The following is a 576716-nucleotide window of genomic DNA, read 5'->3' as shown; positions in this document are numbered from 1 at the left end:
TCAGTCGATGATTGTCTCAAACCTAAGCAAGCATTCACAGTACCTAACCAAATGTTGTTGGACCCGAAGGTGGATGCCTATAAGCAGGCAGTGCTACCAAGTGCATGATGCTGAACAAACCTGCGAAACTAACCACCTATAGACCTATAGTGAAACAGTGATAAAATGCGGAGATCTACTTTTAAAACTCTTCAACAGTCAATATTCACTAAATCTAAACACTCACTATCCCCAAACAACTATCACCGTTTCATATTGAAGTGCCGGCATGCCCCCTATTTAAATTACGATCTGAATAGGACTAGCGTGATGGCTATCTTCAATGAGATTCAAAGTTTGAGAGACATTTCTTCCACAGATATCCACCAAGTGGAATTCATAAACGAGGAAGATCTAGGGGTGGTAGACTGTGGATAGTTTCAAATCTTGTGCGCAATACGATCTGGCAAGCCAGAATGGAGCTTTTTTTCGATGGGATTTCTTCTAGCAGTCGACCCAATGATTTTGAACCCTTCTGTTGGAAGCAAGTCCGTGTATCCCCAAGTTGGTATTGATACAGTAAGAGCTCTGAAAATATATCACACACAGAACGCAGGAGTGCAGTCAAGGCAACTTCAGGGCCCATTATCTGATGAGGCTAGGGCTCTTAACATTTCTTCATAACAATGCAAGATAAGTCAGCAAGATAAAATCACCCTGGCTAGTTGGAACACCTGTGGTTTTATGCATTTAACCGGCCCAATGACGACAATCTGAGCAAATTTGACATAGTTGCCCTCCAGGAAACTTGGCTGGTTGAACAGCCCGTATGGGATGGCTATATTGCCTTTGTACCAGCTAAAAGAAACCTGGGGGTCGGCCTTGATCGGGCCTGTGGTAACGATCAAATTAGATCAAGGTCTTTCTATTTATCCATGGGCTGCGCCAAACATCTTTCTACAAATGGTCAAAATAAAATATGCCACCGGTATGCTGGCCTCAATTAATATTTATCGCAACCCTTTGGCCATTACAGATAAGGTGTTTTTCCGCGAGTTGGATTTATTACTGAACATTATTTCTCAAACCCCTGATATAACTAACATCATTTTGGCAGGGGATCTGAATCTTCAATGTTTAGATCCCAAATAATCTGCTAAAAATCCAGCTTGCGAAAAGTGGTCATCACTGATGGGTGATCGAGATATCACCATGCTTAATGGAGCCATTGAGAGCGACGTTCCTGCCCGTAATACCTGGAGTACAGGTTTGAGTTTCTCGATTATCAACACATCTATACTGAGAGGACCACGTTTCACATGGTCACCCAATTAAGTATTACAGCACAACCATTTAGCGACCATGAGTTGTTGACTGTCGAGTGGAGTTATGATACTGCCCCGCTAAAAGATATACAGAGAAGATATCTCCCGCAACTCACTGTCAACAACGCAAGAACCAGTTTCCGCTGGACAGAGTCATCCCTAAAACACCTGAATGACATCTTTTTTTTTCATAAAAGTTTTTATTAGATTTTTAGCATGAGTGCACAACATCATCAACGATGCAGTATTCAATGATAGGACAATACATTTTTAGCCACAAGCTAGAGCTAGTTAGACAGAAAGGACAATGCTCCAATTTATCCATATCTATGCGTTTTTCCCACGCCTTAGGATACCCAGTGTACCCTAAGCCCTCTTCCTCTGGTCTTTGATTTAATAGTTTGCCCCGCCTTGGAGCTATCTCGTTAGAGGAGGTCTTCTAGTGAGAGCTGGAAACTTTTCTGCATAGTCCATAAATGGTGCCCATACATTTAGGACATTGTTCAGGAGGCCCGAGCGAATTGCTGTGACCTTTTCCGCAACAGCGATCTCCCAGCATTTGGACCACCATATGCGACAAAGAGGCTGTCTGCATTTTTCCAAAGTCGTGCCATCGCGATTTTCACTGCCAGCAGGGGGGTGTGTACACAGGCGAGGGATAAGGCCTGAGAGCGGGAGCCCCCTCCTCCTGCTTCGCCCAAGAGAACTATTCCAGGGTCCCAAGGGATGGACAGCCCAGTGATTGTCTAAATGTGACCCGTCACCGCGCTTCAGTATCCTCCTGCTTTCGGGCAGGACCAGACCATATGATATGGAGTACCCCGAGTGGGACACCCGCGCCAACAGTCTGCAGGAATTTCAGGGTTGGCCTTATTTAACTGGTCTGGAGTGACGTAATATCTGTAGCAGAGCTTCCCTGTTTGTGATACATTGTGTGCTTTTATGTAATCTAGTCCAGATTTTCCCCCAATATATCTATTTCCCGTACCAGGTCTTTCTCCCATTCAAGAATCTATCTTTCTTTTTTAGTGAAATCTGTTCTGTCCAGGAGTCAGTAGAGCGCTGAGATTCTTCCTCTTGTGGTTGGGGATGATAGGGATAGTTCCAATGCTGTTAAGCCTCTAGTACCTTTCTCCCTAACCCACTGGTGCGACAACCAGTGCCGGATCTGGGCATAATGGCACCTTTCCCGTTCACCCACCCCAAACTTTTCTTTGCATCTTTCGAACGTTATGGGAGATCCGCCCTCCAGAAAATCCATAACTTTCAGTAGTCCCTCTTCCTTCTATGGTTCGAAGCCAAGTGTTGGGTCCTCGGCCGAGAATTCGGGGTTGTTCCAAATCGGTGTGCGTCGGCATAATGTACCTCCGATGCCCCATTTCCGTGCTGCGGCTATCCAGCTGTGGGCGGTTATGCTAGTTGCTGCCAGGGCCCCCCCATTTGTCTGAGCTTTTATGTTCGGTAGGTGTGAGAGGTGCAGCAGGGGAGCCGGACACCAGGCCTCCTCCAGCGATTGATCCTCTGTTTGGGCCCAGGTATATGCGTGGGAGAGTTGCGCTGCGTGTGCGTACCTGGTCATGTCGGGGACTCCCCAACCCCCCTGAGCCCTCCCGTGAACCATAACTCTCCTTGCTATTTGTGACTTCTACCCCCCAACCCCCTCAAATTCTTATATTTTCCTCTGCAGGGAGACCAGGTCATTACTTGGGATGTGGACCGGGACTGCTGTGCAATGATACAGCCCCTGGGGATTAGGTTCATTTTTATAGCTATAATCCGCCCAAACCAGGACATTTCCTGGTTCTTTCAGCGCTTTAGAACTCAGCGAAATTCACTGAGTAGCTGCGGGAAGTTGCTTAGATACAGGCGTGATGGATCTTCGGTGATCTGTATCCGTAGGCACCCGATCCCTTCTTTGGCCCAGGGGATTGGCATCAGGGGACTGACGCTCGCTCTTTGCTGCATGGGGAGATTAATTGCTAGTGCTGAGGATTTGTCTAGGTTAATCCTGAACCCGGAGACCACCCCAAAATCTTCAATTTCCGCCGAAAGAGGCCCATGGGAAGCGGCCAGGTCCGTTGCCATCACAAGGACGTCGTCCGAGTGTAGAGCGATTTTGGATTCGTGGCCTCCCACGGTGAGTCCCTTTATCCTTGGATTTTGTCTGATTCTAACCGCAAAGGGCTCCATGGATAAAGCGAAAATCGGAGGCGAGAGGGGGCACCCCTGCCGAGTTCCCCTAGTTATGCTTATCGCTTCTGATCTGATGCCATTGACCCGGAGCTGCATGATGGGATTCTGATAGTTGGCCATTGCCCATTTTGTGAAGATGGGGCCAAAGCCAAAGTGCTGCAGCACACTCTGAATATACCCCCAATCCACCCAATCAAAGGCTTTGTGTACATCTAACGATATGACCGTCATTCCCACACCCCTCCTATGGGCACTTTCAATGAGGTCTATTGTGCGCCTAATGTTGTCATGAGTCCCCCTCCCTGGTATAAATCCCGTTTGGTCCCGATCTATCACGTTTGCAAGAGTTGCCCCCAGCCTGCATGCCAGAATCTTTGTGAAAATGTTCCCATCGTTGTTCATTAGGGTTACTGGCCGATAAGATGCAGCCTGCACTGGGTCTTTCCCTGTCTTATGGAGTAGTACTGTGAGTGACTCTGCCATCGATTTTGTAACCAATCCGGTGACCAGGAAGGAGTTAAACAGGGCTGACAGATGTGGGCCAATATACTCGCATAGCTTTTATAGAATTTTGCAGATAAACCGTTCGGGCCCGGTGCAGTATTCTTAAGGGATTTGATGGCTTTGACAGTTTCTTCATGTGTGATAGGTGATTCTAGGGTTACTAGTTGGTCTTTGCTTTGAGGTCGGGTAGGTTGTAGGTACACGGGCAGGCGGGCTAGAGGTGTGGGCTGCCCATTCATTATTGCTTTATGGTATCTCACCAGTTCCCCAATTTTATCCGCCTCTGTATCTCGCCATCAGCCCCTACCATCCTTAGGTTATTGTTCCTGCTATGTACCTTTTTTAGTTTATTCCCTTTGCTATAGTAAAACTGTTTTGTAAAGGCTAGCGATTTGGCTGTTCGATCAGCCCAATGCATTTCCAATGCAATTTTGGCTTTCTTCAGGGCCCTTTCGGTTTTCATAGAACTATGGGATTTCAGCTCTGCCTCACAGAACTTTGCATTTTCCTCAAGTTTGGCCGCTGCAATATTCGAGACCCGTCTCTGTTCCGCCCCTGCACTGATTAGGGACCCTCTAACCTCTGCTTTCATGGCATCCCATATGATATTTGCGGGTGAATCAGCGGTCGTATTTTCCTCGAAGTAGTTGGTTATCATTTCGCCAATCTCCCTTCTAATGCAATCGTCTAACAGTATGGAATCTTTCAGTTTCCAATGCCTCTGAGGAGGATGCTTTTGTCCAGTTATACTGAGATTTGCGGACACCGGGGCATGGTCCGAGATCATACAGGTGTGTATCTCTAGTTTATTTAGGCAAGGGTACAGGACCTCACAGACTAGTACAAGGCCTATTCTTGAATATCCTCTATGTGCGAAGGAGTAATGGGTGTAGTCCTTTGATGCCCCATTGGCCAGTCTCCATGCATCAACCGTTTCAGTTTCCCTAAACAGTTTTGCCAGAGATAACAATTGCGTAAAATCTGCGTTAGTGGTGGGCAGGGTTTTATCGACCTGGGGGTCTGGTACTTGGTTAAAATATCTGCCCATGATAAGATATTCCTCTTTAAATGCTAAAATACTCGGAATCCGGTCAGAGACGAACTTGCTCTGGGCAGAGATAGGGCCACAAATTGCGACAATGGTGATTAGTTGCTCCACGAATAGTCCCTTTAGTAAGAGGAATCGACCCCCATGGTCTTTCCTCACTGTGATCTTTGTTAGGGGGACCCCGTCGCTCAACAGGATTGCTACTCCCCGTTTCTTCTCCCCGGACGAGGCAAAGTATGCTTTTTTTATACCCATTCAATCTGACTCAGTGTTCATCTGCCTGCAGTAAGTGGGTTTCTTGAAGGAGAACAATGTCTCCTAACAATTGCCCCAATCTGTGCTCCACTGACCTGCACTTCCTTGGAGAGTTTAAGCCCTGAACATTCCAGGTAAGGACTACGACTTTGTTTATGTCGGCCATCCCCAGGATGATCAGTGGTGAATTTGGCAAGCTCTATAACTCTTGCTTTTTCCGGATCGCTTGAGTGTGGAGTATTGTTTTGGTTGCGTGGCCCTGGCATAAGCACGAATGTTGATGTGTTGTGTTGCGTAACTAATTGAGAAGTTGGAAGAGACACATCCGCTCTCTGTGATTCTAACTTCCCCCCTCCCTCCCCATAACCTAGTAGGGAAGAACCTATCCAACTGGGCCCATCATGGAAAATGAAATATGTCATAGCAACTGTGCGGTGGGTTAGCTTATGGGATAGCCTGCTCTTGCGCTTTTCCCGGAACACCTTTCATAGCCAATCCCAGAAGGTCCGTCACCTTCCATCTCCCCTGCTGTTTTTATCCCACCCCCCGCCCAGCAGCCCGCATCAGGGACTGTGCTCATAAGGATACAGGAGCTTCCGGATGGGAACCCTCAATTCATGCCTGAAAGGCAATGTTGGTGTTATTCAGCCTGGGTTGGGCTCGGATCCTGCGCCTCCTACTGACTTTAGTCCAGGATGCCCCTGTTTGATTTCTGGGGGCTACACGGGTCCTCCCGTCCGATTCTGACACTTTGCTTCCCCCGTCGATGCCCATGAACTTCTCTGATTCCTTTTAGTGAGTGGATTTGTTGTTCAGCTCCCTCCCAGGTGAATCTCACAGACGTTGGGAATCCCCAGTGGTATGGGATCTTCCTTTCGCGCAGCCATTCTGTGAATGCCCTCATGGCCTTCCGCTTTTGAAGAGTGGAGTTCACTAGATCCTGATAGGAGAAGGATCGTGGAGCCCTGAAAGGTGATTTGTTGCATCGTTCTGGCTTCTCGCATGATCTCTTCCTTAACTTGAAAGAAGTGTACTCTAGCGAGGACATCTGCAGGAGACGTGGATGCTTGCCTTGGGATCCTTCTTTGGACACGGTCAAATTCTAATGGTGAGTTGTCGGGGAGCGTCACTATAAATCTGAACAAGTCCGACACATAGCTCTTCAGGTCTGCGTCCGGGATCATGGACGGGATCCCCTGCAGGCGGATGTTATTTCGCCGGGACCTAGTTTCTGCATCCTCTTTTGCTTCTAGCAGTTCGCATCTCGCCTCAAGGGCTGTAATTCTGTCCCGTCCCTGCTCCCATTTGAATTTTTGCTCACAGAGCTCGGTCTCAATCTCGGTGGCTCGGTGCTCTACAGCCACTACTCTCGTCTGGAGGGAATTGATCTTCTTCATGACCTCCTCAGTGCCTTTTTGGATCTCCTTCATTAGTGCAACCAGTAGGTCTTGTAGGTCAGATTTTGTTGCTGAATGTGCTGCGTCAAGGTCTTCTGAACTAGGGTTGGAAGTCGTTGATTCTCTTGATAGGTCCCCCCTCCTACTTTTTTCCGTGGTCGTGCCACTCTTTAGTGCTGTGATGTCTGTTTGTCTGGGTGCCTTCCTGATTTTTGCCATTTCGCCTGGGGGTGCAACCTGTGGTTGTCTGGGGTGCAGCCCGACTCTTTGCACTCACAGTGAGACCTTCGCTGGTGCCCTTTGCCCTGAGGCAAAGGGGCCCAAAGGGCTGGGCTGAAACTTGCAGGTGCGTGCAGTGGTGCCGGCTTCCTGACCCTTGGTTCCCCACTTGCAATATCCAGCAACTGGCAGTAGCGGAGAGGGATTGCAGCCCGGCGATCACAGTGCTTCTCTAATTAGGGCTGGAGACTAGTGTATCCAGCGCTATAATCCCATTCATGGCAGGGGAATACACCCAGGGCAGAGCAGTTCGAGTCACAGGAGGTTCCCACTGGTAAGAGGATAAGAGTGCACAAAGATGCGGAGAGGTGCTCCGGCTCCTGGGAGGGTAAGTTGCTTTCACAGTCCGGAGTCTCCCAGCCACGCCACCATGATATGCTTCCTGCAGGGTCCCCTTCTCCCACGTCAAAGGGACCTCCTGTTCAACATGTGCTTCTCCAGAGGACGTTCTTTAAAGCAGCCTGGGGTGTGGGGTCTATCTCAGGGATGGCCTTGGCAACGTGAGGGCACCTGGACCCCTCTAGCCAAGGGACTGCCTCGACAGCTGCCCTCACTCCAGCTCCTAGCCAAGGGACCATCTCAACAGCTGCCCTCACTCCAGCCCCCAGCCAGTTGCGGAGAGATTAGTGTAGAGGACCTGAATGTGATTCTCCGGCTGCATATACGCTTCTGCTCTCTGCCGTAGGGGAGGGGTGGCTGCCAACCGTGCAGATGCCAGTCCTGTGTGCGGCTCATCCCCCGCACCTCCTCACCTCGGGCTGCAAGTGCTCCGATTCCTCACGTCCCACCGCAGCCCAGGGCAGGTGGTGGTATAGCTGGGCAGGGCGCGGAAGTCGAGCAGGTCCACGCTCCACCTGCCACCACTCCACTTCACCTTGCCCGGCGCTCCCAGGCGAGCGTTTCCCCGCAGGGAAGGCCAGTCCTCGAGCAGGATACACGTTGTCCACAGAGCAGGTGTTAGGGGGCAGCACGCGACTGCCGAAGCGGGATCCGGAGGGACCGAGAGCTCCTACTGCTGCTCCGGTTCTGGATGGATAGGGGGAGGCAGCCGGGACTCGAGTTTCACCGCAGTCGCATGGTTCAGTTTCACTTAGCAGCCAGAGCTCTTCTGTTGCGCCTGCACCTTCCCCTCAGAGTTGGCATTTGGAACGCTGGCTGGCAGGCTGCCATTTTCTTGCCGCATGGAGCCACGCGCCAAAGTATTCTGACTCGCATTACGGTTGTCTGGCACTACAATTAGGCCAGCTTCGGGCGAAACCTGCAGCAGCTGTTCCCACAGCACTCCTTTATTTTCTGGGTTTTATCAGGGCAGAGGGCCGGCGTTCTTCCACTCGGTTCGTAGCGCCAGTCAGGAGCTCTTATGGAGACATACCACTCACGGCTGCTCCGAGCTATGCCCTCGAATGACAACATCTTAAACAATCAGTCCTCCCTAAATTGACCAGGAAAAACGTATAATGTTGCCCTTCAGGTTTTGAAACTGACCTCGAACTCGGGTGTCTTATCAGTTGTCTGTCCGTAAACATGATTTTTAATGCCGAGAACCAAAAACGTAGGGCCTTGATGAATCGGCAGAGGAAATCTGCACAGCTCTTACCGTTGGCGGATAGAGTCACAACAGTCCAGTCAATAAAATGCTCCTATAATAACTGGATTAGATTGCAAAAGTCTGTTATATCAAGCTGATGGGGAGATGATGCTAAAGGCAATTGTGCTTAAAAACACAGCAGAAATCTGGTCTCTCCTTAATGCTGTGGGCAACGCAAAGCAATTCCCAGTCCAGATAAATGGTGTACTGGAGAATATGTGGGTGTCATTTTACACGGAATTCAATGCCCTTCCGGACTCTTGGTCAGGTAGATGCATGACTGAAAACACCAGTAACCAGTGCCTGCATATTCAGAAGGCCGAGGTGCTTGAGTATATACTTAAATCCACTAACTCAAGAGCGCATTGCCCGGATGGCCTCACTAATGTAATAATGAAATGGCACCCGCAATCCTGGGCACGGATTTTGTTTAACATCTTTTTGCACATCATAGGGACCAACATCACCCCACCTTCCTGGCAATCCTCTATAATTGTACCCATCTTTAAGAGAGGCGATCGGTCCGACCTGCCAACTACAGGCTGATCGCCCTCTTGGATATCCCTGGTAAGATCTTTGCTCGGTTTGTCTTGAGGGACTTTTCCAATTGGGTTTCATCAGCCCTCAAACAAGATCCCAATCAGACAGGTTTATCCCGGGCATGGGGACTCCAATTAACCTATTCACATTAACAGCGATTATTCAACGTCATCAACATTTGAAACAACCTTTATATTTTGTTTTTGTTGATTTAAGGGCTGCTTTTGATTCTGTATCTCAATCCCTGTTGATGGCTAAATTGACCAAAGAAAAGTGCCCTAGTTATCTAATCAGGTTAATTGAAGCATTACACAGTGACACCAAGCTTCAAGTAAGACTCGATCTGAAAGGGTCCCTGTCTGCAGTCATCAAGACCTTTCGTGAGCTACGACAGGGATGTATACGTGCCGATATACTGTTTAATTTTTTTATTTCAGATATTGGCAAGGTGTTTGAAGGTGTGGTGTCAGATGCTCCAAAACTGGCTGGAAAGGTGGTCTCTGCACTTATATATACAGATGACTTATGTTGGTTTCCAAGACCCCTTGTGGTTTGCAAAACCTTTTAGTTGCCCTTGCGATATATGTAGAAAAAAACCTTCTCATCATTAACCTTAAAAAAAAAACAAGGTAATGATGTGTAATATATATAGAGGAGTTAAAAAGGGAACTATTAAGCAGCACTTGAAATGGCATGTTAACGATACGGCTCTTGAAGTTGGGCCACAATATATATACCTAGGTGTAGTTATGTCTGGAGCAAATAATACAGACTACCTACTGAGCCTCGGTAACAAACTAAATACTATGATATCGCAGGTAGCAATCATTCAGGCAAAATACAGCAAGTTTTCCATCACGCCTGCCGTAACCTACTTTAGACAAAAGGTGACTCCTGTCCTTCTATAAGGATCTGAGACGAAATCAGTAATCTCTGAGAATATATGGGCTAGATTCGAAAGTAAATTCTGGAAACAAATTCTGTGCCGCTCTTTGTGCATTCCTATTGCCTGGATTAGGACAGAATTAGGCCTAATATCACTGCACGCTGGATATCTGTGGCAGGTTATGGCCCTTTTGGCATCGAACTTAAAAAAGCTCACTATCTAACTTTCTCTTTAAGTCTAATGATGTGTTTATATGTCAATGGTGTGGTCTGTTCATAAATGCTATGGCTGCCGCTGATTTGTCTCTGGATGAGCTTCTCGCAAACTCGAACAGAGCAAACACTAAATTATTTCAATATGATTGGTGTAATACAAGGAAGAAATGTCTCACATATTGTGATTTCCCTAAAAACCTGTTCTTGCATAAAAAGGTTAGCCCCTGTGAATTGTACTTGTTTAAATCTCCATTGCCCACTCATAGAGAACAATTCTTGCGTTTAAGATTTAACCTATGGCCAACCAAAGATCTTCAAGCTAGACGGAAACTCATACTATTGAAAGAGAATTTCTGTCGGTTTTGTGAGTTTGTGGATCAACCTGAGACCGTTCGACACATGATAACAGAATGCTCAATGTTGAGACCGAAACTTGAAGCACTTGAAAGAGGTATTCCAGAATTTTAAAAGTTTGACAACAGAAACTATGTGGTGGATGATCATGGCCAAACAGCTATAAGAATTGCAGTAATTGCTTTTCTAAATGACTTAAAGTTATATTATTAGCAAGTTTTAGCATTGTAAGTCTTGCTTATTCTGTTTTTATTTTTCTGCTGAGTTGTTTTAAAGGGTGGTTTTGCCATTTTTATGTTTATGCTTTATGGTTTTACTGTTTGTTTTATTTATTTTAAAAAAATGTTTATTAACTTTTAACAACAATCAATCAAAACATAAACCAAACTTGGCAGCATTTGTTATACAATTGACATAGCTCGTGTCATATTTTGCCATAGCTGCTACCTACCCCATACCCATCCCCCTTCCCTTGAGCCTATTCCATTCCGCGGTCCGCCGTGTCCTTTAGGGCTGTTCCCACTTCCATGTCTTGGGAGGTGTCGTCCTCACTTGAGCTTGCTCGGGTGGGTCCCGATAATGAAGCCACTCATGTCTCCAGGCTATTAATGTGTCTGCCTCTTCTTCTCCCCCTCCATTAGCTGCCTCGGCACAGACTGCCGTTTCAGTTTCAGCCCATTTCGTAAGATCGTTCCACCAGACCTATTTCTTGGGTCTCCTGCTTGATTTCCAGCCCATGGCGATTCTACGCTTAGCCAATATGTAAGCTAGGTCTTTGAGTTTACCCACATACTTCAGCTTGCATGATCTAGGGAACCCCCCCCATCATGCATGCCCACACCGACCCTACCACTAGCGTGATGCCTTTTCCTTCTAGGCTGTGGGCCACTTCGTTCCAAAATTCAGCAATTTCTGGGCATGCCCAGAACATGTGTGTCATCCCAGCATTCTCTTCTCCGCATTTGGGGCATATTTGTATTCCTGCATTCTTAAATCAGGCTATTCTCTGGGGGGTCATATTTATTTTATTTATTTGCATTTGTATAGCGCGCTTAAAGCCCAAGGGCATCCAGGCGCTGTTAGAAGACGTTTGTAGGAAAATTTGATTGGGTGGATACAGGTGACCAAAGTGGTCTCTTTAGGTATAGGTGAAATACAGGTAGGTGACTTTGAGCAAGACTGGTAAATAATTACATACATGAAAAGTGAGCCAACAATAGTATTACAGCAGAGATAACAGAACATATACGAGTAGCCGAGTAGTTTAGACAAAAAGCTTCGTTTAGATGGCTTTGCGGAATGCATGGTGGGACTTGATCATCCTTAGGTGGGATGGAAGGGCGTTCCAGTGTGATGCGGCCATCGTGAGGAAGCTTGAACTCCAAGCGCGTACTTTCAGCTTCTTGGGTGTGATGACCATGGGAGAGTACCCCTTTCTGAGAGGTCTTGTGGATATGTGTTTAACGATTCTTTGAGCAAGGTAAGGTGGAGCCAGGTCATGGAGGCATTTATGGGTCAGGGAGAGTGTCTTGAAGACGATCCTCTCTTTGACTGAGAGCCAGTGAGCCTGCCTCCTCACCTCGGAGATGTGGTCTTTCCTTGAGGTGCACGTGGCAGCCGTAAGGGTGTTGTTTTGCACCAGTTGGAGCTTGGCTAGGTTTTTACAGGAAGTCCCTACGAGGAGGGCATTGCAGTAATCAAGCCTTGAGCCAACTATTGCCCTAGCGATGGTAAGGCAATTCTGGTGGGAAAGGAAGGGTCTGGCCGCGTTAAGGACTTTTGATTAATAAGCTGAAGAGGAGGCAATGGCGTCAACCTGTTTGTCCATGGTCAGATTCGAGTCTAGGTAGACTCCCAGCGTCTTGACATTGTTGTATACCTTGATGGGAGTGTTGTCAATGGTGAAACGCTCTGTGTGTTACATACAGCTGGATTTGTTGCAACCTTGCATTCCTAGACACCCTTTTATGATACCTTTGAGCCCTTTCCCACTGCCCAAAACTCATGTTTTCACCCTCCTCCTCCTCCCATTCTCGTTTTAGCTGGGTTACTTCCTTTCCTACTCTAGTCATTAATAGGTCATAGATTCGGGAGACCTCATGCCCACCATCCGCGATGTCGTATATTGTATCTATGACTGTGTCTGGTTGGTCTTCCAGCACTCTTTCAGACCACGTTTCTTTCATCCGTCGCACCAGTCTGGTGTATGTAATGTATTGCCCTGGATGTAGGCCCGTTTCTTCTACTAGTGCGTTAAATTCTGGTACTTTCCCATCTTGCCATATATGTTACTCACCGGATGGGAAGTAAACCAATCGGTGGCCGGAAGACACAGGACTGCACTATTGATTGAAGAGCTAGGTCGGGGCCTCCAACCTAGCCTCCTCTCTGTGAGGGCACAAGACCTTTTTAACAATATGACCCTCTGCTGGGTAGGACCAGGCAGATGGACTGATCGCTCAAAAGGGCGGGGAGGACACGCCGCCAAGAACCCAGCTGTAAAGGAAAAAACAAGAGGTGAGCAATTGGAACTGTAAGAAGAATCCTTTCCCTTGATACTTCTTTCTAGTAGTACCTGAGCTATGCCCTCCCCTTGTTTAAGGCAACCGGAACCACCTATAAGTAAGAAAGGAGAATGTAACCTATACTAATGATAGTGGTCGCTTAGCTATGAGGTATGGAATCATAAATTAGAGAACCCTTACCACGGCTGTTGTTGTTGAGTCTGAGTTATCCCAAAGGAGTCCAAAAACGGAAGTGCAAAATAAGAAACGGGGTAGGTTAGTTAGGGAACTAAACCCGGGCGGAACGAGGGCCGCGCTAGAGTCGAGTGGGTGCACTCTCTGCAAGGCGTCCCTGTGCACTATTGGAGGATGTCCAACAAAAGTCTGATTGTGGAGATGATGGGAACAACAACCATAAGAGACACAATGGAATTGGAGAATTGTAGGTGATGGTTTCGGTGGCAGGCAAAGGCAGTCCGTGATGGAGAAAACAGGTCTGGTACACGGGTAAGTAGTTTTCCAAAAGCGGCAGGCAGAGGCAGTCCGTGAAGGAGAAAACAGGTCTGGTACACGGGTAAGTAGTTTTGCAAAAGCGGCAGGCAGAGGCAGTCCGTGAAAGAGAAAACAGGTCTGGTACACGGGTAAGTAGTTTTCCAAAAGCGGCAGGCAGAGGCAGTCCGTGAAAGAGAAAACAGGTCTGGTACACGGGTAAGTATAGTAGGATCGAAGACGGAACTTCTAAACACCGGGATGCAACTTTAATCAGAAGCAGCGTCTTTCCCGGTTGTGCGGTTTAAATCGGGAAGGGGAAAGGCGGAACCGGACGAAACCGAGGTTCACGCATCATCGCCCATCTGCTGAGAGCGGGAGGCGGAAGGCTGGGAATCGTAGTTCAACTTGCCGCAGGGCGCCGCGGAGTGAGCCGAGGCCACTATTTTCTAGGGCAGTTGCCAGTGGGCGTAGAATGGATTTGCAATGTGACGCATGCCCTTCCAAAGGGCTATAATCCTCCTCCGTGCCTGCCGAGGCGTAACAGCATCCACCCCCAAAGGCGGCACCACCCCCCTATGGGCATGAAAGCGGCGAAGCAGGGCCGGAGCATGTATATTAGATAAAGGCTCCCAAGACCTATCCTCAGGGCCAAAACCTTGCCAGTCAACCAGGTAAAAAGGACGACCCCTCCGAAGTCGGAAATCCAGGATATCGGCCACCTCGTACTCATCATTACCATCCACCCGCACCGGGGCCGGGCGTATTGGCAATCGCATGTTGGCCGGACAAGGCTTCAGCAAGCTGACATGAAACACAGGATGCTGTTTCCAGGACGAGGGCAATGAAAGACGTACAGCAACTGGATTCAAAACCTTAGTGACAGGAAAAGGTCCTACGAACTTGGGTAAGAGCATCCGTTTTCCAGGCATTCTCAGGTTGCTTGATGACAGCCAAACCTTCATACCTACACGGTAGTCGGGTGCCGGTGCCCGATGTTTGTCAGCGAATTTCTTAGCTTTGGCCTGAGCATGCAGCAGGTGTTGACGAACGACCTCATGAATGGACTTGAGGTCCCGTTCACACGCATGAGCCGCTGGATTGTCAATTGGAGGATCAGGATCCAGGGGTAAGGACCGTGGATGGTGTCCGTATAGTGCAAAAAAGGGTGATACACCAGAAGCGGCATGCAGAGAATTGTTATAAGCGAATTCAGCAGGTGGTAACAACGCCAACCAAGACGACTGGAAACGAAGTGTGAGGCAGCGCAGGTATTGCTCGAGAGTGGCGTTGAGCCGTTCAGTCTGCCTATCAGTTTGTGCATGGAAGGCCGTGCTGAACCTGTCATCAATGCCCAGGGATGCCGTCAGAGCCCTCCAGAAACGTGATGTAAACTGCGGTCCGCGATCTGAAACCACAATAGAGGGCAGACCAAAGAAACGAAATACGTTCCTAAGGAACAACGAGGCCAAAGTTGGAGCAGAGGGCAAACCCACACAAGGAACGAAGAGTGCCATTTTTGTGAAATAATCAATTACCACCCAGATGGTATCAAAACCGTCCACAGGTGGCAGGTCCACGATGAAATCCATAGAGACCATGTACCATGGTTTGTGAGGAACCGGGAGTGACTGTAACAAACCCATAGGTTTAGACCGGGAGACCTTACATTGAGAGCACACAGAACAGGAGCCCAGATAACGAACCACGTCCTGTGACATAGACGGCCACCAGGCCCAACGCCGAAGCAAGTCCAGAATCTTCTTTTGACCTGGATGAGCCGCTATCAAGGAGTCATGGGATAAAGCAAGGGCTTGGAGACGTGCTTTCCCCGGGGGCACAAACAGGCGGCCCTGAATATAAGGAAGTCCTCGTACCACATCAAGGTTTAGGACTACACATTCTTCTTTATGTGTATTCACCCAGTCTGAGATTAAAGAACGGAGCAAAGGGCGTGGAGTACATGCACATACGACCCTAGAAGGCAGCAGAAGAGGGCATTCGGGTTTGCTTTGCTCCGAGTGAGAGGGCAGACGAGACAAGGCGTCGGCACAAACGTTGAGACGGGCTGGCCTATATGTGATGGTGAAATTAAACTGGGAAAAGAAGACGTGCCAACGGGCCTGTCGGGCAGTGAGACACTTCATTGATTTGAATGCCAATAGACTCCGGTGGTCAGAGAAGACAGTAACCGGATGACGGGCCCCCAATAGATGATGTCGCCATTCGGCAAAAGCGTCCTTGACTGCCAGCAATTCTCTTTCCGTGATAGGATAGTTGCGCTCGTATGGTGTCAGTTTCCTCGAAAAGAACGCCACCGGATGGATCTCACCCGAATCCTGACAGGGTTGCGACAGAATAGCCCCGATGGCCATCCCAGAAGCATCAGCTTCCACAAAAAATGGCAGGAGCAGATCGGGATGTTGCAGCACTGGCGCTGAAGAAAAGGCCGCTTTTAAGGCCTCGAAGGCAGATTGCGCTTCTGGTGTCCATCGGTATGGCTTTTTTGAGCTAGTTAAAGCCGTTAAAGGAGCTGAGATGGTAGAAAATGAAAAGATAAAGCGCCTGTAAAAGTTCGCGAACCCCAGGAATGACTGTAGGGCTTTGGTTGTAGTAGGGACAGGCCATTCCAACACGGCCTTAACCTTAGACTGGCTCATCCGGATACCCCGGTTGGTAAGGTCATAACCTAGAAACTCAACCTCCGATGAATTGAAGATACACTTCTCGGCTTTGACGAAGAGATGGTTCTCTCTCAGCCTTTGTAAGACGAATCTCACATGTCGGGTGTGTTCACTCTTGGATGAGGAGTAAATCAGTATATCGTCTAGATAGACCACAACAAACCGGTCCAGACAATCGTGAAATACATCATTCATGAAGGCTTGAAAGGTGGCCGGGGCGTTGCACAACCCGAAGGGCATCACTAGGTATTCGAATAACCCATACCGGGTCTTGAAGGCGGTTTTCCACTCGTCCCCTTCTCTTATGCGGACTAGGTTGTAAGCACCCCGCAGATCAAGTTTGGTAAAGATCACGGAGGAACCCAGCTGATCCAAGAGTACTGAGATCAGGGGAAGAGGGTACTGGTTCTTGACTGTGATGGCGTTTAATGCCCTATAATCAATACAAGGGCGAAGGTCACCCTCTTTTTTAGGAACAAAAAACAGTGGAGACGCTGCCGGTGATCTCGATGGTCTGATGAACCCCGTAGCCAATGCCTTGTCAATATACTCTTTTAGTACTTTGTCTTCTGGCAGTGTGAGCGAATAAACCCTGCCGGCAGGTATTTTAGCCCCCGGTACCAGGTCGATAGGACAATCATACGGCCTATGTGGGGGCAACTGTTCTGCTCCACCTTTATCGAAGACGTCCCGAAAAGAAGCGTATTCCACAGGGATGCTAGGTTCAAGGGCATTGGTAATGGCACCAATCAAGGCCATTGAGGCCACCAGAGCTTGACAGGAAGTGCCAGAAATGCTACTAGTCTGAAAACAGCTTTCGTTATAGACAGAGGAAGGAAACTGTACCACCTTCCTGGCCCAGTCAATGTCAGGATTGTGATGTTGTAACCACGGAATGCCCAAAATTACACGAAGCTGGGGGGCCTTAATTAGGTCGAATGTGAGTGTTTCGGTATGTCCATCGTTCGTCTGCATACGGACGAGGGACGTACTTTGAGTAACCGGAGCCGTCTACCGCATGTACGGCTTCAGGTTGTGGTTTAGAAACCACAGGAACGTTATTGCTCAGGGCATAATCATAATCCATATAATTCCCAGTAGCACCGGAATCAATTATAGCCTGAGAAGAGAAAGAACAGTCAGTTGAAGTGGTAAATACCACCGGCAGACTGACAGGTACGGTAACTGCCATATTCGAGTCCAAAGATAATACCCCCGGCATAGGGACTCTTGCTATCGCCGGGTTCTGGCGTTTCCCGCCTTCTTAACGGGTCTCTTTGGACAATCCTTGAGGTGATGCTCCGACGAACCACAGTACATGCATAAATTGTTGGATCGACAGTGTTCACGTTGTGCAGGAGACAACGGACCACGTACCGCCCCAATCTGCATAGGCTCAGAAGAAGCAGAGGAAGGAGGGTTAACCGAATCAAGGGGAAGGGGAACTGGAGTCATATTTTTCCGTTCTCCCTTCCGTTCAGATCTTCTAGCATCTATTTGTAGTACTAAATCAAGTAACTCCCCGAATGTAGTAGGAATCACCGGCACAGTAGCAAGGATGTCTTTTAACTCCTCAGACAATCCTTTGTAAAATACCGCAGATTTCTTTTCTTCCGGCCAATCCGTCTCGGCTGCCAGCTGATTGAACCTAGTGAGGTATGTAAACAGGGAAGACGTACCCTGGCGTAAATTCAAGAATTCTAGATCCGTGGCTTGTGTCTTGTACCGGGTATCGAATACCCTATTCATGGCTGTAATAAGAGCATCACAGTCATACAAAACATAGCTATTGGATTCAAGCAAGGGATTAGCCCAAGCTGCCGCCGACCCTCCGAGGTGTGAAAGGATAAAGGCCGCCTTTGTGGTGGGATTGGGAAAGGCCGAGGGGCGGCAAAGAAAATGCAATTTGCATTGGTTGATAAATGTCCGGTACTGCTTTGGGTCACCCGTAAAGCGTTCCGGAGGAGCCAAGGGGAATTGGGTGGCCATCAGAACAGGGCCCTAGGAAAACCCAGAGGCGGAGGCCGAATGGGTTCCAGAACCTGAGGCAGTAGCACCGGACGGATCAATTCCCAGTGTCTGGGGTGCAGGAAAGGGCCTTATGTTGTCAATCCGTTGGTGTAAAGCATCGTGTGCGGCAGACATGTCTGCCCGTATTTCGGATACCAAATGAACTAAAGTGGCCAACGGATCTGCTTCTTCCATGGCTTCTGATTTTGTTACTCACCGGACGGGAAGTAAACCAATCGGTGGCCGGAAGACACAGGACTGCACTATTGATTGAAGAGCTAGGTCGGGGCCTCCAACCTAGCCTCCTCTCTGTGAGGGCACAAGACCTTTTTAACGATATGACCCTCTGCTGGGTAGGACCAGGCAGTTGGACTGATCGCTCAAAAGGGCGGGGAGGACACGCCGCCAAGAACCCAGCTGTAAAGGAAAAAACAAGAGGTGAGCAATTGGAACTGTAAGAAGAATCCTTTCCTTTGATACTTCTTTCTAGTAGTACCTGAGCTATGCCCTCCCCTTGTTTAAGGCAACCGGAACCACCTATGAGTAAGAAAGGAGAATGTAACCTATACTAATGATAGTGGTCGCTTAGCTATGAGGTATGGAATCATAAATTAGAGAATCCTTACCACGGCTGTTGTTGTTGAGTCTGAGTTATCCCAAAGGAGTCCAAAAACGGAAGTGCAAAATAAGAAACGGGGTAGGTTAGTTAGGGAACTAAACCCGGGCGGAACGAGGGCCGCGCTAGAGTCGAGTGGGTGCACTCTCTGCAAGGCGTCCCTGTGTACTATTGGAGGATGTCCAACAAAAGTCTGATTGTGGAGATGATGGGAACAACAACCATAAGAGACACAATGGAATTGGAGAATTGTAGGTGATGGTTTCGGTGGCAGGCAAAGGCAGTCCGTGATGGAGAAAACAGGTCTGGTACACGGGTAAGTAGTTTTCCAAAAGCGGCAGGCAGAGGCAGTCCGTGAAGGAGAAAACAGGTCTGGTACACGGGTAAGTAGTTTTCCAAAAGCGGCAGGCAGAGGCAGTCCGTGAAGGAGAAAACAGGTCTGGTACACGGGTAAGTAGTTTTCCAAAAGCGGCAGGCAGAGGCAGTCCGTGAAAGAGAAAACAGGTCTGGTACACGGGTAAGTAGTTTTCCAAAAGCGGCAGGCAGAGGCAGTCCGTGAAAGAGAAAACAGGTCTGGTACACGGGTAAGTATAGTAGGATCGAAGACGGAACTTCTAAACACCGGGATGCAACTTTAATCAGAAGCAGCGTCTTTCCCGGTTGTGCGGTTTAAATCGGGAAGGGGAAAGGCGGAACCGGACGAAACCGAGGTTCACGCATCATCGCCCATCTGCTGAGAGCGGGAGGCGGAAGGCTGGGAATCGTAGTTCAACTTGCCGCAGGGCGCCGCGGAGTGAGCCGAGGCCACTATTTTCCAGGGCAGTTGCCAGTGGGCGTAGAATGGATTTGCAATGTGACACATGCCCTTCCGAAGGGCTATAATCCTCCTCCGTGCCTGCCGAGGCGAAACAATATATCTCCCAGTGTTGCAATGCCCACCGGTTCCCAGTGCTTACGTATCATCTTCCTCAACTGTGTGTCCCCCGTGGTCAGTGCCACTAGCGGTTCGCCTGCGGTGAGCATGGGGTCGGGTTCTCCGTGGCTTGGCAGGCCTTTCGCCACATTTGCCATTGTAGTTCCAGCATTTTCGCGCACCCCTTTAGTTCTGTTTTGGACAGCCATATCCATTCTTTTAGGAAGAATGGGGCACATTCTGACCTCAACAGTCTAGACTCGGTTGTTGCGTCTTGCAATAGCCACCAGGCCACATATTGTAGCTAGCTGGCCAAGTGATAGATCTCAAAGTTGGGGAGTTTTATACCCCCTCTATCATATGTATTCTGTAGTTTCCACAGGGCTACTCTGTACCTGGTGTTATGCCAGATGAAGCCTCTGCATATCCCTTGAGGTCTAGTAAAGAACCGTTCAGGTATCCAATGTGGTATGTTCCTGAAAAGGTGTATCTGCCTCGGTAGTACTACCATTTACAGCAAAGCCGCCCTTCCCATCATAGCAAGTGGGAGCTTAGCCCAGAATTTCATGCTATTTTCAATGTCTGCTACTGCCTTTACTGTGTTATGTATGTGTTTGTTCTCAATAGCATGATAGATGTCTATCCCCAGATATCTAAAGGTTTTGGTCTCCCAGGGTATTTGTAAAGTGGGTAGGTGCGCCTGCGGGATCCCTTTTTATCTCCCCAGGGGGGATATGCACACTTTTTTAGGGTTGACTGCAATGCCTGAAAGCGACGCAAATCACTCCATAACTTCCAGGTTGTATTGTAGGTTTTCTTCCGGGTATCTCAGATATAGCAACATATCGTCTGCATACAGTGATATTAGATGTGGCCCTCCTTTGGTAAAAATCCCCACCACTTCATACTGTTGTCTTAGATATACAGCTAGGGGTTCTAGTGCAAGAATATATAGCATTGGGTCCAGGGGCACCCCTGTCTGGTACCTCTGCGAATGTTCCATCTGTCTGAGATGACAGCTCCCGTATTGACTCTGGCCAAAGGTGAGCTATACAATAGTTTCACCCATTTCAGGTATTCAGGCCCTATTCCATATTCCTGTAAGGCTGCAATCAGCCACGGCCATCTAACCGAGTGGAAGGCCTTCACTGTGTCTAAGGAGACGATTGCAACTTCCTGTCCCCCGCCCTCTGTTCCACAACGCGGCGCGGCGCATGGACATAGGCTTTTTCCCTAACTAAATTCACTGCACACCTCCCAACTATCTCCCCCCACCCTTCCCGTTCCCAACTGTTGCCCAGCTCCATCCCTGGATCTCAGGCTATCCCGCATTTGGTCCTTTCTCAGTGGTGCCGATATTAGGAACCCAGCAGAGAGTTACTGATCTACCAATAACCTAACTAAACTGCCTACAGGGGTTTGAGAGGGAGGCCATCAAGTCTCCCGCAATTTTGCACTATTGTACCATGCCCGTTCACATCTAGGTATTGAACCCAGCGCATGTCTATCCCAGCTTATATTCAAGTCCCAGTGTAGGGTTCTACAGCACCTCCATTACTGCAGTCGCTGTCTTACTTATCTGATCCATCTTCTTTCTGGTTGTCTGTTTCCATCGGGCAGTTCTGGGCATCCAACCACTCTGTCGCATCCTCAGGGGTATCAAAGAACAGGGCTCTGTTTTTGTGGTACACCTTCAGTTTCGCCGGATACATCAGCATATATTTGTAACCCGCCTCTCGGAATCTTTTCTTCACTGACCCATAGTTCATTCGTCATCTCTGCAGCAAGAGTGTGTAGTCCGGGTACACTGTAATGTTCGCAGATGCCCTTTGTATCGTGCCGCCTTTCCAGAAGTGTTCCAGGATCTTCTCCCTATCTTGATAATTCAGGATTTTGGCAATTATTGGTCTTGGGGGGGAGGGGGCTCCTGGCAGTGGCTTCTTTGTTGAGGCTCTATGCGCACTTTCCACTGAAAATCCTTGGGTGAGCACCCCTCCCCCCATTTCTTGCAGCAACATCGTCTCGACATAGTCCGTTGGGTTTCATCCCTCTTCACCTTCCGGTAGTTCCACAATATGTATGTTATTTCTCCGGGCGCGTTCTTCCGCTCTATTTTCCAGGTTGCTTACATGTTGTTTCAGGATGTGGATCTCCGATGTATGGGACGCACATGCGGCTGTGCTTGGGGTCACTTCTTTTTTCCAGTTCACCTGTGCGTTCTGCTAACGCTCTGACATCTTGTGACAAATACGCATTTTGTGTTGTGGTTGTCTAGTATCTGGTGGTTGACACAATAACTGAGACAGCCCTGCCCGAAACTGGTATGAATGCAGTGTGGAGTGTTGAATGGCTGGGTACTTGTCCCAATACACATAACTTGTTGTGAGTGTCTGGAGAGGAGTGAATGCCGGAATGCACTATGCACCTGATTGGAGGCCTGCCTGCATGAATGCCCTTCTGACCGATTGGTTGTCCGAGTGTGACCCAGCAGAATGAATTGGATCAACTAGTATATCTGGGGCCTCTCACTGCTAGAATTCGTGTTCAGAAGCTGAAGTCCACTACGACAAGTAACTGGAGTAACTGAAGCTTGACCTTGAAGCCCTGCTGGACGAGAAGAATTGCTGTTGCTTTCCTTCACAATCTGAAAGCTGCTGTCTCTCCAAGGACTGACCCAGAGAGGACCTGGTAAGGTGCCCTTTTCCCAAGCTACAAGGGACCATCGTGCACCAGCTGATCTTTGCCAAAGCTCCCTGGTAGACAGACCTACGTCAGGCGGCCGACCGGAGACTGGGACTGCCACAGAATCCCAAAGAGAAGCGCCCGGACCGTTGTCCGCCACTGTCAATGACCGCCATCGGCGACCGGAGCCGCCCTGCTCCAGTTTGCCTAAGAACTTCATTTGATCCAAGGACGCTCTCGTCTGCATCGCTGCTCGCTTTATCCCGCTGGAGAAGGCCTGACCGTCGACGCTCCGAGGCGCATCTGCCGGTAGGTTTCCCGCCACCTAAAGACCACAGATACGCCGACGACTCGATGCCCTTGCTGGGCCACAGCTCTTCATCATCTCTTTGCGGTCCAGAACTATCGTCCCCAAGGTGCCCCGCACGCCTCTTCCTTGCAGGACGCCAATGCTCCGTCGTCGACGAGCACCGCTAGGAACAAAGCTGCCACTTCACTGCGGTTGTTCTCCGTCAGATGTTCGACGACCCGTGACTCCTGCCTTAAAGGGAGGGCACTCAAGAAGGGCCGTCGATTTCCCATCGACGAACGCTACAATTCCAGGTACATTGGGGCAGTAAAACTATTGTAGAAGGAAATAAGACTCATAGAACAATATATGGACTGAGATTGTGCAGTATCTTTATCTTACAGGTTGCCCAGGTTGGGGGGGGGGTCCTCTAGTGGTGTCTAGTGGTACGGGGCCAGCATTCTGCCAATTGTTCAACCATCTTGCTTTCCTTCCTCTCTCTACTGCTGGTTTCCTCTTTATTGATCTGTGTGACATTTTGACAGTATAGTTGATGCACTTTAATGAGATCTGATAATATTTGTGGTACAACTGTAGAACTGTATATATTTACCATTGTTGATTTTCTGAGCACAAAGTGAGTTATTGTGATAGTGTACATAACCTTGAATATTAATTATATAAAGACTGTGTTTTAACCAATACAGTGTGTGGACATTCCTTTGTGGGGGCTTGGGGACTACACTGTACTTAAGAACCAGCCTGTATCACCTCCTGAGAAGCTAGGCCTTGATTGTTCCACCATAGCTACTGAATATAGAATCTTGGCTGGAGTCCTCTGTGCCTCTCCTCTACCATATAGAGAGCAGAAGTACAGACACCCCCCTCCAGTCTTTACATGTTGCATGCCTCAATTCAGGCTATCGAGAGTGTAGCCTCCGGCACTTCAAGTCTGTTGTATAGTTAGCAGTGGTTCTTGAGGGAGGCTTTGGTTTAAGTCTACATGTGCTATTTATATTGTCCGGCGAGTGGGTTGTGCTCTCCCACGTCTCCTGGCTGCTGCCAATCCTATTGCGTCCTCTGCAGTGAGTTTTCTTGTATCTGGGTGTTTATATTGGGACTGATCTCAGTAGGGGCGCAAGCTGCTCTCTGTACTTATTCCTGTATCTTCGTGGTCCATATGCTAGATCTTTCAGCTCACGTTGGCTTCTTGCGCCTGAGCGGACCACATTGGAAGCTGAGCGTTGCTTATAAGGTGGTATAGCCGTCTTTTACTTCTCGCACCTATTTTCTTTTTTTTCTCATGAAAGAAACCACCCAGACAAGGGGCCCTCTGTGCAGTTTCTGGTTCCCTTGCATGCCATTCATTTTCCGCAGGCTGTCTACAGAGTGACCAGGCAAACCCTCTTCCATTCATTTTAGGCCGCTCTACTTGTATTCCTTGCGCTGCCCGGATCACTGTGCAAGCCGAGCCCGCATTGACTGAATATTCCTGAGGTGTGTCGGGCACAGTTAGATCTGCTTTCAGCTTGTCAAGTCTTGTCCTGCCTTACAGTTATGCCATAGTTCGTAGTTTGCTCCATGCAAAACTACATCTTCATAAGGAGGCTACCCATTGTTATACGGTGCTTAGCGTTCCGCTCCTTGTTGTTATCTTTTTCCTCTTGGTTGGCACACTTTACAGGTTGCAGCCATTGTTTGCATTCATGGCGTGATATGTCTGATTCGCCGCTGCGCTTCTCTTCAGTCTAACACAGGGTGGACCTTGGAGAGAACCGGCATCTTTGCAGTTGTTTCCTACTGCCGTTCCGATGCTTGCAACAATATCGCTGGAAAACTGTGTCGGTTTTAGGGGGCGGGCTGCACTGGAACCTGATTCGCAGCTTGTACGTGCACAGCTGCGTAGCCTGTTTTTTTGTCCATGTCTGTTTATTTATTTCGACTTTGTTGTGGGCGGACTCTGGGGGGAACCGGTTCAACTTCTTTTCATGCAGATTCCGTGCCTGCAGTATTACAGCGATCGTCTTTACAGACAGAGGCCCTCGTCGGCGGGCGGATCCTGAGTGGTCTCGCTCGGTTCCTCTGCGCTATTATGATATTCCCGCTCCTCGCCTGCACCGCTGCAGTGTTCCGGTGCCACTCACCTTCCCTGTCCTGGCCAAATCACTCTCGGGGATAGGCTGCGCTCTGCAGGTCACGGTAAGGGGGCTGTTATTTCTCTGTTGGCGCTCCGCTATTATTGTTGTTGTTCGTTGCGGTTTGTTACGGCCGCCATTTTGCTTACGCTTCTGCAGCGGGGGTACAGGGACTTCGCCGACTGTGCACACATTTGTTCCAGTTTGCTTCCGACATCCAATTTTGTATATTTCGTGGGCCTTTGCCAGCTGGGTCTGTGATTTCAGGCCAGGATATTTTAGGATCAGCAGGAGCTCTTTGTGGAGACGTCCTCACAGCATGGCTACCAAGCCACACCCCACATGGTTTTACTGTTATTGAATTTTAAAGTGTCTGTTTTTTTCTTCTTGTAACTCTTAAGACTTGTTAGCATAAATTGTATCTATATCTGTCTTATTTCGAATAATAGGTAATAATAATACAGGACGCCTGGCTAGGTCCTGATATGCCCAGGGGGATGAACGTATATTCAAACAAAAAATCAGGATGGGAGACCCACACTTTTGAGATTCAGGATAATTTTAGTTTAATCTCTAAATTTTGGTGATGATACATATAATATATCAATTGTTAGCATAATAACAGACAGACGGACAGTTGTACATTTGATATGTAGGGGTACCACCCTCAAGAGTGTGGAGAGTGCAAGCCTTCTGATGGTGCAAGATCTCTTGGATACACATCCAACAAGGGTTTACAACACAAGAGTGGATGCAGCCCAGGACCTCAGTTGGTCCATGGGTATTGTCATAGGGAAAAAAACACAGCAGGTGTGTACAAGTATGCAAGGGGTGGAGTTGTGTCATGGAACGACACTATAGTATTTCGGCCACAGGGTACGAAGACTGGACGTAGGTGACTGGGATGGCCATGGTCTACACATGGCGGTAGCGTCACTCAATGGCTCCAGCAATTGGTTACTGGAGCAGAAGCGTCTAGCTGTAGTGTCGCGGCCCTGGTTCCAGATACAGTTCTTTGGACTAATTCCATCAGCAACAGTGGCCATTGGGCCACCGCCTTCACCTGACTTCCCGCATGGTTGAAGACTCTCAGAAGCCCTTACCGCCGCACCGCTTGTCGGTTCATGATACCCCACGGACAGTGTTTCATCCCTTCACCTCCATCCTGAAGAAGGCCATCCCAGTCACCTACGTCCAGTCTTCGTACCCTTTGGCCGAAACACTACAGTGTCGATCCATGACACAACTCCACCCCATGCATACTTGTACACACCTGTTGTTGTGTTTTTTCCCCTATGACAATACCCATGGATCAACTGAGGTCCTGGGCTGCATTCACTCTTGTGTTGTAAACCCTTGTTAACTGTGTATCCAAGAGATCTTGCACCATCAGAAGGCTTGCACCCTCCACACTCTTGAGGGTGGTACATAGTGGTACACCTACATATCAAATGTACAACTGTCCGTCTGTCTGTTATTATGCTAACAATTGATATATTATATGTAGCATCACCAAAATTCAGAGATTAAACAAAAATTATCCTGAATCTCAAAAGTGTGGGTCTCCCATCCTGATTTTTTGTTTGAATATTATTTCGAATAATTATATTTTTTTATAATCCTTTTGAAAATATTGTAAAGCTGATTTAGTTCAGTTGTATAAATACAATAAATAATAAAGACCCTGCATTAGCTCAATTAGGGATAGACCCATACCCCAATTAATACTGATTGTAAGATATTTGCCAAAATTCTAGCCAATAGACTTATCCCCTTTCTTCCAAATTTGATTAAGAATGACCAGGTGGGTTATATCAAAGGTAGATTGTCCTCAGCCAATATTAGATTATTTACAAATATTCTTAGCATCATTCAAAATTCTCCTAATCCTTATGCCGCAATAGCACTAGATGCCGAAAAAGCCTTTGATAGGGTTGAATGGAACTTTGTTTGAAGCTCTTACTTGGCATGGAATCCCCAATCCATTTATATCCATGGTTAAAGTACTGTATTCCAACCCCACAAAATCAGTCTTTATAAATAATCAAATGTCCCCCTTATTTCTTCTTCATAGAGGTGCTCAACAGGGCTGTCCTTTCTCCCCTCTTCTGTTTATCCTGGCATTGGAACCCTTTCTAGAAGCAATAAGACAGGATGACAATGTAATTGGTATTCAGTATAAAGATATTAAGATTAAAATGGCTGCTTCTGCAGATGATGTATTACTTTTATTGAATGTAACAGGTACTTGTTTACACCATCTAACTCGCATCATCACACAATTCTCCCTTGCATCAGGGTACAGACTTAACACGGATAATTCTGAATTTTTACCACTTAACATACATTGCACAAACCACCACTTTTCAATCTCTGGAATGAGATGGTGCCCAACAGGTATTCAGTATCTAGGTATTCAGATTACATCCTCGATTAAGAATATTATTAGTCAAAACACAACAAATATCATAGCCAGAGTAAAAGAACTAACAAATACTTGGTCACCCCTTTTTCTATCTTGGTGCGGTAGACTTGAAGCTGTTAAAATGATGATTTCGCCTATTATACTTTATTTTCTATACATGCTCCCTATTGCCATTACTGCCACTTTCGTCAAATCATTAGACTCCTGTATCCTTACATTTCTTTGGGGTAGGAAGAAAAGGAGAATTTCATTATGTAAACTCAAGAAACTCCGATATGAAGGTGGAGTGGGTTTCCCAGACTATAAAAAATATCATACAGCCTTTGTTCTAAAACTAGGTCAGTTATGGTTAATTCCTAATAATCCTAATGTGCCCAGCTGATTTCTCATTGAGAAAGCAATGGCCTCCCCCCATGTCCTCTTGGACTGTCCCCACATCAAAAATGATAGATGCTTCACTAGTACTAGGATTAATTATTCTATTATGTACCTTTGTCATATTTATTCTCGCCTTGTACAAAAGATCCCAGTTTATATCACAGTATGTTTGGATGAACCCCCTGATAGAAAATTAACAAGAAAACTATTTGTTGGAGACCATGGCCATCTCTTAGAATTAAGTATAGGACAGATGTTCATTTAAAGTATTCCTCTTACTTTTGAGGAATTCATGACCGCAGTTCATGCATCAAGGTCTTTTCTGCATTCATATGTAAGTCTAATAAATGCTATTATGGGAAATTATGATCTGTTCATTTTTAATACAAATAGCTATCGCCCCCAAAGACTACTTCATCTATCGAACCCTAATTGTACAGCGTCCATGGTTTATAAAGTATGTTCTTCCATGTCAACTGATAGAGTCCTGCTCAAATGTCATGAAGCTTGAAACCAAGATTGCTCCCTCAATGCCCCACCAACTTGGATGCCCTTCTATATGGACTAATATATCTAAAGTAATTGTCTCAGCTAGTTTACTTCAAACATTGTATTTCTTTCACCATAGGGCCTTCATTACTCCACTTATGCTTTTTAAGGGTGGAGTAGAGTATCTCAAAATGACAAATGTTGTAGTTGTCTATGTTCTCAAGGATCGTTTAAGCATATGGTTTTTGAATGTATTCATATTAAACCATTCTGGGGAAGAAGCTGGAAAACTCTTGAACGCATTTTTCAAGTATAACTGATTTTCTCCTTTGCTGTTTTGTTTCAGGGTAAGAAGATGATCCAACCTGCTATTGATACAATGTAATGTTATTTGTTTCCAGGCTATTACTTCCAATTGGAAAAATCTCAAAGGTGTCCTTTTTAAATGATGGTGGAATTCAGCATGTAACCTTCATAGAATGGAAAAATGCAATGTTGTGTTCCCACCCTTGTTGCACAACCATAAATTAAAATGGCAGTCATTTCTAGACTTTTTGGATAATGTAATGCCTGGTCATTTTTAAAGACCATTTTGTTTTATTATTATTACATATCCTGATACATAATGCCCCTTCTTATCCTTGTGTTCATGTTAATCCTGTTTGTCTTGTCTGTTCTTAATGTCTATTATAAATATGTTTATATAACTATTAGCTTACTTTGAAACTGCATTTCATGCATTAGAGTAGAGCTTTTATATATACTATATGAGGTTCCTATATTGCCTTTATCCATTGTAAATGAACTTCTTACTCTAGCCGTATGTGGCATTTACGTTTCCTTATCTGCTGTTCCGCATGTTGTATGAACCTTATATACTTACTGATCTCAATAAAATATTTAAACACAAACAAGGATTGATTGTTTGACTGTCTTCTTCAATCTTCTGTTATGCTCACCTTAGCTGTGTGGGAGCATTTGGACCCTCTTCACCACTGCTGGACGTATCTGGACCCTTGGTTGGTTCTGGATGCTGTGAGTGCGTGGTTGCTCCTAAGAGAATGGGATAATGGAACAAGTGTTATAGATCTGATGGCCCAGAACTCTATGTAGCCCTACCTCCCCCCCGTGGCTGCTCTGTACCCCCAGAAATACCTGGTCACCATATATTAATGGATGGTTGGCTCGCTGTGCTGCCGTATCTTGAGCAGGGGCGCATGTCCTTAAGTGGCTGAATCCAGTTACGTCACTGACTCAGCGTTTCAAAGCCCAGTCCTGCTATGGCTTTGGTTGTTTGATTGCTCTATATGAGTTAGAGCGCGCAGGTTGCGCTGATATTTCAGCACCTCTTGCGGTCTTTGCACTCGTGTTTTTGGTTTCGTATTGCACAAATGTCTCTAGTCCTGTGCACTTCCTCGCTAGATTGTTTATGCACAAATGTCTCTAGCCCTGTGCACTTCCTTGCTTTGTTGTTTATGCACAAATGTCTCTAGTCCTATGCACTTCCTCGCTTTATGCTCGCCTCTTATTTCTGGTTTTTCTGCCTCTAGGCGCTTTACTACTTCTTATGTCTTTAGCGCTCTTATATTCTTTCTGGTATTTCTTCCATGAGTGCATGCTGGTTGATGCTTACTGTTTGTTTCTTTTTCTTGCAGATGCAGAGCCATGTTGCAGTTACAGAAGATCAGCTGGCGCCTCAGAGCGCGGTGATGAATGGAGCCGAAGATTGGAAAACCGCAATGACAGGAGATGAGGATCCAGCTGGAGCTGCGTCATCGATGAAACAGGAGCCGCATTGGAGCCGGAATGCTGTGAAGCTGGAGCGGGTCAGGACGCATAACAGTGAGCGTTACGCTGCTTGGGCAGTGTAACGCGAAGCGAGGCTGCATGCTTGGGTGTGGCCTTTTATAGCTTGCCCCACCTACCCACGCCCAGTGACAGGCATGCAACAAGAAATACTTGTAGTGGGGCTGATCTCCCTCCATATTGAAAGTACTGATAGGGAGTTCTTGCAAAGAGTTCTAATGGGCACGTGTCAAATACCAGGTGCAGCAGGCTGCAGTCCAGCTGGGCACTTTCTTAGTTGTGTTTAGCATGAGTGGAGTAGGTGATAGGGAATGATTGGGGTGTCCTAACCCAGTGGTTGTGACACTTCTTCGACCCTTCCCTCCGATTCTTTATCTGTTGGTAAATAAAAGAAACACTAGCAGTCATAGTTGCCCAATCATGCATCTCATCCCCTAATGTTTTTGCTACACTATGGGCATCAATTTCTATTTGAGTGGGAAGAGCAGGGGTACTCTCATGTGGCGTCCAGTCACCAACTCATGAGGAGTCAAATGGTGATCTGAGCCAGTCTGGTTTCTCAATGCGTATAGAGCAAAATGTAGGCAATGTAGCAATTCCTTCTTAAGAGTCATCTTAATTTTGGTTATCCTTGCTTTGAGCCTGTTAAATGCTCACAAATACCATTTTCCTGTGGATGTAAAGCCAATCAAAACATATGCTTTATGCCTAATAGAAGGGTGATCTGTTCAAACATCTAATCTTCAAAATGCGACCCATTATCAGACCGCAGGACTTGAAACACCTTACTTACCAGAAATTTGGCAGCACATGTGGCAACGGGGGTGCGTGTATTGACCTGCCTCAATCCATCGGGCAAAAAGGACACACTACTACTAGTAACATATCTGTTGCCATTGCATGTTTGCAACATATCCCTATAATCTATATGTAGAAAAGGACCATTAGGCCCGGGTATTGCTCCTCTCACTGTTCGCAAGGTATGCCCTGCTGTTAATTCTTGGCAGACAATGCAGTTCACAATAAACTGCAACATATTCTAATACATTTGGGGAAAACCAGTCTTCTGCGATTGTGGAACCAAGATTCTCTGTTGTAACTCGCTCTAAGTCTCTGGCGCCCAGTTACCTCAGGGTTTGGTGCGCGGTATAAATAAAGAAACGAAACTAAACTAAACTCTCTCTGGTTGTATGTGCAGGATAGTGAAGCTGATCCAATGGTAGAGGCATAACTAGCTTTCCAGTACTATTGTGTCTCCATATAGCTTCTGTGGGGGATACAGAACACCCCTGTCTCTTCCATAAAATTCCTGCGGGGTTCGATCTTGCAGTTCAATTAACTGTACAATGGATAACATATTAAAGCCTTCTTTCATCATCATGCAACGTTCTGACATTTGATTAACACTTTCTACTTCAAAATTGGAAATTTTTGGAAAATACACTGCTCTTTTTGCTTCAACATCTGCGGCTTTGTTACCGCGTGAAATCACGTCTGTCCTCTTATTATGGACTGCGCGTATCACCACAGCGTTGGCCAGTGGGAGCTTTAGTACTTTAATAAGCTTGTCCAATAGTGGTGTCTGTTGCACTGGTGTGCCATCTGCCCAGAGGAAGCCCCTCTTTTGCCAACCCTGCGTGAACGGTTGACATCACATAGGGGGAGTCAGAGTACGCTGTCACTTCCTCATCCTCATATCTATGAAGTGCGGTGATGAGCACCACTAATTCTGCAGCCTGTGCTGAACAATGAGAAGACAATCTTGCACTTGTCACTACTTCAATTCCCTATTCTTTTTTAACTTCATTACTGCCAATCCTGAATGCCTTGCTCCTGTCGTCTGGTCAATTTTTGAAGAGCCATCAAGGAATAGAATTTCCCCCCAGAGCGTTTTCTTTAGCATGGGGAATATCATCCTTAAACTCAGTATACATTGTACAAGCATGTAAATAATCCTTTTCCTACTGGTTCTGCTATGAATATCGCTGGATTCTGTGAGAAATCTGAAGGTGTCTCACCCGCTAGTCCCTGGGGATCTCTCATCTAGGTGGCCAGGACAAGCCCATCGCTTTTGGATCCAGTTCCTGAGGATGGACCAGTGCGGGAGGATCACCTGGGTGAGGGTTTCTCGGGGAGTGGAAGTGGGACACTGGATGGTGAGACGTGGTATGCCCTTCCCTGTAATACCTTTACCTCATCCTACTAGGTAGGATGCTTAGGAACTCACCCCCCTTTCCAACACAAGCACTTTCTTACAGACAGCTCACTGAGAGAAAACAGACTTACACCCAAGCCGTATACCTGACATGTATTTGTATTTTATTGATTTTATATAGCCCTTTAATCCAAAGTGCTTTACATGAGAACACGCAAAATACAACAAGCACAAGATGGCAATTGAATCATAACTTGAAACAGTGTAAAGAACAACTTACAATATTGCAGAGGTGAGGAGGGAGTAGGGAGGGGCAGAGGTGAGTGAGGCAAAGGTAGGTGTTAGTGGAGGTAAGAGCAGGAGTAAGAGGGAATTTATGAGTATGAGAGGAAGAGAAGAGGAAAGAGTAGGACTAGATGAGAGCAGGGGGTGGGGGGAAGGAGGTAGGGAGGGATAGGAAGAGTAGTGGTAGGAGGTGAGGAATGAGGGGGAGGGAGAAGAGCGAGAGGAAACGAAGGGTGCTAGGGAGGTGAGTGAAAAAGATGAGATTTGAGAGAAGAGCGAAAGGAAGGGAAGGAGCGGGAAGAGCGGATGTGAAGGGGGAGGAGGTTCCAGTGGAAGGGAGCAAGGAGTTGGAAAGATCGGGAGGGGGCGCAGGGAGGTAGAGGAGGAGAGAGTAGGAAAAGATTAGAAGAGCGGAGAGAGCGAGAAGGGGTATAGAAAGTGAGAAGGGAGGAGAGGTAGGGGGGGGTAAGACCATAGAGGGATTTGAAAACAAGACAGCCTAAAGAGGTGAGAAAAGAGGAGATAGAATCAAGAGGTGAGAGAAGGCAGAGGGAGCGGATGGCAGAGTGGTAGATGGATTTGAGTGGGGCGAGATGAGAGGAGGGCAGTCCAAAGAGAAGGGAGGAACAGTAGAAGAGTCTGGAGAAGATGAGGGAGGTAATTAAATGTTTAGTAGCGTGAAAAGGTAAGGAGGGGTCGAATTTTACATATGTTGTAGAGGTGAAAGCGACGACTTAGCAGTAAGAGAAATGTGGTGAGATAGAGAGAGAGAGTCAATATGGAGACCAAGATTACGGGCATGTGGAGAGAAGGAGAGCTGGGAGGGGGGAAAGAGAATGAAGGCGGGAAGGGAGGGTGGAGGAAGAGTGGGGAGAAGAAGGGGAGTTCAGTTTTTTCAGTGTTAAGAGTAAGGAAGTGAGAGGACATCCAGGATTTGATAGCGGAAAGGCAGGAAGATAGTTTATCATGAATGTCGGGAGAGAAAGAGGAGAAGGAGAGGAAAAGCTGGGTATCATCCGCATAGAAATGGTGCGAGATGCCAAAGGAGGAGATGATGGGAGCTAAGAAGGAGGTGTAGAGAGAGAAAAGAAAGGGGCCAAGGACAGAACCTTGGGGAACTCCGTGGTTAAGAGGATATGTGGGGGAGGAGGAGCCAACCCAGGAGACAGAAAAAGAGCGGTTAGAGAGATAAGGGGAGAGCCAGTTAAGAAAAGAGTCCTGGAAGCCAAATGAGGAGAGGGAATTGAGAAGAAGAGGATGGTTGACAGTATCAAAAGTGGCGGAAAGATCAAGGAGAATAAGAATGGATGTGTCATGAATCGTCGGACGTGTCCCTTTTGGACTTCCTGGTCCCTGGCGCATCGGGGCTTGCACTCTGCGCTACTACCAACATGGCCGACAAACAAAGAACATTGCTTACCAGCTTCTGCGCCGGACGTAGCACGTTCTATAAGTTAGCCACGCCCCTGCAGCCTCGCACGTCTCAACGCTACCGCTTGCAGTGGCTAGACGTGTGCTGTCATAGTTTGCTCTCGCTGACTACTCGATTCCCGGTTCCTGGTCCTATTATCCCTTCCTCCTTCATTCCCTTCTGTTCACCTTCCTCCTATTTCCCGGACTTCCGTGTACCCGTTTCCGAGTACACTTCTTCAACTCCTGGATTTCCCGGACATACTGAAAGTTCCTGGCATTGGAACGCCGAACGCACACTGGACTCCGAAGACGTCCACGCAGGACTATACAAGACCCGGACTGTGCGCAAGAAGGCTCCTTCCAAGAGCTCCAGCAAACCACATCAACAGGTGAGAAGGGGGTAAACCTGTGACAGGAGGAGTGTTTTGAGTAACGTGCAGAGAGGAGAGAGTTGAGAACAGAGGTGAGTGCAGTTTCAGTGGAGTGCTGTCGGCGGAAGCTGGATTGGGAATCGGGAAGGAGGGAGTGGTTAGAGATGAAGGAAGAAAGTTGAGAATAGACAATGCGTTCGAGAAGTTTGGAGAGGAAGGATAGGAGAGAGATGGGGCAACAGTTGGAAGCAAATTGGGGATTAGCAGAGGGTTTTTTGAGAATAGGGATGATAGTCGCGTGCTTGAAAGGGGTAGGACAAGTGGAAGTTGAGAGGCAGATGTTGAAGAAGGAGTTAAGGTTAGGTATAAGGTGGGGGTAGATTTTTGGGATGAGGGGGGTAGGAATGGGGTCAGCGGGAGAAGCAGTAGGATGAGTGTTGGTAAGGAGGAGGGTATCATCAGAATGAGTGACGGGAGAGGAGGAGGACTTAGAAAAGGTAGGGGAAGAGAAGGAGGAGCAGGAGAGTAGGAGGGGGAGGAGAGAATAGTTTGACGAAGGTTGAGGACTTTGCTAGAAAAGGAGGCAAGATCAGTAGCAGAGAGGGAAGAGGCAATGAGGGATCAGGAGTAGATGGAGAGAGAAGGCGGGTTAAAGTTTGAAAAATGCGGCGAGGGTGGGAGGATTGAGACTTGAGAAGATCAGAGAAGTAGGTGCATTTAGCATAGTTGAGGCATGAGTCGTAGAGGGTGTGATAGGAGAAATATGCAGATTGGTTAGAGGGGGCTGGGTGTTTGAGCCATTGACGTTCACGGCGCCTGAGGAGGCGGCGCATGGAGGAGAGATGAGAAGAAAGCCAAGGTTGAGCAGGACGGTGAGAGGGGTAAAATGAGGAGAGGGAGTAAAGAAGATCGAGAGAAGAAGAGAGAGAATAAGTTAAGATGGAGGAGGCATCAGATGCGGAGAGAGAGGAGAAATGGGAGATGGGGGAGAGAAGAGGAGAGGGATGTAAGAAACAGAGAGGGGTTAACGACACGCAGGTCGTGCCGGAAGAACGAGGTGGAGTAAGGAGGGGGAGGAGGGGAAGGGGAGGGAGGGGAGAGGGGAAAAAGAAAGTAGAGAGTGATCAGACAAGTAGGTGGGAAGGGAGGATACAGGGGAGGCAATGAGAGAGGAAGTAAAGATGAGGTCAATGGTAGAGCCAGATTGGTGAGTAGGAGGGGAGGTGAGGGGAGAGAGGAGGTAGGAGTCAAGAATGGAGAAGAGAGGAGAGTAAGGAGAGTTCGAAGAGAGATGGAGATTAAAGTCACCAAGTACAAGTAAAGAAGTGGGACTGGGGGAAATGAGGCTGAGGAGATGGTCAATGTTCTCGTAAAAGGAGCAGAGTGGGCCAGAGGGGTGGTAGATGATAAGGAATGAGATAGCATGAGGAGAACTAAAGATTTTGAACATGAATTCAAAGGGAGGGAAGGAAGGTAGAGAAGTAGGGGAGGGAGAGAAGTGTGGCCGAATGAGATGGCCAAGACCACCTCCGCGGCCAGAAGAACGGGGCACATGTTCAAAGGAGGAAGAGGAAGAGGTGAGGGAGGCATGTACAGAGGTGTTGTGAGGTGGGATCCAGGTTCAGTAATGCAGAGAAATTGGAGGTTGAGGCGTAGGAAAAGGTCAAGGACAGCAGTGGTTTTATTACAGATTGACCTGGTGTTCCAGAGGGTGACGTCAAAGGCATTGGTGGTGTTAGTGAGAGGAGGATAGATGAGGTTATGGCGTTGGGGAGAGTCGTTGGGTGGGTGTGGGAAGAGAGGGGAAGATTGAGAGAGGAGATCGCCATTAGGAGAAAGAAGAGTAATTTGAGGGGGAAAGAGGTAGGGAAGGGGGGAGGGAAGGGGGATGGGGTGGTATTGAGAAAGGAACGAAAGCATAACAGGGAGAATGAAAAGAATTGGACAATGGGTCAAGAACAGCTAAAGGGAGAATGTTTGGGTGGGAGAGGAGATGGGGCGCAGGGAGGAGGGGTAGGTAGGGGACAAGTACTGCAAGCAAAAACTATGGGCTGGTGGCAGGGACACTCTGATGTGGTCCGATGGAGGGAGGGCTTAGCCTGTAGCAGGAGGGATCAGGGAAGGGAACTAGAAGGGTCAGATCTGTAGCAAATGGCAGTAATTAGAAGCAGCTGGTGAGTCAGATCAGTGAGGTAGAGTGAGGCACAGGAGCTGTAGTAGAGCTGGTCCGAAGGAGATGGCAGCGGAGGGGGGGCGAAGTAGCGGGCAGTTGAGGTAGTGTCAGAAATAGCTGCAGCTTGAAACATATGGGGTGGACCAAAAGGTCGGGAGAGCCACAGCGACAGTGGGGGAAGTGGAGGAGGGTACAGGAGGCAGTTACAGAAGAGGGCAGGGAAACAGCAGGGGGTCAGGGCGACCAGGGGGGGAGGTTGATGGCAGCCGTCAGAAGGAGAAATGGGCCCAGGAGTAAAAGGCTGGGGGAGCAGCAGCAGTTCAGTGGGACCTGCGGGCGTAGTAGTCAGGGAGGAGGAGCGGGCATATGAGTAGTAGGGACCACACTTTGCAGCGGCTGGGGGGTAAAGCAGCTTGAAGATTGTGAGCCGCAGAAGATTGTGAGCCGCAGCGGTGGAGGGCAAGGCAGCCAGCAGGTTCTGAGGGTGGTGGGGGGTTTAAGTAAACTGGAACAGATGGAGAGGCCAGAAGGCAGTGGTCCTCGACAGCCAGTGGTCGGAGTGCAGCCGTCAGGGGGAGAAGTGGGTCCAGGAGTAGATGGCAGGAGGAGCAGCAGCATTCCAGAGGGTTCTGAGGTGTAGTAGTCCGTGAGGAGGAGCAGGCAGAGGAGCTGTAGGGTCCACACTAGGCAGTGGCGGGGGAAAAGCAGTCCGAAGAATATGAGGCACAGCAGATGGAGAGGCTGATGGAGAATGGCTGCAGCAGCAGTCCACCGCAGAAGGAGAAGGCCAGAGAGCAGCTAGAGTAGGGTACAGAGGCAGAGGTGCCGCAGTCCTTAATAGGTGAAGCTGGCCAATTCGGAGGAGGAGAGCACAGCAGTCCGCAGCAGATGGAGCAGGCCAGGAAGCAGAGGGGCAGCAGACTGTAGAAGGAGGAGCAGGCCGCCGGGAGCTGTTGTCTGAGGGGCAAGGAGAATCAGGGCACGGAAGTCAACACTTTGCATGTCCCAATACAATGGTCAGGCAGGGTGAGGTAATTACTGATCATTACACACACCTGACTTCCATCACACTTCCCCACACGGATAAAAGGCAGAGCACAAAAGCACACTCTGAGCAAGGCAAACACACACAAGGAAGCAGCAGTTCCAAGGTGGCAGTTTAATACAAAGTGAAAGACGGCAAGACAGAAGAGGATTGCAAGGAGGGAAGTGGCCTTGGCCTTTTCAGCGAAAGAATGTGACTTTCATCAATCTTCAAGAATAAGCAACCTAAGACCTAGAATCAAAGCTGAAGAATCCTGCATTGTGTGTCGGAGGTACCTGGGGTTGTTCTGCGCTGATAGTGAAGGTGGGGAGTATCGTTTGCCACCGTGGTACTGTCCTTGGCTCCTACAACAAAGCAACACCAGTGAAGTCAGCACAGACGGTAAGGTGGGGAGACAGATAGCAGGCCGGTCTGTGTTGAAGCCAAGGTTGCAAGTGGCAACATTGCATAGTTGTAACTGACGAGAACAGTGTATGAAGCATATGTGGCAAGTGATGCAAATATAATTAAACAGCAGATGAGTGATTGAACTTTGAAGCCAAGATACGATACCGTAGACAGTGGTCCAGCACCGCGTGGGTGCTCATTTGAAAGTCTCTGTTAGGTATCCAACTGAAAGGTAGTAAATGTTACAAGGAAAGGAATTGTGAAATCGAAGTGGCCCTGACACGGGTGAAGCAAAACCTCGGGCACATTTGAAAGTCTTAGATAGTAAGAATATAAAGAAAGTAGAGGAAGTTGGTCCAAGCCCAGTGGAGGAAGATCAGCTAAGAACCTTTTGTTAAAACAAGTTTGTGTTAAGAATTTTCATGTGAAATTGATCCGAACCTGTTACGCTCACCTGGTATCCACGGGGGCGCCACACGATACGGGATGGAGGTCTAAGCGCTATCCCGGACCCCTCTCTGCTTGGTTATGTGCCAGACGTTGGGTAGCACCTACAACAGGAGAATGGAGGGTTAAGATACTGGTTCTGTGATGCGTGGACTCCCACCTCCCTCTGGTCCAAATCCCCTCCCTTGGGGTTATTGCTCACCTTAGGTTTTTGTGCGTTGAACTCTCTGTCCTGCGTATCTGTGCAGGGGCGCGTGGTTGGTGCAGGTGTTCGGTGGACCTAGTTGCTTCACTGGTCCATGTGCCCTTATGTCGAGTCCAGACCGGCTGTGACTCTGACTCTGCTTGCTGTCTTCTAGGTGAGTTATAATGTCTTTATTCTGTCTTTCTTTCCCTCCGTTTTCTCTGTCTTCTCGGCGTCTTGCTCCTCTACGCTGTTCCCTAACAATGTCTCTTTTTGTTTTCACAGGGATGGTTGCAATCTCAGAGTTTCCGCGCCGATGGCGAAGACCACGGTGAGTTATTGATGCGCGGAGCGCTGCTCTGTTTATTGGTGTTAATTGCTAACCTGTGTTCTCTTCTCTTTGTACAGGTTGCGGTGATGTTTCAGAGTGATGAGTGATCGAAGCGCTGCTTGCCCAGGTAAGTGCTTTCTTAATGCTGATCTTGTTCCTTCTCCCTTGCAGGTTGCGGTGAAACTCAGAGATGGGCGAGGTAAGAGAAGCGCAGGGTGCTGCCAGGACTCGCTGCTTGCCCAGGTAAGAATTGTTATTAATGCTGTACTTGTTTCTTTACCTTTTCAGGTTGCAGAGAACTCCGAAGGTGGGTGAGGTAAGTGAAGCGCAGGATGGATTCAAGACTAGTTACTTCACAGGTAAGTGTTCTTACTCACTAATGCTGTTCTTGTTCTTCCAGGTTATTAATGGAATCCGGATATAGGGCTTCAGGATCGGGCCACCGGAGAAGCAGATGAGCAGGAGCTAGACACGGTGAGCGTTAAGCTGCAGGAGTGCAGAATAACGTGAAGCGTGTTCTGCTGTTTGGGTGTGGTTTAAATAGCCCAGGTAAAGTAGTTCCAGGCCCAGCCAGACCCAAAACACTAGACTGCATTGCTTGGTTCTAAAGAACTGAGCTGTGTAATAGGCCTCCATGTTGGATTAAGGTCCAAAACTGGTATCGCTTTTTTCCTGATAATAAGCCTGGCGCCAAAGGTGCCAGGACTGACTCCATGTATGTTTCTGATGGAGTTTTAAGGCCCTTGGGGCCAGTGTGAAGGGCTTTAGCCCCACTGCTGGGAGGAGGCTGTTATATCTGAGGGGATCAGGGGCCTGGATCGTGACAGAACCTGGCTGAGGGAGACTAATTGTGTTAAAGGGATTTGAGACCGGTAGAGGGGGATCCGGTTTGAACCGTGAGTCACCCGAGAAAGAATTTCATATGAACATTGTATTAAGAGGATCTGAGCCTGGATGAATGGGATCCAAGGTGAAGAAGATTGTGTTAAAATGATCTGAGCCTGACTGAGGGGGATCCGGGGTGAAATTGAATAATTGTGAATGTTTGAAAGAGGAAAATATCCTTTCATTTATTTTGTCGCATCAGACCCTCCGAATGAAGAAACTGTGAAATACAAAGAGACTTTGGCACAGAAGGCCCAGATGCTAATGATTGAACTGTTTCCTTGTGCTAGAGAAGCCAGTGACTGTGCTAAGCTCAAGTGAACCGCTTTATCCCATGCTGAAAACGTTGGGAAGGGAGGCCAATGGCCTGAACATCCTGACATATCATTTTGTGAACACTTCTTTCTTTTTCGTAACATTGTTTCCCACACTATTTGTATTTAGAGGTAAGGATTGGCAATATGTTTTTTAGTTTAGGCCCTTTTATTTTGACAAGACACCACTAGGACTGCGTTATTATTTGATGGCGTAGCTTGCTCCCATGTATAGATTTAAGATTAGATAGGCATTTTTCAAATCCTTTTTAAAGTTCAATAAACACCCTTGAACTGTGGTCACTTGTGTCTGTCTTACTGTTGATACCATGCCTTCCTTACATTTCACTACTCTACATCTAACAATTTTGATCGCTGGGTGTGAAATAATTTCAAAACAATCACCTCACAACCTGACGCTCTTTCCGTAGTCGATGTGCTTTTAGGTTTTTCCAAAATGGCAAATCAGGAATGGTCGACCTATAACGTCATTGAACACCCCATTGTAATACTTGCAACTGTTTCAATTGCAAATGCAGCAGCAGCTAATGCTTGAGAAGCTAATGCTTGTTCTCGAGCATAATGCCCTCTCGTTACAGGGTCTCGAATCCCACTATAATAAGCCAATTGGTTAACTCTGTGTCCTAATGTTGTCTTCTGTGTGATGACTGTTGTCATTACCACTCCATTTCAATGCCATTATAAATAAAACTCCTCGTTATCATTTGGAATCCCTAACACGGGCTGTACAAATCGCCTTTTTCATCTCTTCACACCCTTCTGTCATCTCGAATGTCATATTATGTCACTGTTACTTATTTGTGCTTCTTGAAGTCCTTTCAGAAGTGGTCTAATATATATGCTGTAATCAAAAGCCCAGGCCCTACAATAATTATATAGCCCTAAAAATTGCTGTATTTCCTCACTGTCTTAGGTCTTAGAGTTTTCATGATTGCCTCTGCTCTCTCGGGTGTCACTTTTCTCCCGTCTTGAGAAATTAACAGTCCTACGTACAGGACTTCTTCCTGACAGTTCTGTAATTTCTCTTTGGCCACTTTCTATCATTTTTCTTTCAATACTGTCATTAGCTGGACTGAATCTTTTCTGCATTTTTGTTCTGTCTCGCTGCACACTAATATGTCATCTACATACAGAATTATTGTACTCTCAAGTTGTTCAATACCTAGGTCCATCTGAAGAACCCTTGTTTGATTAAATAGTCTTTAGGTCTTTGGTATCAAGTCACGGGTTAAATCCCAGCCTCCATTACTTGGTCTCTTGTAGAAGTGTCCTCATACGGGAATACCGTCGAAACACGTTTTATCACAAAGGGCACTGTCAAATGCGCAATACTTTTGAAGAAATCAAAAAAAGAAAAAAGAAACCAAAAAATCACATTAGAACACGGAGAAAGGGGTCATTGGTCTTCTTTCTCGGTAAAACGTGGGCGCATGGGTCACATGTCAGTGTAACCGCATGAACTTCTCTTTCAATTAAATGGAGTGAAGGAACCAGATACTTCGTTGTTACCCTCCCATGTGACCCTGAAAAGGCGATTACTAAATACACACTATGGCGCTGAGGTCCAACTACAGGAAAACCCCCCTTAAAAGGTTCCTCAAGTTTGCATCAATTCTTCAAATCTACTACTGTAAAATATTTAGCTGTAACTGGTATATTGCATAATATCGTTGCTGGATTCAAAACCCTGAGGAAACTCTGCTTCGACAAAATTGTTTAGGGGGTGTAGATCCTGAATAAATCTCTACAACTCCCCCTTACCCTGTTGATTTGTTTACTGGGTTCACAGCCGTGTTATATATGGAGTATGATATTCCCTGCTGTACTAAAGTGGAAACAGTTTTGAATATACCTTCATGTTCTTCTCTGGACATGGGGTACTGTTTTGCTCATGGTAAAATTGCTCCTGGCTTAAGCTTGATTTTAACTGCTCCACTCAATAGACTCACGTCATATGGACTGGTGGTTCATAAAATGCTTGGCACCTTTTCTAAATCTTCTTGGAAAAATGATGGTTTCATTTTTACCAATGCCATTCTCTGTGGTATTTCCCTATTCTCAACTTTTATCCAATAGTTAAGGATTATGGAAAATATTAGTTCATCATCTCCATACTCATCTATGAACAACTCTTGATCTGTCAAGTCTGTTAGTCTATACCCTTCATCAAGAGCTTCTATTGTTCTCCATGCTCTTCTTTCATTATCCGTCCCATGAACAACCGCCCTTTCTTCTCTTACTATTGCTGCCTCTAGTTCTATGGGAATAACCTGCCCTTCCTCATTCATAGTTATGTGTGGTCTAAACAAAAATTAGTCGGGTATCCTCCACAATTTACCGATCAATCCAGGAAGCCATGTCAATGAAATATTTACTCCATAGAAAAATATGTGTGGGTCTAAAGAGACACCTTTAATGCTTTTTGGCCTGCAAATGCTAATTGAAACTCTCTTACATTCTTATAATTTTTCCCTAGAGTGGAACATATCCCTTTAGCAGTAAATTGGTTTTGTCATCAAGTCACGTCCTAATATGTTAACTGGTGTCTGTTGTGAGAAACCTGAAGGTATCTCCCTAGCTAGTCCCCAGGGACCTGACATCCAGGTTGCCAGGACACAGCCATCGCTATTGGATCCAGTTCCTGGGGGTGGACCAGTGAGAGAGGATCACCTTGATGGGGTGTCCTTGGGGAGTGGGAGACCGACTGGTAAGGCACGGTATCTCCCTTCTTCCAATACCTTTTCCCCATCCTACCACATAGGACATTCGAAAACACTGCCCCCCCCCCCCTTTTTTACACACAAACACTTTCGCACAACATGAGATGGACTAACACCAGAGCCGTTTACCTGACATGTCCCAATACAAGGGTCAGGCAAAGTCAGGCAATTGGCCCTAATCACACACACTTGACAGCCCTTTCGCTTCCCCACAGTGATAAAAGGTGGAGCATGAAAGAACACGAGTAAGGCAGACAGCGTGAGGAGACCACTATCCAGACTCGGCAGTTTAAGAGAAGGAGAAAAGCGGCCGTAACCGAGAGGGTGAGGAGGAGTGACACGACCTTGCCCTTTGTCTCAGACCTGCAAAGCCTTCATAAAAGGAAACATAAGGCTGCAAACAAGAGCCCAAATGTGCTGCCACAGATGTCGGCAGTACCCGAAGTGTGCCTCCGGCGATAAGCCGGAGTGAGGGTGGGTGACTCCTGCTACTGTGGTACCGGCCTTTACTCCAGAGACAAGGAAAGCCAATTGGTTCATCACATCCGGCGAGTCAAAGGGGAAACCGATAAGAAACTGTTGATTGAAACCCGCAAAGTGGCAGAAGGGGACTGTCACCAAGTGGGTGTTGACTTGAGAAACTCTAGTTGGTCCCGTGTTGAAGAACTACTGATACCAGAAGGCCGTAGGAGAGCCACCAAGACAGGTCAAAGTGGTCACACAGGAGGTATAGCAAAATCCCTGTACAGTCGAAAATATTTGACCGGCAAAGTGTTAAGAAAGCAAGGGAAGTGAATCCCGCATCAAAAGAGAAAACCTTTGAGAACGTAAAGGAGAGTGAATCCTACTGAAGTGAAAGTGGCAAGAGTGAACCAACGGGAGGGATGCTGATAAAGAGGGGTGAAGTCTAATGTCCCAAGAAACAGTGTGTTGACAAAGGTCAACCCGGCAGAGGGATTTCCATGTGAATTGTTAAAAAAGACATTAAGATACGGTGGGCTAAAATGGTGGAGCCGTTCTCACAGGGTGGCATCTCCACCCCTGATTCTGAACTATACTTCCTAACAGCTCAGGCGCAGTTTGGGAAACACTGGTTGGACCCGGAGGACACAGCCACCCACATAACCCTGGAAAAATATGCTGCTCATCCCAATGATATACGATCCGTTATTTTCAACTCTAAATATAAAGATACCTGTGCATTTGACCCAGTAAACACCACCTTACATGCCTGCTCCAAGATATATGAGGATCGGCCTAGAAACCCCATCCGACCCAGAGAGCCCCTTGTGGAATTTCCCCAATATCGCCCCTACATTTGACAGGGCACTCCAGGAATCGTGGGATCCAAACAAACTTTTTAAAACGTGCGATATGTTCCCTGACGGCACATACTGTGAGCTTGCAGACTTTGTTGGTGCAGTGGGCGAAGGCCAGCTTAAACGCTTTCAGTTCCACCGAATGAGAGCTGCGTTTCCTGCTATGTTGCCACCATTCCCCCTGGAACCTTCAACACATGAATGTATAAGAGCTGTGTGGTCTGCGGAAGGCCATGGCAAGGGGGTCTCGATGTTAAACTCTTTGGTACGAGCACACTCCACCTCACGCAACACTATTAAAGAGATCTGGGAATGTGACATGGGTACCGAGATAGATGACACCAAATGGACCTGCTGCTGCCAACTCACCAAAACGGTCTCTATGAACTCAGGGCTGCGACTGATATTTAAAATATTAAATCAATTACACTACTCTCCAGCCAGATTAGCCAAATTGGTAGAAGGCTGTACAGGGTCCTGCCCGAAATGCGGGTCACCAGACGAAGGTGTTTATCACATGTACTGGGCATGCCCTCTAATTGTGGAATTCTGGCGGGAGGTAGCGGAGCTCCTGGAGGAAATCACGTCGATCCCAGGGTCCCCATACCCCCAAATATACTTATTTGGAGATATTGGAAGGTGGCGGAAACCACAAGGCGACTGTTCAACATTGCATGTATCATCGCAAAGGGATGCATTTTGAAGTGCTGGAAGTCCTCAGTGAGACCTAATCGAGCTGACTTCCTGAAAAACTTATCTATGGTAAACGACAATGAGGAACTCTTCGTACTATCTGTCCCATCAGCCTGTCGCCCCAAAGATAAATGAACACTTTTGCAGCTTTATTTATGTAATTTGCTACCCGAGACTGATACAACACCTCCAATTTCCCCATGGTTGGGCATATCTATCACCATGTATGTAAATGTATGAGGTAATTGTGTCTGATGCTCATTGAAATGTCTATGTAACGGCTCCGCTATGAAGCAGCTCTCTCTAATAAATAAAAGTTTTTAAAAAAAGACATTAAGATTTTTGTGAAATAGAGGAAATTATATGGTATGATAGTTTATTTATATACCGCCTATACACAATGTGTTTCAAAGCGCTTTAAGGCAAGGGAGGGAACAAGGGAAAATACAATGACATATTTACAGGCCATGAACAGTAAGGATGTGAAATTAACTATCATACTTGGCCTGACGACATTTCAGATAGTGCAAGAGCTAAGACACAGATAAGGAAGGAAGGAGGAGAGTGGAAAGGAAATGGAAACAAACAGGCAACTACTGTACTAGGTCTGACAACATTTCTGGTAGAGCCGGAGAAAACAACAGGTGAGGGAGAGGGGTGCAGAAAGTGAGGGGAGGAACAAAACAAATAACTATCGTACTAGGCCTGATGACATTTCAGATAGTGCTGGAGGGGTGGGGGGGTATGGGGTGGGAGGAAGAGACAGACGAGGTTGCTATCATACTAGGTCCAGGGACAATTCTGACAGAGTGAGTGCATAGAAGAAAGTAAGGGGTTGAGGGTAGGCGATAGGAAAAGGGAGAGGAGGAGAACACAGAGTAAGCAGCCAAAAAGAGTGGAGAAGCAAGAGGGGAGAGCTAATAAAATTGCAAAAGTCAGTAGTAACACATAGTTTTGCACGCCTGGATACAAGATGAAGATGGGAACAGCATGATTCATGACCACCATAGAGAAAGGGTGACGTACCGTGAATCAATGAAGTCCATAAAAGTAAAATCCAGCTTTGGCCACAAGACAGTGATGGTGAAACCAGAATGTATCAAGACAGAAGTAGGCTGGAGGGGAGGGTGGGAGGCGGAGAGCGGGGTAGAAGAATCACTAAACACCGGTAACACCTGTATGCGAGAAGAGGGGTGCACAAGGGAATATCACGGGGGGACCAGATGGGTGGGGATGGCCTGTGGGGACAGTAGGAGTAAACCCATGTTGGTGCATACTTACCTGCTGTCTGAGCAGGGGTTTGGGCCCTGGATCCTCCTGGTCCGAACAGGTCCAACTAGAAATTGCCCTTTTCTTCGACTTCCCTTTGCTTTGGACACAGAGGCAAGAGACACACTTGATCTAAGAGTTAAGAGCAGGAAGGAAGAGGCAGGGCTAAGAAGGCAGTGAAGTCATTGTGAACCTGGCAGAGGGAGGCTGTGATTTGAGAAAGGTCTGCACCCGGAAAAGGGGGACTCAGGGGTGAAGCCATCATCCAATGTATATGTGGAACAGAACTTTTTGTTTGTTTGTTGAGTACATCGGGCCCTCGAAGTGAAGAGACTTGGCCATCGAAGAACCCAATAGCTGATACCGAGCTGTCGGCTCGTGCTAAGGAAAGCTCAAGCATGTGCTGTGCTGAGGAACTCCACCTTGCCCCGTGCTCAAAACGTGGGGAAGGGAGACCCCTGGCAATCACATCCTGACATATTATTTGTGAACACTTCTTTCTTTTGAAAACCCTATCCCATACTCTTTAATTAGTTGTACGTATTTGGCAATAGTCTTTTTTAGTATAGGCCTTTTATTTGACACACGGCCACTAGGACTGCCTTATTTTTCATTTGATGGTCGACGCATGCTCCCATCTTAGATTTAGGTTAGGTGTTTTTCTACCTGCATTAATTGTTCAATAAACACCCTTTATCTGTGATCACTTGTGTCTGTCTTTACTGTTGCCACCATGAGTTCCTTTCACTGTCGCAAATGCAATAGTGACATAGATACATCATGTTCTCCTATTGAAATAGGTAATTCACCAGTAAAAGGAACTAAACTCCTAGCCCCAGAAAATCCCTGCACATTCATGCAATGCTAGACATTGGGTACTTGACCTCTCGATCACAGGAATGAATTGCTCCTGTGTCTACAAGAAATGAAAATGTCTTGCCTCCTATCATTACCCTGACCCTTGGTACCTCTTGTGGAGAGTGGGGTCTGGTGTCACTGATACTACTGAACACATCAGGTCGCTCTGTGGGCTTTCCTATTGTGGATATAAGTTCATCCCTGTACCCATAAAAGGATTTCCTCCCACCACTGTCAAACCCCCTATAGTGGGTGTAGGTGTTTGTGGGGCTCCTTTATTCGCATTCCATTGTGGCATCATCGCCTGTTGTGTCGGAGTGTACTGCTGGGCCTGTACGTTTTGTGTTTGCATATGCGCTTGCTGTGATTTCCCTTGTGGTGACTGTGATTGCAGCTGTACTTGCTGCGCTTTCTGTATTTGCGGCACATGTCTGATACTGCATTTGATCTTGGGCATAATACTCTGGTGGTTCTGTATTATACTGTGGAGAATAACTCATCCCCCACTTAGAACTTGCCAGTTCTGCTGCATGCCCCCTCTACTTCTCGTGTGAGCCATATGTCCCACTCACCCACAATTCCAACATTGCTGCTGCTGTCCACCATTAAATCTTCCTCCCCCTTGAGGGTTTTGAAATCTGCCTCCTCGTCCTCTAGGTCCATTACCTCTACCACATGGACAACAATTTCACTTGCCCTGGTCTACTGGGTACACTACATTGATTGGTTGTGTAGAATGTAACTCTTGTGTAACCATTCCTTCAACGCTCGTCAATACTGCCCCTACTATGGCAAATTTCGCCAATTTATCTGAATTAATTTTGCTTCCTCAAGCTTTCTATTCTCAGCTTTTTCTTATAACAAACAACGCATGATAGACCATTGTATTTCTGGCCATGGTTTCGCTTCCATCCCTACTTGTTATTTCATCTGCCTTTGCACTGGCTCTGACATTCCTAAACATAAAATATGATAAAATAATGCTACTGTTTTTCCCAAGGTTCCCTCTTCTCAAACGCCAACGTTCTTGAATCTCCTGAATATAAGCCACAGGATCTCATACTCTCCCGTTTTCCTTGTCATAATCACACCCATGACGTATCATGATACTGTACTGAGTGCCCTCCATACGTCTGCTCTGCAATTATTAAATGCTGCTCCAACGTGTAGTGTTTTGCCCTGTTACACTTGCATATCCCGCTCGTCTCCAAATGTCATCAGCTCTCTCCCCTAGGATAGCTGCTAGTATGCCTTTTATGTCATCCACTGCCAATGTCAGTCCCCCTGTCATTTTTCTCCCTCATAAATCCATTAACCGTTCCAGTGGTCAAACTAGGTCATTTGCATTTTAAAGGATCTTCCTCCATATGTGGCCATGGTATATATCGCAGCCTTCCTCCCCCTTTTTCTAATAGCGGGAATTGTGTGAATCCTCTTCTACAGTTGTATCCACCTACGCTATGTAGGGGCTAGTTTCACCCGCCTATCTTGGTCCTGGCAATGACCTTAATCTATTGCCACAAGGCAGGGCCATTTCCCCTACACTATGCAATCATCTGTGTGGTAATTCGGGATAAGATATAGGTTCTGGTGTTTTTATTTCTGGTTCCTCTAAATCTGATCACTTCACCCCTTTTCCTACATCTGGATCTGTTGAAGAGCCACATGCGCCCTCTCCTCGCACTCTCTCATTTTCTTCCCTTTCTTCGTCTGACATCATTATACTCCATCTGGTGTGTCTGTTATCCCTTTCCTCGTCATCAAGATCTAGGGCCTCATTACAACCTGTCAGATTTGGACTGCAGTGATTCCGTGACGGCGGTAAGGTTGCAGAAAGACCGTCCGATTGCGTGCTGTCGGTCGCGCGCACCACACGGATGCGGAAACGTTGTTACCGCCATCACGGAAAAAGCCACGGCAATGGACATAGCGCTGCCACAAGCAGCGCGAAACCCGTGTCCGCCTCCGTCGCCATGGACACGGAACCGGAAATACCATGATCGCCAAAACAGGAAACAGAGAGACGGCCATCATATAAAGCACAATCCATTGCCATCCAGAGTCAGCACAAGCAGAATCCACACTGTGAGAAGGCAAAAGGGACCACCAGCATGTCTTCCAGCATTCCAGCTCAGAGGCAGCGCAAACAGCGCTTTAGTGAGGCGGAGCTAACTGTTCTGGTGGAGCATATAGTGGAGCATGCAGAGATGCTGTTCAGTACCAATCAACGGCGTGCCACACAGCAGCGGAGGAAGGAAGTGTGGCCGGAAGCAGCATGCAAGTGCTCCGCTGTGGGCGTGACTGTGAGGAGCGTCAAGGACTGCCACAAGCGGTGGGACGACCTCAGGCTGAGGATTCGGAACCTGATCTCCACCCACCGCCAACGCAGCAGTGGGACAGGTGGAGGACCCCCTTTCCCACTGAGGCTGCAAGCATGGGAGGAGCGTTGCAGCAGTGTCCTCCACCTTGAGGGCATCCATGGGATCGGGGAGGCTGAGGCAGGAGTGAGCCCACCTGCAGATGCTGGTAAGTGGTGAAATATTAATGCCACATGAAAATATGTTGATGGCATGACTGGGCCAAAGGACCCATTAACAACCCCCCCCCCAAGCAGTGCATGACTGGGCCAAAGGACCCATTAACAACCCCCCCCCACAAGCAGTGCATGACTGGGCCAAAGGACCCAATAATTCCCCCCCCCAAGCAGTGCATGACTGGGCCAAAGGACCCATTAACAAACCCCCCAAGCAGTGCATGACTGGGCCAAACGACCCATTAACAACCCCCCCTCCCCCCAAGCAGTGCATGACTGGGCCAAAGGACCCATTAACACCCCCCCAAGCAGTGCATGACTGGGCCAAAGAACCCATTAACAACCCCCCACCCCCTCCCAAGCAGTGCATGACTGGGCCAAAGGACCCATCATGATCCGTATGGCAACCAATATCACAACAATGCATACCCCCAACAATCATATGCATGTAACTAACACTATTGAATGATCAACCTGTATGATGCATGTGATGCACCCATCAGCCACCACCACAACACTAATTGCATGTCCTCTGTGTCCCCACAGCCGTATCAAGTGACAGTGATACTGCACAACAGGCCAGGAAATCTGCACCGGCACATGTCCAAGCCACCGCCCCTGCACAAGAGGATGCTGCCAGCAGTTCGGCATCTCTGCCTCCAGTACCAACTGCAACAAATGTTTCGGCCACCACCACCGACAGGCAACACAGGTGCCACAGGAACTCATCACGCCCACCTAAACCAACACAGAAGGCAGCTGCACTACAGAGGAGGTGGCCTGTAGTGACAACAGTGCCCCGGCAGAGCACTCTGATAGTGGGCCACAGGTGGAGATGCCCACATTTGATGACCTGGGATCCTTCCATCAGCTGGAGTTTAGCCCCACATCACTCCGAAGTCCCATGAGGTCACCCACCCCATCTATGGCAGAGCTTAATTCCTGCATGCAGCGGATGGAGGAGCAGCAGGCTACCCTCACCCAGCTGGTGGAGAGGCAGCTCGAGGAATCTAGGCTGCAGAGGGAGTGCTACAGCACGTCGCCTATCAAGGTCCATTGGACGCTTTGCCAGCACTATTGTCACCCTGGCACGCCATGTGCGGGAGGGTAATGACAACACCTCCAGGCTCATAGAGTCCATGCTGATTGGGCAACAGGCAAATATTGCACGTATGCCATCTATACCTGATTCTGTGCCATCCAATACCACCACCCCATCCAGCTCCACTACTGCCAGTCCAAGGAGGCGCTCGAGTCGACTAACGGGGCTCTCAGGCAAGGATGCACAGGCACAGAAGCGCACACGGAAGTGATGGCATGTGTGTGGGGTACTGCAGGACACACGTGGACTTGAAGGGTGTGAGGGGTGGGTACGTTTGGGTGGGGGGGGGGTTGTTTTGGGTGTTTGAACATTGGGGCCTGGCTGGGGGTGGGTACATTTGGGTGGTGGGGGAGGTTGTTTTGGGTGTTTGAACATTGGGGCCTGGGTGGGGGTGGGTACGTTTGGGTGGTGGGTGGGCACGGATGTACAGCTTCCTAACCATTGCACCTCCTTCCCTGTTGTTAATTCATCAATATATCATCATTTGAAATCAAAACTTACATGTGAGGACATCTATCATTTCATTTGCAGTACAACAAATCATTTATTGTCATCACCATGTCCATGCATTGCTGTGAATGTGCTGTGTCTCAAAAGTAAATGCGGATCAGTTCATACCGTGCTCTTTGGCCATCAAGTGGACCCCCAGGGGGAGGTGGTGCCATCCCATCCCCATCCCCATCCCCATCTCCATCCCCATCTCCATCTTCTTCATCTGCGTCTGGGGGCATTGGGATGTTCCTGCGCAGGCAGAGATTATGCATCATGGCACATACGAGCGTGATTTTACCCGTCTTCACTGGGCTGTACAGCAGTGATCCGCCAGATCTGCTCAAACAGCGGAACCGGGCCTTCAGCAGTCCGAATGTCCTCTCAATCATTCCACGTGTGCGGACATGTGCCCTATTGTACGCCTCTTCATGCCTGTTCCCTGGTCTCCGTACAGGTGTCATCATCCATGGCGTAAGTGCATATCCAGCATCACCTACATGGGATGTAGATGGGGGGACATGTCAGTGTTTGTTGTATCATGTCTTCATCTGATGCTGTGCTATCTTGTATCATTGTTCATTCATGCATGTGTGCCATGCAGTGGTTGGAAGTGTTTATTGGCCATCACAGTGGATGTAGCCAAATGGATATTGACCTACACATTTACGTGCATGTGTACTCTGCCCTGCGGGCGACATTTGATTGCGAGTATGGCATAGTGCAGTGATGTGCACACATGGCAGAGTCTCTCCACTGTAATGAAGTAGTTAATGCAGGACGTCTCATTTACAGGCATCTTGTGCATTGGGAGGGCAGTGTTCCATTTGTGGGTGGGTGTTTACAGTGGCACAAGGTGTATGGGACAGTGACAGTATCGGCTGTGTGTGTCATGTGGCAGGGTGTGTACAGGCACACTGTGTTGACCTGTCATGTCTTCCTTTGTAATGTTTGGGATCCGCTGTCTATTTGGTTGATGGCAGGGGGGGGGTGATGCATGTGCGGTCACAGCGGCACACTCGCATTGCTCATTGGCCTGGAGAGACACACACCACTTCAACAGGGTCGGAGCATTGTCAGCTGTACTCACCTAATAGCCATGTGGTTTGTCCAGCATAGCGTTCCATGTACCGTGGCAACGTGGAATTCCGCAGTACCTTTGAGTCATGGGTTGAGCCTGGGAAACGTGCGTGGCAGTGTGTAATCAGTAGCGTGGAATCGCATACCATCTGTACATTCAACAAGTGATACTGTTTCCTATTGCGGAACACCATCTCAATTGCACGTGGTACTGTCAGCTCAATGTGGGTGCAGTCAACTGCACCTATGCAATTTGGCATGCCTGCTATGGCATGGAAGGCCAACTTGGTGGCAATGACCTCGGGGAGGGTACGGGGTAGGGCTATGTGTTCCGACACATGGCGCAACAGGGCATCCAGTACCTGTACCAGGATTTTTGAAAAACAGGGTTGTGATATACCGTGCAGCTCACCGACCGTGTGTTGAAAGGTGCCAGTGCCAAGGAAATGCAGAACAGACACAACCTTCAGGAGGGGTAGGGGATGACGGTGGGGGTGTCTATGTGGCTGCTGATGTTGTCCTCAATCATGGCAGTGATGTACAGGATTGTTGGACGGTCCAGCCGGTATAGTGTGTGGATCTGTCCTGGGGTAAGGTTCCAGGGTGAGGCCCTGATGTGTGGTATTGCAGGCTGCCTGCGGGGTTGTGCCGGCTGGACAATGGGGATTGCCATAGGTGCAGGGTTGGCTATTTGGCGCCTGCGCCTCCTACGCCTCCGCCTCCTCCTCTGCACCATTACTGCCATCATGTGCAGTGCTGCCTGTTGGTTGAGTAGGCCCAGTCCAAGTGTTACTAGAGCTGCTGCCTGCATGGTTCTGTGTTGTGTTGGGCTGGGTGTTGCGCTTTTGTAGGCTCCCAGTGTGCTTCTGGGTCCAGCTGGGCTGATTTGGTGCACCTGTGCCCTGATTCAGTTCAGCAGGCACTGTTTAACGTCATGTTCGTGGTGGCGGCGGTACCGCCACCATGATCACGGTTTTAACGCCATTTTTCTGGTGGTGTTTCTGTGTCCGCGCTAGTTGTGATGCTCGCTGTGTTTCGTATTGCCGGTAACGGATGGGTTTCCGTGCAGGTGGACTTTACGAGACCCTTAACTCCGCGGTGGTGGTTGGGGGAGGTGCTGTTTCCGGGGCCACAGGTCATGATTGGGCAGACGTGGAAACGGTGCCGGTATGGTTTTACCGCCGGCATTAACTCCGGACCGGTGTACTTGTAATGAGGCCCCTAGTCTGCTTAGGGGACAGAATTCTGTGCTTGTGCATAATTACATCATCAGATCTATCTCTTGTTTCTCTCGGTGGAGATCCTTCAATACTCCCTTGGTCTCATAACCATCTTTTTCCCTCATCTGTCTATATAATTCCCAGATCCTTTTCCCTATGCCTTCTACCTCATGCTAATCAGCCCATGTCGGTGCTCTAGGTATGTCGTGCAGCTCCCTGCAGGGCTGTTGTGACCTCCTACCTTCTTCCAATCTTTCTCATTCTCCAACTGGTATTACACATCTGTTATCGATTTGATGTATTTTGTCTTCCCTTTGTCCTATACTTCTTCTCATTTCCTTTTAATTGTCCTCTTCCCGTCTTCTCTTCTCCCTCTTCTCTTCCTCTCACCTTCTTTGCAACCTTCTTTATTTCAATCTGTTTCTATTTCCTTGTGTTTCTTTTTCTCTACATCTTTTCTCAATTTCTCTTTTTTCTGCTCTTCATACCTTCTTCGTTCTTCCTTTTGCTTGCTCTTTTTCCTTCTCATCTTTCTATGCCATACCTCGTTCCTTTTCCTTTCCCATTCTTCTTTCTTCTCTTTCTTTAACTTCGTTGATAGCCTTTCCGTCTTACTTGAGTCATATTTTTCCTCCCATCCACTCATTCTCTACAAATGTCACTTCACTGGCTTTGTCTTTCTCTCCTTTTTGTCTCTTGGTCTCTTCTATTTCTATCAATGTATCCCTTCTCTCGTTGCGCTCCTCACTTTTACTAGGTCTGGAAACACATTTTTGCACTCTTTAGTCTTGCTTTCTTCTGTGCTATCCTCACTGCTATAAGTGGGGGTGTGTCATAATGCCTAAGAAACAGACTGTGACTGGCACCTCATAGGGGACCTATTCATCCAGCAGATGCCATCTTTGTCTCTCTTGCAGGCATATCAGGTGGGGGAAGATGGCATCTGCTGGACCAAAGGGACAGAAAAGCCAGAAGAGCGTATTGCAGCCCCAGGACCACAAGCCCCATCATCCCCCCCTCAGAAAACGCCCAGGACAATGCCCAAACTTACGCGCATGCGTGAGCCGGGGTCACGCATGCGCAGACACCAAGCACCTGTTCCCGCTCAGCCTTCCTCACAGGCAGACGCATCTAAGAGAGCTCCGAGCCGGCAAAAACTCAGTGCGGGGCCATACTTCGCCAAAAGCAGACCCTGCGGTCATCAAGATAAGTACTCTTTCTTATTTTATGAATCGAGCATGCCAAATCCTTACTAACCGCTTAGCAAATCGGGGTTGAGACACGGGAGGGACCCGATCACAGAAGCAGCCCCGGAGCGCACCGGAGCACAAGGCGCAGGGGAGCATCCACAGAACTAAAACCACTAAACTGCCCGCATGCATCTAAATCGCATGATGAGAACAAGTGTGCAACTTGCTGAGACAACGCATGTTACTCTCTAGAACGTGTACTAATTGTTTCTCGTTTAGCAGATGTAGCGCACAGCCTTCGAGACACCGCTGATGCCAGGGACAAGCCCAGACCTCAGGCAAATCACCTAAGCTAAGTGCTAGTTGTTTTCTCTTTTGACAGTTGAAAACTGTGATGTAAAACAAGTGACATGAGTAACTGGTGCTGGAACCAGTACAAAGCCAGAAGCTATGCGCATGTAGTGCCACTAGTATATTGCATATCTAGTTATTGTTGGTAATGTAGGCACTGGAGTATGTGCCCTTTTAGTTGCCTCACATTGGGGCTCAGGTACAGACAATTCTATGTCAAGACGGAGGCGAGCATTAAGCTTTCTCTTCTTTTAATTCACTCTCCAGCAGTTTCAACAAACAAACATATTTTGTGAAAACATTACAATATATATATATATTTTTTTTTTTTTAGAAAACTTCATATCCCATCATTCTCTGTAGTCCTGGCCTCTAGCCTCTGTGCCTTAGTCCTTCCTGTTCCTGTGTTCCTCCTCTTCTTTTCCTGCTCTCCAGATAAGTAACATCGTTTCAGTAGAGCTCCGTAAAGTTTGTGTGTGTATATGCAAGTGGCGTGAACTAATGCTAGATGTAGTAGAGTTCAGTATTAAGGTTTCATTTGCTCTATTTGTATAACCAAAGCGCAGCAAGAACGTTGTAGTTTAGAGGTGGAAGGACTCGGCGGCCCCGTGCCGCATTACTCGGCTCGTTAGGGGCCTGCCGAGCCTTGTCAGTCAGCCCGCAGCGCTCGCTAGCGCGATCGGGGCTCGCGGCCCCCACCTTTGGAGGGGAGGGGCCAACAACGCGAGCGGGAAGTTTCCCTTCTCGCTCGCGCTAAGAAATTATCAAAGCCCCCACCCTTGCGGGGGCGGAGCGCGAGCACACGGAAGCTCGCGCTTAAGAGGGAGGTGAGTCCTCCCCCCTTCTGCGAGATCACACGATCACATGCGCTCACAGACACATAAGAGCGTAGCGCTCGGCTCTTCGGGGCCCCCACCCTTGGGGGGGAGGAGCTAAACACACGGAGCATCGGACGGAGTCCGAATTTGAAAGGATTTTCACCGAGTTCGTGCCACGGAGCAGAGATAAGCTCCGGAAACTAATGTGAACTGCACAATTACCTTCAAAATTCAGGCAGAAAGCCTTATTGAGAGACACTGCACAGCAGTACAAAAGCAGTCAGGTGCAGCCTCACAGAGCAGAGCAGTGGACGTGCACCTACACCTGACAAGGTATTGAGAGGCACCTATACAGCACAACAATGTCTAACTTCGAATGGAGTGACGAAGAAGAGGCTACCTACCCAGAGGATTTAGCCTACAGCTTTAAGGAAGTGCTGGGAGACTCGCTCACAGAGGCAGTAGCACAGAGGGTGAGACCCCTACAAGACAGGCTACACACTATCGAGCTATATCTGAGTACTCAAAATAAATGCACCGAAGACAGCACGTCCACCAGGGTCACTGTAAAGGATCCCAAGGGGTGTAGCAAGGCCCGGAAGAGCAAAGACTCTTCTGACCCCCCGGGCCAATAAGAGGGGGCAATTACTGAGGCCCCGGAGGCTGTAGACGCTTTTAGTAAGCTCAGAGAAGCGTTCATAAAAAGAACACAGGTGCCAAGCCTCGAGACCCCCGACCCAGGGGATGATAATATGGGCAACATGGAAGGAGGTTTTCCCGAAGAGGAGACCCCAGGATCCCCTACCTCCTCGCAAGAAGAGGCGGATAATGAAGGGGACGAGAGCAGCCAACCTCCGCCGAGGAAGAGGCTCAGGAAGCTCAATAACCTAGAGGAGGATTAGACATCCGATATGTTTAACCCTGAGGAGATCAGAAACCCGAGATCATCCGAATGGGTGCCATCACCAAGAGTGACAAAATATATGTCACAGAGACTGCGTAAAGCCCTAGAAAAAGAAGTCAGGCAAAGAATGAGGGCAGAATGCCCGAAGCCAGATTTACCAGGCAAGGTAGCAGAGGCTCCGGAGCTGGACCCGAAAATGTTGTCTTTCGTCTCGAAAGCGAACAAAGACCCGAGAAAAGGTATTGACCGCTCTTGGAAAAGCTGCCAGGAGAAGCTTCTGGACATAGCGGGACCATTGGCAAAAATCATGGACCTGGCCGAATGTGCTAAGGACACAGGAGAGGAGGTGGACCCAGGAGTTCTGGCAAACTGGGCCCAAAGAGCGGTATGCCTGTTAGGCAATGCAAACTGCGCAATTTCTTCTGCATGCAGGAAAGGGCTCCTGTTAAAGATTGATCAGAAATTAGGGGATCTGTCATCCTACGAAGCGGGCGAAGCAGCACAAGGCTTGCTATTTGGGGAAACCTTCGGAAAAGAAATGGGAAGGTTCGTGGGAACATACACGTCCCTAGATAAGGCACAGGCGTCCATGAAAAAGATCTTCCCGACGCGAATTTTTGGAGGGACCGGTCGCTCTAGAGGCCGATCGGCCAGTCGCTACCAATCACTCAGGAGGCCTCAAGGAAACAGGAATAACTACTGGGAAAGCAGACAACCAGACACTTTCTTCCCTCCGAGGGGTCGCTTCCCGAGAGGAAGATGTAGCAGAGGACAGGGGAGAGGCCACAACTTCCCCGCAGGTGAGAGTCACAGACTATCCTCCAGTGGGGGGGGAGGACAGCTATTTTCTGGGAAAACTGGCAAGCGCTTTCCAGCGATGCATGGGTGCTGCAGACAGTAAAAGGCATGCTCATAGATTTCATAGAATTTCCCACTCAGAAGCAGACACCTCGCCCCCTAGCGAAATCTCAAAGAGAGATAGATCTCCTGCATACAGAACTGCTGCAGTTAGCGAGAAAACAGGCGATAGAGCCTTGCAGGGGCCCGCCCAAGTTTGTGAGCAACATGTTTTTGGTCCACCGGAAGGACAAGGTGCGACCCGTGATAAACCTAAAAGACATGAACAGATGGGTGTCTTACAACCATTTCAAAATGGAAGGAACTCATAACCTCAGAGACACACTTCGGCAAGACGACTGGTCAGTGAGGATAGACCTCAAGGACGCCTATCTAACGATACCCATCCGAGCAGACTTCCGTCCATTCCTAGCGTTTTATTGGGACGAGCGATTATGGCAGTTTGCCACCATGCCATTCGGCCTAGCATCAGCACCTTGGGCCTTCACAAAAATTATGAAACCAGTAGCGGCAGCGAACAGGGAGAAGGGGATTCGCATGATTATCTATCTGGACGATATCCTTCTGATGGCCAATTGCAGGGAAACTCTCCACTATCAGACCGACTGGGTAGTGAATCTCCTGACATCACTGGGGTTCCTAGTGAATCGAGAAAAATCCAAAACGAAGCCAGTCAGGAGAATAGAATTTCTAGGTTTCGTAGTAGATACCAGATCAGCAACACTAGAACTTCCCAACAAGAAAATACGAGACATAAAAAGAGAGATAAAGACATGTCTCAGCAGTACGGTTATATCGCTGCGTGCCCTAGCGCGAGTAGTAGGGCTCCTAGCGGCCTCCATACAAGCCATATTTCCGGGTCCCCTACACTATCGGGCCCTGCAGAGACTAAAGATAAGGCACCTTCAGCAGGGCCTACAATATCATCAGCTAGTGCACATCGACCAGGAAGCCAGAACAGAACTGGAGTGGTGGTTAGCGAATATGGAAGCGTGGAACGGGAGAGCCATTTTTGGCGACCGGCCGGACCTGATAATAGAGTCAGACGCCAGCAGAGCAGGCTGAGGAGCCCGCTGCGGAAAACTGCAGACAGGGGGGAAGTGGAGTTTGGAAGAACTCAAGCTTCACATCAATTGTCTAGAATTACTAGCAGGGTCATTTGCGATCAAGGCGTTTACGAAAGAAAAAGTGAACTCCTGTATTCTGTTGAAAATGGACAACATTTCAGCAGTGAAATATATCAATCATTTAGGAGGAACGAGATCCAAGCTCCTAGCGGAGATAGCCAAAGATTTTTGGCACTCCTGCCTGGAATCTGGGATTTCGGTAGTGGCAGAATATCTGCCAGGAGCGCAAAATGTGATAGCGGACTGGAACTCCAGATACCTCTCGGACTCCAGCGACTGGAAGTTGGACATAGTAGTATTCCGACAGCTGGAGGAGCGCTGGGGGCCGATTTATACAGATCTGTTTGCGTCCAGACTGAACGCACAGACGAAGAGGTTCTTCAGCTGGAGATTAGACCCAGCAGCAGCAGGAGTAGACGCCTTCCTGCAAGACTGGAGGGAATAGATCCTTTATGCTTTCACTCCATTCTTAATGTTGAGCAGAGTGCTAGCGAAAGCGCGCAGGGAAGCGGCGAATCTGATACTGATAGCCCCTATATGGAAATCACAAGTCTGGTTTCCGGCACTCATGGAAATGCTAATAGACTATCCGAGAATGTTACCGCGAAGAGTGGACCTGCTCACGGACCCAGTTGGGTCATTTCACCCTCTGAGAGTGAGGGGGACGCTGCCATCGATGGCGTGCAGGATAGCAGGAGACGCTGGAACCTCCCAGGTATTTCGGCGCAAGCTGCAAGTCTCATCGCCGAATCTTGGGCTCCCTCGACCAGAAGGAGCTACGACGCAGCGTGGAATAAGTGGTCGGCATGGTGCAGAAGGAGAGATCTTCATCCCGTTTCTGCACCTTTAGTCGAGATACTGAATTTTCTGGCAGAACTTCTGCAAGATGGCAAAGCGTATAGGACCATTGGAGTCTACAGATCGGCAATTTCGGCAGGGCATGCACCGCTAGACGGCACACCAGTAGGGGAAAATACAGCGGTGATTAGACTCTTGAAAGGAATAAGATTTAGACAACCGCCGCAACCTAAGTACAAAGTGCTTTGGGACGTATCAGTGGTGCTAAAACTGCTATCAGACTGGCCCGGCGACAGATATCTATCTTTAGAACAATTGTCAGGGAAACTGGCCATGTTACTGTGTATGGTGTCGTGCAGGAGAGTAGCAGACGTGAGGGCGCTAGAATTAGATAGGAAAACATATGGCCCGAAGGAGTAACCTTTTATCTGGCAGAAAGAACTAAGACAGACTCAGCTACAATCTCATACCCATACATGCAGGACTATCCGAAATGGTGCGTGGCATCATGCATTAAGGAGTATGAGAATAGGACAGCAGAAATGAGACCGGTAGGAACTACACAGCTACTTATAGCGCGCAGGAAGCCGCACAAAGGCGTGGCAGCAGCCACGATAGCTAGATGGGTCAGAGGTATCATGAGTCTAGCAGGCATTGATGTGTCAGCATTCGGGGCACACTCAGTTAGAGGAGCGATGGCGTCTAAAGCACTAGGGCAAGGCGCCACCCTACAAGATATCATGAAGGCAGCAGATTGGGCTAATGATAAGACCTTTAGGACTTTTTATTTTAGACCAATCAGCACGGTAGCAAGTGCAGTGGCAAGAAGCTTTGAACAAGCTTAATGCTCGCCTCCGTCTTGACATAGAATGAAGATTCCCCCTGCTAATAGCGCAGGGAGCTCTTGATTCTATTAAAGACAAGGAGGCGAGCATTAAATTCCCGACCCAAATACACTGAAAACGGGAAGAATATTGTAATGAAAGATATATGAATTGTGCATAATCATGATGTCCGTTTTCTCCTGAAAATAGGGTGTGTATTCCCAGCCCTAACATATTTCTATTGTTTCATTTCTGACACTAGGAGATGACCAAAAGAACGGGTGAAAGCTAGTGCAGTAAGGAATTGTTCCGATCGGATTGCAAGTTCCGAAGCAAGAGGTCGAAGTCTGCAGGAAGCAGGGAAAGTGAACTGGTTGAGCCCGTTGGCTAGTTAAGGTTACAAAAGTTTACAGTTAAGCAGTCAAAGAAGAGGAGGAACACAGGAACAGGAAGGACTAAGGCACAGAGGCTAGAGGCCAGGACTACAGAGAATGATGGAATATGAAGTTTTCTAAAAAAAAAAATATATATATATATATATTGTAATGTTTTCACAAAATATGATGTTTGTTGAAACTGCTGGAGAGTGAATTAAAAGAAGAGAAAGCTTAATGCTCGCCTCCTTGTCTTTAATAGAATCAAGAGCTCCCTGCGCTATTAGCAGGGGGAATCTTCATTGTCATACCCAATAGAGAAAATACTTCAAAAAAGGTAGCAGGCGCTCCTCTCCATGTCACCCTGAGTTACCTGGGGGCAACCAGAAGTGGACTCTCTGCTCACTGTGCTCAGAGAGGCATAGCTTCACTTCACTGATGAGGCCCAACAAGGCTGAAACACGTGTATGGGGTTGCTGTTGGTACTCTTGTTCAGAGAGGAATTGCCATAGCATTTTGGTGCTGGACTGCCCATGTGGGCAGGACAAAGACTGATATGCAAATGGATATTTCCCATCTGTGAAAGGTACAGTGAGCAAAAAGCATGTGCTGCAAACTCTCATCTCAGAACAGGTTATCATGCCATGTTCTTTCTGGAGAGGAGCACCTGCTACCTTTTTTGAAATATTTGCAAGGAACTTGGGGTTGGTCATCCTAAGTTACCTGGGGGCAACCAGACGTGGACTCCCTGCTCACTGTGCTCAGAGTGGCACAGCTTCACCTCACTGATGAGGCCCAACAAGGCTGAAACACGTGTATGGGTTGCTGTTGGTACTCTTGTTCAGAGAGGAATTGCCATAGCATTTCGGTGCTGGACTGCCCATGTGGGCGGGACAAAGACTGATATGCAAATGGATATTTCCCATCTGTGAAAGGTACAGTGAGCAAAAAGCATATGCTGCAAACTCTCATCTCAGAACAGGTTATCATGCCATGTTCTTTCTGGAGAGGAGCGGCTGCTACCTTTTTTGAAATACCCAACAGAGACACTGCAGAAGAAAAAAGGGGTCTTGAGGGCTGTTGCCTCACGTTGGGGCATAGAAACAGGTGCTGGCTTCTGAATCTGTGTCAAGGGGCCAAGCACAGCTGCTCTAATTCAAGTTACATGTCTTGAGGGAATAACTCAGTGCAGCATAACTGAGTGGCGAGACCTCAAGTGTAGATTTGCTTGTATGCATGAATGTGGGTGTTGTATGAGAGATAAGGTGCACAAAGGGTTCACACTCCGTGCATCTCAGCAGCAATGGGACAAGGGCCAAAGAGCATGTTTACCCCAACTACCTCTACCCATCCATAACTGCTTCCTAACCCTCTATCTGGTGTTCCTACTACTCGTACCCATCCAATCTGTGAACACTAACCCTCTTTCCCCGTGGTGGTCGCGGTGCCCTGTGTGCATTAAGTCCCAAGCGCCAAGACCGTCAGGGGGAGGTAGGAGTTTGTGCTGCTTATGCGCTGTACCAAGGCTTTTACGACAGGTTGTAAGGAATGCATGGAAACAAAGCAAGACAGACACAAGTGATCACAGTTCAAGGGTGTTTATTAAACTGTAAAATGAGCAAGATAAACACCTTATGTAACCCTAAATCTAAGATGGGAGCAAGCTACGACCATCAAATAATAATAATACAGTCCTAGTAGAGTCTAGTCAAATAAAAATGGCTTATAGTAAACAATCTATTGCCAATCCTTACTGCTATGCTACAAAACAGTGTGGGGTAATGTTTCACGTGAAAAGAAAGAAGTATTCACCAAATGATAAGTCAGGATGTTATGGCCGGGGTCTACCTTCCCCACGTTTTTAGCATGGGACAAGGTGAGACTCTTGAGCACAGCACACTCCTGGGTTTCTCCGGCACAAGCTTACAGTACCTTTTCTCTATATCAGGGCCTTCTGCGTTCAAGTCTTTTCTCATGCAAAGTCTTTTGCTTTAGCAGGCCTGATATACCAAAACAACAAAACAAACAGTTCCTTCTGATAACCTTCACATCGGGTGATTATTCTTCACCCTAGGATCCCTTCCAGCTTCAATCTTTCTTGCCAGTGTTAGCCTCTCGAAGTACTTGCCAATTTAAACAGAGGCTTCCGAAGGGTGATAACGTCTCGCTGGGTCACTCTGTTATTCTATGGCAAGTGCGTGCTTCACAATATCAGAGTTCGTATGCTGTTCCCCTCAGCCGGGTGCCAACACCAGTTTCACAATTCCCTCAGTGGGGTTCACACTTTCCACAGTTAACAATTTCTACGACGTGTGAAGGACTTTCGATTGTATAAGGGGTTTGGCTTAACCCCTGTATGACCGCCATGACACCCCATGCCGACCTTCTGTATGGCCTCTAGGTACTTGAAGTTTCACAATCTTTAATTTCAATACTTTTCTCGTTCAGGAGAGGGGTACTAGCTAGAGTATTTCGAATGGGCGTCCATGTGGCGCCGGACCACTCTATCTCTGGTATCAAGTTTGTTCACAAAAGACCTTTGTTTCTTAATCTTCTTACTGCTGCCACTACAACCTTGAGCCTAACACAGTCCTACCCACTATCAGGCTTTTTGACTCGCCGGCTGTGCTAAACTCGTTTGCATTTCTTTTGCCGCTGGAATCAAGGAAGGTACCACAATGGCAACCACTTCTCCCCGCCCCGGCCTGGCTATCATTGCAGGAGGGTAACATGTACCACTGACATCCATCACACCATTCGCCAGCTGCGATTCCCGGTCTTATGTTTCTTTTGTTAGAGGCTAAGCAGGTCTGGGTTGAAAAGGGCAACTCTGTCATTGATGTCCTTTCAGGTCTTGCCACCTTACTCTTACGTCCCGTCCCCTTTCCTCCATAATGCATGGGTGTCCCTTCCTAGGGTCTGTAGACAGAACCTTTTTGACCAGAAAAAACCTTCTTCCCCCTTAAATTGAGAGGCGCGCGTGTGTGTGCCCTGGGCGCATGTGCTGCCCTGTCTCCGTCCTCTGGCGACACACCACAGTCCCATTTTTTCCGTGTCGACCGGAACGGGCTGAATTCACCAGTGCTCCGGGGTTTGGCTTCAGCCATGTAATTCCATGTGCGAATACTTCTTCTCTTTGGTCTTTTTGTCTTTTTATCATTCAGGTGCTCGGACCCCGGGTATCACGCTCCTCCCCGGCGCATATCACCTTCTACAGAGGTTCAGCAGGTGTCCATCCTGTGACGGGCTCTTTCCAACTTTAGACCCCCAAGCCCTCTGCCCACTTTGCCTTGGCACAGACCACGGCTGGCAAGCCTGTACCGCGTGCAACGCGCTTTCCTCGAGGTCTCTGAAGAACAGACTAGCCAGGTGAAGGGAGCTCTTCCAGATATCGCCTCCAGAGGACCTGAATGACTGTCAATCATCAATCCAGGCCCAAGGTAGCTCCAAACTTTTCCAGCACACCCCGCAAGGGAGGTTCCTTTCCAGGGACTCACCCGCGTGGGAGGAACCGCTCAGGTTCTCATACCAGCACAAGTACCGAGGCTAGGTAAGCTACCGGCCGGCAGGCCGAGGGGTCAGTGGATCCTCCTGTTGACAGTGCTGCTGTAGCGGAAGGTTCTTTTAACGGGTCTTCACCTTAGGGGACACACCCTAGTACCAGCAACATGTCCGAGGGGCGCCTATACGCAGCTCTACCGGCAGATATACTGAGGGCAAAACACCTTCCAGGTCTCGGCCTGAGGAGCAGGATAGGCCTCATGATCCACACTCAAGAGTCCTGGATAAGGCTGGGCACAGTGAGCAAAGCAACACAATGCAGGCACGTGGAAGCAGCTCGACAAGATGGCAGCCGTGCCAGACATTCCAGACACCCGCCCGATACTGCATCAAGGAAGGGAGCAGGTGGAGGAACGAGTGTCAAGGTGGGACTCGTGTCAACCAGGTATGTGGCCTAAAGCCTATCCTTCCTTTGCGTAGCGCAGGTTCCTGCTGCTTCTGTATGGGCAGGGCACGCAACGGCTCCAGCAGCCACCCGCTACCCCGTCAATATCACCTACCACCCCTCCGGCCTGTGGGGACAGATTTTTTTTTAAAGGTTCCTCAGGCTTATGAAATCTCCTCAGATGGGGGTCATCCTCAGGGACGCCATCGGGGACCTGCTCCCACCAATGGCTCTGGCGCCGCCCGCTCTGGCCCCCCAACCGATAGTGCAGGCGGTTCCGTACCAGCCTCCGCTGCAGCCTCTGGCTCCGGTCTCCACACCTCAGCCATCGGCCCCCAGCACCTCCCCACCGGTAACAGACCATCTGGACACAGATGAGGAAGAGGACCCCAACACACAGTCGTCAGCCAAGGCCTTCCACAAATGTCTTTTAGGGCTGGCAGAGTACTTGGGCCTTCCTCAACCCGAGGTCAAGCAACCATCAGAGGGGGTCCTCGCCGAAGTCCTCACACTGCGTCCCGTAGCGAGAACGGGGATCCCAATGCAGAAGGACGTCGCCTTGGCCAAAAAGGGCTGGCTCAAGCCACATTTGGTCCAGCCGGTCAATCGACGCCTGGATGCCAAGTACAGGCAGATGGAGGGGGATACACCCTTGCTATCGGCCCACCCTTAGCCGCACTCCTCGTGATCACTGCGGCATCACTATACTCCAAGCCTCAGTCCTCCTCGGCCTCCTTTCCCGCAGCGCTGATAGGCAAGGAGGAGAAGATCTTGGAGGCATACGGGAAGAAGCTGTATTCCAACGTGTCCCTGCATCTTCATCAAGCCAACGTGGATGCTGGCAGCCGTTAACCAGAGGCTTTGGCGAGAAATTGAAGATTTCCTCCCAGAGCTTCCGGCGCAGAGCCAATCACGATTCAAGGCGGGACTGGATGAGGCCAAAATGGTGGCATCATGGAATCCATTGTGGCCCACATTGACACCTCTTGCTGGGCCATCTGCATTGCCACGGACATGAGGAGAACGGCCTAGCTCTGTGCTACAAAATTCAACACGGATGTCCACGAATGCATCTTAGACCTTCCGTTCGAAGGGGGTGACCTTTTCCACTCCACTACGGACGAGGAGCTGGATAAAAAAACAGCTCACAAACGGCAAAGTCTTTATCCATCCTTACAAAGACCACGCCCAAGACGTACACCCAGTCACAGCAGCGCTCGGACAAGAGGCGTACATACGAAGGGTTCCGCGGCTTCCAAGAGCGTTTTCCAGTCCCCCTCCTCTGCAACAGCCTCAGAGGGAAAGAAGGCATGTCACGCCCCTCCAGGTCCACGTGTCTCCAGTGAGGGGCAGGCTTGCTCTCCATGCACACTTCTGGTGCCAGAATTTCCCGGACCCCTGGATCCTCTCCGCAGTATCCACGGGGTACTGCCTACCCATTCCATCCACTCCTCCCTCTTCCCCTCCCACAGAGTGGGACAGCAACTCTCTTGGCGGAGGTCCGGTCACTCGTCAAGAGCCGGGCAGTGGAGGAAGTCCCACCATCCCAGCGAGGCTTGTGCTTCTACTGCAGGATTTTTGCCATTCAGAAAAAGAACCAGGCGGGCCTGAGAGTTGTGCTGGACCTTTCCACCCTCAACCTCTCCCTACCTCTACAAAAATTCAAGATGGTTCCGTCCAGCCTTAATAGCGGAGACATTGTGCAAGGGAGACTGGATGTGCTCCCTGGATCTGAAGGACACATACTTACACCTTCCGATTTGGCAGCCTCGTCGTTCTTTTCTACAATTCAGGATCATGGGCTGCCATTTCCTATACAAGGTGCTTCCCTTCGGCCTCAACTCGGCCCCCAGGGTCTTTACCAGGCTCATGAATACAGTGGCGGCCCTCCTCAGAGCTCAGGGCCACCACATATACCCGTACCTTGACGACTGGCTCTTCACGGCTTCATCTCTGGGAAGCGGTGCACCGCACCTCCCATGCTCTTATGAATACACTGCATGATCTGGGCTTTTCGCTCATTCTCAAGAAATCGCAGCTACAGCCCATGCAGAGTGTGACCATCTTGGGGCTCATCTGGGACACATGCTCCAAGAGAGTTTTTCCTTCAGTGGACAAGATCACAGCCATCAAGAGGGCTACTGCGCACTTACTCAGCAGAGAAGTGACATCGGCCGGGTGGTACCAACACCTACTACATCCCATGGCAGCGGTCCTACTGGCCGTCCCCCACATGCGTCTCAGGATGAGCAGCTGCATTTCGCAACATCTTGGAACCCGGAGCGGGTCTCTCAGGCGGAGGTGACCAACGTCCCTCCTTCTCTTCACTCGGACCTCACATGGTGGTCCAGGGGCTGCAACCTGCGGATGGGAAAACCTTTCCGGTAATGTACCCCGCAGGTCACCATCACTACGGACTCCTCTCTCGAGGGATGGGGGCCCACCATGGAAACCACTGCGTCCATGATCTTGGACCAGGCAGGAGCAGGAGTACCACATCAATTGGCTGGAACTGAATGCCAACTGGCTAGCTCTCAGAGCCTTCCTTCCAGTTATCAAGGGCAAGGTTGTTCTCGTTCAGACAGATAATGCAACCAACATGTTGTATGTCAACAAGCAGGGAGGTACCAGGTACCCTCCGGTGTGCAGGCTGGCGGTCAGCATGTGGGAATGGGCCCTGGAGGGAATGGGCCCTCACGGCCATCCACCTTCCAGGGGAATCCAACCTGGCGGCGCACAGGCTCAGCAGACTGGGAGCAGACAATTACAAGTGGCAATTAAATGACCTTGTGCTGTAGGAGATCTTCAGCAGATCGGGACAAACCCAGGTGGACTCTTTGCCACCCGGGACATCAGGAAGTGCCAACAGTGCGCTTCCTGGCAGGGACAGGGCCCCAGATCCTTAGGCGACGCATTTATGATTCTGTGGAATGGCATGACAGCATACACCTTCTCTCCCACACCGCTGATACACAGGGTGATATGCAAGATCAAGGAGTCTCGCCACCTCAGCGCCATTCTAATAGCTCCATGGTGGTCAGCCAGGCCATGGGTTTCGGAGTAGCTCAGCCTCTCGGAGAGACCACCCATTCACCTTGCGATGGGCTCAGTACATCTTCTGGCGCAGCAAGAGGGCAGGGACCTCCACCCTGCACCTCAGAAACTAACCCTCACAGCGTGGTTCCTGAGCACATCACGCTAGGGCACCTCAGCCTTTCGCAGTCTAATCTAGAGATCATACAGGGGGCTAGGAGCAAAGCTACCAGAACCCAGTATAAGAGAAAATGGACCAGGTTCTGCCACTGGGCAGACTCTAAGGATATCAACCCCCTTGCATGTCCATTGGACGACTTGCTCTCCTTCTCGGCATACCACACCCACTCGGGCGTACATGTAGACACTTGCTGCACATATTTCGCAACCATCAAGCCCTACAGAAACTCAGAGGAAGAGGTGTTCTCCTCTTCCAACCTGATTGTCAAGAAGCATTTGACGGGACTAGCCAGACTCTACTTGGCCATCAAGAGGCCACACCCTGTGTGGAACCTTAACATAGTTTTGGGGCCCTGGCGCACAAACCATTTGAGCTAATGGCATCTGCGGATATCAGGCTGGTCACCATTAAGACGGCCTTGCTAGTCGGCCTCACCTCGGGCTCGCAGAGTCAGCGAAATCAAGGCGTTGGTCGCCTCAGAGCCCTATACTACGTTTCACAAGGACAAGGTAGTCCTGCAGACGCTGCCAGCATTCCTACCCAACGTGCCTTCCGCATTCCATCTGAATGAGGAAATAGTGCTGCATACGTTTTTTGCTGAGCCTAAGGACGAGGCACAGAGAGTTCTGCACTGCCTCGATGTCAGGCGGGCCCTGAAATTCTACTTGGATTAGGACCAAGGGCTTCCGCAAGTTGGACGCACTGTTCGTCACCTTCGGCGGATCAAGACCGGGGTATTGGGCCTCCAAGACCTCCATAGCCCAGTGGATGGTCTCGGCCATCAAAGAAGTTTACGAGGGACAGCATAAGCCACTGCTGTCCAACATGCATGCCCATGCGGTCAGAACCAAGGCCATGGCTATCGCATTCCAGCGGCATGTCCCCTGGCAAGTCATAAGCAGACCGGCCACATGGGCCACCCCTTTGGCTTGCTGCAAGCACTACTGTTTGGATGCCGACTCAACATCAGATGCGGCTTTCAGATAGGCGGTTCTTAGAAACCTATTTTCTTAAGGAGGGTCTCCTCTGCACCCTGGGACTACACTTAGTTGTAATCGCCCATGCAGTATGGAGGAAATGGGACAGGGGAGGTAAGAGTAATTATAAGTTACTCACCGTAGTGACTAACGTACTCTTAGTCCTTAGTCCCCTTTCCTCCATACATCCCATCATCCTCCCCCCTGATAAAACTAGTGTCATTAGGCAATGGTAATCTATTGTCGATGCGTCTATGGGGTCTGAGGTGTGGCGCCGGAGGGCGGAGTCAGGGCAGCGCATGCTCCCAGGGCCACACCCCCGCACGCCTCTAAATTTAAGGGGGAAGAAGGTTTTTTCTGGTTAAAAAGGTTCTGTCTCCCGTCCCTAGGAAGGGACGCCCATGCAATATGTGGAGTCCTTAGTCACTACAGTGAGTAATTTATAATTTCTCCTCTGTTTGAACTGCATCCCGGAATAGCTGCTTCCTCGTGTGTTCGGCCTTGCTCTGAATGTGCTCTTGTGCTCTGCCTTTTATCCCATTGGAGAAGGGAAAGGACAGTCGGGTGTGTGTAGTTGTCAATTGCTTGACCCTTGTGTTGGGACATGTCAGGTAAACGGCTCTGGTTTTTGTCCGTTGTCACTCATGGTATGAGAAAGTGTTCGAGTTGGAAAAGGGGGCAGGGGTAGAGTTTCTAAGTATCCTAATGGGCAGGATGGGGAAAAGGGGTCATAAGGAAGGGGATATCGCGTCTCACCCTTCGGTGTCCCACTTCCACTCCCTGAAGACCCCGCCTCCCATCCAATTGATCCTCCCGCACTGGTCCACCCCAGGAATTGGATCCAATAGCGATGACAGATCCCCATGGACTAGCCAGTGAGACACCTTCAGGTTTCTCACAGGGGAGCATATATCAGATTAATATATCATGCTGCTGCTTTTAACTCCTTTAGAGGATAAGAATCCCTGTTTCTCAGGGTCTGTACTCTTATCTTCAGAATGAGAAAGAGGAGCCGAGGGTGCTTTGTCCTCTACCTCATGCTGATTAAGCATCCACTCCCTCTCAGATGGGGCTTCTCTCTTGCTCTGAAACATTTCCCATAGCTTTAGGATAGCTAACCTTTTTTGTAGCTTCTTTCCTGTGTACACATGTAATTATGTTGTCATGTGTTGTGTGAGAAACCTGAAGGTGTCTCACCAGCTAGTTCATCCAGGTGGCCAGGACACGGCCTTTGCTATTGGATACAGTTCCTAGGGTGGATCAGTGCGGGAGGATCATCTGGATGGGAGGGTCCTCGGGGGAGTGAAAGTGGAACACAAACTGTTGAGATGTGGTACCCCCTTCCCTATAACGCCTTTTCCCTGTCCTATCCTGTAGGATATTCAGAAGTTCTACCCCCCTTTACCAACACAAACACTTTCCTACACTGTGATAGACAATGGACTAACATCCGAGCCATTTACCTGACATGTCCCAAAACAAGGGTCAGGCAGAGTCAGGAAATTGACAAGAACTAGGCACACCTGACAGCCCTTTCCCTTCCCCACAGAGATAAAAGGCGGAGTACGAAAGCACACTTCGAGCGAGGCCGAATACACGAGGAAGCAGCTATTCCGGACCGGCAGATCAAACTGAGGAGAAAGGCAGAGAGACCGGGAGAGAGGACAAGGAGGGAATTGCCCTTGCCCTTTTCAACTCAGGCTTGCAAAGCCTCCGAAGGGGAAACCATAAAACCAGGAGGTCCAGCTGGCCTGTGTTGTGACAGGTGTCAACTGCACACGAGGCCCTCCTGCACTGATAACCCAAAGCGAGAGAAGAGTCCAGATCCCTGACTATGCACTACCGAAGATTTTACTTATTAATGTTTACGACCCTCCAAGAGGTCTGTTTACAGAGGGAAGTGTTGAAAATTGGCAAATCACTAATCGTACAATGAACAGAGTACAGCCCCACTAGTGAGGTCATAATTGTAGGTGAAATGTTAAAAATTTGCATATAGTCAACCAACACTGTGATATGCCCCCGTGCACAAAAATGGTTACAATTGTTAAATGCATTTTATCTGAAATGTCTTAGTTATAAGGAAAATGACCTCCCCACTAGAAGCGGTACATGGTTGAACGGTATTAGCTACTTATTATATGGGATACATTACTCACCGTAATCGTATTTCTGATGCTTGTATCTGCTTAGATTCACATGCTGTGCATAGGCCGACATCTAGTGGAAGCTGCGGAGTATTACAGTTTGTTTTTCGAAAGTCGAAAATGGGCGTCGACACAGGCGTGCCAGTAATACTATCCCTAGTGTGACGTCCACTGTACCCAAGATCCCTCACGCGTGTAGGATCCTCAGATTGTATTTTTTCTGACATGAGGAAGCATGAGGAGTAGCGTGAGTACAGATAATCCAAGCAGATAAACAGAAAGGTAAGACTACAAGCAATCATGCGCCTTCTCTCGGAGGGGAGGAAGGGTGGGTCGCATGTGAATCTAAGCAGATACAAGCATCAGAAATACGATTACGGTGAGTAATGTATCCCTTCTGAGGCTTGTGGAATCTGCTTAGATCACATGCTGTGCATAGATTAGCGAGCAGTACCAGAAGAAGGAGGTGGGATGTGAGAAGGGTCATGAGCAAACAGGTGTCTTAGAACCGCTTGTCCCACTTGTGTATCTGTCTTGGAATGAGTGTCAATGCAGTAATGCTGAGTAAAAGTGTGAATAGAGCTCCAAGTAGCCGCTTTGCAAATGGTGTCGAGGGGAACATTTGCAATGAAAGCCAGAGTGGCACCAATGCCTCTAGTAGAGTGGGCCCTTGGCGTAAAAGGCAGAGTCTTTTCAGAAAGAGAGTAACACAGCTGTATACAGTTGATAATCCACTTCGAGATAGCGCCTTTAGAGACGCGATCCCCCTCTCTGCCTGTAGCTACGGAGACAAACAGTTGATCTGTTTTCCTTAGCGGTCTGGTCTTATTTACATAGTATAGGACCGCCCTACGCACATCTAGGGTGTGTAGTTTTACCTCAGCCGAGCTTTGTGGGTTTTTGAAGAAAGCCGGAAGCTCGATGGACTGGTTTACATGGAACTTGGATATGAATTTAGGTGAGAACCTAGGGTGTGTGCGTAAAACCAGTTTGTCCTTGTGGATAGTAAAGAAAGGATCTTGCACTGACAGAGCCTGAATCTCACTGACCCTTCTTATGGAGGTAATGGCTACTAAGAAGGCCGTTTTATAAGTCAGGTGTTTGAGACTACTTTTATGCATGGGTTCGAATGGGGGTCCCATGAGCTTAGCTAGCACCACGTTGAGGTCCCATCCTGGCGGTGGGTTCGAAATAGGAGGGTGAAGTCTCTTTACTCCTTCCATGAAGGCTTTAACCACTGGCACTTTCCACCACGAGACCTTGTTATGGGATGTGGTGTAAGCCGAGAGGGCTGCCAGGTGTACTTTCAGTGAGTTAAAAACCAACCCTGCATCCAGCAGGTGGAGCATGTATGTCACAACGTTGGAAGGAGTGCAATCAACCGGGTTGATTTGTTTATTCTGGCACCAGATAACGAATCTTTTCCACTTATCAAAGTAACAGTGCCTTGTATTTGGTTTCCTGGACTCCTTTAGAATGTCCATACACCTCTGTGGTAATTTGAGATGTCCAAACTCTATGACTTCAGGAGCCATGCTGCTAGGTTCATAGAGTTGGGTTCCTGATGCACTGTTTGACCCTGTTGCTGGGACAGTAGGTTGTACCAAGCTGGGAGTCTGATGGGTTCGCACACCGCCATCCTGCGTAGGTGTGGAAACCATGGTTGTCTCGCCCACATGGGAGCAACTAGGATGAGCGTCATCGATTCCTTGTTCATCTTGTACACCACCTTCCTGATGAGAGGAGTTGGTGGAAAAGCGTACGCAAACATCCCTGACCAGTTCATCCACAGGGCATTCCCTTGGGAGTCCGGTTGGGGGAACCTGGATGCAAATCCTGGGCATTGTTTGTTTTCGCTTGTGGCGAATAGGTCTATAGTGGGGAAACCCCACTGAGAGAAGAGATCTTTTACCACGTCTCTGTGAAGGACCCATTCGTGTTCTTCTGGGAGGGAGTCTCTGCTTAGAGCATCCGCTAGGGAATTGAGCTCCCCTGGAACATGTTGCGATGACAGGAAGATGTTCCGTCTGAGTGCCCATATCCAGATTTTCTGGGCAAGCTTGGACAGATTTGGTGAACGAGTCCCCCCTTGCTTGTTCAGATAGAACATGGCTGTCGTGCTGTCCGTCCTGATCTGCACCGACAAGTTCAGTAGATGGGGCTCGAACGCCTTTAGCGCTCGGAATACTGCCAGAAGCTCTAGCAGATTGATGTGGTTCTTGGCTACTGAGTGAGACCAGAGACCCTGAGCTGTGTGGTGGAGATGGTGAGCTCCCCACCCAGTCAGGCATGCATCTGTAGTTACCACGGCTTGTACTTCGGGATTGTAAAAGGGTTTCCCCTTTGCGAGATTCTCTCTTGTCCACCAGTGTAGGCTCTGTACGAGTGTTGGCGAAACGACCACTAGATCGTCCCAATGACCACTTGCCTGAGACCACTGTTTCGCCAACCATTCCTGCATGGGACGCATGCGCAGACGCGCGTGGGGGACCAGGTAAATGCATGACGCCATCATGCCCAGTAACCGCATAGCTTTGCGTACTGTTATCTGTTGACCTGACTGATAATGCGGAATTTGCAGAAGTATATTCCGAATTCTCTCTTCCGAAGGGAAGGTCAATCCTTTCTGAGTATCTAGGATAGCTCCTAGAAATTGTTTTGAGGTGCTTGGCACCAGACTTGACTTTTTCTCGTTGATAGAGAAGCCTAATTCGTGGAGGAGGTCGATAGTCCTCTGAATGTTTGACCTGCAAATTCCTGGGGTCTCCCCCGTTATGAGCCAGTCGTCCAGATAAGGGTACACCGGGATTGCTTCCCTGCGTAGGTGTGCAGCCGCCACCGCCAGTACCTTGGTGAATACCCTTGGTGCAGAAGCTATCCCGAAGGGCAGTACCTTGAATTGGTAGTGGCGACTGTCTACCTTGAAGCGTAAGTACTTTCTGTGCGCTGGGAGCATGGAAATATGAAAATAAGCATCTTTCATATCCAAGGTTGCCATGTAATCCCCCTTTTTTAGGAGGGGGATTACCTCTTGTAGCGTGGTCATACGGAATTTTTGGGGCTTGACATACTTGTTGGCAGGCCGCAAGTCTAATACTGGGCGCATTGTCAAATCTTTCTTTGGCACAAGGAAGTAAGTTGAATAGATACCCTTGTTTACCTGGTGTCCTGGGACGAGTTCTATCGCGTCCTTTTCTAGCAGAATGGCGATCTCCTCGAGAAGGATCCTTTGATGCTCTAGGGAGTGCACTCTTTGTCGTGGAGGATGGTTCCGGGGACGCTGCAGTAGTTCTATACAATATCCTGCGGATACTGTTGACAGCACCCATCTGTCTGAGGTGATCCCTTCCCAAGCCTGGGTGAAGGTGGAAATGCGTCCCCCTACTGGGGTTGCGTGGCAAGGGACCCTGAACTGAGCGTCACTGTTTTGGTGGAGGCGTGCCACCTCCCTTGTTGGGGCTGCCTCTGCCTCTTCCACGACCTCTCTTGTTACCCCTGCCGTAACTCTGGGTAGACTGCTGGTTGTTATTCCATTGTGTACCCTGTCCCTGGGCATAGTTGCCTCTTTGTGAATTTTGTCCGCGTGGGCGACGAAAATTACTGTTCCCCCTCTGGTTAGGGGGTTTGTTGGTAAGCTGGCCAAGGGATTTGAGAGTCTCATATTCATCTTTGGCATTTTTAAGTGCGTCTTCGACCGCTTTCCCAAACAATAGGTCGGGTTCCACTGGCTTGTCTATTAAAGAAGCCTGGGTTTCTGTCTTGAATCCCGACTGCCGTAACCACGCATGTCTTTTGATAACAGTACCTTCTGCTATCAATCTCCCTGCGTTGTCAGCGGCGTCGAAAGTTGCTTTTAAAATGCAACCAGACACGGCTCTCCCTTCTGCCGAGATCCGAGCCAGCTGGCCCTTTAATGGTTCTGGAGCAGAGGCAATGAGCGCCGCGACCTCTTCCCATTGATGGCAATTGTAACTAGCCAACAGGGTGGTGGAATTCGCAATCCTTGCTTGGTAGGCGGACGTTGAGGCTACCTTCCTGCCAAACCCGTAAAGTTTTTTGCTCTCCTTGTCGGGAGGAGCTTCTGATGAAGATAAGGGCGTGCCAGCCCTTTTTCTAGTGTTGGTAACCACTAGGGAATCTGGTTTAAGATGTCCCCTTATATACAGAGGGTCAGACTGGGCTGCCCGGAAAATCTTTTCAATTCTGGGGTTGACAGCTCTGGTGAGGTTCGGATTCACCAGGGAAGGATCTATTCTTCGTTGGATGGATTTGAGGATAGGGATGGTCTGAGCGACTGGTCTTCTCTCTCCTACAAACTCCTCCGCGAAGTCCCTTTCCTCCTGTACACCGTGGGTGTCGATGTGGAAGTGTTCCGCTGCTCGGGCGAGAACCTCGTTAAGGAGGGGCTGGTTATCAACTGGAGAGTCAGTAACTGGGGCTTCGCTTTGTACTGGGGAATCTACTCTGTAAATTTCCTGCTCATCTTCTCCCTCCTCCAAGTCCTCATCCTCCGCATAGTAATCTGTCCCGGTTTGTTCTTCCATCATGTCCAACTCCTGGTCCTCTCTAGGGAAAACTTGTCCCTGGTAACTGGGGAGTGGAGTAGAATATGAAGTGGAGTAAGGCTGAACCTCGAAGGGTTCAGGTCTTTCGACCCGGGGCTTTTTACTTAGCGGGATGGGATCGGAGGAGCCTGAGGGTGTGGCCCCTTGAGGGTTATATGAAAGAAAGTGTTCTGGGTTCTTATCATAAAAATCAGCTAAGGAAGACATCCTAGACATAACCCTGTCTATGTCTTCACTGGACCATTCCCTGGAACAGGGTATTACTTTAGCAGGTGATTTATTTTCAAGGGTAGACTTGTGTTTGCTTGTCTGCTTAGGCTTTACAGGGGTGGAAGGCTGTGCTTTCCGCTGTTTCCCCCCTTCTCCGTGCGTGGAAAAATGTTTTCCCTGTCCCTTGGGGGCCCCAGAGACTTTCGACGCCTGGCGTCGAGGGTCTGGAAAGGTATCTGTGTGCTTCGGGCGTGGGGCCTCACTGGTGTTAACCGCGGTCTCGGTATCTTGGAGCGCGGCCTGGGGGTGGAAGTCGTCTTCGTCTCCCGACGATCGAACTTCCGTTAGTGTGTGTAGCGAGGCACTCTTGGCAAGAGTGGATGATTGCCTTGCGTCGTGAGGCGATCTCGATCGAGAGCGCCCAGAGGACACCGAGTCGGACCGTTCTTTTTGTGCCTCTTTCCGGGAAGTCGACGTCGTCGAGGTCCGGTTGGTCTTAGTGTGTTTAGTGTGTGTTAGGTGTGTAGCGCTTGCGTCGCCGGGGGTCTTCCCCATAGCCGCCTTGCCGGACGACCTTCCGAGGTCGGGGACCTGCGCTCGTCGGCTGTCTTTCGACGCCGTAATGCCCTCGCCGTCCGAAAGTACGGCGTCGCTGCCATCGCTGAAGGCGCCCTCCGCTGCCATGGCCTCCTGCCTGGCGTGGTGGGCCCAACGCTTTGTCGAACGGTCCTTAAGTGTCTTAGGTTTAAACCTACTACACGCTCTGCAGTTCGCTTCGGGGTGATCCCTCGGCAAGCAGAGATTGCACGTGGCGTGCCTGTCGACCCAAGGGTATTTGCGATTGCACTTGGGGCAGAATTGAAAAGGGGTACCCTCCATACGCACCTTAAGGCAGCGGGCTGCTAAGTGTAGGAATATATATAAATGTAACTATATATCAAGAGTGAAGAGTATGTACCACCCCCCACTCTCCCTACTTGTAAGGGCCGAGGCCAGCGGCCTACTAGGCCCGGGCCGAGGCCAGCGGCCTACCGAGGCCCAGATCCGTCGTGCAGCAGTCGACGGTCGATGACTTCTCCAGCCGTCGTCGAGGTTGAGGGTCGACGTTGGGGTGGGGAAGGGAATGAATAAGAATTAAAATTATAATAACAGCAAAAGTATGGCTAAGGCCAGGGAACTCCGCAAGATGCTTCCGACCAGTATGGCGGAAAAAAACAATCTGAGGATCCTACACGCGTGAGGGATCTTGGGTACAGTGGACGTCACACTAGGGATAGTATTACTGGCACGCCTGTGTCGACGCCCATTTTCGACTTTCGAAAAACAAACTGTAATACTCCGCAGCTTCCACTAGATGTCGGCCTATGCACAGCATGTGATCTAGATTGTTATTATTAATCTAGAAAAGTGTTATTATTAATCTAGAAAAGCTTAAACATTATCAGCTAATTGTCTTGTTGGAAAATGAAGTGAGTGATCACAAGGCCCTATCCTGGCAGATTTACATCCCCATGTTAGCCAGACCAAAGTCCTTTAGAGGCACAATTTGTGTGACTAATCAAGGTAATCGCTTGCGGTGGTCAGGCGCAAGAATTAAAGAAATAAACGATGGTCTAGCACGAAACCTCAGAAAAGCTATCATCAAAACCAACTGCAACCACAACCTGGGAATAAATTCCCACAAACCAAACCACCAAGAAGGGAGAGTAGAAGCACAGAGCCATCTAGTGTCATAATGCCTACCCCCGGAGCACCAGGCCAGGCCCAGCACCCCCGGGAGCAAGCATCACGCCCCCAGGTAAAAGCCCAGCGGCCCTTTATAGGGGCTCTTTGGAGTCTGTCCTGGAGTCTGTCCTGGCGCCGTTGGCCATCAGTCCTGGCGCCATAGGCGCGAGGCTCATAAAGGGAAGTGTTTGGTGCACTTACCTGAAGCAGACCATGCTGCACACTCACCAGATGCAGACCTTGCTGCATGAAGAACCAAGCCAAATGAGGCTTAGGAGGGACTATTTTTCTGAAGGAATTATTTTGTTACTTGGGTGGGGCTGTGGAATAATACTCACCTGGAACTTCTTCCAAGGCTATTTAAGCCACACCCGGACAGCCACACGTGCTTCGCGTTGTTCTGCATCCCAGCAGCTGAACGCTCACCGTTTCTGCTCCTGCACCTGGACTCCAGCCACGCCCGCCTCGAACCTGGAACACCTGGGAATAAGAGAAGAGAAAGGTGAAAACCAAGAACTATTTCAACCTTCTTACCGGCATCCGGAATCTTCACGCCAGCATTCCTGAAGGAAGACTTCCATTTAAAAGCACTGCGTTGCTCGCTGCAGCGCCGCGCTTCACTCACCTGTTCCCGAGACGCCGCCCGGCTCCATCGCGGCTCTCAGTGCCGGTCGCCACATCTCTGCACCGCACCTAAGGGAGAGAAGAAGAGACAAAAGGTGAGCCAGGGAACACAAGAGGAAAGCCGGATTTTCAGCCATATTACTTACCGGCTATTCTTGGTGAGCCATTCCACATCTCGGGTCGGTGCCAGATCTCTGGCAGGTACCGCACCCCGGCCCCTATGGGGAAAGGACAAAAGACATTACTGGGGAATTATAAAGACATTTAGAGGGGTCGCCCTCATCACTGACTCACCTGATTTTACCCCGGCAATTTAACCCCTCAACGCATCGCCTTTGTTCTGCACCTGAAATAAAGGACAGAAAAAGACAACATAAAAGGAGACTCACACTTGAACTTTTGCATCTTCATACTTACGGCATATCGCTCAGTAAAGTCAAGTGGATTTGCCAGCGCCATTCTGAAAACCAGTGAAGTAACTGGACGAACGCGCGCCCCTGCCTCAGAAGCAGGATGGAGAGTTCATCCTTCCAAACCATAAGGTGAGCTTAAACCGGGGGTTTTGGAGGAAGTCAGAGGAGAACGAAGGAGGAAAGGGGGGAGCAAGCACATTATTCCGCAGACAGTTAATCCCCTTTCTCATCTGCAGAAGGATATTCCTACGGGCCAGACAAGCAAGATTTGGGGGTCCTGTTCAATTGGTGGTCCGAATTCTGCGCATCACGCTTGAAGAGGTCACAGCAACCCAGACCAGACCAGCGCCTCCGTGGGAGCCAGGTGAGCGTTACATCTAGTGACGCTTCAACTGAAGACAGAGAATTGGCCTCAGCAATACCATCTGTGTCAGGGATAATCACAGCAGAAATAAGTTCCCAAAATTCTTTAGACAATAGAGAAGATACAACTAAAGTCCCTTTTTTAGACAGTGGAGGGTCCGAAGAGGGAATAAGAGACCTTCGCAGCAAACAGAAAACTCAAACTTTATCATCAACATATCAAGCAAGACCTTCTCTAAACAACAACTAGACTTACTCAGTCTAAGATTATCCTTTATACCGACTAACAACACAAATCTATTTAACGAAGAAGTAGATTTGGCAAACCTTATCAGGAAAATGAACGAAAGGTATTCTTTGACACTATACCTCCACAACAGGAGAGATATACCATATTTGATACACTGGAAAAGAAAAATAAAAGTAATTTCACCCCGATTGTCAAGAACTCAGCCTTAGATCTTTTTTCGAAATCAAAATGCGCAGAGACTATGAAATTTACAGACACAAGACGCCAAAATCTACGCAAACCAACGGAAATTACTGAAACAACTATCTGAAGACAGATCAATTGAGATCAAACCAGCGGATAAAGGTGGTGCAACTGTAATAATGGATGCGAATAAATACAAGGAAAGTTGCCTAACTTTGTTACAGGATCAAAACACTTACCTCTGGAGGAGAAGCTAACTAAAGCAACACAATCAATGATCAAAGAAGTAATCAACCAAGTGGAATCAGAAGGTTGGATTACTGAAAAAAACAAGGATTTCCTGATCAATACATTTCCATTGTACCAGTATTTTACGGCTTACCCAAAATACACAAAAATCTCAATAACCCACCATTCAGACCAATTGTTGCAGTCACGGAAAGTTTGTTTGACCCACTCTCCAAATAATGGACAAACTATTACAACCCATTATTCAAAATACATCTATGTATCTCAGAGATACAACCCATTTTTTGAATACAAGAACAGTATTGAAGAAATAGAACAACATTGGACCGTATTCACCTTGGATGTACAATCACTATACACCTCAATACCCCATGAAGAAGATTTGGAAGCATTGGAATGGCTACTACTCACACAAGAATACTTTCCATCAAACAAGATATTTGCAATTGAATTGGCAAAAATGACATTATAGAATAACTTTAGGAAAGTATTATTTACAAACCTCTGGTACATCCATGGGTTCAGTGATGGCACTAGCATACGCCAACATATTCATGTTCTACTTTGAAACAACACATATCTTGGACAATCCCTCATGGTCATCCAAACTAGCCATGTGGAGAGGATATATAGATGATATCTTTGGGATTTGGAAAGGACCATCATCAGAAATTGAAACATTCCTAACGTACCTGAACAATTGCAACCCAAAGATTAAATTCACCCTCGAAATAGGTACACCAGAGGTACATTTTCTTGATGTTAAGATCATTCCAAAAAATAATCAACTACACACCACCATCTTCAGGAAAACAACAGATGTTAATAACAGTCTATACTATACAAGTCACCATCCTGAACATCTTAAAAGTAACCTCCCACTAAGTCAACTGCTGAGAATCAGAAGGATTGAGTCTGAAGAAGATTCCTACAGAAGAGCGGAGGAGGACCAGATCAAACGATTTCAGGAAAGAGGCTTCCCAGAACAGACCTTAACGCGAGCAGTAATGAAATGCATAGAAAAAACAAGGTTAGAGTTATTACAACCAGGAAACCGTAGAAAGAGAATTTTCCCCTGATATATTTTTCCCAATTTTCAGAACAAAGTTCACAAATCAAATGAATGATGTCAAAACATTGGAAAATTACAAGATTAGATCCACAATTAAGCATGTTATTCCCAAATTAACCATTGATGGCATATACAATAGGTCGCAACCTGAGAGATGCGTTGGTGAAGGAAGAAAGAACAGAGAAACCAAAACAACGGTTCCTCTCTAAATCCAAGAAAGACACATTTCCGTGCCTAAACTGTTGCCATTGCAACAATGTCCAGAAGGGCAAACTCATCAGACAACCACACACGGGTCAGAAAATTGAACTCCATGACTATGCAACATGTGACAGTAAGTGGGCAATTTATGCACTTATCTGCCCATGTGGACAATACTACGTGGGGCAAACCACGAGGAGGGTCCAAGACAGTATTTCAGAACATAAATCCAACATTCAAACTAAAAATGAAAAATCACCGGTGTCAAAGCACTGTATGAATAAACATCATACAATTTCACAATTGAGGTTTATAATCCTTGAACTAGTAACCAGACCACCAAGAGGTGGAAACATGTAACAGATACTGTCTCGAAGAGAAATGTTTTGGATACATAAGCTTGAATCCCTCGAACCCCGAGGAATGAATGAAGAATTTACATTGAATGCCTTTTTTGTACATTGGAGCACATTAATTGCATGTTCCCTATGGCTTTATCACTGTTTCACATTTAAACAATTGAGGACAAATATGCACAATGTTGAAAGATTCATTGACTATTACTGTGAATGTTGCACTTACCCACAATGGAATATGTTTTCTTACATTCTTTCCCCTTGAAATGGGGTTATTCTTTAAAATTACTCACTCAAATCAATGTATTCAATGAATTGAGATAATTTTGTTGCTGCCAATATTTGCGGACTTGTTAACAAGTAATCTTTACTATTTTGAAATCTCATGTGGAATTATGGTCACCACAGAATACAATTTTGTATTTCTAAAATTAGTAGATCACTGCGATTATCATCACTATTACCTCCGTATTGCCACACACAATAATCCATGGCTAGTTTCCATCACTTATTCTATTCACTGTACAGCACTGACTTTTTATGTATTACAACTCATGAATAATGCTCATGAGCATCAAATTAAACATGATGCCAAAAGAGTAGGGACACTTAGGAACCTCCCATACTGCAATGCCCATAAATCTTTGCAGGAAACGTATGTACGTTCCTGCTACGAGCACGGCATACATAAAGCGGCGGTTACTTAGCAATGGGCACTCTGACTTGCAGAACTGCGACTGACATGAAACGCTTTACCGTTGTGCTCATGAATCCAAGCATAAGCATTCTTTTTATTTTTTCGCTCAATGGCGGAGATTACATCTATCTAACACAGAGGTTGCAGGAACACATTTGAGCACTAAGACAATATTATTCTTAACAGATTACGAGGGAAACAGATCACAACCGCATTAGACCACTATCTTCTGCACAGCTCGAGAAAGTAACTCCATTCTGCAGATCAGCCGACATGCCGACATAAAAAGGTGAGCAACATGTATAACGGTTAATAGAGAGTTGCACAATAGGATTTGTACCACAGTACACATGGACTTCAATCTCTCTAATGCAGGGATATGCAAAATAGAGAATACGTGCTGACAGCCGTTTACCTGCATTTCAGGTCACAGACTGTTCTCTGTAAGTTGAAACTATTCCAGACTATACTTCGATGATTACCCCATTGAAGCACCATCATATATGCATTGGAAACAACATTAATGTGGCACAGGTAAACAGAGATAATATAGTATTTCGATTTGCAAAGTGAATAAATCAAATTATTATCTAACATTACGAATAATTCGATATTATCTACATTAATTGCAGGGCATTATTTGTGGCCAGGAAATTATCTCAGTAACCATCATTCCACATGGTAACACAAGTATCACGTGGCATTGAAGCACATGAATGGACTACCAGTTGAGATTGTACCACAGATGAAATTATATTATTTTATGGATTGAGAGACTAACATATTGCTCCTGAAGAAGAGAGATTCACTCTCGAAACACGTTGAGCTACTTTTTTGTTTCTGAACCTTGACTTTTGAATTTTTGAGTTAAAGCACTTTGTACGTTTATCAAATTGTTTGTTAAGGCCGTAAAGGTTTACACTTAATGACATATAATACATGTATGAGTTGAATACATTGAATACGAAATGAAAGCCTAAGAGTTTTTTTGAAATGGTGATGTGAATGAAATTACGGTAACTCATGAGATTATCAAATATCGATTGTACCTATTTAATTGTTACACTAAATCCTGACTGGACGTGATTGCCAGTACTAATAGGTGTGCAGGGGATGGGAGGACTCATAATTGTATGAGTTATTCATTTTCCTCCAGGAAAGCAGAGCCTCAGATGAATAATGAATGGCTGTTAGATACAATGCTGCAGAAAATGAAAGCTGGCACAGGATTGGAAAACAACCATTCTACAGAGGCTCTCATTAACTTTCACAAAAATCCCTTTGTCGTATTTGTACATCAGGAAAAGGTTAAATATTGAAGGTCTAGGGCCGGCCTGTGTGGAGATGCTACACTGTCAGATAATCAAAAAGTGGCAACATTGGTTAAACTTAGGACCGGATATAAGAACTGGTTACGGCAGCATAGACATTCGCAAACATTTTTTAAATGGCTACTATTTCTTGTGTCACTCAAAACGCAGGATAAGCAGACATTTTGGCATCAGTTCAATTTGAGCAAAAGCTCAACTAATTCAATGGAAATTAATCCAATTAGTGACTCACTGTGGAATAGATAGATAGGGGAACTGTATTATAGCAGAGACGAGGAAGCATTACTGCACGCCCCGTGGTTAACACAGAGTAGGAAATGGGCTATGATGTTGAAGAGGTGCCCAGATGGGATACCCAATACTTTATATAAGGGAGACCCCGGCTCTGGTCAGAGATCCTCTTCTCAGTCTTCAGATCAATTGAAACCACAGGAACCATCCCTTAATCTTGGCGAGAGTCTATTCTCATTCACATACACAAAAAAGGTTCTAAATTGAACACAGCTAATTACCGCCTTTTGGCAATGAAACACTCGAGCCAAAAGATATTTACCTCTATAATTATTAAAGAGGTTAACAAAATGGGTTAACAAGAAAGGCCTGTTACAGCCATTTCAAACGGGCTTTCAAATAAATTAGAGCACTTTGAATAATATTCTAGCGGTACAATGTCTTCTGGCGAAGCCGAAATTGGCTATGGAGAAGAGAAATCTCTATTGCTGTTATATAGATTACAGTCATGCTTTTTACTGTGTCTCACGCCCATTGCTCTGGGAGAAACTCTCTAAATGGGGCATTGATACCTGATTATTGTATTTATCCAGGGTTTATACTCATGTACAGCGGTTACTATACGATTAGGACAGAATGGGGAGCTGCAGAGCCAAGTGAGACAAATTCACGGTTAAAACAGGGCTATGGATTAGCTCTGATTTTATACAACTTATATCTGGCTGACCTCCCAGGCCCTCAGCTCAGTGTGGAACTTTCCCCCTAAAATTAATGATGCCCCCATAAATTGGTTGGGATGTGCAGATGATGCCATACTATTCTATCTAACACCTATAGGCCTGCAGCGATCTATTACTGAGCTAGCTCGGCACGCTAAAAGAAACCATATATCCCTGAATGCAGCCAAGACCAATTCCTGAGTGGTAGCAACTCAGGAAAAAATAAGTTCACTTGGAGGTTGGACAATGAGATCCTTGAGGTAGTGCAGAGTTATTGCTATCTAGGCTTCCACATAAAATAAAATCCCAATTTTAATTATTATGCAGAGATGTGTGTACCCCGCATATAGAGCAAATGGTCAGCGGCCAAGCATTATGTGATAAAAAATGGAGGGCTTAACATTCTTGCCCTATTAGAGATTTGTAGGGTTAGCATAGTGCCTAGCATTTTATATGGTATAGCGGTTCTACCCAGAACGCACATTAGATGGCTAAAGCAAATTGAAGGGAGAATAGTGAGAAATATTAATATACTAGTTGCATCTCCAGTTGAGGCCCTCAGGCTGGAGTATGGCATAGCTTCCCTTCATACAAGCTGGGCAATACAAAGTCAATGTTGTATTTGAAAAAGTTATCTAATACACTTCATTGCAATGAGCTACTTTGTATATTGAATCTGCAGAAGGTGTAAGAAGCGATAATGGGTATCTAATGGAACTAACAGCATTTACAATTGAGTCACTGGGGAGATGGGAAATTACCCTAGGTCAAGCCCTCCAAAATCTGGGCATTGAGATAATGGTAAAAAAAGAAAGCAAATAGGGAGGACAAAATTCCTAATATGGAGAGACTGGCTGAAATGGGTAGGTATGCAGAGTATGCTGGACAAAGTTGAACGGCAGATATGTCCTTTATCTGACAAAACCATGCTTGATGAAATGAAAGCGTTTTATACAGATGATTTGCCTGAATCTGCTACAGACTTTGGACTATGAAGGAATTTGGCTGGGTCTTGTGATAGAGGTGCGAGCATGCCGCCTATGTAATGATTCCTTGGAAACTAGCAGAGACATACTAACAGTATGCGATAGAATGAGCAGTCATTATGAAAAAGGCTATAGAAATAATTGTATGGTTACAAGGACGTGTGAATCTGACCAGTTCTGGAACACTTTATTTAGGGCAGACTCTGTGGTTATAACGTCAGCAGCCTACTGTATATAGAAGGAATTCCAGAAATTGATAGAATGACTACGACTATGAAATGTGTAAACTGAAACATTTTTTATTTTTGAAAAAGTATGAATTACTGAGAAGTCATCTCATTCACCTATCTGTTCGTTTATTGATTTATTGTGCTCTATGTATAATTGAAGATAGAACGAGAAATTTTGTTTTAAGAATGTTCTTAATGGTAAAAATTAGTTTAAGGCTTGTATAGTAGCCATATTACACAAAGTAAAAAAAAAGTAATTGCCTGATTGTGTAAATTAGCCATATCTCACATTCAGCCTGATTGTGTAAGTTAGCCATATCTCACAATTTAGCCTGATTGTGTAAACTAGCCATATCTCACATTTAGCTTCATTGTGTAAATTAGCCATATCTCACATTTAGCCGGATTGTGTAAATTATCCTGATTGTGTAAATTAGCCATATCTCACATTTAGCCTGATTGTCTGTTAGCCATATCTCACATTTAGCCTGATTGTGTAAGTTAGCCATATCTCACATTTATTGTATTGTATTTAGTATGTATAGAGCGCATATACACATAGGAAACAGGCAACAATTTGCATCTGGGCACAGATAGAGTAACGGGAAGGACCAAAAATACAGAATTATCTACACATTTAATTGAAAAGATAATTTTTTAGTTTTTTCCTAAATTCTAAAAAAGACTCAATTTTCCAGAGGTCATAGGGTAGAGCATTCCAAGCTCTTGGCCCTGCACAGGAAAAACGTCTGTCACCCCATGTCACAAAACTTGATGAGGGAACCACCAGTAACTGTTGTTGTGATGATCGAAGAGAGCGTTCCGGGTGAGAAACATTTTGAGACCAGATATCTCACGGCAGTCCTGTGGAGGCACTTAAAAATCTAACAGAGGGTCTTAAACTACATCCTCTATTATTTAGGCAATCAGTGAAGGTTCCACTGGAACTGGGAGACGTGTGAGTGGCGTTCTACTGAAAAAATCAGCCTGACGGCTGAATTATGCGCAACCTGCAAGCACTGAATTTTTTTCTTTGGGATTCCCATTAGAAGGGTGTTACAATAATCTAGCCTAGAATTAACTAGGGCACCGACAATCAAAGAGCGATCTTTAGTTGAAATCAACGGTAGCAAGGGTTTTACCAGTCTAAATTGGTAATATATAGATTTTATCACATCGTTAACCTGCAAATTGCAGCTTAGGTTTGCCTGCCAAATACACCAGAGGTTCTTTACCTTTGTGGCAAATGATGTAGAAACCTAAAATAGTTCTGGGCAGAGCAGATATGTTAAAGTTTTAGCCAGTTTTTTCTTAGGTCCAAAAAAATGATTTCTGTTTTATTTGGATTTAGCTAGAGCTTGTTGGCTACCATCCATCTCTTTATCTTACTGGCACATTCTAACACTCTTTGTGTATCTTCCATAGGTTAATTTAGCCACACATAAATCTGCGCGTAATCGGCATAGGAATGATGGAGCAATCCAAATTCTGAGAAGATATCCAACAAGGGTCGAATGTAAATGTTGAACAACAACTGCGACAATGACGAACCCTGGGGCACTCCATATTTGACTTATAGAGAATTGGAGATAAAGGTCCCCAATTTAACTTGCTGAGATTGGTTGTTTAGGAAGGAGGTGAACCATTGCAGTGACTCATTGGAAACCTCGGCCACTGCAGAAAGTCTTGAGTTAAGAATCTCAAAATCTACTGTATCAAAGGCAGTGAGAGGTCCAGCATGACTAGTATGCTGATTTCACACTCGTTGGCCGCCTTCAGGATGTCGTCCCAAACGGACAAAAATGCTGTCTCGGTCCCGTGATCTGGTCTAAAACCAGAGTGATATAGATCCAAAATCACCCAGTCTTCCAAAAAATCTTGTAGTTGTACAGTGACAATTTTCTCCAAGATTTTAGATAACCAAGATAGACCTGCAATAGGGTGGAAATTAGCAAGTACCTTGTGATCCAGTGTATTTTTCTTTAATAGGGGTGTAAGATAGGACTTTTTGAATTCTGTTGGAAAGCACCCCTGTGTTAGGGACGCATTTACAACGGCTAACACGGGTACGCTTAAAACTGCCACATGTATTCTGACCAAATTAGCAGGAATCAGATCGTAGTTGTGGTTAGTAGGTTTTAGCTTGAACATGAGCTTAGAAATTGTCTCCAGGTCCACAGGTTTGAGCATAAACTTTGGACATGTATGGTCTTCCTCGACCTTTGTCCTAGTATTCAGTTCTATACTTAATCCTAATGGAAGCTCTAGATCTATGGTGTTCCTGATTTGGTCAATTTTGTCTGTTTTTTTACAGTTGCATATATGGCTTTTTGTCTGTTATGAGCAAGATCAATTTGTTTTTGAAGGCATTCAGCTTTTGCTACAACAATGCCCTCCTTGTATTTTTGCCCTCCTTGTATTTTTGTAATGCTGCTTTTGCTTCTAGAAAATCTGCATCGGATCTGGTCTTTAACCATAGCTTTTCCTTGCGATATTCCTTTTTCTTTGTCCTCAGTGAATCATTAAACCACTGATTGTTCCTGCTGTTAGGTTTATTAGTGCTGATGATGGAAGCAAACTTATCACAATTATTTTGACGACAAGTCATAAGATTCGCATATAGTCCAAAACAACTTAAATCAGCCGAACAGGCAGTAAAACCTTTCAATAGGTCAGTTCTCGTGATAATATCCATTTTCTTTTTACTGCGTGTCAGCTGAATGCTGCAGTCTGTAGTTTTCCTGTGTTGCTTTAAGCCCATCAGGATGGCAAACTTTACCACCAAACGATCCGACCATGTAACCGGCATATTCGCATGGTGGTGCACTGTCTCCCCTCTAAACATTACTATGTCTAGACAGTGGCCACCAGCATGGGATACCAATTCAGTCAGTAGACAGAGATCGTGAGAGAACATAATATCTTTGAGCTGTAAATATTCCTGATTATCAGATATATTACACCATCTATTAAAGTCGCCCAGTATGATTAGCCTGATTGTGTAAGTTAGCCATATCTCACATTTTTCCTGATTGTGTAAGCCAGCCATATTACACACTTAGTCTCATTGTGTAAGTTAGCCATATCCCACAATTTAGCCTCATTGCGTAAACTAGCCATATATCACATTTAGCCTCATTGTGTAAGTTAGCCATAGCTCCAATTTATCCGGATTGTATAAGCGTATAAGCTAGCCATATCCCACACTTAGCCTCATTGTTTAATTTAGCCAAATCTCACAATTTAGCCTTATTGTGTTAACTAGCCATATCTCACATTTAGCCTGATTGCGTGAGTTAGCCTTATTTTTTACGACGGCCATATCGCACACTTAGCCTCATTGTGCAAGTAAGCAATATCTCACAATGTATCCTCATTGTGGATTCTAGCCATATCTCACATTTAGCCTGATTGTGCAAGTTAGCCTGATTGTGTAAATTAGCCATATCTGACATTGAGCCGGATTGTGCAAGTTAGGCAAATCGCACACTTAGCCTCATTGAATAAATTAGCCATATATGACATTTAGCCTGATTTTGTTAATTAGCCATGTCTCACATTTAGTTTGATTGTGTAAAAGTAGCCATATCTTGCATTTAGCCTTACTGTGTAAGTCAATCCTGTCTCATATTTAGCCTGATTGTGTAAATTAGCCATAGCTCGCATTTAGCCAGATTGTGTAAATTAACCATTCCTCACATTTAGCCTGATTGTGTAAGTTAGCCTGACTGTGTAAAACAAGAGGGGGCGAGGCGCGTACTCCAGTTCCCAGCCAATATACTACCTGAAACAAAAATTACTGGGTTAAATCCCAAAAGTGTCTAGTACATTCACAGGGTTAAATCCCAACTGCTGCCAAAATGTTCATAGGGTTGAATCCCTTCAGCTGCATTTGTAATGCTGTTCTCCATGTTCACAGGGTTGAATCCCTTAGGCTATATTTTCACTGCTCGTCTCCTCCTGGCGTTTTCGTGTCTCCAGCATTCATCAGTTAGCCATATCTCACATTTAACCGGATTGTACAAGCTAGCCAGATCCGACACTTAGCCTCAGTGTGTAAGTTAGCTATATCACACACTTAGCCTCATTGTGTAAGTTAGCCATATCTCACAATGTATTCTCATTGTGGATACTAGCCATATCTCACATTTAGCCTGATTGTGAAAGTTAGCCTGATTATGTAAGTTAGCCATATCTGATATTGAGCCGGAATGTGCAAGTTAGGCATATTGCACACTTAGCCTCATTGTTTAAGTTAGCCATATCTCACATTTAGCCTGATGGCGTAAGTTAGCCTGATTTTGTACGTTGGCCATATCGCACACTTAGCCTCATTGTGTAAATTAGCCATATCTCACATTTAGCCTGATTTTGTTAATTAGCCATATCTCGCATTTAGCCTGATTGTGTAAAGTAGCCATATCTCGCATTTAGCCAGATTGTGTAAATGTACCATTCCTCACATTTAGCCTGATTTTGCAAGTTATCCTGACTGTGTAAGTTAACAATTCCTCACATTTAGCCTGATTTTGTTAATTAGCCATATCTTGCATTTAGCCTGATTGTGTAAAGTGGCCATATCTCGCATTTAGCCTGATTGTGTAAAGTAGCCATTTCTCACATTTAGCCTGATGTGTAAGTTAGCATGACTGTGTTTTTTTTAAATTTATTTTTATTATTTTAAACAAACAAAACCAACAAACAATACAGCTTTTCGGGACGTACATAATCAATATCAAACCGTCACATTATACAGTGTTATTCTCATTCCTCTCCCCACCCACCCCATGAACTTGAGCCGGCTCTTCCGTGCCATCTACGGGAGCGTTTTCGGGAATCACAGTGCTTGTAGACTCGTCTGAGTCTTCTATTTCATGGTTAACCTGGTGGGGGTTTACCATAGAGGTCACTTATTGTCGCCAGGCTATTAGGGGGCCCACTTCCTCCTCACCCCCCCTGGTAACGGCTTCAAACCATACTACTGATTCTGCTTCCGCCCATCTCAGGAGGTCCGCCCACCATGTCTCCACCCTGGGTCTGTGGGCCGCCTTCCAGCCCATTGCGATCCTGCGCTTGGCCAGGATGTAAGCCAGGTCCTTCATCTTGCTTATGTTCTTTAGATTGCGTGGCCTGGTAAAAAGCCCGAGCATGCATGCCCAAGCCAACCCCACATCCAGCACCACTCTCCCACTGGCCATCTTAGTCTTTATTTCATCCCAGAATCTGTGCACCTCGGGACAGGCCCAGAACATGTGTAGCAACCCCACCTCCACCTCCCCACACCTGGGGCATTTCTGTGTGGCCGAGCCTCCAAACCTGGCTATTTTCCCAGGGGTCACATAAGCCCTATGGGTGACATACAACTGGATCTGTTAGAGTCTCGCATTTCGGGACACCTTTTTATGGTAATTTTGAGCTCTCTCCCATTGCCCCTCTGTCATGGGTCCCCCTACCTCCTCCTCCCAGTCCTGCCTCAGTTGAAGCAGTTCCTGCCCAGCCTTAGCTCTCAGGAGCTCGTATACCCTGGATATCTCGTGCCCACCCTCCGAAACATCGTACATCGTTTCCAGGGTGGCATCAGGTTCTTCCGCCAACACCGTCTCAGGCCACCTCTCCCTCACCCGTTTTGTCAGTCTGGTGTAAGTTATATATTGGCCTCTATGCACCCCTGTCTCCTCCTGCAAATTCTGGAATTCCAATACCTCCCCCTCCTGCCATATATCCCCGAGGATGGCCAAACCCACCGGTTCCCAGTATCTACGGACTACTTCAAGCAATTGGGAGTCATTTCCACACAGCGCCACCAGCGGAACCTGCTGGGAGAGCGGATCCGGATCACCCACCATTCTCCACGTCCGGCGCCAGACATCCCAGCCCAGCTCCAATAGTCTCCCTCTTCCCACCAGTTTACTCTTTTGTAGCCACACCGTCTCTCTCAGAAAGTATGGAGCCATGTTGCCCTGCAAGAGTCTAGCTTCTGCCGAGTCCTCTGATGACAACCACCTGGCCACAAACAACAGCTGCCCCGCCAGATAATAAAGCTCAAAGTTTGGCAAGTTTATGCCCCCCTGTCACACGCGTTCTGTAGTTTCCACAGGGCCACTCTGTTCCTGGAGTTGCCCCATATGAAGCTCCTGCACATACCATGAAGTCTCTTGAAAAAACTTCTGGGAATCAGATACGGGACATTTACAAAAAATGTAAGAGTCTGGCCAAAACCACCATTTTGAGCAGAGCTGCTCTCCCCATCATAGATAGGGGTAATCTAGACCAGAACACCATACTATTCTTAACTCCCTCGATCGCTTTCTCTGTATTATGTTCGTGCTCTGTTTCCGTCCTGTGGTAAATGTTTACTCCCAGATACCTAAATGTCTCAGGTTGCCAGGGTATTTGCAGGATAGACAGCCTCACCAACGGGACACTCTTGTACCTTCCCAAGGGGAACAAGCTAGACTTCCCGGGGTTCACCAATATGCCCGAGAGAGTGGCATAACGATCCATCACCTCCAGCACATATTGCAGGTTTTCCCCCGGGTAGCGCAAATAGAGGAGCATATCATCTGCATTCAGCGATATCGGGTGCATGCCACTTGTTGTACGAATCCCCACCTCCCTGTATTGTTGTCGCAGGCATATTGCCAGCGGCTCTAGTGCCAGTATGTATAATATGGGTGACCAGGGGCATCCCTGTCTGGTCCCTCTGCTGGGTTGCCATTTGTCTGAAATTGTGGATCCCATTTTAACTCTTGCTTCCGGGGTGCTACATAACATCTGGTCCCACCTGATGTATCCAGGGCCCATCCCGTAACCTTTCAGGGTCGCTTTCAACCATGGCCACCGCATTGAGTCAAAGGCTTTAACCGCGTCTAGCGACACGATAGCCAACTCACCCGTGTCTTCCCCGGTGTAATCAATGATATGGTGCAGCCTCCTGTGGTTGTCTGTGATATTCCTACCAGGGACATAGCCCGTCTGTTCTGGGTGTATCAACTTACCAATCACCCTCTTTAGCCTATTGGCTAATACTGCCGTGAGTATTTTATTGTCCTGATTGAGCATGGACAAGGGTCTATAGGACCCGCACTCCATGGCTGGCTTGCCTGGTTTCAGAAGTGGGATGATCACTGCCTTGCGGAGGGACGGTGGCAATTCCCCCTGCTCGTGGGCTTCATTAAACATGGCAAGCATCGACTGGAGTAGCTCCTGCTTGTATGTCTTATAAAACTCGCTAGGCAACCCATCTGACCCAGGCGCCTTACATGTGGGCAGATGTTGGATCACCACTTCCAACTCGTCCGAGGTAACAGGGGAATCCAGATCCGCACGTTCTAGGTCATCCAGGGTGGGCAGCCCTATATGCTCTATTGTTCCCAGTATGTCTTGGTTCATATCCTCCCCTGTGTCCTCATATAGTTGTCTATAATACTTGAGGAACTCCTTGTTTACCCCCCTGGGTGTTACGGGTTTGGTCTTCCGCATCCCTGATCTCTCTAATCACTGAGCTGGGGGTCTCGCTCCTATACAGCCAGGCCAGCAATCTACCGGGCTTATCCCGCCTGCATGTAGTCTCTCTGTGTATTTCTTGTAATTTAATTTGCATAATCTATCCCAGAGTCCACTGCAGGTTAACTGTAAGTCTTTTTTCTTGGCACTGTTCTCCCGGGTTGTCTCCTCATTTTGCATGAGACCCTCCAGCTCTCTTTCTGATTCCTGAAGTTCCCGTTCAATGCCCCCTTGGAGCCCTTCAGATTTCGATATAACGACCCCCCGCACCACCTCAAAACGCCTCCCATACTGTACCCACAGAGCGTACACCACCCGTGTTAGTTTCAAAATATTCCTCAATGGCCTCCCTCAGGTCCTCTCGAAACCCCGCGTCCATGTCAGGATGCGCGCCCTGGGGGGTTGATATCGGCACTCTACGACCAGAGGCGAGTGATCGGATAACACCCGGGCCTTATATTCTGCTCCCATCATTTCTCCCAATATCTCAAACGCTGCAAACACATAGTCTAGCCTCGTGTGCAAGTCATGTGGTGCTGCGTAGGGCGAGTATTGTCTATCCAATGGATGCAGCTTCCTCCAGACATCCACTAGGCCTAGGTCTTCCAACATTGTCCCCAGCGCTTTAGCCGCTGGCGCTGGCTTCCCTGATTTGTCAACTGACCTGTCTATTCTAGGATACAGGGTACAATTAAAGTCCCCTCCCCACACTATCCCGCCACCCGTCAGGGCTAATCTTACTGTATAGGGACCTAAAGTAAGCCGCCGTATCATGGTTAGGGGTGTACAAATTGATGATGTGCACCTCTCTGTTCTCCAGGAGTCCCGTTACCACCACCATTCTGCCCTCTGGGTCTATTGTTGAACTGAGCATCTGGAACGGTACGTGCAGTGCCACCCATGTGACCACCCCTCTTGCATATGTCGAATACTTGGCCCCCATAACACTACCCCTCCATTTTCTCCTGACCACCTCCAGCTTCTCCTTAGTGAGGTGGGTCTCTTGTAGCAAGGCTATATCAATACGCATCCTTTTTAGATACAGCATCACTTTGTTGCGTTTTAAGTAGCTGTTTAGGCCCCGCACATTCCAGGTCACCACTCTAAGATTACCCGACGCCATCTAATCAGTGTGCTCCCAGTCCACTCCTCCCTCCGATGCTTCCCGTGATGGCCCATTTACTGGCGCTTACCCTTCCCAACCTCAACAATTCCCCCCCCCCACCCCAACTCCACCCCAATGTACACAACCCAACCCCTCCCCTCACCCTACCCTATCCCAACAAATGCCCAGCTCCATCTCTGGATCTCAGGCCCACCCGCGTCTGGTCCTATCTGGCGTCCGAGGACTAGGACCCCGCAGGGCGTCACCGATCTAACAGTGACCTAACTAGGTATACTACTAACAAGGGATGCCTCCTAGGCACTCCCACTTATCTGTTAAGGGTTGTTGCGCCCAGCGGATCCCGCCAGCTTATCTTGCTGCGCACTCCCCACAAGCTTAATTGAACTCTATATTCAAGTTCCAATGTCCTAGCCATGTCCCCAAGGAGGACACAGCTGCGTGCTACTTATCTCCTGCAGCCCCGATCTGGATATCCGGTTCCTGAGGGCGGCCTTGCATATCCAGCCATTCCATCGCATCCTTCGCCGTCTCAAAGAACAGGGATTTGTTCTTGCAGAACACTTTCAACTTGGCTGGGTAAAGCAACATATAACGATGGCCTGCTTCTTTTAATCTTCTTTTCACCGACCCAAAGTTCATCCTGCTTCGCTGTACGTGCAGCGTATAGTCCAGATATGCTGTGATTTTTGCCGACCCCCTTTCGATCGTTCCTCCCTTCCGAAAAACTTTCAACCGCGAACCCCTGGGTCAGCGCCCCACCAGTTATCTCCTGCAGGAGCATGGTTTCCACAAATTCTGTTGGGTTGGGCCCCCCATTCCTTCTGGCAAACCGACAATTCGTATGTTGTTACGTCTGGCCTGCCCTTCCGCCTCCTCCGCTCTGTCCTCCAGGTTGCCCACCCGGGCATTTAGCTCCGATCCATGTGCGGCGCACGCCACAGTATTCGGGGCCATCTCCTTCTCCAGGTTCCCGGTGCGCTCTGCAATCGTCCGCACGTCCAGTCTCAGCAGGTTCACTTCCTCTTGGACCGCACCGATCTTGAGGTCCAGGCCCGCCTTCAGTTCGTCCATTGCCTGGCCCAGTTTAGTCTCCCGGGCCACTTTCAAGTCTGCAATTACTGCTAGCACTTTCTGGATCGTGCCCGGTGCCTCCGCCTCTGTCGTGGGGGTCTCTTTGCCTCCCTCCGCACCTGGGGGCGTCTTGGTGTAGCCCTCTATCGTGGGCTGTTTGGTCCTGGGTCTGACAACTTTATTAGACATCCTGCCGTATTGTCCGGGCGTAAGACAGCTGCCCCTCCCCGTGCACAAAGGTCTGCGTGGCACCAGGCCACCCACGTACTTGCGCACTCTCGGTGTCGTGACTCCGGTCTCTGCTTTTCTTCGGGGGCGCCTTCCAAGTTCAGTCTGTCTTCAATGCGGGCCCAGCATCAACTGCAAGTTTGCAGCGGGTCTCGTCAGTTACCATCTATGCGCATTCGGGCACAGGGCGCACGCCTCTTCGGGCGACTTGCTGTCTCCATCTTGTCTCTCGGCTCACAGTCTACCTTCTCTCCTCCGCTTCTCCACACCAGGGCCCCTTCGGGTCTATTGCTTAAAACAGGATCCTGAAATCCATTACTGGTACCGTCTGATCCTTCCATCAGCTATCGCTGCAGAGCGCCATGACCCTCGATGATCCCTTTGTTCCCGCGGCCATTTTGTTTCCATTTTTCGAGTCGGGGCCCGCAGTTATACAAATGGGTATAACTTTGTGTCTGTGCATCCCATGTGCACCAAAAGTTCAGCGAGTACGGCCTCCACCTTCATAGTCACGGATGTTAATTCACAGCGCTGGCAGGCATCCGTGCGCGCACTTTATCCCCAGGATCAATACAGGATCGAAGGAGCTCCTCCGAAGCACGTCCCTTTACATGGCTGTCCTAGCCACGCCCATGACTGTGTAAGTTAGCCCTATCTCACATTTAACCTGATAGTGTAAGGTAGACTGATTGTGCAAGTTAGCCATATCTCACATTTAGCCTGATTGTGTAAATTAGCCATATCGCACACTTACCCTCATTGTGTAAGTTAGCCATATTTCACATTTACCCTGATTGTGGAAGCTAGCCATATCACATCATAAATGATAGCCTTATTGTGTAAGTTAGCCATATCTCATATTTATGATATGATATGATTGGTTATTTATAACACACTTAATACCATGAGGTTTCTATGCACAGACCGGGGGATCGAACCTATGTTGCTCCGTGTCATCTTGATTCCAAGGCGAGCACGTTGCCCCCGAGGTATCCTCCCATTTAGACAGACGTTTTTTAGCCGGATTATGTAAGTTAGACTGATTCTGGAAGCTAGCCATATACCACACACGGGCTCATTTTGTAAATTAGCCATATCTCACAATTTAGCCTCATGGTTTAAATTAGCCATATCTCACATTTAGCCTGATTATGTTATGTTAGGGTAACTTGCCCGAAGGTATCTTGGAGCTAGAGAAGGCAGAGACTGAGAAATAGATCAAGCAAAAAAGCAAGTGCTAGAACAAGATGGTTTTGATTGCTTTCCTGAACTGTGAATGGTTAGACAGGGTTTTGACTGTCCTAGGGAGATCATCACACATCTTGGCGGCAGGGACCGAAAATGCACAACCTCCAATACGAGATCTGTGGAACTTGGGAATGACTAAAAGGCCAGCCTTGGCAGAGCGGAGGTGTCGGACAGGGAAAGAGCAGGTGAATTTGGCTTGAAGGTATTCAGCCCCCTGCCTGTGTAATGCTCCATGCACAAAGCCTTGAACCTTATTGGCTGCATACTGGGGAGCCAATGAAGCGTGCTAAGCACAGGGGAGATGTGAGCCCCAAACGGGGTCCCCGTGGCCATCCTAGCAGCTAGGTTCTAAAGACGCTGCAATTGCTGGATGGTGCCTTTGGGCTGAGCCAGATAAAGAGCATTGCAGTAGTCAAGTCTGCCCAACAACAAGGAAGCCACCACTGGTGGATGGAGCGTTGCAGGGATCAGAGAAACGACCTTTCTGAGAATTTTCAGATGAGTGACCCGGGAGAGTATGAGAGGATGACTCCAAGATTCCTCACCTTGGACACTGGGATAGGAAGGACACCAAGTGAAGAAGGCCAGAAAGAGGATACCCAGAGAGTAGGATCAGGAGGGGCGCCCACCACCAGCACCTCAGTCTTGTCCCCATTCAGTTTCAGCCAATTATGACTCATCGACTCACCAACAGCCATCAGGCACTTATGAAGGCACGCAGATACCTCAGTTTGATCAAGATCTAGACGTATCAGGATCTGTGTGTCATTGGCGTACGAATAGCACCTGACGCCGAGGGAGCGGATGGGACAGATTAGTGGCCATATGTAAATGTTGAAAAGAATGGGGGACAAGGCGGATTCCCGTGGAACACCGCAAGATAAGTGGCGTGGACTCAAAAGGAAGGATTGTGTAAGATACCCTGATTTTGTAAGTTAGCCATATCTCACAATTAGCCTGATTGTGTAGGTTAGCCGGATTGTGTAAGCTAGCCATATTGCACCCTTAGCCTCATTGTGTAAGTTAGCTATATCTCACAATTTAGCCTGGGCATGCAAGTTAGCCTGACCGTGTACGTCAGCCACATCTCTGCATTTACACAGACTGTTAGCCAGGCATTTGCCACATGAAGACAGATTGTGGTAGCCAGCCACATCTCCCATTTAGACAGACGGTTTTTGGTAGCACGTAATCTCAAAAGTATTATCCCAATGTCTGCTCTGACCCCATATTAGGCCTTTCTCCCTCTAGCCAGGTGCCCCAGGTCTAAGGTGGCTACATTTACTGGTGTGGTCCCATACCCAGGTGTCCCAAATCAAAGTGTTATTGCATTGTGCTATTAGTTGCTTGATTCACTGTTGTGCCCCTATCCAAATCAAAAAGTTACTGCAATGATTGTTGTCCCCCTGACCTAGGCCTTTCTCCCTCGATCCAGGTGTCCCAGGCCTAATGTTGCTGCATTTACTGCCGTGGCCCTCTACCCAGGTGTCCCAAATGGAAGTGTCATTGCATTGTGCTATTGGTTGCTGCACCCACTGTTGTGCCCCTATCCAAATCAAAGAGTTATCAGACTGTTGTACCCTCTCTAGGCCTTTCTCCCTCTACCCCGGTGTTCCTATGCGAAGGTCTAAGTTTGCTGCATTTACTGCAGTGGCCCGCTACCCAAGTGTCCCAACCCAAAGTGCCACTGCATTGACTGTTGTGCCCCATTTAGCTCTTTCTCCTTCTAGCCAGATGTTCCAGACCAAAGTGCTGTTGCATTAACTGTTGTGCCCTCTCCGTACTTTCTCCCTCTGTCCAGGTGTCCTTCTAGGTGTGACTGCTTTGACTGTTGCACCCCCTATTTAGGCACTCTCCCACTGCCCAGATGTCCCAATTCTATGTGTGACTGCATTCACTGTTGGGCCCCTTTGTAAACCCCCTCCCTATAGGCAGGCCTCACAAGTCTTAAGCACTCTGCATTGACTGTTCTACCTCTCTCTAGGCCCTCTCCCCTTGTGCAGGCACCCAAGCGAGGTGTGACTACATGGTCTGTTCTCCCCCTTTAAGCCCCACACCCTCTATCCATGTGCCCTGAGTCTAAATGTTACTGCACTGACTGCTGGACCCCACACAGTCCCTGGTAGCTAAGGTACAGGTGCCCTTTGAGCAATCGCTGTGTCTCCAGCCAGACATTCCCACCCACTGCGGGTTCGTACACCGGAGCCAGAAAGGAAAGCTCACAGGGATAGAACTAAAATGAAATAACTGAGGATTTACTACCCCTGGTTCAACAGCCATAACCAAAGGACCCCCAAGATAAATATAACAACCACCAAAGGACCACCAACTACGAGCAACAACTAACCACAAACAGCAAAGACAGCCCCAAGGACCAGGAAAAACACCAATCCAAAGAAGACACTCCCGCAAAGGAATGCAACCCACAACCTAAACATCATGCCTCGCCGCAAGAAAGACAGAGAAGCCAGAACAGACAACAGAAACAATAAGGAAACACAAAGCGCTTGGGAAGGTACCGACCTTCATAATCCCACTACTCTGAAAAACTGGACAAGAAACAGCCTAGGCGGCCAGATGAGATGTACAAAGAAGAGGGCAAAGACAGACTGCATCGCTCGGTACCTTTGTTGTCCAGTTTTTACGAGGCAAGAAAAAAAAAATCGGCCCAGCAACAACAAACTGACAGCCAACAAACATTACAAATACAGACCCCACCAGGACACCAAACGCAACACAACTAATAAACCACAACCCGGTCTACACCATAGACAACATCCCAACAAAACCAGAATCAGGGACAAGTTGGAATCCATCACCCTCCACACACCCTACATCACCAACAATGGATGGGTACCTACGCAATCTACCACCCGAATGAACCAAAACCAACCAACTCCACCATAAACCTGATCAGTCTACTCGACGAAGAGACTGATCACCAAAGAACCACACTGCCCAACAGGTTCAGCCAGGAAAAACCCACCAGCAACAGAAACCCAACCGACAACACACTGAGCCCAACAAATAATACAAACAACCCGAAAGGAAAATCAAACATACTTCACTGCAGCCTTCTCAACGTTAGATCCATGACAAAACACTCAACAGAAATACATGACCTTCCAAGTGAAGGAGGGGCAAACATACTCTTTTTCACCAAAACCTGGTTACCAGACACATATAAAGCCTTTACGAACGAAGAAATACCGGACAAATATACATTAATACACGTCAACAAAGAAAACCGAAGAGGAGGCGGAATCGCAGTCATGCACAAACAACATATCCAAGCATCTCAGCTCATTGCAACCAAAGCAGAAGACTATGAATTCCTCCTCATAAATATAGAACTCAACGACCAAACCAACATAGTATTCCTTCTGATCTACAGACCACTGTCTTACAACCCCAACTTTGCAACAAAACTAGCGGCCACGGCCGCTATGCTCCCAACCCACCACGACAACCTAGTCGTATTGGTAGACTTCAACATATGGTTCGAAAAAGAAAACAAGTCCACAGACAACTCACTCTGCGCACTCTTAGAAACATTGCATGTCAAGCAAATAGTAAATGGATCCACCCACAACGCCAGACACATCTTGAGTGCAATTTTCTGCAGGTAAACACTATGCATATCCGCGCCACTTACACCAATGATATAGAGCGACCACTACTTTATATCATTCGACATCCAATCCCAAACCTGCCTAATAGCCGGAAAGGAAATACTCCATAACAGCAAGAAAGGAAACTGGAACAACCCAGACCCAGAGGTCCTAACTAACCTCCTAGACCCAACCCTCCCAAGCGAAACAGAACCCACCAAAACCCCCATAGAGACGCCAGAAAACGCACTCATTGGATCACCAAGCCCTTGACCAACTGACACCAGCTAAAACATTCAAAGCCACACCAAAGAAACTGGCAGCATAATGGTTCACAAAAGAGCTGAAAGCACTCAAAAAAGCCAACCACAAAATGGAAAGAAAATGGAGAGAACAATATACCCGACAAGCCAAAATAAAATACTAAAGACAACTTAAACTATACAAATCAACAGTCCTCGAAGCAAAAATGTTCTGCTACGCCACAAGAATAGAATCGGCAAATAATCTACAGAAAGAACTCTTCAAAATCATCAGAGATAAAAAAAGAATTCTTCCAGCAAGAACTCCATCACCCCGACACAAGCACTTTGTGACAACAGTACCAAACACCCGAGAGCAAAAATAGACACAATGCAGGAGGCCATCAGCCTAGCCTGGGCAGACACAACCACGACTGCTGGACCCAGACACCATTAGGATTCAGATATAGGATTTAATTCAGTTGTGTGATTGATAATTGCGAGGATCGGTTGAGCATATTGGCGTTAACTACTACATAGTCAATGTAGGACTTGGAGTGACTGTTAGTCCAAGTATAGACTTAATTAGGGTGTTCAGGGTTGGCACTAGGTAAACAAGTGAGGTCAAAACTATACAAAAAGGTGGACAGCCACGGCGATCACACCGGTAATATGAGAAAGAACTGTGGCCACGCGGATTCCATGTAAGCCAAGATAGAGTAGATGTACGCTCCTGCCATTGGGCACCTTTAGGGATGATGCCCTCACAGAGCCACTGAACAGTGGGTTTCTTAGATGCCGGGTTGTTAGGAGCATAGAAACAGGAGGCCAACAACAGAGATTGTTCCGACTGATGGGTAAATGCTAGAATTAGTGTTGTGTTCCTCTGTGAAGCTGCAGATGGCGGTAAATAGGAGATCTCACCTTGCTTAAGCATATGCTGCTTCCTGCAGTCAATCAGAAACGCAAGAGTTCCAGTTCTTCTGCACCAGATTTTAATAAAGCCACCATCAAAGGAGATGTACATTCAAGGCTTACTCAATTTGAGAGGCTACCCAACTTAGGTAACTCTAATTATGTGATGTCGAACATAGAGGTTTAAAGCTGGCAATCTGCGAGAACATTTCCAAAAGAATTCTCCTTTTTTTTTAAACTGACTGTTATTTGTTGGATACAGTTCTTCAATCTTGGCCCATTTGCCAAGAGATCCAACAGTGTCATATCTTCAACATCTGTGCAAGTCCCTCCTGCGGTATCAAGATAAAATATGCAAGTATAGCATGAAATGAACCTGCCACACAGAGGGCAAGTTGGCAAAGCCATGGCCCAAAGATGGAGGTTTTTCCAAATGTGTGCAGCAACTAATAACCACTTATTTGCAGGCAGCTTACAAGGGGAGTAAACTAAGCAAACGATTGGCCATAGTAGAGTTATGGAAAAGGTTTCAGGATATGAAAGGGGACTCAATTTGGTGGCATTGGATGCTGAGCCAACGGGGCACAGGGGATGCACAGCCCTCGGGTCCCCCTCCCCTCCTCAAACAGCAGACACAGCAACAGATTTTACCCTACGAAGGAATTATAAGCAACAGCAGGATACACGAATCCCACTTTCGCACCTCCAGTGTATAGCAGCGAAGGCGCACTTGATGGTGTCTCGGGAGGGTAGCGCAGGGGCAACGTGCTCGCTTTGGAAGCAAGATGGTACGGAGCAACACAGGTTCAATCCCCGGGTCCACGCTTAGAAACCTCTGGGTATTAAGCACGTTATAAATAACCAATCGTATTATATCATATCAAGCAAGTAAAGCAGCGTGAGAAATTAGCACTGAACATAAGGAACGCAGCGTGATGCAAGCAAAGCTAATGGAGGATGACTGGGGGTGTTAGGGGAGAAGGGGATAACAGGGCTTAGTGAAGGCCAAGAATCGATGGCACTGAACAAATGGATAAGCGGATAGATATTGTTCAAACTGGATGGAAAACAGCAAGTTAGACAGGGCATGTAGGAAAGGAATTATAGAGTAAGAAAGACACGAAGGAGGAAGCTAAAGAATGGCCAGAGATAATGGAGGCAGTGCATAGAAGGGAAAGGGGAGAAAAGCAGGAAAGTGAAAGATTGCGACAAGAAAGGGAGCAAGCAGAAGCACGAGAAAGAGAAGAAAAAACGTAGAGAGCTAGAAGACATAGCGAGGAGGAAAGCAGAAGAAGAGCGGGAAAGGAAATTGCAGATAAAGAAAGAAAAAAGGTTAGAAGTCTAGCGTCTCGTTAAAGAACGTCGACGGAGAGAAAGAGAGGAGCACAGAAGCGATAGAGATGAGAGGAGAGGAGAGAAAAGCGCTTGTCGCAAGCTGTAGAAATTAAGATGGACTTGCCACGTTTAGATGATGAGGATGGGGAAGGTATACGAAGAAGGATAGGGAACTCTGTAGGAGCAGGAGAAGCAGCACGGCTGCCCCAAGGGCAGACAGGAGTGCTGAACCCTCAATGAGAGAGGAATGCACAGTTGCAGACAGAGCAAGACGAATGTAGCGGGAACCCACAGCATTAAGGAGATCGGGTCCTGCAGATGGATCTGGGCAACATACAGATAGCGAGCACGATTATACAATACATGGACAACATTCAATTTGTAGCAAGTCAGAGGAACAGTGTCGAAATGATTCCAGTGTTGGCAGGTAAAGATTACAAGGTGGACAAGGCAAAATTACAATATTGCCAAAAGGAAGTGCTATATATAGGGCAGCTGATATCACAAGAAGGGCGAAAAGTGACTCCTGAAAGGGCTGAGGCAATCCATAGAACACTGATGCCCAAGACAGTGAGAGAAATGCAGCAGTTTTTGAGCCTTTGCAATTATTGCAGAGTCTGTGTGTTTGACTATAGCACATACATGAGACCCTTGTTGGGTGGGTTTAGGGAGGCACAGAGAGGGAATGGTAAGTTAGTATGTACGCACAAAATTACTGAAGTCATTGTGGAGCTGAAGAAAGCAATATGCACAGCTCCAGAGTTTGGGATCCCAGACTATGCCGACACATTTTATTTGTTCTTGCAATCCAATGGAGTAGTGATGACTGTGGTACTGACAGATAAGACTACCCTAGGGCACAAGCCATTGACTTATTATAGTGGATGTTTAGACCCAGTAATGAGTGGACATTACCCTTGTGAGCAAGCTCTGGCTGCTGCCGCAATTGCGGTAGAGAAGTTAGCGAGTATTACCATGGGTGTAGTACCTTACGTGGAGCACGCCCTCTTTGCAATTCTCGAAAGATCCGAGAGTACGTTGACCACACAGTGAGCTTCTGGATACTAGGTAATTATCTCGAATCCAGCAATCAAGGTTGTGAGGTGCAGGACTGTAAACCCAGCAATGTCTCTAGCTGAACCACTAGAAGAGGGAGACTATGTACACGACTGTACTAGATACATGGAACAGTATGACAACCTTTGCAAGGTGGGGTAAAGCCTACTTGAGGGGGGAGAAGTGCTCTATATTAATGGATCATTGACAATAGACCAGACAATAGGGGAAAGACATATGGGAACGGCAGTGGTGGGACTAAAAGCAGACAGTACAGCAGAAGTAATAGCAAGCGTGAGATTGCCTTCACATTTGTCAGCTCAAGCAGCAGAATTAGTGGCTCTGATAATGGCATTAGGAGCGCACAGGAACCAGGAAGTCATAGTGTATTCAGATTTGGCCCATGTGACATCTACAGTACACTCTGGGCTGTCACAATGGCAGAGGAGGGGCTTCCAACGTTCTGATGGCACACCGGTGCAGTACGTGCCTCTATCGGGCAGGCTCATAAACGCGCTTCAACTCCCAGCACCATTAGCGGCAGTAAAGTGCCAGGCCCACACGAGGGGGGAGAAGGCAGCCTCCTGGGCCAACAAAACAGCAGACGTGGAAGCAACCCATGCAGTATATTTTTCAGGAATAACAGACTTCGATACCCCATCAAACACATGTATCCATGTGCGCAAAATGTTTCTAAGAGAAGGCTATAATAAGCTACCGGCCACGCAGATAACAGAGTTTCACTGAAGGGCTGCGATGGAGGAGAAGGTATTATGGGTGAGAAGGGGTGTTCAATATCCCATACAGATGCTTTGTGGCAACAGGACAGCATGGGAAAGCCAATACTACCAACAGCATTATTGCAGATTGCACTTATGCAACTGTATTATCATACTCATATGGGTAAAGAGAGGTACTTGCTGCTCACATTGGGGAAGATTGGTTCTGTCATAATATGGCAGAGCATTTAGCAGCGTTTATGGAAAACCGTTACGTGTAAAATGTTCACTGCATGACATACTTTACGTGTAGTGAGAGGAGCCATGCCCCACCCAATATGGCCTTTCAAACATCAAATGTCGATATGATCCAGGTGTGCCAGGGCTACCGCTACATGATAATTGTTGTATGCCCTTCTTCAGATGGATCGAAGCTGGTCCCTGTTAACACCCTGATGCCCTCAAGGCTGCGAAATTCCTTGTTAGAGAGGTATTCCCACGATGGGGGGGGGGGGTGAGATATTGCAGTCAGACAATGGGCCTCATTTCGTGAATGAGACTTTTGGGCACATCACAACCCTACTGGGGATACAGCACAAATACTCCTGTGCCCATCACCCGCAAGTAAACGGGGTGTGTGGGCACCTCATCAGGCTGCTCAAAAAAAGATTGCAAAAAGAAAAGCCACTTTAAAAAAGGCATGGCTTCACTGTTTGCCCTTAGCACTGTTTAAATTGTGCAATCAGCCCAGGTTTGACCACCACTTAACACCCCCATGAGGTGGTAACAGGACGGCGCATGTGACTACGCCTGGCTCCTCCTACTAGGGCATTGACAGATGCAAATGCAACCTCTGATGTCTTTGGAAATGAAATGTACAAATATGTGACTTCTTTGATGGCTAGTGCATCTCTTATTTCTCATCAACTGCAGGCACAGGGGGAGAGGTTGAAGAACAATGAGGAAGATATCCCAGTTGCAAGTGAAAGACTCCTCAAGAAACCACTACTTTATCCGGGGGACACAGTCCTACTCTGGAATTTTGTATGGCCCGGATTTAAATCCAGATTCGAGGGCCCCTAAATTGTAGCGCAAGTCAGAGACCATGCAGTGGGAAAAAAGCATGGAACTACATTGAAGGCATAAAGCTCTGCTGAGGCGAGACCGCTTCCTGTCTAAAAGAAGACAATTTGATGCAAGAAGAACACAACCCATGGATAACACAGTCTAGAGCAAGAGAGTTAGGGGAGGACAATACACACACCTAGACAGGCACACGTTATTTTTCTTACAATATTTTATAGGTATTGATCGAGAAAGTAAGAGCTGTCCGAGCTATATGATTTTCAATAGACGTAACTCATTTCAGGAATGCTTTACATGCTTTGTGATACAGACAGAAACTAAACAAATGATTCTTCCACAACTTTTTTTTTATGCCTTTCTGCTTTATGTAGCTCAGAAAATACCCCCAATTGACCTGTGGAAATCCGTCTACCATCACTCTGCTTGGTGATTTGAGATTCTGTATAGTGCAGGAGCAATTGCTGTTCGCAGCACTCACCCAATACTATAGGTGTAGAGCTTACCCTAATACATGCTAACATAACGCATTTCTCAGGCTTTTGAGGTAGGTGAGTTGCACACACCCGTTGGACCAACACAAAGAAACACTCAAGGATAACAACATGGGAAATTTTATTTGTAATATTGTGATCATGTTTTGTGCCTTCTGCTGTCTCTACCTCTTTACACTCCTTGTTCTACGAAGGTTGATTTTTTCCCAAGCACAAGCTTTGACCTTACTAACATAACCCCCATCCATGCTGTTACTGAAGCCATATCTGGGCAGGAAATAAGAACTGTTAAAAAAGTAAAAAGAGTTAGGCACAGTGCAGGATTAGATTTCAACCAGATAAAATTCTTGTATAGCTGATTCGGCCCGCATATCAAACATGTGGTATAGCACATGGCCAAAGTGTGGAAACAAACAATAAAAGCGAGCTGTTAGGTCTGCTCTCTCATTCCCTATGCCATGAGTGCATCCAGAACGCTTGAGGCAACAGAAATTCCAGCGGCAAGAGCGCAATTCCTCATGCATTTATCGCTATGCAGCCCAAGAGGGTGATTTCAAGGGATGCACGCCACACTAAGGTGAATGTCCAAGAAGACTTTCCCGTACGAAGATAACTACATAAAGACTCAGGAAATGTTGGACTATTACTGGAATACAGATAAAAGTATAGAATATATTACAGAGGGGCCATGTAAGGGCGAAGTACAGACAGTGACACAGAATGAGTTACAGCCCCAAAGACAGGACCCAGGAAAATAGGAGGAATGCCAGGATACTGGGAAAGACCGCAGATGCTGGTGTATGGACAAGTATACACAACAGACAGATGGAAAGAAGGAGTGGTTGGGAGCCAAGCACATGCTCTCCTTACTGATCCAGTGGAAGTAGTACAGCAAGAAAATTATAAGTGCCTCAAGGAATGTGAAGTGCCAAACTGCTCAAATTGATAGAAAATGAAGCAGGGCCTCCATGCCTGTCATACCGCGCAAGGAAGCAGCTTTATGTTTCCAGAATGATGGGAAGTAGAGGTTGAGGAAAATCAAGGATGCAAGCAGATTGACAGTCCCAGGCATGAAGGTCAGCACAGTGGACCACTATTGGGCCTGCAGGTCGAAGCACTTGTACATTTGAAGACCACAGCATTAATAGTGCCTCAGAAGAACATACAAATTGAAGGGTTCCCTAAAATGGATACCAGCAAAAGAAAGAAGAGATTTGTACGGTTGACCAGAGTGAAAAGAGGGAACTATGCCTCATCGGATATGTAAAAGCCATTGGATGCAATACCATCAGGGCACAGGCTGTTCAACAGAACTGAGAGGTTCTTTGTTTACATTATTCCAGCAGTACAAACAAGCATAAATGCTAACTGGCTCCAGATTATGCGTTGGGACCTGATGCAGATAAACCGTCAAGGGGTGCAATGCCATCAAGGAAGAGCTGAGAGCAGTTAGGCTAATGGCCCTCCAGAATAGATATGTTCTAGATCTCCTCACAGCTATGGAGGGGGGTGTTTGCGCCAAGATCGGGTCTGCTTGCTGTACATTCGTTCCTGCCAATGACAAAGGCAACGAGACACTGACAGAGGCCATCACCCGGCTCTATGAACTGCACATGAAGATGGAGTGGAGGCAGAAACTAAAAAAAAGTAGGAAAAGACAAAGGGCCTCATTACAACTTTTCTGGTCCGGACCACGGTGATTCCGCGGTGGCGGTAACAAACTTTCCGCGTCCATCCAATTACGTGATGTCTGTCGCACGCACCACATGGACACGGAAACGTTGGAACCGCCATCACGGAAACACCCACGGAAATGGACATAGCGGCGCCACAAGTTGCGCAAAACCCGTGTCCGCCACCATCGCCACGGACACAGAACCGAAATTACCATGATCGCCGAAACTGGAAACAGAGAGGCGGCCATCATATAAAGCACAATTCATTGCCATCCAGATTCAGCACAAGCAGAATCCACACTGTGAGAAGCCAAAAGGGACCACCAGCAGGTCTGCCAGGATTCCAGCCCAGAGGCAGCGCAAACAGCGCTTTAATGAGGCAGAGCTAACTGTTCTGGTCGAGCACATAGTGGAGCATGCCTAGATGCTGTTCAGTGCCGATCAACGGCGTGCCACAAAGCAGCGGAGGAAGGAAGTGTGGGCGGAAGCAGCACACAAGTGCACCGCTGTGGGCGTAACTGTGAAGAGTGTTAAGGACTGCCACAAGCGGTGGGACCACCTCAGGCTGAGGGTGAAGAACCTGATCTCCACACAACGCCAACGCAGCAGTGGGACAGGTGGAGGACCCCCTTCTCCACTGAGGCTGCAAACATGGGAGGAGCGTTGCAGCAGTGTCCTCCACCTTGAGGGCATCCATGGGATCGGGAAGGCTGAGGCAGGAGTGAGCCCACCTGCAGATGCTGGTAAGTGTGCAAACATGAATGCCATATGAGTATATGTTGAGGGCATGACTAGGCCAAAGGACCCATTAAACCCCCCCCCCCGGCAGTGCATGACTGGGCCAAAGGGCCCATTAACAACCCCCCCCAGGCAGTGCATGACTGGGCCAAAGGACCCATTAATAAGTGCCCCCCCCCCCCAGGAAGTGCATGACTCGGCCAAAGGACCCATTAGCAACCTCCCCACCCCCAGGCAGTGCATGACTGGGCCAAAGGACCCATCATGAGCCATATGGTGACCAATATCACTACAATGCATTTCCGCCAACAAGCAGATGCATGTAAATGCCACTATTAAATGATCACCCATCAGGCACCACCACATAACTAATTGCATGCCCTCTGTGTTCCCACAGCTGTATCAAGTGACAGTGATACTGCACAACAGCTCAGGCAATCAGCTCTGGCACAGGTCCAAGCCAGCACCCCTGCACAGGAGGATGCTGCCAGCAGTTCGGCATCTCTGCCCCCAGTGGCAACTGCAACACATGTGCCGGCCACCATCACCAACATCCCCACGCTGCCTGATGCAACACAGGTGCCACAGGAACCCATCATGCCCACCCAACCCACCAGAGAAAGCAGCTGCACTGCAGAGGAGGCAGCATGTAGTGACAACAGTGCCCCGGCAGTGCAGTCTGATACAGGGCCACAGGGGGAGATGCCCACATTGGATGACTTGGAATCCTTCCATCAGCTGGAGTTCAGCCCCACATCACTCCGAAGTCACATGAGGTCACCTACCCCCTCAATGGCAGAGCTAAATTCCTGCAAGCAGCGGATGGAGGAGCAGCAGGCTACCCTCACCCAGCTGGTGGAGAGGCAGCTTGAGGAATCTAGGCTGCAGAGGGAGTGCTACAGCACATCAGTACGTCGCCTCTCAAGGTCCATTGGACGCTTTGCCAGCACTATAGCCACCTTGGCACGCCATGTGTGGGAGGGCAATGACAACACCTCCAGGCTCATTGAGTCCATGTTGATTGGCCAACAGGCAACTCTTGCACATATGCCACCTATTCCTGATTCTGTGCCATCCAATACCACCACCCCATCCAGCTCCACCACTGCCAGTCCACGGAGGCGCTCGAGTCGGCTAACAGGGCTCTCGGGCAAGGATGCACAAGCACAGAAGCGCACACGTTAGTGATGGCATGTGTGTCGGGCACTGCAGGACACATGTGGACTTGAAGGGTGTGAGGGGTGGGTACGTTTGGGTGGTGGGGGAGGTCAATTAGGGGGTTTGAATATTGGGGCCTGGTTGGGGGTGGTTACGTTTGGGTGGTGGGTGGGCAGCTTCCCTAACCATTGCACCTCATTCCCTGTTAATTCATCAATATATCATCATTTCAAAAAAACATACATGAGTGGACATCCATCATTTCATTTTCAGTACAACAATTCATTTATTGGCATCACCATATCCATGCAATGCTGTGAATGTGCTGTCTCTCAAAAGTAAATCGAATCAGTTCCTGCCGTGCTCGTTGTCCATCTAGTGGACCCCCAGGAGGAGGTTGTGCCATCCCATCCCCATCTCCATACCCATCTTCATCATCTGCGTCTGGGGGCATTGGAATGTTCCTGCGCAGGAACAGATTGTGCAGCGTGGCACAAACGAGCGTGATTTTACCCGTCTTCACTGGGCTGTACAGCAGTGATCTGCCAGATCTGCTTAAACAGCGGAACCGGGCCTTCAGTAGTCCGAATGTCCTCTCAATCATGCCACGTGTGCGGACATGTGCCCTACTGTACGCCTCTTCATGCCTGTTCCTTGGCCTCCGTACAGGCGTCATCATCCATGGCGTGAGTGCATATCTAGCATCACCTACATGGGATGTAGATGGGGGGGGGGGCATGTCCGTATTTGTGGTATCATGTCTTCATCAGATGCAGTGCAATCTTGTGTCATTGTTCATTCATGTATATGTGGCATGCGGTGGTTGGATCGATGGGTGGTTATGCTCTTTGGCCATCGTAGAGGACCTTGGCAACTGGACATTGACCAACGCATTGGTGTGAATGTGTACTCTGCCCTGTGGGTGACATTGGCTTGTGAGTATGGCATTGTGCAGTGATATGCACACATGGCAGAGTAACTCCACCGTGATGAAGTAGTTGATGCAGGACGTCTCATGTACAGGCATCATGTGCATTGGGAGGGCAGTGTTGCATATTGTGGGTGGGTGTTTACAGTGGCTCCAGGTGTACGGGACAGTGATAGTATCGGCTGTGTGTGTCATGTGGCAGGGTGTGTACGGGTACACTGTGGTAACCTATGATGTGTTGCTTTGTGATGTTTAGGTTCCGCTGTCTATTCAGTTGATGGCCGGGGGGGTGAAGCATGTGCAGTCACAGCAGCACACTCACATTGCTCATTGCCCTGGACACACACACACCACTTCCACAGGGTCGGTGCATTGGCAGCTGTACTCACCCAATAGCCATGTGCTTTGTCCAGCATAGCGTTCCATGTACCGTGGCAATGTGGAATTCCGCAGTACCATTGAGTCATGGGTTGAGCCTGGGAAACGTGCGCAGCAATGTGTTATCAGTTGCGTGGCATCACATACCATCTGTACATTCAGTGAGTTGTACTGTTTCCTATTGCGGACCACTGTCTCAATTGCATGTGGTACTGTCAACTCAATGTGGGTGCAGTCGACTGCACCTATGCAATTTGGCATGCCTGCTATGGCATGGAAGGCCAACTTGGTGGCAATGACCTCGGGGAGGGTACGGGGTAGGGCTATCTGTTCCGACACATGGCACCACAGGGCATCCAGTACCTGTACCAGGATTTTGGAGAAACAGGGTTGTGATAGGCCATGCAGCTCACCAACTGTGTGTTGATAGGTACCGGTGCCAAGGAAATGCAGAACAGACACAACCTTCAGGAGGGGGGGGGGGGGGTGGCGGTGTCTATGTGGCTGCTGATGTCCTCTATCATGGCGGTGATGTACAGGATTGTTGGACGGTCCAGCCGGTATAGTGTGTGGATCTGTCCTGGGGTAAGGTTCCAGGGTGAGGCCCTGGTATTGTAGGCTGCCTGCGGGGTGGTGCTGGCTGGATAATGGGGTTTGCCATAGGTACAGGGTTAGCTGGTTGCCGCCTGCGCCTCCTACGCCTCCTCCTCTGCACCATTACTGCCATCATGTGCAGTGCTGCCTGTTGGTTGAGTAGGCCCAGTCCCAATGCTACTGGAGCTGCTGCCTGCATGGTTCTGTTTTGTGTTGGGCTGGGTGTGGCCCATTTGTAGGCTCCCAGTGGCCTTCTGGGTCCAGCTCGGCTGATTTGGTGCACCTATGCCCTGATTCAGATCAGCAGGCACTGTTTAACGTCATGTTCGCGGTGACGGCGGTACCGCCACCGTGATCATGGTTTTAACGCCATTTTTCAAGCGGTGTTTCCATGTCTGTGCTAGTTGTGATGAGTTTACGGGAGCCTAAAATCCACGGTGGTGGTGCTATTTCCAGGTCCACAGGTCATGATTGGGCGAACGCGGAAAAGGTGCCGGTATGGTTATACCGGCAGCATTAAGTCCGGACCGATGTACTTGTAATGAGGCCCAAAGTTTGGCTGTCATATATAGTGTCATGGATACCAACATGGATGTGCAATGGACCGAAAGTACTGGCATCAGCTTTGATATTAGTGTTTCATGACAGTTTATGTCATCAGGACAATCAACACACAGTGTAGAAAAACAACTAAGAAGACTTCAGGGATGAAAGTGCTGATAGACGTAGAGACTGAAGTCGATGAGAAAACAAAAACACGATATGCACTGAAATCACAATTGACGCAGTGTCCTCTGTTGCTGACAGGAACAGTGTTCCAGTATCCCTAAACACCTACAATTATTGGGGAGAATGGGTTTGGTGCAACCCTGATGGGGACATGGAGCCTGGATGATAATGCAAAATACTATGGGCATCTTGGAGGGATAACAAAGGTTTGGCTCCTGAAATTGCAGATAAACCAAGAGAGTCATGTAAGTAGTGTGGTCGACCAGAGGTGGGATTGTAGATGGGGGGTCAATTCTGACCCTCATGCCCCCCACACGACCCTCAACATGAAAGCAGAGAAATGACAGATGTTCCTCACTCTTAGGCCCATCACCACAATCATTGATGTGGCAGGTATGAAAAGCCTTATTCTCTCAGACAGCCGTTTAGACCATTTACAATCGATGATTTGGACGATATGGAAATGACATTGATCAAGCAAGTTGACTGACTGCAAAGCCAGAAATCAATGACATCATCACTGAACATCACAACCTAGCTGCATTATACATGAAGAACATACTCATCCATCCATTCATGAAGATTACACAAACATGCACTAGTTTATTGCATATAGGCATGAAGCACAAGCTTATGACTCACATAGGTAAAGGATGGACACACATACATATCTCTTCATATTCACTTCCTTCGCCAAAGTTGATACTAACATGGAGAAGCCATAAAGAAAGATATGGAAACTATGGGTCTCCCAAATGAATGGCAAAGGAGAGACAGTCTTCGAGTACATGGATATGCTGATATGATCATCTCAGCCTGATGCGTGCAGAGACCAGGCACCCAGCCAAGGACAAGTGGAGACAGCAAGTTCTAGTTACCAAGACAATGACCCACCTGCATAAAATCAGGCTAAAATACTCATAATTACAAGCAGGACAGCATCATTTCGTGGTCTCAACACACATGACCCAGCAGAACAGGACAATGCCCATTCAATTGAGGCAGACGAAGAGGACTGTTCACGTCAAACTAGCAGGGAAAGATTTACAAGTGTTGCCCACGAACTGCTCACTGAATGCACTCTCCCAGGCTTAGGTGATCAGAAATAGCAACATTAGGAAACACTTCGCACCTCCATATCAATTCCCATTGCCTTGAAAAGGCACACTCATTCTGGTAACCGTCCAGGGTCCCAGGGATGGGAGGACACATTCTACCCAATCCAGGTTCATCTTTCACATGGGGGATATAACTTTTAGCAAGGGCCAATGGTCTCTCTGTGACTCTGCAACATTGTAGATTGATGCTAGTGGAGGTGGTCCTTGGAGGAGCCACTAGAGATGGCTATCCAACTGTAGAACTAACTGGTATATATCTTATATGTAGCTCACCCAAACTGACCAATGTAAATGTGTGATAGGTTTCTGTGATGGAACCTGCACTTGTGACATCATACCAGGATAAAACCGGGTGACACGAGTTCCGGAAGATACTTGTTTTTCTGGTGTGATCCCTGTCTTTTTTTTTGCTAATAAAAGGCAGTAACTTAGACCTATGGCGCAGTCTTCCGTTCTTGTGGCGGGGAGTCTTTGATGGCTCAAGTGTTCTCTGCTGATAATTGGGGAGTGCCCCTGCCACACCTATACATGGGTCTCCAAGCTCCTGACTTTTTCTTGACCAGAAAGTATCTGAAGTATACTCCGGTGCCCTGCAGGTGCACTGCAACAACTTTGATTGCCCCGCCCTTTTTTTTTTACTAGGGACTGCACCTCTTGTAGTAGCAGGGATAGGTGGTTTTCTGCCTTTGGGTTGGGACAAAATGGAGGGCAAGGGCCTAATGGACTCCAGAGTATGGCGCTGCTGAATGATGGATATCACCTATTTGTCGGTGGTGATGTACTTCCACTGTTGACAAAGATGGCAAGCCACCCCCCCCTAATGGTGTATTGGAGTGGTGGGTCGGGACCTGGTCACTTTTTTGGGCATCTGGCCTCTGGAGGAAACACCTCCCAGTCGCTGGTTCCCTCTATAAGAAAACTGTGATCTTCCTTTGTAATCCTCTTGGGAGGGGCTGGTGTGGGATGTCTGTGGATGGTAGAAGGATCTATAATCCCTCGAAGTCTTGAAAACCTTGATTTTCCTGATCGAAATGACTGGCAGCACTGTCGCAGATTTCCAAACGAGCGAGCTGTCTCTGTGTAGGCCTTGATGAATTGTAGGGCTTCATCCCAATTCTTCCCAGATAGATCAATGCCGTCAACTGGGATATCGACAATATTACAACCTTGGATTATACCTCTGGCCGGAAGTGCCAACATTGATGTCATAATGCTGCCCCATTACCCATCTGGTGAAATACTGTATCCGCAATGTTGACAGCAATAGAGATGGCACGATCTGATGCTGTTTCTCCCCCACGCAGCAGTGTAAGTGCCTCATCGCATTTGTCATCCATAAGAAATTCCAGGATTGGCCCCAGCTTGAACCATAGCTCCCAATCGAAGCGAGAAAGGATTGCCAATGAATTAACTGCATTTAATTGTGGCAGCAGCTGTAGAGATGACCCTCTTGCCAACAGCGTCCAGCTGTTTGCTTATCTTGCCTGGGTGTACCATATCAGGGGACAAAGGATTGGCCAAGCGCTTACAGGTGGCTGATGAGACGACTGAGTCCGGGCAGGGTTACGTGCATAGGCATTTAGCAGCACAATCTGGGACCTTGTACTTCTTTTCAGAACTATCTTTCTTGGGTGTCACTGAGAATGGATTCCTCATTACAAAAAGGCCATCCTCTCAGATATCTTCAAGCACTGGAATGGCTACCATTGACTTTCTGGCAATTTCCCACCTTTGATAAAGGAATCCCTCCTTTTTCTGCTCCGCAGGGAGGGGATCAAAGAGCTTTGCAGCTCATGACATGAGAGCATTAAAGGAGCCAATCTCATCTGGAGACTAATCTCTTGGAGGTAGATCTGCTGGCTCACCATCACCTGGTACCAGAAGTTCAAACTCGTCTGTAGAGTGAGTTTGTGGAGAGCCATCTGTCGGATAGTCGTCGGTGTCTGTATCTGTGAGGGCGACTGGTGGCAAAAGTGGAGTCTGCAGGGTAGTGGGGGACCTAAACCTTCCCTTTCAGGGAACACACAGGGCTGTGCTGGAGAAGGCAAGGGTGAAGCTGGCAACCGTTGCTGGAGACCCAAAACCAGTTCCTGTAGTGTGAACAGGATGTCCATAGACATGTCCCTTGATACTTTTGCTGGAGAACAAAAGTTACAGGTAAGTAACTTGTTCCTTCTCCAGCATGGGGTTTTACATAGATTCCCATGCTATAAATACGATTACACAGAGGTACATACACACAACCACGGGAGTTGGCAAGGCTCAACAGAAGTAATAAGACTTACCCCTGGAACACACTCACCTCAATAAAGTAGGTTGCGAAGCACCGCTTGTCCGACACAATACTCCTCCCTGGAATCTGTCGACACAGTAGAACTTTGTGAAGATGTGAGTAGACCGTCAGGTAGCAGCCCTGTAGATATCCAGCAGGGGGATACCAGAGAGGAACGCCGCCGTAGATGTGATTGGTCTGGTGGAATGGGCCCTTGGTCTGCCTGGCAACGGCTTATTGGCCAGCTGATGGCAATGCATGATGCAGCTGAAGAGCCATCTGGAGATGGACTCTTTAGATAGGGTCTTCTCATGACCCACTGGTCCAAAGTTTACAAAAATCTGAGAAGTCTTTCGAAAGTCCTTTGTGCGTGAAAAATAGAATTTCAAAGTATGCGCCATGTCCAGTGAATGCAAAGACCTTTCAACGAGCATAGAAAGGTTTGCCAAGAAAACTGGCAGTACCAAAGGTTTGTTTAAATGAAAGCCTTACTGGAGCATGGGCATAACCACTTTTGCTGGGCAGAACAAGAGCCTGTATTTCACCAACCCTCCTGGCTGAGGTGAAAGCCATGAGGAAAGCAGTTTTCTAAGAAATAAACTTCAAAGGGGCCCAATGCATAGGTTCAAAAGACAGCCCCATGAACTTGAAGAGTACCACATTAAGCTACCACGCAGGAGCAGTAGCCTTAATGGATGGAAAGTCCAGAAGAGGCCCTTGAGGAACTCTGACAAGTCTATGCAACCACAGGGAGAGCTTGCCCGGAGTCCGGGTGTCCCGGGAGATGGTGGCCAGGTGTACCTTGATTGAAGTATGTGAAAGGCCAGCCTTGGCCAGCGAGAGCAAGTAAGGAAGAAGCTGTGGAGAGATCTTCTTTGATCGGAACCATACTGTAAAATGTGTCCATTTGTGCTTGTAACAGGCAAGTGTAGATGGAGCCCTGGCCTTAGCCAGAATGTTCCTGCATTCCAAGGGCAGCGATAAGTGTCCATACTGTAGGACAGCAGAAGCCAGGCCACTAGGCTCAGAGATGCTGGATCGTGGTGCAGGATGGATCTTCCTTCCCTGGAGAGCAGGTTTGGGAAAGGAGGCAGTCTGAGTGCTGGCACCATCGAAAGGTGGAAGAGATCCGGGTTCCAGATCTACCTGGGCCACAACAATGCAATGAGGATCCTCTCGCAGCGGAATAGTTTGAGTGTATTGGCGGGAATGCATACAGGAACTGACTTTCCGATGGGATCGCAAAAGCGTTGCCTGAGGGAACCTGCTGGCACTTGGTGTTGGTCGCTGTAGTGATCAGGACAATCTGAGGCTGGCCCCATTTGTGGTCTGAGACACCGGAGTCTGCTGGAGCTCCCAGTCAAGGCAGGACCGTAGCTCCCTGCTGAGAGAGTCTGCAAAGGTGTTTTGAACACCTGCCAAGTGGAACGAGACTAGAAACATCTGCTGAGCAATGGCCCAGGACAGCGACAGGCTCTGTGCCTCACGGGAGAGGACGGGAGATCTTGTCTCACCCTGCTTCTTGATGCAATACATGGTAGTCATGTTGTCTGTGAAGATCCTGACCACCTTTCCCAAAAACTGCAGCTTGAAAGCCTTGAGAGCCCAAAAACTGCCTGCAGTTCCAGGACGTTGATATGCAATGCCTTCTCTTCTGGGCACCATAGTTCGCTGGAATACAGTTGGCCCGTGTGGGAGCCCCGACCCTCCAGAGAGGCATCTGTAGTGAACACTTCCAGATGCGCTTGTGTCCTGAAGGAAGACCCTCTCGAGATGTGAAGGCGAATGGACCACCACCACTATCTTGTTGTTCCATGAGCCGGAGGTCTGCTTCCACCTGGCATTCAGGATCTCTTGAAGAGGTCTTGCGTGCAACCTGTAACGAGGGACCAGATGGATGGAGGAAGACATTATCCCTAATAAGGATTTGATGGACCGGACTGTCACCATTCCGACGAGGAAAGCCTTTGGACCTTTCCTACGATCGCACAATTCCTGTCTACCAATGGGGCCGCCAGGCACAGGCCTGTGTTGAGTCAGGCCCCATGCAGGATTTAGGAGTTTATGGAGAATCCCAGAAAGGTTAGAGTCTGGACGAGTTTGCTGTATGCTGTGCTGCCTGGGCATGAGTACGAGACCAGACCAGTCAATCGTCCAGGTAAGGGTAGACAGACACTCCCTTTGCGACGAAGGAACACTGCCACTGGGGCTAGGCGCTTGGTGAACACCCTCGGGCTGATTTGGGCGAAAGGTTAACACCTTGAATTGGTAATGTCTTCCTTGGATGAGGAACCTTAGAACTGCAGATGTTTTGGGTGAATGGGGATGTGGAAATAGGCATCCTCCAGATCTAGCGTCGCCAGGAAATCTCCCTCTTCCAGTTGGCTGAGCATGTGCTGTAACGTGAATATCCTGAACTTTGGGACGTTTAAGAATTTGTCGAGATGACGTAAATCCAGGATGGGACTCCACCCACCTGACTTCTTACAAACCAGAAAGTATTTGGAGTATACTCCAGAACCCCAGAGGTGCAGAGGGAAAGGTTCCATTGCCTCTTTTAGAAGCATAGCCTGAACGTCCTTGACAAGTTGAGCACTGTACCATTCTTGTCTTATCATGGGAGGTATGCAGGGGCACTTGTCTTGGAGCTCCGGAGAGTGGCCCTGCTCAATGACATTGAGCACTGATAAGACTGTGGGGATGTTGCGCCACATAAACTAAGATAGCCGGCCTCCCATTTGGGTGCTGAAGTGGGGACTCGGGGACTGGGCCTGGTTAGGCTTTCTTCGGCGTTTGTGTCCTGGTGGCTTGCAGACAATGACACTGGGTGCCTCCCCTATAAGCCTGGGAATGGCCTCAATACACCTCCCGGGTGGTGGAGCGAGAGGGCTGGTTGTAGGACGTGCCGAGCACCTTGGAAGTTTGGGAAACACCTCACTTTTGCCTCCTTTGTTGCAGCATGCCCAGAGTGCATGCTGTCTCTGTGTCAGTCTTGATGGTAAGAAGGGACTCGTCCACTGCCTTGCCGAAAAGGTTATCCCTGTCGAAAGGCATGTCGACCACCTTGGCTTGGACGTCCTGCTTGAAGTTTGTGGCCCCAACCCAACCTTGACGGCATAGGCCATCCGTGTTGCCCATCTGCCAGAACCAGAGTTGGCAATAGGATTGCATGGTCAGATGACACTTCGCCCTCCTGAAAGATGGCCATGGCCTCCGCTTTCTTGTTGTCTGGCAGGAAATTTGAGGATGGGTCCCAACTTGTACCGGAGTTCTGTTATAGCTTGCATGGATGGCTAGTGCGTTGGCACCTTGACTGTAGACGCCGCAGTGGTGGTTATGCGCTTTCCAGCCACATCGAGCTTCCTTCGCGCCAGGTCAGGAGGAACTGAGCAAGAGGACGATGGATTAGATGACCTCTACCTCGCAGAAGCTGAGACTACCGAGTCTAGCATCAGATGTCCTCTGAGGCATTTAGGAGCCATATCCAGGGCCCTATATTTCTTCTCTAGCCCCCAGCCCGTCTTCCCAGACGTCATACAGAGGCGGGAATGAGATCAGTCTTTCTGGAGGATTCACTGAAGGATCCACCCTCCTTGTCCTCCGGAAGCAGGTTGAAAAGCATGGCCGCCCAGGAAATCTTCACCTGGAAAGATCCCACTTCATCTCGGGGAGAGTCCCTAGATGGAAGGTCTAAATCTGGTGACTCACCGTTTGCAGGGACATATCCTGGTTGGTGTCCGTATTAGTGCCCGTTCCTGGCAGAACCAACATGCACGGATGGCTAGTGCGTTGGCACCTTGACTGTAGATGCCGCATTGGTGTTTATGCGTTTTCCAGCCACATCGATCTTCCTTCCCTCCACGTCCCTACAATAGAGGGCCTTGAAACAGGAGGTGTAGGTTGTAGTCATGGCTGGATATTTGAGACCAGAGTGTGGAGAGTTGAAAACATTTCCAAAATAACATCTCTTGAAAATTGATCTCTCAGAGCTTGAGGCATCAAGATTGGTGCATGAGGCCAGGGGCTCGTAGGGGATGCCGGCTGAAGCAGTTGCGCATGTTGCAGAGCCAGCTGTGGAAACGGGCCAACACCAGCCTCCATAGGGTGGGGGTCTTCAAGGACTGCTCCCTCCTCTAACAGGATGAAGGAGCAGAGACAGAGGCTGGAGACATGACCCTGGGAGGCCTCACAGGGGGATGGGCCAGGCAGCTGAGGTGCCCGCGTGGGCTTTGGCAGAAAACAGATCTGGTGGTGCTGCCCTTTCTCTGCTGGATGGTTCCCAGCAAAGGTACACTTGGAGAAGGCAGTCCGGATGGAACAGATCCAGCCAGGACTGAAGGAGGCCTTCGAGGCAAAGCCACCCTTGAGATAGCCGTTGTGATCGTAGAGAAGGTGCCTGCAGTCGCTGGCGAGCCTGTAGACATAACATGAACTGGGATCTCCGGCCTGGTGTATGATGTCATCGATGGAGTTTTCGTCAACCATGATGATGCTTTAGACAATGGTCTTTGGGTCATTGACGAGGACGTCTTTGGGGTCGTCCATGATGACACTGCCGACGCTGATGACTGCTGCTTTGTTGGTTGGCGGTGATGGAGTGGATGATGTTCGGCCTTCCAAAGACGAGGTTCCCTTTGTGCCAATTGCCGAACCAGACAACTGAGACGATGCAGTGCCCATTGATGAGGAAGTCGGAGAATGCAACAACTTCACCTTTTTAGGTTCCTTCCCCATGAAAGCATCCTCAAAGGATCTCATCCTCTTGCCAGTGGGAGTACACGCCTGGGGCCGGCTAGCCCTGGCAGAGGTATGACTGTGCAGAGACGCTTAGTCAGAGGCCTTACCTTTCTCCAGGCATGACAGCATACACTGATGGAGATACTTCCTCGTCTTAGTGGAGAAAATCTAGCAGATGGGGCTTTCTTCCACATCGTAGTCTGGTCGCAGCCAATAAATACACTTACTCTGCAGCCTCACAAGACATAGCGGTCTGACGGAAGGTGGGATTGAGACCGGCAACGGATCCCCGCTGCCGACACAACAGTGACAGATTGAAAAAAAATGAAAAGCAAAAACTACCCAAAATAGGCAAAATACTTGAGAAAGCAGAGGAGCGAAACTCTAGGACTCCCAACACGAAAACATGCGTAAAATCTGAAGATGACCACCAGGGATGGAGCTAAGGAGGACTAATGTCATTGGTTGGGGCATAATGACCCAAAGAAACAATAATAGGGCTATACAACAGATGATGCAGTTTTTAGCTTGAAACTAAAATGCTTTATTTTTTACTGAGGATTCCCAGCCTGACGGCGGACATTCATAGCATGTGAATCCATGTAATACCGGGTCCGGGTTCTCGGAATGGGTACTTACCGGGTCATTCCAACCTTGGAGGACCTGGTAAGTCCCCATTCTGAGAACCATTCCCCATTCCCATTTGAGCCCGATGGGGAAGGAACTAATAACGGGCCCGCTAAGAGCGGGCTCGTTATTAGCTCCCTGGTCGCTTAGCGGGACCCGCTAAGGGACCTCGTAATGCGGCAGTAAGGGGTTAACAGCAACAGCACCCTTACCATTGCCGTTAACCCCTTACCGTCGACCTCGTAATGAGGCCCAAGGTCTTGTCTACAGTGCAGCGTGTATGTATACTCACATGCTGTATCCAGAAGCCCTGTAACAGGGACTGCTTTTGTCCACAGTGCAAAGTGTCTAAGTGCTCACATGCCATGTCCAGAAGCCCTGTACCAGAGACTGCTCTGGAGTACTTTGTGCACCTGGTGTTCACACTATCAGTAAGGCCTGTAATAGAAACAGAATGTGCACGGGCTGGGGTAGGGGGCTTCATTATGGTCTCCCGTCACTGTACCTCCAACTCCTCCTCTTTGCAAAGTATGACAAGGCTAACACAGGAGCTTTTGAGAGGGCATGGAATTATAAGTCTGGCATCAGTACCATCTCTGTGCCCATAGCTAATGCGCAAGCACTAAACACAACCAAAGTTTACCCTGCCCGGTATTTGAATAACGAAGCAAGAGTAATTTCCTCGCTGCTCTTCAATATTTAACCTAAAAGACAAAATGCTATTCCACAGTAAGAAACGATGTCTACACTAGCTGCAACAATGTAGGCCAGTATGACCATCTAAGGACACACAACAGGTTGGTTTTACTCTTGATGCCAGTGAAAAATGCCATGCCACAATAAGTAAGCTTTCTTACATGGCCATAATAGCCTACGTGCGTGCATGACATTTTTAAAACATCTCCAAACTGGCTGCACTAATGTAGGCCAGTATGGCAACATAAGAACACACATCATGCTGGCTTTACCCTTGATGGCAGTAACAAGTGCTGATGCGCCAATACAGCAACCCCCCTCGCCCTCCTCAGAGGACTACGAATGCAAATACACAGATTCTTACAGCACTCTCTCAACCAAACAACATACATTATTTCATTTACACACAGACTTACACACACAATCACACGTACATACATAGATTTTGTTTTCTTACCTGCAGCCCCATCCTGACTCCAAACGCCATCACATTTCACCTGCCATAATGGCCTGCCAGCTCATGTTCAGCACACAACAGAATGCAGAGAGAGCTCCTTAGTTCCTGCACATGCGCGGTGGCTCCAGGGCGTCTTCATCTCACCTCTGCATGTGAGAGGAAGCACAGAAGCACCCCCTGTGCACATTCTGCCCTGCAATACCCCACCATGTATCCACAATGGGTCATGCACTGCTGGGGAAGCAACACACCCTACCATTGCATAGCCCATTGGGCATGAACTCTGAGGTACGGAACTGTCAAAAGAAGCCTCTTGCTGCAGCCGAGGGAGTGCTCCGAGTTTTCCTTGGGCTGGCTTGACTCCTCCATAATGGGTGGTGGATCGGCACCTCTTCACCCATTATGAAGGAGCCCTCCTCTGCGCCAGAGAACGATTATAAGGCTTAAGGCAAACTGACGTAACATTTGACAATATACCATTTAAACACTGAGAACATATTTTCTAGTAGTCACCTTGTGATTGCATCCAGTAAATCTAAGAAGCTGTACTGAAATCACTACACTTTCGTGACGCTACATAAAGGCTCCAGAACACATCTTTAGACTCTGGCGTAAATGTAAAACACACCCCGCCTTCCAATAGTGTGTGTTTTAAATCTTGCACGTCAACAGAATTCAAAATGAGCAGGAAAAACGTTTCAAACTTACTGGGGGCCACCTGAAGGCTGCTTGTTCCTAATTTTGAGAACATAGACTGTTCTTAAGTTACGTGTCCATGAGGTATGCTTTCTTATAATGCATTGCTCAGCACTGCTAGAAATTTGAATTGCCATCAATCAATATTGCTGTCAGATGCATGATCCATTCTTTGTAAACGATTCCTCCAGCCAATGAAGTTTAAACAGAAAATTATCTTTTTCTCTTTATATGAAAGAACTCACCTGCCTTTGTTTCTTTGCTACTCATTTCAAACTGCACCGTCTGATTAAGTATATGGTACTTTTAGAGCTAATGAGTTGATTGATTGATTTAACATTTGTAACGTGCAAATCCTTCCGGAACCAAGCAGGAATCCTGCATCTAGACTCAGATGTTATTATGCTTGCTAAATTTTAAGGTTGTAATCACTGGGTTTTCCCCAATTCATTTGAACAGGAAAGTTTTCAGGTTAGAGCGAAAGACTGCAATGGAAGGAATATTCCGTAGCTGGGCTGGGAGTGAGTTTCAGAGGCGAGGACCTTTGATGGAAAAAGAGCGATTCCCTCCAGGTGGCACAGTGAGGAAGGGGGACGGCTAAGAGATTTTGGCTGGATGAACGTAATGCTCGAGAAGGCTGATGAGCTGAATCTCGGATATCAAATATTTAGGTGCCGTTCACTGAATAGATCAAGCAAAGTGTTCTAAATTCGAACTTTTTTTTTTTGACCTGCAAGCAGTGCAATCTCCTCCGATATGTGGAGATAGAAACCCTTTTCGGAAGATTATAAATTAATCGAACGGCAGCGTTCTGGGCTACATATGGGCGATGTAGTTGACTTTCTGGGGCACCCACAGAGAAGAAGACTCCCACAGTTATCAAGCCTTTAATTTACCATAGTTCCCACAAGCACTGCTCGATCCAGTTCTGGGATGAATGGTAACATGGGTTTCAATAACCTAAGCTGGTAAAAAAAGAAATGGCCTTAACTGTCTCTGAAACCTGAGCATTATAGTCCACTGATGCTTGCCAAAAGCACCCAAGATGTGCTAGTTTACTGTAGAAGGTGATGTCTGTGTAAAAAAGGATGGCCAGGCATAGTTGGCATGATAGTCCTTGAGAAGATGTTTTGGGCCAAACACTATCACCTCAGCTTCATTAGGATTAAGCTGAAGCTTGCTTTCAGTCATCCAGTTTTTTATGGCGCTAGCACAAGCTACGACGTGGTCTATTGATTCTGGCACAGATTTCAATACGATGTAAATTTGCGGACCATCCGCATAGGAACGATACTCCAAACTGAACCTGGAAAGAAATGGCCATCGACGACCGAAGATGGACATCAAACAGTATAGGGGAGAGTGATGCCCCTTGTGGAACTCTGCAAAGGACTGTCAAGTCATCAGAGTAAAAGACTCACAGTTTTAGAACTTGGGTCCTGTGTTCCAGAAAAGAGGAGAACCATTTCAATGTGTCCTCCGAAACCCAGGCAACCGTCGAAAGTCTCTTCAGTAGTAGACCAAAGTTGTACCATCTCTGCCTAATATTTTCCTGTTAGCCCAATTAAAGGCATCAAAACGAGCATTTTGTTTGAGATAGACTCTCAAAAATGCTGTTACTGACATCCTTTGCCATGCACAACCATTACACGCCAGGATAAAGGCTACCTCTCTAACATTAACCAGGCAAGAGGACCAGGGGAGGATGGGGTCTTTGCATGGAGACCTTTCTCTCACAGCACACGGCCTGTCCAAACAGTACTTCCCATGATGTTTTAAGTAAGAGCCAAAATAGTGGAGGCACAATGTCTCTGAAAGAATCTGCTTATCGTGTGATGAAGTGAAGTGCCTTTCAAGGAATCCTCGTGTGTGACCAGATGGAGATAAGGCGCCCCTTTAATGAATCTGCGTGCCTTGTGACCAAGTGGAAGTGAAGTGCCTCAATGAATCTATGCTCCCTGCGACCAGATGGCAAAAAGGTTGCTCTCACTCTGTGTGCCCTGTGGCCAGGTGGAAATGAGGAGGCTCTCAATGAACCTGCACTCTATGTGACCAGAAGACCATTAGATGCTGCTCAATGAATCTGTGCTCCATATGACCAGGTGGAGATAAGGTGCCCCTCAATGAACCTGTGTGCCATGTAACCAAGTCGAAGTGAGGTGCCTCTCAATTAATCTGCACTCTCTGTGACAAGGCGGAGATTGCATTATTTTTTATTTAATGAAAATTACAGGGAAAACCAATGCATTTTTGGCACAAACATCCTCACAAAACCTTTTAACATTAAGTTATAGAGCGGAGGACCTGTGTCCTTAACAATGGGTGAGAGGATGTGCATATAAGACAGAATGATGCAGGGGAGGTAGCACTTCTTCCACTATCCCATTCCTAGATCATGCTCTACTGTCCTTGTCCCTGGTTCATTTTTCTAAGTTTTAGGTTGAAGGTGTGAGCGATACGTGCCGTGGGGTTGTCGTAGAGCGGGAGTGGAGAACAGGGAGGATGTGGTGGCGTAGAATGTTTTGCAAGTTGTTATTCAGAAAGAAGGAGAGCTAGGCGGTTGTATTTAAATAGAGATCGAGTGATAATAGTGCGGATAGGGACAGGAAGAGCATTCCAGAGTAAGGGAGCGAGGAGAGGAAGAGAGCTGAAACGAGGGGGGATGCAAGTGGCACGAGATGTGGCAATAATGTGACCCGATGATGAGCGAAGGGAGCAAAGAGGGCAGAGTAGGGAGATAGATGGGCTGATAGGTAGGGTGGGGCAAGTCTGTGTATAGTTTGAAGATGAGAATGAGTTTATACTTTGCCCTCTATCTTATAGCATAGCTAACCAGCCTAACTGATGACGGGCTGGGGCGGTGTTAGTGAAGAGCTTCATGGATGAACAGTGTATGGCAGGAAAGTTGAGGCCTTTCTTGAGAGGTGAAAAGGCACAGTTGGGAAGGCCATAAAGTAGACTGCCACAGTAGTCAGATCGAGGGAGTTGGGTGCTTAGCAATGTTGAAGGGAAGATGTCTTATTTTTCTGATGTTGAGATTAAGCCTTGCTTCAGTGGCAGGTTTGGAGAGGAAAAGCGAGAAGTTGTGAGATGGGTCGAAGATGACACCAAAAGCAGACTAGGGAAGGTAGGAAGGAGAGAAGAATAGAAGAGAGGGAGAGGAAGAGAAGCTGTTTAGATGGGAAGTAGAGAACAACAGTCTAAGTGGAGTTGAGCGTGAGATGCCAACCATTATTTGATGGCGGAGAGACAGTTAGAAATATTTGACTGTAGCTTGTCAGATGAGGAATGAAAGAAAAAGATCTGAGTCGCATCAGTGAAGAGTTGATAGGAGAAGCCACAGGAGGAGCTCAAGGTGCCAAGAGCAGATGTATGGAGAGTAAAGACAAGTCGGCCCAGGATTGACTGTTGGGGGACACCAACAACAAGGTGGGTGAGTAGGGAGGTAAGGTGCCTCTCAATGAATCTGCGGCACTGTGGCCAAGTGGAAGTGAGATGCCTTTCAATAAATTTGCACTCCATGTGACCCAGTGGAGATAAGGTGCCTCTGTATGAATCTGCGGGTCCTGTGACCAGGTGGAGAATAAGGTGCCTCTGAATGAATCTGCGGGTCCTGTGACCAGGTGGAGAATAAGGTGTCTCTCAATGTTGTATCTGTGCACCCTCTGAACAGTCTCTCCTGTCTATTGCACAGAGCGGGTACTGCTGATGAAGCATGGCCTTTTGTTGGGAGGGAGCTAGACCCCTAGTCTGCCCTGCATTACTCTAGCTGGAAGGTGGCCGGGCAGAGACACAGACTGAGGTTCCCCACCCTGTACCCATGCTGCCTTGGCTTCCGCTCGGAGGAAGAAGCCTCCGGGGAGCACAGCAGCAGTGCATGTTCCAATTGGGAACAGGCCGCTGCAGAAGATTGAGATACCACCCATGTCCCCCTGCAAATAGGAGGCATGCAATGAGGCATGTGCTGAAACAAAGGGCGGGAGCACACCTACTTCCCGACAGGCATGCTACCAGTCATCTCTCAATGCCCTCATCTGCAACCCTCGAGCACACTGTGCCAAGCTCCGACATCCCACACCCATCACTGTGGAACCAGTCACCCACCCAGGACAGAATCATGCCTTGCCATCCATGGCCGGGCTGCTGCTGGTCTCTGCATCAGTGCTATTCAAATTATTTGACTTTAAAAACAAAATTTTATAAAATTGTGGATACCCCCTGTAAAAGCTGTATTGCTTTCTAAACAGTTTTTTAAAATTATTTATTTTTTGTACAAAAACCCCCACAATACTCTGAAAATCGTTAGCTTTACACCAATACAATAACATTCCGATAATCCCCGACCGTGCCAATAGGAAGGGAGCAGCCACAGCAGCGCCTGCATGCGGACAAAGAAAGGAAACAACCACCTGATCAGCATTCTTTTTTTTAATTATTTCTTCTAAAACCTTTTTCTGCAAACATCTGTGATTTTAAATTTATTTAAAAAATATAATACCCAAATGGATAGTACCTGCAAATACTGCATTTTACAATCCCATCAAATGAAAACTCCTCAGAAAAATAGGAGAGCCAGGAACACGAAGTTTGAACAGTTTCAGATCTAAAAAAAATACAATTTCTTTCTTTGCCCAAGTCAGCAAGAAACATTCTTTTCCATAAAAAACAATCATAAATAACGTATTTTTTAACCAGTCTGTGCAAACCCCTTTTACACTTATGACAATGTATGTTGAAAAAGCAAGAGTAATGAACAATTTGCATTAAAGCTAAAGTTGGTGGTTACTGGGGTTAGCCCCATTTGTTCAATATTTACAACCGCGCCAACCTTACACTGCGTGCACGCACGCGCACACACACTCCCCCTTAGGACGTGAGTCGGAAGCGCCTGCTAAGGGGCCCAGACACAATCCCTTTAGTGCATAAAAACTCTACCACTGGTGGAATGCTTAGATTTGAGTGCAGTGTTCGGTATTCCGTAGCAGTGGAGAAATGTATAACTAGACTTCAAATTGCAGATATTCGGAATTTCACAAAATTCGGATCCACTAATTGTTAATTCGCCTTTCTATTACTGAAACCCATTACATTCTGATTTTAAATTCCAACACAAAACGTATGTCTTCAAAAGGTAAGCATAAGCACTTTACACTTTAAAACGTGACTAGATATATTTTCCATTTGGGATTTCGAAATGGACAATTCAAATATATGAAACGAATAATGTTTTTTTTTCTCAATCTAAACATTTTCCAAATGAAACAGTTGATATTTTTAAAATGAAATCTGAATGAAGCATTTGTATTGCCAATTGAAGTATGATTTTAAGTAGTGTGATCTTAAAATGTATTGCTGTTAGGTATATGTGATCTTGATCTTTGTATTTAAAAATGTATTTGAAATTTGTTTGGTTTTATCAATTTGAGTGTAGAAAAGTATATGTGTGTTATTACTGCATGTGATGATTTTTTTTTTATACAACCATTATTACAATAAAATTTTAAAAAAGCCAACTCAATGTGCCAACCCTTACGTTGCTTCGAACAGTGTGTGCACTTCGAAGTGGGCGAGCAAGCAGACTTTGTAATTGATGTCCCTAGGGAAATTCCAAAAGCTCCAAATTTACAGCTGAGAAATTGGATGCAAAAATGTTTGTCAAAGATCACAGTATCCAATGAGGGAGCCAGTACATAAACTGCACCTTCTTGCGGGTTCCAACTTGCACATTTCAACACATTAGAGGTTCTTTCCAACTCTTATTTTTCTTGGGCCCTCAAAGCAGCCACCCCACACCCCGGCAAACGGCCATGACCAATGGAGACAGTTACTTTAATGCTTGAGGTTCAGCTATCTTTATTGTGAAAATGGTGGCGTGTGTTGTCCTGCCAGGCAGGGAGTGAATTATGTACATTGTGTGCCGCAAAACCGTTTTTGGATTCGATTTTGGTACTCCATCTTGCTTGGACCATGGTCTTGTGCTATTGTGCTACACCATTTGTGCAGGTTTTTTGCAATTCAACACACTTGCTGTGTTTTTACAATACACTTTTGTTCCGTGGGGATGACATCCACGAAATATGGAAGAAAGGGTGTGGGAGTACTTAATACTACTATCTGTGTCAACTGTACTTCTCAAATAAGGCGTATGCTGAGAGTCTTCCACACATGTGCAAGGCAGAACAGACTTTCTTTAAATGTGACGATGCTGTAAAGTGCATTAAATTTGCAGATAAGGACAGTTGTGCTCTCCGATCACACTCCATTCTTTGCACAGTTTCAGCTCTGGCCTAGGCAGAGGCTCTCCAAGCACAATTTGGGTAGCCTACTGTGACCCTAAAATTGTAAATTATTTGGCATTGTGCACACTGTGAAAAGAACCATGGAGGCGCGCCAAGGCTGGCTCTTCCAAAAATCCTAGAATTAAATGAAAATTGTTATGTAAATACATTAAGTGCATGACTCTTTGGAGTCAGTAACCAAAACAGATGTGGGAAGAAATGGTAACGTTGCATATCTAATTATGGGCGCTTTTCTGGTGGATAATCCAGACTATTAACTGCCATAAATCTATACACTTGAAAAGTCTACATGTTATACCAGATACGTGTCATGGTGGAGTTCCTCTTCATTCTGATAAACTGTGTTTACAATGTTTTTCTTTAATCCCAATACTCATTGGGTCTAGTAAATATGACTATATATTTCAAGTCAAATATGTAAGAAATAACCCAGCCCAAGTGCTTGATATATTTGTACACACGTACACACACACACACGTACACACACACACACACACACACACACACACACGCACGTGTGTGTATGGAACAAGTTACTTACCTGTAACTGTTGTTTTCCAGCATGGGTCTGGCATGGATTCACATGCTCATGAATATTCCCCGTCGTCAGGCTGGGAATCCTCGGTAAAGAAAAAACCAGTATCAGTTTCGTTTCTGATCTGCCTTTCGTAATAGTAACCAATCACTGATCTCTGCGTCATACTGACCACAGCCAATGACTGCCCTCTACCCAAGCCCCGCCTCTGGCAGCCATCTTCAGATTTGGTAGCACGTGAAGTGGCAGTATGACCACGTGAAGAGCCGCAGAGGGGTAGGCGGGAGGGTTCGCATGTGAATCCATGCCAGACCCATGCTGGAGAACAACAGTTACAGGTAAGTAACTTGTTCCTTCTCCAGCATGGGGTCTGGCATGGATTCACATGCTCATGAATAAAGAATACATAGCAGTACACACATGCACAACCACGGGAGGTGGCAAAGGCTCAACATTAAGCATTACATCAAACTCAACATTAAGCAAATCTTACCTCCTCACCAGGCTCACCTTAGGCAAACAGGTTGCGCAGCACTGCTTGGCCGACCCTGGACTCCTCCCTGGAATCCCGATCGACGCAGTAGAATTTCGTGAAGGTGTGCGTCGACCTCCACTTAGCAGCCCTGCAGATGTCCAGCAAGGGCACACCAGATAGGAACGCCGTGGTAGCTGCGATCGCTCTGGTGGAATGGGCTCTCGGACGGCCAGGCAGCAGTCGGTTTGCCAACCGATGACAGTACATGATACAGCCGGAGAGCCATCTGGAAATGGTAGCCTTCGAGAGAGCCTTCCCCTGATTGACAGGTCCAAAGTTCACAAAGAGTTGTGACGTCTTCCGAAAACACTTTGTGCGGTCCACGTAGAACTTCAGCGCTCTAGCCACATCCAGCGAGTGCAAAGTGCTTTCAGCCGGCGACGAAGGCGACGGGAAGAAAACAGGCAACACCAAGGGTTCGTTGAGGTGGAAGTCCGACGGCACTTTGGGCATGAAGGAGGGGTGCGTCCTGAGCACTACCCTCGTGTCGTGAAAAGTCAAGTACGGGGCCTTGCAGGAAAGGGCCTGGATCTCTCCCACCCGTCGTGCGGAGGTGATGGCCACAAGAAATGCTGTTTTCCACGACAAGAACTTCAACGGAGCCGAGTGCAGAGGCTCGAACAGAGGTCCCATGAGCTTGGTCAGCACCACGTTGAGCTCCCACGCCGGGGCCGGAGCCTTCACCGGCGGGAACGATCTGAACAGTCCCTTCATGAACTCTTTCACTAGACGATGAGACCACAAAGACGTCCGCCCCGTGGTTCTGGTGTATCGGGAGATCGCAGCAAGATGAATCTTGATGGACGCGTGTGCCAGTCCAGCCTTGGCCAGCGTCAGTAGGTACGGCAGTACTTGGGGAGCCGTAATCTGTAGAGGGTTAATCTTCTGTGCTTCCATTTGTGTCCGTAGCATTTAAGAGTTGAGGACGCCCTGGCCTTTGCAAGAACCTCTCTGCAGTCGGCCGGTATGTTGTATCCTCCAAACTCTAACGCTGCAGGAGCCAGGCCTGCAAGTTCAGCGACTTCGGGTCGTGATGGAGGATGGCGCCTCCTTCCTGGAGAGAAGATCTGCGTCCACTGGCAGCTTGATTGACGGGGACGCTGACAGTCCAGAAGGTCCGGGAACCATATCTGCCTCGGCCACGCAGGTGCGACGAGGATCATCCTGCACCGTGACCTCTTGAGCTGGTTGATGAGCCGGATCAGCAATGGCAATGGAGGGAACGCGTATAGAAACAGGCCCTCCCAGGGTAACGAGAAAGCATCGCCCATGCTCCTCGGCTGGGGAAACCTGCTGGCGAACCTCCGGCACTTGGAGTTCGTCGCCGTCGCGAACAGATCGATCTGGGGTGTGCCCCACCGTCGGAAGAGGCAGTCCACTAGATCCTGTCGTAGTCCCCACTCGTGGCACGAACGCAGCTCCCTGCTGAGTGAGTCAGCGATGGTGTTTTTTATCCCTGCCAGATGAAACGGCACCAGAAACATCCCTTGGGCGACGGCCCAATGCCACAGATCCTGCGCCTCCCTGGACAGGGCTGGGGACCTGGTTCCGCCCTGTTTCCTGATGTAGAACATGGCGGTGGTGTTGTCGGTGAAGATCCTCACCACCTTGCCCTTGAGGGACGGAAGGAAGGACCTGAGGGCCCAAAACACTGCACGGAGCTCCAGGACGTTGATATGGAGGGACTTCTCCGTCAGGAGCCAAAGACCTCTCGCGTGCAGATTTTCGGTGTGCGCTCCCCACCCTTCCAGGGAGGCATCAGTGGTCACTGTCTCCTGGTGGCCGGGGGTCTGGAAGTCCATGCCCGCCGTCAGATGCGCGCGGGTGCCCCACCACCGGATTGCTCGTCGGAAACTCTCGTCGAGTGTGATCCTCTCCTCGAAGCTGCCCGTCGTCTGGATCCAGCGCGCGTCCAGGAACTCCTGCAACGGGCGCATCCGGAGCCTGCACAGGGGGATGAGGTAAATGCAAGAAGACATCATTCCGAGGAGGGACTTGATGGACCTCACTCTGGCCGTGTCCGCAACCAGCATCCGCTGCACCTTGCCCAAAATGGCCCTCGTCCTTTCCTCCGACGGATAGGCCAGAAGCAACACTGTGTCGAGCCTCGCTCCCAGAAACAGTGCGTCTTGCGCGGGCACCGGGTGGGACTTGGCGTAGTTTATGGAGAATCCCAGGTCCGTGAGAAGTTGGACGGTCCTTGCCGTGTGCTCCACGGCAAGCTCCTTCGTCTTCGCTCGGATGTTCCAGTCGTCCAGGTAGGGGTAGACGTGGATCCCCTCTCGGCGCAGCTGCGCCGCCACCGGTGCGAGGCACTTGGTGAACACCCTGGGTGCCGACCTCAGTCCAAAGGTAAGGGCTCTGAACTGATAGTGACGCCCTTGGACCACGAACCTGAGAAACTTTCGGTGTCCCTTTAGAATGGGAATATGGAAGTAGGCATCCTCCAAATCCAACGACGACAGGAAATCGCCCTCCTCCAGCTGACCCAGGACGTGTTGGAGGGTGACCATCCGGAACTTCTGTGCCTTGATGAATTTGTTCAGTCGTCGTAGGTCCAGGATGGGACGCCATCCTCCCGACTTCTTCACGAGGAAGTATCTTGAGTAAATTCTGGAGCCCCGAAGCCTCTTTGGGACGAGCTCGATGGTGCCCTTCCTGAGCATCGCCTTTACCTCCAAGAGAAGTTGAGGGACGTGATGTTCTTTCCTGGCCACAGGGGGGACGCGCGGGCACCTCTTAAAAAACTCGAGCGCGTGACCCTGGGCTAGGGCATCCAGCACCCAACGGTCGGTGGAGATGGACTCCCACACGCTGACGAAGCTCGCCAGCCGGCCTCCCACCGGGGTGCTTCGGTGGGGGCCCGACCCCACGGCCGGTTCAGTCCTGCTTCGACGAGGCTTTGCCGCCTTGACCTCCTTGGCGACGACGGCGGGGTCCGTCTGACTTGCCTCGTCCCCTGTAAGCTTCCTGCGACGACGAACGGGCCGCTTGACGGTAGGTGGAAAATCCGCCGCCGGAACCTTTGGAGGCACCCTGTTTGCCTCCGCCGCTCCGAAAGGGCGGCCGCCGTTGCTGGAGAACCCCAAGAGCCCGGGCCATCTCCGTGTCTGCCTTGATGGCTTGAAGGGAATCGTCCACTGTTTTCCCAAACAGGTTGTTTCCGTCGAACGGCATGTCCAAGACTCTGGTCTGCACGTCCTGACGGAAGTCAGTAGCCTTGAGCCATCCACGCCGCCTAAGGCACACGCCGTTGCCCAACTGGCGAAATCCAGTGTCAGCGATGTCCGTCGCAATCGTAATGGCGTGGTCCGACGCCACCTCTCCTTCCTGCAAGATCTCTAGGGCATCCGCCCTCTTGTCGTCCGGTAGGAAGTCCAGCAGGGGGGCCAGTTTGTACCACAACTCCGTGTCGTAGCGGGCTACGATGGCCAAGGCGTTGGCCGCCTTAATCGTCGTCGCTGCAGACGAGATGACCCTGCGTCCCATCGTATCCAATTTCTTTCCCTCGCCGTCCGGCGGGGAGGTCGACATAGAGGCCGCGCCCCCCCGCTTTCTTCCTGGCCGCCGCGGAGACGACCGAGTCCGGGGTCGGCTGTGCCCGAAGGCACAAGGGGGCCGCGTCCGGGACCCGGTACTTCTTCTCGTACCGATCCCTTCTAGCCAGCGTCGTGTATGGGTTCTTGAGGAGGGCGAGGCCCTCATCCCAAATATCGTCCAGTAGAGGTACGGAGAGGACCGTCTTCCTCTTGGCCTCGCGCCGTTGATAAAGGAAACCTTCCTTCTTCTTCTCTTCCGGGCAGAGCTGGAAAAGCTCGGATGCCCTGGCGATCATGGAGTGAAACGATCCAATCTCGTTGGGCGGGGAAGCCCGGGTGGGAGGTGACGACGGCAGATCCTCGTCGTAAACCTCGTCGCGGCCGTGTCAGTCCCCGTATCATCCCCACGAGTCATGGACGGGGAGGAGGGCTGAACAGGGCGCGATGGCTGAAAAGGAGGTGGAGGATGAATCCTTCCTCTCTTAGGGGGAGGGCTCCCAGAAGGGCCTGGCTCCAGGTCCCCCGTTGGGAGCGGTTCCTCCGCTGGTGGTAACGGCAGTCTCGTCCTTATCTCCGAGCATAAGGACTGTATAGCCAACAAAATGGCTGCCGAGTTGTCTTGCGGCACTGGTTGAGGGGATTCCGACGGGCGGTCAGGGGCCCCGTCGGCACCCTCGACATTATCGTCGTCTCCCACGTCGGGGTCCCTCCTGACGGGCTGGTCTTCTTCCACGCCAACGCCGTGGCTTAAGACTTCGATCAGCTCTTCCTCAGAGGTTGAGGCCGAATCCACGACGACCTCCTTCCCCCCCTTTTTCTTCTCCGTCGGAGGTTTCACAGGGGTCCTGTCGATGGGCATAAAAGAGGACTCCCTCCGCGGTGGCAGGGAGACTCTGAGCCCCGAGGTCGCCACCACTGGTGTAGCCTCCACAGGCTGAGCCAGGGCCGCCGCGACTGTCTCGATAGAGGGCTTGGCCGGATGGATTAAGGCTTTCACCACCTTAGGTGCGCTCACCGCCTTCTCCTTGGGGGGAGGGTCACTGCCCCGCTCTCCCTCCGATGGGGCCTTCGAGCTCGACCGGGGCCTCTCCAGGAGCTTCGCCGGGTGCTCGGCCTTCCTCTTACCCGAACCAGAGCGTTGGCTCGTGGTTGATGGTGCCGGGGAGGATGCGCCCTGCCTGATGCCCGTAGAGCCCGACCGTTCGGCGCTCCCGGTGCCAGCGGACTGGCGGTGCTTGGCCTTGTGTTGGACCCCCGTCGCCGGGGCGTCCTCAAAGGTCTTAGAAGACCGCTCGGATTTCTTCTTCTTCTTCTCGCCTGACGGGCTCTTCCCTTCCAACCAGTTGGCGAGACGTTGATGGCGGTCCTTCATGGTCCGCTCCGACATATTGCCGCAAAACGCACAGTCCCTCTCCACGTGCGTCTTGTCCTCATGTAGGCAGTACAGACAAAAGGAGTGTTCGTCCTCCTTAAAGACATTCTGAAGCTGGCATCCAGGGCAGACCCTGATCAGCTCTCCGGGCGTCGAGCTTCCCTTCTCCTGGGCCATGTCCGAGATGGGCCTGAGAAACTTCTGGAGTCCTCCAAAAGCGTGGCTCGACGAAATCTTCACCCTTGAGGGGCGTAGACGAATCCTACACGGGTCCCCGTTGATCGGATGAAGAAACGGTGGAGCTTGAGGCTCTTTTGACGGAAAAATCGAAGTTTTTGAGAAAAAAAACGTGAAAAAATAGCACTAACGCTCGAGAGCAATAGCACGAGGATCCCAACACTTGAACGTGCGGTAAAAATCTGAAGATGGCTGCCAGAGGCGGGGCTTGGGTAGAGGGCAGTCATTGGCTGTGGTCAGTATGACGCAGAGATCAGTGATTGGTTACTACTACGAAAGACAGATCAGAAACGAAACTGATACTGGTTTTTTCTTTACCGAGGATTCCCAGCCTGACGACGGGGAATATTCATGAGCATGTGAATCCATGCCAGACCCCATGCTGGAGAACAAATATTACATGCCCAGTAATAGGCTTTTGGGATCTTGTATCTGTTTAGAATCACATGATATGCATATTCTGCCATCTAGCAGTAGGTGTGTGGTATTACAAGTTGTGTTTCGCAAAGTAACAGTATGCATGAACTGGGGCATTCCTTTCACACTATCCCTTTGCTATGCGTGCAGGGATCCACAATGCCTATCAGTGCCTACACCCTTAGACACACACACACACACACACACACACACACACACACACACACACACACTTACTGGTAAAGTACAAAGTTCACCCTATGTTATCTTCGAGATATACATAAAGCACTTTTGGTGTGTTATTGCTTACATAAATATGTTTCTATACACACACAAACACATAATATGCAGTGATTGAAACCCCTCTGTTAAATGGGCAAGAATTATGAAATTATCAACACTTCATTCCACATAATGGCTGCAAATATTCCTCCTCACATCTGTATTTGTAAGTGCCACTGAGGATTGAGAGACAACATGGATTTGATGCCTATGATGAGCGATGCAACAGCTCTGTATTAGTCGCTCTTTTCTACATAAGCCCACGCATTAGTCCCACATATAGAGTACGATGATGCGCACAGTGAGCATACAAAGCAAGCTTCTTCAGACATGTGGAAGCATGACTGTCGGGGCTTGTCAGGGAGCTGTGAAACTTCAACATCACCCATTGGCTAATACAAATAAGAACATTCATGAACGCAAAGAACGGATTGGTTTCCAGTTTGCTGACCAATTTCAGCTATGTACTTTAACAAATAGTTCTAGAAAGTTTGGGCACTGCTTACCAATATGGAGGGCCTGCTTTTCCATTTCGTGGTTGGTGCAGACCTAAAACCGTATAGAAAACAAAGGAGACCAGTGTTGTTTTGCAAAGAATCCTGCTGCGCTTCCTTTGCTTTCGGCACACAGTCATCTGCAGTCAGTGGTTGGTCTAAATTCCCTGGCTCCTCTAAAGCAGTGTGCTGTGTTTGGGCCTCAGACAGATAGGTTCTGGCCAATGTGGCCAATGGGGCTGCCCCCTCATGCAGAGGGCCAGAGAGTTAGTGGAACGCGAGTTGTGCTGAGGAAGGCATCCTGGATGCATGGAGTCTCTGCTGCAGGTGGTGGCAGGTCACTTTCAGCCAGAGGCCACGGTACTGCCGCAGCTGCCGAGCTTCATGATCATCTGCTGGCAATCGTGAAGGCTGCGCTTATCTCCCAGCTTCTCCAGAGTACGGGCAGCTTCGGCAAGCATGCTCACCCTCTGGCCCGGTGCGGAGAGGAAGGACGGCGGTAAGTAGCGGCATGCCAGCAGCAGGGCCTCTGCATGCTCCCGCAGAGTCGGGTGCATTTCTGTCTCCCCTGCTGTGAAGTAAAGAAGCCAACACTGTCAGCACCTTCCTCAGACTTGCATGTAGCGTTTGCATGTATATCCTGCGCAGAGAGAACTGTATGAGCTGGCCAAAGTCCTTCCCAACATAATCACAATGAGCACAGAACCTATTGGTGGCCTCATGAGCAAGCTTCTATCATCTCAAAATTAAAGGCAGCAAGGATGGTAGCAGTGCAAGCTTCCCCACACTGCCTCGTCACCCCCCACCCCCTCGAAAGGTGGTCTGAGCTCATTGTCTCAGTTTGGGCACACAAATGCCACTTGCTTAATCCAGCGATACGGCCTAAAAAGGCTCTTTTCCCAGATCCTTGGTCAACCTATTCCTTTGGCTTTTTGTTTTAACCACAAGGTACATTGACTGGACAGCTGCAGTGTAAGCTTCTCCTTCAGCCTGTGGACGCTGCTCTCCAGAGTGATAGCTCGCTGCCATACCCATGCGCAACGTGCCTTCTCCTTGGAGTCTTTTAATAAGAGGTTCAACAGTGATGATTTTAGCCCAAGAGATGCCAGTCTGTCGGAAAATATGAAATCAGATCTTCCCACAGGCCTTACTGGGCCATTAGCAAACGTAGATTGGAATCAACTAGTCACCAATCAATGGCGCATTCTCTCCCCTTAAACCACTCGAAACTCCTGCATTTTATGCACATGCAATCAAATGGACCTCACAGCATATAGGATGTAGATGCAGGTTTGACTTTTAAACCACCCTGCAAGTGCGCCTTCATTCTTTTTGAGCCACAATAGTGTTAAAATTGGAAAAACAAAAGGCAGTTTCTTTTTAGAAAAATGTATGTGTGTATGTCATTCCATCAACGCGCATTCCTGAAAATCACAAAAGAGATGTGTACCGACATAACACAGGGTAACTGTGCAAGGAAAAGAGGCGTGTATCCTGGTGTGCCTGGGCAGAGAAGAGCGAGTTGAAACATCTGAACCCAAAGCAATATTATAAGGCAAAGATGTCATAATCCAATCCTAAGACAATTCAACAGGAGATATATCAGACAATGGAAACTAAAGGCAGTGCTGTTAAGAGAGATATGCTGTACTCACACTAGGGGTAGATCTTAAGAAGAAGAAATGTAGGGTCCGGCCACAGCATAGACCTGTAGGCGAGAGAGACGAGAAAACTGGGCCCAAAGTGGTTCTACAGGAGAGTGATGTGGCTTCCAAACAAGAATCCATCCACAGAAGAGGCGCGAGACATCAAAGGGTGGAGAAGGCCATACATTTCCCTGGCCCGAGGAGGGATGCACCACAAAACAAGCTATCTAGATTCCCAGGAGATCATGGGCGAAATTACTAACATAGGTTTTGTTGTCCTATTCCGTCATCAAATTCCACCATGTTTGACACTCTTGGGGCCTTCTCAGACACCATACAGCTATATTCAGTTAATCGATTTCCCCAGCATTGGCTAGGCTCTTAGTCTTCCTTACTGTCTCAATTTATTCAATGAGTACACTTTTTTTTTAAATCGACACTCCTGCTGGTTTTTGTACCACATTATTTACAATTTCGGTGTAATTATTTTCTCCAATTCGTCATTGGAGATTCCTCCTAGACTCAGCCCCAACTCCACCAATCTTCCAAAGGTTGCAGCTTTTGTGATGGTTGCCAATTTGCATAGAGGTACTGCCCAGCCCTAAATCGGAGAATCCAGGTGTCCCTTTGTAACAGTCCGTCACCCTGCTCATGTGTGCATCCTTACAACCCTCTGAACTAGTGTGAGATTGTTACTGTTTAAGAAAGTTTTAGATAGAAAACCTAAAACTACCGTACAAAACAAAGGAGAAGACAAAGTAACCACTAGTATGAAGTTCAATCTCTTTTCTTTAAAAAAGATGTGCTGCCATCTTACTAGGGCTCAGAGGTCAGAATATGGGGTTGCATGAAAAGTAGGTCCCATGTCAGGGGAAACCGCAGCCTGGAGATGTACTAAGAGAAAGGCAATAGATGGACAGCAGAACCGCATGCAGGATGCTGTCCTCCCAGTTTTTTTTTACCTTATTCACAGGTTTATATGCAATGGTCCCAGAGGAGCTGGTGGAATACCGCCTTTTCCCTGCCATAATCCATTAGAATGTGCCCTCCTCACCTGGCCAACAAATAGTGCATTAGATTGTAGTGACAGTACCTTCTCTGTACAAAACTATGTAACTGTGTATCGTGTAACATCTTTCCAATGAAAATAGTCGTGTCTGCTGCCAGCAATCAATCATGCTCCAAGAGCCCATTTTCTCTGCTATTTTTGCCTCTGTGGTGCAGGAATAAAAAAACAGAATACAGGCCTTTTCTGTCTACGCCCCAAGACTCTGGAACAACCTCCTCCCCATCAACATCCAACTCATCCTCTACCGTCTAGAGTTCAGGAAGGAGCTCAAGACCTTCCTCGTCAAGCAATGGCTCCTCCTTAACACATAGGTCCATTCACAGCTTCCCACCATACCTTAGACTCAGTGATCTGATCCCTACGGTATCCTACCCTGGTTACTTGTAGATCCATTGCTGACAACTGCCATCCCCGCCCCACCGTGGTTAGATCCCCACTCCCTTGTTTCTCTGCTCCCTCACCTTGTTCTTCCCTTAATGATTGCAAAGCGCTCCGTTGCTTCCCAAACCTAGCTCAGCGCTCAATAAATAACCTAATAATAATATGATTTGGAAGCCCTGCCTGGACCTATTGTTGTAGATAGACTAGCAACCAAGTCCTCAGTTGCAATGATTGTTCTCCATTATAGGCCTTTTATTTATGCTGGAGAATTATTGGTTCAACAATTCCCCCTACTCATTTCCACCTTCTTTCACTGGCCTTGTAACTCTACACTTTCAGGTTCTGTTTTCATTAACCTCCCCCAAAAACAAAAAAAACATTGCTTCCTCGTTTCATGTATTTGGCAATTTTATCCTATGTTTGTTCTCCCGACCATCTTCCCCGCTTCTCTGTTTGTCCTAGAGAATTCTTCACTGGCCAGTCATAACTGTAATGCGCTGTGACTTAGGAAAGCTTCCTTCCTAACACTTCGCCCGGATGTCTGAATTTGGCTGCCACAATAGCCCTATGTTTTGCTTTTACTCTGCTGCGTAACAGAATAAGTTAAAGCTTCTAAAATGGCGATCTTCCCTATCAGCAATGTCTCTTCCAGGCTTTTGAGACCCCGCTTTCCTCCGGGTCTAAAGTCCAGGAACCGTGTTTTTGCATTTGCTGATTCTAATATTAGTCTTAATTTGATTCAAGTGGCTAAGTTGTAACTAGGTCCAGGGCTTTCCCTACTTAATATCTGTAGCGTTATGTCCGTTTGTAGAAAACAGGCCTCAACGTAACATCCAACACAAGGGCAGATTCACAAGAAGAAAGAAGGAAGTGCCAAATTAAAAATCCCACCTTCAACTATTCTCCCAGATCAGAGGCTAGAGAGACCTAATGAAGTGCAGTTGAACAGGATAAGAGCGCAGTAAAAAAACTATAGTGTTGAATGAGTGGGTTAATAACCATCAACAAAAAAGCAAATGCACGACTGTCAAGCTGGGACCACAAACACAAATCATCCTACTTCTGAGTCAGGGTACATGACCTAAAACATTGCCTAACTAGACTACTGAAAATTCACTGTACCTGGGCTGCCCCAAAATCACATCCAGACAATAACTTGTAGAAGATGTTACTGTACGAACACAATGTGGGTTGCGACCCATTCACCACATGACCTAAGCCTTTCAGCTCTTACACTGGTTACCGGCACAACCAAGGATTCCAATTAAATTCCTCAATATGGCCTATGAGATGGGCCACTCTTTCCTCTGACAACTTTTCCAGCAAAATGAACAACCACACTCCACGATCCAACACTGCATTTCCTCTGGCTGAAAAAACAGAGTTGGTGGGACATGGCAACTCAGGGAACATGCATCTGAATACCGTACATGAAAAGCATGCAACACTGCCAACCCGAAATTCTCAAAATCTTAGATTAAACAGAGACATATCTCTGTGTATTAAAATCAAACAACATGCTTGTCACTCATCCCGGATAGACACAATCTGATCAGAAGGTAACCCTGACACTGTGCTAGCATGCCATACAGCCTGAGACCCATTATGTTAACCAATCAGACAGGGATCTATGGTGTGCGCTAGGGCGAGACATATGAAACGCAGTCCACCTACATTCGGAGCAATAACAGACAGGCCCTATTACATGCAAAGGCACACGTGCGGGTGAGAATGGAGTTGGTGGGGGCAAAGTGATGGGGAAGATACAAATTCATCAAAACCCACACACAACAGTCTTAGCAAACAACTATATATTTGCAGCATAGTTAGGAAATTCAGGACAAACAATTTGCACTGCGTTTTTTCCACACATACCAGTTACTCTATTCCCTACGAATGGAGCATGACACGCAGAAAGAATGTGGAAATGAAGAGGCTGTTTTGTAAAATTATTCCACCAAGGGCCATGGTGAAGCAGAGAATTAATCATGTATGAACTATCTCCTGGCATCCTGATCAGAGCATCCATGCCATTCGCAGGCAAGACACTTTCTAGGTTTGACCGACAAAATGGCACCTGATGATCTCCTTCGGTAGTGTGAAAGGTGACCTAGGAAATTACCCTACTATTTCCGTACCAATATGTTGTTAAGCGCAGGGTGGTGGGGAGATAGGAGCGGTCCGCAACATTCAGGCTTTCTGGACATTAGGAAGCAAAGTCCTGTCTGAAGAAATCCCCCAATTTGCATGTGATCCAGATTACCTATGAAATGAACTGTTCCCCACTGGCGCATAATCTCGCCCAACACCACATGGCAGCCACCAACCGAAAAACACACCTACGCTCAGTGACCGGTGCATTCGAACTGAAGCTGCCAACAGCACATCACAGCTCTCTTGCTCTTTTTCCAGCTCAATCCTACTAACATACCCGCCGCCTTCCTTGTATTACAGATCCGCCATAGACCACGCAGATGACAATAGTGCGCGGTATAAAAACCTTTAACATAACTTAACATTTGGACCTGCAGCCCTTTGGATCAGCACAAAGGCTTCAGCTCTATCTATGATTTTTCTGGACTGTAGAGAAGTAGACCAGCTGCAGCAGGCAGACATGCCAACTCCTCCACACACTGGCAACTTTCACCACAGTGGCCGAAACGTTCACAAATAGACCAGCCCACTCGCATACCACAAAATGACTGCTGTGCAGCTCACAATGCAAAAGAGATTCCATTTGCTATCATGTAATTGGCAACAGCTTCCCATTTGCCTTCGTTGCAATGAGATCTCTTTGAAAATGAATGTGGGAGATGCAATCTTTGTACAATGTATAGGCCTATTGAAGCATAGACAAAATGCGCAGAGAACTTGGAAAAACTACGTACATAGAACTGTTTAACGTACAGGCCACATTACATTTTAATACCAGGCTGCAGTGGATGTTGCCCAATTAATATAAAATGTCCACTGATGGTAAGAGCGGTGAACCATTAAAGCAAACTCCAAATATCCTTAGAGGAGTTAAAGCGAATCCTTGCCAAGACTACTCTCTTCTTGTTCATGGAAGTTGGGATTTATTTCCCTCTTGACTTGGGCCGATTGTGGGTGTCCCTAAAACCACCACGTTCTTCACGTCTATTTTGGTAGTCTCTCGTGGGAGTGTGTGTGTGGCGGCAAAGAGGAGGAGCAGCCAGCGAGGAAGGTGGAACACCCTTGCTTGTTTCACCTGTGAAAAGAGTGTCTTGCCCATCCAAGGGCAGTGTTCACTGGCAGGGAAGAGTGGGGAAGCTTACGCTGCAGCTGACCAATCGCATCAGATCATCTGTGGATGAACAAAAACAGAACTTGAGTTGAAGGCACTTTCGTTAAGGCCCTGCACCTGCGTGGAAAATTATACACAAGCAAAAGGTTCAAAGAGTACTAGTTCAGATATTCGTCGTCTGCCAAGGCCACCATTGCACGCATGGTTGCTTGGCCTCAAACGATAAGCATGTGTAGATCTCCAGCATTGGCGTCTTTTATAGATGCTCATAATTTGGAATATTCGCACATTACAGGCATGACCTTTCCATAAACCCCACAAGTTAGAAACCCCACAGAAGACCTTAAACAGGCTACAGATCCTTTAGGATTTGATACTCTGCATCCAACCTTCTTTTGGCAATGGGTGAGGCATACCAGTGTTCCAAAAAGACATCCTTACCTCTACAGTCTTGATGCACGCCACAGAGCGCAAAATCATAAAACTAGCCACTTTGCAGAGGCAGGTGGGCTGGTGTAAATCAATCCATAGAAGACAGCAATACTGGAGAACAACACTTTTTAAACCTATTTCTTTTTTTTTTTAACATTCTACAGTCTTAGAAATTCACATTCTTTTGGAACCAGAGTACCCACTAGTACAAGAATACATTTTGTTTTAAATCCACATTTATAAATATAATAAAACAATTTCATATCAATTATTGCTTTCATGCCTGGGACGTAGGTAGGAGGCAGATTATCAAAATAGGTTCCTCAGCTGCCTGGCGAGCCTGTACGTCTTTGCACGCTGTGTAATCCAAACATGAATGCCTGCTGAATGCGTGTACAGACCTCCATGTAGCAGCCTTGCATACGTCCTGTGATATATTGGCACACAAGGCGCATGTTGGCCTTGGGTCTAGCGGAAATTATAAATTACTCACCGTAGTGGCTAACATACTCTTAGTCCATAGTCCCCTTTCCTCCATCCTGTATGGGCGTCCCTCCTAGGGATGGGAGACAGAACCCTTTTCACAAGAAAAAATCTCTTCCCCTTTAAATTTAGAGGCGCGCGGGGGTGCAGCCCTGGGAGCATGCGCTCCCCTGACTCACCCCACTGACACCACTCCTCAGTCCCAATAGACGCATCGACAATATTAACATTGCCTAATGGGACTAGTTTTGTTAGGGGGGAGAATGGTGGGACATATGGAGGAAAGGGAACTATGGACTAAGAGTATGTTAGTCACTACGGTAAATAACTTAAAATTACTCTTACATCCCGCCCCCTTTCCTACATACTGTATAGGCGATTACAAGTGAATGTAGCCCCAGGGTGGAGAGGTGACCCTCCTTAAGAAAACAAGTTCCTTAATACTGCTTGCCAGAATGCCGCGTCTGACCTAGAACTGACATCCAAACAGTAGTGCTTACAAAAAGCAGAGGGAGTGGCCCACGTGGCTGCCCTGCTGATGACCTGCCACGGAGCATGTCTCTGGAATGCGACCACCATGGCCTTGGCTCTGATACCGTGGGAATGCATGTTTGCCAGAAGCGGCTTGTGCTGCCCCTCATGGGCCTCCTTAATGGCTGCCACCATCCATCTTGCTATGGAGGCATTGGAAGCCTGATATCCGGGCCTTGACACGCCGAAGGTGATAAATAGAGCTTCAGATTTGCAGAAGCTCTTGGTCCTGTCCAGATAGAACTTTAGGACTCTCCTAACATCTAAACAGTGCAGAACCCTCTGAGCATCGTCCTTGGGGTCTGCAAAGAAAGTTGGGAGTACCATCTCATTGAGGTGGAACTTCGAAACTACCTTAGGAAGGAACGTGGGATGCGTTCTGGAGGACCACCTTGTCCCTGTGAAAGATAGTGTATGGTTCAGAAGCCACTAGAGCTTGAATCTCGCTGACACGATGTGCAGACGTAAAACCCACCAAAAGGACTGTCTTCATGGTGACCAGCCTGATGTCCGCAGATGTCATAGGCTCAAAAGGTTTATGCACCAAGGCGCCCAACACTAAATTGGGGTCCCACACGGGTTGTAGCTTCTTGATGGGCTGGTAGAGCCTAGTGAGTCCCGTCAAATGTCTTTTAACCACCGGATTGGCAGACAAAAAAACCTCCTCCTCCGAATTCCGGTAGGCTCCGACGGCTGCCAGATAGGTGCAGCATGTGTCTATCTGCACCCCAGAGTGTGCTAGGTGTGCAGAGAAGGATAGCACATTGTCCAATGAGCAGGTGAGAGGATCTACCTCCTTGGACTCAGCACAGTGGCAAAACCTAGACCACTTGCTTTTGTACTGGCTCCTAGTGGCATCGTTCCTTGCACCCAGAATGATGTCTAGATTAGCCTGCGAGAGGCGCAGATGTTTCAGTGTGACTTGTTCAGGAACCACGCGGCAAGGGCTAACTTCTGTGGGGTGTATGACCGTGCCCCCCTGCTGTGACAGTGGATGAGCTGGGCCCTGTGGAGGGTGCACCAGAGGTTGGTCCGACAGGCTGAGTAGCTCAGAGAAGCATGGCCTCGTCGGCAATCACAGAACTATCAAAATCACTTTGCCGCTAATGAGCGGTAGGAAGGCCTTGAGAGCCAGCCAGATGTCCTTCAGCTCTAGCCAATTGATATGTGCTTCCTGTTCATGCTGGAACCAAACTCTGTGGACGCGGTGGCTGTTCAGGGTAGTTCCCCATCCCTCCAAGGACGAATCGGTGGGGATGGTAACCTACGGTGCTGGTTGACGGAAGGGCCTGCCTATCCTCTGATTGCAGTCCGTGCTCCACCAGACTAGGTCCTGGTGTAGGAGGGAAGGAATGCTGACAAGTTCCCCCTGTGAACCCACTCCTGATTCCATGAGGCTACGAAGTGCAGCTGTAATTTCCTCATCTTGAGTCTTGTGTAAGGTACTGCCAAAAGACAAGCCACCATGATACTCAGGACGTGCTGGTACCACCATGTTGAAGTCACCGCTCTGCTGCGAAAGTCCTCTTGATGGCTGCAATCTTGTCCTCCGAGGGAAAAGCTCTCTCGGATCTTGTATCCCAGATGAGGCTGAGGAACGTTAGCGTCTGCGTCGTAACGGCCTGAGCAGTGGGGGGCAGGGGAGTCGGAATCGAAGGACCCGGCGTGGGCAGCTGGAGCTTCGCAGGGGCCTGAGGCACTGGAGCCATAGGAGAAATGAATGTGGGTGCTGGCGGTGGGACTGGAGGTAGCATGTCCCTGATAACATCCCGAAGGATGCAGCTCATCTGAGGGGACCTCATCAACTTGAGGAACTTCTAAAAAAAAAAAAAACTGTCCTTGCAGGCTGGTGGGGTGGCAGGTGGTATTGACGGAGTAGCAGCTGCTGCGGGGGCCTGTGCATACTCTGCCTTGCTGGTTGCAGGTGGTATCTGCCCTGCGATGAAGGATAGGCTGTAGGCCACGTACCTGGTTGACACCAGTGCCACCTGGACACTATCTCCTACCTGCTCCCCAAAAGGGGTCAGTGTCTGACGAGCGGCCATCTTGTCCGGCGCAGCAGCCATCTTGTCGAGCTGCATGCTACGTGGCTGCGTCCTGGTGCCTGGCTCGCTGGGACCGGCCTCCTCCTGGCCTCTTAGCTTGAGGCCTACCCTGCAACTCAGGACCAGACCTGGGAGGCATAGAGCCCTCGTCTGTATCGCCGGTAGTGATGCGTACAGGTGCCCCCCTCAGACATTTGTCCGGTACTAGGGCATAGCCCCTCGGGTGGACACCTGATAAAAGAACCTTGTGGTCCCTCAGAGCTGTCTCCGGCAGGATCTAGAGACCCCTCGGCCTTGCGGCCGGTAGCTGGATGAGCCTCGGCACCAGCACTTGTGTGAGGACATGAACGGTCCCTCCTGCTTGGACATTTCCTAGGGAAGGAATCTCCCTTGCAGGGTGCGATGGAAAAGAGAGGTCCTGCCTTGGACCTTGATCTGTGCTTGACAAAGTTCTTCAAGTCCTCTGGAAGTGACTTCTCGAGGAGCTCCCTCTACCTTGCTAACCTGTTCTTCAGAGTTCGAGGTGTGAGCGCGTTGCACGCTGTACAACCCTCTCAGCCGTGGTCAGGGCCAAGGCAGCAGAGGCACAGAGCGTGGGGGTCGGACGTAGGGAAGAGCCCTTCGCAGGCTGGACACCTGCTGAAGCCCAAGGACGTCGACGTACGCCAGGGAGGAGCGTGGCGCCAGAGGACCGAGTACCTGGTTAAAGAATAGAAGAAAAGACAAAAAAGACAGAATCCGGGGAAGAGCGCATGGAATTATAGGGCCGAAGACAAACCCAGGACTATTTGTAAAGCAGTCCGCTCCCGTCGACGCGGAAAAGAGGACTGAGGAGTGGCGCCGGAGGGCAGAGTTAGGGGAACGCATGCTCCCAGGCTGCACCCCCGCATGCCTCTAAATTTAAAGGGGGAGGGGGAGATTTTTTCTGGTGAAAAAGGTTCCGTCTCCAGTCCCTAGGAGGAACGCCCATACAGTATGGAGGAAAGGGGACGGGACATAAAAGTATGAGCCGTTACACGTCATGGCCATCATCTATTCACTTTTTTGTAGCTCCACTTTATGCAGTCGGCAATCCAGGTACCTGTTCCTTTTTTTTTCTTCTTCAGAATAACATGCCCCATCGCCTGATTTGCATAGAACACTAGCACTCATCTGTGTGAACTCTTTGGTCCTCTTAGCATGTGGTCTGTGAAGGGCTCTTTCGCACTCACTAGGCTTTGGACTAACACTGGCAGAGAGATGCTCTTATACAGATGAAAGCAGAATACTCATTACCTTTGGTATAACAAGTGTTACGTTCTCATTACCACTTTGTCTAAAATAATTCAAAAATAATTCTTGAACTGACCACGCCTGTGCTTACGGTAAGTCTGAGCATGTGCTTGCTGACAGTCGGTCAAAACAAATGTCACTTTACAGGGTAAAAATCTAAAACCTCAAATCACAAGAGTGCGTTGGGTAAAATTAATCTATCACTAAACTGGACAGACAAGGTTATCCTCCTAAAATGCTGTATGTCTGCCAACTTATGAAAAATTGCAGAACACAACCCCAAGAGACTCCTTTATAACTGGAACTTTAAACAATTCAAGCCCATGCCCCCTCCTATATCTGGTAACTGCCGAGAGATGCACTCTCACTGATGGACGCTGCAATCCCAGTGTTTGTAATCCAAATATACAACATGCTGCAACTGGTAAACATTTCAAGAAATAAAACCGAATTTGATGAGGTTTACAATGGGGCGGGTGTAAATTTGAGTTAGCACACCATATGCACAATCGTCCAGCCTTCTGGGCAGAAGTCGTTCTCGGAGACTGGCACTGTCTGCCCCAATACATCCGTGCAATCCTGCTGCATATTCCTAAAACCGCAGGACCACACACTGCCAGGCTAGAAGACGTTGGATTGCGTTGAAGCGCGTTCCCTTGCTGTGTGTGAATGAGATTGTGATGACTTGCAATAGCAAAAGGGACTCCATCAATAAACCTATGCAACAATGGCTGTCCTCACCCACACCCACGCTACCAATATGATCTTGCAAGGCACACTCCTCATATGCAATGCCATCTCTTTACCCACCTAAAGACCCTGCAGTTGCTTCGGATACAGCCGGCAATCTTGGCCATCGATGCACATGGTATTATTGTAACCCGATGCAACTGCTCTAGAAGCGGCATTCCTATTTTCGGATTCACTTCAGAGCTCCATCAGGTGAAAGTTTTTTTTTAAAATAACGCGACCCTTCAGACTTGGTTTACTCCATCTGCGTCTGATTGGTGCTACTCTAAGTCCAGATGGTCCTGTCTGCAGAACTGAATTGACAGAATGCAGTAGGACATCCTTCGTCATTTCTCACGTACACTTTGTTTTCTTGTCTCAGGAACACCACTGGCGGCAGATACATGACCCTTGTATCCATCGGTCTAACCTGCTTCATTTCTGTGTTCAGCGAAGTCCCAGAATGTTATCGTATTGTTATTAATAAATCGCATATCCAACCCATGAAGGAACCTTGGGGTTAATCTGCATCTGCAGATGAATCTTGGCAGACTCAAGGAAAGAATATTATTGAACAAGAAAAGTTTTTAGCTTTGAATGGCAATACCACCAGACAATGACCGTATCTTAAACATTTCTGGCATCCTTGTCAGGCATCTATGTCTCCTCATCCCAGGTTGAATTGTTCCCCTCATTTGGGGTGGGGTGGGGGGGGTTGAGGGGGATAGAGAACCCAAACAACCAGTAGGTGTTCATACCAACCAATACCAATATTGCCCAACTCTATTTTCTTCTTGCTGCTGTTGCCGCAATGGAATCTTGAGCTGATTCCTAAAGAACACAGGTGCCACCTCAATCAAGCACCTAATACTTTTTTAGAAGGCTTGCTCACCCCTTGATGTGTGGAGGTGTAGGTACGTAGCACCCGCTGGCCCATTTTCCACATTTTAAGCAGAGCAAGCATTAGCAATATCGACTTTCAGTCCACATCTTGAGGGCCATGCACAGCCAGTTTCAAATGTATAAAGGCCTTTTAATCAACCAGTAGAGGCATGACTGCTGGCACAAAAACCATAATACGATTAGACGTAGTCTACCATTTCTGCGATACTTCATCTTTATGGCTAGATCCCTCCTCCAATAAAAAACAGCAGCATATTTTCAGGCTTAGTAATCTCCTCCAGTGCTAGGCTGTCTAGGCTCACAAAATAGTCTCACCATGCCACAGATCTTCCAGAGTAGGATACGTGGCAAGATGGCCCTCTCTTCTTGGCTAGGCTACCCTGTACACAGTAGAAGTCTCTCGTCTGAAAATCTCCTTGGTGAGCACAAGGACCAATGACAGTGGCTTCCTGATGTAGGCCTTTGTTTTTAACAAGGACATGGCTGACATCTGAACCTAGACTTGCAAGATCCTGACTCCCACAACAATGCGAGGGCCTTGATAACGTGCTCCTCCAATGGCGGTGCACCCTCATTATCAACAGTGTCCATGGTGTTAGCAGTGTCAATAGGAAGTCCTACACCATGCCTGGTATTCTACCTCGATCCCTCATCTGTAAACTGAACATCGAAGAGGAATCCAGCGATCCTAACCCTGGTGTAACCTTTTTTTTTTTACTGAGCATTTGCTCAACGATAGCAGCAGTGTTGCTGGTTTCTCGCCCCTCCCGCCATCTCCCCCCAACAACCCCTCCTTCAATGATATTTTAATGGTTATTATTTTCACAAATGCCAATGAAGATGCAAACAATATATGCAGAAACAGTGAAGGAACCCGTGACCCATGTTTTTCCAAATATTTTCACCGCTACCTAGACATCTCGGCAGTACAAAAATGATTCAGTGTTCAGTTCCTGTACTAGACATGGCTGCTGCCCAGGGCATGCCTTATTCACAGATGGAGCGAGCACAGCCTTCTCTGGTAGAAAAGGATCTGCTCATGTTCCAACCCAGAAAAAAAGATTTCTTTCCATGTGAAGTCTATCAAGAGCATACAATATTTTAACATTTAAAACACATCTCCATGATTTACTGAAGCACTTTGTTTTGATGGTATATTTGACCATTTGTTATCAGTAAACAAAAAGAACGAAAAGCGTAGTCCAAACCAAAAATCGCACCCCCGCACAAATGCTATTCCTGCCGTGGAATATACCCACTGGTCCCCAGGGGGAAATCTATCTGAGCCAAGGCTCCCCAAGCTCACCAGGGGTCAGAGCCACCACCAGCACCAAGCGGATCACTCCCTCACCTTCTTTGCTGCTCTGTCCAACCCTCCGCCGCAGGCTGCGGTCCAAGAGTTGGTGGGTCCTGGTGGGGCTTGCTCCAGCCATCAACCTGGCAGTGGCTTCATGCAGGAACACCTAGAAGAGACACATATTAGCAGGGACTTTAGGGGCTCAGTGTTTGCTTTAGCAGACGGAGATGTGGAGGGTGCACGTCAGAGGAAGCAGGGAGCAATTCTGGGATGGAGCAGAGCAGAGCCCACTTAGGGGAGTGGGAACGACAGGTGCAAAAGCCAAGGGGCAGGGAGAACATCCTGACCTGGAGAGGAAGAGTGTGTTTCCCCAGAAGCCGGAATGGGGCTGAGTGATCTCCCACTTTAGAGCGAGAGTTGCAGGCTATACACAGTAGAAGAGCGAATAGAGAAAAGAGCACGGTACCCTTGTGGGAGAGAGAATGGCGCTGTGCAGTTTATTAAAATGAGAGTGTACTTAGCGAAGTGGGAGAGCCAGTGCTCACAAATGAAAAAGAGATTTTCAGAATTCACTAACAGGAGTGAGAGGAGCAGGATACCCTCATGAGAGCAACAGATACATAGTAAAGGCTGAGGGCGGGTAGTGAGCAGAATGGATGAAGAGGGGCATGTGGACTTCGAGAGAAATAGGGCCGGGGCAAAGTGTCTATCATAGGGGGATATAAGCCATACAATGAACATAAGGGACAGAGTTCATAGTATCCAAGAGATGAGAGAATGTGAGAAACGGTGGCAGAAAGGGGGCTTAAGACATATGAGAGATGTATTCCCTTCAAGTGCTGCTTGCTTTCTTTGTTGGCCGCAGGGAGGGCTTTCAGCAATCCTTACCAAACAATAGACCGTATCGGACTCACCCTGCGCATTGCCGGGCGGAGGTGTTGCGCTAGCCTGCGAAGGCTGCTTAGGTCCTGTTGGAAGCCTCTCAACTCAAGGGGTGAGGCCTGGCATGCACCGCTCATCTGCTGCCCCGCCGTGCCCATCTGCTGCTGCCAGATGTTTGTCCTTGTCACCAATAGCAGGTCACAGAACAGGAGCTGGACTGCCTGAAGAGATGGAACCGAAAAGGGAGCTGTAGACAGATCCATAAGTGGCACCCGCTTTAAGAAACCCTTTTTAATGAGGATACCCCTAAATCTTTGTCGCTATTGACAGAGGAACTGTGGTAAGGATGTTTACTTTTTAAAGCTTCGCCAAGTGTGTTCTTTTGGGCTTCTGTTATTGCCACACATGATACTTCAACCATTTGTACCTTGCCACCAGGAAAAGTTTCCTCTTGCATTGTGGAGGATCATTTTGGCCAGAGGCCCCAACTTTGGTACATTTACAAAAAAGAGCAAGCAATTGGTAGCCGAAGCAGAGCTGCACCGAAGCTACTAGAACCTGCCGACATCCGCCACATAATGTTCCTCAAACAAACTCCTGCAGAGGTGGCCTTACTGTATATGGGCCTATAGAAATAATTGGAACGATATACGTTAAAAAACCTTACACATAAGACAACAAAATATTTCATTTCAAGAGAGCAATATGTTTCTAAAAATCGTTCGTTAAGGTTAGACCATTTACTTAGGAAATTATTTAGGTTGTGGTATAAATAATGCTTCATTTAAAGTTTAGACTTTCTTGCTTTCCACAGATGGATTCCCAGAGGAAATCTGGCGGAATGTCCGCCAGTGGCTCTTCTGCCGGTGGTCAGTCCACCCGCTTTCTCCGAGAATCGATGAGTGGCAAGGCAAAACGTCTAAACTTTAAATTGGGTCTTCTTTCACCAGAGGAAACAGGGAGGATTTGATTTACATTACATTCTAAATCCGCCCCTCTATGCCTTGCATCCCCTTCACTGCTTTCGCCTCGTATTCACAAGCTCGGATACTTGAGACCATTGGATCTGAACTCATTATCCAGATGGCCACAAGGCCTCCCCGGTTAATTCGTAATTCCTCATTCAACACTGCTACCAATAAAAAGGTCATCAAACTGGGTACTTATTGCTCAAGAAACTGTACGTGGTGTGAAATACTTGCCAATATTAAGAGTGGTGGAAACAGCATGGGAGAGAAGGAAACAAAAAAAAACACACACAACATTTTATGGTCACATGTTAAAACAGCAAGTTGTGCAGTATTTTGAGTAACATCATAAACGGATACTATAAAACCTTGTGGAAGTCTTACAGAAAACTCTCTGCGTTTGACAGATGGGAAAAGGGGAAAGCCATGGATAAAACATTCCAGCCTTGCAGTGCAAGAAATCTGGACCATCCATCCCACAAATCGTTCCCTTTCTGTCTCCCCGTAAATATGGACAGGGGCAGCTTACGCTATATTCAATCTTGAGGAGCGTGAGGGGGGGGCCTGCTGGGACGGGGGAGAATCTTCTATTGATTCCTGATGAAGACCTACACATGAACAGTTCTGAAATAGGTCAATGCACTCTCCATGTTTTACTTTCTGGAAACCAGTATTGATGGCAATTACCAGAAGACGGATTGTGACGCGCAGTGCGCAGCAGGTGAACACCAATATAATATTAGTGCCATGTGTTTAGTGACCTATTCATGACTCATTGCAGTTGAATTGACACGTGCCTTTTACACTGATTCAAGATTTTTCGCAGACACACAGTGGGGACTATGTAGATGGCAAAAGAGATCACAAAAATCTTTCTATTTGATGAACACTATTCAACATACAATCTTTTTGGATACCCGCAGGGAGAAATTGCCATGTCTATAATGATGGTAGTAGTAGGGAATCCAGAACATGGACCTGTTGATACTGTGATTATTTTAATTTGTTAAAATGATCTAAAGACCTCCCCACCCCGGACTCCAGGAAACAGATGCAAAGATGACAGGAGGACAGAAGCTGACATCAAAAGAGGGATGACTATTGTAAAATTGGCAATTCATCTTTCCAGAAGGTGGACAACACTGTCCTTTCTTGTATGGTCGCTTGCCGGTCACTCACTGCCGATGCCATGGACACTGCCTCTGTATTGCACTGCAGACGCATTGGACACCTCAGTAGAACCATGCAATGCAACTACAATGCACAACAGCTGCAGCCAATGAAGTGCTACCAGGAAGACGTCATTGTAGAGAGGGATCCACTGGGCTTCACTAGGAGTAGAGTCTGAAGAACCATGCCTGAGTAACCACAAGATCCTGCAGGGTAAACCAAGTGTAGCGTCTGAAGAGTCATGCCTCAACAACCACATGCGCCTGAGCTCTTCAACCACCACCAACAGTCACGCCACCCTCACCCCCACATGCCAGACAAATCCGGACACCCGGAATGATGAATAGTTGCACATGAAGTTATGGCCCAGCACAATCTTATGGAGACTGTGTCCCTAAACCCCAATAGAACAGCGTGTGACGTACGTGCGCCAACAACCATATACTATTGTAAAACACTGAACCCTTTTTGGTGCAGCCTTAAGTGTCATACCCCTCCAACCATGCATCTGTGTAGACACAACTTCACCAGGCATGGAGACAGTAGGTATGCCCCGCCAGACAAAACCATAGAACAGTACTATGACCACAAGAGGGGTCCAAGAGCGATACCCCTCCAACCAGGTACTTGAGAAGAGTCATAACCACGAAACACCTGCAGGCAGAAGCTTGTGCAAATATTGAGGAGTCATCCTCCACCCATGGAATCCACAAGTCCTGGGAGATGGTGGAGAGCTTGGGTGGAGCGGGGCTTACCTTATCAATGTTACTGCAGGCCGAGGAAGTCATGTTGAGGCTGTCACGCAGGTACCCGCTTGCTTTATCGCACTGCGTCAGGCTGACCTGGCTGCTGTCTTGCTTCCCCAGCAAGGCACGCAAAGCCTTGAATGTGTACAGTGCTGCCTTGGGTAGAGGGTTCCTGTGCAGAAGGAGTCACACAGCAAATGTCAGTGATGCCACGGAAAATCTCCTCGAAAACCCATTTTGTCTGGTTCCAAGGCAGCATACATCAACGTATGGGTTTATGTAGCGGCAGGAAGGCTCTATACACAAATGTGGAAGTATTTCTGAAGGGCTTGCGATCACGCATGCTGTCCTAGTCCTCAATGTGAGGTCTTAGCAATTCAGTTATGGAGCGATGAACACTCTACGAATAAATACAATTAAGCATAAACATTCTTCCAGAAGAATGGTTTGTTCACCCAATATGTTTTTTTTACAGTATGGTATAATTTGCCTCCATATTCTAGGTTCATTGACCATGTTCTTTGGTTTATTCCTTCCGCCCTAATGTTTCGGACCACCTGTTTTTTTACTTCTGTATCCTAGGGGTACGTTTCAGTCCCCAAGCCTCACCCTCACTACCACCAGTTTTCTCCCTGCCTCTTGTGATTGTGACCAAATAATACTCCTTTCAATGCCCCCTGTGCCCCTTATGCTCATGTTCGACCATCGCTGCCATTCCTATAACCTTCAGTCCAGGGCCTAGAGCGCCAAACGGTCCCTGTTACTCACTCAGTGCCATAGAGCGTCTTCGGCATGTACTCCACCAGAGGATACAGTCTTTCCGCTGCCTCGTCGTCTCCCTGGAGCCAGTTAATTGCCACAATTATGATGGAAGCCCACCACTTGGCAACAGGATCCGTCCCTGCAGGACAGAGGACGAATATCGATTGGCTATAGTGGTAGGAGCGAGAGTACTCCAAAGATGCAGAAAGATATGCAGAAAGAGAAAACAAAATGGAGCTAGGTTTGTATGAGCCCGTACTTTGCCGGCAGGGAGCTGTCACCTTAACACTTCAACGTAAACGGCTCCCCAGTGCTACATTTTGATCATTTGCACAGCGGAGGGCAAAAAGGCAGCTGACACGCTTGTACACTGCCGTTTGCCCTCCCCCTTGCACTCAGCTGTGAAATAAGAGTAAATGGAGCCTACCATGTAATCATGGCAGGTAGCATTTTACAATGGACATATGTGCTGGCATGAAAATGCATGCCGGCACAAATGCTGGAGGATTTGTAAGTTGGAGAGGAAGGGAGCAGCAGAAACATACGCTACCTTCTGCCCTGCCACTCCGCCATACAAATTAATGAAAATGAGCCGTGACATTAATGGAAGGCGTAAAAGCCTTGCACAAGGTTTTTACGCCTTCCATTAATGTTACGGTTCATCCGAAATGAGCTCCAAAGAGTCTTAAAGGTGGAAAAATCAAAAAAGAGCTCAGTAATATGTAGCCGGTGCCCAATGTGACATCACTACCTCCTGAATTCTCTACGCCCTGTCTCCTTGCTTTCCTCCACCATCATGCTAAAATGTGTCCTTACTGCACTGGTGCCAACAATGACAGCATAAAGACCGACAAACAAAAATATCTGCGAATACAAAATGAGGCCCTGCTGGTGTGAACAGCTTTTGAATTCTTGACTTTCCTATGAAGCAGGATAACAACAAAAGTGACACTCAAACTCGGCTAAGGCTTAGAGAAGGTGCTTGGACTAAAAAACAAGAAACGTCAAACGACAGATATGTCTCTTGGCCTGCTGCATCTTGAGATATAATCACGTAAAGCGTCAGACTTCTATATGGTAAGTAATGTTTGCTCTACAAGCTCTTGTCAACTGTAGTGTAGGAAAAAGAAAACAATGATATAAAAATACGACTCATATTTATAAAAGAATTGCTTAGGATGTTAAGTAAGAATGCATGTCACATCCTAAACTAGGTGTGCCTGGAACTAGTCGGTCTCAGGAGAGGGGACACTGCAAACTGACCATCGAGACAAGAGATCGTGGCTCTCCCAGCACGGTGCACAATCCCCTAGGTCTAGCTGAAAAGCTTTATGCTGTGGATGAGCGCTAGGAAGTTCTAAGGATTTCATGACTTTCTTTCTTGAGGGCATGCCCTGGGGTGTGACGCCCACTGCACTACCTATTGCCCTGTGGACCAATCCAGGGTTATCCTCGGGCCAAATTTCCATTCGAGTCTCAGGTTACCCAAGGACTTAAACTCTCTTCTGCCTTTTCTTTGCCCACCCCTAATCAAAAGCATTTCAACTAAACCAGGCCCATTATCCATTGGACTCCGCCACGGGCAACGCAGATCCTTACATGAATAGGGATCACACCAACTGAGGAAATCGGATCCAGAGCAAGGCTTGGAAACCAAGCTGAGGAAAGAGGAGCGTATCACTTGGCAATACACACGTAACAACCTTTTTTCCCTAAACATTAAAAATCCTCAAAATAGTCTATTGACTTTAAAGCACAGGTTGGATCCTCAAAGCCTTCCTTACATCAGTGATTGTTTTCACCTATGCCACAAGCCCCAGACAAAAGCAGAGGTCAGGCCCGGTAGGGCTTCAGTCCCTTGGATAATGTTCTCACCCGTGACACATGCCATGCTAGAACTGATGGAGAAGCTGTGGCTCGTTGTGGCGGCGGCGTCCGAGCATCCGTTCAGCAACTGCAGGTATTCCAAGGCATCAGAGAACTCCCTGCTTGGAGTAAGCAGAAAGAACTCACATTAAAGGCAGGGCACCACTTCTCAGGAGCACTCCCCACTGCACGCAGGCAATGAAGTGGGAGGGGAAAACACAGGCAACACTCGGGCATTGATCTCAGGGGGCAGGCGCCTGAAGAAGGCATTTACTTAAGTCACTCCTCCCATAACACATGCTCACTATCTGCAATAGTCCCCCATTCCCCAGGAAGATTTTTGATAGTTTTTGCCACGCCGGGAGGTCTGGGTTGCTGACATGAATTTTCTGGGCAATATGCAGTGGAACTATTTACATTTTACCAAGAGTCAAGGTCAAATGGAGAAAAAAAAACAGACTCATCGGGTTCTTTCCTGGTATCCCTCCAGTAATTCAGATGGGAACCGGGAAAATGAAAGTTACTCACTGTAATGACTGGAGTACTCATAGTCCTTAGCCCCTTTTCCTCCATCATTGTGGGCGTCCCCCAACATGGGGACGGTACCGGAACCTTAAAGCATTGAACAATTGAGCTTTCCCTTTAAATTTAGTACAGCGCGCTGCCCTGGGTGTGGAAATGCCCTCTAGACTCCGCCCTCCGGCGCCTCACCTCAGTCCCCTTTTAACACATCAGACGCTTTAATACCTGGCTATGCTGAATTTTTTAGCCCCTGGCATACAAGCGGGGGAAGGTGGGTGGGACGTATGGAGGAAAGGGGACTAAGGACCAGGAGTACTCTAGTCACTCCAGTGAGTAACTTTAATTACTCATAGGTCCCGTCCCCTTTCCTCCATCCTTGTGGGTGATTCCACCGAACAAGACGATTGGGTGGAGCTGTGACAACCTACCTCATACTTAAGACAAAGCAAAAAGGTTCTTCAGAACCGCCTGACCGAACTCTGAATCCTGCCTGGAGCTGGTTTCCAAGGATTAGTGCTTACAGAATGCAGACTGAGTGGCCCAAGTAGCCCCCCTGCTGATGCCATCACAAGAAACATGTCTCTGAAAAAGCTCAGACTGCATGGGCATGGATCCACACACAAACCGGCTTGCCCATGGCCGTATAAGCCTCCGAAATAGCCTGGACCATCCATCGGGCAATACAAGGTTTGGAAGATTGGGTGCTGGGCGACGTGTCCCAAAAGGTGATGAACAACTCCACAGACTTCTTGAAGGATTTCGTCTGAGAGAGATAGAACTTGAGTTCTCTCTTGAGATCCAAGGAATGCAAAGCCCTTTCGACCTCCGAATGTGGGTTCGGAAAGAACACTGGCAGGCAGATTTCCTGATTCAAATTTAATGGAGCGACCAACTTGGGCAAGATGTTTGGATGAGTGCCCAAGATGAGCTTGTCATTATGGAAAGTGGTGAAGTGCTTGCACGACGATAGAGTCTGCAGCACGCTGACCTTGCACACCGATAGCATTGCCTTCAGTGTCACCAGCCAGATGTCCACCGAGGCCCTTGGCTGGTATCAGGTAATATTATCCCCATATATATGGTTGCCGTAAATAATATCGCCGGGAAAAGGTTGTGGCGATATTATATGGGTGACCATATATATGGGGACAGGGGCAACAAAAAAAATAAATTTGGGGGTTGCAGGGGTGTCCCCCGAATGTTCTATGCAATAATGTCGCCACAAAAAATGGCAATTTTTCGGCGATATTTTTGCATGGCTAGATTTTTGTGGCGACATTATTACATGGAACCCCTCGGCTTGAAGGGCTTGCGCTGTAAGGCCACAAGAACCACATTAAGGTCCCAGACCGGGTGCAGCCTATGGACCGGAGTAAAGACCCTGGACAACCCCTTGGGGTAAGCCTTAACCACCAGGTTGGCTGCTGAAAAAACATGCTTTGGGGAATTCTTGTAGGCCTCAATGGCTGCCAGATATGTGTGGCAGGTATCGACCTGAACGCCGGAACGAGCCAGATGTGCGGAAAAGGCCAGCATGTCGTTCAGGGAGCAGGTCCAGTGGCAGAATCTAGTCCGCTTGCTCTTGTATTGAGAGTGCGTAGATGGCCTCCTGTATGATGTCCCAGTTGTAGACCGAGAACCGAGCGTGGTGCAGTCTCAGTTGGTCAGGAACCAGGTCACTAGGGCCAGCCTGGCTGAGTCCGGGTGCTTCAGTGCTCCTTTCTGCTGCGTCAGGAAGTCCCTGCTGGGGATCGGGAGATGGACAGACCCCTGGGAGCACAACTGCAGCACATCCGAGAACCAAGCCATCAACGTCCAGTGGGGGGCAATCAGAATGAGGCTGCAAGCCACCAAAGCCCAGAACTTGCAGAGGAACTTTGGCCGTGCTCGCAGAGCTGGAGCGCGTCCCCCAGAGACCTGCATGCACAGGAGGGGGGGGGACGTGTGCCACCTTGCTTGTTCAAGTAGAACTTTGCCATGAAGCAAACCAAAGGCACTTGGAATTCAGTGGAGATGCGAATAAATCCAGATCTGGAAACCCCCATCTCTGGACCAGGGGCAACAAACAGTTGATGTGTAACTCCCATTCATAGGTGTTGAATCCCAAGCGGCTGAGTTGGTTCGCTTCCGCATTGCTGTCCCCCAGGAGATGGACCGAGGGAATCCATATCCTCTCAGATAGAGCCCATTCCCAAATTGACACTGCCCCATGATGAGTGGCAGAAAGGCCCAGAGAGCCAGACCAAATGCCCTGAGCTTGAGCAGATTGATATGCGGCAGGGCCTCCGCAATGGACCATGAATCGAGTAGACCTCCAGAGCAGCCCCCCAGCCCGAAAGGGAGTAATCCGTTGTCACCACCAAAGTGGGCTCCGGCAGGGTGAAGAGGGATCCCACTGCCACATTGCAGTCCATCAGCGAAGATCTGGGAGGAGGAACATGGGAATTGGAATCCTGTCCAACTGCGACCGCGTTTCCTGGTTCCAGTTGGCTGCCAGGTAGAGCTGGAGGCATATTCATCTTGAGAAGGGGGTGCTGAACTGTGAGCATGCAAGACGCCATCAGGCCCAGAAGGTGCTGGAACCACCATGCTGAGGTGGTTGAATTAGCCAGAAAGTGCCCTATCGCCTTGCGGAGGGACAGGAGCCTCTCGGGCGTGGGCAACACCCACTGCATGGCTCTGTCCCAGCACACCCCAAGGAACACCAGGTCCTGGGTGGGAGTACGCTGCGACCTGCGCCGGCTGAGGGAGAACCCCCAGCTGGTGAAGAACGTCCACCAGTCATTGGCAGGAAAGCACCACCCCCTCGGGTGAGCTGGCCCTCACCAGCCATTCATCCAAATAGGGGTATAAATGATGGCCCTCCAGGTGGAGACCAGCCACCGCAATCATTAGCTTTGTGAACACACAAGGGGCCAAATTGAGGCCGAAAGGCAGCCCCTTGTACTGGAAGTGGTACGTAATTGCGAACCACAGACATTTCCAATGCAGCTGGTAGATGGGGACATGAAGGTATACATCCTTGAGGTTTAGGGAACACATCCAGTTCTCTGCACATAGAGACTCGGCTATGTGAGCTGGAGTAATCATCTTGAAGCATTTGAGCTGTAAAGATAGGTTGAGGAATGACAGGTCCAGGACTACCCTCAGGCCAGCCTGATTGTTCTTGGGTACTACATAAATCCTGGAGTAGAAGTCAGAGCACCTGTCTGACTGAGGAACCGGCTCCACCGCCTGCATATCCAAAAGGGAGGATCTCCTGTAACAGGGCCGGGGACTCTATCTGAAGCAGGGGTGGAGAATAAGGTAGAAAAAAAATGAAGAGGAAGACTGAAGCCCGTGGAGACAATAGAAAGAATCCAAGGACTCTTGCAACAAGGCTTACAGCTGTCCTTGAAGAGAGCCAGCCGGCCCCCGACAGGCGAGCTGTGTTCCCTGATCGTTGTCATTTCTTTTTGGCATCTCAGACGGGAGCGGAGAAAAACATGCAATGTCCTCTGCTGCTTCCTCTTGTGGTCACTGGGGGACCTGTCTGGTCGCCTCGCACTGCGGTCCCGAAACCCCTTGAAGCCACTGACGGAACAGGGTTTGAAGTTGGTCCTGCCCTGGGTGTGAGGGAAGGACTTCTGCCCTGGTTTGGTCAGGATGGCCAAGGACTTAGCATTCTGTGTAGAGGTCTTCTTTTTCAACAGCTCGTCATCCGTGGATGAATGAAAATGGTGCGTCCCCGTCAAAAGGAAGATCCAGGATCCTCTCCTGCACATCCGAGGAGAATTTAGTGGCATGCATTGACGTCGTCAGCCTCATCTCGACCCCCAGGCACAGGACTCTGCTGGCTGTGTCGATGTGGGAGACCAAAGACTCCAGGAGGCCCTGCGCAACTACACAGGCCTCTGCCAGATCTGCTTTGAAAGAGGCTGTCCCTCCAGAGGGAGGTCAGGCAGGAACACCCAATCTCTCACCACAGCTTATGGTTTGCCGCAGCTAGGACGACTTTGCCCTGATGCAAGTTCAATCCGGCGTTGAGATAACGCTTGCCAAAAGACTCCTTTAAAAGACAACTGGAGGGGGCCCCTGCCGAGGACGATGGTTTGGAATAAAAGGACGCTGCAGCCACACCTGAAGAGTGGGGCTGAGGGTGGAAGGCCAGGAGGACTGGTTCTCCATCTTCTGGTTCATCTGGGCATTGGCGTTGGCCCTGGGCCTTTTCTAGCCACAGACAGGACATCTTTCAGACGGGGAATACCCAAACGGATCGTGGGCTGCCGGGCCAGAACCTCTGCCAACACCTCTGAATCCTGAGGGGCCTGCCCTGGCTGGGGTACTTTCAAGAACTCTGCAAGACCCTGAAGACAGTCATGAAAAACCTTCACTGGCGCTGAAGGTTCTTCGTCCTGCGTGCCTTCATCACCTGTACCATAGGGCCCGCTGCCACTTCCTGAGGGAAGGGGACTGGAACCTTCTTGCAGGGCCCACTCTATAGGCGAGGGATCCGGGAGGTGTCCTGAGTCCAGATCCAAGATGGCCACCAGCCTCATAGGCTCCGACACCGGCTTGTCTGCCATCTTTGGGGCCTGGTGCCACACCCTGGGAGCGAGGGCGCGCCACATGCTGGATCAGACATGGAAGGGCACTCCTGGGCCATAGAACCTGACGCACGAGAATCAACCTCACAGATGGCTCCGGTAGGCTGGGCACCCTCAACTACTGAGCTGGTAGCCGTTTTGGATCATGCTTCGAACTGACTCCTGGAAGCAGAACCTGACGATCCTTTGCACCCTGGTGCAGAAGAGAAGGACGAGCTGGATCGTCCCTCCATGGACTGCCTGAAAGAGACCTTGGGCACCTCCGGCCTCGGGTCTGTTGACAGGACGCCCAGAAAAGCCCCTCAGCTTGGGAGCCGGTAGCCTTAACAGCCTCGGGCCTACCAGAAACAAAATCCAAGGTCCACTTACCAGTGGAAACCCTCGGGAAGGAGTCTCCGTGCTGAGGGGCCTTGCTAAACAAAGGACCTACTTTGTCTTGACGTGGGGTCCTGGCGATGAACTCTCTAAGATGACTAGGAGGAGAAGAATGGAAGATCTCCCTCCAGCGGGCAAGTCAAGGTTCGGTGACCGAGAGCGCTACAGGCCGTACACGTGACCCAGTGCAGTTGACATGCGCTGGGGAAGGCAAGGCACCGAAGGCAGGTGAAGAAGTTCAAAAAACAAAGAATGGGGAGCACGTGGAAAGCTGAAAGGTTTTCTTTGCTTGGCTGCCAGGCCCGACACTGTCGCAACAGAGGGCAGGGTCTCTGGGGCATTTCCACGCACCTGGGGCCGCGCCCCTGCCTTCTGTACTAAATTTAAAGGGAAGGCTCAATTTTTCACTGCCAAAGGTTCCGGTACCGCCCCATATTGCGGGACGCCCACAAGGATGGAGGAAAGGGGACAGGATGTACGAGTAGCTGCATTACTGTGTCTGCCATCCCATATTACCAGGATTTAGGGGTGGCGAAGTCCCATAGGATGGGAACTACTGAAGCACCAGCAGCGTTGTTAACAGTGCTTCAGTGATTTCTCTGCCCGTAAGGCCTGAACTCATGGCAGGTTGGGCCTGTCGGTAGTTCACTGCCTCTACCGGAAAATCTGGAGTAAGCCGTTCTGGGAAAAATGCTGCAGTCGGTAGTACCGGCTGTTTTACCAGCATTTTTCCCCAGACTGGCTTACTCGTAATGACCCCCATTACGGGAGCTTTTGCTGGTTTATCACTACTACTATTAACACATACACACCCCAGCACGCCCCTCCACATGTTTATCACAACATATTATATCCCATTCTTGGATCCATGCAACAAAGACAAGAGATGCATGGATGCGTCTGCCTCGGTGTCCGGTCAAAGGTTCAAATCCAAAAGGATCGAATGCCATAGGGTCGAGTCAATAGGACCTAAAACAAAAAGGGTCCAATTTTCTTTTTTTTAAATATATATTTTTTTGGGGTTTCTGTTTAGGAAAAAAAAGTGGTTTTTACCACAAAAAAGGGGGTTTGCGGGCAACCCTTTTCTTTTCGGTCCTTTTAATTCGAACCTTTGACCTATAACCGTCTGCCTCCCATTGTTGGGAGTGTAGGGGTACACAAGGAAGACATGCATGAGCATGCAGGACCTTTGAGTGGTGTAAGAGATCACAAGTGCTGTACTAGGACAACACACTTTTACGAGACACCAGAAAACTGAATTAAAGATAAACAAAGGTTGCTGCAGAGTGGCTTCCAGTGGGATCACTCCCAATAAAGATGGTGCACCTAAGGTCTAATGGGTTGACCAGATCAGCAAGGCTACATTTAGTCCAAAAGACTTGACTGAGAAAGAGCCCAGACTACTGCTCAGAGCTAACAAAACAGTATATTGACAGCGCTTGCCCTTCTATTTAGGGATCTAGGCCAAACGCTGTCAGTACAAACAAGAAAGCCAGGAGCGAGCCAATCAAGTTAACTCCGGCCACGCAGCACCAGAAAATACCACTGATTGACTTCCCTCTGCCTCAGTTGACTTACAGTGAGCTTACTCTTGTAAAAGCAGCATTTTTGTTTCATCAATGTCTGTATGCTTCAGCGGCTAGAGCCTCACCATGCCCTGGACAGCCAGACCTCTGTCTTTCTGCCAGAGGGCGGCACATTGTTTTGTGATTAATAACATGACACGGAGCAACAAAGGTTCGATCCCCGAGTCCGCGCTTAGAAACCTCTGGGTATTAAGCATGTGATAAATGATCAATCATACAATCATCTTCCCATACTAGTCTCTCATTCAACTATTAAACACACTCTGATTTGACAACTTCGGGGGTCTGCAACCTTAGGCTATCCAGGTGTTTTGGACTACTATTGCCTTCAGTCCAAGTCAGCATATTTATTGGTGATGGATCATGGGAGTAATAGTTCAAAACATCTGGAGAGCCACAAGTTGCAGAGCCCTGGACTAGCTATTATGTAATCCAAATCCTAAAACCAGCTCCAAAAGCTCTATTGCAAATAGTTCAACTTACTCTGTCCTCCACAGCTATGGGTTCAGAGAGGGTATAAACCAGAACGCATATTAAGCGCTGATCGTAGGGGCATTTTAAAATATACGGCGTATGCAGGCCTTGTGCAGTGTACAAAAAGGCATCTACAGCCAGACCTGAGGCACACATTAAAAATGAGGCATCTACAGCCCTGACCAGAGGCAAACATTAGAATAAGAATGTACACCTTAACAAGAATGCACGTACAAACCTGACCACAAGAACCCCTTAAAGCAATGACAAAGGCCAGTGCTTTAAATCACCTCTCCTCAAATATCCTACTTCTCCTGAGATCAATTAAGGGGCCATTCATCTCCTGAGCTGATGTGGACCTGGTTTGACAAAGGTGGTAGTTATTCTTGCAACATGGGCTCTTACACCAGACAACCGGGATGTCCCAGGAAAACTAAAACTTCCACTTACCCTTCTCCCTCAGCGAGCGGTTTGGCCTGCTCAGGCTTTGCCATGCAATACAAGGATTTCTCCAGAAGGTGCTCCCGAAACGCCTGGGTGACCTGGGCCAGGGGATCCACTGCAGAAGAAAAAGAATCGAGAAGTGAATGCATGCCATATTCTTATGCAGAGCGGAAAGAATACAAGGGGTGTGTAGGGTGGGAGTGGTAATTATCTCACCAGTGCAGTTTCACCCTGAAGATCAGTGTGCCACCAGTGCTTACGACAGACCTCAAGGTGAGCAGGCTCAACCTTTCCGGTCACTCTTCTTCCCCCAAATTAGAAATGGCCTTCATCTTTTTTGAATTGGGCGATTACAATAAACCCTTCCAATGGTTAATCCACACACCATACTGTAAGTACACTGGTCATCCCCACCAAGACTCAAATCCGACATACAAACCTGTATTGAGAGATCCCCACCAAAACTCGGAGCAACACACATGCAACCCTGCACTGAGACATAACCACCTAAACCAAGGCCAACCTGCAAAGCTGCACCGAGACATCCCCACCAAAACTCGAAGCAGCCCACATGCAAGCCTGTACACTGAGACACCCCCACCAGATTGAAGGCCCAAAGCAAACCTGTACTGAGACATACCCACCAATACCAAAGTTCACATGCAAACCTGTACGAAGACATCTCCACCAAAACTCGAAGCAGCCCTCAAGGCCGACATGCAAACCTGTACCGAGACATCCCCATCAATACTCAAGGCCAACATGCAAACCTGTACTGAGACACCCCCAAGAAGATTGAAGGCCCAAAGCAAACCAATACTGAGGCACCCCCACCAAGACTCGAAGCAGCCCACATCCAAACCTGTTCTGAGACATCCCCACCAGGACTGAAGGCCCACATGCAAACTTGAACTGTGACACCCACACCAAAATTCAATGCCCACCTGCACACCTGCAAACCTGTATTGTAACATTCCCCATAAGGACTCAATGCGCACATGAAAACCTGTACTGAGCAGCAACTACTTTTTCTGCTGTAAGAGTTCCGGCAATAGTTACTTATAATGTCATGACCGACGGCAGTGGCACTGTAAATGTGACATACCCAAATACTATTGGTTTAACACCAGGTTTTATGACGATCCGAGGACTGTGCGATTAGTGGAAAGTGTAATCGTAGGAAATGTGCATTTTATAATGAAATTGCAGTGGACGTCTGCTCATCATATTACAGATACATATCACCTTGTCATGTTTATAATCGTCCAATGATAAGACATGTTAGGAATCTGGTTGCTTTAAATCACTTTAAGGTCCCTTTGGAATGCTGAGAAACCAGTCTTACAACCGATATCCCCAGTTGCCATGGTTTGCATGGGTATGAGGCGAGGGTGGTAATGTCAGCTTATGCTGCTTGTGGTAGAGTGTCCCTTGATCTTTGTCAGGGAAGAGTCCTCTATGAGCCACATTCATTGGACTTTGTCACGGCACAGAGTTGTCAGGGAGCGAGCCAGTCCCCTACATGAAGGTAGAGAGGTCCCAGTGTTGGGAAGTGCATAACGTGCCTGGTCTTTATAAGGTAGTTCTTTTGGGCTGCAGTCTAGTGCATTCCAGAGCAAGGACTACTGGGCTCTGGGGGGGGGGGGGGGGTTAACCACATATTTAATTCTTCTCTACGTGCATTGACAAAGGCTGGCCCTGTGATTGCTGGCTGATATAGGGTGAGAGCCCAGATTTTGCATGTTTTTTTACCCCTTTCCCCTTCCTCGCCATATGCCAAATAGGCTTTACACATCTGGTTCTGGATATTAAACACTATCCTATACTTCACTAGGAGCCAATGGAGCCGCTTTGGGGCTTGTTATGTTACAAAGCTTTAGTACTGCACCCAATCAGCACCGTAGTGGTCTCAAACCACAAAGGCTTGCCTGGAAGTTGGAGCATTGTGCCCCCCCCAATTCCCCCGTCCAGGGTATCCAGACATAATTCAATACAGGAAACAGAAGAGGTTACTGGTTAAATTAAGGCAGAAGCCAAGCGAGTGTGATGACCTACTGATTACATAAAGCCAAGGATTCCAGCTATCAGTTCCCTTGTGAGGCTGTTATGAACCATAGTCTCTATGGAGATGGTTAGACGCGCAGAGTAAAATTACCCGAGTAAAACAATAATGGCTAAGCTGGCTAGAGAGTAGTGAGCAATAACTTGTACGATTACTAAAAAAAGATCATAAGGCTGCATATCCTAGTGAGCTGGAGTGAGACTATAGGTACAGACCTGCAATCGTGCTAAGGGCGTAGCAACTGGAGGCCCTGCCCTTGCCAGATAAAGTGTCTCAACTGATTTGCTCAAATGCAAAAGCGAGCCTGCTTGGCACCTATACTCTTACGTTAAACATCATCTGGGTTATTCCCTCAAGTGTAGTACACACATTTAGCATATGCCCAACCTGACAGTAGATTCGCTTGTTTGTCAATTAAAATGTACAGATTTGGAGCCTTTGACAGAGTCCAGAATACGATTGTATTGCAGCGGGACAAGAACCAACACAAATTAAGGATCAATATTCGTAGGAGGGGTCATAAACTCAGAGCAATCAAATGGTGATTTGTCTTCAGTACAGTAAGTGGCAAGCGGCAATGCATTACGCAAAACAAGAAAATTGCAATGCAGTTGTGAATTTCTGTTTTTATCTCACATGATAGCTAAGCATTGTTAAGGAACCAAATTTTGGGAGTACCAAGAACATGCCTGTGATTAGAAAATGGTTACCCCAGAATCCCTGTTGATTTTCTCCCCTTTCAATTCATTCTGTATTGCAAATTATCAGCCCTTTCTAAGAGCGGCCATCTTAGAACTCCTCCCACAGTAATGTCCAGATCTATTACATGTGATTGCCATATCCTGAATTGGTGCTCTTTGTGAGATAGGATCACGCTGCCCACTTGTCAAGTCTGATGCCTCTAAGGATATTCCACACAGGACAAATTCAGCCAGTTTGACATGTTTGACCCTCTTTGTTGTCATACCCAAAGCTGCAGACACTGTTATTTGCTGTCAATCTGCAGCACAGATACTTGGCCAGAAGGGGAGCGGGTGTCAGGCAGCCATTACTGGTCATCTCAGGTGATGTTCCACAGTTTGACAAAGGCAAACTGGTTGAGGGGCAAAATCACTCCTACCCTGGCGCAATGGGCTGCAGCTAGCAGCGCTATAAGGAGAATACTTTTAAAGTTAAGTGTGGATTTTCAGGTCAGCAGGTCGTCCGATGAACTGCTTCTCAACCAATAGAACTTGTCTATTCGGAAAGCAAATGTCCTGTCAAAGTTTACATTTAAATAACACCACAACCCCAAAATATACTGCAACTTTGGGGACACATCCGCCGAGTACGCCAAACCACTGATGCTCAATTACGTGTCAGAGGCCGATACAGCGGTTCATTATCAAGTACCCTGTAAGGATAGGATATGGCATTTATAACGCGCCTATACACAAGTGTTTCAAGGCGCAACGAGGCAAGGGAGGGGAACAAAGGGAGGACGGACAATGATCCTACTAGGCCAGGTATCATTCAGATCGCACAAGTGCGAGGGAAGGGACAGTGCAGTACATTGCAACAGATGATAACACTAAGTAAGTAGAGGCCAGCAAGTGGCAAGTGCATGGGTAAGTGCAGACATCAGGTGTCAAGGGCTGGGAGGGGGACTGTAGGGATACAGAAACAGTCCCCAAGTGCGGGGTTTGCTAGGTGGGCAGTGCAGGCGTGAGAAGCAGGCGAGGGAGGGCCCTGGTCTCGAGCTCAGAGAGTGTCCAGGTAGCCGGTGCCAGTGCAATTTCAGTTACAGCTAGGAGGTCAGCAGAGGAGAGGAGGAGAAAAAGCAGAAGCAAAGAGAAAGGTTTTGAGGTGCTTCCGGAATCGCAGATGGTTCTCCTCACGTTTAAGGGAGGCAGGGAGGCTGTTTCAGAGAGAGGCACCAGCCGAGGAAAGAGATCTACCGCCAACTCGTTGCTTGGAGAAGCGACTGACCTTGAGGGAGTTGGAGGTGGATGAGCGAAGAGCTTGAGAAGGAAGATATTTAGGAAGAGATAGTTGAAGTTATTGAGGCCCCAGGCCCCATAAGGCCTTGTGCATGATGTAAACCACACAGTCACACATGCTTAAATGTCCCCACCACTGTTTCTTTCAGTGAGTCAGTATATTTCTCCTTTTTATTTTATTAAGCATTTGTTAGGCGCTTTAAACAACTGAATAGTGTTTCAAAGCGCCACAAGGCTACATGGGGAGGGGGGGAACAGAGGATAAAATGACAATGGCAAAAAACAGTAAAATACAGTCATGGTCCTACTAGTCCTTGTGGCATTCGGTTAGGTCCACACACTTACGCATGCACCAATGGCTGCCTACCTGGGTTCCCAGCAGAACTGTAGATGCTGTCCTTAGGAGTACTCTTCACAGCCCAGTCCCCATCAACGAAGAATCGATGCCCCAGAGGGTGACATAGCCACTGCATGGCTGGCGGGATGGTGCCACTCTGGGATAGGCAGACCTGGCGGGCACTGCACAAGAAGAAGCGCTAAAAGGGGAGAGGAGGAAAAGGTCACCCTCTGTTAAATGCACTAAACACATTGAAACTCATGTTGGTCAAAACTGTAATTTGGTGGCGGGGAGCCGTTACATGTTGACATGAACATTGCCGGCTCATAAGCGTCAAATGATCGTTATTTGCACGGCTCAGTGCAAAAGTCCAGGGCAAAAGGCAGCGTACACATGTGTATGCCGCCTTTTGCCCTTCCCATTTGCACTCAGCGTGCAAAGTGAATTAACGCTGTCTGGCATGCTCGGATGCCCGGCAGTGTTTACTTTTAATTGTGAGCACCGCTTGCCATGCTTGCATGGCAAGAAGCACTTACAATTACAGCATGTCATGGCAGCGTTTAAGCAGTGTTCATAATTACAAATAAACGCTGTCCAGCAGTGTGTACAATGAATCCCTATAGGGCCTGCCTGCTTTATGCTTTTGCATAAAGCAGGCAGACCCTATAGGGATCTCCAGCATTTGCACCAGCATGAATATCCATGCCGGTGCAAATATTGGAGCATCTGTATGTCAGACAGGAAGGAAGGCGGCGGAAACGCAAGCCGTGTTCCGCCCTTCTTCTCCACCATACAAATTAATGAAAATGGTGGGTAACGTTAACTCAAGGCGTAAAAGCCAAGGCTTACAGCTTCCATTAATGTTACGCCCCCATAGAACATGAGCCTAGAGAAAAATGAGCTCCATTGGGTCTTCAAGGGTTGGGAAACAGTGGGAATCTGACAGTTACACGGGAGGCACAAACAATGTAAGTTTATTCTTAATTCAAGGGCAGTGGGACAGAGGTTATCTATCAAGCATTTTCAATGGAGGAATCATTGTTCCAGCCATGGGAATGCCCAGAGGAGTGGAGTAGCTGTCACAAGTCAAGCAAACAAGACCAACAACCCATTCACCCCAGAATCACCATGGTGGACTAGAGGAGATCCTGCAACACCAAAGAGTGATGAATGAAAGCCTTTGATTTAATCATGACCGCGGGCACTTGTTCTGCCTTCCATGCCATCATTTTTCATCCTGCTGCACCATTTCATAAGAGCCAAAGGCAAATCAAGCTGGGAGTTGGATCAACTGCAAAAGGAGCAGCCCAGACAAAACTGCTAGAGCGCATCACTTCTCCACAAGACCACAAGCAATCTCCAGTCTCAAGCGAGCACACCCCAGGATTTAAAGGGCGATCATACAGATGTTTTGGATGAGATTGCATTTGAGGCCTGTAAATGTCTGCGTAGTGGAACAAAATCACTACAATGTGGGTATTAAAAACGGACTCAAAGTGGCACTTGAAAGACTATTTTTAGTTGTGATGCATGGTTGCTTGGTTAGGTACGCAAAACAACCCAACACCCCATTCCTTTACGAAAATCCTTACAGTAACCATGAAAATTCTACTAGTATGTAGGATTGCGAACAAGCTGGTATTAGATGTGCATGGATTGTTAAGTAGAGCTAACATATGTATTTTTCTTATCTATCTAAAAAATTATTAAAGAAGGGAGTAGTTTCTTATCTGTAACTCCATTTCTCCAACGTTGGTATCTTTCATGGATTCACATGCTGTGAATATTCTCCGTCAGGCTGGGAAAACCCCAGTAACTTTCGTATAGTAGTTTTCCTAAGAAAAAAACTTACCATACCTTGAGTGTCCCATCGACGTTGTTATGGGTGCTTTAGGCAGCACCATGGGACATCAAGGGTATAGCTCCGCCCCTGTGGCTTCCCTTCAGATTTTAACCTCTCCAAAAAGAGGATGTCCTTAGAAGTTGTTTGCCTGAAGGGGAAGGCTGGTGGGCACATGACAGTTCTCTGGACTTAAAACAGAGATGTACATTTTTGATACACCAATCATAATTGAATCTGGTACATCACTATTTGTTTCATTGTACCAATTATATGTATATGTTTTGTGAAGTTGTTTTATAGCCTGTTACGTATTCCTTGTTTTATATTGGATGTTAAGTACTGTATTGTGGACCATTGAATTTAATTATATGTTTTAACTTTCTGGATTTATTATTAAAAATGATGTTAACCTTTTAATAGTAACTGGTCCCCCTTTCCTAGTTCAAGTTCTACTCTAGCACCTATACCAGCTTTGTCTTCCATTTTTTACATGTTTTACATTAACTACAGGGCACATGCAAATCCATGAAAGATACCAATGCTGGAGAAATAGTTACAGGTAAGAAACCACTCCCTTCTCCAGCATTGGATCTTTCATGGATTCACATGCTGTGAATAGATTGTGTAGCATTAAGAGTGCCCGGAGGAGCATATCAGGCACACAGAATGTAGCCAATAGGCAATATGAGCAAAAAGAGAAGGACATAACTTTAAGTCAACAAAACAGGAGCAGAGTCTGGAATATGCAGTGCTTACCTTACTGGAACAGGCGTTGGAGCACCGCTCGTCCCACCTGTACGTCCTCCGCATGCTGTTGATACAGACAGTAGTGCCTGTTGAACTTGTGGGGCACTGTCCACGTTGCTGCCTGGCAGATGTCTGAGTGGTATGCCCGCCCATAGAGCCACTGAGGCCGCTGTGGACCTTGTAGAGTGAGCTCTGGCAGACAAATGTAATGGCTTGTTGGCTTAAGCATGACAGAAAGATATAGTCGCCGCCACCCAGTGCGAGATGCCTTGTTTAGAAATTGCCCTCCCTTTAATGGAGGGGCGGAAAGCCACAAAATAGTTTCTTGGATGCTCTGAAAGACTTAATGCAAACTTTAAAGCTCTATTGACGTCCAGGGAATGCAAGGCACTTTCAGCCTGAGTAGAAGCATCAGGGAAAAAGGTTGGCAAGGTGATTGTAGCGTTCTTATGAAAGTCCGATGGAAACTTCGCAATGAAGTGTGTGTTTATAGAGAGAAGAACCCTGTAGAAGAAGTGCGGATATGGAGGGTCAATGACCAGAGCCTGAGGCTCTGCTACTCGTCTGGAGGACGTAATGGCCACTAGAAAAATTACCTTCCAAGTGAGACATTTTATGGCAGCCGTTGACATAGGCTGAAACAGTGGTTTCATGAGTGGTGTGAGCACAAGGTTGAGGCCCCAAACAGGGGAAAACGTTTTCTTCTGGGGAAAGGTCCTGAAAAGACCCTTAAGTAAATGTTTAATTAATATGTCGCTTAATAGAGGTGTAGAATTCCTTTTCCACGTGAACCTCGATATTGCTGATAGACGATATTGAGACCATCTTTTGCTAACAGCAAAAGGTAAGGAAGGAGTTGTTGAGGTGCAACGCCCAATGGCTTTAGGTTAGGCTGTTGAGAGCCCCAGATACAAAACCTTTTCCATTTACGGGTGTATGATGCGTTGGTAGACAGAGCACTCGCCGTAGCCAAAATACAGCGACAATCTTGAGGTATATCTAGTTTTCCGAATTCGGATTGGTAAGGAGCCATGCCGCTAGGTTGAGGGAGCCCAAGTTGTAACGCCACACCATTCCCTTGTTCTGAGAGAGGAGATTCCGCTGGGAATCCAGGTGAAGAGGATCGTCTTTCGCTAGGTGAAGAAGGTCAGAGAACCAGGTCTGCCTGGGCCAGAACAGGGCCACCAGGATGATCTTGCAAATCATCTGAACCGTTTTCCTTATCAGGGGAAAAGGAGGAAATGCATAGGCGAACATCCCCGTCCACGGAAAAGAGAATGCGTCCCCCATGGAGCTGGAAGAGGAACTCTGCTGGCAAAGTGATGCCACTGCTTGTTCTCGGGGCTGACGAACAGGTCCAAAGGGGGAGTATCCCACTTCTCGAAGATCCTGCTCACCTGGGAGTCGTGCAGTTGCCATTCGTGCGTCTGAGAAGAGTCCCTGCTGAGGGAATCTGCTTCTATGTTCCGAATCCCTGGCAGGTGGAAAGCAAGGATCTGAATCTTGTGTTGTATGGCACTGTGCCAGATGGTTTGGGCTTCCTGGGAAAGGAGTCGTGAGTGAGGCCCCCCCCCCCGCCTCCCGCCCTGATAGAACATTGCCATCATGCTGTCGGTGAGAATCCTTACTACCGAGTCCTGGATGAGGGGGAGAAAAGATTTGGGCGTCCAGTGTACCGCTCTCAGCTCTACAACGTTGATATGTAGAGAGACCTCCGCGGAAGACCACATGTCTTTGACTTGGAAATGGTCCAGATGAGCACCCCATCCGGTCTGCGAGGCGTCGGTCACGATAGTGTATCGAAGATCTGGCTCTACCAGGGGCATGACCCGTTCCATGTTGATGGCCTGAGTCCACCACTGTAGGGCATGTGCCAGAAGTCGGAAGACGACCACCTTGTCCGACCAGAAACCCTATATCTGGGACCATCTGGAAATTCCTGTATTGGGAGCATAAAGAGACGACATTTCGGATTGAGTGAGATGCAGGGCGACATGGTGCCGGGGAGAGACATGTATGAGCGGACTGTGACAGAAGTTCCCGGTGTTAATGAGCCTGTTAGGGACAAGAGCTTCTCTATCATCTCCTTTGATGGCTTGACCTAATCAGTGATCTGGAACTGTGCTGCCAGAAAGACCAAAGTCTTTGAGGGCATCAGAAAGGATTTGTTGAAGTTGACGGTGAAGCCGAGACGTTGTAGAAGGAGCATTGTGGCGTTGAGAGACTCCAACGTCTGCTGGGAAGTTGCCCCCCTGACCAACCAGTCTTCAAGTTACGGATAAACGTGGTGGCCGTTTCTCCAGAGGTAAGCTGCTACAGGAGCCAGACACTTGGTGAAAGTCCTGGGAGCTGATTTTAGGCCAGAGGGGAGAACCCGAAACTGGTAATGCTGTTGCCGACCGTGATCCTGCGAAATTTCCGAAGATTTGGGTGCATAGGTATGTGAAAGTAAGTGTCCTCGAGATCTAGAGACGGCAAAAACTCTTTGGGTTGAAATGCACTTATAAAGTCTTGCAATGTTAGCATCCTGAACTTTTGCATGTTCTTGCTGAGCAGCCGCAGGTCTAGAATGGGGCACCATTTTCCGTTTGGCTTCTTGACCACAAAACAACCTGGAATAGGTACCCTTTCCTTTTGCGGATGGGGGAACCCTCGCAATTGCCCCTTTTTGCAGCATGAGGCAAGCCTCTTTACGCAAGACTTGAAGGTGAGCCTGGGATTTTTTATCAGAGGTATAGGGAGTTGTGGACCCCTGAACTCTAACGAGTGGCCGTATTGGACAGCTTCCAGCACCCATCTGTCTGTTATTGAATGCCACTCGTTGAGGTGCAATGCCACCCTTCCCCCTAGTTGACTGCACACGTGGCAGTCATTGGTGCAGCTTGCTTTGGCGGCCTCTTTGTGAAGAGGAGGATCTCCTTTTCCTATCGCCTCGGTACACCTTGTTGCGTTGGGCAGCTTGGAAGTAACGCCTGTAGCGCTGGGAGTAGTAGGTGGACCTACCGTACCCCTTGTCTCGAGAACTTGAAAACTGTGCATTGCCAAAGGGGCCAAGTAAAAGGGGGGAAAAGACTTTCTGCCCTACAGAGCAGTAAGGGACCTTGCCATATCAGAGTCTGCCTCATTATCGGGAGGAGTGGCGCACTTGTGCTGGGTGCAAGCTTTTCTACTAGCCCCTGCAGAAACCACCGACTCTGGTGTAGGCTGCGATGTCACACACCTCGGAGTGGATTCAGGAGCCTTGAATTTCTTTCCAAGTGGCCCTTGACAGCTGGCTCAGTGTTAGGGAGAATTCTGAAAAATGTGCTAATTCCTCTCTACCTTAGAGACCCCCAGCTCTTGAACTTTGGGACTTTGTAATTTCAAATCTGTGTTTTCTTTTTTTTTCATTTTGGTTATGGAGTCTAACCAACTCCATAGGAATCATCATTTTCATTTGTGTCACACGGCACCCTCAGTGCAGTGGCACAGGGAAACCTTTTCAGGCTTTCCCATGGTTTAAATACCTTCTCTGGGATAAACTACTGTTTCCCAGAGTAAGTAAAGTGAAATTGACTTTACTGGTCTTTCAAATTCCTAGACCCAGTTACTTAGTATCCCCTATGTCTAGATACTCATGTAGCAGTCAACTGTTACCCTTTCCTCTCAGAATGGCTGGTGACAGTGGTTTTACAGCAAACTACCATGATTTTTCCCGACGGAGAACACCGGTAGCGTTAAATAGCGGGAGCCATGTTTTTCAAGATGGCGTCTTAGCCCCCTCTGTAAAAACAGGTCCTGGTCATCTTTTTTTGCCAATTCTTTGTGGAAAGGACCTTCTAGATTTTTGCTCTGGGTGTCAAACCAGGTTTGGTCTCTTTGTTCATTCGCCTTTGGTGGGCTTCAGGAGTGAAGACCGCCTCTGGCGCCTGAGTGTCTGGGGTGGGCAGGAAGTGAGGGAGGTGCCCGAAACTCTCTTTCCTTAGTCTCCTAAGAGACCCAAATGCGCTCTGCGGTGATTGGCTGGCTGGCTGACTGACTGTCCAGCAAGGACAGCCACCCTGTTGAGTGAGTGACAGCTAGGCTGGAATGAATCGGAGAAAACTGAATAAAAGGCGAGTTTCTTGGCTTGGAAGGCAGAGTCGACCACTGTAACGAAAGAACCGGAGACGAGCTTGAAGAGGACGACTGCTGCAACTCAAGGACCGTTGGTTTGCCCGGTGAAGCCCTGCTGCAGGTCCTAATCGCCAAGTTAAACTCGACAGAGAAGCCCCTGAAAGGACGACTTCTCCCTTTGAGTTGGTGGGGCCAATCAACTTGCCAGTAAGCCACCTGGATACCGATCTCGGAGATGGTTGCATTTTCCCCAGAGTGCTGCAGGAATCCGTATAACCAGGGAGAGGGACACCAGTTTGTTTGCTTTACCCACAGCCACCGGAATTGAAGATTTGCCAAGTGCCAGCTTTTTGACCAGTCCCCTGACCTCCTCCCTCTTGTCCCAGGAACAGAAGTCACCAGCTGCATTGTTTTCTTCATTGCAAGGTACTGTGGAAATAAGACAGAGTACTTAACTCTCGCAGTGAAAGGGCTTGAAACTTTTGCAACTCGCAGGCCTAATCAGCTTGTGACCCAACAAATGATTCTTCTTGCTACAAACTATTCCTAAGAACTTTTGCAGAGACTTTTCCGTTTATCTACCAGAACTGCTTTATCCTATCCAAGACTTTAGTCCATTGACTTTGGCCTATCCTATTGAATTGAATTGACTCTTCTGGTGAACTTTAAATATTTGCACTGTCTAAGAATAACTGTATAACTGTAACCTTTCATGTTCTAATAATCTCTGCCTTTTACTCCTCTTGAAAAGTATTCTGAAATAGTATTGAAGTATATTTGTATGTGATTATATTGCCTCCTTCTTATGATTTTTTTTATAACTGAAAGATAAATACATTAATAAGTATTATTCAAAGAAACCTTGAGTGTAAGAGTTTACTTGGACACTTGTGATTGTAGACTTCTGTGTAACATCATTACTGCTCACATTCCCCTCTTGAGATAAGCCTGGCTGCTCAGCTCCGCTACCAAAAACTTTGAAGTACAGACTTATACCAAAGGTTGGTTTTGCTTACACCTGTAGTCCTAGTTGCGTGTAGTGGTCCCAAAGGGTACTGCATACAAACTTTGTCTAACACTCCGTAAACGGGTGCTTCATTGTACGGAGACCCTCCTGCCATACGTGATCCAATATAGGGATTGAGAAAACCGCCTTTCTCCTCTTCCCATGTGGTCGAACAAGCAGCAGTCCTTTTCCTCTTCCGGGATGAGACCAAATTCGTGGCAGGCGTTAGCCATCATGGCATGGAAGGCCTCTATATCATCAGGCGGAGATGGTTGGGCCAGACTACCTGGAGAATCCAGGTCCGGGTCTGTATCCCAGGTATCTGCCCTTGGAGAAGAAGAGACAGTAGATAGGGTGTCCTGTGGGGCAATGTCTAGCTCTGAATCATCCAGCCCCCCTTCCTCCCGATCACTTCTAGTCGGACTAAAGGCCCTAGGGGAAGGTGGAGGAGGAGGCCTAGCTGGGGATGATATCCTTGGGAGAAGCCCCTGTTTGCGCAAGGCATCAGAGGTAGCCTTCTGGCGAGGGACGGCACGCAGGTTTTGCTGCAACAGGACCGATGGAGACTGAGGTACTGGGAGCCTTTGCGTAGAATTGCCCCAGCAGTCTGCAGAGTAGTGAGCACTTGCATAGAGAGCAATGAGTGCGGGTTGATGTGAGGAGGAACAGGCTCCAAACCCGTAAATGTGGATGGGAGGGAAGTCAAAGGCGCTGTGCGCTGAAGGACCAAAACCGATGGATCCAGGAAAAGTTGTTAGGAATCCTCTTCCTCTGGATCTGATTCAAAAGCTGCGTGCTCTTCATAGACAGCTGCCTCAAAGTCAGAGGTGATCTCATGTTGGAGTATGTCCTCCAGCAGTATGGTCGGAGACCTCTCTGGAAGATGTTGCTGAGTGGACACAGCTGCATGTTTTGATGTTTCCCTAGTAGACGGGTCTCCGGTCACCAATTTGGGCCAAGCTGGTTTTGCGGAGGAAGTATGCGTCGCCAGCAACTTATTCCTTTTCATTGTTGACGAGGTCGTTGTCGACGGAGCCTTCGTCGACGGGATAGTGGATGACAGGAAGGTTGTCGATGAACCAGTCATCGGAGGGGTCGTCAATGAGGAACGAGCCGTAGACGCTGTTTTAGTCACTGGTACCACCGAAGATGGAGAAGGTGGGCGCCTGGAAGATGACTTTTGGACTTGTGCTTAATCGACTCGTGGCCGGAAGAGGACCTATGGGATGTCGATGAAGTGCGATGTTTGTCCTTGGACGAAGACCTCTTCGTCGATGAGGAGGAGGGGTGAGACCTAGATTTCTCCTTATCCGACAACAATGCCTTGCGGGCTGGGTCCACAGATTTTGCAAATGTGAGCCTGTCCCCTTCGATGTCGAAGTGTCCTGAGAGGGGGGAATTTGCAACCCCTCAAAACTCGCAGGAGGCCATCTAGCCAAAGACATCTTGCTTTTTCCAAAGCGGATGAAGGCCTGGGCTCACCTGAGTGCTGTTTTTTAGGCAGCAGTTTTTCGGACCTGGCCCGCTGGTGCGGCGGCGACCTCTTGCCTGCGGGAGTGGAAGACCTGCCCCCACGTGAAGATCCGACCTCTGAAGCCAGATAGGCACCCTCCTCAGCCAGCAAATCAAGTGCCTGTTTCGGTCCTTGAGGGTCTTCTGGGAGAACCCCCGACAGATGTCACAGTTTTCGGCCGAATGATTGGGGTCTAAGCAGTAGAGGCACTCCGCATGGTCATCCCCCTCGTACACATTCTTGAGGAAACAGGTCTCACATGCCCTGAATAAATATTTCTTTGAACCCGAAGATGCCATAACGGGACCAGGCAATACATTTTCCTTTTGGGAAAAAGACTAGCACAGTGAAAATTGAAGCAAAGAATTTGAAATGTTCACACAAAAAGACAAATTCTCTGGGAGATAACGTGAGGTAATCCCATCGGTTTGGAAGACTATTGAAATCTTAGGGGAAGCCGCGGGGTGGAGCTATATCCTCGACATCCCATTGGTGCTGCATAAAGCACCCATAACGACGTTGATGGGACACTCAAGGTGTCTAGGTTTTTTCCATAGGAAAATGACTATACTAAAGTTACTTGGGTTTCTGCAGCCTGACAACGGGGAATATTCACAGCATGTGAATCCATGAAAGATCCAATGATGGAGAAATAGAAAACAGTCTCTGGATATTTCAGTGTTGTCTGCACTATTCATGCACCTTTCCTAAAATACACATAGCCAAAATAGCTGAGTCTGTAGTCGCATGAAGTCTTCTACAAATACGGTGGCGTGGGCACGTCAACTCCCTGAAACACAAACATGTAGATGTTTTTTCCACCCGGAAGGGTGAAAGCCCTTGCACAGTCACATTTAATTCCCAAGGCCTCTACTTGCAAGCCCTCTCTATTCAGCCACACAATCAATCACCACGTATCGTCAAGCACTGAACCACCGTGCTTTGCGCTCACCGCCAAGAAATGGAGACTTCGGTGCAGGCTGGTTTTGATCCGCAGTGCTGCTGCCACATAGATTTCCGCAAGGGTGGCCACGGAGACCGTGTCCCCGGCACATTCAGCCAAATTCACTGCACCCAGGGCCATGTTGATGGCAGAGAGATCGCCTCCAACATGCTTTCCTAGAAAAGAACAGGGAGAAAGGAAATATAATACCCAAATAAATCCACTAAATCCACACAGATAGAATATAGATAACTCACAAGGGAGAAGATTGCCCACCCTCCTCAGCCTCAGCACATGCAGTCACGTGGGAAAGGAGACCCCAAAATCCAGAAACCCCAACAACTGTGGACACAGATGCCCCACTCTCCAAATAATCAAAATCCACAGCTCTGAATGTAGGCATTTCTTTGCAGTTTACATATTGGTATTTCTTTATAAAAACTTTGGCATAAACCTTGCAAATTAAAGCTACTATAATGCAGCATTAAGATTCTGAGGTAACTTTGGCGTTAAGGTCTGCGTGCCGGTGATCTGCTTGGCACCGGATATTAAAATCTAGGATATCAATAATACCATAGCAATAGTGTAGAAATAATTTGAGAATGGGCTCAAATGTCTTCAACTATGTCTTGACGCTTTTTATTTAAACATGCCAAACAATACCACGAACATGTTGTGGATTTAATGCTTCCATAATTCTGTAAAGTGACAAATGTAAATCATGATCACAAAGAGGGCATTTTACACATGTATACTGTAATACAGACATCAGTAAAGGTTTCATGCATAGAATCTGGACACCTTGGGCCTCATTAGGACTCTGGCACTAAACCATGGTGCTACTAGCACCATGGCGGAATGGGGAATTACCACCCCATTCCGAGGTTGGTGGGGCGGTAATTCCCCATGCCGCATGGCCCTTCCCCATTCCCATTTTTGCCCCATAGTTCTCAATGGGAATGGGGAAGGCGCTAATTACGGTACTGCAAATTGCGGTACCGTAATTAGCACCAAGGTCCCTTTGCGGGTCGCTACTTTAACGGCTGGTAAAACCAGCCGTTAAGGTCGGGTCCCGCAAAGGGACCTCGTAATTAGGCGCCGTTAAACACTTAGCGCCTGGGTCATAATGAGGCCCCTTGTCCTCAATAGATTGCTACTACTCAACTTATTCAACTATCCCAGTGACCAGGCAAGTTACTTCCGCTTTCAATTTAAAATAACGTCAACTGTGCACAAGAGCAAACATTAAATGTGACTGCCTGTTCCATGGGGTGAAGGTTGGGGCGGCAGGTGGCTACTTGCGCTGTGATGCTGAGCCCGGGAGCAAAGCGGGGAGGATCCCCTGAGCAACACTATTCATGCACCTTTCCTAAAGAACACATAGCCAAAATAATTTAGGTAAGGATATGTACAGAGGAGTCTGCAGTCGCGTGAATTCTTCTACGAATACGAAGGTGTGGGCACGTCACCTCGCTGAAATGCAAACATGTAGATGTTTTTTCCACCGGAAGGGTGACTGCCCCTGCACAGTCATATTTCATTCCCATGGCCTCTACTTGTAAGCACTCTGGCCTCTACTTGCAAGCACTCTCTGTGCAGCCACACCACAATCAACCAACATGCATCTCCAAGCACTGAACTACAATGCTTTGCCTTCACCACCAAGAAGAACTAGTTACTTACCCTATTTGGTAACCTTCTTTCGATGGGATGTTCCTCCGACGTATTCCACATCTATGACAGGTAATGACCACAGCTGTGCTGCTTCGCAAAATCTTTCGGCGTGGGCGTTCTGCGTCAATGACGTCGATACGTTGTCCCTGGAGGGCCTCTGTCGAGGGTCGACGACACTGGATGTTATATATAGGACGCACAGCGCTCGTAGCCTCAGTTGTAGTTTTTTCCCAGAACGTGTGGCACCAATCTCCTGCCAGTATGACTGCAAAAAGCCTTGCAGAAACGTAAGCTGCAATCGCATAAGAAATTTTGTAGCGGGGCAGGCTGGGAGAGTTCGATGTGGAATACGTCAAAGGAACATCCCATCGAAATAATGTTACCAGATAGGGTAAGTAACTAGTTCTTCGAGGGGGTTGTGTCCTCCGATGTATTCCACATCTATGACAGACTCCCAAAGCTTTACCAACGTATGGAGGTGGGAATAGAATTTACAAATTTAGAATTTTAGAATGCCCAATCAAATTGCCTTACCAAAGGCCAAATCCTGCCCGGGAATGGAGTCCAAGGAATAATGTCTCACAAAAGTATGGACAGAGGCCCATGTGGCTGCTTCGCAAATATTGCAAATCGGAACACCCCTTTGTAGGGCAGTGGAGGCAGCCACACCCCTAGTAGAGTGAGCCCATAAGACTACTGGAGGGTCCTTTCCTGCCAAACGGTAACACTCAGAGATCGTCAAAATTATCCATCTGGACAAGGTTTGCTTGGAAACAGCCTGACCTAAACGCCTTCCAGCATAACCAACAAAGAGCTGATCGTCCACTCTGACCTAGGACATCCGTGAGAGATAGAAACTCAAAGCTCTCCTAGGATCCAACCTATGGACCCTCTCCTCTTCCTTGTCAGGATGTGGAGGAGGATAAAACGTCAGAAGAATTACCTTCTGGCTCAAATGGAATTCAGACACAACCTTCGGAAGAACAGAAGGTCGCACCCTAAGGACAACCCTATCCTTATGGAACACAGTGAAGGATGGTTTGCCGGAAAGTGCCTGCAACTAACTCACTCTGAAGTAACCGCAACTAAAAATACAGTTTTAAAAGGACAACAGTCACAATGGACAAGAATGTAAGGGCTCAAACTGAGCTCCCATTAGGAACTTTAAAACCAAATTCAAATCCCATCCCGGCACCTGGAAAGGTGACGGTGGAAACACATTAGTTAGTCCTTTTAGAAACTGAGAGATCAAAGGGATCTTAAAATAAGAACATTCCTCAGACGAGCGCTTAAGTATGGACAGCGCCGCCAGGTAACCGTTAATGGTACCTACTTACAGGCCCTTGTGGGCTAAAGAAAGCAAGAAAGACAAAACCAAAGGAATGGAACATTGGAAATGATCCACATTCTGTACCCTGCACCAGTCGCAAAACTTTCTCCCAACGGTACAGGGATTTCGTTGCAGGCATTCTGGCCGAAAGCAACACCTCATCATGACTTCAGGGAGGTCCCAATCCTTATACCTCAACCAATCAGATACCAAGCATGAAGGCTGAGAGACTTGACCTCTGGATGGAGAACCCAACACCCCTCCCGTGAGAGCAGATCGTCCCGGTAGGGAAGACAGCGTGGAGGGCAGATGGACCTGTCTAGAAGGTCCGGGTACCACACTCTCCTGGCCCATGCCGGAGCAATGAGGATCATCCCGGAACCGAACCTCCGCAACACCTGCAGAATGACGGGGACTGAAGGAAACGTGTACAGCAGTGGGAAGGACCACTCCACTACGAACGCGTCCCCTAAGGCTCCTCTTGGAGGAAATTCCCACGAGCAGAATCTTTCGCACTTCCAGTTGACACTGGTGGCAAAGAGATCCACTTGTGGGGTTCCCCAAAGAGTGAAGAGCTCCAAAAGAACTTCCTGAGCCAGCTCCCACTCATGAGAGACCATGCTCTGCCTGCTCAGAGCGTTCACCGCCACGTTTTCGTCTCCGGCTAGATGAACTACCGAGATCGAAATTTCCTGCTGAATGGCCCAGAACCAGAGCTGCATCGCCTCCCTGCACAACGGGAGGGACTGTGTCCCCCCATTTTTGTTGAGGTAGTGCATGGCCACTGTATTGCCCGTCATAATCAGGACATTCTTCCCCCGCACAGATGGCAGAAAAGCCTTCAGGGCTAGCCTGACGGCCCTCAGCTCTAACAGATTGATGTAGAGTCTGGACTCAGACGGAAACCAAAGGCCGCTGGCTGTCAACTGGTTGGCATGAGCTCCCCAAACCGTGAGGGATGCGTCTGTCACGATCGTTACCTCCGGCCACTGTTACCAAAATGGAGCTCCCTTCATCTGATTGCCTTCGACGGCCAACCACAGCAGATCCTGGGCGACCGAGTGTGGAATCTGAACGGGATCCGACATCCTGACGGAGAACTGCAACCACTGCATCTTGAGAGCCCACTGCAGAGACCTCATCCGCAGCCTGGCCTCTGGCACCAGGAAAATGCAGGATGCCATGAGGCCGAGCAATCTCAAGAACTCGAACGCCGGGAGACTCTGGGCATGTTGATATTTGTCCACCATCTGCAGAATGTGATGAGCCCTCACCTGGGTAGGGCAACACAACCCCAGGGAAGCGTTGAGCACTGCTCTGATGTATTGGAGCCACTGGGTGGGTGTCAAATGGGACTTCTTTAAATTGAGGGAGAAGCCCAGCCTGTGAAGGGAGTGGCAGGTGACGGGCAGATGATCCAGAGCTTGCTCGGGAGAACGTGACCTGATTAACCAATCATCCAGGTAATGGTAGACGTGAATCCCCCCTCTCCTGAGATACGAAACCACCACCACCATTAGCTTGGTGAAGACCTTCAGGGCACAGGTCAATCCGAACGGCAGGACCCGAAACTGAAAATGCGAGTTGCCAACCGCGAACCTCAGGTACTTCCTGTGCTTTGGATGAATCAGCACATGAAAGTAAGCATCCTTGAGGTCGAGGGACACCAACCAATCCTGAAGTTGAAGGGCCTGGAGGACTTGAGAAAGGGTTATCATCTTGAACTTGTCCTTCCTGAGGAGCTTGTTCAGCCAATGCAAGTCCATGATGGGTCTCAATCCCCCGTCTTTTTTCAGGATAAAAAAATAAGGGGTAAACCATCCCTTGTTCCTCTCCGCTACAGGCACCAGTTCTGTGGCGCCTTTCTCCAGCAGGATAGAATTTCCTGTACAAGGAACGGATCCGGACGCTTCAAAGAGAGCTTCCCCGGTGGATTGTCATGAGGCCTCTGCCGAAAGGGAAGACAGTAGCCATGGGTTATGATCTCCAGAACCCACACATCTGAAGTAATGGCGCGCCATTCTCCAAGATGCTGCGCAAGTCTGGCCCCAACCGGCGAATGACTGAGCGGACGCGGCTGCGGCAGTGCCTGAGGGCAAAGAGGCAACTGCCCGAGCGGCTTTGGCACCTCGAGTACCTGGTTTTCCACCTCTGGTACTCCTGCGGTGGCCCCTTTGACTGGCAGCTCCTCTCTATCTACCAAAGGAAGTGTAGTACCGAAAGGAACCTCCCCTCCATTGCTATCCCCTAGGATGAAAAGGTGGAGGTTGACGTACTGCAGCGCCCAAAGACTTTGCTGCAGCTTTGGAGATCTGCACCCTCTCAAGGCTCTCGTCAGGCTTGCTGCCAAACAGATGGACACCATCAAAGGGCATATTGAGAAGCCGGAATTGCACATCAGGAGCAAACCCCGACTTCCGCAACCACGCAAATCTGCGTATCACGGCTCGCAGCCATGGACCGACTGACACAGTCTGCCGTGTCCATACCTAACTGAACGGCTTCACAAATGGCATCCTTGCCGTCCTGAAGAAGGGCTAGAAAACCATTGCGTTCCTCCCTTTCGGGAGTATGCTCAGCCACCAAAGATGCACAATTCCACAGAGTGTGAGTGAATCTTGCCAAGGCACAAACGCAGTTGGTTGCCTTCAAAGCCATACCCCCAGATGAAAATACCTTCTTCGCCCAACCATCAAAACGCATATCGTCCCTATCAGGAGGGATGGTAGGGTACGCAGGCTGTTTTGAGGGGGCTGTTGCCACCTGCACCACCAAACTCTCATCGACAAGTAGCAGGGGTCACCACTGGCTGGACGTTATTTTTTTCGGAAGTGACTTATTCACTGCCGGGAGACTCTCCGGAGCAGTCCAAGCCGCCGCCACCCTTCTTTGCAAAGCCATATGAAATGGCAACACCGGGTCAGCGGGTGGACCTTGGTCCAGGATATCCGCCAGATCATCCTGAAGAAAATCAACAGGTGGAGCAGACCACCCCAAGTAGTCAGTCACCCTCGACATTAGACGCCTATATGAGGATTTGGCATGTGTACCAGGCTCAGGTCTGCCAAACTCCACCTCTGGAGAGGTGTCAAGACCACTAGTGTCACGCAAGGACTGACGGAGTTCTTCCATCTGACTGTGACCAGACAACAGGTCATCAGGGACATCAGGAGGCACAACCATCTCCTCATCAAACCCTTCTTCCACCTCCGAAATATAATCCAAAGGTTGGAATGAATCCAATCTGGGTGGAGGAACAGAGAAGGGCTCAAAAACAGGCCTCACGGATTTACTGAGAGACTTCCTTAGAATTTCCACAGCCCTCCTGGTCACCTCCGGCTAATCCTCCACAAACGGCATTCAGGGCACCGATGGAATCGGCGTCGACTGAGGTGCCGATGACTTCGACAACTTCTTCGAAGCCGGAGCCTCGAGAGAGATTCCCTCGACGGACACAGCGCAGATGGCGTCAACGCCTTCTTGGAAGGCTTCAGAGGCTCCGACGGTCTCAATGGCGTCAAGGACCGGGACCTGGATCTGGCACGGCTATGGCGATCAACCTTGTCCGATCGGGAACTCGACAGCTCCCGATGATTGCGCCGACCACCCGAGCCCGAAGGCATGCGAGTGGTGGCCCTAACCCGTTCCTTGCTGGCTTCTCTCGAAGGCGCGGACCAAACAGTACCTAACGATTCAAAAATCAGAATGCCTCCCATTCGGCCGGTGACGAAGACTTGGTGGGACAAGTCAACCGCCTTCTGGCAGAGTCCTCCGACGAGGACGGGTAAGGCGACCGGTGACGGCGCTTCTGCGAATGCCTAGAAGAGGCAGAGGAATGGCGGGAACCACTCAGAGAGCGAGACCCCCTGGACTTACGCCGACGCGGAGAGTCGCCCCTCGAGTCGTCGGTCGAAAGCCCAGCAGATTTCGATTTATGGGGCTTAGACACCCTACCTACCGTTCATTTTTTCTTCTGTTACTGCAAGGCCTTCGATGTCCGGGACTGGCAGTCATCGCAGTCGTCAGTGGCGTGGCTTTCCCCGAGGCACCAGAGGCAGATGCCGTGCATCCTATATATAACATCCGGTGACATCGACCCTCGACGGAGGCCCTCGAGGGACAACGAATCGACGTCATCGACATAGGACGCCTACGACGAAAAGATTTTCCTAAGCAGCACAGCTGTGGTCCTTACCTGTCATAGATGTGTAATACGTCGGAGGACACAATCCCTTCGAAATAGAGACTTTGATGCAGGCTGGTTTTGATCTGCTGCCACATCGATATCCACAAGGATAGCCACGGGGACTCTGCCCCCAGCACATTTGGCCACATTCACCGCATTAAGGGCCGTGTTGATGGCAGAGAGATTGCCCCCAACACAGGGCCTCATCACGAGTTTGGCGGTAACCCTTAAATCCGGCGGTCGCTCTATTACCGCTGGATTTAAGGGTCCGCCAAATCAGGGCTTCGGCGGATTTCTCCCCAGCTTTGAGCTGGGGGGAAATCTGCCAAAAATGTACGCTATTACCGCCGGCGGATTTCCCACCGGCGGTAAGAGCGTGAAAATTCCCCATTGAGCCCAATGGGGAATGGGGAATTCCCAAATGGGCTCAGTGGGGAATGGGGAATTCCATTACCGCCAAACCCGTGATCCGGTGCTAATAACGCCGGGGGTTTGGCGGTAGGGCTAATACCGCCGGCGGTAATACCGCCGGCGTTAGCGCCCAACTCGTGATGAGGCCCATAGTGTAGAGATAATTTGAGAATGGACTCAAATGTCTCCAAATATGTCTTGACGCTTTTTATTTAATCAACATGGCAAACCATACATACAATGAACATGTCATTCTTTTTTATTTGGGGGAAACTGTACTTGAACCTCCCTGTACCCACAGCCCTCAGGTGGCGGTCGCACCCTGGGCTCCCAGGGCTATCCGCGCTCCGGATGTGAACTCACCCCTTTCCCCTGGACTGGCCAGACCTCTCCTGGACGTATCGGTGCCCACGGCTGACCTGTTAACTGACTTGCTAACTCTGGGGGAGGGGGGGATTTGACAATGTGGCCACTGCTGCTTTCCTGGATACCTTGGCCACTGGCTGCGAAAAAGATATCAAGGGGCATTGTGAACCTGACTGGTGGATGTACTCCCTCAGTCCATTCCTTGGTGCCCGTCCATGTCCTCCCCCCTATTGCCCCAAACTCTGACTCTTCAGTCCCACAGCAGTCATTGGTAGTCCCAGAAGTTAGAAGTTCGCCCCCCCCCTTTTTTTCCTGTGAATAAGGCTCCTGACTCAGGGGACCAGGGTTGTGAGGGAGTGGGTGAAGGTAAACTGGCTAGTTCCACCCTAAATTCCTGGAGTGAGCTCACGTCAGATGCTCCCCAGGGGGCCAGCTCTTTCCTACGCCTCAGCCCTCTCTGGGTTCCCAAATCCCACACAAAGGGAGCTCACCGCCTTCCTGCCCTATCCTTCACTGTACCCGCCAACGTGCCATCTTGCTTCTGTCAAGATTTGGGTTCTGAGTTGGCGGTGATTAAAAATCTGCTACTGACTTTGATTAAGGGGGTGATGGGGGCTAGAGGTATGGTATGAGGGGGCTCTTCAGAGGCTGGATCTGTAAGGCCGCATTCACCCAGTGCCACAGGGCCAAATCCTTCCTGCCCTTGTCCCCCTTCTGCAACCCAAGAAGAGTCGCACATCGGTGGTCCAACATCCAGTGTTACCCTCATCGAGGGAGCCTATAGGGAGCTCTCCTATGGGGGGTGAGCCACCACCATTGCAGAATCTTGCTGTAATGGCCAAGGGTAAGGCGCACTCAGTGGGGCGGGCGTCTAATACATTAAACCCTGGTCAGAGTAGGTCTGTGTTTAGGCATCCTCTAGCGAAGGGCGTGGCAGTAATATGGTGTTCCTCCATTGGGTTCCCAAACTCTCCCGTGCCTCAAGAGAACCAAGTGATGCCCTCTTGAACAAGTGTCTCCACTGGATGCGGGGGACTGTGGGTTTGTGTCCAGGGGTTCCTTGTTAGAATGCACCAGACTTTCCTCATGCCTTGCCAAATCGGATACTGTCAAACTGGTCCTAAGTGACCCCCACATGGTCAGGAACGTTTATGGAAAAATGTAATCGCCATGGGTGGATGAGACAAAGCAGGATCACAGTCAGTTTGTCCCTTGACTCTGGACATGTGGTCCCTTTCAGGGACACCTTTAGCAATGTTATGTTGTGTTACTTGGCATTTATATAGCCCCTTATGTATCATTGGTATGACCTCAAAGCGCTGGTAGGTTGAACGCCCTCAGGAACCGCAGTTCAAGTCAGTAGAGAGAGTGAGAGTTGTATGGTGTGTGGGCGCACCGGGTATGTGTGCAGCTGGTGTGGTTGTTGCATGATAGCTGCTTCTTAGCAGTAGGAGTGGTGCTGAGGAGTCAGCTGGATGTGTTCAGTCTGGAGGGTGGACACCCAGACTGAGTTCTGGCTGCGTAAGGCCTGAGGAGGCGCCTAAGCTAGCCGGTATGTGCTCAGCTAGCTGTGTTTTATTAGTATGATGAGGTGTTCATGGGGTCATGTTAGTATGAGAACAGCTAGGCCGAATGTGACATAGCATAGCTGTGTTCTAGTTGAATGGTGGTGTATAGGAGAGAGTAAGCGTAGTAGTGTGATATGGTTGTTATAAGTAAATCGGCTGTGACCAAGCACGAGAGCAGGACGGGGTGCGTACATAGCGGCATACGTATATAAAGCGACAGGATGGATAGGGTAAACATATGACACAGATAACATGGGGATACAGGTAACATGGGGATACAGGTACATAGCATATACATAGCATAAACAGGAGATACAGAGATATACAGGGCTACATCCACTCCATCCATTCTGTTCACTCTATCCTTTCCATCCACTCCATCTTCCTTTTCCATCTGTTCCATTCACTCATTTTTCCCATTCACTCTTAACCACTCCATCCGTTCTGTCCGTTCCGTCCACTCCTTCTGTTCTATCCATTCCGTCCGTTCTATCCACTCTATCCAGCCACTCCATCATTTCCATCCTTTCCATCCGTTCTATCCCCTCATTCGTTCCAATGCACTTCATCCGTTCCAGCGGTTATATCCCCTCATTCGTTCCATCCGTTCCGTCCACTTCATCCGTTCCATATACTTTGTCCCTTCCATCCACTTTGTCCGTTCCATCCACTTCGTCCGCTCCACCCACTTCATCTAATCCATCCACTCCATCCGTTCAATTCACTTAATCTGTTCCGTCCATTCTATCCGTTCCATCTACTCTATCCTTTCCATCCACTTTATGCGATTCATCCACTTTATCCGTACCATTCTCTTCATCTATTCCATCTACTCCTTCCGTTCCATTCACTTCATTGGTTCTATCTCCTCATCCGTTTAAACCCTCATCCGTTCCATTAGCTCCATCCGCTCCATCCACTCCATCCGTACCATCCACTCCATCCGTTTCCTCCACTCCATCCGTTCCATCCACTCCATCCGTTCCAACTCCTCCATCTGTTCCATCCACTCCATCCGTTCCAACTCCTCCATCTGTTCCATCCACTCCATTTGTTTCATCCACTCCATCCGTTACATTTACTCTAACTGTTTCATCTACTCGATCCATTCCATCTACTCGATCTGTTACATCTATTCGATCCATTTTACTTACTCTATCCGTTTCACTTAGCCTATCCGTTTTGGTTACACTATCGGTTTTAGTCTTTCTATCCGTTCCATTGACTCCCATTGCTCTTATTTTTTGTGTTCAACAGTCTTGGATTTCTGTTTGTTGTGGCTAATCATTCCATTTGTTCTAAGCGTCGATTCTTTAAGGGAAGAGCCATGTCTTCAGTAATTTGCGGAATGAAAGGTAGTCTTTGGTGTGTTGAATGTGGGCTGAAAGCGAGTTCCATGGAGTGGAGGCCAAGGCTGAGAAAGATGATCCTCCTAACCTGACTGAGTTGGTGTTTGGTACCACTAAAAGAAGGGCAGAGCTTGATCTTAGAGTGCGTGGTGGGTGGTAGGGTTTTAGCTTATCCTGTAGGTAGAGGGCCGGTTTTATTCACTGCTCGGTGGGAGATGAATACGGTTTTGAAAGTCACCCTTCGTCCAAACGGGAGCCAGTGGAGAGTTCTGAGAGCTGGAGAGGTGTGATCTCTTGGGCCAAGTGCTAGAAGCAATTTGGCTGCAGCGTTTTGTGCTCTTTGTAGTTTAATGAGGTGGTATGTTTGCACCCCGAGGTAGAGGGAGTTGGCATAGTCCAGTCTCGACATTACAATAGATTGGACAGCGGCGAGTCTGTTGGGAAAGGAAAGGTATGGGGAAATGCGTCTACGAATTTTGAGGTGGTCCGAGTCGAGGGTGCATCCAAGGTTTTTTAATGTGGTCGAGGTGGTGGGTGGATTGCCCATGGATGATGGCCATGGTAGAGGATGGGGGAGAAGCTCAGTGTTGCCGCAGATCAACTGCTCACAGGGGCAAATCTTATTCCATTGGGCCTAAGGCGCACTGGGTGCTATAAGAGATATGGGGGAGGTGGTTGTTGATCTCTGATCAAATGTTTTGTCTGCGGGCACTTTCTCTGGTTTGATGGCTATGTTGTAATTTCTTTGGCAAAATAATTATATTTTTAGGATGTAATCTGATGGCCTTTCAAGCCGAATAAAGTTGTTGTAATGATTTTTTAGCAGATGACCCATGTGACTGCCTGTTCCTTGGGGTGAAGTTTGGGATGCCCAAAGGGGAGGTGGGTGGGAGGCTTGAGGGGACGAATAGGTGGCTACTCGCGCTGTGATACTGAGCCTGGGAGCAAAGCAGGGAGGATCCCCTGACCAACACTGCCATCCCGGAATGGGAGTGGGATTTACCACAAGGACTCAGGTGTGGCCACGACAGAAGTGCACATATAGGTCACCCAGAGAGTACTAGCTCTCCTTCCTAATGTCAGTACCCTCTGCAACTCATCTCTATTATCAGGGTCTGCCACATTAAGAGCCAAACAATGCGGGAGTGTGAAGTATGCAGAAAATGCCAAAGGACAAGTTCCTACGGGATGTGCAGTCTTCCCAGAGTCAGTCCAAGCAAAACCGTTTAGAACGGAGCTCCAGTCCTCCAGCCTCCCTGTGCATGCGTGCAGTAAACAAAACAAAGATGGAGTGCTGATCCTTTATCAGCTTGCAGCATAGAGACAAATGGGGAAGGGATGAGGCTTAGAATGAGTTCAGCCATCCAATCAGAGTCCAGATAGCACAAAGTATTACAACTGAAACCTGTTATACTGGAGGAGGCCAGAGAGGTAGGGTCAAGATGTTTTGAGAAGGTCTTTACTCAGAAGAGAAAGATGAAGGGAGTGCATGAGGAGAGGTACAACCTCAAGAATTGGAGATAGGAGGAGCGTGAGAGGAGAGAAAGGGGTAAGAAGGCACGAGAGAAGGAGGCTGACATCACTGAGCACTGGACAGAAGGAGATGCAGGTTAAGCATGTGAGCAAAGAGGAGTGAAGGGTGTTAAGGAAATGTCACATAGGTATGAGCATGTGCAGAGAAAGAGAGAGAGAGAGAGAGAGAGAGAGGAAGAGAGGGGGAGTGAGGGGGAGGCGGAGAGGGAGAGGGAGAGAGAGCACTAGCACTCTTAGAGGAGGGTGGTAGGATGCCTAGGGAGAAGTCAGTGGAAACTATAATGTGGGCCGCTGTCTGTTTAGTGCGCTGGGCCTTATTGAGTCAGAGTTGATCTGTGGGGTTTCTACTGGTCACTCAGGATCTATAGGTGAAGTATTTCTCTCTTTAACTTCCCGATTCCTTGGCTGGGATCTTTGGTTATCTTGAATACATTGGGAAGACTACCCTGCGGGGGTCCAGAAAGCTAGTCGCCAGCAGGAGTCTGTGCTAAAAGTTGAAATTGTGAGAGACATTCTAGTTCATGTTCTTGGTTTCCATTTGGCCAACCTTTAAATAACCCCACCAACTCTTGCAAAACATCATTTCTGGTGTTGTGCTGTTTTTTGGAACCACTTGGCTTTGTGACGACCATCACTTGGACCTTTGGATTTGGCTGAATATTCTGCAAGCTTCTGTGAATACGATATAGCTTCAAAGCTTAATTTTGTCCTGAAGAAGTCCATGGGTAACCAATTATAAAAATGACAGGTTGAAACATTTAGACCTTTGTATAATTTTAGGCCTTCTATAATTATAACAGACTGGGAAATTCAGGCGTTATTGCCCAATAAGGTATACAGTTTTATTAAATCCACAAGCCACTTCCCTTTAAATCATTTAATAGTGTTGAACTATGCATTTGTACAAAGAGCATCTATTAATATGATCTATGTCGTTTACATTCTTGTTTGTTACCAAATACGTATTATTTTAATCCAAATTACTTTTTGACATACTGTGAAAATTATTCATTAATACCTTTAATTGATCTCCTTAACACAAATGACATGTCTCTCACTAAGATAAAAGCGCCCTCCTCCTCCTAAGGCAATTGTCTCTTTATTTAATGTATTGTTCAATAATTGTACCCATTCCACTTGTTCAAGTGTTTTGTATATTACCACTGAAAACTCTTGCCTAGAATTCAGCTCTTGCCTAGAATTCTATATACTATCACAAGGTGGGAGAGGTTTGAGGAGGGGGGGGGCAGAACACCCTTGAACAAGAGTAAGTTTTTCACGTAGTTTAGTGATAGAAGCATACAAAGGGAAATAATGAAACTAGGAGGCCCTCATAGGCGTGAAGGTTGTAAAACACAAATGAAGGCCTCCCTTCAACCTACGATCCTGCCTGCGGGTTTGATATGCCAGCGGCCTGCTGGCCCAGATAGCCAGACAGTAAGGAACACCTCTGAGGTATTGAAACTCCTCGCTCCTGCAGGCTCTTACACTGGATCCCAAGTTCTGGTAAAGTTGCGGCCTTGTGATTTCTGCCCTTTTCCTGGGTCTCTGGCATGAGTTCGGTTAATTCCTGTGGGACCTAGGGTTTTGTTTACACAAAAGAAGATGGGAAGTTTGTACAAACAGTCAGCATGAGTAAAACAATACAGTAGATTCCCTCCTGTAGAAGGATATAATGTGTAAGGGCCAAATGTCCAGGCCCTTGTCTGTAAAGCAGGGTTCTTGAGTGATCATAGCCAGGATGATGTACAATAAAGTCAGTGTCTCAGGGAGGTAGTGCCCCCAGCACACTTTTTCTTTGGTAGGGTCCAGTCGTTCTGGGTACTTGGTTGATGTTCACGGTCTGTGCCTTGGCTATGTCAACCATGGTAAACAGCTCTCTGGTGATGCATGAGCTCCTTGTGTCCTCAGAGATCTGGTGGCCTCTGCAGTGGGCAGGAATGCCATTTCTCCTACTGCCATAGTGATCTAATGCTGGGTAAACCTGTCGGGACAACTTAGGTAAGCATTACCCCACTATGTGGGTGCTCCCACTTAGGATTCACCCCACCTCTTATCTGGGTGCTAGCTCTAGGGTTCTTGGTGTCATACTGATGGCACTCTCAACGCCATCCTGGGTCCTGTCTCCAAGACGAGCAGGATCAACACGTGTCAGACACGAACGTTTAGAATTAAACAAGAGTTTATTAGGGGTAGTTATATGTTTGGGTATAAATAAGAAAAGGGAAACAAAGCACCAGTAACAACAGGATGGCGTGTGCTCTAGTTCAACAGTTTGAGTCTTTAGTTTGTAGATCACATTCCGAGTTCCTCTCGGGGAAGTTGATCAATTCACAGTCACTTAAAGATCTAGGGGTTTTAAGTGCCACACACACACACTTCTTTCTTGTCCCTGTATTTGTAAATTCTGGTTATCTGCTTCGCATCCTCAACAAAGAGAAAGACCCTTTCCATAGGTCTACAGGTTCAATGTGTGCCTGTACGCTAGGCCTACTCACAAGCAGAGGCTGGGGCAATGTAATGGTCGGCAACCTCCTAGATCTTCCACATGGTGGCTGGTATGGTTAAATTGGTCTTCAGGATTCTCACTGCCGCCCATCTAAGAGTCCTGGCCGGGTTCCAGCAAACATAGGTCTCCCTTTCTTCCTCCACACATCGCAATGGTCCCGTACCTAAGGGCATCTTTTCTGCACCCATTTGTCTCTCTTCTACACCCTGTCTCTCCTTCTGCACCTCCTTGATGCTTTACCAAGTGCTCATACCTCCATAATACCTAGACTCACCTTCAGCATGCCTGTTCCTTCTAACGTTTCCCTCTTTGTGGGTGCTTTCTCTACTTTACCTCAAACATCCTTCTCATCTCACCTCTTGAATATAATCTCCTCCTTCTCTGTCTCTTCTGCAACTGCCTCCTAAAGATAACATCCAACCCCTACATTGATGTTTCACCCAAACTTCTCCTTGATGCTCTCGTTCTCACTTTCCTTGGAGTTCTCCCCACCCCGCAACACCCCTCCTATCAGTCTCCTACCTTTCATGTCCCTCCCAGGAGCCTGTATGATGGCATTTCCTCCTTCCCCTTTGTTTTGCTGGCAATCATTCTCCTCACTCCTGCCACCTACTCTCTCTGGTCCACTCCTTTTTTATTTTCCAGTGTCCTCTGTGATTTGCTTGCGGACTGCTAACACACATCATCATGAAAACCAGCCAACTGTTCAATTGGGCTATGGCCCTTCCCCATCGGCCTTCCCAACTCTAAGTGGGTACAGCAGTGTGGTATTATTTTGGACGTAACAGGAATGGAGGAAGGCGTCTTGTTCATCACCTTCACTTGCGTGTAATGCATTACTGCTGCAGAGTGTGGCAAAGCAGAACAAGGAGATTTTAGGCTCAACCATCATCTTGGATTACAGCCGCGTCGTCTGCACGTTTTGGAGCAGACTCCCCTCATACATTCTCTCTCCCGAACAGAGAGCAATCGCTCATGCTCCATACGCAAGCCTACCGGTGCACCACAACCCTCAACTCAAGAAAGACCCTCCCTTGTTCATTCCACCTGTGGGTCATCCTTAATGGAGAACAGAGAATGAGATCTTACTACAGTTTTTGGGGCTTCTGTCACAGCACCAAGAGATGTAGCAGTATGGGGCAAGTGACAGTCCTCTAACATGGATCTGGGATGCCAACTTTTGAGGATATAGCACCTCTAACTCACTTTAGCAACCTTGAGGAGCATAGTGCTCCAGACTAATTTTACCACATTTTCCATTAGTCTCTGCCTTGCCTTTCTCAGCTTTTCTGGCTAGGTCTTCCACAGGCCTCCTGCTCTTGCCTGGAGTTTCCTGCAAACGCCAGCCTCCCCGTCTTCCTCCACGCATCGCAATGGTCCAGACCTAAGGGGATCTCTTCTGCACTAACTTTTGTGTCTTCTACTTTTGGTCTCTCCTCTTGTACCTCCTTCACGATTTGCAAAGTGCTCATACCTCTATGACTCGTAAGCTCACCCCAGTCAGGCTTTGGCATGTTTGTTCCTTCTACTGTTTCCCACAAACACTTGTGTATGAGCGCGATACAAATAAAATATCATATCATATATTAGTTCTTTACCTCCAACCTCCTTCTCGTCTCACCTCCTGAATATAACCTCCAACATCCTTCTCAGGCTATCCTCTATCTGCCTCCTAAATATAACCCCCACACCCAATAACTTTCTCCTTGATCTTCTCTTTCCCTCTCTCCTTAGTGTTCTTGCCCACTTCCCATCAGTCTCCTAGCTCTTATGTCCCTCCCAAGCTAATGTATGATGGTCTCTCCTCCATCCTCTCTCTTTGTTTGGCCACATTTCCCTTCCTCACGCCATCAAAATAATCTCTCTGATCCACCTTCTTTTTTCATTTCCAAAGGGACACTGACTTAGAGATATGGGGCAAATGACAATCCGCTGCTACAGACTTGGGAAGCCCACGTTAGAGGATATAGCACCTCTCACTCGCTTCAGAAGCCTTGTTGAGCATAGTGCCCCAGACTCTGCCAGCTTTTGGGCCAGGTCTTCCACAGCCTTGTGATCTTGCCTGGAGTTCCCACTTGATCCCTTCCACACTCACTGTGGTTGCTGGAACTAGCCACCTCCTATTCACTGGCCCTCCTCCAAGGTGACCCACTATCTCTAATCCATACAGTTCTTGCACTGCTCCTTCTCCTTGCTGTTTCAATCTCTCCTCACTGGAATGCCATCCTCACCCCAGCCCTGCTTTGGGAGTTCTGCCTCCACCCCTTTTTTAAATTGTAGATAAGAAGATGTTTGATGAATTAAGGGTTCAGAATTGCTTGCTCACTCCTTCCTAGGTTACACTTTAACTGATTGACACTGGACACATGAACGTCTCTCATCCTCTTGTGGGTGAACCCTACCCCTTATTTACTCCAGGTGAAGGAAGATTCCGACCCCTGCCCGGGTCCACAATACTAATATCAGACAGGGGAATCATGGTGTAGCCTATGCTGGTAATCTACCTGTCTGATTTGTGCTGAATTGCCTCGCCCTGCTCTAGTCCCAAGTAGGGGACTGACAGTAGGGGTCTGCGTTTGTATCCGAGTGTGACTGCCTGCTTCCTAACTCTGTCCTGGTTGCCGTAGGTTTCACTTTGACAACCTATCCGCGATCCATGACAGGCTGTGTGCCTTGTATGCGCGTGGTCTACCACTCAAAGTATGGGCCTGCTGGAGGCGCTGTGGCGCAGAGCATGGAGTAGATCTCCTCCAAGTTGCTCTGCCCCGAAACCATGCTAAAGAGAGAGACATAATAATCACTAAATCAATGGACCCCAGACCTCTGTTTTGATAATAAAGCCATGGGAAGGTGAAGGGCACAGCTGGTAGAAGTTTGGAAAGGCTGTGCAGCTTTGGAGATGTAAACATTCAGAAATGGTGAAACTGACGAGGTCCCATGTGTTCACAAAGGCGACTCATCGGGTGAGGCGGAGCGCACCACGGGCGGCTTAAGAAAACACACGTGGCACCACAGAGGACTGGGACCTGCACAGGCAGGCACTTCAAGGAGCTACAACCCTATGAGTGACCTAATCCGGGTCGGATGGGCAGACAGCGCAGTAAACTGTTCCTGTGAGGACTCGCGCTCTCCTCCGCTTGGAGAGTAGCTCTCCCGGCGCTAAGAGCGGAGGAGCAGGAGCGGCGAGGCTGTGGGAGCCTGTGGTCCGCCTGCTTAAGGAGGTGTGCAGCCTGGAGGGGCTGAGAGGTGATGGGGCCCCCAGCGGTGGAGGTGTGAGCAGGCGGAGCACTGGAGAATGCTCTGGGGCTGCGGTGAGATTAGCAGCCCTCGGGGGTGGGGGGTGGGGGGGGTGGGAGAGAGAGAGAGAATATATATATATATATATATATATGATACATTACTTGCCGTAATCGTATTTCTGATGCTTGCATCTGCTTAGATTCACATGCTGTGCATAGGCCAACATCTAGTGGAAGCTGCAGAGTATTAGTTTGTTTTTCGAAACTCAAAAAGGGGCAAACGGGGCCTGCCAGTAATACTATCCCTAGTGTGACGTCCCCTGTACCCATGATCCCTCACGCGTGTAGGACCCTCAGATTGTATTTTTTCTGACATGAGGTAGCATGATGAGTAGCACGAGTACAGAGCATCCAAGCAGATCGATAAGACTATAAGCATCCATGCGCCTTCTCTCAGAGGGGAGGAAGGGCGGGCGCATGTGAATCTAAGCAGATACAAGCATCAGAAATACGATTACGGTGAGTAATGTATCCTTTCTGATGTATGTGAAATCTGCTTAGATCACATGCTGTGCATAGATTAGCGAGCAGTGTTAGAAGAAGGAGGTGGGATGTGAGAAGGGACATGAGCGAACTCATTTCTTAGAACCGCTTGTCCCACTTGTGTATCTGTCTTGGAATGAGTGTCAATGCAGTAGTGCTGAGTAAAGTTGTGAATAGAGCTCCTTGTAGCTGCTTTGCAAATACCATCTAATGGGACATTTGCAATGAAAGCCAGAGTGGCTCCAGTACCTCTTGTAGAGTGGGCCCTTGGCGTGAAAGGCAGTGTTTTGTCTGAAAGGGAATAGCACAGTTGGATACATCTGCCTATCCAGCTAGAGATGGCATTTTTAGAGACGCAATCTCCTCCTCTGCCTGGCACTATGAAGACGAACAGTTGATCTGTTTTCCTTGGCGGTCTGGTCTTGTCTATGTAGTAGAGGACCGCCCTCCTCACATCTAGTATGTGGAGTTTCACTTCAGCAGAGCTTTTGGGTTCCTCGAAGAAAGATGGTAGCTCAATAGACTGGTTAACATGGAATTTGGAAATGAATTTAGGTAAAACCAGTTTGTCCTTATGTATAGTAAAGAAAGGATCCTGAACTGACAAAGCTTGGATTTCACTGACCCTTCTTATAGAAGTAATGGCTACTAAGAAGGCTGTTTTGTAAGTGAGGTGTTTGAGACTAGACTTGTGCATGGGCTCAAAGGGTGGTCCCATGAGCTTAGCAAGTACCACATCAAGGTCCCAATCTGGAGGGGGGTTAGAAATTGGAGAATGGAGTCTTTTTACCCCTTCCATAAATGCTTTAACAACTGGCCCCTTCCACCATAACACCTTGTTATGGGAAGTGGTGTAGGCTGATGAGGCCACCAGGTGTACTTTTAGTGAGTTAAACACTTACCCTGCATCCAGTAAGTGGAGCATATAGGTTACAACATTAGAAAGAGTACAATCAACAGGGCTGATTTGTTTATTCTGGAACCAAATTACGAATCGTTTCCATTTGTCATAGGAACAGTGCCTCATGTTCGGTTTTCTTGACTCTTTCAAGATATCCATACATCTTTGCAGTAAATGAAGTTGTCCAATCTCTATGACTTCAGGAGCCATGCTGTATTTATTGAGTTGGGCTGAGGATGCACTGTTAACCCCTCGTGCTGGAAGAGTAGGTTGTACCGGCACAGGAGTTTGATGGGGTCGCACACCACCAGTTTGCGCAGGTGTGGATACCATGGTTGTCTCGCCCACATAGGAGCAACCAGGATGAGCGTCATCGGTTCCCTGTGGATCTTGTTCGCCATTTTCCTCATCAGAGGGGTTGGTGGAAAAGCGTAGGCAAATATTCCTGACCAGTTCATCCATAGGGCGTTCCCCTTGGAGCCTGGCTGGGGGAACCTGGATGCAAAGTTTGGGCATTGTCTGTTTTCACTTGTGGCAAATAGGTCTATTGTGGGGAAACCCCACTGACTGAGAGAAGAGGTCTTCTATGACCTCTTCGTGTTGTCGACACTCGTGTTCCTCTGGGAGGGGATCTCTGCTCAGAGCATCTGCTAGCGAGTTGAGTTCCCCCGGAACATGTTGGGATGACATGTAAATCTTCCGTTTGAGTGCCCATTTCCAAATTTTCTGGGCAAGCTTGGACAGATTTTGAGAACGAGTGCCCCCTTGTTTGTTTAAGTAAAACATTGCAGTCATGCTGTCTGTTCGGATCTGCACCGACTGGATGGATAGGAGGGGTTTGTATGCCTGAAGCACTCTGAAGACTGCCAGAAGTTCTAGCAGATTGATGTGGTTCTGAGCTACTGTGTGAGACCAGAGACCCTGAGCTGTGTGGTGAAGGTAGTGAGCTCCCCACCCTGCCAGGGAGGTGTCTGTTGTGACGACCGCCTGTATCTCTGGATCGTAGAAGGGTTTCCCTTTAGTAAGATTTTCTCTTGTCCACCTGCGAAGACTCTGAACCAGTGTTGGCGAAATGATCACTAGATCGTACGCTGACCATTTGCCTGAGACCACTGTTTCGCAAACAACTCCTGCAAGGGCCGCATGCGCAGGCGCGTGTGGGGAACCAGCTAATTGCAAGATGTCATCATGCCTAGCAAACGCATAGTTTTGCGCACCCAGATAATGCCAGATAATGGCGACCGGTCTGATATTGAGGATATGCAGCAACACATTTTGAATTCTTTCCTCTGATGGAAAGGCCAACCCCTCTTGGGTATTTAGGACAGCTCCTAGGAACTGTTTTGAGGTCCTTGGCACCAGCCTTGACTTTTTGGAAGAGGAGGTCAATAGTTCTTTGGATGTTTCTTCTGCAAATTAGTGGGGAACTCCCCTGTGATGAGCCAGTGGTCCAGGTAAGGGTACACTAGGATTGCCTCCCTGCCTAGGTGCGCCGCCACCACCGCCAGTACCTTGGTGAATACCCTTGGAGCCGAGGCTATACCGAAGGGCAGCATCTTGAATTGGTAGTGCTGGTTGTGTATCTTGAAACGCAAGAATCTTCTGTGCGCTGGGAACATGGAAATATGAAAATGGGCATCTTTCATGTCCAATGTTGCCATGTAATCCCTCTTTTTTAGGAGGGGGATTACCTCTTGGAGAGTAGTCATGCGAAACTTTTGGGGATTGACATACATGTTTGCAGGGCGTAAGTCTAATACTGGGCGCATTGTCAAATCTTTTTTGGGCACAAGGAAGTAAGTTGAATAAATACCCTTGTTTACCTGGTTGCCCGGGATGAGTTTTATCGCGTCCTTTGCTAGAAGATTGACGATCTCCTCGAGGAGGATCTTTTGGTGGTCCAAGGAATGTATCTTTTGACGTGCAGGGTGGTTTCGGGGACGCTCGAGCAGTTCTATGCAGTATCCTGCGGACACTGTGGACAGCACCCATCTGGCTGATGTGATCCCTTCCCAAGCTTGGGTGAAGTTGGAAATGCATCCCCCTACTGGGGATGCGCGAGAAGGGACCCTGAGCCCCGTCACTGTTTTGCGGGAGGCGTATTGCCTCTGCTGGGGTTGCCTCTACCCTTACAACGGCCCCTCTTGTTTCCTCTGCTGTAACTTTGGGTAGACGGCTGGTTGTTACCCCATGTAGTACCCTGTCCCTGTGAATAATTGGAGCCTCATTGTGAATTGTGGGCACATGGGTGGCGAAAATTACTATTGCCTCTTCATTAGGGGGCTTGTTGGTCAACTGTCCCAGGGATTTCAGAGTATCATACTCGTCTTTGGCAGTTTTTAATGCGTCCTCTACCGTTTTGTCAAACAGTAGATTAGGTTCCATCGGCATGTCCATTAAGGATGCTTGTGTCTTGGGTTTAAACCCTGACTGTCTTAACCAAGCATGCCTCTTAATGACAGTGCTCTCTGCTGTTAGCCTGCCCGCGTTATCTGCTGCATCAAAAGGTTGTTTTAAGGATGCAACCGGACACGGCTCTCCCCTCCGACGCGACCTGGGCCAACTGGCCCTCTTCCGGGTATTAGTACCTACCAGGGAGACAGGCTTCAGTTGACCCCTTATGTAAAGTGGGTCTGATTGGGCTGCCCTGAACAATTTCTCGATTCTGGGGTTTACTGCCCTTGTGAGGTTAGGATTTAGAAGGGAAGGATCAATTCTCCGTTGGATGGACTTGAGAATTGGAATGGCTTGGGCAATGGGTTTCTTTTCTCCCACTAGTTCCTCAGCAAAGTCCCTCTCCTCCTGTGCTCCCTGAGTGTCTTTGCGGAAGTGTTCTGCTGCTTTAGTTAAGACCTCATTTAGGAGAGGCTGGTTGTCGACTGGAGAGTCGGTAACTTGAGGTTCTTTGCCTACAGGGGAGTCTATTCTGTAGACTTCTGGGTCGTCTTCCTCCTCCTCTTGGTCCTCGTCATCCCCATAATAGCCCACCCCAGTTTGGTCATCCAACGTTACCAAGTCTGGATCCTCATCCTGTAGTGGATCCTCACTATACTGGGTGTAAGGTTGGATGTAAAAAGGCTCTGAAGACAGACCTTGCGTTGGGGTCTCAAACCGAGGTTTCTTACCAGGGGGCTGTGGGTCACTAGATCCTGAGGGAGTAGCACCGTCAGGGGTATAGGTGAGGAAGTGTTCTGGGTTCTTGGAGTAGAAGTCTGCTAGGGAGGACATTCTAGTCATAACCCTGTCTATATCTTCACTGGTCCATTTCTTGGAACTGGGAATGACCCTTTCTTGAGAGGGTTCCCCTTCTATGACTTGACTGGACATATGGGCCTGTGCAGCGGTCTTGGCTAGATGCTTATCAGAAGACTTAGAGCTGTCTTTATGTAATTGTGGTGCAGAAGAAGGGTGAGATGGTTTCTTCTGCTGTTTTCCCTCTTCCCCATGAGTGGAAGAGTGTTTCCCTGGTGTTTTCACCCTCTCAGTGCTTTTGATGCCTGGCGTCGCGATTCGGGGGTAGTGTCCCTTTCCTTAGAGTAAGGACTTCAGGATTGGAAAGCAGCCGCCGAACGGTCTGTTGTAGCAGACTCCTGGTGAGCGGCCTGGGGCTGGCGGTCGGCTTCGTCTTCTGACGAGCGTACCTCCATGACTTTGGTGAGTGAGGCACTTTTGGCAACTGTGGAAGGTTGCCTGGTGTTGTGAGGCGATCTTGACCAAGAACACCCAGAGGACACCGATTCGGTGGACCGCTCTGTGTGCCTCTTTCCGAGAACTCGACATGCGCGTCGAGTCTCTGTTGGACTTCGAGTGTTTAGGTGTGGAAGTGGTGTGGGTAGCGCTTGTGTCGCCGGGTGTGTTCCGCATAACTGCCCTGCCAGACAGTCTTCCGAGGCCGGGGACTTGCACTTGGGCGTCTTTCGACGCCTCTTTGCCCTCGCCGTCCGAAAGTACGGCGTTGCTGCCGTCACTGAAGGTGTCCCCTGTTCCATGGCCTTGCGTTGCCTGGCGTGGTGGGCCCAACGTTTGGTTGAGCGGTCCTTTAGTGTCTTAGCCTTGAACCGGCTACACGCTCTAAAGTTCGCCTTGGGGTGGCCCCTCGGCAAGCAGAGGTTACAGGTGGCATGTTTGTCAACCCAAGGATACTTGTGGTTGCACTTGGGGCAGAATTTGAAAGGGGTACCCTCCATACGCACCCTGTGGCAGCGGGCTTGTGTGTGTAGGAAAATATATATGAGTGTAGACTATGTTTCCACCCCCCACTCTCCCTACTTGCAGGGCAGAGGCCTTCCGAGGCCCAAAGTCCGTCGTGCAGCTCTCGATGGTTGTTTCTTCTCCGGGCAGGCGTCGAACCTCGAACTTCGATGACTCGACGTGGGAGTGGAAGAAACAGGGAAATATTATGATATTTAGCAAAATATGACTGAAAGCCAGGGAACTCCGCGGAATGCTTCCGTCAAGTATGGTGGAAAAAAACAATCTGAGGGTCCTACACGCGTGAGGGATCATGGGTACAGTGGACGTCACACTAGGGATAGTATTATTGGCACGCCCTGTGTCGACGTCCATTTTCGAGCTTCGAAAAACTAACTGTAATACTCCGCAGCTTCCACTAGGCCTATGCACAGCATGTGATCTAAGCAGATTCCACAAGCCTCAGAAGTATATATATATATATGATACATTACTCACCATAATCGTATTTCTGATGCTTGTATCTGCTCAGATTCACATGCTGTGCATAGGCCGACATCTAGTGGAAGCTGCGGAGTATTACAGTTGTTGTCTTCGAAACTCAAAAAGGGACTTTGATAGGGCGTGCCAATAATACTATCCCTAGTGTGATGTCCACTGTACCCATGTATCCTTCATGCATCGAGGTCCCTCAGATTGTTATTTTTAAGACATGAGGTAGCATGAAGTGTAGCATGAGTACAGTTTTATCCAAGCAGATATGTATCAGACAAGCTCATAAGCATCCATGTTCCTTCTCTCTGAGGGGAGGAAGAGTGGGCACATGTGAATCTAAGCAGATACAAGCATCAGAAATACGATTACGGTGAGTAATGTATCCCTTCTGAGGCTTGTGAAATCTGTTTAGATCACATACTGTGCATAGACTAGCAAGCAGTGTTTGGAGAAGGTGGTGGGTGTCATGATGCCTACCTCTAAGGAGCCAGGCCGGGCCCAGCAACCCCAGAGGCAGACATCATTTTCCCCAGGGAAGTCTCAGCGGGCCCAAGTCGGGGCCCTTTGGACTCAGTCCTGGCGCCTTAGGCGCCAGGCTCATAGCGGACCCCAGTCCTGGCACCTTAGGCGCCAGGCTCATAGAAGAGGATATGTGTTTAAGTGCTTGGGTGCACACTTACCTGATGCAGACCTTGCTGCTTCATCCAGGCCCTCTTGAGGCCTGAATGGGACTGCTTAACCTGTAGGACTACTTCACCACCCGGGTGTGGTCGGGGAAGGATACATACCTGATTGGTGGAAGGATACATACCAGGAACTTCTTCCAAGGCTATTTAAACCCCACCCGAACAGCCACACATGCTTCGCGTTGTTCTGCACCTAGCAGCTGGACGCTCACCGTGTCAGCTCCTGCATCCTGACTTCAGCCACGCCTGCCAGCACCCTGGAACACCTGCAAGGGGAGAAAGGAAGAGAATAGGAGAAGAAAAGCCCTTACCTGCTAAATCTGCATCCCGGAGTCATTTCTCCAACGGCCCTGAAAAGGAAGACATCATTTTAAAGGCATTTCGTTTCGATCGCTGCAGCGCTGCATTTTACTCACCTTTGCAAGGCGCTTCCATCTTCAGCAGCGATCTTCCGGATTCAGCTACGCCCCGGCGCCTAGAGGAAAAAAGACAAGAACAAAGGTGAGAGGGAGAAAAGGAATAAGGAAAGCTCAGTTTCCTTTTAAGTCTTACCTGTTGGATTATTCCCACTGCATTTCGGGTCCTGCCGCTTCCTGGCATCTCCGGACCCTGGCCCCTATGGGGAAAAAAGACAAAGACATTGAATGAGCGAATGCAAAGACATTACCTGAGCGCTCATCCAGAACTGTTTCACTTCGGGTCGGCGCCATATCTCCGGCACTCCGAACCCCGGCCCCTAAGGGGAAAAAGACATAAGCATTAGCGCTTGCTGCAATTAGACAACGAACATTATTATTAAGCTTGAACTTTTGAACAGAACTTTTACAGCGCCTTACCTGAACAGTCAAGCTTACCTGAACTCCCATCAATCCTCAATCCAGTGAAGTAACTGGGTTTCAACGCGCCCCTGCATCAGAAGCAGGATGGAGAGCTCATCCTTCCAAACCCTAAGGAGGGTATCCAACGAGCCAGGGAAGCCAGAATAGAGGGGCCCTTCCTGTCCATCTTCAGAGTTCTGCGCCTTGGACGCCGCGCCTCCGTGGGAACCAGGTGAGCGTTACAGAACGCGAAGCCTTACCACAATTTCCCACCTGGGCGCTATGGAGACTTCCGAGACAGATCAGCTGGCCCATCTTTTAGGGGAATTACGGGCAGAAGTGCACTCAGCCCGCCAGGAGACTAATGCTCTCAGAAGGGAACTAATCCTATCCAAGGAAAGAACTGATGATCTGGCCAAAAGGTTATTGCAGGGCCAGGCAGAGCACACTCCTTTACCTGTTTCCGGAGATATTTCTACAACAATGGGTTCGAATAACCCGGTACAAATCAATCTACCTGGACACATGCCTTTGGCCCCGCCGGAACGTTTTGCCGGGGATCCCAAGAAATATGCCGTTTTTATGAACCAATGCCGTTTACACTTTTTATGCAGGCCCGGGGCCTTCCCCAACGACCAGACCAAAGTAGCCTTTGTACTATCTTACCTCAGTGGCTGTGCTGCCGATTGGTCTATTCCATTGGTAAATCAGGATGATCCCATTCTCCGGGATTTCCAGGGCTTCCAGGCCAGCATGGAAAGATTGTTCGCTCGACACTCGCAGGGACAGGCCCTTGACAACGAACTGCTATCCTTACGACAAGGTAATCAGGATCTTTTGTCCTATATCGCCACCTTTAATAGACTAGTTGTGGAAACCGGATGGCCTGAAAATAAAAGGATCACATTGTTTCATCGAGGCCTGCGCGGAGAGCTTAAAGATGTTATAGCTCAGATAGTAGATCCACCCCAGGCCTGCGCAGACTACATAGACTTAGTGGTTCAACTTGATCACAGACTTCAAAATAGAAAAGCAGATCGGCTCAAGTATGAAACCAGAGTGCCTATCAAGACCCACGTTAACTCCAAGAGTACTGACGTTTCCGAACCTATGCAAATTAGCAGTGTTAAAGGACCATTAACGCAGAAGGAACGAGAGAAGGCGACAAATGCAGCTTTGTCTGTATTGCGGAACTTCCGGTCACTTTCTTCAAAGTTGTCCAGTTAAACCACCCAAGAAGGTGGTTGGAGCCACTGATAACGAGTTATTGACACCTGGTTCGGGAAACGACCTAGCCCGACAAGCGTAGGGGTCCGCTTGCCGAGCTTGAAAACAAACGCTTTGACCTCGCATTTTGTCATGCCAATGGTGCTTGTGAACCCAAAACAGCCTCAGCATTTGCATGCTATAAAAGCATACATAGACAGTGGAGCTATTGGAAATTACATAGACCGTGAATTGGCTTCCAGGATTAAGCTTCCTCTCCGCCCGAAAGTAGCCCAAGATGTAATTACTACAGTTGATGGAACCGAAATAGCCTCAGGGCCTGTAACGCATTCCACAGTTGAAATCACTCTGGTGGGTCAGGACGGACATCGGGAAGCAATCGTGTTTGATGTGATCAAGGCCCCACAATTTCAAGTACTTCTTGGAATCCCTTGGTTAGAAACACATAATCCGAGAATAGACTGGCGAGCAAAGAAGATACCTTTTCCTGATTGTGAACCAACCTGTTACCCAAGGAATCCAGCTATGGGTCTAGCCTCTAACTTCCACCCCTGTACAGCTACCATCTGAATACCAAGAATTCCAAGACGTTTTTCAGAAAGAGCAGGCTAACACCTTACCTCCCCATCGATCTTACGATTGCCAAATCGACTTGGTACCCAATGCACAACTACCTTGTAGTAGGATTTATGCTCTTACTGAACCTGAGAACCTGCATTTGCGCCAGTATTTGGATCAATACCTGGCCAATGGTTTCATTCGCCCATCAAAGTCACCAGTCTCTTCCGCTTTGTTCTTCGTACCTAAAAAGGAAGGAGACCTTAGGGCCTGTATTGACTACCGTGCACTAAATCAGATAACGATTAAGAATCGTTACCCTTTGCCCCTGATACCTGGGCTTATCGACCAAGTAAAAGATGCTCGTGTGTACACCAAGCTAGATCTCCGAGGAGCTTACCACCTGGTACGTATAAAAGAGGGCGACGAGTGGAAGACTGCATTCCGCACCAAATTTGGGCTCTTCGAATATCAAGTAATGCCCTTCGGTTTGTGCAACGCACCTGCCGCCTTTCAGTACTTCATGAATGATGTTCTTCGGGAACTTATCGATGTTTGTGTCATCGTTTATATTGACAACATCCTGGTGTATTCCTCCTCAGAATCTGATCACAGAAACCATGTTAGGGCAGTTCTTGAGAAATTGCGCCAGCACAAATTATTTGCCAAGCTCGAAAAATGCATTTTTCATACCACAGAAGTGGAGTTTCTCGGATTCATCCTGACACCTCATGGAATCCGAATGGACTCGCGGAAAGTGGACGCCATTCTCAAATGGCCATCTCCTAGCTCTGTGAAGGGAGTGCAAAGCATGCTTGGCTTTGCCAATTTCTATCAAAGGTTCATCCCGGAATTTTCTCGAACTGTTCAACCCATCACAGCTCTCCTAAAGAAAAACAAACGCTTTGAATGGACTCTTGAGGCTGAACAAGCCTTTCAGGACCTGAAAACCAAATTCACCTCTGCACCTGTATTGAAGCACCCGCGCCCAGATCTCCCTTACATCGTGGAAACCGATGCATCCAGTTCGGCCATGGGAGCTGTCCTGTCGCAAAGAGACCCAGAAACTAACCAACTACACCCTGTAGCCTTTTGGTCCAGAAAATTCTCTCCACCTGAACTCAATTACGCAATTACCGACAAAGAACTACTGGCTATTAAATCAGCTTTCAAGGCTTGGCGTCACTATCTTCTCGGTGCAAGAGACACCATCACCGTAATTACGGACCACAGAAATTTGCAGTATTTAAAGACGGCCAAAGCTCAATCTTCGCGACAACTCCGATGGGCTTTATTCTTTGCGGAATTTGATTTTGTAATTACCTATCGCCCTGGCTGCAAGAATGGTAAGGCAGATGCCTTATCCCGGATAGGCATGGAAGAACCCAATTCGAGTTTAGAACCTGTGCCAATCATACCGGAACAAAGAATTCTGGGCTTGACTTCATTGCAAACCATTGAGGACATCCAAGCTCAAGTAAAACAGCTTTTTGACTCTTCTGCCTTACTGGAATGGAGTCAAAAGGGTCCTCACTACACCGTTAAGGATGATTTACCCTACTTCCAAGAGCGGTTATTTCTGCCAAGTAAAGAATTGCAGGAACTTGTCATTACCCGTCATCATGAATCATTAATGGAAGGACACCCCGATATCGCGAAAACAGAAGAAAAGATCAAACGCCACTTCTGGTGGCCTTCTTGGAGAAAAGACAAAGTCATTTGTGTTGTCTTGCGGAATCTGTGCCCAAAATAAGAGTCAAAAGAAAAGGCCAGCCGGCCTACTTCAACCTTTGGACATTCCACCAGCACCTTGGCACACCTTGTCAATGGACTTTATAACTGACCTGCCTCCTTGTGGTGGTTACAACACGATTCTCGTAATAGTGGATCTATTCTCCAAAATGGCCCATTTTATCCCTTTAAAAGGATTGCCGTCAGCTTCCACCTTGGCCAAGCAATTTATGGAAAATATAGTGCGGTTACATGGTTTCCCTTCCATATTAGTCTCAGACCGTGGAAGTCAATTTATCTCCCACTTTTGGAAGAAATGTTGCCAACTAGCACAAATAGACGTGCGGTTATCCACCAGCCACCACCCCCAGACCGACGGACAAACCGAGAGAACCAATCAGACTCTCGAGCAATATCTGCGGTGCATGTTACACCAATCCGAGTTGAATTGGAAGGCCATCCTTTGGATTGCAGAATATGCATACAACAATTCAGTGCATTCTGGAACCGGACAGACTCCTTTTTATACCCTGTATGGTCACCATCCTCGGACCTCTGACCTAGATCCACCTCTGACCCTGGAGATGCCTGCAGTAAATCACCTACATTCCACAATAACCCAAGCCTTCAAAGAAGCTACAACCCACTTACAGCAAGCCAAGAAAAAGTATAAAGAAAACGCTGATTTGCACCGAAGTAAAACTCCTCCTTACCAAGTAGGAGATCAGGTATGGCTAGCAACTAAACATCTACCCCTCAAAGGTCAGCAAGCTTTTAATCCCAGATTCATTGGGCCTTACCCCATCAAAGCTATTATCAACCCAGTGGCCTTTAAACTCAATTTACCATCCAACATGCGGATTCATCCCGTTTTTCACGCATCTCTTCTAAAACCAGTACAACCTGGAACCAGACTGTCTGAGCCCCCAGGCCCTGTCCAAATTGATGGAGAATTAGAATTCGAAGTGAAAGACATTTTAGATTCCAAGATAGTTAAGTCGAAACTCTTCTATCTTGTTGATTGGAAAGGATATGGACCTCAGGAAAGATCTTGGGAACCCAGTAACTATGTTCACGCACCACGATTAATTCAAAGATTCCATCGAAGATTCCCGCACAAACCAAAACCCCCGGAGGAAAAGACCTTGGGAGGGGCCTTGAGGGTGGGTACTGTCATGATGCCTACCTCTAAGGAGCCAGGCCGGGCCCAGCAACCCCAGAGGCAGACATCATTTTCCCCAGGGAAGTCTCAGCGGGGCCAAGTCGGGGCCCTTTGGACTCAGTCCTGGCGCCTTAGGCGCCAGGCTCATAGCGGACCCCAGTCCTGGCGCCTTAGGCGCCAGGCTCATAGAAGAGGATATGTGTTTAAGTGCTTGGGTGCACACTTACCTGATGCAGACCTTGCTGCTTCATCCAGGCCCTCTTGAGGCCTGAATGGGACTACTTAACCTTTAGGACTACTTCACCACCCGGGTGTGGTCGGGGAAGGATACATACCTGATTGGTGGAAGGATACATACCAGGAACTTCTTCCAAGGCTATTTAATCCCCACCCGAACAGCCACACATGCTTCGCGTTGTTCTGCACCTAGCAGCTGGACGCTCACCGTGTCAGCTCCTGCATCCTGACTTCAGCCACGCCTGCCAGCACCCTGGAACCCCTGCAAGGGGAGAAAGGAAGAGAATAGGAGAAGAAAAGCCCTTACCTGCTAAATCTGCATCCCGGAGTCATTTCTCCAACGGCCCTGAAAAGGAAGACATCATTTTAAAGGCATTTCGTTTCGATCGCTGCAGCGCTGCATTTTACTCACCTTTGCAAGGCGCTTCCATCTTCAGCAGCGATCTTCCGGATTCAGCTACGCCCCGGCGCCTAGAGGAAAAAAGACAAGAACAAAGGTGAGAGGGAGAAAAGGAATAAGGAAAGCTCAGTTTCCTTTTAAGTCTTACCTGTTGGATTATTTCCACTGCATTTCGGGTCCTGCTGCTTCCTGGCATCTCCGGACCCCGGCCCCTATGGGGAAAAAAGACAAAGACATTGAATGAGCGAATGCAAAGACATTACCTGAGCGCGCATCCAGAACTGTTTCACTTCGGGTCGGCGCCATATCTCCGGCACTCCGAACCCCGGCCCCTAAGGGGAAAAAGACAAAAGCATTAGCGCTTGCTGCAATTAGACAACGAACATTACTATTAAGCTTGAACTTTTGAACAGAACTTTTACAGCGCCTTACCTGAACAGTCAAGCTTACCTGAACTCCCATCAATCCTCAATCCAGTGAAGTAACTGGGTTTCAACGCGCCCCTGCATCAGAAGCAGGATGGAGAGCTCATCCTTCCAAACCCTAAGGAGGGTATCCAACGAGCCAGGGAAGCCAGAATAGAGGGGCCCTTCCTGTCCATCTTCAGAGTTCTGCGCCTTCGACGCCGCGCCTCCGTGGGAACCAGGTGAGCGTTACAGTGGGATGTGAGAAGATTCATGGGCGAACAGAGGTCTTAGAACCGCTTGTCCCACCTGTTTATCTGTCTTGGAATGAGTGCCAATGCAGTAATGCTGAGTGAAAGTGTGTATTGAGCTCCATGTAGCTGCTTTACAAATGCTGTCTAGAGGGACATTTGCAATGAAAGCCAGAGTGACCACTTGTGGAGTGAGCTCTAGGCGTGAAAGGCAGTGTTTTGTCTGATAATGAATAGCACAACTGTATACATCTGACTATCCATCTGGAGATGGCATTTTTGGAATTGCGGTCTCCTTCTCTGCCTGTACCTATGGAGACAAACATTTGGTCTGTTTTCCTTAGCTGTCTGGTCTTGTTAACATAGTAAAGGACTGCCCTCTTCACATCCAGTGTGTGGAGTTTTACCTCAGCTGAGCTGGTGGGGTTCTGAAAGAAAGCTGGTAGCTCAATAGACTGGTTTACATGAAATTTAGAGATGAACTTAGGGGAGAACCTAGGCTGTGTACGTAAAACCAGTTTATCCTTATGTACAACAAAGACGGGATCCTGCACAGACAATGCTTGTATTTCACTCACTCTTATTATGGAATAGCCACTAAGAAGTCAGTTTTGTAAGTTAGGTGTTTAAGGCTACACTTCTACATCGGCTCGAAAGGAGGTCCCATGAGCTTAGCGAGTACAACATTGAGATCCCATCCTGGAGGCGGATTAGAAATTGGAGGGTGAAGTCTCTTTACCCCTTCCATGAATGCTTTGATGACGGGCAACTTCCACCATAAGACTTTATTGTGGGACGTGGAGTAGGCTGACAAGGCTGCCAGGTGGACCTTTAAGGAGTTGAATACTAACCCCGAATCTAGCAGGTGGAGCATATAAATTAGAATTTGGGATGGAGTACATTCTATGGGATTAATTTGTTTAGACTGGCACCAAACTACAAATCTTCTCCACTTGTCGAAGTAATAGTGCCTAGTGTTAGGTTTTCTTGCTTCCTTCAAGATATACACACACCTTTGTGGTAGGTTAGGATGTCCGAACTCTATGACTTCAGGAGCCATGCTGCCAACTTCATTGAGTGAGGCTGAGGGTGCACTGTTAGCCCCCCGAGCTGAGTGAGTAGATTGGTCAGGCACAGGAGCTTGATGGGAATCGCACATCACCAGTTTGCACAGATGTGGATACCAAGGGTGTCCTGCCCACATAGGAGCAACTACGATGAGCATCATCTATTCCTTGTGTATCTTGTTGACTACCTTCTTCATGAGAGGTGTTGGGGGAAAAGCGTAAGCAAATCTCCCTGACCAGTTAATCCATAGGGCATTCCCGTGGGAGCCTAGCTGTGGGAACCTGGATGCGAAGTCTGGGCATTGACTGTTTTCGCTTGTAGCGAACAAGTCTTTTGTGGGGTAACCCCATTGAGAGAAGAGGTGCTCTACGACCCCTGCGTGTAGTTGCCATTCGTGTTCCTCTGGTAGGGGATTCTCTGCTCAGTGAGTCTGCCAGAGAGTTGAGCTCCCCTGGAACGTGCTGTGACGATAGGATTATCTTCCATTTGAGTGCCCATTTAAAAATTTGTAGCACAAGCCTGGACAGATTTGGAGAACGTGTTCCCCTTGTTTGTTGATGTAGAACATCGCTGTAGTGCTGTCTGTCAGGACTTGCACAGATTGGTTCGCTAGGTGAAACTCGAATGCCTGAAGGGCATTTGAATACTACCAGTAGTTCCAGGAGATTGATGTGGTTTTGAGCAGCTGCCTGAGACCACAGACACCTAGCTGTGTGATGAAGATAATGAGTCCCCAACCCAGTGAGTGAGGCGTCTGTCGTGACAATCGCTTGTACTTTCGGATCGTGGAAGGGTTTCATCTTCAGCATATTTTCTCTTGTCCACCAGCGAAGATTTTGTACTAGAGTTGGCGAAAAGACCACTAGATCGTCCCACTGACCTCTTGCCTGAGACCATTGTTTCGCCAACCACTCCTGCATGGGTCGCATGCGCAGGCGCGCATGTGCTACCAGGTAAATGCAAGATGCCATCATGCCTAGCAAACGTAAAGCTTTGCGCACTCCTATCTGACGGCCGGCCTGATAATGTGGTTTTTGCAGTAACATGTTTTGGACTCTTTCCTCTGACCGGAAGACCAACCCTTCTTCTGTGTTTAAGACAGCTCCTAGGAACTGTTTGGTTGTGCTTGGCACTAGGCTTGGTTTTTGCTCGTTGATGGAGAAGCCCAATTGAAAAAGAAGGTTGATAGTTCTTTGAATGTTTTGCCTGCAAATCAGGGGTGACTCCCCTGTAATCAGCCAGTCGTCCAGGTAAGGGTACACTAGGATTGCCTGCCTGCGCAGGTGTGCTGCTGCCAGTACCTTTGTGAATACCCTTGGAGCAGATACTATTCCGAAGGGCAGCACTTTGAATTGGCAGTGCTGGTTCGCTATATTGAAACGCAACAATCTTCTGTGCGCTGAGAACATTGAAATATGAAAATAGGCATCATTCGTATCCAGTGTTACAAGGTAATCCCCTTTTCTAATATAGAGGGATTACCTCTTGTAGCGTAGTCATGTAGAACTTTTGTGGCTTGACATATTTGTTTGCAGGGTGCAAATCAAATAATGGGCGCATCGTTAGATCTTTCTTTGGCACAAGGTAGTAAGTTGAATAAATACCCTTGTTTACCTGGTTGGCCGGGATGATTTTGATGGCGTCCTTTAGTAGAAGCGTGGCGATTTCTTCGAGGAGGATGCGCTGGTCTTCTTTGGAGTGGGTTTTTCGCGTGGGGGGTGATTTTGGGGTAGCTCGAGGAGGTCTATACAATATCTGCCCGCTAGAGTGGACAGCACCCATCTGTCTGAGGTGATTCCCTCCCATGCTTGGATGAAGTTGAAAATGCGCCCTCCTACTGGAGAGGCATGGGAGGGCACCTGAAGCGGGATATCACTGTTTCTGAAGTGGAGTACCACCTCTAGAGGAGGGACCCCTTCCCCGACTGCGTGATCTGCGCAGTCCTCTCTGGTAATTCGGAGAGGCTTGGCCTTGATTATTCTCCCACGCTGTTCCCTGACTTTGGTTATAGCTGGAATCCCTCTGGGAAAACTGTCTGCGTGAGCAACAAAAATGGCTGTTTCCCCTTCCTGGCCAGGAGGTTTATTGGTCTATTGTCCCAATGACTTCAGTGTGTCATTCTTCCTTGGCTGTCTTCAAGGCATCCTCGATGGCCTTGCCAAAGAGAACACTGGGCTCGATGGGCATGTTAATGAGAGTAGCCTGCGTCTCTGGTTTAAACCCGGATTGGCGTAACCATGCGTGATGCTTAATAATGGTACCCTCAGCTATGTTTCTGCCAGCGTTGTCTGCGGCATCAAGACTGTTCTTCAGCAAGCAGCTGGAAACTGCCCTTCCTTCCGAAGTCACCAGTGCTCATTGAGACTTCAGGGGTTCCGAGGCTGAGGAGAGAAATGCAGAGATTTAGTCCCAATTATGGAAATTGAATCTGGCTAATAGAATAGATTTATTAGCTATTCTGGTCTGGAAAGCAGCGGAAGAGGCAACCTTTCTGCCCATTGTGTGTAGCCTCTTACTTTCCTTGTGTGGAGGAGCCTCAGAGGAGGCTAGGTGAGTACCTGCCCTCTATCTTATCGTAGTAACGACGAGCAAGTCAGGTTTTAGTTGACCCCTGATGTACAGCGTGTCAGATGGGGCACATCTGAAAAGTTTTTCTATGCAGGGGTTCACCGCTGACGTCTGATTTGGTGTTTCGAGTGAAGGCTGTACCTTTCGCTGGACAGATTTTAGTAGGGGAATAAATTGAGACACTGCCTTTTTATCTCAGAAGACCTTGTCAATGAAATCCTTGTCCTGCAGATCTTCTTGAATAGATATTTGGAAGTTGTTGGCCACCTTAATGAGTACTTTGTTTAAAATAGGCTGATTATCTACGGGGGAGTACCCAAAAGGGGGGTTATTATCCACTGGCGAGTCGATGTTGTCATGAAAGTATCTGGATCACTCATGATCAGAGTCCTGGTCATATAGTTCAATAATGGTGGGATCTTGCACTGGCTCACTGGGGCGAGACCTTTTTGTAGGGGGTTGAATAGGATCCTGTGACCCAGAGGCTGCTGCTGTAGGGGCTGCTGTAGGGGAGGGTGGAGTGGAAGCTTGTAAAGTAATCTGGATTCTTTTCATAAAAGTCAACCATGAGAGTCATCCTCCTCATGACCCTATCTACATCAGAATATGACCATTCTGCAGAACTAGGGATGACCCTTGGTTGAGGTGTGATGCCTAAATCTTCTAGAGTGGATGGGAGTACAGTAGATGGCGTACCTCTCGTCTTTGAAGATAGGGAATCCTGCACCTGAGGTTCCTTACTCTTGTGAGGGGCCTTCTGTGATCTCTATGAGGGGTCTTAGAAGAACTTTTCTTTGACTTCTTTAATGTAGTAAGGCCTGCTGGGACGTGTTTTTCTATTAGATGGGCTAGTACCACCTGTATGGGCCTTTCTATCGATTTCGACGTAGGCCGTTGAATCTCGGCTACGGGCCGTTCCGAAGTTTCATCATCAGATTCACGATCTTTGGAATCTCTTTATCCACAAAGTCTGATCTGTCTTTCGACAGACGGGATTTGTCATGTGGCAATCTCAATCTGGAGTGCCCAGAGGACAAAGAATCAACTGACCTTTCCCTAGACGTTGTGCGTTGCCGTTTGCCCGACACGTGTGTTGAGTATCGGCAGTGGGTTATGTGTTTGGTGTGGTGGGTAGTGGAAGCGCTTACGCCGCTGGGTGTTGTCCCAGTAACAGAGCCACCGGCCAGTCTGTTGGGGTCGGGGACCTGTGCCTGGGAAACCGGAGTAACCCTGTCGCATTTGCCGTCAGATACCATGGTGTTGCTGCCGTCGCTGAAGGCACCATCCCCACTTCCATGGCCTCGAGCTGCTGGCGTGGTTGGCCCAGCGTTTAGTTGCTCGGTCCTTCAAAGGTTTGAAAAGTCTACATGCTCGACAAGAACCCTCACCGTGGTCCCGTGGGAGACACAGGTTACATACAAGGTGTTTATCTACCCACGGGAACTTCTTGTTGCACTTAGGGCACAATTTAAAGGGGGTCCTTTCCATAACAGAATGACACAGCAGATAGGAGAATGTAGTGTACGAAAAGGGGTATATACATTCTAAAATGACCTCCCTCCTCTCTCCGTACTGTGTGGGCCGGAGCCGGTTGCGGCCTGCCAAGGCCAGAACGGGTCAGTCGACGGGAGTCTCAACGGTCGTTTCCTGTTCTTCACCAGCGTCGGATTGTATCGATAGTCGGTAAATATAAAAGGATAGCAAGAAGAACTATTGTTAATTTGATAATAAATGCAGATAAGCCGTAAGTGGAACTCCACTATAAGCGTCCGTCTATGATGGCAGAAAAAAACAATCTGAGGGACCTGATGCGTGAAGTACCATGGGTACAGTGGACGGCACACTAGGGATAGTATTACTGGCATGCCCTGTCAACATCTTTTTTCGATTTTCGAAAACAATAACTGTAATGCTCGGCAGCTTCCACTAGATGTCGGCCTGTGCACAGCATGTGATCTAAGCAGATTCCACAAGCCTCAGAAATATATATATATATAAAGCACCATTGTCCCCGCTGCAAAGGGGCCCACTTGACCCGCCTATGTGAAGGAGCATTCCCGCCAGGGCAAGGAAGTGGTACTCACCACATGGACGCTGCAGGCCATTGGAAAGTAGTAACAGTGCACCAACACATTGTGCATTAGCAAAGGGCGCTGTGCCCAGACACCACTTGGCTGTGAGAGGAAATGTCAGGCATAGCCTTGGTTGCTGGGAGGGCTGGGAGTGGAAAAAAAAGAAGAAAAAAAAAATAGGCCCATGGTAGAGGAGCCCCACCCACCGAAACCAGGAAGGAGAGCACAAGGAGGCCCCGCCTCTCATCTCATCTCGTACTTCCACATCTGGCAGAAGGCACCTCATCTGGCTAGCAGGACCCACCACTGAGGGGAGAGTGTGGACCATAGTAAGCGCCTTGAGCCACTGGGGCACAGCACCACAAAAACAAACAGAGGGGTGAGAACCACCCGCCGAGATGATGGATACAGTGTGGAAGCCGGGCAGCTGAACCAGGATGGACGCGTATAGCACTGGGGGTGCAGTGGGGTGAGCTGCATCAGAGATCCCAGGGGAGGAGGCTGGAAGGGAAGATGAGGGGTCGAGCGCAACACAGGATATCTTGAATGCGATACGAGAGGCAAGGATGCAGCTAGAACATAGAGTAGATGTGGGACTCCTGCAGGAGGACCTGCGGAACACGGCTTCCAGAGTCCAGGAAGCTGAGGGCCGCATCACAAAGGTTGAGGACGCAGTCGCAGCACTGCAGCAGGACACCCACATAATCATGGGCGTAAGTTTAGGGGGGACAGGGGTGTTTGTCCACCCCAACTTTCATGGCACACCATTTTGACCCCATTAATTTGGCTGGGGAACCTTTTCTTCAGACGTCATGTCCCCCCCAACATTTTCAGCAAAGTTACTCCACTGCAAGCAATGTAGAAAAGGATGACGATCCTGGAAAACCGGATGGACGACGCTGAGGGGCGATCCCACCGGAGTAACATACAGCTAAACAGCCTACTGGAGCAGGTGGAAGGCCCCGCCCTGGAATTGTTCTTGGAGCAGTGGATCCAGGATTGGATGGGGCCGCAGGGTCTATCGCGATTCTTTTCCATCGAGCGTGCCCAGAGGGTCCCAAGGAGGCAGCCACCCCTGGGTTCCCCGCCCAGACAAGTGATTGCAAAACTGTTGAACTACTGCAATAGGGATGCCATCTTCCAAGGGGCGCGAAAGGCAGGCCCACTCAGCTACAATGGAGCGGTGGTGGCGATATTACATGCATTACTTACCGTAAAAGCATTTCTGATGGTTGTATCTGCTTGGATTCACATGCTGTGCATATGGTCGAACATCCAGTGATAACAGCAGAGTATTGCATCTTGTTGCCTTCAGGTTGCCGCTTTGCAAATAGATTCTAGGGGAACATTTGCAATGAATTCTATGGAAGCCCCAGTGCCTCGAGTGGAATGTGCTCTAGGCTTGAAGGGCAGCTCTCTCTTAGTTAGCAAGGGTGTAGCACAGTGTGATACATTTAACAATCCACCTAGAGATGGTGGATTTGGAGATCACGTCTCCTCTTCCTGCTGCCACCGAAATGAAAAACTGATTAGTCTAAGTGGTCGAGTTCTTTCCATGTAGTACATGGCCTCTCTGCGTACATCCAGTGTGAGCATGGTTCTTTCTCCCATACTTGAAGGATTCTGAAAGAACGTTGGTAGTTCTATTGACTGGTTCACATGGAACTTGGAAATTAATTTAGGCGCAAATCTAGGGTGAGTGTGCAGAACCACCTTATTTTTGTGAACTGTTACAAAGGGATCTAGGATCGAGAGCGCCTGTAGTTCACTTACCCTCCTGATGAAGGTAATAGCTATCAAAAAAGTAGTCTTAAGGGTGAGGTCTTTAAGACTTGCCTTGCGCATGGGCTCGAAAGGAGCCCCCATAAGCCTAGTCAACACCACGTTTAGGTCGCATCCGGGAGCCGGGTTAGAAACGGGAGGGTGAATTCTCTTCACTCCCTCCATGAAAGCCTTAATAACTGGTATCTTCCACCATGACACTTTCTGTTGTGATGTCGTGTGGCCGAAAGTGCAGCTTGGTGCACCTTTATGGAGTTGAAAACCAGGCCTGAATCAAGTAAATGAGTTAGGTATAAAACCATGTGTGTGGGAGATCAGTTAATCGGGTTAATGCTCTTTGAGTTGCACCAGATGACAAACCGTTTCCATTTACTGGAATAGCAGTATCTAGTGTTCTGTTTTCTTGCTTCCACAAGAATGTCCATACATCTCTGAGGGAGTTGCAGGTGTCCAAACTCTATGACCTCAGGAGCGAGGCCGCTAAATTCAATGTCTGCGGGCATGGGGGAAGCATCTTCCCTCTGTCTTGCGACAACATGTTGTACGGGCTAGGCAGTTTAACTGGGGGAGATAGGGACATCTGCATCAGATGAGCGAACCAGGGTTGGCGGGCCCACATGGGTGCCACCAGTATCATCGTGACTGGTTCCTGGTGCATCTTGTGCACGATATTGTTGAGAAGGGGAGTTGGGGGGAAAATCGTAGACAAATTTCCCTGACCATGTTATCCAGAGTCCGTTCCCCTTGGAACGGTTCTGGGGGTACCTGGAGGTGTAACCTTGGCATTGCGCGTTCTCCAGTGTTGCGAACAAATCGATCTCTGGGAAGCCCCATTCTACAAAAACGTTGGAGACAATATCTCTGTGTAATCCCCATTCGTACTCCTTGGGCAACGGAAAGTCTCTGCTGAGTACGTCTGCCAGAAGATTGAGTTCACCTGGAACATGTTGTGATAACAGGAACATGTTGCGTTTGAGAGTCCACTTCCAAATGTTCTTAGTCAGTTTGGACAGCCCTGGAGAATGAGTGCCCCCTTGTTTGTTCAGATAGTACATGGCCGTGGTGCTGTCTGTGAGGATGAGGATTGCCTTCCTTTGCAGTTGTGGCTGGAAAGCCTTCAGTGCTTTGAACACTGCCAATAGTTCCAACAGGTCTATGTGGCTGGATGCTACATCTGATGACCAAACTCTGTGCGCTGTTTGTTGAAGCAGGTGAGCGCCCCACCCTGTAAGAGATGCTTCTGTGGTTAGAGTGGCTTCCACTGCGGGGGTGGTAAAGGATTTCCCTTTCAAGAGGTTGTCCCTCGACCACCACTGCAGCGAGAGACCGAGAGCCAGCGAGACGACCACTAGATCATCCCACTGTCCGCTGGCCTGACACCACTGGCTGTTGAGACACTCTTGCATCAGGCGCGCATGAGGAACCAGGTAGATACATGACGGCATCAGTCCTAGCAGTCGGATAGCCTTGCGTACAGTCACCTCTCGACTGGCTACATGCTGAGGGATCTAAAACAACATGTTTTGGACCCTCTCGTTGGAGCGGAAGATGAGGCCGTCCTTTGTTCGAATTAGAGCCCCTAGGAATTGTTTGACCTGACTGGGGTCTAGGCTGGATTTTTTCTCGTTGATCGGGAATCCTAGACTGAATAAAAAGATCTATCGTCTTTTGGGTATTTGACAGACATGTTTCGTAAGAGTCCCCTGCTATGAGCCAGTCGTCGATGTAAGGGTAGACCGGGATGGATTGCCTGCGCAGATGTCCTGCTGCCACCGCTAGTACTTTTGTCAATACCCTTGGTGCAGATGCTATGCGCAAGGGTAGTACTTTGAACTGATAATGTCTGTCTTGTACCATAAATCTGAGGTATTTTCTTTGCGCTGGTAATATTGAAATATGAAAGTATGCATCTTTCATGTCCAGTGTTGCCATCTAATCTCCCTGTGATAGCAGTGGGATTACTTCCTGCAGTGTGACCATGCAGAACTTTTGTGGCTTTACAAATTTGTTTGCTGGGCGCAGATCTAAAACAGGGTGCATGGTTAGATCCTTTTTGGGTACAAGGAAGCACACTGAATTAATACCTTCTTTTACCTATAACAGAGGTATGATTTCTACGGCTCCTTTTTCCTGTAGTGTAGTGTCTCAACTTCCTGCAGAAGAATGCGAAGATAGTCTGGTGCCAGTCATGATGGAGGTCTGAATGTTGGGGATACAGTACCCATGGGCCACAGTCTTTAGCACCCACTGGTCTGTAGTTATTCCCTCCCATGCCCGAAGAAACCATGTTAGCCGTCCCCCGACCAGGGAGGCATGGGAGGGAACCCAAATCTTTGGGTCATTTCGAACCTGAGGCCGGGGAGCCTCTGGGTGTAGAGTTCCGGCATCTTCCTTTGCCACGTCGCTGACCGCTCTGGGGATACGGGGTGGTGTATCCTCTATTTCCCTGTGTAGAATTCCAATTGTTTCCCAATTCATATTTTTTGTTGAGGGAAGCATTGGCCACGAAAAAGCCGTTTGGACCCAGATCCTCTTCTTGTAAAGGGTCTTAGTGCAATCTGGTCCAGTGTTTTTAAGGTGTCATGCTCTTTTTTTGCGGTCTCGATGGCCTCATCGACCGCCTTCCCAAACAAATTGGATTCTTCCAATGGTTTGTTTATCAGTGACGCGAGGGACCGACTACATAGGGTGGTCAGGGCCAAAACAGCCACATGTCTTATGTGTGGGGAGCTGGAAGGTACATTTTACCATTATTATGTTATGGGACTGTAGGTTGGTTTTGGTTCGATGGGATGCGGTCCTCAGCAAAATGGAAAGGGTGCTGGGGAGAGCAGTCCCTAAAGACCCCAAAGCATTACTCTTACACATTAGTGAGACTGAATAGGTGGGAAAGTGCGTTATGGCAATTAAAAGAAATTTAGCGGTCGGATGGGGCTCTAGAGACATGCCAACAGTGGCGACATGGGAGATGGGAATGGAGAACTGCCATAGCATGGACAGGATAACATACCAAAGTAGAGGGATGCAGGGCAAGTATACTAAAATATGGAGGAAATGGGAGGACTATGTGTGAGGAGTGGGCGCTACTATCTCGAAGGCATCAAGGACTAGTGAGGACTAAATAGAGACTGGAATGGTGGGGTGAAATGGGGTGAAGGAGGAAGCGGGGACACAGGGCAACCACTTTGTGCAATGTTTTGTTGCTTGATACTACAGTTACCTTTGTTTTTGAAAATGCAAATAAAAAGGAGTTGATAAAAAAAAAAGTATGGGCCTGCAGACCCAATCCAAATCATGCGGCAAGTGTTCATTTCTCTCATCACCGGCCTTTGAACAGGGAGGTGTGTGTATCTGTACGATTTCTAAGCCAGCTATGGGGTCCCTGCTAGAGATCTTTAGGAGACACATGCTGCTATATCTCCATTACCAAGGGTTAGGAAGACTGGGTGAGCTACAGGGCATCCCCTATTTATTACCTCCAGATCATGGAGAGGGGTGACTCACAGAGTTCCCCATTCTCCATTTGCTGGCTCTGCCAAAGTGACCTTATCACACTAGCCAATCCTCGAGAAGGGATCCCTGTGTTATTTTTTTTTGTTTTAATTTATTTTCATTGCAGAAGCATAATACAACATATAATACAAGAACATATGAATATAATTTATATACAAAGCCTTAGAAACCCACCCACCCCTTGTTCACATCTCACCACCCACAAAATCAAAGTCAATATATCTCCACAAATTTCCCCCAAAACTTTGTAAACAAACTTCCTTGCCCTGCTTCCTATACAAACGTTCCTCCATGGCTGCCAAATCTCGCATCTCACTCAGCCACATTTGTTTATTTATCGTAGCAACAGATTTCCAATTTCGAAGGATAATTTTCTTACCCATTGCAGACCCTCTAAATAACCATTTCTTTTGGCATTGAGAGATATCATCCAAGAGGGAATCATTCCCCAGAATTATTGTCTCAAAATTAAAATCAATTGTCACATCAAGTATTTCATCACAAACTTCACCAACATCACTCCAAAACCCTCGGACCTTCACACAATCTCACATCATATGTTCCATCGTACCATCCTCCTGAACACACGCCCAGCATTCCGGACCATCCTTCAAACCTCTCCTCCACAATTTTTCTGGGGTCCAATAGACCCTATTTAGGATCTTAATTTGTCTTGTCCGTTCTGTCAAACCCAAGGAACACAATTTGACATTCTCCCACATCCTAGTCCAACTCTCAACAGTAATGTCCGCCCCAATTCTCCTACCCCATTCAATCCTCAGCAAATCATTGCCTTTATATTCAAGTAAAACCTACCTATAAATCCGGCTCGCCAAGCCACCCTCATTCACTAATGAATTCCTCGTCAGAAATTCCAAATTCAGACTATTCTGAAAATCAATCTCACCAACAGCCTGCTTCAGTTTCCTGTAAGCCGAGACTCTAAAACCTTCTATGCAAAATTCCCTTTGCAAATCTCTAGCGCTCTTCCATTCACCCTCAGCGAAAAGATCACCAATCCAGCTGAAAACGATTTGCCACTCAATTTAATAGATGGATTCATCCATATCGATTCATTCGGATCCCTGCACGCATCCACACCCAACAAGACATTCACATTCTTCCAGGAATTTCTCAATGAAGTAGTCAACACATTTTTCACACCTTTCGAGACTGTGGTCAATAACGCCCTAGGCGACAGAGGACCGTCAGCACCAGCCTCGGCCACAGCCCATACACTCGGAATTGTTTCCACGAAATCTACCATGAAAGCACAACTGAAGGCTAAATGATAGGCCCTGAAATTCGGTACACCTAACCCGCCCTTCTCCAAAGGTAGCTTCCACAAACTCAATCTCGCCGGTTTTCCGTCCCACAAGAAACCTTGTACAAGCCTGTCCAATTCTTTCCAATAAGAAGCCTCGATATTCAATGGGATCATACTTAAAACATAGTTGATCCTAAGGGCCGACATCATTTTTAACACATTGACCTTCCCCCAAAGCGACAAATTCAGCAATCCCCACCGTGCCAGATCATTTTTAAGAGCCACAGTTAGCACATTCATGTTCACTCTCACCAAATCACAAATCCTCGGAGTGATCCAAATCCCCAAATACAACATCTTGTCTGGACACCACTGAAAACCGAGATCAGAAACATATTTTTTGTTACACCCAGAAGCCAGCGGCATCACCTCAGATTTACTCCAATTCACTCTATAACCAGATAACTCCTGGAATGAAATTAATACATCCATTAATGTTGGTAAAGACAAATGCAGGTCCCGCAGGACCAAAAGTATGTCATCTGCAAACAACCAAATTTTCTGTTGCAAACCCCAACAAGAGACTCCATTATATCCAATTTGTTCCTTATGACTGCCGCCAGAGGTTCAATCGCCAGAACAAATAACAAAGGCGAAAGAGGGCAACCCTTTCGCGTTCCCCTCTCCAGACTAAAAGGACTAGAGCGGATTCCATTGGTATTAACATCTGCAGTCGGACCTGAATATAACCTGTGCTATCATTTTTGTATTAAATCGAAATAATTTCATCAAATTTGCCAGGCGGCTAGATACACAACACTACTTCTAGCACAGAAAACACTACTTCTAGCACAGAATCCGTAGACCGAAACGCCAACCCTCATGGGAAGGTCTTGGGTCGGACATACCCAACCTGCTTTAGAACCTAGTTGTTTGGCGGTGTTTGAAGGCTGGGGAGCGCAAGGTGCACTTCTATGCATCCATCAATGCATGCTATTAGATCACTTCCTAGCATGTAGCTTTCTGTGTGCTTTTCTCAATGCTTACAGGGTTAAGCAACTGCAAGGTTTCATTCCTATTTTAATAAGTAGACTTAAACTACATTTTCAATGTGTATTACCTGCCAGCTTTCTGTTTTGCTGCAACCTCTCTCATTGGGAGGGTGTGGGAACTGTGACGAATCCCAGGATATCATCCCTTCTTCCCTCGGGGCGCCCCTTCTCGAGGCCAGGGAGGTGAGGCTGCTACCTGATAGTCCAGCTGGGGGTGGTACTCAGTGGGTGGATCTCATGGGGAGGGACTACTATCCAGAGAAAACGCAGTATTGCCAGACTATCAATCCCTCCCTGTACTTCTTGTCATACACAAAACTCTATCAATACCCCACACGTCAATATGTGTAGCTGAGGTAGAAAGTTCTACAGCCTACTTGCAAAGTACTGAGACGAGGGAGAAACGCGGAACGTGAAGATCACTATAAGAAACAACTATGGTGAGTGGTCTAGTGGCTCAGAGAAAGCCAGCAAAGGTCACATCTTAAAAAGAAGTGACTGGCAATCCAATGGAGAAGCCTGCCATGGAGGAACCGGGACGCTCGAAGGCGAGATAAGAAGAAAGGCCAGGAGAGCACAAACCGAGGCACTTACACGCAGCCAGAGGCGTCCTGGGAAAGTACCACACGGATGGACCAGCAGACAAAGAGGGCCCAGGCAACCAGCCGGTCGAGGATGCTGGTACGTGCGGTCATCAGGAGACGTGCAGCGCGAGAGCAGGGGAATGCTGCAGAGCCGCTTCAGCCCCTGGAGAAGTCAAACGAAGCCCGAGCGAGAAGTCGGAGAGACCCACGTACAACCAGAGAACGCTGGCAAGCACCCTGTGGAGCTCTGGGTGACAGGAACGGTTGGTAGGATCCCAAAGGGCGGAAGCCTCAACAAATAAGGGTCTAGGACCCCCAACACATGAGTAACCTCCTACGCCGTCTTCCTCGTGGCGGTACTTGGGAGAGAAGGATCACAAATACTACGAGACAAAGAAATAAAGAAATAAGGATCTGTGACTCACACCAGAAAAGTGAACTGTGAAGTAGATAGAAAGTACCTGGTGGGTTAGTCAACCAGGTCTGTCTGAGAAGCCTGAGAAAGGCCACAGGAAGGGAGACATTTGCCCATCACTTGTTGAACTGTCTGAGAAGCCTGAGAAAGGCCTGGGGAAGGGAGATATGCCCCCATCACTTGTTGAACTGTCTGAGAAGCCTGAGAAAGGCCAGGGGAAGGGGGCTGGGGGAAGGGAGACATTCACACACCATGGGTTAACCTAGCAAAACCTGAGACAGGTTAGGGGGAGGGAGACATTCCCTAAAATCATGAACGCAAGCAGAGAGGAGGAAGTCATCCCCCCTGGTTAATATATTAAGGAAAGCAGTACACAAATGACCAGGGAAAGGAGGCCCTTAACCCTAAAGGCTAACCAGGAAAAACTCAACAGTGAAGACAACTGTGGGTAATAAAGAATGCTGATGTTTCATTGAACTCTGCTTTGAGAACTTTTAAACCCGGAACTTTGTGTTTTCCTCTAAACGAGATTGCAGTGTGGGGAAGGGAGGCATTCCCTCAGGATACAGTCTAACTGTGGAACTCTTGGAGATTCACCCCTTCTTTTAATGTAAGGGAAGGAAATAGGTTTTTGACATAGAACTGTGGACATTTTATTTTGGACATCCTGACAGACTCTGTAGTACGTTTAGTTGAGGCAGAGAAACCCCTCTTAGTAATAGGGCCAGGTAGGGTGTTCCTTTATTTTCTGATAAAATAAAAGTCTGTAATAACAATCATGCGACCCGTTTGTCAGTCTCCTCCTTCCACAGCCTTACAGAACTTTATGGAACTAGGTCATATCCTAGTAAGGCTCTGCATCACCACGCAAGACCTTGATTTCTTTGCCATTACGGAGACCTGGCTACATGCTGCATCAGGACCAGCTCTCTCGCTAGCCATCCCCAATTATTATTCCATCACCAGATGTCATAGAACTTCCAACCAATCTAAAGGCGGGGGTGTCATTTCCAAAACCGCATTAGGCCTCAGACCCAAACCGACCAGTCTGTGCTACTCAAACCCTCTCCTTGCACCTGATCTACAGGCCTCTGGGGCTAATATCCACATTAGAAGAAGATATTACTACCCTCCTCTCTACCAACACTAAGCCTAGCTCACAAATCATTTTATTGGGAGACCTCAACCTCGGCGTACAGTACAAGACAACAATGACCCCAAATCGCTAGACACTGCCAATACCCTAACTGAACAAGGCTTCACTTAGCGCATCCAAGAACCTACCCACATCAAGGGTGGAACCCTTCATTGGATTTCAGACCTCAACCGTAGCATAAACATCCTGTCCAACACCCCTTGTGCCTGGTCAGACCACCACATTATCACATTTACCATCAAATCCGACAACCAACATCCCAAGGAGAACATAGCACCGTCCATGCGTACCACAAATTAAAGGGACATAACCAGTGAGAAATGTCTTCCACTGATTCTACCCATACTAAACATTGCCGCTGAGTCACACACTGACCCCACGGTGCTAGTCGATATCTATAAACAAACTATCCTCAAGGCTATCAACACCATTGCTCCACTTAAATTAAGAAAGCCCAAGCCACGAACGCAAGGAAAAAAGAAATGCAGAGGCCCCCTGGAAGAGCCTACCGACTGCAACTAATAAGATTAACCTCACTCTAGCATCCCTCAGCTATAAAGAGGCAATCCTCCAAGCCAAAAGAGACACCTATAACAACCAAATTACCCAAGCCAAATCAAGTACGAAAGAACACTAAGATACTGAAAGAATGTGAATCAACAATAGCACCCTCTGACTCCTGCACTAAAGATATTACCTGGTGCTCCAACATCCAGAAAGCACTTCTAGATAAAATCAGCATGCTCCAAAATAAAATGGAGTCCAAAAAAAGCAACCTATCATTCGACCCATAACAAAGCCCATTAGTCAGCTCACTTAGCTCCCCTCTACATGCACACAAGCTATTCAATCAATCAATCTCAACCAAAGATGTAGAAAACATAATCCTCAAACTCAAACCATCTTATTGTCAGGGGGATGCCTGCCCAGCCCCCATAATCAAGGAGGGAACCAAAGAACTAGCACCATTCATCACAACCTTAATAAACACTTGATAGTACCTAATAACCTTAAAGATGCTTGGGTTTTACCTTTACTCAAGAAGCCATCACTAGACCCGAGCATCCCCACCAACTATAGGCCCATCACTACAGTCCCCTTTCTGCTGACAATCCTGGATAGAGCAGCTTACCTGCAGATCCAGGATCACCTACAATGTAATAACCTCCTTGGCCTCAGACAAACAGGTTTGAGACTGAGGCACAGGACTGAGGCGGCCTTGATCGATCTTAAAACCCAAATCGAAGTTTTAAGAGACAATGGCAAGCTGGCTCTGCTCCTCTTACTTGACCTATCGGCCGCATTCGATTTGGTCAATCACCAAGAGAGAGATGTTTCAGCTCTGAGATCAGTAGGGAGAGTATTCCATAGTTTAGGGGCGAGGAGGGGGAAGCCTATTCCCCTGCCTTGGCCTTGTTGACGCGAGGTACCGTTAGTTGATTGGTGTATCGTAATCTAGTCGGTCTGGTAGATTGTGATCTAGATATTGTGTCAGATAGGTATGAGGGTGCTGAGAGTTGATGCATTTGTGTGTGGTTGTGAGAATTTTGAAGGAAATGCGGTCCTTGACTGGGAGCCAGTGGGAAGTCTTTCTTGCTTTTGTAATATGGTCTCGTTTAGGTATGCTGAGGGCCGCTCTAAGAGCATTGTTTTGGGTTGTTTGGAGTCTGGTTAGATTTTTTTTGGAGGTGCCAGCTAAGAGCGTGTTGCAGTAATCGAGCTTGGTTCCTATAGTTGCTCTAGCGATGGAGAGGCAGTTATCCTTAGTTAGGAGTGGTTTTATAGCATTGATAAGTTTAGTACTCAGTGCAGAGGCCGACACTATGGCGCTGACTTGTTTATCCACGGATAGGGTTGCGTCAATGTGGACACCAAGAGTTTTAACCGAGGATAATACTGGGATGACGCAGTTATCTATGCTGAAATTGAGGTACAGCGGGTTAAGGTTGGATAATGTGGATTTCTGGCCAAGAATGATGATTTCGGTCTTGTCCCCGTTCAGACAAAGGCCGTTGGTAGCCATCCATGCTTGTATGGTGGAGTAGATTTGCTGTAGTGTTGTAGCGTCTTGATGATAGTGCCCCGTCAGGGGAAGGAGCAGCTGGGTGTCATCAGCATAGTTTGTGTATGTGATCCCAAGTGCATCCAATTTATGAAAGAGAGGCTCGGTAAAAAGATTATATAAGGTGGGGGCAGTACAGGATCCTTGTGGGACACCGCAGTGGATGATGGAGGGAGCTGCATGAGCTGTGTTAGAGAACACTTTCATAGCTCTGCCCTCTAGGAAGGAGGTTACCTATGTCGCTGCATCCTTGGAGAAATGCGCAGCATGCGTAAAATGCCTGGTGAGTGTGTTGTGATCTACCAGATTGAACGCTGCTGAGAGGTCAAGGTGGAGGAGGAGTGAAGGCTTGCCTTTGTCAAGGATATTTGTGATTTCGTTTTTTAAGTCTAGAAGGGCGGTATCAGTTCCGTCCCCTTGCCGAACACTGATTGTCTCTTTCCTAGGATCGAGTTCGATTCACGGTATAGTTGAATCTGTCTGTGGGCGGCCTTGTCTAGTATTTTCAGAAGGAATGGAACTGTTGTTATGGGTCGGTAGTTATTGGGTTTAGAGGGATCTAGCGTAGTTTTTTTAAAAAGAGGGCGCACCCAAGCCTCCTTAAGGCTATCCGGGACTCTGCCCGTTTTGAATGAGGCACTGATGAAAGCTGTAAGGAGAGGCGCAAGTGGTTTTGCACATTCCTTAATGATTTTAGGGTGACACACATCGCCCTTACATTGTGAGGGTTTGAGGTGTCTAAGGATGTCAATGACATGTGCTTCAGTGATTTCCGTAAATGAAAATTTGGGCAGGTTGCTTTTTTTGGCGTTGGGCTGTGCCTGTGCACGAGGGCTCTGCTTGCGTAGGGCTTTGTAATGGTGAGATATTTTGTTTTGGAGGAGGTTTATTTTTTCAAGCATGGCGGATTGTATGCCTGTGCACCATGCTTCGGTTTTGACGATCTCATCAGTGCAGATGGGTGGTACAGTTAGTTCTTTAAAGATACTAAAGAGTTCTTTCGTTTTGGAGTTAGCAGCGGTGATACGGTGGTTGTAGGCTTCAGATTTAGCATTGAAAATGGAGTCTTTGTATTTCTTAGCCATGGATAGGAAGTTATCTTTGGTGGTGTCACAAGGATTGCTCTGCCAGTTTTTGAGTACCTGGCATTTGCTTTTGCACAGATTCTGGAGTTCCTCTGTGAACCAGGAGTTGGAGTGGAAGGATTTTCTCTCTTTTTTATTTTCCAGTGGGACAACGGTGTTGATGGCCCTAGTGATGGTGTCTTTGAATATCTCTGCAAGGATGTTGGGGTCAGAGGAGAAAGGTGGTGCTAGGCATGGCAGGTTAAGACATGCACTGACATTGTCCGCACTGAGTTTTTTTAGCACTTCTAGCTAAGGTGGCCGGTGCTGTGGTAGGCGCTTTAGTGCATGGGGTTACTGGAATGGCGAATTGTAGATAGTTGTGGTCTGTCCATGGGAGGCTAGTATTAGAGGCGATGACTGTGTTGCAGTTGTGGTCTATTACCCAGTCTAGGATGCACCCTTTAGTGTGAGTAGGCGATGTGATCTTTTGTGAGAAGCCTAGATCGAGGAGGTCCTTTGCGAGAGAGATAGCAGTTTTGTTATTGGGGTCGTTGAATCCTAGGTTTAGGTCTCCTATGCGTAAAGTTTTGGTGGTTCCTTTAATATTGTCCCCTAGAAGGTGGGTGATTTGACCTATGGAGTTGGTGGTAGGGCCAGGTGGACGGTACATGACATGGATATTTATAGTGCTATTTGGAGAGAGCGCTAGTTTGACTGATAGGATGTCTACATTTACTTCCCCTTGGTGAGGTACAGTTCTCATAGATAAGGTTTCTTTGTAGATAAGAGCTAATCCCCCCCCTCCTGTTTTGATAGTCCCCTCTTGTCTAAGGATGGCATATCCTTGCGGTAGGGCTATCGTGATGGCTGGGCTGGAGGCTTCATGAAGCCAGGTCTCCGTGATGGCTAGTATGTCTAGGTCTTGGGTGGTGATTAGATCATTAACTTCTAGAGCATGGGCGCTGAGAGAGCGTATATTAATTAAAGCGCACTTGTATTGTAAGGGACACAGGTTCTTTTTAGGTATAAGTGGCGTGTCTGTCTTAATTGATGCGGTACGTTGATTGTAGGAGTTGCGGTTGGGTGCGGCATGGGTCAGTTTTAGTTTTGTGTTGTTGTATTTATGGGCATTTGAGCAGTGGTGGTTTGTGTTCACTCTGATGGTGCGTGAGCCTAGTCGGCGATTTCTGAGTGGCGCAAGTGTAGGAGTCGCATGGAAGTTAATGGGGAGGGTGCAAGATCTAAGTCTGTGCGGTCTATAGTTGAGGTTAGGCACGTGTGTGTCTGCGTGTGAGGTGTTGTGTGGAGTGTGTGGGCTTAGGCAGGATGTCCATCGTGAGAGGACTGCTATTGCTGTAGTAGTCATGGTAGCTGGGCTCTAGGCTAGGATGGTTAGGTGAAGTCTTTTCAATGAGTAGGGTGCTTAACAGGCATACGTAGAGAGGCAGGGTGTACATGCTGTAGATGAGTTTGCCGTACATTTGATAGGTAGGCACGATAGTTGCTACTCTGTCAAAGACTAAGGTCTGTAGTAGGCTGGGAGTGGGTACCACAATTAGGGCTGAGTGTTCGTATCACAGAATAGGCTGGATGCAAGTATCACAGAATAGGCTGGATGCAAGTATCACAGAATAGGCTAGATGCAAGTATCACAGGATAGGCTAGATGCAAGTATCACAGAATCTTGCTACCCACGAACACCATACCAATTTCAACAAACGACTCACACACCAGGGACAGCACAGTCTGCAGCTTCAGGGGTGATCCCAATAGCATATCTAAAATCCAAAATGGCGATCCAATTAGATATACACTGAGGCTCCCACCAGCCCCAGCCGTGCTTTGGGAAAGCAGCCAATCAAAGCCTTTGTTCAATCAATGTTCACAGATGCAAGCCCTCAGAATAAGGTCCACCCTGTGGGGAGGCAGAGAACCTCTGTAAAAGGTAGTCAGCTTCAGTCGCACTATGGGGGTTGTTGGATAAGGCTGTGGCTGGGGAATTTAGAAAGTGTTACACATACTGTGGAGGAGAGGGGATTGGAGGCAAGAGAGACAAAATTAGCCAGGAGGAGTTGAAACATTGTGAGGAAGTAGGGAGAGATTGTAGGAGGTGGAAGAAGCAGGTTGTACGAGATAAGAAGCATAGTGAAATCAGGAGGAAGTGTTAGTATTAAGAGGAGCTGGTGGAGGATGTGGTTGTATTAGAAGGTAGCTGTACTAGGAGGAGGTGGCGATCATCTAAAAAAGTTGGTTGTGCTAGGAGGAGGTGAGGAGATCCTGGAGGAGGTATTAAGGTAAGGAAAAGGTGGTGAAGGTTTGAAAATGCTAGCAACGTTAAGGGCTGAACACTTGGGGTAGGTGGTAACATCAGGACAGAATGATGGAAGACCCAAGGAGGAAGATGTAACAACTGTAGAAGGTAGATAGAAAATAAGAACAGGAATTTTCCAGCGGTACATGTCAGCCCTAGGCAGGACCAGATGGTGAAAGGAAGAACAAGACAAGGATGTGAAGATTACTATCAGCCGAGAGGAGTGGAAAGAAAAGAAACACAAGGGCGCAACCCTGAACTTGGAGAAGGGGCCTGGGAGCCAGAGAAGGTTAGGGGGAACTCCTGCTTCCAACTCTAAAACAAGCAACATTTATGGGTACTAGACGCATTGGAGCAAGAAATCAGATAGGATGACAAAAATAAGGTTCCCTCCTGAACCAAGGGAAGAGACTTGGCGCAAGATAGCTATCAGCACGCTACCAGGGGAAACCTGCATCTACTTAGTCTACAAGGATTTATCCCACCCTAGGACACAAGGACTTGCCATTTCCCAGGGCGACAGACTTGTTTTGTTTCTAAATGTCATTGAAATTTTGCATGAAGCCATTTTTCCTGCAAAATAATTACTGCAAATCTGACAGAACAAGCCCAGAAGTGTGTGCACCCCTGGAGGGCCTCTGTGACAGAGTACCACTACATGTTGTCCTTTTACGATTTGAATACACAGAAAAAAACCAGACAAAGCTGTTTTGCTCTGTTTTTTTCCATATGTTTATTTAAAATACTGAAGGTGTGAACCTTTTCCTTAAAAGCGACAAAACTCTTGAGCGCCATTTAATTATTCAAACTTTGATATAGTGGATTTCATTCCTTTGTACAACTTGTAAATTATTTAAATCCTTCTAGGTATTTGCTTACTTGCCTACATTTTATTCATTTTCATTTATTATTTATCGAGTGTGGCAATCGGGCAGTTATTTCACCGAGCACAAACTTACATTTCTTATTTTCCCCTCCCCTAAAAAAAATACACAAAAGATCGACACTCGCTTTTAAGGCACACATTTCTGATAACGTCAAACTAGGCTAACTTAAATGTGATGGAATTTAAATGGTGCTAGATTCTATGCACTGGCTTTTGATAGCCTACCAAATTAAGTGCCTTCTGAAGATGAAGACAATCTGATAGGCTTCCAATTAAGAAAACCCCACTGTTTCAATCCAAGAATTTCATATAAATAATAAATGCATTTCACTTAAATGAACAATCTGGACTGAAGTACCAGAATGCAACCGCTTATGAGAGGAACGTGCACAACTGGATTTTTTAAAATCCAAATGGCAGAAAAGAACATGGATAATTTGTATCCAACCTCATCCATACCGGTCATGTGCAGCTGGTGTAGTTTGTGGTACACCAAGGCGGCATCCCGGGAGCTCTTGCGCACGTCATCCTTCAGCTTCTGGTCCCTGCGGAAACCTCCAGCCCGGGAAGCCATCCAACGTCCCACCCACAGTCGCTGCAGAACATGGCGAATTAGATTCCACATCAGACTGCAGCTCAGGTCGAAATTTGAAGTCGGGAGCGGCCGGCCCAGTGCTCGCAGTGCTGTCCACAGGTTCTGGGAGGCCTGAGCAAAGTCACCCTGAAGAGGGGTAATAGTAAAAAGTTCAAATCAACCCAGGAATCCCAGATCATACAGGCAAAAGCATATAGTCCAATGACCACTTGGAAAAATTGTTTCAACGCCCCACTCCTGTTGGGAGATGGCTCAATGTGTAATATGGTCTGGTACACCCCATGTCTGTTACAAGGTGTTATTGGTACAAGCGCTCCTTGTTAGTAAGCATGCTCTGGTACACACTCCTTCATTCTGGAGGTAGGTTCTGATAAACCAGCCTCATGTTGGGGGTATTCTCTGGAACACCATCCTCAACTGAGCGGATATTGTTTTTTTTTTCTTCCCTACACACTCTTCTTGTTGGGCTGCTTTGATTCACCCTCTTCTTGTTGAGAGAAAGGATCAAGTATGCTTTGTTCATGTTGGAAGGTACATGATGTTACAACCCCTTCATGTTGGAAGGTACATGATGTTACACGCTCCTCCTGCTAGGAGGTATTTTCTGGCAAATCCTCCTTAGTCTGATAATTATACTCTGGCACACCACTTCTGCTGTTAGGGTTATGACACAGCATGCCCCATTCCTTTCCCTACTTTCGGAAGATATGATGCATTTGTTTCCTCTTGTAATACAGAAGAAGCCCAGCCCCTCCTTTCCCACACAATCCGTTTATACCATCCCCCCTCCCCTTCCAAAAACAGATCTTACCCTGGCCAGATCAAAATCTGCCTGCTTGCGATGCCTCCAGAATAGTACAGAGGGTTCTGAGTGTAACCTGGTAACAGGCTCGCCATAGACAAACAGCCGGCAGAAGACACCCAGAATCACCACAATATTGATCATCCAGAGCAACATGGAGGACATAAGCCACTCGGACCATCCGGAAGCTTCCACTGAAAGAACACAGATTCCAGAATCAGCATTGACTCATTTAAAACACTGCAGTTTGAGTTATAAGTATCACCGGGTAAAAGAGTGCATGCAAATATCAATGTAGTCCTAGTCATTTCCAGGCATTATCAGGGTCCAGCTGAGTACCTTAGGTTTCATAGAGATAGACACAAAATGATTTTCTGGCTACTGAAATTCCAACATATTGATTCCAGGTCTATCGTTTTAGACACACTTCTATGAATAATACAGTGTGACTAGTCCTCTTTTGCTCACTTTATAAAGGCATTGGAAAGTCTTGGTCTAATTGTAGTAAATAGGGAGATGCCAGGGGAAAACCTGCACAGAACTTCTAAATAAAGGAATGGCTAAGTAGAGGTATACCTAGTTCAGATATCCCATACATAGGGCATATCCAGAGAACAGGGGCTAGAATAAACCTGCTCTTGGTTTTACAAAGCCAGTTTGCTTTGGACTGATCTGTTTTGGTCAGAGACAACACCAACCCCATTGTAACATTAGTTGTGTTTGGATTTTGTTAAATCTTTCCACTCTACTCTCAAAGCATAAAATTGTCTCTTGAGTAAAGTTTACAGTTTCTCTAATTTCAGAAATGTAAAGATATATCACATCAAATAACTAGACTATAGAAGGCAAGTCTGCTTCAGTTCCTCTGAACATAAAATTAACCTAGAGCACAGCGACAGCACAAAGGAGAGATCTAGAGGACCGTGCAGAGCTGGTCCCGCTCTCTAACACAAAGGACAACATGGCATGCCAAGTCCAGATCTTCTGCACAGAGAACATATTTACACCAATGTTTCTGGAACCCACACTGGAGGGGGTGGGGGGGAGGCATACAGAGAGTCACAACGTTTTGAATCTTGACGCGTAGTAAAGGAAAATCGAGTGTCGTCAATGAAAAGCTCAAGAAACCCTGACTGACAGGGCTATTTCACCTCTCCAGGACAAAGGATAGCGGCAGAGGAAAGTGGGTCAGCCTTGACCAGCATTTCAATACAGAAGTTTCGTATGACAAACGAGGTTACCTATAATTATGTTTGTGAAGCTTGTATCTGTTTGACCGAACTCATGAGGGGAAAAACACATTTAGACGATGACATCGTCTAGAAGGAACACTGAGTAGCCTGTGCATGTAGTACAGGCAAAATGATACAGGATTGTCCTAGTCAACACCTAATTTTCAGTTTAGTAAAACACAAGTTGTAGTACCACTACGTGGTGGACTATGCATAACATGTGAATCTAAACAGATTCACAAGCTCCAAAATTATTTATATTGTCATGAAGTTGAGCAGAATCAATGTGAATCGGACACAGAAAGTGGGTTTATTTAAACAGATGCAGGGTTATTAGGTGTAAATACATTATATGGGGCCAACTTATTAAAGTTTAAAAAAAAGAAAAACGATGGCTTCTCCTCAAGGCTCCAACTATCAAGAGTCTCTGGCCTCAATTATACTCTTATCAGACTACCCATCCCCGTTTTTACCGTTAATACTCAGTAACTCACTGTCCATTTGAGTGTCCCTGCACTTGTTTCTTGACTTCTGGTTCCAATGGTTTAAGTCCTTTCCTTGTACCTTGGACTCCTGGAAGACTAGTCTGCATGGATCTAAGGCCCTTACTGCACCTGCTTGTTACCCTGGGTAGCTGTAGAAGGCAAGACAATCTGGCTCTCAGAGCTTCCACTTGCCTTGCCTCGCGCTCACCGACATGCCTGCTACTCACCTGGTTGGAAGGTCTACCACTGTTGGAGGCTGCTGGCCCGGCTCACGCAGCGGTCCCACGGGTGGCCCGGAGATAATCAGACGGCAGCAGGGGAGCCAGCACGGCAACAAGACAAACACCACCTGACAAACATTGGGCACAGACATCCTGCCCCCACTGCATAGGCACAGGGGTCCAGCACCAAGTTGTGCGCGAGGGCGCTCTGGCAAGCGTCTTGTATTGCCATAGCAACCCTCCCAGGAGGCCCTGGCCTTGCTTACATGACGCAATGGGTATTTAAAACCTGAGCAACTGTTAAGAGACGTGTCATAATGCAGTCCGTTTAGCGGGTTGCCTTGCTCTGGTCTTGCTCGAACTTTCGTTGCCTGCCCTGCAGTTCTGCACTTTCCCACTTCTCCCTTACCTATTCTGCTTGGCTACCTACCTCCCTGCCTACCCGCTCCCCTTAGCTACCTCGTTCCTGCCTGCCTTTTGCCTTGGCTATTTTTCCTTCCTGCCTGCCACTTGCCAAGACTTCTTTCCCTCTTGCAAGTCTGCTTCCCTTGGCTGCCTTCCTCTGCCTTGCTGGCCTGTCTCCAGCCTCCCTTCCTGGAGACACTATGTGGTCATTAGAAACCTGGAGGTAGCCATGCCGCACACCCATTCCGGGTACAGGGTCCGGGTTCCTGGAATGGGGGGAATACCGGCCGATTCCGACCTTGGAGGGCCGGTATTTCCCCATTCCAGGAACCCATCCCCATTACCATTCGAACCCTCAAGGGCTCAATGGGAATGGGGAGCATGCTAACAACGGGCGCATTAATGACAGGCCCGTTGTTAGCATGCTGGACCGCTCACGGGACCCGCTAAGGACGTCTGGTTTTACCAGGCATCCTTAGCGGGTCCCGCGAGCAGACCTCGTAATGAGGCGGTAAGGGGTTAACGGGGCCGGCAGCTCTACAGGCCCCGTTAACTCCTTACCGCCAGGGTTGTAATGACCCCCTGTGTCTTGTGTCCCGATATCCTGGAGTTCCTTCTGCTGCTCTTGCTCGACCCAAACTCCTGGATCCACCATCATCTGCAGCAGTCCAGCTCCCCTGTCCAGCATCCATTGTTGTCCCTGCATCACATTAATCCAAGAAGTCATCTCCTCATGCAGGGAGCAGGTACCAGAGTCTCTGTCAGAGTTTATTCAATGGGGTACTCAAAAGCGAGTTCCTTCTCCTCCGACTCTCATCCCTATACACGTCGGAGGTTTGGCTCACATCACCCGGCCACGTCAACGTATTCAGGTACCAAACAACGTTGTGAGAGAGTCCTTGACACCACCAGGGGAATGACCACTTATGCTACTCTACTGGCCGACCCCAGTTATCTCCCCCTCCTTCATTGCTTGAGAGCCTGATTCTAATCCCCAGCACACTGTCCCGATTTGCCTCCTCAGTGGATCCCAATGGTCTTGTGTCAAATGGGACCTATGTTACTCCTCCTCTGCACTATACAATCCGTTCTTAACTTTCTCTAACGTGCCTGCTCCTTCTCCTTAACTCTTCTATCCTTTTTCTTCCACCTACCCATTCAGACTATCCACATCCCATCCATTGGTGTCATGATCCTCTCCCTCAAAGTACACTCTTTCCTCTCTCATTGCTGTTGCCTCCAACCTCCTTCCTTTTTCTGCCTTCCCCTCCCATCCTGTTGCTGTCTTCTCAACTACCTCACTCACTTGGATGTTATTCTTCTGTGCAAGCCTCATCTCCTATTTACTCTCCAACACCTACTTCTCCGCCTTACTCTCAATGCTCTTCGCCATCTCCTTTTTATTAATCTCATTTCTCCAGCCTCTTTCCTTCTGGCCCCACTGTGCCACCTGCTGATCTCATCAACAACCTGCTCCAACACCTCTCTAGGCGTCGAAATTGAACTTCATGGAGCAGGAGCTGGAAGTAGCTCCTGGGTATCTGGATTTTCATCTGATCAAGAGTTAGTCATCATGATCCAGGATCTATTAAATTTCATCCTGGAGTGCCTGAAATATGGCAGAACTTGCTTTTTTCCCATATAGTGGTACTTACCTAAAAATGCACATTCCTTGAGCTTCTCTTTCTATTGCGTTATAAATAACCTATCATATCATATCATATTGCTTTGTTGCTATGTTTTGTACTCTATTGCCATGTCTGTTGAATCCCGTCACGTTACTTTGGTCTCCTGACAACACAAACATTGGCTAATCAGTCAATCATCGTGGCCAAGCAACAAACAATCTTACTTCTTTTTTTACAATATCAGACTGGAAGGCATCCAATCATGAGTGACTACAAGGTGACAAAACAAATCCATGAAAAGATACCAGTCTAAAGCTATTCTTTTGCCAGAGGTGGTCATGGTTCATACCCACCTAGACATTTTGGATGGAAATGAGAGCGGGGAGAGAGTTCATCTTGGACCTGTTCCTTTTGTAATATGATATTGCAGGAAGAGGATGTAGGAGGATCAAGGAGATGCAGAGGACATGGTCCAGTTGTACTATATCCTCTAGTACCTCAGAGACAACTGAGGTAGTAATCCTTGTAGTTCAGTTTGAGTAACAGATTATCATCCCGTCTGGTTTAGTTCTCCTGCAGGCCTTTATCGATGGGCTACAAGGTGATAGGGACGAATTTGATTTATTTACTCTATTCTCCTGTATGGAGGAGGTAGTGCAGGGAGGGATCTGTTCAGGCCACATCTCTTACATTAAATATAATGCAGCAACAGGAAATCTGTCTGGGCGGGCCTGGTCAAGTTGTTTTAGATTAAGAGAGCTGGGGATAGGCCTCAATCTCTGCATTATGTTAGATTGTTGATACCCTGGTTACCTGTGGTCTCCATTCCCAGCATGCTCCTGCTGGTGCCATGATAGCCTGCACTGTCCGCCGAGCCCCAGTTGGTGGCGCTGCCGATGAGGAAGGTCAGGGGGTTGAAGGAAAGACACAAAAATACAAAGGCACATAGAGCCATACGGGAGCGGTCCAACATCCCCAAGCTGGTGGGAGAGTGCAGCTCTTGCTTCACCTTTAAAAAGAGTTAAGAGACAGTTAAGAGACAGAGTTAATACTAAAGGTGTGTGGAGCGAAAAGAGGACAGCAATTGTTCCTGAAGTACAGAAAACAGGGAAAAGATTCCTTCAATGACACTACTAACTATAGAGTGCTGACGCACCTCACAAGTCTGATTTACTATATTATAATCCATCATCACCCATTCAGATTCCTGCCCCTAAGTGTTGTACAGCTGCATGGGCGAGTGTCAGCAAAAAGAACTTCCAGGGTGGTTCTTGTCCTGCAGTGATGCATCAGTGAAACCTTTCTGCAGTCCCTTCCCTTCTCAATTTTAAGAACGGGCAGTGGAGCCCCAGATGCCACTAGGAGGAATGCTGGGAATCTCGAGCGAGGAAAGGACACTTCCATCAGACCAACAATGTTCACTGTTTGTAAACATTCTGGGTCGGGCGGGTGAATCAATACAAGTTAAACAAAGAGAATGAATAGTGTGACCCGCTCCCGTAAATAGAGGAGACATTTAGGATACAGAGATGGGTCTGGGGCAAGCGACCCGACCACGGAAGACTTGAAGAGATGGCAATTTACAAGCACAGAGGACTTATCAAGAGGGTATTGCCTAGAGAGTCCATGTTCTACTCTACACTTGACACAAATAGGTCTAGTCCAGGTCAATTTCGCAGAGAACAGATATACAGAACAGATGGAGGGTTGGTCTGGCTTTCCCATATAAAGAACATTTACTAGAATAGACACAGCTTTCTTGTACATGGGTTGACCCCCACACCCAGGGGATGGATCAAGAGGACAGAGACAATGCTGACCCCGCTCTCTCTGAGAAGACCTGGGCAGGGTTGGTCCAATTCTCCTCTGGGTGAGCAGAGTTGGTTCAAATACAATTTGGACAGGGGAATGTCAGGCAGGTAGACATGCGTCAGTCTTCTAACCTGAAGGACTCTATTCAGCTCTTTTGGCCTTTGAGAGGTAACAGCCTTTCGACCAAATCAAATTCTCTATTGCCCCCTTCACTTGTGGTTTTGGACACTTTGAAGTTTGAACATGCATCCAGGTCTCTCCTTCTCACCACATTGTTATACAGTGTTACAAGGAAGTATAAAAAGAGCAAAGGTGGAATGAGAGAGGCACCTGGTGTGAATGACTGCGCCCAATATGAACTTTGTCATTATTGTTCGATTCATATGGAATGGCCAATTTCCAAAACTCCAGCCCAGTAGCTCTATGTCAGGCATGAACAGCTCATCCATTCCCGGATTTTCCTTTGCATTCCATTACTTCTGTGTTTCACGGTTATATGTGTAAGAGTACAAGCTATAGAATGTAAAGAAAATACGGGACTGGATGAGCTATGCAAAGCTAATATGGGGGAACATGAGTGTACTGCTGTTTTTACTGGAAGGACAGGGACAGAACTGCTGAAGGAGCCTGTGGCGGACAATGACCTTGGAATCCTCGAAGAAGGGACTTTCCGGTTCAGAGTCACTGCTGCTGCACTGTGAGACTGGGCTACCGTTGGAAGGGGAGCCCACGTCAGAGGGTGGTGGGGTCAGCACATCCATTATCTCAGGTTTAATGCCCTCCGTCAGGTCCACGGTGACACCGCTGGAAGCGACCAGATCTTTCAGCGATTCTGCAATAATAAAAAAAGAAAATGCAGAAACACAATGTTACAGCATAACAATCAGCATAGTAGAGAGTGTAGCAGGACTGGTAAGAACATGGTTCAATGGATGGGCCTTAATCATAGGCAGACTGAGATTTTCTGATGGGCAGGTACCCCCGGAAAGGATGGCAGCATCACATGTCAGGTTTTCCTGCATTATGACGAGACTTTGGGGCAGACAAACCCAGACCTTCCCAAAGGTACCAACCAATCAGGAAAAGTGTTGGTTTCTTGAAAGATTATTACACCTCTCACTTCAAGCAGCAGCCAGCTGGAACGCTCCGAGTGTGTTGAAATCTGGTAACATTGCGGTTTGAAATTGACGTTTGGAGTTGCAGTACCCTAAAGCTAAGTGAAAAGTTGCAGTCTGTGCTGCTGGTGTGTGGCACTGAAACACGGCTCGGCTGTGGTAAGGTGAAGGAAGAGAATCATGCAGTCATTGTATTTGGGCACTATGTGAAAGGAATTGGGGGAGGGAGGTTTCTTTTCTCCACTCTGTAGAAATTGTATTAGCTCATAACTACCCAAGTGGAGTTGTTTGCAAGCATGTGCAATGTATTTTCAGGAGAATGGGTTCTTCTCTTTAGCAACAAGGAACTAACATACATGAAAATAGTGTGAAGAATTAGCCAGAAGTCCCAGTATTGTAGTTTTGTAGGCAGATTGGTGTTAAAACTTGAGGAGTAGAGAATAAAATAGTTAAGCTACATGCAGTCATAAATGCGGGTAAGGACAATTTATCACTCCCAGTATGGCCAGTTCACTGCCTGCTAGATGCCCAACTAGGCACTGAAAAATACTGAGCTCAGGGAATTTTTGAGAGTAGTACAGACTTGTCAATTCTCTGTGTTTACATGCCAGGAGTAAAGACCTTCACTCTATGAGTGTGAGTGACTTTTGGCAGCTCCGAAGCATGTGCCTCGGGGTCTCCATCGTACGGAGACGTAGCTCTCTCTGTCCATGGAAGAGTTGCACTGAATGGTGGAATAGCACCATCATGCCATACGTTAAACAGCAATGATTGAAGATTATACAAAAATGGCTGTGATGTTGTTTATTTACCGCCTGAAGCTGGAGTGACTGCATGTCAAGGAAAAGAGCTGTTCACGTGATGCTCCGTAGCGGACGATGGCACACACTTTAGAAATGACGACACACTCACTCAGAATAATGCCACTCCAAAGCTATGCTTCACCATGATTATCAGCTCAGGCTGAGACCCACTGCTTCTGCTAAAATCATCCATTACTTACTGTTCTTCTGAGCAGCCATCTTTAGTGCCATGTTCTCCTGCTTCAGCTTCTGATTGGTCTGCTGGAGGTAGCGTATGTAGTCAATAGCTTTCTTCAGGATGGAGGACTTGTTTAGCTGTTGATATAATTCAGTAAATTGATTAATTCAAATCCTTGCCCCTGGTGTTAGCGTCTATGAAGATGCCTCATATACTTACTCGCCTTGGTATACCTCTGCATTAGTGCCCATTTTTTATTAAATAGGTTCATGCCCTGACAATAGCCATGATCCTTTTATTTGATGCCACTTTACCTCCTATAGCTATCCTAAGCTTGCTGCCCCTATATCCCTATAGGTCCTGTAAATGTCATCCACAGCACTGCACTTTCCACCTAATATGTACCACATTCTGTCCAGCAGGTTTTGTCTCCAACTAGATCCTCTCATAACCTCTGTCCCTCTACTTCTCATCTCGTACCCCCTTCTGCCCAGGCCCTGCTGGTTCTTTGCTCATTTGCTAATTCCATCTGATTCTGAGCCATCTCTGCCACCTGCCCCCACCCCAAAAAACATCCCACATTACTTTATCCCCCAACGTGTTGGTCATCACCACCCTCCACTTTCTCTTGTGCAATCTATCTGCCCGTGCACTGATGGTTCTGTGCCACCTTCTAATGCCAGCTCCACTCTCATCCTGCCCTATTGGTTCTCTACCTTGGCCTCTGTGCCCACAACAAGGTCTTTGAGCTCCACAATTTTGTCATTGATGGATGACCGGTAGCGCTTCTCGATGGCGTTGTGAGCAGTCCGCTTCTCGCCCTTGCCGTGAAACAGGGCTGGCTTTCCGCTCCCCGCGATCCGGTTGATGGGCAGTTTATCGGTGTCCATGACCATGGGCATGGTGGTCAGTATTGTGCCTCCACTCATGATAGCCTGAAAAAACAACCCACGGCTGTGTTATCACAGCACCAACAAATATGTGAACACAGACACTCACATCTCAGAAAGGCTAGCACAAATATGAAACAAACACTGGTGCCTAGACATTAAACATACAATCACATGTACATTTCATTCAAATTTCCCTTCTTAATACACCAAAAAGCTTCTTCCCCCCGAAGTCCTTTACTCGTGTTGTACTGAATTAATTCTTCCTCCCCTGAAGTCCTTTACCCATGTTGTACTATTCCTTACAATATATCTACAGTCTGATCAGATCTGTGTTTCAGGGCACAAAACTGCACCAACTGAAAAGGTTACACATTGAAAATTGCTCTGCGGCACTTTACCATTTAAAAACCTTAAGCAACACAACATTTGTAGGCAGGTATTCACAGCTTTGGACTATGACACTATCAACATTACTTTTAAATGGGCCCCCACATATCTTCCACTAGCCCTGCACTTTGCAACTGGTCAGATGGAAATTTCACCAGTCATGCTTTTTGGCATTTTAGCACTGCAGATAGGTGGAACAATTGCATCTTTGATGATGGAACCATGAGTTTTGGCACACTTTTAGACCACACCCTAATGTACATGTTTGGCTCTGAGGCCATCTCGTATTTTTCCTGTAACAAAGTTGACTACCCTTTTTAAAATATGGCGACTAGTCATTTAGTTCTCTTAATGTTTGTAGACATTCATTGTTCAATCATTTACCTGTGGTCATGTGATGCCTATTGTACACTTTAGAAGTATAAATGAAGCCTAATAGTAATTAATGACGTTTTTCCCCCATATTTAATGGCAGAATATGCACATTGATTTAGTCAAGGGAAGGAAAACAAAACCATTAACAATTATTGATTGATGGTTACGTAATGCAAATACAGTGTCTTATATTACTGATTCTTATGTTATTGTTCATTATTGAATGAATATTGATACTACAGATTATTGGTAATAAACACCCTTATTTCAGTCAGTACAAAGAGCGCCACAAGTGCAAAGAGCAGTACACAGTAGAGCAGCCTTCCTAGACTTGCACTGTAGTATGCAGCCTTTCTTGCAGCCGCATCATAAGAGTTCCCTGCAAGCCTGCGTAGCCTTCCATAGGGTTGTCGAGGATATTTCCCATCGACCTTCATCCTTCTTGCACACCCAATCACTTGGCGATGAAAACATTGATATTGCGACTATCGTTTGGGCCCAGCAGTAACCAGCCTGGTAGATAGCTCCTTTTGTTTGCTCATTGAGCCCATCTTGCATGGGAGGTAGATTGTCAACTGTTCTACCTTTCTGAGTAAATAGGTGTTTTCTTGCCTTATTAAGATGTTCATCACTGCTAGTACGGTCATATAGCAAAACTAAAAATCTCTCAAATGGCTTCAGCATTTCTTCTACTGCCTGCTGACTAGGCCTGTCAGCCAAACCACAGATGCTGTTTTTATCCTCTCTAAAGCAATTATCTTATGGACGCACCAGTGGCTTCAAACTTCCCGCGATGGGGATATATTTAAAGCACCCATTTTGTGCATCACATGCAGGCATTAAGGAGTGCAGCAGTGAGCATCAGACGCTGCAGACGTGTAGCAGCAGAGGCAATGCCACGTTGTTAGGCAGCAAGACTGGATATCGCTGACAGTTCTAGGCAATTGTAAACCTGGTGTTTTGGCAGCTTTGGGCGGCGAGTGATATTTATTCAGAATATTATGGAAAGTCTAGATACCTGAATATACATTCGGCGTATATGTGTCGCTCACATATTTAGATTCCTTTTTTGCCAGCACCTGTGTCCTTTTAAAGGTGAAGACTTTTGATGGTGTGTTGATTTCCATGGATAACCAAAGGAGTAAAGAGAGAGCAACCCTGGCATGTAATATTGGCTCTGATTTAGTACAACAATTGGAGATTTGGGAGGGCCCTCCCTCCCATTACCGGCCTCGCCAGGGGAGATTATCCCTGCTATAAGCAGGGGCAACCTGAGAACAATGGACTTAAATAGTAAAATGCTGATCCCAGTGTTTTTTTAGCCTATTGTTAAAAGGACAGCAGATGAAATAGAACCGTAGGAATCAAAAGGCAACACTGATTTACTCGACCTAAATGCAAGCCATATTTCAGGCCATGCAAGTTATCAATACATTGACACTCCTCCTATATTTAAGGAGCGGGTCATGGAGGACAGAGATAGTGACAGTGATAGCTCCTCTACGTACTCCCCTGCTCAGCTACAACGGAGGGGCCTCTTCCATTTTACAAACCTCACAAAATGTGTGCGACATTGTGGCACGTAATGGGGTTCTGACGGAATTTGTAATCCTCTATGAAAAGACTTACGAGAAAGTTTCAGTTCATTTAAAATGCTGCAAGATCTTGTAGAACGTATTAAGGGTTGGACTGAGGACAAGTATAGGAGTAAAGAGCCTTCAACCTGGGCACTTCTTGGGTTAACGTGGTGCCAGAGAGGTCTGTGGCCAGTCCCACCCTTACGGATCTGATTAGTTATCCTCAATCTTCAGTTGAAGTTGAGGTAGAGTTGGCTCAAATGGGCGCACACGTGGCTTCAGCTCCTCTGTTGAAAGAGGGGATAAATATTGCAAAGGAGCCATGCATTCCACCCCATTTTAGATATTATTTATATCACGGTTACACAGAAGAACCCCACAGAACCGGTCGCTTCCATAGATTATGTGCCCATAGTAGTGGGGAAGCAATTTAGGAAGTCACCTGAAGTTGAAGAAAGAAAATAGTAACTCCTCTAGCAAATTCCTTAGGGATCTGAGTCTGCCCAGGCATAGTAGGGCGGAGGATAAGGATGTCTTTGTGAAAGATACAGGGGAGAGATCAGTTGCATGTTTGAGTGCTGAGATCACTGACCCGGCCCAGGGGAGCAACATGGGTGCCATGATCCATTAGACGGGGGAAAAGCTACATGTCGAGCTGGCTCTAATCGTGCAGAACCAGCATAACAAACATAAAGTCCTCATAGAGGTGTCTATGAGGACAGCAGGTATTGCTAAGGTGTAAATGAGGTTGCTAATGTGGGGCAGGTGGGGGCTGATGTGGTCAACACCTTAGATTTGGGGGCGGGTGCAAGTAGAGTCAGTGGGACGATGACAGGGTGAGAGGGGTGGCGCAGGTTTAACCCAGAGTTTGGGTGAAATGGTTGTTTGCGACAATGCAAACCAATGTCCATCGTGGGTAGCACAAAGCTGTAAGGGGGTGGGTCCCGCTAGCACAATGCTGTAAGGGGGTGGGACCCACCCTCCGCCCTTATGGTAAAGGAAATGGCTAATCCACCAAGTATATTCATGGGGTGCCCTGTCTAAGGATGTGATAACCCAGCCTGTAGGATTTGGCCCTTTGGCCAAGGGCAATCTCGTTGGCCTAAAAGGGGTGAAAAAAAAAACGGATAACTCGTTCCTTTGGTTGGGGGCCAATATACTGCTATTGAGTTTGTGGGGAAGGGTGGGGCTCTTTCCCACTCAAAGGAATATTTTGGCTTTATTTGCAGAAATACCAAGGCTGAAACCAATAACCTCCAGGTACCTGGAGAGGGTTGAGTTTGTTAACGACAAGAGAATTGACTTAGTGGTGCAGTGTCAGGGATGGTCAATGATTGAATCCTAAGTGAGTTAGACATCCTCAATCTGGAATCTCAGTCTCTACTTATCCGCTAAGAGGGAATAGATCAGATGATCATGGGAATGGTAAGCAGGAGTGGCGAAGTAGAGATGTTGTGATTACCTTGAATAGGTTGAATGAGTCCAGTCATAAGATCTCCCAGGCCTATACTATTGTATTAGGTCATATGGAAGAAATAGACTGTCATGGATAGGGTCCTCTCTGAATAATAGGGTTGATGCTGCCTCTCTTTGACATCCCTAGATTACATGAAAAATTGAATGTGATCTCATGGTACTCCCAGTACAATCGTCGCTTATTTATTAACCCAGATTTGGGTGGTTATCTAAAGGATTTTAGCATCATCCTCAAACAAGAAACATTGCTTCTGAGTTGTCTGATATTGGATGGATGTAAGGTTTTCTCCCAAAATGCTGTCAATCGGTAGGTGGGGGGGGGGCAGGTTTTCATCCCTCAGTGAACCTCCTGATTGCTATCAAGTCCTGTCTTCTGGACTTGGGTTCTAGAAAGTTTTCAATTCAGTCCGGGGCCATGGGGTTTGTTATCCTGCTATCAGTAGAGGGAAAGCCCTTGTTCTGTTCAATTGTGAACATTTACTGGCATGAGGGGATTTTCCCCCAGAAGGATTTTTTAGTTAAGCTAGATAGCTGAGTTTTGGAATGGTTAGACCCAAAAGGGAATAACTTCATAATTATGGCAGGTGATTAAAACTAGCCTATCTAGATCCCATGTTTCAAGAGGAAGAGGATGATATGTTTCCTATGAGGACCCGTCTAAGAAAGTGATGCAGGGGTTGGGGTGGAATCAACTGGTCACTGCGGAGTATTGCATTTTGTTTTTCGTAGTCGAAAAGGGACGTCGACAAGGCGTGTCTGAAATACTATCCCTATAGTGACGTGCATTGTACCCACAATCCCTCACGCGTCGAGGTCCCTCTGTTTGTATTTTTCTTCCCTGAGGGAGCCTTCTAGACGTGAGTGAGTACAGAAAAGAGAGATATAAAAAGAAGTCTATGTTCCTTCCATCCGAGCGGGGAGGAAGGGTGGGCGCATGTGAATCTAAACAGATACAACCATCAGAAATGCTTTTACGGTAAGTAATGCATTGTCTTCTGATGTTTGTTAATCTGCTTAGAATCACATGCTGTGCATAGACTAGCGAGCAGTACCCGGAGTTGGCGGTGGGTTATGAGAAGGAACAGTAGAGAAAAGATGTCTTAATACTGCCTGTCCCACCTGGGAGTCAGATCTCGAGTGTGCATCTAGACAGTAGTGTTTTGTAAAGGTGTGCACAGAACTCCAGGTAGCCGCTTTGCAGATGGACTCAAGGGGAACATTTGCAATGAATGCTATGGACGCCCCGTGCCTCGAGTAGAGTGTGCTCTTGGCTTAAAGGGCTGTTCTCTCTAAGCAAGAGTATAGCAGAGAGTGATGCATTGAACAATCCATCTAGAAATAGTGGACTTTGAAACTGCATCCCCTTCTCTTCCTGCTGCCACCGAGACGAAGAACTGATTAGTCTTCCTCAGTGGTCTGGTTCTTTCCATGTAGAACATGACCGCTCTGCGCACATCTAGTGTGTGTAGAGTTTTTTCTCCCAAGTTGTAAGGATTTTGAAAGAACGTTGGCAGTTCTATAGACTGGTTTACGTGGAATTTCGAGATGAATTTCGGAGCAAACCTTGGGTGCGTGCGTAGAACCACCTTATCTCTGAACTGTAATGAAGGGGTCTAGAACATAAAGAGCCTGTAGTTCACTTACTCTCCTGATGGAGGTGATAGCTATTAAAAAAGCAGTCTTAAGAGTGAGGGCTTTAGGAGATGCTTTGTGCATGGGTTCGAATGGTGAGCCCATGAGTCTGGCAAGTACCACGTTAAGGTCCCATCCGGGAGCTTGGTCAGCTATCGGGGGGTGTATTCTCTTTACTCCCTCCATGAAGGCCTTTATAACAGGGATCTTCCACCACGACACCTTGAGTTGGGAAGTGGTGTATGCAGAAAGTGCCGCTAGGTGGACTTTAATGGAATTGAACACTAGACCTGAATCCAATAAGTGGGTCAGGTATAGAACAATATGTGTGGGAGAGCAGTAAATCGGGTTGATGCTTTTTCCTCTGCACCAGATGACAAATCTCTTCCTCTTGCTAGAATAGCAGTGGCGAGTGTTAGGTTTTCTGGCTTCCCTGAGGATGTCCATGCATCTCTGCGGGAGCTGTAGATGTCCGAATTCTATGATCTCAGGAGCCAAGCTGCTGAGTTCATGTTCTGGGGGCATGGATGCAGAGTCCTGCCCTTGTCTTGTGACAGCATGTTGTACGGGCAGGGGAGTTTCACTGGGGGAGATATAGACATCTCCATCAAGTGAGCGAACCATGGCTGTCGGGCCCACATTGGGGCCACCAGTATCATGGTCACTTGTTCCTGGTGCATTTTGTGCACCACCTTGTTGAGAAGGGGAGTCGGGGGAAAAGCGTAAACAAATTTCCCTGACCATTGCATCGACAGACCGTTCCCCTTGGATTGGTCCTGGGGGTATCTGGAGGCGTAATTTAGGCATTGTGAGTTCTCCAGGGTTGCGAATAGGTCTATTTCTGGGAATCCCCATTGTGTGAAGACGTTGAAGACGATGTCTTCGTGCAGTCGCCATTCGTACTCTTCGGGCAGGGGGAAATCTCTGCTGAGTTTGTCTGCCAGCAGATTGAGTTCCCCCAGTACATGTTGTGACAGTAGGAACATGTTTTGTTTGAGAGCCCACTTCCATATATTCTGGGCCAGTTTGGACAGTCCTGGAGAGTGGGTGCCCCCCTGCTTGTTGATGTAGTACATGGCTGTGGTGCTGTCTGTAAGGACCAACACAGTCTTGCCTTGTAGGTGTTCCTGGAAGGCTTTTAGCGCCTTGAACACAGCTAGTAGCTCCAGTAGATTTATGTGCTTGGATGCTACGTTCGGAGTCCACACTCCATGAGCAGTCTGATGGGATAGGTGAGCCCCCCATCCTGTGAGGGATGCGTGTGTGGTTAGAGTGGCTTCCGCCGCGGGTGTGGCAAAGGGTTTCCCTCTTACCAAGTTTTCCTTTATCCACCACCGTAGCGAGAGAACCAAGGCCTGCTAGACCACCACTAGATCGTCCCATAGTCCGCTGGCCTGACACCACTGGCTGTTGAGCCACTCTTGCATAGGGCGCATGCGCAGGCGCGCGTGAGGTAACAAATAAATACACAACGCCATCATGCCTAGCAAACGCATTGCTTTGCGTACCGTCACCTCTCGACCGGTCACATATTGAGGGATCTGAAACAGCATGTTTTGGACACTCTCGTTGGAGGGGAAGACAAGGCCGTCCTTTGTTTGAATTAGAGCCCCTAGGAATTGTTTGACTTGGCTGGAGTCTAGGCTGGACTTCTTTTCGTTGATAGAGAAGCCCAACTGGAACAAAAGGTCTACAGTCTTTTGGGTATTGGAGAAGCATGTTTCGTAAGAATCCCCTGTTATGAGCCAGTCGTCGAGGTAAGGGTAAACTGGGATGGACAACCTGCGCAGGTGGGCCGCTGCCACTGCCAGTACCTTCGTGAATACCCTTGGTGCTGATGCTATGCCGAAGGGTAGCACTCTGAACTGGTAGTGTTTGCTCTCTATCATGAACCTGAGGTATCTTCTGCGCGCTGGCAACATTAAAATATGAAAGTATGCATCTTTCATGTCCAATGTTGTCATGTAATCTCCCTGTGATAGCAGTGGGATCACTTCCTGTAAGGTCACCATACGAAACTTCTGGGGTTTGATAAACTTGTTCGCTGGGCGCAGATCTAATACAGGGCGCATGGTTAGATCCTTTTTGGGTACAAGGAAGTACACTGAATAAATACCTTCCGTTACCTGAGATAGAGGCACAACCTCTATGGCTCCTTTCTCCAGCAGTTGTTGTACTTCTTGGAGAAGGATGGCAAGGTGTTCCGGTGTCATGCGTCGTCCCCTCGGCGGTCTGTATGTTGGGGAACTGTTGAATTCGATGCAGTATCCGTGGGCTACGGTGGAAAGTACCCAGAGGTCTGACGTTATTCCCTCCCATGCTGGAAGAAATGATGTTATCCGGCCCCCGACCGGTGTTGCATGGGAGGGGACGCGAATCTTCGCATCACTTGGTGTTGTTGGGGGCTTGGGAGCCTCTGGGGGTGGACCCCCGACCTCTCCCTTTGCCCCGGCGCTGGCCTCTTTGGCTGTACTGTCCACTATTGGTCTGGTAATTGGTGGCAGGGTACTGTTGCTGCTGATTCTGCTGTTGGCGTTGGCCACGAAAAAAGCGTTTGTTGCCATAGCCGCATCTGGTAGTGGGCTTAGAGATCTGGTCAAGACTTTTGATAGTATCAAACTCTTTTTTAGCCATCTCCAGGGCCTCATCCACCGCTTTCCCGAAGAGGTTTGAGTCTTCAACAGGTTTATTTATTAACAACGCCTGTGTCTCCGGTTTGAACCCTGAGTTGCGCAACCATACATGGCGTTTTAGGAGTATTCCCTGAACCAGGGAACGTCCCGCTGTCTCTGCAGCATCCAGAGAGTTCTTTACAATACTCTGGTTGACCTGGGTTCCTTCGCCAATAGTTGATAGCAGGCGTGTACGTAGTGGTTCCGGCGCTTCTTCGGCTTCTTTGCGCAGTTTGGCCCACTGCGCGTCTGTGTAGCTAGCTAGCAAAGAATTGTTGTTCGCAATTCTTGCCGAAAAGGCAGCCGAGGATGTGACTCTCTTTGCAAGGGCATAGAACCTCTTGCCCTCCTTGTCAGGTGGTGCCTCGCTGGTGGACAGCGGCACCCCTGACCTCTTCCTTGTATTAGTTACTACAAGGGAATCCGGAATGGAATGTCCCCTGATGTACAGCGGGTCTGAGGGTGAAGGAGTGAAAAGTTTTTCAATTCTTGGATTAACTCCCCTTATTAGTGCGGGTGTGGATAGCGAAGGGATGATTCTTCTCTTCACTGAAGCGAGGAGGGGAATGGTCTGGCTGACCGGGGGCTTCTCCTTAATTACTCTTTCCACAAAGTCTATTTCAGGAGAAATCTCCCCAGTGTCCAGTTCGAAATGTGCTGCTGCTCTGCGCAACAGGGCATTGAATGTGGGCTGATCGTCAATGGGAGACGTGTTTCTAACAGGTGAATTGTCAGGAGGATTTAGGTTCAGGACATCAGTGTCCGGATATACTGATGGGGATTGCCAGGGATGAGAAGGTCCTTCTGGATTTTCTCCGAAGCCTTCTCCTACCATGTCTGGGCTGTCTTCCAGACCTTCCTCCTGGTTCTGTCCCTCTTCATCGTCCACAAATTCATCCTCCTCCTCCAAGTTTTGTTCCTCACCAGTGAGGTCATACACATTATGGAAATCTGAGGCTGTGTCCTGCTGGGGATTGAATAGTCTCGGATATTTGGCCCTGGGGTCCTCCTGAGGCCCTTCTCTTGTTCTCTTGGGAGTAGGAGGGTTCTGGGTCTTCATAAACCTCTCCATGCAGAGATGGAACCTTTCGATGGTTTCATGGGGTACCCCTGAGCGGTCTAGCGGGGGAAAATTAGTGTCATCTAGCTGAAAACGACTCAACCTCTCCCATAACGTCGAGGAAAGTGTACCGTTGCCTTCCGAAAAGCCTTCCTGTGTACTGGGGGTCCCCCCGACTGGAGGGTGTAGTCCCCGTCTTTCTTCGTGCTTTTTCGGCGTGTCTTTCAACCTTTCCGTAGCGCTCGACGTGTCCTTCGGCGTACGCTTCTGGGCGTCGGCTACAACGATCCTCGCCAAGCTCTCTGCGACTCGTTTGTCAGCGGAGGGCTGTGGTTTCGACATTACGGGTGTCGATCGTTCTACGGCGGCGTGCGCTCTCTGCTGGTGCGCTCCGGCCGATGGTTTGGGGGCGGCGCCCTTATTTGCCGAAAGCCCAGTCGCTGGTCGCGGCTGCGAGAGGGGCTTCGAACCTGAACGGTCCGAGGAGGTCGCCGGTGGAACCTGCGTCTCCTTGGGCGCTGATGCTTTCTTCGTCTTTGACGAAGAAGAGCCATGGGTTGTGTGCTTATGTGTGGTATCATGTGCGTCAGTGTCGCCGGGGTGTTCATCCCCATAAGCAGGGCGTGAGCCGAGCCCGTCGGGGCCGGGGACAGACGACGAAGAGCGCGAGCGCTCTTTAGAGGGGTCTACGGCTTCCGTAGTGGAGGTCGTGTTATCACGTTCCTCGTCACTGTCGGTGGTAGCAGCAGCGGGTGAAGAATCGGCCTTCGACATAGCCTAGGCCGCCCACCTCTTGACCCTACGGTCTTTTAGAGTCTTTGGCTTAAGGAGCCGACAAGCCATGCAACCCTCCTCTTTGTGATCGAGGGGCAAGCAGCGGTTACACCGTGAATGCTTGTCCTTCCAAGTAAACTTACCCTTGCAAAGTGGGCAAAACCTAAAGGGTGTCCTCTCCATAGCCGAGGCAATAAATCGTGATAACGACCCCAAGGGAAAGGAAGGGGAAAAGGAAAGGCATTCTCAGAAAAGAACCAGAGATGTCCCACGACCCCACTCTCCCTACTGTATTTGGCCTGCAAGGCCAGGCCACGTGTTCGGCAACGCCGAAGGATCTCCTCCGCTCGTCCCCTCCGTCGAAGATCTTGCTCGGTGGAGACAGCTTCACAACTGCGTCGAGGGAGGGATCGATATGTTATATATTAAATAGGAAAACGACCAAAGGTCGAGGGGATGGAATCTGCAATGTCTCTCGAGGAGCTCCGCGTAAAGGCGACCAGTTGCTGGGCGGAAAAAAACAATCTGAGGGACCTCGACGCGTGAGGGATTGTGGGTACAACGCACGTCACTATAGGGATAGTATTTCAGACACGCCTTGTTGACGTCCCTTTTCGACTACGAAAAACAAAATGCAATACTCCGCAGTGATCACTGGATGTCGGACCTATGCACAGCATGTGATTCTAAGCAGATTAACAAACATCAGAAACTCAATTATAGATTATGGGGGTCATTATGAGGTTGGCGGTAGGGGTTTAACAGGGCCGGTAGAGCTGCGGGCCCCGTTAAACCCCTACCGCCGCATTACGAGGTTTGCTCACGCGACCCACAAAGGGCACCTGGTAAAATCAGGTGCCCTTAGAGGGTCCCGCTAGCAGACCAGGGAGCTAACAACGGGCCCGTTGTTAACTGGCCTGTTAGCTCCCTCCCCATTCCCATTGAGCCCTATGGGGGCTCGAATGGGAATGGGGAAGTACCGGGTACGGGTTCCTCGAATGAGGAATTACCGTGTCCTCCAATGTTGGAATGGCCCGGTAATTCCTCATTTAAGGAACCCGGACCCGGTACCCGGTAAGGGGGTAACCATACCGCAAATTGCGGCATGGTTACCTCCAACCTTGTAATGACCCCCTATGTGTTTGTAGACCATGTTTTATTTGATCATTGTAAGGTTTGTAAAGTTGCGAGAACAGTTTTGAGTGACCATAACATGTTTTGTGACTGATTTTACTGTCCCCACTAAGCGAAGAGAAAAGCTATCACTAGGTCCTGAGGGTTAATATGGGAAGAAAAAGGGTGTATATGTTAAATCATGTGATGGACACTTTTAATGGCAATCTTCTACAACACTGGCATATAAGTTCCTATGAATCAAAAATATCCACTTTTAATGAGGATCTCTTCCATGTCTATTTGAAAGAGACTTTGGATAATGTATTGGGCAGAAATAAGCCCCCTTCACAGAAGAAGAATCCAATTGTGAGATATGCCCACCAATTTGATCCAGTGATTGTAGAACGTTAAAAAGGTTTTAAGACACTGTATTTGGTCCATACAGAAAAGTGGGGCAAGTTTAATAGTTAAGTTAGCAGAGATAAAAGGTGCGGAACAAGGTTATAAAGGATGGCTGTTTAGCCATCGGTCTATAATGTTGCAAAATTATGGCGGTGATAGAGCTGGTAAATCAGTGGAATTCCTCAGGTTTCTGGCAGTTAGTGAATGGTCTGGAGAACTTTCAAGCCATGATTCAATTGAATCCAATTGCAGAGACAAAATGGGTTGATTATTTTGAGTCCATCTATAAAAAGGAAATTGCGGTCTTGTACGTGCCTGTAGGCAGCGAGGATACAAAACGGTGTTGAGGCAATTTTAAAAGGCGAGTTCCTCTCGGTCTGTGGCGCCAAACGGGTTGAATAACCATTTGTTTAAGGCAGCCCCGGATTTATGGGCAAATAAACTGGCTATAATTTTTCACAGCTAGTTGAATCTTGTTGTATACCCAACTCTTGGCACACATCGCATGTGCTTCCTATTTCTAAAAAAGGCGATCAGAATAACCCATCGAATTTTAGACCCATCATGATTATGGATGCGGATCAAAAGATATTTGCATCCGTCCTCTTACAGCATTTAGAGACTTGGCCTGCAAAGGTTGGCAGATAATAAAAACACAGGTGGGCTTCCACAAACACCAAGGGACTTCCATGAATGGATTTGTTATTAGATTGCTACAAGATTTGGCATGGGCAAAGAATTACAATCATATATTCGTGGCTTGCTAGGATCTCTCGCCCGCATTCGATTTGGTTAATAGAATCCTGCTTTGGCAAAGGTTAGCGAGCTGGAGGATCCCAGAGGGGCTCCTGAGATTGATTGTTCTACATAATAAGACCAACATTCAGATGAGGTTAAACGAGAGACACCTTTCTAAGAAGATTGAGACGGATACAGGTTTAAGGCAGTTGTGTACATTGGCTCCCTGCCTCTAATCTCTACCTGTCGGACCTGGAGGATGCCTTTGACTCCCTCTAGAATCGCAGTGTTTTTTTTTTTAAAATGGGATATGCAGATAATATTATGTTGTTTGACTGTCCTCAATTGGGCCTTCAGAAATGAATCTCTGCATTTGCCCACTATTCTAAGAATTGTTTTTGCCATCAAACAAAGATTATGGATTTTAGCAGTTTTAGTAAACTTTTAAATTATTCCTGGTTTTGAGATAAACAAAAGTTGCAAGTGTCAGACAGTTTTAGCTATTTAGGGTTCCCGATTTCTAATAAACCTTCTAAGGTGAAGACAACAAAATACTTAACAAATAAGGCAGAGCGTCTTGACTCTCAGAAGCGGCTGATAAATAGAAAATATGGAAAATGTTTAAAGAATTGTTTTTTATGTCAGTAAATTGGTGCCAAGAATACTGTATGGTATGGAGGTGATGCAGCAGCGGGTAGCCGAGAAATTGGATTCCCTGGAAGCAATGGTTTTGAGGAAAGCTCTTAGTGTTCCGAACTGTGTGCCGATATCATTTATCAGATATGAATTGGGCTTAATTTCTCTGCTGTCAAGGCTTAAGTGGAAATACTTGATTTGAATGTGGAAATTTTCTGATCCAATGGAAAATTCGCTCTACAAGGATATGGGGCACCTAATAGAAAAGGGGTTGAATCGAAATGATATGCAATTTGTGGATCTGTGCACGGAAATTATAGAAAAATTGGGCTATTCTTTAGAAGATACCATCAAAATGAATGCTGACTAGAAAAGCCCTGTATGTTGCTGACTGGAGTGAATGAAACAATAGAGAAATTCCATAATTATAGCTCCATGGAACACCACAACGAAACAAACCGCACATAGCCTCACCCAACACCATATTGCAGCTATCAACCGAAAAACACACCTACGCTCAGTGAACGTTGTCACCCAACTAAAGCTGCCAACAGCACATCATAGCTCTCTTGCTCTTTTTTCCTCTGCTTGCTTTACAGAGCAGCAGGAGCGCCAAAAGAGACCATGCAGGTGACAACAGTGCACGGTATAAGAATCTTTAACAAAACATAAGATCTTTGAATAAGCATGAGAAGGTAAGCAAGCTTCCAACATATTCATGTTTATTTCCAAATAACATATTTATTGACTTGTTTTGAGGTTTCTTTAAATATTCTCTTGGCACATGAAGTTTTCGTCAGATGTAGTATCTTACCCAAGGAATTGATAAAAATGTAGATTTTGTAATGAAGTCAACAGTGTTGAAACACTAAACCTTGTTGTAATACGTCCGATGTTGCATTTTAAACTAATTCTATATTTTAGACATTTTATATGCAGTCCTGATTTTATAGATTGGGAGGTTTTATGGTCCTGTTTATTGTGTGGCCACTCAAATCAAGTAATTTTCTCGCTTCAGCATTTTTTTAATGCTATAAAATTGAGTAGGGATGGTCTATGAGGTTTGCACACGTTATGCTTTTCTTAAATATGTATTTTTAAAGGAGGATAATCTTTTATTCCATATCTTTTAATGTTTCTTTTTCAAATGGTAAACATATTTTTGTTCATTATGTACTGTAAACAATACAAAATATAAAATCCACAAAAAGCTGAAATTGTATTTTTGTATGCATTCCATGTGTCCCATGCCCCAAAAAGGACACAGTGTCACACCCAGTTATTGAGTGAAACATCGGTAAGGCAATACAACGATTAGGACCCAAAGCTCTTGTTATCTCATGAGCGGCAAAGAACCAGAAGTTCTTCCCAACTCCAAATGCAACCCATAGTTCCTGAATGTTCAGACGATTTGCAGATGTAATGGCGGGAACTACAATGTCGGTGTCTAAGTATTTTAGCTTTTGTTTATCCTTGCTGCACCGCCTACATAAATTGAGTAGGATGCGGGTGCCTACTTCTTCGTGTGAGCATGGAGCCAGTCCCAAGATATCTTCACATTAATAGATAGAACATTGGCACTATTTGTGGTAAATACCTACTTGTTGGTGTCAATAGCTGTCAGTCTTATTTTTTATCAACCCAGAGAAAATCCTGTCATTTTTTAGGAAGTGTGTTTCTTGGTTCAACATGTTTCGGACACGTTATCCCCTTTTCCTGCGTGTGTCACTCTTCAAGTTATCAGGTCTGTACATAAACTAGATGATATCTAGCCTTGAAACATATTGAAACTGGGATTTGATGTCGGGTATGAAGACAGTACTGGCATAAAAATCAAATATTTTTGCAAATCCTGGTCGCAGCATGTTGACAATTGCAGCGCCATCAAGGATGGTCATTTGGACTGTTGGTTTGAAAGTAGTGTTTTTTCCGGGTGTGAGTTCTTACAGGAAAATAAATAAATATGACTTTGTTCTGGTTCTTTGACTCCCTAACTTCGACAGAGCTGAAGGATAGGCTTGGTGTTTGTGTGTAAAGAAATCATCCACATCTCCATTACGTATTTGCGATGTAATGTAGAGTCTAGACAATAGTGAGCAGTCATTCCCCAGCGATCGTCAGTTGTAACTGTTTACATGACTTTTCACAAACTGGAAGACGGCTGAAGAGGTGGAGGTTATTCTGCTTAATATGATCTGCAAGATGTTTAGTTTGATTAATAAGCTTGTCGCTGACATATAATTCTGTTAGGCAAAGTTTGTATGCAGTACCCTCTGTGACCACTAAACACAACTCCGGCTACAGGTATAGGCAACCCAACCTTTGGTATAAGCTTGGTAGCGTGATGAGCAGCCAGGCTTATCTCGAGAGGGGAAATTTGAGCTGTACTGGAGTTACATAAAGATTCCCAGTTGCAGGTATTCAAATAAACTCTTACACTCAAGGTTTCTTGCATAAACAATTATTAATTTACTTATCAGTGAGTTATAAAGCCTTCTTCAGAAGGGAGCAATAAAATAGTAACCCACAAATACACTTCAATACTGTACACTCCGAGTTCCTGAATCAGAAGAGACCCTTTTGGGATGGCCCACAGACACAACCTAGACCCACAGGTGACTTCAATAACTAGGGTGCTGGTGACATTAATATCTTACTGTTGGCATTCAGAACACTCTTAAAAGTTGGTAAAAGGCAAAGGTTATTAGAACACAAGAGACCACAAATATTCTTAAGCAGACAAATACTTTTGGATCCTCCAAGAAGAGTCATACAATTCAATAGGCTAAGCCAAAGTCAATGGGCAAAAGTCTTGTATTGGATGAAGCACTTTTTGTAAGTAAATGGAAAAGTCTTTGCACAAGTTCTTAGGAGTCTTTGATGAAAAGAAGAATCAAATGTAGGGCCACAAGCTGATTAGACTTGTGACTTGTAGAAGTTTCAAGCAACTCTCCAGTAAGAGGTAAGTTCTCTTAGACTTGTTTTACAGTACTTTAGAAATGAAGAAAAGATGCAGCTGATGATGTCTGTTCCTGTGCAGCTCTGCAGATCTCACTGTTCCTGGGCCTCAGTCGTGGGGACAAGAGAGAGGACGTCGGCGGACCCCTGCAATGCACTGGGACGGTCAAAACTCGCAACTAGCAAACTTCACTTGCAGTGGCTGTTCAGTGTTTCAACTCTTCCCTTCTATTGCAAATAGAAACACTGCGGTCCCTGGCTATCGAAATGGACTTCCCTTGCTTCTGGGGTCCTGCACTCCGTTGAAGGGGCTCAGGCTTGGTCAGTCCTGCTTCTTGGGAGGATCTTCCAAAAGCTCTAGGCCAGCTTAAAAGCAACACACACAATCTGGTGTTCCTCTCCCTGGCTATACGGTTTCCAGCAGCAACTCTGTAAAATTTCAACCAGCTCCGAGATGGATGTCCAGGTGGCTTACTTTGGAGTTGATTGGTCCCACCAACTCAAGGGGATAAGTCGTCCTTACAGGGGCTCCTCTGTCAATGCGAACTTGGCGTTTCGGCACCGCAGTAGGGCTTCACCGGGCAAACCAACGGTCCGGGAGTTGCAGCAGGCATCCTCTTCAAGTTCTTCTTCGGTTCCTTCGTCCAGTGGCAGCCTCTGCCTTCCAAGCCAAAAGACCCACCTTTTATTCAGTTCTCTCCCATTCATTCCAGCCTAGCTGTCAATCACCCAGCAGGGTGGCTGTCCTTGCTGGACAGTCGACCAGCCAATCACCACAGATTGTATTTGGGTCTCCTATGAGACTAAGCACGGGCACCTCCCTCACTCCCTGCCTACCCCAGACACTCTAGTGCCATAGGCGGGTTTCACTCATGAACCCCGCCAAAGGTTAAATGAACAAAGAGACCAAACCTGGTTTGGCGCGCAGAGCAAATCTGAAGAAGGACCTTTCTACAAAGATATGGCGAGCGAAAAAAGAAAACCGGGCACCATTTTGACAAAGATGGCTCCCGTGTATGCTTTACTGTAGCTGCGAACGCAGCCCGCGATAAAGGCATGGTAGTTCAAACAAAACCACTGCCACCAGCCATTCAATGAGAAAAGGGTAACATAAAAAATGTTACATGAGAAACTAGACGAAGGGGATACTAGGTAACCCCACCAGTACTCTATTGTAAGATAGTGTGTGCTGAGTCTAGAAAACTTACAATGGTAAGTAAAGTCAATTTCACTTTACTGCTCTGGGAAACAGTAGTTTATCCCATAGAAGGTATTTAAACCTTTGGGACATCTGGAAGACGTCCCTGTGTCACTGGTGCTGTGTGACACAATGTAAAAGATGATGCCTATGGAGTTTGTCAGACTCCACAACCAAAAGGAACACAGAGGTAAAATGCACATTAAAATACATGAGAGAGTGGGAAAAAAGGGTCGCACTCTCTCCAGGTTAAAAAAAATCAAGTCCTCAAAATCCAGCAAAGTTGCTGGGGTCTCTAAGGTGGAGGGAATTCGCACATTTCTGAGAATTCTCCCTAACAAATTCATACTGGTCAACTCCAATTTTATCAATATTTAGCAATGTGTCTGCAACTGCTGGATGTACTATATTTCTGCTGACAAGTACCATTAGATCACAGCTGATTGCACTAAATGAGTTTCCCATACCTTGTATTGCGTAAGAGACTTGATATATTTTACAGAAGCAGCTTTGAATGCTTGTTGGTCCTGTGCTGACGCTCATCTTTTTTCCATCTCTTCGTCTTTGTAGAAGTAAATTATTCAACTAAGCATGCCATCTCAGGACCAGAGACCATGCAACGATGCAGAGCCGTTAGGTTTTCTGTCAGGCCTACAGCCCCTCGATCACCTTTGATGGTGTGTTAGATTGTTCAAAGGCCTGACCAATGGCAATAGCAGAGAACGCAAGCTTTGACTTTTCGGTGACAAACTTTCTTTTATGAATTCTGCATAGATGTCAGGGTAATGCTTTTTAAGTGAATCCATATCACGTAAGTGGACAGGAATCCATCATGCATAGTGAGTGTAGTCCAAGGAAAACAACCAGGGAACAATCTTGGATAGTGCCTCTAAATAGAGCACAAACTCTCCTTCTTGTAACACTCTTACACAAGTCATCAAAAGGAGTTCTAGTTTTAGAATGATGTACCAGAATCTAAATTGGGTACAGACATCATTCCTTTCTTTATACCAGTCTTCAAGGACATACCTTGACTACAATCTTCTATGTCTTGGCTGTAGTCATTATAGGCCTGCTGCAGAAGTAAACAGAGACTACGGGCTGTGATTTAATGAGCCCTATGGGTACGAGTCACATGGGAAAAGTTTATAAACCAATCTGCTTTTCAAGTTCAGTTAATATCAGCCAGAACAAGTGCTCCAGTCCATCCACTTTCATCCAAGAGATTTCTAAGAACCTTGAGAACTGCCATCTCAATATGCAGCCCACCAAATATTAAAATTAATTGATCTTCGCCATGAGTTGTAGGCCAGTTCCACTGGATTTGTTTTGCGAATGCATAGAGTGGCTGGTCAAACATAACGATTGGAATCTGCCCAGGATTAAGGCCTTTAACTACTGTTTCTACAATATCCAGTGAATGCTGAATCACGGCCACTGACATAGCAGGGTCTGGAAATGGAGGACGCAGGGGTGGAAGTGTTACTTCACAATCTTTTGGAACGTCTTCTTGTTGACTTGAGTGTCATGCTGCCCAGGTTATTATTTCATCCCTTGCAGGTTGTCACAGGCCAGAACCTGTTTTTCATGCTTCAGACAAGTGTATTCTTTCACCATAGCTTGAAGCGTAACCTGGTAGTCAACTAAGTTCTCTTCTGCCGTTGGCAGAGGACAATCATTTCTCATAGGAGGCACAGGGGGCACGCTAGCGTAGCACTCAGGATGATGTTTCGTCACTTTCTTAGCACAAGGATTTTTAGTCATAGTCTGATCAGTCGCCGTAGAATTATCATCTAAATATTCAAATATTGTATTCCTGTACCATGAAAAAGAGTCATGAGCTGTGGTAGTGCTTGGATTGTGATCTATGTTGTTATCTGCACTAGTCGTGAAGAACCCTCCTATTAGATGAAGACAAATGACAGCATTTTCCGTGTGATAGTGATGACATACTTCATTGCCAAGTTCTGATGAGAAGTGTAGCACACAGTCGTATGATATGCTTTATGATATGCTTAACCCGAGCTTGTGCAGGGTTTCAACAAGTTCACGCTTGCAAGTTCTTGCATGAATTAAAATACCTAAGAATTGTGGATGTGTAAAAGAAGGAGACTGACAAGGAGGGCTCATTTTCTGGCTACAAACAACTTTTATTGTGCGTCTTTAAGAACCTCTTTCTCCCTACTTCTAAGGGGCTTGCCCAGCCTCAACCAAGGAAAACTTTAGTGAGCTGCCAGAATGTCCCTCCAAATTAGATGTTCTCCATCCTCCGTCAGAAACCAACTAATCTAACCCTAACACTATAAACATAAGTCTTTAACTAAAGTAAAAGTTTATGTTTCTTTTTCACCAGGAGAATTACACCCTTCCCCTGGGTGTCTGCTTCAGTAGTAGTGACTCTTTCAATGTCCCTTCAAAAAGGGCCAGGAGAAGGACTCTCTTCTCCTGGTTCTTCTATGAAAGTTCTTCACAGTGGCCTTTAAGCACTCTTGCAGAAAACTTTGATTAGTCTCTTTAACTCTGCCCAGGAAGTAGAAAAACTCATAGCCTTATTTGGCTTCCATTTAGCACTCTGGTGATAAATATATTTTCCAGGCTTCTCTGCATCATTCTATTTTAAGTCTTTTTCAAGTCTGCTTGAGCAGTGGTATTAGGTGGAGCACTGCAATGATAGAGATGGCTCCCGACACAGTCTACTTTGCCAGTGGTATTAGATGAACCACTGTTACGAGGGAGAGGACTCCCGATGGACTCTGCTTGAGCAGCGGTCTTGGCTTGGCCACTGCAACGCGGGAGAAGACTCCTAATGCACTCTGCTTGAGCAGTGGTATTGAAGTGGCCACTGCAACAAGGGTGATGACTCCCAATGCACTCTGCTTGAGTTGGGCCTCTTCCTGGACCCCACCCAGTCTTCCCACCATTCCCATTACCTTTGGGACACGGTTATGGTTTTTTCCGGGGTCGTGGTGGCCTCCCCTCATTCCTCAATTCCTGAGCGGCTCTGCGGCAGGCTGGTGATCTTGGTGTTGTGTCTGGACCAGACAGTCCACCTTCCAGCGGTCATGCCATCACCAAGTGAGTGGGCTCACTGATGGGTCTCAGGAAGCTTCAGTAACGTCCTGTTCTTCCTGTGTCCCTCTCGAAGAGACGAGACTGCTCCGGCTGCAGCTTTCCAGCTTCAAACTTCCCAGGCTTCGTTTGCATACTCCTGGCTTCCACAATGAGAGCTCCTTAGTCAGTTCTTGCTTTCTTCTTTATTCTGTTGACTCCAGCCTAGGGTATTGTCAACACCATCTTGGAAACTCTCTTTGGCACTCTTCATGCCTCCAGTGAGCCACCTTGTTACAGTACTTGGCTGGGTTTGCATATGGTTACTCCATATGCCCCATGTTTTTCTTCGTCCCAGTAAGTTTTACACTTTTTCACAGTCATGGGATTTCCAATCTGACAACAGGGAATATTCATGAGCATGTGAATCCACGCAAGACCCCATGTTGAAGAATTACCATAACACATGACTCCACTATATATGGTGGGGGAAAAGGGTGACCATTATGGTAGAGGGTTGTGTGATAGGTTTTTATGGAAGCATTTCCCCATGAGGATATCCTTGTCCCCAGAAGGGGAGTCCTTCCCTAGGAGGTCCTCCCGCATATTACTACCCCTAGGTGGGCTACTGGGTAGCAGCATCACCTCCCTAGCCTCATAGGAATGGGCTCCTCCTGGTACAGATGAGATTTGGTGAATCGTCACAGTAGATAGGCAAAGAAGTTTCCCATTCTCTGTTGTGCATGAAGGCTCTTTCAGATTCATCCTCCCAACGTCTCACCAAACTGTTGTACACTATTAACTGTGCAACAGTGGGGATTGGTTGTGGCATGTTGAAGAACTTGACTGTGCTTTGATGTTTGGGCCATTCGTAACCATAGCAACCAGTGCTAACAGAAATGCTGACACACAGTCTTCCTGACACTCGTTTCCAAACGATCTGTTGAAGTGATTTTTAATTCTAAAGATGTCTCCTGTCACTGTATTTGCAGCTTTAGCAAGATGAACAGCATCACTTTCTGCATCGTATTCACATGCTTTCCTCGGTGCATATACAAGCATCACATGATGGCCTTGCTTATATGTGCTTTGTGGAGCGTCCGAAGAAGGAGACAGACTAGAATGTTCCATTTGGAACTGGTTTCACTTTAATTAATATGAAAACTGCCCCACTTTCCCTAAACTATTGGTTCCTTTACCTAATTTAACTGGAATGCTCATCAGTCAGTTTTGAAATCCAAAGTAATAGTCCGTCCTCTGTTCAAATCATACCTAATCTGACCCCACCACTAATACAAAACAACTTAAGTCCACAAGACTGACTCCCTTCTCCTGGGGTTGCTTTCTCAGCAGGTTTCTATCAATATGGAATCCTTAGATAGTTCTTGGCTATCACTTAATAATAATAATAATAATAATAATAATAATAATTATTATAATAATAATAATTCAGCATTTACATAGCGCTACGAACCCTCAGGTATCTGAGCACTGCTTATTATTACCCACAGTGTGTGGTGCTCATTTATCGACCTCAGAAGGATGCAAGGCTTAGTTTGGTTCTGCCGGGATTCGAACCTGCGTCAGCAGGCTCTGCACAGATGTCGAAGCAAGCACTCTACTCGTTGTGCTATCGGACATCGAACTTATATCAGTTTGTTTAACTCTCTCAATTCTCTTGATCGCTCTTCTCTTGGCTCTTCAAGTTCCTCTTTAAAGGGGTTCCATTTCTTTGGGATTCGTTCACTCTGGCTTTATCACATAAACTTAAGAGTCTCTTTATCCAACATCGACTTGTATCCTGAATAGCATAAGCAACCCTCTTATTAATCAGAATTCATAATTCTCTTATCACTTTGCTTTTCAATGAGACCAGGATGATGACCACAGTGATGATCCTCTTCCTTTTACTACTCTATGTTTCACTGGGACGAGTAAGGTCAACACAGCATTGATTCTCACTCTTCTGGTTACTTTGCTTCTTACTGGGATGAACATGATGGACCATGTAATGCTGATCACTCTTCTGGGTACTTTGATCCTCACTGGGACGAGTAGGAGTATAGTATTTGTTATACTCGTTATCCTCCTTGGCTCTCCGCTCTTCCTGTTACCTTTGTGGTGTTGGGACTGCATCACCAGGTTGGTTGTTCACCTCTTGGGTTCTTCCCTGTGGGTCAGAACAGCAACTCTAATTGTCTCTTCCTCCCTCATCGACATGCTCTGCGTTTTTGCTTCATGCGTAGCTGCATGAGCTGGGAACCGCTTCCCAGTATTCTCGCCTCGCTTGTCAGGAATGGACGTCTCTTCCCAGAGACCTGCAATCGCTCGCTCGGCTCTCCTGTGCTTTGATTTTTCCTCTCGGGCACCACTGTAGACAGGATTCTTCGTGTAGGAAGCCGGGTCTTCTTCTCGTCCTTTCTCACTTCGCTGCCACATCAGCTTTGAACTTCCCAGGTTTCTAGCTTGCCGGAGTCTCCTCCTCCGGTTCATATGACGCTGCGCTGAGGCTTTCGCCTGCGTAAAGTTGTAGTCCTTCTTTTGTGTTGCACTATTAGTCGTTATTGTTCCATTGGTTTTCTTCGTCGCAGAACCAGGCAGGTATTTCTTCTCAGGTGGAATATCACAGTAACAAACGTATAATGATTTGTCCTGCTCTCTTTCAACAGGTTTCCTTAACTTTAATTGTTCAGTGATTGGGCAGGGAGTTCCTCATCAGAAAAAGTCCTTGTGCCCACTGGGGGAAGTCTCTCCCAGTGCGGTCCAGCCTGCCTCTACCCCTAGGGAAGGTATCGCATAGTGGGCTCACCTCAGTAGCCTTACATGGAAAGGCTCCCCCCTGGGAAGAAGTGACCAAATCTTGTGATTTGTCACAGCTTCCATATCAGGTTTGAGAAACCTGAAGTTGTCTCACCCGCTAGTCCCTGGAGAACTGTCGTCCAGGTGGCGAGGACACAGCCATCGCTATTGGATACAGTTCCTGACGGTGGACCAGTGGGGGAGGATCACCTGGGTGAGGGGTCTTCGGGGAGTGGAAGTGGGAGACCGGCGGGCGAGACACAGTACCTCATTCCCTGTAATACCTTTTCCCCATCCTACCCTGTAGGATATTTAGAAGCTCTGCCCCCCCCCCACCTTTCCTACACAGACACTCTTACACTGTAACAGACAACGGACTAACACCAGAGCCTTTTACCTGCCATGTCCCGACACACGGGTCAGGCAGAGTCAGGCAATTGGCAATACACGCACACCTGACAGCCCTTTACCTTCTCCACAGGGATAAAAGGTGGAGCACGAAAACCCACTTCGAGCAAGGCCAAATGCACAAGGAAACAGCTACACCGAATTGACAGTTCAGAACGAAGGAGAAAGGCGGCGAGACCTGGAAGGACGACGAAGGGGGAACTACCCTTGCCCTTTTTACCTCAGACCCGCAAAACCTGAGAGGGAAATCATAAGACCGGGAGTTACAGCTGGCGTGTGGAGGAGCAGATGTCAACGGTGCACCGGGGCCTCCTGCATTGATAGCACAGGCGGCGAGGCATGCTGGCTACCGTGGTATCGTCCTTGACTCCAGAGGCAAGACCAGCCAACAGGTTCAACAAAGCCGGTGAGTCGGAGGAAGCCGATAGCAAAACCGAAGTGTATTGAGCCCAAGGTTGCAAGTGGCAACATTTGATGAACGTAGGAACCTGAAACAAAGGACTTGTGTATATTCGAACGTTTGTGAAAGCCCAGAGAAGGGTCAGCTGCAGAGTGGCCAGGTGCTGTGGGAGTGCTCAGTCGAAGGACTCTCGCTGGTCCCTTTTGTGTTGAGAACTGCAAGTAGCAGAAGGCCCTAGGTAAGGGCAACGTGAGATGTCAGAGTGGTCCTACAAAGGTCATGTCAAATCCTTTGTACAATCGAAGGTCTCGGACTACTGCTTGAGAGAGAAAGCTAGGGGAAGGGAACCCCGCTTTCAGAGAACATTGTGAGCTGTAAAATAAGGCAAGTGTAAACCCGACCGGGGGATGCCGCAAGAAAGCTAGGAGAAGGAAAACCCAGGTTTCTGATGAAAATGAGCAAAACGTGAACTGTGTTTCAAATACATGAACTGTGTTAAAGAAAGGCTGTAGTGAACCCAACTGAGGGAGGCCCAGTTCCAAGGAGGATCCTACCCCGGCAGAGGGGGATCGTAGGGCCGAAAAGCAATCACCCAAAGTGCAAGACTGCCGAAATAATCTGTGTTTGTTTATTGTTTTGGTACAGCAAGCCTTCTAAGTCAAGAGACTTTGAGGAAAGAGACTTTGCCCTTGAAGGTGCTAGTATCATTGAACTGGAATTGTGAGTCGCATGCTGCAGAGGCCCAGCAGTGTGCTGTGCTCAGGAGTTCTGCCTTGTCCCGTGCTTGAAACGTGGGGAAGGGCTACCCAGCCCTACCATCCTGGCTTATCATTTTGATAACACTTCTTTTCTGGTGAACATTTTCCAACACTCTTTTTGTAACTCAGTGGTAAGGATTGGCAATGGGTCTTTTTAGTATAGGCCCTTTTGATTTGACAAGACTCTACTAGGACTGCCTTATTATTATTTGATGGCCGTAGCTTGCTCTCATCTTAGCTTTATGTTTAGATTAGGCATTTTTCTCACCCTAGCATACAGTTTAATAAACACCCTTGAACTGTGATCCCTTCTGTCTGTCTTTACTGTTGCCACCATGAGTTCCTTACACAGGAAAGTAAGCAAGTGTCCCGTTTTTCATTTTCATTGAATGTATGCATCCTGAAAGATCACTGCCATGTTGCTTCATCTTCATGCTGTAAAGATTGGATAGATCAACAAGTTTAAATAGGAGTGCAATTTCATTGTTGATTCAAGCATCTTCGATGCATGAGGTCCATCTCAGTTTTTTATGTTGTTTTTGGTCTCTTGCTGTATTATATAATATGAGGCAATGAATATGGTACATGTCATCTTGTGCAATAAGGTCTGCACTCAGTGTAGCAAGAAGCGGTTTGTCTTCTAGTTTAAGGGTACAGGGACGAACAGTATCAAGCCCAAATGTACAATGATCGTCCAGCTGAAGCAGCCATGTCACAAAAAAAGCATATTGGTTTGGCATTCGCATAACTTTTTTCTTGAACACTCTGACGGGTTAAGTTCATAGAACTATAAGCATTATCCCCTAGTGATAGCTTCCTTTCTATGCTCTTTGCAGTTTTGTTTATTGAAGTGCAATCTACGTGATTCAAGAAACCGAGCTTGTCATACCAATGTAGCTTTGATACCTCCACCTTCATCCAGATACGACAAATTAATTGTCTCTGGTAAACAGTCAACACTACGAAACCCCACAAGCAAATTGGATATTGGGCCTCATTACGAGACTGGCGGTAGCCGTGCTGGTAAAACCGGCAGGCTGCTGCCGGACTCGTGATGGATTACCGCCGCCTGACTTGCTGGAATAACCGAGGCATTACAGCCCCGGCGGTCCAGTAAGTCAGGCGGCGGCAACTGTAACTCCCTATTCCCATTGAGTCCCATATGACTCAATTAGGAGGACGGAAGCACCGGCACTGTGCGCAACAGTGCTTCTGTCAAAGTCTGTGTGTGGGTGCTGCCCCGCCCGCCAGGTCTGACCTGGCGGGCGGGATGGCACCTGCCTGCAGAACTCGTAGTTTGCCGGTCCGGAAATAACGGTGCTGGTAAACTTGAAATGAGGCCCATTATTTTATAAACTGGGCATCACGGAACAGGCCCTGGAGTGGTTGACCTCTTTCCTCTTGGACCAACCCACCCAGGTCCAAATTGGGTCCTTTCTCTCCACCACCTCTCTCGCCCATGTGGTGTTCCCCAGGGTGCTAACCTCTCACCCTGGCTCTTCAATGTCTACTTGGTGCCTTTGGCCCACCTGATCTCTACCTTCTCCTTTAACTTTGTGTTATGCGGATGACGCTCAGCTCTCTTTCAGGCTCCCCTCAGTCTCCTCTCTCGCTCATTCCTGACTGTATCTGCAATTCAGGATTGGTGCGCCTCCAACAATCTCTGCCTAAGTGCCAGTTAGACTGAGATTCTTCTCATTGGGACCCCTGCTCCCACTTTCCTGTTTTCACTCTGGCCGCCCTACCTGGGCCCTCTTCCTTCATCTGTGAGGCAAAAAACCTTGTTGTCATCTTCGACTCCACTCTCTCCTTCTCTCGTCACATCACAGACCTTGCCAAGAAGGCCTACTACCAGCTGCAACTCCTCAGAGGTATCCTTCCTTTTCTCACTTTCCCCCAGCAGCTCAGTGTCTCCAGAGCCCTGGTTCTCTCTAGGCTGAACTAGTGCAACAGCCTTCTCAATCTGCCTTCCTCTACTCTCCGCCCTCTGCAACTAATCCAGAACAGGACTGCAAGACTTACCCTTGGCCTCAAGCCCTGGCACTGCAACTCTCCAGCCCTGAAAACCCTCCACTGGCTCACGATGACTACAAAGATCAAGTTCAAGACCCTCTGCATCAGCCACAAGGCTTTCTAGGTGCCGGGGCCCACACTTCATCCAACTCTCTTCCAAACCACCTTCCTTCTCGAGCCTTTCGCTCAGCCACCTCCAACTCTCTGACAGTCAGGCGCCTCTCCAGGCAGAGAGTGGGGGGCAGGTATATCTGCTCTACAGGTGCCACCCTCTGGAATGGCCTCCCTGCCCCTCTCAAACTTGAGCCAGACCACCTGAAGTTCCGGAAGCAATTTGAGGCCTTCCTTTCCGCCTCTGCTTTCTCTCTCTCTCACCCCTGCTGACACTGACCTTCCTATCTGCTGAGCTGACTGGTTGCCTGGCTACCCTCAGAGTCTCACTGGGTACCAGGCTCCTCCATGACCAGTCTCCTCTGCACTGCCTCCGGGCCTACTGTGCACTTAGGGGCTGTAACTGTAACCCTACAGTCCCCTGCCTCCTTGCACTTACCCAGAGCCACGTTTTCCTGGCTGCTCGATCTCAGAGAATTGCTGCCCTGATTGCACTTTCACCTTCCCTCTCCCTAGCACCTCCCCCTTCTTCCTCCACTTTGTGTTGTTGCACCTGCACGATCTGAATGACACAAGGCCTAGTACGATTGTTTGTTTTGTCCTCCTTATGTCTTCTCTCCCTTGACTTATCATATCATATCATAGAATAACCATCTCCCTTTGTATCACGTTTATTCTCTGCTGGACAGCGAATAACCTCTGAATTGTCTTGTATGCAGATGAAACACTCGTTCCACTCAGTTTCTGTGATTTGTCTAGTAGTATCAGGCTTGAACGGATTCATCAGCTTATGCACTTTATATTTTTCTTCTTCTTAAATTGTCATACAAACTCCTTAATCTGTGGACAAAAATATATATTACACTACTCTTTTTCGCACATGTTTTGCACACATATTTATAACATGAATTCATGTTAAATCACATTTAATATGTAACAGCATCACATAGTATACGAAAGAGCAGATTAACAATTTTCCGATGTGGCCATTTTGAATGTCCGCCATTACTGTTAGAGGGAAAATCTGGGATGGACTCTGAGCCAAAATAAAACCTCTCAATATGTAGTATACGTGCCCCAAGTGTCATGCTTTTATCATCAATAGCACAATTCTTCCAAATATTTCACCTATCTGCTGTACTATTTGTGACAACTCGTAAAAACCCCTTCTCCCATCTGCCCGCCTATTTTCCCCATCAATCATCCAGACTCTGGAGCATGCAGTCACACTGCCACTTACCGGCATCTGCAGTGGTGTGGTCTGGATTGTCGTGGTTGCAATGCCGGAGGTCTTCGCCCCGGAGACTGCCGGTCCAACCTCGGTCTTCACTGCGGTTAGGAGCAAAGAGTCGGCTTTAATGAAATGAGGCTGCAGAAGAACCTTTAAAAAATGAAAGATTCATTAAAAGAAATACGTGACAGGCAGTAAAAAGCAAAGACAGTGAGGAAGAATGAGAATAGAAAGAGCGACAGCAAGAGGAAGAGAGCAAGAGACGTAGGGAGAAAGTGAAAATGAAGCTGCAACAGAAAAAGAATGAACAAAGCAAAATTACAAGCAAACGCAAGGTCACAGGAAACGAGTGAGCAATGATGAGTAGGATTTAGGTTTGCCCTTGAGGTGCTCTTTTTGCCACCTATGACTTTCATATAGGGTATGCAAACTAACTGAATTTTTGCTCCATATGAGGTAATGATCCTTGTCGTGTAGGCCGCTGATATTTTATACACAGCTTTATCAGCTCAATATCGACAGGCAGTGCAAGAATCAACAGCCACATATCCATTTCAACCTAACTGGAGATCAGTAGTGGAGTGGATTTAACATCAGGGTTGTGCTGATAAAGCTATGTTTAAATTGCTGCCCTGGCAAACCAGGGCCTCTCCCAATAGGTCTAGAAACCTCAATTTTGGGCATCCGTAAGAGAGGCAGGACCTGGAGTGGAGCGTCTATTCATGGTATTGTCCCCTCTCGCTTCTCAGCGTGATGCAAAAATATAATGTACTGCAAATCTTACGCATAAAATGCAAACTATAAACTTTATCCATTATATATGCCTCATGCTTCAAATTTTCTCCAGCTGTGTCCCAATGCTTTGTTAGACCCATTCCCAAAACCACAATGGCATGTCACATAAGTAGGTTTGTATGGTACCAGCTGGCCTGTGGAGCCAAAAGCAGGTCCTAGTAACAGTGGGTGTCAATCTAACCAGGCTCTTATAGGCTGCAAACAGGAGCTACCTTGGGGGAACACAGAATAAGCACATACAATGTCACAAACCTAACTTCCACGTAAGGTGGAAATTACTGCCAATTACACATTATAACCTAATACGATGTAAATGTTTTCTAGGTGTGTCATAATTCTCCTTTATACACCTTACCAAACAACCTGGAGCAAATTGTATGTGACCCGCAGTCAAATTTACATCATTTGTATGACAGAGTGCAAAAGGTGAGGGTGAAAGGCGGTGTACAAGCGTGTTGAGTAAACGCTTGGCAGGCAGTGTTGATAATGGATACCTCGGAGTCTGCCTGCTTTTTGGTGGTGCAAAAAAGCTGCCAGACTCCAGAGGGATTCCCAGCATTTGCACTTGCTGGAAAATTTAAGCGAGCGCAAATGCTGGTGTATTTGTATTGCAGAGAGTAAGGGAGCAGTGGAAATGCAAGTTGCGTTCCACCCCTTCTATCCGCCATACAAATTGATGAAAAATTAATAGTTACTCACTGTAGTGACTTACGTACTCTACTCTTAGTCCCTGGTCCCCTTTACTCCATACTGCATGGGCGTCCCTCACTAGGGAAGGGAGACAGAACCTTTTTTACCAGAAAAAACCTTCTTCCCCTTTAGATTTAGAGGCGCACGGGGGCACGGCCCTCGGAGCAGGCGCTCCCATGACTACACCCACCAGTGCCACTCCTCATTCCCCATTGACGTGTTGACAATATTAAACATTGCCTAATGACACCAGTATTAGGGGGGAGGATGGTGGGACGTATGGAAGAAAAGGGGACTAAGAGTACGTTAGTCACTACGTTGAGTAACTATTAATTACTCTTACGTGCCTTCCCCCTTTCCTCCATACTGCATGGAAGATTACAACTGAATGTAGCCCCATGGTGGAGAGGAGACCCTCTTTAAGAAAACAGATTCCTTAGAACAGCCTGTCCGAAAGCCGCGTCTGACTTAGGGCCGGCTTCCAAACAGTACTGCTTACAGAAGGCCGAAAGAGTGGCCCAGGTGGCCGCCCTGCTGATGACCTGCCATGGCACCTGTTGCTGGAATGCGATGGCTGTGGCATTGGCTCTGACAGCTTGGGAGTGCATGTTAGCTGGAAGTGGTTTGTGCTGCCCCTCATAGGCCTCCATGATGGCCGAAACCAGGCACCTTGCAATAGAGGCCTTGGATGCCTGGTAACCCAGCCTTGACCCCTCGAAGGTGACAGAGCGTCCGACTTGCGGAAGCCCTTGGTCCTGTCGGATAGAATTTCACAGCGCGTCTGACATTCAGACAGTGCAAGACCCTCTGAGCATCATCCTTAGGGTCGGCAAAAGCATAGGTAAGACTATCTCCTCGTTCAGATGGAAAGCGGAGGCTACCTTAGGTAGGAACGCGGGGTGTGTTCTCAGGACCACCTTTTCCTTGTGAAAAGAATTATAGGGATCTGAAGCCACCAGTGCCTGGATCTCGCTGACTCTACTGCGAGCAGAGGTGAGGCCCACCAACAGAGCTGTTTTAATGGTGACTAGCCTGATGTTCACGGACGCCATTGGCTTGACGGTTTGTGCGCCAAGGCGTCCAACACTATATTGAAGTCCCACACGGGGTGTGGTTTCTTGATGGGAGGGAAGAGCCCGGAGGCTCGCTTGATCACCGGAATGGAAGAGGAGAAGACCTCACCTCCGAATTTCTGTAGGCCCCTATGGCTGCAAAATAAGAGCGGCATGTTCCACCTGCACACACCGAGTGAGCAAGGTGTGCAGAGGAGAGCACGTCATCCAACGTGCACTTAAGGGGGATCGATCTCCTTAGAGTCAGCCCAGTGACAGAACCTAGACCATTTACTGTTGTACTGGCTCCTAGAAACCTTGCTCCTACCGCCCTCAATGATTTCTAGGTTAGCCTGTGATAGACCCAGGTGTTTCAGCGTGACCTGCTCAGGAACCACGCTGCAAGGGCTAACTTCTGTGGAGCGGGCTGGATGACCCTGCCCCCCTGCTGCACAAGGAGATGAGCTGGGCCTAGCGGCAGATGAATGGGAGGCCTGTCCGAGAGGCTGAGAAGCTCAGAGAACCACGGTCTCGGCAGCCACCACAGAGCTATCAGAATGATGCTGAGGTGATACGATTCCTTTAGCTTGTGGATCACCCTGTGGATCAGGGGTGTGGGTGGGAAGGCATACGCTGTCATGCTGTTCCACTGAATCGGGAATGCGTCGCCCAGGGAGCCGGTGCCCTGTCCTTGCCAGGATGCAAACTGTTGGCACTTCTTGTTGTCCCAGCAGGTAAATAGATCCACCTGAGGATGCCCCCATCTGCTGAAGATCTCCACCTGATCGTTCAATTGCCACTCATAATTGTTCGCTCCCAGTCTCCTCCGGAAGGTGGGTGGCCATCAGGCAGATATTGTTCTCCAGGGCCCATACCCACATGCTGATTGCTAGATTGCACAGTGGAGGGGACCTGGTACCACCCTGCTTGTTGATATAGTACATGCTGGTGGAGTTGTCCGTCAGGATGAGAATGACCTTGCCCCCGAAGAGCGGAAGGAAAGCTTTAAGAGCTAGCCAGATGGCTTGAGCTCCAGCCAGTTTATATGAGATTCCTGCAGGGTCCAGACTCTATAGACAGTGTGGTTGTCCAAAGTGCCGCCGCTAGCCTTCCAGGGAAGAATCCGTAGTAATGGTGACCTGCGGGGTCGGCTGCCGGAACGGCTTGCCTGTACGCAGGTTGCAGTCCCTGGGCCACCATGTGAGGTCCGGGTGGAAGAGAAGGAGGAATGCTGACAAGTTCCGCTTGGGAGCCCCGCTCCCGATTCCATGAGGCTGCGAAATGCAGCTGCAATCTCCTCATCTTGAGTCTCGTAGGGTACTGCCAGTAGGACCGCTGCCATGATCCCTAATAAGTGTTGATTCCACCAGGCCGAGGTCACTTCTCGGGTGAGGAAGTAGTTGCACAGTGCTGAATAATGAATCTGCAATTACAGAAGGGAGGATTTGTGATAACTGTCTCTAATGGGTGAAACTCCCACCTCCCTCTGACAGATTCCCTTCCCACTGGGTTCTTTTTTCACCTTAGTTATTTGTACGTTGAGCTATCTGTCCTGCGTTTCATGTGCAGGGGCACTTGACATTTGTTGGCGAGCTGCCCGAGTTGCTTCACTGGTGCAGTATGCCTTCCTTGGGCCCATGCCTGCTTTGACCCCGAATCTGCTGGTAGGAAGGTTTTTTTGTTACTTGTAAGTCTTTGTTCTGTTTATGGTGGGAATTCGTTAATGTCTTTATCTCCTTCTTTTCAGGTGCGAAGGTCTTGATGCTGGCGTGCCGGATGAAGAGGTACGTTTCTAGGTAAGAGAAAGCGCGAAACGCAGCGCCTTTATTCTCTTTTAAAGCTAACCTATGTTTTCTTCTTCTACTCCTCACAGGCCGCTGTGGTGCTGCGAGTGGATGAGAGCACGATGAAAAACAGGCCCCCGGAATCCGTTAAGGTAAGTACAGCGCGGTACGGTTGTTTAATATTGAAAGCGAACCTGAATATGTCTCTTTTTCCTTTGCAGATGTTGCCGTGGTGCTCCGGATGGAAGCGCACGCGTTCTAATATTGTTTTTCCTTTTCCTGTTATTGCAGGTCGCGATGTTCCAGCAGCAGCTTTGGTAGCGGTTCGCCAGAAGTCCTTAAGCTGGTACTCACAGGTGAGTGATGTTTCTTCTTCTCTTGGTTTCCACAGATTGCAGTCCGGTTGAGATGCTGAGTGCTGGATGGTGTTTTCTCAGGTAAGAGTGAATAATCTTGTTCTTGCAGGACTACAGGAAGAGGCTGAAGACCAGGAGCTGGACACAGTGAGCATCACGCTGTAGTACCAGGGAAAGTAGTCCACACCCAAAACACTAGACCGCATGGCTTGGTTCTTAGAACTAGACTGTGTGGGTGCTTCCATGTTGGATTTACAGGCCCATGTACATAAATGGGACCTAGTTTGAACAGCCCTTCCTTCCTACATGTGAGCCTGGTGCCAAAGGCGCCAGGACTGGTTCTAGGAGCCCTTTTTCAGTGTTTTTAAGGCCCTCAGGGTTCTGGTGGGAGCCTGCTTGTGGCACAACTTGTGCCCCCTCACAGTGGTCATGACAGAAGGCCGTGGCTGACGATGGTGCGTTGAGGTCTTCTTCCTCATCTGTGTCCACCAGGGAGTCCGGCTGGTCCGGAGCGGATGGAGGAGTGCTGGTCGCCGAGGGATGAGGTGTGGCAACCGGAGCTGGGAGGCAGGAGAGCCGAAATCGAAGGAGCCGGGGTGGGCAGCAGAGGCTGCGCCGGGGGGCCTGCAGCGCTGGAGTCACAGGAGGAATTACTATAGACACAGGTGGAGGGGCTGAAGGGAGTATGTACCTGAACACATCCCTAAGGATGGACCCCATCTGAGGAGATCTCATAAGCGTGAGGAACTTTTCAAAGAATCTGTCCTCGCAGGCCGGTGGGGTGGCAGGTGATGTTAACGGGGTAGCGGGAGGCTGCTGGGGCCTGGTGCGTTCTCTGTCTAGCTGGTTGCGGTGTAAATCTGCCCTGCGATGCTGATGGATAAACTGCAGGCCAAGTACCTGGTTGACAACAGTCCCACCTTGTAACTCGTTCTGCCACCTGCTTCGTTCCTTGGGGCGGTATCGGACGAGCGGCCATCTTGTCTGGTGCCGCGGCCATCTTGTCGCGCTGCACCCCACATGACGAAATCGTGGTGCTTGACTCACTGGGCCCGGCCTCCTCCAGGACTCTTGGCGATGGAGCATGAGACCTACCCTGCACCTCAGGCAGAGGCTTGGTAGGCGATGCTGATGGATAAACTGCAGGCCAAGTACCTGGTTGACAACAGTCCCACCTTGTAACTCGTTCTGCCACCTGCTTCGTTCCTTGGGGCGGTATCGGACGAGCGGCCATCTTGTCTGGTGCCGCGGCCATCTTGTCGCGCTGCACCCCACATGACGAAATCGTGGTGCTTGACTCACTGGGCCCGGCCTCCTCCAGGACTCTTGGCGATGGAGCATGAGACCTACCCTGCACCTCAGGCAGAGGCTTGGTAGGCGTGTCGCCCTCAGCAGAGTTGCTGGTAGTGCTGCGTGCAGGCGACCCCTTGGCCATGTTGCCAGTACAAGGGTGTAGCCCCTCGGGTGTACACCCGGTAAAAAAACCTTGCGGTCCCTCAGCACTCTCTCCGGAAGAATATACAGACTGCTTGGCCTGGTGGTCAGTAGCTGAATTAGCCTTGGTACCCGTGCTGATGCGAGAACCTGATAGGTTCTTCTCGTCTGGGCGTTTCCTTGGGAAGGAGTAGCCCCCCTTACGGGGTGCACTGGAAAAGAGCAGCCTTCCCTTGGGCCTTGACCTATGTCTGACGAAGTTCTTCAAGTCCTCTGGAGGCGACTTCTCGAAGAGCTTCCTCCACCTACCAACCCTCCATTCCGTGGTCAGGCCAAGGCAGCGGAGGCAAAGAGCATGCAAGGCAGCGGAGGCAAAGAGCATGGGGATCTGATGTAGGAACAGCCCCTCGCAGGATGGACACCTGCTGAAGTCTACTGAAGTCGACATGCGACGGGATGGAGCATGGCGCCAGAGGACCGAGTACCTGAATGATAAAAGACAAAAAAAGACAGAAGAAGATATCCTGGGAAGAGTGTGTGGTATTATATGGCCAAAGCCAAACCCAGGAGCGCTGGTGAAATCGGCCCGTTACCGTCGACGCAGAAAAGGGGACTGAGGAATGGCGCTAGTGGGCAAAGTCAGGGGAGTGCATTCCTCCAGCGCTGTGCCCCCGCGAGCCTCTAAATGTGAAGGGGAAGAAGGTTTTTTTCTGGTGAAAAAGGTTCCATCTCCCGTCCCTAGCGAGGGACGTCCATGCAGTATGGAGGAAAGGGGATGGGACGTAAGAGTATGGGGAGTAACGTTAACGAATAACCAGGTTACTCACCGTAGTGTCCACCTTACTCCTAGTCCATAGTCCCCTTTCCTCCATACTTATGGGACATTCCTCCGTCCTGTGGGATGGGACCGTAGCACTTGTAAAAGCATCAAAACTTTTGCAAAATGTTTATCCTTCCTCTTTTTACACGGGGTACCGCACGCAGCCGTAACCCTGCCCACCTTAGCTCCACCCAGCACATCGCCATCAGTCCGTTTCTATCGTCAGGTCAGATACCATTAAGCAATAATAGAGGAACCTTATTAGAGGAGACGGCGGGAGGGCGTATGGAGGAAAGGGGACTATGGACTAGGAGTAAGGCGGTCACTACGGTGAGTAACCTGGGTATACTCCTACGTCCCGTCCCTTTTCCTCCATACTTCTGGGAGATGCCCAAGCACTCCTAACAGGAACTACGGGTGGATGGAAACCCCCTATTGAAAAAGGTTCTTCAGCACAGCCTGGCCAAACTGAGCATCAGATCTGGAGCTCAGGTCCAAACAGTAGTGTTTACAAAAAGCTGATGGGGAGGCCCAAGTAGCCGCTTTCGCGATGGTCTCCTAGGGGACTTATTTCTGAAAGGCCATCGCAGCTGCCTTGACCCGCACCAGGTGTGCATGAATCCCTTTAGGAGGCTGGAGACCCTGAACAGTGTAGGACTCCGTAATACAGGCAGCAATCCATCTGAGATAGTCGCTTTAGAGGTCTGTTTCCCGTGTGGATTACCAAAAGTCACCAATAGTTGAGAAGAACTCCTAAATTCAGATGTCCAGTCCAGATAGAACTTAAGAGCTCTTCCAACATCCAAACAATGCAAAACCCTCTCTGCTCTGCTCTGCTTCTGAGGCTGGGTTTGGAAAGAAGACAGGCAGGGAGATTGACTGATTCTGGTGGAAATCAGAAACCACCTTCGGTAAGAAAGCAGGATTTGTCCTTAGGACTACCTTATCTTTGTGGAAAACCAAAAAGGGATGCTCCACCGACAGAGCTTGGAGCTCACTCACCCGCCTAGCTTAAGTAACAGCAACCAAAAAAGACACCTTCCACAAAAGGTGCTTAAGATCTACCGTGGCCATTGGTTCAAACGGCTTATGACAAGGCCGTGAGGACCAAATTAAGATCCCACGTCGGGTGCGAGTTGCGAACCGGAGGGTAGAGACGCGTTAGACCCCGCTAAGTGTCTCTTAATCACTGGATTTGACAGTGAATACTAGCACTGGTCCGTGGATAGATAGGCGGCAACAGCCGAAAGTTAAGTTCTGCATGGCAGAACATGAATGCCCGACTTGCTAGGTGAGAAACGAAGGAAAGCACAGTGTCAATCGTAGCCACCCTGGGATCCAGCTGTTTGGCTGAACACCAATGACAGAACCAAAGCCATTTGCTTCTGTACTGGGACCTTGTCGAGGGCTTCTTGGCGGCCTGGATAATGCGCATGTTGTCAGCCGACAGATTGAGATGCTCTAAAGATCTGAACTCAGGCACCATGCCGCAAAGCTGAACAACTGTGGGGAGGGGTGGCACAGCTGCCGATCCCTCTCGAGAAGCAGATCGGGAGCCAACGGAAGCCTGATCGGTGCACACACCTACAGGTGTTGAAGCTCTGAAAACTAGAACCTGGCCGGCCACCACAGAGCTATGAGCAGAAGAGAACAGTTCACCGTGTTCCTCAGTTGCAAATCGTCCGATGAATCAGAGGCAGAGGCGGGAAAGCATAGGCCCTCATGTTGTGCCAAGGGATCTCGAGCGCATCCCCCAGAGAGGAGGCTCCCAGCCCATTTCTGGAGGCATACAGAGGAAGTTTCTTGTTTGCCAATGTTGTGAAGAGGTCCACATCCGGAGTGCCCCAACACAGGAATACCTGTGAGAGGACCTCTGCCTTCAATTCCCACTCGTAGCTGACCATTGTCCGTCGACTGAGGGCATCCGCCGTGACATTCAGCTGGCCCAGGATGTGTACTGCCACCAGCCAGGCGCCATGATGAATCGCCCATTCCCCAATCTGAATGGCCAGATCCACAAGAGGAGGGGACTTGGTGCCCCGGTGCTTTTTGATGTAAAACATTGACACGACATTGTCTGTGCGGACACGAACCACTTTGTTGGTAATGACCGGCCTGAACGCCTTGAGTGCCAGGAAAATCGCCAGAAGCTCCAGGTGGTTTATGTGAAGGAACTTGTCTTGGTGCGACCAGAGGTCAGAGACCTGAAGAAGATCCAACTTCGCACCCCACCCCAGAAGGGAGGAGTCCGTTGTGATCGTCACCAACAGAGCAGGGTCTTGAAAACCCGCACCCACTGACAGGTTTCTGAGAGACGACCACCACGCCAGGTCCACTCTCATGAAAGCCAGATTCAATATCATCTTGGAGTCCGGATCCACAGCCTGGCGCCAAGAACTTCGAAGCACCATTTGTGTCCGCCTCATCTTGAGCCGAGCAAGAGGAAGAGCCAAGCAGCAGGAGACCATGAGACCCAGAAGCCTCTGGAACCACCAGACCGACACGCTCTCTGACTGTGCAAACATCTGACACGTGGCCAACAGATCTGCCATTCTGTCCCCGGTCAGGTAGACTCTGCAGTCGATCGTGTTCCAACGAAAACCCAGGAAAGTCAAGTCCTGAGAGACCGTCATGGAAGATTTCCGCCAGTTCACCGACAGCCCAAGGTGGAACAGGAGCAGGAGGAGAGAATGAAGATTGTTGGAGGCTTTCAGCGGGCAAGGACTGCGCAACAGCCAATCATCCAAATACGGGTACACATGGATCCCTTGAAGCCGAAGATAAGCTGCGATAACCGACATCATCTTCGTAAAGACACACGGTGCCAAGCTGAGGCCAAAAGGGAGCACTCGGAACTGGAAGTGCTCCTCCCCCACAGAAAACCGTAGGTATCTCCGGTGTGGATTCCAGATCAGGATATGCATATACACGTCCTGAAGGTCCACCACGCTGAGCCAATTGCCCTTCTGTAAAGAGGACTTTATCTGACCAGGCGTGATCATCTTGAATTTCTCTTGGGGTAGAAAAAGATTGAACTGGGAAAGGTCTAGGATGGTGAGCAGGCCAGCCTGGTTGGATTTGGGCACTGTAAACAGCCGGGAGAAGCCCTTCCCTCGCTGCCCAAGGGGAACGGGTTACACCGCTCTGAGGTCCAGTAACTTCTGAATCTCGGCTCTGAGGGAGGGCGACCCAGACTTCTGGAAGGGAGGATGGATTGGTGGGGTAGGGGGAATGGGGAAGCGGAAGCCCGCCCAAGCGACTGACAAGACCCACTGGTCCTCGGTGATGGTCTACTATGCCTCCCAATGAGACGCAATGCGTCCTCCCACCGGGGTCTCGTGCGAGCGTAGAAAACCCTCATAAAGTTGGTTTCTCTGCGGCGGCACCACCTGAAACTGAGGAGGAGGCTGAGGAGCGGGAGAAAACCCGACTCTGTTGCTGCCTTCTGCGGGAATTTCCCGAAGGGGTGTCAACCCTGCAGGATTTTCGATCTAGAAACCCCCTGAAACCCAACCCGAGGAGGGCCGAGGCTGCGACAATGATCTCTGTGTCCTAAAAGGTGGTTTTACCAGGACAGACAAACTTGGCGGTCTGCGTGCTGTCCTTCGTTTTGTTCAGCTCCACGTCTGTTGCGTCAAAGGGCAGGTCCAAAACCTTATCCTGCACCTCCTTAGAGAACTTGGTGGCGTGCAGCCAAGCCTGGCAAGAGGTATCCACGTCAAGCATAAGGCCCCGGGCCAAAGTGTTGACATGATGCGACACAGCCTCCAGATGATCCTATGCCAGGACCCTGGCATCCAACAATCCCGCCTTGAAATCCTCAAGCTTTTCAGCAGGAATAAATTCCTCAAACTCCGACAGACCTTTCCACATTTTCATATTCGCCCCCACTAACACCAGTTCTGCATTGGCTTGACACAATTGCAGGGCTGAGTTAGCTAAAATCTTCCAAGGGAGTCAAGAAGTTTATCCTCTTTGCCCAGAACCTGTGTAATCAACGTAGAAGAGAATGACGCAGGCCTGGATTGCAAAGTGGCCGCAGCCACTACGGTGGAGGAGGGGGGCGGACATGATGCTAAGGCCACCTCTTCCGAAGAATGAAGCCTGTAGCGCCCGTCAATTTTCTTGTTGACAAACAGTCCAGAGTGTGGTTTCTCCCAGACTCTACGGACCTCGGTCAAAACGACCTTCTGCAACAACAAGCCAGTACGCTCCGAAGGAGACAAGGTGAATGCCCCCGAAAGCACGCCCTCCTGCGGAGCGGGTGCCTCGGGCACTGGAACATCCAACAGACATATAATGTCTAGCACCCGGTCGTGAAAGGCTCTGATAGAGCAGGGCTGGTCTTCGCTGTCCTGATCGCCCTATGCGTCGTCCGACAGGTTTGGATCAGGCTGAGTCACATCGGGCACCGCAATGGCCTTGTCCACTGGGGACAACAGAGGCAGGGGTGGAAGAGTGGGAGGAGGCCCGGCAGGCAAAGGCGGCTTCGGCGGAACCACAGAAACCGTAGCTGGAACCAACGGCGCAGGCAGGCATATGTCCCTAAACAAACCTCAAAAGTACTCCTTCATGGGGTCGGAATGCATACGTTTTTGAAACTTGCCGAAAAAGGCGTCCTCCGCCGACGATTTAGGCGCGACCGGAGGAGGCCTCTCATGAGGGGAGTAATTCCAGGGATGTAAGGGAGAGAACTGGCAAGAGGGCCCTTCCCCAGTGGTGTCCACATAAATCAAGGGCGTTGATGCCCCAGGCAGCGAGACATTGTGCAGTAGGGGCATCCGAGTGTTCCAGTCATAAACTGGACGAAACGGATGTGCACATGGAAACCGATGTTCACCCACTGAACCACCCCCTACACGTAGGGCCGATGGCGTAGTCGTAAGGGATGTATCCAAAATGGCTGCTGTGGTCTTGGCGGGAACGGCGCCATTTTGTCAGCACCTGAGGCTAACTGCGACACATGTGGAAGTGAGGCAGGGGTCCCCACAAGCGGGTCAGGGGGTCTTAATTTTAGTCTTAACACAAAGAATCTCGGCCGAGCCGGTACTGTGTGGCCTAGGATGTTTCTGTGACATGCTAATAGCCAAAAAAGCCTTCGCAGGAAGGACCTCAGCACTGCCGGTAAAGGAGGAATTATAGTTCAAAACCTCGCACCTTGCCCCCTCAACAGATCTGGAGTCACTGCAAGAGCGGGAACAATGAGGAACACACCTCACCGGCAAGACCTTAACAGGCCTCTCAGAACTGTTGGTCACCTTAGCCTCTAAACGGGGGACCTCGGACTATAGTCCGGTAAAAGCCTCTTCACGTCAGGCCTGGAACTTCCGTTCGGTATCAACAACCTCAATCAAGGCCTTGGACGTACCCCGGTGTTTGTAGGGGAAGCACCAATCAAGGAGGCCTTGGAGCAAGCTCCGGTATCCAATGCCTCAGTAGAACTGGGCCCACAAGCAGCCCCCACAGAAGGGGCCTCAGAATGTAATCCGGTGTCAAAAGGCCCCTTACGGAGAGCCTCAGAGAAAACTTCGGTACACTTTTTAGGCCTAGACGGCACCTCAGGGCAAGCCCCGGTAACAGAGCTTTTGACGCTCCTCCCAGACCGGGAAGACCCCGGAAAGGAGTCCCCTTGCCGGGGTGCCCTAAAAAGTAAAGAACTCACCGACCGTTTCTTCTTTTCGTCAATGAAGGATTGAAAATTTGTAGGGGGAGTGCACTGAAACACCTCCTCCCACCGCTCTAAACGACATTGAAGCATCGGGACCGAAAGGGAAGCGCAATAAAAGCACGAGTCCCACTGGTGGTCAGGACCCAAGGACTCTAAACAAAGAGGATGGGGATCCGCCCTAGCGAAACGTCGCTGACAGGATGAACAATTTGGAAAGTCTAGCTGAAAAGTCATAGACGGACTACCACGCGATCACTAAGCAAGAGCCAGAGAGGAGGAAACTGGAAGAAAAAGTCTTCCACAGATGCAAGTGTGTCCAGTCTCGAACGAGCGGAGAAAAGGACTGATGGGCGATGTGCTGGGCGGAGCTAAGGTGGGCGGGGTTACGGCCGCATGTGGTACCCTGTGTAAAAAGAGAGGAAGGACAAACATGTTGCAAAATTTTTGATGCTTTTACCAAGTGCTCGGGTCCCGTCCCACAGGGCGGAGGAATGTCCCATAAGTATGGAGGAAAGGGGACGGGATGTAGGAGTAAGGCATAAAAGCAGGGCCAGAAATTAGCCCCTCCCACGAATTTATGTTGCATAAGCCTTGACCTATGGCAGCCGCAGCATGGGGAGTCAACTATAGCTCCTAGTAGCAGTTGGTGTCAAGCTAACCAGGTTTTTCAAGGCTACCAGCAGGAGATGCAAAAAAAACAAATATTTAGAGCTCTGGCTATTGATATGCATTATGCTGAATGCTTCCCTGAATAGAAGCATACTTCTAGGTTGCAAAAGAATGAGCAAGCTACAGAAACATTGAGCCAATCGTTTTTCCTTGAATTCCCAATAAAATAAGCCTCCCTTTCTCTGCAGTTTCTAATTATTTTTCCGAACCAGAAGTGTTTCAGTGTTATGATGATAATTAGCAGATGGATTTTGGCACAAATGCTGCATTACTTCCTATTCAGCTCCCTTGTGACATTAGTCTGCACCACACAGATGGCCGCCGGTAGACAGAGCTCCAGAGCACAGTTTATTCACTACACGGTCTGTGCAAGACACAAAGGGGTTTAAATCCTACATTTAAACCGCCATGATGTTTAGGACATGATGTTTAGGACTAGCACCTAGTGTTTGATGGTAAGAATTTGCTGGCAAGGGGGCACACACCTAACAGCGATGGAAAGGAATAGGTGCCATTTGCCTCCTGCTTGTAGCTGAGAATAGCCTAATTAGCTTAACACAGACTGCTACACTGGGCTACTTACACAGACTGCCACCTGAGGCTACTTCTGAGTCCAAGGCCACTGGTGCCATACAAATACATGCATGTGACAAGCAGTTTGGGATTGCCATTAAAATGCAGCTTAATCCCATTTCTGGCTGTGACATATTTATTATGCAATATGAGTAACAAGTCCCACGAGCTTCATTTAGGAACTTTTGAGTGCCTCAATGTCATGTCGTGGTGTTAGGTATATCACTGAGCAGAGGCTCATTCATTCACTTCGCTTTTTCAGTGCATGATTTAAAGAACTGGATTAGAACGTTTCCCTGACTTTCTTGCATCACTACATTTAGAAACCAATACACTGCACCTGAAAACTTAATGTCAGTAACTTTATTATATTTCTTGCAAAATGTAAAACGTGACATTGCTTGAATCTCACACTGAAGTGGCATTTGCTGCACCGTGTATATCACAGTGTTCCGTAAAAACATGAACATTGGATGCCATTGGTAATGTCTGTGGTTTCTGGATTTACATTTGTCCAATCTCTGCTGAAGTGCTAAAATTCTGGGAATCGAGGAGTGGAGAAAAGGAGAGTGGACAGGTTGTAAATCCAGAGGAAGGGGAACTAAAAGAGTGAGTACGGAAACCCAGTAAAGAGTGTTAATAGAAAGATGGCACGGTGCTCTATAAGAAAATGTAGGCAAATAATGTATTTTATCGGCAGTGCGCCTTTCGTCCCTCTTAACCGCAGTCCACCCAAACTATAACCCACTGCTAGCATTAGCACCTATTACTACACAGGGGGCACAAGCCAGCCAGCCAATCTGATAGCCTAGAAAGAGGGTGGAATGAATCAGTGTCTGCCCGTGTTCTCTCAGACATCTGCCTGCCTCCCCAGGTGTCTGACATCTTGATTTTCATCCCTATGCCCCGACCCTTTCACAAGGCTCCATGGAAATCCCGCGGCATCCCTGCACCACGCCCTACTACTCCTAACTTATCTGTTCTTCCGGCTCAGGTAGCTTTCCTCCCCAATGGCCATTATGGAAATAGAAGGGGGACGTTGACCGTTTTCCATCATGCCCACCTTTGCTTCTAGATGTGTTTAAGGCAAATTGGGCACACGGAATACGCAGCCCATTCCCCTTAAAAAAAATGTGATCATCACCCTGAAGGGATCCCCATGGTGCTAAATAGCAAAACCCACTGTTATGTTGATTGGACAGGCTCTTTAACACCCCTGAGCCTTAAGGCGGGCAGGCTGTTGGCTACCATGTCCATCCTACATAGCCGAGTTTATTACTGTGAAACACTGGAGTTTTCACTCTCGAGTATGCGGACTCCCATTATTGTTTGGTGAGCTATTTTCAGTCTTGTTGCCTTTGCCCTGTATTTGGCCTGCCTTGGACCTCCCCGATTCCCGTGTTCATTTCTCCATCTTTCCGATGGAGCGCCTGGGGACCAATTCCGTTGGTGACAGTGCGTGGTACAAATACCTTTAACATTTAACAGCCTCCATTTTATGGTACACGTTCCTGAATTGCTTTCCTTGAGCGCATACATTTTTACTTGGATTTCCACACGTTTTTAGAGCAGGGCCACTACTAGAATGTATTGAATTAAAACAGCCCCCACAACCCCCCCCCCCCCACACTTCAACACTCTAGTGCATGCCATTTTCCTATGGTATCCATCTCCTTTCAAACCTGCTAAAAGCAGGCGCATTCGATAGGAATCCATTGAAAATGCCACCTGAAACGCAGAATTTGCAGGCAGCATTTACAACTGTCATAAAACGGGGTAAAATGGAAAAGTAAAGGCGGGTTTGCCTGTTTTGAGTCTGTTTTCCATTCCATTTTGTGAATGTGGAAAATGTTATGCAGGGACCCACCAGCACCAAAGTTGGGGGTAACTTGCATGCAATTACCACTTTTTGTCAAATAAGCCTCAAGCTTCTGCGCTTCCTGCCCTGAGCTCGGGTGCTTCTGCTTGAATTCACCCAGTTCCGGTCTTGAACTTCTGCCCTTCCTCCCTCCTGGCTTGAACCCTTCCCGCTTTGTGCGCCCACACTTACTTGTTGGATCTGTGGAGAGCCTGCTTGGCCCGAACTCATAGTTGTGGCCGTCAGAAGTTGCTGCGGGGAGATGTTCTGGAGCTGGGCGTGGATGGTGACCGGCTGCATCTGTTGGGAGGACGTTGCTAGGCTTTGCAGCTGTTGGACTGGCACTGCCTGCTGAACAGCTACATGGAAGCAGCGGAAGGGGGGAGGAACAAGGGAAGAAAAGAGGTGGAGAACATTGGATTAGCAACCCGCGGGGCAAAGAACTCAAAGGGGACAAACAGGCGGTCTTTATTTCTTCCCCTGCATATGTCACTCCAACTTACAACACAGTTATACTGCACAGCGTCATAGACACACAGACATGCAGCAGAGGAAAACGGCAAATATGCAGAAAAAAAGGGGATCAACATCACTCGAAAGCGACAGGGTAAAATCAACAAGTGAATAGAAAAATATCACCTTTCGAGATAAATAATCATCCATTCTTCAATATGTTGGTTCTGTTAAGCACAAACTGGCGATCAACGGAGCGCTACACAGTTAGCACTATCACCCACAGGGGTAGCCATTCATTATAAACCATGCTAACTATGAAACCTTTAAAATAGAGCTCAAAGACAACACATTTGCTCCGAAACAAATCAAGTTTGCAATTGGCACTTTATAAATCACTCAAAGAGACATATATCATGCCAGTAGAACACTGCGAACTAGTCTCCATGTTGTGCTTGCATGCCAGCTTGGGTGTCATGTTTACTAATCTGGAAAAGAGGGGTCACCCAGGAACTTCACAATGAACTATGAGTGCAACCGAAAAGCATGCAGCCATCTTGGAAAGTAAATACTTTGTACTCATTTCACCTAAGCACCACTTGTTCACTAACTTAAAGGTTCATATGTCTTGAAAACCACCTTTCTCAAAAGGCATGCAATGTTAGGCTGTTAGTACTGGCCTCACATTTGTTTGAAAAGTAGAGCCCAAAAATGTTTCAGCATGACCAAAAAGGCCTCCCCCTCCCCTCCTCTTGTTTAATTTTCCGGCACTACGGTGTCAGGCATAGCAATGTTACCGCCTGTTTTCTCTAATTCCAGCCAACCCCCCACCCCCCGCCGCCTCCCTTATTTGGTCCTTGCACTTGGACTATCTGAAATGTCTCCAGGCTGATTAAAATAGTTATTTTTCACATTCTGATTTGTTTCAAGGACCTGTAAGAATGTAACTGTAATTTCTCCCACGTTCCCTCCCTCCTTGAAGAGCTTTGAAACACATTGGGCCTCATTACGAGTATGGAGGTAGCCATGCCGCTTTTAGCTGCATGGCTACCCCCATACCGGGTACCGGGTCCGGGTTCCAGGAATGAGGAATTACCGGGCCATTCCGACCTTGGAGGGCCCGGTAATTCCCTTTCCCGGGACCCAGACCCGGTACATCCCCATTCCCATAGGGCTCAATGGGAATGGGGAGGATGCTAACAACGGGCCCGTTAATGACAGGCCCGTTGTTAGCATCCTGGTCTGCTAGCGGGTCCCGCTAAGGACGCCTGGTTTTACCAGACGTCCTTAGCGGGACCCGCGAGCAGACCTCGTAATGAGGCGGTAGAGGGTTAATGGCGCCGGCAGCTCTACCGGCGCCGTTAACCCTCTACCGCCTGGGTCGTCATGAGGCCCATTGTGTATAGGCGCTATACAAATAAACAATCAATTCAATATTATAACTGCTGTCCTTTTTAGGGACAATGAAATATAGTTCTGCTATGGTAACTGGCAATGTCCCCAACAATCGTGTACGAGTTTGGACGTTGAAGGTCAATGGTTTGATCATAAAACCTGGATATGATGTCAGTACTTGGGCTTTTAATGCCAATAACTGGTATATGATCAAAATACCCACCATTTAATGCAAGTACCAGAGCAAAGCATGAAAATACCTAATAGGGTTAGTCCATTGGCATAGGTGTGCGCCTTATGCCAATGCCCAAAAAATGTCCACATGTTAGCTAAAAACATATCTGTTGTTCGAGAACTAAAGTTTATTCATAGTCAGGCTTTGCAAATTCTTTTAAAATCCCACTAGATTTGCAGGCGGGATTCCTTAGTTTAAATACTGGACCTAAGAGAAATGCATAAGCCACATGGTTAAAGCACACTTCATATTTGGTGCAATGGTGGCACCTTAAGGCCTGTCATGCACAGTGAAACTTTTATTTTCCATTCACAGCCAGGTTTGTCTGCACAAAATGTCAAATAAAACTTTCAAACATCCCCATACTCTCCAGCAAGGTCGAGCACCATGCAAATGGCACTGGGCCTTCATAAAATCTCCTCGCCAATGTGAGTGGGCTAGCAGATAGAGCGACAGTGATAAACATATACACAACTCATCCATTTCCTGACTGCTATTCTTAAATATGTCAAAACATTGTGCAGTTTTAGAATTCGTTTTTCCCTGTTGGGGTTCGACCAGTAATGGTCTGTCTTTTTAATGATTATTCAAAGAGGGACTTCACTGCTGCTGAGAAGCTTTACATTCGCCACCTTGATACCATTATACTAGGCTCTGAGCAACTGTAGGCACCCAGCTGCAGATGCAGCTGCAGGACAGAACACAAAAAAATTATGGCAGGTTCTTATATGGCGTATCATTTCGGATTCCTACAGTTTCCAAGCACTGCAACAATAGCTGTTATTCTCCAAATTAATGGTGCTCAATGAATCGACCTCAGAAACACGCAAGGGAGCGAGCTGGCCTTGCCAGGGATCCGAACTTGCAAAGAGCACGCTGAGCCCAATGTCGGAAGAAAACACTGAACCGTGAGTTATGCATGCAGGTTGCTTCAAGGTCTTTCCATTTCTGCTTTGGTGCAATATTTAAGCTGGGCGACAAGTGTTCTTGGGGGACGATTATTCCGACGAACGGGAACATAAAAATGTTTATCTGTGTAACATAATTCTTTCCGAGTGAGCCACAGGAATTTGTGTCCCTTAAATGACAATGCTGAGGCGCAGGGATGGCGGCCCTTCAGGTACTGGCTGACACACAGAGGCTCCGAGAGGAATTTGTCAATTCTTAAAACCTTACATTTTTATTCAACAATATCATTTGTGACAGTGCTTTCAAATGCCCCATTTGTTCATAGAAGAATATTGGTGATGCTCCCACTGTAAAGAGGGTGTCAGTCTCAGTGTTCCTAAAACAGGGGTGTCCCAGATTTGGTTTTCACTGACATGGCAGCCTTACCTAGACAGCAGAGCCACTGCTCAGGTTACGGAAATCCTACAGGCTGAAATAGTCAAGATATCCTTAAGGTAACACTGACCTTGCAAGCTCAAGCCACACAACGAAGAGAAATGTAGTAATACTACCAGAAAAAGCTTCCAAAATACATTATGAAATGAATGCTGGCACAGCAGCTATTTGATGCCCATGTAGCAAGCATTGCCTCTCTAGCACCAAGGACACGACACCACAACATCAGCACCGAGTACCCATAAGGCAGTCCTCATTGTCACTCAAACTTCATCTTGAAACATTATCCAAATGCACTATTTGTACCCCAAACGTTTTCTTTTCAGCAAAAACACACATTGACCTCAAATGGAAGCAGAATTAATCCCCAAGGGCATACATTAGTTTTCAAAAACTGATTAGCAGAGTTTGCTAATTAAAATGTTATTGATTAGAAAACACACTGACTTGATTAGCAATTTTCTACTCATATGTTTAATGCCACCAGAAGTTATTTGTACCCAAGACATAAAATGAGCAACACTACAGCATTTTTGTGTATCTCTGAAGTACCACACTAGGGAGGTGTAAAGTTTAGCTGTATGAATGGACACCTATAAATAGATATGATCAAATCAGTGTTGCACCGGCCAGTATCCCATATACTGTATGCTTGCTCCATCATTTGCTGTATAGGGAGAATTTCAGAAGTTTTATGAATCAAACACTTCACACTGTTAAAGGAAAATCACAGCATAGGATAGTGTTGCAGCAGGCAGGGTTATTCCTAACTTCAGGTTCACAAGATGGCCCTTGCCTTTCAATGATATCAACTGTTTTCAATATAGCATTAAATACCACTTTTGGAGGCGGGCAGGGCCTGTGACTGACCTGAAACCCGAGCCAGGTAGGCCCAAGTGAGGGATTCTAGCCACCCATGCCCACAAAAGTTGCATTTATCTGTTAGCACGCTGAGCCGCCATCTGGAGTGCGGATACTTTTATTTTTGTTTTTAAGGAAACCAAGCTTTGCACAATTCATGCTTCCCCTAAAAGGAAATTAGACATGTCCATGATTGGAAATAACTTGGTCCAGGAAGTGCACTGGTAAGTGAGCAGAGGAGCTGGTTATGGGACTCTGGTGGGGTAAAGCGGTCAATTTGAGCCACTCCAGTGGAGACTCAGCCTGGGGCACTCCTCCAAGAACAAGGTGATGGCTGGGCAGAGGCACTGTTTCTGCTTGCATTCCCGGCCTCCTAATAGGCCAGCTCTCTCCCCCAGGCACTAATATATACTGCAATCAACACCGTTGAGCAAAAAAACCTCTGGGGGCAAAACTACAGTTTATGGTATTGTAGTAGGTTACTGGAAGTACATGCTGGATGGAACTATTGATCATTACTTTGCGAGAACGTCTAGTTAGCTTTGTTTGTTTCATTAAGAGGAAAGAAAGCAGGAGACCAAGAGTGGACATCGTAGCAGGCAGAGACTGGACAAACTTTGTGGAAAAATTAGGGTATCTGGCATAATTCTGATCACCCCCTCCTTCTTCAGACTCTCTTCTCCTTTGGCTTCAAAGGCTCTGTTCTCAACTGGTTATCCTCTTACCTCTCATCCCGCTCCTTTACTGTCTCCTGGGGTGGTCGGTCCTCTCCTATCTATCCTCTTGAGTATGGCGTACCCCAAGGCTCGGTACTTGGCCCTTTCCTCTTCTCTCATTACACCTCCCTCATTGCTCCTGTCATCTCCTCGTTTGGCATGTCCCACCACTTCTATGCCGACGACACTCAACTCTTCCTTTCTTTCGCCTCCTTCTCATCTGACCTTCACCTACAACTCTCTTCTTGCCTCACTGCCATTAAGAACTGGATGTCTTCCCGTTTTCTCTCTCAACACCGACAAGACAGAAGTCGTATTCTTTCCCTCTAACTCTCTTCCCCCTTCCTCTCCTCCCCCTTTCATTCACTTTCCTCCCTCCAACCTTCCTATCTCTCTTCAAGCTTGTAATTTAGGTTTTCTCTTTGACTCCCTCTCTCTCCTTCTCCCAACACATCTCCCTCACTTCTCGCAACTGTCGCTTCCACCTCTCTTCAATATTCGCAAAATTCGTCCCTCTCTCACTTTCCACGCTACCAAACTCTTAATCTCCTCCCTCATCTTCTCCTGCCTCTTCTACTGCTCTTCCTTACTCTTTGGACTTCCTGCTTCTCACCTTGCCCCTCTTAAATCTATCTACCACTCTGCTGTTCGCATCCTCTGTCTCCTTACCTCCCGTGACTCTATCTCTACCTCTCTCTCCTACCTTGGCTGGCTTCCTTTTCACTCTCAACTTAAATTTCAATGTCTCTACCTTGTCTTCAAATCTCACCATGGTCTTGCACCCCCTTATCTCTCCTCCCTTCTCTCCTTCTACTCCCCCTCTCGTTCACTGCGGTCTGCCGACCACTTCCTTCTCACCGCACCCCCAACCCCCTGTGCCTCCTCCCGTTTTCGCTCCTTCCAACTCCTCGCACCTCTACACTGGAACTCCCTTCCTCTTACTATCCGTTCTTCCCCCACCCTCACTTCATTCCCCACTTCCCTTAAATCTCTCCTTCTCCATTCTCCTCCCTGAAACCCCTTCCCCTTCTGCTTTCCCCCTCCTCACTCTTTTCCCCTGACTTTCTTCCCCCTCCCCCTCCCGCTTCCCCCATCCACCCATCCCTTTCCCCCTCCTTCTCCTCTCCTCCACTCCCCCCCTAAAGCACTTTATAAATAAATAAATACAAATAAAGTAACAGGGTGAGAAGATAGAATGTAAAAGAGTTTGGGATCGGCTCACAGGTTGAGCACCAGATGCACAGCTGAATGCAACCAACAGGTCACAGACCTAGGTTTTCCATCAAAAGCAGTTTCCATGTGACGATGTACATTTTCAAAAGTGTTCACAACAGGGTGTTTCAGCTCTACAGTCCAACAGGGATGACAAATCTGACCCTCAATTGGTTTGAGAGTTTTCTCTCTGACGGAGAACAAATAGTCAACATTAGTCCATATACATCAGAACCCATTATGTTAGGTTGTGGTGTTCCTCAGGGTTCCCCTTTGACACCTTTACTGTTCAATCTGTATTTGCAACCTTTGTTGATCTTGCAAAGGTTCCAGTTAAAATATCACTCATATGCAGATGATACGCAGATTTATTTCTAGGTTTCTGGCCCCTCTGACACATTCCCGCCTTGGTAGAAGGTTTAGCCATGGTTGATGAGTGGGTGACTAGTAATGATGGCCTACAGCTCAACCCGAGCAAAACAGAGGTCTTATTGCTTGGCCCAGGATTGTTGCTATATAATCCTTTCTGCATTCCTAGCTCCCCTCTACTCTTTGTGCTCCCTGCCTCTTATGCATCAAGGATGAGAAGTCTGGGGATTATGTTGACCAGGATTTATCCTTTTCATCACAGATTAATGGATTCTGTCAAGCTGTCTTCTTTCGCCTTCGGTAACTGAAAAGAGCTCTGCCCTTCATTCCCAAAGAACATTTGCCACTGGTTACCGATACCTTAATCAACTCTTACCTTGATTACAGTAACGCTTTCTAGGCTGGTCTTTAAGAACTATCCATTATTAAGGCTTCAAAAGATAAAAAATGCAGCAGAGCACCTCATTTTCCAGCTACCCAAAGTTATACCCATCACACTGTTTCGGCGAGAAATGCATTGGCTTCCGTTCCAGCTGAAGATACAGTTTATAATCGCCTGCTGGGTCTTTAAGTGCAAGATTGGCCAGGTCCTGCCTTACCTGATCGCATCAGCCAGTAAGGTTCTAAAGGTCGATGCACAGCTACCTTCTGGTAATTCCTCGCACACTCGTCTTTCCAGGGGCGATAGACGCTTTGCAGTAATTGGCCCCACATTGTGGAATAAGGTTTCCCTGGAGCTATGCAAGGTTGAGGCATTATTGACATTTCAGAAAAAGAAAAAAAAAACCTTTCTCTTCTGCGGATTACACCATGGTTGCGTAGTCTGGTTCTCGTATTCTGAAATGTTTTGTACAAAAAAACGGAAAAAATGGAGAATGCGCATTTGGCATGTGTTAAGAAAACGAAGCCCAAAACTTCTAACAAGAGGAGTGGGGGTTTTGGGGGTGTCCCCGGCTCCACTTGTTTGGCATTGGGGGTTGCAGGGGTGTCGCCCACTTCCATGACATTGGAAGCGGGGGACAATAAAACATGTTTTAAAAAAACAGAAAATGGGGCCCTGTGGCGCCAGCTCCGACCCACCTTCGTGAGGGAACTGACGCTGCAGGAATAGAGACGCGTCGGCTGCACACTTCTGTGTGTGCTGCCAAAAAATGTAAGTGGGGGGGAGGGGTAGGGGGATACAGGATGCCGGGAAAGTGGTCTATGTGATCACTGCGTAGCGCGATTTTGGAATTCGATATTTTCCGATTCGCAATTTCGTGCTACGTAGTAATCACGTAGATCCATTCTGAAATGTGTACCCAGATACAGGGTCTCCTGACGCTTCCCTAACGAAAAGGGTGTGATCAATCTACAAATATACAGTCATCAATATGATGCACCTTCCATCCAAAACAAAATAGTTGAAACTAATAGATGTATATGCACTAACCTAAACTGCACTGAAAACAATGAAGAAAATACAGAGTTTTACAGTACAAATACTGTAATTATGTATTATGTAACAACTTAAATGTTTAGGATTGAACTTGTAGTGAAAAGGGAGAAGAGGGGTGAGCCCCGAGTGGAACAGAGGAATACGTGGGTGAGCTGCGTTTTCATTGAACACAGTAATTTGAAGTGCCAGTTGTGCTACACAAGTGTCAATTTAATTAACAAACCTACAGAATTACATAGCAATTTGATATGCAACACTGCTTATTTTATGCCTTATATCCCAAATGAACAACTTGTCACTTTCGGAAAATACACCAATGTTGTCCCCAAAAATAATTCTATCAGTTTCGGTATAAGCCTGGATCGCATCTCCCCCAACCCGTACAGGGTGCCACATTAGCATCCCTACCACTGGGGACACTGTTATGAGCGGTGGTGTGGCCAGTAAGCAGCCAGGTAGGTAGCAAGCAGGCTGTTCCTTTGACCCGACGCTGCCTCAGCCAGCATAGGTAAGGTACATCCACACATGGTCAGCCATAGCAATATCATGCCCCGGTAGCCCCTAATTTGCCAATGTACAGCTGCAAGCTCCACAGCGCAGCCACCATGAATCCACAACCATCAGATGCCCAGTTCCTGCCTAGCATTCTCATATACGGCCTCACGACCAGGTTTTAATATAGATTTACCATTGCATCCCTGGAGAATTCCTCAACCTGCAACATATTGCAGAAATAGGGCCAGGTCTCTTGTACAACATGGCTGTTTATCGGGTAGGCGTTTACCTTTATGTGTGTAATGCTATGTTTCTTTGTGATGGGAGTACCTACGCAATACCATGCCTGTTATCACTGCAGTGATTTATTAGCACAATTGCTTGCCCAAGTGATATTATGTATTGTGCCCATGATAGTACCTGCATGTGCTTGCTCTAAGGCTCCTGCTAATTGTCAGATATTGACATCATGCGTACTGCCAGTAGAAGGATTTGTATTATATGCCAGGTAATCCCAGTGGCAATGCCTGTGCTTACAATGGCAATATGTGAAATGGGAGGGAAGACTCCCATGCATTCCAGACACTGGTTTAGTTAACCGCTTTTTGGAGATTTTAACACCAGGAAAAAGCAAAAACCTTCCAAAACAAGGATTTGTAGAGCCAACAGCTTTGCCCTTCGTGCAAGCATAGGATTGGCATTTTACAGGTTTTGCCATACTGGTACTACCTAGCCCTAAAATTGTAAGAGCTGGAAAATGATGGCAGTACCTGTCAAATGTCTATCCAATACCTATAAAAACGGTTCGCTTTCCAAATGTTAGTTTTTGACAAGAATTGAGTGCAAGGAACAGATGCAAGGACACACATTGCTTATAAACTAAGTGGCTGAAACAGGACTTGGTTAATATATTATTATTACACCAGGAGCTGGTTTGCAGCTGCATTTAAGCTATTACCTTTCAGAAGCCTGCATAGAAATCACATTATTGGCATCCACTTAAAAGCACAGACCGCCACCTGAAGCCAAGGAGTGCGAATGGAAGAAGGCCAAGCACCCGTGATATAACCAGGGAATGGTTTAATGAGCAAGGCTCACCCTCAAGGCCACAGAAGCCAAAATGCCCATCATGCCAAAACTCACCTGCTTATAGAGCAGTTCTTGCTGACAAGGGGGGATATTTGCTTCTTTAATGTACACAAAAAGAATTACACTTTTTTTGTGCAGCTCAACGTGTTATACACAGTATGGATAACAACAAGCTGTATGCTTGTGTCAAGCAATGACTGCGAGCATGTGACTTTTTTTGTGCATGCTCTTCAGGGCTTCAAAGATGGCTTCTTTTCGTCATGCAAATGTACCAACAATTGCTTGCAAAAATCCGGGCAACTTATTGCCCTTTGAACAACCACTAAAAACAAGCCACATAAAAACCCAACTGTGTCCAGCAGTGTTTGCATGAGCTTACACCCCGGCATAACCTCCATACACACCAACAGTCAAAGACAGGGTCCCAACCCAGCATTTCTCTTCTGGGGAGTGTCAAAGTCTTGAAAGGAGTGCACTGTATTGGGTTGATTCGCATGTTGTCCGATGGCAGTTTGGAAATGTTCAAACCGTCTGACATTCAGGGCTCCTATCGAATTGCATTCTCATACTTACAGAGCCCTATTTATACATTGTACAAGTACAAGAATGCAACATGGTGTGCCCTAAAAGCCAGTCCTTAAAGAACATGACCCGAGAGCTCTGCTCAGCATATATTCATGAAACAAGAGGGCGAATTAAGTCCTTGGGTGAGTAAAGGGGGCAGTGGTTTCTATGCATTACTAGCATTAGAACGTTCACACTCCGTCGCCATTCTGCACACGGATTACTGTTGTGCTGCAGAAGAGGCGACATTTACCAATAGTAGAATGCAAACCTAGCTTGCAAGCAACCGAGCTGTACATAAAAGGGGAAGAGTGGGAGAACGACGGCGAGAACCATCGCATCAGCGTCACATGTACGAGGATCACATGGGAGCTTTGTGACACCTGCACACGTGTGGAATTATGCAGGGCACACTCCTGTCATTCTCACGCAGGCAATAGAATTAGCACAATTTAGTTGTACGACAGTAATGTCTACTTCAAAGAAGATAGCCTATAAAAGAGGAGTCATCGCCTGGTCGCGGAGTAGCCCAAAATTAAATAAATACAAAAAACTCTGCTTAACTAAATATAGTAATCTTAATTTAGGAGGAGGCATGCTTGCGCGTACGTGTGTACGCTGCACGCCCGCCCCATCCCAGAGGAGACATTCTGGCTACACCTTCACTGCGAGTCTCGTCCGCCCCACCTTTGACACTGGAAGTCTATGAACTCGGCCTTCCTTCCGTGTCATGCTAGCTTTGACCCAAAGCAAACACCATTCTGTTTGCCTCAGCTCCTCCACAGCGGACCCTGCGGCCTCCATCTCCACACGGTATCAGGGAAAGGGAATACTTGACGTTGCCCACTACAATCGGATTTGGCGGGAGAGTAACCGGCCCAGGAACACAGACATCCAAGCGAGACCTACATGAGCAGATGCAGTTAACATCCGAGTAAGATGTTAAGGAGCTCACCGGGCTATGGAAGTAACTGAACTGGCAATCGGATACCACAGCGTCCCGTTCTCTCAAGAGCGGAAACGGAAGTGAGAAGGGCTCACCGGTTCTGAATGGGACTGTATAACACGGGATGGGCAGAGCCACCCTGGAAAGGATGTTTTTGGGCCAGGCATACTTGTGGCCTGAGCAGGGCTAGGAACGCCCGTTTGGATGACTCTAAGAAAGCGACCTTGTGTTTTCCTGCCCACAAATACTCTGGCTTTTAAGCCAAGAACATGTTGCACACTGTAAGGGTGATAAAGTGTTGTTGGGTGCAGTATAAAACATTGAGGCTCATTATGAGTTTGCTGGTATTCCGGCGGGAATTCCGCTGGAATACGACAAACGGAATTACCGATGCTGCCACTTGGTCAGGCAGTATTACCACTGGTAATACCCCCAGATTACAAGTGGTGGTTAGGCCGTGTAAATCCACATTTTATGCCGGTATTACCTTCACAGGTACAACAAGATGGTAATACCGTCGACTTTTGGAGGTAAAAGTGGAGGAGTTAACTCATCTTGAAGCCCCTCCACTTTTAACAAAAAGAAATCAGCAGTATTACCATCCAGTAACACCGGCAAACCTGTAGTTTGGCGGTGGAGGAAGAATGGAGGTAAACAGAATTATCTCCACTTTTTTCCTGCACCACCAAACTCGTAATGAGCCCCAATAACGTAACATAACACAGGCACTTAAGGACACACACAATGGAGACAAGCATATCCGAATGCCCAGTTATTCTAAGTGATGTTAACTCAAAAGCCAGAGCAAGCTGAAAGTGTAGTTTCCATCGATCCTTTCCTTGGGCATCAAGCACTATAGAAATTCTATAAAATACAAATACAAGCAGGACACTTGTCCAACAACAAACCCAAGCCCATTCCGTCTAAACCTGCAGGCTCAACTCACAGGAACATCGGTGCCCGCAAAAAACCTCTAGGAACTCATTTTGCTCCCTGGCTAATGCGAATGAAAGGCGTAAAAGGCGTGCGTACGTTTTTTTCCACCTTTCATTCGCGCAATGCCACATTGTCATTCATTTATATGGCAGAGAGGAGGGGCAGTATGCAACTTGCGTTTCCAGCGCTCTCTTACTCTCAGCCATACAAATGCTCCAGCACTAGCACAAGGTATTCATTTTCATGCAGGCGCAAATGCCAGGCAGCGTTTACTTCATTTGCACGGCAGAGTGCAAAAGTGCAGGGCAAAAGGCAGAGTACAATATATAATATGATATGGCATTTATAATGCGCCTATACACAGGTGTTTACAAGCGTGTATGCCGTCTTTTACCCATCTCTTTTGCACTACACCATGCAAATGAAGAACATTTGGAAGGGGAAGCTGTTTACGTTTAGGTGTTAACGTAACGGCTTCCCGTCGCCAAATTACCAGCTCGAGGAAAATTAGCTCCCTTTGTTGCTCCATGTTATTTGGCAGCAGGGACCTGATACGTTTGCACCTCAGCATAGCCAGGTCCCTGCTGCCATATTTTCTTCATTTGCACAGCAGAGTGCAAAAGGGGAGGTCAAAGGTGGTTTACAAGCGTTTGCACTCTGCTGTGCAAATAGAACATTGCCTGCCATGTACGCTGGTAGGCAGCGTTTACAATGGATCCCTATGGACTCTGCCTGCTTTTTGCTGATGTAAAAAGTCTGCGACTCCATAGGCATCCCCAGCATTTGTGCTGGCATGAAAGTCCATGCCGTGCATATGTATGATGAAGTGGAAGGGTACAGTGGAAACGCACGTTACGCTCCACCCCTCCTTACTGCCATACAAATTGTGAAAATGGAGCGTAATGCTTTTCGAACTATCGCAGGTTGCGCGGCTCCCTCCTGGTCTGTCTCTCCAAAGCGTGATTACACCAGGGGACTTACCCGTACTCTCCTTTTGTGATCCACTTGCCCCAGTAATATACAGATCTCTTCTTAAAGAATATTCTTTATGGAAGGCAGGCCAATATTTGCAGATACACAGTAAGTGGTCTAGGGAGTTGCTGGTGGGAATGAGAGTCCTTGTCCCCTAAACCGGAGGAGTCACTCCCAGTGAAGTACCACTTGCCCAGACCCCTACAGAGGGTCTTGCAGAGCGGGTTCACCTCTCTAGCCTCAAAGGGGGTGGCTCCCCCAGGAAGAAGGGATGAATACCTTTGATTTGTCACACTTCGCATCACATGGCAACAGCTGGCAAATGGTGTTTGTACCTGAGCATATGATGGCGGTGGCTGGCAAATGCTTACACAAGGGTCAAAACTGTTCAGTGCAAGGAAAGGATGCAAAGAAAACATATTACTTATAAATTGCCCCTCACCTTTGCAATTACTACACCATATAAAATAATAAAAAAAACTTTCCCTCACCTCCTTGACAAAACCGGGGACCTAGATGAGGAATAATGGACAGATGCTATAAACTCACAAAGAGAGTCGACTATCTGTAGCAGGCAATGATTGGTACAGTACAACATTATACACACAGTACCATATTCAAGGGCAAGCTTACACTATATGGGACGGGCCTCAGACCCAATTGAAATAAAATGTAGGACCCAATGGCAGACCTCCTTCCATGTAATATGCCATTGTCCCAAAATATAACCCATCTGGACTAGGGTTTTCACAACATTAAGTAGGGTTATAGAGCATCACAAAAAGCCTTCCCTAAACTAGCCCTTTTACATACCTGCGGGGAAAAATGATCTCACGAGCTGGGGCAAAAAAATCATCTTGACTGCATTGGCGGTAGCTCAAAGGGAGACAGAAGAGGCCCCTGCACTCCTCAAGGTGGAAGAAAGTCCGGGATTGGTGCTGTTCACTAGAAGAGGGAATATAGAGAGCCGGAGAATCTTTAGGTACACATCAGAAAATCTACGGGAAAGGGTTGGCACTTCATTGAAATTAGACCTCTATAACTGTGCTTCTATTGGGAACAGGGTTTTCAAACAAATGTATACGCTGAATTCATTTGTTCAATCCGGACTATCATTTTCGCAATTAGAAGGATGTTTTTTCAGGGAGAGGAGGGAGGAGAGCCAGAGGGGACCTGTACGTTTCATGTTATTTTCGTTTTGTATGTTATCTATTGATATTATATATTAAAAACAATAAAATAGGTATATTTTAAAAAGTCTTTACCTTTCAGAAGACCGCTTAGAACGAACACTGGCATCCTCTTAAAAGCACATAGCTAGCTTAAAGAGATGTCTGGGGTGGTGGGAAAGAAAGTGTTTTGGGCAAGGATGAGGGAGGTAGTAGGTGGGAATGGCTGTCACGCCGCCTGTCCTGGGGTCTCCTTACCCGCTACGGCGCTCCCTGGAGGTTGTATCCCCGCTTTCGGCTTCGGGGTCCGGGGCTGTCCTGGGTCTTGGGCGCTTCCGGGTCTCCTATGCGCACTGCTTTGCGCATGCGCGGGCGTCCGCTCTCCGATCTCCGCGCATGCGCGGTGCGCAGGATGCTCGATTCGGGGAGATCTGCGGCTCAAGCCTCGTTGTGGGTTATCCAATGCCTGGGAGGCGGCACGGCTTGCGTTGCAAGCCTCCCAGGTGCTGGTGGGCCTATTTAAGGAGCCCTGATCCTTTTCCAAACCGCGTCTCAACGCGGTTTGTACGGATCGTGTTTTCGCTGCCCTTGTGTTGCCTTCCCGTTTTCCTGTTGTCTTCCTCCTGCCCTTGTTCTGCCTGGGGCACCCCTGCCTCCTTACCAGTTCTGCCTCGCTCCCTTCTTCCTGCTTCCATTCTGATTCTGAGTTCCCGCTTGCCCTCCTTGGTTCTGGTCCCTGTCATTCCTTTCCTGCCTACCTGGCTCAGTCCTTCCTGATTCCATCCGGTTCAGAGTTCCCATTGCTCCTTCTGGTTCTCCTGGCTCTCCTCTTGCTGCCTAGTCGTCGCTCCCGGAGGAACTGTTCTGCTTCTGGTCTCCCGATCTTCATCAGCATCTGTCGGGATCACACTGCCTCCTGTGGACCTTGAACCTTCTACCCGGAGGCTCCCCCTGTCAGTGCTTGCACTGTCCTGACGCCACGCAAATCAGGGGTGAGCCAACCCGTGGCGTTGGGAGCCAGTTCACCTCCAATCCGGTTCCATTCGGGCTGGTGTTGGGCTGGTTCCCCGCGCCATCAGTCACGTCTCCACGGATCATCTGACAGCCTGGCCTCATCACCAAGGAACCCAACCGGACGAACAGGTACGCAGCGTTCTCGTGACGCTATTTACAACAGATTGAGACGCTTGTCTTCAGACACCTCGGACTCTGCGATGGAAGAGGATCCGGGTCTTCGTAATGAGCTTCAAGCGTTTCGTGCTGAGATGGCGGCACTCCGTCAGGAGAATGTAACATTACGCCAAATGGTGACACAGAACGTTGGTGCCATTCCACAGCCCGAAAGTCCCATGGCTCACACTGCTCCCATCAAGTTCGATGGAGATCCCCGCCGTGTGGGTGAATTCTGCAACCATTGCCGCATACACTTTCTCTTCCGTTCAACTCACTTTACCAATGACAAGGCCAAGATCGGATACATATTGGGCAACTTGTCTGGAAACGCGCTTGCCTGGGCAACTCCTTTGGTCGTTACCAATAACCTAATCCTGAATGATTTTGTAGCCTTTGAGAAGGCATTCTTGGATGTGTTTCAATCCCCCAATCTGGCTTCAGCAGCACAGAACCAATTGATGGACCTACAACAAGCCAATACTGACATCATCTCTTACATCAGCCGTTTCCGTCAATTAGCAACTGACTCCTTATGGCCAGAGGTAACGCAAAAGACCTTGTTTCACCGGGGATTAAGAGAGGAATACAAGGATGAATTGTTACACATTTCTGAACCTGACGATCTGCAGAAACTTATTGATCAAGTTTTGAGGATAGACCAGAGGTTGGCCGAGAGAAAAGGAGAGAGACGACGGTTTGAGAAGGGAAACCTCAGACCACCGACTAGCTACTGGGATGTCAGCACCTTCGGATTCTGCCCAGGAACCAATGCAACTGGAAGCTGTAAGGGGCCCTTTATCGGAAGAGGAGAAGAAGCGCAGGAGAAGTCAGCGACTGTGTTTGTACTGCGGAGGTGCTGGTCATTTTCTGGGTACCTGCCCTCTGCGTCCTATCAAGAAAGGGGGAAACTAGAAGACCTGTTGTCTAAGGGAAAGGCTACGACAGGTCCTTTCTTGCTTTCAGACCTTTCCAGCCCTGGGTTACAACTGCCCCCCATGCAGCCCGCCGTCTTGATGATTCTAGAGATCACTTTGAAGTGGCTTGATAAAACGGTTGATGTCCATAGTCTATTAGATTGCGGGGCCTCCGGAAACTACATAGACGAGGCATTCGCCATCAACATTGGTATGCCTTTACTTACCAGAAGAACTGCTATACCGGTAGAGGTCATCGATGGTACACCTTTGGCTTCCGGTCCCATCCGGTTGCATACAGTCGGCATGCTATTGCAAATCAAGGGGCATGAAGAAAGGATAGCCCTCGACGTCATCAAGTCACCTTCGTATCCAGTGGTTTTGGGACTGCCTTGGCTTTTGCGACACAATCCTACAACCAATTGGGAGTCCCGCACTTTGAAGTTTGTTTCTGCCTTTTGCCTCCATGAATGTTGCCGCCACAACACATCCTTGTAGTCTACACCCTCGATCCCTCTAGTCCCGGGAGGGGACTCATCTGCTTTATGTTCCTTGTCCCAGATTCCGAATGTTTATGCTGACCTTTGTACGGTGTTTTCTGAGCCCGGAGAAATACCTCTTCCTCCTCACAGGACATTTGACTGTCCCATAGATCTGATTCCTGGTGCCGTGATTCCTCATGGGAAGTTGTACTCTCTAACTCAGTCTGAAAAACAGGTACTCCGGGATTATCTGGATGATTGTTCTAAGAAGGGTTACATCGTACCTTCCAAATCCTCTGCCGGTTTACCGCTGTTCTTTGTCAAAAAGAAAGAGGGGACCCTGCGGCCCTGTATCGATTACCGCCAATTGAATGACATAACACTCAAGGACAGGTACCCATTACCTTTGATTCGGAACATCATGGAGTCCTTACGTTCTGCCAATGTCTTCACTAAGTTGGATCTCCGGGGAGCCTATCACCTGGTTAGTATCAAAGAGGGCGATGAGTGGAAGACGGCATTCAAGACACCCTTTGGGCACTATGAATACAGGGTAATGCCCTTCGGGTTGTGTAATGCCCCAGCCGTCTTCCAACGGTTTATGGACAACGTCTTTGGCGACTTGGTTGGCATCTCGGTCTGGGTTTACCTGGACGACATCCTGATCTTCTCGGACAATCTGAAGGAACATGTCTCGCATGTCCGTGAAGTACTCCTGCGACTGTCACGTAATCACATGTACGCCAAAGCCGAAAAGTGTTCGTTTCATCGGAATAGCATGGAGTTCCTGGGATACGTAATCAGCAATGCAGGTATACACATGGATTCGGGCAAAGTGAAGGCTATCCAGAACTGGAAACAACCACATGATTTGAAGTCCTTTCAGCGGTTCTTGGGGTTCGCCAACTTTTATCGGCGTTTTATTCCACAGTTTTCACAGGTCACGGCCCCATTGACGCGTCTGACCAGTGTTAAGATACCTTTCCTTTGGGATCAAGAGGCATCAACAGCTTTTGATTGCTTAAAGACAGCGTTCAGTACAGCTCCTGTTTTGCGTCATCCTAACGATGAGATTCCCTATGTCATCGAAGCGGAAGCCTCCAACTTCGCTGTTGGAGCGGTCCTCTTGCAAAAGCATCCTACGTCCAGCGACGAACACCCTGTGGCCTATTACTCACGGAAACTCACCTCCAGTGAGCTGAACTACGCAGTCATTGAAAAAGAACTTTTGGCCATCAAGAAGGCATTCGAAGAGTGGAGGCATCATTTGCTTGGTGGTCGTTTCCCTGCAGAAGTCCGTACTGACCATCGCAACTTGCAGTTCCTACGATCATTGCAGTGTCGCACCGCTCGCCAAGCCCGATGGGCCTTCTTCTTCCCTCACTATGACTTTAATATCACATACATTCCTAGCTCCCAGAACCAGAAGGCTGATGCCTTATCCCGATCCTTGGAGAAGGAAGAAGTGGGAGTCGGTTTGAACACGCCTATGATATCTCCCAAACACTTTCTACTGACCTTAACTCCGCATCTCCAGAGGATCATTCAAGAGACCTTGAGGGATCCGGAACGTGTCAATCTGCTGAAGAAACCCCAGATCTGCGAACGTGACGGTTTTCTGTTCTTTCTGAACCGGTTATACATACCGTCGACTGCCCTTCGCTTGGACATTCTACATGGTTTTCACGATTCTCAAGTAGCTGGTCATCGTGGTATCAAGGCTACCCAGGAGTTGATCTCCAGACAATTCTGGTGGCCTGGATGGGCCAAAGAAGTAAAATCGTATGTGGAAAGTTGTCCAATCTGTGCTCAGACGAAGACGCCCAGAAGAAAGCCTTTGGGGCTACTTAAGCCTACCGAAACACCACCCTACCCTTGGCATACTATCGCCACGGACTTCATTGTTGAGCTTCCGCCCTCTGAGGATCACACTTGTGTCATGGTGGTCGTGGATTGCTTCACTAAATACGCACACTTCATTCCTTTCATGAAGATCCCAACTTCCTCCCAGATGGCTTTGGCATTTCTACACAACATTTATCGGTTACATGGACTCCCAGAGAAGATCATCTCTGATTGTGGTTCACAATTTCTTTCTTCTTTCTGGCATCAGTTGTGTAATCATCTAGGGATCCACAGAGCCTTGGTATCCGCACACCAATGGTCAGACCGAAAGGACGAATCTAACCCTGGAGCAATACTTACGTTGCTATGCCAATGCCACTCAGTCAAACTGGCTAAGGTACCTGGATCTGGCGGAAGTTTCCTATAATAATGCAGCCCATGCTGCCACCGGCATCAGTCCCTTTTTTTGTTCAGCCGGACAACATCCCAAGCTGGTTCCCTTCTCACCTGTGGTGCCCAGCACTGTTCCGTCTGCGGATCAATTGGTCTTCAATATTCAGAAACAGCATGACCTGGCCCGGAGTACCCTTACGGAGACACGAGAGCGCATGAAGGAGCAGGCTGATAGGGGCCGAACCACAGAGCCTGATTTCCAGGTGGGCGATCTGGTTTGGTTGTCTTCCAAGAACCTGCCTGTTCGCAATTTACCCACTAAGTTGGCACCCCGGTTCTATGGGCCTTTCAGAATTGCCAAACGTTTGTCTTCAGTGGCTTTTCGATTAGTGCTGCCCCTCACTTGGAGAATACACCCTGTATTTCATGTCTCCCTTTTGAAGCCCTATGTGAAGGATGTCTTTAGGCGCTCTGGTCCACGACCCTCCTCTGTTCTGGTACAGGGGGTTCCTGAGTTTGAGGTTCAGGAGATCTGTGATTCACAGATTCGTCGGGGTGTACTCCAATTCTTAATCGATTGGAAGGGTTATCCTGCTTGTGATCGCACTTGGGAGCCGCGCTGTAATGTGCACGCTCCCCGGCTTATCCGTGAATTTTTTCTTCGTTTTCCCTGGAAACCTGGAGCCCGGGTCTTTCTGGGAGGGGGCATAGTGTCACGCCGCCTGTCCTGGGGTCTCCTTACCCGCTACGGCGCTCCCCGTCCTGGAGTTGGATCCCCGCTTTCGGCTTCGGGGTCCGGGGCTGTCCTGGGTCTCGAGCGCTTCCGGGTCTCCTGTGCGCACTGCTTTGCGCATGCGCGGGCATCCGCTCTCCGCGCATGCGCGGTGCGCAGGATGCCCGATTCGGGGAGATCTGCGGCTCAAGCCTCGTTGTGGGTTATCCAATGCCTGGGAGGCGGCCTGGCTTGCGTTGCAAGCCTCCCAGGTGCTGGTGGGCCTATTTAAGGAGCCCTGATCCTTTTCCAAACCGCGTCTCAACGCGGTTTGTACGGATCGTGTTTTCGCTGCCCTTGTGTTGCCTTCACGTTTTCCTGTTGTCTTCCTCCTGCCCTTGTTCTGCCTGGGGCACCCCTGCCTCCTTACCAGTTCTGCCTCGCTCCCTTCTTCCTGCTTCCATTCTGATTCTGAGTTCCCGCTGGCCCTCCTTGGTTCTGGTCCCTGTCATTCCTTTCCTGCCTGCCTGGCTCAGTCCTTCCTGATTCCATCCGGTTCAGAGTTCCCATTGCTCCTTCTGGTTCTCGTGGCTCTCCTCTTGCTGCCTAGTCGTCGCTCCTGGAGGAACTGTTCTGCTTCTGGTCTCCCGATCTTCATCAGCATCCGTCGGGATCACACTGCCTCCTGTGGACCTTGAACCTTCTACCCAGAGGCTCCCCCTGTCAGTGCTTGCACTGTCCTGACGCCACGCAAATCAGGGGTGAGCCAACCCGTGGCGTTGGGAGCCGGTTCACCTCCAATCCGGTTCCATTCGGGCTGGTGTTGGGCTGGTTCCCCGCGCCATCAGTCACGTCTCCACGGATCATCTGACAGCCTGGCCTCATCACCAAGGAACCCAACCGGACGAACAGGTACGCAGCGTTCTCGTGACGCTATTTACAACAATGGCCATAGGGAACAGCATGGGCAGTCAATGGGTGGATAAAAAAAAAAAGGAAGAAACTGCCAAACACCCATTGCCTTTGAGTCCCTCCTCTCATCCCATCTCTCTCCGGTTTTCACTTCCCATACCAATAGCTTGGCGGGCAGCATATACAGCACCACCTAATAGCCACAATCAAAAAGCCTATTTATCAAAAGGAGGCTTCTGCTGTCTCCCTGGTCCATTGTCAATATGTCTCTGGTCTACAACTTCCACCCCCCCCTTCAGCCACAGGTTATGCAAGGCTTTTTCCTTTCATTGCACTCGGTAAGGTAGCTGGTACCAGGACTCCATGGTCTACTGTATTCATAATATGTAAGCGTTTCTGTTTAAAGCACATTGGACCTCATAAATATGGTGGTAATTCGGCAGTTAAGCCACCGAATTACTGCCAAACTCGTTTATCATTACCACCACTTGGTCCTGTGGGTTAACCACAGGATTACTAGTCATGGCAGGACGGTGTTAATCCCCATTTTCGGACTCCATGCGGATGTCAGCATAATGACTTCCAGCTGTATTTCCGCCGATATTTAGGCTTAAAGTGGCAGATTTTTCTCCACCATTCAGCTGGAAGAAAATCCTCCACGTTAAGGTCAAACTTGTAGTTAGGTGGCGCGGTAAACACAGCTGTAATTCTGTTACCCCACAAAAAAGTGTCAGTAATGGAATTACCACCATTTTCTCCCGGCACCGCTGAACTTGTAATGAGGCCCATTGTCCTTCTTAATAATAAAATACCAATACAGAAATAGAAAAATAATAGTTTGCATTGCTCTGCAGCATCCACCAGAGGGCCTCAGTGCACCAGACTTCAACAGAGAATGGCTAAGAAGGAGTCAGTGGCCCTCATGCCTTTGCTGATGCAGTAACAACGTGCTGGTATTAATGCATATCGGCACGTCCCTGCACCGGCAAAGTATACGTTTGCCGGTGGGGCACCTGATTTAGCTACTACAGCTAAGCGCTGGAGGTAAATCAGGTGTCCATACCAGCAAAGCCCCCATGGAGTCTAATGGTACTCCATGGAATGGGGATGTACAACCGTTGCCAGTACTCTTAATCCAGCGATAAGACCGCCGGACCGAATGCCGGTAACAGTATTTCCATTTGCCGGTATCCTGGCGGATTTACTGCCACGATGTACAAGTACAAACAAAAGGCTAGGATAGGTTACCTTGAGGTTTTAGCCAGATCACGATGTGATGAATCATTATTTTAGTCTTGCAGTTAGGAAACACATGTAGCTCAATGCATTTATTTTAATTATTTATAATGTGGAAAGCAGACACTAGAGTATTGGAGTGCAGAACAAATGGAAGCTAAAGAATCAACCAAAAAAAGAACATAAAAAGGCAGTGCACAAGGAAAAAGTTCAGTGAGAAAACAGGTGCGTCTTTAACTTTTTCATAAAGATCAGGAGTGAGGGGGCTAAACATAAATAGGGAGGAAGGGAGTTTCCAAAAACAAGAAATCGCAACAGAACATGCTTGGTTGGCAGTTTTGGCCTTTCGTGCTCTAGTGATATTGAATTGTAGGATCTCCTTGCCTAAGACACCGAATGTCTGAATCTTATCGGCCAGGCAAGGCGGCTGGTGGAGGGTAATGTCCTTGAAGGCCTAGCAGCCAGAGGAAGCCAATGAAACTCGGACAGCATATGGTCAATATGGTAACATGTTCTTTTTCCAACCACAAGCCGAGCAGCTGCCTCAAAGGAGGATTTTAAAGAACGAAGATTACATTGAGACGCCAGAAAGCACAGCATTACCACCATCCATACTCGAAAGAACCAAGGCTCAAATCACGGTAAGAAACAGATTAGAGGATTTGAATTCACTTTCAAGAAGCAATTGAAAGTTCATGTTATAAAATGTCTCGATTACAATATCATTAATGGTAAACTTATCGTCAATATAAAAGCCAAAGAACTTGACCACAGGTCTAGGGGCTGGATTGAGGCAGCAACCATGAGTAGTTAGGGTGGCTAGCCAAGGGTGGATAATATGCGATTTACTGGGGGTAGCAAACAGCATGAATTCAGTTTTAGCTGAACTCGATTTCAAATTTGCTAGCGGCATCCAGCCTTTCATAACTTCTAGTCAATTCATGAGGTTATGGATATCGTCGGGAGAAGGGATTTTCAAATATAGAGGAGTATCATCAGGATGTTGATGGATATTAACTTTATGTAGCTAAACGATATCGCCAAGTGGTTTGGCTTAAAGCTTAAAAAGAATCTGGGACAAAATGGAGCCCTGGGGAACACCAGAGGGCTGGTAAAGGCATAGACTGGACAGCTCCAAACTGAAAGGGTTGAAGCCTGCACCACAAATAGGAGCCAAACCATTTTAACAGGTGACCCGCTGAGCCAGGATTGACAAAATAAAGATTGCGGGACACCGTATCAGAGAGCGCTGCTCAGTCAAGTAAAACCAACAAGCATGCCTTCCCAGTATCGAAGGTATGGAGGCTGTCATCCTAAACCTGAAGGGTCACAAACTAGGTACCGTAGTGACATAGAAAACCGTACTGATATTTCCACAACAGCCCACGATGCTGTATGTGATCCAGTAGTACGACCACAACTTTTTCAAGAACCGATTGGAAATGGGTCGGTAGTTATTCCAAACCAAGCACAAGACGAGTCCTTTTTGAAGGGATGATGGAAAGCTAGAAAGGGCTACAGTGGCATTTAGGATGGAACAGAGACAAAGGTGCAGGAGAAGGCCGAAGTTACCAGAGTTTAGCCAGAACAATATCAACAGCATAAAAGGTAGGTTTTGTAGAGGCCAAAAGAAAGGCAAGTGGATCACTAGATATAAAAATAAAAAGGCGCACCATCGAGGAAATAAACGACAAAGAAGGCAGACGGGAAGTCAAACAACAACAAATTTAGCCTGCAATTCGGTTTGAATTGTAGCTATCTTAGTGATAAAAACAAGTGTCCATAGAATACAGCGTTCCCACCTCAGGAGGATAATTAAGAAAGGTTTCACAGTGTGAAAAAGACATTTAGGTAAATCCGCTGGGATACCGCCCAATGCAAATAGCGTTACTGCAATTTGGTTTGGCGCTATTAGCGATGGATCCAACATTGCGGCGGTGCAATAAATCCACATTTTTCTCGAGTCCATAGGACTCAATGGGCATTTTTGGTAATTGCACCGAAAATGGGCAGAAAGTCGGCGGATTTACCCCCAGCTCAGAGCTGGGGGTGAATCCTCGTAGTCCCCCCAAACTTGGAATTGGGCGGAGCGGTAATATGGCAGTAATAGCGTTACTGTTGCATTTTTACCACTCCGCCCAACCTGTGATGAAGCCCTTAGTCAAAGCAGTTGAAAGTTGCTACATATAAAGAAACTGATTTACCTTTGAAAATTAATTTTTCCATGAATGGTGCATTTGGCACATATTTTAAGAATGGTTTCATATTTCAAAAGGCTCTCCACAGGCCGACTCCATTGATTATTAGTATTTAAAATGCCAGAATGTTTCTTCATTTGCTGCAGAGCAAACCTATCTACCACGGATTGAACAGACGATTGGAAAATAGAGATAAAGTCATGCATATTAGAATTTGCGCAAGTCAAAATGGGCAACGAGCCAAGTGTAGCTTTGACATCAGAGGCAGGGGTAGTACTAAAATTATGTTTAAAAAGACTTAGATGCCGCCTGATGTCCAATACGTGAAAGCTGTTGGGATGAAACAGTAAAAGGAATTAGGAAATGATCAGACCAGCCACAAATAATAGTCATGTAAGGGATGATTAAGTTACTAGGGGCAACTATAAAGTCTAAAGTATTTCCCTTTGAATGGTTAGGGACTGGTATTAGTTGCTGGAGCTCAAAAAGTATAAGTATCTCAGAAAATGTAGACAAGGTAGAAGTAGAACCTTCGGATTTGGAAATATTAACATTGCCCAGAAAAACAGTAGCCGGCCAATTCATAATCGTTTGAGAAGGGTAATCAGACAAATTCTCCAAAAATTGGGTAGCAGCACCAGAAGCAGGGTACATTAGATGAAAAGTGATTGAGTGTTGATCTGAGGCTTGGAGAGCCCAGGAAATATGTTCAAAAGAAGCGTATTCAAGGGGCTGCAGATATTGTATTGTATTGTATTTGGTTATTTATTTAGTGCTCTTTCCCCACTTGTGTGGCCTCAATGCGCTTTCTCCTTGGTTGAAACGCCCTCCGTGACCGTAGTCGATGTGGTTGGAAATTCTAGGGAGTTTAGTTTAGGAGAAGCATGTGTAGATGTTGCCATTCTAAGACCTGGATGGCTAGCAAGGCTCGACTAGAAGCCCAGGAGAGGTCAGACACATGGGTGGGTGCTGTTGAGGGTTGGAGATAGATGGCGTTTCAGTCTGGATGGCTATGTGTGAATCTAGGCTGAATACACTCCTGCTGGCAATGCAGCCACACCACCCTCTTTCTCCCCCTAGTCTATCCATAAGCAAAAAGGAAAAAACATTGGGGATACATTTCATGCAGTATCCAAACAGCTCAAACAGCTCAAAGCTTCAAGGGCTCGCTGATGGGTTGGCACACCTCTTGCTGGCAGGCACTCGGACTCCAAGCAGGTGTTCAGGAAAGCAAGCAAGGCAAGGTACCATAGGACAAGGCAAGGCCATGCTCTCCCTGTACTGCAGGGTGGTAGGGAGCTGGGCAATCGTCCAGATTCCCAAATGGAAACGGCGCTTCTCTGTCTATCAGTCTGTGAGGGCAAAGTAGCCCCGAGATGCTCCAACATCTATGGTCTCTCCAGCATGATATTATGTAGGTAAATGGGGTTTCTTCATTTGTTAACTTTCAAGCCCCCCACGTCCCACCACACAATCCACACCAAATCACCAATCTTCTATTAGGTCACAGTTCAAGTCCTGGGAGTTAGCTGGAGGTTCCCAACCCAACAGGCCCCACTTACTCCCAAAATTAAGACAGTTGAAAATTAACTTCCTGTGGTCGGATAGCTCTCTCCCCTGACAATTAAAGCAAGAGTCGTTTCAGTCTAAGGCAGGCAAGACGTGGCATGACTTCTTACGGAGCAAAAGGCATAGTTATGTTTCAGGTCCCTTAAAAAAGAATGCTAAGTGCTACAGAGAAGGTTCACACCTACCCCAATAAAACCATCTCTTGGAATTCTGGGGAAGTGAAACTAAGCCTTTAAGCCTCTGGTTATCGGCATTCCTACATATACAACAATATGGCAATTCTCTAAAAACCCTTTTATAATCAAAACTATGAAAAACACCCAAAGCAAACGCAGACAATTGCGGCAAATTTCAGGTATACTGAAAAAATGCTGGCATCAAAAAGACCCAGAGCCAAGGGTTCTATAACCTTGTATCACAAGCCACTTTTCCAGCATACCCGTTTGCTCATTCCCCTTTGCCACTGCGTGCCATGCCTTCCACCTCCCCTATATGTCCATTGGCAAAGCAGGCCACCTGTTGCCCTTCTCGCCGCCATTGTGTGAAGCCCTGTAGTGCAAGGGACGCCCACACAGTGCCTCACCCCGCCCCCTGCCCGCCTTTTCAATCTCCCTCAGAGTGCGTGCGAGACCCTGCGTCCGCCTACCATCCAGCAGTTGTGCTTCCATTTTAGCCTCTTCCCTCGCAAAGCCACCAGCGTCCTTTTCTCTGCCCACTCCCCACCACAATTAGCCCAATTGTTGTTCCATGAGTTTTCACAAGATGAGTTTCCCCACATGATGTATGATGTACATCTTAACAAAACAAGATAAAGATAGACCAAACAAAAAGCATCACTTCCGCTATTGGCATATGGACTTGCCGGGAGATTTCAGTTTCTTTCGCCATAATGAGAAATGACACTACTCACCCTAAGTAATTGTACTCTTGGCAGGAAGGTGAGTAGTCTATGGAGCCTAACTGGGAGATGAAGCTGTGTTGTCTGGAGAGCTATTTTCGCGTTTCTATGTGTTATTACTGCATTTTAAAAACCGAACACAAAAAATACCGATTTTTTCTGGCTGTTTTTGTAGCGACTTTAAAAGGCATAACTATGACTCTCTGCACCCCCACAGCTCGCAAGGAGATCCCCACCCTCTCCCACAGGTCATATTCTTAATCGGGTGGGAGGTGTGGGGAGGGGGATATCCCACCCAAATCCCCCCTTTTCCCCACCCACCACCCACATACATACACACATACAGACACACAGACTGACATACACTTAACATACACTCCTGCAACAACTCTTCCGGGTCTCGATTTGCCCATCATCCCCTGCGCGCTCTCATGGAAGTCGCAGCGGCTGACAGTCTGATTTAGAAAGACTGCTCTGTGCGGTCACAGAACGATCTTTCTAAATCACTTTTTTGTCGGTATATTGAAAACTATATTTTCACTTAATGCCATTTTTGCACCATAATGGAACCAGATTACAGTGTGAAGAGAGCAAAGCTGCTCCCCATCGTGAGTGGGAACTATCGCAGCCACAGCCATTCTCACCACTTTGAATCCTGACTGTGAGCATTTTCATCTGCTCGTGGCTGTACAAGGGTAAGGTGATTATATGGACAACTTCAATGCCTGTTAGCTCTCTGATGCAGAGGATGAAATTCATGCTCCGATGGATCCAAGGCGGTGATTTCACCAAATTACATATGTCTCTTGTTAGGCCAGAATTCATCCGTGCAGCTAGACCTTACCTCTCTAGTGCCAGCTGTATTACTTTAGCTAACGCTCTTATCATGTCTAGGTTAGACTACTGTAATGCCCTGTACTCTGGAACCTACAAATATATCACCGATAAACTTCAAAGACTACAGAACAATGCCTTAAGAGCAGCACTAAATATCCCCTACAGAGTGCACATCACTAACTCCAGGAAAGAGGTTAACTGGTTAAAAATAACAGACAGAATCCTACTCATAACAGCATCCCTCACATCTAAATGTCTAAACAACCTTGCCCCCCCCGTATCTTATGGAAAAAATCAACAGGAAAATATCCACGCGACCTACGAGATCTGCCAACACCTCCAAACTAGAGATTCCTAGGTTTAAACGATCCACCGCGGGAGGATCCAGCTTTCCTGTCAAAGCCACTCACTGCTGGAACAAACTACCACTTGAACTCAGAACGGAACAACCGTACCCGAAATTCAGGCACAAGATAATCAACTGGCTGCGTGCCAATAACACATAACTTTGACCTAGCCTCCTACTCAGCCACGGCCCACCCTTTGCCTGGACACCCAAAGACATGCCCCGCCTCTGGGTACATGCTTGTATATATTCTTGTACATATCTGCTTTTTGCTGCTGTGTTTTATATGCATATGATTGTATATAGTCTCATATATATCTGCGCTCTTTTTGCCACTGTGTTGTACATATTTATGCCAAACACTGTAACAAGCTTAAGTTTTCATGTAAACTGTTGCACCCGGCTACCTTTGGGTTTGGCGCGCATTAACAAATAAACTAACAAATAAACAAACAAACAAACAATTCCACATCAAAAGATTCTGCAAATGCCCAGAGACATCTGTCACTCTTGTGTGCCTTTCTATATGCAGGCAAAGGTAGAAAACCTGTTAGAGAAGGAAGGTTCCATCGAGACAGCCAGAGGGCCAATGCCCTGACTTTCTCCCATTGTGATCGCCAAGAAACCCAATCAGCTAGGCATCTGTGTGGATATGTACCTGCTCACCAGGCAATTCATAGGGACAGATGCATCAACCTAGCAGTCAACGGCTTCATTGCTGTTCTAATGGGTACAACCTTTTCCTCTAACCTGGGCCAGCAAGTAGGATCCTCATTTGAGGTTTTACCAATAATCCACAGCGACTACCTTATTTGCCATACATGTCGGCCTCCCAAGATACTGTTATCACGTTTGGGGGCAGTAACCGCAAGTGGTCGCTATGGCGAATCTGGAAGCTCCGACAGGGATAGCAGTTGGCGTCACTCTCGGTCGACATAGCCAAATTCCAGTCCCGGTATTGCTGAAGTGCCCTGCTTCATATGCGGCAAGGAAATGGCAGATCACTGCATCACAATGCATGGGTAATGTGGCCTGTTCTGTGCTGCCTTGTGCCTCATCTATTCCGCTTGTGACTTTCCTGTTCATTGCCTTTTTTGATCTGCTACTCGTTCAGACTTCAGCCCTCCCCTACTGTTTCTCATAAAGCCTTCTTCCCCGGCTGCCACTGTTCCAGTCACTCTTTGACCAACTTCTGGAACTGCTATGAGGTCCACTCCTGACTCCACCTGCCCTGCAGTACCCACAGTGTAGGTAGGGTGACATCCCGAGCGATTCGCATCTACCTGCGAGTGCTCTGGCTGTGTCAAACACATCTAGCTGCTGAGCATCCTTGACTTTGCCAGAGACACCAAGGAAGCTAAGCTGCTTAACAGGTACAAGGTTCTTAATTTTTACATTTCCTCAGCTGCCAAGGTTTACCAGAACCCAATTCATAGCACCTTACTTGGCCTGGAGGGAGACATAAATATGAGCAATGTCCTCCCACTTAATGCACAAATGATGAGCACACCTGCCAAGACTCGGAGCAGGTCAACACTACGGAGCTCATTCTGAAAGAAAACTTAATTTGACAGCGGAGACCTGGTACGCTTGCACTCAGGGGTAGCCAGGTAACCCACCTCCAACTTTTTGTCATTTACACTGCAAATGTAAAGGGAAAAAGACAGCATACAAGCATGTACACCGCCCATTGCCCTTCACATTTGCACTCTGCAGTGCAATGTGAGTAAACGCTGACTGGCATGCCAGCATGCTAGGCTGTGTTTACTTTTCGATGTGAGCTCCGCTTGGCATACACGCATACTAACAGGGTTCCCAATTGAAATGAAACCCTCCAGACGTCCGAGCTGGGCTGCTCGCCACTGGAAGAAGTCGGTTTTCTCATGACCGTAATCATCTTTCTTCTGTTCACTTTTCCTGTGACACCTCATTACTGTCACCAAAAGGGCAATATTATGCTGGTTTCTTGCTGACTTATGGTCTTCACCCTTGTCATCTACCAAAAGCGCTTAAATTATATTTTGTCCCCTCCTTCTCCCGATTCTTCTCTGTCTGCCTGACTGTACCAATTATTTCAACTCTAAATTTGCACTTCTTTGTTCTTCTATCACCTCTATTCAACCATCTGACTTCTGTCTCTTCCTTTGTGCAACATTTCATTGCCCACAGCCAGCACTCCTACTAAATACAAACATGTTTCTATTCTAAAAAGAAACTTGACTCGTACCTTCCTTCCCTTGAAAGTTTCGTCTCATCTCCCTTCTTAGTTTAGTTTAGTTTCTTTATTTATACCGCGCGCCGAACCCTGAGGTAACTGGGCGCCAGAGACTTAGAGCAGATTACAACAGATTATAGACATACAAGATAATAACAGTAAGTGCAAATGACCAGGTTACATAGTGGTCGAGGGGCAGACACCGGGAAAAATACAGTGGTGTGATAATGGTTAGTGTGTCAGACAGTACACAGTGGGAGAGTTCATGTTGGCGAGCCAGGAATTCATTTTTGCTCTGAAGGTTCAAAAGGAAGGTTCTGCTGTAAGGTTCACAGGTATAGTGTTCCATTGTTTGGCAGCTAGGACCAGGAAACTGGAGCCGCCTGCTATTTTTAAGGAAAATTTGGGGATGGATAGAGAGTAAGAATAGAACGCTCTGGTTGGTCTGGCTGATAAGTGTTTGTTGAACATGTCTGCCAGGTACATGGGGGCGTAATTAGAGAATCATTTGTGGACTATGACAAGGGATCTGAGGATAATTCTGTCTCGTACAGGGAGCCAATGGGCATCTTGTCTAAAGCTGGAGATGTGAGAGTGCCGCGGGATACTCAGAGCCGCTCTGAAGGCATTATTCTGCATCACCTGCAATTTGTTCAAATTACGCTCTGAAGTGCTGAGGAAGAGAGTATTGCAGTAGTTGATTTTTGAGAGCACTAGCCCTCTGGCTAGGGTAATGCAGCTAGAAGGCGAGAGGAAGGCTTTGCAGGCATTGATGAGCTTATTTGTATAAGCCGTGGAGGAGGCTGTGGCATTTACTTGTTTTTTGAGCGAGAGTGTGGAATCCAAATAAACCCCTATGGTTTCCATTTCTTCGGCCACTGTGATTAGGTTACCATCTATGTTGATAGAAGTGTAACAGGGGTCCAGCTTGTTTAGCCGTTGTTGGGAGCCGACAAGAAGGAGCTCAGTTTTCTCTTCGTTGAGGCATAAGCCGTTTTCTGCCATTCAGGCTTGGATCTCCAGGTAGAGGTTGTTCATCCGTGTGGAGTCCTCTTCATAGCAACCTGATAGGGTGATGAGAACCCGGGTATCGTCAGCATAGTTTGTGTATGTGACACCCAGGTTATCTAGGCGATCTTCCCTTTATTTCAAAACTTCTTGAGTGTATGGTTTATTGCCAAGTTTCTATTCAACTAAATTGTTTCGCACTCCTGTCCCTACATCCATGTGGCTTTTGTCCCCTTCGCTCTAATGAAACGACTTTACTCACACTGTGACTTTCTTCTTTTTGCCCCAGATTTGTCTTCTGTTTTGACTCTTTCGCCTTGGCTTCCAGGGGTCTGTTCTCTCTTGGTTTAATTTTTATCTCATCGGCCATACTTATTCCGTCACTTGGGCTGGTAATATCTCCCAGCCTATCCCATTACGCTAGGGGGTTGGTCAGGGGTCTGTGCTTGGCACTCTTTTTACCCCCATTATTTATTTGTCTTTATTCTTTATTACCAGTTCCACACCAATGACTCAAATATTGCTCTCTTTTTTCCCCTTTACTGATTTTTTTTTCATTCTGCTCATTCGCCCTTTGTCGTGTTCGGAACCTTGACTCACCTGTTGCAGTCTTGGTGATCTTCTTTCCAGAGTTTCTGGTTTCTCTCTTTTCTTGGAAGAGCGAGTCTCATGGAGGTAGGGGCATAATTCCCCCAGACGCCACCCTGCTGAGAAGTCAGACGGGGCTTCAGCCCCGGGTGAGTACAGTTAATCCTGGAAGTTAGCTCCAAATCCCAGGCGGGGCCCAGGAAACAGAGAGACTGAGAATGCCAGCGAGGAAGCCGGAAGCCCGCTGAACAAGCCAGGAGCGGTCCAAAGGCAACCGCAGTAAAAGGGAAAAGGCGCGGCAAGAGCCACAGACTCCAGGAAGGGCGGAGAAGAAAGGGGAGAGGGTTCAGAAGAATACGGTATCGGGAATGAATCAACCAGGAATGGAGAGGAGTAGTAGATTCAGAGATGTACAGAGCATAGAAACTACTGAGCGTTGAGAGGCGCCGAGCTGTGGGGGCGTGGCGCTTATCAATGAAACAAAAGGAAAGTCCCGGGAACTAGACCGCAGTTCCCACACAGCACCCGCCATGTTCGGGGGTCCGGTTGGTTGCCGTGATACGGCGCCGGAGTGACCAAGACGCCCACAGGGGACTGTATCGGAGTTTCATGACAGTATGCCCCCTTCTAGGCCACAATTCCCCTGGTTTGCCTGGATGGATCCGGTGGAATCGCTGCAGCAACCGGGGGGAATTCCCATGTACGGTCACTGGGTGGATAACCCTTCCATTCCACCAAATATTGTAGCCGTCCTCTTCTGTAACTAGAATCGCAAATCCTGGAAACCTCATATTCGATCTGGCCTTTGACGAGAAGTGGAGGAGGTCGAGGAGCATTCATAGTGGTCTGATGGTATGGGTTCAACAAGGATGTATGAAAGACAGGATGTATCCTGTTCCATGTGACAGGAAGATGGAGTTGGAAGGCGACAGGGTTGATCACCCTGGACACAGTGAAGGGTTCCTAGTATCGGGGTGCCAGTTTTTTAGGCCTCAGGTGTCTAGGCAAATATCGGGAGGATAGCCAGACCATGTCTCCTGCGGCATATAAAGGGGTAGGACGTCGTTTGGTGACCACATATTTCTTCACGTCTTCCCTGGCTATGGTCAGATGGTTCTTGACGTCTTGATGTGCAGCTACTAACTGTGCTGTCCAGGAGTCAACAGACAGGACTGGACTTGAAGGAGGTAAGACCGTGGGAAGAATAGATGGGTGAAAACCCTGGTTGCAAAAGAAGGGGCTGGTCTTAATCGCTGCATGATCGGAATTGTTGTAGGCAAATTCAGCTACTGGAATCACAATAGACCAATCGTCTTGTACCCTGGAGGCGAAGCACTGCAAATACTGTTCAAGGGTTTGGTTGATCCTTTCGCTAATGCCATTGGTCTGGGGATGATATCCGGAGGATAGAGCCGTTGGATTCATAATGATTTACACAGATGCTTCCAAAACCTTTAGATGTATTGAGGTTCACGGACTGAGATAATTTTGGTGGGAAGACCATGTAGTCAGAAGATATGGGTCACAAAAAAGCCACCCATCTCAGGCGCCGAAGGTAACTTGGCCATAGAATAAAGTGGGCCATGTGCGAGAAGAGGTCGATGGTCACCATTATGAGAGTATGTCCCCTGGAGGGAGGTAGGTCCACTATGAAGTCTGTGGCTATGGTTTCCCAGGGTCGGGACGATAGATCCGGTTGGAGGAGAAGACCTGCCGGTTTCCTGTTGTCAATCTTATTCTGGTTACAGATGGCACAAACCTGGATGTATGCCTGTACGTCCTTGATCATCCTTGGCCACCAGAAGTTTCTCTGAATGGATAGAAGGGTGCACTTGATTCCGCGATGCCCGGAATGGTAGGTGTCATGGCACAGGTGTATCATCTTGTTTCTCAAAGATTGTGTCGGAATGACTAACTGCATGCCTCTAAAGAGGTACCCATCCCTGGCGGATAGAGCCCATGGGTTGGTTTCCTGGTAGTCCTTCCAGGAGGTCAGAGGTTTCTGACTTCATTATAACCAAAAGAGTTTTAGCCCGGGCTACGAATACGGTGTTAGAAAACATCCTGGGAAGAGCATGAGCTTCTTCTGGTGGGTAATCCGGTCACCTAGATAGGGCATCTGCAACAACGTTGGCTGTTCCAGGAATATGTTGAATACGGAACTGGTATTGGGCAAAGAAGAAGGCCCAACGTGCCCGACAGCTATTTCTGCACTCCATGGATTGTATGACCTGCAGGTTCCGATGGTCGGTTCGCACCAGCACTGGGTGTCTTGCACCGAGAAGTAGGTGGCGCCATTCCTTAAAGGCTTGATGGATGGCAAGCAGTACCTTTTCCCACTCATCATCCATAAATACACCCATAGCTCCGCAATCCACCAGAGCCAGGACCAAATGTGATTCGTTTTTGGTGTAAGTTAGGGTCACTTGAAGAACCACCAAGGCACATCTTGGAGAGGGATCCAGGGAAAGAGGGGTGCAGAGGGTTCCTGCCTCCCGAAACTGGGATCTGTTCAGGATCGGGAGCTGGCGTTTCCCGAACGCCTAGGCAGAGCTATGGGACAATTTCTCACCAGGTGCTTGTCTGACGCACAATACATGCACAGACCGCTGTCGAATTTGCAAGTCCTTTCCTCAGAAGTCAGGGGTCCTCGCAAGGGTGTTCAATGTGGATCCCTGGGAAGGGGATAAACAGGTTCCGATTTCTGTTGGGAGCTCCGTGTCTTCTTCCTTTCTCTACTGGATTAGGAAATCAATCTGTAATGACAAATCCAAAAGGGCCTGGAAGGACCCTGGATGGGGCTACCCTGGCCAGTTCATCCTTGACCTCTTTGTTCAAGCCGCGATGGAATAGGGTAAAACATGCTTCAGGGAATAGGGTAAAACATGCTTCAGGAGTCCAGTCAGCTTCCTTGGCGAGCTGTTTAAATCGAGTGACATAGGATAACATATCTTGGGTGCCTTGCTGGAACTTCAGCAGCTTCTCTTGAGCTGAGTACACCTGGTCTAGGTGGTCGAACATAGTCTTGAATGCCGCAATGAAACCATCATAGTTGTCCAACAACGGGTCCCCTGCGGAAACCAGAGGAGTAGCCCAGGCTAGGGAATTTCCAGAGAGATGGGATATCACAAAGCCCACCTTGGCCCTATGAGTGGAAAAATAGTATGGCTTAAACGTGAAGTGGACCAAGCAAGAGTCCAGGAAGGAGCAGAGTGTCTTTGGAGCGCCGTCATACTTGTCCACGATGCCACCCACTGAGGCGCTTTCCTGGTAAGCCGAGTCTCGAGATAGTAGGAGCTGCTTCAAGGCTGCATTTTCTGCTTTTAGTTTCCGGACCTTCGGTTGATAGCTCCTGCATACCTCGCAAGAGGTCCTGGAGAGAGCGGGATCCATCTTTTGTGAGGGGTTATGATGCGGGTCTCTCAAACTGTCGTATTCGGAACCTTGACTCACCTGTTGCAGTCCTGGTGATCTCCTTTTCAGAGTTTCTGGTTTCTCTCTTTTCTTGGAAGAGCGGGTCTCATGGAGGTAGGGGCGTGATTCCCCAGAGGCCTCCCTGCTGAGAAGTCAGACAGGGCTTCAGCCCCGGGTGAGTACAGTTAATCCAGGAAGTTAGCTCCAAATCCCACAAGGGGCCCAGGAAACAGAGACTGAGAATACCAGCGAGGAAGCCGGAAGCCAGGGGAACAAGTAATCGACCAGTAAGGGAGAGGAGTAGTAGATTCAGAGATGCACAGAGCACGGAAACTACCAAGTGTTGAGACGCGCGGAGCCGCGGGGGCGTGGCGCTTATCAAGGAAACGAAGGAAAGTCTCAGGAACTAGACCGCAGTTCCCACACAGCACCCACCATGTTGGGGGGTCCGGATGGTTGCCGTGATACGGCGCCGGAGTGACCAATGCGCCCATAGGTGACTGTATCAGAGTTTCATGACACCCTACTTCCTTGCTGTTCAGTCTTGGATGTTGACTAATTTTCTTCAGCTGAACCCTTCTAAAAATCGAGGTCTTATCCTTCCCTGTTTCAACTATTCCCCCTCCATTGCCGCCTGCTTCTATCTCTTCACCACTCACTTCTCTCAATATCGTCCTCCGCTTGTAATCCGAGTATGATCCAAGATGCCTCGCTTTTATGATCCCTGCACGTTTCTGCTGTTGCTCGATCTTGTTTCTTCCATTTGCTTAACATTCAGTCAGAGCGCCCCTTCCTTTCTTTTTGTGCTGCCAAACCTCTGATTTCTGCCCTGGTCTTCTCTCGAATTGAACACTGGTCTCCCTACGAATCATCTGTCTCTTATTCGCTCTATTTACCTCTCTGCTATCTTGCTCGATCTCTATACTCTTTGTATCCTGCATTATTTTCTTTACATTGGTTACTTTTGAATCTAGTCTACAATTTCACTTTCTCTGTATGGTCTTTAAATGTCTTCACAGCATGGCTCCTCCCGGATAAATCCCTTCACTTCTTCTGCAGTTAGTTTGCCATACAAACGCTTTGTCACCTTTACCACTTATTACCCTTACTTCTTCCGTCTTTCACTTCATTGAACATTCACTTAGTTATTACAGCAGGAGCCCCCCTGTAACTCCCCTTCGTTTCAATCCAATAGTCTTCCTGCTACACCCCCTTGGCTCTAACCCTAACCTTAGAGCTAACCTTGCCATATTGATTGACACCATGACAATGATACAGACGAACTAAAGATAAGAAGTAAATATATGATACAGGAAATGCATGAAGGCATTAAAAAGTAAATGTCTTACAACGTGAAAGTAGAAGAGGTTAAGTGTAGAAGTCGTTTTCTGGGTGAAGTAAATGGGGATACCCTCCTCGTTATCTTTCTGCTTTGATTTCCTTTGATTCTCCTGCCCGTACTCTCGGATCACGTTCCCAGTTCCTCATCCCAGTGTGCTCAATCCAGTTTCCGCTTTTTCTCCATTGTGGCTCTCAAACACTAGTACAAACATCCTCTTGCAACTAGATCTCTGTCTGTTTCTCTTTTTTGTTCTCACTTGAAAAATCATTTTTTGTGCTATCTCTTTTCTTTAATTTTGGTCATATACATGGCATATCCTCAATATTATACTGTGTATGTCTGTTCAGCGCTTTAGAGAAAGCACTTAAAACATACAAATAAATATACATAGAAATCTGACTGGCAATAGCGGGGTCCTAACAATTAAAGATTATGTAGCACAGCCAACAGTAGCATATACTACCTCATTAAATGTAGTGCAGCCAGGCTTGGAACAGCAAAGGTCTATACAATAAACGTCATGTGCACCTGCCTTCTACTGGCAAAAGCAGCTACTGCCAGATTAAAAGCAACACACTGAGGTTATCAATAGCAAGTACCGGTCCATTAAAGTTGCGTAGGCTTGCAAAAGCAAGCACGGTACCATTGAACATAATACAGACAGGCCGAAACAAGAAAGTGTCTACCCATTAAAAGCAATGTAGTACAGAGCGAATGAAAGGTGGGCTGCTATTAAAAGTAATGTACTCTTGCAAAAAAAGCAAGCACTGCCCCAATAACAATAGTGCACACCGGCATACAAAAATAACAAAGTTACTCACCTAAGTGACCGAAATGGAGCAAAGGGGATTAGGGACTAGGAGTAAGGTAGTCACTACAGTGAGTAATTTTGTGTTACTCCTACGTCCCGTTCCCTTTCGTCCATACTTTTGGGAGATTTCCAAGTACTAACCAGAGAAACGGGAGAATGGAAATTTCCCTTAAAGGAACAGGGTTTTGAGAACAGTCTGGCCAAACTGGGCATCAGCACTTGAGCTCAGGTCAAGACAATAGTGTCTACAAAAAGCCAAGGGAGAAGCCCACATAGCCTTGGCTATGGACTTCCAAGGGACATATTTCTGGAGGGTAACAGCAACTGCTTTGCCTCGCACCAAATGTGCATGAACGCCCTTTGGGGCGTGATGGCCTTAAGCTGTATGAGCTTCTGAAATACACAAAGCGATACATTGGGTTCCCTAAAAGTAACAAAGCGTTGTGGGGAGCTCTTCTGACATTTAGATTATGGAGTACCCTTTCTTCATCCGAGACTGGGTCCGGAAAGAAAACCGGGAGGGAGATTGACTGGTTTATGTGGAACTCCAAGACAATCTTTGGAAGGATAGAAGGAGGAGTGCAAAGCACAACCTTATCCTTGTGAAAGGTCAAGAACAGTGTTCGACAGAGAGAGCTTGCAGCTCGCATATTCTTCTAGCTGTTGTAACGGTAATTAAGAAGGCCACTTTCCAGAAGAGAAACTTAAGCTCCGTAGTGGCCAGTGGTTCGAATGTCTTGTGACACAGAGCGGTAAGGACCGCGTTTAGCTCCCATTTTGGATGAGGAGGCCTGACTGGCGGAAAATGGTGAAAAAGACCTTCAAAATGCCTCCTGATTGCTAGGTTTGCTATAGCAATAATCTGTAGAAAGATAAACTGCAATGGTTGACAGATTAGATAAGACGTGGATGCCAGAGGCCGCAAGGTCCGATATGAATGACAGGAGACAGTCAATAGAAGCATGCCGAGGATCAAGCTGTTTAGCAAGATACCAATGACAAAAACAAAGTCATGTACTGTTGTACTGCGCTCTTGTAGAGGCTTATGTGCCGCCTGGATTATGCACATATCCTCTGAAAGGTAAAATTGCGCTAAGGACTTGAACTCAGGCACCAGACCGCCAAGTTGAAGGATTGTGGGAGGGGTGCCACACCTGGTGATTGCTCTGGTCCTGGAGACTGGGGATCTGTGGTAACCTGATTGGGTTGCATATTGATAGGTGCTGAAGCTCTGAGAACCAGAACCTGGCTAGTCACCAAGGAGCTATGAACAGGAGAGTGCAGATGGAGGCCCTCCTGAGCTTCCAGAGCGACCAATGAATCAATGGCAGAGGAGGGAATACAAAAGCTTTCATGTTGTCTATCAGAATCTCGAGCACATCCCCCAAGGAAGATGCTTCCGAGACCGTCCCAGGAGGCATAGAGTGGCAGTTTCCTGTTGGTTGCAGTTGCAAAGAGGTCCACCGTTGGAGTGCCCCATAGTTGGAAATGTTTGTCAAGAACCTTACTGTTAATTTCCCACTAGTGATCCACCATAGACTGGCGGCTCAGGCAATCTGCCGCAACATTGTTCCATCCCGGAATGTGCACGTCCTGTAGTCAGACATTGTGTTGGACTTCCTAATTCCCAATCTGGACGGCTAGATCCACCAGAGAAGGAGCCCTGGTGTCCCCGTTTGTTGACCTAGAACATAGCCACAGAATTGTCTGTGCGCCTTTCGCACTACCTTGTTGATGATGGAAGGCCAGAAAGCTTTCAATGCTAGGAAAACTGGAAAGAGTTCCAGGTAGTTGATATGAGTCATCCTGTCTTGCGGTGTCCACAGATCGTAGACTTCGAGATGACCCAGCGTAGCTCCCCACCCCAAAAGGGAGGAGTCGGTTGTGATTGTGATGTGCGGTGAAGGCTCCCGGAAGAAGGTTCCCATTGAGAGGTTGTTGGAGGTTGTCCACCACTGAAGATCCAACGTCATGGAAGATGGGATCGGTATCATTTTGGAGTATGGGTACAAAGCTTGGGACCAACATCTCCAAAGTGCTAGCTGTGTGCGCCTCATTTTGAGTCTTGCAAGAGGCAGAGCTAGGACCCATTGAGGCCATGAGGCCAGGGAGTCTTTGGAACCACAATGCTGACCTTTGGGAGGAGCGTAGAAATAGATGGGATGTGGTTGATGAATCCGCAATTCTGTCCTCCATTAGGAAAATCCTGGCACTGATAGTATCCCAACTGATACCTAGAAATATGAGGTCCTGAGCCACCGTCATAAATAATTTCTGCCAGTTTACAGACAGCCCCAGTTGGTGCAGGAGCTAGAGAAGAAACTGAAGATTGACTGCTGCAGTCTGGGGACAAGGGCTTTTCAGAAGCCAATCGTCTAAATATGGATAGATGCAATGGCTGCCATCATCTCCGTAAAGACACGCTGGGCCGAGCTGAGACAAAACGGTAGCACTCAATATTGGAAATGCTCCGTTCCCATGGAAAACCAATGTATTTCCGATGTGAGGCCCAAATTAGGATGTGCATATAAGCGTCCTGGCGATCTACCACACTGAGCCCATCGCCCTTCCGGAGAGAGGACCTTATTTGGCTGGGTGTGATCATCTTGAATTTCTCTTTGCGAAGGAAAAGGTTGAAGCTGAAGAGGTGTAGGCTAGTACGCAGGCCAGCCTGGTTGGGTTTGGGCACTGTAAACAGATAGGAGTAATAGCCCTAGGAATGCAATCTGGATTTAGACGCATGAAAGATATGGTATCAGAGTTAGCTGCCTTTGGACACATGGATACTGCTGAGGGGGGGGCAAGCAGGTATATTAGTCAAGAGCTGGAGGATAATATAGACATGGAGTACAGCAATGTGCTAGAGATAATTAAGGTGGATTAGGCTGGATATGGGAGGAGGGAGTTGGGGGAATGGGGGAACACGCAGACACAAGTGGATATAAATTGTCATGTGAATTGATATGTAAGTCTGTAAGTTACTTTGTTGTTGAAAATTAATAAAATTGTTTACAACAACAAAAAGTGTAATAGCCCTCCCCTCGCTCCCTAAAGGGAACAGGATCCACGGCTCTGAGGTTCAAGAGTTTTTGTACCTCGACTCTGAGGGAGGAAGACCCAGTCTGCTGAAGAGGAGGGTGAGATGGTGGGGTATGAGGAAGGGGGAGGCAGAAGCCCGCTCGGGCGATGGACAAAACCCATTGGTCTTCTGTTATGGTCTACCCCGCCTCCAGTTGAGACGATATACGTCCTCCCACCGGAGTCTCGTGTGACTGATGGAAAACATAATTTGGATGATTTATCAGGGGCAAGAACTCTCGTAGCAGCAGAGGAGGCTGAGGACCGCGAGAAGAACCGGCCAATCTGTCTCTGCTGCTTGCATCGAGGCACACCAGAGGAGCCTTCTGCTCGGCGCGCTCAACGCTGCTGGAAACCTCTAAAATCTGAAAAGGATCTTGTTTGGGGCCCTGACCTTTGTGTATAGGCTGCTTTAGCTGGAGGTTGCTTTGTTAGGACTGACAAAGTTTTAGCCATCAATGTGCTTGCTTTTGTCTTGTTGAGTTCTTTATCGTTCTAGAGTTCCTTGTCAGTGGAGGAGTGCAAAAGCTCTTTCCCTTCATAGGGGAGTTTGAGTACTTTGTCTTGAACCTCCTTCGAGAACTTTGTAGCATGAAGCCACGCATGGCGGGAAATATATCGATTCCGACCATAAGGCCCAGAGTGGACGTGTCCACATGATGGGCTGTGGCCTCCAGCAGGACCTGAGCCAGAACCCTGGCGTCAGATAGGCTCTCTTTAAAAACATCTAGCATGTCCTGTGGGATACAATCTTGGAACTCCAAACGCTCTCTCCACAGCTTAAGGTTGGCAGCTGCTAGAATGACATCAGTATTCACCTGACGCAGCTGAAGACCTGCATTGGAAAAATCTTTTTTTTATGCCATCCAGAATTTTGTCCTCCTTGGATAAGACCTGTGAGGGAGCCGTGGGAGACGTTGAAGAAGGTTTAGCTTGGAGTGGAGCTGCTGCTACTACCGTTGATGAAGGAAGCGGGCAGGCAGCTGAGGGTACGTCCTCCGATGCTTCGAGTTTATAGCGGGCATCAATCTTTTTATTTATATGCTGCCCGGAATTAGGTTTTCCCAGACCTTACAGGCTTCAGCCAGCACATCTTTTTGAAGAAAAAGACCTGTGCGCTCCTGTGATGTAAGGGTTAGCGCTCCTGGGAGAACTCCATCTTTTGGTGCCAGAGGCTCGGGACTGGAATTTCTAGCAACGCCATCATATACAAAACCCGGTCATGAAAAGCTCTGATGGAGTGGGGCAGGTCTTCACTATCCTGGTCTGCGTGCTCCTTGTCAGTTTTGGTGGGAACAGAAAGCTGATCTGTGACACGTGGCACTTCAGACACCTTGGCCATAGCCATTTGCACCATTGGCGTCGCAAGAACAAGTGAGCGCGGAGGCAATGGTGTCAGTGTAGGAAGAGGCTCCACTGGAAGCGGAGGAGGCACTACCGGAACCTGAAGAGGAGGAGAACGAGGCGCAGGCAGTGGCTCAAGGCTTAAGATACACATCTTTGAACATATATTCTTAAAGTAAGCCTTCTTCGGGTATGAGTGTACGAGGGCCTGGAATCTGCCAAAGAACGCGTCCTCAGAGGAAGGTCTAGGCAGAGGAGTGGGTATAGGCTGCTCTGGAGGGACATGAGCTTAGAGCCCTTTGGGTAAGGTGCATGCAATGGATGGGATGCAGAATAACTCCCACAACATATAATCGAACCAACTCAGGAAGATGGCAAAGTTTGCTGTTTTATTATCAATTGTCTAAAACAGGGAATTACAACAGACATCAAAGGACGTTCACACAAGCTCTCGGATCATTTCACATAAAAACACATTTATATACTAAAGGTTTGTCATAAGTGATGTCATACTATGTGGCAAATGAGAAAACCCTACAAAAAGCTATGATAGGCTCAAGGAGAACATATAAGTATACTTTCTATAAAGGGTGGGATTGTGATAGGCTATCTACTGTCAGGTGGACAACTTATGCATACCTCTAAAACAGGCAATCTTCAACACTATTAAGTGCATGTTATATCATTGGCTGTCAAACTATAAGGTTCTTCGTTATATGGCCCTCTGTAATTGGTTGGCACGTTCGTGCCATGTCTGAAACATTCGGTTCACATAGCAGCACGTAAACTCATACCCAGGTGCCAGGAGGTGGACTTGACTTTACCTACCCACCCAATTAGCCCAATGTCTCTCATCACCCCTGCCTTCGGCCATGAAGATTGTCTTTGAACTTGGCCTTGCAAAGTATTCTTGTCTGTGAGAATCTAAGGGAGTGCAAGCACGCACTATCGCGTGTTCTAGTACGCCAAGCATAACTCTATTTCCATCCTTGGCTCACGTGACAGGAGACCATGATTTGGACCATTTTGCAGCATTTAAATGTCTTAAATGAATAAAACTTGCCACTCTTGGTGTTCTTTCTTTGTACCTTAACAAGGGATGATTCAGCGTCTCACATTCACTGCCTTCAAGAATAGATAACCGGCCTTAGCTGATTTGATTTTGATACCAAACCAAAGAGTTTCGCCATTCATATCCACAATCTCAGCTAATTCTTGCTGCAACACAGTTCTCAGCTTTTCTTCTCCATGGGTCCGGGCTTACTAAATTCATGACACCGATGTCCAGCTTCTATACAATGGCGGCTCAACCTGCAGTCTATTCACTACATATAGCCAGCTTCTAAGATTACTTTGTCTACTTGCGTTGCTGCATCTGTACAATTATTGAACAGCTTGCATTTTCTGCAGTGCGTCACACACGTGCAATCTTCTTCTCGCATATGAAAGTTTACTCGATTGTTTACTTCGTCATCAGTTTCTATAAGGTCCATGCATCCTCTTCAGCCAGTCTTCAAAGGCCGTCACGTTCGTCTCTCGTGACGTCACCAGCTCCTCTTTCTCTCGTTTTTCATATTCCTTCAGGGAGTTCCTCCCTCAGATTGTCGTCTCTTCGGGGATACATTTGGTAAGGTTTTTTCAGTGGGTACCTTCTTTCAAATATTCGCAGTGGTATGGTCACAACTGCTGGTGTCAAGCATGGTACAATCTCAGGCTTCCAACATACAGGAGGTAGGGGGTCGGGGATTCCTGCAGAGGCATGCAGTTGCTCCTCTACATGCATATCCCCAAGATTGCATTGGGGCAGGTTGCAAAGATGGCCCCCCTCAAGCTGGATACACAAACTAGAGGAGCGGACGCAGGAGGAAGTGAGACTGTGTGTGGCAGCGTAAACCTTGCACGCCAGTCAGTTTGCGGGCAAAGGGGTTTCTATTATCCATGTTTTGTGGAAAAGGCTGCTCAGCCCCAAATGGAGGCCCTGCTGTCCCAGCCGTTGAAAAGGTTGGTTTGGAGGAGATCGTCAAAATGGCTGCCTCTGGCCACGTGGCTTGGACCGCCATTTTGTCACTGCCTGAAGTGATCTGCGTCACAGGTTTTTGTGAAGCCATTGTCACCACAGGAATTGTAGGAGCTTTGGAGTCAATTTTAGTCCTCGACAGGGAACCTCAGCAGAGCCGGTACTGAAAGACCTGCAGTGGTTTTTCAGCCCTTTTAGCCTGACAAAAAGTGTTAGCCCTCTGTGAGGGAGCCTCAGCAGGATCGGTGCTTAAAGACTTAGGGCCTTTGCTCTCCTTCTCCCCCTCAGCAGGACCGGTACAACCAGAAGATTTCTTGTGGGAAGGCTTAGGTTGACACCCGGTAGCCAGAGTTCTAGAATGGGACCCCTCGATTCTGCTGGTTTTGATTATAGCCCCTATTTGAGGATCCTCAGGAGTGATCCCAGTATTTTTAGACACTTTACAGGAAACCTCGAGACTATCCTCAGTATGTTTATTCCCGGACTGGGAAACCTTGGGAATACCCCCAGTTGAAGTCGCCCCAGAAATTTTGGGCTTCATTTTTGTTCCCAGAAGGGAAACTTCAGAGGAAACTCCGACAGTTTTAGCCCCTTGGCGAGGAACCTCAGTGGAAACTCCGGTATCCAGGTTAGATCCCTTTCGGGATACCTCAGGGAGAACCCTGGTACAAGATCCACATTGACCCCTTCTGGACCCAGAATACCCCGGGAAGGAATCCCCTGGCCGGGGTGCCCTAAAAAGGAAGGAACTTACCAGACGCTTTGTTTTTTTAATTGATGAACTGCTGTAAATGAGGAGGAGGTAGCCATTGGAATACTTCCTCCCACCTGACGAGTCTATGCTGGATTGCCCGGACTGAGAGTGAGTCGCAGTAGAGACCAGAGTCCCACTGATGTTCCGGGCCCAAGCACCCCAGACAGAGAGAATGGGGATCCGCCATAGCGAAGCAACATTCGCACGACGAACAGGACACGAATCTGTGACGCTATGGCATGAAAAGAGGTGGAAACGGAGCAGGAAGGTGAAGGACAAGTGGGAAAAAGATGAAAAAGATGAAAAATTCCCCACGATGCAAGTGCGTCTGACCCCGACCGTGCAAAGAAAAGGACTGGAGGGCGATGTGCAGGGCAAAGCTCAGGAAAGGCGGGGTTACAGCCAAGTGCGGTGGCCCCGCGTAAAAATAAAAGGATAAGTTGTTTTTTGATGCTTCAAAGTGCTCCGGTCCCGTCCCGAAGAACAAAATGTCCCAAAAGTATAGAGGAAAGGGGACGGGGAGTAGGATATAGGGATAAACACAATAAAAGGAAGGAACCATAGCCCCTCCAGCACTATCTGAAATGTCGTCAGGCCCAATATGACAGTCGCTTGTTTTGTTCCTCCCCTACCTTTCTGCACCCCTCTCCCTCACCTCTTGATTTTTTTCCGGCTCTACCAGAAATGTCGTCAGGCCTAGTACGGTAGTCGCCTGTCTGTTTCCATTTCCTTCCCACTCTCCCCCTCCCTTTCGTATCTATGTTTTAGCTCTTGCACTATCTGAAATGTTGTCAGGCCGAGTACGATAATTAATTTCACATCCTTACTGTTCATGGCCTGTAAGAAGGGAATAGTTTCTTACCTGTAACTCCATTTCTCCAGCATTGGTATCTTTCATGGATTCACATGCTTTGAATATTCCCCGTCGTCAGGCTGGGAATCCCCGGTACATTATATAGACCCTTTCCCGTAGGAAAACTTTTTCGACGCTTATGCGTCCTATCCGCCTCGTTTTGTATCATGCGTGCCCGTGCCGTCAGGACGTCATGATATAAATACAGGCCCCGCACCCGCGCTCCCTCAGATTTCGGCCCCCAAAGTAGTGGGGGAACCGGTTTGCATGATCAGGGGAGGCAGGTGGGCGCATGTGAATCCATGAAAGATACCAATGCTGGAGAAATGGAGTTACAGGTAAGAAACTATTCCCTTCTCCAGCATTGGATCTTTCATGGATTCACATGCTTTGAATAGATTACATAGCAGTACTACCCCCAAGAGGAGGTGTGCATGCAAACCCATATACTTTCTTCGCAAAAGGCCGTTCCCTATGATCATGTATACATCAGTAATAGTTTACATAGGAAAAACAAAACGGACCACATACAGTCATAAAATTCCACAGGATGCAACCCCGCAGCCGGGGCTTACCTTACTGGAATAGGTGTCGAAGCACTGCCTGTCCCATCCGGGTGTCTTCGGCATGTTGCTGCGACAGGCAGTAATGGCGGGTAAAGGTGTGTGTAGACGCCCAGGTAGCCGCCATGCAGATGTCCCCTAGAGGGACTCCGGCCCACAGTGCCGTCGACGATGCCGCTGCTCTAGTTGAATGAGCTCTTGGCCGTCGTAGAAGAGGCTTCCCTGCCCTGGAATGGCAGTACAAAATGGTAGATGACACCCATCTTGATAGTCCTTGCTTTGAAATGGCTTTTCCTCTAGCACCCAACCCATAGGCCACAAACAGCTGTCTCGTTTCTCTGAACGGTTGCGTACGATGAAGATAAAACTTGAGAGCCCTTTTTACATCCAATGTGTGTAGCATGCGCTCCGCTCCCGAGCATGGCTCCGGAAAAAACGTAGGCAACACGATAGAAGAGTGTTTATGAAACACCGAAGGAGCTTTTGGTATGAACTGTGGGTTAGTGGCTAGGACTACCTTGGTCTTGAAAAATCTTAAGTATGGTGGGTCCACCATTAGAGCTTGAACCTCTGAAATACGTCGGGCTGAAGTGATGGCCACCAGGAAGGCCAATTTCCACGACAGAAACTTTAGAGACGATGATGACATTGGCTCAAAAGGAGGTTTCATAAGAGACGTTAAGACCAGATTGAGGCTCCACTCCGGTGGAAATTTCTTCTCTGGAGGGAAACTCCGAAAGAGGCCTTTAAGGAAATGCTTAATCAGGCGGTCGCTGAACAATGGAGCCGAGTGCCGTCGACGAGTAAACCTGGAAATGGCTGCTAGGTGTACTTTTATTGACGACACCGACAGGCCCTTTTGAGCTAATAACAGCAAGTATGGAAGGAGCTGTTCCGGCCTAATCGATTGCGGGGCCAAACCTGGTTGATCCTCACACCATTGACAGAACCTTTTCCATTTGTACGCGTATGAGGCGTTTGTGGAAGGTGCTCTTGCCGCTTGCAGGATACGTCGACAGTCCTCCGGAATCGTTAGCCGACCAAATTCGGCGAAGTCAGGAGCCAGGCCGTCAATTTGAGGCTGTCCGGGTCGTGATGCCAAACGACACCCTCCTGTCGAGACAGAAGGTCGGGGGTCTTCTGGAATCTCATCGGTTCCGCCGTCGCTAAGTGTAGTAGGTCTGAAAACCACACCTGTCTGGCCCAGTATGGGGCCACCAGAATTACCCGACATGGGTACCTGAGGATCCATTGCAACGTCCTCCGGACAAGGGGAAAAGGAGGAAAAGCGTACAGGAATTTGTTCGTCCATGGGAATGAGAACGCATCCCCCAGTGAGTCCTGCTGAGGCCATCTTCTTGCGTACTGATGGCATTTCTCGTTGTTCTTCGTTGCAAACAGGTCTATGGAAGGGTGTCCCCATTCCTTGAATACTTGTTGAAGTTGTTGGTCGTTCAGCACCCATTCGTGAACTTCGTTCATTTCTCTGCTGAGAGCATCGGCTTCCACGTTTTTCACTCCTGGTAGGTGAAACGCTAAGATTTGCATGTTGTGTTGCAGGGCCCAGTGCCAGATTTTCTGTGCCTCCGTCGATAGGGACCTGGAACGTGTCCCTCCTTGTTTCCTCAAGTAGAACATCGTAGTGGTGTTGTCCGTCATGACACGCACCACCGAGTCCCTCAGTTGCGGAAGAAAAGACTTCAGAGCCCATCGCACTGCTCTCAGTTCTAGCAGGTTGATATGCAGAGAGGACTCCTGCAAAGACCACTGGCCTTGTACCTGTAACGTATCCAGATGAGCTCCCCATCCGCTCAGCGATGCATCCGTCACCACCGTCTTTTGGAACTCTGGTTCCAGTAGAGGCATCCCTTTCGTTAGATGAGTAGACACTTTCCACCAGCCGAGTGCTTGAACTAGTTGTTCGTCGACGACCAGTCTGTCGGACCAGCGACCTCTGCTCTGCGCCCAACGGTCCGCTAGAAATTCCTGGCAAGGCCTCATAAACAGACGGCAGTTGTTTATTAACGGAATGCAGGACGACATGGTCCCTAGCAGGGACATGTACTTGCGCACAGAGACCTTGGTACCGCCTCTCCATTCCGACGCCTTGTTTTGAAGTTTCTGAATTCTTTCGCTGGATGGTTTCACCAGGCTTGTGTGTGTATGAAACTCCGCTCCTAGAAAGACCAAGGTCCTCGAAGGCTCTACTGAGGACTTGTTGAAGTTTATTGCGAAGCCCAGTTCCTGTAATATGGACATTGTGGCTCGTAGACTGTCTCGTGTTTGTTCCCTGGATGACCCTCTGACTAGCCAGTCGTCTAGATATGGATAGACATGATGACCATCCTTCCTTAAATGGGCCGCTATAGGGGCCAAGCACTTGGTGAACGTCCTGGGGGAGGACTTGAGTCCGAACGGGAGGACCTTGAACTGAAAATGCTTTTTCCCGACGACGAATCTTAAATATCTCCTGTGTCGTGGGCGTATTGGGATGTGAAAGTAAGCATCCTGAAGGTCTAGTGATGATAGATAGTACATGGGTTGCACCGATCTGATAACCTCTTGGAGTTTTAGCATTTTGAATTTTTGGCTCTTTAGCCACTTGTTGAGTACCCTTAGGTCCAGAATGGGCCTCCATTTGCCGTTTGGCTTTTTGACAACAAAGAACCTGGAATAGACTCCTTGGCCTTCCTGTACCACAGGAACTCTCTCTACCGCCCCTTTTCGCAACATAAGCGCCACCTCTTGTCGTAGGATTTGGAGGTGGGGCTGTGTCGAGAATAAAGGAGGAAGACGCGGAGGCTTGTCTTTGAATTGTAGCGCATGACCCATGCGAATCGTGTCTAGGACCCATCGATCTCTGGTTATGCATTTCCATCGGTCGAAGTGATGAGAGACTCGACCCCCCAGGACGTTCCGAAGGCCGTCATTGGTTGCTGGTTTGCTTGTTCTTCGTTGACGACGGACCTGAGCCTCGCCGCCTGGAGGATTGATAGTCCCTGCTTCCACGTGCCGACTGGGACGCTCGTCTGAACCCTTGTGAAGAGTACGAGGGCCTGTTGAATCCACGGTCCCTCGAGGCACCAAAGCGGGAGTTTCCAGAAGCACCTCTGAAGGGGCGAAAAGAGCGAAAATTTCTACCCGTTTGAAGGGCGCCGAGGGACCTAGCAGTATCCGTGTCTTCTTTCATCCCTTTTAGCGCTTCATCAACCTTTTCGCCAAACAGGTGCTCCCCTTCGCATGGCATGTCCAGGACTTTGTACTGTACTTCAGGACGGAAAGTAGTACATTTGAGCCACGCTTGTCGACGAAGCACTACTCCATGGTTGATTTGTTTGAAACCAGACTCTGCTAGGTCAACTGCGATATTAATAGCGTGGTTCGAGGCCTCTTCGCCGTCCCGCACCAGTAACATAGCTGCTTTCCGGTGTTCATCTGGCAGGTGTTCTAGGATAGGGGCTAATTTGTGCCACATTTCCCTATCATATCGTGACACGATCGCTAAGGAATTGGCTGCTCTTACCGTCGTCGCACCGACCGAGAGCACCTTCTTTCCAAATGCGTCCTGCCTCCTAGCCTCGCTTTCCGGTGGCGTTCAACATTTTTGCTGGACCCTGGCCTTCCTAGCCGCTGCCGCCGACACCACCGAGTCAGACAGAGGCTGTGATGTTAGACATTTTGGAGTGGACTCCGAAGCTTTAAACTTTTTCTCGATCCGTCCCTTTATGGCTGGTTCCGAGAACGGATGGCGCATCGTCTTGAGACCTTCTTGCCACACGTGGTCAAGGATTGGAATGGCAAATACCGATTTTCTCCTTTGACCCATATGGTCAAAAAGGAAACAGTCTTTCCTCTGCTCCTCAGGAATCAAGCCGAATTCCGAACACGCTTTCCCCATCATTGCATGGAAGGCTCCCACATCATCAGGGGGAGATGGCTGTGTCTGGCTCCTCGTAGACTCCAATTCTACATCCGAATTCCATGTCGGGTCCCTCGACGGTGACAGGGAGATGTCTGACCCCGAATCATCACGTATAGAGTCGGACTCCGACAACTCACCCTCCTCCTGAGCTCGAGGACGATCTTTCGCCGCCTGGGGAGCCGATGGGTGTTTCGTCGACGGGCGAGCAGTACAAGTTTGCTCGTCGACGGAAGGTACAGACAAAAGTGACGATGACGTCCCAGGTTGAGGGAACTGCGTATCCATCCGTTGTAGTAGCTTCTGAAGAGTATTAAGCACATCCAGAGACAAAACCGTTTGGGGGGTCAGTAACGTGGATGATATAGGTACCATACCCCCGCTCGCACTCGTCGCCGTCGTCGTCGACGTGGAAGGCCTTAAGCCTAAATCCGATGGCTGCAGAACCATGTCACCTTCCCCTTCCGCCAAGCAGGCCGTGTCTGGCTGCAGTAAGACCTCAGGGGGGATCGGGTCATAGACCTCAGGCAGCCAAGCCATAGACTGAGCCTCCGTCGACGAAGGAATCCCAACTGCTGCTTGAACAGTAATAGGCATCGTCAATGACACTGAGGTCGACGAGCAAGTCGTCGTCGTCAAGCCCTTAGACTTCGTCGTCGATTTCGATGCCGACTTCCCGGCTGAAGCTTCCCGACTCATGGAAGACCTGGGACGGTCCCCTGAGGAGGATTTTGACAGCGCTAGCCTCTCCGTCTTAGATGATGAGGAGGAGGAGGGCTTTTTATGTGATGAGGAGGATCCAGCCTGTTTCCCCTTATGCTTGTCCTCAGCGCGAATTTCTGCTGGCCGCACCTTCTTCGATGGAGGCTCCGACTTGCTCCTGGAGGCCGTGGAGCCAACTTCCGAGGCCGGGTAGGCACCCGCTCCGTCATTAAGCCAGTCGACCAGCCTTCTTTTTCGGTCCTTAAGGGTTTTTTGGGAGAAACCCTGGCATATCTCACATGTATCCGCCGTGTGGTGCGGGTGGAGACAGTAGATACAGTCCATGTGGCCGTCTCCTTCATAAACCTTTTTGAGGCCACAAGTTGCACATGGGCGAAATAACGCCTTTCCAGACATAATTCTTCAGAATTTGAACTTCGCTTACGCGAAACAGATAAAAAAATAATAAACAACCTAGTTTTCACTAGTAGTAAACACGAGGATCCCACTACTTTGGAAGACGGTTGAAATCTGAGGGAGCGCGGGGGCGGGGCCTGTATTTATATCATGACGTCCTGACGGCACGGGCACGCATGATACAAAACGAGGCGGATAGGACGCATAAGCGTCGAAAAAGTTTTCCTACGGGAAAGGGTCTATATAATGTACCGGGGATTCCCAGCCTGACGACGGGGAATATTCAAAGCATGTGAATCCATGAAAGATCCAATGCTGGAGAATGTCATTGTTTTTTCCCCTTGTTCCCTCCCTTGCCTTGAAGCGCTTTGAAACACATTGTGTATAGGCGCTATATAAATAAACTATCATATCATATCATAACCATAGGCCCGCCCATTCACCTCCTAAAAGGTTACGCAGTCCTCCAGAGAAGTCAAGGTACTCTAGCGCAAGTAATGGCAGGCTTTCCCCCTGAGCAGTTCTGCCTTAGACAGGCCGGAATAGTGGGTCCAACGAGGAGTCCCAAACCTAACACCAAACAACTGCCATGTTTTGTCACTAAAAAATGTATTTTTTTACCAAATCATGTGCCGCTAGTGCAACCATTTCCCCTAGTGACATATTTGCAATATGTAAATGAAACATGTTCTTCAAAAGTGTTGATAGAGTCTCTTATTACCTGCCCAATTAAAGCCGTAACAGGGTCTTGAATCTGTTATCAATATACAAATGCAGAACTATTCCAGGCACATGCAAGTCAGTGACACTGCCATGAACATTCCCCGTGTTTGGATCCATGAACCCTCCCCCAACGCTAAACACTACATGCCAGTCCTTACCGGTGAATCCATTCTGGCTCTGGTAGCTGAGCACAGGCTGAGCTGTGAACTGTGCATGCGACGTTGGTATGAAACTGTGGCTCATTACCACCCCTTGCTGCTGCTGCTGTTGCTGTTGTGGCAGCTGCTGTTGCTGTTGCTGTTGTGGCAGCTGCTGTTGCTGCAGTGGTGGCTGTTGCTGCAACTGTTTCATCTGCTCTTGCTGTTGCAGTGGTTTCTGTTGCTGATGTTGGAGCGGCTTCTGTGGCTGCTGCAGGTGCGCTTGTTGCATAGGCGGCGAGTGCAGTCGTGGTGGAGGCTGGGGTGCCGCAGAGGTCTGCATGGGCTCATCTTTCAATTGCATAGAAGGCGGCCTCGCCGTCTGCAGGCCCAACAGCTGTGGCGGCGGGGTGGGCTGCTGCTGCGGTGGCGTCTGAAAACTTGCTACTGGTGACTGGTACAGCTTTATAGGAACTGGGGTCGAAGGCGTGGTTCCCCCAACATAGCTGTCAAGGGATGGGTCCAGCAAGCCAGGCACTTGGAGACCCAGCAGTGAGTTGGCCTCCTGGTGCATGGGTGTACAGCCAGGCAGGAAGGGGGCATCAAACAGCCCAGGGAAATCATTGTCCTGATTGTTGATCAGCTGCAGCATATCTGAAAGGAGAAGGGACAGGCATGAGGTTCCATCATTAGTCTTATTTTATATAATGTCACGTTTTCAATGTTTGCCGTCACCATACCACTCATCATAAACATGTTAGAAATACATGTCACCAAGCTGTTCATTGTGAAAGGTTACAAATACACCTTACAAGGTAAACAGCAAGCTAGTGCACTCTCTGGGATGCGCCGCAAGGAAGGGCTTATGCTCGCCATGGCAGTGCATGCTTGTCCCACTTTGTGTCCATGTGCTCCTAGGCTACTCAGGTGGGTGAAACGAAGCAACAGAGATCCTTCGTTCAGGGGGCTAAAAGCCATGTCATCCCGCCAAATCAGGAGTATAGAAAGTCATTTTACGTGCCCCCAACTATCACACGCCACGCGCTGCTCACACACAAAACCCAAATTCTCTTGAAGTAGGATGAAGGAGGATGAAGAGCATCCATACCAGAAGTAAGAAGTATTGGTCTCATATAAGCAATTTTCTTTTTCAAAATCAAAATACACTTCCTGCAGGAAACACAGTAGTAACACCTTCTGCACCCTGTGGACAAAAACATGCCTCTGCCCTTTCATGACGTCAATATAAGGGTCCGCTCTGCACTGTAAAGGTAAAATGGCTAGAATCAGGACAGCAATTCGCCTGTTCTGTTTAAAAAGCATAGGTTTGATATTAAAATGTATGTACAGTTTCCCAACATCTATCCATTTATGTCGTTATTTACATAAAAGGCTTAGGATGCCTCTGTGAAATAATTGCAAGCGCCCACTTGAAATGGTTGCAAGCACAACTTTTCACCACTAGATGGCAGCACAGGGCAATAGATGGCAGTCTGGTTGAAAGTAGAAACTTTAACAGATGGTGGCATATTTGGAAGTACTCAAGGCTGAAATCCTTTAGGTATTTGTGATCTTTGCCTATATTGGTCTTATGTATGGTCAACAGTGTTAGGAAGCCGACCCTACACCCTGAACCCACGGTTGGGAGAATCCTTTCTATAGCTAGGCAAAGAGCTTCCTTTAAGCTTTTTTTCGCTCACCTAGTGGTAGCAAAGGTCGAGCAGTTCATTGTACCTTGTGAGGGTGGAGCAGCAAGGTAGACAAGTATGCAGGTGTCACATGCCGAAGGGTCAACAGATGACTAAGCCAGCTGACAAGTACAACGATTATTTATTAAAGCAAACAAAACCTTACAGATTAGGTTGGACTGATGTCATACTGGAGCAAAACAAACAAATAAAATGTCCTTGCAGGACCGTAGTCCTTAATTCTTCCCTCTCTCCCTTAGGCTCTGCCATCCTGGCTACAGGATCTGGGATTTTAAGGGCCCCACACTTCTTGGCAGTCGTGTCCTTCTTGTCAGGATGTTGCTAGTCTACTTCGCATACGTTCACACTACTAACACCAGTCTTTGCATCATCAGAACAGGGCCAGTAATCCGACACTTTATGATCATGGGTAAATACACATTGGGCAAATGGTTGTTGGGTTCAACCCTTATCGGGTTGCTAGATACAGCTTTGGTTTATGTGAAGGTATCATGAAGCAAGACACAGACAACAGATTGAAAGTCACAAATAAAATGGCTTATTAACTCAAATGTCAGGATGGTTGAAGGCCTATGCTAAGGTGAGATTTCCCTACCTGAATGAAACTAGGGGAAGTATGAATCAGAAAATGCACTTAAAAGTCTGCCTGTGTCCAAAACCTATCCTTGCCCTCACAACTAAAGCTAAACAGTGTGTAGGGATATCAACAATAAAAGAAATGGTGATCAAACAAAGTTCTGAGATCCTAGCTTCCTTTTCAGTTCCAGAAAGTGATTACCTTTCTCAAGTTCAAAACAGTTCCACAAACCCTTGGGGTTTCCTTCGCCAAGTTCAGTTCCAAAGAAAAGGGTCCCGTCCTCAAGACAGCATAAAGGTTGATCAAGTCTCAGGGTTTCCTTCCCCAAGACTTCAATGCATCAACTTATACTTGATTTCAGTCTTTCACTATTCAGCACAACTCCAGGTCAATTTGACAATCCTAGTGCTCTTTTCTGGTTTGTTTCGCAATGTCTTTGGCTTTCAGAATTGAGGGTTCCCTGATCTAATCGCAGCTGTTAGACCACACAGTCCACCCATCACAAGTCGTGCAACCAGGAACCCTAGGCTCTTCAGCCCACACAGGTTCTTCTGTATTTGCCCCTGTGTAAAGAGTCACACTCACTTAGCTTCTCTTTGTCAGCCTTTGGCTTTATGTGCAGTTTCACACTCAATTGGCTTCTCCTGGTTAGCCTCTTGGCTTTGTCACAATGTGTCACATATCCACTGCCCGTCTTTGGCCTTGCCGCACTGTATTCGGTATTGTAGGATCGCACTGAAAAAAAAAAAAGGTCAGACCGTACAATACGACCAAAAAATGCTACGACCAAAGGTTCGAACACCAAAAGTTCGAACCTTTGGTGGTAGCAATGTAGGTAAGTAAAACATTTTTTAAAAATGCGGGGTCTGCAGGGGTGTCCCCCTCGACCACCCGCTCACTATACTGTAAAGTATACCCCTGCAACCCCCGTAGTATGCAAGTGTGTTTGCATGAGAACGGTGCAAACTTTTGGTAGTTCTCGGCAAAATCAGCCGCGACCGGATCACTTAGAATCCTGTATTCATGCATAGAATTTACGACGTGGTGGTTTTACTTCTTCCCCCATCTTTCTTTCATGCTCTCTTGCAAACTTCCACACTTGCTCTCTTATTTCCTATGGAGTTTTGCGAGTGGGTACCTTCACATTTATCTTTCATCAGACCGTAGCTCTGCATTAGTTTTCATTCAGTTCGTTATTCAATATTTGCCTAACATCTCATTCTCCAGAGTTCATTATTTGCTTGGCTTTAAATTGTATTTCCAAAAGGTGATCGTCAGACCGTTCAATAAATTCGGTATTCAAAATGAACGGTGCCGGTGCATCCGAGCTCCCCATTCCCATTCAGCCCTATGGGGGCAAATGGGGAGTCTCTTATTGCCGGCACCCGCGAATGGGCAATTACCGGTCTGCCGACCTCGGCATGACCCGGTAATTGCCCATTCGCGGGTGCCGGTAAAATAACGGGTCTGGCGGCAGCCGTGCCTTTCTTACAGGCACGGCTTCCACCAGACCCTTAATGAGGCCCATATGTCCTATTACTTTCAGATCACTTGGCATTCACAGATTCCTTGTTTCAGTTCGTTTGGCATTTTCAGATACATGTCAGTATTAGCGAGGCGCCCTTGACGGAGTGTACTCTGGATTGCACTCAACGGTTCTGTACAACTGCTCTCTACTGCTTTGCCGGTTCTCTGTTCAATCCTCCTGGGTCCACAAGCTTTGCCTCTCTCGCAGCTGCCACCAAGTGCTTCCCTCTCCCTCCCGCTTGCCACGGAAGCTGTGGGCTTGAGGTGGAGCATAGTTTCCAGTTGTAGCTATGGGCAAGCGGAGCTCAGGTGGATAGTTAGACCCTCTCGTGGACCGCACTCGGCCTGGATGTCTCTCTCCTTCTCGGAACTCACGCGGCTCCCAATTCTGGTTTCTCCGACATACTTCTCTCCAGCCTGTTCCATTCCCTGCTGTCCGACATGCTGTGCAGCCCCACCTCTTATACTCCCTAGTAGTGTTAAAGGCCCACAGGTGTGGGTCATTATGTTTAATTGCCTGACCTCTACTATGCAGCCTATTTGTTGGACATGACTGACTTCCCCACTGGTACTTTCTCATACTTTTATTCTTCGTCTCAGTAGTACAGTGGGGAATACACCTACCAGTGTTCACTACTCCTAGTTGCCTCTTCCTTGTCCCAGTACCATAGTAGGTTGAAGGGGGAACATTGCAGGGAGCTAGTTCACAGTAGCCCATAAAGGCCAGGCGAGGGTTAGGTTGGTTCTCAGAAGGAAAAGGGGGATACCATGTCTCGCCTGTGGGTACCCTTTTCCCAATCCCCAAGGACCCTCCACCCAGGTGATCCTCCCTCGCTTCTCCATCCCCAGGGTCAGGATCCAAAAGAGATGGCCTTTCCCTGGCATCTGAGAAGAGGATCCAGGAGGAATAGGAGTGATGATACCTGCAGGTTTCTCACACTTAGCAACTTCCAGCAAGAGAAGAGACTCTTCAGAAACCCAGCCCCAGACCAAACATCTCTCCTGTCTCCTTCTCTGTAATCTCTCCTCCTTTTCTCCTCTGTACTGAAGATCTCTCTTCTTCCCTCTGTCCGATTGTTTCTCCTCCTTCCCTCCTCGATGTTCCTCAACAATCAAGTCTGACTTCCCTGCTCACTACTCTTCCACTTCATCCTTCTCTTTTCTATTTCCCATCTCTTGCTTGATGGTCTTCTGTATGCTAATAATCCTTTTATATGCTTGTTCCTGTCTATCACTATCCTCACCACCCTCCATAGCCACTCTGTCACCTCCTCCTCTCACGGATGTTCTCTGTGCCTTCTCTCCCATTTCAACTTGGCCTCTGTGCTCCTGTCACTTCCTCCCTACCAATGATGTTCTTCCGACATACTCTCCTTCTCCCCTCCTCTGTACCCCTATGCCACAACCTGCTCTCAATTATATTCCATCTAGTTCCGCTCTCTGCATCCCGTCACCTCCTCCTCCCAGTGATCTTCTTCCAACCTACTCTCCTCCTCCCCTCCTCTCCTCTCTGCTCCTACGCCACCTCCTCCTCTCGTCCTCTCAATGTTGTTCTATACACTTCCGCTCCCCAATCCTGCCACCGTCCCTTGTCGTCCCAAGGATCCTCTTCCAACCTACTCTCCTCCTACCCTGCTCTCTGCTCCTATGCCACCTCCTCTTCTCGTCCTCTCAGTGATATTCTATACACTTTTGCTCCCGCCTCCTGTCACCCCGTATTTTGCCTCCTCTTCTCCCCTCTTGCTAATTTCTTTTTCTATCCTCCTCGCCACTGGCACTTGCTATCCCGCTCTGTTCACCTCCCAGCTCTTAATTTTAACACTGTTACAGAAAGTTTGCCCCCTTTTATAATCGAGAGGGCCAGCCCACTGACTTGATGATTGCATTAGTAACTTCAGCTAAGGGTTTGTAATGAGCAGGCTGATTGGCCTGCTTGCAAAGTAACTACTAAACCCTCAGCTGCACTTGTGTGGAATGCACAAGGCCTTAACAAGGATAGCTGCCACATTGAATTCATTTCCTTGCAGTCGTTGTTCGGGTTGCTCGGTGGTGGCTGGGGCTCCGATGGAAAGGATGTTCCCAACTGCTGATGGTTCACCAACTCCTACTCCGTAGAGTCACAAACCACTGTGCACAAGAGTGGGTTTTGTAAGGAATGTCCATACTCAAACCAGGCTGTGCTGTTTTCATTAGTCAAGTCATGGAGTCCCTAGTGGTTGACTCTAGGGGTGACTTATATAGAGGTTAATGCTGTCCATCAAATACAGTTCCCTTTATATACATCTCAGTCTTCTTTTATCCCAGTCTTTGCTGAATGTTTATTGCTAGCATAATACAGGATGGGGAACTCTACCTTTAATACCAGGGTCCCCCTCCCTCACCACATCTAACAGGACTTCCTTGTCCATGGGTAGAGGGCCATTAGCAAGTTGGCAAAAGGGACTAGGGCACTTAAGGTACTGATATTTTGAAGACTAGGGGCTGGGCTCTGGAGGATTTACATCTTCCGGGGCCTATCTCATGTAGCGGATGGTGGTCTCCCCCTCTCTCCAAGGCCTCCCCAGTTCCATCCTCTAGCCGGAGACATGGGACTTTGTCACAGAGGATAAAATAATGAATTTGAATAAAAGGTATGTCGGAACAGTTTTATTGTGAAAATATTCGTACGTCACAAGAGTAGGTAAATGTGTTGGTGTAGGCCACAGATAAGTAAGGCGCTGATGATTAATGCAGTTGAAGCCTCCTGGACCGTTTTTAGGGCTTCACCCAACCAGGTACAAACTTTGATTGTTCGTATCCAAGGGGTACCATAGGGCTTGTGTAAGATCAACAACAAGCCAGTCGTTCAGAGTAACCAAAAGTAGAGATGGACCAGCGCCTGATTGGCTGGGGCGATAGTGGTCTTGTTGCGGAGGGGTACACTATGTTAAGATAGGGTCCAATATTACAGATATTCTTCTTTGTGTAGACTTCTTCATCCGGGACCTATCCCCAGGTGTGACAATGAAAGGAATCAGACTATCACGACTGAGAGGTAACTTAGAACTCAATGACACATTCAACTTTCATGGCCTTTTCCAAGGACTATTCAGACTTTCAATTCCAGACACCATACACAAACAGATCACATCCGGTTCTGGCAAAGGCTGCCCTTGCTATCCAAGCCAGTCAGTAGCCATGATCACATATCACAACAGGTGTCCCACTCCCTCACTTGTAAAAATAAAATAAAAAGTGTCTAGCTGTTGAACTATTTACTGGATGTATACAGGGGTTGCCGGTAGGAAGGCTCTGCAGTACAGCAATCACTGGAGCCCTCACAGCTTGCCGTGTGAGAAGAATCGCTCAGGGAGCAGTAGGCCTTTGGATCACCCTAATCCCGAGAGGATTTGGGTCTCTCAAGGGCACATGCAGGATTCAATCCCAGTTTGATTGAACTATCGTCTGATATGTTCTCCCCGACTTTTAAATCCCGAGCAGGAAGAAGCTGGTGCATGGCACTAGAGGCACGCGGGCTTCATCCACTGAACGGGAAGGACCTTGGCAAAGCAATCAATATTCAAACATGGTTTAAAGGGGTTAGCTCATCGACTCTAGACTATATTTTTGTTGATGATCACTTGTCGAATTGTTGCACCTCTTTTACTGTGCTCAGGAATGAATGGGGTGATCATGGCATTTTAAAAGCTGAATTCAATATTGTACTAATCACCAGGGAACAAATAAATGTGTTGCACTTACGAACTACTGCTAAAAGCAATGCAATTCGCTGGTCCGACACTGATATTGCGATTCTGAACCAAGAACTCCACTCGATTATGTTAACAACTTCGTTAGAGTGGAAAATGGAGGTTGAAACTTACTAGAACCACCCATACCTATAACGAAAAGTTGGCCATAGCTAAATCTCTTATGAGAAAAGAGATTAGAAAACGTAAGGTCTCATCCCAGGATCTTGTGATAAAACTGAATTCTATTAACAATATAAAGCAAAAATACAAGAATTTCTGTAAGTTTAAGAGGGCGCTAATGATGTAGTGCAATGCTGAAACCATGCTCCAAGTTCTGATTAACTCCAATGTAGGGTCATTTTGGTCCCTAATTAATAATCAAGATCCTATTGCCACGATTTTGAAATTAAACGTAGTTCCGAATATCAGTGGATCTGGTTTTTCCAGTACCTATTTGGAAATCTCGCTGCGAATAATGGTAATGACTTGTGAATATGTATTGCTAAATCTGACTATGTTTGGCTGCCAGAATTTGACATAGAAATTATTCACAACTTATTAAAGAAATGCAAGAAGTCACAAGCCACAGGTCCAAATGGCCTTCCTAATAATACCTTTAAGGTTGACCATGTCAACTGGGCTAATGTGCTATTGTTACAATTCAGGAGTATTCTCAACACTGGAGTGATGCCAGATTCTTGAGGCACAGCTCACGTTGTACCAATCTTTAAACACGGTAGCAGGTCTGAGCCCAAAAACTACTGACCAATCGCGTTAATTGATGCTGATTGTAAGATCTTTTCTTCTCTACTATTAATTCATTTGGAGAAATGGGCTACTTCTATCCATGAATATGTTTTTCGCAAAGGTCACTCAACAAATACTAATGGTCCAACTTTGAAAACCATCCAAGAATCGGCTTGGGCTGCCCCTGCCGGCAGCACTTACATGATCTCAAAAGATCTTTCCTCTGCTTTTGACCGCGTCGACCGGAATAGATTGTGGATTAAACTAGCAGGCTGGGGCATGCCGAATTGCCTTTTGCGCCTTGTGATGGGTGTCTATGACAATTCTGGCACCCAGATCCAGTTAAACAAAAAAGGTGACTGATTGAGCAGAATACGCTCTTATGTGGGACTAAAGCAGGGTTGTGTTTTGGCCCCATGGCTATATAACCAATACTTTCTGAAGTGGGCTTAATTACACCTAAGGTGGGCCCATGTAAAATATCATGGATGGCCTACGCCGATGATTTTCTGTTATTTGATAAATCTAAGGTTGGTCTTCAAAGACTCCTGAACACCTTTTTCTAAACATGCCACAATCAAACAGGCTTTTAATAAATCCCAGTAAAACCAGGATTCTGGCCTTCACAAAGGGAAAGATAAAAAAATGTAATCCATCCTGGTCTGTGGAAAATATAGTGATTACGACTAGTCCCAGTCTTATTTATTTGGGTTTCTACTTTGGTGCACATTCAGGCTTAACACATATTTATGAGATTATGTTACAAAAAGCATCTCTGTTTCAGAACCAAATAATCAAGATTGATCGAAAATTCCGAAGATTCTCCCTAAAGCCTGCACTAATATTTTATGAAGGCAAAATCGTTCCGAAACTTATATATGGCCTCGAATTATATGGCAAGCTGATTTTTAAAACACTGGATCTGATTGAGGCAAAGTTATGGCGTAAGATGTTGGGGGTCCCTAATGCGATCCCTATAGTGGCTATTACATTTGAGTTACAAATTATTTCCCTAAGAGCTTGTGTTGAATGGCGCTTGGTACTCCTATTCTCAAAACTGAATTCCCCTACTCCTGACTTTATTCACAAGGGTTTGGCTGCCGCTTTTTAGAATTCTAATGGCTCCCTAAGTTTCTTGCTCAGTTTGGCTAGAAATGCAAAGAAATTCTATCAAGAAACTCATTTGATATAGACACATTAATTGCGAACCCGACCAGAATTAAAAGGACTCTGTTTGATTTGAACTGGGTCATTACGACCGATCTTTTCCACTCCTATCCATCATTGAGACATTTAGCCCATGAGCACAAAAGACAGGGGACTCTCTCCACTCTGTTCTCAAAGTTCCCAAATCGGTATTACAGGGCTATTCTTTGCTTCCAACGAAGGATATCCTACTCAGGAGAAATGTTATTACTGAAATCAATAGTGGCTGCAGATTCTGTAACTACTCTTTTGAAACTATTAAACATTTGCTGCTAAATTGTGAGGCCACTCTTTGCAGGATGAAGTTTATGGGCCCCCTTCGGGTGTACCATTTTAGGTTGACAGATGAACTCTTATGGATGAGATATTTGAATCCCCAGAATGTTCGGGAAGGCCTCGCGTTTTCTGCTTTTATTAAAAGTATGAATTTGATGTGATTTTGTCAGAATTTGATTCAATCACCGCTTTTATTTACTAATTGTGTTTAATTTAAATTTTACCATTTGTTTAACTCACCTTTATTACTATGACATTTTATGTATCAATTTGATGTTTCTGATTTTATGAGTTTTCTCTTCATCTTGTTTTGTAAAGGTTTGTTCTAAACCAAATACAATTTAAAAAAATCCAAAATAGATAAGACCTTTGAAGAGGGCTCATCAAGGAAAGGTAAAGTAAAAAAAAATGGCGGAAATCGAAAATACTCTGGGTCTCGTGTCTAAGTGCTACGATGGAACTTTCCGTTTAAAAGCTGGGCCTTGAATTTGACTCATTTGAACAGGGAGCCGTTGCTGGAACTTCAAAGCGGCGTCCACGTGGTCGGTTTCTCTCAGATACAAACAGTGTCGTTGCTTGATTCAGAGTCCGTTGAAATTCCAGTAATTATTTTATGGCCGCATCTGTGCCCACAACATTACAGTAATTCAAGCGGGAAAGCACCAGAACTCTCGTAAGTGGCGCCTTGTGACTAGATTCAGGGAAACGAAAGACCTTCGTGAGCATTACAAGTCGAAAGTTCGTGTATGACGTGTGCAGTTTTCTGTGCCATGAAGGAACGGAACTAACTCAAAGGAATGACCTGTTAGCCTCACATTCACGTACCTGGTCAGGACGTAATCTCTGAAAAAAACAATAAAGGTTTTATTTTATTGGGTTTTATTATCGTCCAGCGTCGGCCATTTTCGTGGCCTCAAAGTGCTTTGGGTGGTGCAAGATAAATTGGTTAGTGGGAGCAGAGCAGCTTGCTATTCGATTGGCTGTGCAGGGTAAGTCAGGAGTTACTGTTGGCTGTGTGCAGGTATGAGGTATGCATGTGCTCTAGGTTTGTGTGCGTTCAGAATTTTATGGGCGTTGATGATCAGCAAGCCAGAAGGCACCGCCTGCATTTGGGTGATGATAAGTTCCGATTGTGATTTGTCACCCATTCCCAGTGAAAAGATCTGCTGGGGACCAAGGGGTGCGGGGTGCTGCTGAATCTGTCCCAGGAGGAACGCCGTCACCGGAGTGCCAGGCCACACCGCCTACCACCACTGTGTCTTTAAAACTGCAATCATGACCCGCCAGGGCCAAATCCCATGGGGGACCTAAGGGGGCAGGCAGGGTGTTCCGAGTAAGCAGGGTGTGTGACAGAAAGTTTGAGCCCAACTATTGGATTACTGCACTGCAAGGAAAGGTCTACCATTGAAAAGCCTGGACCGAGTTGGAAGTCAGGTGAGAGCAAGCAACAGCTGCGGTGGGGGGTTGCTGAGGTTGTTATGGTGGGTGCCAGGGTCCCCAGAACTCTACTACACAGTATCATTGGAATACCACAATGGAGGTGCTGGAACCCACCTCCTCGCCCTCCCCATCTTCCCCTTACCCCCACTTCTCTTTTGCAAACAGCCCGCCCCTCAGCCTTTCACGCAAGATCACCCTGAACTCAAGTCTGAGCGCAAGATTCTGGTCGTGAGAAGAAAAAGGGGGGCTAGCCATGGCAGGGAATGTGCCCCTGATACGGATTCTGATTTTTGGGGAAAAAAAAAACAACAGTACTTTCAACCTTAGGGGGGGGGAGGTTTACTCCCTGCCCAAAGAGAATCATTATTTCCTGGGGCCCAGCCAAGATGCCCTGCGAGGATCAAACAACCACTGTTGGTGGCTACCGTTGGGGGGCAAGAGGGGACCGTCCAGTAACCAGTGTAAGCTGCCTGCCCCGCGTTCTAAATTAAGCCCTGTTGTTAAACAAACAGGAAGCAGTCACAGAAGAATGTCTGCCCACTGCCGCTGGAAGATTTGCTTGCACAGATACTGCCAAAGCCAATGCTCCCGTCTGTGGAAATGGTCTCCTGCTCCTAACTCCAGCTGGCATGGAGAAATTACTGCCATCAGTGGCGGAAGACACTATAGACCCTCCCCCCTCACCCCCAGACGGTTGTTCCCTTCTTAGATATGGGGGAGGCATTTTTGCAGTTTTAAGTCCCCTTTGTGACCACCTGATCATGCCCGGCTCAACCCCAGACTCTGCACTGCTTATACTCACTCGGAACTCTCTTGGATCTGACGGACATAGATGTTGTGCTGCCTGAAGACAAGCCCTCCCCCAGTCTCGCCAATAGCAGTAGTAACATCGGTAGTGAACATGCAGCCTATGTGCTCAGGATCCAGTTCTTTCCTCTGATAGACCCTGTTCAGGGCTTTTCAAATCAATCAACCGGGGCACTCGACCCATTTCTGACTCATCCCCCAAGGAAGATCATATTGCCCCGGGATGTAACTGAATGGGTACTTGTCGAACTGGCAGTCATAAAAAAAGAAACTGTTACTGGTTCGGATAGAGGTCCAGGGGAGGGGTGGAGGAGGAGGCTTCCAGTCACCCTGTGCTTCATCTGCCGCCACAGAGTCCCAAAATCCATCATTGGAATGTTAGCTACTCTTGGCCCACTGACATCTGAAGAGAAGCTACCCATCCCCAAGTTAAGCCACAGCACAAGGTGTTACTGCAGCACAACATGGTTAGTAAGTTCCCCACTTCCTCTGGAAAGTATGATGATCGGAAGGCTTGTGAGCAAAGGATATTGGGAACCCGATGCCTCAGAGCGAAGAGCCCTAGAAAGCGGAGCCACTGCCCTAGGGTGAGCACAATTAAGTTTGGGGGCCAAGAAGAGCCACGGTATTCCTCCATGGGTTTCCCAAACTGTCTGTAAACAAGCGAGAACCAAGGGACGCTCTCGCTAACAAATGCTTACATTGGCTTCGCACTGTTAGGGGTAGTTCTTTTGTATCCAGCAAAGTCTTGGAGGGATGCTATAGAATACCCAATGAAGATAACAACACCTATGGCACTGTACAACTGCTATTCAGGGACCAGAGAGTGGCCAGTGGTGTTCTGGGAAGCTCTGGGTGCTATGGTCAGATTGCTAAGAGTGCAATTACAATTAGCCCAAACCCCTCTCCAATAGCTAGGGGTCTACTTGGTAGGTCTACAACAAATCACACTTTATCCGGTGCAAATCTTACCCCCTTGGGGACAAGGCGAACTGTGAACTAACTGGAATTTGGGCGTGTTGAGTTCCATACTGCGTACTGTGATTACCTGTAGATAATGGATTATCCCGTTTCTTTTGATGTATTGTCCCTAGTGTGCCTATGGTTAATTCCGGTGTCTAGTCAAAGGATCGACACCAAAGGGTCGACAGGTCAAAGGATCGAATATCTTTTTAATTATATATTGTTTTGGTTTTCGTTTAGGGAATAAAAGTGTTTTTTGCAAAAAAAGGGGGTTGGGAGGGGGACCCCCCCACCCAAAAAAAAATATATGGAAAAAAAAAAATTGATCCTTTGACCTGTCGACCCTTTGGTGTCGATCCTTTGACCTGTCGACCCTTTAGATTCGATCCTTTGACTGGCAACCGTTAATTCCTTCTTCCCTCATCTGATGTATTGATCTGATGTATTCGGGAAATTTAGAGATGTGTTGTACTAGGATGGCCTGATGGCCGAATAAAGTTATTTTTGAAAGAACTTTTCACCTGTCACTCCCCTGCTGCACATAAGTGCAATGGGTGAGTTCATTATTTGTGCGATACATTTTGTGTGAAAGATGAGGCAGATGATGGGTGCTAGTGTAGAGTTGGGGAGTCGATTAGGGCAGGAGGTTAAGAGTAAAACGTTAATCAAATAATAAAGTTGCATACTCTGTGTGAAATTAGGATGGAGATCTAATACTGCACAGAGCAGCAGTCATGAGATACTGATAATATCCAAACAACCATGCTTACTGCTCCAGAAGTGGCATTTATAAAGCTCAACTGATGCCAGAATGCCGGTTTGTCTGTGGGGAAGGTGGCACACCATTTTGGGTCTTGTGACCAACCCCAACATCAACGATTACCAGTTATATTACAAGGCATTTGTAAAGTGCAACATTCGCCATTTTAATGGCCTCTTAGCATGAATGGGTATCTCAGTGGGTAGGATTTCCTACCCAGAGTAGGTTACCGTAGGGCAAGATATCAACATGATGGAGCTGCAGTGATGCCACTTCCCCAGCACTCTTGAGGGGACGCTCAGTGCGGCTTGATGGCTCAGGATGGTCAAGCTTTACGGTATCTCAAAGCAAATAGGTGTCAACCTGAGCTTGTTCATCACTGTGGTAGGTCAGGATGGTCGTGCTGGAAGGCCTTGGTGATGTCATAGGACACTGGCCCAGGGTTGACAATAGATCCAGATAACATCCCCAGAGGGGGAAGGCTAGATCCATAACAAGGTCCCTGAAGGGCATGGTAGATAAGTGTCAAGGGCTCTTTGAGTCATGAACTGGGTGAGAGTTAGAGCTTTCAATGATATTAAAACACAAGGACCAGTTTATCCTTTCTTGGTATGCATAAGGGCAGGGTAAGAGCAGTCTTAGGTCTTCCACTAACTCACACAGATGTTAAGCCTGTGACCTCCTGTGTAATCTGAAATGAGGCCAAAATCCCTGGTCACCTGACCCAGAAATCTGTCTCAGGGACTGTAAAAGCTGGCAGATGCAAGTTCTGGGTCCCCAAATGCTTACATTTAAATGTTCATTTGGATATGGTGCTGCAAGACCACGCAAGAAAGTGGCCCAATGCAGAAGACTTTGAGAAGCTGCAATAATGAAGAGAGCTAAGGAGCTCCACTCAAGTAATGCTTTTTGTTGAATACACAGTGGATCGGATCCTGGTCTGAAGTCTACAGCCTGATCGAGGACATTGGATATACTCCAATTCGTACCCATTCAACACTCCTATTAATTTCTTCTGACACGAAGACAATTCCCTCGCCCATAGGCCAGACAGACATCAAGCATTGTCAGGATACTTGGCTGGTCCTTGTCAAGTTAAACGAAACAGACATCTTCGATATTGGCTTATCCATTCTCAGTACCCATGGTGCCTAGTTCACGACTGACAATCATTGAAGAGATAGAGCTCTTCCACAAAGTGTGTGCACTGCCTCTTACCCTCCCACTCCAAGATATTGGATGAGTACCAGAGATTTAAGATAGGCGATTTGAGGGTAGCTTGTTTGGGTGAGCCATGTGTTTCTTTAGAACAGCAGTATGCAACCCGTGGCTCTCCAGATGTTTCAGACTGATACAAGGAACTGGCCAACACTACATGCACAAAGCTTCCTTTGAGTCTTGAACCAATTGTCACTTGCTGTAGTGCACCATGCTTCCTTCCATTTGAACCAGCTTGATCGCCTCAATGTTGACTCAGCCCAGCAGAAAGCCCCGGATGCCAGACTCAATACTGTCGAGCCTAGAGAAAAGAGCCTACAGAAAACAATAAACGGTATAGCACAATGCTTTTGTCCGCAGGCCTGGATTTAAGGGTCCCAGTGGCAAGTAACACCCCAATCCATACCTTTTAAAAACACATATACTTAAACTTGGTCAGTGCTGCAAAGACAATTGCCTGAATACCCTTCTGTTCATACCGGGATTGCTTCTTTCAACCAAAAGTCTGCATATTCTGCCTTTTTTCATTAGTGAGGTTGGTTTTTAGAGCTTTTTATTAGTTTGTTCTTTTAGTTAGATTAAAATCGTCTCTTTTTTAGAGAACAATGATGGGGCATTTCTTTTATTTTGGTACCTACAGTGCTATTGTTTTGGAGGGTTTCTTGCTGACCCACAACTCTTTTGAAGCCTGCTCTCGGCCCATGCTACCTTAAAGAAGCAAAAGAGGTACACCATGCTTCATATTATGCCTATTCCACCTTTATAACTGAGACCACTGCTCATTCAGAGGTAGTGCAGGGCTAAGAAGGATTTTAGAAACCTCTTCTCATCCCTATACTCCTGCAGAGTAGTAGTAATTTCATCACAGGAGGGAAAAGAGAGGCGGCAAGCAGAAGACTGATACAAGGAAAGGTGAAGTTTTTGGGGGAAGAGGAATTACAAACAAGGAAGTGGGACCATGACCAAAAACTAGACGGAGAGTGATTGTTCCGTAAATGGCAGTGAGGGGACAGTGGGGGTGCAGCCTGAAGTTAACATTATCATGTAGGACTGACTGCCTCTGGCAGGCACATCTCCCAAGAGTCGGCATTGAAATGTGTACTTATGAGACAACGCAAAATAAAAGCAAGAACTGAAGTATCCAGAACAAGAGTAAAGCAGAACATACCTAAGAGTGAAAGGTTGGTGGCCCACAGAGAAAGGAGTATGGACAGAGCAGAAAAACAGAAGGGGGTATAGCGTACGGTAGGACACGGAAGGAAGATAAGCAAGGAAAAGACAGAAGTAAGGACTCAAATAGTAGTTGTGAGGCAACGGGAGAAAGCAGCAGTGAAGAGGATGAAAAATAGGTTGTGAGATGTGGATGCGACACTGAAAATGAAATTTAAAGGATTGTTTGTCCAATTGACTCAAGTGGCAAAGACAGCGAAGGAAGGACCAAAGTAACACAGGTCAAGGCAAGAGAATAAAAAGGTGAGCGCGCGGCTTTTTTAATTTGATTTATTTATTGGGAATTTCTAATGCGCTTATACAGCAAGTGGTGTTGCAAGGCGCAAGGGCGTGTCACCACAGCCACGTATCCTGGGACAGGCAGCAGTATGGGATTTTGAAAGCCTTACACTTCAAGATGCCAACCCCTGTGGACGGATCCGGCAAAAGTCTTGAGTTAATCATGAAGTACACGTGTCAAGTGGGTTAAGGAATAAGGTGCTGGGTTTAAAATATGTCTCCTTGCTTTCCCTGCTATGAGAAATGGGCGAAGAAAATATTCGCAGTCGTTAGATGCATGGGCTGATCCTCAGAGAAAGCCCCCAGGCGGCGTGGGCCGAGCACCTTAAAGTATAGTCATAAAGGATTGGGCATCATTAATAAGACACTGGAAGAAGTGACTTATTTAACAGAGGGCATCTACTAGTACCAAGTCCTGATTCAGAATTTACACGACAGGCATAAGGGGAGGGGAGTAGTGTTTCAACGACAAGTACCTTCCATAGGCATAAAGAAAAGAAACCTTGTACTAGCTGGGGAAGGTTGACCAATGGCTACATCCTGGAAGCGAGGGGCAGGCCAGCCTACCAGCAAAAGTCACCTACCCACCATGTTATGATAGCGTGCCAATGCAACAGATAGCACCTCGGAGGAAGGGCAAAGAAAGAAGGGTGGTAAGAGGGGGCAGGGAGGAAGCGGTTTTGCTGGCGATATAAATGGGACGAGCGCGCATTGCAAAACAGTAAATATGTCCACTAATGCGGGTAGTTTGGGGGGAAATGATCCCAAATCAAAATGCAGGATATGGCTCGAGGAGAGGAGACCAGGGTCTTAACAAGAAGACTTAGCGTCAGAGTGTTGCCCCGGCAGTCGCCCCAAAGACAGAAAAGGGACCATAAACTGGGCATTAGTGGGAAAACTGTGAAATAAACTAGTGGGGATGGAGTGGCTGGCCCTGCCAACACCCATAAAACTCAGATATCTGTTGCACTGCCACACTACCATAACATGGTGGGTAGTTGACTTTTGCTGGATTGGTCCACATATGACATTGCGATTCCTTCTAGGGGACTCTCAAGCCAAGAATATACAGTCATCAGGAACAGATACGCAAGGAGTGGCAGGACCATTAAGCCCCCCATTAAGGAATATGAAGGTGTCACTGCTAGGAGTAGTCCCACACAAAGAAGAATGATAAATCACCTATCATTGCCAGAAGACTACCCAATCAACATTTAGACAGGGAGGAATATTTGGTATCTTACCCGTATTTTGATGCAGCAGTTTGCAAGGTGAAAGAGAAAGGCGTTGGGGCCTTACTGGTGAAAGCAGAACTTACATCAGCATTTAGGCTGCTAGCAGTTTATCCAGTTGCTCGCTGCTCGGCGCTTCATGTGGCACGGCACAGCTATGTGCCCTATTTGCCGGTGGGTTTCTTGTGCAGTGTTTCAGCATTTTATTGCCTTTCTGGAAGGTTGCTGTGAGCAAGAGACTGGACTCAAAGGGGTCCAACATTATCTACATAACTTCCTGTTTGAGGGGGGAGCGTGGTGAACACGTGTTCCGTGCTAGTTGATCGCTTATGATCAGTGAGCTTGGAGTCCTGTTGGTGCATGATAAATGCCAAGGACCTACACTTGCATTGGTTCCATGTAATAATGTCGCCACAAAAATATCGCCATGCAAAAATATCGCCGAAAAATTGTCGTTTTTTGTGGCGACATTATTGCATTTTTTTTGCCCCTGTTGCCATATATATGGTCACCCAAATAATATTGCCACGACATTTTCCCGGCAATATTATTTACGGCGACCATATATGTGGCGATATTATTACCTGATACCCTTGCATTTCATTCCTGGGAATTGAGTCCTACGCAGTAGCACAGATTAAAAAAAGTGACTCCAAAGCAGTAGCAGTCACTCATAGGGCAGCTCAACTTCAGAGTAATGCCAGAAGGCCATTTTTGCATCTGCATGCTAGGGCCACCGTGGAGTTAAGATACAAGCATCACTTCACCAGACTGAGGAAAGGGGTGAAAGATAGCCTGGGAGTATGAGATGAGTTCCTATTTAATTTCTGACGGGTCTCCCTGTAGAGGGGTGCCAGTAGGGACAGTGTTTGACAGTACCTTTGCACTGAGGTGTAAGGGAGCATTGGCGGTGGCACAATTCTGGGGAAGCAATGGTGTGCATGGGATGGATTAAGAGTTGGGGGCGTAGCGAGCTGACTACCAACATGACTTTTCTTGAGCTTTTCCCCATGCGAGCAGTGGTCACCGTTATGGGGGGGCCAGTTCAACAACAAAGACAGTGGGCCTCATTACACGGTAGGCGGTAAGGGTTAACGGTCACGGGTAAGGGTACCGGTGACCGTTAACCCTTACCGCCTTATTACAAGGTCCCTTTGCAGGTTGGTACTTTAACGCCTGCTTTTAGCAGGCGTTAAAAAACGAACCCACAAAGGGACCAGGGTGCTAATTACGGTACCGCAATTTACTGTACCGTAATTAGCACCTTCCCCATTTCCATTATGCCCTATGGGGCAAAAATGGGAATGGGGAAGGGCAATGAAGGAAGGGGGAATTACCGCCCTGCCAACCTTGGAATAGGGCGGTAATTCCCCTTTCCTCCATGGCGGTACCAGTAATTTACCGGCATGGACCAAGGTGCTATTAGCACCTTGGTTTACCGCCTTCCGTGTAATGAGGCCCAGTGTTTTGGTCTATCGTACAAGTGCTGAATAAGAAGACATAAAGGGGCCCACATATACTGCGGCTGCTAAGGGCTTTGGTTTTACTCTGTTTATAGAAGAGTATCCACTCCACGGTGAGATCTGTGAAAGGAAGCAAGCATCATACTGACGCCAATACTAATGCTTTGACTAGTTTTCAGTGGGAAAGGTTTCAGGGATGGGCACCAGAAGCTCACAGTGCGATGACACGGTTCCCACCTGACCTTTGGACTATTGGGCCCGCATTTAAATGGCCTGGCTGCAAATAAAGTGTCAAAAGCCCCAAATCCCAGGCAGGACTCTGGTATCTCTGATTTTAGGTGAGAGTACAGTTTGGAGTATCTAATGCTGCATGGTCTCCTGATGGAGTCTGTGGACCTCCACGAAGCTGATTCAGGGGGCGATACAGGGAGGAACCCTCTCATCACCTTACCATGGTCCCCAACATGAGGCAGAGGATGCTAACATGCCGCTTCACAGGCCACTCTCAGGGGTCCCATCTTGTCCCACTTGATGGTAGGGGTGTCACGGTATTAGTTTTATGACGGTACGATAACCTTCTTGCCAAATGACGGTATATCATGGTTATCGCGGTATAGCAGGTGGAGTTAACTTATCTTATTCACTTCTTTCTCTCCCTTTAAGGGAAGCCCTTTCCACATCCACGAAGGTGCTACTGCTGCTGGTTTAACCAGAACTTCAAAGAAACCTGCTTTGCAAGTTGGCAGACCCTGCAATGAGTACCACTGATCCACAGATACACTGTTTACAGTCCGAAACTTCCCAGTCGGGGAGAGACGAATGTAGGAAGCAGCATTAAATATCATGTGTTCCCTGTAAACCAAATTGCATGCTGGGGAAGCAAGGTGGTCATGCGCCTACGCGCACAATACTGCCAATGAATACGAAGAGTGAAAAAATGTATCCAGCATGTTCCCAGTCTACACCACAGCTTGTCCTTCAGCCACGGTGGGTATTGGCCATTTTGAATACCTAAAAATGGGCAGATACTTCAAAGAAATACAAATAGGGAGTAACAATACTCCCAACAAAAAATAGTAAACAGACACCCAAACACCTCCATGGATACATTTGGACCAGTAGTGCATGAAGTACAAGAGGACAAAATTACTATTATTACTGCCTGATCGTCAACACCCGATCCGGTGGGTCGAATCGGGTGTTATCGGCCTGGGCCCGAGTTAAAGGCCCACACGACGGGATCAGGTGTTAAGGCCATTAGCACTGTGGGTTACCAAAGCAGCAAACCGGGGTGCTAACAAAAAAAAACATTTTCGCTCGTTCAATGGGACGCTGCGCGTTTCCTGTTGAATGAAGGAAAATCCTTTCCCAAGATGCTGCCTTGGAAAGGGAAGGCAGGGCTCCGAACGCCCAGTGCCACCGCCACCGCCAAAAGGTAAGTGGTGTGAGGAGGGGGGCTTTGGGGTATTTTTTTTTTTTAAAGACAAAGCGGCAGCCCCCGTCGGGGAGGCAGCCTGCAGGTTCTGTAAAATGTGGGCTGAGAGCAGAGATTTCAGCCTGCGTTCTGCGGAATCTGACTGGCTGCACCCCCTTCCCCTGGGTGCTAATGTACATGAATAACTAGGTGCAAATAAATAATTATTACAAAAACATTTGTTTTCCTTTTACAACATATTTACTCACTTTTAGAATACTCAGTTTGGGAAATGGGCTTACATTTTTACTCTGAAGAAAACCATTTTTCTCCCAACCATCAAAAATAGGGAGTAAAATACTCTGACTTTAAAATCTTATCTGGGGCGCTGACTACAGCCCTCAGTCCAATACAGATAGCATCGGCAGGGTGGGGGGGTCAGAGGATCAAATGCACCAATAAGCTTGCCACCTGGTGGCGTGAGGCAGGAAGCAAGGGGAGCTTTTGGAGGTGGATGCCTGAGGTGTGCGTGTATGTGAAGGAGCCAGGGGTACAACAAAACCTACATTTCGGGGTGGGTTGGGCTAAGTGGTGATGGGAGGGGCCACTTCAGAAAATAGGCGGGGCAAACCTGGAGGCTCCACCCCCACTGTTCCACCCCCCCCCATACTATCAAATAGTATATCTTAAAGCGCAATATGCAGAGAGGCGATGGAAGTCTTTCTTGAAAGTAGCAGCTTTAAAGTTTTACTGTGTTTGTTCAAGTACATTTTTATGAACAAACACAGTAAAACCTTCACACTGCCAGTTTCGGGGAAAGGCTTCCCTCACCTCTCTGGCTAACAAAATGCAAGTGCACACATCCAGGGTGCACCTAGGCTAAAATTTAGGTGGGGGCTGACCCTTCAAATGTTGGGGGAGGCGCTAACTTCAAGAGACGGTGGAGGAGTGATAAACATACTTGTGTAGGGGCATCTAACTTCATTACTCATTGTAATGAGCATTCTAGTGCAGCTTCAATGTTACAATCAGTTAACTCCTTTAAGTCGGAAAACACCCACTTCTTGCAGATCCTGAAGGTCCTAGAATGTGTAAAAATGGTAGATGGTGTGCAATGAAAGACTCAATGTCATAGCATAACAGGACATTGCAGAGTGTCGGGCACCTCTCTGGACGGCCCAAGCAACTTCAGTGGCAAGGCGCAACAGGGGAGAAAATAGGTGGTTGGTTCAACCACAGTTGGTCCGCTATACTAGAATGTGTCAAGACCTACCATAATACTGTCCTATAGAGTTTTCGCTTGCAAAATACACAAAGTGCATAGTAAAGCATCATGACAACATGTAAATCCTTATAGGCGCATGTTGGGCCAAAATAATATCAGTGTACCTTTATTTTCCACATCCTGAATGGGGAAGAACATAAGATGCAAAAGGCAAAATATCTATTTACCCACTTTATTTTCAGCGCTTTAAGGCACACAATAAAATACATTCTGTAATAAACTTACTTAATTTTGGAGATTCGTCACAAACCGTCAGCGTGTTATGTATGGTTTTAAGAAAATTCAACTAAGGACATCAAAGCAAACTTTACTCTTTAGCATAACTATTAGACGTTATGGGTATTAATATATTTTCAAAGGGTGCTTTACTGTGTTGCTCGCTTTAGCTGTCACAGATTTGCAAGGTGACTGGTGGTCTTTCCGTTGTAAATTTGCCATCATACATAAGAAAGGCTATGCTGCGGACATCAGAAACGTGTTGTCAGTTCATTATGTCACTGGCTGCAGAGCCAGGGACCCAGCCAATGTGTCTCAGGGGGGCTCTGACTGGGAAATGGGCAGTGCTTGACCATCCGAGCAGAGCAGATAGTAGATTTGCCTCGGAAGAAACAAAATGCGTCCAGAAGCATGTTCCTGATCCTTTGAACTGTTAGAGGGCATGGAAGCCCTGCCCCTCAGCTAAGATTTGGGGCAGGGGGGTGCTTCAGCACGGTCAGCTCAATGACGTTGCACGCCTGGGAGGAGCATATATGTTATATGACTCCATAGGGTATGGGGTGTAATGACACTTGTCTGGGTAGTTGGTGGGGGTGCCACCCAGCCAGGGAGGGAGGGAGGGTTGAATGGATTGGCAACGGGTACCACCAGTTGAGGCACCTGGAGATACCAACTGCTCTGGGGCCAGTGGGCTCTTATTTCCCCCTATAATTATCACTGTGGCATGGGGGGGGGTCTTCAAGAAGAAGAAACAATTAGCAAGTGGTTGACAAATTGGCCCAAAGAGCCTAGAAATGTCTTTAATTCAAGTGGGAAGAAGTGTAAACATGTAGAAAAACTGCGACCTAAATCTGAACACAGATAATAGAACGTTTTGAGGATGTCATCACTATTCAGGAAAAATGCACAACATATATATAGACAGCTAATAACAGTAACAGTTGAATTAGGCAAAACAACAGTGGTCCATACAACAAAACGTACTACAAACAAAGCTGTAAGGTATTGCATCTAAAGTACAGCATGGCACCTGTTACGGGTATTCTTGGCAGTGAATAGCACCTTTTCATCTTCAGCATTCGAGCACTAGGATGCAAAGGGAGAAAAAACAGGGCTGTGCTGGTCTTCGGATAAAGGGAGTACTTATCAATTTGACTACGGAAAATCAGGCTGTTACTAAAAATAAAATAGGCAGGGACAGTATGCTATAGCCTGTTCCATTGATGTGCTCAGATGAGGAAGCATTCCTACATCGCCCCACAAACTGGAGGCTCTGCGAATCCGTTTCTGATCACACAGATCATAAACGATTATATGCCATGTATTCATTCTCAGAAACTAGGCAATTCAATGTAGCATGCATCCCTAAAACAATATTTGTTAATGCATTTTTTTTTTTAATTTACTGAAATTACTCCTTTCGGGACAGGAAACTTTCCTCACTAAAATTCAATTTTACTTCCCATGCCGCAAAATATCATCTGTAGTCCTTGGACTGCTTGACCTACTCACACATTGTAACAAAGTAACTTCCTTAGGGCCGCAGGTAAGTTCCAGTTACTTTACTGCAGAATACTCAGGTTACATTAAGTTAGCTTAGTATGAACAGGCACTAAAAACAGACACTGGCTCCTATCACCCAGGCAGGGGCTCTCTAATTCATTGCCTAGGCTGAGAAGCCTCATCACAAGCATTCCCGCACTCCCACCATAACATTCCATCTTACATCACATGCCTCTACATTCACCTCCAAGCACAGTACAACACATCATCTCCCTTACGACCAGATATCATCACATACAAACAAAGCACATCATAACACACATCCCCCTTCTTCACTTACCACATACACTCGTCACATACTTACATGTTCACAGGGTATCACATCCTACCAACACACACGCACAATCACACAGTGCGCCTTGTTTAGTGAGGAGCGCAACTCTGTAAGAAACACGGGCGGCGTCCACCCTTTTAACTCTGAATCCGTAACACGGAAGGTGTCCGCCCTTTCTACTCTTGCTGACATTACATAACAGCAACTCTTACATGTCGGAGGATGTAACCCCTTTCTACTATTGCTGGGTTGAACCACGCCGCTGACACACACTTTTCGCGGAATGCCAATACACCCCTATCTACCCAGGTGGGTGCAACCATGCACAACCACTCAGTTTGTATGGACTCCCCCATCTACTCTTTCTGACGCACAGAATTGTCAACTTTTTGCGGAAGGCTTAACTCCCCCACCCCCATATGACCCTGCTTGTGAAACTACTCACACCCACTCACATGGCGGAATGCTTAACCCCCTATCTATCCTGGTTGTGAAACTACTCACAAACACTCTCACAGTGTGGCAGGCTTAACCCCCCTATCTACCTTGGTTGTAACACAACACAATTCACAACCACTCTCACACAGCAGAAGGCACACATCCCCCTATCTATACAGCCTCATTTTACAGTTTATCATGTCAGTACTAGACACGGAAATGCATCTAACAATTTTCCATCCATGTTATTTATTAACCTCTACACGTCATGGCACTTGCAATTAAATGTTAATTGCTAAAAGTCCATAGTTGTAAAACAACTTCTATAGCTGCAATACCGCAAATCGTTATGTTTAGTACCATACACAACAAAGTCTCACATACCAACTTACATGACTTTGATATAGTCAACTTAAGGCCTAAAAGTCCATAGCTCAAATAGCTCTATCCTGAAATTCCTCAAGGTGGTTATTCTAAACTCATCAACACACATTTCAAACCACTGCTTCAGCAACATACTAACTGCACCTTTCCCCCCCATCTAAAGGATGGTCACACACCACACAACACCCAACTGTGTCCATTAACCCTCCTCGTCAGCATGCAACATTACTTGCTTCTCTTAAACTTTTCCATAAACAGCTAGCAAAATTGCAATAGGTGCTTGCATCTCCTTAACATTTTGACATGCTGTTGCCACTCATCAAAACACTAGAAAATTATATACTTGGACAAATCTTCTCCTCTTATCCTTCTTCCTCTTCTATGCCTTGCCTGCATGGAACCTTGCAATCGGGTCACCCTTCTGCCGGTGCCTTGCAGCTAGCAACGCGATTTCATTACACAGTACCTTATTCTGCTTGCCACTGCTCCTGATGCGCCGCGCCAGAAGATGCTCCTCCAAACTTTCCAGCGGTTTCCGGCGCCTCCGGAGCTCCAAATGTCCGAGCGTAGCTCTTCGTGGACCGCCAACACTGCTCACTTCATTGAATATCAGACCGATATCCTCTCTCCGCATTACGTTCAGCACCTTGCCTCTACATGTTTCCACATTTCACATGCCATCTTGAGAACAGTTTATATTCCGGCAAGGTAAAAGCCGGCACAGCTTTCAGATCTGTTCCATAAAAACAAGCCAGCGTTGCTTCCTGGTTTGTCACTACGCTGAAGGCACATACCAGAGGCCTTTCCTCTAACCCGCAGAAGCAGCGCCCTGCTGTTCTTACTCCGTCACTAACAAACTCGAGCGGACCCAATCATGGTAGGCACCAGAGCTCTTCAGGAGCATCCGCTGTGCCGGACAGTGGGAGTGCTCCTACTGGCCATGCCCGTTCCCCTTTGCAACTGTCCTCACTGCTGCAATGTCACAGGAAAGTGGTGTGTCAGTTCACCTCTTTATCTCCCTGGCATGCCAGTATCACCCTCTCCTTGTAGCTCTTTTATGCATTTTGGTCCCACAAGCCGGGCCATAGTTCCTCGCTGCGTTCACATGGGCCACCAATAACACATATTCATGGACATTTTGCACTTCTTCGTGTTTCTCTCCCTTTTCCTGTTGGCCACTCCCTGACACTGGGATGGGCTCCCCTCACTTTCTCTTCTCTCTGTGCCTGTTAAAGGGTTCACCTTCGCTGGCTCCAAGCAATGCCCCTGTACCCTGGGACTTGTTTCCCAGTGCCAGCTTCACCTTTTTTAGCCCTGGCTGATGGGACTTACTTGTGTGGGGGCAGTGATTCCTCTCCTTCTCTGCACCCCCCTGCAGTAGACTGATCAGTTTTAACAAAAAAAAACCAACTCGTCGCCAGTGAAACAAAGTGACTTCGTTAGGACTGCAGATAAGTTCCAGTTACTTTATTGCAGAATACTCGGGTTACATTAAGTTAGCTTAGCATGAACAGATACTAGAAACAGACACTGGCTCCCATCACCCAGGCAGGGGCTCTCCAATTCATTGCCTAGACTTAGAAGCCTCGTCACAAGCATGCCCGCACTCCCACCATAAGATTCCATCTCACATCACATGCCTCTACATTCACCTCCAAGCACAGTACAACACACCATCTCCCTTACAACCAGATATCATCACATACAAACAAAGCACATCATAACACACATGGGGCCTGATTCATGGAAGTGTTTTATAATGGCACCATCCCATAGGAAAACGCTCCACGAATCAGGCCCATGATGTAACTCAACCTGAGGTAGTTGTGCGCAATACACAAAGCAGTAACACGATATGCAAACAATGGTCACAATAAAGCCTCAACTGCTGCCTACACAAATGATCGCCTGGTGACTGGTGTGGTGGGTAGGAGGGCGGTAAAATGAGTAAACAGCTGCCCCTGGGACGTTCTATCTGGAACTTGACAGAAAAGGTGATGACTCTGGACACGAGTTTGAAATTACATTCGCGTGAATGTAGCTGGAGTGCATCGAGGGGTGCGTTTTGCACTTGTAGTGTAGATATCTGGGCCGTCTCCGGGAACCCTGGTCTACTGCAGCTGTGCCGCTCTGTAAATAACCGATGTTACTAGTACCGTACACAATGGCACTATTTTTCGCCACCTTAAAAGGAGGAATTGCTGAGTCCAGCATGACAGCCTTCGAACTGCACGTTGTACACGGATCTCATCAAGCACTGAACTCACAAAACGATGTCACGCAACAGAACTCGTCAGCTTACACTACGCGCACACATTATGGTAACAGGTGCCCCAGTCCTTGCATGAAGACCCCCAACCCCCCCCCCCTAGGAGGGAGGGAGTGAATATTGCAGCCGGACATGTTCTTTTTATGTGTTTTGCCGCCTGTTCAGCCATGTTTCGCTTCCATGAATAGAAATCCAGGCCTGCTGAGACAGAATCATGTGAAGGCGGAAAAATGCAGGCTCGCATGGAGAAACGTTGGAGCTCTGCCTGCTTCCGCAGTACACACTGTACTTAACAGAAACAAAGGTGCAATCCATGGCCAGGCCTTTCCCAGGCCCCAGTGGGCCCTACACACGGGAGAGTCACTGCAGCGTGCACCGGGGATATGCTGCACCTATGCTGGTTATAAAGTGCTTGATTATTTCCTGTGTGCCTCTGCTCCCTCCTCCCTGCCGTCGCCCTCCCCCTCGGCGCGCTCCCTCCCTGAAGACGTCGAGGGCGGAATACTGAATCACAGCTTTGGGATGAGGTGATCGCTCTGGGCCAATCGGGGCCCGGCCTGCCTGCCTGCCTATATCTGGGGCGGCCCCCACCCCTGCTGCTACACCCAGGGCCTTCGCCTGGCAGCAGGCGCAGCTTGAGAGGTGCACGGCTGAGGTTACTGCAAGGCATTGCTCCGTTGACCATTTCGTTGCCAGTGAGGTTACTCTGGGCCATTCTCGTGCACGCGGCAATGTTAAAAGCAACCTGCTACCAAGGCTTGCCTATCCGTACATGACCTGGACAATGCCAAATACAGCCTTTCGCGCCCGTACAATACATGTGGGTGTGCAGTCAAACCTATTAAGTTGTCCCATGGCAGGCGAGTGCAGCTCACCCAGCCCTGTTTTTTTTCTTTAAAATGTTGTTTTTTCTACTATTACAAATGTACGACTCACGCCCCACAACGCAAAGTAAGAACCAGGCTGCCAGCATAAGCTAACCTGCAAGCGGGGCGTGCGACCTGCCCATCTGATATGGTGGGTGGGTGAAGGTTGTGTGGTTAGTGTCCAGTTTAAAAAAAAATCTCTTTGTAAAGGTGGCAACTGTCACCAGAAAGGAACGGGGTGAAACTGCTCAGTGGCCCTAAGTCTAGGGGGTCAGCTCTGTGAGCTGCTGGGGGCTAGTGCACATGGCACCAGACATGCAGATGTGCAGGCAATGCAACGTACAGATGTTGATCTTGTTGAGTCCACTCGGCCTTAAGTACTGCCAAGGATGAGTGATTAAGCACCACCGGGTTAGGATCATTGCACCCCCATGCATCCGCAAAGCGCTAAAACACCAGCTCGTTTTACTTTCATGCGAGCTCAGCTGAGAAAGCCCTGCTCAACATAAACACCAGAGTAATGCTTTCTAATATTTAGCACTAAAGGTCACCACGCCCCTTTTCACTCAGCAGAGTAGTATGGATGCAGGATACCTGACAGCACATGGGCGAGCCAACCCGCTTCCTATGGCCATGGGTATGACCTTTCAAAACATTTAGGGCCTAATTCAATGAAGCGTTTTATAATGTCAAAATCCCATTGGAAAACGCTCTGTGAATAAGGGCCCAAGTTAGTTTCGAACGCCTACACTCAAAAATAGCCGCTCGAATTTGCACTGTTTCACTATCCTTTTTTAAAAGTTTAATATTTAAAACAGCTCTAGAACGTTCTTTGAAACATCCAATCGTATATAGGTCAAGTGGACAGGCAGGGCGAGCGGACCTGGTAAAATTGGGAAGAACTAACTGGCAACAACATCCGCTGAGACAGGCTATAGTTGAAGAACAAGTGTGGTCTCTGAAAAGGAAAATAATGGCATCAGAGGAATCTAGAGACTGGTCTTGGTTGCTACAGCCTCACTTGACTTAGACCTACATTGGTTGCCCTTCGGACAGTCAGCCCGCGCCTGGACCTCAACCAATCATGCAAGGCTGTTCTCAGTTGCCTGTCTTAATACGAGAGGCCATGCTCACCTTTATAACAACTGGGAGTTGGCAACCTGCATGAAACAATACACAATGATTAACTTGCAAGAGACCTGGCTAAAGAAGGCCCCAGTGTTTGGTGGCTACACGGTCTTACATCAAGCACCACATCAGGGGGTGAACGGGCGTCCTTTTGGGGGTCTGGTTAATCTCATAAAATCCTCTCCCTTTTGTGAAATTATTTCCTCACGTGATCTCTTATTTGGAATATTGGTCACTCACATTAGATTCACCTCTTGTAACATCTTGATGCTAAATATTTACTGGCATAGTGGTATGGTTCAGTTAGTGACCTGCTTCGACCTTCTATCAGGGTGTTTGGTGGCTTGGCTTAGTGTTACATCAGATGGCCAGGTTATGGTGGTAGGGGACCTAAACTCAGATTGTATGGGGGCCTTGAAACATAGTAATTCTTGGCGGAGTAAGAAGGGGATGAAAATGAAAAATGGGAGAGCATGGTTGGCCTGTTTCATGAACTTGGGTCTTGCACCTCTTCATGGTGCCTTTAGTGGAGATATTCCAAACTCATCCACATGGATGAATGGAAAGAGCTCCTCTACAATTAATTTTGTTTTTATGGATTGGGAGGGGATGAAAAGATGCATGGATTTTGATGTATTGGCTATGAATATCAGCGACCACTCACTTCTTGTTGCCCACTTTTCTTTGGAAGATCTGCAGGTGTCAATCATGAAGGCAGAGCAACTGGCTCCAGGTAGAGGTATGGTTGCATCTAACCAGCAAGGGAATAGACTCTTCTGGTCTCCCTCACAAATTAATAGAGCAAATAAGGGCCTAGTGGGTAGATTGACAGAGATGTTGAGTAATGAAAAGGCGGCAGTTTTTTGCGGTGGATAACTTTGAACCCTTTATCTCTAATGCAATGAGCCCTTTATCTCTAATGCAATGGGGAACTCGTCACAAAGGGATGGGGGGAAACGATCATGCAGGCAATTGCACCCTCATGTTTATGATCTGGACCTGGTTAAAAAAAGAAGGGAAGTGAGCAAATTTATATGACGCACTAAGAAGGATGCCCTCTTCAATTCTCGCTTAAAGCAGTAAAGAATTATAAAGATTCAACAGGCCCAGAAGAACCAGGTCTGAAATACGGGGGAGCAGTCGAGAGGATGCTGAATCTATGTTGGCAGTGCTTGCTCAAAAAAACAGATGCAAGAAATGTACCGGTTGGAACCCTGGTGAATGCGGTACGGGAAGCGAAGTGGGTGGAGCATTTTGAGGGCCTGTATGCATCTCCAATTCTGGGAGGGACAAGTATAGAGAGTCATATGGCGGGAAAAGAGAAGGTACCTTCTCTGGACCTGTCGGTCGGAAATTTGTTAAGTACCTTCTCTGGACCTGTGGGTCAGAAAATTGTTAACTGTAATAAGCAGATGTAGTAATTCCAATGCACCAGGCCCAAATGGTCTTTCAAATCGTCTGCTGAAAACAAGCCCTGCTCTTTGGGCAGAGATACAACACTACTTATTTATTTACAGACATAGCTGGCACTCTACAATTTCCACCCTCTTGGGATACTGCTCACATTATCCCGATATATAAGCGGGTGGAGAGAGACAACCCACAAAACTACAGGCCCATCGCTATCCTCGATGCAGATTCTAAAATCTTTCTGTACTACTTCTAGGTAGGTGGGTTGGACCGAAAGTAATTGCCTACTGCCAAAATGGCAGACAGGCTTTAGGAAAGGAATCAGGACGCTCCTAAATGGCATGCTGGTGAAATGTTTACAAGGGCTGACATGGGATCAGGGGGCACGACCAGTATACCTGGCTTCAATAGATCTGGCTGCGGCCTTTGACTCGGTAGAGCGAGCACTTTTGTGGAACAAGCTACAGAGATGGGGAATTTTGCCAGGGTTACTAAGACTTCTGATAGGGCTACACAAGGAATCAGCTATACAAGTTTGCCTAAATCAACAAGGCAACCTATCTCGCTCAATTAAACCCTTTAGAGGAGTGAGACAGGGGTGTATCCTGGCCTAGTTCCTGTACAATCTATACATGGCAGATTTGGGACTCCATCTACAAGCTGCCACGCTGGCTTCTCTCAAGATAGCTCAAAACAAGGTGGTGTGGACAGGGTACGCCTATGATTTTCTTATTTTTGATATGACTCCTGTGGGCCTGCAGCGGGTACTCCATGCCTTTACCAAATATGTATGTGAGAATGCCTTGAAGGTGAATCCAGTCAAAACCAAAGTTATGGAAATCTCAAATAGGCGGAGGCCAGCCTCCCATAGATGGAACACGCAAGCTATTCCAGTTGTGAGAATAGAGTCTTTCATCTATCTAGGTTTCTTCATCTTAGCCAACTCCTCCTTGATTCCGATTCAGGAATGGCTTCACTCAAGGGCAGTAAAGCTTGCTGGGCAAATGCAACAGGTGGATGCGAGGTTCGGCAAGTTTTCCTTGTTACCCTGTATTCAATTCTATATGGGTAAGATTATTCCTAAATTAATCTATGGAATTTATATTTATAATCCTAGATTGATTGAAAACCTGCCGACTCTGTAAGCACTCATCTGGTGCAAAGTGTTGCCTCTCCCTTCTTCCGTCCCTAATTCTAGCATCAGATAAGAACTAGGACTGGTTGCTCTTAAAGCCAGGGCACTGTGGCAATATATTTCTTTTTATAGGAAGTCACTTATTCCTGCATAAAACTCTCTCTGGGAGATGTTTGGGGAGGCGGCGGAGGGAAGGGGCACAAGTGCACTGGTGGAAATAAAAGATCTTGCCTATGTGGCACTACAGGAGGTGGGTTGTTCAGGAAAAGATAGGATTGAGAATCCTGAAGGGGTGAAAACACTTTTCTTTAAGGCCGACTGGGCGCATACAGTTGCAGACTTCCATGCACACCCGGTTGCATCCCAGCTTTTATCGGATCACAAAAAGCAGGGATACCTGGCCCCCTATTTATCGATATATGCTAGCAAACGGGCCTGTTCTACCTTTCTAAGATTTAGGCTAAATCTCTTAAGAACAAGAGAGATCATATTAAGATATGGGTTGAGCAATGAGTCCTCCTGTAGGTTTTGTAAAAGTGCGATGACTAAAGAAACAAACTCAGCATTTGTTGTTGGGTTGACCTGCTTTGGTACGAGCTCGGACTACATTTGTACAAACTTATAGGAGAAAGTACCGAGGGAGAGGATTCAATTTGGCACAGCTGTTTGTCCAGGAGCTTACATCAATGGTAAATGCAGTGGTGGCATTTCTGGTCTTTGAAACTTGAAGAGGGTCAGCTTTAAAATAGTTGCCTCCTCAGCAGTTGTTCTGATGTCTACGATATATCTGAAATTACTCTTGAGAATATGGAAAACTAAGTGTTATATTTACAATTCGTTTTCTGTAACATTTTGTTATATTTTAATCTGTTCTTTTCTTTGTGTTTTGTTTTTATTGAATTTTCCTGCTTTTAATCTGATCTGGCTGATTGTACCTAATTTTTTGAAAATGTTAAAGGTTGACTTGCTTAACCAATAAAATATAAAAATAAAAAATATAGGATGATACATTCATCATAGAACACTAGAGCAGAGCAAGCGGGAGAACACTAGGGTTACACATAGCCCACGTTAGGTTCTAACAGAACAGGTCCTTACAATCGATAGACTTCATCTATATATTTCAAGATCTTCAAGCATTGTTACAAATAGAGCCAGTTTGGAGTACATCTGAACCAAATTGGTAAGACCTTTAAGCTGAGCGTGGTCAAGTCTTGGTTTTGCATTGTTTGCTGCATAAATATGAAGAGGGAAAGAGGGGGGAGAAGAAACTTGAGGCGTTAGGAGAGAAAAGATAGAAAAAGAAAGAACGTAGAAAGGGATTGTGTGGGGGTGGAGGGAGCACAGTAGAGAAAGAGGGGAGGGTGTTGATAAGATCTTCTGCGGTTTTCTCCAGGGGTGGGGGGGTATCGCACTGATTCTAATGTTCCTTGCCCAGATCTAGATTAATAATACAGATTGGGGGAACATAAAATAAGGATATGCAAGCTCCAAATTGGGCACCAACATAGCAGTTTATAATTTGTTATAATTTAGTAGATGTAGGGGACCTGATGGAGGAAGATAGCCACATTTCTTATGCAATGTATGTTCGTAAAAGATGTATTATATATTGCGACGTACAAGTGCTTCTGTAGTTTTGAGTCGGTCAGATGCTACGTACTGGTAACAGTCAAGAAGAGACTCCAGAGGGCACAACAATAGATTAAATTTAGCCCAGGATAAAAGGTTTAGGATTAGCCTTGATTTAATGGTTTTAACAATCACCACAACCCAGAGGGTGAGCGCTACCATTCAAAGGGGGCTCAACTGTGAAGAAGAAATGTGTGTGAATAACACAGCTAGTGTTAATGCTTAAGAAAAACAGAGAAATCACTAAGCAGTTTGAGGACTTTCAGTCAGCTACTTTGAGTAAGAAAACTAAAAACATGAGTTGAAGGTAGAGTCTGTATACCCGTATCTGGCAGAGAAGTTTTTGGAACTACGTAACACAGAAAGGACACAATTTACATCATGCAACATACCTCAGGGCAAGAGAAGGTGGGTAACTTTCCCAGACACAAGCAGTGACTCCCCGACAGAGGACTGTTACAAGTACAGTACTTAGGAACAAGCACATAGTAGAGGCTCAAGGCCTTTTCTAGGACGAGGAGACCCAAGGCGCAGAACATGGGGCCCCCATAGCAAGCCTTTCATAACAGAGGGGGAGGAGACGCCAACACTACCGCAGGAGAACCTTCTTCTGACGAATGAACATGTAATCATGCCTATTTTTAAAAACTCAGGTGTCGAGCATCACCAGCACAGTATTCAGGATTATCCAAAGGACTCACATTTGCTCCATCCCACACCACAGACTGGTTTAATACAGAAAGGGAAATAAAGAGATTTTTTTAGAAATGTGAGTCTTCAAACTTTTTTTAAAGATCGGAATGATCCACCCAGGGAGAATGATTCTGGTCTCTATCTGGCCACCACCTTCACCGCGCTAGATAACCAGATACACAGGGATCCTTACATTTGAAAAGTGCATTTTGAAGGATTTATCCTCTTTAAGGGGTAAGAAAAAACCCATTCGACACAATATCACAGTTGATGAAAAAAACAGCACCAAAAGCCCTATCCTCTAAAACAAATGTAGTAGTCAAACCAGCAGTCAAGGGTGGCAGCATAGTCGTTCTCCATACTACGTAATACAAAAAGATGTTGTTGGATCTGCTTAATGATGCAAATAACTACATCACCTTGAGAAAGTACCCCACACAAAATTCCCACCAGATCATTTCTGAAACCACTCTACATGGATATCAACGGGAATGGATACCTGAAAACGAATTTGAATTTTTTGAATAACTTTCAGGGATGCACCCCTTCCTTCCATATGCTCCCAAAGATTCAAAAAGGCCAGATTAATTACTGCGACGCCCCATAGTCTCTGGCCGTGGATCTACATTGGAACCCATTTGTACATTTGGGGATGTGTTCCTCAAACCCATGAGCCAATTTACGCCTACTTATTTGAGGGATACACTGCATGCTATCAAACTTTTGTGGATATGGACTTTAATCCTATGTCTGAGTTTCTTGTAACTATGGATATCAAATCCCTTTATAAAAGCATACTCCAAGAGTGGGCTATTGAATGTATGAGGGAACACCTCACCTCGTACAATTTACAAGAAAGACTTCCTAATCATTTCATTATTGAGTTAATGGCGGTTGCACTACGTAAGAACCTCTTCGTCTTCAAAAACCAGTTCTATCTCCAAATACGGGGTATGGACTATGGGAGAAGCCTTTGCTCCCAACCTAGCCATCTTGGTTATGGGGTTATGGCATCATTGAGGATGAATTTATTTCATCTGAGGGAATCCATTCCAGGCCAATATTTTGACCTGGAAACATTATATTGACGACATAGTCTTGGTGTGGCATGGAACTGAGGAAATCCTTTTACAATTTTCCAGGTGGATCAACACGTGAACCTGGCTAAGATGGCCACCTCAAGACGAACTCCCGACAAGGAGGGAAGGCCGGCCTAAGTTACAGCCGCTTCTGCCCATCAGATGACTAACCTGTAAGGTCCCTGTGTGGCTTAGGTGCTCAAGCTGTAGCGGTGCCGATTGTGGGGCAATCCTCTCCTCTGTGACCGAGATATCCAGTCTAATGGGGAGTTTGGAGCAGCCATAGGACAATACACCCAGTGGTGCAGAGGTGGGACAGTCTGTGCATGCCTGATGAGTCGGGACCACCCGGAGGCCTGACAAACAGAGGGGGGGGGGGGGAGAGAGAGAGAGAGAGAGAGAAAGAGAGAGAGAGAGAAAGAGAGAGAGAGACTCGCTCGTGAGCGGGAAGCCCCCCAAACAGAGGAACATATGTTGCTGCAGCGCAGAGGGTGATCCACTACTTCGCCAGTACAGGTGCTCAGCTCACAAAAGGCTGAAGACCTGCCGGAAGTGAGGGTATGGTCCCCGGCCTGCCATCAGCCCGTTTGTCCCATCTGAAGTGCCGGACACAATCATTCAAATATCTAGAAACAGCCTAAAGGCAATTAAGTTCATTAGAGGCCAATCAAAGTAAAGTAGGAAGGCAGCAACAAACGTACGGCTTTCGTGCAGACACCGAGCAGGGCTGGGACAAGTGAGTGAAAGAGATGTGGTATGCTGGCAGCCCGGGAGGTATCACGGACGACTATGTCTGAGAGACAAAGAGATGGCGGATGGCCCTGCGCTGCCTATGGAGTGCTGAGGGTTGAGATACTACAACTCCTGTCTGCGGCAGGGCGAGGCACCATGAGCAGTATTCAGTCAACTGGGCTTGTGGCAGTGAGAAACCCTGATCTTGCTGGAGCTAGGGAAAAACAGTGGGAACTTAACAGGTGGCTGGTCCCTGATGTACACATGGCGCAGAACGCTCCTGGGAGGGTCACGTTTGGATAACAGGTGGCGGTGGAAGCCTTGGGGGATGCAGCATAGTGGTGAAGACGAGGAGGTTGAATTTAGGCCTGAGTAGACCCTAGGTGATTGTCTCCCCTTACAACTGGAAGTGACAACCAGATAAAGTCAACAGTGCTCGTGATACTACTGAACTCAAAAGGGCCACATTGGTTTCCATAGTGACAGTTAATAGTGTCTGCAGGGACATAAGAGTGCGGGATCTCTAGATTCTGGGACTTCTCTGGCTTGGAGAGTTCCAGGTTGATTTCTCGGAGCGAGGAGTATCCACGATGGCATGGGGGAAAGGCAAGAAAAAGAAGCAGCAACCGAATGGGGACTTCTTCACACCACAAAGTGCGGCAAGCAAGCGGACCACCTCAGAACATTCATCCAGAGTTTCATTGCCAAACCATGAAAGCCTCATGTTGGTACTGGGCCGCATCGACAAAACGGTGTCAAGGCTAGAGAGGAAATTTGACTGACTGCGCGAGAAGGTGGCTCAGCTGGAAACCAGAACATCAACCTTGGGGCAAAAACCTGTGACAAAGAAAGTCAATGTTCCGAGACGGTCCTAGCAGTGAAGCAGCAAGGTAAGGAATTGGAGGCAGTGTATGTAGTCAGTACATATTGCAAATTCAAAAACTCCCACAGATTCTGGCCCCTTATCTAACCGCCTGATGAACACCTGACAAGCGACATTGCCCTGACTGGCGTTACCCCGAGGGTCCAAGTTGGCCACTAACTATGGCACCTGAGCAGGTTAGAACAAGTTATGAGGTGGCACTCAGACTAGCAGGCTACAAGTTGAAAGGGGTATCTCAAAAAGCTGTTTCTCTGAACCAAACTTTCTTGCCTCCCATAACCATTACCACCTAGCTTAAGGCACGGCATAACATAAGAAGTGTCGCATGGCAATTTGCAAAGCAATTCTGTAGGTTTGATAATTAAACAGACACTTGTGTATCACAGCTAGCTATTTAAATTACCCTATTCAAGCAGAGCTTGCCCAGCATTCCTTTTCTCTTTCTCTGTTCACTGCAAGTTCAGAGAGGTGAATGGGGCGAGAGTGCAGCAGTAATCATCTCCTTCACTCTCAAAAGTGCCAAAAGCCTGATTAGGAGTGCTAGACAAGAACAGTTATTTCTTTTTTTTAAATGCAGACAAGACGTAATTGGGATGATACTTTGATTAAGCTAATTATAAATCCTGGCTGGCAAAGGCGTATGTGTTAACAGTTGATATCAATGACAACCAAGGGCCATCTTGTTCAACCAAAAGTTGACAATTACCCCGACTGCTGCATGTAGTATGTCCCAGGCTATGACTTTCCTTTAACATTGTGAACTTTTGGATTTATGAAACATCTGCATTTCTCCTTAAGAAGCAAATGATGGCTGAAGCATTCAATATACAAGGCACTGCTCTGTGCAACACTGACTCCACCTGAAAACGGTTTTCAGAGCCTTTTTAATATCTATTTATATGTGTGCGTTCATGCAGCTAACCTTTACATTTAACAGATACTCATCTCACTAATGTGTTCAGCGGTACACAAAAATGCTGCATTGTTGCTAATTTTATGTCTTGGGAACAAGTAACGTCTGGTGACATTAAAATGATTAGTAAAATATTGCTAATCAAATAAGTTTGTTTGCTAATTAAGAACATTTTAATTGGCAAACTTTGCTAATCAATTTTTGAAAATTAATTCAAGCCTTACAAGGTAATGAGTGGGGTAGCCAAACTGCCCTCTTCCTGAATATGCCAATTCACAGATCCTTGTGGCACATGGTGTAAAATGTATTTATTTGAGAGAGAAAGAGAGACAGAGACACACAGAAAGGGTTTGACAGTGGCAATATAATAAAGTGAAATGGGACCGGTCTACAAAAGGCTAGTGGTAGGAGCATGGGGAGGACAACAGATGGTAAGGCCTTTTCTAGGTGCGCCTATGACCTGTAATGCTGTACATACCTTTTTGTGTGCCTTTATATGCCACGTTATGATCTGATATATGTGTTTTCGGGTTTGTCTGCCCATCAAGGTCTCCGATTACTCTTTGCACTAATCCACTCACATTTTTGCACAAAATGTACATATCAACTAAGCCACCTCGCACACAACTGAACACTCCACACATAAGACACCAAACACCAGAACACTACACATCTACAACCAATTTACATACCACAACCTTAGCCAAAGCATCCTAGCACCACAGGCATGCAAGGCTCTTCTGAAACAAATGTCTCTATGCTCTTCACACAGTATGTAGTAGGTGATCCTCCACACAGAGCTCAGGGTACTTCCGGTCTTCATGCAAGCTATTTTGCACCCACCCGCCGCTAAGCTCATCTGCCCCCTCTCTCAGGGACCGACCCTGTGCTATCAGTATGGACGATTTCAGGAGATTGACAGTTTTACGATTTTTCAAAAAAAGGATGTTATGACACAATAAAACATACACAAGGTTATAGCAGACCCCCACGTACATACCGGAGCAACGCTGGGTGGTACCTCTAGTAACAACATATTTACACTACCATGTATCGACTCCCAACCTTCGCTATATGATTTCTCTCTGAGTGACTGTTTAGCTTACACAGTGGCATCTTACAAAAAGCACTATTAAAGATATATGGAATGTAGAATGAAGTCAATATTGGGACCTGTCCAGATGTGATCAGATCAACCGGTGGCGCCATGGACACCCAGTCAATCTGTATGCAATGATTATAAACAAACAGGAAATGTAGACTTTTTTTCTGCTGTCCAACACTGAAGTGACTGTCCAGTCTAAAAAACGAGACTGTGTTGAAGACTAGGGTTTAAAGTGGATTGACCTGGAAAAGGGGCGGACATGTTTCTTAACAAAACCATTACTTAACACTGAACTTGGTTATAGTGTCATGTTTATGTCTATGTATTTTTCTTCCATGTTCATGTTTGGAAAATATGTTAATCATTTGTGGGATCTGTTTTTTTCAACCTTAACAAGTGTGTATTTCTGAAACAGTGAGGCGATAATGCTGGGATGGCCCTGCTGGTAACCCACGCGAAGTGAGGGTCCATTAACGGAGGTGGTGGTGGTGGATTGCCAGCAGGCTTGTCCGGCCATCCCCTGTACTATCGACAGTATCACCCGCAAACACCAGACAGAGGTGCCATGGGCCATCTTCAAATTTACATTTTAAAATAAATAAAATGTACCCGATACATCTTCGACGTTGCTCTACTTTAATGAAGTCGGTTAGCCGCTCGAGACCGATCAGGTACATTCAAAGAGTGACCTTATCACGTGCTTCAGTTCTAATACAACGACACAGAGGCAAGGCTGGCGTGGCATGGAGGGGCGAGCGGCGCGCAGCTCTCGGTGCACAGCACGCGTGTTGTACTAGTGAATAGAGCCAGCATTCCGAGCAACCCGACTCGATGCGTGCATCGCTCCCAGGGTGCTAAGGTCTGTTACCCGACAATTTGCAATTATGTGTTAATCGAGATAAGGGCCCTCTACCCTGTACTGTGACATAACATCTTTTCGGAGTAGATCATTATTTGTTTAGATAGAAAAGTATGTGTTGTAACATTTAATTATTTTTAGTTTCTGTAATACATTTTTGAAGTGTATCACTATCATTAAGTATGTGTCTGAAACATTGATGCAAAATGGTAGTGTGATATTATGATGACTGTTAGGTTCCACCTAAGGGAAACCATCAATTGTTAATAAGATAATAATGAACTGTCTCCCGGCTAAAAGGTTTGGCTGTAGGCTGATTCACTCTGGCCGATTTACGATTTCTGAAGCTTACACAAACAAGTTAATTAGTTGCGTAACTTGTATATTGTTTTTGCAGTCCAGGCATTGTCACTGGATCATATACAGCAGATTGGATGATCGGTATGTGCGATGAGGTTTTATTCCTTAATTTCTGTAGTAGAACTTTGGTTTTATGTGAAAATCTATTTTTGAATAGTGTCTTTCTGAATAATGCCAACTGTAGCATTATTCCTGAATTGACAAATATAGGAAATGTTCTTGACAAATATTTTAGAAGTTTGGTACTGTTGAATGATAATCCACCACAAATTGGATCCTGACACATTTGCTTCTTCTATTGATGCTCCAAATAAGTATTTCACGGGGTAAATCAAATTAGTGTACCACTTTCCTCTGTCCGCAAATGGTCTAATCCACGGGCTATACAAACTGGTATAGTTTGCAGATCAGCCAAGCATCATTGCCACATTGAGCCATAGGCCGAATGCTCAGCGCGGCTCTCCTACTCTTAAAGGGAGCACTGCATTGACTGCAGCCCCACCACCCAGGGCACCGACTTCAGGTTTTCCCAGGTTGTGCCGTTGCCCGAAATAGAAAAAGGTCCCATTTAAAGTATAGGGACTTTCCCGGGGGAGGAGTGGGGGGTGCCCCTGCCACAACCTTGCTCCTCTTGTCCTGCAGGCCACACCCGACACACATCCTGGGTACTTGAAAAGCCCAACACCCGGCCCCCACTCTCCTAACCTTTGGGTATTGGCCCGCCCCAAGCTGCTTCAATGTTCGCTGGGCTGCACCTTGCAGACCGGGCACAGCCACCTTTCCTCGTCGCTCCCAGACCGCTGCTCCATTACTTTATGTATTTTATTTATTTATTGGATATTTGTAAGGCGCCTATACAACAAGTGGTGTTTCAAGGCACCAGGACTCACCCAGCAGACGTGACCCGGCTATTTTGGAGGCCCCACCTCCTCATCCTCCCTCAGTATGTACATGCTCCTTAGCATGGAACCCCTGCATATTTTACCAAAACACCACAAACAGCAATGAGGGCCTACAAAAATAAAAGGAATGTGTTCATCCGCTGATCAATAGCTTGGAAACCCTCAGTTAGATCTTTAATATCTTTTTAGATCTACCTGAACACATTTTTGAAAAGTGAAATTATTGAATAATGAAGACCGCACCTAATAGGCTGAAAATAAATCTGCCTTCAACATTCGAAAATATCACATGAAACCATAACTCCTGCTACTGTCCTTGCGCTAGATCTATAAGGCTTGATTAGCTTTGGAAATGTCATTCTGTGCTCTGATTGGACAATCTGCAAGCTATATGAACCGATTTTGCTGGTTGACGGTTCAGCATGTCGCATTGCATGTGCTAGGCCCCATTGCACCACCATTCCTCCAGGCCCCCTCATACCTTTCTGTATGCAGCTCAGATTTTCCAATGCCACAAGCCTCTCCCAGCTCGCCTCTCTCATAGCCCATGCTCTACCATCCGTCTTCTAACGCCGCTGGCTGCCAGGCTCATGCTGGCGTTGTGCTCACTGGCCCTGCCTCATGCTTGCGTCATGCGCACTAGCCGTGCCTCTTTTTGTTGTCCTGCAGCTTTCTGTATTGGTGTTAGGAAAGATCTCTCTTTTAGGCAACTTTCGCTCCATATTCTATGGAGCTCCAAACGTTTTGCTTTTGTTTTGTTTTACACCTTGTCCTGACTTTTTACAGAGAAGTGAAGCGTAGCCTTCAGCTTCACTTCACTGTCATTTTTGCTCATTTGTTATGGGGAAGCTGACTAGTCCGTCAGCCTGTCAGTACTGTGAAACAAAGTTTCCCTTTTGGGTATTTTTTTCATGTAGCACACATCTTTTCAATGCAGTGTAATGGGGATACTTTTGTAACCACCGTAGTATTACACCGAAGAGATTTTTGGTTACTTTTATTAAATGTGCTTAAAGACAAGCTAGTGGCAGCAGATACATTTTTACAATTTTTGCTATATTTTTTGTTAGCACATTCGCGTTTACCGCGGTTGGCTACTAACAGTGGCTAGTGGCCAAAGATGGCCGTGCCACGAGATGTTTTGCTTGTTATTTGGCCATTTTGTTCTTTGGCCTCGTTTCTGCTGTCTAAGGTCCGGAATTCCCTTTTATGTTATGCATTCACCGGGGAAAGCTGCTGTTTTCGTGGGCTAGTGCATTCCATGTGCATATAGGCCCAGGAAGAAGGATAGGCCTGTCTGGTCCCAATCCACAAACTAGTGCCAGTGAGTCCAATGTACATGCAAGAGTCAGCCCCACAGTGGTCCCTGATTGGACCTCTGCTGGGGTGCATGAGTGGTGCAGATCCTTTCTATTGGAGGGCTGTGTTTGATCACGCACCTGAATTTAGAATAAGAAGAGGAGCACTGCAGCCATTCCAGCAGATCAGAAGAGGAGCCAAGTATCCTGTGTAGCTGTACAGACAACAGAAGACCCGAGGACGAACCCTGAAGAGCCCTGGTAACAATTCTTGCTGTTGTCCGGGTTAAGCCCTGCTGGACTACCTGATCTCAGAAGACCCTTGCTGGCACTTTGACCCTTTGGACCGGTGGGACCAACCAGTCTCGACGTCTCCTCATGATCCTGCAGCCATCGGAAGCTTTACTGGACCACCCGATAGACTGACCAGCTCAGTTTTGGGCTTCCATGCAAGCGTGGCAGTTCCGCGTTTCCCCAAGAACTTCAGTAGTTGCCAGCTAGTCCTAAAAGTCGCCTTCCTGCCAAGTTTCAGCTTCCCAGTATCCAGGGATCCTGTTCTGGAAGCCTTCCTTTGTTGGCGACTGGAGAGACGCCTGGTGTCGCCCATGTGTGGTGACTGCTGCTGGAACCGGCCATCTGTCTGGTAGAGTTTTCTGAAGAGTCCTGCATCAGTGCCTACATTTCTTCACTGGAAAGGGTTGCACTCAGCTCCTGAAATTTAACAGAAACATCCTTACACTCACAGCTCCTGGACATCTTCTATTGGATCCAACAGCTGGAAAACCTACCTCCAGCGACCTCCCATTCGACCTGCCAAGTCCTTTGGGAAAATCGGAGTAAGAGCAGAGCGCAATACTTACTGGTGCCCCTTTCTCCTCCATCATAAAGTTTGTGAAGAATTTTGATTTATGTTCCATTCCATTTCTTTTTTAAATAAGTTGTCGAAAAAGCTGCTACGGAAGCTAGGAAAAGTACTTTACTTATTCCTTTGAAAGACTTCTGGAACAATCCTCACACCCACAGGAACATTTATTAACTTTGTCCCAACTTCTAAAAGGTATTTTGTGAACTTTTGGGAACAAGGCCCCATTCAACTTAGGGTTGGGCTCAAAGTTAGGGCTTCTATTGCTGTGGACTGGTTATACAATTGCTTAATTACTCCACTCCGCTCTCCTGAGACTTAGCCTTGACCACTCTTCCACGCTTGCCTTGATTGGCTTGGCTAAACTCCCGGAGTTCCCCTGTTCTCTATCACTAGGGTGGCCTCCTGAAATCTGTCCATCAGGCCAGATTTTAGAAATCCATCTTAACAATTCGTACCCCCTGGCCATGGTGGCACATGCAACCAGACCTGGTAGTAACAAAATGTATAGCCCTGCGTCCGTGGACTACACCTTGTGGTAATGTCTTCGAACCGGCAAAACCATTTTGCTTTGCTCAGCGGTTAACCTGGACTTCTGGGACATTACCACCCAGTGAAGCCCCTGGAGTCCGTCTTTAAAGCTTTAGATGGATGTATCTGCTGCTGTATAAAATAGAGGAAAGATATGTACTGGAAGAGTTGGTGAGCTTCGGAACACGTATTTTGCAAATGTCTTCATTGATGTAGAGCAGACACATCTTGGTCGGAGCACTTGACTGTCAATGGTACTGAGTTTCGTATGATAATGGATTGCAGGACATAGAGGTTAGATACCGAGGAGCCTCCATTAGTGCACTGTGAAAATCTGTTCATGAATGCAGAGTTGAGCGTACACAAAGGACCGCTAGGTATTTTTAAAGATGTTTCTGGTGCTGAACCCATTGGTAGGGTGGACACAATCGATTGCTTTACTCCCTAGAGTCCAAACTATAACGAGGTCATCAATGCACCTGAGCCATAGAAATGGATTACGTTGTAGAAATGGAAAGTATTTAATGTTTTATTTTGCCCATGTATTTATTTATTGTTCACTTGTTAGGTGCTTATACAGGAAGCAAATACTGTCTCAGAGCGCCCACAGGGAAACGGGGAGGGGACAGGGATGATAGAAAATGTAATTATAAAAATAATAATAAACACATTAATTAATTAAACCATTGAAGATAGTGGGGAGGGGAGGACGAACCTACTATGCCTTGTGAGTGTTCAGAACGTGCAAGTGCAGAGGGGAGAGCGGTATGGGATAGGTGCTGTGGTGCTCATTGTGAGCAGCAGGTGAAGTGCTATGAAGAAGGGTGCAACCTCCAAGGGGAGGGTGAGACGAAACAAGTTCAGAGGATGGACAGCAGCTGCAATGATAAAAAGTGGGAGGTCAGTGCCCCGAGGATGCATGAGGGCCTGGCACTTCAGTCAAGCTACTGTGCAATTAGCAAGGGAGAGAGGGAGTGAAGGAAGAGGAGAAGAGGAAGGTCTTGAGGCTATTCCGAAACTTAAGGCGGTCCTGCTCAAGACAAAGAGGAAGGGGGAGGCTATTTCAAAGAAGGGAGCCCACCGAGGAAAGGGAGCGATCAGCTGCTGTTTAGCAAACCGCTTCACGTGCAAGGAATTGGTGCGAGAGGAACGCAGGTGTCTAGAGGGAGAGTATTTGGTCAGAAAGAGTTGCGGGCAGAGTGGTCCCCTGCCCCAGACAGCCTTGTGGATTATGTAGAGCAGAGGTCTTCAAACTGTGGTGTGCTCCTCCCCAAAGGGGCGCGGCCGCATCCCATGGGGGGCGTGAGAGCCCTGTATGAAATGTAAAAAAAAAAAAATATGTATATCTTTTTTTTTTTTTTAGATTGGAGGAAATGGGCAGGGGCAGCTCACATGGTCAGACTGGACCATAAAACGGCCTTAGGCACCAATGAAAAAGTGGCCAGCAGTTGCAAATGGATATTCAGTTCTTTAGTCAAAGACTGTTTGAATAGTACCCAAGGGGTTGTTTTTTGTTCAAATGTAAACAAATTGTGATATTTAAAGAATATTTATTCAGCAACAATGGTCAGAACTACTAGCTGCATAGTGAACTAACTCCTCAAATTGGCCCACATTGGCCAAAAAAAATGGCCCATTTTGACTGGCCTACACTAGCATTTTGCATTTTTGGTACGGTCATCACCTTATTACCCTATAGGCCAGTCCAAGGCTGGCGGCTCATCCATAATGGGTGAGGGGGCGTCCACCCACTGGCCCCCTCATCCATTATGGAGCAGCCAAGGAGCCAGCCCAGTGAAACACTGAGCACTCCCTCTGCTGCTTTTTCCAGCTGATGGAGTGCTCCTGGGCTGGCTGAACTGTCAAAGGAAAACACTGTTTGCCTTTGACAGTTCAGTTCCCCAGCTGCACATGATCACTGAGCCATGCAACGCTGGAGGGTTTTGCTTCGCCAGCCTTGCATAACTCTTTGGAAATGCTGGCTGGGGCACTGCATGTATGTATGTGTGAGGGGGTGCTCCTGCGCCTCCTCGCACATACGGGCAGAGCAACCTGGAGCGGGGCATTTTAGCAACCACGCACTGGCCCCTTCAGAAGGTACGTTTATGGTGATTTATTTTTTATTTAAATATGTGTATGGATGCGTGTATGAGTGTGTTCTGGGACTGTGGTGGGAGCAGAATGGGCGGGAGCACTGGGATAGTGGTGGGAGCAGGGAGGGGAGAGCCCAGGGTCTGTACTGGGAGTAGGGTGCGGTGACGGCATGCAAAATTTCATCTGGCACATTTGGGGGGGCCGGGCCTGCCCATATTTTGCTCAGGTGGGGCCCAGGCCAAAAAAGTTTGAAGACCACTGATGTAGAGGGATTTGAATTTAATTTGCGCTGGGATCGGGAGCCAGTTAATACTTACTTTATAGGGCAGGAGAGATGCAGTTCCTGGGCTTGAGGCCAAGGATAAGTCTCACTGCACATGAAGATGTTAGCCAAGCAAAATGCAATGAGAGTGTCTGTAGCTGTGCACCCTGCACCCCCAAATCTCTACATTCTATGTATCATTTAACGCAAAAGTATCTACATATAAGGACGAGCATGTCAAGTTGGCGAGAACCTTTGTAGATTTCTTTTTTTTTTAATGGATCTTTGTTGAGAGCTTCAGTAAATGCCTACAGATCATCATCACAAGGAATTTGAGTGTGCAGTTATGTTACATGAAACATAGCTACCGGTGAATGCTTGGGTACATTTTGTTAACTATTTGAAGGAAATGATTGGTATACTTTATTAATATAAATGGACAATAGGCTAGTGGCACAGATTAGCACAAATATTCTGTCTGACGTTGTGTCACTGCCACAGTTTATGGCTCTGCCACGGTTGTTTATTTTGTGAATAATTAGAAGCAGATCAAACCTTCTAGGTCGTGTTCTAGAATTAAGAAGTATTTCTAATGTTGTTTCATCAACGAGGTGCAGGCTTCCGAATTTCCTCAATTGCATTGTTGATGACCTTTTTTCAGTCTTCTGTCTGATGTGTTTCCAGCTGTTTGTAAGCACTAGCATCCATTCGTTGTCTCTCCCTCTTCCACTCAGTCTGCAATTTTCCTAGCAACTCCATGTCTGCTGGTTTACTGATAACATCCGTTATTTGTTGATGGTTGTGGAGAGCTTTTGTCTCTTCTTCAGTGATGTCATGATAAGTCCCTTTCGATGTGGATTCTTTGATGAGCCTGGTCATGGAGAGGAAGCACATATCCAGCACAGAATTCCTGCCATATGCTGGGGTCGAGGTTTTGGGAAGGTGGTAATTATTAAATTAATCTAGAGTGTAAATTAGATTATCACCATTTGTTTTACTGTAGAAGTCATCTGTAATCCTGCATCCTCTTTCTGTTTTTATGGATTTTATTATGCTGACAATATTATGTTCTCTGGGTTGAGAACAGAAATTGAGGACCCCTTCAGACTCAACAGTTTCATTTTAGCGGGTGAATGTGTTCTGTTTTGAGCAAAAACTATGTTCTGCATTTAAAATGGGTTGTATGTTACATGTTGTGAGAAACACCAGGGTATTGTCACTCATATTCCCCATGGGTCCTTTGCGCAGGTGCCAGGGAATAGCCATTGCTCTTGGATCCTGACCCTGAGGGGTGTACAAACGAGTGAGGATCACCTGAGGGGAGGGTCTGTGGGGACTGGGATGGCCTTGGGAGACATGTTATCGCCCTTTTTCTACTAATGACAAACTCAACCCTTCCCCCACCTTCATGGGGTATTATGAGTCAACTCCCCTGACTTCCTCATATATAACTATTAACAGTACTGGGACGTGGAAGAGGCAACCAGGAGTAATGAAGACTAGGTGCTTTTACCACTTTGGTATTGGGAAAAGGAAGAGGCCTGCTGAGAGTAGTAGAAGTCAGGCATGTCCCCTTAATGATGGCCAGGCAGGGCTAATTGTACATTGGGACCTGCAGCCTGTCAAAGGGCTGCAGGTGCATAAAAGGCCCAACCCGAGAGAAGCAGAGAGAGAAACTGTGGCGTTAATGGAAGAGCAGCAGCAGAGAGACCAACAGAAGCAGCGAGGAGCTGTAGGTGTGTGGCACGCCCGTAGTTCAAAGGTGTGCACCCCGGAGCTGGGGCTCTGTGGAAGCCGTGCCTGGAGGCTGCCCTTTTTCGTGGAGTTCACAGAGCTCATTCTCCTGGGAACAGAAGCTGACACAGGAGTGCCTGAGAGGGGCAGAAGGTGGTGCCCAGAGGCAGAGAATCATAGGCCGAGAGATCTGCACTGCAAAAATGCCAAAAGACGCAACCAGTGAGTTTCTATGTGAAAGGAAAGCAATTGTTACGAACGTTTCTCAGTGCTGGTCATGCTATTAAAGACATTCTACAACAATATATAACAAAGAGGGAAACTGAGCGAAGTTCTAAAACACTTATTGAATTCCGAACCAAATGAAAAGCGTATTATATATATTTACATACTTATTAAAAACTGTACTGAAAACTGCTATGAAGATCATACATTCAGCCAATGTCAAGTTCAAAAGTGAATACAACTTAAATTACAAGTCAAGTGTATATATGTTGAATCTGCAAGTAAACAAAACTTTGAACCAAAGAAATCAATATATACTACAGCAATACAAGCAAGCCAAATATATAATGGACTGAAGAGTAAATGGAACTTTGAAGATGAACTTTAACAAGGTAATACATTGCAAAAACATTCTTGTGCAAATACCTACCATGTCCAGAGGCCACACGTGTGGCACAGACCTTTAAGAGAGCTGGCAAATATCATTTTACATTGAAAGTGAATCTTGGGGAAGGGGACCCTGAGGTTTAATCTGCTCATTGACTTGAGGACGAAATCTCAAGATATTTTGTGTTTGGAACTATGTTTTGATTCACATGGGAAGGGAACTGAGAGTGTTGGTTAACTCTATATCATTTTGAACTTAAGGGAATCTTAAGACTTTTACTGGAACTGCTTTATCCTTGGGGAAGGGAGCTGAAAGAAAACTGAGCTGAACAGAGCTCCGAACTTTATGTGGAACACTGTTTTGTTGGTTGCCGACATCCCTACATATGTATAAGATTAGTTGTGAGGGCAAGTATAGGTTGTGGACCAGTGGAGTAACTTTGCTGAAAATGTTGGGGGGGACATGACACCTGAAGAACAGGTTCTCCAGCCAAATGAATGGGGACAAAATGGTGTGCCCTGAAAGTTGGGGGGGACAAACACCCCTCTCCTCCCCCCCCCTAAAATTACGCCCATGTTGTGGAAACAGACAGATTCTTAAGTTGAACTCTTGGACTTTGACTTTGCTTCGTTTTGGTTTTGTAGGGAAATCCCACCATACTATAGAGCAAGACAGGTGTTTTTAAATCCTGACTTTTAAGTTAATAAAGCTTTATTGTTAATTCAGAATCTGTTGTCTGTGTCTTACTCAAAGATGCCTTCACAATGTGCACTCCTGTGTGGCATTTTCAAAACCTTTTTGTCAATCTGCAACAGCTGCATGAATAACTGACTCTAAAGATAACAAGCACATTAAGCGGTGAAGTGGAAGACAAGGGACATACAACGTAAACATGTCTCTGCTAGTTTTTCAGATTTCATTTGCAACATTTTCCTGGTTGTCTCCTGTTAGAAATATCACATCTCCCACAGGGAATGGGAGATGTAAGAGGAATGTGTAGTGTTTATTTGCGGTTTCAGCCTTTTTTGTGGTTTGGCTTTTGCAGTTAGATTGTTTTATTTAAGTTTTAATCGCTACCCACAATATGGGCGTGTGTGATGCTATCGCGCTGGTGCATGCATAGTTAAGCTTAGAAAATAACATAGGGAATACACTATATATTTTTTTTAATCGGCCCAAATATCTCAAAAATTGTCTGCTTCATTTTCTAAGATTTTTGGCATGCACCTACCTACATTTTATCAGGATTTAGTGCAAAGAAAAATAAAACGTGAAAATCAAGCCAGCCAATTACAATTGTTCTGAAATATTAAAGTTTTAAGATGTATCTGTATATCCTGCTTGTGCATCTTCTATACAAACTGTGCACATACGTGTAGATGTACTTCTGTGTTAATACATTGTTTGCTGATTGCCAGAGTAACGGGAAAACGCTTGACAATTTACAAGTCTTCCCTCATTCCTGCAGCCACTCGCCTTCTTTCTTGATCTCCCTTCTAACCCACTCAGTGTAAATACTCCCTGACCCTCACCTACGATCCCCTTTCACTTGACGGTTCCTGTGGCACACCACCCTATTCATATGGTTCTCTTTCCCCCTCTTCCCCAATGTGAAACCACCCCTTTCCACCTTCCAAATCTCGTTTTATGGACTCTTCGTTTTGGCTTTCTTCATTTACGTAGTAATCACTTGCATCGAGCAAAAGAAGAAAATGGAGGCCTTGCATTTCTGAACAGCGTCAGTGGCGCAATGAATCACTGGAGATATATAAAACTGTTTTTTGGACTGGCGGCGCCCCCTTGACAATCGAATTACACAAAACCAAAAAAAAGGAAATGCCTGTGACACTCTGTACCTTGTTTTCTTATTTTGTGCAAATCTGTCCAGTGGTTTCCACGCAACACGTGTTCAACCTTTTTCTCTATGTCAGTGGATGTAGACCAAGAACTGCTTTTAGTTTTCTTAATAACCAGTAGTTGAAGTGTACTAAAAGAAGTGGTGGAAGTATGTTCCCTGTTGGCGTGCCCACGCTCCCAGAAACCCCATCGCCACACCCTTCCCATGTGCAATCCAAACCCCCAAACAAACGCACCTGCTGTTTAAAGGAACGTTCGTGCAGTGCACGAAGTGCAGGTTTAAACTTCTTCCTACACTTTTATTTTAAACCTAAGCCATTCCTGAACGGTTCCTTTTTTAAAATAAAAGTATAGGAATCTGAGCATTTTATTAAACTCACCATTCTTTCACAGAAGATAAATTTCCACTGCATATCAGTCTTTGTCCTGCTCAAGGGCAGTACATCACCGAAATGCCAGGCAATTCTCTTCTGAAGAGTACCACCAGCCCAACAGCAACACCAGACACATGTTTCGGGCTGCCTGGCATTTCGGTGCTGGACTGCCCTAGGGCAGGACAAAGACTAATATGAAGTGGACGTTTCTCTTCTGTGAAAGGATAGTGAACTAAAGACTCTGGTTGAGAGTCCAACCCGGGATATTGGCCGGTAGAGAGACACTCACAGGACCGCCTTTGTTTGTGCATATTAAGTAGCATTAGGTTTTCACCCCAAGTTAATAGTGTAATCCAGATGTGGAACCCTTGCTCACTGCTCTTAGAGAGGCGCAGCTCCACCTCACTGACGAGGACCAACCAGGCCGAAACACGTGCCTGGTGTTGCTGTTGGTACAGTTGTTCAGAAGAGAATTGCCCGGCATTTCATTGCTAGACTGTCCCTGGGCAGGACAAAGACTGATATGTAGTGGACATTTCCCTTCTGTGAAAGGCTAGTGAACTAAAGACTCTGGTTGAGACTCTAACCCGGGATATAGGCTGGTAGAGAGACACTCCCAGGACTCCCCTTGTTTGTGCATATAAAGGTTATACCATACATCCCTGTACTTTATCAAACCACTCCCCAATGCAGTTGTCACTGCTATTTGAGGATATCCCGAGATCTCGCCCTCTCTGCAGAATGGCCCCGGCTATGTTGCTGCATGCTAAAATTGTTGAAACATTACACACTGATAATGCTGCATATGTTTGCCCTCAATGAGGGCTCTGTCTAATGGCACTCCACGTTATGGGAGTCATTCAAGGTGTGGGTGAAGTCTACATCCTTTGGGTCACTTAGGGCCATTCGGCTTGAGTTGAATGAGGTTGAGGGTGTTGGAAAGCGAACGTGGGGGTACGACATCAGGATCCACGTTAGGGCAGATCCAGGTATTGTTGACGAGATTTCATACCCTAGCGGATCGTGAGTTATTGCAAACGGCTGCGCCCATGAGGGTTAAGAGGTATGGGGCGGGTGATAAATCCGGACGGTGGTTGTCCAGGCTGGCAAGGAGAGAGTTTCAATCATCCCATAGCGAGTATACAGGGGAGGGATGGGCAGATGCGAGAGTGCGAAATTGACATTAACGCCGTTATCTCTGACTTTTACGCTGTCCTATACGATAATTGTGACACTGTGTCGGAGTGTGAGATTGTTCAGTTCCTGGACGGTATTCGTTTGTCAATACTGTCGGGTGAGGCAGCCTTGATGTTAGAGCAGCCCATAACAGCAGAGGAAATAGTTGAGGCAGTGAGGGCTCTGTCCCTTCCTCTAGGAAAGTTCCAGGCTCTGATGGCTTAGGGATAGAACTGTGTAAAACCTTTCACTAGAATTGGTCCCTATGTTGTTGCAGGTATGGGAGGAGTCCCTAAGGAGAAGTGAGCTTCCCCTGGTCCATGCGGGAGGTGATTATTTCCGTTCTGTTGATGCCCCACAGACCCCCTCATATAGGCTTTTATTGTTAATTAATGCTAATACCAAAATGTTCACTAAAGTATCGGCAATGTGCCTACTTACGGCGACTTGTTTGTGTCTTAACCCAAATAAATTCTCAGGCCAAGGCGGTAGCGACGTTATTAAACTCGGAGAAAGCCTTTGATTCCTTTTCCTGGAGTTACCTCTTTCAGGTTCTCTGCTGTTTTGGGGCATGCCCTTATTTCTTGCAGTGCGTTCAGTTGTTATACTCCAGCCCACTGGCTAGGGTCCGCTCCAACAATACCCTTTTGGCCCCCTTCCATCTGAAACGTGGCATCAGGCAGGTTTGCCCGCTCTCTCCCCTGTTATTTGCACGCACAATTGAGCCATTGGCGGTGCTGGTGAGGGAGGTACATGGGCATAGAGGGTTAAGAATATCGGAACCCCCCCAGATCATTTCGCTATATGCGGACGACTCGCTTCTTTTTGTATGTAATCCAGATCGCAATCTAGATCCCATTATTCGGGATGTACATCGGTTCACGCAATTCTCTGGATAAAAGATCAATGACACTAAGTAAGAACTATTTCCCTTGACACCGGCCACTGAGTGCGACATTGGGTGGTTCCGCTGGGCCCCTTCAAAATATAGGTATTTAGGGTGACGGTCTCGAGGGACCATCAGTTGCTATATGGGGAAATCACAAATAAGATTTGTAATTGGCCACGAAGCTGACGCTGTAGGCTGGTCTCCCGATCTCTCCATATGGGTGTGCCCCCTTACTGAAGTTGGTGGTCCTCCCTAAATTGCTCTATTACTTTTGTAATTTACCTTTGTGGCCGCTGAGGGCTTTCTTTACTAAAGTTAAGATGCTTGGATTTGTTTGGGGGGAGGCTTTGCCAGGATAAACTGGGAGGCCTTGCGGCTCCTGACTTTGAAATTTATTATCTGGCATCCCAGGGTCATTTTAGTAAGTACTGGTACACCACGGTTACAGAAGTGGTACATCTACCATTAGAACGATACGGTTCGTCCCCCCCTAAACTCCAGTGATTGCTGTTTTGCTACAGGTATATAGACTCTTGCACTTATGACCCAATTAGAACTACGGTCAATGCTTGGTCAGGATTCTTGGGAAATTGCAGATCCAGACTCCTTACCACAAGGCGGTACAACTTTGGAACTTTACGGGCTTAGCACCCACTTTTGACAGGGAACTTAAAAGGGCTTGCGACCCCAATGGGCAATTGACCCTTCGGGATATGTTCCTAGAGGGGAGATTTGTGTCTTTAGAGGATTTCTCTAGTCGACTGGGGGGTGGCCCACTGCGAATGCTCCAAAAAACAATAGAAAGAGACCCCAAGGTTCAATGCAAGTGGCTACCCGTGGTGTAAATATCACTTTTAACGCACAACCCACATGCATTTAGAGCGCTACAAAGTTAAAATCCAAATCTTTGAATTACAGGTCAAAAAATACAATGGTGTATCCAAAATGTAATGGAATATCAATTCATTCAATAACTATGAATGCTGCAATACTACTGCATGCAGGGGGCGTTTCGAAGGAGATGGCCACCTTCCCAGCAGAGCCAGAGAGACACTAATGTATTGGTTCAATAGAAGCAGTAGATGCGACACGACATGTGGTGTCTTCATTGTATGGCATACTACAATTGCACATGAGGTCGAATAATGGCATGTGGGCAGTATGGGAAAGGGACGTTGGTATTGAAATAGGTGATAACCAATGGCAGAGATTCTGTCAATTGAATAGGAATGTCTCATTGTGTGCTGGCCGCCGGCTGATACAATGTAAAATGTTACATCATCTACGTTATACGCCAGTTAAACTTGTTATGTTTCCCCCCAAACCCCCGAGGCCATCGCCAGTTGTGTTAAATGTGGGAATGCGCAAGCGAATTCCTATCACATGTACTGGGACTGTCCCCCTGTTATGGAGTTCTGGAAAGAGGTAGAAGCGATAATCGATTCTATGTTGCATATTCCACCATCCCTTTCACCGATAAATTACCCTTTTGGGGGACATAGGGCAATTGCCTGAAACTTCTCGATGTCTGTTCAATGTGGCTCTGCAGAATTGCTAAAAGATGCATACTGAAGTACTGGAAGTCGAGACATTCCCCAAGTAGGGCTGAATGCCTATGTTCATTGATTTGCGTTAATGAGCGTAAGAGAACTATGCAAGGACAGTGCCGTCTGGAAGCCGCCCTAAAGACATTTGGGAACCGCTCTGGCTATATTTAGCATTAACCGATCCTGATAATTCGATGGAGAGTGATGACAGTGATATTTGTGCCCCGGTTGCTGTTTTACCCTGTAATTGTTGCATGCTTTAATGCTCTGTTTTCTGTCGTTCATTGAGGCGATTGCTCTTTGGATTCAAGTTACTGTTTTCATGATATGATATGATATGATATGATATGGCCTTTGTAACGCGCCTTTACACAAGTGTTTCAAGGCGCAACGAGGCAGGGAGGGGGGAGCAAGGGGAAGACAGACAACGATCCTACTAGGCCAGGTGTCATTTAGATCGCGCAAGTGCAGGGGTAAGGGGAAGGGAAAAAGGGCAAGGGGAGGGGGGAAGTGCAGTACAAGGCAAGTAGAATAAAATAAATAAAATAGGGCAAGCTGGTGGCAAGTGAAAGGTAAGTACAGACAAGTGCTGGGAGGGGGGGCTGTAGGGATACAGAGACAGACCCGCAGTGCAGGGGATGCCAGGGAGGCAGTGCAAGTGGAGAGTGGCTGGGCCCAGTACCGGGGTCGGTGAGAGTGGCCCAGTTGCAGATTCAGTGCAGTTTCAGTGAAGAATTTAGCAGGGGAGAGGGAGAGAAAGCAGAAGCAAAGAGGAAGGTTTTGAGGTGCTTCCGGAACCAGAGATGGTTCTCCTCAAGTTTCAGGGAGGCAGGAAGACTGTTCCAGAGGGAGGCCCCTCCTGCGGAGAGAGATCTCCCCCCAACTCGTTGCTTGGAGAAGCGGCTGACCTTGAGGGAGTTGGAGACGGATGAGCGAAGGGCTCGGGAAGGAAGATATTTAGGAAGAGAGAGTTGAAGGTATTCAGGCCCCAGGCCCCAGCAGACCTTGTGGACAATGCAGAGGGTTTTGAACTTAATCCTCGCAGCCACTGGGAGCCAGTGTAGAGATTTCAGTCCTGGAGGGATACGGTCCCTGGGCTTGAGGCCAAGGACAAGTCTCGCAGTCCTGTTCTGGATGAGTTTCAGAGGGCGGAGAGTGGATGCAGGCAGATCATGGTATTCCATGTGTGTATTGGGCCCTGGGCCGTACCGACCTTACGACTGTCTTATAAATTAAGTTTCCTTTTTTTTTTAAAGTCATTAATACAAGTATTAGTAAATCAAAACATCTTTAAATCACACACACACATTAAATCACACACACAGGCACAGATGTAAATCCAATTAATTTTGTGTATACTTCCTTGATCACAGCAAATATCTGCAAATGATTATAAAACTGATGATAATAATAATAATAATATTATATACACGAGTAGTTCATTGACGTCATATAATGACATTGACCAGAAAACAAATTAATAAATCCTACTTGCCTAAACTGTCTCTTTTCTAAAAGAAACTCAGAACATATACAAAATGGAAAAAAGTGAAAGCGCTTCACTCTATAGCATAGCAAAAACAACTTAACGTCCAATAGTTCAAAATTCCAAGAATCCAAAAGAATCATTAAAAAAAAGAAAACAAAATAACTGAAATTCTTTGTGCTAGATACTTTGGTAGCGAATGAAGCATCCCATCACTTATTGGTACAAGGTAATCTGTAAACAATTTTAAATGAAATATATGAACAATCAATTTTAGAAATATGTTTATAAGTATGCACTACGAGGGCTTGGCAAGAAACTACATCTGCCTCTATTTTCATGAACTTATTGGGATGTAACGCTCAATACTGGCTCTAACTGAGCACTGAAACAACTGTCTCGTGGCAAATGGGCAACAATGCAGCAAACAGGCAACCAAGCGTCCGGCTGCCTACAAATATTAAAATGGCGCCGCACGAAGAGACTTGCATGGAAGCCGACGTCATCAATGTGATGATAACAGTGGTCCAAAAATGGGGAGGAAAAAGTAGCAACTAATTATAGACAACCCTACCGGGGAGAATACTCCAGAAACTATTTTCCAAAAAAACTAAAATCGCTAATACCGAAGATGCATAAAGTAACCCACACCACCTTTCATTCGGATACCTTTTGACATCTTCAATTGCATCCTGAATAACAAAAACTTTTACCAGAATCTAATTATAACAACAATTTACAAAGCAGGTCCTAGTTATGCAAGTATGTTAACTAATCAACTAAAAAATAAAAGTAGTACAAAATGAGTAGATATCCAAATAACAATTACAAATGTCATCTCACCGTCGCAAGGAACCCAAAGTTTCTTCACGAGTACACATTATATTGGGCAGAAGCAAAAATCGAGTTCGCAATAGTCAAAGTTCTTAAAAATAAAAGTTCAGAGTAGTACGCTATTCTTTCATTCCACCTGGTTGTATCAAGTCCAGTCTGTGTATACAGAATACCTATCTTTGATCTAGTAAAGACGAGATGTTGGTGTCAGGTAGAAAAATCTGCATTACTTCCAAAATTTGGAATTTCATCTGACATTCTTGAGGGCTTGTTCATTAAAATGGTGTACCACTGATGGCTTCAGGTTACGTGCTTGTAGCTTTGAGTGATATGCATTCCATCGAGTCTTTATCTTCCTTGATGACTGTCCAACATAAAATGTACAAGTGAAACATATACTACACAGGATGTTAGATATTTCACATCTGGCAAAGTCACGCAGCAAGTCTTTTCCACAGTAATTGGGTGATACATACTGTAGCCTTTAGTGTCATTTCAGCAATGTGTGCACTGGAGACATGGATCAGTACCAGTCCTCTTGTGAAAAATCTTAGATTTAGAAACATCGACATTTACCAAGAGGTCTTTCAAATTTGTACTCTTAGTGTATGCAAAGACAGGAAAAGTGTCAAACAAAGTGCTTATTATTATGTGAAAAGATTGTTCACTGTTTCCCTATTATATTCTTCAACTTCTGACTCTGTATGGAAAGTCTAGACACAAATACCAAAGCTGGTTGTTCTCTCCTTTTTGCTGTGTGTAGAACCACTTTTTATGATCAACTCTTTTTCTAACTGATGTTAATTCTTCTTCACAATAACCCTGCATCAAAAAATCTACGTGACAATGTCATCTATTTGTTTCCAATATTCTTCCTCATCATCTACAATCCTTTTCAGACTCAGAAATTGGCCCCAAGGTAGACTTTTCAATGTACATGTACCAAAGTAGGTGATTTGGTATGTGTTCCCGACACCTGTCGATTGGTTCCTATATCCAAAATATTCATTTTGGGCAATGAATTCCAAAAGGGCCATGGTAAACTATTTCAATGCCAATTGTTTCTTCCTGTAGGATTAACCATTTGACTGCTTCTTGTCCTAGGTTACGTAGAAAGGACGTATAGAAGCTGTTTAGATCAATGGTGAACAAAATATCAGTAGATTCTACTTTGATCTCATCTAACATGCAAAAATGATGTGAAGTATCCCCAATGTACATATGTGTTCTCTGAATCAGGGGCTGTGAGAAAAAAATCAATATATGTCCCTAAGGGTTGCAATATATTAATCATGGCTGATACCATCAGCCTTCCTTGTGGCTTGGTGGCATGTCTGTGTATCTTCAGTACCAAATAAAAGATTGAATGTATGGTAAAGGATCAGAGTTAATAAGAGGGGTGTATACATTCCACTGGAATATATATCATTCCACTGGAGTTGGAACTTATAATCTGTAGCTTTTATTATTATTAATATTATTATTAGGGTATTTATTGAGCGGGACATATCTTCAGGAAGCAACTGAGCGCTTTTCAGTCATAGGGGGGAGAATAAGGCTAGGGAGCATAGAAACAAGGGAGTGGTGCTCCAACAACTGGGAGGGAGGCAGGCAGGGAGGGCAATGATCAGCAATGGATCTACAAGTAACCAGGGGTGAAAACAGTGGGGATCAGATCACCCAATCTCAGATAAGGTGGGGAGTGGACAGTGTATGGACCTAGGTTTTAGGGAGGAGCCATTTCTTGAAGAGGAGGGTCATGAGCTCCTTCCTGAACTGCAGAAGCAAGGGGGTGAGTCGGATGTTGATAGGAAGTAGGTTTCAGTGTCTTGGGGCATAGACAAAGAAGGCATGTCTTCTGTTTTTTTACTTCCTGCACAGGCGGAAGTCAAGTCTGCACATGTCTTTGCACATGCATTAAGCAGAACCAAGACCCCTCCCTTGTCTGCTGGTCTTAAAGTTAAACCCTCATCTGTGTAAAGGGACCTCACCTGAGTCTGTGGGACTTTAAAAGCGAATGATTTGTTCATCTGCATAACACTTCCAGTTACTCCAATAAAAGGTATCATAGCTTGCATTTTAGTGGCACGAATACAAAAGTACAGAGCCAGACAGCAGGCTATTTATCTTCTGTTGGTTGTCTGCAAAAGAATCACTGTGCAATCAGTGCACTTCCACAGGAAACTCAATCCATGCAATAAAAATGGGAGCGTTGGGGGAAGGTAAAAAGGTTATCAGAAAGCTAATACAAATATATAGACACTGGCTGCAGATAAGGGCCGTCTGCCAAGCACATCTGCTCTGCAAATTCCCTTGCTTTGTGCACAACTATAAGCTTGCTCTATATAATATAATATCTAGTATAAGAAAACTTTTTACAAAATAGTTAAGATTTCTCTAACAAAAAGTAAAGTCTACAAACAAGGGAAATAAAGTTATGGTACAAACACTTTGTACATACCACTTCAATTGCAACCATTAAACTATAAACATAAACACCCACTCCATACCACTACAAATTACCACATACCACAATAAATTAAATCAGAAAACTACAGCTATACACTCCCACCTATACCTACAAATCGAACCTGAACAGTCACTTTCATTATAAGCAGACCTCGGGAGGATAGCTCAGGTGCAACATGCTCGCTTTGGAAGCAAGACGACACGGAGCAACACAGGTTCGATCCCCGGGTCCACAATTAGAAACCTCTGGGTATTAACTGCATTATAAATAAAATAATATATAAATGAGTGTTAAAGTTGAATCAGTATGGAGTAAGGGCCTCATTAGGACCCAGGCGGTAAGGGGTTTACGGCGGCGTAAACAGCGCCGACCCTTACCGCCTGATTCCGAGGTCCCTTAGCGCCATGGCGGATTTAACACCTGCTTTTAGCAGGTGTTAAAATCCATGGCGCTAAGGGACCATGTTGTTAATTACGCCACCGTAATTTACGGTGGCGTAATTAACGCCTTCCCCACTCCCATTATGCCCTATGGGGCAAGAATGGGGAAGGGTAAATGGGGATTGGGGATTTACCGCCCCGCCGACCTCGGGATGGGGCGGTAAGTCCGCCAACCACCATGGCGTAAACATAGGTTTACGCCATGGTGGTAAAGGTACGACCCAGGCGGTAACTTACCGGCTGGATCGTAATGAGGCCTTAAGTGTTTACAGTTTTAGTACCTACCACTACAAATGCATCCATAAACTAAGTGAATGTATGTTAACTTTGTTATGTACCATTGTTTGTAGACTTTTTTTAGTTAACCTTAACTGTTTTGTAATTTAATTGTATTCGATACTCCTTTTTAGGGAGTATAACAGTGTAGTGTATCTACATGGCATACAAGTGTATTTCAGAATACTGCAACAGTGAAGGGCATATCAATGTGAGGTGTAAGATTGTAATGCGTGATGTGCATGTACTTGTTAATTTTCTACATTGACAAGTAGAAGTACACTTCGTAGATGAGATATACACGGATTGTGCATATGTAGCATATGGCTGTCAGTTTTATGTATATTGCATGAGTGTTCTTTGGTAACAGCACGTGGGGTAAGACTGTGGCATACCAGTGTGTTGGTAAAGTACATGTAGAGTTTGTATATGAGATATGCATGTGTTTTGGTGTATGGGACTTTTGCAGATCGTAAGTGTATGGTTTGTACATGTTGGTGGGCATGCCTGCATTTGTGTGTGTGTGTGTGTTTACGTATATGTAATTACAGAAACCTATACATGTAAGAGTGAAACATATAAGATGTTTGGTGTTTTTAGGGGTAGTATGGTGTATAGCATATGGCTGTTTATTGTATGTATATGGCGTACATGTGTATTACTGTACAAGGTAACTGTGTCATAACAGCATGTGGCTAAAACCATGAGACCTTACCGTGTATTGCGGGATGTATGTGTACGTGTTTATTTTGTACATTGACACATAAATACACGCTGTATTGTGCATATAGTTTAGGACTGTCCGTAATATGCATATGCCATATGAGTGTGTTATGGTATGAAGTAGCAGTGTGTGGCATATGACCACTGTAAGGAATAACAGTTTTGTGTACGGTACATGTACATTCACATGTCCATTTTGTAGGTGGGGGGGAGAGAGAGAGAAAGCGAGAGAGAGACTGTTTACGTATTTGTACAAGATTTTAAAGACATAAGCGTGATTTGTATAACTTTCATGCATGTACATGTCCCATACAAAGGGGAACAAATTAAAGTAGCAAGTAGTCCTGCAGTCAGTTTGTTGTCCATTGCTGTCTACTGTGGGTAGACCCACATAACACCTCTTCTTTCTGCGGAGCGGAACGCGGAGTTGGCCGCAGAGTTAATGCAGACCTGCAGTCCTCGGCAGTCGGAGATGTCGGATTTGTGGAGCTGCACGCCGGGCACAGCCCAGACTTTGCTCTCTGAGACTGAGACCGGTAAACGCTGCCTCCGGAGTGATTTGACTCAATTAAAAAAAAAATCCCCTGTGAAGCGAGGTAAGACTTTTTCCACCTCGCGAGGTGTTCCTCCAGCCCCCCCGCCTCGCCTGCACCTGTCCGAACCTTCCTTATCAACCCGCCCCGGCGGGGTCTGAAGTCTTTACAAGCCTGGGCGCTTGCGGAAATCCCAAAAACCTCTCGAAATCAGATTCGGACTTACCTGGCTCAACACCTCGATCTGCTAGCATTGGGGCTGCCGGGTGTGGCGAGGCTGGAGTAACTGCACCTGCGGCTGGGTGGGAAGCACTTGTTCCTGTCGTACCGCTTTCGCAGGTACAGCCAGTTGGCATCTATCCGGCTCTCCCTCCTGCTTGACAGCTCACCGCTTCGGCGAGAGGTGCTCTAGCCGAGACCGTCAGAGAACAGTCTGGGTTGGACCTTAACCTGGCGGAGTGGAGGAGTGCCAGGGACGACGCTCCGACCGATACTCAAAATAAAGACAAGCACCAAAAGACCAAGCCGCAGCTGAACGAAATCTGTACAGACCCAGTGCATAGCGGGGTTCGGCAGACGGAGGGTCGACAACAGCAAAGGCGCTTCCTCAACGAGACCGCATTAAAGACATAGACCAACTTACAAATCTGCCTACTGCAACCAGTAATTCACTTGTAATGGAGACGGCCCAAATACACGTGGGGGCAAAGCTAGACGTCTCCATCACCATGACCCCCCAAAACTGTGATCCAAGTTCCAACAACCAAAATATACCTACAAAACAGCTCAGTGCAGCGACCAACGTCCCACATTCTAAGGCTGTCGTCGATCAGGGCGAACAGAATTAATTGAGAACATCAATGGAGATCAGCAACGATCAACCACACACTGACCTGTCGAGATCCACCTTTGAGGCATATACGCCCAAAAAAACATCGCCTCTTACTACAAAAAGAATTCTATACAAAAAAAGAGGAAAGGGAAAAGCACAAGGGGCTTTGAACTCTGAAAGACCTGAAAATAGAGGCGAAATGAAAACGGATTTTTTTTTTAAAAACGCTATGCCGCAATTTCTGAAGAAAACTCAACTTGGCACAAACAAGAAAGCCGACTCCGCCAAGAGACCTCTACCTAACGCATTGATCTTGAGTGCCCTTCTTCAAAAAGCAATGTAAGCGCAAGCTGGATTCAGAAATTGAGCTGTCTGACACAGAAATCCTGGAGGCGCTAGATGAAACACAACCAGTACCTAAGCTCAGAAAAACTGATGATCTTCTTAGAAACCATCACAACCCTCTTACATCATCACCTTCTCAAAACACAACTTTAAATCCCTCGCCAAGCGGTTCTCAATCGGCGAGGCAATATATGAGTGACAACGTACGGCCTCTTAACAATCAACAAGATATGGGGCAAAAAGATCAAAGACAGTCAGGTGGGCAAAATGGAAAAGAGACAATTGTGGCAGACCCACCCCCGGCTGCCAACCATGTAGGTGAAGAGGTCACTGTCCCAGCCCGCCGGTTCTCTCAACAGGAAGGGCCCATAAGGGGCCAGAAGAGCCACCAACGTGGGCAAAAGTCCACTTCCAGTGACCCAAATTGGTTAGCACACTGACGGGCACGTCCCGTGACCTGACAGCCCCGAATCCAAACAATGGAGGATCACTGACATCGTCCCCAATTCAAATTCCAGCCGCAGAGGAGATTCACTTGACCGAAAAGTCAACGTTTTCTCCTCTATTCAGACCCTCCAGGATTTTGTGGCATAAAATGGCAAATTTTGCGGCACAAACCTTTATTTATGGCAGCATTTTTGCAGCACAATTTTTATTGACTGGAGGGTGCAATATTGGTACATTGCCGGAAAGAGGCTGTGTGCAAGGCTATAAGAGAGCCAGGGTGTCAATATATGTATCTTTTGTATCAAATAGGAAGAGTCTAGATGTCTCTGGCTTGGCAGAACAGGGTTTATTTTGGCTACGTTTTTTGGTTTAATGTGCATTCATTTTTAATATTATTAACGTTATTAATCATTATCAGTTGTAATGCTGAAAATGTTCCCCTTCTATGTTCCCCAATCCCACAAATACCCACACAACTCTCACCCAACACACCTCACACGTCTCACCAATTCCCCATCACAACTTGTATTTTTGAACCTCGCGCTGTCATACACATGCTCCGTCACACTGCCAAGTCACAATTTGCGCTCTCTAGTCCCTGCCATGCTCCAAATCATACTCCCAACTCACACCGTACACTCCCCAATTCCTCCCGCAGTATACAGTCCTTCATTCTTGCATGATACTTCTGCACCTTTTATCCTTTCTCCCATTCTATCACACTCTTCCCTCATCCTTTCTCCCAATCTGCAGCTTACTGCCCCTTTCCAGCCAACCCCTCTCTGCTTTTGGCCCACTACTACCCCTGAGCTCATGTTCCTTGGACTTTTTGTGCCTCTACTTCCTCGCTCTCATTAATGGCCCACTGCACCACTGCATCCACTCTGCTCTCTTGCCCACCACTTCCCCCTGTGACCCACTGCTTGCCCTCTTGATCTCCCTTAGCTTTCTTGCCTACCACACCTCACCCCTCATTTCTTTCTCTCACATATTGTGATCATTTTTACATTTTTGAAGAAAACTGTAGATTTTGGCCTAAAAAAAATGGGGCATCTAAAAATAGAGCAGGTGACCTGCACATTTCCACGGGGCTAAACTGTAGCGCAAATGATGCGCTGGCCAGTCACCTTGAATATGTTTGTGTTGGAAGCACTCTCCCGACAATGGCCTACAAGCTCCTAGTGCATTTCACCGTGACTGCCCCTTAATGGTCCTGCCACTGTAAAATGCGACCCAAAAAAAAAAAAAAAAAAAAACACATTTCTATCCCATTTGGGGAACAGAAATGTAAGTGAGAGAGCAGCTGTCACAGTTAAAAATTTTAAGTATTGCATGAGTCAGCAAAGACCCTGTAAAGCAGTGGCATCACTTGTGCACATATTTAAAGTGGGCGCATAGGGTGGCCTACAATTTATGCACATTTAAAAGCGTATCTTGCTTGTCAATTTGGGATGCACTTTTAAATGCGCAGAAACGCCCCCTGATTTGTGCTAAAGGGTGAAAAAGGGCATCTGAATGGGCGCATATGAGAAGCGTCCATTCAGATGTCCTTTGTGGATAGGAATGCTCTTTATTTTTGCTCAAGTGATGAGATGTGTTTGCAGAAACGGCTATTTTTGTGCTTTTTTGCAAAAACTGCCGTTTTTCGCTGCATTTTGCGGGGTCGCAAAATCGCTATAAGCTGGAGGATCTGTCTATTGGATCATCGTGCAGAGACCTCTCGGACACCGCTCAAAAACAGAAGATTAAGCGAACTACCTACAGAATCACAAAAAGACTTGCCAAATAAGAAATTGGATTTGACGGCAGTAATGTCAGCAATAACAATCGCCTTGGTCCCATTTGGGAAACTTTATGAAGCAATCAAAGATTCAACCAAAGACAATACAACAATGTTGGCGACGATGCGCTCAAATCTCATATTTCTCGAGGGCTATATAACGGCCATAGAGTCGAAAAACACTGAACAAAAGGCCGCTTGGGAATCCAAACTGGCATGTCTTAAAGCCAAACTGAACGAAAAACAGCCATCCACCCGGACGTGGTAGTAGGCACTGAAAAAGCTAAGCAGATGCCGCCTGACAATATTTCTCTGGGAATTGCCCCGATTTTTAATAATACAGTCACGAAAGCAACAAGAGCAACAAGCCCATTATCCAACTCGGGCTTACCTTCCCCGCAACTAATACTGAAGCACGACTCTACCACAAAACAGAAAGTGGCTCTGCGACTGGTGGGAACCGATCAGCGAGCTTCTGCAAAAGTTAACAACCAGGCAGTCCAATCGCCACCCAAAGACTATTCTATCAATCTCGACTTCACCAGCTGCCCAAAAAACACACACTCGAGACACCCTAGTGACCCTAGACCTTACCAAATCGCCTAGATCGGCTGCTGAGTTCTTAGCTTTGAGTGCCTTAATGGACCTAACGCAGCATTGGGAGATGGATGCCAAAGCAGTAGAAACACTGGAGCGCAGTCGCTCGAATGCTATATCCTCAGCTGGTCTCATCGTCTCAGCGACCACCTCAACGGCCAACATCCGGCTACCTTCTGACACCTCCCCTCAGACTAAATCCACGCTTCGCCACTCTGACGCTCGAGATGTACCAATATCTGGTGCGCAACCAACAGACCCCCATCCTTCAAGTTCTGAGGTTAGCAACTCGTCAGACCTCTTACAAGCACAAAACCCTTGGCAACCCAAAGCCCCCACAGCTAACCGGACATATTTTCCACGGTGAAAGCGTGACAAGAATTCTACAAGGGGGACAATAAGCATCATGTAAAGATAGCTACATGGTCCTAAATAGAAAATCGGTGCTCAGAATACTAGGTAAAATAGACACGCTGCGGTCACTGGGAACAAAAGACTTCACGTTAACCGAGCCATATCATAGAGACCAAAAAGCATACCTTAATATTAAAGCCTCTGCACTTCAAGACGTCCCGTACAACGTGTACAACGACCTCAAGCATGCCAGCTATATCCTCTCAGAAATATCAAGGTCACACAAGGAGTCCCGTGAAATAAAGCACAGTGATACTCGGACAAAAAGGTATCAATACATCAAAAACTGAAGAACTGTACAACTCTCAGAGATACGAGACAAACCGGACTTCCCGGGATAACAATCATCAAAGACCCTAGAGGCATCACCTCGAAAGGTGGACATCTTCCAACGGCAAGGCCCGCAATGAGAGTGAAACAAAAAGAAACAATAGACAAAGACCTGACAAGTCCTATGAACGTGAACAACTTACTAGTTTTCAAGAAACTCTGTAACACTGAGACACCCTGGAGTCAACAAAAAGACCTTTGCGACCTGACAACAAGATTGACTAATCTAGAAGCACATTGTCGGTTCAAAGTGAGAAGAGAATTCCGAGGGGCCCATGGAAATGGCTACAAGCAGCCCTAAACACAAACTCCGGCAGACAGCAATTACAATCTAAAGACCCGTTGGAGTTGGTGTCATCGCAGCTAGAATTGGAAGACTCTCCCAAAAAAGCTTTAAATATGGGCTCATTGAACACCAGAGGACATGCCCACTTAACCAACCCAGAAAATCAAGACTTGGGGGCCTTCGACATCCTGTGCCTCCAAGAAACGTGGTTGTTGGAGAAGCTGTCTTTAGACGGCTTCACAATTGAGGTATCACCTGCATAAAAAGACCTGCATGGCCGTACTTCTTCAGGTCTTCTGCTGGCGGTTCGTTTGGGATCAGGATCATCAAAAAGCTAGTAGAATCATATGGAATCCTTGCAGTCTTAACATCATGGAGACATCAAGACCCAAGCTCCAAACACTGGGTTACGACACAGTCAGCTATCGTGAACTTATACTGTAACCCCCAGAAAACATCTACAATAAAATTCTGCAACTCGGTAGCGGATGTCATCGACACCATCTGCGTTGATCAGAACACCACACACAATCATATGTGGAGATTTAATGCTAAATGTTCAAATCCCACAAGTCACGTCAACAACTTTTCTTCACATTCCTCGTCAGAAGAAAGAGGAACATCATGGCTCAACTTAATGAACTCGAGGAACTTCCACAATGGAGCGTGGCTGAAAGCATGGCAACCTACGCTCCTGACGTGTGAACGAGACAACTCAAAAGCAACCCTTACTTACTTCTTCATCTCCCACGGTTTGCTCTCATATATAGAGTCGTTCGAAGTTGTAAGAACAAAAAACAGCAACCACAATTTACTATCAATGTCTTGGGCCTCTGTCTGTCCTCCGAACAAAATGTACAAAGCGACTGTTGAGGCAAACACCCAAGAAACACGGCTGCATCTGACTGCTGCAAATATCAAAGACCTCACGGAAAAATATAGAAGAGAAGTACCAAACAAACCTCTTCTGCAAAATCAGAAAGACCGAGCTACCTGCCTCTCCTGCTGAAGTACAGGGTGGCGATAAAAGGATGTAACAAAGCCACCATTAAGACTAACCATGTGTATGACAAAATCGTGGTTGAAAAAAGAAGCTACCTGAGGAAATTGAAAAGAGGTGCCATAAGTCATAACACAAAAAAGGCTTGGTCGAACTGGCAACAAGAAACAAAGATCTACAAATCGTGGCTAAAACGCTACAAATACAATCTCTACCAAAACGACGCTGAGGCTATGCTAAGGACACTCAGTACCAAAAGATCTGGCGACTTCTGGTTACTAATCAACAAAAAAAAAATCAGACTCCTCTCTTGCCAACTTTCCAACTCAGTTCCGGAAGCCAAGTGGGTAAAATTCTTCTCAGATTTGTTTGCTGCCCCTTCGACCCAAAGCGCGACCCCTGCGTCAGACACAGAAGTTCTTTGGATTGATCGTACAAGCAAAGATGATATAAGAGTAGCATTAAGGAAACTTAAAACATCAAGAGTCCCGGGCCAGATGGCTTAACGAACATCGATTTAAAACAACACATTGAGGAATGGACCAATTTCATCAACATAATTTTCACTCACTGCAGAAGAGCAAAGCAAATCCCGAGCTCATGGACGCAAGCGGTCATGGTTTCCATTTTCAAGTGGGGCAACAGAGCGAATCCAGCTAACTATCGCCCGATCGCTCTCCTAGACATTATCGGAAAGATTTTTGCCACTCTGCTACTTAAACATTTTCAAAACTAGCCTAGAACATTGCCGAGCTCAGTCCCCTTCCAAACGGGATTTTAAAAAAACGGAAGTACGGCAGTGAATATCCTACTGCTCAACATAATAAAATCAAACACCAAACAAGGCACTCCAGCAGTCTTCCTGGCCATTGTAGACTTGTCTCAGGCATTCGACAAGGTGGACAGAGGCATTCTGTGGAGCAAACTGAAAGCGTGGAATTGTCCCTCTGAAATTCTAGAGCCGGTGATTGCTCTCCACTCACACACCAAACTACGGGTACGCCTGAATCGCCACGGTCTCCTGTCAAACGAAATACCCTTGGAACGTGGGGTAAAGCAGGGATGCCCGCTTGCACCAGCCCTCTTTATTGCCTTTTTGGGCGACTACAAGGACTCAGAAACAACGATAAGAACTTTTCCACCCAGAATAGTCAACGTATTTGTATCGCGCATCTTATACGCAGATGACCTGATCTTACTAGGTCAGACACACATTGGCCTCCAGCGTCAGCTAACAAATCTTGCACACTACATGAAAGCAAACAACCTAGAAATCAACAAAGCCAAGACAAAGATTATGATTCTGGGAAAACATCTTGCTAAGAACAAAAAACATCCTAAATTGGTTCCTGGACAGTACAAAAATTGAAGTGGTGCCCTACTATAAATACCTTGGAGTGTTAACCGACGGCTCCGCAAAAGAGCAAACAATGTAGCAGGTACTATGGGAGAAAATGAGAAACCTGGCAGCTCAAATAAGAGCCATTTATAAGAAATATGGCAGATTTTCTCTATTCCCCGTCATCCAATTCTACAAGGGGAAAGTGGTGCTGACCTTAACATAAGGGATCAACGCTACTTTAAACATGCCGCCCTCCCTATGGTCCAAATTAGAAGCACATCTGTGGAAATCGGTGCTCGGCCTGCCCAAATCGGTCTCAATGGCGTCTCTAAGGTGGGAACTCTGTCTCTTGTCCCTGGCTGCAACCGTAGAGCAGAGCTCTATACAACTATACAGGAAAACTCTATTGCCGGACAGTTTACCTATATACAAGATCATTGCTGAAGAAATCAAAAACCATCACTGCAAAATACTAGAGATATGGGCAGAGGACCAAAAGGTCAAGTTGAATGACTTAGCTTGTAATGAAGACTATCTGAAAGCACTGCAAAGAGTCAAATTCAAAATGGAATGCCGAGACTGGATCACAACAACTGAAAAAGCAGTAGCCAACAAACTCTTAAAACATCTCCCACCAAACTTCAACAAACTAAGAACTCCTCCGACCTACTGCTCTAGATTTCCAGATAAACGGCTAATTACGCGAGACACCAAAACAGGCAGAAACTCTTCTGATGTATTGTCCCGAGATGAGACAAGATAGAGCAGCATACCTGACCCTGTTATGCGCTGACCTGGCCATGGCAGAAGAGGAAGTATGGTGGAATCGTCTGATCACCGGGGAAAATACAAAATGGACTACTGCCACGGCGAAGCTATTTGAAATTGCTTTCAAAAAGATTAATCTACGTTCACACTCTTCAGACTAAGACTGTGCCTCAGAGACTCTCAAAAGTCTGGGCGATCCTATGATGGCGTTTCTCACGCTCTACCTACTATCTGCTCGTTTTTCTTTTGTTCAACATCAATCATGATTTCCCCCATCTATCTTCGCCGTCTGTCTGTTTTAGTTTTGTTCTTTCACGACTCTTGTAAAAATCGAAATTTGATTATATACAAGCAAAAAAAAAAAACAAAGAAGAAAAGTAGCAAGCTACAAGCCAGACATAAAGTCGCTTACCACCTCAATTATATGCATAGACACAGCACACCATTTCTTACTCACCAAGAGTCAATTATCACTAGCCGATGGCCAGGGACGAGTGCATATTTGAACCCTGCCATACATACTGAAAGTGAGTTGTACGTAAACGAGACGTATAAGTGCTTCACAGTACGTAAATGTAAGGTTTGCAAAAGTATGTGTAAACAAAACTGTACACTATTTTGCACATGCATGATATACAGAGAAATCTTAAAATGTCAATATCTAAAAATCGGCCAGCTTGATTTTCTAAAAAAAATTCTGTGCATGAATATGTTTTAAGAGCTAGGTAAATGACAAAAATCTTGGAAATCGAAGTGGCCAATTTTGAGATATTTGAGCCGAACATGTTTTCAATTTTTTTATGGGAAGACCAAGGTCAATAGCCGATCAAAACGCAATTAAAATAATGTGTTTTATTAAATATAAACCAGTCCACAAACAATTCTGAAATGCTACATGGAGGGGTGGCTGCCTCGGAATTTTACCATGTGAATTTTTCACAATGTTTCATGGAAGGGTTCAGAAGTTGAGTAATGTTTGGGTTGAATTGAACTGTCAGAATTATGTATGTGTTGGAGTGTGTTTGATGTATGTAGATATGGGTATGGTTGACTGTATTAAATATTGTTCATTACGGTTGTAAGAAAAACATGTTTTTTCTATTTTCCTGCTTTAATTTAATTATGTTGGCCTTATCCTTGATTTAATCAATATTTTGTATCAATTAATACATGTTTGCTACCTTTGCAATTAATCCCTCTGGATTACTCCTTTTCCGCTGTTCAATTTTGTGTTTCCTCAATCCGGAGAGTGGGGGTCCCTGCTTTTCAGTTATCTCCCAAGTGCCCAAGCACGTACTGCGACTTTATGTACAGCACCGACTACCGGGCCCTAAGTAAATACGAAAGGACAATAGATAAAGGATGTGACACAACACGCACGCCTCCCCCTGCTCCACACAGGCGCGCGGGATGACATGGCCGCCTGCCGGTCTATGAACTCTGCAAGAGCAGCGCGCGACCAGCAATGAACGCTAGTAACCCGGAGCAACGTCACGGGCTCGTGGGCGGGGCCAGCGACAACACAGCTCAGCACTTGGCTGGGGCCAAAAAGGCTCATTTCAGGCTTCAGAATTTGGTTATGCTTATCCCCGTGCTAATTTATGTTAACAAGGTACGAATAATACAACAAAAAACAGGTTTAAATATACTGCTACATGATCCAGATTTAAAGATCATGCAACTTCACATAGCTGTTCTATATGTATTTGCAGGGCACATTCGAAAGAGGAGGTTTCTAGGTTTGGAGAGCAGTGACTGTGCTCGCTCCCTCCTGATGCTCCACTGTAGAAATCTGCTTCATAAGGGGAAATTATCCTGTGCAGCCATACTACGTCCCCGAACTGGGCATGTCTGGAAGCTGGGGTGGGCATCACACACGGCATCCAGAGAAATGCATGCAAAGATATGCAGTGGCTCGAGGGGGGTGTACATTAAGCCATTAAGGAGTGAAACCACCGAGACAGGTGGCGGGGTGAGATCTAGAACCAGCTGGGTGGGAGTTGATGATGCTGTTATCAAATCTGGGGAAAGGCAGAGCGCAGGTAGAAGGCAGGGGCATAGTCGTGGGGAAAAGACAGGGTTGTATAATAATACCCCATAGGCAGTGCATGGGGAGTGAATGGTGTATAATACAAAGGCACATAGATGTGGGGTGGGGGGGGAGAATGGGGTTTGACGCTACAATAGGATAAAGGGCGCCCTTTCCAGCAGGATGAGTAATGGGCCACATACATGTGAGTGAAAAGAATGCTGCATGGTGGTCACTGTACTTCTAGCTCACAAGCAGACCCCATTCCTCTACCCACCCCGTGGCACCAGTGTGCAAGCCAGGGACGTCCACGCTGTAAATACAGATATTTAACATTGGTTCGTGGGGGAGGGGATCCGAAGAGAGGCGAATTCGGTTGCCCGTGCCCGAGTGGCTATGCCCTGCAGTAAGAAAAAGGATGCCCCTCCCTCTCAACCAACTGTGGGTATTGTACATGCGCCCAGAAGCAGCAACCTTCAGTCGCAAACTGCGAAGAGAAAGAAAGTAAAGGCACCCAAAACGGAAACCACGTTAAATAGACATAACACCAATACACTCAAAATATATAGAGCCCCCTGAGAACCGGCTTACAATGAGGAAAACGCACACCTATAGAACAGATATAGGGGTCAGGTACTTACCGTCTATGTCACTGAGCAGGGCGGTGTCAATGTCACTGGCCTCGTTGAGGGTGAGGGAGGGGTGCAGGCCCTCCAGGGATCCCTCCTCAAACACCATGCTGTCCATCCTGAGCGCTGCCGGGGCTCTATCACTCATTAACGTAAAGTCCCCCATGGAGCCTGGTCCCCATAGGGGGGGGGGGCAATTGCAGGGGGTGGGGGCCTGGACGGCAACCGGACTCCGACGGTCAGAAGTCCAGGCAAAGTGTCGAGTTCTTCGTTACTGATTTTCTAAGGGAGTGGGTTAACGAGAGGCGAGGGTCTGGCACCCACCTTGCAGGTCTACCTCGAGTAAAAGTTGCTCTGTGCACTGGACGCTCAAACCTGCTGCTGGGAGGGGGAGAAAAGGGGCGTCTCCCGAGGACGAGAAGGCGTCGAGTTTCCCTCCCCCGGGCCCTCAATGGCAGAGTCGTTAGTGTCCCCTCCTCCCCGAACCAGCCTTGCAAAATGACAGAGTAGCAACGGCTGCCGAAGCCACCGCGCACCGTGTAGGCTAGAGGCAGCGGCCGTAGATAGCGTTGCTAGCTTTCCAGTGACTCGCGGAAGCATGGGTGCCAGGCAGCGTGCTGCGTCACACCAAACCCGTTCCTCGTTTTTTCGGACTCTAGCCCCCATGTTCTAATCTACCCTGTCATGTTTAACCCTGCTTTTTAGCTCTCTGGTGAGGGGGCAATGAGCATGCTTCGGGAATAACAAACTTCAAGGTGTGGCTCACGTTATGCACCCTCAAAGATAAAGCGCAGAGAAATCACCCATCGGAGTTCCCACCACCGTTTATTACACTTTGTCACATGGGCCTGGCGCTGCATCGGGAGAGTGTGGTGGCAATCGGGAGCATCCTTACCTCCCCACCGTCCTCCGTATGCCCTGAAATCACCCATGAGAGCACGTGTGAGAAAGGGGAGAAGGACAAATAGCACCAATGTAAGCTACTTGGTACTTTGTATAGAATCCAAAATCATTTGGGGAACAAAAGAACAAGCACTGATTTGTATAGGACATATCTGTGACAGTGATTGAAGCCTGATACCCCTTTGAGCCCATAATGCACACAGGCCTTTCTGATTATTACATGTCTGTAACACCCTGCCAGCAGAGGGAAAGCAAACTAAGCGCCATATATACTCATTTGCAGTCAGGTGCTGACTCTCCTGCTTTAACAGGCAGCCGGCTTCCCTGCACTTAACAGCCCTACTGTGAATGACCTGTGCATGTTCACAGGCTCCTGACATTAAAATCTTGGCATTGGGGACTGAAGAAACTCCAGGTCAGGTACAGTTTTTTGGAGATTTTTCCCGGGGCTCGGCTCCTGGCCCACTTAAAGCCCTGTTAGTAAGAGTGGTGTGGTAGTCCCTATGCTCAGCATGCGTGCTGCGATAGAGAACACACAGTTCCCAGTTCTTGTTTGTGGCTGAGTGGGAGACCTTTCATCTAAACTTGCTGCTGCAGGCAAGGGTTCCTGGTTCTTGTCTGAGGGCAGGCAATACACTTTTCATATAGTAGATGCTGCAGTTGTCAAGTCTGGTACCTGTTTTTTGTCTGAGGATACAGCAGGCTTTTTTTTTTAACCTTTTATTGTACTTTTAGCTTTAAAAAAACAAAACTTTATACAAATTCATTAAGACATTATTTCACAGTAACACCACAGCTACAATCAAAATCTCCAATACATAGGTGCATAATAAAACAGTGCCATTTTAACCATCTTTACAAAAGAGAAAAGTGAGAAACGTGCTCCTTAAAAGGGCCATAACTCTTATGCTCAGCCTATCCGTATTATTCGGATTTATATTTTAGCTGTTTGTTACTGCTGAGAGCCTTTTCAAAGCCACTGTTTGCATATTAGACGTGCTCCCAGCTATCTGCTGCTCAACAGAAAAGCAGCATGGAATCAATTTTAAGTGGGCCGTAGTTTTTCAGTTTTTCATAATAAAGCTGTAAGGGTAAGATTTCAGAGTTTGACGTTCTGCTAAAGAAATGCACTATGACAAAGCAAATAACTTTAAAAATATTTCAAAAAAGGTAGCAGGCGCTCCTCTCCAGAAAGAACATGGCACGATAACCTGTTCTGAGATGAGAGTTTGCAGCACACGCTTTTTGCTCACTGTACCTTTCACAGATGGGAAATATCCATTTGCATATCAGTCTTTGTCCAGCCCACATTTAAAAATATGTTTGCAAATGATGACCACCAGCGCAAGATTTCTATCTATAGCCTTTTATTTCAGAGTATTGCTGGCAGTTATTTTAATGTAGTTTCTATTTGAAAGCTCAATAAAAATAGAAATAAACGATTCATGCTTCTGGAAAAAAAACGTGCTCCTTCACTTAAAATCACAAATTAAATATACTAAAATCACTATTAAATCATTTTTTGAAATGTAGTTTTTTGTTCTGTTTTTTTGATTAGCTATTCCTACCATTCTTTCTGTGCAGTCAATCCAGTTAAAACAACAAATTGAAACAACCATTTACTTAAGTGTTAGGAAATTCTAGACCAGCACATGTTCCAAACTCTCAGGCCAGTATTGCTTCCATAACAATCTATGTATTTCTTAAAACATATTAAGCATTGGGCTTTACGCGCTTAGCATTGCAGGAGTAGGTGCTGAGATGTTTCATTTGGAGTTGTGCAGAATCTACAACAATTTTTACTCTCCTCTTTTTCCATTTTGCCCCGTTTGCCCTTGTCGGGAGGATGTCAAATCTAAACCTCATTAGCATGCAGCCATCCTTCCATGAAGGGAATTGGCATAGGTATTGAGCAAAAGTTCCCCATTTGTTTTGGACTCGGTTATTGTTCTGGTGAGATTTATATTTTCCTATTGAGTCACACAAGTTCTGCACCAGTCTGCATGCCACAGCCTATGTGTATATGCTGTAAGGGGCTCATTTATTGAAGTTCTTTCTAGTGCCCATTCTGTGTGTTTTGCCCAGAGGAGGAGGAGACTGTTTTTTAATTTTCCCTTTTCCTCTTTAAATTCTGCATACAAAGTATGTACTGGGGCAGAAAAATACTAAGGAGAAGTCTCTTCCACACTATATGGCCCTCTGAAGATAGTAGGCCCAGTTCATGCCTAATTAGACTAATCGGAATAGACTGAGGACGTTTTAGGGCCTTCTTCTAAATCAGGCCCTCATAGGCAATTTTCAGTAGTAGTTCAGGGTAGTCCAAAACATGTGGAGAGGCACAGGTTGCAGACCCCTGCTAGGTAATCAGCCCATTACTTCCTCATCCTTCCTCCTTGTCACAATCCTTATTTACATGAATATCTACCATGCAGTTCTCAAAGTAAGAATAGAAGACAAGGACACCAAATAACTGTAAACAATCGCACGCCATCATGGCATACCAAAGTGCTCCAAATAGAAATTCAGTGAGGAGGGTACAGTAGCTCCAAAATCTGCAGGAACAGCTTTCCACCATCAGTTTATTATGCTGAATAAAGGTAATGGGCATCACCTAAGAAGCAGACGTAAAAATATCCTGCAGTTTCGCTCCCTCACACTCAGCCTATATTGCTGCGATCGTCCTAGTTGACAGACTGTGACAAAATGACTATTGGTCTACATGAGCACAAGGATGAGTAGTGACTAATTCGCCTACTCAGCCTCCCACTACTATTAAACCTGCAGTGATCCCAATCAAAAAGGGGAAACAAGGCACATTGTGCACGGTTTACTTCCTTCTCCTCTTAGAGTAGCGCAGATCACACTTGTCAGAAGGGATCTGAGTTAGCAAAAAATCATGCAAAACTACCTTGGTGCCAAAATAAAAGAAATGTCCAATCAAGGTTCCATAAAAATACGCATTTTTAATTGAAATACAAATACACACAACTAATGAAACACTTTTAACACACCCCTGTAAATGATAACACAGAGAAGACAGACTTTGTAATAAAGGGTTACTCTGGGTTGAAGACAGAGGGGAGACAGGAACACGTTCAGTAGCAATAGTTCACCGAGATTGTCTTTAAAAGGGTACACGGTGGGGTCTTAAATGTCACTAGGGCCCTTTGAGACATGTCGGTGGGACAGGACTGCTTCAAATACATTTAGTTCTTGTTCTGGGGGCTCAACAGCATTGGCCAGGTTTGTAGGAGGTTCCTGAGTCAGTGATTCAGCGTCAGGTTGGTGAGCTGGTCGAATGGTTCCAAATTGCAGTGCGGTCCAAGCAGCAACGGCATATGGCACAAAGATGAATCCTGTTACGGGTGGTGGGCTGACCCCTTCAAATTGGCCACCTGCCACAGCTGATTGGTTCCCTTTTAGCCTTTTTTGTAAGGGCTCCAATCATGGCTGCCTTGTGTAGAGTTTTTTGCCTGGTAAGGTCATACCCGGAGTGCCCCCTTTCCGGCCAGCAGTGGGGGTGAGGTGGGGGAGGGGGACAAAGGAAATGTGATTGCCTGAGAAATACAAAGATAGTGGAACCCTTTTCTTTCTGGTCAGTTCTCTCCTGAAAACTGCCCCTTCCCCTGTCTAACTCTACCCCTTCCCCTGTCTAACTCTGCCCCTTCCCCTGTCTAACTCTACCCCTTCCTCTGTCTGTCTTCAAAGGAACGCCAGTCATTCCCACCCTGGTGTAAACACACTTTGAAGCTCTTGCTCCACCCCTATCGCTTGGGATATTTCTCATCGCCTGGAAAAGGTGCCAAACCTTTCCCAGGGAGGACAAAAGGGACTTCCCAAATGATTTGCTTTAATGCGATATTCGAACCTAGACAATGGATATACAAAAAGGCCCTGACAGTGTGGGATCACTGAAACCAAATTGATAAGGAAAGTAAATCACAATTCATTTGGCCGTATAATTGTATAAGCCCAAGAGCTACCATGTCAAACCAGACATGGCTTGTATGTTTTATTATCACCTGACACCAAACTCTTGTGTTCATACAATTTTTTTTCATTTTAAAACTGCTTGTTCACTTTCAGAGGTATTCCCGTTTTTATTGCCAAAAAAGCCAATGCGAAAATTAGAATAACTTGAGTTGCATAGATGACATCTACAAATCGTTGTGATGGAATCTTAATGAGATGCCCCCCATGTTCCACCACCTCTGCAGCAGATTTGTCAACCAAAATCTTGTTTAGACTTTTATAAATATAATCGGCTTGGCACTTTCTAAAAGGGAAGCTCCATTGCAGCTACATATTCTACTAGCATGCCAATTACACTTGCCCAGCAGCAGTGATACAGGGGGTGTCTCATAATTGGATGTTGGGAAGTTCAATAATGCACCTAATGGCCGGCTGACCATCAGGGTACAAACCCACCAGCCCTATTTTGTAAAACGCATAGTGCTGTCTGAAAAGGAGACTGTTTAGCAGAATCCTTTACTAGAGCTCTTTGTTAGGCGATCCTCTGCACACCAGTCCACTACACACCAGTCCACTACACACCAGAACACTGCTCACATTTCCCCAACATCTCCTCCCACGGTTCGAGGCTCAGGTGATTCGGTGAACCCAAAGGACCGAAAACTCCGTACCAGCTATGGTGTACGGGCTCGATTGCAACCCTTTCTGCATTGGCAATTGCCTTGGAGAACCTATAGCAGAAGGGGCGGTGTTACGTCTCCACGTCGATCACGTGATTCAGAGTGGCGTTCCTCACGTGACCTTGGTGGACGTCACGTGGCCCAGAGACGTCACATGACCCAGAGGCGCACAGTATAAAGGTCTGAGAGACAGAACACTCATTACTTCTCAGCTGTCTTCAGACTCTGTTTGGCGTTACGTATTGCTCCACAGTTACCTTTGATCACGGAACTCTACCTCGGACTCCTTCGGATACCCCTTTGTACCTTTGCTTGGAACTGTTTTCCTGTTGCCGGATTTTGGACTATACCCTGACTTGTCTTTGGATCATCCCTTGGTACCTCACTGAACTCCTACGCCATTTCCCTTCTGGAGATTCAAGTCACGTCTTCACTCCTACAGGTGGCTGATCCTACATCCACGCTAACATACGGTTCTACTATTCCAGGGACCGCCGCATCATCTGAGTCTCAAACCTCTACTAGGTTTCCTGGGTTTTCCTAACACCCGAGAGGTAAGACCTTTTAGATCCTTTGGTTTTCTTAATTGTATTGTGATTGCCTGGTACTTAACCTCGTTCCTTTTGACAGCAGCATCGGTGTTCCAGAGGTTCCGTGGATCTGGGAAGTCATCGCCCACCTGTGGCCTCAAAGGTCGCACAGCGGGTTTCTTTTAGTTCCCCTGTGCGTCACTTGGGGACGGAGGTCTCATCGGTCTACACGACACTCAAGTCAGAACAGACTGAGAAGCCGTATAGTCGTGTTAGACCATGCAGGGATCCACGGAAGAGCCCATAGCTGCTTTAGTCCAGGCGATTACAATATTAAGGGTAGATATGGCCGCCGCGAATACGGTGATCCACCAAAGGTTAGACTCCATACAGAGTGTCCAGCATTCCCTTCCTGCGGACCCTGAGTTCGGAGATGCTAGCTCCTCAACCACACCTCCTCCCTTGGCTAATACTACAGTCCCAACTCCGGTGATCCTCCCAACCCCTTCCCCCCTGGCCGCTCCTGAACGTTATCAAGGTGACCCCAAGAAATTCAGGACCTTCATTAACCAGTGCAAATTACATTTCTTGTGCAGACCTTTGGCCTTTCCTACTTCCACTGCTAAAGCCACCTTTGTCCTTTCCCATTTAGCTGGGACAGCTGCCGCTTGGGCTAATCCTCTGTTGGAGAATAATAACCCAGTCCTTTATGACTTTGATCTGTTGGATCTAGAAATGTCTTGAGTATTTGATACCCAACACAAGGCACAGTCTAGGGATTTGGAGTTGTTAGAACTAACTCAGGGCAGAAGGACTTTGATAGAATACATCACCCGGTTCAATCAATTAATTGCTGAAACATCATGGCCAGAAAGCAAGCGGGCAGTTGTCTTTTATAGAGGGTTGAGTAACATAATGAAAGATGCTTTAGCAGTGATCCCTTCTATGCCCACTCAGTATCATGAACTAGTTGATCTTGCCCTGCAAGTAGATGCACGGCGATCAGAGCGTAGAGCCGAGTTGGGGGTTTCTTCCCATCCTACACTTGCCAGTACTCCTGCTCCCAGTACGGAAGAACCTATGCAAGTGGGAGGTTTACATAGCCCTATTACAACATCTGAGAGGGAACGTAGAAGGGTGGATAATGCATGCTTTTATTGTGGAACCACGGGACATTATGTGAAGGAATGTCCTCGACGTCCCAAGAAGAGCCAGGTTTTTCGGACAGCTCGACCTTAGATCCGGAGAGCAGGTCGAGTGCTCAGTCTCCATCTCCGGGTATCCCTCTTGCCTTTGCCCGTGTTCAGCCAGTCTCTGTAAACGCTACTCTATGTCCCTCTACAGGCCTTCTTCATGCAGTCACAATCATCATTGATTCAGGTGCTACTGGAAATTACATAGACATTGCTTTAGCCCATTCCCTCAATCTACCTTTAGTGGTAAAAGCCCGACCTGAACCTGTTCAAGCCGTAGATGGCTCTGCGTTAGTTTCTGGGCCTGTTAGACACCAAATTGCACCTCTCTTGTTGACCATACAAGATATTCACACAGAGACCTTAAGTTTTGACTTAATCACCACACCTCAATTCGGTATCATATTAGGGATACCATGGTTACGGGAACACAACCCGCTGATTAATTAGCAGTCAGGCACTGTGCTCTTCGAATCCGAGATCTGTCAGAATTATTGTCTCCCGACCCATCAAACAATGGATACCCCTTCTCGGGCCTTGGGAGCCTTAGCTCAACTCACGCTGAGTGCTGATAGATCTGAGCTTGTGAATCCTCATACCGTTGGGGGGTTGGTGTCTGGGATTCCATCTGAGTACAAGGCATTCAAATCAGTTTTTGATCGTGGCTCTTCCGAGGTACTTCCTCCATATAGACCATATGACTGTCCAATCGAATTAATCCCTGATTCCACTATTCCTTTGGGCAGGATTTATTCTTTATCTCCTTCGGAGGAACAAGCGTTGAAAGAGTATGTACAGAACGCCCTTCGTTTAGGACATATCCGCCCCTCTACTTCACCAGCTGCAAGCCCTATCTTTTTTTGTACCTAAGAAAGAGGGGGATTTACATCCTTGTGTGGATTATCGGCGTCTTAATGCCATCACAAAAAAGGATAGATATCCAATTCCGTTAATCACACCCCTTCTGGACCACTTATCACATGCTTCTATTTTCACCAAGCTTGATCTGCGCGGCGCATACAATCTAGTGCGCGTTCGCGAGGGTGATGAGTGGAAAACAGCTTTTTGTACTCGTTACGGCTTGTATGAATACCTAGTCATGCCCTTCGGTATGTGTAATGCCCCGGCCACGTTCCAACGCTTTATGAATGACATTTTCAGGGATATTTTGGATGTATACATGGTAGTGTACTTGGACGACATCTTGATCTTTTCTCGTAATCTTAATGACCATGTAAAACATGTCCGAGAAGTACTATCCCGTCTCAGAGAACATTCCTTATTTGCCAAACCTGAGAAATGTCAGTTTCATAAAACGTCTGGTGAGTTTCTGGGATTTCACATTACTCCGGGAGCGTTATCCATGAACGATTCCAAGGTCAAAGCAGTCTTAGAGTGGCCAGTACCTCAAACACTCAAGTCCTTGCAGGCCTTTTTGGGATTCGCCAACTTTTATAGGCGGTTCATTTCCTCCTTTTCCACAATCGTTGCCCCGCTCACGGCCCTGACCAGCCCTCAGGTACCCTATCGTTGGCAAAGGGAACATCAGGAGGCTTTTGTCAGAATCGGAAACTACCACCCCCGAAGACTCCTCACCTGACTCCTTAGAGGAATACTCCTTAGTAGATGTCTTTGGTCTTCTTCTCTCCTCCTTCTTGATCTCCTGCGGGTCTTCGTCTGTCTTGGTGCTCTTCCTTCCCTTCTTGTCCTTCTTGCGCTCGTAGAGATAGGGACGAGCTCCGCTTGAGGCCACCCTGACAGTGGTAGGAACAAGCTGCCAGGTGGACCCAGGGGAGCCAGTCCCGTAACGTCAGGGAAAAAGCCAGTGACGGCAGAAAAAACCCTGTTAGATGGTGAGTCCTTGCTGGCAGGGAGTGTTTCGGAAGTGGAGGGCTGATGTCGAAAAGGATTGGAAGAGAGTCCACTGCAATCCAAGGAAGGCTAAGCGGTGGCTGTACACGAGTAGTCAGGAGGAATGGTAAGGCTATAATGCTGGTAAGAGTGAGAGAGAGAGAGAGAGAGAGAGAGAGAGAGAGAGAGAGAGCAAGCGGGAGCGAATGCGTATGCACAAGAGTCAGGTATCTAGCGAAAGCGAGAGAAAGAGAGCAAGCGGGAGCGAAAGCGTGTGCACAAGAGTCAGGTATCTAGCGAAAGCGAGAGAGAGAGCAAGCGGGAGCGAAAGCGTATGCACAAGAGTCAGGTATCTGGCGAAAGCGAGAGAGAGAGCAAGCGGGAGCGAAAGCGTATGCACAAGAGTCAGGTATCTAGCGAAAGCGAGAGAGAGAGCAGCAAAGGGGCAAAAAGGATGGCTTTACAGTACGGAACCTGAACAAAGGGAAAGAGCTGAGAAAACAGGGAAGCCAAGGCGGGCTGAGTACTAGGTAGATAAAGTATCAAGGGACGAGGCTCAAAGAGCGGCACTACAGGCGATGTTAGCGAAAGGCTGACAATGCGAGTTGCAACGCACAGCGTTGTGGGCGTGGCTACCTTCTAAAGGAAAAAGGACCAAAAAGACTAGAACGGTAAGGTCCGCAAGGTGCCTAAGTAAGCCTCCATCTTTTCCACAGTGTCCAGGGTCGCGTTGTGACAGTATGCCCCCTTCTCATCTGGGGTTCCCCGGGCTTATCCGGATGAAGGCGGTGAAAAAGATGTACCAAGCGAGGGGCATGGATGTGGCTTCTAGGTTCCCAGGTACGCTCTGCAGTGGAGTACCCCTTCCAATGTACCAGGTACTGAACTGTACCATGTCTGTAGCGAGAGTCCACCAGCCTCTCCACCTCGTATTCCTCAGGTTCTGGATTATCGGGAATAGATGAGCGTGGCACTGTCCGACCATGCGGATCTGATAGATATTCCTTGAGAAGGGACGAGTGGAACACAGGATGGATGCGCTTCATACTGTGAGGAAGCTTCAGGCGAAAGGCCACCGGATTGATCTGTGCGGAAATGGGGAAAGGCCCAATGAATCTGGCAGAAAACTTCCCTGGGTGTAGCCAGCGTGGTAAGAATTTAGTGGACAACCAAACCTTTGTGCCAACAGTCCATGTGGGGTTTTGAGATCTCTTCCTGTCAGCGTACCTCTTGTGGAGCTCCCTGCTGGTCTCCAAGTTCTTCTTAGCCTCCCCTTGTATACGTCTTAGTTCACTAAGCCTTTGGTCAACCGCAGGGACAGCAGTCGATGGTATCCCGACCAAGGGGATATGCATGGGATGAAAGCCATAGGAGAAGAAGAATGGACTGATTCCTAGGGAAGAGTGTGCTGTATTATTATAGGCGAATTCCGCCGTGGAGAGAAAAGATGTCCAACTCTCCTGTTCTTGACCACAGAAACAACAAAGGTACTGTTCTAAGGTGGAGTTTAGACGCTCAGTTTGTCCGTTGCTTTGGGGGTGATAACCAGAAGAGAGAGCTCTACTGATTCCCAGAGTCTTGCACAGTGTAGACCAGAAACGAGAAGTGAATTGAGAGCCTCTGTCGGAAACAATAGTTTGGGGTAGACCGTGACGCCTAACCACATCTCTCAGAAAAACCTCAGCTACTTCTGGAGCCGATGGTAGGCCAGGTAGAGGAGAAAAGTGTGCCATCTTACTCAGGGAATCTACTGTAACCATGATGGCGGTAGAACCCATAGAGAGAGGAAGATCCACAATAAAATCAGTAGAAATGTGTTCCCAAGGACGTGCTGGTAAGGGTCCTTGTTGCAGAAGACCCAAAGGGCGATGCGTAGAGGGCTTACTGGAGGCGCAAACAGGACATGCGGCTACATAAGCCTACACGTCCTTGGCTAAAGTGGGCCACCAGAAATACCTTGATACCAAATTGGTCGTGGCTCCTTGCCCCTTGTGGCCAGCAGAGGGTAGATCGTGACACCAAGACATAGCTTGACTTTGAATCTCTTTAGACGGAAGGAACAGGGTGTCCTTGTAGAAATACACTGTCCCTCTTTTCTCCAAAGAAGACAGACGGTCGTTGGGTATCTGAGTAGAACTAGTAGTACGTTCAACCTCTTGTAGAAATGAATTGACCGCCCCTAATATCCTCTTCCCCGAAAGAATCTCTTCAGGTTTGTGTCCTTCTACTGGACATTCTTCTCCTAGGCTCCGGGATAAGGCATCAGCCAACACGTTCTCCTTCCCCGGAAGATACGTGATGTCAAAGTCAAATTGGGAGAAGAAATATGCCCACCGGGCATGTCTGGAATTGCGACACTCCATTTGTTGGAGTACCTTGAGGTTCCTATGATCCGTTCTCACCAGAAATGGATGGGCCGCCCCCTGTAACAGATGTCTCCACTCGACACAAGCCTGGCGGATGGCCAACAATTCCCGTTCCAATACCGAGTAGTTTCTTTCACTCGGGGTGAGTGTCCGGGAATAGTACGCCACCGGGTGTTCGATACCATCCTTATCAGACTGTAATAAGGCTGCTCCTATGGCACCTCCAGAGGCGTCCGTTTCAACCACAAAAGGAAGGGACTTATTGGGTTGAATGAGGATGGGCACAGTGGTGAAAGCTTCTTTGAATACCTGGAAAGCTTGTTCAGCCTTCGAGTCCCATGAAAATTCTTGACCTTTCTTTAGTAGGTTAGTAATGGGTAGCACGATCTCCGAAAAATTTGGGATAAAGCGTCTGTAAAAGTTTGAGAGACCCAAGAACCTTTGTATATCCTTAGGGCTGCTGGGAGTGGGCCATAGAAGTACCGCCTTCACCTTCTCGGGATCCATCTGTACTCCTTCTTTGGAGAGAATAAAGCCAAGGTAGGGAACAGACGAGGATTCGAAGATGCACTTTTCTGGCTTTAACAATAAATGATTCTCTTGTAGTCTTCTTAACACCTGCTCAACGTGTCTGTGATGTTCGGCCGGAGAAGAAGAGAAGACAAGAATGTCGTCAAGATAGACTACTACAAAAGAGTATAGCAGATCTGAGAATATCTTGTCCACAAACCGTTGGAAAACCGCCGGGGCGTTTACCAGTCCGAAGGGCATCACTCGATATTCAAAGTGTCCCAGAGGAGTTCTGAAGGCGGTCTTCCACTCATCTCCCTCCTTGATTCTCAACAAATGATAGGCACCTCGAAGGTCTAGTTTGGTGAAAATGTTAGCCCCTTCAACTGCTTCCAGTACTTCCTTTATAAGCGGCATGGGATATCTGTCTCTTATAGTCATACGGTTCAAACCACGATAATCAATACACGGTCTCAATTCGGAGGTCCCTTTCTTGGGTACAAAGAACATAGAAGCTCCGGCAGAGGAGCGTGACTCTCTGATGAGACCGTTCTGAAGGTTTGCTTCCAGGTATTCCTTAAGGGACCTTCTTTCTGGGATAGACATGGGATACATTCGGCCAAAAGGAACTGAAGCACCTGGTTTTAATTCAATGGAGCAGTCTTCAGGCCGATGAGGAGGTAAAGAGCGTGGTATTTCATCTTGAAAAAGTTCGGCGTATTGTTGGTAGCAGAGCGGCACCATCTGCACCACTGAGGCGGACATAGGAGTAGGGATTCCCTTACCGGGAACCGGATTAGTCTGGAGAAGGCAGGAAGATGTACAGAAAGAAGACGAAAAGCATATAGTGTTGGCTGACCAGTCAATAGTAGGATTATGCCTACGTAGCCATGGTATACCCAGTATTATTGGGAAGTGTGCGGCTCTTATCACATCGAAAACAATCTGTTCCTGGTGTTGAAAAAGAAGCATAGTAGCAGGTAAGGTTTCTTGTACAATGGGCCCGGAGGAGAGTGGAGTTCCATCCACTCCTTCTACGGGTAAGGAACGACTCTTTTGTAGAAAAGGCACCCCCTGATCTTGAGCCCACTGGACATCGATGAAATTACCCGCAGCACCACAGTCCAACATAGCCAAGACCTCAACAGTGGGATTGGGCTCGAAAGTGAGATGAATGGTGAACACCAACAATCTGTTATCATCTTCTATAGCCTTCTGACAAGTAAGGTTGCAGGGATTGATCATCTCTGCCTGGTTCTTATCCCTGCTCAAGACCGAGGAGAAGCGTTTCCCGAACGTCTTGGAGGTACTTCGGGGCAGTTCCGGAGCAAATGCTTAGAAGATCCACAGTTCATGCAGAGACCTAGATCTCTACGTCTCTTTCTCTCCTCTGGAGTCAGGGGACCTCTAGTAGTTCCGATCTGCATTGGTTCTTCAGTCTGGCTCCGATTAGGAAGAGAAAATGGAGTAGTACTGGCAGAAGGAAGGTTTCGGAACCTCCTCCTTTCTTGTCTTCGCTCTTGAAGTCGGTATTCCAGCTGAAGAGTCAAAGTCACTAGTTCTTGGAAGGAGGTCGGACGAGCCACTCTGGCTAGCTCGTCTTTGAGATCGTCATGGAGTCCCCGGCGAGAGAGGGTTTGTTGAGCAGAGTCAGGCCATCCTGCATCCTTTGCCAGTCTGATAAAAGCAGAAGCAAAAGTTTGAACATCTTGATTCCCTTGACGAATGTCCAAGAGGGCTTCATAAGAGGAAAACTGTACCTCAGGTCTGTCGAATCTGGCTCTCATCTGTTGGGTAAATAGGGAATAATCGTTGATAGCTGGATCGGATTGGGATATCAACGGGGTGGCCCAAGCCAAGGCGTTTCCGACGAGATTAGCAACAAGGAAACCAACCTTGGACCTGTCCAATTCGTGGGCCTTCGGTCTAAAAGTGAAATAGACCATGCAAGCATCCAGGAATTCCTTCAAATGTTTTGGATTGGCGTCATACTTTCCAAAAGAGAATGACTGTGGAGGCAAGTCGCCACGAGTGTCATCTCGTACTGCGATCTGTTGTCGTAGACTGACATTTTCGGTTCGGAGATTCTGTACTTCAGTCTGAAGGCCTTGGATAGCAGCTACCATCTCCTGAAACTGCTCTAGGGAGGCCATGTTGACTTGTGGGCGTTGCAAACTGTCAGAATCAGAAACTACCACCCCCGAAGACTCCTCACCTGACTCCTTAGAGGAATACTCCTTAGTAGATGTCTTTGGTCTTCTTCTCTCCTCCTTCTTGATCTCCTGCGGGTCTTCGTCTGTCTTGGTGCTCTTCCTTCCCTTCTTGTCCTTCTTGCGCTCATAGAGATAGGGACGAGCTCCGCTTGAGGCCACCCTGACAGTGGTAGGAACAAGCTGCCAGGTGGACCCAGGGGAGCCAGTCCTGTAACGTCAGGGAAAAAGCCAGTGACGGCAGAAAAAACTCTGTTAGATGGTGAGTCCTTGCTGGCAGGGAGTGTTTCGGAAGTGGAGGGCTGATGTCGAAAAGGATTGGAAGAGAGTCCACTGCAATCCAAGGAAGGCTAAGCGGTGGCTGTACACGAGTAGTCAGGAGGAATGGTAAGGCTATAATGCTGGTAAGAGTGAGAGAGAGAGAGAGAGAGAGAGAGAGAGAGAGAGAGAGAGAGGGAGAGAGAGAGAGAGAGAGAGAGCAAGCGGGAGCGAATGCGTATGCACAAGAGTCAGGTATCTAGCGAAAGCAAGAGATAGAGAGCAAGCGGGAGCGAAAGCGTGTGCACAAGAGTCAGGTATCTAGCGAAAGCGAGAGAGAGAGCAAGCGGGAGCGAAAGCGTTTGCACAAGAGTCAGGTATCTGGCGAAAGCGAGAGAGAGAGCAAGCGGGAGCGAAAGCGTATGCACAAGAGTCAGGTATCTAGCGAAAGCGAGAGAGAGAGCAGCAAAGGGGCAAAAAGGATGGCTTTACAGTACGGAACCTGAACAAAGGGAAAGAGCTGAGAAAACAGGGAAGCCAAGGCGGGCTGAGTACTAGGTAGATAAAGTATCAAGGGACCGAGCTCAAAGAGCGGCACTGCAGGCGATGTTAGCGAAAGGCTGACAATGCGAGTTGCAACGCACAGCGTTGTGGGCGTGGCTACCTTTTAAAGGAAAAAGGACCAAAAAGACTAGAACGGTAAGGTCCGCAAGGTGCCTAAGTAAGCCTCCATCTTTTCCACAGTGTCCAGGGTCGCGTTGTGACAGTATGCCCCCTTCTCATCTGGGGTTCCCCGGGCTTATCCGGATGAAGGCGGTGAAAAAGATGTACCAAGCGAGGGGCATGGATGTGGCTTCTAGGTTCCCAGGTACGCTCTGCAGTGGAGTACCCCTTCCAATGTACCAGGTACTGAACTGTACCATGTCTGTAGCGAGAGTCCACCAGCCTCTCCACCTCGTATTCCTCAGGTTCTGGATTATCGGGAATAGATGAGCGTGGCACTGTCCGACCATGCGGATCTGATAGATATTCCTTGAGAAGGGACGAGTGGAACACAGGATGGATGCGCTTCATACTGTGAGGAAGCTTCAGGCGAAAGGCCACCGGATTGATCTGTGCGGAAATGGGGAAAGGCCCAATGAATCTGGCAGAAAACTTCCCTGGGTGTAGCCAGCGTGGTAAGAATTTAGTGGACAACCAAACCTTTGTGCCAACAGTCCATGTGGGGTTTTGAGATCTCTTCCTGTCAGCGTACCTCTTGTGGAGCTCCCTGCTGGTCTCCAAGTTCTTCTTAGCCTCCCCTTGTATACGTCTTAGTTCACTAAGCCTTTGGTCAACCGCAGGGACAGCAGTCGATGGTATCCCGACCAAGGGGATATGCATGGAATGAAAGCCATAGGAGAAGAAGAATGGACTGATTCCTAGGGAAGAGTGTACTGTATTATTATAGGCGAATTCCGCCGTGGAGAGAAAAGATGTCCAACTCTCCTGTTCTTGACCACAGAAACAACGAAGGTACTGTTCTAAGGTGGAGTTTAGACGCTCAGTTTGTCCGTTGCTTTGGGGGTGATAACCAGAAGAGAGAGCTCTACTGATTCCCAGAGTCTTGCACAGTGTAGACCAGAAACGAGAAGTGAATTGAGAGCCTCTGTCGGAAACAATAGTTTGGGGTAGACCGTGAAGCCTAACCACATCTCTCAGAAAAACCTCAGCTACTTCTGGAGCCGATGGTAGGCCAGGTAGAGGAGAAAAGTGTGCCATCTTACTCAGGGAATCTACTGTAACCATGATGGCGGTAGAACCCATAGAGAGAGGAAGATCCACAATAAAATCAGTAGAAATGTGTTCCCAAGGACGTGCTGGTAAGGGTCCTTGTTGGAGAAGACCCAAAGGGCGATGCGTAGAGGGCTTACTGGAGGCGCAAACAGGACATGCGGCTACATAAGCCTTCACGTCCTTGGCTAAAGTGGGCCACCAGAAATACCTTGATACCAAATTGGTCGTGGCTCCTTGCCCCTTGTGGCCAGCAGAGGGTAGATCGTGACACCAAGACATAGCTTGACTTTGAATCTCTTTAGACGGAAGGAACAGGGTGTCCTTGTAGAAATACACTGTCCCTCTTTTCTCCAAAGAAGACAGACGGTCGTTGGGTATCTGAGTAGAACTAGTAGTACGTTCAACCTCTTGTAGAAATGAATTGACCGCCCCTAATATCCTCTTCCCCGAAAGAATCTCTTCAGGTTTGTGTCCTTCTACTGGACATTCTTCTCCTAGGCTCCGGGATAAGGCATCAGCCAACACGTTCTCCTTCCCCGGAAGATACGTGATGTCAAAGTCAAATTGGGAGAAGAAATATGCCCACCGGGCATGTCTGGAATTGCGACACTCCATTTGTTGGAGTACCTTGAGGTTCCTATGATCCGTTCTCACCAGAAATGGATGGGCCGCCCCCTGTAACAGATGTCTCCACTCGATACAAGCCTGGCGGATGGCCAACAATTCCCGTTCCAATACCGAGTAGTTTCTTTCACTCGGGATGAGTGTCCGGGAATAGTACGCCACCGGGTGTTCGATACCATCCTTACCAGACTGTAATAAGGCTGCTCCTATGGCAACTCCAGAGGCGTCCGTTTCAACCACAAAAGGAAGGGACTGATTGGGTTGAATGAGGATGGGCGCAGTGGTGAAAGCTTCTTTGAATACCTGGAAAGCTTGTTCAGCCTTCGAGTCCCATGAAAATTCTTGACCTTTCTTTAGTAGGTTAGTAATGGGTAGCACGATCTCCGAAAAATTTGGGATAAAGCGTCTGTAAAAGTTTGAGAGACCCAAGAACCTTTGTATATCCTTAGGGCTGCTGGGAGTGGGCCATAGAAGTACCGCCTTCACCTTCTCGGGATCCATCTGTACTCCTTCTTTGGAGAGAATAAAGCCAAGGTAGGGAACAGACGAGGATTCGAAGATGCACTTTTCTGGCTTTAACAATAAATGATTCTCTTGTAGTCTTCTTAACACCTGCTCAACGTGTCTGTGATGTTCGGCCGGAGAAGAAGAGAAGACAAGAATGTCGTCAAGATAGACTACTACAAAAGAGTATAGCAGATCTGAGAATATCTTGTCCACAAACCGTTGGAAAACCGCCGGGGCGTTTACCAGTCCGAAGGGCATCACTCGATATTCAAAGTGTCCCAGAGGAGTTCTGAAGGCGGTCTTCCACTCATCTCCCTCCTTGATTCTCAACAAATGATAGGCACCTCGAAGGTCTAGTTTGGTGAAAATGTTAGCCCCTTCAACTGCTTCCAGTACTTCCTTTATAAGCGGCATGGGATATCTGTCTCTTATAGTCATACGGTTCAAACCACGATAATCAATACACGGTCTCAATTCGGAGGTCCCTTTCTTGGGTACAAAGAACATAGAAGCTCCGGCAGAGGAGCGTGACTCTCTGATGAGACCGTTCTGAAGGTTTGCTTCCAGGTATTCCTTAAGGGACCTTCTTTCTGGGAGAGACATGGGATACATTCGGCCAAAAGGAACTGAAGCACCTGGTTTTAATTCAATGGAGCAGTCTTCAGGCCGATGAGGAGGTAAAGAGCGTGGTATTTCATCTTGAAAAAGTTCGGCGTATTGTTGGTAGCAGAGCGGCACCATCTGCACCACTGAGGCGGACTTAGGAGTAGGGATTCCCTTACCGGGAACCGGATTAGTCTGGAGAAGGCAGGAAGATGTACAGAAAGAAGACGAAAAGCATATAGTGTTGGCTGACCAGTCAATAGTAGGATTATGCCTACGTAGCCATGGTATACCCAGTATTATTGGGAAGTGTGCGGCTCTTATCACATCGAAAACAATCTGTTCCTGGTGTTGAAAAAGAAGCATAGTAGCAGGTAAGGTTTCTTGTACAATGGGCCCGGAGGAGAGTGGAGTTCCATCCACTCCTTCTACGGGTAAGGAACAACTCTTTTGTAGAAAAGGCACCCCCTGATCTTGAGCCCACTGGACATCGATGAAATTACCCGCAGCACCACAGTCCAACATAGCCAAGACCTCAACAGTGGGATTGGGCTCGAAAGTGAGATGAATGGTGAACACCAACAATCTGTTATCATCTTCTATAGACTTCTGACAAGTAAGGTTGCAGGGATTGATCATCTCTGCCCGGTTCTTATCCCTGCTCAAGACCGAGGAGAAGCGTTTCCCGAACGTCTTGGAGGTACTTCGGGGCAGTTCCGGAGCAAATGCTTAGAAGATCCACAGTTCATGCAGAGACCTAGATCTCTACGTCTCTTTCTCTCCTCTGGAGTCAGGGGACCTCTAGTAGTTCCGATCTGCATTGGTTCTTCAGTCTGGCTCCGATTAGGAAGAGAAAATGGAGTAGTACTGGCAGAAGGAAGGTTTCGGAACCCCCTCCTTTCTTGTCTTCGCTCTTGAAGTCGGTATTCCAGCTGAAGAGTCAAAGTCACTAGTTCTTGGAAGGAGGTCGGACGAGCCACTCTGGCTAGCTCGTCTTTGAGATCGTCATGGAGTCCCCGGCGAAAGAGGGTTTGTTGAGCAGAGTCAGGCCATCCTGCATCCTTTGCCAGTCTGATAAAAGCAGAAGCAAAAGTTTGAACATCTTGATTCCCTTGACGAATGTCCAAGAGGGCTTCATAAGAGGAAAACTGTACCTCAGGTCTGTCGAATCTGGCTCTCATCTGTTGGGTAAATAGGGAATAATTGTTGATAGCTGGATCGGATTGGGATATCAACGGGGTGGCCCAAGCCAAGGCGTTTCCGACGAGATTAGCAACAAGGAAACCAACCTTGGACCTGTCCAATTCGTAGGCCTTCGGTCTAAAAGTGAAATAGACCATGCAAGCATCCAGGAATTCCTTCAAATGTTTTGGATTGGCGTCATACTTTCCAAAAGAGAATGACTGTGGAGGCAAGTCGCCACGAGTGTCATCTCGTACTGCGATCTGTTGTCGTAGACTGACATTTTCGGTTCGGAGATTCTGTACTTCAGTCTGAAGGTCTTGGATAGCAGCTACCATCTCCTGAAACTGCTCTAGGGAGGCCATGTTGACTTGTGGGCGTTGCAAACTGTCAGAATCGGAAACTACCACCCCCGAAGACTCCTCACCTGACTCCTTAGAGGAATACTCCTTAGTAAATGTCTTTGGTCTTCTTCTCTCCTCCTTCTTGATCTCCTGCGGGTCTTCGTCTGTCTTGGTGCTCTTCCTTCCCTTCTTGTCCTTCTTGCGCTCATAGAGATAGGGACGAGCTCCGCTTGAGGCCACCCTGACAGTGGTAGGAACAAGCTGCCAGGTGGACCCAGGGGAGCCAGTCCTGTAACGTCAGGGAAAAAGCCAGTGACGGCAGAAAAAACTCTGTTAGATGGTGAGTCCTTGCTGGCAGGGAGTGTTTCGGAAGTGGAGGGCTGATGTCGAAAAGGATTGGAAGAGAGTCCACTGCAATCCAAGGAAGGCTAAGCGGTGGCTGTACACGAGTAGTCAGGAGGAATGGTAAGGCTATAATGCTGGTAAGAGTGAGAGAGAGAGAGAGAGAGAGAGAGAGAGGGAGAGAGAGAGAGAGAGGGAGAGGGAGAGAGAGAGAGAGAGAGAGAGAGAGAGAGCAAGCGGGAGCAAATGCGTATGCACAAGAGTCAGGTATCTAGCGAAAGCGAGAGAGAGAGAGCAAGCGGGAGCGAAAGCGTGTGCACAAGAGTCAGGTATCTAGCGAAAGCGAGAGAGAGAGCAAGCGGGAGCCAAAGCGTATGCACAAGAGTCAGGTATCTGGCGAAAGCGAGAGAGAGAGCAAGCGGGAGCGAAAACGTATGCACAAGAGTCAGGTATCTAGCGAAAGCGAGAGAGAGAGCAGCAAAGGGGCAAAAAGGATGGCTTTACAGTACGGAACCTGAACAAAGGGAAAGAGCTGAGAAAACAGGGAAGCCAAGGCGGGTTGAGTACTAGGTAGATAAAGTATCAAGGGACCGAGCTCAAAGAGCGGCACTGCAGGCGATGTTAGCGAAAGGCTGACAATGCGAGTTGCAACGCACAGCGTTGTGGGCGTGGCTACCTTTTAAAGGAAAAAGGACCAAAAAGACTAGAACGGTAAGGTCCGCAAGGTGCCTAAGTAAGCCTCCATCTTTTCCACAGTGTCCAGGGTCGTGTTGTGACAGCTTTTGAGGCTTTGAAAACCGCTTTCACTACTGCACCAGTGCTCCAGCACCCTAATCCTGATCTTCCGTTCATAGTTGAGGCGGATGCCTCTTCTTTTGCTCTCGGTGCGGTATTGTCTCAATCATGTCCTACAACAGGCAAATTACACCCAGTGGCATACCATTCCCGTAAGTTCTCCAGTACTGAGACTCACTACACCGTTACGGAGAAGGAACTCCTGGCTGTCATGGACGCCTTTCGTGTTTGGCGCCATCATCTTCTGGGGGCTAAACATCCAATCACGGTATACTCAGATCATCGAAATTTACAGGATCTAGCTTCATTGAAGTGCATTAATAGCAGACAGGTTCGGTGGCATCTTTTCTTTTCCTCTTTTGATTTTCATATTATGCATCTTCCTGGAACTTCACATGGTAAAGCAGACGCCTTGTCACGTTCCCCGGGTGGGGTCGAGTTGCCAACCTTCCCTGACACTGTTCTCGGAAAGAGTCATGTAATCTGTGTCTGTACACCCTCATTGTCATTATTAGACTCGGTCCGATCCTGGATTAGCGTTCATTCCGAACAGTTGCGAGAATGGGACCCCGTGTATTCTGATGGTTGCCGTTCGTGCATGAACGCCTGTTTCTTCCCACACCTGACACTCGTAATCTGGCCCTTGAGTGGTCTCATGACGCTCCTTTCAATGCCCATCCCGGTCAGGAGCGCACTTTAGATCTTCTCAAGCGCTGGTGTTGGTGGCCTTCTATGAAGCGCGATGTGGACTGTTATGTCAATTCGTGCGCAGTGTGTGCTCAGGCTAAACATCGGAGAGGCCGACCGGTTGGGTTACTACTTCCGCTTCCGGTACCTCCCAGACCTTGGCATACACTGACTATGGATTTCGTTACCGATCTCCCCAAGTCACAAGGTTTTGACTCCATCTGGGTAGTGGTGGACACGTTCACAAAAATGGCTCGTTTTGTCCCTTGTAAAGGTATTCCTTCGGCTCCGGTCTTGGCGGACTTGTTTTTTGAACACGTGTTCATGTTATTCAGACTCCCTTCGGTCATTATATCCGATCGAGGATCACAGTTCACCTCTCATTTTTGGAGGGCGTTGACTAAATTGTTGGGCATTGATACCAGGTATTCTTCGGCCTATCATCCTGAGACTGATGGGCAGACTGAAAGGACGAATCAATCCATGGAGCAATATCTTCGCTGCCTTATATTGCAACACCAGACCTCCTGGTTGGCCGTTTTGCGGCTTGCTGAGTTCGCATACAATAACGCGGCTCATTCAGCTACAGGTTTTTCTCCTTTCTACGCCCTCTACGGCCAACATCCCAAGGTCTTGCCGGTCCCTGATGCTTCTCTTTCTTCGAATCCTGCGGCCACGACATGTTTTAGGGATCTGTCTGCTGTACATGCTAGTACTGTGGTCCATCTCACTGAAGCAAAGGCTTCCATGAAGGCCCGTGTGGATGGCAAACGTCTAGCTGCTCCTCCTTTGGTGGTGGGTTCTAGAGTCTGGTTGTCTTCACGTCATCTTCGCCTGGTGGGTTGCCGGAAATTGTTGCCTCGCTTTGTCGGCCCGTATGTGATCTCTCAGGTTGTTAACCCGGTAGCTTTTCGTCTGGTACTTCCTAGTTCTTGGCGTGTCCATCCTGTCTTCCATGTCTCCCTCCTCAAGCCTTGTCCCGATTCTGTCCGTCTCCGAGCCCCTGTTGCACCGGTGTCCTGGCCTCTCCTGATGTCTTTGAAGTGTCGGCCATTTTGGGTTCCCGATGGTTTAGGGGTAGGCTCCAGTATCTAGTGGACTGGAAGGGTTACGGCCCGGAGGAGCGTTCTTGGGTTTCCGCTTTGGATCTAGACGCCCCTCGGTTGGTAGCCCGCTTCCATAAGGATCATCCGTCCTGCCCACCGGGTCGTGGGCCGTTGGGGGGGGGGCTATGTTAGGCGATCCTCTGCACACCAGTCCACTACACACCAGTCCACTACACACCAGAACACTGCTCACATTTCCCCAACATCTCCTCCCACGGTTCGAGGCTCAGGTGATTCGATGAACCCAAAGGACCGAAAACTCCGTACCAGCTATGGTGTACGGGCTCGATTGCAACCCTTTCTGCATTGGCAATTGCCTTGGAGAACCTATAGCAGAAGGGGCGGTGTTACGTCTCCACGTCGATCACGTGATTCAGAGTGGCGTTCCTCACGTGACCTTGGTGGACGTCACGTGGCCCAGAGACGTCACATGACCCAGAGGCGCACAGTATAAAGGTCTGAGAGACAGAACACTCATTGCGTCTCAGCTGTCTTCAGACTCTGTTTGGCGTTACGTATTGCTCCACAGTTACCTTTGATCACGGAACTCTACCTCGGACTCCTTCGGATACCCCTTTGTACCTTTGCTTGGAACTGTTTTCCTGTTGCCGGATTTTGGACTATACCCTGACTTGTCTTTGGATCATCCCTTGGTACCTCACTGAATTCCTACGCCATTTCCCTTCTGGGGATTCAAGTCACGTCTTCACTCCTACAGGTGGCTGATCCTACATCCACGCTAACATACGGTTCTACTATTCCAGGGACCGCTGCATCATCTGAGTCTCGAACCTCTACTAGGTTTCCTGGGTTTTCCTAACACCCGATAGGTAAGACCTTTTAGATCCTTTGGTTTGCTTAATTGTATTGTGATTGCCTGGTACTTAACCTCGTTCCTTTTGACAGCAGTATCGGTGTTCCAGAGGTTCCGTGGATCTGGGAAGTCATCTCCCACCTGTGGCCTCAAAGGTCGCACAGCGGGATTCTTTTAGTTCCCCTGTGCGTCACTTGGGGACGGAGGTCTCATCGGTCTACACGACACTCAAGTCAGAACACTCTTACAATTTAAAACAATCTGGGAGATTTCCCCCAGCAGATGGAAATCCAGCACACGGACCTTTCACACAAGGCAAAAGAGGGTGTCAGAAGAGTTGCAAACTAAAAAATTGCAAACTTCAATGCGCCAGCCATGAGTAAATGGAGTAGCTTTCAAGGTATTACCCAAAGTGGTAGTTTCCAATTGACCATATGCCGAATTCGTCCAGTACCATTTGATCATTTGGAAATTACCAATTTGGGTAATCACTACCAAACATGCAGAGCAGGGTTTGTGGCCTTTGGGGGCAGAAGTGGTGTCCCCCGCTTCCGGAGATCTGAAGGCAGACAAAAAAAAGAAAAGAAATGCCGGTCCGGCGGCGTCAGATCCAACCCGCGTAAGAGGGACGGTTCCAACGCTGCAGGGTAAGTGAGAAAACTGCTGTGAATAAGGTAAGTAGGGGGCAGATGGGGGGGAGTGTTTTGGGGTGGGTGGGGGCTTTTAGTTTTTGCAGATTTGGCCACAGCAAAATTGGCTTCGCAGTCGAATTGACCACAGTCAATTCGGCTGCAACCAATCGTGCCTCAACCAAAACATATACAACCGGTTTCAAGACCCTCTTCAATGTTTCAAATGTGGCAAACAGCTATTGGGACTCCCAACAAGGCAGCTGTAAGCTGTAAATACTATTTTACGGCATTGGCTAACCAAGATGGTGTATTTGCTCAAAATCAGAGGAATCTGGAATATCTGATAAAACTAGCTAAATCATTTCCTGGTTTAATTGAAAAGCTGACAACGCCTTCAGGCGAAAAGAGGGAAACGGGAGCTGTGAAACAAAAAGTAGGAGCAAGGCATCAGTCTTAGAGGAACATCAGACAGAGCTGGGGAAAAATATCTGGATGCAGGGTATAATGGACAGAGAGAGGAAAGGAGCAACTCAGCCAGTCTACTAGCTCATCATTCGTCTGCAGGACACACATTGCTGAGAGCATGGGCAGCGCCAGGTATGGGCTTGGGAGGGCTCCTACTTTGAGGCAATAGGCATCACTCTGAAGTTATATCATCCCCTGGCTCTGATGGCAATAGCACATTTCTCATCTCGGTGTATGAAAACCATTATTAACATGACGGTATGGCAGAGACAAACACGTTGGCAGAGAACAACGGCCTGCTGAGGACCTGAGGCAATATCAGAAGACCACCAGTGGTCTTCAAACTGTGGCTCCCACTCCCCTGAGGAGGGGCGTGACACCCCAAGAGTGAAACACCCTCAAAATTGTTTAACCGTTGTCTGCATTTCAACTGAGCCCGAGGCTCAGTGCAGTGAATGGGCACATAAATGGAAATAAGCATAGCCTGGAAGAAAGTTTCAGGCTGTGTTTATTTCTCGGTTACTGAAATTGGCAGCAGAGTCCTCTGAAAGAGGGGCACACTGCGAAAACTGTGGCTGTTACACAGGGGAGAAAACTGAGAGGAGAGAAAACGCATTGGAAAGGGACTGAGAGTAGGTGAAAGAGAAGAGCAGGATAAAAGTTAAGAGACCAAGGCATTCTATATGACTCAGTAGCACAAGCAGAGGTGAAGGTAGAAACAATACGTAAACAGTGACGCGTGACAGCCACAGACATAAAAGAGGCGAAGGACAGGGGGGAGGGATGGGGGAGGGAGAGACAGGAAGAGAGAGAGAAAGAGGGAGAGAGAGAGGGGGCAGAGAGACAGATGAAACTGAACACGTGGGAAATTAAGAATGATAGAGGTGATCCAATAATGAGTAGGAACGAGCACAAGGCAATAGAATGTGAGTGTGATAGAAGCAAGAGATTGAATGAGTGGAGGAGGAGATTAAGGGCAAGGGAAAGAAAGGTGGGTAGAAATATGGGTAGATAGGGAGGGAGCGAGAGACCAGCACACCAGAGAGATGCATATCTATTGGGTTTGCACATGTGGTATATAACTGGGTCATCCAGTCCAGGCTTTATTCTTTGCATACCGGGACCATTAATCTTGCTGGGAAGGAAATACCAGGACTGTATGGCCTACTCATAGATGGCATGCGGGTACTTCAGTGCTCTGGAGAAGAGGAATAAGAGAGAAAATACAAAACATGAGGAGAGAGGAGAGACATACTGGCTTGGGAGAGAAGAGAGGGAACGAAAGGGAGTGAAAGAGAAAGAACCTAGGAGATGATAAGAAATAATGTGACAAAGAATGATCCAAGCGACTGAAAGAATGAGTGAGTGAAGAGGCATAACAGAAGTCAGGGACACTGCATGAGAGGGATGTGCTAATGGGCCTTTAATCGCCTCAACCCAATCAGGCCACCACTTAAGAAGCGAGTCCATGGTTGTACATAAAGCAAGTTTATTGTACCAAGCTACGGGGAGCGATTAGATGGTGTTGCAGAACCAAACTAACCCAAGTCTCAACAATATCACATCAGTTCACATCTTTTATAGAGTTTTGCAACAGTTAAAACACTCCCAAATACTTTAAAACAGTCCACCACCAAACATGATTGGACAAAAACCTCTTCAAAGAAATCCCATCTTTTCCCAATTCTTCCGTTTTCATTGGCCAGCCTTATCTTTGATAGTCATCTTCGCATCATATTCAGAACACACCTCTTCTTAGGATTCGTCCGTAGTAGGCCATGACGTCAGTACATGGTTGAACATTGGTATTGAAACATAATTTATTACTAGCAATAACTGGCCTAGGGCCTTTAACTTTAAGTGTGATTGCACATGGTCCACTTACATATTTGAACAAGTATGAGAAAGGCCTGAAATAAAAAGGATCTTCTTTGAACTGCTGATTGCGATCTAAACTACCCCAGACTCCTGGTGCTTCTGAAGACATACTCATTTATGCGACCACTACTCCAGAACATACAGCCTCTGGTTTCGAACTGTAAAAACAATTAACTGCTGACCACCCTGGCCTCAGGCACCATTTTTATCACTAGCCCAAACAAATGATCAACCCCCTCTATGAGACTTCAATGCAATGCGTGAGATAACATCTGTTTTCTTGCGGAACTGTTAAATCATAAACCTTCGTCCTGTTAGCAAGCTGACCTTCTTACTAGATGACTCATTCTTCTTTCCGTCAACAAATGTCCCTGCTTCTTAAAGGGATGGTTCGCCCAACATTTTTTATTTCAAAAATAGATAGGCAATATTAAAAAAAATCCCCATGTAAAATTTTGAGCAAATCAAGCTCAAAGAAAGCACATGGGGGCATCCATTTTGTGAAATGGATGCCCGCCGCTGTGCTCGCTTTGGCTTTTGCAGCACTAATGAAGGAAAAGCCAGCCAGCTGTAGTAAACAAAAGCTACCACTGAGTGGCTTTTCCTTCATTGGTGCTGTACGCGGAGGACGGGGACCGGAGACTAGAGGCAGAAAAGCTGCAGCTGCAACTCGGTAAGTGCTATTTTTTTAATAAAAATAAACACTAGCTGCATTTTTTTTCTAAGTTTTCCGGGCTGGAGGAGCCCGGAAAACTTAGAAATAAAACCGCAGCTTTAAAAACATTGTATTTATGTTTGCGGTAGCTTTTGAAGCGACCGCAAACAGAAATACAACTTAATTGTGTTTGAAAACGCTGCGGTTTTTCTTTCTAAGTTTCTCAGGCTCCTCCGGCTCGGAGGAGCCTGAGACACAACCGCGGAGACCCAAAGTGATAGCCACGGCAGGCAGAAACACAACCATGTTTCTGCCTGCCGTGGCCATCACTTTGGGTCTCCGGTGCTCCCCAAGGAGAGCACTGGAGACCCAAAGTGAAAGCCAAGGCAGGCAGAAACACAACACGGTTGTGTTTACATGCCGCAGTGTTTCTGCCTACAGCTGATTTCCCATTTGGGGCTCTCAGGCTCCACACGGGGGGCCCGAGAGCCCCAAATGGGAAATGCTAAATGCTGCAGTGTTTCTGCCTGAATCTGCTTTCCCATTTGGGGCTCTAGGGCTTGGGGAGCCCTAGAGCCCCAAATGGGAAAGCAGATTTAGGCAGAAACACAACGCGGTTGTGTTTGAAAACGCTGCGGTTTTTCTTTCTGAGTTTCTCAGGCTACAAAAACGTTGTATTTATGTTTGCGGTCGATTCAAAAGCTACCGCAAACATAAATACAACGTTTTTAAAGCTGCGATTTTATTTCTAAGTTTTCCGGGCTCCTCCAGCCCGGAAAACTTAGAAAAAAAACGCAGCTAGTGCTTATTTTAAAAAATAAATAAATAGCACTTACCGAGATGCAGCTACAGCTTTTCTGCCTGTAGTCTCCGGTCCGTGTCCTCCGAGTCCCGGCACCAATGAAGGAAAAGCCACCCAGTGGCTTCATTAGTGCTGCAAAAGCAAAAGCCAGCACAGGCGGGCATCCATTTCACAAAATGGATGCGCCCATGTGCTTGCTTTTGCAAATTTTGAGCTTGAATTGCTCAAAATTTTACATAGGGACTTGAAAAAAACATTTTTTTAATATTGCCTATCTATTTTTTAAATAAAATATTTTGGGCGAACCATCCCTTTAAAATTCATTTGCAGCAGCTAACCGTAAAGGTTAAAGTTACTGATTTTCTGCCGTCTGAAAACCTGAGAAAGTCAGTTTAAAAGTCAAAATGTATTTTGCAAGAGAGCCCCAACTACCATCTATCTATATATATTTAAAACACTTAGGTATGGTCCCGTAATCAGCTGATGCAAGTTATCAGTGTTAGGTTGCCCTCTGCTGTCCAAATGGCAAAGTGCACCCACTTCAACAACAGCTACCATTTCAACAAACAGAATGAGCACAGTTCTACGCGGTCACCTTCACCTTCCACTATCCACTATCGCAAACATTTAGAAGTTACTACTTTCCAGCCCCACTTCTCTACACACAGGACACAGCAGTTCCAGTGTCAATGAACAGTCAATTACTGGTCCAATGTTTGTCTCTAAAGAGCGAAACGCTTTAGGACGAATGCCTCCTCATAAGCTAAAACTGAAAGTAGGTTCTGTAATTATGCTACTATGCAATCTTATACCATCGCAGGGACTTTGCAATGGAACAAGGTTGACAATTACGTGTCTACAATGACACATCATGGAGGCCTGTGTGATCGATTGAACTTAAACACTGTTCTTATACCGCGCATACCTCTCATTCCATAGCATACATTTAGCCTTTTTAATGACCATTAATAAGTCACAGGGACCTACGCCCCTTTGCTGGAAGTGATCAGTGCTTATTCAGATATTTAAGAAGGGGAACAGAAGTGACCCTATGAATTATCACCCGATATTGACCGTTAAGATATGCCAGAATGGCATATGTTACGCCGGGTACAGCTAATGTTTTTTGCAAAGCACCCAGTGTGTAGATTTTGTTTATGTTGCATTTGCAGTTTTAATATTGTATCTTTCTATGTGCATGAAGATATAATATGTATAAATTCTAAACAACAGTAAGACTAAAAGTAACATATCCCATCCATAATTAATGTACTCGAAACATATGAATTTGCAACATTACGCCCAGTTTGCTACCTTCCCCCGTTATCAATACGGGGCATGCAACATGAATCCCTCGCGATCATGCGAACCCTTCCTGATCACCCCAACAGGGACAGCCGTGAGAATGGTAGGAGTAAAGGGAAGAAACTAATCTAAACAAAATGTAATGTCAAGTTCGGAGGAAAGGAGTGATGGAAAAGAAACAGGAAGGCGCGACGAAGACAGAGTACACTAAATAGGAAGGGAATGAAGGCAAAAAATTATTAAGAATTCAAGAGGATGACAGGCACCCCCCCATCTGCACCATTTATAATCTCTTACTAGGTAAAGTGACGAAGCCTGAGCTCAAAATAAAAAGTGTACTGGGAGCGGGATATAGGGTTGCCCTTCGAGGACAAGCAATGGGAGGCAATATGCTCCTACACCTATGCAGTGTCTCACAATACACGACGAAACCTAGTATAATATAACCTATCAGCAGGAGAGGGAACCAACAGGAATTGAGGGCAATTAATAGCTTTGCAAACACCCACGCTGGATACTCTCTTGCAGCTCTTTGGATAGTGTACCTAATGAAGATCCTGACAAAGTTGACATATAGGGGTTTGGTGTGGGAATGGAACAAAGAGCATGCTATAAAGAAAATTGAAAACTACTGTTTGAGAACTATGCTCCATATGTCACAAATGACCCCCTCGGAATGTATTCAGTGGGAGCTTAATTTAGTGTCTGTCAAGAATGTCATACTGGGGGCGCTGTTGAGCAGCCGACGGATGTGGTCATTAGAACCTGTAGCTCCACTGGGGCTGCCTGAGATCCTTGTCAATATCCAGTTTTTTGGACTTGGGTTCGAATCCTGGTGATACCGGAGGTGGGGGAGCGCCCAACCGTCAACCCCACGAAGTCTGCACTAAGATAGGGGCTGCCTGCACGAAACCGGAGCCGTTTTACCTCCGGCTTTGCTCCTGCGCCTGTGGCGCCCTGGCCCATGGGGAGCTCGTGCATAGCGGAGAGAGGAGGCGCGTTCTCATACGGCTGAACTGAAACGGACGAAGGGGACCTGGGGGACAGTGGAACCTGTTGCCCAGGCGGACCGTCGCTGCATGTCCGGGGCTGGAACTGCCAGCAGGGAAAGGCACAAGTGGAACCCCCCAAGGCCCGGCGGGCTGGAGCGCGGTGTGCGAGACAGCGGACAATTGTGAAAGGGCACTGCACACAGACACTGGGCAGGCCGTGCTGGAGACACAGCAGCAGCCGAGCCCGACAGCCAGCTGCAGGACGGCGTGGGCGAACGGGGGGGCCGAACACCTCTGGAGACAACCATCATCTGCAGGCCTTGATGTCTCGGCCCCACCCCAGCTGAGTCAGTAAGAAGTCCATGCAATGAAGGAGGTGAAGCGGAGCCCGTCAGGCCCCCTCCCCCTGCAAGCCTCATGAGCAAGGGAAGAGATCACCCTGCGATCAGCGTGAAGGATCTGCACCCTACAACAGGCGGCCTTGGTACATACGGAGCCGATCAAGTAAGGGAGCCGCCACTATGCCAGCCGCCCACTATAACAGAGCAGCAACCCACTGGAACTGTCAGCACGTGTGTAAGGGCTGGGGGACAGGAGAGCCCTCCTGGAACACACGGAGGCCTGACAAGCTGTGGGCCGCCATTATAGTAGCCTCCCACAGACACTCTTGGCAAATATTGGCATGTAAGAAGGGGCTGGATGACAGAGGAACCCACACCTATAGAGTGCAGACAGGCCCAGCAGGGCCACAGTTGGAACGGGGCATCTAGGTCTGGATTAGACATCTCAGCCACCATACCTCAAAGGGCACCTGCCCCCCCGTCGGCATGACCTAAACGGCGCCGGAAGTCTGAGGCGCAGCCACACAGATCACCTATACCCTGCAGCTCTTCCTCCGCCCTCCTCCCACATAGGGTGCCCTCTGCAAACCCCGTCCACCAAGACTGGCAATGCGGAGAGAGGCAGACCGGGTTTGGGGTCACAAGAATACAACGCAAAAGCGGCTGTGGACACAATAACATCAGCAACGGGTACTGCAGGAGACCCAAGCAACTGGGAATTCTGACGGTGGCGCACACAGGAATAGCGCCCTGATAGTGGGCGATGGACTGGTGGCCATCCTCTCCGGCCCCCCTGCTCCCTTCCCACCCCTCCACGGGACTCGAACGGCTCGACGTAGTGGGTGGCTGCGGACGGACTACACATCTTGCAGTACATGGGGCTCCCAGACACTACATTGCACCAATTCGGATAACTCCCTCAGAGTGCTTCTCCACATCTGAGAGATGGGGAAGGATTTGCCCCGCAGAGGAGTAACACAAAGCAGAATCGATAAATACACCATGAGTGTCCCGGCAAGGACCACCAGACCGAAAGATGACGTGGGGGGAGCAGGCCCGATCCCATCGCTTACAAATATTATGGCAGCCATCAGGGAGTCCAGGGCATCAGTGGAGACCAAAATTGATGCCCGTGCATCCGATGTCTCCTTTTTGTGACAGGATCTAAGAAACTTGACATCCCGCATTGGAGAAACTGAGCAGCGGACATCCAACACCGAAGACAACGTCAAGAAGATGGAGGATCGCCTGGAACAATTGGAGCGGAAACTCCACCATTTTAGAAAAAAGAGCAGAAGACAGCAGCAAAGGGAGGTCACGCTGCAACAATCTCCACATACTTGGCCTGCCGGAGCAAGAAGGGGGACCCTCTATGGAGCATTTCCTAGAAAGCTGACTTTCAGACCTGATGGCCCCCAAAAAGCTCTCAAACTTCTTTTCCATTGAAAGGGTGCACAGGATTCCTGCTGGTAGACCGGTCCCCAGGCCCCCCCGCGCACAGTGATCGCCAGACTCATGAATTATAGAGACTGCGATACACTCCTACATATGGCGAGAGCAACTGGTCCGATCACGTGCAATGGCAACCGGATAGGGTTCTTCCCCGACTACACGAGACAAGTCGAGAAATCACGGCAGTCTTACGATTCAGTGAAGAAAAAACTCTTGTTGTTGGGCAAAAAATATGCGCTCTTTTTCCCAGCCACGCTGAAATTGTACTATAATGCCACAGTCCGCGTGTTTCACAACCCCCGCGAGACCTGGGAATGGCTGGAGACACAGGTCCTTTCTGCCCCGAGCCCGGACCGACCAAAAGACTGCACTCCTCGAAAAGCTGGTGCTTCAGTATATTAACCGATATTCTCCTGATATCGCCTTCATTACAGAAACTCACTTGGTGGGCACTAATTGCGGGTTTTTTAGGATGTCTAATTACCCACATGCATATCAGGCTGGGTTCTCTAGGTGCTCCAGGGGCACTATGATTCTTCTTCACAAACAAGTACCATTCCAGGCTAGGAAAGTGAGAGTGGATCCTCGGGGCAGGTTCTTGGTGGTTCTTGGAGACATCTGGGGAGAGGCCTGGGGTCTCATTGCAGCCCACGCACCTCCCACACTAACAGCAGAATTCCTTAGCGAACTGCAAACAATAATGCTGGAGGAACGGGCGGAGTCTTGGGTGGTGGCCGGGGACTTTATTGAGGTCATGGAGGTTGCTTGGGACAGAACGCACAAGGGTTACAGGGCTGGAGATGTCCCGACCAAATTATATACTTTTGTGGAAGCAATGGGGCTATTCAGCACATGGAGGGCACTACACACCACGGACACATGGTTCTCATTTTACTTCCATTCACATAAGTCATTCTCCAGACTTCACTATGTCCTTACTCCCCAAAATATGGGCCATAGGTTGACGTCTGCAGAATTCCTTGCGAGATGGATATCCAATCATTCCCCCCTGCTAATAAAAGGGTACACAGCATAAAAGAGAAGCTAATTGGCGCCTGAACAGTTAGCATATAAGGATACCCGAAATCTTGGATGGACTTTCTAGCAAGACCTCAGAGTACTTTGAACTTAATGAGGGGTCGGTGGACTGCCCAATTATGAGATGGGAAGCATATAAAATGGTCCTTCGGGGGGAAGCGATCTCCTTGGTGGCCGCCCCCAACGTAAGCGACACACCCAGGAGATCGTTGAGGTGGAGAAACAGGTGGTCCGACGGTAGGAACAACTCCTAGAAGAAGGGACTCCCGCAGCACGTGAGGCCCTGATAACAGCCCAGGGGGCCTTGAGGAACACTGCCCTGGATAATGCGCGGGCGGCCTATTGGTGACCCAGTGCCAAATTTACAGGAAAGGGGACAAAGCAGGCAAGACCCTAGCCTGACTAGATAGACGGGAGTTAAGTAAAGGGCAAGTACGGGCCATCCAAGTGGAGGGGGGCGAGACGGTGACAGGGGACTCTGATATTGCAGAGGCCTTTGCCGACTACTATGCACAGCTGCACTTCCCCTACCGGTGGCGGAGTCTATAATGGGTACCTCGAACTTCCTTGATTCGATTCTAATTCCGCGGCTCTCTAGACAATGGGCGGAGCAACTCGACTCTGAAGTCACCGTAGAAGAGGTGGGGGAAGCACTGGCGCAGCAGCAGTCCGGGAAGGCTCCAGACCGAATACTTTTCCTGTGGAGACGTGGAAACGGTTGGGAGGCACGCTGACAGGCCACATGCACCACATGTTCCTCCTTAGTAGGGAGCTGGGCATACTCCCCCTTGATCCCTGGAAGACGTGTATCATGGTAATTCCCAAATCCGGGAAACCCCCGGACTGCTGTGCCTCGTATAGGCCCATATCATTAATAAATGGGGAAGCAAAAATTCTGGCCCGAATACTGGCTAATTTAGGCTAATAGACTGCTTGGGGTGATCAAAACCCTAGTTCACCCAGATCAGTGCGGCTTTATGCCAGGCAAATCCACTCAAATGAAACTGCGCAGAGTGCAACTAGCCCTAGACCGAGTCTCTGAAATCCTGGGACCGCTGGCCCTCCTTGCGGTAGATTTTGAAAAGGCCTTTGATTAAGTGGGGTGGGATGCTCTGTGAGAGGTCATGGGGCGCATGGGATTTGGACAAGGCTTCATGTCATGGGTCAAGCTCCTCTATACACTCGCCGAAGCGTTTGTGAGGGTAAATGGGATATCGTCTAGGTCGTTCCAGTTGGGTCGAGGGACCAGACATGCTGTCCCTTCTCGCCTCTACTGTTCCTCCTTGCAATCAAACCTCTGGCGATCAGACTGAGAACAGACCTGAACTGGTCCGGGTTCATCTGGCCAGGGGGGAGGAGGACTGAGTCTTGCTATACGTGGACGACCTCATCATATACAACCCGCTGGTCTCCTGTCCGATCATGTCCCAGACTCTCTCAGAATACCAAAACTTCATGGGACTACGTGTGAATAAACAAAATACAACATACTTCCCTGTCCAAGGGCGGGGATGCAGCTATCCCCGAACCTTGTCCATACTCCGTCTCTGTGCTGGGCTTCACCTATCTGGGCATACACATTACCCCAATGCTAGATGAGTTCCTTAGGCTTAATCTACAGCCGGTGGTGGATAGGTTCATGGGCGACGTTTCACGCTGGCAATCCCTTCCACTGTCACTGTTGGGAAAGGCAACGCTGTTTAAAATGATGACACTCCCGAGGCTCCTCTATGTCCTGCAGAGCGTCCCATTCCCCATCCCCACTGAAACATTTGTAGCCATTGAAAGGACCCTCCGTGAGCTGCTTTGCGGAGAGAGACAACCCTGCATCACGCTTAAGACCCTCCAGCATTTGGTGTGGGAAGGTGGTGTAGGGTTACCGAATATTTGAGTCTACTACTGGGCTGCACAGATTGGGGTGGTAAATGACTAGCTCCATAGCGACCAGATTCTCCCACACATCCGGGTAGAGATGGGCGCTGCTGGTTCTTTCTCCCCCTCTGGCTACTGTACGATGACAACAAGAGCCTGAAAGGGATACCAAGAATGTCACTCCATGCCTGCTGAGTGTGGGAGGAGGCGCACAGGCACATAGGATGGGAGGACAGGCCAACACTTATCCAACCCTTCTGGCACAATACACACCTCCCCGAAATACAGAGAATGGGTTACTTTAGTTCCTGGGAGAAATGTGTTGTGTGCACGATGGAAAATATTATCCAAGAGAGGAGACTTCTAGGTTTTGAGACTCTGAAGGGGAAGCATGGGTTGCAACCCATGGACCGCTTTAGACATACACATCTCAAACACGCCATTAATGCCCGATTCCCGAGCCTTGCTGACATATTCCCCCCTCGAGACAAACATTCTCCCTGACGGTATCTCTTCTAAGGTCACCTCCACTCTTTACCAAGCAATTAACTCCTTTGGCACTCGAGAACGGAAAAAGCTGAATGAGAAATGGGAAAATGACCGGGGCACGCTAGAGGGGGAGGAATGGGTGGAGGCGCTGATGTTTCCCCGGGAGATAGGTATTGACGCCAAACTGAGACTAGTACAGCTCAGGATACTACACAGATCATACTATGCTAGAAAAACGATGGCTAAATGGGGTAGATTCCATGGTGGGGAGTGTCTCCGGTGTAAAAGCACAGAAGGTACTTTTTTTCACATGATCTGGGAGTGTTGTATATTAAAAGAGTTCTGGGTGAAATGCATCACTAAACTCTCTGAGACAATGGGATCCCCTGTGCCAAGCGACCCGAAGCTGATTCTACTGGGGGTGTGGGGTGAAACGGACTTCACCAAGTACGAAAAAGTATTCCTTGTGGTGGCGCTAGGAGTAGGGAAGAGATTAACTGCTGCTACCTGGGGATCGTCAGACCCAATATGCATAGACCGATGGTATAACGAAATAAGCAGATATGCCTCCTTGGAACGGCGCATCTACACCGCAAGGGGGTGCCCCCGGAAATTTACGAAGATATGGGGGAACTAGGGGAAATAAGTCCTGCATCCTAACTGCTGACAATTACCCAAAAGGAAGTAGGTGCCCTCGCCTACTGGAAGCCTCCCTAAGCCCCCTCCACCCCCAGCAAGCAGCGAACTTCTGAGCTCCATATATGCCTACATCGATTGCTGTGTATACTGTTTTTCCCGTGACCCCTCTGCTATGCTGCTAATGTACATTCATATTGTTTTCTTCTTTTATAAAATGAATAAACAGAGTTATAAAAAAATAAATAAATAAATAAATAAAGAATGTCATACTGAAACAACAGGGGTGTTATTATAAAAAGATCATGCTGGACCAAAATTAGGTATAGAAAGTCGCTCTAGTGGAAACCTGTAAGACGTTGGTGGCAATGAATGCATAATGCACCTCCGTAAAAATGTGGAAAACTGGAGTAAGGCTTGAAGGTCCTTTAGTAAGGTGTCATCTTGAGCTGACTTTAACGAATTACAAACGACCGCTGAATACACACATACAAAAACCTGACAGAGAACAGACCTGGATGGATTTGGCAATAAAAAGTGCCAGTAAGGAGCATGTTAATGCACAACGTCTGGGACCACCCATGGGAACATATGTCCATGAGTTCACAGGCATGCCCAAAGAAGAAAGGACGTGTCGATATGGTCGAATTGTCAGTACTGAAATAGCAAAGCATTGACTCTGCGTCTGTCCGAAATGTGCTGTTGACCGAAGGCGGGTACGGTTGGCACTGGCAAGATATCTACAAGAAGGTGCACATTTTCTTTGCCAGATTTATCCTGAGGGTAATGATATCCCCCTGATATATTGCTTGACTGGATTATGATGGATTATTAATACTGAATTGGAGAAATGTAATGGATATTAGCGAGGGCACAGGGAACATGGTGAGACTGGATATATATGGAGATTGCACAGTGTATTTGTTTTGTAAAAAGCCAAATAATTGACTCTGTTTTAATAAAAGAAAAAAATAAAAGAATATAACACATTACAGAGGACATCCCTCGCCCCAATACGGCTTCATAAAATAACCCCAACAGGCCAACAGAAGCTGAATAGAATGGTTGACTTAGCTACATGCCTCTTTGCCAGGTGGAAGCCTGTGTCATGTTATAGTGCACTGGGACGCAAGATCGCTGACTGGAAGGGAGACTAACTAAAATGGGCCAGAGCGGAGTCATCAGTGTTGATACAACTAGAAATGACAAATGGCAAGTAGAATGGAATGGGCAACACTGATGGTTGGCTTGCTGTACCCTTCCGATGACAGGCCCCCTTGAATTCACAAATGGTTGATTACTCATATATGTCCTTGGTTGATCGAGGTAACTTAGATGGATAGCCGGAATAACTTTATAGTAGGTTGTGTAGGCCTGACAGGGGTTGTTTGCATGAATATATAAGATGTGTAGTTGGGGGGAGGACGGGAAGTTATTGTATTGACATTCCCATATATTTGGCACTTCCTGTGATTTATTCATGAATACATGTCTTGTGATTGTATGGAAATGATGTATACTCATGATAAATGCCATTAAAATACATTTTTTTGTAAAGAATGCAAGCGGGAACATGGGAGCACAAAAGATAGTGTGCAAGAGTGAGTAAGAGAACAGACCAGAAATCCGAAGGAGGGAGAGACAGAAGGGTGACAGGACAGGGGAGGGACAGAAAGAACAGAGGAGGGAGTGTGAAGAATTTAAAGATAGTGGAGAGAGTGAGCAGGGAAAGTCGAGCGATTAGGGAGACTAGAAGGCAGTGTAAATTTAGAATCCAAAAAAAAGACATATGTTCTGAGCTAGTCGGCTCCCTGCTGTGTAAATTTCATCCTCAGTGATCAGACTTTGGATCTTTTTAATTGGAAACATATGCTCCCTCCCATCCACCTTCAAGGAAACCATCTGAGACAATTGGTTTGATGAGCTGGCTTCAACCCCTATTCAATCCTCCTGCCTCAGAAGTACACTATTTGATTCTTGTGGGGTTCTCAGTGGTATGCATGTTCACCCTCCTAGCAAACCAAATGTTTTCTGGACTTCAATAGGATACACCTCAAAAACATCCAAGCTTGTCCTCCCCTTCATGGCTAAACAGATTTACTGGTATGCATTAGAGTGGGTGAAGGTGGCATCTTGGTATGCCGTCACTCACAGCGAACCCCTTAGTAAGGTACCAGCTAACCCCATGACTAGGGATAGGTGAAAATGTTTCTTCAAGGGAGTAATGGCATAACCAAGTTCTAAGACCACTGCCCTATGATGAAGATAAAGGCTTAACTGTTGGGCTCAACTTTGAGATGGCCCAAGCCTCCCATGATTAGCATCTTTGTTAAACTAAATATCCTCTGGATAGGCTGAAAGATACATCTAATGGGCCAAAGGAAGTTGAAATAGCTATCGGGCTTCTGGGGCTCAGAGGAAAGGTGGGGGGGGGAGTACACATTGTAATGGCTGTCAGGGAAAGGAGATTAGTTCGAATCAAATCCATTGACTGCCAGTTCCGACCGGGCCAAACACCTGGTGCAACTTTGGCATTTCACGTAAGTGATTTAGCACCCGATTGTCCATTCTAACACCATCTGATTTTGTAGATGAGGGGCAAATGCCAGGATAGTCTCTCTCCGAGCCCTTTTCCCATAATATTATTTTGCGCTCTGTCAATCTTTCTTCATCCTACGCAATTGAAAATACTATGTTCCTATAATCTATAAACAAAACAAAACAGAATATTTTTCGACACAACATGGCATATGACGAAAGGGAGGCTTAGGATAGGCTGTTGCAGGAGGATGAGATCATTATGAAACAAGCAGACGTGATCCGTAACAGATCAGATGTTATCAAAATGGTGAATGTGCGTCTCAACACCCTGGAATGCTATAGGAAAACACCACCGACCCCGCATAGTCAGTAACCTAGAATGCAGAAAGGTTAGCCTATCCTACTGTAAGAGATAAATTAGGACTATTTAGGAATCCCAAAGGATAAGAGAAACTAATAAGCATTACAATTTGATTTTTTTAACTATGTGTTTCATGATCATGAATGCAATTAGACTATAGGAACATTATATTTTGAATTACGTATACCGATGAAAGATTGACAGAGCACAGAGTAATATTCTAGGATAAAGTTTTAAAAAGCGACTAATAAGTAGGGCTACATGGTGGAATGCCTGGAACTCTGTGCAGCACTGTCATATAGACTACAGTAGTAAAATGTACCTCACTGAGAGCATAGTACACATCATCCAATTGTCTTTGATTTAAGCCTGCTAATTCCAGGCTTGCTTTCCATATGACTTCCAGTTCACGCCCATTTGAAGGAACAAGCAGTTTCTGGACAGACCATATTCCTGGAAATGAAGGATCCAACAAGTTTGCTCCCAAACGTGGAAGACGTGCGTCAATGCTAAGCACCCAGGGAGGCAAAGGAGCTAAATAAACTCTGTGAGATAAATGGACTGGGGAGAGCCACTCCTTCTGAGGTAGAAATACAGGGCAATCAATGTGATGTACTGTTGAGAATGCATAGACCAATGTCTGAGACGATGACAAAATATTGGTTATTGGCGGGGATTAGCTGTAGTGAGTGCCACCCCCTAGTTAAGGCCGCCATTTCCCCTGAACCACTGGAGCACCTCCCCCATTGTCAGCAATGCTGTTAGCCTATGTCAGTATTTGACCTTGTCCTCTAGGCGAAAGACTCTTAGGTCCAATGTCACAAAATGAGCCCAGAGAAAGGCCATCTGCTGAGAGGGATAAAGATAGCATTTGTCCCAGTTCAAGAGGGAGCCATGCGCCTGAACAAAGCTGCACAACTGCCTGATGTTCCGCTCGGCCTTAAAAAAAAGGCAACAATCCGCAAGTCATTCAGATATGGGGACTACCCTCTAGATGAGAGCATAGCACCTACCAGATGAGCCGTGAGCTTTGTGAAAAACTAGGGTGGAATGGCCAGACCAAATGGGAGTATGATAAACTGGAAGTGCTGATTTCTGTTAGCAGAGCCTCAGGAAGTCAAAAATATCAAAACTGATCTGGTGAACTGGTAGAATCGGAACATGATTAAAGACAACTAAAATGTACTGTGAATCAAAGTAAGGGTCTGTTATCAGAAGTGTGAAATCCTGGAAAAACACATGGACACAATCATTTCTGCATTGCTTTCTAAAGAGCAGAAAAATGGTGGAGAATTTGCTTTATGACTTGCTACTTTTGAGAGCTTTTGTGGGGGGGACACTGCGCTTGCTCCCTCACAGCACAGGCGGTCGCATTTAGTAAACCTAAATCCTGATTAAAATTCCACTAAAACCTTTTGAACCGGTATCTTTTTTGGTATCACTACTCGGTCATGTTACTCGGTCGCCATAGTCCGCTACTTTTATTCTGGTTCCTGATCTTGCTTTGACGGAAGCCCTGTCTGACGCCCTGCCTATTTATTCTTGGATCTTTGATTTGATGCTGCAGGAATCCACAGAGTGCCTGGGCCTTGCTGTGTGGTGCTGGGTGCCTGTGCTTGTTGCCTCAGAGTTTTTGATCTTTCACATCCACAAGAAAATCCCTTCCAAGTATTCACTGGTCAAAGACTCTTTCTTGGCTCGAAGCTCTTTCAGAGACTGACATGGCGGATTATCCCTACATTCTAATTTTAAGTCCTTAGTTCGTGTGTGTTCATCAGGGGCTCCTTTCCCGCCTATGCTTTCCCTGCGATGAACCAATGCACAAATACACTAGCACTCATCTCTGATTTCGGGGTCTGACAATATACATAATATTGTACCCCATTGTACAGTTCTACAATGCTTCATAGGTAGTTTTGCGCTATGTAAAACCCAACTCACACATACATACAGAGACATCCTTGAGATCGAGTGATGCCAGAAAGTTGTTTAACTGGGTTATCAGAATTATGGGCCGCAAGTTCACCATTTAGAATGCATGATGTGATATGAATTTTTGGACCCTGTTTAAGTCCAGTAGAGGGCTGTAATCAGCTGAAAAACTGTGTGGTCATCAAGTTCCTGTCTGAGGACCTGGAACAATTATCGATTTCTTTGGTGAAAAGAGGTTAGATGCCTTTGTTCGTAGCCATCCAAATGAAGATGCCTAAATCAACGTCACAGAATTTATACCCCCCTCCACCCCCGACACTCTCCCTAAGGCTCAGTGCCCTTGGCCCAGAACAGACATGGCCTGGGTAGTAAACAGGGGGTTCTAGGTAATCTAGGTACTTGAGATTTATCCCCAGATGCCCTGTCACGTCCACCAGGGTGCACACTGATGCAAGGAACAACCCGCAGTCACTCGCAACCCAACAGAAACCCAAATACTCACATGCTCACACACGATTCCACAGGCAAAGGCAACGGTACCCTACCAGTACATTTGGTAGTTCAGGCATTTACCGACCCTCCCTCCTCTGGCAACTGAAATGGAGGTACCCTTTCCTCTGGCGCCGCTATCGGCGTAATCGTCATGGCAAGACGGACTAGTTGTCACGTGACCAGCAGCCAGTATCACGTGACTCTCCTGCATGTCGACCGTGGCTTCGTGGGTCTGTCATGTGACTGCTGCTGTTTTGCTTAAAGCCCGCTGAGAACTCGGAAACGGTGCTTCTCAGCTGCGTATTCAAGTAATGCGTGGCACTTTGACTTCTACTGGATTTTCGGAACCTACGACTACGGACCTCTTTTGGAATTGTTTCTGGACTCTGCCCCCTGAACTGTTACGTCGCCTTGGACTTTTCGATTGCCTTCCTCCTACTGACCTCGGACTTTGCTTTATGGTTTTCCCTATGGATTTTGCTTCACCGGATACCACGTGGATTGACTCCCGTTGATCCTGGTGTGTGTGCTTCCATGGTTCGTCACTTTATTGGCTCCTACCAGACTGCAACATAACACCTGTCCGCTGGTTGTCATTTAAGACCCCCTTTCATATTTCCTACCTGGTGCCAAGCCCCCTCTACTCCTTCATTGCCAGTTCATACGCATCCTTAGGTAAGCAGTGTTTGTCACCTGTATATTCAGTTTGCCATTTTTGCACTGCTTGATTACTTGCCTATTGCCTTTCAGCGTTCAAGGGGTCTCTTCGGCAGTTCCTGGTTCCACCTTGACGACCTACCACTCACCTCTGGCCGCAAAGATGTAAGGCTCACCTGATTCCCGCAGAGGCGCCGGTCTTGACTGGGTGAATGCTGTATCTTCAAAGGTGATGTGTAACACACGGTTGGCTCTTTGGGCTGGACCTCTGTGCACTGTATGTCTGACTCGAAGAGTAAGATGTCTGCAGGTAGAAAATATGGGATTAATGAACTGGGGTTATTGGGTGCCTCTCTCCTCTTCCCTTTCTCTTCTCCTGTAGAACCCCAAAGGTTAACGCCCTCACCTTAGGTAAGTGAACGCCGAGCTCTCCATCTGCCTCGGGGCAGGGTGCCGTAACCAGTTTCTTCACTGGATAAGGGTGCAGGCCTCTTGACCTCAGAGGACTGCTGTCCGTCGTTAACTGCACGAACGGTAAGTTCTGGGCACTTCAAATGTCTTAAAAGTCTTTTGTAATGATATCTCTTGTTTTGCAGGGTTCCGGCGATGGTGGATGGCGGGCTGATGAGAGTTGAGGATCGAACCCGCGTGAGGAATAGAAGCGCCTGGAAGCACGTAGGTAAGCGCTTGTAGCCTGCTTCACGATGCGCACTAACTGTCCCTTTTATCTTGCAGGTACAAGTTCGGAGCTTTAGAGAAGCTGAAGGGTGCTGGAATACCCACTGGATTCGGCGTGGGAAGGAGTAATGGCACGTGAGTAATAAAGTTGCCCAATGTCTTTAAACGCACCTTCTTTTGTCTTTCAGATGCGGGATGCAGCGCCGAAGGCCTCCGGAGCGTGCGAAGAGCTGGTAAGCTTTTGTCTTTCAGATGCCGGAATGCAGTGCGAAGACCTCCGTAGCATGCGAAGAGTAGGTAAGCCTTTGTCTTTCAGATGCCGGAATGCAGCGCGAGGCGTTGGTGACAGCCGATGGACCAGGTAAGAGATGCGCTGCCACTGAAGACCGTAGTGCTAACCTGTTCTTTCTTTGTCTTTACAGGTGCTGCTGAAGACTGGATTCCAGGATGGTAAGCCTTTGTTCCCTTAGGCCCAGGATCAGAAGCAGAAGACACGATGAGCGTTCTGCTGCAGAGAATGCAGAATAACGCAAAGCAAGATTCATCCATCGGGTGTGGTTTAAATAGCCTCCTGTAGTGCTTAGATGTCTCCTTCCACAGCCTCGCCTAGGTGAGAAAAGAGTTCCTGCTTTCCAGAAGAGTTCCAGTGTTCTGAATCTAGGGAGTGGCTCCTGCCCCACCCAACAGGAAAAGTAGTCCCAAACAGAAGAGGATCAGGGGCTCAACTGGCAGGTAAGTAAGCAGCATGGTCTGCTGCAGGTAAGTCCACCCAAGCATTATGAGCCCGGCGCTTCCAGCGCTGGGACTGGGCATCTTTATGAGCCTGGTGCCACTGGCGCCAGGACAGGGTCCAAAAGGTCCCAATTGGGACTGGCTGGCACTCGGAACCGGGGTTATGGGTCTGCTTCCAAGGGAGTCGGGCAAGTCCTGATCTTTTGGAAGCAGAGATCATGACAAAAGACTTCACAGGCAGTGATTACATTCTGCCTGTGAGGTACTTGGGGACGGAGGTATCACATAATCTGCACGACCATCAAGGTTTCAGAACATGCCCATGAAGTAGGGGAAATCCACCTTCTTGGTTTTATTGAATCTAGGATCTTTATAAATCACTTCAAGGAATGTGTCATGCTGGCCTTGAAAATGATTTTAAATTATTTTAAGCAAGAGGGATTCCTATCTCTGAGATGGGATCCACCAAACTTTGTTGGCACTGTGACTAGGATGCGGGGAGTGGAGCACTGTCCCCAGCATCTCTCTTCTTCAAGTAGTCACATCTGCTTGTGGAACCCCATTCCATCACAGACAGAAGCACTGTGTCCAACTGGTCTCTACCAGCTATGCGTTAGAGGTGTACATGTTGTAAAGCAATCTCCTTCTATTCATGGATTACACCAGAGGCACTAATAAGCATTGTCTCTTCATACCAAGTGTGTGCAATGCACTTTCCCTGATCCTCAATAGACTTCTGCCAGAACCAATAGCTTTCAGCAGATGCTGATTGTAAACATAGAAACAATGATTGCTTTACCTTGCAAAGCATTTCTTCTGCTCAACAGATTATTCTAAACCATCTCCTGAATGCTTAGCAATACGACCACTGGCACAGATGGCTTCGGGAGCACACTCTCCAAGACAGTTCAAGGGTTTTTATCAAATAAATTGCAAAGGGGCTTGCTAGGGGCCATCTTTCTCTCTCTCACAGAGTGCGAGCAGTTCCCACCCTAGCTCAGATGCCCCTGGACTGTGGGGTGGTCTTTAGAGATGGGTAACCCATGCTGCCTGAAATTCTGTCCGGTAGTTTCTGAAGGCCTAAAGGCAAACACCTTTTCTATCTGTCTCCCTCTGGTAACCATCTAGGTGCCACAATACAAGGAATAGAAGAATAGGTGCCTTCCAGACACTCTGATCCTCACCTCGATGTTCCACCCTTCCTCTCCCGTCCTTCTACTCGCCTTATCTTTTTTCTCCCACTCCTCTTTGTCTCTCCCTCTCTCGCTCCTCCTTTGTGTACCTCTAACATTTGCTTTCTACTTCTACTCTCCTCTGCTCTCTACCACTATGTGCCCTTCTTCGTACTGCTTCTGTTCTCCACTCTCCACACTTTTACTACTCTACCCACTCCGCACAACCAGTACTCTCTCATCTTCACACTACTACTACACTCCACCCTCACCTTCTCCCCCAGTCACCCACTTTCACTCACCTTCCAATCACTGTCACCCTCTACTCTCCCTCTATTAGCCTCACTTACAAATCTTGAATGCACACTTACACCCAAGTACCACTTTCTCCCACCAATACCTCACCTTGCATACTCCTTTAGCAATTCTTCTCGACACTCCTTTGCACTGTAAATTCTCCTCCCTTGATCTCATCTGAACAATCCTCCCCTTCTTGTTTCCTGTTACCCCTTTTATCCTCCCTCTTCTTTCTCCATTGGCTCACTCCCTCAGCTTTTGCCTCAGGCCAGCCGCTGCCTTTGTTCTCCCCAGGTGTGCGATTACAGGTGAGTAGAGAGATATAATGGTCTTCAAGCCCAACCCCCTTTTCGTACACGGAACCGCTGTTATTTGGGAATGGCGGACCACTCCCAACACAATGAATGTCCCAGTTTGTATTGCATAGGCTGCCTGCTGGATATGCAGACCAGTCTGCAGCCCTGTTGGAGGTAAAACTGAGTGTCCCAGTCTGTAGTGCAGAGCGCTGTAATTGGTACCTTGTTCTGATCTGTGGCCTGATTAAAGGTAAACTGCATGTCTATGTCCGGTACATTGATGGGAGGAATGCTCCGCAGGTTCACAGTTTCTCACTGTCCCTCCCCAGGAGTTGTATTGCTCGCTCTCTCTTCCACCACCAGGCTTTCTGGGGAATGCAGTCCTAGGGGATAGACAGAAAGAGATGGGCCAGCATTGTGCAATCAAGGTATGCGACAAGAAAAGGTGGAACTCATTTCAGTAGTGCAAGGCATGTAGAAGGAACGTGCAGAAACTGTGGCCCCCCAACTCCCATACCCCACCTCTGGGGCAGGACTAGCTCTGATGAAAACACTACTAGCCCTCTCAACACAGGCTAAGAGCGGTCCCCATTCCTTCTTAACAGGTTCTAATCCCTGACCCTGTCATACCACAGTTGCATTCTTCTAGGTCTCTGTGTTCTGATTGCATGCTCCCGTGTGCAACAACACACCCACTTGTAACCTTGCTACCGCAATCCAAGGTCTATTCCACACCATATTGCCACAAGCAGGTTTAAGTGGGCTACACCTTTCAACATCCTGTACACCGCCCCAGTCAAGTATTCCCAGCAGAAAGCCACCAGACAAACCTTCAGGTCCTTCAAGAACTTTCCAGTGGAAGCCTCCACAGAAGGCCTTGCCTCCCTCCACCTCACATGGACTGAACACCCCCATCCGAACTGTGACTCTCTACTGGAAGCACTCAACACCACCCTCAGCCTCCATCAAGTCACACGCGCTTTTGAAACAACGCACCTGCAAACCGACACCGGCAGCAACCTGGCACACGCAAAAACCCAACCTCAGCAAAACAGTCATTAGGAAACAAGAGAAAACCTGGCACTGCTCCAAGACTGCATCCGACCTGGCACTCCTCACAGAACCCTGAGCAATGCGCCGACAACTAATCAACACATCCAAGACCTCCTACTATCAGAATACCATAACAAAAGCTGACAACAAAAGCAGAGCCCTCTTCAAAGCAGTCAAGCAGTGCATCAACCCGCTTCCCAGCTCTGCCATACCACACTCCATCGAAAAATCCACCGCCATCAACACCTTCTTCATCAACAAAATCATCAAGATTCGGCAGCACATAGATGCCAGCTCTGCATCCACAGACCCACCTCACGTCCTTCCTTGTGAAATCTCCACACCCTGAACAACATTTAAGACACTCATGACAGAGGAACTGGTAGAAAGCCTGGCTGCCCTCAAAGCCACATCGTATACAGATGACATCTTCCCAGCATCCATCCTCAAGACAATCATTACAGAAGCTCTCCTTTTGTACCTGAAGCTCTTCAACAGCTCCTTTCCTCGAGGAACCTTCCCTATCAACCCCAAAAACAGGACAAATCCTCCCTCTACTAAAGAAACCCACCCTGGATCCCAACAACCTAGTTAACTATCGCTCCATTACCCACCTTCCCTTCCTAGGTAAGATCATCGAGAAAGCGGTAACCACACAACTGCAGCAACACATCGACACCAACAATCTTTTACAAACCTACCAATCTGGATTCAGACCCAGCTGCAGCACAGAGACAGCAATCATACAGGTGGTCGACAAGGCCCTCAACATTATTGACGACGGCCACCCCTGCCTCCTGGTTCTACTCAACCTCTCTCCCGCTTTCGACAGAGTAGACCACCAGGCACTTACGGACACATGACAATGGCGCAAGGGGTTCAGCAACCTTGTCCTACGCTGGTTCAAGTCCTACCTTGCCAACTGCAGATCTAGATCACCAATGCTACCTGTCACCTGTGGAGTCCTGCAGGGTTCCATCCTCTCCACATTGATCTTCAAGCTATACAAGGAGCCGGTCAGGAGCCCTCCTAGACACACACACAACATCCACATCCACCAATATGCTGATGATGCACAGCTATACCTCAAGATAAACTCCATCAAGGACATCCATAGGCTCAAAACTGCCTCTTGCTGATATATGGGGTCATTACGAGTTGGGCCGTAAGGGTTAACGGTCACCAGTAATGATGCCGGTGCCTGTAAACCCTTACTGCCCTATTCCGAGGTCCCTTAGCGGGTCCCAGCACGAACGGCTGGTCTGACCAGCCGTTCTCTGCGGGTCCAGTCAAGGGACCTTGGAGCTAATAACGGGCTCGCAATTTGCGGGCCCGTTATTAGCGCCTTCCCCATTCCCATTGAGCCCTATAGGGGCTCAAATGGGAATGGGGAATGGTTAACTGAATGGGGGCTTACCGGGTCCGCATAGATCGGAATGTCCCAGTAAGTCCCCATTCAGCCAGACCGGACCCGGACCCGGGTTTGGAGGCAGCCATGGTGCTAATAGCGCCATGGCTACCTCCAAACTCATAATGACCCCCACAGTCTTGGATATCCAGTGCATACATGAAGCTGAACCCCACCAAGACCGAATTCCTACTCCTCACCTATTACACGAAAGCCGGACATACAGACCTGGCTATCAACCTTGAACTCTGAGGGCTTAACACCCTAGCTCACCCTTCTGAGCCAAGTCCCTTGGGTTCCACATCAACAAACACCTCTCCTTCAAGGCACGCATAGCTAAGAAAACCCAGACAGCTTGGTATCAGCTCTCCCTCCAGCAAAAAGTCAAACCCTTCCTCCCTCCCAACAGCTTTAGATCTACTGTTCAAGCACTGGCCCTATCCCATCTGGATGGGGGCAATGCACTCCTCGAAGGTCTCCCGTTATCCTCCTTTGTGCCTCTGAGAAGTGTCCTACACGCGGCCACACTCATCAAGGATCTACGCAGATACGACCACATCACCCTGGCCCTCATCGACCTTCACTGGCTCCCACTGCACGCACAAATCATCTTCAAGTCTTGCTGCATCATCTATAAGGCAGTCGCCCTCAAGTCACCCAGTTACCTCGCAGAGAAACTCTGCCTCTCCGGTGGACAGTGCACCACCAGAAGCCAGGACACGTGCAGACTTGAAATCCGCCGCAGCAAAAAGAAAAGGACCAGAAAACAAGCTTCCTCTGCCGATGCCCCAAGACTATGGAACCTCCTCCCTGTCGGCATCAGACTTTCCCCCACAATTCAGAAAAGAACTCAAGACCCACCTCTTCAAGGAGTCTCTCCTCCTCAACACCTAGGCCATCACATTGTCGCTCATGCCACCTGACTTGTTCTACTCCCGTCACCGGGTACAGCCGTACCGCTCCTCTTTCCCTCTCTGTATCCTACTCCCTCCGGTGTACATCTGTACTATTGTTACCACAGAAAAGCGCTCCATTATGCACCTGTAATGTTGTACACCTCTGTAGAGTGCTCCATTATGTATCTGCATTCGTGTATACCTCCGTAAAGCGCTGCGTTGCTTCACGAAGCTAGGTCTGCGGTCAATAAATGCAATAATAACCTAAGGTGCCTATAGAAGTGGCTTAAACGGGATGTACTCATACTAAGATGCTGTCTCTGGGCCTATTCAAGTGTAGGTCATTTTGTTCAGCTTCCTCTGTCCTGACAACCAGGGCCTGGCTAGACCATCTGCATGCTGTAGTCAACATTCCCTTCATGGTACGATTGCCATTATAAATACCACTCGCTCTGTGGTGGTGGGAGTTGCAGGTCTATCAGGGGCAAACAGCTTCCAGAGTTTACCCACCCCACCAATGTTTCGTTCTAAGCGCTACTTTCTTTCTAATGACTTAGGTAATAATGAGACCATGAAAAAGCAAAACAGTCTAAACTCTTTTGGACCTGAAACTCTGTGGTCCCTGAAGCCTAACCGGGCTCGATGGTAATGATCTGTGTGTACTGTTAACCGTAGCTGTAGCATTGGCAATGCCAACAGTTTTGGCTTTTGTGTAAGCATGGGCCATAGTGGTAAAAACTGATGGTATGGTAGCAGCAGCAAAAATGGTGCGAGTACCAGGGCATATAATAGCAGTGCCTGCCAATTGCCTAATATTATACACAAGCTAAAACTATTGGCTTTGCCAAAGCTTGTTTAAACAGGATTTCAGTGAAGGACACGCATAGTGCTTATAAATCGAGTGGCTAAAGGCAGACCCGCTGAAGGCATTATTATTATTATACCAGGAGTGCATTTGCAGCTCCAATGAAGTCATTGGCCTCATCATGAGTTGGGTGGTATTAGCGTCAGGTTACCGCCCGTGCTAATAGCGTTACCGCCAACCGGTCCGGCGCTATTAGCGCTGGATCAAGGGTTGGGAGGTAACTGTAATTCCCCAGTCCCCATTGGGTCCATTGGATCCAATGGGAATTTTCAGCGCAATTAGCGCGTGCTAATAGCGCGGCGCTAATTGCGCCCGAAAATGGGAATTTTTCCACCGTGTTTACCCCCAGCTCTGAGCTGGGGGTAAACACGCCAGAACCATGTTTGGGCAGACCCTTAAATGCGGCGGTAATAGCTTTACCGCCGCATTTAAGGGCTATCGCCCAACTCGTGATGAGGCCCAAATTAACACCCAGAAGAGTGCTTTAAAAACACTGGCAGGTACTTCCAACTCAATGTTTGATCGTAAGGTCTGATAAACCTAGCTCAAATAGATCCAAGGAGAATGTGTCTGGGGCTGGCAGGGGCATGAAGTGGGCGGGAATGGCCATGGGGCAGTCAATCATTGGGTAAATAGCCAAACAACACATACAAGCTTTGCATCCCTCCCCACATACCATTTCTCCCTATCTGTACTCCTCCAATGCAATCGTTTCGGCGTATAGGGGGCATTAAAGCACCACCTAATAGCCAAAACTAAAAAGGGGGTAAATCTGATGTTGGGAGAACCCCCCCAATGATTACAAATATCATATTTAATTGTCATGTGATGTAACCCTTTAAGAATACGCAGTTCCAGAAATCAAGACCAAACATTTTTTTCTTTGGAAACGTAAACCGCCCTTTACAGTTTGCCACTATGCATAGTGCTTTGGCCAGAAGCCCGGAAAATAGCCGAGCTGTGTGCCTAATCGATTCAGCTAATGTTTACACTATTTCCGGAACATTCTGAAGGGCTTCCCCTGGACATTGTAGGAAAACAGTGCAGGCGCATCACGCACGCTGTTAACACATTTCAGGGTTATTTTCCTCCGTGAGTGAGTTGCAGCGAGCAGGCGGGGTTAAACTGGGTTACTGCCTGATCAGGTCATTTGCCGTCCCTTCACACTTTGGTCATGTGGACAGAATTCGGCCACTACACCCTCTATGACAAAAGTCGGCAATCTTTGGCTCCTCTGGTGTGTTGGAGTACTAATCCGATTAGCCCAAACCAGGATAGTCAATGGGGAGTGAGTGGTCATGGGAGTCGTAGTCGCCAACCAGTGGAGAATCAGTGTTTGATGCCCCTTGCTCTATGACCAGCACCTCAAATCCAATGTGCATTTCTCACTTGAAAAAGAAAGAAAACTGGGTGGGCATTAAAAGGTGCATCTCTCATGCCCGCAAACGATTTGGCTTTCCAAAAGACAATGAAAGGCATTGTACTCTAGGTCCACAATGCAGGGACAGGAAACCTGCCGGGGAGATTTCCTCTAAATTATTAACAGAATATTTTGTAGTGAGTCACTATAAAAGCAAGCGTTTGCAAAGCCAACAGTTTTGACTTTTGTGAAGCATGGTGTAGGCATTAGCCAAGAACTGGCCATATGATGTAACACCTAAACAATGGTGTGAGCACCTGGGCAAATGATGCCAGTGCCTGGCAAACGCTAACACCAATACAAAAGTCAAAAGGGTTGGCTTTGGCAATGCTTGATTTTAAAAGGACCTCAATGAAAGGGACAGGTACAAGGACACAAACTGCTTAACTCTTATAAATGAAGTGGCTGATGGCACACTTGATGAAGCCATTTGTATTGCACCAGAAGCTCATTTACAGCTGCAATGAAACCGTGGACTATCGGAAAACTGCTTGGAAACAAGCATAGGCAAGCCCTGCACAGAACCCAGTTTGATGTTACTGGTTGATAGAGGTATCTCAAAGCGATTCTAGCAAGGTGGGTGTTCAATGGGGGCTTTGACAAGGGCCGCCTAACTGTAATGTCCTACCTCTATGGCCGTTACGGTTCAGAGGAATAGTCCTCTTTCTATGAAGGTGGAAAGTGGGCCGTGTCCCACGTGGTATGAGGGGAGGGGTTACCGCCTGGGAAGGCAGTCGATATTAAATAAAGAAAGGTAGCAGACGTACTCTCGCCTCGGCCTATTATTTCATTGCATACGCCTGGCTGCCTTGATGTATTGTTAAACTCTGCATGCGGTCCTGTAAGTTAGATGTCAACAATGGCGACGAGGATTAATCCGATGCCGGAGCACGCTTAAAAGCCCTGACAGCCGGCGGTTTGAGAATCCAGGTACTCGGCTGCCTACTCTGCTGATCCGGAGCTACTCACGAAGCACGCGAGACTCCGCCGCAACCAAGTAAGAGTCCCCGACCGCGCCACAGCCATATATGCCGGCAAGGAGCTGCCGACCCACGTGTCACGCGAGCCGCGTATTACACGCGGTGCTCAGCGGAAAGAGCACGCGTATGCCGGTCGACCTACATTTCGGCCCTGCACGCGTGCGAATTCATCGCGTACTACACGCGGTGCTCAGCGGACAGAGCACGCATATGCCGTTTGACCACATTTCGGCCCTGCACGCGTGCGAAATCATCGCGTACTACCGTCCTGCCTCAGGCTCAGCGCGAGAAGCGCATCAAAGGCCTACCACATGTGCAACCATTCCAGAGCACGAGGGGGGGCTGAAAACTACACGGCAAGCTGCTAAGAAGCGAGAAGTACATCAAAGGCCTACCAAGTGCACAATCATTCCAGAGCACGCAAAAGGGGAGCTGAAAGTCACACGGCTAGTCGCTAAGACACTTATTCGGGCACAGACAGGAAACAAATATGTCTGCAGACAACCCAGACAGTGGCAGTTTGAGCCCCTCTTCCAGTTCCACGCCCCGTCAAGCCACCCACAAAGACGACTGTGGCTCAGAATCAATACAACTACTAGCCGTGCCGCCGTTCGACATGTCAGACACAAGTAGCCTTGCCCCCAGATGGGCCAGATGGCTCAAAGAACTGCATGTTTACATAGATGCATCAGGGGTAAGGGAGGAGCGCCGACTGAGAGGAATCCTACTCCACTCACTAGGACCAGTGGTACGAGACATCGTTTTTGAAATGCCTGAGTCCACCACAGACACCTTCCAAGGTATCATCGACGCCCTGAATGCCTATTTCGCACCATTGCGAAATGTTGACTACGAACGTCATATTTTCCACACCTCCACACAGGACAGCAGTGAAAACATGGACAGTTTTGTAATGCGTCTTAGAAAAAGAGCGAAATATTGTGATTTTGATAGATATTCAACGGAAGAAGCAATAAAATCCCAAACCATCGCCGGCTGTGCCTCTCAAGAATTTAGGAAGAAATTACTACAAAAGAGCAGGACATTAGAAGAGATACTGCAACTCGCGCGAGCGGACGCCGCCCTCACGCAACAGACGGAATCACTGGACAACATCAAAATCACTCAGTCTGCCTCCACGGCTTCAATATGCCCCATCAGAACGTCCAAAGAAGCACCACGTCCCACTGAACAAAAAAAATGCTATAGGTGCGGTTTTAAATATCCTCACGTTGGTCCATGTCCAGCCATAGGACACAACTGCGACAAGTGCGGAGGTGAAAACCATTTCCAATCGGTATGCAGAAACATCAAGTTCTTTCCATCCACTGAAGTGCACCGGGACACGAGGAGGTCAGACCGATTTGCAACAAAAGAAAGCCCGAGGTCTCGCAGGAGGCAGTCACCCACAGGATCCAGACGTCAATCTCAAAGCTCATCCCGTGATACGCCACGAGAGGGGAGAAGGCGGGAAGAAAGAAGAGAATATGCGAGCAGGAGACAATCCAGACAAAAGATTAGACACCTAGAAAGTTCGCCTCTCAGAAGGCGAGACTCTCTTTCATCCTCATCCAGTGGGGACAGGAAAAGGGGATACGTGCATGCAATTGGAAACAGCATAGCCACAGAATACAGTCCCACGCTGCTACTACAATTAAACGGACAAAACAGAGAATTCCTGATTGACACAGGGGCAACAGTAAATGTCATAAATGATGAGACCTACACAAGACTCAACCACAAGAAGTCACTAAAAGAATCAGACACATTAATATACTCTTATGGTTCAAACACACCTCTCAACTGCCAAGGGATGTTCATGGCACACTGTCAATACAAAGATAAGAGTCAGATGATCAAAATATACGTCATAAAAGGAGACGTACCAGGCGGCAGCATCTTGAGTTTCAAATCTGCGATTCAAATGGGACTCATCCAAATCATGTATCAAATAATGTCGGCCTACACTACCAGCCACAAAGACCTGATAAAACAAATGTTTCCCTCTCTGTTCAAAGGTTTGGGCAAGCTAAAGGACAAGCAAATAAAGCTACATATCAACCCCCAAATAACCCCGACAGCACAGCACTACAGAGGCATACCTCTAAACATACAAAGGCATGTGGAGAACGAGATCCAATCCTTATTGCAGCAGGACATCATAGAACCAGCATCGGGACCAACCCCCTGGGTATCTCCCATTGTACCTGTACCGAAGAAAGACAACAAAGACAGCATTCGCATCTACGTGGACATGAGGGCCCCCAACGTAGCCATAGAGCGGGAACGACACCTGGCCCCAAGAATGACTGATATGATGCATTTACTGCATGGATCCAAAGTGTTCTCTAAGCTAGACCTGAACAAGGGATACCATCAGTTAGAACTACATCCGACCTTGAGGTACATCACCACCTTCTCAACGCACATAGGTCTGTTCAGATACAAAAGACTCAGCTTTGGAGTGTCGGCGGCTGCCGAAATATTCCAAAATGAAATACATCAAGTGATAAAACACATTCCCAACTGCCTAAATTATTCGGATGACATTTTGATATTCGGCATCACACAAGAGAGTCATGATGACACGCTGAGGAGAGTCTGCATGGCACTGGAAAATGCCCACCTCACACTCAACCCGGACAAATGCGAAATAAGCAAATCCACTCTCAAATTCTTCGGACACATCTTCTCAAAGGATGGTCTAAAACCAGACCCAGAAAAGGTGCAAGCACTGGTTGAGACACCCACACCTACGACCGTTTCAGCAGTACGCTCTTTCCTGGGAATGGCGAGTTATTGCACCCAATACATACAGGATTTCGCCTCAGTAAGCACGCCTCTTCGACTTTTAACCGGAAAACATCAGGAATTCCAGTGGTCACGTGCCTGCGAAGAAGCATTCCAAGAAATCAAAAAAAGAATTGCAACAGCCTCCTGCATGGCTTATTACGACCCCGACCTCGACACCGAACTCACAGTAGATGCGATCCCAGTTGGACTAGGAGCAATATTAGCACAATCCAGGCCTGGTGCACCCCCTGACTCACCAAGAAGAATTGTAGCCTATGCCAGCCGTAGCCTCTCCAAGACAGAGTGCGCATACTCTCAACCAGAAAAGGAGAGTTTAGCGGTAGTGTGGGCATGTGAGCACTATCACCTATTTCTGTATGGACGCCCATTCACCATAATCACAGATCACCAGGCCCTCACCACCATTTATGGGAAGCCGAACGCGAGAATGCCACCCAGAATCGCCAGATGGGGTCTAAGACTACAAGAATACTCCTTCAAGATAATACATCGACCAGGCAAAGACAACAATCCCGCCGACTTCCTGTCACGTTATCCACTCCCGGCCCATGACGAGCGCCAATCACACAAAGCAAATCAATATCTAAGATACCTGATCAGCAGTGCGCTACCGAAATACATCACCACAGCACAACTGCTTGAAGAGACACAAAAGGACGGACTACTCCAGAAGGTACAAACCTGCCTCAAATCGAACCAATGGCAGGTCAACGCGAAAGGAGCCTCCTCTTTGTCTACGGAAGAGGAACAACACTTCCGCACATTCAAACTAGTTCGTCACATGCTATCTACATCACCGGAAGGACTACTACTGAAAGAAAACAAAATAGTCATCCCAAAAATCTTGCAAGACCAGATACTAGACATTGCCCATGCCGGACACAGAGGAATCGTGTCAACCAAGAGGCAGCTTAGAACCAAGGTATGGTTCCCATCCATAGACGAGCGAGTAGAACAGCTACTACGGAAATGCCTAGCATGTCAGGCGGTGGCACCGCGCACGTTTCCAGAACCACTCAAAACCTCGGAGATGCCGCTGCAAGTGTGGGATGAAGTAGCTGTAGATATGTTTGGTCCGCTGGCAAACGGCAAATACGTCCTGGTAATCATTGATGAAATGTCGCGATTCCCCGAAGTACATTTGGTTCACTCGACCAGTGCACAATCCATCATACCTGCGCTGGACAAAACATTTGCCGACTATGGCATACCATCCAGAGTCAAGTCGGACAATGGTCCTCCCTTCACGAGCCACGACTTTGCAATGTTCGCAGAACATCTCGGGTTCCAACACCACAAGGTCACGCCACTGTGGCCCCAGGCGAATGGAATGGTAGAACGTTTCATGGGAAACCTTAAGCGCACCCTACAAATCTGCTCCATCACAAATGGATCGTTCATGCAAGCCATCTGCACGTTGCTGCGAGAGTATCGGAACACACCGCACAGCTCGACGGGTGAATGCCCATCAATGCTAATGTTCGGACGTGTTATCAAGACACGACTTCCTCATCATGTGCAAAAGAAGGACGAGTCCTCACACACAAAGAAAGCCAGAAGCAAAGACCAAGAAAGCAAGGATAAGATGAAGAGATACACCGATGTACGAAGAAATGCCAGACCCAACACCATCTGCATTGGCGACCAAGTACTAGTACGACAAAACCAAGTCACGAAGGACATGCCTGCTTTTAAACCAGATCCCATGAGAGTAACTCACATTCAAGGGTCAATGATAACCGCCTCTAGCCCCAATAGCACGATCACTAGAAATTCATCATTCTTCAAGGCTTTCAACAGCACCGACACCACCGCCAATGCATCAACAACATCGGAAAGTGACTCCTCGGACACTGACTCTAGCTACCTGGAGGAGGAAAGGGACGCGGATGACAGCGGCAGTGAAAGTGACAGCACACTGGCAACATCAGCCCCACCGGCGCGTAGCCCATCCAAGAGGGTCATCCGCAGACCCATAAGATGGATTGAAGAATCCAACTGAACACCAGCGAAGTGTTTGTTCAAGGAGGGGGAAGATGTAATGTCCTACCTCTATGGCCGTTACGGTTCAGAGGAATAGTCCTCTTTCTGTGAAGGTGGAAAGTGGGCCGTGTCCCACGTGGTATGAGGGGAGGGGTTACCGCCTGGGAAGGCAGTCGATATTAAATAAAGAAAGGTAGCAGACGTACTCTCGCCTCGGCCTATTATTTCATTGCATACGCCTGGCTGCCTTGATGTATTGTTAAACTCTGCATGCGGTCCTGTAAGTTAGATGTCAACACTAACATCCAAAACGAATGAGCAAATCCAATGCGCACATCCTTCACATGTTAGTTGGTGACCAATCTTGGAACGCGTAGACCATAGATGGATCCATTGCAATATATCTCAGAAAGAGAAATCACATAACCAGGGAACTCAGTAGTTGGTACCTGAAAGTCACACTTGAACAGTTGCCTGAATCGCAGTCTTACCTCTCACACGAATAGATCAAAGGGAATCCAAATAAAATACCTGAAAACATCCAGGCAAACTCTTAAAACTCTTAAAACATGCTCACAAAACCGCGAAAGTGACGGATGCAATTCACAAGGAGAACTGCATTACTTTGTATTGCAATGTTATGTTATGTTGAGAGGTTTTTACAAAAAATATTGCGCCATTCACCAATTTAGAGGTCTATTTGTAGAGGTAAGAGAGGGAATGAGGGGTAGGGATGGAGGTTGGGGTAGTTTGCATGACAAAAGGCTCCAGGTAAATTCAGCGTAGAAAATATGTTATTAAAAACGTAGTCCAGGAACATGGCACCTCATGAAGCAGTGCATGGGCCAGATGGAAATCGCCACAGAGCCAGGACCGCCCACGACCCCAGAGGGCCAGAGTGAGTCGCATATTACCATACCAATTTGGGTGTCTGTCCACCCCAGACTACAAAGGAAAGCCAGCTAGTCTTTTTTTCAAGGGTTACAGCTGACAGGGATGAAGAATGAATACAAGAGAACTTAAGGAGAACCATCTCTGGTTCCGGAAGCACCTTAAGATCTTCCTCTTTGCTTCTGCCTTCACTTCTCCTCTCCCCTGTTGATCTGTTCTGCTTCGGCATTGTGCACCTGGTTACCCTCTAATTTCGGGCCCAGGTACTTGCTCACCCTGCCATGCACCCGCACTGCATCCTGGCAACCCTTGCACTTGGGTCTGTATCTGTAACCCTACAGTCCCCCCTTTTTCTGCACTTATCAGACACCCCCTGTCTGCACCTTAATCCTAGCCCTTGCCACTTGCTGGCTGCACTACGACTTTGTTGTTATTACTTCCCTTGCTTAGCACTTTCCACTCCTCCCCCCTGCACTCTCCCCCTTCTCTCTCCCCTGCACTTGCGCGTTCTCAATGTCACTGGGCTTAGTAAGATCGTTGTTTTTGTTCTCCCTTGTTCCCCTGCTCTGCCCCAACGTGCTCTGAAACACTTGTGTATGAGCACGATACAAATAAAATATTAATATCAATATAGGATCTATGAAGGTTTGCTAAATGATTTTTTTCTTTGCCGAATGGCAAATTTGCCAAATGTTTTTTGGGCGATGTTGCCATTTTTTTGTTACCAGAACCAGCGGAGGGAGACCCACGCACCACGCCCTCTACTCCCTACTCCCTTTTCCCAACTGACCATCTAACTGTTTGTGATAAAAAAAGAAAGCTGCTAACAATGTGGAACAAATGAATTCGGTGAAGTTGCCATTCAGCAAAAGTGTGTAATACCAATAAAACATTATTAAGACTTCCCTAACAGTTTTGTTTTGAAAACTCTTATAGTGGCTGCATACACCCTAACCTGTGCAATAGGTTTTTCATGCATTCAATCTGTCATATTGCTAATGAGGATAAACTTTTTGGGATTAAACAAATCAACCTATTTACAAAATGCTTTAGGTAGCCATCAATAAATATCACTTATTTCCAAATAAATTACATCATTCCATAAAACGACTCATAAAAAGGGAAACGCATGTTAACACATGTTTCTATGTATGAATTTATAAAGCACAAACATACATAGCTTGCAAGGGAGCGCTATACATAGGAGATACACCCACAGGGTTGCAAGTAGGGCAAGGAGGGATATATTTCTACTTCAAACAATATAAAATGCAGGATGTACAGGGTACAGTCATAAACTGATTTCATCACGATCATACAATGATACAAGTATTAATGCTTCAATTAATCCTACACGTTTGCCATGACTTTCATACTACAGGTACACAGGTGTGAGCATGATTCTCCTTTGTGAAATAATTTCTGAAATCATAGCTAGTAAACGTCTGCAACTTAAGTACACTACTGACAATTTACTATGGGCTGATGTGTATAATAGAAGGATCCCCCGTTTGTCTCCATCACAATGTTGAGAGGTGCCCCGCCTATATCAACGCAAACAAAATGTATATTTGATATAAAGTGGGTATACATTTGATATCATTGGATATAAGTGAATATACATTTTATATCAAAATGCTGTGAAGGCGAGAGCATCCGGCAGCTGTGTAGTTTGGACGAGGGTTGGAAGACAGGGACTGTGAATCTAGGGTTTTGAAGAGTGACGCAGTGATGATGTCACAGAGGGGTTCTGCACCAATGTGATAGGAAGCGGAAAATGATATCAAACAATTTTGATATCTTTGTAATATAAAAATGTATATAACAATTCATATTTTTAATATAAAAATGTATGTAAAAATTAATATAAAAAGATATTTTTGAAATAATGTATATAAAAATCAATATAAAAATCATATCTTTTTATATAGAAATGTATATAAAATGTATCTTTTTTTAATATACAATTTGCATTTAAAATGTTTATATAAAGTTCCCCAAAACAATTTGATATAAAAAATGTTGATATCAACTTTGATATAAGTGTATCAATGTTATATGAACTGGCTTTGATACAGATGTAAATAGATACTGGCAACCCATAGTAACCCTGCCTGACTTCACGTTATATGTAAAGTGTGCATCCCAGAGCTCATACAAAAGTCAAACTATTGTTTTTATTGAGTCAACCGCATCTCGTGTGCAGCTTACATGTGTCCATCTGCCGCTCTGTGACCCAGCAAACAGAGCTGCTGTGGGGTTTTATCTATGCCAAGACCTGTGGAATCCCAGGAATGTGGTGACTCACAGAGCAGAATTATATCCATATTGGCAGAAAACACAGACAAGTCTTTATATTGAGCTCGCCAGAATACAGGATGGTCTGCGACAGCTGTGTAAATACACCCCAGGAAAATACACACAGACCTTGTTTATCAACTAAACCCAACTGATGGAAGGATGACACAGGAAACAGCTACAGGCAGAGTTTAATTTTAGATGTTTCCTGGGTCCAGCGCAACTCGCTAATTCTTGCAGAGTATGCAGGAAATACCATGCTCTGCTTTGTTGATAATGCACAGTGTCTCTAAACCAAGGAAACAGCCTGGACCCAGGAAACAGCTAAAATTATATTTGTTACAAACCCCATTTCTGCAAAGTAAGCACAAAATACACGAGTTCAGGAAATCTGCATGTATTTATAAGAAAACTGCTCAGGAAGGGGTTCTATTTTCACCGATTAAAGGGGGAGCCTGACTCCAGTAGGGTATCCCTTTAAGTGCGCTTGAACATTTTGTTAGAGTGCTGGCCTGATGATACCCTGCGGTAACACTAATTAACTTGGAAGAGCTGATTGTAACTCTGCTTGCTTTTCAGCTGGATTTGATTCTGGCTCAGGGAGACCCCCTGCAAAGCCCTTTAATTGGAAACTGGGCCTGGTGTTGATTTCAGTTGGTTTCAACAGCATTAAAAAGGTGGGCACTGGGGTATTTTAAGTTAGCTTTAATATATTTGTCTGTGTATTTTTCTAAAAATGTACATTCTGTGGTTTGATCCAAGCCTGCAGTTAAGGGTATGTGATACAGTATTTATTGATATTCAGGTCCTTTATGAGCCAGGCCAATTAAATATGTTTTATAGCACTTACAATGCGCTCACAAGCACTAGGCTGTGCATTTTAAACTAAACAGCTGTGTGCTTTTAATGACGTGTTTAAAAATTTACTGTTTGCTTAGAATGCTCTGTGGTTTTGCATGTCTGTCATGCGACGGAGCAAGTTGCGTATCTGGGACCGCTGGAAGAATGGCCGCCATTAGATGTTCCGGCACGTTGTTTTCGCAACGCGCCTTGCCGGTTTACTCGTTGTAGTTGCGTCAACTCCCAGAAGTATTTAGCCTTGTACTTCCGTCCTTCTGACGCATTGCAACGTTAGGCTTTCCTGTGTTGGTAACGCTCCCTTGTGATTTCCCTTGCGGTTACTACCGCCATTCTTTCCGCTACCTTCTAGTTTTCTCTCTCTCTCTTCATTCTACCGTTTCGCTGGCTTTCCCTCGCCCTTCTTGTCTTTTCGCCTTTCTACTGTGTTTTCGCTGTTGCCCTTTTCATTGTTTACACTTACGTCCAGTCCGCCCTTGTACTTATCGTGGAACTCTGTTTGCTCTCTGTCTTCTTGCTGAGCGGTCCACTTCCGGATTTCCTCCATCGGACGTACCCTTCATGATTTCGGAGTCTACATTCAACTGCATCTCATTGGAATTGTCTACGATTACATCCAATCCTGTGTAGGGGTTTTTTATGCCTCTGGCTTTTTCCCCTTAACAGACGTGTAAGGGGATCCGTCCACAGCCCACTATTCTAGTGGCACTGTGGCGTCCTTCCGTGCCCGTCCTTATCTTCTAAAGTAAAAGAGAGAAGCCATCCTTGAGGAGCAAGAAGAAGAGGGATTCCAAACCGAAGTTTAAAGGTGAGGAGGAAGGGGAAGGAGGAGAGACAGAGCTTCCGAGGAAGAGGATATTACTGAACAGTGTGATAGTTTGCAACGCCCGTGAAACAAACATGGCCACGCCACAACAACTCCAGGAACTAGTAGCAGCGGTCCAAAACTTGAATCTAGCGTTTCAAAATCTAAAAAGTGCCAATACTACCCTGCAACAGAAGATGACTGAGAAGGAACAAGCCTCTAATGATCTTCCTCCACTCCCATTGATCTCTGGGAAATTTGATGGTACACCCAAAAGGGTGAAAGAATTCCTGGATGCCTGCAATCTTCATTTTGCTTTCCGGACCCATACTTTTTCCTCTGACCATGCCAAAGTAGGGTTTATGATAACCCACATGACTGGAAACGCCCTGAGTTGGGCCACTGCTTTAGTCAACCAAACTGACCCAGTTCTGCAAGATTATACTGCCTTCAAGGCACTTCTACAGCAAACCTTTTGAGAACTGAAACCACTTAAATAGCATCAGAAGACCTCTTGGATATCAAACAAGGAAACTTAGATCTGTTGTCGTATATAACATCTTTTAAGCAAGTGGCATCTGAGGCAGGATGGCAAGAGCAGGCACAATATGCCATTTTTCGCGCAGGCTTAAGAGAGGAACTGAAGGATGAACTTGCTCGTATTACCCGACCTCAAACGTTTGCAGATCTACTCACAGCCGTACTACGGATCGACTTCCGACTGAATGAACGTCGCTCTGAGAGAAGAAAGAACAGGAACCTACCGTCTTTCCCCGAAGGACTTCCCTCAGCCTCCTCATCAGCCTCACGACAGGCGAAAGAGGAACCCATGCAGATCGGCACAACTCGAGCCCCTCCTACCCCAGAAGAACGGAAGAGACGAAGGGATGGCAGTTTGTGCATGTACTGTGGGTCCTCCACTCATTTGCTAAGAGACTGTCCAGAAGTTCATCCTAGGCGATCGGGAAACAATCACCCTCGGTAAGTGTAAGGACTAACTTCCGAGGGGCACAATCAAGTCCTTATGCCACTCTTTTGGTGATGTCTTCCCTAACATCTGAAGACTCCCGTCTCATGGTAATTGTCGTTTCCCTGAGAATAGGTGACTCCGACATCCAGACCCAAGCTTTATTGGATTGTGGAGCCGCTGGGAATTTCATGGACACACAGTGGGCTGAGAAGATGCGATTACCCCGTGTAGCCAAGCCAGAACATCAAAAGGTCGAAGGGGTTGATGGCGAACCCCTTAGTTCTGGTCTAATAACTCATACTACTGAAGAACTCATCATGAATGTCCACCAACATTCTGAAAAGGTTGTGTTTGACATAATTCGCGTAGCCCATTTCCCTCTTATACTAGGCATCGGCTGGTTACGTAGACATAACCCAACTATCAATTGGACCAAAAACGTTCTAAGCTTTCAATCCACTTATTGCAAAGAGACATGTCTTCCTGAGCTTAATTTTGAAACCATCAAGTCAGTATGCTGTTCGGAGAATAGTGCCATACTGTCATGAACTACAGAACACGCCCCTTTTGGACTTCTTGGTCCTTGTCTCAACAGGGCTTACACTCCCTTGTACTTCCAACATGGCCGTCCATGGTGAAACACCTTCCTCGCTCTACACCTTAGACGTAGCATGTTCTATTTCTAGACCACGCCTCCCGCAGCTCTGCGCGTCTCAATGCTATTTCGAAATAGCGACCAGACGTGTGCTCCGTAGCTCGCAGTATTGTTTCCCTTGCTTCTTCCAGCTTACCCATTCCTAGTCCCTTTCCTTCCTTTCTTGATTCCTGGACTTATGTGCTAGTTGCGCACTCTGTTAATTTTCCAGATTCCTGGATCCTTGCATCCCGGAACTTTGAACGCACGCTGTAGTCGGAAGAGACTTGCGCAGCCTTATTCAGGTCTCGATCAGTCTGCAAGAAGACATCGATCAAGAAATCCAGCAAAGATCGAACTCAGGTGAGAAGGGGGGAACTCCTTGACAGTTTGAGAAGCCAACCGACCGAACTCGATATGGACATGGAAGCGGTCGTCCACGACCTGATGCGTGGCATGCAAGAGCTATCAACCGAGGTGCAGAATCTAAAGGCAGAAAACGCCGCTCTCAAACAATTAGTTCTATCCCATGATAATGCCACAAATGAAAGTGTGGGCGGCATAGTGGACAAATACGATGGCTCGGCAAAAATCCTTCGCGGATTCCTGGATTCATGTTTGGTCCACTTTATTTTTAAGCCCTACTACTTTTCAACTCCCAGGGCTAAGGTGGGGTTCATAATTTCCCACCTTTCAGGAAATGCCTTAACCTGGGCTACACCCCTCGTTAATTCCGGCGATGCTCTTCTAGGTGACTATGATGGCTTCATACAAGCCCTTAAGACCATGTTTTACCGTCCAGAGCAGGTCTATAGTGCCCAGGAACGCCTGTTAGACTTTCAGCAAGGATCCCAGGATATGCTCACCTATGTTACCTGATTCAACCAATTAGTCAAGGAAGCTGATTGGTCCCCTGTGGTGAGATTTACCCTTTTCAGGAGAGGAATGAACGAGGAGATTAAGGATGAGTTGGCCAGAGTGGCTCGCCCAAACTCATTCCAGGCACTAATGGACCTTGCCATGCAAACAGATTTCCGTATCCAGGAAAGGAAGGCAGAGAAGAAGAAATCCAGGGGTAATCCTCCAAAGCTGTCCTTTGAGAGTACTACCAAGACGGACACAAACCCAGGCTCAGTCTCTGAACCAGAACCCATGCAGATAGGAGCCTTCCGAGGACCTATATCTCCACAAGAAAGAATGAGAAGGATTCATACGGGGTTGTGCATGTATTGTGCCTCAGACAACCACTTGGTTAGGGAGTGTCCTCTAGCCCCTCCTCGGCGTTCGGGAAATGCCACCTCTCGATCCTAGATGGAGCAGAGCTTCGGGAGAGAGATGTTTGCTCCACATCAATTACACCCTTGAACTCTCCTGGACAAAACAATTTGGTGTTTCTACAGGCCTTCCTGTCGCCCTCCAAGAATAAGACCTATCCCATTCTGGCCTTGGTAGACTGCGGAGCTATGGGAATTTTCATTGATCAAGACTGGGTTGTTAGTCATCATATTCCGTACGAGACACGAAGCATCATGCAGCCGTTGGAAGCAATCAAAGGAAGACCCCCTCATTTCAGGAACCATTAACCAGCAGGCTAAAGAGATCCAACTTTCCATAAACCATCACTAGGGGCAGATTACATTCGACATCATTAAGTCAGCTCATTACCCCATGGCATTGGGTATGCCCTGGTTACAGAAGCACAATCGTATATCAATTGGACAGCAGGATCACTATTCCTAGGCTCAGAGTTTTGTATGTCCCACTGTCTATTCCTGGATCCCTCGTCGACACCCCCTAAAGAACCACTAAGAGACCAGAAAACACCACTCATGGTTTCCAATATCATACAAGTCCCAGAGGCCTATCAGGAATATGCTGATGTATTTTCAACTGCCATAGTCCAGGCCTTACCCCCTCACAGACCTGAAGACTGTGCCATAGATACAGATCCCTCAGCAGTGATTCTCTTCGGCAGAATGTTCATCCATTCCGAACCAGAGAAAAAGGCCCTCCGAGAATACCTGGATACCAACCTTGAAAATGGCACCATAAGACCCTCCAAATCTCCAGTGGGTGCTTTGTTGTTCTTTGTTCCCCAAGAAGGAAACCAAGGAACTCAGACCACTATCGTGGCTTAAATCAATGCACCCTCAAAGATCGGTACCCACTGCCCCTGATCTCGGATATCCTGGAAGCTGTGAGAGGCGCCGTAATATTCACAAAGTTGGATCTCCGGGGTGCCTATCATTTGATCCGTGTCCGGGAAGGAGACGAATGGAAAACAGCCTTTAGAACACCCTTTGGTCACTATGAATATCTAGTCATGCCCTTTGGACTAGCTAATGCCCCCGCAGTTTTTCAACGTTTTATGGATAGGGTGTTTTCTGACATGGTATTCCTCTTCGTCATTGTCTATCTGGATGACATATTGATCTTTTCCAAGGATCCTCTAAAGCATGAAGAACATGTAAAGGCAGTATTACGACGACTCCGCAAACACAAACTTTTAGCCAAACCCGAAAAATGCTTGTTTCACGTTACTTCTGTTCACTACCTAGGATTCATCCTCAGCCCAGAAGGAATTGGTATGGACCCATCAAAGGTAAAGGCCATACTGGCATGGTCCGCTCCCACGTCAGTGAAACAAGTTCAATCCTTCCTGGGGCTTGTCAACTTCTACCGGAAGTTCATTTCTACCTTTTCCGAGATCGTTCAGCTGATCGTTGCCCTCTTGAAGAAAGACACCCACTTTATCTGGTCTACACCGCAAGATAAGGCATTCCAACGTTTAAAGACAGAGTTCACGCAAGCCCCCATCTTGGCCCAACCAGACATAAATCGGCCATTCCTAGTGAAAACGGATGCCTCTAACTACGCCATAGGAGTGGTCTTGAAGCAGGAACTTGAGGATAAACTGGAACATCCCATTGCTTACCTCTCACGAACCCTGACTCCCAGTGAGACACACTATTCCGTCCTGGAAAAGGAACTGTTAGCCATCCGCCAAGCCTTCACTGAATGGCGACATCTACTTCTGGGTGCTAGATAGCCAGTTCAGGTCCAAACGGACCATCGTAATCTTCGAATTCTACAGTCATTGGAGTGTAGGAACAGTCGTCAGGCGCGTTGGGCCTACTTCTTTGCTCAGTACCAATTCCAAAACACTCATGTTCTCGGATCACAAAACATGATTGCTGACGCCTTATCTCGACGTTCTGACTATGTAACCACTGAAGACAAGGCCTATCATAAGATGTTTCCCCACACGATCTTTGTAGCTCAAGCAGTCAATCTCCTGGAAGAAATTCGAGTGCAAACCCAATCCTCTGACCTCTGGAAGGATATTTCAAGGAATAATCCATGGAACCTAAAATTTAAGGAAGGATATTTATTCAAGGACAATGCACTGATCATTCCTACACAGAAATTACAACAAAGTATAATAAACCTCTGTCATGATACCCTTCACTCCGGACATCGTGGCATAACCAACACCCTCTGTCTTATACAAAGACAGTTTTGGTGGCCTGGAATGAAGACCAACGTACAGCAGTACATCAAAGCTTGTACTATCTGCAGTCAAAATAAACATAACAAGAGACTGGCAGGTCTTCTACTGCAACCTACACTGCCAACAAGGCCATGGGAATTCATTGCTACAGACTTCATTGTAGAATTACCACTTTCCCAAGGGTACACGACCATCATGGTTACCATTGACTTGTTCACTCATATGGCTCATTTTACACCCCTGTGTAAGCTGCCATCCTCGTCCGAGCTTGTTGGAATCTTCCTGGAACACATATTCTGTTTACATGGACTTCCTTCCAAGATCATATCTGATCGAGGACCTCAATAAGTCTCTCAATTCTGGAAACATCTCTGTCGCATTTTGGTAATCCATTGCGCCCTCTCTTCTGTTTATCATCCCCAAACCAACGGGGCTAAAGAACATGCAAATCAGACCCTGGAGCAGTATCTTCGATGTTTTGCCACCAAGGTTCAGGATGATTGGTCGCTCCCGATACCCGTGGCTGAATTTGCCTACAACAATTCTGATCATTCAGCACTTAAGACCAGTCCCTTTTATTGTAGCCAAGGTTTCCATCCATCGGTTCTACCCTCTGTTCTCCCTCACCCTACACCAGTACCACCTGTTGACTCCTGGATAGAAACCCTCATCAACGTACACCAGGAGGCTAAAGAAAACTTAGAGAGGGCCAGAACACAGACCAAGAGGTATGCGGATTTCAAAAGAAGACCAGGTCCTTCTTATGCAATCGGTGATCAAGTCTGGTTGTCCTTGAAATTACTACCCCGACATCTACGGCCAAACAAGTTGGCCCCTCGGTACTATGGTCCATTTCCCATCAAGGAAATTATCAATCCAGTTTCATATCGGATCAGACTACCAGGCCCCTGGAAGAAAATTCACCCAGTATTTCACACATCCTTATTAAAACCCTACGCCCAATCCTCCCGGAAATCCTGCCGACCTCCTCCTCTACTGGTCGACAACCAATTGGAATATGAAGTATCCCGAATATGTGACTCCAGGTATAAACGGGGTCAGCTTCAATACCTGGTTGAATGGAAAGGATATCCTCCTAGTGAAAGAACCTGGGAACCACTTTCTAATCTCAAGGCCCCTCGACTACTCAGAAGATTTCACCTTATGCACCCGGGCAAACCTGGAGGAACGGGCCTTCGGAGGTGGTATGCTGTCATGAACTACAGAACACGCCCCTTTTGGACATCCTGGTCCTTGTCTCAACGGGGCTTACACTCCCTTGTACTTCCAACATGGCCGTCCACGGTGAAACACCTTCCTCGCTCTACACCTTAGACATAGCGTGTTCTATTTATAGACCACACCTCCCGCAGCTCCACATGTCTCAATGCTATCGCGAAGTAGTGGCCAGACGTGTGCTCCGTAGCTCACGGTATTGTTTCCCTTGCTTCTTCCAGCCTACCCATTCCTAGTCCCTTTCCTTCCTTTCTTGATTCCTGGACTCGTGTGCTGGTTGCGCACTCTGTTAATTTTCCGGATTCCTGGATCCTTGCATCCCGGAACTTTGAACGCACGCTGGAGTCGGAAGAGACTTGTGCAGCCTTATTCAAGATTCGATCAGTCCGCAAGAAGACATCGATCAAGAAATCCAGCAAAGATCGAACTCAGGTGAGAAGGGATCTCTTTGACGCATACACTGTTTACCAACCTTTCTCAAAGACTACTCGGAAGTAGTCACTGAAAAAATTCCGCTTGAACTACCTCCTCATCGCGCAGAACTAACACCGGATGCATTGGTCCCTTTCGGACAGATGTACCTTTTGCCGCTGGAAGAAAAGAAATTCCTGAAAGAGTACCTGGATAAGAATCTCGCACTCTCATCCAACCATCTAAATCCCCGGCAGGCGCATCCTTGTTCTTCATCCCCAAGAGGGGAACACAGGAACTACGTCCCTGCATAGATTACAGGGGTCTTAAAGTAACGATTAAAGATCGCTATCCCATGCCACTGATCTCTGAAATTATTTAGGCCGTCCAAGGAGCCACTATCTTTACCAAGTTGGATTTAAGGGATGCTTACCACTTTCTCCTTACTGCTAAAGGGGATGAATGGAAAACAGCCTTTCGTACTCCTTTTGGTCTATATGAGTATCAAGTTATGCCCTTTGGATTAGTCAATGCTCCCTCAATATTTCAACGATTTATGGATTGTCTTTTCTCTGACCTCCTCTGTCAAACCACAATAATTTACTTAGATGACATTTTGGTGTTCTCACAAACCAAAGAAGAACATCAGGAACACGTCAGGGAGGTTTTACGAAGATTGCAAGCCAACCATCTCTCTGTGAAACTCAGCAAATGTGTTTTTTCGGCTACCACCATCCCTTACTTGGGCTTCATCCTTTCCGAAGTTGGTATCTCCATGGATCCCCAAAAGGTTTCCTCCATCCCGGAATGGCCTTCTCCCAAAACTATCAAGGAGGTCCAGAAGTTCCTCGGTCTGGCTAATTTCTATAGGAAATGTATTCCAAACTTCTCTCAAAAGGTTTTGTCCATCACGTCTCTTCTAAAAAAATCTTTGTTGCCCTTTAAATGGTCCAAAGACAGCTTTTGTAGTCTTAAGCAGTCCTTTTGTTCAGCTCCCATTATTTGTCAACTGGATCAAAGTCTTCCGTTCATCTTAGAGACCGACGCCTCCTCTGCCGCGGTAGGAGCAGTATTACTACAGCACCATTGTGATAAGGAACATCCCATTTCGTATTTTTCCAAGACACTCACCAGCAGCCAGAAAAATTATTCAGTAATCGAGCGGGAACTTTTGGCTATGAAGCTAGCCTGCCTGGAATGGCGTCATTTGCTTCAAGGGGGAGTACATCCATTCACCATCTGCCCAGATCACAAGAACCTTCAGGTCCTGAGACAGTTCGAATGTTACAACACCCGTCAGGCCATGTGGGCCAATTTATTTGCGCAGTTTGAATTCAATATCTCTTACATACCAGGTCCTCAGAATCTTTTGGCCGACGCTCTTTCTAGACGCAGCGACTATATGATGGGCACAGAATCCACAAAAGAACTCATGTTTCCCCGATCTAAGAAGAGGATTTGTATACTCTCCTCCTTTTTGCAACAAGTCAGAGATGCCTCACGAGGAGCGTTTGAAATCGAAAGACACCCCAAGAACCTGAATTACGATGTCAAGAGTGGTCTCTACATCGTAGACGGTAAACTGTACTTACCCACACTATCTCTCAGGAAAGTGGCGTTCTTCTAGTGTCACGACTCGAGGATCGCAGGACACAGGGGACTCAAGAGTACGTTGGATCTTCTCCAAAGACATTTCTATTGGCCAACCATGAGTAAAGATACCACTCTATACGTTCAATCTTGTTCCATCTGTCTTTGTAGTACAAATCCTACCCAAAGACCTTTGGGGCTTCTAGAGCCCAGCCCTGTACCATCAGGCCCTTGGAGGATGTTGTCTCCTGATTATATAGCAGACTTGCCTGAGTCCCAAGGTTATATTTGCATCATGGTGACTGTAGAGTCCTTGACTAAACTGGCACACTTTTCTCCCTTACCAGGATTACCTACAGCCACCGAGAGGGCAGAGGTGTTTGTTGGAGATGTGTTCCGGCTTCATGGTATTCCCACGAAGATTGTTTCCGACAGGGGTTCTCAATATACTTCTCACTTCTGGAAGGCCTTCTGTGAGAAATTGGGGATCGAGAGAGCTCTGTCCTCCGGTTTTCACCCTCAATTTAATGGGCAAACCGAACGCTTAAATGGAACCCTAGAACAGTACCTCCATTGCTTCATCAACTCACAGCAAGATAACTGGGTGGCACTTTTACCCACGGCAGAATTCTCCTACAATAACACAATTCATTCTGCTCTAGGTATGAGTCCTTTTTTTTGCACCTATGGTTACCATCCACACTCCATTTTACCGATTTCGGGTTTGACATCTAGCATTCCTGCAGTGGAATCTTCCGTGGCTCTGATTCATGAAGCTCACAACAAGGCCAAGATAAGCCTGCAGGAAGCGGCTCATCGCAACAAGAATCAGGCTGACAAACACCGAAGACCAGTACCAAGCTGGGAAGTCGGGTCAAAAGTCATGCTCTCCACCAAATACCTACCCAGATGGGTGAGAACCTCTAAACTGTCTCCATGGTCCCTATGTAATCCTACACAAGATTAATCCAGTGGCCTTCCGCCTCAAACTCCCTGAGAGCTTACGACGGGTTCATCCTGTATTTCATTCATCCCAACTGAAGCCGTTCCAGGTCGATGAATGGCTCGAACCTCTAAGAAAGTATCAGTACCTTCTGGCTCCTCTGGAGATGAATATGAAGTTGCCCAAATCTGAGATTCCAGATACCATCGGGGAAGACTGGAGTATCTTATTCACTGGAAGGGATACCCTTGGTCAGAAAATTCCTGGGAGCCTAGATCCCACATCCATGCCCCTTTGTTGGTCCGTAAATTTCATCGGGCTCACTGTGGTAAACCTGGGGGAGTACAGCTTTGGATGGCGCATTCTGTCATGCGATGGAGCAAGTGGCGTATCTGGGACCGCTGGAAGAATGGCCGCCATTAGATGTTCCGGCACGTTGTTTTCGCAACGCGCCTTGCCGGTCTAGTCGTTGTAGTCGCGTCAACTCCCGGGAAGTATTTAGTCTTGTACTTCCGTCCTTCTGACACGTGCAACATTAGGCTTTCCTGTGTTGGTAACGCTCCCTTGTGATTTCCCTTGCGGTTACTACCACCATTCTTTCCGCTACCTTCTAGTTTTCTCTCTCTATCTTCATTCTGCCATTTCGCTGGCTTTCCCTCGCCCTTCTTCCTTTTCATTGTTTACACTTACGTCCAGTTCGCCCTTCTACTTACCGTGGAACTCTGTTTGCTCTCTGTCTTCTCGCTGAGCAGTAAACTTCCGGATTTCCTCCATCGTACGTACCCTTCATGATTTCTGAGTCTACATTCAACTGCATCTCATTGGAACTGTCTACGATCACATCCGATCCTGTGTAGGGTTTTTTTATGCCTCTGGCTTTTTCCCCTTAACAGAAGTGCACGGGATCTGTCCACAGCCCACTATTCTAGTGGCACTGTGGCGTCCTTCCGTGCTCGTCCTTATCTTCTAAAAAAAGAGAGAAGCCATCCTTGAGGAGCAAGAAGAAGAGGGATTCCAAACCGAAGTTTAAAGGTGAGGAGGAAGGGGAAGGAGGGGAGACAGAGCTTACTTCCGAGGAAGAGGATATTACTGAACAGTGTGATAATGTCAGCCAGGATAACGCAGAGGTGCTGGTACAGCCGGATTGTATTTCTCTGTGTGTGTGTTATTTCTGAAATTTTGCCTACAGTGCCTGGTAACAAGTTGAAAATGTGTAGAAGGTTTTGTAAGTGTTCAGTGTTAATGGCACAGCTACCCAATCAACCAGACACTTCAATATTAAAGCTTGGAAAGTTTGAGGTAGAGACAGCAAAGTCAGTGACCCAGTATTCCGAATCTTGAATATGACAGAGTCCAAATGTTTTCATATTCTGCAAAGAATTAATTTATAGTTAATAGTCCATTTTTTATTTATTTCTTTTTATGGGCTCCCCACCGCCCTTATAGCCATCCCAAACATTCAGTTCTTTAAAAAGAAAAAAGCCAGAGTCTTTGCACAAAATAAACCCAGGCTGCACTTTTGGTGCACTTGTCTTTTTGTGATGCAACATATTTGCATGCACACAATGCAGTGTTTTAGTTTCACAGCGCGATAAAGTTGATAACATATTTTTAGTGTGTGAAAAAATCAGATTGTATTGAAAGGCCTGCAAATATGAAGTCCGTATTTGCCAAAGATCTCACATGTTGTGTTTAATAAAAGAATTCCGGAATGTTGGGTTTATTTAAAGGGTGGCACGTACTAGGCTTGCAATGTTTGGGAAATTTTACAACCCGGATTCTTTTAAGTTTTCATGACTGTGCCATTGCATGTTTTAGATTGTGCTGGATTCATTTTGTACTTCCAAGTAGACGCTACAATTTAATTTATTCTGTGCGCAGTGTGGCACAAAGTAAAACTAAATGGGCCTCATTATAAGTTTGCCAGTCCGGAAATGAGGGTGCTGGTAAACTCACCAATGCCCCTGTTTCCGGACCGGCAAACTACAAGTCTGCCTGCCGGGGCCGCTGTGCCCGAGCACACCGGTCATGGTAGGCAGACTTTTCACGGCAGCACCATTAGCAAAATTAGGAATGAGCCGGTGGCACCGGGAGGTCAGACGCCGGTAAATTATTCCGAGTTCGGTGGCAACCCACTGGACTCAGAATGAGGCCCAATGTGTCCATTAAGGGAAGCAGAGAGTGTTGGCCTGCACCGTTATATCTGTTAAAGCAGCGCTTTGTTAATTGTATGCTAGCAATTTAAAATACGGTTCTAACTTTTGCAATGTTGTATACAATATTAACACGCCCCAAGATGCAGTGGATTTGTGTATGTGTCAAAGATCACACCTTTGATGAAGTGGTGTAGCCCAATGTATTCGCACAAAATGCCAGAATGATGGATTTCATGAAGGGTAGCAGGTATCAGGGTGTTATACCAGGCTTGAGGTGTTTGGTGATGTGTTAGCTATTAATGGAGGACTGTTTCTGTGTAAAAGATGGCCTATTCTGATTCAGGATGTCTTCCAACAACTGGATGTTGCAGCAGGCAGATTCGGAAAAAACAACCTGTAGCAACCGACAACCATCACCCATTGGATTTATGAATCTAGGGCTACCTATGGATGTGGAAAGTGGACCCTCGCAACCAACATACGCTGATGCCATGGAACTAGGGTTGCCCATGGATATGGCTGATGGGATCACACAATCATCGAGGATGGATGTGCGTAGCAAGGATTTGTGCAAGGTGTCGCCGGAAGGGGCTGTTTTTCAAGCGGCTTCAAGCCACAAAGGCCTGGGGTTGCCACCAGCAACGGAAAATGGCTTTTGGGTACTTCAAGGGGCATAAGCAATCCGTGTTGTGGAAATGTCTCCAGAAAAGAGAGCAGGGTTTTTGGACTCCGTCGCTATCCGCAAGCCCAAGGTATAGAGGGGTTGGTGGCCCCCACTGCTGTGTCATCGCAAGGGGGTATACAGAGGAGCTACTGCTACCAAGGCGGTAGATACCCTTCCAGTTTCTGTCTGGGGAACCTGATTCACTGGTTTGATTTCACCCATGCAGGTGTATCCACTTTGAACAATTAAGATTTCTGGCCCCTTTGTGACAAAATACCCTATGCAGGGTCTTCTAGACCAAATGACACGTTTGTCCGGTCTGTCCACACCGTGGAATTATATCAGCAAGCTGTTGGGGTTTTGGACACTGCTGTTTGGAACAGCAGTTATTGTTTTGTCATTATCAGAAGACAGACAGCTTAGGCGGTGCCTTAGCCATCAAGGTGCCAATCATAGGGCATTGTAGGTAGTGGCTGTGTCCCCAACAACCGCCACTACAGGATGTGATGTGGCTGCTACAGTTTTTAAGTGTGAAGTATTGTCCTGCAGTTACCGTCAGGAGGGGCAGCCATATGTTGAATGATTAATTATAACATTTAAAGGTATGTTGTGTATCATATTCAGTGGATGTGTGTTTTATATAGTCTTTAAAACCATGGTGTTGAAACGGATATGCAAAAGCTGTTACATGTATTTGGCGCTTATAGGTAAGCTAGAGAAGACCTTGCATTTCATTTGTAGGTTTTAATGTGGTGCTTAAATGCTGAATATAGACATCCAGATATAGCAGGGTTTGTTTTACTAGCCCCTAGAAGGTTAACATGCTAACCACCTGCTGTGATTTAAATTCATCTGGGGCGCTTGCACGTATTTATCTGTACAAGTATTTGTCGTTATGGATACCAGGCTACAACATCTGTTTGCGTGTTTGCTGAGGCAAGAGTTATTTTGTCAGAAAACATCTAGAAAACACCAAACTGCAAGGATACACGTCCTGATAATACTGTCTGGTTCTACTGCTGCAGGCAACCTCTTTATACCACCTTGCAACAGCAGTTTAAGCACCTCCAGTTTGTAGAGGGTATGCCCGACAGTCTCAATGACGATAGTTTACTTATGCCGAGCATGGTGAATATGATCATCGTGGACAATTTGATAACCGAGGGCGGCCAGAACACAGAGCTAGAAAAAGCCTTTACTCAATACTCACACCACCGCAATCTAAGCATTTATCACATCATGCAGAACTTGTTCAACAAGGGCAAGAGTAACTGTCAGGATCAGGATCCACTTGGGTAGCCCAAGTCTCAAGAGATGACTGGGGTCTCCTATCATGGAGTGACTTTTCCCCTAAGAGTGCAGCCCGTAGGAAATGAAAACCTGCAGGTCAGGGGCTCAGGTGAAAAGGCCAGAGCAAGGACAGCAGAGCTAAAAGGAAATAAACAGATGCCGGTTTAATCACCTGTGCTGCCAATAGGCACTAGTACACCACCCTCAGGTAAATGCCCACTCCTACCTGAAGTTGTTAAGTTGCAAGCCCAGGACCGACTTGCACAAGTCCGGCCAAAGGAGTCTTCCAGGAAGGGTGAGTTCCAGCAAGGAAGTACAGCTCCAGAAGTGACCCAGCAATAATCCACAGGTGAAGGAAAAGGAGGAACCTAACCTGGGCGGCACAAGGGCGCAACTAAGGATGAATCCCCCACACTCAGTTCCCCAGGAGAAATCCAAGGAAAAAGACCCTGTATAGTTCCACACATGATGCAATCCCAGATGATGCAATGAACCAGAGAGATTTGAAAAGCCATAGACAAAAGAGATTCCAGAGTGTTAAAGGTCCGGGTTCAGGAGCCGGAGAGGGGTGAAGACAAGATGCAGTCCAGAAATCAGGAGCCTAGGCCGGGGGGGAGCCGGAGAGAGCAACTAGGAAGCCAAATTCCGAACACAGATTGAGGGACAAAAGCAGAGGGAGCAGCCGTTGCAACAAGTGCCAGAGTCAGGGGTATCAGCCGAATGGGATCAAGCACCGGAATACAATAAGGACAAAAGCTGGAGCAGTCCGATAAGAAAAGCCAAGAGGTCAAAAACACACAGGAATTCAAGATTGCAGGAGAGGAAACACAAAACCGGAGCAACCTTGCCGGGTGAATGTGACGTTTAATGAGCGTCACTCTGCAACCCTGCAAGTGGTAAATATGGCAACGTCTGGGTACCATGAGGTGCATGACGACGTGCTGAAGCAAGGGTAGCTGGGAAAGGTAGTCCATTACGAACACTGAAGCGTCCTTTGGAACAAAGGCCAGGGCAAATGCCAGCACCTCTTGTACTTAGATATCTGCGGATGTCTAGCTCTCGGAAGCAGGTAATGCAGGACAGTAGCCCCCGCAAATAACCCCGTCCCCTGAAGGAACGCAGACGATCCATATGGAAGGCTCGTAACAGCCAAGGGGCATGAACATTGGCAGCCTGTTCCTAGGACCTGTCTTCGGGACCATATCCCTTCCAGTCAATCAAATAGTAGCGAATCCCCTTCCTAACACGCGTGTCCAATATTGCATGCACCTTATATTGGTCTTCTCCGCGCACAGTCACATGAGGAGGAACAACCAAACGTCTGGTGCCCTGGACATAAGGCCTCAAAAAGGAAGCATGAAAAATGGGGTGCACATGCCATTTGGGAGGGATTACCAGGTGAAAAGCCACAGGATTGACACATTTGTTGATCGTGTAAGGACCGATAAATCGTGGGAGCAGTTTCTTCTTCCCTGGGATTCTGAGTTGTTTGGTAGACAACCAGACCTTATCACCTGGTTGCCAACACGGGGCCTGGATGCGATGCTTATCGGCCTGTTGCTTGGTGTTGTCCTGGGCGGCGTGCAGATGTCGTGTTACCACATCACGAATAGAGGTGATGGACCGGACCACAGCTCGGGCAGCTGGAACCTGCCACAGGACAGGTAATACAAAAGGCATGGTTCGAGGGTGTTGCCCGTATAAGGCATAAAAGGGAGAACAGCCCACTGAAGAATGGCGAGAATCATTGTAAGTGAATTCTGCTCCCCCCAGCACCGATAGCCATGGAATACACACTTTTCGAGTTTGGCATACAGTGCATTTTCACGAAGCCGTTCCAAAACTAAACATCCATGGACTCAGACAAGAAAATAATGTCGTCTAAGTACACCACGACAAAGCAGTCCAGAATCTCCCAGAAGAAGTTGTTGACAACATGTTGGAATGTGGCAGGGGCGTTGCATAGGCCAAAGGGCAAGATGAGGTACTCAAACAGACCATGTTTGGTTGTAAAGGCAGTCTTCCACTCGTCCCCCTGTCTCATTCGAACCAGATTGTATGCTCCACGAAGATCGAGCTTAGTGAAAATGTTAGATGAGGTCAATCGGTCGAGCAGCTCAGAGATCACAGGCAACAGGTATTGGTTTTTAATAGTGATGGTATTCAATGCTCTGAAGTCCACACAGGGTCGCAGTTCACCTTCTTTCTTGGGGACAAAAAAGATGGGTGAGGCCACTGGGGACCCGGAGGGCCATATGTGACCCAAACAAAAGGATTTGTCAATATATTCCTTGAGGAATTCTTCTTCCTTGTGAGTGAGGTAGTACAGACGGCCATGTGGAATCGAGGCTTCAGGGACCAGGTTGATGGGGCAGTCATGCTCCCGATGCGGTGGTAATCGTTCAGACAGAACCTTATTGAACACATCCACCAGGTCTTGATATTCAGGTGGCAGAGCGGTTGTGGGGTCCACAAGGGTGGCACTAACTGAGGAAATGCTAGAGAGCAGGGCCACACAGGGAAAAAGGGCGGCTTTGCAACCCGAGTCCAAACACCCCTCCTGGAAAAGAGGAGACGAAAAACACACAGTTTGATTCACCCAGTCAATGGCAGGATTATCCAGGGAAGGCCCAGGATAACCCCGCACTCTGGGCGGTGGTAAGGTCAAACGAGAGTGTTTCAGAATGTCCCTCTGGTGTGCTCATTGTGAAAAGTCTGGTCTGTTCCATTACTTGTCCGGCGATCAGACATGAACCGTCGACTGCGTGTACTATTTCTGGAATACGATTTGCGCTAATGGGCTCCCCTGACTTTTTTGCCAACTGGAAGTCCATGTTATTGCCTGTGGCTCCAGAATCTATCATAACCAGCAGAGAGAATACCACAGAGCCCGGAACTGAAAAAGACATAGGCAAGTAAATATACGTCGAGGACGGAACACTCTCTGGGCAGTGGAAAATGGACATCCCTGTGGCCCTATCTAGTGACGAGTCTTGGCGTTTCCCGAACACTTCACATGTCTAAAGACAGGAAAAAGACCCAGTACAGTTCCACACATGAGGCAATCCCAGATGATGCAATGAGCCAGAGAGTCTTGAAAAGCCATAGACAAAAGAGATTCCAGAGTGTTAAAGGTCTGAGTTCAGGAGCCGCAGAGGGGTAAAGACAAGATGCAGTCCAGAAATCAGGAGCAGAGGTCGGGGGGAGCCGGAGAGAGCAACTAGGAAACCAAACGCCGAACACAGATTGAGGGACAAAAGCAGAGGGAGCAGCCGTTGCAACAAGCGCCAGAGTCAGGGGTAACCAGGTATCAGCCAAAGGGATCAAGCGCCGGAATCCCATAAGGACAAAAGCTGGAGCAGTCTGATAAGCAAAGCCAAGAGGTCAAAAACACACATGAATTCAGGATCGCAGGAGAGGAAACACAAACCGGAGCAACCTTGCCTGGCGAACGCAACAGTTAATGAGCGTCGCCCGGCAACCCTGCAAGTGGTAAATACAGTAGCTTTAGGGTACGGTGAGGTGCGTGACGACATGCTGAATAACGTGGGGGCCAGGAGCAAGGGTAGCTGGGAAAGATAGTCCATTATGAATGCCGAAGCGTCCGTAGGGCTAAACGCCAGGGCAAACGCCAGTACCTCTTGTACTTGGAGATCTGCGGCTGTCTAGCTCTCTGAAGCAGATGATGCATGACAGCAACAGATCTCTAATGCTAAACGCTAAATATATGGTGTTATTTAAAACCCCCCGGGATAAACAACAACTAGTTGTGATAGCCCGCCAGATGTATCAGTCCAAAACGCATTTCTTTTTGGAGGCTTTTGAAGATACGACCAGTAAGGTCTATGGATACCACCTGGTTGATTTAAAAAAATCCACTCCAGAGGATAATAGATTGTACACCTATATATTCCTGCCGGGGTTATCCGCTGTGCATATTCCTAAAAAGACATCTAAAAAACAACATTAATCGCATTAAAGCGTCAGTAGCCAGTCCTGCTTTCACCATGTGTACACACATATGGAGAAACATTGAGCTGCTCAAAATGCTTGTATACGCTAGCCCTCAACAGTGCAAGGCCATTCTAGCCGCGGCTTCCGACGATCTAGTGGCCGATATTTCTGAGATTGCTCAGAACACTTTAAAGGCACACATAGCCCTAGCACACCATCAAATAAGTGTGTTGAAAAAGAAAAAGCAGGTCCTCAAGAAGCTGGTCAATAAGCGAAGATCGATAAGGGCTAAAAGGAAAGCGGTCTCGCAGGCTGCCGGGTTCATAGGATCTTTGATAGGCATAGCCCTACCGCTAATCACAAGCTTGCTTGGGGGCATTGATGGAGCACACCCATAAAAAGTATTTGGTCAACAAGCAGCAGTTAGAAAGTCTGACGACCCCCACACCCCTGTCGGATTGGAATATACGGAAGGTTGCCACTATGCGTCTCAACTAGAAAATGAAGGAGGTTTTAAACAGACCTGATTTACTGGCGCATGATAAAGCGGCCTTATATACAGATATTTTGCATACATATTTAAACCATGGCCAGCGTGGCGATGCAGAGATAAACAAACTAACTTTATCCAAAAAATCCCAGCCTCTCTTCTTACCTACATAACATAATATACCAAAATCAGCCAGCTAGTAAAGAGTACCCCTGTCATTGCTATGTACAATCCGTTCAGTGGTGTTATTCACTGTTGTGTGCCATACTTGGGTGTTCTCCCTCTATCCAGATACCTAAAATCTAGATGTTTTGCACTTACTGTTGTGCCTCCAATTCCGGAGTTCACACTCTGTCCAGGTGAAGATTAGCCTCCATCAGACCTAGACAGATCTGTGAAGATTAGCATTGCACCACACCTAGACACGAACTGTGAAGATTAGCATTGCACCAGATCTAGACATAATTGTGAAGATTAGCATTGCACCACATCTAGACAGAATTATGAAGATTAGTATTGCACCACATATAAACAGGGTTGTGAAGATTAGCCTCCGTCATATCTAGACAGAATTGTGAAGATTAGCATGCGTCACTTCTAAATAGCAATGCCACTAACCAACCCTGCTAAACAATCTGATGCCTCTACATACACCTCTCAAACACTACACAAACACAACCATACCTCCAAAACACTACAAAAAGCACACTACACTACATTGCAACAACCAAACATGCTGCATATAACCTCGCACAACAACACATGACGGCCACCAACCGGAAAACACACCTAATCTCAGCGAACAGTGTTAACTGAACTGAGGCTGCCAACAGCAAATCATAGCTCTCTTGTTCTTTTTCCCACTCAGCCTTACTAACCTATACCACCCTCTGTCCTTTTCAGATCTGCCAAAGTGGTAGGGTACCACTCCAGTGGTGAGAGTGTGCGATATAAATATCCTTTAACATTAACATGTTGCCCAAAGAATCTAGCGGTGTGAAGGCTCCACCAGGGCCAGATCCGGTAGTGGCGGATGTTGTGAATACTTTTAACCAACCCTATCAACCTAACACGGAACCACCGCTACATAAAATGGGACTTGCAAAGGATGTGGCCGGCTGGACCGATAGGGGCGAGTTTATTTCCAGATGCAAGGTTGTAAGGGGGTCGAACCTGCACGATTTAGTACAGGGTGTTACGAATCAACACCCCACGTCTATAATAAATGCTGCATCTGCCGGAACGAATTTATACAAGCGGTTGCTGATTTAAATATCCTGACAGCCGTTGTGGGCAACATCACCCAACACCACCTTCTGGAGCAGCTAAAGACTGGTGCCCCCATTACTCTGCATCAACAGTACAGCCCTCTAGATACCCCTATGAACAGCCCCATTCCCCAATCCCAAAGAGGTGTGGAATAGCAGTTGGTATAAGGAATGTTTATCCACCCCCTCACAAATCTACGACACCCCCATACTGCTGAAGCGTCTAAGCATCGCCAGAGACGCAACCCCTCATATAGCGTTATCCGATTAATGTGCTCACCATCGCTGTCTGAATTTATGCATTTCTTTTTTCTGTATTGGCATGTTTGTGGTATAACTTTCATTCTTTCTGTACTAAGTATGTCTTTTTTTATTTTTGCAAATATAAAATGTTCGTTTTCAAATAGTGAAACTGACTGGTTCTTTATTACGTTGTATTAATTATTATGTATTATAACACACAAAGCTTATTGAATAAAAAAAGTTTCTTTTTTTGATGCATGTGTCACTAGATAGACGACCCGCATTTACATTTTTGACACACTGTGAACATTTTGCGAGATCTATTCACATTAGGTAACATCTTGTTAATGAATCTGGCCACCATTTGATCATGTTGAATGCGATTGTTCAAATACATTTTCAAAACAGCTGACAGCAATCTCCATTCTGACATTTGACTGATAAAGAATATACAGTGCTGACCACAGGTCACAGCTTCAGAGTCTTGAACCGGCACAGTGGTATAACGCAAATACTTTGCAAGGCTTTTCACATAGTTTGATAAAACTCTAGCGTATACGGGGTGTTGCTGGAAGTGCACCAAACTGTCAAACACCGTTATCACATCCCCAAAGCTATCCAATGTATTCCACCATGGGTCGGCGGATCAGTGTTCACCATCAAGCTAACCCGACGATTTCTGGGTAGGCGCTTGGGACATGTATCGCTGGCATACACACTGTGAAATGTTTTCCGAGCGTGCCTCTGCTTACGCAAAAATCCTTTAATCTGTAGAGTATCCATTGAATATCAAAAAGTATGTTTCTTTGTGCATTGATCTTGAGAACGCTATCAAACACTCCACACTAGCAGCGTGGCAGTTAGGTTTCTTTCGAAATGTATTTCATCACGTAGGTTTCCGCTCTTCGGGAGGTTGAAATGACCCGCTGATGCATTGTCGGATATTAGATCGAAGGCCAGTAGGGTTTAACCGAGAACATACTCAGTGCGTGTGATTGAGACCAGTGCATCACACATGTGCTTCACCGTGACAGCCACCAGGCCTATGTGTTCCCTGATTATGGTCGGAACTCCAAAGTTAGGAGCGTATGTTTTGGAAGGCATTAGGACACCGTCCTTATGTAGCGCCGCATAGTTAATGTTACAGTGTTTGAAGTCAAAGGGATTTTGATCATATGCGCTGGTCATCGATACTGTTTCAACAATACCCATGATGATTATTTTTGGAAGTTGTCCGAGGAACAGGTTGTCTTGACTGGTACCCCGGCTACTGGTAGGAATGCTAAAGAATTTAAGGGTGACTCTCTCCACAGATACTTCATGTTAGATATCTGCAGTGCCTCTGCATGCTCCAATCTAATAATCGGAGAGACGCTTACACATTTGACGAATAAACTAGCTGATATGATGACTTGTTTGTATTGTTCAGCGTCTCCACTCATAAGACAAAACGCGTCAGTGTTTCTGGATAGTTTCACTTTAAGGTCAACGCCGTTGATCAATAGTTTATCGTGGAAGAAAAGGTCAGCGTGTAGGCAGCCTAGTAAATCGAATACTCTACTTTTTTCCGGCGGGATGGGCTCTCCTCGTGAATCCCTTGTTATCACCGTCCAGAGCAGTGTTGTCGAAATGTCTTGCATTGATGCAATAAAAGAGGCCTGCCGAGAGCTGCTTATCCAGGACATCATCGCCATAATTTAATAGACTCTCTATATAGACCCTGTAGGGTAGGCATACATATTATCACTCTGTGTTATCATTCGATCGCCCAGCGTCACGTCCACCTGGTTGAACATGATGGCTAACGGGTAGGCGATCATGGCCACTCGTGATGTAGCTGCAGCGTCGGTCCCATCCACTGAATTTCATGGGTTTTTACCAGTGAACCCTAGTTTGCTACAACTAATATTAATATTATACTTAACCCCAATATGGCAGCATTTTTGGCCGATCTAGAAAGTTTCACCTTAAAACTGTGCCATTCGGCACCTTCTACCAAAATTTTTAACACTTCTATGAACTTTCAGCAAGCTTTTGCATCGTTTTTTGTTCGCCGACGTTCGCGAACACGTGACGTCATTGCAGACTTTCCGGACAGTGTCACATGCACGTGCGGTGTGATGTTGTCTTCGTAAACGGGTCCACGCTTCGCGAATAGGTACGTACTTCGTGAACAGTTAGAAAGTACATTTTCAGATGATCTAGGAAGTTTGAAGCTGAAAACTTACCCTAGAATAGCTCCTAGACCTAGTCTTACTGATTTTCCATCTGCAATACAGGAGAGTACACATGCTTGGAAAAATATTAGCACAACTGCTATTTAACTTCAAAAATTGCATCGCCCATGGCCATTCCTCCCCCCCCAGGAGCCACCACCATCAACACCACCACCACCAGCTAGAGGGCCTAGACAATGGAAAAACCGCAATGATGCAGAAAAGAATAAGAGGACCAGGAAGATGAGGTAGAGGCAATGCCTACCTCCAGCAAACAGAGAGAATCATGGTGTGGCGGTTCTTTACCACCGTTGGGGGTGTCTTGAAGGCTAAGCATGGTGAAATGCACTCAGTGCAACATTGTACTCAGTCGCAGACAACCTCGGCAGTAATCTTACGGAACCACTGACATGCGCCGCTACACTAAATCCAACCACTGGTATGCCCTGGAAGTGGTAGGCTGTCTTCCTCTACCTCATCTTCCTCAACCAATACTGCCACCACACAGGCTACTCCTATGGGGCACAAAATCCCACTAGCTGCCTTGCAAGCCACAAAAGAGTCTTTTGATTCATGTCTTTCCAAGACAAAATTACTTTGTATATACTACAACACACCACTTTGCAGGGGGGAGCAGTTTCGAAGTGCTTTAGAGGCTCTAATGAAGGAGCACGAGAAACGCTGCCCCCTACCTTAGATTTAATGCACACCCAACATCTTTCCCTGTCCACCTGCCCCTCAATATCTGTGGTTGGTGCCTTGGTGCCCCTTCCCTCATTTCCATCCCCACCTTACTTCCTGGTCTCTCCTGTAAAAAGAAATATTTAATTAAAAAAAAAGCCTCCATCTACTTTACATTTTTCAGTAAAGTAGTTAGACTCAATAAGATTAGCCAACATTCCCATTAGCATTTTCTACTGTGCTAATGGAAATAATGGACAATGTTATACTAGAGAAAAAGAAAAAAGCACAGAAACAGTTTTCTGTGCAAAAATACGTTCCTCTAGGATACAATAAGGACCATAATACATGGGCCTTCATGACTATCAGAGGTCTCTGCAGTCTCCTCTCCAGGCCATGCATCATAAAAACCCCAGATTACACGTGCACACCATCGCACAAGACAGCCCTTCTACCCTTTTTACTATTATGTTTATAACACTCCCTCATTGCCTGATTTCAAACAGTCACACATCTATCCACCAATCAGTTCAGAACACTCTACATATAACCTCATCAAAATAGTAAACTTCTACTCACCAACCACCACTTAAAAATGTTCCGGAAATCTTTTGCATCTGCATTTCCCTTGCTTATCCCAAAAGATTGTGCAAACTGCTGCTATAAAGGCACATATGTACTGTGCAGTAAGAGAACTGCATGAATGGAAAGGGTAGTAGGGATTGCCAAGTGCTGATAGGAGCCCAGAAGGAACTTGCCAAGACATTCCAAGCTGTTGTTGTTATTTTTGTACTATGATGAATGAATCATAGAATGTTATACAGAAATGTTAGACTGAAAATTAAAAACTCTTGACAAAATGAAAAATAAGAAAACATTGAATCAGCAGCAAAATAATAAATGCTGTATGAGCCCTAACTAGTCATAGTGCCTTTCTATTTAACGCCAAGGTTTTGTGATACGTGACAAATATGAACATGTTTGCATAAATTATGTGAAAATAATCATATGTGGATGGTAGGACATCCCCCTTTTGTTCCAACACAAAACACATTTGGGTATCTCCACACTTCCCTTGGATATATTTCTGAAAAAAGAATAACCTCTGGACATGGAAATAGTTCCATTATGCCTCAGAACATATCTTTTAATGCAACCTGCAAATATAGTAGAGTAACGTACCCCAAACTATTTCCTCCACAATGAACAAAAATAACATGTGGGCATTGAAAGTGAGCCATAGTCTTACAAATGATAGTAAACTCACCCACTTTAACCCAGGAACTGTATACCAGCAAACCTCCACTCCCTCCAAACCAATAGTATCAGAGATGCCACACAACTCAGTGTACCTTTTCAAATTATTCACCCAACAATCTCCCACCATGCACACAGTGAGTTTTTTTTTAGCACTAGCCACATCCATCTTCCCTACACACAACAATCAAAACACCTACTACCCTCTCTTCCTGTAAACCACAACCAGAACATCTCATTGGCTAATCCCCACAGTCCCCTTTCCATGCCAGGCATCCTTGAAAGACCCAGATGTGGCACATGCTGACCGCAAACTACTGCAGTGTCCGCAGACATCATGGCCCCTCAAAGGAGTTTGGGGGGGGGGGGAGTTAAACACAGGTTATTTAATCTTTAGTGGTGGCTCTGAAAAGAATCATTTTTGGGGGGTTCGTGAACAAACACCTTTTTTTGCTTTTGTGTACAGTTGTACTGTACACTCTACATCTTCCTTTACAATTTCCTTACAATAACTTTTTCAATGGATTCCTAAGATTGTAAAGGAAAATTGCATTTCTGACATGTGTGAAGTGAACTCCATCCTGACAAAAAAATGCACACAATCAGAACTTATATTATCATTCTCAAAAGATGACATTCCTGTAGCTTATAAAAAGCACATACAGCTTTATTGACAAGCTGCCTTGATTCTTCAATTTGTGGACTAAAAATGTTCGCCTCTGATTTATTTCAGAAAAAATAATCTAAGCAGCAATAAACAGTTGCTCTAGGCTTTTAAAGAAATCTTTCAGGGCAACGTGCAAAGACGCTGGACTCACAAATCCCAAACTGTCCCCTGCACAATGCGCAATCACAATGTCTGAACATTTAAAGTGAGCCATACTCTCACAGAATGAAAGCAAGCTTGCCCAGTTTAAGCCACAAACTGCATGCCAGAAAACTTCCAATTCTGCCAATCAAATATTTCCAAGGATGCATGATTTTCAACATACACCTTCAATGACTGAATTGAACAGTCCCCCAGAATCCACACAGTCTGCCTTCTCAAACACATAGCCATAGCCATTGTCAGTGCTCTCACAACTTCTGCAAATGACACTCCTACTACCCTAATTGGCTAATCCCCACAGTCCCCTTTCCAAGCCAGGCATCCTCAAAAGACCCAGATGTGGCATGTGCCGTCCACGGATGACCGCAGTGTATGCGGACCCTGTAGCACATGCACAGCCCTTCTACCCTGTCCACTTTCATGTTTTCCACTCCACACTCCCTCATTGGCTGCTTTCAAAGAGTCACACATCCATCCACCAACCACATCCAAAATCTCTACACCTAACCCTGTCATCTCACTTCCACACTTCAGATGTACACTTGAACTCTCAGAGTACATATCTCCTGTTAATGAAAGACATCTGCATCAAAAACGTCTGTGCAACTGTGCAAGATTTCTATTTCCTGATGCAACAAGATCTGCATCTAACAAAACATAGTACAGGTATGTTTATATTTAAAAAAAATGTTTTCTTCAACTCTCACAAATATATAGTTCCTTCTACTTACCCTGTAATACATTTTTCAATAAGCATATTCTCTTTTTTTAACCACTTTGGTAAATGCAATGCATCCCAGGATTCATCACTTGCTCGATAAAGCAGCAAACAATTGCAATGCTCTGCGATTCAAAATGTTTCCATTTACAATCCTTGTGATGAAAGTTAAAAAATGCACATGTGCATATATAGCAGCACCGTGCCACTGTTTCATAAAATAAGGGCAAAGCAGATGAAATAGATCTGTAGACCATTTTTAAGGGTCACTTAGTGTCTGCCAGTTTAATATGTTGGCAGCACATGCATACATCCCTGCATCACCCATTCCAATGTATAGTTGCTTCTTAAGTCTTTCTTTTTTCCTTTGCATTCCGTCACTTCAAATTCCACTTCTCCCATTATAAAACTCAAACTACAAGTCCCAGAATACAAAGAAAGAAAACACGACCGAACTTCAAGATTCGAAACTGTGACATGTATATTAAATAAACATATACAATGTTGTGCAAAAGTACATATAATTGATTACAAATGCATATGATGAAATAAGGCCTCGGCCAGTACAGTTTGATCAAATAAGAAATAATGGTCGGTCAGGAAATAAATATTGGTTAGACGGCCCAATATAAAAATACATTGATTTCAGTTATACAGTATTCATATAGTAACAAAATCAACGTAAAATCAAGGCAGGTTTATGAAACATCAATCTGATAAAATCTACTAATACGTTATAAAAACCTAAACCCATTAAAAACCTCAGGGCTGCGTCACGTAAATAACGAAGTATAGCAATGTGGACGAGGAGAGAAATTCTTGCAACCTCGCCCAAATCAGTCTACTTCAATACGGCCTCCCATCAGACCCAAACACTTCATTCTTAATAACAAAGGCCCATATATGGATCAAGTAATCATAACGAGGAGAGGGATATTAATTAAGCGGCCTTATTTAAGAGTGCATCCATTTTAGTTACACAATGTACATATAATGAAAATTTGAGGCAAACTCTGGACACTTTTCTGACACATATTAAATAAAAAGCATAGACCCGTCTAAAATCCTCAGGGCTGCTGCACATATACAATGAAGTATAGTAATGTAGGGCGAGAAGAGAAAATCTTGCAGCCTCCCCTGGATCATTCTACTTTGGCGATACCTCACGTCAGCCCGAAACACTTCCTTCTTACTAGCCAAGTCCTGTGCATAAATTGAGCAGTTGCAGAAATGACATGCAGGTTGTCACATTGGCTCAGAAATCATTTAGCCACTGCTGTTTGGCGGATCCCTGTCTCTCCCAAAATTGGATTTATATAGTTCTTTCTTAAATTAATTGATCCGACACAAATTAACAAAAAGTGTGTAGTCATCTCACTTGCAGCCCCTCACATGAGGCTCACACTTGTGTTGGATACCCACCAATTTTTTGTGAAGGACGCGACTGGTAGGATGCCCAGTCTGAATCTTAAATATAAAGATCTTTCAAAAGGGGGGAAGAATAATATCCAGGTATGATTTAAAGCCTAATGACAGCCTGCGCTCAAGGTAATCCGGACCACTCCTTAGGCCAGCAGCATCAAGCACAAGAATTTCACTACTGTTTGACTTCAATGTATGTTTCATATTCAATATATCGGAAGTCATTGGAACTGGCGGGATTGGCCATAGAGCAGTCGCATCCAGATCCTTGAGGACAGTCTTAACATTTACAACCCATTTTACACTTTTTCCTCCCTCTAATGCAAGAAAATCCAGTAATGCTGCCCGATAAGATTCTAGACCACACTGTTTCCATAGCTTAGCCCAAAAAAATGATGATCTTACCCGAATCAGATGGACAGCCAGAGTGACATCAAGTCACTTATGTGTGCGCTGAGGGGTAGAAATAAAAGCTTCTTTGAAAACATATGCTCGTATGTGTTGATTTTGGAAATATTGCAGTGACCCCAAAGCTCTGAGTCATATATGGCAGTGGGAAGAGCCTGTTCCAGGAAGCGGTCTAGTGCTGGGGAAATAACCCCACTGCCAAGTTTCACATGGACTGATAGTATGGCTCCACTGACCTTTTCCAAAATGATAGCAGATTTGTTTATTTGTTCAGGCCATCCACCATTTTCTTGAAATGTTATCCCTAAATGCTCAAGGACCTGCCTACTTGCTTCTAAGCTTGTTCGAAATAGTTTCGCATAGGGGGGTTTAAACACCATGGTCTTTGATTTATCGATATTTAACTCAAGATGGAGCTCCTTGCACTTTAAAAAAAAATAGAGAGGGTTTTTTTAGACCTTGGGGGGGGTTGTAGACATGAGGACGGCATTGTCTGGGTTGAACAGAGCTGGATATTGCTCTTGACCCATTTTTGGGCAGTCTCGGCAATCTCTGAGCAATCCTCCTTAAGAAAGTAAAAAAATGCATATCTGCGTATACAGCAGCACTGTGTCACTGTTTCATAAAAGAAAGTAAAAGCAGATAAAAATAGATTTGAACACCGTTTATAATTGGCACTCAATGGGTGCCAGTTTAATATATTGACAGTACATGCATACTTCCTAACATAACCCATTTTAATCTTCAGCTGCGTATGCAGTCCTACTTTTTTCTCTACATTCTGCGACTTATACTCCAACTTTCACAATAGGAAAAGTGGAACTACAAGTCGGAGAACGCAAACTACATAACACACGACTACATAAACACCTAGATATTAGAATGCATCATGTTGGCAAGTATGGATATACTCCTAACATATTAAACTTCCACACGCCAACTTTTCTTCTCTTTTACAAAATGTTACAGAACTTCTATAAATGCACATAAGCATTTAACTTTTATGAAAATGCTCCTAAAAGCAACAATTTTTAACCGTCCAACAATTTCATTAACTTTTTTGCCACCACTTCTTCCTTTATAAATATGAACCTTGCTTACTAAAAGTACTTTGCCATTACCACATATCCCCACTAACTTTCTTTTATAATTACAGGAAAGAACTGAAAAACGAATACCCTATGCATACCATGTATATGTATGTAATTACAGCAGCACAGATCCACTATATATTACCCCTGACTACTCTTTTCAAACCAACATTTCTTTCACTGTAGCCCATTGTGCTCCACCATTCACACTCTTACTATTGCCATCTACGCACCCCCATTGCAAAGTCTTCTCTGTTCCTCAAAACAGCACAATCACCCTACAGATTCTATCACACCACCACTGCCTTACTCACTAACCCAACACCATCACACCACTGTAGAATCTTACTCTCACAACCTTCCCAACCACACCTAATATACCACCTCGCATTCAAACAGCACTCTCTTCATCTCAACAATCACACCCACACACCATACATGCATATACATTGCAAAACTTTCCAACGCAAACTTTCTCTTTTCCCAACAGACACAACAAAATGGCAACTAAAAAGAAACTCTATAGAAAGAAAGGAAAAGTGGAGCACATGAGACTAAAACTACACCATATAGTCATCCACCTCTAAAACAATTTATAGAAAACATTAAAACAAAAGAGCTAGTAACCTCACTCAATAAAACTAAACCAGCCACGACTAAAGAAGGTAAGGCCCCTCTTGCAAAAACAAAAAGTTAAAAATGATGTACAAACAAAAACAGACCTACTAACGCACCTAACCCTCTATCTACCAGTGTTAATGTATTCACGGTAACGCAATCCAAGTAAATGATGTTACATAAAATGTTCCACCATAGAGTTCTTCACAATCTTATAAAAACATTTGAAAAGTCACGATCTACCCTTAAAAACTACTGCAGGAGACTAATCCTGCAAGCTCTGTTTGTTAGTGCTTTTCTACTGAAGAGAACATTGTTTATATTGATTTTAAACAGAATTAAACCACTAACTAAATTAATCACATTACAAAAAGTACTTCTAAACTTGTGCAGTGTCAATATAGAGACCTTTTCAAACTTCTGTGATGGTGAATGGATTCACACAAGCAGTACAGAACCATTATTCAAAAGAAACCATTATGGCAAAAGAAACCCTTATAGAAAAAATGTCCCCAAAAAACTTTGAACCAAATGCTCCTTTCACCCAAACAAACCGTCCAGTCTACAAATGGATTTGCAGCTCAATGTGTAATGTACGCTAACAGTCCTTTAAAATCTTGTTTTGCGTCTGTTTGGCCCTGTGGAGAAAGCACTAACACTTGTGTCTCCCCGGACCCACTAGCAAAAACAATTAATTGGAATCAGACTAGCAGAAAGAACACACATACATCATATGAGATTATAAAATAAATGGCTCGTTATAGGCCCTTTATTTGTATAATATATGTATAGATACCAATAAACAAACATACACTTAGATATATAAGAATTCGAATATAGGTTACATCACCGTTAAACATGAGGCAGAAGAAAACGTCATCTTGGCCACCAACAACACTGCTTAGTCCCTCAGCAGGAAGGCAAAGAGATCACTGCGCCCAACGAGGTCTGAAGCGGAGCGTCCTCCCTTTCAGCAAGACTGCATCACCCGGGGTCCCGATTCCAACTAACTTCCTCCATACAATGCTCTCTCCTTTATGGGGGCATTTCCCCGCCCCTCTCAATTGTGTTTTGCTCTCGGCCGAAGAGCAGATCACAAGTCGAAGGGACAGAGGGTGGAAAAATCCAGTTAGAAGAGGAAAAACCCAGCACCCCTCTCTCTCGCATTCATTCCCAGACCCCTTATCATGCACCTGCATTGTCCTCCGACTCCCTTTCTGTACTCATCCTTCAATGGACAATACAATTACCTATTCTCCACAGTAAGTCCACTCAAATAATATTCATGTGGCCTTGCTCTGTTTTCGCTGCTACTTCCTCATTCTGTGAGGCCTGTGGAAACGCAGACTGTATTACTGTGATGGAAGATGAGTGTTCAAAAATGGCTGCGCATCGATGCCATGTTATTCTGTGTCGCATTTTTCACACAAGCATTGCACTCCACCCCTTGAACACTCAACTACCATAACCCAAAGGTTGTTCAGAAGAAACCCAGAAACTACAAATCATTTTCCATATATTAGGAATACACGAAGCGCAACATCAAAAACAAATCATAATTATAGCAATGCCAAAAAGCCAAAGCAATGCAGAATGTAGTGCTTTAGGAATCTATGATAATAAGTATTCCAACCAATCTCTGTCTTGATCTTGTGTCACCTGTGCTATGAGATCTTTGATGTTTTTAATATGCTTTTCAATAGAGCAGGAATGGTCACCCAGGTCAAAACAACACATTCCCTCCATCATTTCGCAACTCAGATTATGCTTTACAAATAAGTAATCAATAGCTGCTCTATTTTGCAAAACAGCTTTTCTAAAATATATATTGTCTAATAATAATTCTGTCAATGCTTGTGAGGTTTTATTCAGCCCTTTAACCCCCAAACAGGCAAATTAAATCATAGTTTTATAACCCCCAGCAGCTAAACCACAAACCCCAACAATAGAAACAGCTAATGCCAACACTTCAGCTTCAGAAAGCAAATGGACTTCAGAATTACAATCCGGAGTCAAAGTAGTATATAGAACGTGTAATAGCAGGTTTCATTAAACTAAGCCATGTCAAAGCACACGGGCCACCTGAAATATTAGCATGAATATAAGAATAAGTAAAATTACCACAAGAAAATAACCAACCAGGTGGAAGTTTTACATGGTTCAGGTGGCTAGCTGTAACAATTGTAAAGTTGCATATTATATTGTTCGAAACATCAGTACACACTTTGATAGATCTAGTACATAATCGCTTCTCAAAATCAGTGTTCTTAACGTCCTTATGTGTCAAAATACGGGTCATATTCCTCCATTTGTGAATAGTGTAATCACAAAACTTACAGTATTCATAAACAGAGAATGAATTTTGGATATCTGAATGCTCCACCAAAGAATCATAGTGCAAAATACAGAATACGTTTTTCAAAATCAAAGTAGGCGTTGGAATCCCCGCCAAACAAGTAGAAATCAAATCAGCAGATCTGTGCACATCCGTTAAACAGAAATGCGAAATGTTCAAAACTCGTTGGGCCAAAAACACCCAAACTGACGAATGCCGAATATCCGTGATGAGAAAAAGAAGCTCTAATTCCAGGAGGAGGTAAAGGCAGGCAGGATTCTATTCCTTTTCTCACGCCGTTTCCTGAATGCAATACAATAAGCTGCAACAAATGCATCCTCAGGCGCATAGCTGATCGTTGGAGCATTAGTTTTCTTCCAGATGCCCACTCCATTTGGAGAATAGAAAAGTCTGCCACATCCTCAGATATGAACCCAGACACTCCCGAATGGACTCCAACGTGCTACACACATGCCCTCAACATACACAGGATCTAAAGCAAAATTTCAGAAAAAGTAAATATCAGTGGGGTGCGTCACTCACGTAAATAACATTTGTCAGCTGGGATATGTATCCATTTCTTTTTCCCAGGTTCCATCACTAACACAAATTGATCATCCCCAGCTGCGATTACATCAGCTGGCACGGGTGGACGAGTATGTTTCTCATTCCATACCTTTGCACCAGGCACCATTGCATCTGATGAGCCAAATCGTTTATCTCCACGAATCGTTAATACCGTGGCTTACCTTTCTTTATTGTGGAAATTTTAACAGGCACTAATATTAATTGTGCAATTCTGTCCCCTTTATGAATAGGCAGTACATTTTCACCGCTGTTTAAAAGAATGACGCCTTGATAATCAGCGTCAACAATTCCACCCAATACCTGAATACCCTAGGCCAGATCTTGGAGCAATCAAACCCATATGTGCAGAAGGGATATGTACACCAATTCCAGTGTCAATTACAGCAATGACTTTTGGTTGTAGCTGAATTTCCTCCCTTGCATGTAAAGCCACCCCTGCGGATTCAGGAGTGGCACGATAGGGAGCTAAATCTCCAAGGGAATTTTCACAAAGCAACAGGGTTTCACAGGCACGATTTGGTTGCATTTGCAGGGCTGATGTTAACAAACGCATCAATAGAGTTTCACCGTTCACAATGGGACGGTTATTTAAAATTTGAACAGCTTCAAATATATGTTCCCTCCAACCACACAAAGTACCATCTCCAATTTTGCGCAATTGTTGCTTCAATAAACCATTCATTCTCTCAATAAGACGATATGCTTCTGGGTAATAAGGGACATGAAAAATCCATTCTATGCCCTTATCTTGGCAGTAATCAACGACCATTGTGCCTTTAAAATGGGATCCATTATCGCTCTGAATTTGTAATGGGACACCATAATACACGGCCACCTGATCCAGTAATTAAATCATGTTCAATTGGGTAGCCCTCTTGCATGACAAAACCATTAGGTAGCCGGAATATGTGTCTACAATAGTGCATGCATATTGACAACTCTTACTCGTGAGCATAGGACTGATATAATCAATTTGACAAATCTGACCGGGCACCTTACCTCGTTTCAATGTACCATGAATTATGTGTGGAATAGATTGATGTTTCTGATGTTGGCATATAGGGCATTTGTCATGCAGGGGGGTACCCTCCCGAACCTCCTCCTCACCTTGACCTTCTGAAGAGCTGTGCTTGGGTTCTGTCTGTTTCCTCCTTCTAGTTCTTCTTGGGTCTGATTCTTTCTCTTCCTTATGCTTCCTTTACTTCAGAGGCCACCTTGACCGGACTGAGAACCTGGTCACGGGGAACTCCAAGGAGCCGATCCTTAGATCCAGGGAAAAAGCCGTAGGCACCAAAAAACCCTGGTAGTTGTTGTTGCACGTTCTGTCCGTATCGCAGAAAGGACGTTGATGCTGTTAAGTATCGCACCTAGTCTTGACCAATAGAAGCTGATGAAGTGCATTCAAATCAGCAGGAAACTTCTATTGTACATACAAGGGTATGTCTTGGGCCACTCGAAAGATATGTCCGCATTCAATATGACTGTTCTGTGTACCTGGGAGTTGGAGGGAGCAAAAGCCCACTGGCAGTGTCCAGAAGATAGCACTAATAGAATAGTGAAACAATAAAGAAAGAAGATAGACACCTCGCAAGATGACAGCCCAGGTAAGAAAAGAAAAGAAAAGAAAACTAGAGTACAAACTAAGAGAGAATCGGCTGACACTTGTGAAGGAGAAAACTCATCGAGACCGGAGGTGGCAGTGTCAGCACAAGTAAATGGTAGGAAGCGCGAGGTGCGCGGAAGAACAGCTGATAGGAAAGATAAGGAGTAATACTAGTAAGGGTCAGAGTCAGAACAAGCAAATGGTAAGAAGCACGAGGTGCGCAGAAGAACAGCAATAAGTGAGAGAGGTTAGAATGAGAACGAAATGTAGCGGACTACCGAGCTGGAAATGGGAGAGCTGGAACACGAAGCAAAATGCAAGCTGGGAACAAGAGAAGCAGGAGCCAAGGAGTACTGAGGAGAAGCGTAGACAGAAGGGGAACACTATGCAAGCACATCGGCGTAGTCCAGGAAGTGACGGATACAATGCACCGTTCCTAGGGAAAGGACTCTCGTGCCTTTTGATTGAAGTCAAACTGAACACCCTTCTTGAGCAGTGTAGTAATCGGCAAAACGAGATTGGAAAAAATTTGGAATGAAACGTCTATAGAAGTTTGCCAGTCCTAAAAACTTCTGTACCTCCTTGACGTTCCGTTGTTCCTTCCACTGAAGAATTGCCCTTACCTTCCCCGGATCCATGCAGATTCCTTCCTTGGACAGGATATATCCCAATATGAGACAGATCAGACCTCAAATTGGCATTTCTCGGGCTTAACCAACAACTGGTTCCGTTATCGGAGACTGAGGACCTCCCTAACCTGTCTGCGGCATTCGAATACCGGTGAAGAGAACACCAGAATGTCGTCAAGGTAAACGACTACCGACAGGTAGATCAGGTCTGAAAAGATCTTATCTATGAATCTTTGGAATGCCGCTGGAGCGTTAACCAACCCGAATGGCATCACCTTGTATTCAAATAACCCTAATGGTGTTCTGAAGGCCGTCTTCCACTCGTCTCCCTCTGTTATCCTCTGGAGGTGGTAAGCCCCCCCGAGGTCCAATTTTGTGAAGATCTCAGCCCCCTTCACTGCTTTCAGGATATCTCTAAAAAGTGGCATGGGATATCTATCCCTCTTGGTTATGCTATTCAACCCACGATAGTCAATACATGGTCTCAGTTCGACGGTGTCCTTCTTGGGTATAAAGAATAGAGACGCACCCCCGGATGATTTTGACTCTTGCATATTGGTTTCTAAATATTCCTTGAGGGCTCTCTGTTCCGACAAGGAAAGGGGGTACATCCGACCAAAAGGTATTATTGCGTCTGGTACCAAATCTATAGCACAATCTTCAGCCCGATGTGGTGGTAATTGCTGGGGTATCTTGTCTTGGAAGATCTCAGCAAAATCCTGATAATGCATGGGCACTGAGGAAACCGTCCTCTTGTGCAGAGTATCATGATCTGACTGCTTCCGAGTCTCCTTTGCACTCATACAATGCAGCTGACAGTATTGTGACTCGAAGCTCACTCTGTTGGAAGACCAGTCGATCCTCGGATTATGCTTCCGTAGCCAAGGAATTCCAAGAATTATCGGAAAATGGGCTGCTCTTATCATATCAAACACGATAGTCTCTTGGTGTTCACTCAATTGGACCTTCAGAGGATAAGTCTCCATAGTTATGGGTCCTGATGAAAGGGGTTTACCGTCCACTCCTTCCACAGGGATAGGTTTCTTTTTGGCACGCAAAGGCAGCTGCTGTTCTCGGGCCTAGTCGATATCTACAAAGTTACCAGCTGCCCCACAGTCCAACATGGCCAGTACTTCTACCTGTGCAGCTGAAGATTGCATTAATTGAATAATGAAGACCAGCAAATGACAGTCCTCAGAATCTTCTATTCGACTGGTGTGGTTGCAAGGATTGCTGTTGATTCCCCCGAAATCTCCCTTGTATAAGATCAGGGGTTCACGTTTCCCTTACGCCTAGGAGGTACCTCTGGGCAGCTCCTCAATAAGTGTTTTGAGGATCCACAGTACATACAGAGACCCACGTCTCTGCGTCCTTATGCTCTTGGGTGAGTGGTCCACAGGTCAGTCCAATCTTCATCGGCTCTTCTGAAGTTGGGCTCTCCTTGATTGGAGGCAAGGAGGGACTCAAAGGAGGGTACGAACAATACTTTTGTCTTTCCTGGCATCGCTCGCTCATCCGGTACCCAATCTGTAAGGCCAATGTCACTAAATCTTGAAGAGAGGCTGGTCTGGCTACCCTGGCCAACTCATCCTTAATCTCTTTGTGTAAGCCCCATCGAAATATGGTCTGCTGAGCTGAATCTGGCCATCCAGCGTTCATGGCCAATTTCTGGAAACAGGAAACGTACGACTGAGGTTCCTTGTCTTATATCCAGCATTGCCTCGAACGAAGAATACTGTACCTCTGGTCTATCAAATCTATCCTTAAACAAACAGAGAAACGGTCAAAGTCATTTAGAGCTGGATCATTGGCCGTCACCAGAGGCGTAGCCTACGCTAAGGCGTTACTTAGAGATTAGACACCAAAAATCCCACACGTGATTGTGCAGTCTCGTATGTGCGTGGCCTAAAAGTGAAGTATACTCAGCAGGCATCGAGGAATTCCTTCAGTTGACGTGGGTTGCCATCATATTTCCCACATGATAAGGCCATTGGGGGAAGGTCTCCACGGTGCTCATCTCGAGCCACAACCTGCTGGAGTAGGGTTACATTCTCAGAACGCAGGGACTGTACTTCTGCCGTCAGGCTCTGTAGGGCTCCCACTAACTCTTGGTACTGTTCCAAAGATGCATTGTAGGGTTTGGGCGTTGTATACTGTCATGCAGGGGGGTACCCTCCCGAATGCAAGCACAGCAGCGTAGTCCAAGAAGTGACAGATAAAACGCACCGTTCCTAGGATTAATAAACAGCAGGCCACCATCTTGCTTGAGGACTAGGCTGCGATTGCTAAAGCAGCCTCTGGTCTACAGTTTCCAATGTTGCCACACCTTCCAAGGGCAGCGCCTGACAGAATTGCTAAATCACAGTTTTCACAATCTCCAATGGGATGCTAATTCCCCTATCTTGTGCGTGTCCACCTGATAGTAGCCTTCTATCCGAGATTTCCACTCTTCTGGTGGGCCCACTTGGCAATCCCCTCCAAATCATCCTCCTCAGCCCTTGAGTCCATAATTTAAATTTGTGCATGTTCGTCTGCAACAGAATTGAACCACCATTCTAATGAATCTGTCGCACAATGTACATGCACTTGGTACACTATCACAGTAGTATGCATCAACATATCAGCAATATCTTGCCATATCTCTTTTCCCCGCACTTCTTTCGCATGAATTTTCCATCCATTCTTTTTCCAAGTTGGTAGCCAAACCACTAACCCATTAGCAACAGACCATAAATAAGTGTAAATATGACAGGTACCAGGCGATTCCCGTTTTAGTGCCTGATATACGGCATACAGTTCTACAAATTGGCTACTCCTCCCTTTTCCTGAGGTGGTAAGCAACCTTTTTCATCTTGGGATTGTATCCAACCGCGTTCCAATATCGTTCAATCCCTACATATTTAGCTGCGCGATCAGTAAATCAAGCATGTTCCGCTTGTTCAATAGTCAATTCTCCATATGGGATCCCCCACATAACCAGAGATTTCTCGACAGTTCTCTCACCCTGCGGTTCGAGAACTATTAGCAGAACGCCAGCCACTTGTTCATGCAGTTTTGCTACGCCACTTTTACCAGGTTTGGCACGGTCTTGTATGTACCATTTCCATTTAATAACATTAGCTTCTTGAGCATGCCCAATTCTGTGTGTTTTTGGGGAACCAAGTTCCCACTGCATGGTAGGTATTTCTGGTTGAATGATTACATCCTGACCAACAGTCATCTGTTCAGAGCCCAATAACAGGCTACACATTGTTTTTCAAAAGGGTTATATCTATCACCTGCCTCAGGTAATTTCCTACTCCAAAACCCCAAAGGTACTTGCTTTCTATCCTGTTTTTGCCATAGGCTCCAATTTGCTTAGGAATCTTGAGTGGACACATTCAACTCCACTTCACCATGTCTTAATGGCCATAAATCAAGAACTACAAAATGTAAACAACATCCTCTTACATGGAACAGCCAAAGAACTGCTTCAAGAAGTAAAGCACACCCAACGTAAATACTTTGGAACTGATGGTAACTTAGAAAATTCTGTACCTTTAGCAAACATTACCAAAAACCTCATAAATACCAACTTCCTAATGAAGTCTGAAAAAAAAAGAAATGGCTACCTTTCAAAACAGATATGCTAAAATACCAGACCAAATATGTGTCTGTTGCCGCAGAACGTTTTATAAAAAGAGCACAAAAACAGTAGATCTAGGCTACAAAATAGAAGACAATGAAAAATCCTGGGGCCAGATTACAGAAACTTTGCACCGGTGCAAGGGCAAAGTTGCACAGTATTAGCACTAGGGCAATGTTTGCCCTATTTTTAAAAACACTAGGACATTTTAGAAAACTATTGCACCATGACAACTCCACCTTGACATTGTATAAGCACCTGGACAAAAATTTCCTTAGTACAAGAAAGATACATTTTGGATGTGTTTTTTCGCTAGGGCAAAGTTTGCCCTAGTGCTAATACCATTCCGTATTAGCACTAGGGCAAACTTTGTCCTGTTGCAATAATGCAGTGAAAATCAACCTTTTTTACTCAAGAGCAATTTTTGCTCTGATGCCTATAGCATGCCAAACTGCACCTGTCATGGTGCAATAGTTTTCTAATATGTCCCAGTGTTTTAAAAAATAGGGCAAACTTTGCCCTAGTGCTAATACCGTGCAACTTTGCACCTGCACCAGTGCAAAGTTTCTGTAATCTGGCCCCAGATGGTTCCAATTAGTTTTATATCTAACAGCAGAAGCTAAATACAAAATAACAAATCCCTCAAGAGTGGACACGTACTGCAACACAAAGCTTGACAATCACCACATTCCATCACATGCTATCACTAATAACTAATACCACTAATTCACACTTCCGAAAGCTCTCCAACGGCTTAACTTGTACAAGAGAATTATAAATCAAACAGTGCACCCATTTCAAGCTATAATACACCTTCAACCAAAATCAGCCATATTATCTCCATCTGAGTTACTAAAGGGCATCCATTGCAAAGTAGTATATTTACCAATCAGATCTAAAAGAAAATGTACAAACTCTAGGAGTACAACGGCCAATAGATCAATCTTTCATTGCACTAGTTAATGGTGTGCCAACAAAAGACAAACAAGTTTAGCAACAAATAGTCCACTAAAACAAAGTTAGACAAGCCCTACAATATCTCAAAGGAAACAATGAATACTACAAAGATATAAACATAGAGGAAAACCTAAGAGAAACCACACAAATTATTCAAGATTCACCAGCAACTGGCCAATTTGAACATGTAGATCCTGTTACTGCAGCCAACATTTTAGACCAGTATACAATTCACCCACTACACTCCAAAGACACAATTGACGATGCATTAGAAACATATCAAATGCATCAAGCCAAAGGATCCACAATGAGCATATGTAAAAAATGTGTAGAGGCACACTCTTTTCCTCTACTCTCTCCTACAGGAAAAGGAAGAAGATATGATGAAAGGTCAGCGCAAATTAATGCATCAGAATATCACTGTTTACAAATACATTTTCCACCTCTTCTTCGAAAGTGAACTAGCAGCTCTATGCTATGGAGTTGAACACACATTAAAAACAGGCTCTAACATTTTAAACCTATCCGCTACTCAACTGCTTAAAAAAATAAAAGACAAAGATGAAGTTTTGCAGTCAGGTATTACAAATCTCTTGGCAAACGTGCGTGGTACAAAAAAAATACTGGTTCCGATGTCACGCTGATGTGCTTTGTATGCTAAGGAACCTAAGCTGACCCACATGGTTTGTTACTTAAGTTGTATGCCTGGGATGACTTGCACGACATCATACGGACTACAAACCAAAATAAAGACGGAATAGCTATAAAAACACCAGGAGAACTCTGTTCCCTTGACCCTGTCAATGTATCAGGGTACTTTCACCATTGCTTCATTGCCATGCTGAATTTTATCTGTAATAAAACTACCCCTCCACTCTGAGAAGTACAACACTTCTTTTGGAGAAAAGAATATCAATCCAGAGGAGCACCACACATCCACATGCTTTTGTGGATAAAAGATGCTGCGCAATATGGCCATGATAGTGATGCCACTGTTTTGCATTTTATTGAAAAATACATTACTTGCAACATCCCTTCAGAAACCACAGATAGTGAACTACATATACAAGTGTTACACTCCCAAAACCAAAAATGTGACAAAATACTGCCGACGTAGATATAAAAACAAAGGGAAATACTATACCAAATGTCGCTTTTTGTTTATTGTGCACTAGCCAACTTTACTGACTTTTAGCATATTAACCAACAACATATATAAAAGTAAAAAGATAAGAATATAAACAATCCAATCACACTTGCAAATAGTCAATCGGAACACTCAAATTTAAAAAGGGAGATAAAATAGAACATAAATCACCAAATGAAGAAAGGCAAGGAGAAGGAAAAGGAATACAGAGAGATAAAATAGAAGAAAGAAAAGAACACATCATACATTGCATAGCATAAAACAAGCTTCATAAAACTTCTTAATCTACTCCTTTTTCCCCTCTCCATAGATTTGTCAGTTTACCACCAATTTAAGTTCCTTCAAAATTCTAACCACCTCTGCAGACAAAAAGATCTCATTACCGGACGATAGTCTGTACCAGAATTCATCAGTATTTAACCATCGTATATCATAGACAAACCTAGCAAGTCTTTCAACCCTCTCATCCCAAGTACTGGAGCAATTAGATAGTAGGTGTTTGATTGATTGACATTCTTCATTGTCACACCTATCGCAGATGGCGCTAGTTGCCCCTTCCTTATCTCTAATGGATAATTTCTCAAGAGTCGGCAATAGATTTAGTCAAAATCTCAGAAAAGATGATCTCATGTATGGATCAAGTGATTCTTTTAGATAGGCAGGCAAGACTGACAATCGTTTAACCAGCACTGTAAAAGAGGCTGAAATCTTTACCTTCTTCATACTGTAAATCATGCCTATCCAATCCCATCGTTTCATCTGTTCCTTGACTTTAGAGAGACTTTGAACAAGGAGAGCAACAAAACACTCAGACCTAGTCAATATCTCAGTGCATTTTAGCTTGAATTTTACCAGAAACCCATTGTTCACATGCTGCATCGAAAGAGCCACATCCTCATACAGAGAACTCTTCGGGGGATCTAGGATTAGTGTGTAGAGGGAGATCCATTTCCACTCCATCCATGTTTTAAGAGAAGAGAGACCTAGTTCATATCTGAGGCAGACTATTGGAACACAATTAGGGAGACCTAAGGTTCGCTTCCACAGTTTGGCATCTGCTACATCCCATGCTAAATCCATAGCTATTGAATTATAATCCAAACCCAAATTCAGCCTAAGTCTCCAACTCCCCCAATATTATGCCGACAAAGATTTTACTGTCGGCATCTAGGAGGGGAATTGGGCGATAGTTTGAGGCCAGTAATGGATCCCCCTTCTTATAAATTGGTATAACTATGTACTGTTTCCACGTTTCTGGGAACTTATTCAGGGAAATTATATTATCAAATAGTTGTTTTAAGATCCGCACCCAGGTTGGTGTGTCCATTTTAGCGATCGAATTACTAAGGCCATTTGGGCCTGCTGCTCTGGAGGAGGAGGATTTCCTTATTAACATTTCAAGGTCTGATCTGGTGAACACGAGACCACTTAGATGTGATTTTTAACTCAGAGGTTGATGCATCAATAGATCCATAAACCTCAGTAAAGTGATCAATCCAGGTCTGTTCCTGAACAATGGTATCCTGTTTCTGATCATAAGAGACACTATTAGATCCAACCATTGTCCAGAAATTTCTGGAATTTCTCAGACTCAGAGCATGCAGCATTCTTTCTCTGTCTTGCTGAAAGACAAGATGCCTATGCGACCGAGACCAATTTCTATAGTTATTTTTAAGAGCTCTGGGACCTTCTCTGTAGGACTCTGCATCACGGTGAGTTCTTCTTAACACCGTCAATGTTGCTTTGACTTCTCCAGACCAGTTCGCAAAAAAGGACAAGTAAATAGCTTGATGTCTTCTGTTAGACACAGCGTAAAAGGCAGCTCCCCTAAAAATACATACAACATTAAAACGGATAAAGCATCCAAGCACATCAAGGATTACAATCCAACCATTGCCCTCTTGTGGAATGCAAACATAGGTATACAATACATTGCAGACAATTCCACTGCAGTGGTAAGATATGTCACAGCCTATCTCACCAAAGCTGAGAAAACTGAGCTAAATGACCTCTGGGATGACGTATCATCTGACAAAACACTATCACAGAAATTGTATAACTTCGATATAAAAATGCTCTCCCATAGAGAATGCAGGTGCTACAAAGCTGCAGACTGTTTAACAGGTACAGCCTTACATGGCAAATCTGAGCTCATTGTGCCTCATCACGAGTTGGGCGGTAACATTATTTGCATTAGTGCCCACCAGCCGGATCACAAGTTGGGCGCTAACCGTCACTCCCCATTCCCCATTGGGTCCGTTGGACCCAATGGGGAATTTCCGGTGCAATTACCATGCAGTAATACTGCTGGTGGTAATTGTGCCAAAAATTGGCATTTTTCCAGCATGTTTACCCCAGCTCACAGCTGGGGGTAAACACGCCAGACTCGAGATTGGGCAGAGCGGTAAATGCAGCAGTAACTCTTGCCGCATATAAGGGCTACCGCCCAACTCATGATCAGGCCCATTGTCTGGCTAAACCTTAGACCATCTTCATCCCGAAAAAGAGGACACAAATCCTACCAAGAGATAGGAAGCATAGCCACAAATGATCCCAACAGCCAGGGCATTTAAAAAGCAATTTAATTGACACATACTACCCAAACAGAATTACTGCTTTGGAAAACCTGTGCCTGTACGACATTGCCCAAAACTACACCTACAAAAACAATGTCACACCAAATGAGACAACTGGCAAATATTCAGTCTCAACTTGTGAAGGAAGCCAAGTGAAACTCACCAAACCCAGTCTCATTAACCATATAAAGTTTTCATTTAAATATCCACAACATAGAGAACTGTATTACATGGCCCTACTCCAACCTTTTAAACCTTGGAAAAAAGAAAAATAATTATTAGGTGATTATTACTCTTTTGATGCTGCATTGAAATCAAATAAAAGCAGTAAAATAAATGACAAGTTCAAACAATACAAACATATGTTGAACATTGAATGCCAACAAGAGGAAGAAATTGAAGCTCTACTAGACAAAGACACTCCTGAGGGCAGTCTACCTTCCCTTACATGAAGCCAAGACCCACTTGGAGAACCACTCATTGTTAATAAAGCAGAAATAGCCATGACTGAGGTAGAAAATACCATCTATCAATATAAACAATCTGAAGAAGACTTGTCAGTGCTGGAATCACAGTCATAAAAACCGACTATGAAGAACTGTTTGGAGGAAAACATGTTATTGCTTTCAGAGACCTCCTACAGTTAACACCAGTGAAAGGTCACCATATTTTCAAAACATTAGGACACAAACAATGCCGCAATAAGGCAGCATTGTAAATGTTGATCTCTGGCAACATTTTCTCTACAGAGAACTAACCCAAAACATGAGTCAGTCTGCAGACCTCACCTATGCTAACATTTAAAAAAAACAGAACTGGTCTGCTTATTAAAGATGCAAAATCCATCTTAAATAGTAGACTAATCCATGAGCTATATGGACGAAACACATCTATTCCTGATGTCATGTAACAATGAGCTCAACAAAATCTAAAATGTATGGGCCTCATTACGACCCAGGCGGTAAGTTACCGCCTGGGTCGTACCCTTACCACCATGGTGTAAACTATGTTTACACCATGGTGGATGGCGGATTTACCGCCCCATTCCAAGGTGAGTGGGGCGGTAAATCCCCATTTCCCATTTTACCCTTCCCCATTCCCATTTTTGCCCCATAGGGCATAACGGGAGTGGGGAAGGCGCTAATTACGCCACCGTAAATTACGGTAGCGTAATTAGCACCATGGTCCCTTAGCGCCATGGATTTTAACGCCTGCAAAAAGCAGGCGTTCATATCACCATGGCGCTAAGGGACCTTGTAATCAGGCGTTAAGGGTCGGCGCCATTTACGGCGCTGTTAACCCCTTAACACCTGATTCGTAATGAGGCCCTATGTCTTTAATGCCAACCCTTGCAAGCTGCCGTCAATTCCATGAAACAATGTTGAAAAAGGAAATGCATCCCATATTGCACATCAGCTCCACAGACAAACTAAAAGTGCACGTCATGACACCTCCTATGTGTCAACAAGCAACGGCACAACTAAATAGCTTAGAAACATGTGTCTCCAACACAGCTCGATTGGAGAAAATATTGACTTTGTGTCTAAATTGCAGAGTAATTCTAAAATGTAACCTTGATGTAGAACAAGGTTTAGTCAATGGAGCAATTGGTACAGTTGATGGCTTCCAAACATATGCACATGACTGTAGTGGAAAAAGCCTGCTGAGCTATCCATATTTGCATATTAGGGCCTTAGATGGCTGCATTAACAGCTAAAGCTAATAGCTTATTCAAAGTATGTGCTAAATGCTGTAACAGATCTTTATAGATGAATTCAGTAACGTGTTGTGATAGTAGCGCCTACATTAATAGGGTACATTGAATGTGTAGGCCTCAAAGGAAAGGAAGGTTGCATTGTGCCGAGAAAGGCAGGGCAGAGGCCCAAGTTTAGTAGCTAATAAAGGCCTGTATTTGAGTGTTTAAAGCATTATAGCGCTTGGATAGCCAGGCTTTGTAGTCAAGGCACTATGACACTAGCTGGTGAAGCACAGGGCCAGTAAAGTTTGCTCACTAGGGGTTAATTGCGATGCATATTATTTCAGCTCCTCTTTTCGCTGCAGTGGCTGTGCATGCTTGATAATCACATTCTCTTTCGCATGAGAAGGAATGGTACAGCCTAGCACACACTGATAACAAATATTCCTGTGCTTTTGCAGATGGGCTCTAAGGGAGGGAGGAAAGGAGAGTCTTGGAGAATTAGCAAGTTGGGATTTTCCATTGGTAAACTTGTTTTTTTGCACTCAGAATGTGCGGGGATAGTGCGTCACATTGACTGACAGCACGAGATTACAAAAATGCATGCCCACATGACCCGGGTGGAAGACTCAACTGCGGACTGCTATGGAGCATGTGCCCAGAGATAGCCTCGGCGGCACATTGTGGCGCTGTCATCTACAGAGCTAGCTGAGCAAGCAGTTTGTTTTAGATGACCAGGATCTTTCAGCGCTATTAATAACATCCAATGGACGTAAGACTGTGTTTCTCTAATGAGCTTTGTGATTTTCTCTAACACGAATTTCAAATTGCTGCTATATTTACTGTTCTGTTATATTATGCTTTTTGCCTAATAAATGCTAAAATTATACTGTCATTTCTCTAGCATTAGATCATTGCTTTGCACAAGCAGACCTGTAAGTGGGTGAAATTGGGTAATGTATGCTCATAAGGGCTGGTCCCTCGGGAGAAATACCCTTTTTCAATACATTGACAACAACATTCAGTTTGTGAACATCCACTTTGACAAACTTGCAGGAGTTAAAAAAAACTGTCCGGACAATAGCACATTTCCTTCTTTTCAAAGACATGTACCTACGCAGAGAGCTATTTTCTCTTGCATATGCTGTCACTATTCAAAAATCACAAGGTCTAACCCTAGATCACGCATTGATAGACATTGTCAGCACAGTCTTTAAAGAAGGAATGAATTACGTAGCACTTTCACGTATGTGTACACTCAATGGTCTATTCCTAGTTAACTTTGATGCAGACAAAGTCAATGCTGACATTCCTTGCATCCTGGAATACCACAGGCTATGGGCACTATACACCCCCATCTAGATATGTCCCATGTACCTCAAAAAAGGAAACTTAAAAAAAACAAATAATAGAAACAGAAGCTATATCAGATGTCCTAACAATTCCACAAAAAAACAATGACCAACTCCTTCTGCATCAAACTATGCAACCACAAAACTGTCTAGTACAAACTCAACTGCACATCCATCAGAATAAAAAGACACACATGTCTCTTCTCCAGAAAGATCTGCAGGCCCATCAAACGATCCGCAGACAGTACTCTATGGTCCATTTAAATTCAGGAACACAACTGGAGTAAATTGATATGCTAAGGTGACAATGAATCTTCTCTTTCAATTGCCACCAAATGTTCACATTTCATTTCAATTGCCACCAATTCCATTTACTTAAACAACTCGAACCAGTTGTGTTTGCAAATGCTCGTCCTTCACAGAAATGCCACAAATAATCCTGACAACACTTACAGTGTCTCAGGTATAAGGCAAGAATTGGACTACTGTGCAGGAATGGTAAAATGTACCATAAACACACAGGACGATACACCAGAATTCCTAATGTACTTACTACAAGTACTGGAAACCAAAAACATCCCTATAAATGAAATCTTCTAGATTTCATACATGTACAAACCTATATACACTCTCTGCAACCATGTTTCACAAGACCAAATCCCTGATGAACGGTTTATATACCCACACCAAATTCTGAATCCTTTCCATTTCATCAGCTTCTGCAGCATGCACATCATGGCATATTATGCCCTTTTTGCAATTCAGACGTTTCACCATACAAATAAACACACATAGCCAATTTGTCATACTAATGCTTCTAAGGTACAATGCAGATGGTACCATGCCTTAAAACACTTGTGTATAGGCACATTATGAATGCCTTATCATATATCATACCAAAAATAACTGTACGTTTACAGGCTTCACACATGGCCAAGTATCTCTTGGAAAAGAAAACCTTCACAACATTAGATATAGTATACCACACTGGTGTCACAACCACTTCAGGGCACTAAACTGCATATGTCAAAATAATAAGTGGTTCGTTTGAATGTAACGATACCTCTGTTACTCCAAAACATAGATTATCAGCAAATTTAACAAATGCCTACTTAATATTCCTTCAACCCAAATTTAGTTACTAAACCATAGCGCAATTAACAGTTAGAATACACCAGCAGGTAGCTAACTACACCCATATTACTAAAATAGCACTTTTGAAAGTCAGTCTAGTTAGAATATGCCAAGGGGTAACTAACTACTTGAAAAACACCCTTCATTGCAAAGCACTTAAAATATGCCATGTCAATTCTTATACGACAAAACAACTTCTAACCTCTAATGTAGTTAGAATGTGCCAACAGGTATCTAACTACGTCAAGCATTCACTTAATCACAACATACTTCAAACAAACATACTATCACCCTTACACTCACGTAACTGCAATCCGTTTTTTTAAATTCAGCACAGATTTTTTTATCCCAATGATCCAATGATTATTTAATGTCAAAACAACAGCATTGTGTCATACACTAATGTTGTACCAAACATAGTACATAGAATGTACTGTTTATGAGGAGTTAAAAAAGAAAATGTATATTTAAAATTGCATACAACAACACCTTTTGAACTATCCTGCTTAACCAATTGTACTGTTTTTTACCCACAGAAAATAAACCAGAGATTCCAGCTTCATAACGCTACAACACTAAGTAACCACAGCAAGTATAATCAAATACATATTCTATGAGCACTATCCTCAATTGTGCCATATACAGTTCAATTATATCATTCCTCCATATTACAAACACTTTATACTCCCACTACATCACTTACAATTACTATACACGTATTGCTACTATGGTGTTTCTGCCCATACTCTTACTACATTACCTATCATTACTATACACATATTACTACTGTGGTGGTTGTGCTCAGTGCACATATTCTTGGATCCATGGCCTGCGACCATGCCCCCCCAGGATCTGGCCACTGTCCTCAACCACCACAATACAATTAACTATATAACAAGTACATACCATACACCATCAACTAATAAAACTCACCCTGACTCCTTGCAATCAAAGTGATGTCGGCGGACACCAAAATTGAGTGCAGACTCAGCATCATTTACAAACCCTTTTTCACCTATAAAACCAGCTCTGCATTACCTTCATTCCACTTCCATCAAATAACCCCAAATGTCTTTCCCAAGCTGCTAATTTACAGCGCTGTCTGTGCACTGCTGCGATGTCCGTGGACTGCTACGGCATCTGCCCGGCCTTTTTTTAACCTACAAAAATAGCCCCATATCATCTTTTTTCCACTCCCCCCATCCTTCCCAGCCCCTCTTTCCACCACCAAATGACCCAAAATTTGTTTTCCAGGTTTTTTTTTCCCAAAACGCTGTCCTTGGACAACGGTGACTGTCCACGGATCGAACATGGTGGGCGTTTCTCAAAATCTGACACACCTCACGCTTTTCACCACCCAATCAGTGGGCGCACCCGATGTCTGCGAATATCACGCAGTCCTCAGGGCCAATCCGAGGCCCGCCCATGGACCGAATAGGGAAGTGAATCCGCGGACCGAACCCAGATATTATCTACTTTTTGGCCGTTTTAAAAGAAACTACTGGACGGATTTACAGCAAATTTACAAAAGCACACTGGTGAAAATCTGTCCAGCGGTTTGGGCTGTAGGCGTGAGCACATATTTTTTCCATTGCGTCTATGGGAAAAAAACACATATTTTGGCACCCTCCTATAACTTTTCCCCCTGCAGAAACCTCACCAAACTTTGCAGGATCAATCTGACGTTTTTTGCAAAGTTTTGTGAGGTTTCGTCCAGCAAAGGTGAAGTTATAAGCCGCCCAAAAAGTGCTCTTCCTATGGGGTTAGGATCCATTGTAAAATGGAACAGCATCTCCGGATGGATTTAAAAGCATTTAATATTTTTTTTGGCTAAACTTGTTTAAAAATTCCAAAGAAAATATAAAATCACCAGTAGGATAACATGAAAGAACTCTGATGAGTCAACCCAAGCGTTTTGCTGTGAAGGCTTTGTCTTTAAAAAACAAATATATGTATATAGCTATATATCACACACTCACACACATTTTATGCTAGCGCATGGCATGGTTCAGGTTAGGATGAACGGTCTATGCAGTGTCCAAAAATAACATTTCCCAGTGATTTTGTAACCCTTCCATGGACGATTCTGAAACATCGCCACAGTCAATTTTGGAGGTACACACCCCTACATGGAAAATTTCAGAACGTTTCATGGATGACTTCATAATTTACAAAAATGTTGTTTTAAATGCGTTCTGAATAACTTTTAACATGGGGTTTTCCACTGGGAAAAAAATGTCATTGCAAATATCTAAAAATGGTCTGCTTCAATTATTGAGGTTTTGCCATGCAACTAGATCTAATCATAATTTGATGTCCTAAAAAATAATTTAAAAAAATCGAAATGGCCAATTGAGGTATGTGCGTTTTAAGATGTATCTATATTCCATGCACGTGCACAATGATTGCACATCTTCTATACAAACTGTACATGTACTTGTAGGAGATGCAGCATTCGTACACTACTGTATATTACTATACATATGAAAATTCACATCAAAGTAAGGGCAAACTTTGATGTGACTTTTCATATGTATATGATACGGATAGAGGTTGTAAATTGCAGACAATTATAAAATGGAAACCTCCTAAACCTAAAATTCAGATCTCACTTTAATGTGAGTTTTCAATCCCACAGGAGGCATATAACTCTTGTGAAGTATGAATACAGTTCTTCTATACAAACTGGAAATGTATGTATACGAGATGTGCATTTCGTACCTCTCCTACACGTCTAGAGTGACTTGGATGCTGGTTTAATATGTATATGTGACATATAGAAGATGTGCATACATGTATAAAATGTAAAACACATATGCATACTACTTGTATTAAAACTCATATCAAACTCAGACATCAATTTAATGTGAGTTTTCAGAGGTATAGGACATGTGCATTATATCATTTCCCACCAAATTCTTATTCACTTCTTAAGTCAGACACTTACTTGCCTTACACCAAACACTCTTACAATACATACTCTTACACCACACAATGTTAACCTGTTATGACACGTACTCTTATGACATACCTTCATACATTTGAAACACGCTCACACAATGTAGTCTCTATGACATATGCTCTTATGACATGCACTCTAGCATCACACGCTCTTATTGTATACGCCATTACGACAAACGCTCTTACACCACACACATATATGACACTTGCACTTACGAAACATGCTCTTACAACATATGCTCTTACTTCATACCCTCAAACACTCTTACGACATTTGTTTTTACAATATACTGTGACAGACTCATGAGTTTGACCCTGTCATCAAGGGGGGAGGGGCGGTGGGGTTGAACAACCCCTAGAGGTGGTGTGCGGGAGCTGAGGGCAGACACCTGGCTATGGCTCCTCTCATCATGGAGCCATGCATGTATATTTTTACCCTGTTCTCTAACCCAATGCCTATCAGCCGCTGTCCCAGCAGGGTCTCTTTCGGGTGGTTCCCAAAACACTACAATTACCATAATGCATAAGGCTCCTCATACCCTTCGGATGGATCACGGATCTCTGATGCAGCCTAGCGCAAGCTTAAACGACTGGGACTGCAAGTAATACACCTAGGACAAAAAGACAAGACCCGGCATGGAATAGTAGGAACAGGCTGGTTACCAAAATGGGAATGCAGTAGGCTTCCCTCTTCACAAGAAGACTGGGAGACCAAATGCCCACTAAAGACTGCCGAGGCATGCTAGAGGAGAGCAAGGGAGTGGGCGGAGCTGCAACTAGCAGAGAGCGACACCGTCCTATGGGAGAGCAAGGAACCCTGCCCAAAGCCTTTGTGGACATTAACTTACTTGGTACAAGGGAGAACCAGAGAAACAAATGACAACAGTGACCGCATGGCAAATATGGACGCTGATAAGAGGGTGAGGCTAAAGGTTGTTATAAATATTTCCAGGGAATATCCCGACCCCTAAATTGATAGATCTGACAGAGATAAGCCAAGGGGAGCAATTGACTTCGTACCCAATAGAAGCAGAGGGAAGCTTCTAGGCAGGCAGGGGAGGGCTATAAAAAGCCAGCAGAGTCTGTTGAGGGGAGATGTATTTGGTGGAGTCGCAGAGATATACAAGACTAAGAGACCAGCTAGAAGGGTGTAGAACATTGAGGAGGACTTGGAGGAGACTTCTGGAGTATTTAGAGAGAGGTCAGTTGTTGGGACGGAGGGGGGGGGGGGATACCAATTTGGCAGTCTGTATGCAAGAGTAATTAAAGGTACTTTTGGAGGGGGAGAAGGGGGTGGGTTGAGAGTAGAAGTGGGAGAGATTGTGTGTGTGTGAGAAGGAAGTGAGAGGCAGGAGGGTTGTAGAGAGCAGAAGCAGGGGGTAGTGTTGGAGGGGAGCTTATAACATCAGGAAGCAGGAAGAAGCTGGAGGATGGAGACAGGAGAAGGGGAGGAGAGTAATAAGACCAGGAGACAGAGTGTAGAGAGGGGAGAAATTATTGATTGGATAAGTAAATGGCTGGATTTGTAGTGGTATGGAGTGAGTGTTTATTTTGGGATCTATGGGTGAATTGTTAGTTAACATTGTATATATATATCAAAAGAAGAAAAACACACTGACTTGCGCTTAGGATAGTGCTTACAATAAAGACAGCCAACTAAGAGGATGTAGAAAAATCAATGTCAAGACCGGAGGCTCGGATTATGCTTCTCTTCCAAGTACAAACCAATAAAACATGAAAAACACAATAAAACTACAATAACCATTGTTTTAAAGTCTTTGTAATTCTGTTCTTATTGGTCCTCATACTGACCATGTGATAACTTCAACCAATCATAGTATTCCTTGTCCATAAATCACCCTGTCCTTCTACTATTCCTCCTCTTTCTTTGCTGCTCGGCAGCAAGTTAAGTGCCCTTTTCTTTATTCGTATGAATGTATGTGGTGTTTTATGAGGCAGACTAGCACGCACGCGCGCACACAATTAGGAATGTTGGCAGAGCATATCCGCATCAGTGTTTGAGTGTTTGGAAGTTACGGTCGCGATGGGGCTGGTGCTCCGGCGACCGCAACTCCAAGGGAGAGACACATAGGGCACTGCGGTCACAGAGAGTGCGACGGGACCACGTAGTTTCAGCACTCTCTCCATTCCACTGACCATTAGGGAAGTGTAAAGACATATCTTATCATCGCTCTAAGAAAATAATTATACATCACTGGACAGTCTTAATCTACACGATTTGCTTCCATAGCGCAACGTTCCATCAGAATCGCGCTACGCGATCAGAGAGCACAGCGCCCGTGCAGGCCACAGTAAGGTACCGCAACACCCATACGGGCACATCCCCAGGTAAAACCTGCTATATCTCATATGTATATTATATATATCAAAACAAGCCAGGTGATCACTACATATATATATTCGTATACCTCTCAACCTCCAAGAGAGTATTTAAGAGATCATAAAAACTCTTATTGAAATCCCCAGTGTTCTGTGCAGACATGAGCTCCTTTAGTGATGAGGGAAAGGCTAACATTATCCAGAAGAGGAGCCATGCGGAGATGACTCAGGTCCTCCAAATAGCCATGGGGGCCTCGTTGGGAGAAGGGCCACAGCAGATAGCTCTAATGGAGGACTGGCTCAAGTTCTCACAGGGCCTGTAGGAGATCAAAGGGCTAAAAGCACAGGGGAAAACAAAATGGGGCTGAAAAGCTGCCCGACTTTCCCTCTAACTCTCTTCCCCCTCCCTCTCCTCGCACATTCATTCACTTTCCCCCTCCAATCTCCCAATCTCTCTTCAAGCTCGTAATTTAGGTGTTCTCTTTGACTCCTCTCTCTCCTTCTCCCAACATATTTCCCTCACTTCCCGCACCTGTCGCTACCACCTCTTCAATATTCGCAAAATCCGTCCTTTTCTCACTTTCCATGCTACTAAACTCTTAATCTCCTCCCTTATCTTCTCCCGCCTCTTCTACTGCTCTTCTCCACCCGTTGGACTTCCGGCTTCTCATCTTGTCCCTCTTAAATCCATCTACCACTCTGCTGTTCGTACCCTCTGTCTCCTTACCTCCCGTGACTCCATCTCTTCCTCTCTCTCTTACCTTGGCTGGCTTACTTTTCACTCCCAACTTAAATTTCAATTTCTCTGCCTTGTCTTCAAATCTCTCCATGGTCTCGCTCCCCCTTATCTCTCCTCCCTCCTTCTACTCTCCCTCCCGTTCCCTTCGGTCCGCTGACCATTTCCTTCTCACTGTACCTCTGTCCCCTTGTGCCTCATCCCGTTTCCGTTCCTTCCAACTCCTAGCACCTCTACACTGGAACTCCCTTCCTCTTGCTATCCGTTCTACTACCCCCACCTTCACCTCATTCCGCATTTCCCTTAAATCTCTCCTCCTCCATTCTCCTCCCTGAAACTGCTTCCCTCTTCTGCTCCCCCCCTTATTCTTTCCCCTGACTATCTCCCCCTCTCATGACTCCCCCCTCTCACCTTTCCCCTTCCCTCCTCCTACCCTTCTCCACCACTCCCCCATCCACTCCCACTCCCCTTCTCTACCTATCCCCCTCAGTTAATTGCTCTTTTCACTGTTTTGTCGATTGATTCATAATGTATTTGCTTCAACCGTTATATTGTTTGTGTATTATGTTGTTCCATTGTACAGCACTTTGGTGTAAGGCGCTTTATAAATCAATAAATACAAATACAAATACAAGAAGCCCACACCCACCCGGGCACACCACCAAACGAGAAGGGTGGTAAGAGAAGGAGAGTAAGAGTAAAGGCAGGGCCTAGCAGGGGGCAGGATAAATCCTCAGACACCTCTGATGAGGGCGAGGAGGACTGGGAGGAAGAATACTCGGAGGAAGAAGAACTATATTCCATATCTTCCTCAGAAGAAGAAGGCTACAAGACACCAAAGAAAAAGAGGAAGGAGGAGACAGAGGAGGATGGTGCAGGTGACAATGATTTTGATCCTGCGGCACTAATCCACCCAAGGTCTTCCAAATGTGAGCCACCAAAAAGAATAGCGGCCTACTTAAGAAAGCACCTGAGGGTGCCCGTAGCTAAGGAGGCTAGGAGTAAAGTGAGGGCGGAATGCCCTAGACCTCACCTCCCAGAGGGTGCAGCAGATACACCCGAGATTGATGACAAAATGATCACGTTCATGAGTAAGTACACTAAGGATGTGAGGAAAGGTCTAGATAGGTCCTGGCAGTCATGCCAGGACAAAATGCTGGACATGACAGGGCCCCTCACTAAGATTGGCGAAGAGGCCAGAGAAAAGGGGGAGCCAGTGAACCCGACAATCCTGATCGGGTGGGCCCAGAGGCCAATATATATGTTGGGCAACGCCAACCATGCAATCACCACAGAGAGAAGGAGGTCTCTGCTGGTAAAGATAGACCCGAAGCTAAGTGAACTAGTTTCTTTGGCGTCAGCGTCGACCACGAAGGGAAAACTCTTCGGAGATTCCTTCATTAAAGAGTTGACTAAGTTCGCTAAATCCTATGCGGAGCCGGACAAGGCACAGGCCTCTCTCAAGAGAGTGTTTGGCAGACACATTTTTGGACGGGCCAGCAGATGCAGGGGTCGCTCGGCTGGCTGATTCCACTTCAACAGATCCTACCAGGACAGAACGCAGTGGCAAGGTCAGGAGGATCGAAGACAGACCCCCTTCTTCCCATCAAAGGGAAGAGGAAGAGGTAGAAGCTGGTGACATGGAGAGCGTCAACAAAACAACTCGGGTGAGAGCGAACAACCCACGCTTAATTACCCCAGCACTAAGGGCAGGGGTCAAGCGCCTTAATGCCCCTGTGCTGTCTGCACGCTCTACAAATGTGAATAAATAAATAAATAGGGGGAAGAATAGCAGAGTTTATACAAAATTGGCTCACTATATCGGGGGATACTTGGATAATAGAAACCGTACAAGGTTTTCACATAGACTTTCTAGAGACACCTCAACAGAAGAACCCAGCAAGGGGTTTAGAACTAAACAGGGAAGACAAATTATTGCTGGAAGAAGAGCTGAGAGGGTTAGAAAATAAAAAGGCCATAAGACTTGTAACAGATTACTCAAAGGGATATATAAGCAACATGTTTCTCGTGAAAGGGAAACACAAGGTAAGACCAATTATAAACTTGAAAGGTTTAAATGAATACGTGGTGTACAGGCACTTCAAGATGGAAGGGATACACCTGTTAACAGATACTTTAATTCAAGGGGATTGGCTAGTCAGAATAGATTTAAAGGATGCATATCTAACCATACCCATAGCAGAGGAACAGTGCAGATACCTAAGGTTCACCTGAGGAGAATCGACATGGGAGTTTCGATGTATGCTCTTCAGCCTAGCATCCGCACCATGGTGTTTCACCATGATGATGAAACCAGTGGTGACGCACCTCGGGAGTCAGGGAATAAGACTCATAATAAATTTAGATGACATATGTCGGATGTGTCAGGAGAAAGAAACACTACTAGTACAGGTGCAGACGACAATAAAATTGTTAGAGGACCTGGGTTCCTAATAAATTGGGAAAAATCCAAAATAGTACCGGAATAGTCAATGGAATTTCTGGGGTTCATAGTGGACTCTATTCAAGGATCTCTCAGTCTACCCATTCCCAAGGTGAACGATATCAAAAAGCAGCTAAGACACTCCAGCGAAGGGAGAAATGTCACTGAGGGACAGTGCAAGGTTAGCAGGTCGCCTAGCGTCATCAATTCAAGCGATATTTCCAGGACCACTACATTACAGGGCACTCCAGAGGTTAAAGATCAGATACCTCAGGAGGGGCGCTTCTTATGAAACAAATGTTACCATCTCCCAAGAAGTGAGGGCAGAATTGGAATAGTGGCTACACCACATGGATGCATGGAACGAGAGGGCCATATTTGGCTCATCCCCAGCCTGGCCATCGAAATCCGAGGCCAGCAGATGGGGCTGGGTAGGCCGATGTGGGATCCTGTCGACAGGGGGCAGGTGGTCGGATCAGGAGACGACACTTCAGGAGAAGGGTCCTTCGCAGTGAATTGCTGGACTCAAGAGAGGGCACAATGTTGTGTCCTGCTAAAGATGGACAATGTCTTGGCAGTCAGGTACATAAACAGACTGGGCAGAACAAGATCCAGACTACTGGCAGAACTGGCAAAGATTTCTGGGAACTCTGTCTTCAGAGGGAAGTGTCAGTGATGGCGGAGTACCTGCCGGGCCATCAGAACAAGGTGGCCGATTGGAACTCCAGATACCTCAGGGATGCCAGCGATTGGAAGCTAGACGAGGAAGCGCTTAAAAATCTAATGACTCAATGGGAGATCATGCCAGAACGTCTTATTTGCATCGAGAGCAAACAAACAGTTACCCCGGTTCTTCAGCTGGAGACCGGACCCAGAGGCAGATGCCTTCCTACAGTCATGGGGCCACCAGACAAAATACTTGTTCCCTCCTTTCTCTAAGATAGCGAGGACACTAGCCCAGGTGAGACGCCAGAAAGCATCCCTAGTACTAGTTACACCAGACTGGAGGGGGCAAGTGTGGTTCCCCAGTCTACTGGAATTATCACACCACAATCCAGTGGTGCTACTCAATGACGAATTCATTGTTCGAGACCCCAGGGATCTCAGCCATCCACTAGTGAGGTCAGGCAGACTCAACCTAATTGCATGGGCGATTTCAGGAGATCTTGGGTTAGGCCAGGACTATCGAATGAGGCTGAAAACATTATTAGCGAATCCTGGTCTCCAGCAAGACACATAGCTTATAAATCTGCATGGGCTAGATGGAGTAGCCGGTGTTTGGAGAGCAATATTCATCCTGATGGAACGGATGTAGTACACATAGCCAATTTTTTAGCAAAGTTGGCAGCCCAAAGGAAGGCATACAGAACTATCAACATGGACAGGTCCGTGATATCAGCAGGACACCCTAGGATCGAAGGCATAGCGATAGGTGAACATCCCTTGATCTGTAGATTAGTAAAAGGAGTACAAATGACTAAATCTCCTAGCGATTAATATACTCAATTGTGGGATGCAGACGCAGTTTTGAAATTATTTCTATTGTGGCCGGATAATCAGGATATATCCAGGAAGGCTATTCCAGGCAAGCTAGCCATGCTACTATGTCTATTAGCTTGTAAGAGATCATCAGACGTTAGAGCACTAAAAATCAACAGGAAGCCTGTATCACCTAACACAGTGACCTTTCCCATAACGAGAAAGATCAATACAGGTTTGAGATCCATATCTTACAAATCTTTTCCGGGACAACCAAAATTATTCCAGGTCAGATGCTTAGCAGCATATGAGGATATGACACGGGAAGTAAGACCTCCAGGTGTATTTCAATTACTGATAGCAATTTATAAACCCTTTAAGGCCATAACACCGGCTACCATAGCCAGATGGTTTAGATGGGTAATGGAACAGGCAGGCATTGACGTAGTAAAATATGGCGCTCACTCAGCTAGAAGAGTGATGGCTACCAAGGCATTCAACGTAGGGGCCAGAGTAGAGGACATTATGAGGTCGGCAGATTGGTCGAATGAATCAACTTTTAAAACTTTCTATTTTAAATCAACGAAAAGTGTGGCATCGTTAGTGGTGAGTAAGCTTTGAAGAAGCATAATCTGAGCCTCCGGTCTTGACATAGAATTCAGATTTTCAATACATTCGTTCCAGAAAGTCATAATTCTATTAAAGACACAGATGCGAAGGATTATCCTACCCTATCAATCGTAATATTGTAATGGAATGTAAACGTACTGAAATGTTTTACATGTTTCTGCAATTACTGAAATGGTGCATGATGAATACATTAAAATGGTACAGTTTTGTTAAATGCACAAAAGGATAATATAGATAAATTGTGGTTGGCTTTATGATTGTCCCACCCTCTTTCGGTTTACAGTCAGCATTTACTAAATGTTTCTATAGGTACGGTGGCGGACAACAAACAATCCGGAAATTGAACTCTTATCAGCATGGAACAGACAGGATTACAAAGTTCACTGGATTTTTTATATCAAGACGAAAATGTAGAAAGTGAGATTACATGGTCTGAGCCTGAACGAGGGAGACCAAAGGTGAATATTGTGCTAAAGGGATACTAGCCCGAACGAGGGAGATACATGGTCCGAGCCCGAACGAGGGAGACCAGTTGTCAACGTGGTGGTAAAAAGAGGTCCAAGCCTGAAAGAGGGTGACCCATTAGGAAAACTGGAAGCGATAACTTGTACATGTGAAAATCCTGATAAGAAAGGAGCGTTGATGCTTGTTTGTATGACCGGCACTTTGCAGTTATATACTGTTATTGGAAAGGAGACTTTGGCAAAAGGCCCTGATACCTATGCTGTGAACTGTATCCTTGTAACTGAGAAGCCAGAATGTGTGCAAAACTCGAACGTTCTGCCTTGCCCCGTGCTGAAAATGTGGGGAAGGGAAGCCAACTGCTCAACTATCCTGACATATTATTTCTTGAACACTTTTCTTTTTGCATACAATATTGTCCCACGACATTTTGTATTTAGAAGTAAGGTTTGGCAATAGGTTTATTAGTATAGGCCCTTTTATTTTTACAGACACGACTAGGACTGCTTTATTATTATTTGATGGTTGTAGCTTGCTCCCATTCCTAGATTTACGTTTAGCTAGTTGTTCAACCAACCCATTGAAGTTCAATAAACACCCTTGAACTGTGATCACTTGTGTCTGTTTTCACTGTTTGATACCATGCCTTCCCTACAATCTCCATTCCATAAAGTGAAGAGGTCATCAATGAAGCGCAGCCACAAAATGATCTTGTCTGTGTGTTTACTGTTTTTATCTGTCCATACAATGAATTTCTCCCACCAACCCATTGAATGGTTGGCATAGGGTGGAGCGGAGGTAGTGGACATTGCTGTGCCTTGCAATTGAATTAAATAATCATTGTTGTAGAGAAAAACATTATTGGTCAAGCAAATAGCGAATATCTCTATGATCATCTCTCCATGCAACAAAAGGTTGAGTGATCTACTTTCCCAAAAATACTTGCATGTACGCTTTCCATTTAAATGTTGGATGGATGTGTATAGCGAAACAACATCCAGTGTTGCTAGCATGAAATTGGTTTCCCACACTATACCATTGATTTGCTCAGAAAATCTTTGGTGTCTTGGAGGTATGAAGGAAGGGTCAACACCAAGGGAAGCTTTATCCACATATTTTGAGAGATTTTCAAGCAAAGCTCCATTAAGGGACACTATTGGTCTGCCCAGGGATTTCGTCTTCCTTTTATGCAATGTGGGCAAAAATAGATTGTAGGCATGGTGGGAAACTTGATGTGAAGATAACTGCAATCATCATAATCAAGGAACCCTTATTTAACCATTTTGAAAGTAGAGTGCTTAACCTGGCACTGATTTCCGATGACGGATCGGATTGGTCTTTTTATAGCATTGACCATCTCACAATTGCTGTTGTGCTTCCTTGACATAATCTTCTTTGTTTTGGATGAAAATGTTTGTACCTTTATCTGATGCTTTAATTATGCAGTTAGGGAGGTTCTGTAGTTCTTTGAGGATTACTCTTTCTTTTTTGGTGAAGTTGTTCTTGACATTACTTTTTCGTTGCCTAACCTTTTTAAGATTGTGTATGACTAAGTCTAGAAAGGCTTCAATGTGCCCACCCGGTTGAAGCAGTGGATTAAATATGGACTTGTTTTTCAGTTTGCTCTTCATGAGCCAATCCGTTCTGATGTTTAACGTGTCCAGATTGAGTTCAGGTTCCACTGCATCTACCCGAGCACCAGATTCTAGATGTGACAGGTCCAGCAATATGCTGAGGTCTTCTATGGCTTCATCTATTTTGCCTTCCAATCCGATGTTTATTTTGGCTTTGGGTGGATTCACACAGAATTTTCTTCACCGATTTTCTGCATGTATTTGTCAAAATCGATTCTTGTTTCAGCATAACCACGGTGTGCTGTGGGGCAGAAATTGAAGCCACATTTGAGCACCTTAGTTTGTTCTTAGGTTAATGCATGGTTGTAAAGATTAATGATGCATATTTTCACTGTTGGTACTGCCTAGGTGCTTTTTTCTTGCCAGAGCAAGTCGACCTAGCTGTCTTGTCTGTGTCTGAGGCGCTTGTTCCGCTGTCTTTAACTTTGTTAGAGTAATCTTAATTCTTTTTTAAATATATGTATACATATCCTGTTGAAGCCAGTGTGTACAGACACAGACAAGAATGAGTCGCACTCCCAGTCATTATTCTCTCAGCAGCAACAGATGGTCCTCAAATTTGACAGACACCAGCATCCACAATGAATGTTAAAAGTCTGTTTTATTCCAAAAATAAATGTTAAAAATATCAAAAGCAGCTCCACAAGATAACAGATGGAGGCGGCAGCAAAAATTACACGTTTCGCAACTGCTAGTTGCATGGTCACGTGATTTGCCCATATGATCACATGAGTTAAATACTATATACGTGAAAGAAAGAAATACATGTGCAAAAGTCTCCACTGCCAATTGTCTTATATTTGTGTTTAGTTAGAATCGAAAGTGTCAGCGAATCAGCTGGAAATAAAAGAGGTGCTTCTTAACAAAAGTGCATGCTATGCAGCGTTCGTCTTTTGTTATTCCTAGTCGTGTGAGCTCGAGCTCAATATAATTGAGGTCCACTATTTATTGCAGCAATGCAAGTCACAGATGTATAAAGTGCTGTGCAATGATATAAAGTAAGTATATCCTCAAACGGTAACACCTACTATCCGGGTTGCCGTTGGCATTTTGACCAAGCCACATTAATAAAGTGCACTGTGCTGTGCAAAAGACTGCCGTGCAAATGACTGCAATGCATAATAGCACAGTGCACATTTTTTTGACTTCTACCTATTATTCACATTCTGAGCACTGTGAGTCACAAATTCTATGATGTGTACAGTGCTGTACAATTGTACGCTACATATCGAACAGCTATGCGCTAATATCTGCTTGGTGTCTACCCAATGTATGATGACACACTCCAGCGAGCAGATGCATAATCATGTCTTTGCAAAATACCTAAACGTAATCCAGCATTAGCCGGATAAATGCCCGAGTGCAGTCTTGCTCATTGTGATAATGTGTGAGATGCTAAGGAAAAGGTCTTCAAATGTCACTGAGAATGAAAATGAGAATGTGGACAAATATTCATATAGATTTTATTAATTGAAAAATGAGGGGCTATGCACCAATACCTTCCTACTTATCTCCAAATAATGGAACAACCGCATAGTCCAATGTTTGGATCTACAATGCAGCAGTGTAATAGTATCACTGAAACATGTATGGTGATACACAATCAATACCTGATGAGGAGTTGCACAGTGCATTGTGCTGATAAGCCAGAACGATGATCATCTGTAGGCTAGTATATGGGAGTGAATCCCCCATCCCTTGAAAGTCCACTGTGGGACTCACAGTGCAGAATACTTATGGGCATGGGAGGGAAAGTAAGGAATGTAACGGCCCGCTGGTCCAGAATTTGTTAAGTGGAATACAGTAGTGTCGGGTAGTGGCTCGACCTCAAGCAGGTCTAGGATAAGTCGTATCTGTGGAAAAGCAACATGTTCTGTGTCTAAGATTGAAAACCCACGATTCTCTGAAACTGGATATAGTACAGATAAAATGCCTACAATGGACAGTCATCAAATAGAATTATTGAATATCTTAATAATAGAGTCAAAGAAACCCCTGACAATAATAATGGCTGAAAAGGTGATAACATGATAAAATGACAACTAAGCAAACTGGTGGTTGAGAAGATAAACTGTTGGTCAAGAAGAAAAAAGGAGTGATCAGTGATCTCAAAACCTATATCTATTGATATACTCACAAAGGAGTCATGCTATAATAGTGTGAAAGTCATGAAGGCGTGTGTGTCAGTCTGTAGCATGAAAAGGTGAAAGAAAAGAACAGGAGAGAAAGAGGAGAGGTCATACTTGTGCAAAATACATGCATAAAATTCACTTCAGTGAAATATTAATTAATTTACACAAGTGTTCATTTCCCTAGAAAGGTATAGAGCTCTTTGTCTATATTATGTCATATGGGATTTTTTGTTTCAAAGTCGACGATGTATCTTGTCTCCTGTTGGCGTAGCAGCCGTTCCCGATCACCTTCTCTGGATACTGATGGTGACCCTATGAATCCCAAAGAAAGAGAAACCTTCTAGTTTACCGTTGTGCTTCTCTTCGAAGTGTTTTGCCATTGGCTATGCTGCATCATGATTCTTGATGGCTATGACTGGTTGTAAAATGCATACTTTCAATTTGCATTTTGTACTGCCAATGTACCACTTGTTGCAGGTTCACCTCAATGCATAGACCACGTATTCTGAGTCACAGGTGATCTTGCTATTTATTATAATGATGTTATTAAATATGGGATGTTGATATGTTTCACAATTATAGGCAAACTGGCAAACTTTACATCTGGTGTATTTGTGAAAGCCTTTTGTTCCTCTACCAAACCATGTGCCGGCCATATTTGTCTTTTCATTCTCCATAAAGCTGCTTACCAGAGTGTCTTTGAAGCATGTGCATTTACTAAAACTAATGCCAGGATGCATTTGTAATGCATAGTTTAAATCAGAATCAACCATCAGAATCTTCCAATGTCTCTTGAGGATGTTGCGGAGAGGGAAAGCATGTGTTCCATAGGTCAGTATGAGGCGAGTCACCTCTTTCTTCTTTTTAATACTCTTAACATGCTGATTGTTTGACAGAAGTGTTGCACAGTCACAGAGATGTGCCTTTATGTATGCATGTTTGATAACTCTTTTCGGGTAGGCCTGCTGTTGAAAGCCCAATGCAGTGACTTTACTTTCTCTGTCATGGGTCTCAATCTTCAAACAATTCTGTTGGAGTCTAATAAACTCTCCATAGGGGATACTCCAAATCAGATTGCTCGGGGGGACCACTCGTGGCATGCAAGGGAATATTGGCACCTGTTGGTTTGCAGTATAATTTGCTTTTGAGCTGATCACCTTCTACTATGATCGTAACATCTATAAAGACGATCTTTTCTTGGCTATGTGTCCCTGTAAGTTTGAGGTTATGGGCATTTTTATTGAGTTGTTTGACAAAATCTATCCACTCATCCTTGCTCCCTCTCCAAATGATGAACAGGTCATCAATGTAGCAGAGCCACATTACAATTTTGTCTGTGAGTGCTTCATTTGCTTCATGCCAGACCTCAACTTTCTCCCAGTAGCCCATTGTCAAATTTGCGTAGACTGGCGCAAATGTTGTGCCCATAGCCGTGCCTTGAGTTTGTCTAAAATATTTGTTGTTGAACAAGAACACATTGTTAATTAAGCATAGCGTGATCATTGCCAAGATCATTTTGGTGTGTCACAATTGAGCGCCCGAGTATTGAGAAAATATGTACAAGCTTTAATCCCGAACTGATGTTATATGGATGTGTACAAAGATACAACATCCATTTTAGCCAGGATATATTCAGGTTCCCAGGGTAAGTTGTCCATTTTAGACAAAAAGTCCCTTTTGTCTCTGAGATAGGATGGTAGGGAAGATACAAAAGGAAACAATACCTCCTCGATGTATTTAGACATATTTTCTAGTAGAGACCCCACCAGGGGTGGCTTATTCATATTTTTTGAAGTTTGGGGGAGGAAGTATATCGTGGGAAGAGTGGAATGATGTTTAAATACAAATTTAAGATCATCTTCTTCAAGTATCCCCTTACTTTCCCATTCTGATAAGAATATTTTCACTTTAGTCTCCAGTTCCTTGATGGGGTTATCAACGGGTTTCTCGTAGCAGATCTTATCATTGAATTGTTTTCCCGCTTCACAGATGTAATCACTCTTATTCATGATTACAACATTACGTCCTTTATCAGAAGGTTAGATGATACATTGTGTGAGGTGGCTTAATTCTTTCAACACATTCCTCTGATGGCTTTAAGGTCCTCTATTACTAAACTCTGGAAAGCAGGTGATCGAAGCGACGAGCAAAGGTGTAAACTTGTCCATTCTCATAGTCCTCTTTATCCCTTAAAAACCTGTGTTGTGTCCTCTGTTTCATCTATTCTTCGTGAGTTTTCAAGTTGCTTTCTAGGTTGCATTTCAATTTTTGTCCTTTGCTGATTTTGAGCTGGATTCTTTCATCTTCCATCTCAGTCATCTTTATCAGTATTTTCTTGGTATTCGTCCTACATCAATGTAGTTCTGTAGGGAATGTTCCTCTTACCATTTACTGACTTCATTTCTTTGCAATTTTTCAAGTTCTTTTAGTAACAAAATTTCATTCTTCTCAATGACAGAAATAGCATTTGGTTTCTTAGTTGTAGTACCAACTATATATATACACAACACCAAGAAAGTTATGGTGGGTTTAAAAATGGGTTTGAAAAACCCTTTCACCTGAACTATGAAAGTCCATTTGAGGCATGTCACACATTCCACAATGCCACCTAATAGCCATCGCTGGAAGTTCACCTCCAGTTCTGAGCCACAACAGGAAGACATTGTGGGTATGCAAATTCGCTAAAATGCAAACCTTTTTCTTGAGGAAATTGTGTTTGTCTAATAGGGCAGTGCTACTTTATACATAATTACAAAAAAGGTAGCCGGCGCCCCTCTCTCGAAAGAACAAGGCATGATAACCTGTTCAGTGGTTATTAACCACATTGAGAGTTCGCAGCCATTGCTTTTTGCTCACTGTACCTTCACAGATGGGAAATATCCATTTGCATATCAGTCTTTGTCCCGCCCACAAGGGCAGTCCAGCACCGAAATGCTATGGCAATTCCTCTCTGAACGAGAGTACCACCAGCAACCCCATACACGTGTTTCACCCTTGTTGGGGATCATCAGTGAGGTGAAGCTGAGCCTCTCTAAGCACAGTGAGCAGGGAGTCCACGTCTGGTTGCCCCCAGGTAACCTAGGGTGACCAACCCCAAGTTCCTTTCAAAATTACAAAAAAGGTAGCCGGCGCCCCTCTCTCGAAAGAACAAGGCATGATAACCTGTTCAGTGGTTATTAACCACATTGAGAGTTCGCAGCCATTGCTTTTTGCTCACTGTACCTTCACAGATGGGAAATATCCATTTGCATATCAGTCTTTGTCCCGCCCACAAGGGCAGTCCAGCACCGAAATGCTATGGCAATTCCTCTCTGAACAAGAGTACCATCAGCAACCCCATACACGTGTTTCAGCCTTGTTGGGCATCATCAGTGAGGTGAAGCTGAGCCTCTCTAAGCAAGGAACCTGGGATTGGTAACCCTAGGTCTCCTGGGGGCAACCAGACGTGGTCTCCCTCTCACTGTGCTTAGAGAGGCATCAGCTTCACCTCACTGATGATCCCCAACAAGGGTGAAACACGTGTATGGGGTTGCTGGTGGTACTCTCGTTCAGATTGGAATTGCCATTGTATTTCGGTGCTGGACTGCCCCTGGGCAGGACAAAGACTGATATGCAAATGGATATTTCCCATCTGTGAAAGGCACAGTGAGTAAAAGCAGTGGCTGCGAACTCTCAAGTGGTTAATAACCACTGAACAGGTTATCATGTCTGTTCTTGCGAGAGAGGGGCGCCCGCTACCTTTGTAAAACTATTTGTTAAGGAACCTGGGATTGGTAACCCTAGGTCTCCTGGGGGCAACCAGACGTGGTCTCCCTCTCACTGTGCTTAGAGAGGCATCAGCTTCACCTCACTGATGATCCCCAACAAGGGTGAAACACGTGTATGGGGTTGCTGGTGGTACTCTCGTTCAGATTGGAATTGCCATTGTATTTCGGTGCTGGACTGCCCCTGGGCAGGACAAAGACTGATATGCAAATGGATATTTCCCATCTGTGAAAGGCACAGTGAGTAAAAGCAGTGGCTGCGAACTCTCAAGTGGTTAATAACCACTGAACAGGTTATCATGTCTGTTCTTGCGAGAGAGGGGCGCCCGCTACCTTTGTAAAACTATTTGTTAAGGAACCTGGGATTGGTAACCCTAGGTCTCCTGGGGGCAACCAGACGTGGTCTCCCTCTCACTGTGCTTAGAGAGGCATCAGCTTCACCTCACTGATGATCCCCAACAAGGGTGAAACACGTGTATGGGGTTGCTGGTGGTACTCTCGTTCAGATTGGAATTGCCATTGTATTTCGGTGCTGGACTGCCCCTGGGCAGGACAAAGACTGATATGCAAATGGATATTTCCCATCTGTGAAAGGCACAGTGAGTAAAAGCAGTGGCTGCGAACTCTCAAGTGGTTAATAACCACTGAACAGGTTATCATGTCTGTTCTTGCGAGAGAGGGGCGCCCGCTACCTTTGTAAAACTATTTGTTAAGGAACCTGGGATTGGTAACCCTAGGTCTCCTGGGGGCAACCAGACGTGGTCTCCCTCTCACTGTGCTTAGAGAGGCATCAGCTTCACCTCACTGATGATCCCCAACAAGGGTGAAACACGTGTATGGGGTTGCTGGTGGTACTCTCGTTCAGATTGGAATTGCCATTGTATTTCGGTGCTGGACTGCCCCTGGGCAGGACAAAGACTGATATGCAAATGGATATTTCCCATCTGTGAAAGGCACAGTGAGTAAAAGCAGTGGCTGCGAACTCTCAAGTGGTTAATAACCACTGAACAGGTTATCATGTCTGTTCTTGCGAGAGAGGGGCGCCCGCTACCTTTGTAAAACTATTTGTTAAGGAACCTGGGATTGGTAACCCTAGGTCTCCTGGGGGCAACCAGACATGGTCTCCCTCTCACTGTGCTTAGAGAGGCATCAGCTTCACCTCACTGATGATCCCCAACAAGGGTGAAACACGTGTATGGGGTTGCTGGTGGTACTCTCGTTCAGATTGGAATTGCCATTGTATTTCGGTGCTGGACTGCCCCTGGGCAGGACAAAGACTGATATGCAAATGGATATTTCCCATTTGTGAAAGGCACAGTGAGTAAAAGCAGTGGCTGCGAACTCTCAAGTGGTTAATAACCACTGAACAGGTTATCATGTCTGTTCTTGCGAGAGAGGGGCGCCCGCTACCTTTGTAAAACTACTTTATACATAGCTTAATCAACCCAAGACGGACATTTGCAAGGCTGACAGGACAACTACATACCTGGTTTCACCCTTATTAGCGATCATCAGTGCAGTATAGTCCTGAAAGCCTTGTGGTTGAAGCATTTGGCCAAGTTTTCACAACACCAAGAAAGTTATGGTGGGTTTAAAAGGGTTTGAAAAAAAAACTTTCACCTGAAGTATGACAGTAGGAAAGTTCATTTGAGCCAAGATACACATTCCACAATGCCACCTAGTAGCTATTGCTGGAGGTTCACCTCCAGTTCTGAGCCACAACAGCAAGGCATTGTGGGTATGCAAATTATTTCAAATGCAAACCTTTTTCCTCCAGGAAACTGTCTTAGTCTGATTGGGAAACCAGGTATGTAGTTGTCCAGTCAGCCTTGCAAATGTCTGTCTTGGGTTGATTAAGCTATGTATAAAGTAGCATTGCCCTCTTAGACAAAGACAGCACTACCCCATACATCCTATCTAACACTACGCTCAACTATAAACATGTCTCCCACATCATGCTACACTGACCAGAGTATTGGCCGCTTTCCATTATCCACTGCATTCCTTGATAGACCATCAGCTACAACATTCTTCTTGTCTTCTACATGTTCTACTTCATAACTTAAACCCTGTATGCTAGTTATTCACTTGAATATTCTTCTGGCGACCCCATCCATTTCCCTTCTGTTAAATATTGCCACTAGCGGTTTATGATCAATCCAGATTATGAAGGATCTTCCCCACAATTATGATTTAAACTTGGATATTACCCACACTCAAGCCAACACTTCCTCTTCTATTGTACTGTTACTGAATACCTAACCTCACATTTGAATGATCTAGAAGTAAATGCAGCAGTTAGTTGATGTTCTCCATCGCTCTGCAGTAACACTGCTCCCAACCCAGCTTCACAGGCATCAGTGTATACACTTGTCTTTAATTCATCTCTAAAACCTCTCAGTACAGGAGCTTCAACATTATTTTGGTCGTTTGAAATTCCTTGTCACCCTCTTGGGACCAACAAAATTCCACCCCTTTCCTGCTAAGCTTTCTCATGTTTTTAGTTTTGCTAAACATCTTTTTATACACATTTTGAATATTCAATCAATTTTAATCAAAAATAATGCAAGTTCTATTTTGGTTCTAGGTTTGTTATGTTATGTTAAAGGTGTTTGTACTGTGCAATGTTGCAATCTGCATGGCCTTTTGGCGCTCTGGTGGATCTGTAATTCAAGGGAGTCGGGGAGGGTGGATTAGTAGGATTGAGCGGTGAAAGTGCAAGAGAGCTGTAATGTTCTGGACATCTCCACTATGGCTTTGAGTGTATCTAACTTTGGGCGAACTCCTTCAGAAAATAACTCATGCCCCAGATCATCTACTTTCACCTACCTAAAACTGCATTTTTCCAGCGTCAATATATGACCAGTGTTTCCCCGATTAAAAAAAGAAATTCCTTCAGTCTGCTAGCATACTCCTTTTTATTACTAGCCCATGCCAGCATATCATCTTGATAGTACTTTACTCCATTCAACCTACTTAATAATGTATGCATGATCTTCTGAAACACACTTGCAACTGACACCAACCCGAAAATCACGCAAATGCAGCAAAATAACTCTATGGGTGTTATAAATATGGGAAGTTCTGAGGATTCTGGATGCATTTTCACCTGATAAGCAGACCTGACGATCCAATAGTGAAAATATGCTTGCTCTGTGTCGAGGAAAAATTACCACTGACTATTCCGGTGGATTGGTGAACAATATTTTATTAAAAAAACAGACTACAGGACAGCACAAACCATCAACAACATGAGACTTTGGCGCAAGTGAGAACCCCCCTCCCTCTACGCACCATTCTCTTATACCCAAAGGAACACATGCATTTCAATGGAAGGGGAGGTCCAGACAGGGCAAGGAATCATACTGGAACAATGTTGCAAGCAGGGACCAAAGCTCCACTATACAAGACTTTGATACAAGCTGTATTCTTACATGTTAATACTGTGTTATGAGGGAGGACAGTATAAAGTGATACATTTAGTTGAGCTGGATATGCTCCTGAAGGTTTTACACAGTCTGGGCAGGCAAGCACGCTTACAGTGTGATAGCTTCTGTCTGCTAATGGCACTTTTCCTAAGCAAGCCAGAGCCTAAAACACACTTACATATGCCAAAATCGAAACGCCTCAGAAGCAAGAGTTGAGAAGGTGAGCATAACTATACACTAGGTGAAGAGCCTTCATCAGAAAGACATGCGCAGTAAAGCCTAAAGCCTCAACTTGCATGGGCAAGAAACAGTGTTTAAACATGGCAGTTTGCAGTGCCTATTCAATATTATGAGCAAAACCAAAAGTTGATGGTCTGGAAGGTTTTGAACAAATCATAACCATGGCCAGAGCTCTGGGCAACCCGCCAGATGATTGTTTTTCAGCCTGACAAGCCATTACAGAAATGGAAAGACCAGCTGCAGAAGGGGACCGGCACCACGTGGGTGCTGCTCTGAGAAACTATGGTCAATCCCCATCTGAGTAAAACTACAGATAAAAGAAGGCTGTATGAGAGCCGCTAAGATAGGTCAAAGTGGTCATACAGGAGGTCAAGCAAAATCCCCGTACAGTTGAAAGCCTTTGACCTAAGAACTATAAAGAAAGCAAGGTAAGTGAATCCCGCCACATGAGAAAGCAAGGAAAGTGAATGCCGTAAACATTGAAATTAAATGTGAAGGTGAAGTTGGCAAGAGTGACCCAGAAGAGGGTTGCTGACGAGAAGGCGGCAAAGTCTAAAGTCCCAAGAAACAATGTGTAAACAAAGGTGAACCCGGTGGAGGGATGTCCACTGGAACTGTTTAAGAAGACATTAAGATTTATAAGTGAAAGGACAAGCCAGAGTGAACCCGGAGGAGGGAGGCTAACAGCCGAGAGGGGTCCAAGCCCGAATGAGGGAGATCCAGGGGTGAATCCATCACCCATAGTCCATTAAGAGAAGAAACAGTTATTTGATTTGTGAAGTACAATTTGTGAAAGGTCAGTGCCCGGAAGAGGGGGATCCAGGGGTGAATCCTCACCCAAAGTAAAACCAGGAAATGTACTTTCATTTTGTTGAAGGAACTTTTGTTATTAAATGCGTCAGGCCCTCGAAAGCAAGAGACTTTCAAGAGAAACAGGACTTGCCCATCGATAGTCCTGATATCTGCAAGTGGAGCTGTCAACTCGTGATGGGAAAGCCAAAGTGTGTGCTGTGCTCCAAGATCCCATCGTACCCTGTGTTCAAAACGTGGGGAAGGGAGATCCAAGCTACTGCATCCTGACATATTATTTGTGAAAACTTCTTTCTTTTCTTGAAAACCATCCCACACCCTTTTTGTATTAGTTGTAAGGTTTGGCAATAGGTTTCTTAGTATAGGCCCTTTTTATTTGATAAACGCCACAAGGACTGCCTTATTTTCATTTGATGGTTGACGCTTGCTCCCATCTTAGATTCAGGTTTGGATTAGGCATTCTTCCAACCTGCATACAGTTTAATAAGCATGCTTGAACTGCGCTCACTTGTGTCTGTCTTTACTGTTGCCACCATGAGTTCCTTACAACGCAAAGTGGGAGGCTTGACTGACCTTCAGCTTCCTGGGGGCCAGGCCCCGCCTCGGATTCTCCAACTCCCTCAATCCCCTCCATGTTGACCACAGTGCTACATTTTTCCTCCCAGGGTGTCGGGTCCAGTACAGGTGGTGAGCCTCCACCTGTGGTCATGCTGTCCTGTCGGTGGTGGGATAGGATTCCCTGGACCCGCAGGTCATTCCAACACTTGCAACAGTCTTCCCCCGTCCTGGGGGACGTGTCCGACTGCGGACACCTCTGGCTCACTGCCTGGCAGATCTGGGTGCGGCGCTGGGAGGATGTCTTCTGCTTTGCTCTTTATAGCTCGGTATGGTGGGCCACAACCTCATCCACCAGGACAATGAGTTCCGCCTCTTTAAATTTTGTTTTTCGCAGATGATCTTGGGCTGGTTTGCCCCTTTCCCTCTCCTGAGACATGTTTGATGGTCTGGAAGTGTGGATGGCTGTCAGGGGCTCTGACTTTGGATGGATTGTGATTTCCAAAATGGCCACTGCAGTGTTTCCCAATCTGGCGGCAACGCATTTCCTGCTGGTGCTAATAGAATGCACTAATTGCACCGGGGTGCAGCATTTGCGCTACTTAGGCTGTGTTTTCGTTCGGTAGCCCCCTTTCGACACTGAATCCAGCGGGCACAAATAGCATCACTGCCAGGGTCTTGTGCACGTGCATGCATACTTGTGATGGGTCTCTATTTGCCTCACAGCTTCCGGCGGTAACGCTACTTCTGCTCTGCAGAAATAGTGCCCGCATAAGGCCCAATTCGTGATGAGGCTGAAAGTATTGTGCCTATATTTGTTCATTTATTTATTATTTATACCACGCCGGGAACCCGCAGGCATCAGGGTGCTAAAACAAACACAAAGGGACTTGTGAGAGGATGAGACATACATTAAAGGTTCAGACCCTTTGACTGCTTAATTCATGGTTCAAAGTTGTGAGTTCATTTGAAGAGTAAGGTTTTCAATTGGATATGGAAAATGTTAAAAATATATTCCAGACGGAGCGAGCTTGGGAGTGAATTCCACACCTGTGCTGCCCTCGTAGGGAAAGCTCTTCCAAGTGCACCAGCCTATTTAAATCACAGGGACCTAACTGTTCCTGTGTTAACCAACCTACGAGTGTGGTTAGGGTTGTAGAGAAAAGTGCAGGACTTCATGTACCCTGGGGCCTTTCCGTACAAGCACTTATGCACCAGAGTGGCTGTTTTGAAGTGAATGCGGGAGGTATGGGAAGCCAGTGTAGGGAGTCTCTCCCAGATGAAATATGTTCCCGTCTAGGGATGCTATTGATGATCTGAACTGCATCGTTTTGGATTGTCTGCAGGTGATGTATGCATTTTTTCCTGGCCCGACAAACAGGGAGTTACAGTAGTCGAGTCGTGATAGTACGATGGCTCCACCAATAGAGACACAATTCATCTCAGAGATGTAGGGTTTGATGTTCCTAAGACGTTTCAGGTAACAGTTAAGGTTTTTATAGATGAAGCTGGTATGTATCTCGGTGCTGATGGAGGCGTTAAAGAACACCCCCAGGGTCTTAACTTTTTCGGCTACTGCTATGGGACAGTCTTTGATGCGTATGTGTCAGTATTCATTCCCCAGGTTTGCTCTTGCCCCCGGGCTCCCAAACAGTATCAATTTGGTTTTTGCTCCATTGAGGCAGAACCAGTTTTCTGTCATCCATTGTTCTATCACCCACGTAGTTTGTAGTCAAGTTCCTTTTGTCTGTTTCATAATCTCCACTGATTTCCAGGATCAGATGGGTGTCATCTACGTAGTTGTTAAACGTGACCCCATAGGATTCTAAGAGACTGCACAGAGGTCTTACATACAGGATGAAAAGTGTTTGCGAGATGCAGGCTCCCTGAGGGATTCCATAAAAGATGGGGGCTGAGTGGGAGAAGGCATTTTCCCAGGAGACCGACGATGATCTGCCCAACGGGAAGGATTTGATCCAGCTCGTGGCTTGTGGTGCACAGTTCCCTGATAGTGTGTCAATTAAACAGTGGTGATTCAGCAGTTCAAAAGGTGTGGACAAGTCGAGAAAAAACAGAAGCCCATTCTTTCCTTGGTCTGCCAGTTCCAGCATGTTGGTCTGTAAATCAAGGAGGGCTGTCTCTGTGCTATGGTCAGATCTAAACCCAGATTGTTGGTAATGGAATATAGATGTTGACTCAAAGTATGCTTGAAGTTGTTTTCTAGCCACCTTGTCTAGAATCTTTACCAACATTTTGTATTGGTGATGGGCCTTAGGATTTTTGCATCTTTGGGGTTCAGACCTCCTTTCTTCACCAGGGGGGTAATGGTAAAAATCTTTATTTTCTCTGGGACTGATCATGAGGCGTTGATCAGTCTAGAAAAGAACGGGACAAACTCCTTACCATTCTCCAGAATAAGTTTCACTGGAAGAATGGTCTCAGAGCACAAGGTAGGGTGCATTGAGGACAATATTGACTCAATCTCAAGGTTTGTTACGTGTGTAAAGATAAAGTTTGGTTGTTCTGTCTGTTTACCGACATCGGTCGACCGCACCTGTTTTTTAGGCCATTGCCTAAGTCTTTTTCAATTTATTACAAGGCTATTTTAATTTTGTTCGCAAAGGCCAGTTGGACATCATCACAGTCTTTATCTGTTGGGCGGATGGGTTGTATTAATGCCTTAGGCTTCTCTAGAAGCTTCAGGATCTCAAATAGCTTTTTGGTGTTGTTCTTGGCTCCTGTGATTTCTTTATTAAAGAAATGCTTTTTTTTCTCTGGTGATTTTGGCTTTAAACACTGCTCCAGAGCCTTCCATTTTCCCATGTTTAGGGCTCAAGGGTGTTTTAGCCATGACTGTTCTGCACTTCTCGTCAGTCTTTTCTAGCTTAATAGTTCGTAAGTGAACCATTTGTTTCGATTTCTATTTTCTCTCACCAATTTCCTTGCCATAGGGGCCACTTTGTTGAGCATTTTAATCAGGATGTTAGTATAGGTTTCCACCAGATTCTCTGGGTTGTCAGAGCTGTTTGTGGATACCTTAATTTCCTGCAGGCAACTTTTAAGGTGGGTAGGTTTCACTTTTTTAAAGTTACGGTTATACACAACCGTAGCAGGTTTTAGGGAGGTTTTTGATATTTCTTTTAAGCATATGGTAAATTCAACAATACAGTGGTCTGACCATATTCATGGAGTACTGCTCTTTATGACTACATCAAGGTTTCTAGAAATCACCCAATCTAAGATATTTCCGGAGATTGCAGTGGGTTCACTGTTTTACACTTTACATCCCAGTTCCAGGAGGGATTCTTCTAATGAGACGGCTTCTTTGTCTTTGGGATTGTGACGACAACGGTGTAAATCGCCTACTACCATTGTGGAACAATTCTGGCCATTCATGGTTTTTTCAATTTGTAGTAGATCATGGTTAAAGTGGGACATATCCTGGTGTGGCCAATATACTAGGATAAGGTTGAAGCTGCTACAGGCGGATGAGGTGAGTTTTAAGTGAAGTAGCTCGCAGTCATCACAGGTACACGAGCTTTCAAAAAACGGAAAGAGCTTTTTTGCAATGACTGCCACTCCACCTCCATATCCTGCGGCTCGTTTTTGCAAATAATGAAGTATCCTTCTGGGATTGCTGAATCGATGGTTGGACCGCTGGTGTCGGTCAACCAAGTTTTGGTCAAACAGAAGATATCAAGGTCGTGTGAAACCACTTTAAGACTGGTACCCGGACAAAGAAGATGATCAGGAGAAGGATCACTCGCGAGGAATCGAGTGAGCAGTCTAGTTCCTAGCAGCCAGTAATTGGCTATACGGAAATACAACAATCCGACGAGGGAGATCCGTGGCAGTTCAAGCAGCTCAAACACAGAGAAGAGTGGAGAGAGCAAGGGCCGTCCCCCGAAGAGGACAAGCAGGAGCCATAACCGGAAGCAAACAAATCGCGGGCGAGACAGAGTGCACAGCTGAAGGGAGTCCTCAGTCTGCAGAGATGCTGCAGACCCCACTGGACACCCAGATACTACGAGAGCCTCCGGGAAGACCACAGCTGCCTGGGAACCGCAGTTACCACCGAGTTGAAGGCAGACAGTTACGCATGTTGCCCAGGAGCTGTGAGAGGTCCGGGGAAGCAAAAGAGGGAACGCAAGAAGTCAAGAATAAGACGGTCTGGTATCCTACCCTTTGAAAGTCAGAGAGTGCCCTTTGAAAGACAGAGGGAATCAATTGAGAAACCGAGAATAAGAGTGTCGGGGACCCTACCCTTTGAAAGTCAGAGGGAAATCAACGAGAAACTAAGAATAAGAGGGTCTGGGACCCTGCGCTTTGAAAGTGAGAGGGAGCCCTTTGAAAGTCAGAGGAAAAGCAATGAGAAACCAAGAATAAGAGGTTCTGGGACCCTACCCGTTGAAAGTCAGAGGGAGACCAACCGAGCAGACACAGTATAACCGTGCGAGTCTGGGAACAGCACCCAAAGGCCAGAGGCGACAGAAAAAAGGTTTTGGCGGCCTGACAGTGACAGACGGTTTAGTTTCTGACTTCTTGACAATTTCACCAGTTTCTTTTGAGATAGAAAAACGCCTCTTAGTTTTATGAATAAATAGGCATTTTCCAACCTCATTAATATTTAATAAAAATCTATGGAAGTCATTAGGAATTTGCCTGTATCTCACTGGCTGATATCCTGTTACTACAATAGTAATGTATGTAAATATGTCCTATGTAAATCGCTTTAGATTAAAGTGCTATATAAACAATAAAAAAAAACAAGCAAACATTCCCCATTGCATAGAGACTCTGTGTCAGTGTGGGGAATTGCCAGTACTACTGGTTCCGGTAATACCGGCTGTTTTTCACTGGTGGGGGCCCGATTTACCTCCAGCTTTTAGCTGGAGGTAAATCAGGTAACCCCCACCAAGAAAAATGTGATTCGGCAGTATTGGCAGTAATGGAATTACTGCCACTTTTCCCACACTGCCAAACTCCTAAGCACCCTTATATCCAAGAATATCTCACTATTGTGTCCGAGCTTACTTCTGCACCCTTATACCAGTTGGTGCACACTTTCGGCAGGTTAAACATGTCAGTGGACAGCACTGCTCGCAATAATTGATTTAAATCAACACACATAGGGTATAAAAGTCTATTGTAACCTGAAGCTCTTCTTGGAACTCAACAGGATCCTCTTGTATCTTTGGACATTTCTGTAAAATATTGAATGAATTAGTAACGCTCCAGGGAACCTGTACAGTAACTAAGGTATCACTTCTTCCAAGGAGCTGACTGAGCAGGAATACACCTGTACTAGTATTCAGCGTTACATTTGGGAACCATTCAAATGTGGCTGAGGAAGGTGAAAAATGTTTGGAGATCTGGGCTCGTTATTCTGGGTAAATGGCCGACCATTGAATATATTGGGGTGGACTGATGATAGGTTGGTGTTTGGTAAAGTCTGAGCTAGAAGTGTCCATAAGAAATATCTTCAGGAGTTTCCTTTGGTGGCGTCATGGCCACAGGCCCCAGAACACAAAAACCACACCATCTAGTGATGGGGGCAATGGGTCAGTTGACTCACTTTGGCGCCAGGCTCATATAGAGATGTGAGCAGGAAGACTTTATTTCAGTGCAGGAGTGCTTTTATTTTACAAGAACTTTCCAGGAGCTGAAAGCCTTTATTCCAGAGAACATCCTCATGTGCTGACTCATCGGGTGGGGCTCCCTAGGCCTGGTCTTCATGTGCTGACTCATCTGGTGTGGCAGGGTGTGCCAGGCAGGCTGAACCTGGTGGACATGGCTTCAGAAGCTCAGCTATATAAATTGCTCCATCCTTAAGGCCGGTGCTTCGCGTTACTGTGCACTCGCATGCAACGTGACGCTCACCGCCGCTTGGACCAGTTTACTTACCTTTGAAACCAGGCATTCTCCTGCATACCCACCTCCAGGAAACCAGTGCTTCATCGCTTCACCTGCAGACTCATCTCCTGACATCCAGTGATCTTGATCCCGACACTGCAGCACCGCACTCCGCACCCACGAACTCGGACCCTGTGAAGAAGAAAGACAAGGTTAACACATCCGTCCTAGGGCCGCGCTGCATTTGAACCCCACGCGCCCTCTAGTTAACAACTTACCAGCTACTGTACCGTTCCTCATTCCCTCCGGCTGCCGCCTCGAGCTCCGCAGCTTCTGCCGGGCCGGCAACATCACCTGCAAGGGAAGAAAGTAAAAGAGCAAACATCAAAAGTCGAACGGACAGAAATACAAGACAACGAACTTTACAATACAACAAAAACAGACGAGGAAAGACAAAGGCAAACAGGAACACTTACCAGAAGTATAGTGGCTTAGTCACCGCAGGGCTGGACTACGATGTGCAAGGGACCAGTGAAGGAACTCGGTCCAGATTATACAAGCGTCCCTGCCAGAAGCAACAGGATGGAGTGCTCGCCAAAACTAATCAACAGGTGAGCTTTCCAGAAACAGCACATCCCACGGGTAGCACGGTTTGGGAGAAGGGGTCTGGAAGGGGATCAGGCGCACAAGCTGGCATACTCCTGCCCCCTATTCTCCACGCAGGAGCAGTCCCAAGCAGCATCACCTATTACCACCAGTCACCACATAAGCGCAGAGGGTGAAGTCGGACCCGAGCAACTTCACACCTGGGAGGGCTGCAACCGTGCCCCAACGCCTCAGCAGAGACCAGGTGAGCATAACAGGTGGGGCGCCCCTTGGATTACAGGATATTAGCATTTGTAACTGGCTTTATGTGCCAGTACCTGCAAGTTAGAGTACTCAGTTTTCAGCATCTAACTTGCTCTTGCAGCTTTTCTTGAGTGTCCTTCAGTGCCCAGTTCTTGGACTCAGTCTGTCTCTTAGTAACTTTGTTATACCAGTTTAGATAACTGTCCCGTTGCCGTTGGTGTACACGTGCACCTTTCTTTTCTAACGCCGTACATACGTTTTTTAAAATCGTATCTGAGTCAAATGTGCCTTCCTGGGGTAAGTGTCAGGGTGACTCAATCTCTGTATATTCGTGCCCCTTATTCAGGTACTTACATGGTTTGGGGCGAGTAGTGAGTAAACATATGAAGTGTGCTAGACTTCCTTTAGGAGGAAGTGGCACCTGTTTAGACTGACCTGAACCCATTCTGACCGGGGTAAGACAAGGTATGACTTATTACAGATCCAGGTCCATTCCTAGTTCAGACTGCATGGGGACACTATTGTGTTCTGTGGCTGGCGGAGATGGTATGGCTCATAGCTGACCGCTCTGCCCTGTCTATTCAGAGATTCAGGTATCGCCGTTCCTCCCCCGTTCATCTGGTGTACTTTGGCATGGATTTCATGCAGGATTTCTACTCACCCACAATCCATGTGCATTGGCCTCTGTGCCTCTCCATGTGGGCTGGCAGTGTAATGTTGCACAGCCCCATGGAGTCGTGGGTAGATCCTGGGTAGCGGGCGCAGCAGTGGGTGATAGTCAGGTCTGGGCTACATGTCTTCTGCATGTTGAGCGAATGGAAATGCTTCTGATTCCTGTAAACTACCTCATGGTCCCAGGGTGCTACAAGTGCAACATGTGTGCAGCCTAGGGCTGCATCACGTTCGGGACTTGGGCAATGGCATGGAACTGTGCCTTGACTTCGTTGACCTGTGCCAGGGTAGCAGGCAATGCTATGTGCTCATTCACATGGCGCAGCAGTGCATCCAGCACCTGTCCCAGCCAGCACGGCACTAAATACAGACTGGGCCATACCATAGATCATGGCAACTGTGTGTTGGAAGCTGGCAGTTCCGAGGTACTGTAGGACTGACACAAACTTCACAAGTGGGGGCACAGCGTGCAGATGGCTATCTGGCTGGCTATGTCACATTGGATTGTGTCCAGCAACTGGGTGAAGGGTGCCCTGTCCAGCCTGTACTCAGATACCAACTGCGCATCAGTCAGGGCCCAGGGTGTTGGCCTGATCCTGAGGATGGCTGGCCTCCTTGCTGGTGCTGGTCTCCTCCTCCTCCCCACACCCCCCTGTGCTCCCTGTGCCCTAGGCTGGCTGTCAGCCCTCTGTAGCTCCTGGTGCAGCATGTACAGGTCCACATCAAGGCTCCCGGCTCCAAATGGCAACATGGTGTTGAGAAGGGTGTGTGGTGCATGGGTGGGTCTTATGTAGACCTTTTCTGTGCATTGTTTCCACCTGGGCCTTTATCGCTGTCTCCTCCCTGATCCTAATGGCAACATGGTGTGGGGGAGGGTGTGTGGTGCATGGATGGGTCTTATGTAGGCCTCTTGTGTGCATTGTTTCCACCTGGGCCATTGTTACTGTCACATCTGTTCTTTTACCTCAAGCATTTGGCCAGGGGTATTTTCAGCGGTATTAGTGCTGGTTTTCCAGTGCTAGGAGCACCAATGCTGTACTTGTGATAGGTCTCTAATAGCGCATTTGGTTGCCGGCACAATTACAGCTGGCGCTATTACAGCCGGACGTAATAGCGCCGGCTCTAATAGCACCGGCAGGATTTACAGTCGTGATCTGGCGGCGCAGTATTGGTGGCGCTAATACCGTTTCTGCTGGATTTAAGGGCTACCACCCATCTCGTGATGAGGCCCAAAGTCTGTTACCGCACCTGTACTAGGATAGGGGAGAGTGTGACAAACAAAACAGGTTGCAACTGGGTTGCACATTTAGGGTTTCAAGTATTGTGGTACGGGTTTCGTCAAGACAAGTCTTGGGCTCTCATCCAAAATATTTTCTTCACACTCATACAAAACACATACACCCTAGTCCCTGATCCATACTACACTACTGTGACCAGCGCACTGGTCTCATGTCCTCTTAAATCAGTAGTGAGCATGGATGTGCTGCTTTTTACTTTTTTATTCTAAGCTGCCATGGCCAACTGCTTTTATTTTTTTCTTATTCAGATAAACAGTTCTGTTAGCAGGGTACCTTCCATCCTGTATCCTTGGATATTCACAACAGTTTTCAGAATTCTTTAACCAGAGACAAACATTTACCCCATCCCGTTTCAAACAATACTTATACAAGACGTGACCATACACTGATGCAATTACCTGTGTTCACCAACACACGATTTTCAGTCGGCTCTTCAATAGCATCTGCTCTGTCCACCTTCTCCGAGTCCCAGCACTCCGGCCAGCTCTCCCCTCTGGCAAAATAATCTCTTCTGGGCCCACGGGGATCATGGGGGAGGTGCGCCTGGCATAATTTCTTCCACACCATCTATTGACCCTTCATCCCCCACTCACAGTTTACTACCCCATTCAGCTTCCTGCTGTGATTCTTTATAGATTTACAACATCTAGCCAAATTCTCTGCACACAATATGTACTGCCATACATTCTATATCCATTGCTAAGTGTTGCATATTACCGCACCTGAAACATTTCATAACATTGTAACTTTTATCATCCCCCTTCACACTTGGCATATAAGAACGAGAGTCTCTGCTAGATGTCTGTTGCCACCCTTGCTCCCTTCGATTTGCTTCATGACATTGTCGTGTCCACATATTCCTCGGTTGATCTCTCTGCGTTGCTTCAGCCACCACATTCGTTTTGCCTTGTTACTTCAGGGTATTACTGCCAGGTTTCTTAATGCATGGCTGCATATGTTCCATATTCTTTGCTATTTCAATAGCTCTGTCCAATGTGGGGTCTCTTTCCTTCCATAGTTTTTCCCTGATTCTATCATTTATACACTTTATCGTCAGTTGATCTTGTACAATTTCTTCATGACTGTGCCCAAACTCACATTTCAGAGCGAGACATCTTTATGCAATCACACATTCTTCTATCAATTCACCCTTCTTTTGATCCCTGGTGGCAAAATACTACAGTGGGATAGTATCTTGTTTTCTTTAATCCCACAATGTTTGTCAAACTTGGCTATGCTGCCCTCAGATGCATTCATCGGTTGGTTACCTGCAACAACCACAGTTTCTGGGAATCTTTTATAAGTATCCTGTCCAGCATGGCCCAAGCAATGGAACAATAATGCCTCTTTCCTGTCAATAGAATAATTAGGCCCGTATACTGCCAACACATATTTCATGAATCCTTCTTTCCAGTCTTTCCACTTCACAGTGGGTTCACCTCGTGTGGGAAGAAATAACGCTGGTCCTTGGATATTGTCCATGTTTACTTTGTGTGGCTGGTCTCGCCCTTCAAGAATTCATCACAGTGTCCGGTTCATTTATTGATTTTTATGTTTATGACTTTTGTAATGTGAGCCTTAGTTGAACCTTAGTTCGGTAACTGCTGCTTTAGTCACTTCAGCCAGGCAACGTTTCGGCTGCCTAGTAACAATACCTGCTGGGCGTGAATGGAAAATGTAGGCATTGTTGCAACCTACAAAAAACAAGAGTCTTACAGTTTTTGCGCATGAGAAAGCACATGTTGCTACTAACACAGCTACAAGGCATCTTGCTTGCCCAATTTGCTTTGGTATGCCCGTTCGCGTCGTGTGCTCACCTCACCTGGCTCACTTCATTCGGCTCCCCTTGTCCGAAAGTTTAATGCGTCACCAATGACTAATCCCCATCGCTAGCATGAGAAGGTGGTATAGATTCTATTAAAGACAAGGAGGGGATTATTATCCCACCCACCCACCCTTGATATGATATGATATGGCATTTATAGCGCACCTATACACAGGTGTTTCAAAAGAGAACATTCTTTAGTTTGTTGTTCTTCCCATCCACTCACCCTTCCTTGTGTGTTGTTCTTACAGCTTCGGGCTGAGATGTTCTGTTGAGGAACTTTAGTAACAGTTACAAGATGTGGAGAGTGCGTGATCCGAGAGCTTCCCTGGATTGCGTTATCATCTGGTCTGTCCAGTGGACGTCTGGTTCAAGACCGCTACAGAAAGAGGAGTTTGGATTGGAATAAAGGACTTATTATAGAGGAGGGTCCCTGCCCATTGGTCTCCTGCAGGGCATGACCTGTCCTCCATGATGGATTGGGGAGTTTCCCCTTACATTGACATGGACTCTATTTAGTTCTATGTTTCAAACTTTTTTGTTTGTAAAGTTTTTTCTTTGCAGCTGTGGTTTCAGAGTAAAGATTGTTATGCATAATAGGAGCCTCCTTTCTTGCCATAGAATCACATTCCATTTTTTCATTGCCTGCCATTCGCATACATGACAACCAACATTCTCGAGCACTTGGAAGGGAGATTTTGCCCGGAAAAGGAATTTCTCCATAGGATTGCATTGGGGATTTAAATATTTTAGGCAGGACGGAGTAAGTAAACAATAGCTTTTTTTTTTAATCGGGAGAGTCCTGACTAAATTGGGAGGGTTGGCATGTATGCGTTCGCTGCTCGTCACAGCTTACTCCTGACTGCAGCTGTTCCCTGCTCCTCTTCTGCTTGTCGCCAACTCTGTAAAGCAAAAAACACAGAAACGTGAGCTTTATTGTTCTTGTCTCAATGATACCATCTATCAAGCATCTGCAGTCCTTCCTCACATTGTCCGTTCTCCAACTCTCCTCCTCAGAGTCCAGTCTAACCATTCCATGGAACCTTCCTTACACCAACAAAGAAGAATGTGAGTAGGGACTTGCATATATAAAACTTTACATTGTTACACAGTATCAGAGGTGTTGCTAGGGGGGGCTAAGGAGGCTATAGCCCCTGGTCTTTTGGTTGTAGCCCCGGATAGCAGCTCAGGTGCTACAACCAAAATGCTAGCTAGCCCCGAGTCCTGCTAGTCCCAACATTAGCTTAGCTCCTAATCTTTTCCAGACCTAGCAACACTCCTGCAGTAAATGCAAACACAACATTGTTTTTGTCAGGTCTCCCCTTCCTGGAGAGGGACCCGGAATCAGTGGCCATGGCACTAATAAATGGCATTGAGACGGAGTAGCTCTCAACACGTCTTTATTGAATCAATGGCATCTTCCAACTGCCCTCCCTTTCGCTCACGTCACTTTCCACCCCACCCCAGGTCCCGGCCACCACTACAATCCCCAACATGTCATCTCCTGAACTACAATCCCAAACATGACACCGCGGCCCCCCAAATTGAACACTTGCATTGTGTTGTTACTCGATTTCTTCAATGAGTCTTCTCAGTCTTGTTATTGCTCATTGAGGTCTCAGGCACCTCCCCTCCAATTGTTTGGGTCAATATTCACACACCAGTCTGATTGGCTCGACTACGTCAAAGTCTTCCCCATCACATTGGTATGATTCATCTGATGAATAATTGTCTATTGTTTCACATGAGCCATGTCTCCTTGGTATCTCAGTCAATGTCAATTTTTTTGAAGTGTGATGAGTTTCTCTTTACTTGTCCTTGCCGCTGGTCCCCTTACGCAGTGACATTTATCCTTTTTGTGCTGTTATGATGAGCAGATTTTCATGGAATGAGGCCCTGTACTTGCTTGTTCAGGGCCGTTTACCACTATCTCCCCTACTTTCAGTGACGTGTCCTTGCCCTTCTTTTAGTGTCCACATACTGTTTCATTTTCCTTTTGGCTTGTTCATCCCTTTCCTGCAGGTCCTCATCCCCTGCATATCTGCTGCACTCGGTCTGATGCTGTGGTAGCCTTGTGCAAACACTTCTTGCAAACATCACTTCCGCAGGGCATTTCCCTGTAGAACTGCGCAGGATGTTCCTGTAGTCCCACAACATTTGATGTAGCCCCTGTTCATAAGGTTGCTCAATAAGATGTGTGAGCTTGAGTGGTCTCTTTATATTGGCCATAAAACATTCAATCATTCCATTGGCCTGCGGCCAGAGTGGAGTTATCTTCTGATGTTAGAACCCCATGTACTCGCCAGAAGTCTTGAAGTCCTGGCTTGTAGAAGGGGGCTCATTGTCCATCTTTCCCTGCCATGGTATGCCATATGCAGTGAAGATCCGGGACAGCACGGGTATGATGTGATGTGCTGCTGTGGATGACACTAATTTTGCCTCTGGAAATCGTGAGTACTCATCCACCTTTTGTCTGAACATCCTCTTAGTGGAGACAATTCCTCTGTGTCCCTTGTGTGCTATATCTAGTACCTTCTTTCGCAATTGAGCACGTACAATAATTCTGTTTCCTTTGAGCAGCAAGTTCTCTTCTGACAGCACTACTTCATCCTTCACTTGCAGCATACCCTCCACATCTTTTCTCACTTCTTCACATTCCAGGCGACCCTTTCCTTTGCCTTCCTCCATCTGCCTGACCATTTTTCTTCAATGATTATTTGACATGCTGGGTCAGTGTCCACCTCCTGAGTGAGTCTCGTGAGGTCAATGCCTTGTGGCATAGCCTGCTGTATCAGATATCTGATATACCTGTCCACTTCTGATGGCTCCGGTGGATCCCCTGATCTTGGGTGCCTCGATAAAAATTCTGCTGGGTTTTCATCCTTCCCCAGCCAGTGAGTGATGTTGAATGCATAGTCCTGCAATCGTAGACCCCACCTGGCGATACGTGATGGCATCTTTGCTTGGGGTTTTCCATACAAGAACAGCAGAGCCTGGTGGTCCCTGATGAGCTTAAATGGCTTCCCATATAGGAACAAATGGAAATGTTTGCAAGCCCATACAACCGCCAGGCTCTCCATCTCGGCCTGCGAGTAGGCCTGCTCTGTTTTGGATAAGCTCCTCCTCACGTATGACACAATATGTCTTTGGGCAGAGTTGTCTTTTCCTTTTTGGGCCAGTATTGCCCCTAGTCCAACCGGGGTCGCGTCCACTGTTAGTTCAGTTTCCCGATCAGCATCAAAGTGCGCCATGTCCTCAGCTTGTGCTATGCGACGTCATATGTCCATGAAGGCCTGCTGACATTCCGTTGACCATTTGAACAATGCATGTTGTTGGGTGAGTGCACGCAGGGGCTCATTGATGGTGGCAAAGTCCTTTATATACTGCATACAATAGCTTGCGAGCCCCAGGATGGACCTGAGCTCGGAGACATTTAATGGAGTTGGAGTCTCATTGAGGGCCGTTACTTTCTCAGGATCTGGAGTCATGATGTTTTCAGAAAATATGTGCCCAAAAAAGCATACTGTTCCTTTCCGGAACTCACATTTAGTGTGAAGTTGGCTGCTTCCAACGCCATACACACCCAGGATAGTGTGTCGTCGTGTTTCTCTGCATCTGTGCCGAACACTAGAATGTTGTCACTGTAGTTGATACATTTTGGGATGTGTTTAATAATGTTATAAATTTCAGCTTGGAATATCTCTGCCGCTGAGGACATTCCGAAACGTAACCTTTTGTATCTATAGAGCCCTAAGTGTGTTACAAAGGTTGTGATGTAACAGCTCTCAAGGCTTAAAACCAGTTTGTTGTATCCCTTTTGTAGATCAAGTTTTGAGAATATTTTGGCTCCATTCAATAGGTGAATCATATGGGTGATGCGTGGGGCCAGATGACTTTCTCTTTTGATGGTCTGATTAGGCCTTAGCATGTCCACACATAGGCAAATAGCGTCAGAGTCCTTTTTGGGAACGGGTACAATGGGGGATACCCAGGTTGTAAGGCCTACTACTGGCTCGATGATATCTTGCTCGAGCAGTCCGTGGAGCTCTTCCTCTACTTGCCGTTGGATGTTGATGGGGATGCCTCTGTAGTGCTGCATCTCATCGAAGTGTAGTTTAACATGTTGGTTGCACAGTTTTCCAATTCCTTTGAACAGTGCTGGCTATAGATGACTCATTTTGTCTACAGTGTCAATATATTTGTGGACCATTAATTTATATAGAACATGGATCAGACTCATGTCCACCGCCGTTTTAAAACTTAGTATGCACCCACATTCTATTGTGGAGATCATATGGACGGGAATTGCCTTTTCCTGCGTCTTGTACCTGCATTTTATTTTCAATTGATTGTACAAGGCCCTTCAAGGGGGCCTTGGTCCCATATGGGTATATGTCCACACTGGCTGCTCGAAGTTGGGGATCTGTGGTAATTCCTTGTACACTTATTCGCGGATGACATTTACTATGGGGCCGGTGTCTATGAGAAATTCTGTAAGCTTCTCATCTAAACTCATCAGCAATGTAGGATTATGTTCAGTCACCGTTTTGTTACCCAGTACATATAAATATCCCCTTTTCCTCTGTTCTCCTTCAGAGGAGCTCGGCTCTATCTCTGATGGGGACTGTTCCACCAGATATCGAACATGTCGTCTGGTGCGCCGCTCCGATCGTGCTGGGGCTATTTGATATCTCCTTCACTCCCTCCGCTCTCTTCTTGGCTTCTCATTACCTGACTCTTGGTCATGTCTCCCTCCTTCTCTCTGCTTCCCATGTATGTGAGCCATAATCTGAGACGCCTGTGCTGCCGTTGTACTGCTCTTCATTCTAAGTCTGCCAAATGCTCCTTTTCCCCCTGGCTATGTGACACACGCGGAGCACTGTTGTCCAATTGCCGGGCACACACTTTCGTGCGGGAACTCAGAACCGCATTTGTAGCAGTATTGTTCACTCAGAGCACTTGTCTCCCTCTGCAGCCCGTGAACCACACCTGGCCCCCATGGAAATATATGCTGCGATGGGAACAGATCCTGGGTAGGCCGATCCAATGGGAGGAATGGGGTAGACTTTGGAAGACAATCCCTCAACTGGTTAAAGCCTCCCAGCTGCAGGAGATGTGGTATAAGGTTCTGTATGGCTGGCACTACACCCCAGCCTGTCTGAAGGGGATATATCCCACTGCCTCTGGGGTTTGCTGGAGAGGGTGTGGGGAGGAGGGAACGACGCAGCATATCTGGTGGTCCTGGCCAAAAATTTGACCTTTTTGCATGGAGGTCCAGGGGGTTCAGGAACAGGCGTTCGGCTTGGGAGGCAGCAGGCCCCCAGAGGTGACCCTATTGGGAGTGGGCGGTCCACAGATGGGCGGGAGATTGAATCCCGGGGGAAGGCTAGAGCGATCTTGACATTAGCTGCTATGTTGGTAATAGCACAGAGATGGAAGAGCAGGGAGGTGCCGGCTCTCCCGGATTTGCTGCGGAAACTTTGGGAAATAGTGGCCCTCGAATGGGCAACCTACGCGAAGGACAATGATTTGAAGTCTTTTGCAGGGGACTGGGAGGAAACCTTGCTATTTCTTAAAGATGACTTTCGAATTGGCTGGCGGCCCCAGCATCTGCGTTTACTGGACTTGCAGTAGGGGTGGGCGGTGGACTCACGAGGGCAAAGGACTATGGTTAAGATAGAGCTGCACCAGGGAGGGGTTGGGTTGGGAGGGGGGACTCTGTTTTCGTCACTGTATTTTGGTCACCTGGGTGTTTTGATTCATGGTTACATGATCTACGGACAAATCGGAGCTGCCTTTGGGGGGTGGGAGGGACAGGGGGGAGTTAGGGAATGTTCTTTATTTTTTTTTCTTTCAATGTTGTAAAATCAATAAAAAGAAGTTACAAAAAAAACAAAAACAAAAAAAAGTTCCTAATCCATCTCGCCCATTGTGGCCCCATATTGCTCGTATCGGACATGTCGAATACCCCATGTAGCTAGACAGCTAATGATGCGCCACCTTATGTGGGGCCTGTGACTGCAGCATCATTGGGAATGTGGCCGGGATGGTTTATAGTCAAAGTTTCGACAGTCATAGTGTCGAAATACAACAGTTACGACTCAAAAGCATCGAAGAAAAAAAATGAGAATGCACTTTTTTTTGGGGGGGGGGCCCCCCCCTGAACACTCGTTGTTTGGGGAAAAAACAGTATTGTTACTATACGAAACCCCCCAAAAAAATGACATTACAAAAAATGAATTTGAAAAAAAAAATTCATTGCTTTTCTTTCGAAATTATTGTATTTCAAAACTATTTTTTCGAAACTTTGACTGGACAGCGGCCAGGATATCTGGGTCTGACATGGTTGCCGTATGTTTGTATCCCAGAGCCCCTTTTTATCTCTCCCTCCTCTTCTTTACAACTTGTCTACTGGCTGCCTGGTGAACTCAGAGTTTCACATGTCCCGGTCACCCCTGACAGTTCTCTCTACACTTGCCTCAGGACCTTGCACCCCACGCTCTCTCAATGCACTTGAGAATTAACCCAATAGAGTGTCTCTCTCTGCACGTACACAAGTCTCCACTGACTGGGTGCACTTGGACTTCCCCCTCCCTTGACCGTCTGTGCACTTGTATGCTCCGAATGCACCTGTGCCTGAAGATCGTTTGTTTGTTCTCCCTTGTCTTCACCCCTTAATGTGCACTTGGTAAAACTGCAGAATCGTCACCAGGCCTATTTGCTGTATCTCAATTGTTAAATGTATTATATTCACTTACTCTGCCTGTGCAGACTTTTATCGTCTCAGAAATTCAAGGACTCTGAAAGACTGTTTGTTTTCCCAATGTTCCCACCCTCCTTGAGCGCTTTGAAACACTTGCCTGTATATAGGCACTTTATAAATAAAAATTACCATTACCAAGACTCCAAGATCATTGCTCTCCTCCAAACAATTCCATTTGCTAGGACCACTATCAGATGTCCTCTGAGCTTCAGGGGCTCCTTGTCCTGAATGTCACTGTTCACTACTGTGTCAGGGAGTCTGTGCCTTGGGTCCCCTTTCAGAGCCACGCTATAGTCCAGACATTGATTCTCAGCCTGTGAGTGCTGATGCCTGCTCGCTTCTCTAGACTCTGTTTGAAGTGCGACTCGCCCACACTAGTGAGCCGCTCCTCCACTGCTGCGCCGCAAGGTACTTGACTAACCAGAGAGAAGGGGTACACTCCCAGTTCCTCCTTTGGAGCGACGGGCCTCTCTGATGTTGAGAGTCCCGCTAATTATCCTTCCTCCAATGCCACCTCCCGGCCAGTTGACACCTCTTCCACTCTCTCCCTCACTATCCAACGCAGTGTCTCCAGCCTGCCTCCAGGGCTCAGTCTTAATCACTCACTATGTACTCTTCAGGTGGGTGCACACTCACAGTGCTACTCCACCTGTTGGCTCACCCCCTGCAGCCCCCCGCACTCTGGGGTTTTGGAAGCATGCCGCCTCCCTCCTGCCGCCCAGGCCCCCGGGTCAGCCCCAACAGCCTCCTCTAGCACCGGCAGTGATTTTAGAATTCTGGGTTTCCGGTTGCCAATTAGGCCCCACTGTCACCACCAGGGCTTCAGACTGGATTTGCCTGCAGCCCAGTTCTATCAGAAGGTGCTCCCAAGTTCTTCCAGGCTGGGGCTCTGACCAAAATCACAATTTTGCTAGGAAAGCAGGATTTTGAAAAGGATTTAGTCGGGCGGCAATGGAGCTCCTATGAGCTACGGGCTCATGCTCCGGCTGCTTGCCGCGCCCCCCCCCCCACGCAACCACTCCTTGATGTAGTTATAAAGGATTAAAGACTTCAATAATTGTATTGTCAAGGTTAGGTATTTGGTAATGGTCTTCGCAGCGTTCACTCCTCTTAATTAGTGACACACAACCACTCCTTAAGATAGTAACAGTCTTGTAAAGATGGAAAATGGGTTTTAGCAGTGTTGGTTTCTCCCGTGAGTAAAAATGACTTTCACATAAAACGTGAGTGCTACATTTCCATTGTTGGGATATTTCAGCTTCAACTAACAACTTCCACTTGCTTTTAAATCTTACTCAAGTTAATATGGAGCTGGATACTGTTGCCGGCAATGCTCACACAAGGTGTCAGAATGCTGTACTTCACTCGCCAGCGTCTTTGACACTTGCTCTGTGGGTCACACTGCTTTCTCGATTTCTGACACAACTTCTACTGCTTCTGGGTTCGTAAGGACCCACACCCTTCCTCTGTGAAGGTGTATCCGGTCCAGCCACACATTCCTGGAGTCCATCTTGCTCCTGAGACCCACGGCTTGACAACTGCTCCTCGCCTTCCAGCACTTTCTCTGCCCGGTAGCACGGCAATCAGGCTCAAATGGGGAAGGACAACTCTCCTACATGCCTCCTGCTGCGTAGCCTCTGCACTTCAGAGTTTGGAGGAACAGGACCCTCTAAGAACACACAGGTGAAATCTACTGTCTCCACATTCCGGTGTCCCTCCTTGTTCTCCTACTTCTATTTGGTTGGCCAGCCTCGTGCCTTCTTTCTTCTGCTACTACTGCTTCAGCTCGCATTCCAGTCACAGTTCCAGCTCCTTCCACTCCTAATTGCCTGCACCTGAGGGGACCTTTTAAGCCTCAGAGGTTCCTTCAGGGGGGTGCTGTTAGGCTTAATTGCCTGACTACCGCAAGCCTCTTCAGCCTTCTTCCTCATCCCAGGACTCGTGGGATTATGGCACATGTAGTCCCCTCCAACAAAGTTGTTTCTTTTAACTTCTGAGTTGATTTTAAGGGTAGTTGTGTTCCCCTTAAAATCATTAAAGAATGTGCTGTCAGAATTATTTGGTCCAGAGGAAGACATTGGAGTAAGGCACTTTCTCTGTTACTCTGTTTACTTTATACCTTTGGGAGTAAGGGGGGTGTTCAGCCTGAGATACTTTAAAATATGTTTCTGTCAATAAGACTTGCTCAGATTTAACAGAGTTTGTACCCCTGGTCACAGTTCTTATTTGTGGATCAGGGACATTATCATAGTACTATGTCTACCTACAAGTTCAGCAGTTCCTGGGGGACAATCACATCCTATGGATGCATCAACCCGTATTCTGCCCTGGGCACGGCACAGGATCTGCCCTGCTCGATCTAAAAATCAATTACATGAGATCAGGGACGAAGGCAAGTCTGCACTGCTCCTCCTCCTAGATTTATCTGCGGCATTCGACCTGGTCACCCACTAGATCCTCTGCCACCACCTCACCACTCACTTCTCACCTTCAACCACTACCTAGATAGCATCCTTCCTTAATGGAAGAGTGATGAGTCTTCTCAGAGATCACCAACGCTTCTCCCTCTCCTATCACCTGCAGTGTGCCACAAGGATCCTCCATCACCCCTAAGCTGTACAATATTTTTACTAGGCCCTTATTGCACATTTTAGATTCACTCAGCATAGCTTACAAGAATTATGCCATTGACACTCAAATCTTGAGCCCCTCTCAGGCAACTGCATAGAAGACTCTAACACCCTTAACACAATCTATTCCACAATGCAGAACTTGATAGCAGCCAATCATCTCTGTCTCAACAGCAACAAGACAGTAATCCTGATTGTTTGCCCGCCAAGCACCCTAAAGACCCTTAACAATCAATACTCTGCCTTCACAATTGACAATTGCTCAATACTGGTCTCTAACACAGTAAAGACCCTAGAGGTGTACCTAGATGCATCACTTACCATGACTAGACAAGTAAGTGCCATTGCCTCCTCAGCAGCCTACACAACCAAGGTCCTTAATGCAGCCAGACCCTTCCTCTCTGAAAACAACTGCCCAACCATTGCCCGTGCAATCATTGGCTCAAAGATTGATTATTGCAACGTCCTTTTCAATGGCACCTCTTCCAGAAACATACTCAAACTTCAAGTAATCCAGAACAACGCCCTTAGAGCAGCCCTGAACATCCCGAAAAGCGAGCACATCTCGAGAGCTAGAAGAGATGCACACTGGCTCTCCATACGGGAGCGGATCGTTTTCAAAACCCTCTCCATCACCCACAAGTGCATATCCAACACAGCACCACCTTACCTCGCCAAAGGAATTGCCAAAGCCCACTCTTCCAGACCCACTAGAACCCCTTACACAGATAGACTTATGGTGTCCAAAGTTAAAAGATGCCAAGCCAGAGGCTCAAGCTTTCCATACCTTGTTTCCAAGCTCTGGAACAACCTCCCACCTTCCCTGGAGCTGAGGAATCCTACTGGACCTTCCGCAAAGCACTAAAATCTCAACCATTCACCTAAACCTGAATTCCCCCATCACGCCTCTCACCAGGAACTTCTATGTCCCACTGCCCAACTGCCTGCTCTGAGGATAATTTCCACCTGGTTTTATAACTATGTAATATATGATTCTGTATGTTTTCTATGATAACTGCCATTTGGTTATACCTCTTCACCATATGCTTGTATGAAACTATGCCCGTATTACAATAAGCCTGACTAATATTCTGTACCTACAACAGCACCTCAATGCCTACGGGTTGTAGGCGTGCTCTACAAATGAAACAAATTAAACAAACAAACAAATAAATGCCATTACCTGTTTTGGCAACCCAGAAAGGTAATTCCTTTTAAAGGACAAATACAGTGTCTAATCCCACGGGATCTCCTCACCAGCCTGGGCCCTGTCTACTACCAGGTGATCCAACCGCAGTACAGCACCCCCAAGGTTAGGATCAGGAAGCGTCTGCCTTCACCTGGCCTCCTGGGAGGAGACTTTAGGCAGGGTTTCAGCAAGGGATCTGTAGGATTCTTCACCGTTACCCAACATCCGGCTGGCCTGCAAGAATGGAATGTGAATTACCTTGAGGGCTTACCATTTGTCCAAGGTCATTTGTTTCTTCCAACCCATCATACCAGGCACCACGCTCTGGAATGGTTTCATGATGCTTTTATTAACGGACACCCCGGTCAATGCAGAATCCTTGCTTTCCTACAACGTTGGTGTTGATGGCCAACCATGCACCGGGACACAATCGACTATATCAATGCTTGTTCCATCTGTGCCCAAAGAAAAAGGCTTACAGGCAAACCTCTCGTTTACTCCAGCCCATACCGATTCCACACAAACCTTAGCACATGGTCTCAGTGGACTCACTAAAATGGCCCGTTTCGTCCCTTGTTCTGGTATCCCCACTGCTCCGGTCCTGGCTGATTTCTACTTTCGTCACGTTTTCTGATTGTTCGGTCTCCCTTCTGTTATCATTTGAGATTGGGGATCCCAATTCACGTCACATTTCTGGAGAGGTCTTACTACACTACTGGGCATAGACGCATGTTTTTTTTGTCCTCGTATCACCTCAAAATGGATGGGCAGATGGAACGTGTGAACTTTGAAACACAATTATTTGCTATATAGTGCGAGTTACAAATAACCAATAAAGAAAAAACAGACGTTAAAACAATACTTACGCTGCCTCCATCTACAACATCAAGATACCTGGTTCAACATGCTATGCACTGCAGAGTTCACTTATAACAACGCTCCTCATTCGTCCACAGGTTTTTCCCCATTCTATTCTTTGTATGTTCAGCATCCCCGTACTCTACCATTGTTGGACAACCCATCCACCTCCATTCCTGCTGCTGATACATGCTATGGAGGTCTCAAACCCATTCATGAACAAACACAAGCACACTTGCAGAATGCACAGAACACCATGCGTCATGTGGCAGACAGCCATCGTCCCCGGGCCCCGGTCTATGGACCAGGTGACAGGGTCTGGTTGTCGACATGGTACCTCCATATCCCAGGTTGCCGCAAACTGCTTCCACGTTTAGTTGGTCCTTATCGAGTCACTAAGGTCATCAATCCTGTTTCATTTCGCTTGTCTTTGCCTGCTGCCTGGCGTATCCATCCGGTCTTTCACACTTCTCTTCTAAAACTGTGTCCTCATACCGCCAGTGTTGTTTTGCCAGCTCCTCTTCTTACTTTAAGTTCTGCTGATGAATGCAAGGTCCATGCCATCCTTGACTTGGAAGGGGTATGGGCCTGAAGAAAGAACCTGGGAACCTGTTGAGAACGTTTGTGCCCCTGATTTAGTGGCAAGTGTCCATCGTACTCACACTCGTCGCCCACAGGGTCCACAGGCCTCAGGGGGACTCCGTCATACATTCACCGCTGCTCCGAGTCTGGCGATGTCCTGCTCTACCATCCATTTTCCCGCCGTTCTCCGCTTCCCGCAAAGCTTCATTCAGCGTGCAGCCAGCCCAGAGGTACCAGCAGATTTCGTTTTTCTCTGCAGCACAGGGCTGCAGGAGCAGCACCTGCATCCATCTACACGAGGTAAGCCCTGGTGGGCATTTTGTGCATGCAAGTGCCTTCCTCCTGTTCAGAGTAGTGAATGGTCTTTGTGCCTGTAAAGAACCGGCATAGTCAGGGTAACAACGCGGCAGCATTGTATCAGCGAACTTGATACCCTGCCATTGTTTCATTGCCACATTGCCCATCTGGCATGTTTGTTTTGGGAAAGCCACAACTTTTGAACATGGCGGCTGCCTGAGGAAGGTACCGGAGTGCCTGCCCTCCCTCACATCCTCATCATTGATTGGCCAGAGCGTCACTCTTCGCAGTCCAATCATGGGAGCTGGCAGGCGAACACCAGCCCCCTCCAAGGACCATATTAAGGCCCCTCTCTGAGCCTGTCTGGAGCTGGACAGAGCACCTCTCCCTGCCTCTATGACATGACCCTTTGCCTCTTGGCATTGTTCCCAAATGATTCCCACTGACTGGGACCACTGTACGCCTCGACCACAAACAAAATCCTGCTTCTCAATCGTTCCGGTAAGCAACAGAGACTGAATTGGTCAGGACCACAAACCGCCCTTGGACACTGACTGCTTTGGTTGCTTCCTGCTCCTTCCCCTACATGCCCAACTATAAACTCTCATTTCTGCACCAATTGAAATATGCATCTTGTTGTGTCTCTTACTTGTTGCTCTCAGCTGATTTCTTAATGCCATGCTTCAACAACTTCAACAAAAAAAAAGAAAATCTAAACTTTTAACTCCATTTTGATTCTTAGGTGTGCGTCCCAACTGTGCATCCTCCATTTTGTACAGCTTTGTAGTGCTTTCTGGCAAATTCGAATTTAGGTGTGCTTCCCAAATGTGCATCCTCCATTTTGTACTGCTTTTGAGTGCTCTCAGGCAAATCCAAATTTAGTTATGTTTCCCAACTATGCATCCTCCATTTTGTACTGCTTTTTAGTGCTTTCTGGAAATTCGAATGTAGGTGTGTTTTTCATGTTGCTAAAAATCTTTGAATCTCGGCATTTCTAGTGTGCTCATTGATTTTGCTTGCTTGCTCACCTGCTGAGATTCTATTGTTGCTTAGTGCCTCCAATCCCTCCCTCTCCCCTGCTTCCTCTGATTCCCCCACCTTTTGGTCTCTGCCCCATGGTGCTCTCTGTCTCTCCTATCTATTCTAATTGCTTCTCCATCACTTATCCCCCTTCTCTCACGAAGTATGGAAGGAAGACATTTAAAAAGGCACTCCTGAGATCCAATCCTAGTCTGCCATTGCAGACACCTACATCAATGCTTCCTCGAGGCAGGCTATCACTGACATTCTCTTTGCTGTTACTTCTTCTGATCTATGGATTCCCATATGGTTTCTGTCCTCTCCCCTTTTTCTTCCTCACTAATTATTGGTGGCACCAGATGGGAAGTGCTCTTGGCGCACTTTGCATCCTCCAAGTGCACCGTTAATGTCTATCACAGTGGCACTATCATGGCCCAGGGCTCTCAGCCTAACCTTCTCCTTTGTGACAGGTGTCTTCCATCTCTCTTCAACTTCCCCCCTCTGCTGCCACCCCTCCATCCCTCATCCCCCCAACCTCCCTCCTGTGGTGGCACCCCACCCCTGTGCCCCCCTTGCAAATCTTTTAAAGGAGGCAACCAGCTTCACCTGGCTACCCTCAAATCTCGCTCTGCTATCAAACACTCTTCAGATATCTGTCACCTCCATCACTGTTTTTGACACTCTTTTCGATGAGGGCTACACGATATTGTCCATTCTCAGGTGGTGGAGTGGCTCTGATCTCCCCTGAGTGGGGTCCTGCCTCCATCATCCTCACTCAAATCCACTCATCCTTTGAAAGCCTAGCCTGCAGGCTATCTGTCTTGCCTACTGTGAGAAACCTGAAGGTGTCGCCCTAGCTAGTACCCGGGGAATTGTCATCCAGGTGGCTAGGGAATGGCCATCGCTATTGGATCCAGTTCCTGGTGTTGGACCAGTGAGGGAGGATCACCTGGATGGGGTGGGGAGGTCCTTGGTGAGTGGGACACCGACGGGTGAGTCACAGTATCCCCCTTCTTTCAACATGTTTTCCCCATCCTACCATGTAGGATATTCCAAAACACTGCCCCCCTTTTCCAACACAAACACTTTCACACAACACCAAAGACAACGGACTAACCCCAGAGCCGTTTACCTGATATGTCCGAATACAAGGGTCAGGCAAAGTCAGGCAGTTGACCAGAATCACACACACCTGACGGCACTTTCCCTTCCCGACAGGGATAAAAGGTGGAGCACAAGACGAGCAAGGCAGAGCGCAAAATGTGAGAGCTAACTCAGCACGGCAGTTCAAGAGGAGGAGAAAGACGGCGCACACCGAGGGGGTGACAAGGAGAGACGCAACCTTGCCCTTTCCGACCGCGAACAATAGCGAGCGGTGTGGTGTTTTGTTTCATTCACATTTATATAGCGCACAGCAGTCCGAGGACATTGTGGCACTTGTTACAGTACAAAGCTTAGTTACAGGTCAGGAGTCATACATATGTTACATAGTGAGCATTAATGTTACATAAGATAGCAGTATATATATACAGGTTTATAATATAGTTATATTACATTTGAGTTAATGTTAGAATATACAAGACATGTTAGGGTAGGAGGTTGCATTACTCGTAGAGGATAGTGGTCTTGAGGTTGTTCTGGAAAACGGAGATGGAGGTTTCAGCTCTGAGGGTGGCAGGGAGTGAGTTCCATAGTTTAGGTGCAATGTAAGAGAAGCCTAGCCCTCGAGCTGTGACTCTCTTGATGCGAGGTATGTGTAGCTGGTTGGTGTACTGAGCTCTGGTGTGGCGAGTGGAAGTGGTTCTTGATATAGCTTCGGCTAAGTAGAAGGGAGCGGTGTTGTTGATGCATCTATGTGTGATGGTAAGAATGTTCAGGGTAATGCGGTCTTTGATCTGAAGCCACCGTGCTTCACATCTGGCATGAGATATATGGTCTCTTCTGGGGATGCTCAGCGCGGCATTGTTTTGCATAGTTTGCAGTCTATGAATGTTCTTGGCGGAGGTGCCAGCTAGGAGAGCGTTGCAATAGTCGAGTTTGGCGCCTATGGTTGCTCTCGCTATGGCTAGGCGGTTGGACGCGGATAAGTAGGGTTTGATGGTGTTGATGAGTTTAATGCTGAGCGCTGATGTAGAGGTTATGGCGCTGGTTTGTCTGTTCATAGATAGATTTGCGTCAATGTGAACCCCTAGTGTCTTGACGGAAGATGATACTGGGATGGTTGAGTTGTCTATGATGAAGCTGGCGTACTGGGGGTTAAGCTTTGTTATCGTGTTTTTCTGGCCGAGGATTAGAATTTCAGTCTTCTCCCCGTTTAGGCAGAGACCATTGAGTGTCATCCACGCTTGGATGGTGGCATAGATGTTGTGGAGGGCCTTGGCGTCTTGGTGGTAGAGTCCAGATAGGGGTATAAGCACTTGAGTATCGTCTGCATAGTTGGTATATGCAACACCCATGGAATCAAGTAGGTCGAAGAGGGGTTTCGTGAAGAGATTATAGAGGGTTGGGGCAGTACACAAGCCTTGGGAGACACCGCAGTTTATAGTGGTTGGGTCTGCGTTTGCAGTGTCTGAGTAGACCTTCATGGCTCTACCTTCGAGGAAAGATGTGTTCCAGGTTGCTGCTTGGATAGAGAAGTGTGCTGCGTGAGTAAGGTGGGGGGTGAGTGTTTGATGATCTACCAGGTCGAAAGCTGCCGATAGGTCAAGAAGAAGGAGCAGGGCGGGTTTGCCTTTGTCCATGATGTGTGAAATTTGGTTTTTAAGATCTAGTAAGGCTGATTCTGTTCCATGCCCGATGCGGAAGCCAGATTGCCTTTTGCCTAGTATGGAGTTTGCTTCTATGTAAGACTGAATCTGGTTGTGGGCTGCTTTGTCCAGGATTTTCAAGAGGAACAAGACAGTTGTTATCGGTCTGTAGTTGTGGGTTGTGCTGGGTCAAGTGTGGCCTTTTTTAGTAGAGGCCGCACCCATGCTTCCTTAAGACTGTTTGGGACAATACCTGTTTGGAATGATGCGTTAATGAAGGCAGTAATAAGTGGTGCTAGGTCATTGGCACATTCCTTGATGATTTTTGGAGGGCAGATGTCGGCTTTACAGAGAGATGGTTTGAGGTTTTTGATAAGATGAAGGGACTCTGGCACTGTGATGTTTCTGAATGCGAATTGGGCGTGGCTGAAAACAATATCCTTATCAGGTGTGTGGCTGTTAGTTTTAGGGTTCGGGAGGACTTTGCAATGGTTTTGAATTTTAATTTGGAGGAGTTTTATTTTGTTAAGCACCAGGCTTTGTCTTTATTTATTTCGTCAGCGGTGGCTGGGGGTGTGACGAGTTCGTTGAACATTGCGAATAATTCTTTCACTTGGGAGTTGGCCTTTGAGATCCTGTCGTTGAAAGCGTTAGATTTAGCTATTAAGATGGCTTTTTTATATTGGAGGGCTATTTGTTTGAAGAGGGTTTTATTTAGGTCTGTGGGATCTGCTTGCCATGTTCTTAGTGACTGGCGCTTTTTCGCTCTGCGGGTTTGGAGTTCATCGCAGAACCAAGCGTTGCAGTGACATTTTTTTTTCTTTTTTGTTTTCTAATGGGGCAATGGCATTTATGGCATTGGTGAGAGTATCATTAAATATTGCTGATAGTATGTTTGGGTCTTGGGAGAATGGTGGAGCTAAGCTGGGGTTTTTGAGGTAGGGTCGCATATTTTCTGTGCTGAGTTTTTTGGAGCTTCTTGTTATGGCAGGTGGAGTGTGGGTAGTGATCTTAGGGGTGGGGTGCGTGGGGATAGTGAATTCTATGCACGTGTGGTCCGTCCAAGGGAAAGCGGTGTTTGCGATAATGATGGAGGCACAGTTGTGATCCATGACCCAGTCAAGGGTGCAGCCTTTGGAGTGAGTGGGGGTGGTGACTCTTTGGGAGAATCCTATGTCAGAGAGTTCTTTGGCTAAGAGTGTGGCGGGTTTGTCCTTGGGATCATTAAATCCTAGATTTAGGTCTCCTAATAGGAGGATTTTGGAGGATTTTTTGATGATGTTGCTGAGCCTATGGGAGAGGTGCTCCTGGAAGTCTGCTGGTAGACCAGGGGGGTCTATATAGGATGTGGATATTGATTAGGTTGTTGGGGGAGAGCATGAGCTTGGCTGATAAGATGTCGGCATTTCCAGCCCATGTGCTATGTTCTGCTAGTCTCAAGGATAATGTGTCTTTGTGGATGAGGGCGACTCCCCCTCCAGTCTTGTCAAGTCTATCTTGCCTAAGGATGGTATATCCTGGGGGTAGGGCTAGTGCGATGGCTGGGCAGGAGGCATCATTGAGCCACGTTTCGGTGATGCATAGGAGATCCAGATTGTGTGTGGAGAGTAGGTCATTTATTTGTAAAGCATGTGCAGGTAGGGATCGTGTGTTCAATAGTGCACATTTGAAATGTGGGTATTGTGTACCTTTGGTCTGTCTGTTTGCGCTGGTATAGGGTGCAGTGTGTATGTTGTGGTGAGTGATAGAGAGGGACTTGTAGCGAGGAGGTGTTGACATATGTTGGGGAGATGGGGAGTGAGGGGCGGTGAGGTAGCTTAGCTTGGTGTGGGTTGGTGGTGCGGTGCGGGTGCTTAGTCTGGTGTTTCTTGAAGCAGTGGGTGTGGGTGAGCATGGTAGGTATTTGGGAAGTGTTTGATTTCTGAGATGAATGAGTCTGACAGATAGGTTCGGTGGGTAGGACTGTGTGTTGTGTTCTGGTGTAGTAGTGAGTGGATTAAGTGCCAGGTGCTGGGTGTGGTGTGCTGGATGTAAGTAAGGAGGTGTGATGGCCATTATGGTAAGGAGTACAAGAAGGACTGTAGGGTTGGCTGGGTGGCTTGAGGCAGAGAGAGAGTGGGAGTGGGAGTTAATGTTGTGAGTGGAGCAGATGACAACGGTACACAAGACCCTCCTGTGCTGATTACCAAGCCCGGGAGAGATGCTCGTCTCTGTGGTACCAACCTTGACTCCAAAGAGAAAGAAAGCCAAGTGGTTCATCACAGCCGGTGAGTCGAGGGGAAAGTCGATCAGAAACCAAACTGTGTTGAACGAAAAGTAGCCAACGGCTAATCTGAACTTTGAAAGGTTTAAAGACACTATTGATGAAAGAGGGGGAAAACCAGCAACAGAGGAGTCCGGCACCACGTGGGTGCTCACGCAGAAAACTCTGGGCGATTACCCGATGGTAGAAACTACTGTATCCAGAAGCTCTTGGGAAGAGGTGAAAAGAGGTCAAAGTAGTCATACAGGGGTCTTGTAAAATCCTCTGTACCATCAAAAGTCTTTGACCGACAGATGATTGCAAAGCTAAGGGAAATTAACCTTGCTTGGTGAAATGAGCGCATGCACAGTGTGTTCTAAAAGTTGGCAACAGTGAACCCGTTTGAAAAGACATTAAGACTTGTGAAAGTAAGAAAAGCCACAGTAAACCCCAAGGAGGGAGGATGACGTCTGAAAGGGGTCCTAGCCCGAAAAATGGAGATCCATGGGTGGAAAGTTATCACCCAAAGTTCATTGGAAAAGGAATGGTTTAGTTGATTTGTTGAATACGATTTGGGAAGGGTCTACACCCGGAACAGGGGGACCTAGGGGTGAAGCCATCACCCAAAGTATTCGTGAAACAGAACTTTGTGTTTGTTTGTTGGATACATCAGGCCTCAAAGGCAAGAGACTTTTTATTGAAAAGAGACTTAACCATCGAAGAACCTGATAGCTGGTACGGAACTGTCGTCTCGTGCTGAAAAAGCTGGAGTGTGTGCTGTGCTCAGAAGATCCACCTTATCCCGTGCGCAAAATGTGGGGAACGGAAACCCCTGGCAATCACATCCTGACTTATTATTTGTGAACACTTCTTTCTTTATTGAAACCCCTATCCCACACTCTTTTCTGTAATTAGTAAGGATTTGGCAATTGTTTTTTTTTTTAGTATAGGTCTTTTACTTTGACAAAACACCACAAGGACTGCCTTATTTCTCATTTGATGGTCGAAGTTAGGCGTTTTTCAACCCTGCATTTACAGTTTAATAAACACCCTTGAACTGTGATCACTTGTGTCTTTACTGCTGCCACCACGAGTTCCTTACACTACCTTCTCTCTTAATCTTGCTACAATCTACAGGCCCCCCACCCCGGACCAACCTCCCTCTTCCTCTCAGAATGCGCAGACCTAGCCTCCTCTCTTCTTGCCTCTTTCACCCAAACTTATCTTCCTTGAGGACTTTAACATCCATCTTGACCCTCCCGATGTGGCTACTGTACTCTTTCGCGACCTCTGCCACTCTCGTTCCCTCAATATCTTTCCCTCTGGCCCAACTCACTCTGCCAATCACGCCTTGGATGCTCTCATCTCAACAGTCATCCCCCTTTCTAAACCTCTTACTATCCCTCTCTCCTCACCTTGATCCCCCCTCCCCCTGAAGAAGCCTCTGCCCGCACTGCCAGTCTCCTTCTCCGTCATTCGACCGATAAAGCGTGCATCAGTTGCTGCATTTGCCTCTTCTTTCAAACCTCCTTTGCCCCTTTCACTTGACTCTCCTTCTGACTGTTCTAGCCAACCTACATCTCTCTATCTCCAACACCCTGGACATCCTTGCCCCCGCCATGAGGATCTGCATGAAGCCTGCATCCATGACTCTGACCTAGCCTCTCTGAAACGCAAGTGCAGAGCTGCTTAACGGAAGTGGCAGGCTCCGAGCACCGCCTCTGACAGATTGGCCTGCCGCCTGCTCAGAAGGCAATAGACTCTCCATCCGCTCGAAAAAGCCCTATATCCAAGCCTGCATCTCTGGGGGACAAACAACATGTCTGAACTGTTGAAAATCTGCAAGGAACTTGTCAATCCCACTGCAGTCTCCTTCTCCTCTGTCATCCCTGACAATCTGCACTGCACTGGCCTCCCACTTCATTGCCAAAACTCAGGACATCCTGTCCTCACTCAACTCTAGGCCCCTCCCATTTCCCTCACCCAATCTCAGGCTGCCCCTGATCCCTCTCTCCCCTCTTTCTCTCCTCTTTCTCGCCCATATCACCAGATGAGGTCTATAGACCAGGGCCGGCCCAACGATTGTGGGGCCAAGTACGGCAAACTAAATGTGGGCCCTTTAATTTGCATGTGATATCACAGGAAGTGACATCACAAGATAATGACCACACGTATGTAGACAGCAGCAAAAACATGGTCACCTGAGAGGAGAACTTCCAATAGCTACACTAGCAAAGTATAAAAGGTGCCCACCTTTTTAGCCCAACAATTTATAATGAAATATTCCAAAGAAAACAAAATCCAAACACGAAACGTGCGCTTCAATGGCACTTTTATGTGTTCTTGTGGGTAAGCGTATGTATTGGAAACATGACAACCTGGTGTGAAATCCTAATAGCTGAGCACTTGAGCAAGCACATTTTTTTTAAGGCTGGCCACAAAAACACTGAACTGGGGTTGCATCTAACCGTTGAAAAAAGTGGGTGGACGCTGTCCACCCACATGCATCGGCTTGTGCCCTGAAAATCAGTACAGGGCCAGAACCAGAGGAAATATCCCATCTAGTCTCCAGGATGACAACCTCTCTTGTCACAACTTTGGTAAATATTCATGGCTCACTTGCATGCATCATAAATAATGTGAGGAAAATGTTACATTCTACTTAAACACGGCTTGGGAAATATAAACATGTCGAAATAAGGCAAATAGCTCAAATGGTTTTGAGCATTATGTTTAATTGTGCTGGAGGAAGGCAGATATTTTAGGCAGCTAACTGCTGCTTTGCATGTGCTTTCAAAATGAAAATGCCCATTTGCAGTTCTTAACAAAATGGTCTCTTGAATAGGCCATCAATAGTAAATTGCAACCTCTTTAAATGCTCTGCTTTAAGAAAGAAAGTGATCTGCAGTGCTTATGAGGCCTGCAGCGCCTATTTGTCATGACCCACAGAACGCGCCCCTTTTGGACTTCATGGTCCTTATCACAACAGGGTTTGTACTCCTTTGTACTTCCAACATGGCCGTCTAACGTGAAACGCCTTCCTCGGTCTTCACGTCGGACGTCTACAAATAGACCGCACCCCCGCGGCCCCACGCGTCTCAATGCTATTGCAAGTAGCGACTAGACGTGTGCTCCGTAGTTCGCTGAACTGTTATCCTGGTTCCTGGACCGTCTAATTCTATTCCCTTACCACTCTTCCTTCTTCCTTGCTTCCTGGACTTGCGTGCCGTGCTTGCACACCTTATTCGTTTCCTGGATCCCCAGAGTATCTGAATCCAGGAACTCTGAACGCACGCTGGAGTCAGAAGAGGCTCGCGCGGGCTTATACAAGACCAGGTCCGTGCGTAAGAAGACACCGCCCAAGAAATCCTGCAAGGATCGCTCTCAGGTGAGAAAGGGGGGATTCTGTGACAGTTTGAGACGCCAAACGACCGAAGTCAAAGACGACATGGAAGCGGCTGTTCAGGATCACATGTGTGGCATTCAAAAACTAACAACCGAGGTACAAAATTTTAAAGCGGAAAACGCCGCTCTCAAACAATTAGTTCTATCCCGTGATTCTGCCACAAAGGAAAGTGTATTACTGGGCGGCATTGTTGACAAATACGATGGGTCGGCAAAAACCCTTTGTGGATTCCTGGATTCTTGTTTGGTTCACTTTACTTTTAAGCCCTACTACTTTTCAACTCCCAGGGCTAAGGTGGGCTTCATAATTTCACACCTTTCTGGAAATGCTCTAACCTGGGCTACGCCCTTAGTCAACTCTGGAGATGCCCTCCTGGATGACTATGACGGTTTCATACAGGCCCTTAAAACCATGTTTGACCGCCCAGAGCAGGTCTATAGTGCCCAGGAACGCCTGCTAGACTTTCAGCAGGGATCCCAGGATATGCTTACGTTTGTAACCTGATTCAAGCAATTGGCCAAGGAAGCTGACTGGTCTCCTGAAGCAAGTTTTATTCTTTTCAGAAGAGGACTGAATGAGGAGATCAAAGATGAGTTGGCCAGAGTGGCTTGCCCAAGCTCATTCCAGGCTCTTATGGACCTTGCCATGCAAATAGATTTTCGTATCCAGGAAAGGAAGGCAGAGAAGAAAAAATCCAAAGTAACCCCCCCGAAGGTGTCCTTTGAGATTACCTCCAAAACTGACACAAACCCAGGGTCAGTTACTGAACCAGAACCTATGCAGATAGGAGCCTTCCGTGGACCCATATCGCCGCAAGAGAGGATGAGAAGGATTCATACGGGGTTATGCATGTATTGTGCCTCGGATAAACACCTGGTTAGAGAATGTCCTCTAGCCCCTCCTCGGCGTTCGGGAAATGCCAGCTCCCGATCCTTGATGGAGCAAGGCTTCGGGAGAAAGATGTTTGCTCCACGTCTATTCCATCCTTGAACTCTCCTGGACAAAACAGCCTAGTGATTCTATAGGCCTTCCTATCGCCATCCAAGAATAAGACCTACTCCATTTTGGCCTTGGTAGACTGCAGAGCTATGGGAGTATTCATTGATCAAGATTGGGTTTTTAGTCACCACATTCCATACGAGACACGAAGTACTGTGCAACCGGTGGAAGCGATCGATGGAAGACCCTTCACTTCAGGACCCATAAGCCTGCAGACTAAAGAGATCCAGCTTTCAATAAACCATCACCAAGGGGTGATCAGATTTGACATCATTAAGTCAGCTCATTACCCCATGGTACTGGGTATGCCCTGGTTACAGAAACATAATCCTTATATGAACTGGGCAGCAGGATCCTTGTTTCTCGGCTCTGAGTTTTGTATGTGTCACTGTCTATTCCTGGATTCCTCCTTGACACCTTCCAAAGAACCATCAATAGATGAGCAAGTACCACTCTTGGTTTCCAATTTCCTACAGGTCCCAAAGGCCTATCAGGATTATGCTGATGTGTTTTCAACTGCCATAGTTCAGGCTCTACCCCCTCACAGACCTGAAGACTGCGCCATAGACACAGAGCCTTCAGCAGTGATTCCTTTTGGGAGGATGTTCATCCTATCCGAACCTGAAAAAAAGGCCCTCCGAGAATACTTGGATACCAACCTTGAAATTGGCACCATAAGACCATTGAAATCCCCAGCTGGAGCGTCGTTGTTCTTTGTTCCCAAGAAGGACACCAAGGAACTTAGACCTTGCCTCGATTATCGTGGATTAAATCAATGTACCCTCAAGGACCGTTACCCCTTACCCTTGATCTCGGATATCCTGGAAGCAGTGAGAGGAGCTGTAATCTTCACAAAACTGGATCTCAGGGGTGCCCATCATCTGATTCGTATCAGGGAAGGAGACGAATGGAAAACAGCCTTTAGAACACCCTTTGGACACTTCGAATATCTGGTCATGCCCTTTGGACTTGCTAATGCCCCCGCAGTCTTTCAACGTTTCATGGATATGGTGTTTTCTGACATGCTGTTCCTCTTCCTCATCGTCTACCTGGACGATATCTTGATCTACTCCAAGGACCTTCTAAAGCATGAAGAACATGTAAAGGCAGTTTTACGACGACTACGTGAACACAGACTCCTAGCAAACCCGAGAAATGCCTGTTTCACGTTATTCTGTTCATTACCTAGGGTTTGTCCTTAGTCCAGAAGGAATTGGTATGGATCATTCGAAAGTAAAGGCCATACTTTCTTGGCCGGCTCCCACTTCCGTGAAACAAGTTCAATCCTTCCTGGGGCTTGCCAATTTGTACCGGAAGTTCATAGCCGCCTTTTCTGAGATTGTTCAACCGATAATTGCTCTCTTGAAGAAAGACACTCCCTTTCTCTGGTCTGCACCTCAAGACAAGGCATTCCAACGTTTAAAGACAGAGTTTACTCAAGCCCCCATCCTGGCCCAACCTGACATTAATCGGCCATTCCTAGTGGAGACGGATGCCTCTAACTATGCAATAGGAGCAGTGTTGAAGCAAGAATATGAGGACAAATTGGAACACCCCATTGCTTACCTTTCACGAACTCTGACTCCCAGTGAGACACATTATTCCGTCTTGGAAAAGGAACCGTTAGCCATCTGCCAAGCCTTCACAGAATGGCGACATCTACTCCTGGGAGCTAGACATCCAGTCCAGGTCCGCACGGACCATCGAAATCTTCAAGTTCTACAATCCTTGGAGTGTAGGAACAGTCGTCAGGCCCGTTGGGCCTTCTTCTTTGCCCAGTACCAGTTCCACATCAGTCATGTCCCTGGATCACAAAACATAATTGCTGACGCCTTATCTCGACGTCCTGACTACGAAACTATTGAAGATCGGGCCTATCCTAAGATGTTTCCCCACACGATTTTTTTAGCTCAAGCAGTTAGTCTTCTGTAAGAAGTTCGGATGCAAACCCAATCCTCTGAGCTCTGGAAGGATATTTCAAGGAAGAATCAATGGAATCTGAGAACCAATATTTGTTCAAGGATAATGCTCTAGTCATCCCCACACAGAAATTGCAACAAAGGATAATAAACCTCTGCCACGATACCCTTCACTCCGGACATCGTGGCATCACCAACACCCTCCGTCTTATACAAAGACAATTTTGGTGGCCTAGAATGAAGACTGACATACAACTGTACATCCGAGCCTGTTCTATCTGTAGTCAAAACAAACACGATAACAAGAGACCGGCGGGTCTCCTACTACAACCTACACTACCAACAAGGCCATGGGAATTCATTGCTACAGACTTCACTGTGGAATTGCCACCTTCCAGGGGACACACGACTATCATGGTCAACATTGACTTGTTCACTCATATGGCTCATTTTACACCCCTGTATAAACTACCATCCTCATCAGAACTCGCTGGAATCTTCCTGGAACACATTTTCCGCCTTCATGGACTCCCTTCCAAGATCATATCAGACCGAGGACCTCAATACGTCTCACAATTCTGGAAACATCTCTGTCGCATTCTAGGAATCCAACGCGCTCTCTCATCAGGTTATCATCCACGACCCAATGGAGCTACGGAACGTGTAAACCAGACCCTGGAACAATACCTTTGTTGTTTCACCACCAAGGTGCAGGATGACTTGTCGCTCCTAATACCCGTGGCTGAATTCGCCTACAACAATTCCGATCACTCAGCAGTTAAGACCAGCCCCTTTTATTGCAGTCAAGGATTCCATCCAACAGTTTTACCCTCTGTTCTTCTACATCCC

At 46.9% G+C, this 576716-nt stretch overlaps 1 protein-coding gene across 5 annotated transcripts; it reads right to left on the bottom strand.

Annotated features, from left to right (window-relative positions):
- Positions 1–135857: 135857 nt before the first annotated feature.
- Positions 135858–410184, bottom strand: SREBF1 (sterol regulatory element binding transcription factor 1). 5 transcript variants are annotated; one of them, XM_069645724.1, is made up of 20 exons: positions 409636–410182; positions 338142–338774; positions 286719–286885; positions 270837–270977; positions 242882–243100; positions 242188–242302; positions 240714–240901; positions 239071–239266; positions 234296–234480; positions 233349–233610; positions 179327–179493; positions 169201–169369; positions 164799–164907; positions 156815–156927; positions 154946–155078; positions 154187–154349; positions 151326–151514; positions 150466–150577; positions 142684–142779; positions 136807–136929 (listed from the first exon to the last, which is right to left on the bottom strand). In XM_069645724.1, exons 1-19 carry the CDS (start codon positions 409787–409789, stop codon positions 142721–142723), a joined length of 3474 nt encoding a protein of 1157 aa, XP_069501825.1. In that variant the 5' UTR covers positions 409790–410182; the 3' UTR covers positions 136807–136929; positions 142684–142720. The 5 variants fall into 5 exon arrangements, with proteins under 5 accessions (XP_069501821.1, XP_069501822.1, XP_069501826.1 ...); XM_069645720.1 differs by lacking the exon at positions 142684–142779 and having other exon boundaries at positions 135858–136929; positions 409636–410183; XM_069645721.1 differs by lacking the exon at positions 142684–142779 and having other exon boundaries at positions 135858–136929; positions 156815–156924.
- Between the last annotated feature and the right edge of the window lie 166532 nt (positions 410185–576716).

The sequence above is a fragment of the Ambystoma mexicanum genome, chromosome 2p (assembly GCF_040938575.1).
Source record: "Ambystoma mexicanum isolate Mex_15411 chromosome 2p, UKY_AmexF1_1, whole genome shotgun sequence".
NCBI lineage: Eukaryota > Metazoa > Chordata > Amphibia > Caudata > Ambystomatidae > Ambystoma > Ambystoma mexicanum.
The sequence above is the reverse complement of the archived record's forward strand: the minus strand, read 5'-3'. Positions and strand labels throughout refer to the sequence as shown.

Excerpts from the sequence above, each read along its gene's own strand:
- SREBF1 (XM_069645720.1), bottom strand. The coding sequence starts at position 409,789 with ATGGGGGACTTTACGTTAATGAGTGATAGAGCCCCGGCAGCGCTCAGG. Across the intron at positions 242,303-242,881 it reads TTGTGGGCACAGAGGCCAAG|CTAAACAAGTCCTCCATCCT; the intron begins GTAGAGAACCAA and ends TTATATCAACAG. Across the intron at positions 154,350-154,945 it reads AAGACGCTCTATGGCACTGA|GAACCCTCTACCCAAGGCAG; the intron begins GTGAGTAACAGG and ends CCTTCTGCACAG.